Below are 566,889 nucleotides of genomic sequence, written 5' to 3'. Positions count from 1 at the left end.
ACTCAGGTTGTAATATGACCAAGCCGTGCAAGCTTACTGTTAAGAATGCAACGTATAGTTGTACATGAGAAAAGCAATCTTGCCTCAAATCAATGGCAACCTTTTGTAGGTCTATGAACTTATAATAAATAAACGAACCACACGCCGTGGCGCAATTTTAGGGGCTTCGCCTCTAGCGCTGACGTCCGAGGTTCGATTCCCATATTGGAGTGAAGTGAGTGGGTGGTTACCTACCAGGTAACACTTATGGTTGGCCAGCAAGTCAGGTAACATCAGCCATGGTGCCTTCAGTTTTGAGAAGCAGATCATAGAATGGATGAAAATAGTTTACTGTCAAATAATGCAAAGAGTACGCGACACCTGTTTCCCCCTTATTCTTGGCTCATCAGGCGTACACACTCATTGCACTCGCTTACGCTAATCGAACGTCGGACATCAGCGCTAGAGGGGCTTCGCAGCAGTGAAGTATTGCTTTTAAATTTTAATTAAGAAGAAAAGAAAACCTTTTTAAATTAAGTCTTAAAAGGAGGTGTAAAGATATTGACAATAAGCTACGCAAACCCACCAAGAAATGCAATCGTTTAAATCAAGGCGCAAGTCGAAAAACACCATCCCATAATATCAGTTAACAATTAACACATTTGTATATGTATTGTAAGCATACAATACAACTGATAATATGTTGCGCTTATTTATCTGGTGTACTGACATTTTTGCGCGTTTAACGGCTGAAAACTAACGTGGTTTGTGCCCTTCAGAATGAAAAGAGTTTGCATTTACCTTTTTAATAAAAGGCGAGCTTTTAAGCCTGAGAAATCACCCCGTAAATGCACACGTTTAATTGCACATGTGTTAATATGTATGCTGTGGCACGCGGCTGGGGGTGGTGCCCAGCCGGGACGCCCAGGAGGACAGGAGGAGGGCTCATTCCTCCTCCAGACCACGAGGGGGCGGCCGCCCTGGTTCCTTTGAGGGCCACGGGTGCAGGGCTTGGAAGCCCAACCCTGTAGGGGCCCGTGGTCTCCGCCAGGGGGCGCCCCCATACCTGAAGGACCCGGAACCCCAACACTTCCGCCACACCAGGAAGTACTGGGGGGAAGAAGTTTGGGAACACCCGGAGGGCTTCCGGGAATACAGCCGGCACTTCCGCCACACAAGGGAGTGTCTAGGGAGTGTCGGGGATCACCTGGAGCCCATCCGGGCACTTATAAAAGGGGCCGCCTCCCTGCAGAGAAGGACTGGAGTCGGGTGAGGAGTGGACAAGGTTGCGAGGCAGGAGAGAGGAGGCGGCCTGACGAGCAGGCAGAGACTGAGTGAGAGCCTGGATTTTGGGGAGATTGGTGCTTTGGCACTGGGTTTGTGCACTTATTGAACTGTATTTATAATGTACAATAAACGTGTGGTGGACTTGAATATGGTGTCCGTCTGTCTGTGTCCGGGCAGCTTATCACAATGCTTACACAGTATTAAAAGACACTCAACAAGTACACAGTATTAAAAGACAGTCAACAATTAACGTCATTTACCTTTGTTCGCGCCTCCTCCATTAGAGTATATGGACAAAAAACAGGTTCCAGTTATGACCATTACACGTAGAATTTCGAAATGAAACCTGCCTAACTTTTGTAAGTAAGCTGTAAGGAATGAGCCTGCCAAATTTCAGCCTTCTACCTACACGGGAAGTTGGAGAATTAGTGATGAGTCAGTCAGTCAGTCAGTCAGTCAGTGAGTCAGTAAGGGCTTTGCCTTTTATTAGTATAGATATATCTATCTATCTATCTATCTATCTATCTATCTATCTATCTATCTATCTATCTATCTATCTATCTATCTATCTATATACATATATACATATATATCTCTATCTATCTATCTATATATATACATCCCCGTGCTTTGCAGCGGCGAAGTACTGCTTTTAAATTTTTATTAAGAAGAAAACGTTTTTAAATTGAGTGAAAATCTACCAATAGCAGTTTGTTAAGGATCTGTTTTTTTGTGAAGATGACTTCACACAGCCTCTCCGCTGTTTTATAAACGAACGTCATATAAGGTCTTCCTTTTTCGTTGCTTTGCCAACGGAAGCAGCCTTTTTATTTAATCCTGTTTTTTACGATTGTTCTGTTTGTATATCACGTTGTCAGTTCAGCACTCCGGTTGTAATATGACCAAGCCATGCAAGCACACTCTTGAGAATGCAACGTATAGTTGTACAGGAGAAAAGCAATCTTGCCTCAAATCAATGGCAACCTTTTGTAGGTCTATGAACTTAATTTAAACTTTAGGTTTACACGGTGCTTTCTTTCTGAAGTACCTGCACTCATGAATATGTCTGTATGCGTCAGTCGCTGAAATCCCCGCGGTTCGCACCGGCGAAGTTGTGCTTTCAAATTTTTATTAAGAAGAAAAGAAAACCTTTTGAAATTGAGGGAAAATATACCAATAACAGTTTGTTAAGGATCTGTTTTTTTTGTGAAGCTGCCTTCACTCGAGTGATCACTTCGAGCTTTAAGCCTGAGAAATCACCCCGTAAATGCACACGTTTAATTGCACATCTGTTAATATGTATGCTTACAAAGTATTAAAAGACACTCAACAATTACAAAGTATTAAAAGACGCTCAACAATTAATGTCATTTACCTTCGTTCCGCGTTTGACTCGTGCTGTAAATCTGTTCCTTGTTTTCAGTTCATGTGATTACGTAGGAGGCGTAATACGTGATGACGCGATACGTGACTCCGCCTCCTCCATTAGAGTATATGGACAAAAAGCAGGTTCCAGTTATGACCATTACGCGTAGAATTTCGAAATGAAACCTGCCTAACTTTTGTAAGTAAGCTGTAAGGAATGAGCCTGCCAAATTTCAGCCTTCTACCTACACGGGAAGTTGGAGAATTAGTGATGAGTGAGTCAATCAGTCAGTCAGTCAGTCAGTCAGTCAGTGAGTGCTTTGCCTTTTATTAGTATAGATTAAGTCACACTTTTTTAATGATTCAAGGCAAGAATGTTTTGAATTCTCTGAAAACCCTTCTGTATCTGTAATCTCAACTCCTTGACTATGTTTGCATGCACAAAAAATGGCTGCACTTGTACAGAACTGTAATGTATTCCAGTTATGTAAGCACCTCACTCTGAAAAATATATTCCTGTTACAGAATGTCTTTATGCACATTATGTGCAAATGAAAGACAGATTGAATATACCTTTAACAACCCAAAGCAGGGATCACTGTGTCCATTAATGAATTCTCAGTGTATCATAGGATTACAGTAAGTGTATACTTTTACAAAGTTCTTTACAGAAAAAAATAACTTATCAAACAAAAAGCACAAAACTCATTAAGAGGTAGTTAACCTTTTTGGATTTTGAATAAACTGTATTAATTAGTATATGGACAGAAGAAGATACAAGAATAAACTAAAGATAAAACTATTATTTACATAATTAAAGATGTTTACTTCAGCAGAACCATCAAAGAGGTAAGCTGAATGTTACAGATTTTAAAATAAATGCTATGAAAGAATACAACCAAAGCATCAAAAGTGTTTCTGCTTCTGCCAGTTTTGGGCATTTTATCTCTGTAGCTTTGACGAACAGTAATAGAACTGATATCTGGTTTGTAAACTCTGCTTTCATACCTAACAAAAAAGATAAGGATGGTAAATAAGTTTCACTGTTTATCAACAGCTAGTTAATGACTACTGAGCAAACCTTTTCCATATAAAACAGGAATCAGTCCTTTAGTGAGTTTTAACTATGTGGTAAGATTTTGTGTAACTGCCTTGAAAATATGTAAATTGCATTGCTTTACTGATGGATAAATTAGGCTTCTGAAATATCAAGATGATAATGTTATGCTCTTGATCACAACAGATGGCAGAGGACGTCACCACAACAATAATGATAGAACAGAGATTTTAATTGGACACCTGTGAACTTTGCTGAAGTTATCCACAGCAGCAAGGATTTTGCTGGAAGCAAACACTTATCCTCAAGGATCAATGACACCTATGATAAGCATACAGTAACTACAGCTTATACTTGATCAAGGTGTATTCTCTGTCTATCATATTTGTATTAGATACAGTATAAATACTGTGTTTTAGGTGTAATTGGCACAGATGTTTATACATTGCTTGACACTTCCCAAGGTCAAGAAACTATATCCACATCATTGGGCACAGATAGTATTTACATCATCTATGACATGATACTTGGCCAGGTTAAAGAGCAGCAGGTCCCAAGTTAAAACTCTACCTTATTTTAAGAAGATGGTGAGACCATCTTATTTTAAATGCCTTTCTCGACATTTTTAATAAGTTTTGACTAGGGCAATAGAACAAACAAGTGGAGAAAATTGGCAGATTTTAAACTAGCAGTTGTTGTATACCACTTTTGGTAAGTGCTATCAAAAGTCGTGTTTCTAGGTTTGCTATCCCATTGCACTTAAGAGGTTACTTAGGCAGTATCATTCATGGACAATTCAATCTGATGAAAAACGATATCCCAAAAAATAAATGCCATGGCAAGTAATAAAACAGCAGTACTACTGCTGGCTCGCTCTCTTTATCTTTTTCACTTACTTAATTTACTGTATTGCACTACTTGAGCATGCTGCACATGTATGCCACAGACAACACCACCCAAAAATCAATGTTCATCACAAAAAACATGACTCTCCAAATTCAAGATTGACTAAAGAGAAATAGCAACATGCTTTCTGCCTTTAAATAATGTTGTATGTTTGGTAATTTACAAACACTGAATGAACACTAGCAGCAAGTCTCCAAAATGAGCCTCACTTTGGCATGTTACAGTACAGATAAGGAAAAAGGACAAGCTCTAGGACTAGGGTTAGTTGGATGAACATGATTGTCCTTTATCATCCACTTCTTGAGGCAGTCAGAACTTTCACTATGAATCAACTAGTTACAACTGAAGAGTATAGTACAAGGGAAGTTCATACTGCTTTCATAGGAGCTAATTTTAACATATACCAGGGTCTGTGTCAACATTTCAAAACATTGTTATATAACTTACCAAGTTTATTCTACTTAATCGTCACTACCCTTTAATTACCCATTCAATCTCAAAACCCATGTTATAAAAATATTAGTGCATTTCTTTGAAACTGCTACAAATATCTTTGGAAAAAGAGCACCAGCACAAGTTTTCTTTTAAGCAAATCCAGTAGTTCAAAATGTTGTCATATTTTGCTTAATATTTTTTTTCAAATTATGAAATTACAACATTTCAATGTGTCTATTCTAGCACTGGTATTTTATTTTAGTGTGACACATGTATTAGGTTGCACTCTAGTGATCCCAATATTTGAAACAATAAAGACAGTTGTAGCCTATACCCTATGACAGGTCTGCATTGCTGACTTTAGGTTTTTGATCTTTTATTAACATTTTCACACATTTAATGCTGATATATAATAAATGATAATAGCATAGTAAGTCAAACAAACTTAACACATTGAATGGTTCTAAAATTGATCATTTTAAACTAATAATATAAATAATAAAATGCAAGGTATAGTTATAAAAATGTTTGGAAGTATACTAACATACACAGGTAAGTATTAAATTAAGACTGTATGACAACATGGAAGGGCAGTCCAAGCAAGCTACAAATTCAATATTCTGAAATACGTGTAGGTAAGGCATTGTTACCTGAAGAACTCAGTTTCCTCCACTAGGTGGAGTAAAAATCCATTTACCTATCCAAGTCTGTGTTTGTTTTAAAGCAAAAAAATCCATCATTACTGTATAGACATCCTTCATAAAAACAAGGATTTCTTTTACAGATTTTAAGCATTATTTCTAATAATGCATTCTAATCACACATTTCCAGTGTTGAAATTAAAACTTTACATAATGACTGTGATATTGCAACAAGCTTGTGCCATGACTTGGTAAACAAAAAAAAAAACAAACTTATATTATACCTATTTGAAACCTGTATTTGCAGAATTTATTTAATATAGTGAGCAATGATGTCCAAAATATAAACAAAACTGTTATGATGCATTGCAAAGGTCAGTTTTAACAATAACAAGATAACTCATTCAACAATGTCTGGAACAAATTAAATATAATTATGAAGTTTTAAAGCATCAAAAGCGGTATTTTCCATTGGTATATTCATTATCATCACAGTACAGAATTGCAAAGTGTAAAGAATGTTAGTCAAAGACACTTCTGTTATGCACTGATTTGTCCTCAAGCACAAAAAGCAACTACTAACAAAACAACAAAAAAAATGTATTTAATGCGGTTATTAAAAAAATGAATGAAAAACAGTGGAGAACAAACAAATAGTGGTACAGGCAAAGAGTATAAGTGAATTCTGTGATGAGGAGTCAAAACACAGTCAGAGGGAAAACACACACAAGACCACAAAACAATGCTTTAAATTAGTCCAGGACTGTTCTCTGCACTTTTTTAGTTGTTCTCCTCAATATGAAGACAAAGCATCTGAGAAGCTTCCGGCTACCTAGTTTCAACTTGGCAGCCTTTAGCATCGAGTTTTCTGGGCCTCCAGTGCTCTCATGGAGTTTCTCCAAGTGCTGTAATTTCCTCTGGCAGTACAAAGATATATTGTGACCTCTGAGTTATTCAGGTTCAGCACCAACTTTTATGTGCTGTTACAAGCATAGAGAGCTGCAAGTATAAAGATGGGTAGATTCAATCATAGATGTCAAGAACAGAAAAAAAATTAAGTAGTTTGTAATGTAATACTAGATAGACTACTTTTTCTACAGCAAAGCACAATATAATTTTTGTGTGATACCTGAAAGGTAAAAAAAAACTCTTTTTTGCAGGTATTGTTTTCATTGGACACATCTATGAGTATCTATATATATAATTCACTAAGTCCATGGCAAGCAAGACGCACGCAAGACCGAGCCCCACCCACCAACAATTCACTAAGCAGCCGACCATGGCACACACACTACAGAGCCAACAATTCACGCGAGAGCGAAAGCATTTGCCAAGAATGTGTTCATTAATCAAGAACGAAAGTCGGTGGGTCGAAGAAGATCACATACCGTCGTAGTTCTGACCATAAACGATGCCGACTGGCAATCCGGCGGCATTATTCCCATGACCCACCGGGCAGCCATTACTCCCACTGGCATGCCTCCGCATAAAGTCAAACTTAAAATTGGTTCAGTCGTCATGCCTCTCAGAAACCTCATGCCAGCAAGAAGTCTCTGTAAAGGCACTAGACTGACTGTTCTCAGCATTCACCGCAATGTACTGGAGTGTAAAACAATCGCAGCTCCTACCTCACAAACTGTCCATATTCCCCGGATTTCCCTTACCCCATCAGATTCAAATGTGCCTTTTACTTTTACACGCAGACAATTTCCTGTTAAGATTGGCTTGTGCAATGACAATTAATAAGGCGCAGGGACAAACTTTCAGAAAGATATGCCTGTATCTGCCAAAACCAGTTTTCAGTCACGGACAATTGTATGTTGCTCTCTCCAGAGTTCCATCTTTTCATTCACTTACAGCACACAGGCGCGCGAGAGAGAGACACAAACACACAGGCGCGCGACAGACACACACACACACACACAGACGCGCGTGCGAGAGAGAGAGACACACACACAGGCGCGAGAGAGCGAGAATCCCTGACCCCATCAGATTCAAATTTGCCTTTTACGTTGTGGCAGGTGGCCAGGTGTGGTCATCAGCCGCCTGCCTATTTAAGGAGCCGCCTCCCCTCATTAAGGGCTGGAGGAGGTGCATGTCTTAGGTGGATTGGCGATTCTAAATTGGCCCTAGTGTGTGGTTGGTGTGTTGTTGGGTGTGTTTGTGTGTGTCCTGCGGTGGGTTGGCACCCTGCCTGGGATTAGTTCCTGCCTTGTGCCCTGTGTTAGCTGGGATTGGCTCCAGCAGACCCCCGTGACCCTGTGTTCGGATTCAGCGGGTTGGAAAATGGATGGATAAAAAAATAACTTTGTGCCCTGCTGGTATAAAATAATGGACGGACCAGGAGAAGCTGAGAGTCGGGAGCTGTTCCATCCCCCATATGCTAGGTGGCAGTGGTTCCCTTAAGGCAGTCCAGTCAGGACACCTGTAGGCGTGCTTAGAGGAGTTAAAGAGTCCAGGAAGTGCAGCCTTGTTGGGGTCCCTGGGTGCTAATAGAGGTTGATGTCTGGGGAGGACCTCCCTACTTTCTTTATGGCCCAGAAGTGCTTCCATGAAGACACGGCATGGCAGCGGAAGGAAAACTGAGCCCACTGCATCACACCAATGAGTCAGAGTCAGGAGTCAGCAGACAACAGTCAATAGGAGGATGAGAAGAGGAAGAATTGTTTATTGTGATTGTACAACTGGTCTTTAGAAAGGTGATTGTTGGATTTGTGCCGAGGTTTAATAAACACCTTTTTAAACCTATGAGTGTGTCAGGTATTACTGTGTCTTGAGTTTGGGGCACAGTGGCGCCCACTGGTGTTTACACACTCAGTCTGAGTTCAACATACTATGTTATTTGTAACACCTTATTATCTGAAACTGTGAATACATGTATCAGAATTAGCTTTAAAAAAAGACAAAAATTATTTTTTGCTTGTACCACTGTGCAATATAGTTTTTAAAATACAGATGCCTGGGTATGCACTTTGGGTTTTTTTTGTATTTAATACCTTAAAAGTCTTCTTCTGTGATGTTACTAAAGGTTGTACCAAATACCAATATGTATACTTATAAAGCATCTATAATAATATGTAATTTTCTAACCCACTAAATCCATACCAGGGTCTTGGGAGGGGTGCTGGAGCCTATCCTAGCTAACACAGGGTGCAAGGCAAGAAACAAATCCTGGTCAGGGCACCAGACCGTCACAGGATGAACACACACAGACACACACAAAACCACACACCAAACACACAATGGGGCCAATTTAGCAATGCCAATTCACTTAACCTGCATGTGTTTGGATGGTGGGAGGAAAACAGAGAACCTGGAAGAAACCCAGGCAAACAAGGGGATAACATGCAAACTCCCTCGTCTTCTTACTGTAAGGAAGCAGTGCTACCACTGCCCCACCATGCTGACCTACAGTGATATTACAGTAACATATATTGCTTACTTATTTTTCTTAAGTGAATATTTCTATTTGCATGATCTTGCTGTAGGTTTGCACGTTTTACTGAACTCTACCTCAAGTTTGTGTAAAATATGTAAGTCAGTAGCCTACTTCTATTATGTGCACAAGGACTATATACTTGTAGTGTGATACAAAATTAATTAAAATGATGTCTACGAATTTTACCTCCAAAACATTTCCATAAGTAAAGAAAGCGCAAAATGAAACGTTGCAAATTTACTTTTTATCAGCAGCACTCCCTCCTTTAAGCATTTTCCTGTACCTGTTGTCTCCTATTTCTTACTCCTTCTGCCACACTAAAATAAAAATAAATGTAATAATACAATACCTCAGTCACGAGAAATCATTTTATTTTACTATTACTACAGAAATACAAATACACAGAAAATATCTATACATGAAAAAAGATTAATGTGAGCATGTGGTCAACTGCATCATGTTCAATGCCCCTGGAAAAAGTTCAGCCCCATTCAGTACCCATGAACTGAATTTGCTGGGTTTCATAATACATGATTACCTGACAAAGTATCCTGACCTCTGTTCTTTTAGGTGAAAATTAAGAACTTTCCAGTTTAATTATAAACATCTATAAAGTTGCACAATTCTTACAGTCTAAAACTCTGAACAGGAGACATGTGCACTCAAGGGATCAGATTCTGATTACACTTCTTGTTACTGTTTGTTTCGTCCTGGGTATAACGTTAATCTGCATCCAGCCCTGCAAGCAGGACCTCCAATTTACAGGGAAAACTTGGGGGTTGGTGGCAGGATTGGCACTCCAGCCACTGTAAAAATCTTCACACTGTTCCAGTGTGGTGCTGAGGTGTCACTTGCTGTACTCGGGTCCCAATCCAGGTGGTTCGTCATGTGGTGGGTGTGGCAACACGCTATTAGCGCATGCTCCCAACCTCCTCTTCCTATGTACTTTTACTGTGCAAACAGGCACAGACAACAAAACAAAACCACTCATGACGGCATGTGTGACAGATTATGCAATGCTTTAATAGAGGTAACTACAACTATTCAAATGCTACAGTTATACATATTGTGGAATGTTTCTTAACAGTCAAAGTCTGAAATAGTCTTTTAAACACCAAAGTACAATGAAAATAAATAGGACTGAACAGTTAAACAAAATTTTAAGTTCTGAAGAACACAAAGACATCAGTGTCCAGCCTAAGGTTATCTATCAACTCAACCCAAGATTCTCCATCTGAATATCTTTGAGTAAAAATTAAGTAGAAATACCCTTTACACATTCTAAAAATCCATTTCTTATGGAATACTAACAAAAATATAGAACATGATAATAATAATTATGTCAGAGAAGCAAATCCAGACTTTGGCTTGAACAAAATATGGAATACATCCAACATGCTCTATCACCAGATGTTGTCAGTACTGTGTACTTCTAATAAACTATTTTAAACCTAATTTTTTATAACATGCAGGCTGTTTATGTTCATAGCTCATTATTAAACAGTTCACAAATACATATTAAAGCTTATCACAACACAACAATTAAAAATAGACAATTGTACACTTACAGCAAACCTACACATTTCCAAATGTACATGACTACTTTGTAAGGAAAGTTAAACAGTAAAATCTTTTTGAAAATCTTGTAGAAACTTAAGAAATGCTTTCAGTTGTTGGGTAATTTTATCAATACAAGGCATTTCTAATTAGTAAGAATTCTTAACGCACTGCTGCCTAAAAGCTGATTTCTACTACTATGCTTATTTGTTACAGTAAATACTGTTGCACATTAATATCCCAAGGGCTATACATTCATCATCAGAACTATGCACATTATCGGGCTAAACACAGTAATTATTGCACCGCTGTACTATAGCTTACAAACTAGCTCCATTAGTATCCTCTTGCATACTGTAGAATATGAAAGCCATTTAACAACTATAATGAATTCACTAGGTCACAACATATTACAACAGTCTAAAACTCTACAGGATAATATAATTTATTTTAGAAAATTTCTACTTAAAAATATTGTCATACCATGATGTGAAAAGAAAAGGCAAATACAATTATTCACTTTGGCAGATTATCAAAATACCATAATATAGAGACAGGGAAACAGTAAGGAGAACACTAAATATAAAATGAACATAAAAGAATAAAGTTTGAAAAAAATGATATAAAAATCAATTTCAGTACACCAAGTGTAAACATTTGCAAGAGGTTGAACATGTTTAGGTTAATATGAGTAGCTACATATCAGCAGACAGGGATTAAGGGGCAATATTAAACTCGTGCTTCTTAAACCAATTCCCTGAAGGATTACAAACAATTACTGCTGAAGCTGATTCAGACATTAGAATGAATGTAGAAAAAGCCTTAAACAAGCTGAGGCAACATGTAATAAAAGAAAAAAAAAATAAAACTCAGTACTCAAGGGTTCTTAGAGGAAGATTTTTCTATGAACAGCTAGCTTACTTCTCATAAGGGTAGAAGGAGCTAGGAAAACATGTAGACAACCTCAATTACAGTGAAGAGATATCTCAGTAAAGGTTTCAGTTAAATGCAGCATTGATTGTTTGAGTGTGTTTGATGAGAAGGCTTTGGCTTATTGATTAATGAACCGATTATCTTAAATGAATAATTGATTCTAAAGGCGTGCTTTCCACTGTTAGTTTTTGACAGCCCATGCAAAGATTAATCAAATTTAAATTTATGATACTGTGAGCAGCTGAGTTTTCTTAAGACCATAGATAGCAATGATTTGACCCTTAAAATCTTCCAGTTTAAGAATAAAATTACCAACTTATGCAGAGCATCAACAAATAAAAAGAGTATACATCAAAGCAACTAAGGTATGTATTAATACATTTATGCAATGTGATGGACGGCCGGCAGCTCATCCTGGCCGACACACCCAGGACGCTAGATGGTGTCTTCCCTGCAACCTAGAGGTACCCCGGATTCCCGCAGGGCATCAAGGAAAATGGAGTTTGGCTTCACAACCCTGCTGGGTATCGTGGATGCCACCGTGTGACGCTGCAGGGAGATGTGGGGATTGTTGTTTCCCATATAGCCCGGAAGTACTCCCAAGTCACGGGAACAGGAGTTCAGAAGTACTTCCGGGCTGAAGAAAATTGTAATTCTCCATCTGACCTGGAAGTGAACAGAGGAGGAGAAGCACTTCCGGATCAAGGACTATATAAAGGACGGGTAGAGACCCAGAAAAGTTGGCAGGGAGTGTGACAGAGCTGCTGGGAGGAGAGGAGGAAAAGAATTGTATTATTGATTATTTGTGTATTTTGGTGGATGTGGTGCTTTAGAAGCACTATATTGAAGAAAATTAAAATACTTCTTGGTGCTTTTAAACTGGTGTCTGCATCTGTCCGTTGGGTTTCACGAGGCAACAGCGCCCTCAAGCGTCCACTTATTGACATTGGCGTAGTCATGGCAGGATTCTGACCGTCAGTTTGGGTCAGAAACCTTTTAAAATTTACGAGGATGTAAACCCAACAGGCAGCACTGTGACACGAGCGATAGCCAACAAACCTTCGCAAGATAATCCGTCCGTCATGGGAAGGAGGAGGACGAAATAGATCAGCGGTGCCAGACCCGGGATTATCGGTGTCGGTGGAGAAACGAAGAGAGGCAATTGTCTTTGGGGAAAAATCCCACCGGATCGTAACGTCCGGACTGAGGTACATGCCAGAGAAAACCCTATGAATTGGTTTGATTTAGTTAATTTTGTTCCATGCACGTACCTCTCAGACGAAGAAGATCCAGAGTGTGGGCAAGAGGAAGACATTTACCCCGAGGACAAAGACGGCTTTCTCAGCGGACTTCTGCATGAGGACGAGTCGTTACGGCCATTCGCCGACAGGGACCACATGACCAGTCCAACAGAATTATGGGAAGGAGAAGGTTCACGTCCTACCATATCCTACTTTGCTTATAAAATGCCGGACTCGGACTTTCCAAAGGGGAAGGAGGAGGCGAGCAAGGCACCGCGCACCCTATATGAAGGTAAAGAGGGACGGGATATGACTGAACGGTCCGCCGCTAAATTAGAACAGGCGGATCGCAGATGGCCGGTGGCAGCACCCCGGAACTTTATTTTTCGAACCTCCAATTCCCATGAGCCTGAGCGAGTCCCAACGGAGCATGCGCCAGAGACAGGCATGCTCATTGGCTCACGGCCTGGAGGTGAGGTTGGTGAAGGCCCGAGCCCACCTCCGGCCGATTCAAGTAATAATATTGACGTGCGGGAGCTGGAAAAGCTGATCCAGCCCGTACAAAGTTTCTTCCAGGTTCTATCTTCAAAGAAGAAACTAATCGAGGAACTGGGAACAACGGCTGAAGCGCCTTTGAGGCGGTTGGAGGAATACCTGCAGCAATTTGGTCAGGAGCTTCCCGAGATGGTTAATTCGGCGGTACAGGTAAGTGCTACCGGTACCGTACAAGAAAAAGGGACACAGAGTGAAACGGCCCCGCGATTAATTAGTAGCGGGTGTCAAGTAACCTCAAGCCATACAATTGAGACCGGAATGATGACAGAGTGTCCGGTGGAAGGATCGAACGAGCTGGAGCAGCGGGATAGTGTTGCCTCCCAGATTGATTCGATCCTTAAGACATCGGCCCTGGTCATTCATAAATCAAAAGGGGTGCAAACAGCAAAGGGTCTCTCTCTTACACATAGAGAAACCCAGACTGTGAGAAAGCTACAAATCAAAAAGGAGATCCCGAAAGAGAAACGGGGGTCTCCTGATAGTAAAGAGCGTGGAGCTGTGAGCTCATGTGCGGCTGACGGCCCATCCTCGGCTGTTAAAGGGGCGGAGCAAGTGTTTCCAACCTGTTTTTAGACTTGCAGGGTGAGACTATCGGGAGGTAGGTGGCTGTGCTACAGACTCCAGTCCCATTGTTTTGGTCCAATTTGTTCCAGTACTTATCCCTATATCCTTCAAAAATATTTTAACCTATGTCCAAGGATAACAGCTATAGAAGTCATTTAATTTAACCAGGAGTTTTGCAGTTTGCTCCATTTGGTAATGGAAGTACACCTATTAACTTGCAAAAATTTTGCACAAGAAGGTTTTGAGATACATAATTTATTTAAATATACATGCATTATGACAGGCACCCACGGCCATTACCCAGTTGGGACAACAACTGGATAGAAGAACTAGGGGAGAGAGCATTCACAAGGCTCTTCCTTCCCCTAGAGGGCAGCCCTTCTGGGCAGCCGTGGCACAACTGATTCCCGCAGGGCACGCTGGGAGTTGGTGTTTGGTACAGCCCTGTTGGTTTCCGTGGGGGCCACCAGGGAGAGCTGCAGAGCCCTATATTGGACTTCCACCACACCCGGAAGGGATTCCAGGTAACGCTGATGAGCCACCTGGCACACACCCAACAGCTGCATAAAAAGAGCAGCCTCACCCCATTCGGTGAGCCAGACTCGGGTAGAAGAGGACGAAGCTTGCCAGAAGGGGTGGAGACGGAAAGAGAAAAGAAGATAAGTGTATTCTGAGCTGTGTACTGTGCTTTGGAACTGTTCTGTGAATGTGGGAAATGAGGGAAAGCGTTTCGCACAAGGAAAAAAAAAAATCATGTGTGTTGAACTTGTGTCCTGTGTCTGTGTCGGGTTTGGTGGCTACAGCATGTACACACAGAGGTGCATACAAGCACTCAAAGAAATGTGTAAGTGAAGATAAACTGACAGCTTGTTTGCCCTAACAGAGCACATGCTGGATTAGGAAGTGAAAGAAATTAACAAACACACAATATTAGACCAACATGGGAAGTGACATTAAGCCACCTGTGTACCAATCAGTCTGTCTGTGCAGCTTATTTACTTCATTTGACCAAATGAAATTTCAAATGCAGATTTATTCAAAGTTACTTGATTATAGACAAATAGACAATAACCATATAAGTAGCAAAACGTAAGAAATTAAATATTATTGAAGTCATTCACTTCACTCAATTTCCTGTTCATTTTACTCTACATTTATTTGAGTACATAATTAATACTATAGAGGTTCATCCATCCATCCATTTTCCAACCCGCTGAATCCAAACACAGGGTCACGGGGGTCTGCTGGAGCCAATCCCAGCCAACACAGGGCACAAGGCAGGGAACCAATCCCGGGCAGGGTGCCAACCCACCGCAGGACACACACAAACACACCCACATACCAAGCACACACTAGGGCCAATTTAGAATCACCAATCCACCTAACCTGCATGTCTTTGGACTGTGGGAGGAAACCGGAGCGCCCGGAGGAAACCCACGCAGACACGGGGAGAACATGCAAACTCCATGCAGGGAGGACTACTATAGAGGTTTATGCACTTAATTCACTATTATTGACAGTAAAACTGGTTATGTTGCATCGTAAAATCTTCTGCTGATTGATTTCCTGTGGTATCACTAAATTGTAATTTACACAGAAGTACTGTATGGACCATTCCATGCCAACTTTTTAAAAATGAGGCACGCTATGTATTTTTCACATAAAGACAAACTAAAATGTACCATCACACACGTTATTGTGTTTTCTCCAAAAAAAAGAAATATATAACTATTAAATGACAGATAGAAGGTTGTGGAATTGATGCATAAAAACACTCCCAGACCAGAAGTAAACTTCTTTTCTCTTGTGTGAATGGCACAAACTTCCCTGATAGCAAAATGCAATACATTCCACCTAGTTTTATTGTGAATTCAGTTTTACTCATCACTTGCTTTGAATAAAATTATTCCAGCAGATTTAGCATTACATAGATAACATTTTTCATGGATAGACTACTATTTAGCTTATTAAAGACAGTGTGGTAAGTTTAGTCCGGACACAAACACGCGGACACAGAATGTTCCAAAACACACACGTTTTAATTATAAAGTCCAGCACACAACACAGTGCCCATGTACCAAACATCCTTGTTCAGTTCAGATCTCTCTCTTCCGAACTTCTCCTGCCGCCTTTCCACCTCTCTTCCCAAGCGTTGCCTTCTTACTCCTGAATCCGGCTCATTTACTGGAGGGAGGCGGCCTCTTTTATAGCCACCCGGATGTGCTCCAGGTGCTCTGTGACAGTCTTCTGGCAGCACTTTCTGGTGTGGCGGAAGTGCTGCATGGGCACCCGGGAACACTCTGGGTGTCCCTGGAATTCCTTCCGGAAGCACTTCTAGGTGTGGCAAAAGTGCTGACATCCAGGGCTCTCCAATCCTCTGGGTGCTCCCCTGTGGTGACCACGGGCCCCAATAGGGTTGATATTTTTAAGATATTACCACAATAGTGAGAAACTGCTCATAGCAACTTGTAAATAATTGTACAGCTCAACGGTGAAGCATATAAAAATAAAAATTTCCGAAACTCCACTTTTTTTTGCATGATCACAGGGAGATGAAGCCTTTCCCTGTTGCAATGTCCAAAAAGTAGAAACCAATCCTGGATGGGAAATTACCTATTTTAATACTAAATACTGGAAATATACCAAAAAAGTACTTCATATGTGTGAAGTAAATAATATCCATCCCTTTTTAACATTTCCAATCAGAGCTACTAGAGATTCGAGTTATGAACAGTTTCCACTGCACCATCAATTCATACTGTTTCAAAATATCTATAGCAAATAACTGGATTAAAACTAAACAGAGACTTATTTATATGTTTCTGTTACTGAACTGCATGCAGCAGTGTACTATCCACCACGGTTTCTTCTTGCCTTACACCCAGTGCTGGTGTGATAATCATTGGTTCCCTGTGACCCAAAACTGGGCCAATGAAATTTACCCCTCAACACGTGCAAAATTAAATGTACACCTATAACTTTTATTCAGTTCTCAGCCCTTGATTGCATGGGCTTAACTTCTACCTCAATAGCTGTCATAAGATGGCCGAAGGATGTGAGTGAATAATAAAACCAACCACAGTTGAAACATCTTTGCAAAAAAATTTAATACTTTTGCAAAAATAACACATAACACTATTTACAATCTATTTATGAGAGTTTCCCACTGTTATAGTCTTAATATTCTTATATTCTCCATTTGTGAACATTTATGAACCAGATCAGTTTTAAAAACCTTATAAAAATCAGTACAGTATGGTGTAGCAATCAATACGAAAGCTATGGCTCCAGAAGTACGGTGTTTAAACAACTTACAAATAATGGTTTTTCCATTCTCTTTCTCACACTATGATGTACCGATTTCCTTGCGAGGAATTCTACCACAATGTACAAACAACAGTAGCAGATATAAACTCACACTATAGCCTATATTGTAATATGCTAAATTTAGAGGTACATTTTATTATATTTACAGAATGTTAAATAAACAAAAATGTATAATCACAGTTGACACTACAGCTTGCAATGTGTATATTGTATACATGCCATTCCTTAAATATTTTGCAAAATAAATGCAGCAGAATATGATTCTTTCTTCAGGTTTACTGAATTAATACTCCATATTATTTATTACGTTTAATTAGTTTTCTATAAATATATCTTCTTTCTTTTATTTGTCAGTCACTTTGGAAACACATGAACTTAATAATAATAATAATAATGCATTTTATTTATACAAGGCGCCTTTCAGAGAACTCATGGACACCGAACAAACAATAAATAAATAAATAAAAGACACAATTATAAACAACTTAAAACATCAGAAAATCTAAAAATGAAAACTAAACAAAACCACTATAATCAGAAGGAAAAAGAAAAATCCATTTTAAACAGATGTGTTTTAAGTTTACATTTGAAGGATGAATATGATTTGATATTTCGGAGATCCACAAGTAATGAATTCCAGAGCTTTGGAGCAGAACGGCTGAAAGCTCTGCTCCCCATGGTGGTTAGACGGGCGGGAGGGACAGTCAGATGGGTGGAGGAAGAGGATCTAAGGTTATGGGATGGAATGGCAACATGAAGAAGCTCAGACAGATATGGAGGGGCGAGATTATGGATGGCCTTAAATGTTAATAGCAGAATCTTAAAATCAGTACGAAACTCGATTGGGAGCCAATGAAGCTGCTGCAAGACCGGAGTAATATGGTGAATAGATGGGGTTCGAGTGATGATACGTGCTGCAGAATTCTGGACTAACTGAAGCTTATGAAGAGATTTATTAGGGAGACCAAAGAGGAGTGAATTGCAGTAGTCCAGCTGAGAAGTGACAAGACTATGAACAAGAATGGCAGTGGTATGAGGAGTGAGGGAATGGCGAATGCGATTAATATTACGTAGGTGGAAGTAAGCAGACCGGGTGATGTTATTAATATGACATTGGAAAGATAGAGTACTGTCAAGGATGACACCCAGACTCTTGACCTGAGAAGATGGGGAAACAACAGAGTTATCAATAATAAGAGAAAGATTATTGGTTTTGGATAATGATGATTTTGAACCAATGAGGAGAACCTCAGTTTTGTCACTGTTTAATTTAAGAAAATTCGAAGAAAACCAGGATTTAATTTCAGAAATGTTTTACCAGCAAGGTAGAGCTGGGTGTCATCAGCATAACAGTGAAAATTAATGTTATATTTGTGAAAAATATTGCCAACGGGAAGAAGGTAAATAAGGTGGCTCAGTGGTAGTGCTGCTGCTTTGCAGTAAGGAGACTGTGGAAGTTTGTGGGTTTGCTTCCCAGTTCCTCCCTGTGTGGATAGCGCTTTGAGTACTGAGAAAAGCGCTATATAAATGTAACGAATTATTATTATTAATAAAAAGAAGAGGCCCCGGGACAGAGCCCTGGGGCACACCAGAAGTAACAGCGGTGGGTTGGGATGTGAAGGTTTTAAGCTGTATGAACTGAGTGCGGCCTGAGAGGTAGGATCTAAACCAATCAAGTGGAGTGTGAGTAATGCCAATCAAAGATAATCTATTAAGGTGAGTGGTATGACAAATAGTATCAAAGGCCGCACTCAGATCAAGGAGGATGAGAACAGTGATTAGACCAGAGTCAGCAGCCATAAGGAGGTCATTGGTAATTTTAACAAGTGCCGTTTCTGTACTATGAAGACGGCGAAAACCATACTGGAACTTTTCATATAGATTATTGTGAGATAAGTGGGTGTGAAGTTGGATAGCTACTATTTTTTCAAGAATTTTGGAGATAAAGGGCAAGTTAGAAATGGGGCAAAAATTATTGAAATTAGTAGGATCAGCACCAGGTTTTTTTAGTATTGGGGTTATAGCAGCAGTTTTAAAAGATGAGGGAATAATACCAGTAGTAAGAGAAGAGTGAATGATGGTAGAAAAGAGAGGGACTAGAGAGGGGAGGCAGGCTTTAACCAGAACCATAGGCAGGGGGTCCAGCTGACAAGTAGATGACTTGGATTTGCAGATGAGATCTGAGATTTCAGAGGAAGTGGGAAGCTGGAAAGAACAGAAAGAGTGAATAGGCGAGTGTAGTTCAGAAGGAATGCAGAGAGGATCTGGACCAAGGTGCTGATGTATCTTTTGAATTTTCTCATTGAAAAAAGACATAAGAGAATTACAGAAAGCAGTTGAGTAAAGGTGAGATGGTAAAGAGTCTGGAGGTTGTGTAACATTATTAAGTAAAGAAAACAAAGACTTGGTGTTACCTGTATTACAAGTAATTAACTGAGTGTAATAATTAGATTTGGTTTGGGCTATACAATCCTTGTAATAGAGTAGATGATTTTTATACATCTCTTTGTGGACAAAGAGTCCGGATTTTTTAAACAACCTTTCAAGTTGCCTGCCCTTAGCTTTCAGAAGCCGAAGTTCAGGCGTAAAACCAGGGGGCAGAAAAAGAAAAAGAAACCGATCTGTTTTTTAGCGGAGCAAGAGAATTAAGAATACCATCAAGACAAGTGTTATAATATGAGACCAGTTCTATGGGAGTGGATAAATTCTAAAAGTCCATTTGGGAATCAATTCTAGAAGACAGCAAATTCAAGTTAATATTCTTAATGTTACGAAAGGCTATGAGACGTGGAAGCTTAGGAACAGAAAAGGTAAGTTTGGCATTGAATGAAAGGAGAAAATGATCGGTTATAGTGAGTTCATCTGCTGTAAGATCAAAAGGAACAACACCAGAGCAGCAGATCAGGTCCAAGATATGTCCTTTACAATGGGTAGGAACATCAGTGTGCTGCTGGTATCCAAAACTCTCCAGGCAAGATAAAAAGTCTCTAGTGAGAGGGATATTGATATTGTCCAGATGTATATTAAAATCCCCGAGCAGAATTATATTTGGAGTAATTATAGATAAATGGGTAAGGAAGGTAGCAAGATCGTTCAAAAAACTGTTGTTTGACTTAGGAGGACGGTAGACAGTTGCAATGATGGTAGGAACTGGCCCAGACAGTTGACACACAGTTGATTCAAAAGAGCAAACAGCAGGAGCAGGCAACGGCAGGACTTTCCACTTCTCGTGATAAATTATCGCGACACCTCCTCCACGGCCATAGGCACAGGGTTGACAAGTGTAAACAAACCCCGGGGGGGTGCATTCATTAAGTTGTGAAAAGTCTTGAGGTTGCTGCCAAGTCTCGGTTAAACAGAGAAAGTCAAACTTACGGTCAATGAGGAGATCCTGAATGAGATGTCCCTTGCTCGTGAGTGAGCGGATGTTCAGTAGACCAAAGCTGACAATGTTGCTGTCGCATTTGACAGTGGTGTTAGTCGACCGAGTTAAGCTGGCCAACACCCTATGGTCAGTGTTCCTATCTGTGTTATGTGGAGGGTGCCGAAAATCAGACCAAAAAGAGTTAATTCCTTTCGAGGCGTCCGTTCGGAATCTCCGGCGGGACGCAAGGTGGATGTATCTCCGACGAGGGAGAAGTATGACGTCCGGGTCGAAATACAGCACCGACAGCAGAGGAACAGATTGGAGAAGACGCAGTCGAAGAAGCTCAGCAGCCGGGTACTGGAGGAGGCCAGTCGCAGGTTGGATAACGAACGACAGAAGACTCCAAACAAACATTAACCAGGCGAATATCCTACCAGTCCACATTGTAGGCGAGGTGGCCACAAGCAGCTCAGACGTCCAGAGAACAAACCGGTAAGTTTCAAACGAAACGGAGGTTAGGCTGAAGCTAAATGCATACACAGCATATACAGCCACGCAGAGATGTCAGCAAAAATGGCAAAAAATACCATCAAAATCACTAGTCATAGCAAAATCAATAGTCTAGTTACCTGCGAGCAGCAGTGACCAGTCCCGCCAGCGTTCACTCAAACCGGAAGTCATGTACAGGGTATAACCTGTCACATTATTAGTTTTGACAATTAGTTTTAACAATTAATAATCCCTAGATGTCACATTTCATATATGAACAGTTATCAAAAATTAATCACAATATCAACGGTAAACATTGGATCTGTGCTGGTATCCCGAAGGTTGCCAGTTCGAATCCCCGTCACTGCCAAAAGAGATCCTACTCTGCTGGGCCCTTGAGCAAGGCCCTTAACCTGTAATTGCTCCAGGGGCGCTGTACAATGGCTGACCCTGCGCTCTGACCCCAAGGGGTATGCGAAAACTACCAAATTCCTAATACAAGAAATTGTATAAGGCGAAATAAAGAACAAAAAAAAAAGAAAAAAAAAACAGTTTGCCTGGTAAAGAGCATTGTTATTGTTTCACACTGTGCTAAGTACACTGACAGAAGAGTTCAAATCCTTATCAGTCAATGAGTGGGCTCTGTGAATAATTTTGTTTTTCAGTCATACAGTATCTGCCTATGGGATGAAACAGGAACACGACACTTCTCATGCTGAAGGCATAATGCCAAAAATAAATAAAATTAAAAAAAAACGTCAGACATATTAAACAAACTTCTAGGTCAATGTTACTGACAGTTGTTTGGATAATTATCTTTCTGGGGACAAAAACAATATGAATATACTTGGGTATTGGATAAGCTTAAAGTATATCAAAGACATTAAACACTGTATGTGAAGGAAACAATGCAAAACACAAACTATTAAAATACCAAGCAAATGAAAACAAAAAATGCAATTTTCAAAACAAATACCTAACAACTTCAACATTTGGAGTCATCACTACAATAACTTGTTTTTCAACAAGATTCACTCAGTACACAGTACAGAGGTCTAAAGTACACGGTGCAAGTGTTTAATAGATCACTATCTTAGGAAAAAAGTCAATGATTCACTTTTTGGACAAGAATTTCAATTAATTAGAAAAAAATAATTTTGTTGTGGTAATATTTTCCAAAATGATTTACACAATATTAAGTATTCAGTTTTTGTTGATTCTATGTATGTAGATAGATAGATAGATAGATAGATAGATAGATAGATAGATAGATAGATAGATAGATAGATAGATAGATAGATAGATAGATAGATAGATAGATAGATAGATAGATCTATCTATCTATCTATCTATCTATCTATCTATCTATCTATCTATCTATCTATCTGTCAGTGGAGCAGGACAGTGGATGCAGTGGATTCTCCATGATTGACAGGAGCCTGCTCAGCGCCCGTCGCTCTGCCACAGATGTCAAACTGTCCAGATCCATGCCTACAATAGAGCCTGCCTTCCTCACCAGTTTGTCCAGGTGTGAGGCATCCCTCTTCTTTATGCTGCCTCTCCAGCACACCACCACGTAGAAAAGGGCGCTCGCCACAACCGTCTGATAGAACATCTGCAGCATCTTATTGCAGATGTTGAAAGATGCCAGCCTTCTAAGGAAGTATAGTCGGTTCTGTCCTCTCTTGCACAGAGCATCAGTATTGGCAGTCCAGTCCAATTTATCATCCAGCTGCACTCCCAGGTATTTATAGGTCTGCACCCTCTGCACACAGTCACCTCTGATGATCACGGGGTCCATGAGGGGCCTGGTTCTCCTAAAATCCACCACCAGCTTCTTGGTTTTGCTGGTGTTCAGTTGTAGGTGGTTTGAGTCGCACCATTTAACAAAGTCCTTGATTAGGTTCCTATACTCCTCCTCCTGCCCACTGTTGCTGCAGCCCACGATAGCAGTGTCGTCAGTGAACTTTTTCACGTGGCAGGACTCCGAGTTGTACTGGAAGTTCGATGTATATAGGCTGAACAGGACCGAAGAAAGTACAGTCCCCTGCAGCGCTCCTGTGTTGCTGACCACAATGTCAGACCTGCAGTTCCCAAGACGCACATACTGAGGTCTGTCTGTAAGATAGTTCATGATCCATGCCACCAGGTATGAATCTACTCCCATCTCTGTCAGCTTGTCCCTAAAGAGCAGAGGTTGGATGGTGGTGAAGGTGCTAGAGAAGTCCAGAAACATAATTCTTACAGCACCACTGCCTCTGTCCAAGTGGGCGAGGGATCGGTATAGCATATAGATGATGGCATCCTACGTTCCCACCTTCTCCTGGTATCCGAACTGCAGAGGGTCGAGGGTGAGGTGGACCTGTAGCCTCAGGTGGTGAAGCAGCAGCCGCTCCATGGTCTTCATCACATGTGATGTCAGAGTGACAGGCCGAAAGTCATTCAGCTCACCAGGACGTGACACCTTTGGGACTGGGGTGATGCAAGATGTTTTCCAAAGCCTTGGGACTCTCCCCTATTCCAGGCTCAGGTTGAAGATGCACTGTAGAGGACTCCCCAGCTCCAACGCACAGGCCTTCAGCAGTTGTGGCGATACTCCATCTGGACCCACTGCTTTGCTGGCACGAAATCTCCTCAGCTCTCTGCTTACCTGGGCTGCTGTAATTGTGGGTGGGGGGAAACTCTCTCCTATGCTGGTATCAGCAGAAGGATGGGTGGAGGATGCAGTACACCGAGGTGAGAGTGGGTTAGGGTGGTCAAACCTGTTAAAGAAGTTGTTCATCTGGTTTGCTCTCTCCACGTCTCTTTCGATGGTGGCACCCCGCTTCGAGCTGCAGCCAGTGATGATCTTCATCCCATCCCACACTTTCCTCATGCTCTTATTCTGCAACTTCTGCTCCAGCTTTCTTCTGTACTGCTCCTTCGCCGCCCTGAGCTGGACTCGGAGTTCCTTCTGCACGCACTTGAGCTCATGCTGATCACCGACTTTAAAAGCCCTTTTTTCTGTTTCAAAAAGCCCTTGATGTCACTTGTAATCCATGGCTTGTTGTTAGCATAGCAGCGTACTGTTCTTACTGGAACTACAATGTCCATACAGAAGTTGATGTAGTCAGTAGTGCAGTCAACAACCTCCTCAACATTCTCACTATGTGATCCCTTCAGGATATCCCAGGAAAAAGTCTTATCATTTTGACTAAAGATAAATAAAGATCACCAGTCACCATTACTTATTTAGCAAACAAATGTATATGTTATGTGAAAGGACAATAGTTTTAATCACCCCCATTCATACTCCTTTTAACCATGAAATCAAAATTGCTTCTTTGTGATATAGCACTAATTACCAGCCATCCATCCATTTTCCAACCCGCTGAATCCGAACACAGGGTCACGGGGGTCTGCTGGAGCCAAGCCCAGCCAACACAGGGCACAAGGCAGGAACCAATCCCGGGCAGGGTGCCAACCCACCGCAGGACACATACAAACACACCCACACACCAAGCACACACTAGGGCCAATTTAGAATCGCCAATCCACCTAACCTGCATGTCTTTGGACTGTGGGAGGAAACCGGAGCGCCCGGAGGAAACCCACGCAGACACGGGGAGAACATGCAAACTCCACGCAGGGAGGACCCGGGAAGCGAACCCAGGTCCCCAGGTCACCCAACTGCGAGGCAGCAGCGCTACCCACTGCGCCACCGTGCCGCCCAGCACTAATTACTCTAAACTTAATTAGTCCTGACTTCAGCCTCATACACCCATGAGGTTGAGTGCTGTATAAATCAGTGGTAGCCCAAAGTGGCCATTAGTAGCCCGTTTTGATAATATACATGATGCCTCTTGTGCTACAGCAACTTTCACTTATGCACCTTAGCAGAAAGTCACCAGTCCCTACTTGGGAATCACTCATAACTATTCTATTCAATGGAGCATCAATATTTGTTTCTTCCCAAACCACCCTGATCTCCAACTCTCACTGAGATTGTTTCAGAATAGTCCCTACTGGGGAATTCTTTGGATAAGTAAGATTTTCTACGCCTTTACTTCTACCCTGTGCTAACAAGTCAGACAGTAAAAACATCTCCCAGGTTATCGGTTGTCTGTAACTAATTGCTGGATTCTTTAGAAGCCTGTAGCACTCCCAGTATCCTCCTGTCAGTTTCCAGTAGCATCTCACCATTATTTGTGACACTGGCAGATCCCCTTTTCTCACACAGGCATGAGGTGTACACTAACAGTCAATATGCATTTCCATTTCTCTGGTCCTATTTTTCTTTAATGCCAGCTTGGACCCCTTTTCTGCCTCCAGGAGGTCTTTGCCAGACTTTTACAAAAGATCAACTCTTATTAAAAGCACAGCAAGATAGTTGTGTAGAAAGAAAGGTACAATGTGGCTTGAGATTCATAAATGTGGTCCATAATGAAAATTACAACAAGCATACCATCTGAAAAAACACATCAATACTTTCAAAAAAATTGGATAAGCTGGTCTCATCTGTATTTCTTTTTGACTCAGACTATAAAGGATGTCACAGAAAATGAAAACATTTGTTATTTTAATAATATAACAGGAAAACAGGCAATATAACAAAGAGTTACAAAGCAAAGGTTTTAACAGAAACCCAACCCATACATGTCCAACTGCAAACCGGTTGCTGAAATTTAAATAAACTTTATGTAGAAATGCTAATAGGTCTATGGTGGCTCTTTGCTGCATAATATACTGTATGTACGAAACCCTTATCCATGATAATATGACATTAAATGGTATTTAGCAGTCAAATCTGTACATAAATACAACAATGAAATGTATGGCTTAATCAAACAACTTAATTTTTTCTTAAATAGACAGCGTGTATACTTTAACCTCTTAGAGCTCTAAAAAGTACCCAATATGCTGAAATCTTTTTTTTATTCTGAAAGTTTATTTTAGAAACTTTTTTAATCAGAAAAATTAACTTTAATGCATTAGATAACTCTAAAAATTAGCTAATCGACACATTTTCCTGTAATTTCTCAATACTACTGTGCTTTCTTTTACTTTGAATTCTAGCTTTGAAAATATCATTTGCAGGCTCAACCTCTGGTTTAATGTAGAAATTTCTGACTGTTTTTAATATTGTTAGAATGGTTAATCAAAACCAAAATGAAAAGTTTGTTCACTTTTACATATTACTTCAAAAATGCTCATGCATTTACCATACTTAATCTTATTACAAAACAAGTAATTTTAGATACATATTATTTACGCATGGACATTTTCTTGAGAGGTTAATATCATATTACAACAAGAACAAAGCTGGTTATTTGAACATGTGCTCTTCCTTTGACAAAATCAAAATACACCACAGTAATCATGCTTAATGGTTTTACATTGTCATGATGTACGTATATTCATGAATAACTCTCAATGTTCATATTGTGTTGTGGAAAAACTGAAGTTCAATGAAAATATAAGGCACATGGGATTAAGTAGCTGGTTATGATTTGGATATAGTACTTGGGAAAGATATATACTCCTATAGTTTGTGAACATAAATATCGGACACTGCCAGCAAGGCAATACATCAAAGAGAAACTGTGTCTTCTTCATCCAGGTAATACCATCATGTCAATTGGAATCAACAACACAGCACATTCGATGAGTTGATGCTGTACGTATATCAAGCTTCAAGATACAAAAGCAACACATTTATGATTTATCATAAACTAGTCATTCACATAAAACATGCACAAATAAATGCTGTAAAGTCTGTAAAGATTACTACCACTGATCATCAAAAAATACTATTCACCTCTATTTTTGTGTGCTTCCCCAATGAATTAAAGCAGCCTCTCTTTATGTTATTTTAAAATAGCTGCAAGATTGATATTTTCTTTTGAATGCTAAATATTTCTTATGTTTTGCTACTTATATGGTTATTGTGTATTTGTCTACAAGCAAGTAACTTTGAATAAATCTGCAAAATGAAAAAATAGAAATGTAAACATGCTATATATTACAAATGTAAATCTTTTGATTACAATAGACTTTATAAATAGAAATGATCAGCTGCTCATGTTTTAAAATGAACATTTGCAGGGTTGGAAAAAGAATTAATCCCAGGATTGCGTTATGCTTTTCTGCTTAAGATAAAATTGTTCTCATTGGTCAACAGCTATGAAAACACCAAGAACAGCATCATGATTCTGGAAGCTTAGTATGCACGTCATGGCCTAAAAAAATTAGAAAAATGGGACTTAAAAACTCATATTCTGTCAGTTTAGACAACGATCTGTCACTATGAAGTCATAAAGTATTATGTTCAACTTCCTTTAATAAATAAGGCACCTATAATTAAGCATCAGGTAGCTTGCCGAAGTAAATACATTTAATACACTCACTAATGCTTTTTTGGAAGATAAAAACATTTACAGCAAATTAAAATTGATGAGTAATTGATATTCTTTCCCACAAACTTAAATCAGACAAACTGAAAACCACAGGTATATTTTTTTCTTTAAAACCAACACAAATGTATATGTCAAAATGTGAAATATAACCACCAAACTCTGTTTTCAGTGTTTCCAACCTAAACAACTATCCAACTTACAATTTACAATACAACAAACGTTAAAAATATACTTAAATACAAAATGAAAATAACATATTTCAGTCATTTTCAGTTCATATTTGATATCATTAGTCATGATCCCAGAAGTATTTAAATTGCAACAAAATATCAAAATATAAAAAGACATTTATGCTTTAGTCCATGTATGTTAATGTACAGTATTTGTCGCTAAAAAAATAAATAAAACAATTGTACACATTGCTAGGTATCCATTATTTAATTTTCCCAAGCCACTACTTCCAATGTAAAGACACAAATGTCCCAGCAACACTGGGCACAAGGCTGCATTCCAGCTCTAAGCTGGATGTCACTCCAGTGCATACCCACACTCTCTCATTCAGGGTCAATTTAGAGTCACCAATCACTCCAATTCACACATCTTTGTGAGTCTTCTCCCATACAGCAAACATGGAAAGAAAACAGATATTCAAATTTGACAGCACCTGGACTGGAATTGGAACCAAATACTCTGGGGGGCAAAGAATTGGTACTATACACTGTGTTACAACCCCTTTACATGCTTCTTATATTACAAATAGTATATACAGTAGATAAAGAAAAAAAACTGAATAGCAAATAAACATTTCTGAAAATGCCTACACAATGGCAAATCATGCCAAAAAACAACAGACAAAATGCCAAAAAATATATTAGTGCATACATACACAATATGTCCCCACTAAAAGCTTACGCTATGAATAGTAAATACTTGAAAACACATACACATGACATCAGGTCCACGGCTGTTCATGTCATGCACCTAATGCTGCTGGGATATGCTCTGCTCCCCAGCCTTGAACTGCCACACAGTATAACTTCTTTACTGCTTCAGATAACTCCTGTTTTCTCCGATATTCTTCTGCAGGATTTCCTTCTACAGCCTAGAATACATTGTTACCTCAACAACTGCAAGTCTGAAGCAGGTAAGTATCTCCATATCTTGATGGACTGGGCTTCATGATTAGGAAGAGGTTTTGGTGTTCTGACTTCTGAACATGTTAATGTTGCCATCCTAGGCTTATATGTCACCTTTGTGAACATTCTAATGGTAACCCATCAAATGGTACTGAATACTTCTATGCGTGCACTATATAAATAACTGAGGACTGGCAGAGGCCCAGATCTTATGGAAATACTTTTTTGCACTTATAGCTTTATGAATTTCAACAGCTCTCCTCCAGAGGTTTTCTGAAATCTATTTTAAAAAAGGTATGATACACTTCAAAAAAATAAACCCATATACAATGTGTAATTTAATTTAAACTTGGCAGTTAAATTAAAACTTAGCAGTCAAACGGAAATGTTGCTCCACCACTCATTATTTAAATGATGGTCAAATTCTACAAATTCTATAAAAAAGCTAAAGTCATCATCCAAGACCCAAACACAAGTCATGCTATTTGAAGCCAAAACTACTGAAACTTACTTTTTATATTTTAGGCATGTCCTCACTAAGTTTTAGAATTTAGTGCACTACATGGTCCCTCACCAAACTTTCTTACTACCCTCCAGTGATTTACTATGACTAATACTGGGAGATATTATTTAAAACATAATAGCTATAGTTAAAATCAAAGCAGAGATTTTTTTATTACATGGTACTATAAACTTTTACTGTATATCAACACCAAAACAGTATTAACAGTGCATGTATGATGAATGACTGAGCATCTGAATATTGGGGTTATTACAAGCAGCTGTATATACGTTTTAAAGAGACAGCATGCATAAGCTTACATGAATAAGCATGACAGTGTTTGAATGCATGAATGTGTCTGGAATTATGCATAATCATATGCATACATGAATGCTACATAAGGGGCTGAATATGACAGCAAATAATATGTGAACACTGTGTGTGAGACTTGCAGCATTAAGTACACAAACTGAATTTGAAAAATTTGGAAGTGCAAATGGAAATAACGTAAAAGTAAATTCTTAACTGCCATAACACCTTTAATTTCACTGAATGTGATGCTGTATTGAAAACATTACAATTACAACTTATTTTTTGTATAGTGCTTTTCACTGAGTGCATGTGCAGAGCACTGTGAACAATTCTCAGTTAAAATACATGTATAGATTATACTACTTACTAGTACACATGAAAATACAGATTTGTTAAAACACATGGTGAACAAGGTAGAAACTGATTAAACATAAATGCAAAGCAACAATATATGTCCAATAATTAATTGATGAGCTATGGCCAGCTGACAACAATGTATAGCAAAATTGTAACAGACAAAGTCAAAAACAAAGTCATAATCCTGGAGACCTCTGCGAATTGGCTGCCTACCCCATCCTGGGTATAGTGGAGTCTATGCTGGCCATTCAGTCTGATGAGAGAAATCTTTCCATCCATACATATCAATACAGTTCAATACAAATACTCAACATGCAGATAACTGTAATCTGCGCCTCCCCCTGCCCTAAAATAACACTGATAAATAAGTAGAAGTGTGTGTGTTAAAAATACACAAAACACAATAAAAAGTACATTTGTACCAGCAGACAGGACTACACGAGTGACTGACTGCATGAATGTACATTTGGGACTGTGTGCACAGGCACTGAAATTTGAACTGCATATAACACAGCATTGTTTGCTAACAGCTAAATACTGTGAAAGGGACCGCCTGCAAATGAAAACACGGTTCTCTGGGTAAATATAGGAATATATCTTTGGGATTCACCCTGTAAGTGTGTTTATCATGGGAACAACATTTCTTGGAATGTGCAAGAAACTTTGAAACACCATGAGAACACATACATTCGATAATCCATATGGATACAAGTTCAACAGTATGTATATACACACAATGCACGTACAGGATTGTACGAGTTTCCGACGTCTGTGACTACACGTACACACGTACACAGAATTTGGGTTAACTCCATGGAAGTAAAAGGCTGTGGCGTTTCAATATTGATACCGCAAGAGAAATACTGTGAGAAATGTAAAACGCGATTTTACACGGGAGCGGGACTGACTTTGTGTCTTAAACCGATGGACTGAGTATGAGTGAAAGAAACCCATATTATTAACACATGCAAGGAAACGAGTGTGCGACTGAATGGCTAAACATACCTGTATACAAATGCTTGAGTGAGTGTACATGATGTGGCTATATGCAAATGAGTATGTGTGACTGGAGTAGAATGTATCAAATTAGCCTGTCAAAAAGTGTGCTGGTATGAAAAGGTGGAAACGTTCATGTTCGCTCGCTTCGCAGCTTGCTGCTCGGGTGGAAGAACTACACAGACATGGGTTGATTCTCAGGTCGGAGCCGGCATGTGCTCGATCTGGACTTAACCCGACAACAAAAGACACGAAAAGCTCCCCTCTAATTAAAAAGCCCCGAAGTTGTTCGGAACGTGCGGCGGGATCTGCCCGTCGAAGTAAATGCTAAGGGTGGCGCGATCGAATCTGAGTTAACGGGTGACTAGCATTTGAAAACAAAGCGCTAACGAGAAACGCGACTGCCGTCGATTTACAGGCTCGCTCACGCGCGCGCGTATTTGTGTGCGTGAAACGAGCGGAAATCAAACGTACAGGCGTGTGCAAAACGGACTTTGCAGCTGCTAGTCGCACGCACGGCTCACATCTCCTCTCCCGTGAAGTGAGCAGCAGAACTGTTCACCGCTTCTTGTCTATCTTGCACTGGGGCGCGAACGTTGACGCCTGTATGGCACCGCTGGGCACTTACGCAGCGAAGTCGCCTTTCGCGTTGTGCAGTCGGCTCTTTCTCGGTCTACGTGTTGCCGACTGAAGCGGTGTGCCTGTACGAGGATAAAAGAGACAGAGTGCTGCTCACTGATGGTTCTAATTCATTGTGAAAGCAATGGGGAAACGCAAAAGCGCGGCCATATTGCAAAAACAAAATTTAACTCACTATTTCCCTGTGTTATCCAACATGAATGCCCCCCGCTCATGCATGTTCGGTACACACATAACTATCGGGTTTACTTTACAAACTGGCGTGAAAAAAACACGGGCCGGTTTACGAAAGCAAGCGAGGTGTTCACAAAAAAAAACGAATTGTGAACTTCAGCTCCCCTACAAAAGTAGTCTCAGCTATCCGTCATGCGTGGTTTAGTTGTGTAGGAAATGGCACTGCAGCACACTTACCAAAGGGGAGCAAATCTCATCCAGGTAGCGAGCGTGAGCATCAGAGAGACCCGCGGCAACAAAGCAGTAGGGCGCAGACCCCAAGAAAGCGAAGATCGGCGTTATTGCATCACAGGGCGCTATTCTTTTTGCAGTGGTGAGCAGACTAATCCCAAGTCACGCTGGCTGCCTTCTTACTTTCAGTGAATCTCCCAAAAAGAAGAGGAAGGTTTGCGTAATTCTCCATATTCACCGGACTGCTCCGACACCCGCTGGCTGCCTGTTTCTTCTGGCTGTCTCAGCTACGGGTCCGCTCAGCCTGCCGCTGCTGCAGCCTCCGTTAATCTCAGCGCCGCTGCCGCTCCCTCTCTCCCCACATCAAAGAGCTGCTGGCATCGATCGGCCGGTAAACCAGAGTGACAGGAGCTGATAAAAGCTACCACGACCACCGAACAAAGTCTCGGCAAGTTCGCGCTTTGCAATAATAACTCGTCACAATGCCACACGCAGGGCTCGCCTTCCTCCACACTTCCTCTCCAGCCAAGTACTCGCTGCACCTCAGTCACTCTGCAACTCAGCTTTTACTGCATTTCTTTTATTTACTCAATACAGAAAGATGTATCGTTTTTCTTTATATTTAGTACATATGCAAATAATTTAAGTACGTTTAAAACCTATTTACATTCAGCGCTACTATGTCACGATAGTACTGTAGGATCTCTGCAGAGACGAGCTTCACGATAAATGTTAATCCAAGTACCTCATAAATATGAGTGCAGTTGAATGAATCAGGAAATAAGAAATTTCTATATAAATGCATGCATGCTCTAGTAATGAGAAAGGACTATGTCCATGGTTCATATCCCCAACAAATGTATGTTTGATCACATTGCTGCTCTGTAGTTGATACCACACAAATTATGCATCCCACCATCCATCCATTTTACGAAACCCACCTTTTCTAATGCGGTCTTACAGATCCTGTGCCTATCCTAGCAGAGACAGGTGTATGACAGGAACCAACCCTGCACTGGCTGCCAGTCCATTGAATAGCATACTTAATATATGGTTGCAAATCCATTATATGCAGTAACTGCATTATACCTGCAACATTTTGACATCACCATAGACTTGGTTTGTTCCTTTGAGATTTTTTTTTCTGCAGCAATAGTCACTTATTGTTTATTTTAAGAGGATTTCTTACTTTGGTCCTCTTTTCTGCAAGTGAAATGCATGCTTCATTGGATTAAAGTTGTTAAATAATTCTACTGGCTGATTACTACATACATAAATTATATGTACTGTATATATAAAAATAAATAGACACTTACCTGTCACATTTTGTAAACCACTTTGTAGCCAAACTGCAAGATGGTGTACTCTTAATTCATCAATATGCCTGTGATACATTACATCATGGTATCCAAATCACAGCCTGTTTCGCGTATCACGTTATATATTTGGTAGCATGCCCCAGAAAGTATCACATAAATACAATAAAGCAACAGGTGGATGTCTAAGTTTGGGTTTTGTGTTGGTATGGCAGGGGGAGGCTGCCTGAAGCTTTACTGGTACCTTAAAAGAGAGGAGTAAGAAAGCAAAAGTGGATTAGTCTTCTTCCTCTAGGCTATCCAGTATAGAATAATCTCTAAACAGGATGTGGATGAACCTGTGGTAGTCCTGGATCAACATCGTCTCTATGTTTTCTACAAAAAGTGGTTCCTGACAGGCCAAAGAGCATCCTACATGCAGCACATTATACATGAAGTATCCTGGACAGGAAGCAGTAGGAAACAGTTTGAAAAGTATAGAATGATGCAAAACACTTTGCCTTGGTAAACTATTATCCCAATAATTTTATCTTACCTGAAATGGAAAAAAAATTGGCATTATTCTGAAAATGTAAAAGCATATGTACAAAAATATTCAGAAATAAAAGTTGACTTACTATACTTTTACTTTATATTAATCTTTTCTTGTCATATACAATTTGCTAACATCCATCTGTTTATCTATCTACACATTTTCCAAAATGGTGAAGCTGAAGCCTGTCCGAGAAGGTGTCATAAAACAAAATCAGTTTCTCTTAATTGTCCTATTGAGGGTACTGTACATAGTACAGTAACAATTAAATCTAATAACCATTTGCACAATAACAAACTGAGTGTTATATTGTCAAAATGCAAAAAGAATCTAGGTTATTATTGTGTTACAGAAATATAAAGTGCAGTGTTAAAGTAGGTATGAGTCTTGAAATGCATTTTGTTTTAATATATCTTAATATATGGAAATCTAATAATCATTTTATTTATATCAATAAGTAAAGCTGACCTAATCTACCGTGTAACACTGACAGATTGCATTTATATAACTACAATTATTTGTGAACAAAACTAAACAGAGGCAATTTCCTAGGACTTAAAAAAGTTAGTCCAGCACTACATTAATAATCCCCAAAATGTATTAGAGTTTGCATCACATTCACTAAACCATACACAAATGATTAGCAAATCAATAGAGAGAAGTTTGAAGGGTCCACATTTGCATTGAAATGAGAAACTTAGGATTTTAAAGTTAAAATTAAGTGGTAACAAATCTTGCTCAGTTCAAAAAGACTTTGAGAGGTAATCAAAAGACAAATTGTTAGTGCTCATGTGTACAGCATGAGAAGGGTTACTAGGCAGTTTCAAAGGCATTTAAAGTTAAAAATTCCTAAGTGTGATATATTGTATTCTGGGTTTGGAAGGGAGATTAAAGATCACAAGCCAATAGCAGGACATTCTGCTAAATTCAGTCTTTATGCTGACTGGAAGATGCAGGAAGAAATCTCCAAGATACGCAGGTAAACATCAAGGTCAAAGAACATGCTGTTATGGTTCAACCAGGGCTATTGCCCAAGCGTATATTTATTTTTGGTGGTGTTTTTGTTATTAAGCTTCCAAGTTTATTTATGTTTTTTACTTTTGCATTACATTTAGATTTATTTTCTTGACAGACACTTTTATCCAAAGCGACTTACAAAAGAGGTAAACATAATTGAGTAACATTTAGGCTAGGGCCTGATTGTTAAGCAAGTGTAATAGGACAGGTAACAAATGTTGATTGCCACAAATGAAGAGATGTAATAACTAATGATTTGCAATCATAGATTACAGTCAATACTGCACTTAAACAACAAATTAACCAACCACATCAAATATAACAGAGCAAAGGTTTTTTTTTCTCTTTTCAATTAGACAGATATTCATAGAACAGATAAGTCTTCAATTGCTTCTTAAATACATTAAGGGAGTCAGAAGTTCAGATAGAGGTGTGCAGCCTGTTCCACCAACTAGGATTTACACAGGAATAGTCTGGATTGAAACTTGATACCATGCAGAGGCGGCATCACTAGACACTGTTCCCTGGAAAACTAAGTAGGAGAGCAGGCATATAGAACTTTACCAGTGTCTCCTTATACTCAGGTGCTGACCCATTCATTATTCTGTAGGCAAGCATCAGGGATTTTAACTTAATGTGTGCTGCTACTGGGCGCCAATGTTGTGACTTAAAAAGAGGAGTGATCTGTGCCTGACTCAGCTGGTAAAATACAAGAAGTGTCACTGCATTCTGGATCATCTGCAGAGGCTTGATAGCACATGCAGGTACTCCTGCCAGGAGTGATTTTCAGTAGTCCAGGCGTGACAGACCAAAGCCTGGACTAGAAGTTGTGCTGTATATTCCATCAGATAAGGTTTGATCTTGCGGATGTTGTACAGAGCGAACCTGCAAAAATGAGAAACAGTAGAAACGTGTTCAGAAAAAGATAGCTGATTATCAACTATCACACCAAGTTGCGTACTGACCTAGCGGGTGTCAGTGACAGTGAGCCACGCTGTACAGAGATGGGGAGTTGAACAGACTGGCTGGCCGGGATCACAAGAAGCTCTGTTTTTGTCAAGTTGAGCTGTAGCTGGTGGTCCCTCATCCAGGTTGAGATATCATTAAGACAAGCAGAGACTCTAGCCAATACTATTTTCCTCTGGAAGGAACAACAGGTACAGCTGTGTATTGTCGGCACAGCACTAATAAGAGAACCCATGGGATTGGATGATGGAGCCCAGCGAGGTGGTCTACTTTCTTCTTTTATTGAAAAGTATGTTTTTCTTTGATTACTTTTTTTTTTTAATAACGTATATTGTTAATATTGCGTTTTTATGTGTTGTATGATGTCCTCTTATGTTTTGTTTGCTTTGTGGGTGGTACTTAAAGAAGAGAATAAATACATGACTGAAGTTTGCTAGAAATTATCTTAATATAGAACAATTTGCTCTGAACAGATATATCAAAGTTGTGAATTATTTTTTAGCAATGTAAGATGTGAAGCCAGAAGAAAAGCAATTTGGTTTAAACATTGAACCACCTATAAAGCATGGAGGTCAGATCCTTATTATTTTTAGAACTCCATTGCTTCTTACAGGTTTGGTTGGGTTGCTATCATTTGAAAACTTATGAGGTCTGTTGTTGAACCAAAAATAGATCTTGCAGTAATCCAAAACACTAGATAAAACCACAACACAAGGTCTTAAAAAGAAGATCTAGAAAAATTTAGAATGTACTGAATAAAAGCTCAGATCCAGCTTCATTTGCCATGAGAGGTTTGACATGGGCAATGTATGCAAGAAAGCCTTTCTGAAGGGCAAGATTCCTCTTAGTGGATATGAAGTAACTAAAAAGTAGGCTATCACACTTCCTTTATATGATATTGGGCAAACATGGACAGATCCAGGCACCAAAGGTATTTTTATCCTCATCAAATTTTATGTCTGTTAATTTTTGTTGAATAAATAATTGTAGAGTGCAACCTTTCACTGTAATTTGTTAGATTATGTCACTTTAATCTATTGATTGCATTGAACTAAAGATCAGATTTCCAAATGCTCACATTTTAAAAAGATACAGCTCTTTTAATAACTGTATTTGCTTTCTCACAGCTCGGTAGAAAGTAAGAGGTGGAATTTGAAAGTAAAATGTAATCTATCAGGTATTTATTCACACCTGATTAGTTAATCAAGTATTCTTTATTATGAAGTTGTTGCACTTTATTTTAAATTGAAAAAAGAAGACTGTGTAACATAGGGTAATAAGTACAAATGCCAATGTACAATGCAAATCCAAAATTGTGGTAATTGCAATTATTTCTTTCCAATAGCAGTTGGACTTTTTGGAGATGCAGAATTGACTTTCACTGTGACTAGATATGCGAACAAGACATTTTTTTAAAACAAATGAAAGTTTTTAAAGACATGTTTGCATTGTAAATAATAACTAAATTATAAACTGTTCTTACATCTGTTCATTTTGAAAATAAGTAACTATAATGAGTATCCTGGCAAAATATATATTTTTAAAGACATTTAATGTCTAAATTTAATGGAAAGTAAGCGCAGAAATACATTTACTTTCTTTCTCTCAGACTGAGCTCATTCCTTCAGGAACTAGTGCATTACATATTAATACATCCACACCCACTCACACGCACACTCAGCAGGCCAATGTAGTATTATTAATTAATCTAACAGCATGTCTGGATGTTGGGAGGAAACCAGATTCCACTCAGGAAAAAGGCGGCAACACTACCTCCTGTAATATCATCAATGAATCATGACATTTTGCTACCTTGTATAACATGGCCATACTAGTTTTGATAAAATTTTAATGGGGATGACCAAAAAGCACTTTGGGAAACGAAGATTAATGCAACCACATATGAAATTCAATGCTGGAAAAAAATCGTTTTAATCCTTAATGTTATTCTGTTCAGTGTTACATAACCTAGTCAGAAATCTGCTATCTGAGAGGCATATGTATAGTACATACTGTATATACTCAAGGCCACTTTATAAAATTCTGGGTCACAAGGGAACTGGAGTCTATCCTGAAAAGACAATAAACAATGCTATGCAAGGTACCAGTCCATTACATGTCACACACATACATACCTGCACTCACTCTCACCAGGCTCATTTCAGAGTTGTAGCAGGTAAAGCCCTTCACTAATATAGAGAATGTGCTAACTTTGCACAGATAATGACTATCAAACCCAGGTGCTAACCACTGTTCGGCCTGTAAAGGGAGGACATATTTTAAATAAAAATCAAGTATTTGCAATATATTTCAGATAGCCATGGTGTCTGTGTGTATATATTTTACAGAAAATAAAATCCAAAAACTCTGACCATAAGGTACCATGTAACCCAGTTATGTCCCATAATAACCCAGGTCTTTACAAGTGTATTTTATTACAGTCATTAATCTTTTTCTAGTGCCCTCTTTATTAACAGGTTCACTATAATTACTCTACATTGTAATCATTTTAGCAATTGTCTGCCCAGATTTTAAATTTTCCAAGTCATTTTCTAATGAGAGAATTATCTGTGGGCATCAGAACAAAATACAATTATGGTCTGATTATATTGTTTTGAAACACTTTGTAGACTCATTATCAGTGATTTTAAAATGGGGGACAATGGCCATAGTTAATGGTGTAAACAAAGTTTTATAATCTCTCTATAACACCTTCAGTGCCTAGTAGTTTAGTACAATAACCCCTTTCAAATATATAAGTCAGCTAATAATGAGACCTGTGTTACTTTTACATTTTAACGTAATAGTTAAACTTTTAAAAGTAAAACTTAATAGTTAAGCACTTACGGCTATTACTTCATAAGTGAAATCATTCATTCAGATACAAAACAGTAATAATCTGGTCTGATAAAATACTTCTGATCTATTTCTCTCCCATTTTATTTTTTTAAGTCAAGCTGACCAATGTGCTTAGCTTGGAAAAACACAATGAGGCCTGCTTAATGCACACTTCTCACAAGTAGGTCAGCTCCAGATGATCTTAAAGGGTTTTGAGACTCCTGCCCTTGATATTAATATGATAAATCAACTCCAGCACCCTAACACTTTGGTCTAAATTTTACCCTTAGTGCATGAATTCAACATCACGAAGGCTTAGGCTTAAGGAACTGCATTTTTCATGACAGAATTGGCAATGCAGTGTCAGGAGGACTTAAAGTGGCTAGTTGAAAATAAAGTACAGTTGCTATAAAACACATTTTCAAATGTTCTTAATCAAATCAAATGTGTAAAGATGACATTCATGAATTCAGTAAATAAAATAAAAGTGTAATGCTGAAGTTTAGAATATTCATTTTACTTATTAGCCCTCACATCCTGCAAATAATAGCAACTCATTTATTTTCTTCCCACTTTCACATACTTATTAAACTTTTTGCCTTCCTAAGCCGAATTGTTTACAGTCAAATACAACAGATCAGTTAATCTAAGTACTACACTGTATGGTGATGAGGGACCATGTTTTCTGGGTCCATATATGTGATGTGTTGAACTTATTTTTTCAATTTTAAACCTGCCTGACTATACCCATATCTAAAATGAACACATTTAATCTATTGTTATGCCCAGACATCCATCCAGCATTTTCCTGACCATCCATCCACTCTGCTTTTACGATTACAAGGGATATTGAATCTATTCCAGCAACATCAGGAACGAGCATGGAGTGCCAGAGCATTGTAGGCTTAACAATTGAATAGACACTTTTCTCACAATTATTCTAACATGGTGATCTTTGGAAAGAGAGTGTCAACTGGAGTAGTGCAAGGACAAAAGGGTAATGTGCAGACACTGCACAGATAGTAACAGGAAAGATAATCAGACCACTACTCTGTAGACAATGGCAGTGCTGCCATTTCACCTGACACTAATGCAATAAAATGTAGATTTATATTAAGAAAGTAAAATTAAAACCAAACAAGATTCAGAAATTAAAGAGAAAGTGGCAGTAACTCTTTTTATATGTATATTAAAATGCAGACACATTTACATTATAGCTACATTAAATTTGTTAAATGGGATATTATTTTCAGCTGAATGAATATTAAACATTAATTGAAGTTTGACATCCTTGAATCGTTAAATTAAATACAAAACAATAACAATAAAGAATAAAATAATTTTCTATTTGTCAGCAGTATCCGTGTTTGCTTATCTTAGAAGTTGATCAGTCTACTGTCAGTTTATGCAATAAAGAGCTCATACAGGTTCAGTGCTCGGCATTAGCAGGACATGCAGTGAATGCGTAAACTTCAAATTCTACAAAAATACATGTACTTTATCAGCCATGACACACAGCATAATGGCTCTGTCATTTCAAAATTAAAAGATATACATAGCTAATTATTTAGGTGCTTGTTTATTGTTTTAATACTGTTTGAATTTGGCAATCTGGTTAGTACCTCTGAGCTACTCTACTGAGACTGGTGCTGTATAAGAATACATTTATTTATTTATTTTTTCCATTAACTGTGAAAGTGTTCTGAGGATGCAGTAAGCATGTTAGTGCTACTGGGACCTACAGTAGTTTAGTCAGTTCCAATGACTGAAATTTAAAATACCTATTTCACAGCACTTTAATTTTTCATATGCCAGTTAAGCTGCAACATGGCATTTAAATATACCACACAAGCATGCTCATATTGATAAATAATGAAATGGTGATGGAAAGTAATAACTTTTTGGCTGATGCTCTGATTATTCAGAAATTTATCTCTGGCAACTAACCCTTAATCTCTCACACAAAAATGTTTCAAAAGTATTTAAGAAAAACATACATGATTATTTCATTAATTTGTTAACCTGCTGTCATGAGGTTCCATACAGAATGACATGGTTTCGACATGTAGTGTGGCCACTTCATCATTCTTTTTGCAGTGCAGCCATGGTATCACATGTTGCGCTTTAGGGTGAAACATTATCCAAAGCCTTTAGCTGCACGCCTTTTCCTTTTTAGGAGTAATCTGCAGCTTCATCTGAATAACCAGTGCTAGGATTACTTCTGTAGTTAATGTGATTTTTAATAGGTGTTTATAATTTTTCACATGTAACACTTGTTTGTTATTTAACTCTGTCTTGAAAGAACATACAAACATTAGTTTTACTGAAACAGAACAGAAAACATGCCTTTTTCAGCTAAAAGATACGTGAAAATTAGGTGGGTTAATACATTTTCAGGACATAAAGAAGTTACTTCACACATTTATTTCAAGTACAAATGACTTCTGCAATGCATAATCACATTCAGTTCAGATCAGTGTGTTTGTGGCTTTCAATTAATTCAAAATGCTGCAAGAATCAATACTAGAACTAGAATATAACTCCTGTTACATAACTCCTAAGTCATCACACTGGCTTCCAGTTAAGTGTACGGCCACTTTCAACAACCTTCTTCTTACATATAAAGCTTTAAATGGCCGAGTCCCTGTTTACTTATCTGAACTTATCATTACATAAAATTAGAGGACACATTACATTGTCACGATGCAGGTCTACTAAATATTCCATAGATTAATGAAACAACAGTGGGATGTCAAGCTTATAGCTACATGGCTTCCCTGCTTTAGAATGATATGCCTACTTGGGTAAAAGATCAATGTAATTGTTTACTGATTGTTCTCATTTCTGTTTCTCTACTCAGGATCCTGCTGTGACATTTGGTGACACTTCTCTACTGTCAATCTGTTACTCCTACCCATGATAAAGACACAAGAGATACCGTGAGAATTGGAATCCAAACATGAAAGGACTTTGCATTCTTATTAGACTGTCCAAAACAAACTTATATTACATTATTGAATGCACAGGAAGGGAAAGGTGAGGGGATGGTTACTGACTGGGGTTTTTTTTTCCTCTCATGCACTGTCAATGGCTTTATCTCAAATACAGTATTCATGGACTGATATTTCATCTGTTTATGTGATGATACTGTATGTGGTGGGTGTACTATTCATTGTAACAGCAATCACATCATTACAAGTGCCAGATAATAGTGGCTACCTGCTCAGATGCTGGTGCCTTACGCTTTTCCCTGACACCCAGAATGCAGAGGAGAGGCACTGTAATGATGCGCATGATCTTGTGCTCTCGGTTGTAGAGTGCAACCAACTACTCCTGAATGCAGGTGGCGGGGTCTCGACACATCAGGTGAGAAGCATGCTCCGTATATGGTTGTTTTATGACGGCGTTTGCGGCTCATTCACATGTGCATATTTACAAGGTGATTGTGGTTTATAAAGGATAAGTTGTGTAGAAATGGGCACATGCCAGGTTTTATCAATTGATTCTTTTTGGTGTATGCATTTTCTTTTTTTGCCATGCACGTATTTTTAGGCCCCAGGGCTCAGATTTAAAAAAATTAACTACTTACAAAAAGGCTCAAAATGTGCATGCACAGCTTTCCATGCAAATGTCAGTATTTATAAAAAAAAAAAAAAAACCTGTTGTCACTTTTAAGGATTAGAAACCAAAGTGCAGTAAAAACACAGGTGTGATTCACTCCCTGTGCACAGAAAGCTATAACTCTCACGACCTATATCTTATCTATAGCCTAATGGTTTGACACAACATGGCTTGTTTGGCACTGCTTGAAGACTATGCAAATGGTCATATATGAAAGGAATGATCTTTTAGAGGCTGGCAGGACTTTTTTGGCCATGATGATGACTGGTATATGAGCCGATTTAGACTTTCAAGAGTCATTCTCTTGGAACTATGTGCTGAATTGGGCCTAGCATTAGAAAGATAGACTGCACAAAATCACATCCAGGTTTTAACAACAGTTGGCTTTCTGGCAATAGGCTAAACTATTAGAGGAAACTGGCTAACAGTCCAGGAATATGTCAGCCAAGCTTCAGCTCCATCATGCCTGCTGTGCTTTAAGCCATAAATGACTGACAAAGCGCTACATTCAGTTTCTGTATGGTTTATTTGACATGCCAGCATAAGGAGGCCATTTGCAACAGTGTGTGGTTTTCCTATTGAGGCAATTGACATCTCTCATATTGGAATAAGAGCACCTTGCAAAGAATGAAGCTGCTTTTGTTAACCATTAGCAGTTACATTTCATTATCGCACAAGTCATCTGAGTTTGCCAAGATGAGAATGACAATTGCCATGGCTCAGTGGTTGGGTTCAGCCCATGATTCCTTTATTTTGAAGCAAAGTAGCATTATCAGAGGATTTGTTGAAACTGCTGCACAAGATAACTGGCTTCTTGGTAAGGAAAACTGGCTGAGCCCTTAATGTTTCCTCCGGCTTATACTATTAAGTGTAACAGCAATCATATTGTTGTGTGTGCTAGGTGATAATGGCTTTCCGCTTAGACGCTGACACCTTACACCTTTCCCTGACCCCACAGCGCAGAAGAAAGACACCTCAATGCATAGCACAGCATTGGATTCCTCTCCTCAAACACTGGTAAGAAGTGAGGCTGCTGTAGACACTGATATTCTGCAGCATTGTGACTGTATATGTTCAAGGTTGATTATCATAGTCCTTATATAGTTGTTTCAGGGTGTTAACCAGGCATTTTGAGGTATGTGCATGTACACACGTTTACAAGATGATTATGATTTATAAAGGTACGCATACTCATGCATAATTTTGGTCTAATTTGGTTAGAATAGGGAAAGCTATAATGCACTTCTACATCAACATTGGCTTTGTGCTTTGGCTTTCATGATCAGTTTCAATAACTTCTTTTCATTCTAGCTCTATAGCTTGTGCCCTGAGAGTGTTTCTGCCAGTTGTGTTTAGATCAAACCATCTCCTGTTCATTTTTCTTATATTCCCCTAAGCACCTCTTGGGTGTCTGAGGGCACCTTCTTCATTTATTATTAATTGAAATTATTAGGATACAATTAAGGGAGCAAACCCTACAGAAAAGCGATAATTAATAGGAAAATAACAAAAGAGAACTATGAAATTAAACTACAGCAAAAATACAAATACAGGTATGTCTAAACTTTTTATGAATATAAATTTCACATTAGTGTTCTTTCCTAGATCAAGAAAAAGAAAAGAGAAAAGAACAGCTAATTAAACAATGAGATCAATTGGAGGTAAAATGACTCAACAATTGTGAAGTTGGTTGGCACAAAAACCTGCAGCCACAGGGGTTCCCCCAGGACTGGGAATGGAAACCATTAATCTAAACATGTATGTCAGTGCATTTCCTTTTAAACGTCAGGCAATCAGAAACTGGAAGTCATGCGGTAGCCTGTTATTTCAAAGCAAAAGACATGCTTGAAAGCCAGATTATGACACTACAATAGATCATTGTAAGAGGATAATGATTCGTCTAGAAATTAACGAGTGAAAAATACACTTTTCTCTCAATCATTAAAGCTTTTGAAAGCAAAATGATTAAATATTTAAATTTCGGTGAACCACTGCTTTAACGTAAGATGAAGTGTGGCGCAGTGTTTGGCACTGCTACTTCACAACTCAAGGCCTAGAATCCCTGCTCCATCTGTGCAGACTGTGTATGTTCTCTCAATATATGCATGTTTTAAGCTTTAAGTAAATTCAAAGATTTGGATTTTACTATAATTTTTTTCTTTAAATTGGTAAATTATACTTGTAAGGGAGTGTGACTTGCTTTGGAAACCTGAATAGTTGATTCCTGCCTTGCACATGAGGCTACCAGGATAGATAGATAAATTTAAATGTATAGAACACAGTATAATAGATCAAGTACACAGTAAGCCAACACCTAAAGCAAATCAAGGACTTAGAATGTAGTTTACTCCCTCCCTAGTAGAGAGAACAAATTGGACCAAATTGTTTACAGACTCTCACAGTGCTTACAAAGCCATACCCTGCCCAGAGTTTTTCTTATTATGTTTCCATTATGGTACTACCTGCATACAGAACACAACTTAAATGTTCCTAACCAATTTTCAACTAACTCAGAGTGTGGCCAGAGGGAGCTGGTTCAGTCCGACAGCACTGTTTTGATCCCACACACTGGGCCATGTTTAAAGCAGCTGCCACCTATGTTCATTAGATCAACTTAGAGGAGTGTGCATTATCTGTCACTGGCTACATTAACAGAGACTATTTGCAAGGTTTGTTTGTAAAGATATATAATTTTACATTAAATCAGTCTTCAAGCTTTAAGATGAAGTCATAAAAATATTTTAATGTTTATTATATTAAACATGCTTTGCATTCTGCAGGGGCTTTAGAAATACTTAATAGTTCTACTCTGCTATGCTTTAAATCTGACTTGGCAAACTCTTCCGAGTTCCTTAGTTTAATTAAATGATTTACAGCAGCAAAGACTCAGAGGAAGCCTATCTGTGTTATGTGCTGTTTATTAAATTCTGCAATGCTATGATATTCAAAAAATACAAGGCACAGTCTGATATCTATTAAATGTTAATTTAATATAGTTTTAAATACAAGTTAAAACAATATCATTAAAAAGTGTTTAACTTTTTTTTATTAATGAATTAATTTTGCACTAATAAATGATGCACAGCAAAAAAAATATATACCAGGGGCTCATAAAAAGTATCTTTAGGAAAATGTATATTTAATTAATTTCAATGTATTTTTCTAAGGCACTCTTCCCATTATAAGCTCAGCATACTAACCAGTCACCAAATCTGAAATGGTTTCATAATGTTGGATTGTAGAGCATTAGGTGCTTTACTTTAAAATAGTCTATTTAGTTAGATTACAGCTGAAAGCTGATCTCAACGTGGAGGGAACGCTGGTTTGGATGAAGTGGCCGGTTCTGTTAGTGATGGATATTACTACCCTTCGGAATGGCTCATTTTAAGAGAAAGAAATATTATTGCATCTATAACACAATAGCAACCTCAATATACAATACCCACTATCACTACAAATGTATGCAAAAGATGCAAAAGTCTGGGTCCCAACTAATCAACCTTTAGGACACTCTGAAAACCTAAAAATAACAATTGTGGGACTTCCTGAAAATATATTATAATAACATGTTGTAATTATAATAATAAATCACTCAGTGCCCATTATTGAGTTTGTGAGTTAATATAACCAGTAGAGTTCTTCTCAGGATGAATGGAAAGGCACTGACTGCAAGGTCTTCAAAGCTCAAGCTCAGCCTGACTATACACTACAATGGCTGGAGTCCATTTGTGTCATGATCTGGCTTGTAACTTTAATTTTTTTTAACTGTTCCTCGGCCTGTAAAATTGATTTGAATATAGGTTTTAGAGTTTCATAATCATCTTTTGGTTAATCGTGTTAATTGTTAAAAATGATTTGTGTTCTCCTAAGGTGCCATCTTATTTTCTTTATGGATGCCACAGTGTTGGAGACGTGAGGGTCCTATTGCTAAGAAGTGGGAATGACGTCACTAGTGCAACGCTTTAAAAAGCCAGTATCATGTGGACCTAATGATCTAAGATTTGGATTCATAAAAGAAAAACCTTTGTATCTTGTTAGTCAATGAATTTAGGTTATATTAGGTATAATATAATAAAACCGTCATACCAACAGCATTCACATTGCTGCAGGACCCAGCGAGGTTAGCTGTGTCTTCTTCTCAGTTCACATTTGTTGCTTTGGATGCATTTCCTATAATCCTTAGCAAAGGGAAGGTGAAGTTACCAGTCTTGTTAGGCTCATGGATTATAGCATTGCTGTTCATTTTTATTCAATTAATAAGCCCATTATTGGCCTGAACAGTTATTTGGTGAATTCCCCAGTCCTCCAACTCTGTCCCTGCTACAATATATCCAAATATTAATCCAGAAAAGATCATTGTTATGGTGCTACCTTTTATTTAATCATGCTTTACTCTTGGAATTACTTGCTTTAGCCTTCTGTGTTTTTAACCAACTAGAAATGCAATCTCAGTGTAGCAATGTAGAAATTGGTTTTTTGCACACAATTACCTCAGTCTGTAATATCTATATGTATATGTATCTTGAAGAGTGGCAGTTGTGCATTATGCTAAGCAGAAATTGCACAATTTTTGTTTGTGGGCCTGTGCATGATGCAGTTCATTTGCCTAAAATATGCATATCCTATATTTCATTGTATGTAGACACTTTATTGTAGAGTACAGTATATTCAGCACCAGCATAAGCTTTCAGTGTTTAGCCAAAAAAAGAGGATTAATGGGCCACTTTTTTTGAAACCTGAATATCCATTATTTGCAACAGCAACACTCCATCTGTTTTCTAAATCTGTTTTTCAAGGGAATTTAGCCACTATTTCAGTAACATCACAAGTCAAGAATCAAGCCAGGCTGGGACATTAATTCATTGCAATGTACTGTATGTTCACGTGTAATGAACAGACAATCACATATGAACAATGAAAACCAGTGCTGTGATTTCTGTCAGTTCCCAAACTTAAATTGAGGCCTTGCTTCAAAATAGTTACAGTTACAGTGAGACTGAAAATGACCCATACTCCAAAAATTTAAGAAGTAGACTTTTGGTCTGCATAGGACAAACAAAAAGGGGTAAAAGACTTTGAAGTCAAAACCCTCAGAACCGAGTGAAATGAACTGTGAAGAAAAACAATCTAGATTTAAATGCAGTCCATAATCCTATAATAAATTCTAATAACTAAAACTGAAGGTCACAATCCGGTAAATCAAAAAAAAAGAAAATGCAACACAACAGTTGAAAATCAAAATCTAAGAGAGAACTGAAGAGCAGAAGTAGTTCATAAAAAAAAAGTTTAATAAATAATACAAAATTACAAAACAAAACAAGAAAATAAAACCATAATCAACAACAGAATGTAATATTTATTATTTCAAGATAGCTATAATACTAATAATATCAATCTTGTCATAAACAAAATATAAAGGTGTAGCCTTTATATTCTAATCCATTTTCATTGCTGTGACTGTATTCCAAATTTTTCTACTTATAAATGCCAAAACAGCACAGTGAACATTTTGTGATTTTTGTTTTTATAGTTGGAAAATGTTTTCCTATGATCTAGATATGTGTGATGGTGTTCTACCCCACATTCGTATGGGTTTTTCTCTACATTCCAAAGTACTGATACTAGATTTTATGGCTAAGGCTGCTATGTCGGTTTAAGTTGAATGTGTGTGAGTGTGTTCTGAGATGAACTGAACTGAACCTGTATGGCCAGCATTGGCTTCCAATAACTGTGAGGTTAATCAAAAATAAAAAGTAAAATCTAGTTTGGATAATGTATGCATGGATCTTTATAAGGACACTTAAATAGTGCTAGAAGACTATTACGGTAAAACTAAGTAAAAGGCAGTAATACAAGCATTTTTTTTATGAGACACTGAACATGATACTAACAAATGAAAGTAAGATCAAAAAGGAGACAATTCTCTTATTTTAGTGTGGCAACATGTCCAGAGTTTTATTCTAATTGTTTGCGGACTTTGAGTTGCCACTGCATGTTGCTATAGTGGTAGCAAAATATTATCCCTGGCGCTGAAATAGAAACATTACATGAGGCAGAAAAATATTGATTTATCCATAATCTTTCTGAACAAATCAATTGATTACATTGTTCCTTTGGTCATTCTTTTCTTTTTAAAGTATGGCAACTCAGTTAATCATTTCATTGTACATAATTTAATTGGCAGCAAACTCTATTGTGGACTGTCATGCATTTGTTAAAATAAATCTCTGGGGTTTAATCTATAATATGGGCTTTCTGTAGTGATATAACTATTACAAAAAAATTTAAAGAATTTACACATCAGGAACAATCATTGTAAATGTAAGTATTACCAAAATAGAAATTTAACGACAAATTTATGTATCATTTTAGAAACACATTTCTGACTCTTCATTGCGGAGAGGAGTATATGGTTCTACAGTTAATGAGGTAATGAATAATTAACACACAGTAAATTAAATCTCAAGTAGCTAAATTAATCCTTTCACTCACTGGTGCATGTTTTACCACTTCTTCAATAACCTTCATCTATTAGAAGAGGATATGTTTCCTTTGTTGATTTCCCATTAAAAGCCATCTAAGGCACAATGGCTGCACAGTACAACAGATCATTAATAGCTACCACACAGCTTCAGGCTTTGTGTAAAATAATTAATTTTACATGTTTTGGGGCTGCATTATATTTACTCACAATAATGAATCAAGAGTCTCCTGTTGTCTTCTTTTAAAAAGCATAGTCATTTCAGTAGTGTCTAAGTGGCATATGTTTCAATATTAAATGGAATTATTTCCTTTGATATCCTCTTCAGACTTTTTCATGTTACTATGCCATGTACTACTATTTATAGCACTTACAATAAACAATCATAGAGCTGCTGGTAGCACATACATGGGTATACTGAGATTAACATAGTAGATTGGAGACTAACATTGAGGTCATATACCAGCTTCCCTTATAGGCAGTAATACCCAGGAAGGAGGCACTAAGGTCCTGCTAGCCATTTATTAGATTAGGAAGCAGAAAGGATTTACTGGACACCTAACCTTAGTGTAGTTAGTTTGGCAGTCACATTCAAAGCTGCCATATGGCAGCATCTTATGGAGATTTTAGGCCTTTAGGGACTTTTAAAGAGATTACAGCACAAATATCCAGTGAGTAAATAGAGGGCTTTCCAGCATGGCTATTGCTAGTATTCTGTGTGTTGCTTTCACTCTCATTGAAACTTATCACAAATTCATTTCAAATAACTCATTGAACACTTATAAATTCAGTTTGATGGCCAAATAGTTAAGCTAAAGAGTTTATGTTACAATAAGGAATCTTAATGTATTTGTTTTTTCTTTTTCATAATGAGTAACACAAAAATGTTAATGTCAAAGTAAAATAAATACATTCAAAACATTCTAAACAGACTGATTCATAATTTTTCACTATATTCTCTAGGACACAGTTAGTTAAGCTCTAGTTTCTTTTGAGGTCACAATATTAATCCTATTTAGTCCACCTGTGTGCATCTGAAATGTTTCACTTGTTTAAAGACTAAATACATTATGTCTACATCTGAGAGGCTTAACTGTTGGTACGGATCCTATGAGAAATTATATCATAAAGAAAATTGTGTTTATGACAGTGCTTAAGTGTTTAGCAAATCAAAATTTGGTGAGAAAGTGACAAAATATAAGCATTCAATCTGAAAGCAAGAATATATTTTAAAATAAGTGGTAAAAATGGACTTCGTTAGCATGTGTATATAAGTAAAGAAACAATAGTATAGCTGAGTAGCAGAACAGGCAATAAGATAGCATCAGGATTAGCACAGTTGTTACATGAGGATGGAAAAAGAATGCAGTTTCAGTCCAGCTGATTGAAATGCCAGAGAGAAGAGGGGTGTCTCTAAAAACGTAAAGAGTTCATTAGTGAATCTTGATAAACAAGCCACTGATGACAGCTCTAGAGAGACGGTGCTTTCTATGCTGAATAAGTTCTCACCAAGAGTCTCAAAATGGGCCTTTGGAACCATGGGAAGGCCAATGTTACATTAATGCATTTGTCTGGCAGGTTGGTAAGAAACAATTATTGATGACAGGTAATCTGTGGTGTTGAAATTAACAATTTTGTAACTCAGAAAGAGAGGAATGAAATTTGCCTGTACTATACAGACATATGGGAGACTCTGAAGCATAACAGAATATTTTTCTATGGTCTAAAGAGACCATAACTGACAGGTTTGGCCTCAAGGCTGAGACATACAAAATCACCTTCTGGTGTCACCTAATTAATGAAAGTCACAAATGCAAGTATTCTGCATGGAATGTAATACAATACCAACAAAACGCATATGCAAATATTACATAGATTGTAGTATATACAGTATACATATATACACTGTGCTATCCACAATGTTGGGACAAGACACATTTTTTTATTGATTTACCTCTCTACTCCACAGTCTAAAATTATAACTCAAACAGACGTGATTAAAGTGCACATTGAAGAATTTAGTTTAAGGGCATTTGCATACATTTTGTCACACTGTATAAAAATGACAACAGTTTTTCTACATGGTTCCCCTCATTGCAAGGCACCGTAATGTCTGGGACACAGCAATGGCAGGTCTATTAAAGTAGTCATATCACTGGTTAACAAGCATTTTGCTACTGGGAGTCTTTCACCTTTACTTTAACAGGTTTCACTTGCTGACTCCAAATCTGAAAACCGTTTTCATCCAGCACATCCCGTTTTTTAGTTATAATATTCCAGGTCTTGGACAACTAGGGTGACTGGACAGTAAAGGCGGAAAACTATTTTGATAAATACCGGTAATTCCACTAGGATAAAAGAATTAGCCACACGTTACTAACAGCTGTGAGCTGTTTACCTTGTCATTATTAATTTTATTTACATTATTAATTGTTAATTAGCAGAAAAAATATTTGTTACTGATTGCCAGGTCTTATATGACTCTAAAGCATAATGACACAACTCTGACATGACAGTGCAGTAGGTAGAGGGTTTACTGTTAAACATAATATTGCATTACAAGACATTTTGTTCATTAGATTCACCATTACTTTGAAAATTTTGTCAAGGCGACAGACAGAAAGGGCAATGCTTTTCAGCATTTAAGAAATAAGTTTGGTCTCGAGAAAAGTGAAGCCAAACTTAAGGAAGGTGTTTTTGTTGTTCCTGAAATCCATGAACTGATGCTTGACAATGAGTTCAAAAGGAAACTGAAGCCCACTGAATCAGCAGCATGGAAAGGATCCATGCTGGTTGTCCAGAATTTTCTTGGCAGTCATAGCGCGGAGAATAATGCTGAGCTTGTGGAGAACCTGCTGAAAGTGTATCAGCTTATGGGATCCAGAATGTCACTGAAGATGCATTTTTTACATTCTCATCTCGACTTTTTTTCACCAAACCTGGGAGATGTCAGCGATGAGTATAGGGAAAGATTTCATCAAGATATAAAGGTGATGGAAAACTGATATTGGGGAAAATTTACTCTGAGCATGATGGGTGACTACTGTTGGTTCTTGCAAAGAGAGACGGATGTGCAGTACAAGTGCAAAAAGCAAGTGCCTCCAACATTTTTGGGCATGCTGACCTCACTTTTATATTGAGGTAAATTGACATAAATATGCTTTAATGTGTCTCTGGTATCGTCTTCTGGTTTATTTTCAGAATAAACACATCAAAACAATTTTGGTGGGATATAGTCCAAACTCCAGATATCGTGTTGATATATTATATTGATATTCAAAAGTGTCAAAACGTCAATGATGTGTATTTCAAAAACCTGATGTGCTAGCTTAATTCCGATTTCATATATGAAATCAGTGTAAAAAACTTAATAAAGAGCTGCTCTGAAGTTCCCAGGTGCCGAGGATCTTCTCTGATGATGCTCTGCCAAGGTTCTAATGCAGCCATCTTCAGCTCCTGCTTGTTTTGGGGGGTTCTCCTCTTATGTTTTCGATTCAGTGTATGGAAGGCAAGCTCAGTTGGATTTAAATAGGGCGATTGTCTTGGCCATTCACGAATTTTCCATTTTTTAGCTTGAAAAACTCCAGTGTTGACTTTGCAGTACATTTGGGATCATCATCTTGTTGTAGGATGAAGCACTGCCCAATAAGTTTGGAAACATTTACAGGAACAGATAAGATGTTTCTATACACCTGACAATTCATTGTGCAGCAGTTACATCAACAATGAAGATAAGTGTGCCAGCACCTGTGGCAGCCATACATTTATGACACCCATGTCACCATGTTTAACAGATGAGGTGGTATGCTTTGGATCTTGGGCAGTTCCTTTTTGTCTCCACACATTGTCCTTGCCATCATTCTGATGCAGGTTCATCTTTGTCTCTTCTGTCTTGTGGACGCTTTTTAAAGTACTTTTTCACAAACTATAATCTGGCCTTTCTGTTTTAGTGGCCGACTAGTGGATTGCATCTTGCAGTGTGGCCTCTGTATTTGTGCTCATGAAGTCTTCTGTACATATGCATCTGCCTCCTGAAGACTGTAGCCCCAAATGCCTGTAAATATAGTGATGGACGTCAGGGCCATTACCGTACCAGGATGCCAGCTAGATGGAAGAATCGGGGGAGAGAGCATGCACAGAGGGCAGACCTTCCTGTGTGGCTGTGGCATCACAGATTTCCAAAGGAAGCTGGAGTTTCCATGGAGATCGCTAGGGGGAGCTGTGGAGACAAGAGTCCGGCTGTGTGGGGCTTTCACCTCACCTGAGAGTGATTCCACGCCTTGCTAGCGAGACACCTGAAGCACTCCCAGGTGCAGCATAAAAGGAGCCACCCGCCTGCATTGGAGGCCAGAGTCAGGAGGAAGAGGATGAAGCTCACTAGGAAGGAGTGGAGACAGAAAGAGGGAAGAAAGAAGAAAAGAAAGTGCTGTGTGCTGTACACATTGTACCGGTCTGTTTGTGAGAATGGTTTGGGAAGTGTTCCTACTGAAAATAAAGTGTGTTATACTTGAACTTGTGGCTGCTGTCTGCTTTGTGTCTAAGTTCTTTAATAATACCATTTGCCTTTCTAAAGCAGAGATTGCTGTATAAACAGAAGGCAGCTCAGTGCCAGTATCATTCAGTGCCACTTTCACCATGTTCTTGAGCCAAGTAGGTGACATATCAGGCTTTGATACAGCCAGTGAAAATGGACTTCACTGTGCATCTGCAGAGCTCCATAAAAACAGATGGAGAAATGCAAGCTGTCCTCAGATGTCTGTGTTGCATGAAATGAATGAAAATTTTTGATGGATGGATATGCCATTGTGGGTCTACATTAAACTCTTCCTTATTGTTTCTTTGCAGGATGGTATTTAAAGATTTTTATAAGCTTCAAATATAATCTCCTTATTCTAAGTTAAATATCTAGTTTTGCATGTTCTAAACACAGAACATTTTATCATTTTAGTCTAGGAATTTTTCGCTTTTTACTTTTATTTGTACTGACTACAAAGTCCCACAAAATAACAAAATATGAGGTTATTAGATCCTCCCCTGAAAATAATCATAGGAGTCAAACATGTATTGTTATGTAAAAATAACAAAGAAAGTAAAAAAGGGTAATTATGGAAAAATTAAAGAAACCATGCGCTTAGGTCGACAACATGTGTGTTTAAAATTACTGGAGCACAGACATGATATATTTTGTAAAGAATAAAGAGCAGGAAAAACTACAACAAGCCTCACAAACTACTTGCCTTAAATGAGTTGTTGTTGCATCATGTACCTTTTGTTCAGCTCTCAGCACAACCAATTATCAACTCACAGTACTTATTAGGGCATTTATACACTTCAATAAGTGCTGAATATTTCAATCTATATACAAAAAGTTTTGTTCTATAATGATCATTTAAGTAAATTCTAGCAAAACAAGTTCTTTTTAGATGTCTTCCATGGCCCAAAAGGAAACTTAAAAGAGACTGTTGTAATTTGAAAGAATATGGATGCTTACTTTTACAGTTTACCAAGCAGTAAACATTTTAATGTTGACACTGCTCTGTACTTTAGGATTCAGAAAAGTCTTTGTAAGTTTCTCCTCCTGCTTCTCTGAGATGTTCTAACTGTTCAGTCAGCAGGCAGACTGCTGCTAAATTTATCAAGACTGTGTAAATTACTTGTGCACAATGGCATGCAAGAATTATGCTGTTTCAAAATCTTTTCAGGTGTTGCACTGAAGGCATAGAGTTCAATACAACATTCTTTTAGTGCTTTTCCAAGAATCTGATTACAATCCATAAATTTAATCTTTTTTTCACCAAACAGTTACTTAATTATGTTGTGTTATCACTCCTGATTTTTAATGTGCATTATTTTCTATTTGTTCTGTTGTGGTTTACTGATATGAATTATACAGTACTAGCCAGCCCACGGCATAGCATACGCCGCATAATTATTTATTGATGGGTGAACACTTCCTGAATGACACAGTTGTCCAAATGGGGTGGGTTTGAGGATACAACTGTGAGTGAATGAAAAGATGGAACTCTGGAGAGAGCAACATACAATTGTCCATTACTGAAAACTGGTTTTGGCAGATAAAGGCATATCTTTTTGAAAGTTTGTCCCTGCGCCTTATTAATTGTCATTGCAAAGGCCAATCTAACAGGAAATTGTCTGCGTGTAAATGTAAAAGGCAAATTTGAATCTGATTGGGTCAGGGAAATCTGGGGAATATGGACAGTTTGTGAGGAAGCAGCTACAATAGTTTTACACTCCAGTACATTGCGGTAAATTAAGTTTGAGTTTATGCAGAGGCATGTGGGAGTAAGTCTGTTAAGAAATTCGTTGGGGAATGAAAGTTGATGCGCGGGATCGTCTGTGATAATGGAGTCAACGCTGGTGAAAGTTACTTCGTCGGTAGGGATAAGTTTCAGTACCTGTTCATTAAGGTGTAGCGAGTCTTCGTTGGTGACGCTTAATATAGCTTGCGTACTGAGTTGTTCCGGAGTCACAGTTGAGAAGTCGATGTCGCCACATAGTTGTTGAACGGGATCAGAAATAAAAGGAAAACAATGTGAAGGTAATATTGCAGGTGTTCCGTTTTTCCCGTCTTGCGAAATCTTGTTCGTGAGGAAGAGCTGTCATATTTGTCGTCAGTGTAAGTACATGCATGTGACGCTACAAAGGTTGCTTGTTAATGCAACCGGAGACAGTAAGTGCTAGAGTTGGCGGGCGAGGCTCTGTCGTGCGTATCCCATGACGCGGAAGGAGGGTTAGAGTCGGCGGGTGGGGCTCTGTCTTGTGTGCGTGCGTATCCCATGGTTGGGCGACTTGGTGGATTATATATAGAAAAGCAGCCGGTACCGAAAAGAACAATGAAAAGTCAACGTGGCTCAGAGGTGCATGTGGACTGTAGCAGAGATGAAAGCGACTGAGGCGGTGTTTGGTGAGGTGTTGCATGCTGGCACATGCGGCTCTGTCGTGTGTATCCCATGACGCTGAAGGAGGGTTAGAGTTGGCGGGCGGAGCTCTGTGTTGCGTGCGTGCGTATCCCATGGTCGAGCGACTTGGTGGATTATATATAGACAAAGCAGCCGGAACCGAAAAGAACAATGAAAAGTCAACGTGGCTCAGAGGTGCATGTGGACTGTAGCAGAGACGAAAGCAACTGAGACGGTGTTTGGTGAGGTGCTGCGTGCCTCGAGAGCGAGGGTGGACTCGGGAGGAGGGTTAGAGTTGGCGGGCGGGGCTCTGTCATGCTTATCCCATGGTCTTAGAGTTGGTGGGCGGGGCTCTGTGGTTGTCGTGCGTATCCCATGGTCTCTGTCTTGCGTGCCATGGTCGGCTGCTTAGTGAATTGTTGGTGGGCGGGGCTCTGTGAGTTGGCGGGCATGGCTCTGTCTTGCGTGCGTCTTGCTTGCCATGTCTTGCATGCGTCTTGCTTGCCATGGACTTAGTGAATTATATATATAGATATAATAATTAGAAAAGAAAGACAGAGATAGTCAGTTACATACCTGATATCCACCTAGATGTAATTATACAGAAGCCCCTCATTCTCCTATGTCATCACAAGAGTGATCTAAAAACAAGAACATACATCTCAAATTACTCTTTGTAAATTAGCTTCCATTTGATTTACTCAGAAACACAGTATGAAGGTAGACACACATCGTAAACTAAAATACTCTAGGTAATATGACATTATTTCTGCTTTAGTTCTTTTTGCACTTTGATGCACTTCCCCAACACATATTTCTAATTCTATGCATGTCATTTCCCGATTTCGACATGTTTATTGCAGCCATAAAAAAGATGCACTGAGATTATAACCAGGAAATGTATAAGTAATATAAGGTGGCAGAGTACAGCTTCTTAGTAGGAAAAGGGTTGTTAGTTAGCCAACCATCAAACTAGATATTTTATGATCATTCACCTTCACAGTTATGTGCACAATGATGGTATCAAAGTGCAGATACAGACCAGCATGATGCATGGCCCTATCTTCATATGAGATTAAATTACAAGATATTTGACTAGAACATACAGTGCAGATATTTGAAAATTAAGCAATTACTTTAAACTGGTCATAATTAGCATTGTCTTCTAACATTAAAAACAGGAGTTAGTTTGCTTTATTTTGCTAACCTTGAACTCAGCACATATATCTTAAATGTGTTATGGATGATTCAATGTGTAGAACTAAAATTTTAGCTACAGTCATATCCACCTGTACCACTTACTGTGACAGATGTTTACAGTAGAAGAGAAGAGTTATCACTAAAGCATAGGTGAGTTTTGTTATATGTTAGCGTGTCACAAATTATGTTCTACTAAAGGTACTGCATTGTGATTTCCTTATTGGGATAATGGGATAGATATGATGCAAGTTTTTTTAACTGTGAGCTAATAATACTCATGATGTCAAACACCCAACAGTGAGTGTGTTTACATGCACACACATTACCTGGTGAAGGCAGAATCCTAGTTTCTTAAAAAGCTGTGATTACAAGGGCTAGTAATCTTCTGGAGTTCTCCTTTGTCAAAATGTTCTGAGGTCATTAATCTATGCAAAAAAAAAGGTCATCATCGTCCACTGTAAATTTGAAAATAAGCATGATGCCTGTCATAAATATCTTGCATTTTATAAATATGTTTAGTCAAATTGTCAGTTTATGTATAGGTTTTTGTTACCGAATTACAAGCAGCACACCCTTTTCTGCTTGGCTGTGCTTCTTGCTTTATACACAGTGCTGCTGGAATAATTTGAACACAAGCATTTTTATTTCAATGAGATAAATATTATGTTAGGTTACTCATTAAAATGCATGTTGCTTTTAACGTGTTACTCTACTACTCTCAAGATTGTGTTGCTGAGTTTAACACTGGACGTTAAGCATTGGGATCCACATTCATACCACAGGGTAAGTGAACGCTCTACACAGACCACAGAATAAGCGCCCCTTATTGACCTCTACAAAAACCTCCAAAAGTTGTTTTGGTGTGGGAATTGCATGCAGAGGAGATATGATGGTATATGAGGGTATTCAAAGAGGAGGATTATGTAGGAGATAGACAGTTGTGGAGCAGACTCATCAAGGTAGCTGCACCCTAGCAAAGGGATAACAGTGAGGAAGAAAAAGAAGAAGAAGAAAAAACTATATCAAAGCTTGATGATCAGGTTGTTAAGATCTTCCTACTACTACTTTGAAGTTAACCAAAAACAAAACACAGCAGCAATAATCAGAAGTAGAATTAGGAAGTATGACAAGAATTAGGAAGTATACATAGTTTAGTATGCACTTGCTTCCAGTTATGCCTAGTGCTAATTGTTGAAAGAGCATACACTGAGATAATATCATGCAAATCTGCTTTCTCATGACTTACAATAAAGTTAATTCAGGATTTATTGCTAAATGCCAAAGGTGATGTGGACCACCAGTTGAAAAAGGGAAGAAAGAAAAGAATGTAAAATAATTCTGCCAGCTTAATGTAACATCAATGGATTTATATAATGAAATGATATGTTTTAGTTAAATAATTTATATATATTTATATCTTTTAATAAATAGTAATTCCTTTCATTTCTAGATCACTTTATCTCAGTTCAGGTTCATAGAGTGTCAGTACCTATACCAGCAGTGTTGGACTGCCCTGAATGGGATGACAGTGCACTCAATGACTAAACTTTACTCACTCATACTGGCCTAGTGTAGAGTGGCCAGTCCACTGAATATGTTTTTCTTTGGGATGTAGAAGTGAACAGTAGCACCTAGAGAAAAAGTAAATAAACACCAATGGTGCATCCTGGCATGAACAAGAGACAGAGTATGAATTTTGGTCTGGTCACTGTTAGTGTGGAGGTTGCACATTTTTCCAGTATCTGTGTAAGTTTTTTTGCTGGGTACTCCAGATTTGCTCCTACATCTCAAAAAACATGCATACTAGGTTGATTGTCAACTGTTACTCAGCAGGAGTGAATGTTGATGTTTATTTGAATGTAATATTTGTTTCATATTTACACCTGATTCTGCCAATGATGGACTGACCAAATAATTCTTCATTGGAACAATCTGGTAAAGAAAACTAATGGATAGTTTCTTTGATTAACTTCATGCCTGATCGAGGCCTGTTCAGATCAGTATACATCTGAGTTTTACCTTTATAAATTAAGTGAGTTTACCAACATGCATGTCCCAGTGTGCCATCATGTCCACCATTTTCAGAGGGCCATTTTTGGACTTTCTTTAGACCGAGTGAATTATGAAATTACTTACATTTTGGGGTTATTTACAGATAGAACACTGTAACACTCTGCTTATTAAAGCTAGTCAAACAGTGTCATCTCCAGCATGAGGAGAACAGGGACTGCACATAAGCACTAGGTTAACCTACCATGCCTGAAAACCTGTCATTATATAGATTTCTGTTATACCCGGGCTTTGGAGACAGTGGAGCAAACTGACAAACAACTGGCTTGCGGCAAGACTCATTGCAACATCTGAAGTGTCAGTATTTCATCTGATGAAAATTTCAGTTGTCATGAAATTCCTACCCTTCTCTCTCCTGAATGTTCATCTGTTTATGGCAATCCCCTCTGCACTGAAGAAATGTAAGAACAACACCTTTGGAATGAGTAATGCAATCCTTTCGATATTATTTTACTTTTTAACTAATCACTTTAGCTTATAACACAGACAAACATTACATTGGCTGGTCTTAAAATTGTTTTCTTTGTTAAGAACACATCCTAAAATAATAATTAATGGTAAACAAAGATGCAATACTGTACATAGAAAAGCAATAGCCACGCCCACTATACAATTAGCAGTAGACTATTATAGCCAATCAGAAGAATTGTCCACTTTTTTTAATAGTTTAGGAGACATGGTTGTACAGTGGCTAGGGAAGCCTTCTGATCACTGAAGAGACCTGGGTTCAAAGTGTACATATTCTCAACCAGCATGTGCACATTTACTATACTTCAGGTTCACTTCAGTTTACTCTTGTACAAAGATATATATTACATAAAAGTGCAAATAGCTTACAAATGATTTACAGTGAGATTCACTTGAAAGAGGCTCCTAATATTCTGTAACAACTCTCGCTAGGATGAAGCAATCTGAACAAAACAATGTGCAATGTGCTCCTTAGTACATGGAGCTTCGAACAAGCCGGGATGCCCCTGTGTTGGAGTGATGAGGTAGGCACCAGACAGCCGTTGCAACATTTAACCTCCGTTTTCAACTTATGGGTGCATACCGTCCATACCCCTTCACTCAGACACTCGACTGCTCATCAGAATAGTGGTATACAGTATTGAGCAGCGCGTCTTCATGGTGCCAACCTATTGGGCCACCAATTCATTTAAGTGATGTCACAATCAACTGGACAATCGTGAGTTAATGGAAGGTTACTTCCAGCAAGATGGAGCAATATGTCACACAACGGCAAGGAGCATGGCAGAAATTGAGTCCTTCTTCAGCAACAAGGTGATTTCAAAGGGGGTTTGGCCATCATGGTCGCTGGATCTGACACCACCAGACTTCTTCCTTTGGGGTATGCTCAAAGCAGAAGTCTATTGGAACAAGCCTCATATGTGAAATTTCTGGTATTCCAGAGACACTTGCTGATACATTCAGGAACATGGAGTACTGCGTCGAAATGTGTCTAGCAGAAAATGGAAACCACTTCCAACATCACATGTAATGCAATTGATTACACATATATCAAGGTTTATAGCGTATTTTTTTGGTTCAGATTGCTTCATCCTAACAGGAGTTACAACAGAATATTCAGGGCCTCTTTCAAATGAATCTCACTGTATAAATAAAATCAGAAAAATCCATCCATCCATTATCCAACCTGCAATATCCTAACTACAGGGTCATGGGGGTCTGCTGGAGCCAATCCTAGCCAACACAGGGCGCAAGGCAGGAAACAAACCCCAGGCAGAGCGCCAGCCCACCGCAGGGCACACACACACACACACAGACCCACACACCAAGCACACACTAGGGACAATTTAGAATCGCCAAAGCACCTAACCTGCATGTCTTTGGACTGTGGGAGGAAACCCACACAGACACGGAGAGAATATGCAAACTCCACGCAGGGAGGACCCGGGAAGTGAACCCAGGTCTCCTAACTGCGAGGCAGCAGTGCTACCACTGTGCCACCGTGCCACCCCAAAATCAGAAAAATACATAACATAATGCATATTTACAGTACATAGATACACACATACAGTCTATTTCATTGTCCGTTTAAAGTTCATAGACTTTAATTAAAATGCAATGGAATTCAAGCTTACAAATGATCTAACCAACAAGAATATTGACAGTTGACAATAAAGAAGAGGAAAACAAAACAAAACAAAACACATTTATGGAGAAAATAAGCCACTAAGGGGTCAACTGATTCTAGAATAAGAAAACTCTAGTTGACCTTGGACAGCAACAATATTGCAGTGTACATGTAGGTGTTGACTATTGCAGTATTATCATATACTAGCTGTCCTCCGCGGCTCCGCCCACATAGTAGTAAAAAAGGACAGTGAGGAGGGCCCTGCCTGGCTCCCCACTCCTGACGTCACACTTCCCCTCCCCTCGGCCTGCAGCCTCTGTCTCATGTTGTCACGAATATATCACTCCTGCAAGTGAACTATGATTCTTAGCGTGATCAGAGCAGTTGCAAAATCAACTGGAATGTTCAAGCAAATTACAGAAAACAATCAGATCTAAATTCGTTAAGTAGTTCTCTCATTCAGTGGCTAAGCAGAGGTAAGGAATGCCTGAGGCTGGCGCATGAGTGAGGAGGGCCCCGCTCCCCTCCCGTCCCCTCGGCTCACTGCATGTCTCACAGATTCTCACAAATAAATCAGTACTGCAAGCGAACTATGATACATAGCGCAATGAGGGAAGTCGCAAAATCAACCGGAATGTTCAAGCAAATTGTAGAAAACAAACCCGATTTAAAGTAGTTCTCTTATGAAAAGCAGACAGACATATAGACAGACAGACAGACAAATAGACAGACAGACTTTGGATTTTTATATATACAGGTATATAGAGATATTTTTATAACCAATACATATGGTAATACTATCATGTTGCTAACAATGAAAATGATCATTAAAAGATGCTTGAAATGTGTTACTGTTATTTTCATTGTTTTATATCATATTATAAAGACATCATTTGTTTTATAACATGCAGGCTGTTAATAGCAGGCTCATAATGTATGCCTAAAGGCTTGCTGGTAAGATAGACCAAGGCAATTAGTCCTCAGCCGGGACTTCCTCCTAAATTCCACAGACATCTATGTGAGGCTGACAGTATACGAGTGACTGTGGCTGTATGCCATGGACTGGTCTCGCTGACAGCCTGTAATAGTATGCTTGGTGGAGCAGTAGATAGCATTAACTCCTGCATGAGTACTGTCTATGTGGAGTTTGCATGTTCTCCCCATAACCACTAGAATTTTACCCTCTAGATACCCCACATCACCATTTAGTTGCCAGTATTAAGTTGTTTCAAAATATACAAATGTTGGTTCCTGCTTTGCACCCAGAGCTAGTGGGATGGCCTTGGCTCCTTGAACCCTGAATTGTTTACACCTACTATTATCTTTTTCTGATTCCGTGTCACAGTAATTAAGGTGTAATAAAGATGCTCATGAAGAATTCTTACCATTATTAGTGCAGAGGGGTGGGATAGAAATGTAAATTATTTGTCTTTTCTTTCTCCTTTTACATTCTTTTCTGTGCTTAATGGTATACTTGACTTTTTTCTGCTCTTTTCGCATTAAGTAGCGATGTCTAAATGTTTGCTACAGGTGTTAAGCATCTAAATGGAGACCGCTCAGTGTTCTTCAGATTTAAATTTGTGACTAACTTCATACTGATTTTCAATTATATTGTTTTCTTCTAATATATAATATGTGTGTCTTGATGGTGTAAAACCTTTCTTTGAAAGAAACGGAACTGACAGCTGTAGATTCTAACATTATAAAAAGGCTTTGCTACTCAATTGACTGAATTTAAATTCTCAGCTGTTTCAGGAGATTAGGTTGCTCTCCTGGGCCAGGCACTGTCAATGTAGAATTTTCATGTCCCCCAGCATCTGCGTAATTATTTCCACAGGTACTCCAGTTTTTTCCCTCTCATATTACACACAAGCCATTTTTCTTAATTAGTGTATGCAGGAGTGTGGTTACAGTCGATTAACACTCCATTCAGATTTGGTGGCTGTCTTGAACTCAGTGCTGCTGGGATAGACTTTGACCCTCCACAACCCCATACAGGACAAAATTAGGTTCATAATAAGAGACGGTAATTTAAATAAAGCCAAAGAAAATAAATCAGAGGGCTGATTTGGGCAGTTCAGATCTATAAAGCACTGAATAGCAGTGTCTTCTGAAAATGTGAAGATGACTAAAGGAAAAGACAGCTGAATGCCACATTGATAACTTGAAAAAACATCTGCAGACAACCCATCATCATCCTTTTCATCATTCCACTTATCCAGTACATCAGTTTCTAATACTTGTCAGTGTTTCACTTGTGACAGTTTCACCAGGGCACACAAACACACTAATATGATGGAGCTTGTCATCTTGTTCTGCTGAAGAACTATTTCTGTACATTAATTTGGTTTATTTTTAAGCACTTTTCTCTTTCTTGCAGCGGGTAATAAATGACAACAGCTATCCAGTTACTGTGTGTGTCTTATAAAAATTAGCAACAAACTCAGTTCATTTGATTGAAATCCCAGTGATGGAGACTTGTAAGGTGCAAATAAATCTTCCGTGCCCATTAAGATCCGTAAACCTTTGACCTTGCCCACTGCTGCTGGAACAGGCTGACACTGAATTGGATTAGGTGGGTTTTAAAATGGATGAAAGGATGACTGATGTGTTACTCAATGAATCAAGCATAAGGAGAAATAAACTGGGGGGCAAAGAAGCTGCAGGGTGAAAGGCTCACATGGCACTTCAACTTAAAATAGCAGGAATTCTATTAAGTGAGATCTCTGTTCATGTTCAGTTTTGAGATCTCTGAATTCAAGTTGTGTTGCTCCAGTATGTGGCAGTCTACCACTGCAAGAGAGGACAGAGCTGACTATACTTCCTTAGGAGGCTGGCATCTTTCAACATCTGCAATAAGCTGCAGATGTTTTATCAAACAGTTGTGGTGAGCACCCTCTTCTACGTGGTGGTGTGCTGGGGAGGCAGCATAAGGAAGAGGGTTGCCTCATGCCTGGACAAACTGGTGAGGAAGGCAGGCTCTATTATAGGCACAGAGCTGGACAGTTTGACATCTGTGGCAGAGCAATGGGCGCTGAGCAGGCTCCTGTCAATCATGGAGAATCCACTGCATCCACTTAACAGTATCATCTCTAGATAGAAGAGCAGCTTCAGCAACAGACCAGGTTGGGTTTAAACGGTAACATTATACAATGTTATTGACTGTTATGCCTGTCTCACACTCTTCACCTTGCACTTTTTCACTTGCACTGTGTTTTTATCAGTCTTTAATTAATATTGTTTTTATCAGTATGCTGCTGCTGGAGTATGTGAATTTCCCCTTGGGGATTAGTAAAGTATCTATCTATCTATCTATCTATCTATCTATCTATCTATCTATCTATCTATCTATCTATCTATCTATCTATCTATCTATCTATCTATCTATCTATCTATCTATCTGTCTATCTATCTATCTATCTATCTATCTATCTATCTATCTATCTATCTATCTATCTATCTATCTATCTATCTATCTATCTATCTATCTAAGAGTAGCTTCTTAAAGAATATTATCCCGCAAGAATGATCTGCTTCAAGTTACTTACCTATAAAGATACCTCCCAAGGTGATGGAATCCACCTAAAATTTGCTTCATGTTGTGAAATGGACTACATAACGTCACTAACCAGAAAGATGAGCAACGTTCTAACCTTAAACACTACATGATATAAGAAACTGGCTTTGTTCTCCTATACACCAAAGAAGATAAAAGAAGAAAAAAATATATAATACAGGTGAAATGAAATACATATTAGAAGTAAAGTTTCATTTGTAATCAAAAGAACTGTGTAACTTTTAATAGTATGCAAGAAATAAACCATAGCATCAAATCTAAATCTACTATTGACATAGGCAGTAAGTTCCAGTAAACTTGTTCTACGTAACAATAAAGTTGGAATTAGAAGTGAAAGAGAAAAGACAGTGCTGAAGTAAATTACAAAAGAAGATAGCATACTTTAATTTCAACAAAATGTCTGGATAACCTGTAACACTCAAAAAAACAAACTTCATGTGCCATAAAAAACATACTCCATGTAATTACGTCCCCATCACCCATGGACTCATGGGTAGTAATCAGGAAGTGTGATTCTAAAAAAATGTTTCCATTGTGATGTGTTTTTGTTAGAACAGACTGCATATTAGAAAACAAGAGGACACCATTCAGTTTATCAAGCTCACATAGATCATAGCAATTAAACTCATTTGTCCTTTGCTGACATTAATGAAACTTCTTTGGATAATTCATTCTTTGCTAAGCTCTGTCAATGGAGCTGTGCATACCAACATGCCTTTTTCTACACCGCCTTTGTAATCCATGGTCAGATCACTGACTACAGCAAATTTGTTAAACTGCAAAAGATGTATCAGCCTCCATTGCTCCTTTCATCAACATTCTGCCATATCAGTGCACCAAAACCAAAATGCTAATTAAAAATCTTTGTCACAATAAATGTTTCGGAACAATCTTCCCACTAACTAGAATTTCTGATTACATCTTGCCTGAAGAAGGGGCCTGAGTTGCCTTGAAAGCCTGCATATTGTAACCTTTTTAGTTAGCCAATAAAAGGTGTCATTTTGCTTGGTTTTTCTGTAAATTCCCTTTCTAAATGTAAAGTGTCTGGAAAGTGATTAATATTTGGATAACAAGACACATTGTGATGTCAAAGTTTATATCATGACAGCTATAATATTACATGACACAAGACCAGTTTATCATGTCTGATAACAGCCATAGCAACTGAAAATAACATGGTGGCAGCCATGTGAAGAAATTTGCAACATGGCAGCAACCAAAACACATAATGCATTTTTGAATAATGATAACATTAGTAAACAAGCTAAAGTAAATATAAATAATTATCGAAATAAAACAAATTGATTCAGGATTGTCAAAAATGTAGATTTATCACACCCAAAAGGTTTGCATCCCTAATAAATGCATGGCAGAGCAACAGGTTATTATGATGTATCCCAACTAGTTACCCATGGCTCTTCCTCTCTAACAAAGTAGTTTCTACCAGCTAAACAAGCCTGGTGACATTTGTTCACCAACACGGAGGCAAGGAGGGGGCTTCTTTCACTGGTGTGGGTTGCTTTTTCAGAATACACACCCTGCTGGGCGGGCACCTTTGCCAATCCCATGCTGTCCTGGCAACTTCCTGCCAGGCAGGTAACCTGTTATAATACAAGTATTCATACTATAGCTCAATCTTTTAAAGCTTGTTTTTTTAAATTATAGATATAGGCTAATAATAACCTGCTTTACAATATGCATCAACTTCTATTGTAAAATACTTTTACAAATAAAAGGCATATTGTTTTTAATGTTCTCTGTAAGGCAATTTAAAACACCTTTCTGCAATCAAACTGCTTTTCTTTGTTTTCTAAATAAAGACTGGTCTTGAATTACGGAAATATATTTATTATGCCATTAAAAATTCTGACTGGGGACCCCTGAGCAAAATTAGCAAAATGTTTTTAAAATGAGCAACTTCAGCAGCAGGCTGTTGAACAGTAGCTGTCAGGTCATTCATCTGCCTTTGCCAACCTTTCTGGTTTTTTTGAAGCTGCCCTATTATGTTAAAGCCCTCATCATCTCAGGATCATTTATGGTTGTGATCTTTAGCATTCTGTTCTTTACCATCTTGTAATAAAGAGTAACAGAAAAAACTGACAAGCTGGAATAGGCAGATTGTCCTCAAAAGGTTGATTATAGGGAAAAATGCACTGGGAGGGGAAAGTACAAAAGAATAATTAAACAGAGACAATCAGAAATCAACCAAAGACAGAAACCAAAAATCAAAGTCATAAAGAAGCTGAAGAAAAGTGAAACCCAGGATTAAAAATCAAAAAGTGCAAATAAACTGCGAGGTAGTTCTTTAGATTTTATACATATTCGAGGATACTGGGAAAACAATGCCACCATGTGACATCACATATAAAATAATGTACAGTAGGTCGTGTGCCTAGTGACCAGAATGCAAAGAGACAGAATGGCAGTGCCCATTAAACTGAAAATGACATGACCGTAAAAATAACAAAACAATATTTAGAAAATATAAGCATTCAAAGTGGCAAGGGATTATAACATGTGTAGTTGCTTCTATGCATTATTCAAAGAGATTTTATTTTAATAATATTTAGATTTAGATTTTGTCACGTCCTTTGTCTAACCTGCTTACTCCAGACCTGGGTTGTGAATTGGGGTGCTGGACCTTATCCCCGGTAGCATAGGGACTAAAGCAGGAACTTACCCTGAACAGCACACACCCCAAGCATACACTAGGGCCTATTTACCATCACCGATTCACCTAACCTGCATGTCTGTGGACAGTGGGAGGAAACCAGAAGACCTGTAGGAAATCCACACAGACATGAGGAGAACATGCAAACTCCTGGGAGCAGGACCCGGCATGTGAACCCTGGTTTCCTTACTCCGAGGCACCAGAGCTACCACGGTGTCAACATGCAGCCTAGATACTATTTAAATCTATTTTTATTTTTTTAATGTTAATAATTATTTTTAATACATTTTGGTCTTGCCCATTCTGACTCTGAACTGCATATCTGCCATCCAAGTTTAAATGGTATTGCTAGAAAATAAGACAGTTACCGATTTAGCAGTCAGTTATGGGTAATGGTAAAGTGTATCTAATAAAGTGGCCAATCAGTGTACAGCTGGCACAGCATTTGGGCTTCATTAAAGCCTTCAAAGGATCTGCATCCTCAAGTGAGATGGTGAATGCTTTCATTGGGCACGTCTTTTGTTTGCATGATGTACCTTTTGAAATCATTTCTGGTTGAACATCAGTGTATATTTTGGAGGCTATTTTATTCCCACGTAGGAGGTGAGAAACATGGACTTAATATCTCCACCTCAGTAGTCTTTTGCACCAGTTTTCTGAATATGTCTAAGTGTGTTTTTGTTAAATTGGTTGTCTATAGAATGCTGGAGAGTGATGATCACTGTTGTACTTGGGTTCATATGTTTGCATTGATGTTTTATGTATATAATCTTCATTTCAAATATCTGTTATCTCTGTTCTTCCAGATATCACCCAGAAGCTAACCATCAAACAAGGAGTGTAAATCAATGTGTGTCGTGTACTCTCCAATCAGGGCAAAAAGTGAATATGGAGTTAGGCATTTGGAAATCTTTGAGCTCCTTTGGTTTGTTGTACTGTTACAGTAGTGTAAGCAACCTTTTATAGTTGGAGGCAGGCAGGAACATTTCCAAAGCTTCAGACCAGGAATAAGTCTCAACATAAAGGTTATTTTCTGTGTTTTCCTATTCTTGCTTGGTGTATGTAGAATAAGATTTGGGTTTGTGAATCCCAGTTAGTTCTCCTAATGTTGGTAATTCAAGAATGTGCCTCAAACCAGTTTTCAATTTGGGAGAAATTTTATTTATTTCAAAGGTCTCAAATTTGAGTTAAAAATGCTACTGTGATAAAATGGCAAATCTACAAACAAACACATCATTAAATATTTATTTTTTGTTTGGTTCTTACCTAATACAATTTTCAGTTTTTTTATGCCTTTTAACATATTATTTATCTAATTAAGACTATCTCACATATTGGCATGTCACCATTTAAGGTGACACCAGGGAAGGATTTTGAGATGACACTTGGAACTTAATCTTTGTCATCTTCCTCTACAAAAGGGTGGATTTTGACCAAGAAGACTTCCTGTAGGCCTGAATCTGACCTGTCTGTAACACCACCCTCTCTGGACTCTAGGATATAAAACTTGGGAGACGCAGCATGACGACATCTTCTTTGACCAGTGAGTGATGAAGGCACACCAGTGTGACTAATGTTTATGTTTTCCATTTTATACTTTTCTTGTCTATCAGGTTTGGGATTAGGTATCACAGAGGAAAATTTGTTTGCAGGAAAGTACAAAAACAGAAGACATTGTTACAGAGATCCAATAGATAAATAAATATACAACATTTGACAACCAATGTTATTGCATAAACACACACTCAAGATCAATACTAAGAAGAATAATTACCTTCAACAATACACAAAATAATAATGCAGAATGTAAAATTTAGCAGCATCCATACAAGTGACATAATTTAAAATATTTATAACTCTAGGAACAAAAGAGTTCTTAAATCTGTTGCCCTTTACCTTTGGAAACCTAAATCTACAGCCTGATGGCAACAGCTGGAATTTACAGCAAACAGGATGGCTACTGTCTGACATGATTGAGTTGACTTTCTTTCTAACCTGCTTGCAATACATAGACGTCTGCTGTTAACCAATAATTTTACTGCATATTTTTATAATGCTGTTAAAAAATTTATATTCTTATTATTGAGGTTGCCAAACCAATAGATAAAAGCAAATGCAAAAATTGATTCAACAAAGAACTTACAAAAAAGTGTCTTTAGGGTTTTATCCACATTAAAACAGTTGAGTTTCCCAAGAAAGAAAAGGTGTGACTGCCCTTTTTTTACAGATTTGCTCTTTGTTAAGATGAAAGTTTAGTGTGTTATCAATGGTTGTCCCCAGATATTTGTATTGTTCTACAATGTCCACTGTCTTCCCTTGATTAAAGTTGAGACAGCAGATGGTGGAGAGCACCTGAAATCTATTACCATATCTTTTATCTTAGAGAATATAAGTCGTAAAGTAGAGTGGTCAAACCATTATACAAATAAGATGAAGATCACCAGCTACATTGACTATGATCCCTAAAGTCTCCTTGTTGCTTCTGTTGGATTTAGTTTTACAAGACCAAATATAAACAATGGTCTCAAGAGCTAAAGATGCACTTAGCAGCATCCTATAAGAAAGACACAAATAGGAGGAGAAGGAAGATTTCAAGACTGTATTACACTGACATGTCTTCTTGTGATACGTGTAGCTGGCAGGTCACACCATTAAAAAATGTATTTTACAGTTTTCTTCTTAATGACAAGCTCAGGCATCATTTAAGTGAAATATAAAGATGATAAATTGAATTTCATTGAAGGAGTTTGATCCTAACACAGGTGTTGTGATGTTATATTTTGCATACAAGTTGATAAATATTTTGTATGTCTTTATTTGTAACTTAGGCAAAACTAAATCAGGAAAGTGAATTTTACGACAGAGTTGGGGGAAGTGCTTGAAACAAATGTTTCTCTGCTAAAGTCTCTCTTTCAACCTCCCGCAGGAAAGCCAGGCTGCCTACCTGCCAAGCTTTACCTTAACATATGGTATTGGGGGCAGGTGTGAAGATGTTCTATCACCCCATTGGTCTGAAGTATGGCTGTTTGGAACTGCCTTGTATCAGAAGCCTTTAAGTACTTTTGGCTATTATTGGCTACAATTGGCTGTAGGGGTTGGACAGAAAATCTATAAATTTGCTCACTCCCTCACTCTCTCTCTCTTACCAAACTGCTGAATGACCATCTCACACCATGAACTGAAAAGAACAACACAATGAAGAGCACAGCTCGGCAGCCATATCGAGACAGGCAATGCGGCCTGTTCTGAAGAAAGCTGACCACAAATGAGGACTTAACTAGAGTCATTTTAAGTAACTAACAAGTCTGTGTGCCGCCTGAAACTACACATCACCATTTACTGTATCAGGTTATATGGTTGCCAATATTCAAATGTATTTTGCATATTGTTATTATTTATGAATATTATCAATAATACATTGCTTAAATTGTAACTTAACTCCTGTTTGTCTTTTACTACACCTAATTGCCTGAGATTATAGATGTAGAAAGGAAGGTGGGGAGAAGTTATATGGTACAATACCTTATAAACAGTGGTAAGTCTAGGAGATTTGAGGCATTCTGACAAAGGCTACATGTTAATAATACAAAAGTGGAAAGTAGAGTAATATATTTCTCTACAAAGACAACACAACAGGTCAAGGTCAAGTTTAGTTAAGGGTCCTTGAGGACAAAAATACAGAACACAGACTTCATTTACTAGGGCCACACACACCATTGCTTTCATGTTACTCAGATTAATTGTATTTATTCACCCTTTTTCAAATCTTAATTCCATCCACATTTAGTGCTCGACTGAGCAAAGACAAATCTTTGACTGTGGCTTAGTGTCTTGTATTTACTTTGCCCATTTCAGAATAAAAAGGACACTGTAGCAGCTCAACAAATGTATAAAGAGATGCTCTGTAAATTGCTACTATACTGCCTAACTGCTTTTGCTACTCCTCAGCAAGACTCTAACACTTGTATTTCAATTACAAATGTAACTTAATACTTACACCACGTGTAATTAATCACTCTTCAGGAACACCGTAGAGATGCATAGTTTTATTCATTTAGATCTTAACATCAAATTTTAAGCTTATGCTGTTGTTTCATTTTGTCCACTTCAAAGTCACGGTGAGCTGGAATCTATCCCACTAAGAACAGATGCAAGGCAGGAACCAGTTCTTGATGGGGTGCCAGCTCATCACAGGGTCCACACACATGCATGCACATACATGCACACAGAATCAATGTTATTTTATTTAATTTTTAACATTGTGTAGGGTGGTACAGTGGCAATGTCCTGCCCTACATGTACCTACAGTCCCTTTCCTCAGTTATCGTGTGTGTCTGAACTTCTCTTCACTGGTGTTCCTTCTCTCAAGTGTGTTCCTATAAAGCCTGCTTCTCAGACTCATTATTTTCGAGGTGCTTTGCTTGCCTCTTCTCTTGGTTTTATACTCGGATGCAGTCTCTCCTCTTTGTCTGTCTCACACTAGCAATTCCTTTCTCATCGCATCACCAAAGCCAAAGTTTTATTGTACAGTGATCCCTCGCTATATCGCGCTTCGCCTTTCGCAGCTTCACTGTATCGTGGATTTTATATGTAAGCATATTTAAATATATATCGCGGATTTTTTGCAGGTTCGCGGATTTCTGCGGACAATGGGTCTTTTAATTTCTGGTACATGCTTCCTCAGTTGGTTTGCCCAGTTGATTTCATACAAGGGACGCTATTGGCAGATGGCTGAGAAGCTACCAGCTTACTTCTCTCTCTCTCTCTCTCTTGCGCTGACTTTTTCTGATCCTGACGTAGGGGGATTGAGCAGGGGGGCTGTTCGCACACCTAGACGATACGGACGCTCGTCTAAAAATGCTGAAAGATTATCTTCACGTTGGCTACCTTCTGTGCAGCTGCTTCGTGAAGTGACATGCTGCACGGTGCTTCGCATACTTAAAAGCTCGAAGGGCACGTATTGATTTTTTTATCTGTCTCTTTCTCTCTCTCTCTCTCTGCTCCTGACGGAGGGGGTGTGAGCTGCCGCCTTCAACAGCTTTGTGCCGCGGTGCTTCGCATACTTAAAAGCCAAACAGACCTATTGATTTGTTTGCTCCTTTGAAGAGGAAGATATGTTTGCATTCTTTTAATTGTGAGACTGAACTGTCATCTCTGTCTTGTCATGGAGCACAGTTTAAACTTTTGAAAAAGAGACAAATGTTTGTTTGCAGTGTTTGAATAACGTTCCTGTCTCTCTACAACCTCCTGTGTTTCTGCGCAAATCTGTGACCCAAGCATGACAATATAAAAATAACCATATAAATATATGGTTTCTACTTCGCGGATTTTCTTATTTCGCGGGTGGCTCTGGAACGCAACCCCCGCGATGGAGGAGGGATTACTGTATAGTAAATAGATGAGATAAAACTTTACCCCAGCAACAACCCCATGAAGAACAAAATAAGCCAAAAATGGGGAACTGATTAAAGTGGAGTCTGTGTGACTAATCAGACAGAAAGGGCCAGACTGGGAATGGAAAGCATTAAAGAAGATAAGTGTCCACCTTATATATTTCCCTTTATATTCTTTATTATGTAGACCTTATCAAATTGTCTCCAAATCCTTGGTATAAGCAGCATATGTTACATTACCTTTGATATCTATGACCTCGGGTAACAAGATAGAGTATCAGAACAGGCAGAAAAGAAAAAAAAAGTTGCATATTTATTACACACAATATTCCCAAAATATAAGGAAGCAAAGTACAATGAGTGTTAGTTAAAATAAAACAACCTGACAATAAGCTACCAGGTGGCTTTCTGTTTGGTTAATCTTTGTTTCGGCATGGCCCTTGACCTAGCATGGCCTTTAAATGATGACTTGGCCTCATCCATGGATGGCAAAATAGCATGGCATTGCAATCCTCCTCTTATTGTCCTCTGATGCCCAGTTTCACCAGTGAAATACCTAAAGCGCAACACTCCCAGTCTTCCTTTGTCAGTGTTTTTTTCCAGTTTCTTACAAACAATAAAGTAAGGCTATACAGGTCATAAAACTGGACTTCTCTGGTCAATTCTTCTCCTCCCCAGTCCACTTTCTTTGTTCAGTTGTGACCTGTTCATGTCCTAATCACCTATATTTTCCCAGGCTAGCTGGTCAATAAATGTCTGCTTTGGAATGTCAGCTCGGTTACTGCTGACATGCAAATATTTTATCTGGTAAATGGACTGGCTTAACACTTACATTGTCAGGCATTAACAATAAAAACATATAATCAACCTTTATGCTACATATTATTCTCTCTGTTACGCAAGGTCGCACCTGTTCCCTATACTAGTCACCTATAACTCTTCTCTCAAGTAGTGATTGCTACCAGTTAAACAAATACGCCATATTGCACCCTAGTGACTCTTCACCACCTCCATTGAGACATGGAGGGGGCATCTTTCACCTTTGTAGGAGCTTTTTTTTAGAAAACAGACCCTCCTGGGCCTATTTCTATGCCAGTCCCATGCCAGTTCTGTCCTGGAAATGTCCTGCCACGTAAGTAACCTGTTACAATACAAGCATGAATACCATACCTCAATCTTTTAAGCTTGGCATTTAAAACCGTAATGTTAATAATAACCTGCTTTACAATGTGCATCAACATATAGCGTGAAACAATTCTTCAAATTAAAAGCAACTTGTCATGTTGACGTTCTCTGTAAGGCAATTTAAAATTATTTTCTACAACCAAACTGCTTGTCTTTGTTTTCTAAATAAAGACTGGTTTAGAATTACAGAAATGTATTTTAAGGGCATACAGTTCTTGAAAGGCACATAATAATCAGTTTACAGTACACAATAAAGTGTTTAGTCATATTTTTAAAATTACTTTATCAGCTTGTCTTTTGCCAATTCAGTTTGCATGGACAGCACACATTTAAAAATACAGTTAAAATAACCACTAATAGATTGAAAATGATTGAAATGAAATATTTAGTCTACACTTCATAATCTCCTCTGATATACTTTATTCAGACTAAATTACTGTTTTCCTCAATGGGTCCTCATTCTTTGTAACTTTCTTATTCTTTCCATAAATCTGAGCATGCCGCTGTGTGTTACCTTTGCTTACTTTGCACAGTTCCTAGTGAAGCCATGAAAGGAATTATTCCCTAAATAAAAATGCACAGTCTTCTTTAAGAGAACATGAACTGCTATGGTCAGGAATTCAGAATTTTGATGCCATAAACCATTGAAGCACTCTACATTGTTTTCGGCCCATGATAATTACACTCCAGAGGGTTTGAACCACTTTCTGCAGCTCTCAGTGAAAGCACATTACACTCAAGCAGACCTGCACCATATGTTATAAAGGCGAGCTTAACTCAATTACAGCTCAGCACCAACTAACAAGATCCTGATTCCATCCTTTTGGGAAAAGGAAATGGGGATTCTTATTGGGGCTGCTTCAACTCTGCCTTCAGTTAGAGCCAGCTTTGCATAATAAATAAGTGAATGAAATGCCAAGTCTAGAAAAGGTAGGCATTACTGTCATTAATCTATTACTATCTTATAGTCCTTATAAGACCTGTTTTGTGAAACGTGTATAGCATATCTTTGTTTTCAGGCTACCACCTAATAGAATTCCTTTATTATTAATACATTGTAAATGGCGAGCCTAACTAATGGAGACTGTATCTGCAACAACACTGCTATAAACTAGGAGAGCAGTCAGGCTGTTGGGACTTTACCACAATATGGAGCACTACGCCCCAGCACTGGGTATGCAGCACTGGAGATAACCTGTGGCAATGATCCAAAGTAATCACAGGATAGAAAGAGAAGTATGCCTGAAGTCCCCCATTCTGTTAGGTGGGATCAGTGAGACGTATCTGCTGTGTGTCCCCATGTTCCCATTTAGAGATGGCCCTTTAACAGAATCCAAGAACCCAGGATTGCAGGGATGTTTGAGTCTGCTAGTCAGGGCTCTTACATGATTACTCCATGGGTTTCTTAGCCTGTTCCCAACACAGTTTGGCCCCTTTTATAGAATAAAAATAGTTCTGCATAGTACAGAAAGGTATGATATTTCTTTATTTAAGAGGTATAAAAAGAATGATACTGCAAAACGCAAATTTTCACCTTATTTTATATTGGGGAATGATGTGATTTGGCTGGTGTGTAATGTTTTATATGAGCCACCACTTGTACTACGCGCCAAAAGAGTTCTACTTCAGTCTCCTCAGACCAGAAGACTTTCTCACTCATTTATTATATCATCAAGGTAAAAGGACATGTTTTCCAGCTTGGGTTTCTCCCTTGTGGAAATCCTAGTTAAATGTCCTTTCATGAAATTGATCTTTTATTGCTCTTACTGAGTTGTAAGATAAGTACTGCAAGAACTAATGGAATTCTGATGGCTTACACAAATGGACTTGTTGTTTGAAAACTAAATTTAGAGAAATAGCCAGATCTACAGTTAGAGGAATAGTGATAGTTTTATGATGTTCCATTTCTTTTCAATGGATGACACACTGAGTTGCTAAAGAAGAACAAAGCGTATGAAATGTTTTGGAGCTCTTCTGTCAGATCCATAGTACTTTTTTAATCAGATCTGTTTTTTTTTCTATTTCATACAAAGAGAGAACAGTAGGATATATCCTCACACATTAATTTAAAGCACTTGATCCATTAATCTCCCTTACAAATTGAGTCCTAACAATTTACATGAATTTCCACAATGATATAATTTATATTTTGAAGTGAAAATATCATTTGAGTTTTGTTGAAAAGGATCTGTGTTGCGCAAATTCCACTACCAACCCCATTAGCACCCTGACATAAGGCCATAGTTCAATTTGAATTTCTTCATAACAGACAGCAGAGGGAAGGCTTTCTGATGAACGGTCGCACGGTGAATACTTTCACTTTAACTATAAATTCTGTTTTAAGTCTAACTTCCAGATAAAGTACTTATTTCAGATCAGGAAAAATTATTAGATTCAAAGTAAGGTTGCTATACTCACTAATGATGGTGCCAGAGACTGACGATGTGTTATATATTAAACAGCAAAGGCAAGTAAAATTTTCCCTGTAAGTGACAATAATAACCCTATTAACTTATAAGCAAATAAATGTAGGCATACAGTTACAAAAGACATTAACTCTTACTAAATGTTATCATTTTTCTTGTTATGCTTGTGAGCAATTAGTATTCTTTCCATGAAAACAAGTTCATTACTGACAGAGGTTAAAACACAGTAGTCATATTCGAACACCTAGGGAACATCTTCAGTCTTCAGTCCACCGTTCTATTTCTGCCTGGCTATTTGACACTCACAGCCATTCACTTTGACTATCAAGGACAGTCCTACCTGTCTTGTGAAGCAAAGGGGAAAACATATCGTCTCTTTCTCCTTGTCAAGCTAGGGCCTCCTTTTCTGTTCCACCCTTGCTCCGGGGTGGGACCTGTGGAACACTGAGGCTCAGATGTTTCTTTGTGGTCTACTATTGGATACAGTGTTAGAAGTTGAAGGGGACATCAGGTCATCTGATATGGAAATGCAGCATTGGTTGCCAAACAGCACAGGGTTGTTGGGTAGACCCTCTTTGTTGTTCCAGACACCCAACCTGCTATGAGGGAGCCAAACAATTAGGGAGCTTTTTTTTAGTACCTGAGGGAGTCTTTTCTGTCTGCACTGTCCTTGAATGTTCCCCTTTTGTAGGAGTCAGGGTTACTTGGACACTTTCATCAATAAAAAGGCCCTGTTCACTTTGTACTCCAACTTCTTTAGCCCAATAGACCTCAGCAGTCTGAGATTCCACTCCTTTGATTTAAAGTTAAGGCAAAGGAAATGCACTTTTCTCTGGGGCATCTGTAGGATGCAGTGCTACTCAGTTCCCATCACAGGTATTAGGGACCCCTTAGCTTTATGTTCCAGTATGTTTTACAACTTACTCAACTATACAGCCAAATCAGCCTCTGATCGTGAATCTATTTCTAATATTCAAAATATGTCTGAACCGCTTCTATTGGCACTATGCTATAGCTTCTATTACTTTGTTTGTTTGTTTAACAGTGTCAAGCATCTGCAACAACATGTGCAACAACGGAAGCAATACTTCTAATTCCTTAGGATCGACTTGCTGCTTGTGCTGGACTATATGTACCTGTTGAGAACTTCGGAATTCTCCGCTACTTTCGTTGGTTTTGACAGGCTTGGTCCTTGTTTGCATGTGCCTGGTTCAGATGAACAGAGAATCCTGGCATTTACAGTCCAGGCAGTCATCACCTCGTCCAGTCAGGCTTGGAGTCATTCATTTAGTACTGAAACTCAGACACCTATCCCATCCTATATTCCGTTATTTTGTAACAAGAAGTCATGGTCACTCACCAAAAATGCTTTACATTCTGGTATTGTAATTTATGTATGTGAGACACACGGTGTTTTATTCGTGTCACCATCATGGTTTTCCCAGGATTGGCCATGGTCCTACCAATCAGGGTCCAGAATGTTTATCCGCTCTGGTCCCTCGGTCTACTGCCACCATGTTGCCCTGGAATAGAGAAAGATGGAGACTGGCAAGCCACTGACTTGCTGCTTGTGGGGTAAAGAAGCAGCATATCCTTGTGGCAAGTTAACAGATCGTACAGCTCTGTGACTGTACCTATCCCAGTCTTGGGGCTACCATAGTGTGTGGCTTCCAGATAATTGTCATGAACAGCTCCTTTTGCAGCTTCTGTGAAAAGGCTTAAGCCCAAGCCTTCTTCGCTGTACTTCTTAGCCACAGTCCTTCTTTGCATTCCTCTGGGCAACAAAGTAGATGTGCAATACCTCCAGCCACTTTTCAACTGTTCTTGCCGAACATTTTTTTTTTAATATTTAAGGTATAATAGTCCTGTATTACTGTGGTGGGTTGGCACCTTGCCCAGGATTGGTTCCCTGCCTTGTGCTCTGTGTTGGCTGGGATTGGCTCCAGCAGACCCCCGTGACCCTGTGTTCGGATTCAGCGGGTTGGAAAATGGATGGATGGATGGATAGTCCTGTATTAGAGAATTTTTTTATGAAGCTGCACAACAGGTCCTTGCCAAACAGATGGTCATAAATCCAGCCAATTACACCAATTGTAGCCACTAGGGGTCACCCTAGATCCCCAGGCCTTTGACAGAGTTGCTACAGGTGCAGTCCCAGGTGAAAATAAATTCCTCATTAAACAAAATTCCCTATTACAAGGCTTCTTTAAGAGCCAGTTCTCCTACCAGAAATAAAAATAATTCTTTCCATTTCATTTTTTTCTTTAACTCCTCCAGGTCTCTCCTAAATCTGCCTTAACTGGAGAAGGTGAAGAACTCCTCTAGTCCCAAAACACTTTAAATAACCAGAACTAGCAGATCTTCATAGTGTTGACATTTTCTATATACTGTAAATTCCAGGTCACTTAGAAAAAAATCAATTTCATTTGTTTCAAATTAAAAATCTGAGACCATAAAATGTGAAAAGTGCTGTAGTTGGACATGTTTTCAAAATCCTGAAATTGTTCCTTGGTAGTTTATTCAGAAGCATGAACATGGTCCACAGCAACAATCTATAAGGATGGAGCAGTGAAATAAGATTACTTCTTTTAAAGCATATTAGTAATTTTTAAATAATTCATGTTAGTATATTTATTCTTCACTTTTACTACTGTTTATTAAGAAGAACAGACTTGATAGAGGTCAGGAGGATTTTCAATTACTGCAAATGTGTTTGTGTATATGCCAGCAGACTATTTTTTTATATACTGTTAGTTGAAGAAGTGTTCTGTAATTGTGTTTGAAAAAAATATTGCATTAGGAAAAGGCATTCAGGAGGCACACCATACAGTTTTAACAAAAATGCAACTGAATATTTAATTCAACTATTTTTCAAACTTCTTTGGGCATGGTTGTCTAACAGGCTCTTTCACCTGCACTTCCTTATGTATCTAAAACTGCATAAATCTTACCTTGTATGCTTAGGGGTTTGTTTTTATACTATACATTCACCAAGAGTGTGTCTGTCATGTGTTATTTACTGAATGAAATCCTACATTTGCAGAGATGCTTAGTCAATGAGGATTCGATTTTTTATATACAGTATGCGATGCACCAAGAAACATGGAATCAAATAGTTTCTTAGTGTTCTGATTTTAAAAGATAGCACCAGTAGTGTCTCTGCATTAAGGGCAATTGGGACTCTCCCCTTACATAGACCAAATGGCACTGTTGTGCACAAATTAAATATGTACTAAACGTCCTTCAATAATTTAACATATTGTTAAAACGTTCATCATAATAACTGAATTTTTAAAATTTCCATGGATATGCAATTTCTTGAAAAAAATTAATTGTTTGTGTAGTATGTGAAATTTACTTTGGGCCTGGCACTGCTGGCCTGGTTGCTTGGTAGGCTCTTGAGTCCTATAATGTTCTTGGCATATCTGCCTGATGTGTGCTCATGTTGAGGCTTAACTTTTCAGTTCTGCCTTAGGGCGTGAAGGCGAGAGCCCTTTTAAGCAACACATTAGATGATTTGTGTTGACGAAACATAAAGAGTAGATCGCATTATTTTACAGTAGTAGTCATCATTATTATCATGAATCACATCGATTACTTACATGTATAATTTAGCACTTTCACCACTGAATACAAATTAGAAATTTCACTTACGTTTATGCTTTGTTGTTGAGTATTTGGTGTTAATATTGAAATAGTTTTCAATGCTGTGCTTTGGTGGTTGTACTGTATAACAGTGAAATTTTATGAAAATTTTTATGGCATTATTCAGCTGACATTTTATTATCAATGGTGTCATTAGACTATTGTGAATGCAGGGTCTGTGTCTCTCACTCCGTTACGTCATAACTCCTTTGTCAGTCACCCTCCAATGCTGCTGCAGCCACTCCAATCTTATTCAGCTTCAATTACCTTTTATCTGCTGCATCCCCTGTCTGTACACTGATGCTGCCATCTCTACTTCACACTGCATACTTGGGCTCACAGGCAACAATCATCTGCACTCACTTTCACCATCTTTGTAAGCCAATCCAAGCTAGGATCATTCCTGAAAACTCTAGTATCCATGTACCGAGGCCAAAGACTTTAAGCAGAGGAGCTGGTCTAGTAAGTTTTTCCCTTTAAATGCTTTATCATCCCTCTTTCTTTCTCTCACTCACTATACACACACAAGTACACACACCATCCACATTACTTCTTTGGGTGTCTCTCTCCTTGGTCTACAAAGACCCTCAGAATCTTCATGTCAAAGACATCACTGGTTAGCACTGGCATAGTCAAAAAGTAACTAGAAATACTGCATGCACAGCAAAGTACAAGACATCCACTGAGAAGAAAGAAAAAAGGAAATACGAAACCATGCCACTGCTTCATTAAAAAGGAATGAACATTTCCCAAAGATGTTTTTGAATTTCTTAGGACACAGGTGAGACTTTATTATTGTTTTTTTACTTTCAAATGTTTCTCACAAGCAGATATTTATCAGGGAGAGTATGGTTAAGAACAGTTGCTGAAGAACCATTTTGAAGTTCTTTACTGTCACAATCAGTGCCATTATATGCACCTCCTCACTCTTACAATCATGGGGTCAATACATTCAGTTTTAGTGGTATGACAAAGGTAGGACATTTTCTTTCTCACATTTGTAAATTTCTGCTTTGATCAATCATCATAGGATGTGAGCCCATGCCAAGTACTGTGCATACATAGTACTGTAGTGGCTAAGGCATTGGCCTTTCAGTACATGACACTACTACTACTGCTACTACCACAAATGAAACCCTGAGGCTGCTAGTTCAATTCCTACCTCTGCCTTACCGTGTAGTCCAAAGCAAGTCACTTGATTTGTCTTTCCTCTCACTGTAAACAAATATCTGTGAAGAGTTGTAAGATATTCTCATTTTGGAAACTCAACACAGTCACTCAAATCATAAAGGCTACATTATAAGTAAACTTTGAATAAAGACTTCAAACCAGTAATTTCTACAAAAAAGAAGCAGACCATCTTAGAGAATCCAAACCACTAACCACAAACTGCACACATTTACATCCTAACCAGTCAGAGATGTTACTAACACAGTAACTAAGTACTGTTCTATAACAAACAAAAATAAAACTTAAAAATATACTGGAGATGCTTGTATTTGTTGATCTTTGGCTGAGGGCTAAATGCACTTGTGTCTAAAGAAACGATCTATCTTGATAGCAAGTCCATTGACTATCCATTTTCCCAGCCCACAAGCTTCACAATCACATTACACCTCATTGGTCACAGAACTGAAGTGATTAGTAACTAAACCTAATCCACCAATCCGCATCACAAACCTCTGTGTGGTACAAAGCATGTGGTAATGTTATGTAAGTTATTGCAGTTATAAAAAGGTAGATAAATTGGCTCCTTTGCAACTCATGGACATCCTAGCATACCAGCAACAGCCCTCATGTACAACATTAATTTTGTTATTGCTGCTTCCTTTAAGAACTTGGGAGTATATTTATTTACTTACTTAGACTTAGTTCCTCCCACGCCAGGTGGCGCATTGGGCGCCAACAGATCGCCAACGAATTCGGTCAGCGGCAGCGGATTCGGCTTCGTCCCATGATATGTCTATAGCGAATAGGTCTTCGTTGAAAGAACGCCGCCATGTTTGTTTTGGGCGGCCACACTTTCGTGTGCCACGGGCGGGCGTCCAGCTCATAGTGATCTTTGGGAGGCGATGTATCGGTTGCCAGAGGATGTGGCCAGCAAAACGAAAGTGGCGTTCCGCTACAGTGCTCACTAAAGGTTGGGTAGCTGTTCATTGAAGGATTTCGTCATTGCTGACGTGGTCCCGGTAGGGGACCTTCAGTATTCGCCATAGGCAGCGTTGCTGAAAGACGTTCAGGCGTCTTGTGATCGCTGCAGATGACTTCCAAGTTTCGCTCGCATATATCGCTGTAGGGATGACGGTCATTTATTTAAATGGTTTAAATTATTTTAACGGGTCATACACAGAACTGACCTAAAATCAACCAGTACTGCTCTACATACAGTATGTTTCATATCAAATCAATTTTAAAACCTTTCCCCTACTCAATTTGGATGGTTATGTGAACAAAAAGCCCAGTTTATGGATGTCACTCATACTGTATAATCTGAAATATCTAAAAGTGTTACAGAATGTACATATTAAAAGAGCATTCATGATTTCTGAAAAAGCTTTGGAATGTCACTCATAGAAGATATTTTCCAATTTTCAGTAAAATAACACATCCTTGTCCCACCAAACTGTTAAGAGTGGAAGAAGATTCTTCTACTTGTTTTAGATGAGACGGCAAGTTCACACTGTAATGTAAGATATCACAATTGTAATTTCGTGATAGAGCTTTGTCCTATCTGGTGATCCTCCAAATAATTCTATTAGACACTTTTTAATAGTGAAACCCAAGTTATCTGATAAATAAGCAAAGCTTTTTCTCAATATGATATGAGTGTAAGGCATTCCCAAAACAAATAAACTATGTCATCAAGAACAGGACATGTCATCGTTCATGATTTGGACCTTGTCCTAGTCATATTTAAAGTAATCTTAGTCAAGAGCATGTGCACATTATGTACAAGTTTTTAAATGAATTACACCATGCTTGGCCTAAACTGACAAAGAGTGTACTTTGCCAAAAAATGATTTCTACGTTATGTGAGATTCTAATTAAAAATTCTCACTCCCAATGTCAGGATGTAAGGTGGTAAAACCTGGAAATCCTGGCAACATTTTTATCATCACTAGATTGTATAGTTTCAGCCATGGATATTGATGAATGATTTAGCAAAGTTTATTTTAACAAGGTTTCAATCCTAAAAATAATTAAATACATGTGTAAATGGAAGATTGAATTGTAGCCATAGTTGTCCCAAGAATACAAAGATATTGTCAAAACAGAAGTCTCCAAAGGACCAGATACGAGGTATGTTCCATAGATTAAACACAATGTATATTAAAAATGGCTGGAATAAATTATTATGATGTATGAGGGCAACTGAAAGTACAGTACACTTGTGTCATATTTTGAATGCAGCACCACCACAATAATTGGAAATTGCAGGAGAATAAAGCAAGGCATGCCGTAAAGAGGTTGAGCAATCCTTAAGTACTTTCCCCTTCCTTCCATTGCTTTAAAGTACCTCCTATATTATACAGTGCCAGGTCCCTCTTCTTTACATTTTTGAAAAAGTACCTTTTGTAAATGGCCCTTTTGCATACGTAATAATTGTACCTGTTTTAAGATGATTTGTTAATATTTATACATTTTGAGTATACTTTAAAAAGACTGAGAAACTTGAGAGTATACTTTAAAAAGACTGAGAGACTTTGCAAGAATATTCCGTTTATCAATATGATTCTTCCCATCTAATGTAAGACAAAGAGAAGGACATCTATTAAAATGTTGATGATGCTTTCCATCAGATTGCAAAAAAATTGAACTGATCTTCAAACTTTTGTTACTGTAACTCCAAGATATTTGAAATGTTCTGAGACAATCAAAGAAAAGTGACCCAATTAATTCTGACATGCAAGCCAACTCAGTGAGAATGTTAAACTTTTATTTAAGGTAATTCTGAGCCCAGAGTTCCTGTAGAATTCCTCCAACAAGTTCAATATGTGTGGTAGTGAACTGAGTGCACTATGTCATCAGCAAGAAGAGATACTTTAAGTCGTTGCCTTATATACTTTTAATCTCGTGCTATGTGTAGCAGTGGATAGTCAGAAGGGGTCAATAGTAATTGTGGAAAGCATTGCCTGACTCTGTGTTCTACAGTAAATAGTCATAATTTACTGTATATTGCCAATGCGAACAAAGGCTTTTGAGCTGGAATACAATCATTTAATCCATGTATGTATGTTAGATTTGAACCCAAATGTGGGTAGCAAAATGAACAGATATCCACATTCAAGTTTATTAGAACCTTGTTCTGCATCCAGAGAGAGCAGGATCTCTGCAAGCTCACCTCATTTTCTTTACATTTAGTGCTAATTAAAAGGTACAACTCGCACAAAGCAATCCAATTTATATCATTTACAATAAGACTTTGTTCACCTTTCAAAGTCAAATTGAATGTTTTCTCATCTGTACTTTATAATATACTATTTTTCAGTCTTTGAAATGGAAATTGGATGAATTTTAAATCATACAGAGAGAAATCAATTTGCTCAAATTTACCTTTTAAAACTGAAAGGGTTGCCAACCAACATATACATTTAAAGTTCTTAATGGAGTAAAATGATTTTTGATCCTAATATTATATGTAAAATAATACATACTGTCATGTATGTGTGTCAGAGGACCTCCTCACAGGCTCTGTAGAGGTATGCAATAACCCTCTGAGATGAGAGGGAGCTTTGTAACTGACACCGTCATTTCCTTTTTCCCCCACAGTGCTGGGAAACCACCCAGTGAGGGCAACTGACCCCGCCCTTCCATTTCAGTCACCATAAAAACCCAGCCCTTCTGGAAGGAAACATCATTGCTAGCATAAGCGACTCAACAGATGGAAATCCGGTATCATTGTGACCATGGTTAATTTTTATAATAATTCTTTGATTTTGATACCCTGCATAACTACAAGCACATGGCAAACAGCACTTGTTTTCTGTTTGCATTTTGTGTTCTCGAACAGTAAATGGGACGACCTGGTTGGTGCCACAAATTTTTTTACTTCATGGAGCGTTCATTCCTGCACCAGACCACAAAACATTATGTACAGTATATGTACAGGTATATTAATAATAAGTAAATTCCTTTAAGATCTCATTGTAGTCTGAGCTGTTGAATTTCCAACCTAACAGTAAAATGAACTAAAGAAACTTGTTCTAATCACCAGATACCAAATCAGACAGACAATGCATGTTCAGAGGATACCGTATCAGAACCATGCAAGTTGTAAACATGCCCTAGTTCGGGGTGCTGCAGTGGTGGGCTGGATTGATCTATGATGAGTCATACATAAACAGGACTTGTCAAAGGACATACAGTAAGTTCTGAACCAGGGGAGTTGACCAGACACTATGAGGTCCCTTTGTTCTAAGAGATACATAAAGGAAGCACACGACTAACGTAAATTTAGGCTAAGTAAAAAGCTCAGGAGTCTCTGTTATTTCGTCCATTCAGAGGCTGAGACATGGAGCTTCTCTATCTTTCCATGTATCAGAGACAATCCTGGATCAGAGACCAATCAGCTTACAAAGACAAAGAACCACTTGGTAGTTAAGGCATATTGAATACCAGGTTGTACTGATATTATTCTGTCACACTTCTTATACTTTGCTTCAACTAGGGCACATTAGGAATCTTAAGTAATCAATGCAGGAGAAAGTGTATAATACGAGGGTTTATAAATATAGTACGAGTTCTAGAGTGGGGATTTGGAACACTCTGCTCAGATCTTTATAATAGTCTGAAAGTGAGAATCTGGCCCTTCCATTATAAAATAAAAGGGATACAAATATTGATGTTTTGACAAACGATGAGAAAAAGATAAAAGTTTTAGCCACACAATTTAAAGAAGGGACTGAACCATATGAGACATTTTACCAAGCTAGCACTTTTCCAAAGTAGAAAAGACAGAAGACACCACCCTGGGCCTTCCCTCCATTGCTTCATATAGGGCACTGTCAGCATCCAGCATGACTTGAGCTTATCTTTAAGATCAACTCTGGGTTCTCAATCCATTCACCATAAAAAGAGAAACCTGAGAATGCTGCAGTTGTCCATCCACAAGAGTTGGCCTAATATTTAATGACCATAGCCTCGATGAATGTCTGACTACAATTTTGGAGTTTCTCGATGCCAGATGCTTTGTCCTGCTGTAAGAAACAAAGTTAAAGTTGGTAATGCTTGTGTCTCACAGCACTCCATGCTTGACTCATCTGTCAAACTAACCTGTGATATCCCTCTTGTTGAGTGTCTGTCATTGCACAACAGATTGGTGCACTTTATGGGAATGTAATGGCCAACACCAAATAACACAGATAGGCTTTGGTTAACATCAAGAGAAACTACTATGAGAATGTGAAATCATGGATGCACACAATAAACAATCACTATGCTGAGTATTTCAAATTAGTACTAAAAAAAGCAGTCAAGTGCTATGCTCAAAAATGAGCAAAAACAAAGGTAGTAAAGCACAAGTGAATTAAAACAGATAAAGGAATAAATCAGTAGATGCTAGAGACAGTAACTATCTACTTGTAATGGTGGAATGAGGTGATGACAGACAACATGTAGCAGAGCAACATCAACAGCTGGAAACACTGGCTTGAGCCTCTATTATTCCATTTTGTCGGGACACAGTATAGGATAGTGATGGCTGGCTGAATTATATGGGATGGTGTTGAGTCGTCTCTTTAAGGGGATGGCACAGCTGTTGACATTCTGTGGGGTACACAGTATATTTTTACAGGCAGGTGCAGAGAAGTGCAGGGTTGTAGTTGCATTCTGTTTCTTTGTATTTACCTGTGTACTTTAACACACCAATTGTTTGTCATGGACTTTCTTGGATTAATTCCAGATATGCAGAGATTCCAAACAAGTAAGGGGAAATCTACTGAGGTAACAGGACTTATAAAATGAAGAATAGCAATTCATGCACTTCCAAGCATAGCCACCTGGATTTTAAGAGAGGTCTTTCTGAAGTAATGAAGCTGGTTGCTGTACTACTTGTTAGAGGTTAATTTCACCTGTCTACTGACCATTTCTCACTAGCAAGACAGGAATATGTAAGGCAATGCATAGTCCAGGGGTGGGCAAAGTCATTCCTGGAGGGCCGCAGTGGCTGCAGGTTTTTGTTCCAACCCAATTGCTTAACAAGAAGCACTTATTGCTCTAGAAACACTTCTGCTTCATTTTAGTTATCTCCCTTGTTAAGATTTTGAACCCTTATTGCTTATTTAAGTCTTAAACAGCTGCATTCTCGGTTTTTAATTGCTCCTTCTTAGCAATAAGATGCAAATGACAAAAGAAACCAGCAGTTATCCATTTTGCTTGTTACCCTTTACACCTGTGTGTATTTATCGTGCACTATTTGGTTTAATTAAATACTTGGAAGGAAAGAGAAGAGAAAAAAGTGAAGGATTGAGAATTACCCATCCGTTTTACACTTCAAAGTATTTGGATGATATCCCTAGAATGGAAAAAAAAATCTAGGATATGAGAATGACTTGACATAGCAGCGTTAAAGCACTAAAAAGCCATGAAATGTAATTATTGGCAAGGATTGTTTTCTAATTAAGCAACTGGGTTGGAACAAAAACCCGCGGCCACTGCAGCCCTCCAGGAATGACTTTGCCCACCCCTGGCATAGTCTATTCTGCAAAAGTTTCATTCAGCATGACAATCATGTCCTTCAAATATAAACATCAAATGCTTTAATATCTTTTTTATCTTTATCATTGCGCTGTTGTGGTGATGTATCCATGAAAACACATATCAACCACAAACAAGAGCCTCAAAGAAATCTAAAGAAGAAAACAATTTCTTACTACTTTAATATATTGAAAAGTTTACAAAAGAATGTAATCGAATTTTCAAAGATAGTGTTTTTGTTTGTTGCATTGACTTAAGATTTGTATAAAATGCAGACGACTGCTTTTTGCTAACTTTTAAGACCAGCCTGACTCCAGATTGCATTAATGGAGTGGAAAAAATCTAATACTTTGAATAAAATGCAGAATATGTTTACCCTATTCAATTACCACGTTCACCTATTGATCTGTGATGAATTGCATAAGTTTAGATGCTCTGTATGACTGGGGACACATTTAATTAGATTATCGTCTTATTTAGTGCTGCATATATAGTTACTCTTAGAATTACTATTCTTTGTTCTGGGTCAGCAATTTACAATGTGAGCTGTTACATTAGCATTCTAGGTATTGCAGTTCTTACATCGAATCCCCAAAGAGGTTGGCATGAAATAAAAAGAGTAAATTGAGAAAGGAAAAATTAGTTCTTTTGTTAATTTCTAATTAAGTCCAGTATTGTATTAATCCTATTGCTTTTATTGTTCAATTGCAAAAATATGAGTAAGATTTATGGTATGTCATGCACATTGACTACATAAATTGCTTGGCTGTATATTAGGGTCAGTATTCAGCTTGATTGCCTAATTCAGAGACATAGAAAGTATTGTATTGCAAATGGTGACCTGAATGGACTGAAATTCTTGAAAAATTTTGCCAAGGTTGGGGATCCCAAAGATGGCGCTAGTGCAGTCATATGTCACGATGCCCAGAAACTCTCTCTGACTTTCTATAAAATGGTTATTGGACATGAAAAACAATTTTTTATTCTCATTTTTACCATGTTGTTATAGTTACAGTTTCCCATGTAAGCTGTCTTATGAAAGCCTTGCTCAGAGTTTCCTGCTTAAAAACTTCTAGACCTCACATTAAACCACAACCTTAGCCAAGATATCACAATTCACCCCCTGCAAACAGTCTCCAGAGGTTGAGGGTCTGGGATCATACTCCAGTTGCAGCTGTCGACCATACAGAAGTATCAGAAGGAGGTGGCAACATTTGTTAAAAAGCATTTTTGAAATGTACAACTTTTTCTCCTTGGTGAAATATATCGATGTACATGACATGAAGTAGAGATAGTAGTACACATACTGTCATATGTGCAGTGAAATGCCTACTAACATACACCAAGTCGCCACTCTCCAGTAACAACAAGAATAGGGATAAGAATAAGGTTTAGGAAGTTCTTTTAGTTTTTTTTTTTTTGGTAACATAACTAAAGAGCAAATTTAAAGTTCTTTTTGAAATGATAGTAGGTTCTCAGAATTTGCTTATACAATGTAAAACATCCATCCATCCATTTTCCAACCCGCTGAATCCGAACACAGGGTCATGGGGGTCTGCTGGAGCCAATCCCAGCCAACACAGGGCACAAGGCAGGAACCAATCCTGGGAAGGGTGCCAACCCACTGCAGGACACACACACCAAGCACACACTAGGGACAATTTAGAATCGCCAATCCACCTAACCTGCATGTCTTTGGACTGTGGGAGGAAACCGGAGCTCCTGGAGGAAACCCACGCAGACACAGGAAGAACATGCAAACTCCACGCAGGGAGGACCCGGGAAGCGTAATGTAAAACAGGACAAAAAAAATCACCAAGCCCTTTTTTTATTTAAACTTTGTGGATTTTTGGAAACTCGTCCTTCAATAGCCTTTTCATGCCTTATATTGTGCAATTACCAGTAGCCATTTAACAATTTTCACAAGTACATTTAATAAAGACCATTTCCTTATTTAGACAACGTTTTTGCACCTAGCTAGGCTTTTACGTTATTTATTGTGTGTTTCCTGCCTTTCAACTTTTTTGGTTGCTATTCTAAATGGTGATTTTAGTCCTTCCCATTTGCTTATGATCTGTCTAGACTGAGGTTCTTGCCTTTTCATCTTCATGTAGAAGCAGCACTTACTGTTTGGGTGTTTGTTTCAGTGTAGTCACCTACACAGAAGTGTGAATCACATACACCTCTGTGTTCCCCAGTTTATCTGTTTCCTTATTTGTATCCAGATCTGAACAAAGCTTAACTGAAGTATGAAAGAATGTGAAGACCTGGCACTGAGTCATGTCACATGGTGGTGACCTCATGAAAATGTAATTCAAAATGCTTTAACATAAGAATTTATTTTGCTCGTGTGTAGAACATGTTCAATCCTTAAGGGAATGGTGAAGATGATAGTTGATCCAAATCTCTAGCAAAAAAAAAAAACATAAGTTACTCGTTTGTTATCCATTAGACCAGAGGTGTCAAACTCCGGGCCTGGAGGGCCGCAGTGGCTGCAGGTTTTCATTCTAATCCTTCTCCTAATTAGTGATGAGTTTTCACTGCTTATTAACTTTTTCCCCATCACTTTAATAGCCCTATTAGAAGAGTTCAGCCCTCTGAATTTATTCCTTTCTTCATTAAATGACAGCCAAGCAGAAATGAGATGTGAAATGAGCTAACAGATGACCAGCTAATCTGGGGCTTCAAACTCCAACCAATTTCACTCCAATTACTTTCTTAATGAGAAGCCAATTCTTGTTGTTAATTAAAGCTGTTATTTAATTCTACGGCTTGTTGCTGCTCTCATTTTGCCACAGCAGACATTTCCAAAACTGTTGATTTTCTGTTTTTTCTAAGAACACCGTCAAAATGTTTTGGTGACCTGAGAGATCAACCTTACCGAGATCTTCACCTTTTCTTTATTTTCAGAGATTGTGTGATGGGCATGGGTGAGCTGGTCATGAGGTGGCTTGTTTTATATCTCACTATTATTTGGCTGCTAATTAAGGAAAAAGAAACAACAAAGGAGCCTGAGTCAAGTGAATTAAAATGAAGGCAACAGAAGTTAATTAGCAGCAAAAACTGGTCATTAATTAAGGTTAGAATGATAACCTGCAGCCACTGCGGTCCTCCAGGACCAGAGTTCGACACCCGTGCATTAGATGAATCAGTTGGCCCATAACAGCAATTATTCTGATTGGCAAATAGCACAGATTGTCATCTATATATATATATTTTCTATGTAAGTCAAACAAGAGAAAATGGAAACCAATGAAGTGATGAAGATGTCTTTGATTAATGTCCTAAGGTTTTCAAGCCTTGTACCCATTTCAACTGGGATGGCCTCTGACTGCCTGTGACCCAAAAATTGGATTAAAGACGTTCATTAAAATTGTAATTAAAGATTTTAATCCATCAAATTTGGATTCTTTTATTCAGTCATAAAGATCTAGACAAACCCATCAATTGGCATTGCAGTAATAAATAGTAACTTCATTAAAACACCTTAAAAGCATTTGTACTCTAAAGCTGAATGCCATGTCACCCAGTTTGGTCACCCTTTTATATCAGTGGTTGGAACACATTTGACATCTTATGTTGTGTATTATAATACATCACAACCCTTAAAATAAAAATGTTTCTCCTTCTCATTTGATGGCTTATAAGACAGCTGTCTTAAGAAAAATCACATTTAAAACAGCACTCCTATATATTTCTAATATCCCACTTTATTATTCCAATATTTCTTAAGTGCAGGATGCTTTAGTTTTGCCTATTCATGTGAAATATAAAGTCTGATAGATTTACTCCAAGGAACACTTCTTCCTAAGGGAAAACATGTCTTGTAAAAAACTGGAAGTGTCAGACTCAGGGTTAAATCATCCTCAAAAATCAGTTCTCTGATTGTTTTAGAGAAAGGGAGAAGTACCTCATGATTCATCCCTCTGTGTTTCTGTGGTTCACATAAGGTGGATTTTTAAATGAGTAAACATCTTTCAGGTCTCTGGCTGAACTGAATTTCAAAAACCCATAGTGGCCAATTAGATGAAATTTTCACAGACGTCATTCATACATCATTGAGAGAATTTATGGCCCCCACCTGCTCCTAAAAGATAGCAATTATCCCATGTGAGGGATGCCACTCAGCAAGAATGCTCACAACCTGGAAGGACCAGGGAAGATCGCTTGCAGATGACATTATCTCCCCTAGAGCGCTAGATAAACAGCCCCCCAGGTTATGGCAGCACCACAAATTCCCACAGGGCATCTTGGGAACTAGAGTTCTTTGCCTCACCATTGTTGGTTTCCATGGATACTGCCAAGGGGTTGTAGTAGGGACTCCATTGGGCTCTAGCCTCACCTGGGAGTGCTCCTGGGCTATGGTCTGGGTACACCGGAAGTACTTAAAGGTTATATATAAAAGGAGCTGCCTACCTGAACTCTAGGAGCCAGAGTCAGGAGGAAGAGGAAACCCTTGAGTGAGGAGTGGAGGAGAAGGCAGAAAGAGAAAAAGACAAAAGAATTGTTGTGTGCTTGCTTATACTGGTGGTTGTGGCATGAGAAACCCTCGCAAGGTAGAGTTTCTCACAATAAAAAACCTTTCTGTTACTGAAGCACTTGTGTCCAAGCCTTTGAGCTCTTTGACCCTTGGTGACCTGGGTTTCAATTGAGAATATATGCTGTGACATGCATAACACAACCAATGACTTGGTTCTGCAGGGTACCCCAATCAGAAAATTCAGCTTTAGGTCCTTCTCATGGCAAGCTGAGGTGTGACACCAGACTGTGGCTGACAAGATGTCAACAGTTGCACAAGAACAGACATGGAAAGCAGTGGTGCAGGCATTAGCCCTAGCCGACAGGAAAGCTATACATGCATGTGGGCCTGACAGTGAAGCGCATTACTTAGGTCTGAGTGTTTCTAATTGTGAATAAATACTTTCAGACACTTGTCTTAATGGACATTAAATATAATATTCCAAATAATTTAGCCCACTGGACAACTTGTTAAAAAGTTTGTAGTGAAGAGTGGTAAAATCTGCTGCTGCAAAGCCTACACCAGCAGGGTTTCTTCCTAAAACAGCCACCCTCCAATTGTTCCAGTCCGTGCACTTTAAGCCGCCGGGGTTTCAGGGAAAGAGTAAAAGAAACAGGACAAAGAACACTTAGAAAAAATAAAAAGGTAAAACTGCTGTTATCAGTTCAGGAGCTCAGATGTATGAGGTAACTGAGGTTTAATGATTAGTTTGTACTTTGCAATGAGTGCGGCAACAGAGGAGAGTGACAGACATACACACATACATAGACCAATGCAGTTACTCAGCTCCACATGTTTGAAAAGTGCTTCTATCTTCTATGGCATCTTTCTGTTGTTTTGACTACTGTGTCACTATATGATATAATAACAGCAAACAGAGTTCAGATAAGCATTGTGGTTTATGGATATACAATGTGTTTAAAATGATGCAGCTATATTTTGGTTTGGCATGTTTGTGTTTCCAATTAGACAGTAATATTAAATTACTTTAGTTACTCGTTGTTTAATTACTGGTGATATTAGGCAGATTTGTTGATTCAGGTAATCTGAGTATTGAAATTTGCATCTCCTGTGGATCTTTATTATCATCTCCCTTAATGGCATTTTTTTTCAAATGTGTATCTTACAGCTCATATTTTCATGAATATAGCTGCCAATTCTTTGAACATTACATTGAATCCTACACAACTGCCATAACACTGAACAACAGAGAGCACACCTAGTGCCTCTGGTAATGTATTGTTCACTTCTACCACTAGTCCACTGATGTCTTTGAATGCCAATGTACTGTATATAATCTTATGTTACAGAAAGGTTTTTCCCTTTCAAAAGTTTATGTTTATTTTTAACACATGCAATTTGCTCTCTGCACACGCAACATAAATTTATATGTTTAACAGAGTCTTTTAGGAGACTTTAGAGAGTTCACTGTAATCAGAAGCTTGTTCTCTTTCAGACCAGATTAACAACAGCACCATTACTCTTTGTAGTACAAAACCACCACCCATTCTTTGGGAACCACCCTCATGAGGCATTGGATTAGCTAGAAATGTGTCTCTAAGTGATCAATCTACTTGTCTCCACCCAATTTTACGCAAAATTCACTCATGGCTGTTTCCAGGTGTGTAAATTACAAGCAACACTTGTGTGAAACCAGAAGTCAAAATGGAATGTGGTCAAAACAAAATCTAGTCGAGGAACAGAACAATTTCTAAAGCCAGAGATAAAAAAATAAAAGAATTACAAATTGTAGTATTTTATCCAAATCTCTGATACAAAATGGCCATCAAGAAGACATTTTAACCCTTCACCAATAATCCATTGATGTTGTTACTCTAGAGGCCATGCCTGTAGAAACTAGGTCCCACATCATGATGGCAGAATCCACAAAATGGTAGCTTCTATCATCAAAACAAAATGGCATTGAAAAGATGTTAAATACAATTTAAGTTTAAACAAGGGCTCCAATTAAGAAAACAACTATAACTTTAAATTCTCTAAGTATGAAAACCCCAAAAAATTACATATAGCCTACTTACAGCTGATTTGTGAGTCTCCCATGTGCCTTCTGGCAAGCTCTCAGGGTGATTTTTTTTTTTTTTTAAACAGTGGCATCTTTTTGGCACTGTTGCGTAAAGCTGCAACTGGTGAAGCACATGGTCAACGATTGTTGTATGCACAGCCCCTCCAATATCAGGCACTGTAGTTTGTAACTCCTTCAGAGTTCTCAGAGGTCTCCATCACTTGTCTTCTTCTTACGTAATAAATCAGTTTTTGTGGACAGCTATTTCTAGGCAGATATACAGCTTGGCCATAATCTTTCCATTCCTTAATGGTTGATTTAACTGGATCCTTAGAATTTTCAGTGACTTGGATATTTTCTTGATTCCATCCCCTGACTTGTGCTTTTCAAACATTTTCATGGCGTACCTTGGAGTGTTCTTTTGTCCTCATTGTGTAGGTTTTGGAGATGATACTAAATCTCAACACAAATGTTGGAACTTCTAGATAAGAAGCCTTTATACTGCCATCATTTGAAACCCCAGACAAATGATTTCCATCTAACTAATTATGGGACGTCTGAAGACAACTGGCTGAACCAGCAAGGATTTAGGTGTGTCATGTTAAAGGGGATGAACATTTATATGATCAATAATTTAGAGTTTTATCTTTGTAATTAATTTAACCACTTTACAGAGATCTATTATCACTTTGACATCAAAGAGCCTTTTTTCTGTTGATTAATTCCAAAAAAGACAAATCCATTGTGGCAGAGTGTTGTATAACAATAAAATGTGAAAATGTCGAAGGGGTTAAATACTTTTTATATTCATTGCACTACAGCCCATGGTCATTATTAAATCAACAATGAGCTATATGGATTAGCTATTTCTTCCACCATTTTCAACATTTTATGAATGATATTTTTTGTGATGGTCAAGCTAAACGGGTTCTTTTTTCCATGCACCATGACAACCATAATAAAGAAGTCATTTCATGTTTATGAGAACACAATTCATATAGCAGACAATTACAGTTGTACAGAGTACAATTATATGTGATGTTTTTTTAAGTGTTTATGCTGGTTTACAGTTAAATTTAGTGGTGATTTCAAAATCACTGTTGAAACATTTAAAGCTTTAAATGGCTAGAACCCCTTTTTACTTATCTGAACTTATCATTGAATACAAACCAGAGTGTGCATTACGTTCACAACATGCTGGTGTACCACTAAAGATTCCAAGGATAAATAAAACAAAATTGTGAGTGTGAACCTTTAGCAAAAGAGTCGTAAACCTGTAGAGCAATCTCTGTTTTTGTGTAAAAGAAGCCTTGGCAATATTCCACGATAATCGCAGGCTGAAGCTACACTGCTTTAGTCCAGTATACCCTGACTAGAGATGCTGATTCATATTGCAACTCTGTTTAATAAGCACTTGCTCAAAAATAAGACTGTGATAATTATTGTAGACTGTTACTGAGCCTTCTCGATGACCTTTCTGTTCATGGTATCTGCCCACAACAGAAATGTTAGGAGCTTAGGGATTCAAGAATAAAAGAATTCATTTTGCTTATTCATATGGAAGTTGTAAGGCTTATTGAAGTTCTGTAACTGTGTTTGATCTCTAAACACAGTATATGTAAGTGCTCTGAGCCTGTGAACAGTGAAGTATGCTTTTTCCAGTCATCATATTTCACAAGGTTTGATTGTTAATAGATTCTTGTTGTCCAGTACCCACTGCTAATGTTTAAGCTCTGCTGCATTTTACAGATCTTGTATTAAAATGTTTATTTCTTTCAACACTGATCAAAATGCCTAATCATCTCTTTATTGTGATTCCTAATGCATAAAAGTCTTTTGCTTATTTCAAAACTACACTAATCTTACATAATCCCTCTTTTAAAACAGTTTGATCCACCTTTGCCTTTTGAAAGCAAATTAATGCTTTGATGTACTATGGCGGCAGTATTATCTTAAAAAATATGATGTTGATAATTGGGAACCATTAGGCATTAGATAGACACTACAAAGACATAGCTGCATGCCTGCTATGTTCTCTGATCAAAATGATCTTTTAAATAGCCAACTTGTCAAGACATTTAATCCCTGAAAAGGATGTTTGGCTTTACTCTTCATTTGATACTATTTTGTAATATTTTAAAATTGCACTACCAGAGATGCTTTATCTTTTGTCATTTATTCTTCAGACCACTTGATAGGGTATCCAAGACTATAATTCCACTTGAAGGTAGTCTTGATTCATTCTAATGACCTAGGATTAGTCTCATTGAATACTCTTACAAGTGTTTTGTTTCAGTCCATTGAAGTTCATCTTCTAATTTTTAAATTAGGGTTATGACATATGAATTGCTAGGTGTTAAACAAATTATCAAATGTTATTTCCAGTGGCAAATTTTGATCAAAATGTCACAATACATGAAGGTTTCAGAGATGTACAATAAAAAAGGGTAAAAAATTAATTGGATGTCTCCATGTTCCTCGTAGACCATGGCGTATTGGACTGAACTGCTGATGCTTTCACCTTGAAAGGTTTCACCGTGATTTTAGTGTTTTTTGTGTCTCATTTTCTCTGTCCAACAAACATACTTCACAATTTTATGAATATGTACTTGGACTGCACTCAATCGCATCAGAGATAATTTCTAATAATAGTTCATTTCAAGATTTTGGAAGAGGATAATGTTCTGAAAATAATATCCCTCTCTACCTAACAACAAGTTACAGTTATCAATCAAAGAGCCAAGCAAATTTTGTTAATACAAATGTGGAGAAATACCACTATTGTCAGGTCTAATAGTCACCAGGCTTGGGTTGGTATTCCAGTCAGGATGGTTCAAGGTTTCCCACCTGGCCAGTTCAACGGAAGGACAGGGGAAGACCGATCACATGGACTACTTGCTCCCCACGATATAATAGATGGTAGTCTTCCTGGGCTATACTTAGTACCTGCATGGACCCCACAGAGCATGCTAGGAATTGCAGTGCCAATAGACAGCACTGCAGTGTTCCATGGGAGCAACCAGGCGGAGCTGCAGGGATAGAACCCCAGTTCCAGGGACTTCCTCCTGACCTAGAAATGCTATAAAGGAAGCCACTCAAACTCATTCAGGTGAATCGGATTCGGGAGAGGAACTGGACAACACTCGCCTGGAGGAGTGGAAGAAAGAAAGAAATAAAGAAAGACAGGAAGAGAAAATAGAAGAAATTTTACCTGTGGTGTGTTTGTGCATTACCTTTGAAGGTATTTGTTAAATACTTGTGTTGGTTTTGGTGTGTTGGAAGGTTTGGGAGCTTAGTGTCACCCCCTACAGGTCACAAAGGCATTTTTTTTTTAATTTCAAGACGACTGGCATTGATTTTTACTATGGGCAGAATTTTTTTTTTCCAAATGCTTTGGTCAACACTCCATCTAAGACATCTCCAACATGCCAATCATGGGAAGTTATTTCCATATTTGTCCATATGTCATAATCATGGAGTTATTTCAGTATTCTTCCCATGGGCTCACCACCTATGGGAGGGGCCAAGGAGGTCGGGTGCAGTGTGAGTTGGGTGGTGGCCGAAGGCGGGGACCTTGGCGGTCCGATCCTCGGCTACAGGAACTGGCTCTTGGGACGTGGAATGTCACCTCTCTGAAGGGGAAGGAGCCTGAGCTAGTGCGCGAAGTTGAGAGGTTCCGGCTAGATATAGTCGGACTCACCTCGACGCACAGCTTGGACTCTGGAACCAATCTCCTTGAGAGGGGCTGGACTCTCTACCACTCTGGAGTTGCCCCCGGTGAGAGGCGCCGAGCAGGTGTGGGTATACTTATTGCCCCCCAACTTGGAGCCTGTACATTGGGGTTTATCCCGGTGGACGAGAGGGTAGCCTCCCTTCGCCTTCGGGTGGGGGGACGGGTCCTAACTGTTGTTTGTGCGTATGCACCGAACAGCAGTTCGGAGTACCCACCCTTTTTGGAGTCCCTGGAGGGGGTGCTAGAGGGCATACCGTCTGGGGACTCCCTCGTTCTGCTGGGAGACTTCAATGCTCACGTGGGCAATGACAGTGAGACCTGGAAGGGCGTGATTGGGAGGAATGGCCCCCCTGATCTGAACCCGAGCGGTGTTTTGTTATTGGACTTCTGTGCTCGTCACGGATTGTCCATAACGAACACCATGTTCAAGCATAGGGGTGTTCATATGTGCACTTGGCACCAGGACACCCCTAGGCCTCAGTTCGATGATCGACTTTGTGGTCGTGTCGTCGGACTTGCGGCCACATGTCTTGGACACTCGGGTGAAGAGAGGGGCGGAGCTGTCAACTGATCACCACCTGGTGGTGAGTTGGCTTCGATGGTGGGGGAGGATGCCGGTCAGGCGTGGTAGGCCCAAACGTGTTGTGAGGGTCTGCTGGGAACGTCTGGCAGAGCCCCCTGTCAGAAGTAGCTTCAACTCCCACCTCCGGCAGAACTTCGACCACATCCCGAGGGAGGTGGGGGACATTGAGTCTGAATGGGCCATGTTCCGTGCCTCTATTGTTGAGGCAGCTGACCGGAGCTGTGGCCGTAAGGTGGTCGGTGCCTGTCGTGGCGGCAATCCCCGAACCCGCTGGTGGACACCGGCGGTGAAGGATGCCGTCAAGCTGAAGAAGGAGTCCTACAGGACCCTTTTGTCCTGTGGGACCCCGGAGGCAGCTGATAGGTACCGGCAGGCCAAGCGGAATGCGGCTTTGGTGGTTGCTGAGGCAAAAACTCGGGCGTGGGAGGAGTTTGGGGAGGCCATGGAGAATGACTTTCGGACGGCTTCGAGGAGATTCTGGTCCACCATCCGGCGTCTCAGGAAGGGGAAGCAGTGCAGTGTCAACACTGTATATGGTGGGGATGGTGCGCTGCTGACCTCGACTCGGGACGTTGTGGGTCGGTGGGGGGAATACTTCGAAGACCTCCTCAATCCCATTAACATGCCTTCCAATGAGGAAGCAGAGCCTGGGGACTCAGAGGTGGGCTCCCCCATCTCTGAGACTGAGGTCACCGAGGTGGTCAAAAAACTCCTTGGTGGCAGGGCCCCGGGGGTGGATGAGATACGCCCGGAGTTCCTCAAGGCTCTGGATGCTGTAGGACTGTCTTGGCTGACACGCCTCTGCAACATCGCATGGACATCAGGGACAGTGCCTCTGGATTGGCAGACCGGGGTGGTGGTCCCCCTCTTTAAGAAGGGGGATCGGAGGGTGTGTTCCAACTACAGAGGGATCACACTCCTCAGCCTCCCTGGAAAAGTCTATTCAGGGGTCCTGGAGAGGAGGGTCCGTCGGATAGTCGAGCCTCGGATTCAGGAGGAACAGTGTGGTTTTCGTCCTGGTCACGGAACAGTGGACCAGCTCTATACCCTTAGCAGGGTCCTGGAGGGTGCATGGGAGTTTGCCCAACCAGTCTACATGTGTTTTGTGGACTTAGAAAAGGCATTCGACCGTGTCCCTCGGGGAATCCTGTGGGAGGTACTCCGAGAGTATGGGGTACCGGCCCCCCTGATAAGGGCTGTTCAGTCCCTGTACGATCGGTGCCAGAGCTTGGTCCGCATTGCCGGCAGTAAGTCGAACCCGTTTCCAGTGAGAGTTGGACTCCGCCAGGGCTGCCCTTTGTCACCGATTCTGTTCATAACTTTTATGGACAGAATTTCTAGGCGCAGCCAGGGTGTTGAGGGGGTCCGGTTTGGTGGGCTCAGGATTGGGTCACTGCTTTTTGCAGATGATGTTGTCCTGTTTGCTTCATCAGGCCGTGATCTTCAGCTCTCTCTGGATCGGTTCGCAGCCGAGTGTGAAGCGGCTGGGATGAGAATCAGCACCTCCAAATCCGAGACCATGGTCCTCAGCCGGAAAAGGGTGGAGTGCCCTCACAGGGTTGGTAGCGAGATCCTGCCCCAAGTGGAGGAGTTCAAGTATCTCGGGGTCTTGTTCACGAGTGAGGGAAGAATGGAGCGTGAGATCGACAGGCGGATCGGTGCGGCATCCGCAGTAATGCGGGCATTGCATCGGTCTGTCGTGGTGAAAAAGGAGCTGAGCCGCAAGGCGAAGCTCTCAATTTACCAGTCGATCTATGTTCCTACCCTCACCTATGGTCATGAGCTATGGGTAGTGACCGAAAGAACGAGATCGCGAATACAAGCGGCTGAAATGAGTTTCCTCCGCAGGGTGTCTGGGCTTTCCCTTAAAGATAGGGTGAGAAGCTCAGTCATCCGGGAGGGGCTCAGAGTAGAGCCGCTGCTCCTCCGCATCGAGAGGAGTCAGATGAGGTGGCTCGGGCATCTGATCAGGATGCCTCCTGGACGCCTCCCTGGTGAGGTGTTCCGGGCACGTCCAACCGGGAGGAGGCCCCGGGGAAGACCCAGGACACGCTGGAGGGACTATGTCTCTCGACTGGCCTGGGAACGCCTTGGGATTCTCCCGGAAGAGCTAGAAGAAGTGGCCGGGGAGAGGGAAGTCTGGGCATCTCTGCTCAAGCTGCTGCCCCCGCGACCCGACCTCGGATAAGCGGGAGACAATGGATGGATGGATGGATGGATATTTCAGTATTTTACTGTTTTGGCCGTGGCTAAGGAAATGAGACTACATGGAGGAAAACAACTCAGGCACACAAAGACTAAGCAATCACCACAAAGACAGTGCATGGGCAGGGATACAAATCAAGAAAACTGTGTGGCACAAGTGCTAGTCAGTGCACCACTCTACATGTTTTATAAAAGTTTCAAAATAAAAAGCAAAGTAAGACTAGACTGAATGAATATCAGAAAGAATGTTTCTGAAATATTACTATAATACCTGTAAGGAGGAAAAAAGAGTGCTGAAAAGTGGCATTATGGGAATTTGATTTTAAAATATGAACATCACTCATGGCCCCATAATAATGGTTCATTGAATGACTTATTGAATGCCCACCATAGCTTTTTCAATCATTTAAATGTACATTGTTGGGATAAAAGAGGAATGACCAATTTTTAAAAATGTAAATTTTACTTCTAAAAAGGCAAGCATAGACACTGCCAGTACATTAGTTATGTTTAATAATGTTACAAGTGTATGATATAAGAAATGTCAAATGTAAGTTCAAAACAGAGTTTAAATCCAAGATCCATGAATATATCTCTCCCAGCACCTCATTCCCAAAAGGATACACAAGCTAAGAACAGTTTAAACTGACATTTAGCTTAGATTCAAAAAGACTTTAGATACTGATGGCATTTTTGCTTAAACCTTACAAAAACTGTGAACAAAAATGTTTGCAGTTTTCTGCATGCTTACAACAAAAAATTAACAGGCCTTTTGAATATCCCAGAAATGTGTGAAATGCTACACGCCAACAGAAGAGCACAGTGTGGCATTTAATTAATGACAGTCAATGTGTAAACAAAGACATCTGCAACATTGCAAAGGAAGGCAAAATGTTTATTTATTTTCTTTCAATTAAGCTCAGGAAGCTTCTTCTCTTTTCTCAGACTTCAAAAAAGAAAAATGAGCAAAACATCTTAAATCATCTTCTGTTTTGCCAAAGAAAAACAAATCTTTCAACTTGTCACCAGAGAGCTGATGTTAATTACACAATAAAGAACCTGTCTGTTTCCGTGAAAGGGTAAAAATAGAAATCACTCCCAAGTAATTAAGTGAAGTACATTTTCATTGCTCTTTTTTTGCACAAATGTATTCAACAAAACAAACATCTCCCCACAGGCCCACAGGTCCTGATAACTAGTTTGTTATGAACTATTAATCACCTTCAATGAATTACCAGTACCATTCTTTCCTCAACTGACTTCACACTTTGCCTTGTTCTTTTTCTTTTAGTCTCCCCTACCTTCTCCTTGCAATATAATCCTCTCGGTTTATTCGACCTTTAAGTTAATGCCCTTCTCTTTTTTCTCTTCCAATTTAATTTTAATTCAAAGAAGGACTACAACAGAAATGGTATTACTAAAGATTAGGAAAAACAGGTGAACATTAATTATGAGTTGAAAAAATAACAAGAAGTAGGGTTGAGCTTTCATGTTCCAGGAGACAAAGTGGAGTAAGCATGATGTTTGTGACTTTTCTTTATTTGCATTTCCCCCTATTTCTTTAAAATGGAAAAGTAAGCATGTAAGGTGTACAGGTAAGAGGAAAGTGGATGAGGTAAAGAATCATGTCCAGTTGAACCCATAGGACTGCCAAGTCTCCCTGTAGCGATTCAATTGCTCTTTTCCACATCTTGCCTCCTCTCTTACTAAATCATTGAAGCCAAATTTTTTAAGTGTTTTTTTTTTACAACTCCAAAAACAACCACAATGTCAAATCACTTCCTGTGAGCACCAAGAACAATAACTCATAAGGGAATAGTGTAAGCATTTTGTCTATTTATTTCAAATTTTACTGTCTGTGGCAGAACTTAGTCTTCTCATGATAATGTGAGAGTTCAAGGCTTCCAATATTATCAAAAAACACATGACTCAAATAACTCATATGCTCTGTTGTCATTTGTTACTTTAGCATACAATAAGTTTATTTAATTTCAATAACACATTAATTTTCAGTTGTGCGATTTCCTTTATGAGCAGTAAGATCACCACACAATATACTCTTATTTTAGATTTACTCTTAATATTTGCTGATGCTGATTATGTTATCTGTCCATTTCCAACATTTTAAAGTGTATTTTTTTCCAGGGAATTCTTATTTCATTTTTTGAAACACTGTTGAAGTCACCGCTTGACTTCAGTAATAAAAGAAATATAGATGAAACTTTTTCTATGTGTATATTGCATTTCTACAAGTATATTTGTATCATGTATTGTAAATCTGCTATAGCAACATCTCCGATCAATCGGTCCATAAGCATGTGCAATTAATATTTTAACAATGTTCTGTCTCTGTATTACTAGTGCCTTATTGCTCCAAGAATTATTACAGTATGCCTTCCCTTAGGGCAGAAGATCATGCATGTGCTGTTCCACTGGTTGTATGCATGAAAATAATGCCAATGCCTGTTGCATAAGGCCCAGGGCAGGAATCAGTCCTGGAAAGAGCCATTGTACTTCACTGGACACATTCCTCCAGAGTTATCAACCCACCTAAACACACTGGCTGTAGCAAGGCTAAGAATTAAGCCAGAGCCTCTGAAGCTCTGAGAAAACAATGCTAAGAACTGCATCACCAGGTCAGACTTAAATAAGTGGATAAAACCTAAACTGAAACTTTCTGTGTAGAGTTCTGCTACTGGATTGCCAGCATCACCCTTGCTTTTCTGCTTTGGCATCTGTGTATAGTTGAGCACTGCAAACGACTGGCACTCCATTCACCTGGCTGCATGTGAGCCTCAAATGGACACATGTAGTTAACTCAACAACACACGTAAGAATAAACATTTTGGTGATTGTTTTAATAACATGCTACCAATGTCCATTACTAAAACAGGTATTCTTCAGCCCATGTACACGTGGAAAGAACTCCATGCAGACTTTATATTAATGTTAATGGTACCATGTGATTGAAACTCTGTGCCACTGCTTACCCATGTTTAAACATGAGGACTAAATAACATGACTAAAAGTAAGTGCACACATGTAACGTCAACTCAACTGATAGCATTGATGCCATGCTATATGCCTGCTTTCTCTGTCATGGTAATCACACCAGCAACAAGCTGGCAATATCTTAGCAAAATAAGGCAGCTATTATTATTTTTTATGGAGTGGTAATAAGTATCCAAAAGTAGCTACATAGGTGCTCAGATTTACACACACTAAGAAATTCAGGGATCTTATTTGTTCTATCACTTTTCAACAATTTGATAGTTCTCTATTATTACATATCAATAGTAATAAAACTAAGCATGACAAATTTAGGATTTCAAAAATTAAACTTCAAAACTTTTTTTCTGTAAGTAGCAAAGCTATTGAGTTAGCTACATAACATACAGCGCATTCAGGAGAAAAAGATGTATAGCCAAGTGCTTTCAAATGCAGGTCATAGATGCCGGTTGCTGATGTTGCATTTTACTTTTTTTTTCATTCACAATACTGACTTGATTTGAAGCCTGGGTAGTGCCTCAAGCTACTTGACAAATTCTCCATAAGACTAGTGCCTTTCCATAAAATTTGGTCAAAGTGTGACTTATAAGCTAGGGCTTATGCTTCACGGTAAAACTGACTACTTTTTTTTAACAAATGTGCTTGAATAAACATAAAAAATATCCTTTCCAAAATCTAATCTGATCTAATCTAATCCAGAAATTTACTTAAACACAAATAATGGAGTAAATGGAACGCATTGCAATTCTGCTTTTGTCTTATTGTAGGTTGTCTTTTGTTACCCTGCCTCAATTTAGGCAGTTGAATATATTTCCCTGAGCAGAAGGTGGCTGCAGAATTTACTCAACATTTACATTTGTGTTGCTGCACTTAGTCAGATGAAGATGCCAGAAGTGAATTCTGTGGTTTGATGCCAAATGTACACTTGTATTGATGTAGGGGCTTCACTTTAAGAACAGAGGGACTTAAAACAGATAGTAAGTGTGTCACACGCACAAGTGAACCAATGAGTGATCTTGTCTATGCTAACATTACGGCCATCAAGTTACAAGGAATATAGCAGCAGCTACACATACTTGCATGCACAAGTTTTTTTGCTGTCATTTTAGTTTTTAAGTAAGAAGTTATTATTTTTTTCATTATCTTTTTTTTGTTTCAGTTTTCGTTAATGGGAAGAATGCACTACTTACCAATTTGAAGTTTCATGTTTTATCTAAGCTTGTCAGAAAGAAAATCCATCAAAAGGCTCAACTCCAATAAAACATTATTCATCCATCTATTTTTATAACCCGCACAGAAAAGTATGTATGCATTAAAGAACTCAGCAACTATCAGAGAGAAGAGAAGAGAGCAGGGGTGATTTATGCTCTCATAGACTGTATGGGAGGAGGGTTATAGGTGAGTCACATTCATTTCTGAGTATTGGTAAAACTGTTCCCAGATGTCCAGTTTCTTTGTCACACTTATTTATTGAACACTCAATAACTTAACAATACAGCTACAGGCATAGGACATTTACCAGGATTTTCTTGCAGTATATGGCCGGTAAAGGCTATCTCTATATATACAGTATATTGTCACACATTTCCACCTGGGGTCCATTCTCTGGGCTCTGAAGAGGTAAGCATTAGGATATTCGAACATTAGAACAATCTAGACAAAAACAGGCTATGCAGTCCAACAAATCTCACCAGTCCTATCCACTTAATTCTATGTAAAGAAAAACTTCCTAATGTTTGTACAAAATTTACCATTAACAAGTTTCCCACTATGTCTCCATGTTCTTGAACAAATCATTTTAAAATAACAGTCTTGATGCACTGTACTAATTCCCTTCATAATTTTAAACACTTCGATTATGTCTCCTCTTAATCTCCTTTTGCTTAAACTGAAAAGGCTCAGCTCTTTTAATCTTTCCTCATAACTTATCCCCTGTATCCCTGGAATCAGCCTAGTCACTGTTCGAGTGCTGTTATGTGGTTTTTGTAGCCCGGAGACCAAAACTTTATGCAGTTCCACCATGGGACAAGAATGCTGACGGCAAAAGTATCCTCGCTTCTCCCCATAGCACCAAAAAGCCACTCAAGGTGAATGCCTAGCCCCAACCACGATGCCCAGAGAAGGCTCTGCCCCTTCTAACACTAACTCCATAAACCAGATGTGCTCCTGGAAAGTGGCATCACATACTGACCTGGGGCCTAATGTATAATGCAGTGTGTAGAATTCACACTAAAATATGGTGTATGGATAAAAACAGAAATGTGCATATGCACAAAAAAAATCCAGATGCATAAATATGTGCATACGCCAACTTCCACAGCCTTCCGCTACATAAATCCCGGTCAGAGTGAAATGTAATGCACGTGCACGCGCCTGCCGCACCACCTTGACTCCTCCTAGCATTACACCTCTTTGAATATACAAATCAATATAAATAGCCTCTTAAGTTCAGTGTTCTGTGAAAAGGCAATGGCAAAAACACAAAAAAAAAAAGAATAGCAGAGAAACTCGAAAGTTCAAGTTCAGAAAGTCACACAGTGCCCGAAATAAATGAGAAGTGGTCAGATATCAAAGTCACTGTGAAAAGGCAAGTCGTAGCCCACTGTCTGAGTGTCATATGTAAGTGTATTAGGGTACAGAGAAAAGAAAAACAAAATAGGGACACAGTGGAAAAAATGTTGAAATGTCAACTTTAATCTTGAAATTTTCACTTTAATCACATAGTTTATTTGGTCATTAAATAGAAAGTCATTAACTTTATCTTAAAATCGTTTAATTTACTAGAGTTTCTAAGATCCCATCATAACTAAAGTAATATGTTAAATGCTTCATATTCTATGCATTCTTCTAATGTACTCTATGTGTGTGAATCATTACGTGCTTCTTAAACAGGCATTCTCTCACACCAGCAGGACACAAAATGCATTAGATTCATGATATTACAGCTCTCTGAACAATTTAAATACTGAGATGTATACTTGATATCATTTTCATGATGATAGGAATTAAAGCATGTATTAAACATGGGGCCACGGTGGCGCAGTGGTAACAACAAGCTGGTGCTCCATCCACAGATTGTTCCTGCCTCCCACAAGATGGTTGCTGTGCTCTGAGCAACCCTCGATGAATTAATTTATTGCAGCAGTACTGTCTCCTTCAAACGTACTAACCCCCAATTTCTGTCCTTCCTTTTCTTTCTCCAAGTAACCAATGCCACACAATCAGCTCTGTAGTAAATATCAAGCCATCTGTAAACTTAGAACGCGGGTTCTTCAAAACTTTTAAGGAACATTGAAATATCTTCATAGTACATGTTTAATTATTCCATCCATCTATCCATCCAGGGTCGCACCTGTCCCAGCAAGCATACAGCGCAAGGCAGGAACAATCCCTGAACGGGGCGGCAGCTCATCTCTACCGTTGCACAACTGCGCCCCCACGTGTTTAATTATTAACAATATACATTATTTTAATGAAGTTAAAAATGTATCTGTATAATGTAATGCAGTATATTTATTGTCGCAGGTGGCCAGGATTATTACCTGGCCGGGACGCCAGAAAGGACCAGAAGGTGGCAAGAATAGCTTCCGGGCCATGAGGGCACAACCGCCATGGAGCAGGAGAGGACCACGGGAAAGGAGAATGAACTGTCAGACTTGTTGGGACCCGTGGCCACCGCCTGGGGGCGCTTTACACCTCGTGGGACCCAGATGTTGTTACTTCCGCCACACTCTGCAAGATGGCGGAGGAATCTGCCAGGAAAGTCCGGAGTGTTTCCGGGGCAAAGGGCAGCACTTCCGTCACGCCAGGAAGTGCTGCCGGATGGACGTCATTAGCCACCTGGACCACATCCGGGCGGGAATAAAAAGGGCAGCCTCCTTACAGTCATTGAGCCAGAGTCGGGAGTGGGAGAAGGACAAAGCTCCCTGGAGGAGGATAGAGGCGGCAAAGGACTGAAATATAAGGGTGATTATTGCTTTGTGCTTTGTGTGGAGTGTGAGAATTGTTTATTTAATGGAAAATAAACGTGCGTGTTTTATAAAGATGTGGTCTCCGACTGGTGGTGTCCGGGCAACTATCACAATATACTTTACTGCATTTCATTTTAAAAATGATATGAAGAGTTCCAAGAAGATAGAACTTGGAAATCTAAATAGACTTAGAAGCCAGTCGTCTTCATATGTAAATATGCGCTCTCTTCTATTGAATTCCTTTATTGTTATTGAATGATACAATGAGATTCAAAATGCTTAATCCTCCATAAACTTCTTTCATATAAAATGATAAAATAATGGTTATAATAGTAATAATTAATACAATAAAAAAAGGAAAAAATGAACAATATGAAAGTACAATATATATGTACATATATTGCAGATAGAGAAATCGCTCATAAAGTGGCTCAGGTTGTGCAATATTACAACTGTAGTTCAAGTTTACACTGAGGTGATTGTACTTATAAGTACAAACAGTTCTACCGGGAGCATTTGATGGACTTTTCGAGTGTGTTTAGACCTCTTGGGTTAAAACTATTTCTGAACCACAAGGTCCCTACAGGAAAGGCTCTGAGGCATTTGCCATATGGGAGAAGTTCAAATAGACTGTGAACATAGCTGAGGCAGCAAGTGCTAGATGCTATATCCCGATAATCCTCTTTCCGATCAGCTGCTGTAGAGCTGTGATTCCACACTCAGAAACAATGGGTTAAAATACTCAGTGGTGCACTGAGAGTAACAACGCTAAAGCAGCTATGGTATTTGGAATAGTTTGGCCATGCTGTGCACAATTATATGTTTACAGGTTGATTATAATCAGATGCCTTAAACTAATAAGCAATATGCAGTTAATTTCACTGTATTTGATAAAGCTGTGTCAGGCATGTGAATCTAAAAAAGAAAGGGAAACCACACAGAAACAGTAGCACTGCTTTGATGCCGGGTGCTGCCAGTTTGCAAAAGGGAGCTAAAAACTTGTGAACGCAATGGATTGAGCTGGTGTGAGAATGTGCATGGCTTTATGGCAATTTTAGTTTTTATACATCACAATGTGAGCGTGGAAACAGGAGTACGCAACATTTTTGTGTGTATGCAACATTTATACATGAGGCCCCTGGTGTGTGAGGAGGACAAAGCTCCAACTCTTACTATCTTTTTATGTAACTTAAAGGCTAACTGACGCCACCTTTTTTAGTTTGATGGACTCGAATGGCCTTTTTTGTTCCAAATAAAAGGGGTGAACTGGAGGGTAGCCCAACCTTTTCTCTGTGTATTTTGGCCTGCTTTCTGGCCATGTTACAATATGATGCCGAGCAATTACAAATAACACAATGCCAGATCCTATCAAACATTAAATAAAAAGAGGCATAGAAACCAAAACAAAATGTTCACATAGTTTGCTACAGTTTCACATTTTTTTGTTGCAGTTGTCCATGTGTCATATGGCAATTGTTTTCTTCAAAATATTTGCTCAGTGTTTTCTTGTTTTCCTGCGTGCCCCATAATCCTCTATGGGAAATAAAGAGCATTGACTTTGAACTGTGTTTGAGTGCACTACATTGCAGGTTTCAGGTTATAAGAGCATTCACCATGTTAGACTGGTGCCTTATTCAGGATTGTGTACTGCCCACTGCCCCTGATATTGTCAACAATCTAACATCTTTTGTTTTTATGTACTTCATTGTACTTTATAGATGCTGTTGTAGCATGAATTATTTCAACAACATTTATTTCCTCCCATTGTTCTGTTTTCTGGACTCAATTAACACCAGTACAAGCCTATACAATATTAATTGGAAAGCAGGGCTTCATTCCATTGCTGGGCACATATACCCTATATATCTAAAACTCAGAAAATGACACTTTCATTCAAGCTATATAGCTCAATGAGTCAAACTTTAAAACAAAAAAGCACTGTGTGAAAGTGAACAGCCAATAACTTTTTAAGCTATTAATTTAATACATAAACACATACTATACATTCTGTAACACGATTTTGATCTAAAAGGGGCCGGAGCTAATCCCCGTAGAATTCAGCGTACAATAGCAAACATCAATGAAGAGTGCAGGAGTCCATTGCCACTTATACACCAATACCCACACTCTCACTCAAACAGAGCCATTTTGGAATTACTGAATAATATACCATACATATCTTTATGGATGGGAGAGGAAAACCCACCAAGACATGAGGAGAAAGAATAAACTCGATATGGACAACAATCAGGCGCAAGATTTGAGCTTGGAATGCAGGATCTGTTAGGCAGTAGTGATAGCCAATGTGTTTTTCAATTTTCATGATGGAAAATTTCCATTCCTACTCATTCAGGCCTAATTTCAAAAGTGAACCAAAATAAACTGCACAATATGTGGGAGATTCAGAGACAATCTGCACACCCACAAAGACAGGGATCTGGCTGCTAACTGGGTCATATAATAATTTAGAATTCAAAATGCAGCACATTTCCACCAGTGGAATAAAAAAACTCACACAAATGTCAATGTCTTCCACATCCTAATATAAAAACATCTGCCAATCTTTGGCTAGGATAAGTGCTAAGCTCTCTTTACAGTAAGCAGTACAACCAGACAAGAAAACTTTAAAGTAGTTTATCAACATGGGCCAGCCTGGAAGTGTCTGTGTTGGTGATCGCTTGTATGTTAACCTCAAAGTGCTGAGCATATCCCTATTAGAATCAGTAAGGTGCTGGCAGAGTAAACTCCATGTGCTGCAAAAGGCACACACACAGACACATTTGCAGTGCATCTGAAAAGTATATGTGAAAACATTCGTTAACCACTTCACTATGAAAAGACAACAGTCTTTGAGTGTTGTTATAAATGTGCTCGCTTTGTATCTGCTAACGTATACGAGAGCCATAAAGCTTTATCCTTTATGATGTTTCTCAATCTTGAAGAAACTAAGAATGAGACCGTATTTTCAAGGCAACAAAAGGTCAGTTTTTTATTCTGTTTGAATGAAAATAACATTTATTTATTAAAGTTTGCCAAATTCTCCTTGCATGCCAGCAATTTTTTTCAAAAAGCATTACCTATAATTTAGTGTCAGAGGAGGCAAACTGGCACAGAAGTCATTAAATGGTGGAATTTGGAAGAGGAGGTTAGGAAAATGTAATATTCCCTAAACTCTGATCCATGAATTTGCCTACAAAATGACTGGGGAAATTGCGATGTAACATGTGATAACTCAAACTATTTTGACACTGTGGAAGAAAACCACCCCGAGGAAGACAGGACAAGTTCAATCAATTAGATTTTTATTCAGTCACAGTTGAGTACCTGGATTCTATGTTGCAAGGCAGAAGAGCAAAGTTACATTTTTTTCTATTGGCTTTTTATAATTTCTTCTTCCTCCCCCTTCCCCTTATTTATAACAAAAAACATAATATCATTTACTTAAGCATTTTATTACACTAATGGGCCATCTGTTATTATATTTTTCACTTGTCAGATAGACCCTAAAGAAGGAAAGGTCATCTTTCCTGTGTCAAATAGACACATTCCTAAAGAAAGTGGAAATTTTCCTGGGTCAGCTTATTGCACTGTCTTATGACAGACGCCTGTATAAATAACCTGCTGTTATAGCAAAACGGCTTTGTCAGCTATTAACCCTAAGTAGCTTGCAAGCAGTTAATTTTTCTTTCACAACACCACATAAACTGGACTTGAAAAGTGTGATAATGTACATGCTACACTGAAATAACTGTAGCTTGAAGTCATATGTTTCACACATACTGTGCGTTCTTAACCCATATTTTATGGCAACATGGCTTGCTACACATCCTAGAGTTCTATAGACAGTAAGGATGATTTATATCCTCTTGACAGAAGTACTTTGTATCTTGAGTATCATGGACCTAAGTTTTGTGATGTTTAGAAATATTCTCTCTAAGCTAGGTATATGTTGCTTTTGTCTTTTCCCTTATTTATTTATTTTTATCATTTATTATGGTGACATTATTGTGCTGCTATTTTGTTTTTAACTCCATTTGGATTAGCAATATTTTTAGTGTTTTTCAAACATACCAGTATTCTGACTCGTGCTTGTCCCAGAATACATATTTTTCTTCACCTAATTAGGTAATTTCATCTCCTGTTCATGCTGATTCTCCAGATTTGTTTTCAGTCAATAATAATATTTTACATAATCCTTACACTTTATTACCATTTGTCTAATTTTGCTTTGATTATTTTAATAGCTTAAAGTCACCATTGCCAAAAGGTCTTTCAACATTGTTGATATTAACTTTAGCTGTTTCAGCCAACACACTTTTCACAGTAATCTAAGGAAAGGAATGACAGCAACTTTTAGTGTAGTCTGAGTCTGCATTTTCATTGGAAGGTCTATATGTCACTGGCAAAAAATGCAAAATGTATCTTACAATGATGATCTAGGTTACCCCTATTATATTTATGCAACTGAAAAAGGAATTTCAAAGACTTACAATTATTTTAGTTCTGAATTTTTATTCTGTGACCACCCACAGCACTAAAATTACATGGCACATCAAAAAGAATTAAATCCGTCAGATTGCAGGCCTCCACCACAAAGCAGTGTTCTAAAATAGAAACTAGCAATCTGCATACTGCTTTGAATAGAGACAACATATACAGGGTAATCAAAAAATATTTCTAGAACTTTACAATACTATATTATAAATTATTTGTTCTTAACTGTTGAATTTATTTTGGGCACTTTTAAATTATATGCATTTGCAGTGGCTTGAAAATTCAGATGGGACCACACTAAACTTTTCCTTTATGTGTGCAGACTTCTCTCACGTTATAATTAATGTACCTAACTAATAGTATCTTTTCCTCTTTTGGCAATAACTATCTGGAAATGTAAGGTCACAAGCCACTCATGTCACAAAAATCATTCACTGTGATACCCTTCGATGCTGTCAGAATTTGATCAAATACAGCATACATTTAAACATTAAGTAAACTGAGATCCTCACAACCACCCCTCCCCAGTAAAATATATTGGCTATGAAGTTCTAAATTGTAAGGGCAGCACCTCGAGATGAGAATCAAACAGCTATCATGTGAAAAAGGACAAGCCATGACAACACAAAAAGAATACACAAATTACACACACAGACTCGAACACAAGACTTTGGCCTATTTAATGGCAGTGCTAACCACCATACAGCCAGGTGTTTGCTGATAGGGGATGCCAATAAATTATTGAAAAAATGATTTTCTACATATCTGTCCTTTCCACACCAAGACTCTGTGCTTCTTTGAAACAGGGCCATCATATTTCTGGGTTTTTCCATGAAGTAGAAGCAGCACACAAAAGGCTTCCTTTGTAGTTTTTTCAAATAGGAGGTTCTCTTCAGCTGTAGATGAATATCAAGGAGTTTCTCGGCCCCATTCTTAACAGCATAATGTCATGTGCTTGATACATTCGACAAAATAATCTGCTCTCTTTTTTTTTTTCCAAATTACTGTGGCTACCGTTATTGCAGCAAACAATACTGGATTTTTTTATCTGTTTTAACTGGCTAGTGCTGCATACCCTTGACTGGGAAATTCTTGTACTGCACGTTCAAATGAGCGGTTAAAAAAAAAAAGACAGTTATCATTTTAATGCCAACAATAATAGGCCCTAGCCTTCAAACTCCACTGCTACACTGAAAAGTTCAGGTTGCACATGTACACACACTGCCAAGGGTAAAAGTAGAACACTGCAGGGCCAATGGAGCTAGCCCTTCACCAGAAAGAGAATTGCAGCACCTGACAGGAATACAATTTCATATGCTACAAACAGCTATATTTTTCTAGATAAGAAATTACATTGAGCATTTGATGGAACATTGGAAAGAATAGTAAAGAAGACATAGCTGGGGGTTGTCAGTCAGTGAGTCGTTTTCTAAATTGCTTCGTCCTGAACAGGGTCACTTGGGGACTGCTGTAGCCTAGCCCAGCTAGGATAGGACACAAGGTAGGAACAAATCCCGCACAGCACGCCAGTTAATTGCAGTAGCTGAGGGTTGTAAATGTTTTAATAATAAGCTGAATTACTGGCTAAATGTTATAGCTTATTTTGCACATTTTTTTGTATTAATAAACAATAAAATGCAATAACAAAACACAATAAATCAAAAAAGATGCAAAGCATTGCAGCAATATGGCTATCTGAGAAGATATTCAAATATTTGTTTTCCCAAAATAGTACATACACAGAACAAATGACCTACCAACATGGGAGCTACTAGACTGCTGCCTTGGAAACATTTCTGACAATTTTAGATGAGAGATATATTTTTAGTTGAATGATTGCTACTTGGTATATATTGAACTAGAATTTATTTTGTGAATTGCTTAGTTCCATTTCTTTTGCCTTGAACTTTTAAATTTGAATTCTGATTCAGTTTTCACAATTGATCATTTTCTCTTTTTTAGTCTTTGACATTTGCCCATTAATATCACCTGCTATTTTGCATGTCCCATGAAAGTGTGTTCATCTCCTGTAGTTGCCAAAATTATTTTTTAACTTATTTTCCCAGCTAGCCACTTCATATATGCTTTGTGATGTGAACACAAGTGAATATAGGAAATGTAGACAGTGAACAACTGCAGTGAGACAGTGACATTTGCCCATATCTAACTGTGAAATGGTGTGCCAGAGGACATTTCAGGAGCAGTTAGTGATCCATCTTGATGCCAGGGGGCATGCAACTTTGAATAATAAGAGTACCTGGTCCTCAGTTTCCATACATTTTCTAAACAGTAAGCAGATACCACACGCAACACTATTTGACCACTAGAGACCAGATGACCAATTAAACAGTGGTAATACTTGATTCTCTAATAAGGAAGAAAATAAGGTGAGGGGGAAAATTTCTTTTAAGCAGTAAGGGCCATGTAGTTGAGGAACAGAATATGCAGAGCTGAGGTGTCCCTTATGTGAAACAGAGGCATTAATATCTGGCACTTTAATGACACCATTTTAGACGCAGTGATATCAGTTGGTGTCCATATTGCCACTGAACTTCTAACCTTAACCCAGAATTTCAGGAGAACTGGACATATTCCTGGGAAGGCCTTCATAGTCACCTCCTCATATAGAAAATATGATTGTGGTATTTGGAGGTAAAAGAGAGAAAAAAACACTTGACTGGCAAAGAGCAGAGAGGCCACAGAGGCAGAAAGGAGTGAAAATGGGACAAAGAGACAGAGAAGGAATGGACAGAAGATAGAAAGAAGGAGTTAAGAAAAGGAACACTTTGGTCACAGTTCTGTGATAGGTAAGTACGCAATAGATATTCATAAAAGTAGACCCCAAGTAGCTAATTAGTTTACAATTTTCTTATTGGCACTGCTTTTGCTTCCATTTTTCATATTTTTCTGTATGCCTTATTTAATTAATAAATATTTTTACTTTCTCTAAGATAGGCACATAATATAAATATTGTCACATGTGTGTTTGGGACACAGTCTCAGGACGCATCTTAATGTAATTGCACTCCAAACCAGGGGTTGGCACTGTTGTCTAATGCCTTTACTCTTTCTCCCTCAGCCGAAGCAATGATTGACAGTTGTGTCACAAATAATACCTTTTCCAATTCCCAACCTCTTGAACCCATCTCTTCCTGCCCTCCAGACTGAATAATGGCTCTGCAGCCATCTTAGAGCAAGACTTAGACTCACATTTGAAAACACGCAATGCTTTGGTTTTGTTTTCATTTTGGAGCGCATATTTATACATACACACAGTAACAGTTAAAAGATAAAGGCATACTCCACCCAAAAATTATAGTTATTTTATATGTCACTTATGCTATGTGCAACATACTTTGTAGTGATGGCTGAATTTTTTTTAAATCTCATGTTATTCTATAGAATAGGGTTTCTGGAATAACAGTGCTCTATGATGGCCAAAGCTGGACAACAGCAAAGCATAGCAAAAAGTCCATTACTTGTGCCAGCTACATAATCCACTTGTCAAGTCATTCAGTTGTATGCTCATAACATTCAAAATACATGTATTATTAATAAAATATCAATAAATAATCCACTTCAGAAAACTCTATCATGTTGACATTGTTGAGTGAGTTTTTGAAGATTGTTGTATTGTTTTTCTTATTGGATTTACTTTTTTTGCTGACTTTTCACTCTGTTTATTGGATTCTTCTTGTGGATTGTGTTTTGGGACTGGTTTACGTTGGATTGCCTTTTAGGTAACTACTTTTTGCTCTTCTGAGCATTTTCTTGCATTTATCTACAAGAGAGAGAGAGAGGTTGGGAGCTTGCATTGATACAGCGCATTGCCAAACCACCTCAGGATCCCAAATTAGGACTTGAGCAGAGACATGCAACATTTGTAAATAAATCCTGATTCTTGTGGGACTTGTCTCTAAACAGTCTTTTGTGGTTGTCTCTCTTGTGAGGCATTTTGATATTGAGAGCATTTTTCAACTTTAAAAGCCCATTCCTTATTTCTGGTTAGGCTCAAAGTCTCTCAGTTACCTAGGGTCAAGCTTGCCTTGGTGAAGGTGGAATTCGTACACATTAGAATGGCAGTTAAGGCTCACTCCCAGGCAATGTGACTGCCTACTCTGATGGCAGGCTTCGGCCTGCACTAGGCCAAATGGGGCTTTGGCCTTGAAAGTGTTAAAATAATTACAAAGTCCTATTAATAGGAGATTCCCGTCAACCCTGGCTTATGTGAGAAAGGGCAACAAGATTGATCTTTATAAAAAAAGTATTTTGTTGACAAAAATGGAAAAATAATAAAATACTTGGAAAAAATAAAAAGTAATCTACAGTGACCAAGTCCCAATACAAAATCCAGGCAGGCAAAATTTCCTGCAAATCCAGAAGTAAGGGCAATACTGTTGTAAGAAGCTAGCCCGGCCACAGACAGACACAACAATGCAGTGTCCACAACACACACATTTATTTACAATACTATATACAATATTTACACATTTGCACAGTCCTTGGTTCTTCTGGCTGCCTCCACCCCTGTCTTGCAAGCTCCGTCCTTCTTCCACCCAACTCCGGCTCCCTGATTGGAGTGAGGCGGGCCCTTTTATCCCATCCTGGATGTGCTCCAGGTACCTGGAGATGAACTTCCAGCAGCACTCCCCAGTGTAGAGGAAGTGCTGCCCTTGCACCCGGAAGCACTTCAGGCATAAACCATCCCTGGTCCGTCAGCACTGGAAGTGCTGTCCCCAGGGATCAAGGACCAGCCGGGTACCCAGGGAAAAGAAAAGCCGCTCTCCCGCTCTTCCTCCAGGCATCCCGGCGGGGCAGGGTCCTGGCCATCTATCACACTGTATAATACTAAACTCTCTTCCACCATATTGCATTCAAATGAACTGCAAGGAACTTGTTTTTCCAGCCTGTGTTTATAAGTAATGATGGTCCCACCTCTTTGGTGTCCACCCACAAAACACAAGGAACATCAGAGAACAAGATTAGCTATGTAGAAGCTACAACCCCAATTCCAATGAAGTTGGGACATTATGTAAAAGGTAAATAAAAACAGAATACAGTGATTTGCAAATCCTTTTCAACCTATATTCAATTGAATACACTAAAAAGACAAGACATCGAATGTTCAAACTGATAAACTTTATTGTTGTTTTGCAAATCTTCACTCATTTTGAATTTGATGTCTGCAACACGTTCCAAAAAAGCTGGGACGGGGCATGTTTACCACTGTGTTATATCACCTTTCGTTTTAACAACACTCAATAAGCGTTTGGGAACTGAGGACACTAATTGTTGAAGCTGTGTACGTGGAATTCTTTCCCATTCTTGCTTGATGTACAACTTCAGTTGCTCAACAGTCCGGTGTCTCCGTTGTCGTATTTTGCACTTCATAATGTGCCACACATTTTCAATGGGAGACAGGTCTGGACTGCAGGCAGGCCAGTCTAGTACCTGCACTCTTTTATTACGAAGCCACGCTGTTGTAACACATGCTGAATGTGGCTTCGCATTGTCCTGCTGAAATAAGCAGGGACGTCTCTGAAAAAGACGTTGCTTGGATGGCAGCATATGTTGCTCCAAAACCTGTATGTACCTTTCAGCATTAATGCTGCCTTCACAGATGTGCAAATTACCCATGCCATGGGCACTAACACACCCCCATACCATCACAGATGCTGGCTTTTGAACTTTGCGCTGATAACAATCCGGATGGTCCTTTTCCTCTTTGGCCCGGAGGACACGATGTTCATGATTTCCAAAAACAATTTGAAATGTGGACTCGTCAGACCACAGCACACTTTTCCACTTTGTGTCAGTCTATCTCAGATGAGCTCGGGCCCAGAGAAGCTGGCGGCGTTTCTGGGTGTTGTTGATATATGGCTTTGCATGGTAGAGTTTTAACTTGCACTTGTAGATGTAGCGATGAACTGTGTTAACTGACAATGGTTTTCTGAAGTATTCCTGAGCCCACGTGGTAATATCCTTTACAGAATGATGTCGGTTTTTAATGCAGTGCCGCCTGAGGGATCGAAGGTCACGGGCATTCAGTGTTGGTATTCGGCCTTGCCGCTTACGTGCAGAGATTTCTCCAGATTCTCTGAATCTTTTGATGATATTATGGACAGTAGATGATGAAATCCCTAGATTCCTTGCAATTGTACTTTGAGAAAGGTTGTTCTTAAACTGCTGGACTATTTGCCCATACAGTTGTTCACAAAGTGGTGAACCTCGCCCCATCCTCGCTTGTGAACGACTGAGTCTTTTGGGGATGCTCCTTTTATACCCAATCATGACAAACACCTGTTTCCAATTAACCTGTTCACCTGTGGAATGTTCAAAACAGGTGTTTTTTGAACATTCCTCAACTTTCCCAGTCTTTCACTGCCCCTGTCCCAGCTTTTTTGGAACGTGTTGCAGGCATCAAATTCAAAATGAGTGAAGATTTGCAAAACAACAATAAAGATTATCAGTTTGAACATTCGATATCTTGTCTTCGTAGTGTATTCAATTGAATAAAGGTTGAAAAGGATTTGCAAATCATTGTATTCTGTTTTTATTTAGGTTTTACACAACATCCCAACTTCATTGGAATTGGGCTTGTAATTAGTAGGTTGATGTGCACAGCTACAGGTACCTGGAGTTTTACTTAAACAGCAAACTGGACTGGTCCTAACACAATGGTGCTGAATAAGTAGGGCTGGAACGGAATGTATTTCCTGAGACTCCAGTCTTTTGATTTGTGCAACAAGCTGCTGGAAATGTTCTACCAGTCCATACTAGTCAGGGTATTGTTCTATGCTGTGTTCTCCAGGGGAAGCAACTAGAGTTCAAAATATGCACAATAATGCCTGAAATAATTATCAGGAAAGTCTGATCCATTTTAAGATTAATTGTGGACACACTGGAAGCTGTTGTAGAAAAGAGGATGGTGGCAAAATTGGATGTCCTCCGTCACCTCCAGGAGGTGCTCTCTTGAAGCACTTTTAGCCACAGGCTCATTTGACCATGGTGTGCTAAGGAGCACCTCTGGGGGCCTTTTCTGCCTACTGCTACCAGGCAATTTCATGCTTCCTGCTGATGTCACAAACTAAACGATTATACTCTTCATTTTGTTATTTCTGCATAATACACAGGCATTTACTTGTTTATCTTTTTACCATTCTATTGATTGTATTATTTGTCCTGTGAATCTTATGTTTCTGCTGCTGTATTCATCTAAATTTACCATTGGGTTTAATACATTTTATCTAATCTAATATAATCTAGACAATTAAATTGTCTAAGATTAAATAATAAGACAAATAATATGAGACATATATAAATGAAAGACCTGTGTGCATATGGAGCCATTTGCGCTGCTCTCGCTCAGCCACTAGATGACTCATGCATGCAGTTTTAAATTTCTTGGCACTTACATGCACCTCACTTTTCACTACGAAAGGTGTGTGTGCAGCAAATGCCACCGCGCAACAACCATGCCGTGTTAATGACAACGATGAAGAGACAAAGTTGAAACAAAGCAATTGCCACAGCTCAACAATGTGCAAGTGAAACACATCAGCAATGGAGAGCAAGGTTTTCGCTAAAAACATTGTCCATCTGGAGGTATTTTCTTGAGACAAAATTTAATAGGACTCATATGACAGCGATACTGCTAAAGATATGGTATTGCCAATGTCTCCTTACGAAAGCCAGTAGGGCAGCAAGCACAGATGGTTCTACATCCTCTGCACTGGATAATTCTTAAGAGTTAGCTGACACTTCTCCAAGTTCTCAAATATAGTAAAATTGCTGGAGAGTCTTCGGGTTGTTTTTAGTCCCAAAGACCACACACTGCTAGTAAATAATATTAGCAAAAATTACAGTAATTAATTAAATTATAAATGAACAAAAAACATAAGCCAAGGGAGTAATCCTGGTTTAAACATGACAGATGTGACCTAAATTGGGGCAGACCAGTGAGGATTCTGTCCTGGTTTTTGACTGTATTTTTTAAGGCCTCACCCATTTTGCTATTTTGTTGTGATTCTGGCACAGTGATGAAAGGGTGGGTGGCACCACCTCTTGAGGTTCCACTTACAAAATATGAGGAACATAAGAGAACAGTACAACACATATAGAAGCTACATAATAAATAAATAGCAAACAAATTTAACAAAAAAACAATTACAATAAACATATGACAAATAATTTACAAATGATAACAATGATTATAAAACAGAAAATATATACAACATAAGAAATGTTGGGGAGCAGATATACGAGGGGCATTCAATAAATTATCTACCTCAGTAGGAAAGAAAATAATTTTCAAAAATATTTTATTTTTCAATATACAGGTTGACCTAACCCTGATAACTCCATACACTTCACCAACTTTTCCTACAATGACTAACCCCTTTGAAAAAATATTTTCTGTTTGACCATAAAACCAGGACATCACAGTTGACTTCATGACTTCATTACTTGAAAACCACTGTCCAGGGAGAGATTTCTTCAAAACACGGAAAAGGAAATAATCTGAGGGAGTAAGGTCAGGACTGTAGGGTGGATGGTTCAGCTGCTGGAACCCACATTCTCGGATGGCAGCCTATGATTGACATGACATGTGAACTGGTGCATTGTCATGAAGAAGCAGCACGCCTGCTGTGAGTTTTCTTCGCCCTTTCTCCTTGATTGACTCCCACAAAGCAATCATTATGGTGGCATAACTCTCCCCGGTTATGGTTGTCTCGTGTGGCATGAACTCCAGAAGAGCAAAAGTCCTTCAATATCCCAGAAGACAGTTGCTATGACTTTGCCTGCAGATTTTTCTTTCTTGAACTTTTGAACTTTTGGGGGAGAGCTGGGGGGTGGTGACTTGTGCTTCCACTACATTGACGTCATTTTAGACTCAGGATCTCTGTGATAGGTCCAAGTCTCATCTCCAGTCACCAAGCTCTCCTGAGTCTTGCAGCCTTCTGACATGGCGTCAGCATTCTTGGAAGCCATCTTGCACTGACCTTTAACATGCCCAACGTTTCATGAATTATTTTCCAAACTGTACCAGCCGAGATGCTGATTTCTTCAGCTATTTGGGAAACCTTAATTCGTCTGTCTGACAAAATTAAATCCATGGCTTTCTTGCACATTTCTGTGGAAGTTGCTTCCACAGGCCATCAGTGTGAGGGTCATTTTCAATGGACTCTCTACCCCAGTTAAACTGCTTGCTCCAAAATTTTATTTTGTAGGATGATGGGGCAGACTCACCATAAACTGCAGTCTGCATTCATGGACCTCCTTTGGCTTTTCCCCTTTTTTTGTGAGAAATTTTATCACTGAACATTGCTCCAAATCTAGCATTTTCTTACTTGATTCTAACAAGGACTCTCCTGACATTTTGTCTCTTGGAACGTTAGACTTGCACTGAGCCACAACTGTGCATGAGTAACCTGTTTCAACATGCTTGCTGCCTTCTTTCATACTCAGATAGATAAATTATTGAACACCCCTCATACAAAGGAAAGTTCTAATGCGGTCACAAAAGCCTAATAGAGGCCTCATTTCTGTATACACACAGCAGGTGCTTTATGGGGAGACTGAATTATAGCACCTGAGGTTTAGTACCATTTAACATTTAATTACATTACTGAGAAAAAACAGAGGGAAATTAAGTAAATTTACAAAAAACTTAGCAACTCTTGATGTGAGCATTTATTTGTAGCTTTATGAGATGTATTACTGCACAGCATTTCGCCAGACATCTGTTACTATCACCTGAGAAGCTGTAGGTGCTCATGGGGATTATTGAGGGTTGGAAGGAAAGACCTGGAAAAACGATAAAGTGTAGTCAAAAACTAGCCAAAGTCTGAAACCAAATAATTATCAAATTGCAAACTTTACAAAACTCTTAACACAATCTTGAATTCCTTAGCTCACATTAACTGTAATTATTGTTGTTTAGAAAGGATTCACAAGTTGAAAAAGCACAAAAAGTTCCAGAAATGAATGAAATTGGTTCCACGGAAGCATCAAAAAAAAAATTAATAACAACAGATCTGCTTTTGCTGAGAACAGCCATTAAGAGTGTGCCTATAACACCCCGTGCCCTCACACCCCTGCACATGAATATCATGAATGAGATAAACAAGGGGGGCAGAAAGAGACACAGACAAAAGACTCAACTCCAGTTCTATAGGATTTCATTCCAGCCAGTTCATAATTAGAAGCCAGGCCTAACAGATAATGAAACTTAGTATAACAATGACTAACGATGAGATGACAACACTTTTATTTCTCAGAGATATACATGATGCTGTAAGCCTCCAGGACCCTCATGCACCAGCCAAAGGTAAGTGCCTCATAACTATTTACAAAAAAGATAGTAAGGCTATAAAAACTTTGAAATATCAAAGACGAGCTAATCTTATGACACAGCCCGTCACAGTGCCAGTGGCAGCGTATTAGTCCTCCTTCCTTTTAATGGGTAAATTGGGTGGGGTTTTTCTATTTGTGGTAGGGTTAGATTATTTCCAAGTGACTTTCTATACAATTAAAAATCTAATCTGCAGCTTGATTTGCTCTCCTACTGCCATCCTATCTCACAAAAAAGCGAGATGTTCAGACGAGGGATCCAGAAACACCACTCCAATAAAGCTACAAATAAAACAAAATACTCATTAGACATTAAATGTTCATATTATCTACATGTTTTGTTATAAAGACAGACAAGTTTTGCTCTGTATTTAAAGAGATACAATAAATATTGTAGGCTGCTATGGCGAAAACACAATACTGAGATGCCATCATTATCCACATTACTAACCGAGAATGCTAAACCGGATGGACGCAGGGACATCCGGCCATGGGCCGTAGCCACAAAAAGACGTACTGCGCAGGTGCCCCAAGAAATGAGACGCCGCGAGAGGCGGCCGCAACCACAGAAAAAAGGAGTGAGCACAGAAAAAAGGAGTCAAAGAAATGAGGCGCCGCGACCACAGAAAAAAGGAGTCAGCACAGAAAAAAGGAGTCAAACGCAGGCGACGCACACAGCGCCGCACGAAAGCCATTGCACACGAAACTAGCACACAAAAAAAAAGAAGCCGCTCGTGCCCCACAAATCCCACACCCACCTCCAAGCCCCCCCCCCCCCCCTACAAGCAGCGGACGGGACACACACAAAGAGGACGATTCAACAAGCCCCTGGCCCACAAAAAAAAAAGAACCCGCAACCCCCATCCCCCCCAAACCCCACAAGCAACGGACGGGACACACACAAAGAGGAGGATTCAACAAGCCCCTGGCACACAAAAAGAAAGAAGACGCTCGCGCCCCACCAATCCCACCACTCCCTCCAAGCAACATCCCCCCCCCCCCCAGACGCCGGCAAAGCACACAGCGCCGCACGAATCCCATTGCACACGAAACGGGACGCACACAAAGAGGAGGATTCAACAAGCTCCTACCACACCAAAAAAAAGAAGCCGTGACCGACACACCAAGCCCATTACAGACGAAACGGGACAGACTACGGACATGGCACACGAGACGTTCACAACAACGACGATTCAGACCCACAAACACACTAACATCAATAAGAAGTGACACCCAAAGCCCCATTTCTAAAGGAACCGTCCGCAGACACCTACTAAACGATTGCGCCACTTAGCTGACAACGTGTTCAATAATGAGTCCACTATTGAGGAAAATTCATTGGGATTAATGAATGTCATTTGCAATCATTGTCATTCACTTAACTTCCCTGAAGAAACAACTGGCAATACAAGTAATGAATTTACACGTTATTGTCAAAAGGGTCAAATTAGACTGCCTCCTTTACATTCATATCCTGAATATCTACAGAAGCTTCTAACTAACGATGTACCTGAAAGTAAAAACTTTATGAACTGCATTAGATCCTACAATAGTTCATTTGCTTTTGCATCTACCGCAGTAAATATCAGGCCACCAAAAGGCAATGGCCCATACTGATTTCGCATATGTGGACAAATATTGCATCGCATTGGAACAGTGCACCCTGAAACAAATCAACAACGCAAATATGCACAAATCTACACACAAAGCCCCATTTCTAAATGAACCGTCCGTATTAAACATACATCATCTCAACACGTTCACACTATGCAGCATAGATGGATCTCATTACAATAAGGCACTATTAACCGTTCAACCGCAGAAAAGGCTCCATATTAACAGTGAGTGCGATCCACTATTAACCGTTTAACCACAGAAAAGGCTCCATATTAACAGTGAGTTCGATCCTCCTTCTTACTTATCCATATATCTAACGCTGAAGAACAAACAAGTCATGAATTCACGATCACAGGTACAAAACGATACGGCTCAATTGACGGGACCAAACACACGAACCCGCATGAAAAAAAACAATACACGTCAGCTCATACAATGCGCTTCTGAAACCCCAGAAGAAAAAATGTCTCGGCTCCAAAAACGCAAAGCTCAACTAACACATTAACAGAAACGAGCGCAGATGCACAGACACAATGAACGTACACGTATACAGCACGCGTCTCACAGTGCTGCATCGAAACATGCAAGGGTTCAAAATGAAACACCTCGAGTCTCAGAGATACAAAAACGGCAGCGAAGGGACAAAATAAATAAACGCAATTCATGAACATTCATTGGGATTACTGAATGTCATTTGCAATCATCATCATTCACTTAACTTCCCTGAAGAAACAACTAGCAATACAAGTAATGAATTTACACGTTATTTTCAAAAGGATCAAATTAGACTGCCTCCTTTACATTCATATCCTGCATATCTGAAAAAGCTTCTAACTGACGAAGTACCTGAAAGTAAAAACTTTATGAACTGCATTAGATCCTACAATAGTTCATTTCCTTTTGCATCTAATGCCATCCAGTCACTTACTCAACACCATTGATAAACTTCTACAAACGTTGATAAATAATAATATTCCCTTTGGAGCAAAGGTACTTTTATTAGGGGGAGATTTTACACAGTGCTTAGCTGTTGTTCCACATTCCATGCGCTCGGCTATTCTGCAGTCCACCTTAAAATACGCAGACAATTGACATTGCTTTCAAAAGAGTTACGGAGATATTTGGAACAGCAATCTCATTACACCAAATACCCCTTTTAACACAACAAACTATATTATGTCCAAAAAATATTAATATTGATCACATTAGTAACCAGGGGCCTCATGTATAAACGGTGCGTACGCACAGAAATGTTGCGTACGAACCTTTCCACGCTCAAATCGCGATGTATAAAACATAAACTTGGCGTAAAGCCACGCACATTTCCATGGTAACTCATTCCTTGGCGTACGCAATTTATCCGCCTGGTTTTGCAGACTGGCGGCACCCAGCGTCAAAGCAGTGCTACTGTTCCTGTGTGATCACCCTTTCATTCTTAAATCCACATTCCTGGCGCGGCTTTATAAATACACTGAAATTAACTGCATATTGTTTATTAGTGTAATGCATCTGATTGTAATTAACCTGTAGCAATATAATGGTCCAGGGAATAGCCATAGTATTCCAAATACCAGAACTGCTTTAGCGTTGTAACTCTCACTGCATCTTCTTTCAGCTGATCCCATTAAGGGTTGCCACAGCAGATCATCTTTTTCCACATTACTCTCACTGCACCACTCGGAGTATTTATATCACTGTATCAGAGTGGGGAATCACAGCAGCAGCTGATTGGAAAGAGAATTATCGGTACACAGCATGAAGCAAATGCTGCCTGAGACACAGCAAACGCTTTAGTCCCTGTATGGACTTCGCGGTTTAGAAACAGTTTCATCCCAAGAACTCTAAACACACTAAATCAGTCCATCAAGTGCTCCTTGTAGAAATATTTGGACTTATAAGTACAATTACCTCACTGTAAACTTGCACTACAGTTATAATATTGCACAACCTGCGCCACTTTATAAAGCGCGTATTTACATGTGATGACGGTATTCATTTCTAAGACGAAATGCAGCAAAACATGTTGATTATATTATACAGATAAAACTTTAACTTCATTTAAATAATCTATATTGTTTATAATTAAACATGTGAGGACACGGTGCCGCAGCACTAGCTAGTTCAGTAATTGTTCCTGCCTTGCGCTGTATTCTTGCTGGTGCTGACGCGACACTGGAAAGATAGACGGATATAATAATTAAACACGTACTACTAAGATATTTCAATGTTCCTTAAAAGTTTTGAAGAATCGAAGTTCTAAGCTTACAGATGGCTTCACGTCTATTACATAGCTTATTGTGTGGCGATTGAGTTTTTGGAGAAAGAAAAGTAAGGACAGGAATTGGAGGTTAGTACGTTTGAAAGAGACAGTATTGCTGTGATAAATTATTTAATTGAAGGTTGCACATGGCGCAGCAAGCCTCTTGCGTGAGACATGAACAAGCACTGCGCCACCGTGTTCCCATGTTTAATAACATGCTTTCATTCCTATCATCATGAAAAAGATATCACGTATACATCTCAGTATTTTAATTATTCAGAGAGCTGTAATATCACAAATGTAATGGATTATGTGTCCTGTCGGAGAAAGAGAAAGCCCGTTTAAAAAGCAGGTAGTGATTCACACACATAGAGCACATAGAAGATCAAATACAGAACAAAGCATTTAACATGCCACTTTAGTTACAATAGGATTTGAGAAACTAGTAAATTAAACGATTTTAAGATGAAGTTTATGATGTTCTACTTTAATGGCAAAATAAACTACGTAATTAAAGTGGAAATTTCGAGATTAAAGTTGACATTTCGTGCTTTTTTCCCCACTGTGTGCCTTTTTTTTGTCTGTACCCTAATAAGCTTTCATATGACACTCAGACGGTGGGCTACGACTCGCTTTTTCACGGCGACTTTGATATGTGATTTCTTTTTTATTTCGGGCACTGTGCGACTTTGTGAAGTTGAGCCTTCGAGTTTCTCCGACACTCTGTCACTCGATCAACTTCCTTTTGTTGATTATCCCACTGTTTAAACCAACAAATAGGACGTTTTTCCTTTGCCTCCACTTGGTATTCGCTGGAATTCTTATATTTTCTCCCGTGCTTTTCCCATTGTCTTTTCACAGAAGGCTATTTATATTGATTTGCATATTCAAAGAGGCGTAATTCTGGGAGGAGTTGGGGCGGGACAGAAGGCACGTGCACGTACGTTACTTTTCACGCAAATCGGGATTTATGTAGTAGAAGAACGTGAAAGTATGCGTGCGCACAGATTCCTGCATCTGGATTTTTCTGTGCGTACACACAATCCCGCTTTTGTGCTTACGCCATGTTATAGTGTGAGTTCTACGCACGGCGTTATACATGAGGCCCCAGGTCATTTCATTACTTCCTGGAGTTGCACAGCTCTTTCTAATCTCTGACAAAGTTGACTCTGATGACGACAATGACCATCTTAATTTCCCCTTAGAATATTTGAACACTATTAACCCAGCCAGATTAACACAACACAATCTTAGCCTTAAAAACAGAACAATAATCATGCTATTAAGAAACCTTAACACTAAACAGTGTTTATGCAATGCTACACGTTTAGTCGTCAACACCATGCCACACAATGTTATTGAAGCAAAACTTCTTACAACATCACATGCTAACAATACTGTTCTAATTCCTAGAATTAACCTTACAAGTTCTGACCTGGAATTACCTTTTACACTTAAACGGCGACAGTTCCCCATTAAACCTACCTTGGCCATGACCATCAACAAATCACAAAGACAAACAATACACAAAGTTAGCATCTACCTCTCTGAGCCCGTTTTTGGACATGGACAACTTTATTTGCTTCCTATATGCGTCATCTACACCTTCACACTATGCTATATCTCATTCATACATCGCGCTCTTTGTAATTTCACAACACCAGGGGTTGGCGAGCGAAGCGAGCAGGGGGCGGAGCCCCCTAGTTAAGCAGTATAACATATGAATTTCTTCATAAAAGACTAGTTGTGGTTATCCAAAATAGTCAGTTCAAAGTGCATACTTCTCCACAGAAATCATGCAGCCCCTCCACTGAGTCATTCATTAACATGGAGGGTTTGACCAAACCAGGGACGACTACAGTGGATGGAGAAAGCTGTAAGGAATTAATTCATATTTGTGATACTGATATCCTGAAGACATGATCAAATGGAGAAAAGGTCAGATGTTACTTTGAGCATCTTCTTCTACCAATGAACAAGTGAAAATGTATTAAAAAAACAGAAATTACATTAAAATTCAGTCAAGTATACACTGAAAAATTATGGCTGAAATTTAAAGGTAGATTTCAAAAATACAAGAATATAAAACATTTGTGGAAGGATGAAATGATATCAAGACACAAAGAATTGTTGGAGAAATCAGTTATGTTAGAGAACAATTCGAATACAAATTTTGTTTTTGACCTTCCAATGAAACTATGGGAAACGACTCTCTTCTTTATACAATCTGCAACTTTACACCTTCTTGGTTTTCAGGCTGATCTTCATGGTTGGATAGTCCTCATTTATGGCTAGACTGCAATGTTTGGGAAATGCAGGCTTTAGGAATTCGATAAGGAGATACTGGTGGGACTTTTTCTCTGGAGATCTTTGTGATACATGCGGAAGGAGATCTCCGAGGAAGACGGGGTAGTTGAATCAATCAGCTTTTATTCAGTCACCGATGAGTACATCCTTTTTCGATCGGCTTTTAATAGCTTTCCTCCCTCCCCCTGCCCCTTATTTTTCAATAAGAATAATATGATTATCTAAGTATTTCAACTTACATTGCATATACGTTGCAGATGGGGCCATAACGAAGGAAAAGTCATCTTTCCTGTTTCTAACAGACGAGTTCCTAAAAAGGAAATTGTCCTTGGTCAACTAACTGCACCCTGTCTTATGACAGACGCCTGTATGAATAACCTGCCGTTATAGCAAAACCTTTGTCAGTTTTTTAATCCTCAGTAACTTGCAAGCTGTTAATTTTTCTTTCACATATATAACCTACTTTTAAACATGTAAATCTGTCTATTTTTGTTTTTGTTATTAGGATTCCATATTTGAGGTTTAATTTTCAATTGGATCTGTTTCGAGTTTATTTGTAGATGTAATGTCATCTTCATGACTGTGAGGTTACAGTTACAGTATAATTATAGAGATGGTTACAGTGTAAGCTGTCCCATGGCAAATAAACATTGACTTGAAGAGTCTCTAGCATGGCTAGTTGAAAAGCAAAGTAGGCCCTAACGTTTGGTTTTCATCCTGATTTTGACACTCCTGTTGCTTCTGATATTTGATCTTCATTTTGCTCTTTTTATTTGCCTAGTGATTCTTGTTTTTTTCAGTTCTGGCCCTTGCCTGGCCTGACTACAATTAAGCACCCTATGTCATCTCCTGGTCTTTTTCCTGTTTCTCACAATAATCCTCGAACACTTACTGTATGTGTCTCTTAGTACTCTTGGGTCAGCAGGACTTTGGTTAAGAAAAATAAATAACAGGAACAAAAGAACAGATACTAAGCTTTAATACTTCTGCAGGTTTTAAAGGTTTACCTAATTCTACAAGGATCTAATCTGACTGAATACCCTGAAATAGCCTTGTCAAAGCACATTGTTCAAAGATTGTGGTTTTGCTGATGATTCAAAACTTCATAGCAGAGCTGGAAAATATCTGTATGTGAGAATACATTGAAATTCACAAATCCATTGAGACACCCAAGTATCTTATACGTCAACAAGAAAGATGTTTCCTTCCACTGGCCTTTCTTATTTTGTTATGTTGTTAGGCAGCATATATGATTGTAGAAGCCATGAAACAGGAAGGACTGGAAATGAAAGAGAGGGAATCCCTCAGGCTGTGCTCGAGCAATGCACCCTTTAGTCTCGCTAGAGACCTTTAGCTTGGTTTACAAGTTATTTGATATAGTGTGTGGATATTTAGCCAATTATTTGTCTTTTTGTATTTTGTTTAATATATTTTGGATGCATTTGCCTCTTTAGCACCCTCGCTGTGTTAAGGCCTTTACCTCTTCCAAACCTTGCCTTTGCATATTTATAAATGAATAATTTATTTGATGGCATGTGCTGCCAGATTTATAAGTTTAAGGTTTTAGGGTATCTGTTGACTACACTGTGACTGGGGAGAAGATGACCCAGTGATTGGAGACTGAGACTAATGGTCTGATGTGCTAACATTATCCTTGTGACTGGCAGTGAAAGGAATGCTGAGCACTTTTGTATTATTGCTATGTGAGAGTTAAATAAAATACAATTTTTGCTCCTAAAGATTTTTTTTTCCTTTAGAAGGGTTTTTTTTTTTTTTGCTTTTTCTTTTTTGCCTGCCCTGGAGCAAAGGTAGCTGAGTGATTGGAAAAGCATTTGGAAAAGTTACTTTTATTCAAAACTGTAATGTCTGTGAGACACATTGTTGGGCAGAAAGAATAGAAAACAGTTGCAGAAACTGGCAAATCTGTATGTAAATACCTGGTATTGTAGCAATGAATACATAAAAGTAACAGTGATCCCTAAGTGGGAAGAGTACCTGGATAGAGCACTACATACCACTCACACAGTAATGCGTTTCCACTAGTAGACTGAAGGAATATGCGTTCATAAGGAAGGAAGCTTTTTTTTTTTTTAAAGTACAGGTAGGCGGCTGACTTGAAACTGGTAAAGAGAGAGGCTGCACTGTACATAGATAGACATCTAGTGAGGGAGAGCTGATCAGGGGCAAGCAGCAGTAGAAACAGACAGGTGAATAAGTAAATAGTGGCAGATGATTCAGTAAGCAATTTTCCTAGTAAGTAGAAGGTAGTGTATAAAAGGTTTTTATTTGATAGAACAGTTCTTATTACTCAGGAAAGATACTGTAGCACTATTAAGAAGGAAACAGATAAGTATTCATTAATAGGAAGGAGCACAAATGGTGTAGACAGAGAACTTGAAAATAAGGAAGTAATAAGAAGGGTGTAAAGTTAGAGAAACACAAGGGGAAAAGTAAAATTTAATAATTTCACAGGAAGACACATAGCAGGGTAAAGAGTATTACAGGAGCTTAAGGGGCCAGAAGGTGTTAAATAACTACAGAAGTTCTTTAATACACCTTGATTCATATTTTTAGGACGTTAGGAAATTACAAAAGACTGGGAGATGGAAAATATTACCCCATTATAGAAAAAGGTGACCGGGCACATCTATGTAACTATAGGTCAGTAAGTTTAACATGCATCACAGGCAAATTAATTAAAGGAATTATTAAGGAAAGGATTAAGTAATATATAGCAAAGGCAGGAGTTTTTACTAAACCATCAGCATGGGTTCAGACAAGGGAGGTAGTTTTTTTCTGACTTGCTGGAATTCTATGAGAAAGCAACAAAAGGATATGATCAGAGTGGACTTTGATAAGGTGCTACATGAGAGGTTTGGCATGCAAACAAAAAGAAGTAGGAGTTCAGGGTGATGTCTATAGATGGAGGCAAAATTGTCTCAGGCACAGGAAACAGATGGTTATAGTGCAAGGATTTTTATCAGAATTGGCTGACTTTAAGAGTGGTGTTCCACAGGGGTCAGTGCTACAGCCGCTGCTGTTTTTAATATATATATAAATGATTTGAACAGGAATATAAATAACAAGCTGGTTAACTTTGCAGATGATACCAAGATAGGAGGATTGGCAGATAATCAGGAATCCATTGAATCATTAGAGTGGGACTTGGACAGCATACAGGTTTAGGCAGATTTGTAGCAGATGAAATTTAATGTCAGTAAATGTAAAGTATTACATGTAGGTAGTAAAAATGATGGGTTTGAATACACAATGGGAGATCTGAAAATTGAAGGTATACCTTATGAGCAGGATTTAGGAGTCATAGAGGACTTGACACTATCAACTGCCAGACAGTATTCAGTAGCCAGTAAGAAGGCTAATAGAATGTTAGGTTAGGTTATATAGCACAACATGTGGAGTACAAGTCCACGGAGGTTATGCTCAAGTTTTATAATTCACCAGTGAGGCCTCATCTGGAGTACTGTGTGCAGTTTTTTCTCCAGGCCAAAAAAAGGACATAGCGGCACAGGAAAAACTCAGAGAAGAGCGAGTAAGCTGATTAAAAGGCTACAAGGGATAAATTATGAAGAAAGATTAAAATAGCAGAGAAAGTGGAGTCATGATGGAAGTGTTTAAAATTACGAGGGGCATTAAAACAGTGGATTGAGACAGTTATTTTAAAATGAGTTCAACAAGAACATGGGGAAACAGTTGGAAACCTTTTAAAGGTAAATTTCACAAAAACGTTGGGAAGTTTTTCTTCACACAGAGGGCAATGCACACATGGAATAAGCTACTAAATAGTGTTGCAGACAGTAGGACTTTAGTGACTTTTTAAACTAGACTTGATGTTATTTTGGAAGAATTAAGTAGATAGGACTGGCAAGCATTGTTGAACTGAATGGCTTGTTCTAGTCCTCATTTTTCTAATATTCAAAACTCTGAAATTACTTTTTTTCCAGGATTACCTCTTTCAGAATAATATAAAATATCTTATGATACTAAAAGCTAAATAATAATGTAGCGATCTCACAGTGTCATGTTCGAAAAGGATAAATATTGAAATCAGCTTGGTAACATGATCGTCCATCTTAGATGGGGGCGGGCGTCGGGGCCTGGCTGTTTGTTGTCCACCTGAGTAAGATCTCCAGGTGAGGTTTTCTCCGTTGGGCCTGCTCCAATGAGTTCTCTGGTATTCCTGAGCTTCTCTCCCTTCCACCACAATAGGGCGCCAGTGAGTCTTGATGTAGGAACACTCATTGATTTTACTCTGGAGTCTGCACTCAGTAGACCACTTCCCCAATAAGTTCCAGCAATTCACATGGTCCAGTCCGGGCAGTGTCGCATTTCAGGGACTGACCCTTCTTTTGTCTGTGTTTAGCCAGTCGTGGACTAAACACCTAAACTGAGTTACCTGGGCTAAAAGGTCAACCTCTGGTCTACAAATTATAGTACCATATTTGGGTGAGACCAGCTTTGCGCAGATGTTGATGGGCTAAGTTATGTGCCGTATCTAGGTGGTCCTGTAGGCGACGAGTATATTCAGGTCCAGCTGGAGTCTCACAGGGTCCCAGTGCTGCCCCATTCATCAGTGAAGTGAGTGTCCATTTGGCATGCTAGGAGGATCAGGGGCAACTGCTGGTCTCAGTCACTCTTGTGATGTTTGGTGGCCATGTCCAACTGGCAGTGAGTGTCCGAATAAACTGCTCCGCCAGCCCATCACTCTGGGGATGCAGGATTGTAATGCAGGTCTTCTGAATCTGCAAGCATTCACAAATCTTCTGAAACACCTTGTTCTCAAAATTTTGTCCCTGATCAGAGTGGAGCTCTTTCGGCATGCCTAAGCGATTGAACATACCCCCAATTAAAGCATCTGCGACTATCTCAGCTTCCTGATCAGGGAGCCAGTAAGCTTCAGGCCACTTTTTAAAATAGTTAAGTACAACCAGAATTAACGTGTTACCCCATTGGGACGGGGGAGGGGACCCACAACATCAACTCCCACCCTCTGCATGGTCTTGCCTACTCTGTATTGTTGTAATGGGGCAGTAGATTGTCCAGCAGGTCCTTTCTTGGCACCACATGTGTCAGATTGGTGGCAGTGGTCCTCCACATCACGTCGGCACCTCCCCTAGTATAAACTCTGCTGCAGGCGTCCCAGTGTTTTTTATACTCCAAAGTGACCCGATCCAGCATCCCCAAGTATAGCTTCCTGTACCTGTGTTTGCATCTCCTGGGGAACAATTACCTGCCAAATTGCCTCTCTTGGTTGGTCTGTATCTTGCTTTTACCCACCCATGGACTCGCTGTACCTCCGGACTCTGCCATTTGCCTCACCATCATCCAGGAAGATAACTTTGCAGGTGTGCTCCTCATCACTCTCCACCTCTCTTGCTTATTGTCAGATGCAATAACTTCATTCAGACTGAAGGCATGGGTGCTGAGAGAGGCCATCGGCATTTCGATGTTGCATTCCATGGCAATACTGAATAGCAAAGGCAAAGTTTTGAAGCCATTCCAGACACAGGGCTAATTGTTCTTTAAAGGATAATAACCACTGAAGACCAGCATCAACACTTCTCAGGGTGAAAGGGGCCTCACTCAAATAATGCCGAAAGTGGTGGATGGCTTCTACTAACACTAGTAATCCTTGCCGGGTGACACAGTAAATTACACTCTTCTTTACTGAGGGACCTGCTAAAATACACAACCACGCACTCACCCTCAGGATGCTCTTGATAAAGTACGGCTCCTAACCCCACATTCCTGGTATTAGTGTCCAAAACGAAACCCCACAATGGCAAGGTTAGTACAGGGGCACCATAAAATGCAGCCTTCAGTAATTCAAAAGCCTGTTGCTTTTTGTCCTGCCACTGGAAGGCTCTTCCTTTTTGGGTATGCTGATGAAGGGTGAGGCGATTGTGGCAAATTGGGGGACAAATCATCTATAGTATGAGGCCAGGCCCATAAATGCCCTGACTTGCCTTACATTGATGGGAGTTGGATACTCTCGAATGGCTTATATCTTAAATGCTTCTGTGGTCACGTCCTGGCCACTTACCCGATGCCTCAGGTAACTTCCCGTTGTAACAGGCAACACTTCCTTGGATGTAATTTTATCCCAGCTGTATGTAATCACTCCAAAACAGCCCTGAGAGCTTCCAGTGCTGCCTTAAAGGAGGATCCATCAACCAACACATTGTCAAAATAGACAAGACACTGGGAACGGGGCAGTCCAGTCAGGGTCCATTAATGTTTCGATTGTGGCCTGGGCATTACACAACCCAACAGGTAGTACTTTGAATTTCCACAATCGTTCCCCAATTGAAAAGGCCATTTTCTCCCATGCCTCTGGGACCAGTGTTACTTGCCAGTACCACTCTACAAGTCCAAGGTGGAAAACCAATTAGACTCTCTCACTAGATCGAGGGCCTCATCCATCTGCAGAAGTGGGTACAAGTACTTCTTGGTAACCTGGTTCAGCATCCAATAATCGACACAGAAGCGCCAGTCACTGGACCAGGGTGATTCTGAGAGCTTAATAATATCCGCCTCGCCCATTTCTTTAGTAAGAGCGGTTGTTTCCCTTCAACATGCTATTGGGAGGTGCCGCGATTGTTGGGCCATGCATCACCAATGTCGATGTTCTGCTGGAAAAGGTGAGATAGCCATCCAACAGTCACTTTCCCTCCAGGCTTCACCCTGGCTTGGACAGTACAATAATTTGTATAATAAAAGCAGAATTAAAAATATAGGAGTTATAATAAGTCTTTCCCTCTTGCCGGTGCTTTCATATACTGAGTTAAAAAGCCATCCTTGTTACTCTGCTCAATTATGGGTTCAGTGCTGCATAACTAAAACTCCACACAGTTGTTGTTGTTTCACAGAAGGAAAAGTTTTGGAAATCAAATCATCAGGCTGAATTCGCAGAGGAATAGCCTCTTTTATTTATTTTTTTAGATGAAAACATTTTTATCTTTTTTTAAAATGATATTGATGTAAATTCACAACAGTCTAAAGCAAATATTTAACACATTTCACCTCATGTTGTGCTCTTTATCTACTGCTAATTAAATTTTCACACTCCTTTGAGTTTTCCTAACTATTACCAAAGTATTATTACAGTTGCTATGCTGCCGCTGTCTGTGGTTTCATTAAACTATTAAACCTTGCCCTTGAGTGATTTTACTTCTCTAAAATTAAATGAAGATTAATTATCTCACTATCTCCCTGACACTTCTGCTGCTGCTATCACTGCCTCCTTCTACTTGACTTTACATTGTTACACAACATGCGTGGAATAATTGCACTGTACTCTGTACACATGACTATACTACTACTGCAATTCATCCCATATGAATAGTGGTTAATGTGGCCACTCTTTTATCACCTGGTCAAGCCTTACTTCTGTGCATCTTAAAAAATAAAGCACAAAAAATGAAAAGTGCTGCATACCACCTTACTCCCAACCATAATAAAGTTTTAGAAAGGAGAAAATACTCAAGGCAAAATGAAATAAAATGTTTTGAGACCATAAGTTTGTGCACAGTATGAAGGTTGATGCCTTTCACTACTTTAGAAAAGCAACAAATGAATAAAAATCATAATCAATAGGAAAACGTGCAGGAAATACTTTGAGTGATGTCAAAACGTTATGTAAAATCAACTAATTTTTGCACGTTTTCAAGAAGGAGGTTCACTAGCTATAAATGCTGTCATGTGAATAAAGGCTAGTTGACTGTTCAATTATATAATGTTAAATGGAAGTTTTCAGTGTTTGTACAATTACAAATACTGGAAAAAAGTAACTGACTTTATACCAGAGTGAATTTCTTTTTTTGCAGTTTCTGTTATTTTCTTTCTGGCATAAGGATTATAAAACCAGAAGTTGGGAGACACAGCCGCCTGTGGCTGATGCAGAACTTTCGCAGTTTGTCTTGTCCAGTCAAGCCTGCAGGCGGACCAGCATCAGCAGAATGTCCAATCTGTCACCCCAGCTATTGGATGTATTATGTCTACCTCTGTGGTTATTAGCTGTAAAAGTGCTGGATGGTCATTGTATGGATTCTTGTTTAACCACTTCCGGTTGACTCTATTATTACCGATATCCCTTTAGTGTATAATCAGTTATTAATACTGTTAAATTTTATTCATCCTAATTTGCATGTCACATTTTAATTTAAAATATATTTCACTATGAACAATATAGTATGGGATCTATGTTTATAAATACATTGAATTTACACCATAAATGCTGCATAGAATACCAAATGCAACAGATCTCTGGGATAAAATGCACAAAAATTACACCTCAGAGCTAAAGGGGTTTGCACCTGGACCATTTTTTTTTCAGTTTGTAGTAATAATTGTGTGACCAATAAAAAGATGCAATGATCAGTCCATAAGATACACAGGTTTGATTCAGGAGATGAAACACAGTGGCAAATCAGTAAAGTTATAAATTTACAAAGGAGAGACATTTGGAGTAGTTGTTCTCTCAAGTCAAGTCAAGTTGGGGAGCATGCACTGGTACAGTGCCTTGCTGCACCCACTACACAACAAAACAGCTCGGGATCCCGTTTGGCAACCCCCCAGGCAGACATGCGGTCCAGTCCCACCATCCGGAAATGACCTTCTATCTGCTGCAGCCAGGTGTTATGTGGGTGACCCCTTGGCCTGGTCCAGCCACTCGGGTCCCTAACAATGAGGATCTTACGAGCTGGATCACCCTCGGGGAAACATGCCAAATGGCCATAGTGCCGTAACTGACGCTCTCTCACAAAGCAGGTAATGTGCCTCATTTGGGACTCCATGAGCAACTACTCATTTGACACAAAGTCAAGCCAACGGCACCCAAGGATTTTCTGGAAAGACACTGTAACAAAGGAGCCCAGTCTTCGTCTCAGGTCACTGGATAGAGTCTATGTCTCGCAACCATATAGCAAGACAGGAAGCACCAGGACTCTAAAGACTTGGACCTTTGTCCTTTTGCATAGATATTGGGAGCACCACACACCACTCTCCAACGACCTCATGAACCCCCATGCTCTCCCAATCCGTCTACTGACTTCATAGAAAGAATCACCAGAGACATGAAAGTCACTGTCAAGGTAAGTAGACCTCTCGACAAGGTCGACACTCTCTCCTCAGACAGACACACTGCTCATGGCTGTGCCCAAGAGGTCATTAAAGGCCTGGATCTTGGCTTTTATCCAGGAAACTCACAAGCACAGACACTCAGACTCCTCGCTCAATCTCTCGAGTGCCCCGATCAAAGCCTCCATTGACTCCGGAAAGATCACAGCATCGTCAGCAAAGATCCGTGAATCTTTCTTCACCAACAGATACCCCCACAGCCACTGGACCCCATGACCTCGCTCAACACCCTGTCCATATAAGCATTGAACAGAGTAGGAGCAAGAACACACCCCTGACAAACCCCAGCATCAACTGGGAAAAACGCAGAGGTTCTGCTTCCACTCTGCACAACACTCACAGTACCAGTGTAAAGGCCGGCCATGATTTCCAGCAACCTCGAGGGGATCCCGCGAACCCTCAGGATGTCCCACAGGGCAGCTCGATCAACTGAGTCGAATGCTTTACAAAAATCGACAAAGGCTGCAAAGAAACTCTGCCGATATTCGCTTTTGTGCTCCATGAGATCACCCTTCCCTTTCCAGATAGGGACGACAAGTCATGTTTTCCAGTCAGTTGGGATGATGCCAGTCTCCCAAAGGGAAGCAAAGATTGCTTGCAATGCCAAGAGGACAGCGTTACCACCAGCCTGGAGAAGTTCACCCCGGATACCACAGATCCCTGCAGCCTTTTCCCCCCTCAGCTGGTTCACCACCTGTGCAATCTTAGTGAGATTGGGTGGTTCACAGCTAATTGGAGGATCAGCCTCAAGGACTGTGGACCCAAAGATATCCAATGTCCTAGCCAGAGGATTAGCTTTGAATAACTGCTCAAAGTAGCTAGCCCAGTGGGTCACAACTGCAGTGTCATCTGTAAGGACCGTTCTATCAGCCTCCCTGACTGCGACTCTCCAAGGAAAAGATTCAGATGTGCGTAATGCTTCGATTCCTCTGTAAGCAGGACGTGGGTCGCTAGACCACAGATGGTGTGTCACTTGCTCACAGATTCCTCTAACAAATGCCTCTTTATCTGCCCTCAGAGCCCTCGCAGCCGTCCTTCTCAGTTCCCAGTACAGACCAGAGTTGCCATTGAGCCGTGCACTGCGACTCCTCTTGATGATATCCAGGGCGCCCTGCGAGATGAAACACCTCCTTCTGGGAACATCAGTAACATCAACACAACCCTCAGCAACCTTCAGAGTCTTGTCACGGAAGGTCTCCCACATCACATTAGGATAGGCAGTTGCACCCAAATCTGCAAGTTCCTCACACAAACTGCATGCAAACTGATTAGAAACAGCCTGGTCTTGGAGTCTGGCCAAGTCCAGGCTCATTTTCCTAGCAGGTGGTAACCTACTGGACCTAAGCTGGATCCTAAGAGTAGCAACAACAAGTCTGTAGTCGGAATTCACAAACTGGGCACTTCTGTAGACCCTGCAGTTTTGCAAGAGCCTCCAGGGTGTGCCCACGAGGATGTGATCGATCTCCTTCACCGCACCACCAGTATTGGAGTGCCAAGTCCAATGATGCGGTTCTGGGCGCTGGAACAAGGATCCAGCGATTCATAGCCCCTGACCTTTTGCAAAGTCAAGGAACATGGATCCACTTTCACCATGGTCACCAGACCCATGTGGACCGAGACAATCCTCAAATCCAGCCCTGTCAGTGCCAGTGGATGCATTGAAGTCACCCATGACCAGATGAGTGTCACCTCGTGGACACCCATCAACCACCGAGCAAAGCTGCAAATAAAATGTCTCCCTCGCCGAGACGTCACTCACCCCGGTTGGAGCATACACTGAGACAACAGACAAGGCACCCAGGGAGTTCCATAATCTGAGTCTCATAATATGCTCGTTGTACTCTGGTGATATAATACTAAAAAAAAAAGCTGCTGATGACATAAGAGGGCCATCTATTAGGTGTGGTCCTGGCATGTCATTATGTGTTGCTCTTTTAGGCAGGTTTGTGAATGAGGGTAAAGTCAGTCTTGTAGGTGGACAAATTAGAGAAGCACAGAGATGGCAAATTTGACAGAAATGTAAAAGATTCTAACATTTTAGAATAAGCTTTTAAAGCACCGAAGAAGCAGATTCTCTCCCTTTTTTTTCTTCTCCATTTATCTATATTCACTTATTTATCTATTTGCTTATTTTTACTAGGTTTAAATTTTATTCTGCTGGCCATGCTCTCTTTCTCAGGGGTGGGGGTTGATCTGTTTTCAATCCTATTCTTGTAAAATTGATGTATTTGTATGGAATGTTGTATGATTTCAATAAAATCAATAAAAATTAAAAAAAAAAAAAAAAAAAAGACACTGGAGAGGATTCTTTTAACAACGTCTGTTAGGGCAGATGGTTGCGTATTTTTTTGCCCTTTTGCATTCTGCGTTTGTGGCCTGTCCTGTTTATTCTAGTAGTGTCTGTATCATGGCTGAGAGACAAGTGTACAGTCTTACTGGAATACCCCCAGGCTATCTAACTGTGCTTTGTTTTGGCATGCCAAGAGGCATCCTGCCACATTAAACTGCAGGCAGAGCCCAAATATAAATGATAATTGGCTAAGCAGCTCCAGGAATGAACAAGAAGAATAACAACTGTGAATAATGCAAATGCTAGTGCACTCTATTCAGAATATCAAGCTTAGAACAAGTTAGAAAATTTATGCATAACATTCAGGCGCGTTCTGAGTCCTCATCCAAGAGTCAGTTATCACATATTTGTTTATTAAATATTTTTGTAACAATGACTCATATTCAAAAGTAACAGTGATAATATAATGCAATTACATGTGTTAGAAGACTGCATTAAATATGTGTCTTTTAACGGTACTTTACAATGGTTAAAAACATAACCCTAAATAGGCTTGTGGAGGCTCAAAGGCTTTTATTCACAGCAGATTCCAATTCAAGTGCTGTGAAAATGCCATCGATTGATGTGTGTTAGTGGGGGACCTTTCCAACTTTTCTGTATAATTAACTAGTTCAAAGTCCATTTAGCTTTAGGTTGATAAACTCCATTCTTTACAATAAAATCTAATCTACAGAGAATGTTAGTTAGTCAATTCAGTCTTATATATATATCTTATATATAAACGTCTACGCATGGAAGTGTTTGAGTCTGTCCGGCCCGGAAGTGAGAGGTGAAGTCGGGGTAAGGGCAAGCAAGGCCAGCACACTGGCAAAATGAAACATCTGAAGAGAGAGCCACTTGCTTATCCGCTATTACAGAAGCATGGCGAGCACATCTGCAAAACGGTATCCCTTTTACTTTTCCTCCCACGCTAATACACAAGCGAGGTGAGCACGTCGACAAAACGAAACCTCAGAAGAAAGACGGTCATTTAGCCGCTATGGCACAAACTATGCGAGCACATCGGCAACACAAAACCTCCTAGGAGAGAGATGCCCAGAGTCAATTCAATTACCTGACATCTCTACATTTCGATTTTTTTTTCTGATGATTTCAATAATTTCTAGGACCCCGTGCTTTTTACAGCATGGGTTTACACAGCTAGTAGTCTTATATATGCTTACATAATTGCTTTCCTTTTCTGATCATTTCTAGAGAAGTGACTTTTTTATACTTTCATGGTTTACTTACCTAAAGCATGAGGAGAAGGATGCTTGCTCTTATGTGCTGTTTTCCTACCATTGTATTGAGGATCCAAGCAGCTGTTGGACGTGTAAAACAGAAAAAATTTCAAAATATACAAGATGGTGTGACTGCTGTCAAAGTAAAATTCAAACAGTAAATTTATTTGTAGTTTACGTTACACAGAATGTTTTGCTGCTTTAAGAGAGATGAGGTCACAGATTCACTCAGGCATTTCAATGGGAGATTTTTAAATTTTTGAATATGGTACAGAACAGTCTGTTAAAGATATCTCAACAAAAATGAAAATCTCAACAAATTTCCTGGAGGAATGAGTGTGCCAAGTTTCAACAAATCAATCCATGGTTTCATGCAGACAGACAAACATGACAGACATGACTATAGCAGTAGGTGCTGCTCAAATTATATGCGAACGCAACTGAGAAAACAAATGGGAAAAATCAACAGGATCTGAAACCTGATTGTTTAGATGTTTCCCTCTGGTTTGATTCTTTTGTAAAGTAATAGAAGCTGGTGAAGCTGAACATACAGTAACTATCCATCCATCCATCCATTTTCCAACCTGCTGAATCCGAACACAGGGTCACGGGGGTCTGCTGGAGCCAGTCCCAGCCAACACAGGGCACAAGGCAGGAATCAATCCCGGGTAGGGTGCATACAGTAACTAGTTCACTGAGTATTTAGACATGTATCAAGTGTGGAGTTTTTGTCATGTGTCTTCTGTGGCTACAGAGGTATATCTTTATACAAGACTACAAATCTACTTACATTAAGACAGAAGAACGCTCTCTGTATTTCCAAATTGATGTTCATCAACTGGACCGAGGACACAAATGTTGAGTGCTTTATTTCGAGTAGCTGCATCAATTTCAGACATGTTCTTTATTGTGGCACCCCAAGACATAGGAAGGCCAGGATGAGGACCCCAGAGCTTATCAGGAGGCAAAAGCAGGCTAGAAGAATACAGCTGAACATGCCACACTGTAATTGTGTGCACCAAAGTTCCAATGAAGACCTGGGCAAACCATAGAAGAAAAAGGCATAGTGTAAAAATAACAAAAATTGCACTTAAACAAATGTAAAATTCAATGAGCAGGTTCAAACATAACAAAACAGAAATAATGATGAATACAAAAGGACACGTTCAAAAACAAAATCCAAAAGGAAGCAGAAAGGTCACGAAACAGAAAATCAAAACAATGCCAAAACACTAAAGATAGCAAATAAAAAATCTAAGTTAAAAAGTTAACTGCTGGAAATGTTTGCAATAAAGTATGTTAATTAATCAATTTTTTTGCCTAATAAAGTCCTTTCCTTTAATTTTTTTTTGGGTTTGAGCTATGCTAAAGGAAGTTGCAGTTTGATTTTGTTGCAAGGGAAGCCATAAACCTCTGGTACCAAAAGACATCAAAACACAGTTTTTTTATATCTCAAGAAATTAATCCTGTCCATCTTTGTCACACCCAGTGCAAATCTTAACATTTTTAACTCTGCCACCTCCAGCTTTTTCTCCTATTTTTTGGTCAGTGCCACTGTCTCCAACCCATATAACATAGTTGGTCACTCTACTATCTTGTAGACCTTCACTTTCACTCTTAGCAGTACCCATCTGTCACAAATCACTCCTGACACTGTTCTTCACCCACTCCACCATATCTGCACTCTTTTCTTCACCTCTCTTCCACAGTCCCCATTACTCTGTACTGTTGATCCCAAGTATTTAAACTCATCCACCTTCACCAACTCTACTCCCTGCATCCTCACCATTCCCCTGACCTCCCTCTCTTTCACACACATGTATTCTGTCTTGTTCCTACTGACCTTCATTCCTCTCCTCTCTAGAGAATATCTCCACCCCTCCAGAGACTCCTCAAACTGCTCCCGACTCTTAACTACAGATCACAATGTCATCTGCAAACATCATAGTCCAAGGGGACTTCTGTCGAACATCATCTGTCAACCTGTCCATCACCATTGAAAATAAGAAAAGACTCAAAGTTGATCCTTGATGTAATCCCACCTATACCTTATATGCATCCATCACTCCTACCGCAGACTTCACCATTGTCACTCTTACCTTGTAGATATCCTATACCACTCTCACATACTTCCTCATACAGTATCACAACTTCTCTGAAGGCACCCTGTCAGATGCTTTCTCAAAGCACACAAATACACAATGCAACTCCTTCTGGCTTCCATCTTTATCCTTTATCACCCTAACCTGCTGCACATCTTTCCCAGCTCGGTCCCTCTGTCTAGCCAATCAGTACAGGTCCTCTTCTCCCTCCTTAGTGTCCAGCCTCTCAAACAACTAAACATATGCCTTTTTTTAAACCTTCGCCACCTCTTGCTTCACCTTACACCTTATCTCCTTGTCTACTTTCTGCATCTCTCGGACTATCCGACTTCTTCAAAAACCTCTTCCTCTGTATACTCTCCTGTACTTCCCCATTCCACCACCAGGTTTCCTTATCCTCCTTCCACTGTCTGGACGTCACACCAAGCACCCTTCCAGCTGTCAACCTTTCTACTTCTGCTGTAGTTGCCCAGCTATCTGGTAACTCTTCACTGCCACCTAGTGCCTGTCTTAACTCTTCCCTGAACTCAACCTTACAGTCTTCCTTTTTTCAACTTCCACCATTTGATCCTTTGCTCTGCCCTCACTCTCCTCCTCTTCTTCATATCTAACATCATCCTACAGACCACCATCCTATGCTGCTTAACTGCACTTTCCCCTGCCACCACTTTGCAGTCTCCAATCTCCTTCAGACTGACCCTACTGCATAATATATAATCTACCTGTGTGTATCTTCCTCCATTCTTGTACTTCACCCTGTGTTCCTCCCTATTCTTAAAATACGTATTCACCACAGCCATGTCCATCCTTTTCACAAAATCTACTACCATCTGACCTTCTGCATTCCTCTCATTGACACCATTCCTTCCCATCACCTTCTCATGTCCTCTGTTCCCTTCAATAACATGTCCATTTCAAATCTGCTCCCATCACCACCCTCTCTCCCTTGGGTACACTCTCTACCACTTCATCCAACTCACTCCAGAAATCTTCTTTCTCATCCATCACATACCCAACTTGCGGGGCATATGCACTAACAACATCCTTCTCCACTCCTTTAATATCCAGCTTCATAATCATCACTCTGTCGGATACTCTTTTCACCTCCAAAACACTCTTGACATACTGTTCCTTCAGGATAACCATCCATCCATCTATTTTCCAACCCGCTGAATCCGAACACAGGGTCACGGAGGTCTGCTGGAGCCAATCCCAGCCAACACAGGGCACAAGGCAGGAACCAATCCCGGGCAGGGTGCCAACCCACCGCAGGACACACACAAACACACCCACACACCAAGCACACACAAGGGCCAGTTTAGGATCGCCAATCCACCTAACCTGCATGTCTTTGGACTGTGGGAGGAAACTTCACTTCCTTCAGGATAACTCCTATCCTAATTCTCCTCCTATCCACACCATGGTAGAACAATTTGAACCAGACTCCAATACACCTGACCTTACCCCCCTTCCATTTAGTCTTTTGCATGCACAATATATCAACCTTCTTTCTCTCCATCATTATCAGCTAACTCTCTCCCTTTACCAGTTATACTGCCATCATTCAAAGTTCCTACCCTCACTTCCATTCTCTTTACCTTCCTTTTATCCACCTGCCTCCGGACACGCCATACCCCTCTTCTGCTCCTTCTTTGGCCAACAGTGGCCCTATTTCCACCAGCATCCTGTTGGCTAACAGTACTGGTGGCGGTGGTTAACCTGGGCCTCGACCGATCCGGTATGAAAATCAGTATTGTTATCTGCATATTGATCTGGCAAAATTTTAACACCTTCTTGACATAACCTTCACCATTTATCTGGGCTTGGGTCCAGCATGAAGAAACACACTACTTTGTGCATCTCCTGTGTCTAGGTTCCATAATAGAAAAGCTACTGTAAATACTCCCAAATCTCAAAAATTTGATTGAAATTTGACATTATAGAAAAAGAAAATTAGCTGTCACTCTTTTTTAATTTGCCAATAATATTTTTTTATTTGTTAATATTTGTTAATATTATGTTAACATACATGCTCTGCTTGATGCTGACACAGAGCTTCATGCAAATAAAGGATGCAGCAGAAGCGAATGACAGTAGCACTAGCAATAGCATGGACAAAAAGCTGAAGAAAAACTGTTTTTGTGGAGAGGAAAAAAAAACAGACAAAATCATGTTTGCCATGCGCAAAGATATATGGAATGGAAAAGAAAAGGTTTTGAAAGGAGGGGACCCCCACCCTGTCCTTAATGATTAGCAAGCGCTATAAGGCTGAAGTGTTGGTGCCAGATGCTGTGGCTGTGAGAGTTGGTATTGCTTTGCCACAGGGCTCAGTACTGGGACCTTTACTGTTTTCACTTTAATTGCTTCCACTGGGATCTATCATTAGAAAACATAATGTTAATTTTCACTCGTATGCAGATGACACCCAGTTATACATTTCATTTAGATCAAATGAAGTTTTTCCGATGTTGTCTTGAATTAGTTGTGTTAGTGAATTAAAGGAGTAGATGGATGAGAACTACTTGTCTTTAAACACAGATAAAACAGAGACGTTAATTGTTGGAGGGAATAACGCTGATCACAACAATATTTTGTCATCATTTAACTCAGTTGGAATCACCATTAATTTTACTGAATCAGCCCGCAATCAAGGAGTTATCTTTGACTCTAGCATGTCATTTAAAGCGCATATTACAAAGTTGTCCAAATTATGTTTCTTCCATCTTAAAAATTTGGGGAAATTAAGGCACTTTCTAAATAAACAGGATTCTGAGAAATTAATTCATGCATTTATCTCTAGTAGGATTGACTACTGCAATACGATGTTCACTGGATGTTCAAATTGTTCTTTATACAGCCTCCAGTTAATCCAAAATGCTGCGGCAAGAATTATTGCAAGAACAAGAAAATACGAACACACAACTCCAGTTCTTAAATCCTTACACTGGTTCCCGGTTAAGTTTAGGGCAGATTTCAAAATCCTCCTTTTAACATATAAAGCATTAAATGGCCAAAGTCTGGCTTACTTGTCTGAACTTATCATGTCTTACAAACCAGAGCGCACATTAAGATCTCAAGATGCCGGTCTGCTTATGATTCTAAGGATTAATAAAATAACAGTGGGAGGTCGAGCTTTTAGTTACAGGGCCCCTAAACTGTGGAATGGTCTGCCTGCTACTATAAGAGATGCCCCTTCGGTCTCAGCTTATATATCCTGGCTGAAGACTCACTACTTCAGTTTAGCATATCCTGACTAGCGCTGCTTATTAACTGTGCAGACTGCATCTCTGTTGTTAGTCATTAACACTAAAACATCAGTAACATGATAGTTATAATTTGTTACTAACCCTCACCTATTCTGTTTCTCGTCTCGGTACTCAAATGTGGCACTTGGTGCCATGGCCCACCTGCCAAGTTGTTTTGCCTGCCTAAGGTAAAGTCATTCCTGATGGAGGATCGCAGGAATCGTGGGGTAGAGGGGTCCTTTCATTGGATTGGCTGGCCCAGTGCTGTTCAGCTGTGGAATGGCCAAACGGGGGAGGCAGCTTGATGGCTGAGGTCTCCAGGACCCTAAACAAATCCAAATCCTATTATGTGATATCATCTACTGTTAAATTCTGCTCTGTACCTGTAAAATTTTTATTTTTATATTGTATTGAGGATTACTTGTGTTCTGTTCTGTGTATTGTATTGTATTGACCCTGTTCTTTTTGACACCCACTGCATGTCCAACCTACCTGGAAAGGGGTCTCTTTTTGAACTGCCTTTCCCAAGGTTTCTTCCATTTTTTTGGGAGTTTTTCCTTGTCTTCTTAGAGAGTCAAGGCTGGGGGGCTGTCAAGAGACAGGGCCTGTTAAAGCCCATTGCGGAACTTCTTGTGTGATTTTGGGCTATACAAAAATAAATTGTATTGTATTGTATTGTATTGTAAGGAGAAGGAAAAAGGTGGAAGTAGCATCCACTGAGCCAAGTCAAGGAGGACAGAAGGTCGAGGTTTAAACTTTTCAGGGTCCCCCATAAGATAAACCATTGCAATATACATTATCACCTACACAATATGAAAGGGGACCTGTCCTTTACATTTACCTGCACATCTCCAAAATTCTTTACGTGTACATGCCAGAAAAAGGACCATTCAATTCATTTCATTTCATTGGCAACCTGTAAATATCATTACTGTTTGAAATAAATTAAAATAAAATATCATGTGTTAGCACCTTATTGTCTGCCTATGGGTATGGCAAAAAAAATACAACCTTAAGCGTACAACTGGCAAAAACACAAAAAGAAACACTTGAGTGAATGATGTAAACAACTGAAAATCATAAACCTGTATAAGCATATAACATAACATAATCCATCCATCCATTATCCAACCCGCTATATCCTAACTACAGGGTCACGGGGGTCTGCTGGAGCCAATCCCAGCCAACACAGGGCTCAAGGCAGGAGACAAACCTTACCCACTGCGCCACCATGTCGCCCACATAACATAATATATACCTACATTTTACATTATTCCTACTGATTACCTGCTTCAATTTAAAAGAACACTCTTTCCTGTAAAATTGTGTTTTGCAATAACTACCAAACAAAGCCAAGTCACTAGAAAAAACAGGAATTGATCTACAGCAGAAATGTTGGACTCCTGTGCAATTGTATATAGCATGTTCAAGAGTAAGTAGCTCCAGTGACCTAATAATTGACTATTACTTATTTTTGGCTGATACCTTTATCCAAGGTGACTTAATACATTTGAGATACAATTGGTGATATTTCCCTTGTTTTTCCATTTGGAGCACCTGCAGGTGAAGTGACATGCTCAGTGTTAGTAGCAGGATTTGAACCCACATACTCAGGGTTTGAAGTCCTATGTACACTACACCACACTGCCTGCCAATAATACTAGCCTAAAAAAAGTACAAATATTTTCTACAGAAAAATGCTTAGTTGTGTAGTATTTCTGATACATCGGATTACCTGATGGCATTATAACCAAGGCCCACTGTCTTGTGAAATTTCCCAGGCAAAGCCATTTAACACAGCTAGTATTCAATAAACACAATATCAAGAAAAATCATAATGTTGCACAATGATAAAAATGAAAGCAAAAAACACAATTTAGAAAATTATATTAAACTAGTCATTTAGCCCGTTACAATAACGGGCGCTAGAACAGTAGTGCATAAACATTAGTAGGAACAGTCTATATTAAATGGCAAGGGACTTTGACCTCATTCTTTTTGTTGGTCGTATTTTTCTTTCTTTCGGCCTTTCTTTTGCTGATGTTTACTTGCTGAGCTGACCGTTCTTCATGGGCTGCCACCGTGTATTGTGTGTCTTTAATTTTCTGTGACAGTAATACTGTCTTGTACGTCCGCTGGCTTGTACATCCGTAATATACCTTTAATTTTCTCTGGTGGTAATACAGGCATGCACGTCGGTAATATGCCTTTAATTTCCTCTGACAGTAATACTGGCTTGTATGTGGCTGTAATATGCGTCACTGTATTGTGTACCTTTAATTTCCTCTCGCAGTAATACTGGTTTGTATTTCCGTAAAACGCCTCTAACTTTCTCTGACAGTAATATCACGCGCCGCACCGTGCCCCGCGCATGCGCACTTTACCAGAAGCCCCGCGCATGCGCACTTCACCAGAAGACACACACACACGGACACCTGGATGCACAAAGGGATTTTATTAAAGAGGATAAACAAGAAATTAATAAATAAATAAAAAAATAAACTTAAGCATGGCTGAAATACAATTCCAAAAAGCAAAAGCACAAACTGCTAAACAAGGGGGCTGTAGGCAGTGGCCGTTGCAGAAATAAGAATGAAAATCTTCAAGCAAATCCCCTTACATCCTGAGGATCTTCATCACATTATTGCTCCACATCAAATGTTGACCAAAGAGAGGATCCTATGGCAAAAGGCAGCTAAACGAAAGCCATAGAGGTGATGGTCCAGCCCATTCCTGACAATCAAATGCTGATTCTGATGGCACAGCGAGAGGAAGAAGTGATTCACAGGAAGGTTATGAAAAAATAAAAAGTGAACTGGGCTGTAAATGAAATCATGCAGCAGGTCAAGAGTTGGCCAGAGTTACCACCAATATTCAATATTCCCAGGATTTTATCCTGCTTCCTTATACCATCTTGTCCTTCAGTTTAAGATATTAAAGGCACAAGTGCCCTGGCTTGGCTTCTGAAGCCCAGTGATTTATGGCCTCAGTTAAAGCAGTTAATAGTAAACCTGCCAGCAAACTGTACAAAAAGGTGGGAGTTGCAGAAATGCCAGTTACTTTTCATTTACTTAGCTATCATGTTTCATGCCAAAGAGCAGCTGACAGCTGGAAAACAAAATGTAAAATTGGAAACTACAGTGTAATAAGGTGAAGAAATCTGTTATGTAACCCATTATTGCTGTATGTTCCAGGAACTCACAAGAAAGCTCTGTAATCTTCTAAATCACTTAATAGAGGTGTGCTTATTATAATAGCCCCTTTATGTTTTATTGATTGCTTGATCAACAGAACCCCGCCCCAATTCAATTTGTGATAGCAGCCAGGAATGAATGGATCTGCAGACTGTTGCACAGTGTTGTGTCGCTAAGATGGACAGTCATCCTACTCACTTCACTTTGCTACTATCACACCAGGATGGGGCATGAATAGGCCATCACAGGCTTAATACTGTAGTGGGTCGGGGGTGTCAAAGGGAATTGCAGGGTAAAAGATTAGAGATCAGAATTTTAAATTGCATAGATCAGAGTCATTGTGGATTATTTCTAAAGTGCTAGGCACATGTCTCCAATGGGGACTGTAATTATATAAAAATATGCACTTACTTAGGGCATCAAGGGAAGGGGGGCACCACAGAAAATTTTCCATTGGCGGATTTACCACAGATCATATGGTGCAAAACTGCAAAAGGTGCAGCTGAACCATTCCACAAAAGAGGGCTCCTACATTAAATGAAGAAATTACATATACAGTATATAATTTATTATAGTAATAATAAAGGTTAATGATATGTATTACTCTTGAAAATAACCAAATTAAAATCTGGCAACTTCCACCAATGCTCATGTGATCGTTCTTGTCTTGCTTATGTTGGATATGCCATTCAGTTGTCCGCTGAGAGTGAATGCAGCTCATATATATGGGGGCACCAAAATCCTTTAAGTGTTTAGGGCCTCTAAAGGTCTTAATCTGGCCCTGCAACCTTGATCCTGGTCTTGATCGAAATCTTATGACCTGATATGTTCTGGTAATTCAAAAAAAATCCAAGATAGTGGCAACCTGCACTCGTAGGTTTCTTTGTTCTTGTCATCTGGCCTCTGCTTAATAAATTCTATATAAAAATACCTTTGTTTTGGTTGTCTCAACAAGCCAGAGTTTTACAGTTTTTTTATATATATTTTGGGTCTTTCTTTACTTTTTGAACTTTTAAAAACTAATTCCCCGTTTTGGGCCTGAGCAGGATGAAGCCTTCTGATAGTAGTAGTGGTAGGAGACTGGCTCCTTATCTGAGCAGATCTGTGAAGGTCCTGGCCTACTTTTTGGGACTTTTAGTAGGACATAAACACTTTTGCCATGCATGTATCACTATATCACAACACATATTCTATATTGTTACCCTCTCTATTCTTCTTTAATTTATTTGTGTACTTTTTAAAGTGATCGTGGTTTTCTTGGTGTCTTTTTCTGGGTTTTTAAACCCAGTTTTAGTAAAGGATTTATTAAAAAGTTAATTATCTTTTATGTTTTCCCTTAATGTCATTTTTTATGGGTAACAAGCACTGCTAATTTAGTTACCCAGGCAATGTTTCCCACAATTCACTAGAACACCGCCAAAACAACATCATTGACATGACTATTTAAAGATGGCTTTTTTAAATTTTAATTTACCTGGGATTGGATACAAACCTGTGAACTCTTTGACAATTATTTCTTTGAATTTACTGGCTTAAAAAGACCTCTTTCTGATTTTGGACTACAATTTCGGTTTTGCTCATTTTGATTTGTCTTCTGATTAACAAACTGCTCATCCCTGACTACATTTTCTCTTCTGGTCCTTCTCAAAAATCTTCATGTCTAGTTCAGATAGCACACTCATATTTTATACTATGGCCGTCATGTTTTGTACTTTTACAATTAAAGATGCTGATGTTTGTGGAATTGACTTCCAAGCCAGCATCAATCTAATGAGTGTCCTTTGTGATAATTCTCGATGTTGAGTAGTCTACATCGCTGAAATTCCTGTCCAGTGCACTCTGACCATTAGCCATCTCGCAAAGTTGCTGACACCTCTTTTTTGAGCCATAAAGAGGAACTGGGTCTGCTCAGTATTTCAATTAAGCATGATGGGATAATAATTATTTAATGTCAATGATTAAACCTTTGTAGCTGCACTTGCTTTCAACAGAGCATGAATCCTTCATTGCTTCTTTTATTTTGCCATTATCTATGCTTAGACTGTTAAAGTCAGGCCGTTGACTTATCTGTTGCAACATGGAGGCACCAGTAATCAATATGTAGGGAAAGTTGGACATGATTTGAATTCTTCATTCATTCACTCATTTTCCAAACTGCTTACACTGATACATTTTTCAACAAGCTGAAGTCAAACCCAGCAGCAATAGGTGCAAGTTTTAACCACCTGGACAGATGATGAATCCACCGCAGGATGCGTTTACTTGAAAAGCATGATTACCGAGTGAGCTGCTGCTGAAATGTATCTCTCAGGGGAATGCAGGCGGCCTGAGTGCTACAGTTATTGCCAGATGGCTTATACTCACATTTTTTATGTAAATTGATCATTTAAACTATAAACAGATAGTGACATTTTATAGCAATGAAAAGCTTTACATCGAAAAAGCACCACAAGACTTGCATGGAAATATTGTCTATTAAATGTGGCTATCTAAATTTAGGGATGAAGATTACATCTGTGAAATCAACAGCTGACAAAACACAAAAGAAAATGAAAATACTGAGAGGAAAGAAAAAAAACATGGACCATCAAAATGGAACAAACACTTTGACGATGTAATTTAATATAAATGAGTGTAAAGTGTTGGATCGAAGTTAGTGAACATTCCTTAAAGATACAGGTGAAAAAATACAGAGCTACAAGAAGAAAAGGGGGGGAAAAGAGCCTTGATATCCTTCAATAACAATTGGTATCTTAGGAGACTAAACAGGTCCATGAGGCCCATGAGATGTTCTGCTGTGGATGCACCATCTTGTAACATCCTTTGTGCCACTTTCATGTATTTAGCGCTAACATAAATTCTGTATGCACAGTAGTAATGTAATGTAGGGTACATCTGTTTTGTTTAATTAACTGCATCCAACATTGTTTTACAAATACAATCACAACACACATTTTGGTAGGTTAAGTGGCTTACTCAAGTCCAAATTCTTAGCCTCATGCAGGATTCCATCTACACTGTGCTGTATTTGTATGCTCACATTTCTCACATGTTGGGGTTCCTTTCCGTGTAGAGTTCAAAATCTGCTCAGTTGGCAGTTCTATAGTGTGTTAATTTCAGTGGAGTTGGACCTGTATTTGAACTTTTCTTTGTGACAGTTTAGGTTGGTTCCAGCTCAGCTCCTATAATGTCCTTGCACCCAGAACCATTCATAGTCATGACCAGGATGAGCCAGTGCAATGAGGGAGGACACATAATGAGCAAGATATGGTGTAAAATGCTTTCAATGGGTTCCAAGACCCAAAGTGCAGTGCAGATAAATAAGTAAATAGTTCCAATAAAAACAGGTATGATAATGGGAGTCAAAAATTACAGAAATAAATAAATCCATAAATATTTCAATCATAAAAAGGAGGTTAAAATCCCAAACAGAATGTATTCTTTTAAAACAAACCCATACAACGATGCTTCCTTAATAAGTCTCCTATGCTTACCCTTTAGAGCCTCTTCAACACGAGAAGATGTCAACCAAGAGGTGTAGTCAACCCTTTAACCCTTGGCCCCGTCTTCCACCTCTGATTTTCGGCCTTCAGTTGAGAGACGTCCAGAACGGTAGCTGGAGTGACTCCTGTCCCTCAAGCACTGGCTGCACACTTATCTTGGGATTGCTCTTGACCGGCTGCTTCCTATCATCATCAGCACCAGCTCCACCATAATTCTGCCATTACTTTCACTTTCATTTACATCCCAACCTCCATGCTTCTCGTTCTTTTCTTCTCTCTGTCTCTATTGTCAGCCTGCTTGATGCTCAGGCTCCTTTTAAAGCTATTAGGGATGCAGATGTGCTGAAACTGACTACAGCTCCCAGAGTGCCAATGAGGAAATTCACTGAACCTCACGTCTGCATGTGAAAACACAGTCCTTTACCCCATCAACACTCTGGAGGTACTCTGCCACGCACGCCTACAAACCTACAGAGCATGATAGATAGATAGATAGATAGATAGATAGATAGATAGATAGATAGATAGATAGATAGATAGATAGATAGATAGATAGATAGATAGATAGATAGATAGATAGACATGTATGATTGGGAGGCAGCTGGAGGGTCTGAATAATAGAAGTACCACACCAAACCAGGGGGGTAGCGAGCTGCACTGACTCTCTCTCTGTTCTCTGTAGACCATCCATGGGAAATCCTGCTAGGTTTCTAGTGCCATTAAAGATGTCACTTTCCGGTTCTGCCGCTATTGAGGACGGCATTTCTGGTCCCAGTCCCGATGATGTCACTCCCTGTACTGGCCTTTAAAGACACCATGTTCTCACTATAAAATCAGTTTTGTTTTGGAAGTAGTACCATTCACAACACATCAAAATTACCCATTTTGCAGCCAGGGATATTACCTTTGATGTGTCCTGTGTCTTACTGTGACAATAGATAGATAGATAGATAGATAGATAGATAGATAGATAGATAGATAGATAGATAGATAGATAGATAGATAGATAGATAGATAGATAGATAGATAGATAGATAGATAGATAGATAGATAGATAGATAGATAGATAGATAGATCATTTTTCACACTAGTTTGACATCACAGTAGCACTCGGCAGGTCATCACATTTCATTTCCCACCTTTTTTCTCCCTTTCCTCTTTAGTGATCGAATGTCTACACACATTTCATATACTGTAAGCAACAAGCACCTAGCTCTGCCTGCCAGTGTGCCATTAATAATCAATGCGTGATGCCCTGGGAGGTAAAGAGGGCTAACCCCATAGAAAAATGAAGAAGGTATAGTGAAAGTGGAATAAGAACATTAATTAAGAATTATATCTTTATACCCAGAACCCCAGTTTGCAAATATGTAATAGATGGGAATTGGATGTGCTCCCCAAACTTTTATCTTGTATCATCCTGATTATTCTACACCACATTGTCCCATTCTTCATGCAGTTTCCAGTAGTTCAGCTGAAATATAAATTTGGATATTGTATGGTAAAACTGTAAGCCACTTTAGATTTACACCTAAAGTCAGTCAGTTGTTTTCTAACCTGCTTTGTCCTAAACAGGGTTGTGGGGGTGCTGGAGCCTATCCCAGCTCACATAGGGCACAAGGCAGCAGCAAACTGTGGACAAGCCGTCTACACACTCACACTCACACACACACACACACACAGAGGGCCAATTTAGTGTCACCAATTCACCCAACCTGCATCTCTTTTAACTGTGGGAAGAAACAGGAGCAGCTGGAGGAAACCCATGCAGACATGAGAACAAGCAAACTCCACACAGAGAGGACCCAGGCTGAGACCCCGGTCTCCTTATTACGAGGCAGCAGCGCTACCACCGTGCGGTCCATACATCTAAAGTTCATGTCACATTATGAGACTTTGCCGGCATTTTTCACTCATGGCCTTGATTTACATAATCTTAAAGAGTCAGAGGCAGACAGCGGTTTGTTCCTGTGAAGTCAGTTGCTTAATGTGATATACCCAAAAACTCACTCCAACTAGTCAGTGACTCGCTCCGATAAGATCAAACTTTAGCCGTAGGGGCTGGCTCTTTGTGCATGAGAGCTGACAACCAATGCATGCTTATGCAGAATTACAATGTATAGAACATAGTGACGGAAAATAAGGAAAACACGTGTTTTGAACAGATGAGAGGCTTGTCTTTCTGATGTCTCATGTTTTACTTAGTAAAACAGAATGGAAAAAAGAAAAAAAGGGATGAGATTGCGGCTAAATTTGCCGTACCTGTTAACATGTTAACCCTTCGTACAGCACCCACTTCATCAGGTAGAATGTTATTGGCTGTCACAAAACGAGGTGAGCACACAAAGTTGGTAAATGACATGGCCAGTGATTTTCAGTCTTGTAAATTGACATACTGTGGTGACGAGATCAGTGAAAGCAGTCAAATAATCTGACATATCCCTCCACTAGAAGTCGCGTAATGTGACATTGGCTTAAAATAAACTGCTATGGCCAGATAGGGAATGTTTTCCCCTGTGAGTGGCAGCGACTGCAAGGTTTCTTGATACCAAAGTCTTCACTCATGCTAATTCATTCCAGTAAATGTCTTCATGTCCTGTTTAAGGATCCCAGTTGAATTTATGTTTCTAACTGGCCTATCTTTACCATTGCAATAGTATTAATTGTAAAGTGTGCCCAGGCTGCTCTTATTGTCCATTGCCTTCTCCTGTTCTTTTAACTTGTGTTTTTTTTTGGTCTTAAACCTGCAGTTCATCCATTTCTCTCCTCTCTCTTTCGTGTTTCTTTTTATTTCATTCAGCAATGCAAAATCATGCTGCCACTGTAATTTATTCAGTATTTCAATTATCTTCTTGCTTTGAGTTGTTTTCTTATGTCCTTTGTGATGGAAATCCTTTGAATTAAACCCGGATTTGTTTATTTTCTGCATGTAGAGAAAATGGTACTGTCAGTTTCCGCTTTTAAGCAATGTTACCGTTGACGCATATTGTTTTCCAGTGTTTTGAAAATCAGATCTCTCTATTTAGTGAGGTTGCTGATTCGCTACTGTCTAAAAATAAATGATGACACCGAAGAGGCGCAGGTGTGACTGGCAGTGAATTGTTCATGGCAATAAGACAGGATTACCTGTGACTCACCATCAGAAACTGACCGTTTTGTTCAGTCTTAGAAGATACAAACATGTAATTAGCTTCATGATGAACAAAAGGAGAAGCAAAATTAATAATAAAAAAAAAAACTGAATAGTAACCTAAACCTGTACAGATGGAAAAGCATGGGTTACTTTAGATGACAAACAGAACAGCTCTTTTACAGATATATCATAAACTTGCCACAGATAGATGGCCAAAACGATCCCCAAGAGGGAGGCGTATCACCCCTGAGCTAGGAACACACACAAAACGAAAACTTATTTACATTTTGAGATGTAAAAATGACAGGGTCACCTCTTCAGTGGAAAAGGCTATTAATATGTAAAGCCATTAAGGAAATAATTAATCACTTCAGCACACAGCAGGTAGACTGAGTCGCAGCTAATTAAAGTGAAATTAAAGAATCATCTTTTCTTGGCCCAAAGACAATATTTGTCCCAATGTGATTTAAAAGCGTAGGTAGGTGTTGACTGTCTGCACATGGTGTGGTGTGAACACAGCAGACTTCTCAGTTTCTCCTAAAAATATCATTATGAGCACACGGCTCCGGCACTGAAATGAGGATTTATATGCCGTTTCTTAACACTTCATTTAGTGGGGAATTCCTTTCCCTGCTGTGTTGTTCCTCAAGGCCCTGCACCTGAGCTCTCTTATCTGGTGTCCCAGTGTCACCCGTGGACACACATTGGCGAACACCCTGTACTAGTTTCTCCTTCTCTCTGGAAACGGGTACCTGCATCTACTGAAACCAACCACAGGAACAATGGGCTCTCCAATCAATCAATCAATCAATCAATCTGTCTATCTAATAAACCTACTGCACTCACATGGGATTCATTTAGAGTCATTTATTAAACACGCATCATTAGTAAAGTAATACCTACACAGGCATGGGGACAAGGCACAAACTAAGCACAGGATGCTGAAAATGTGATAAAGCACCACTACCACTCTGCCATTACGCAATGTAAGCGTAAATTATCCCAGCTTTAGTGCTTTCTTAAGAACGTGGAAGAACCTAAGAGTCAAATACACTGTTTTATATAGTGCCAGTTCAAAACCTTTCACTTGAGTGAAAATAACAAAGTACTGTTGGAGTTACACAATGTGCCACATACACCAGAGTCCTTGTTGGTTCAAATAAAACACCTTTGCGACTAGAACTCCTCGCTAGGCAGCATGTAGTGTCACTTTTTAAAATGTGACCCAACGATCAAAGACAAAGCGTGCAGCTCCACACTCTGTCTGCTTAGTTTTCGATGAGCTGTCTGCAGTCACATGCAAATTTGCGATTTATGCAGGGTGAGTTCCCTCGGGAGTGACATAATTATTCTTTTGCTTTGTGTGCTGAAGTGAGTGATGGATGTGGGGGATGCAAAGTTGTTTCTAGCAGGCCTCAGTGGACACTGGAGAGCAAAAATCTAATTATCTAAACATCTTGTGTTGTAGGATCGAGTTGCAAAGTGACAAAGCTGTAGACTTGCACGTAGTCAACTGGTGCTAATCTGTCACCGTTCCTCTGTCAAAGTTGGGGAAAACCTTTTAACAAGCTAAGATAAGCTGCCAGTGATGGACTGTCTCTTTTCTCTTGAGGGAACTGCGGGCTTGAGACTGCACCGCAGTGGAAACACAATATCAAGCCATGGAAATTCTGTTCTGTGCTAAAATGGTCAAATAGAGAAAAGAGAAGGTGATTTGCGAAAGGTGGAGAAAATCTTTCCCAAAGATATTTGATTAAAGCTATAAACAAGGTAATATAATCATAAAATATCCCGACATGTCTCGTATTTATTATGTTTCAATACGTCCTTTATGTATCTCACAGGTAACGGCGCTGTGCACGATAACGTGCAGTGAATACACTTGACTTGAGCATTCCTAGTTTTCATCCTCTTTCTCTGTACATTTAGCATTCATTTGCTCAGAGGTTGATGTGCTTGTTGCTTCCTAAGCAGTTCTTCTTTTCTCCACCCTAGCGGCCCGCTTCTTCTCTTCTTTCGTCTGCATCTTTTCACGTTAAAACGGATTAAGTCAGTATTTGTGTTGGAATTACGTATGTGTATGTTTTACTTAATTTTTCACTTAAGCTGGCACTTAAGTCTTCAATCTGCTTCAAGAATGATTTAACATACGAAGAGACAGAGGAAGTGATGGTGAAGGTGGTAGGGATGAGAACGGCACCCGTACGCATGTGCTGCATGGCCGCCCTGCTGGACTCTGCTGGGAGTTGATTCTACAATAAAATAAAATAACAATAAAAAGAGGAATAACCTTGGAGGTCAATCATCACCCCGAAAGCGGATAGTAGACGTCACATAATATATGTGGACGAAATTTCAGGTCAATAGCTCAAATGGTTTGCGAGCTACAGGTGATTTAAAATACTGGACAGACAAACGGACAGCCACGGTAGTGTATTATATAAGAAGATAATCGACTTATGGAATGACCAATTCCACTGAAACTTACTTTTAGGAGCAGCAGAGATAAGCAAACCTTCTTTAAGGGATGAAACAAAAGAAAAGTCAAAGCTGAACCCAGGCTCCGTTACACTGGCATCTGAGGTTGTTATCAAGAGCAAAATTGTAACTGCAAACAAGACTAGAATTCTTAACTGGATTTTCCCTAAACAGTGTGTGTTTTTTTCTTGTTTTTGCATGCTTGGACAATAGTTTCTTGCAAGTCTTCCCTAAATTGCTAAGCGTTAGTGGCTATCTTATATAGGATGGCCTCTATGACGTCACAGGCCACATGGCATCACACCACAACCAGACAGGCACCAGACCAGACTGAAAAAATGGAAATATCCAGTAAATCTAAAAACAAACAATGGTGGTACCCATGAAAGAACAAATACACAAAATTGTACTGATTAAACAATAAAACCAATTATAATCATACAAATAATAAAACATTTCTATATTGCTTATACTTGTATAGCACACAATACAGCCAAAATGCTTTATAAAGGTACAATAAAATAGGAATAAGATTAAAAGCAAAGCAGAGTATAACACTTAGAATTACATTAGAATTGTACAAGATTTATTAAAAGCAGCACAAAGTTAGAAGGATTTTAGACTCTTTTCAAAAGCAACAAGGCTCTCAAGTTGTCTGATATTGAACTTCAGAGCTTGGCACCAAAACAACAGAAAAAGGCTTGCTGTATGTTAGCTTTGTTCTAAGAATAACCAGAAAAAGAACCGTTTGATGATCTGAGTGGCCTAATGGGAGAGGAGCGAGGCCAGGTAAGCATTTCAAAACCAATGAAAGAATCTAAAAATCAATTCTTAAACAGAGAGGTAGTCAATGCAGGGACTTACAAATGTGAAACTTGTGATCCTTAGCAACAGTTTGGTTTAGGATTCTCCCAGTGGTATTCTGGACGCTCTGAAATGGTGTGACTGTGCACTTGGAAGACTGCAAAAAGAGCACAGCAGTAATCCAGTCTGCTTTAAACAAAAGCACAAACAAGTTCCTCACAGTCATAGCAAGGAAATTTCACCCTTATGTTGTGTTTTTTTGTCATGAAATGGATGGTACACATCATGATCCATTCCAGTCTGGGTATTTGCATGGTGGTAAATGTTGGTGGCCAGCAGCGAGCCCCCTGGTTACAGAAACATACACAAGCAGCTCCATAACACTCTGAGCAAGAGAGAATCTCTCACTGTTATGCATGCAGGAAAGTCTATAAGCAGCTTTAAAAGGGGCGCTTGCTGATGATATCAGCTCAGCTCTCAGTCAGCTTCCATCTTGCATGTAGTACCAATGGGCCACTACACTTCACCAGCCCTCAGTCCAATTCCAACCAACTATACCAAGTGTTTTGTTGTACAGTGAGTGGGAGACACCTCGAACCATTCCAGCTGAGACATTTGTACTGTGGTAATTGTTAGCATATGTTACAGAGATGCTCTGAAGTAGATCCTTAAGTCTTTAAGCAAGAGTGAATCTCCAATGGCACAGCGGTAAAGCAGGGTGCTGGATAATCCACAGGTCACTGGTTCGAGTCCTTGTGCTGATGATAACAGCAATGCTATGACTGGCAGTTTTCATACATTTTTTATGATAGATTCTGATTGTGAAGTTAGATTTCCATTTAACACATTTTTAAGGAACGTATCACTTATCAATGCTTTACCTTGATGCCATTTTGTTTGTCTCTGAGCACTGTCATCATGAGGTGGATCTGGGCTGATAGGGCCATTGCCACTAGGGCTGTGACTTCAAAAGGTCAATTGATGAGAGGTTAAAAAGTTTGGCCATTTTAAGTCCAAGTTTACGGATAATAAACCTATCTTCCATTGTAGGTTTTAAGACCTTTACTTTTGATTTTATTCTCTCAGATCTCCTACTCTTGTCTCTCACCTTTGACTGTTTGTTCTTGTTTTGGCTTTGTTAATACCTCTGGTGACTCTCAGTTTTGATTTCAGTTAGTTTTTTGACCTAGCGTATCTTCTGGTCCTTTCATAAAAAAAATATACTGTCTTTCTTTTTGAGTCAGGTAAGGTGATACCCATGCAAAGTGCATTGGTGACTGAGACAAAAAGTGATTCCCTCTTGCATTAAGGAACTGCTCCTCGGTGCCTCTGGGTTGAAGTAGACTACCGACAGTTACTACAGTATAAATGTCCGGATTGGAACGAACTGTGGTGGGTACTACCCACTCCATGGCAAAAACATAAGGTTTTACAGACATTACTAATGTGACACCTACTGTATAACTGCAAGCCAAAGTCTTAGCTGAGGGGTTAGTTTCCAGAGAGAATGCATCAAAATAAGCCTTGAAACGTAACCTTTCACCCTCTCTTCTTATATTTAGAACCTCAGTGTTGTTCGTCTTTAATTGTAAAATGATTTTAATGTGTAACAGGCATAGGGAGCCAGAGACAGGTACACTTAATGGCCAAAAGTATGTGGACACCCCTCCAAATGGTTGATTAAAGGTGTTTCGGCCTCACCCTTTATTAACAGATGCATAAAAATCACAGCTCTACAGCCTCCAAAGACAAACACTGGCAGTACAATGTTTAGTGACTTTAAATGTGGCACTGCCATAAGATGGCACCTTTTCCACTGCTGCTAGATCTGCCCCAGCCAACTGTAAGTGTTATTACCGTGCAGTGGAAGTACTAAGGCCACAAAAGTGGTAGGCCATGCAAACTCACAGAGCTCACAGAGTAAAAATCACCAATGCAACAGAGTTCCAAACTGCCACTGAAAGCAACATCAGCACAAGAATTGTGCGTTGGAAGCTTCAGTAAACGGCTTTCGAAGGCTGAACAGCGGCAGACAGGTCTAAGATGACTGTGCAAAGCCAAGTTGGATACAAGTAGATAGCTGACATGCTAGCTACCCAGTGCAAGATGTTAACCTGCGAGTTATCAAATGGAGTGGCTCACGTGTTTGCTCACAGACTTTAACACAGTTGAAATGACTCTGTCCTGATTAATGCTGTACATGGTCAGTAGTACCATATGTCCTCCATTTTAGCAGTGTGGCATCTTCAGTTATATGGACTTAGGTTTTTCTAACTATAGAAGCGATTACACATAGAAAACTGAGCTTCTTTGCACAGGAATATCATTCTTCTACAACTGTGTGTGTGTGGGTTCAACAACAACATTTACTGTATTTATGTTGCACATTTTCATACAAATGGTGTAGCTAAAAGTGCTTTAGAAGATGAAAAAAGAAAAGTTTATATGAAACAAAAATAAGATTAAATAATACTAAGTAACAAAGAATAAAGTAAGGTCAGATAACCAGGAGAACAGAAAAAAAAAAAAAAAAAAAAACAAAAAAAACTCCAGATGGGCCAGAGAAAAAATCTGCAGGGGTTCCAAGGCCAAAAGACCACCCAGCCTCCTCTAGGAATTCTACCTAACATAAATGATCTAAATCAGTCCTCATGGCTTTCAAGCTTCGAGTGGAAGAATTAGATGATGAAGGTCATGTGGACCTCTGGCCTTTAATCCATCAATGTAAGGACATCACGGTGCTTTGATCGGGTGGTGGTGGCGCAGAACTCCACCATAGAAAACCAGAAAAAGATCAGCAGAGAAAGTAGGGATTAGTATGGAGTGCAGAGCCTTGATGAAAATGATAATTCAATGCACATATATCTTAACAGGGATACACTAAAATGTAGCTTTGAGAAAGCCATGTTAAAATAATGAGTTTTTAGCAGTTTTGTAAAGTGCTCCACTGTATTAGCCTGGCGAATTTCTATTGGTAAGCTATTCCAGATTTTAGGTGCATAACAGCAGAAGGCCGCCTCACCACTTCTTTTAAGTTTAGCTCTTGGAATAATAAGCAGACACTCATTTGAAGGTCTAAGGTTACGATTTGGAGTGTAAGATGAAAGGTATCCCAAAATATAGGATGGAATGAGATTTTTTAAGGCTTTGTAAACCATAAGCAGTATTTTAAAGTCAATTTACCAATGTAGTGACATCAAAAATGGAGAGATGTGCTTGGATTTTCTTTTCCTAGTTAAGATTTTGGCAGCTGCATTCTGTTGCAACCAATTGATGTCTTTTTTGGGTAGTCCTGAAAAGGAATGCGTTACAGTAATCTAGCTGCCTAAAAACAAAAGTGTGAACTAACTTTTCAGGGTTGAGCGAGGGTAAAAATGGAGTAGGGGTTTCGAGGATCACAAATTAGGCATGAGGTTGAATGAGATTACAGCTCTAAAATGACAAGCGCCAAAGTACCAGAAGATCATTGTTTTTGGTTTATTGCGCCCACACAGCAGCATCAAAAGTACAAGAAGCTACATTTGTAGATGATCAAATCTGAGAAGTAAAAAACCAGCAGTTTAGTATTTATGTCGTGTGTGAAATAAACAATGGAAAGAGTGGCAAACTGCAAACAATTGTCAAAATGGTTTAAAGATTATGTGTGAGATTTATGTAACAGCACTGAATCTGACAAAATGTCTCACATTTGATAGCTGAATTAAATGTGTTATGTAAATGACAGCTCCATGAAAATTATTAATCTAAGTGTGAAACACTGGCCAGTGTTAACTATAAGCAGCCCAATGTGATTTATAACAGCCGATATTTACAATGCTTCGGCAGCCTGCACTAACAATCATGGCATCAGTTTTCTGGATTAACAGTAATTAAATCTTTGGATTACTTTGCATCTTAACTACAATTACTATATGTTGTTTGTCTCCTTCCTTTACTGTGGTGGACTGATTTCTAGCATATGGGCGGATAAATATCTTAAATGTCTTTATTTATGATAGACAAAGCAAATATAATATTCGTGTTTCAGGAGACATGCTTTCATTGACTTCATTGATGAGAACAGCAGTGCTTTGATGTTTACTTAACTGACCCACCCTCAGTGTTTAGGGCTGACTCAGGATGTGAAGTTTGTGGTGAGGGCAATGGTGCATCAGACCAGCTTGGCAAAGGACTTGGAGTCTATAAGCCATCCACTGCAGGAAGGCCATAGACGGACTAAACACAGTAACTGGGGGATGAGTTGTATCTGAATTCTACTGGTCTAAATTTAGTTGTTTATGAATCAGAGGCCATTCTGTACTATGACACCTCATTGGTTTGTGTTTTGTGGTATATAGTTGGTCACCCCACCTTTACCTGTCACAATGAGGCCATGAAGAGAACACCACAATGAAGACAACACTATCTCAGCAGCCATACTGAGGCAGACATGTGGCCTGTTTTAATACTCCATTTCAGTGCCATGTGGTAGCAAAGCAAGCTAGACTGAAAAGCAGAGAGCCACCTATGGACCCAAGATGCACTGCTGCTTGGGCTGTAAGGGTATTGTTTGTCAATATTCATATATTATTCTGCTTCCTTAATATTTTTGGGCATTTTCATCAATAATACATGGAGGTGTAGCTTAACTCCTGCCTGGTTCTTTATTCTGTGTAATTGCCTGAGTTTATAGATAGAGAAGGGAAGTGGGGAGGAATGAGCAAAAGTATCTGTCAACAAAGTGTAAGTATGTGGGATTTTAGACATTTTATTAAGGTGTACACAGTAAAGAGTGTAAAAGGGGAAAATAATGTCACCATAAGGCCTTACACGATAAAATAACCACCAACAAGCAACAATCCTAAAATCTGCAGGGAGACCAAAACAGACCACATGTAACTTGGCCCTTAGGCAAAGGTTCAAAGTCCTCTTCAGAGGCCTATGCTGTGCCATCGCTGGGTTCAACATCATTAATAAAACAGTAGTGTTAGAACATGACGGATTTAAAAAATGTACATTAAACAGCTTGATGTCAAGAACGTGTACTGAGATTTACGGGTGTGGTTTTATTAATTGTTAAATTCTGTATTGTGCAGTTATTGTGATTATAGTTTTACAGTACTATCCCACTACCATTTTGTGTACATGGTCAAAGACATTCAATGGTAAAGCACTGTCATCCCAATATTATTCATAGTAATGGTGGCCATTGTCACAGTGCTGCACATCTGAATCTTTGGATTTCTTTACAAAGCAAGACAATAAATAAGGCATAATTTACATACTGGGTCAACTGGTGATTGGTTCATGATGGAGCAAAGCTGGTTTTAGCAAATATGAAGGTTTTGAAAAATTTCAATTCAACAATTAGGGTGCTGAGTAGTGCGGGAGGGCATCTTTTGCAGACACAAAAAAGTGAATATGACAACTCCTTCCTAGCAACTATCAACACAATGGTTCCAACTCATACAGAAACAAACAAAATGGCATAGTGACAGAAAGAAATAATAAATGAGAATTGTGTTTAACAAGTGGCAAAATGAATAACATTCCTACCCATTTTAGTCTCTCTTGTGCCAGGTCTTTCCTTGAGTTGGTGCTGCCATTTTTCAGAGAGGAGGTCTGATGACATGTCTACAGTACAACATGTGACTAAGCAACAAGTGCCATTGCAATAAATAATACAGCACCATCCATGCAACAGACCTCGTAAAATGGAAGAACCGATAAAAAATAACGAGTAATAATGAAAATAAAAATATTAATAAAAAATACAAAAAGATTCACTAAGGCCTTCAATAGCATAAGAATGTGATGAATCACTGGTGCAAAGGTAGGGTGTAGTGATCTGTAGGACATATTTTGATGTCATATGTTGTTTAGATTTGTTGGATACTTGCTTGCTCCTATATGTATTTGTCAGTGCCATTTGTTCTTGTTTTGCTCTACGCAGTATATTTAAAATTGCATTGTATCTTGCTAGCTCTCTGAAGAGCTTTTTGATGGCCCAGGCTATTAAATGGGCTATTTCAAATACTGACAGATTAATATTTATGTTCGGTGATTTGTCAAAATTAAGAAGGCTAATTTCTGGCTCTTAATTCCCAAATAATTGGATGACAATGTTTGAGAAGAATATTAGTTATTTTGCACGTCTCTGCAGAGGGACTTTTAGCACTTTTAATGCAGTCGGCACAGCCACCAGAGAAGAGTTTTATTCATGGAAAACTCTTCAAGTAAGTGTTTCCCACAGCACCGAGCACAGATACAGTACGGTTCAGTAACGCAATAATGCTCTGCACTTTGTCTTCTTCTCTCTCAGCCTCCCTCTCTGGACCCTCTGGTCCACCCAGCAAGCTTTGTCCTCCTTCCTCCTGACTCTGGCTCCTGGAGCTGAGGCAGGTGGCTTCCTTTAAATGAAACCCAGGAATACTACCAGTGTCCCATAATTGTGGCTCAGGAGCACTTTTTACTTGGGCTGACAAAGTAGGGCTTACTAGTCTTCTCTGCGCCCACTGGCAGCACCCTTGGAACTCAGAACCCTTGTTAACTCCCATGATGCTCTGTGGGAATCCAGGAGAGACAATGCCCTGTGCATGCTATCTCTCCTGGTCCTTCCACTCTGAAGGCATCCTAGCCGGGTAAGTTTCCATTATATCCTTTAGATGTGACATCACCACTTTTCTGCTATGAAAAATGAATGAACACTAGACTTCCAAACTTTATTTTATAAAGAAACAGAAGTGTCTCACACTAAAATAAAATCTTAGAAATTAACAAAAATATTTAGGAACAATGAATTTTTGCTTTCCCTTTTTGGTTATTATTTTGGCTTTGACGTTCACGTTTTTCTGACTCTCACTACTGACGTTTGATTCCTTGGCCGTTCTTATGATAATCCCCTTGACATCAGTTACAGCTCTGCCGCTCTGAATAAAAATCCTAACAGAAGTAAGAAAGCTCAGACAATGAAATTTTCTTGACTCAGTTATTTTTTGTTTTATAATCAAAGTCAAAGTGAACTTTATTGTCATCTCAACCATATACAAGTATACAGATAGATGAAATTGTGAAGCTCAGGGTCCACAGTGTAACAACATGACGTGCAAATAATAATTTAAAAATAGAATTAAAATTTAAATTAAAATTAAAACACAAACAAGACAAGAAATTGTGCAAAGACAAGACAAAGACAAAGAAGTAGCAGCAATATTGATGTGTAAGATATGTAATATAATAAATAAATAATAAATAATAGATATAGATAATACAGAAATTATCAGTGTATGATAATTGTTGTTTAAGATATGTGTAAACAATGACAGGTCAGAATGTTTCACAGCAGAAGGATAACAAGAGTGTCAAAATACTTAAAGGTCAGTATGAGATTTTCAGTTCTTCTCTACATGCACACTCGTCTTTGCAGGACAGTGGCTCACATGTATACAAGTTCTGTTTTTAGAGGTGGTTGAGGCGGTGTGGAAGGTCCCAGGGGGCAGCCTGGTGTTAAGGACTCTAACAGCTTGGGGGTAAAAACTCATCTACAGCCTGGCAGATCTGGCTTTGATGCTGCAGTATCTTCTCTTGGATGGCAGAAGTGTGAAAAGTCCATGTGAGGGGTGTAAGGGGTCCTGCACAATGCTGCACGCCTTGCGTACACTGCGTTTGTAAAATATGTCCTGTAGTGAAAGGAGAGGCACCCCAATAATATTCTCTGCTGTCTTCACTATCCTTTGCAGGCGCTTGTGGTCGGATATGTTGCAGTTGCCATACCAGACAGTGATACAGCTGGTCAGAACACTCTCGATGGTGCCTCTGTAGAACATGATGAGGATGGAATGGGGAAGACTTGCTCGCTTCAGTCCCCTCAGGAAGTGTAGTCTCTACTGGGCTTTCTTGTTTAGTGATGAGGTGTTATGTATCCACGTAAGTTCCTCAGTTATGTGCACACCAAGGAACTTGGTACTCCTAACAGTCTCCACATCTAAACCGTTGATGCTGAGTGGGATATGGGCAGGACGTGATTTTCTGAAGTCCACGATCATCTCTTTTGTCTTGTCGACACTGAGAGATAGATTGTTGTCTTCACACCATGCAGACAGCTGTTCCACCTCATCTCTGTATGCTGTTTCATCATCCCTCCTTATCAGTCCCAGCACCGTTGTATCATCCGCAAACTTGATGATGTGGTTGGTGTTGTGCGTGGTTGTGCAGTCGTGAGTCAGCAGGGTGAACAGCAGTGGACTAAGCACGCAGCCCTGCGGTGCTCCAGTGCTCAGTGTGATGATGCTGGAAGTGTTGCAGCCCATCCAAACTGACTGGGGCCTCTCTCTCTCAAGAAGTCCAGGATCCAATTGCAGATAATGATATTTAAAGGTAGCCTCATAATTAAAACTTCTTATTCCTGCAACTTCTGTGATTTTGTTTTTTTATAACTATAAAAACTTATCACATGATATCTGTTTACAAAAAGTATAGCTGCTGGGTTAGGCATTGGTCTCTGTATCTCTGAACTGTTCATGGATGGACGGATGTGGAAGAGATTTTTCATAAATGCACTCAATTTTGCCATCTTCTTCTTTTCCACAACAGCTTCCTACATGTCCAGGGTTCACCCTGTGATGGAGTAGGCTTTTCTGGTAAGTGTGTTCAGGCATTGTTTCTTCTTTTGAGTTTCCCCAGAAGACTGCTGTGTAGAACACCACACTGTCTACTATAGACTGGTAGAACATTTCCAACAGCCAGCTGCACACAACAAAGACCTGAGTCTCCTTATCAAGTTCAGCCTGCTCTGGCCCTTCTTGTACGGTGCCATTGTGTTGTCAGACCAGTTGTGTTTGCCGTTTATGTGAATCCCCAGGTACTTGGAACTCTGCACCACTTCCTCGTCCTCCCCCTTAGTGGTGACTGGTCTCAGAGTCTTCTTGGCATGTCCAAAGTCCATCACCAGCTCTTTTGTTTTGCTGATGCTGAGTTGCAGGCTGCTGTCCCTGTACCAGAAGATGAAGTCCTCCATGACTTTACAGTACTCTGACTCATCTCCATTATTAAGGCAACCTATGTTGGAGAAGCCATCTGGAAATTTCTGTAGATAACAAGCGCTGGTATTCTGATTGCTGGTTTTCAAATTATTGGGACAATTAGGTATGTCCAGAAATGAATTATGAAATATTTAATGAATAAACATAAATTAGAGAACTTGATTTGCAGGTCAAGAATATGAAGTCTGCGATGATGCATTGTTTTTGGCATTGCTGTAAGAAGACCATGGACAACACTGCGTCTGCTATTATCAATATGGTAATAGTGCGACTCCTAACTCTTAATAAATTCGCCTTCTCAGAACAATTTAAATAGTCAAATGAATTGGCAATAAGTACAAACTATTGCAATACAACTGAAACGCAAACAATACAACCATGTCACCCAGCCTGTGCAAGTGAAGGGGCTGTTGAATGAGTTTCAGAATGTGTTATCTTGTTTCATTAGACCGTTTGCCTTTAATGACTTCTCTAGTAATTGACAATAAAAGCAGGAGTATATCAGAATGATCAGATTAGTTTGTAAGTAAGAGTAATAAGGACTTATCAGCATGGCCCATATTAATTATGTGTCAAGTACATCACGTCTCTACACTGTTTTAGCTTTCCCCCTATTGATTATGATAAGCAGTTCTCAAAAATCAGTGCATTTTAAATATTCTTTTAGAATAAGTTTGGAAAGTTTCAATTTATGTGCCCTGCGGTGGGCTGGCGCCCTGCCCGGGGTTTGTTTCCTGCCTTGCGCCCTGTGTTGGCTGGGATTGGCTCCAGCAGACCCCCGTGACCCTGTAGTTAGGATATAGCGGGTTGGATAATGGATGGATGAAGTATCAACTTAAAGTTATTTCTTCACTCTCATATTGATTTGCTACATACAAGTGTGCTCTAAATTAAAAAAAAAAATGTCCTACCCTTTATTTTAGTGGTTTAAAATGGGGTTTGATTGAGGGGCACCAATCAAAGCATGAAACTAAAGGCTTAAAATTACCAACTACATCCACTTTGAATTGGCAAAGGTTTCAAATTAAGAACATATTCCTAGACAGGCTTGTGTCAAAAGTAAATTAGAAATAATATGTTTTATCAAAGATCTAGATATTAAAGGTTTTTACCAATGTCATATTTTGTAACAAATGTGAACACACCTTGTCATTTTATATACCCATGTATATAGCAGAAGTTTAAAAAGTTGTTATTCCACACGAATGCCTACAATTCAATGGCTTTTGACATTGCTTTGTGGAGAATCATGTCCATCCAGCAACATCAATCTGAATACATCACTGGTGCACACCATTGCTTTCAGGAATATGTGTATTGTCACACACGAGCGCATAGGGGATAGTTTAAGGGCTTGGATAATTGTAATCTTTCCAAAGAAAGCCAGAGGGTGCAGTCGACTAATGCCTCTTCTCTTCCTCTCTCTGCAAACTGGACGACTGACAACCATCACACCTCTGACGTCACTTCTGGTTTCCATCCGCCTGCACCCGCCTCTTCCTGCCACGAACCCTAATCATCAGAAGTGACACCATTCTTAATTAGTCTATTTCAGAGGCTCCCGTCATCACAATGTTTCTTTACTTTTTCAATTCGCTATACCTTATGTTTTATTTGAATACTAGCAAAATACCCGCGCTTCGCAGCGGAGAAGTAATGTGTTAAAGAGGTTATGAAAAAAAAAGGAAACATTTTAAAAATAACGTAACATGATTGTCAATGTAATTGTGTTGTCATTGTTATGAGTGTTGCTGTCTTTTATATATATAATATGCACACACACACAAACATATATATACATAAACATATATATATACATATCTACATATACACATATCTACATATACATACGTATATACACATCCACATAAACATATATATACATATACAAATTTACATATCTACATATATATACCGGTATATATAGACATAGATATATACATACATACATTCACATATATATATATATATATATATATATATATTACTGAAGAAAGAAAAAAAAAATTAAACAGCCAAATGGGGCTATGCATATGAACTTAAAAGGTTTAAATAAAAGAGAAATATATATTTTATTTTTACTTGGTTAACTTGTGGAGGGTGTATCCTGTAGCAAAGCCCTAACTGTTTTCGTGAAAGCCCGTTTCAGTCAATAAGTCTTATGTGTGTGTTTATGTATGTGTGTATATATATGTAGATATGTGTATATGTAGATATGTATATATATGTATATGTATATAAATGTTTATGTGTGTGTGTATATTATATATATAATATATATATATATATATATAAAAGACAGCAACACTTATAACAATGACAACACAATTACATTGACAATCATGTTACGTTATTTTTAAAATGTTTCCTTTTTTTTTCATAACCTCTTTAACACACTACTTCTGTGCTGCGAAGCGCGGGTATTTTGCTAGTATATATATATATATATATATATATATATATATATATATATATATATATATATATATATATATATACATACATATACACACATACATGCAGTTTCAATAACATAGAAATCAATATAAATATTAACATCATTATCATATGAGAATATGAAGTAATATATAAGAAGCACATTTTATATAAATATAAATTATTAAACAGTAAAATCTTCTTCTGTAATTTGCTACCGTGGCAATTTGTGTGTGTGTGTCCAGGATTTTAAATCACCTGTAGCTCGCAAACCGTTTCACCTATTGACTTGAAATCTGGTACACATATAGTACGTCACGTCTACTATCCGCTTTATGGGTGATGATTGTATTACTCTTTTTATCTTTATTTTATTTTATTGTAGAATCAACTCCTATCTGCGCACAGCAGGGCAGCCGTGGGCGGATGCGTATGGTGTATTCACTCCATGTTATCGTGCATTGCGCTGTCACTGGTATTTTGATAAAAGAATTTGAACAACATATAAGAAGTGTATAAATTATTAAACAGTAAAACATTAACATTTAAGAAGTAAAGTTAGATTAAGTACTACTGCAGTGCCCTCGGGTATACCTCATTTTTTCTTTGCCCATTACATGCTTAAATGTATACATTTTTTGGTGTACCTACCCGAGAACACGCGACATATAACCGAGCGTGGGAGAAGCATGGATTTTAAACACGCGTTGAGTTGATCTGCTGGTCTCCCTCGTGGAATAACTGGTAATGTTTGAATAAAATCTACAGCGAGTAAAACGACATTACCTCCTATTTTTTTTTTGACGATCTCTGAGATGTTGCTTTTTTCGGTTCAAGGCTTCATAAGCTCTTTTATGTTGTATGGTGTACTTATCCGAAACCATCATCTTTGAATGTTGCAAGACTTTCGCCTTGTATGTAGATCGGGGTAATTACATTCATTGCATTCCTAGTCTGAATCACAATCTGATTGTATGGGTGGTTACCTGGCACTGTAGGGTTGCCACCCGTCCTTTAAAATACGGAATCGTGCCGCATTTGAGAATGAAATTGCGCGTCCCGTTTTGAATCAATACTGGACGGGATTTGTCCCGTATTTTTTTTATCATTTTTTTTAAAGCAGCGTCTCATGCAAATCATCCCACACGCATTTTATGAAGATGCCTCCTTTCCTACTTTTGATTGGGTAATACTTGATGTCATCGTTAGTTTGATTGGTCTTTGTAACTGTCCAGTGAGGAGGGCGTGTCTTTTAAGTAGAGTGTGGAAAGTGTTGGCACTGAGATGTGGTGTCAGCGCCAGAGTTGAAGCCCCTAATGTTGCGGTCAGAAAGTCGGCTAACATCCGCCATGTGCCGTCTTTCAGTTGCGAGAAGCAGATCATAGAATGGTTGAAACTGTTGCCCCTAACGTTGCGCCACGGCGTGTGGTTCGTTTATACCTCGTGTCTTCTCATTAAACTTTTATCTGGCGAATATGTTATTGCAATCCGCAGGGGGAGCGTTTCTATAAACTTAATTTAAAGTTACGTTTTACACCGTGCTTTGTTTCCCTTATGAACATGCTTGAATGCTTCACTTGCTCCCTTCTCAATTGTTTAATTAATTTTTTGCTCTTCGCTGTTTGCGGCTCTTACGTCATTTCCCCCTACTTCGTTCTTTTATCTCGCGAATATGTTATTGCAATCCTTAACGGGAGCGTTTCATGAAACTGATTGAAAATAGTTTAGCATTTACCTTTTTAGTAAAAGGCGAGCTTTTAAGCCTGAGAAATCACCCCGTAAATGCACACGTTTAATTGCACATGTGTTAATATGTATGGTTACACAGTATTAAAAGACAGTGAACAACGTCAGTTACCTTTGTTCCCGCGCTTGATAAAAGGCGAGCTTTTAAGCCTGAGAAATCACCCCGTAAATGCACACGTTTAATTGCACATGTGTTAATATGTATGCTTACACAGTATTAAAAGACAGTCAAAAATTAACATCATTTACCTTCATTCCCGCGTTTGACTCGTGCTGTAAATCTCTTCCTTGTTTTTAGTTCACGTCATTACGTAGGAGGCGTGATGACGCGATACGTGACTCCGCCTCCTCCATTACAGTGTATGGACAAAAAATATGTTCCAGTTATGACCATTACGCGTATAATTTCGAAATGAAACCTGCCTAACTTTTGTAAGTAAGCTGTAAGGAATGAGCCTGCCAAATTTCAGCCTTCCACCTACACGGGAAGTTGTAGAATTAGTGATGAGTGAGTCAGTCAGTCAGTGAGTGAGTGAGTCAGTCAGTCAGTCAGTCAGTCAGTCAGTCAGTCAGTCAGTCAGTCAGTCAGTCAGTCAGTCAGTCAGTCAGTGAGGGCTTTGCCTTTTATTATTATAGATATGGGGTTAGCATTTATAATGCTCCAAAAATGTATCATCTCCTTGTCTCTTTGTTACAGTATGTAAATAAATTGTAATGTTGTCATCAGCACCGTGATGCCAAAGCATGTCTTCCACTTTCAGAAAACAAGAAATACGTTTATTAGGCACCACCTGGGACTAGAATATGAAGGCTTAGTTGTAACTCTGTCATTGAGTCTTGAAGTTCTCTGCTTGTGTATATACTGTAAAATCTTTAGTTTGATTACATCATTTGATTGCTTCCATTTTGGAGACGGGTGTCATCCAAACTGACTGGAAAATGTGACTTGTCGTCATTATCTATAAAGGAAAAGGTGATCGCCTGGATTGTGGCAACTACAGAGGGATAACACTGCTCTCGGCGCTGGGTAAGGTCCTTGGCTAGTGTCATCCTTAGCAGGATCCATGATCACTTGCTCTCCTACCAGTGACCGGAGCAGTCTGGTTTTACGCCTAAGAAATCTACTATCGACCACATCCTGGCACTGAGGGTTCTCATCGAGTGCAAATGTGAATATCGACACAGTTTCTTCTTCAGCTGTTGATCGAGCTGCCCTGTGGGAAATCATGAGACTCCATGGGATCCCCCGAAGTTGCTGGATATCACGACTGGCCTGTACACTGGTACCGTGAGTGCTGTGCAGAGTTGAGGCAGAATCTCTGTGTTTTTTCTAGTTGATTCTGGGGTTCATCAGGGTTGTGTTCTTGCTTCTGCTTTGTTCAATGCTTTCATGGACTGGGTGTTGATCGTGGGGTCCAGCGGCTGTGAGGCATCTGCTAGTGAAGAAAGATTCACTGATCTTTGCCGATGATGCTGAGATCTTCGTAGAGTCAATGGAGGCTCTGATCAGGGCTCTCAAGAGACTGAGCAAGAAATCTGAGTGTGTAGTCTTGCAAGTGTCCTGGATACAAACCAAGATCCAGGCTTTCAATAACCTCTTGGGTATATCCATCAGCATTGTGTCTGGCTGAGGAGAGAATGTTGAACTTGTCGAGAGGTTTACTTACCTTGGCAGTGACATGTCTCTGGTGACTCTTCCTATGAAATCAGTAAACCGATTGGGAGAGTAGGGGGGTCTTGAGGTTGCTGGAAAGGGGTGTGGGCACTCCCGATATCTCTGCAAAAGTACGAAGGTCCAAGTCTTTAGTGTCCTGGTGTTTCCTGTTTTGCTATACAGTATGATTTGTGTGAAATGGATGCTATCCAGCGACCTGAAATGAAAACTGGACTTGTTTGGTACTGTGTCTCTTTGGAGAATCTTTGGGTACTGCTGGTTTGACTTTGTGTCGAACGAGCGGTTGCTCAAGGAGTCCCGAACGAGGAACATTACTTGCATTGTGAGGGAGCATCAGTTCTATGCATGCTCCCCAACCTGACCTGATTACACCATCATTTTAGGAGCTTTTATTTTAAATTTGTATTAAATTTTACACCTAGTGATTTTCAATGGTGAACGCTATTTTGGATTTCTACTCATAGTCTGAATTTTTCTCATGAGTCCTAATTAATCACTTCCTGCACACACGGTTTGTGCTTTTGTTCTTCAGATATCCCCTCCATATGCATATACTGTATATTTGATCATGCCTCCCATTTTTTATAATGTTCTTGCGCTTACTACACATAGAAGAAGTCATTTTTAATAATGACAGAATCAGAAGATGTATCATAAATAATAACTTGCCAAGATCAACACTGGAAAGGCAAGCTTTAGTAAACACATCTTAGGGTGTGAGACAAGAATCAGAAGTAGAGAATCATATCGAAAATGTCAGAAACCCAAACAGTGAAAAAGCCAAAACATTTGGTGTAACTCTTAGTCGAGAGGTAAAAAAGAGTTCAAAATCAGAGATTCTTTTAAAATCTCAAACAATAATGGTAGTTATTCGGTCCACTCCAGAAATTTGGTGCTTCTGGCTTATAAGTTATTGCACTGGTGATGTCACTTAGCACGACTCCTGTGATATGTGTCCTTAATTAGGGGTTCTGGAAATAACAGTGCCCATAATGAAAACAACATGGCATTGCGGGAAGACGTATTTAATTAACAACAGCATCTGATTCAAAAACCAATATGACAACCAAATTCCTTGACCTCTAAAACCCCGAAAACTAAAGTTTCATTACTTTTAAAGGCCAAGGAGAAACTAAAAAATTAAAAATAAGTACCATATTATCACAGTTTCTGCCTGGTCTTCATTTTTTCCTGTGCTTTTCTTTGCATGTTATCTTTAATTATGTTAATTGATATTTATTTTGTGAAGTAAGTCTGGGGCCTTATGGGGACAGGCCGCTAATTGACAATGGCACTTCAAGTGCAGCCAGTAATTACTGTGCAGTCACCTGAAGGGCTTTCAGGAAATAAAAGGCAGAGCAGCACATTATGTCAGTGCTTTATGGATTGAGCTCACTTGGCCTGCTCCTTCTTTTCAAGTTATGTTCTGCATTTATGATTAAGTTGAAAGTTCTTTAATGGTTATGGATAATTAATGGTTTCTTCCTTTTCAGCAGACATTGGGCTTAAGGATTGAGGTTGAAGTTGTTCTTGTTTTTATCTCTTAGTACACTGTGATTCAAAGTATTAAGTCTCTGTTTAATTCCTTTCTTCTTGTGTGCTTGCTTGTTTGCCTGTTATTAAATAAATGAGTTTCTTTTCAAATTAGTCAGATGGTTGTTATCTTCTTACTGTTTGGTTCAGTTTGGTCAGTTTTTCTCTTTACCTTCTATTTTCCTTACAGTTTACAATAACTGAAAACTTCAATTATTAGGCCATCACTGGAGAGCCAAGTCTAAAGACAAATCTCGTGGTTTACTAGTCAATCTACATCCCTGTCCTCACCTATGGTCATCGGCTGTGAGTAATGACCGAAAGAATGACATTGCGAGGACAAGCAGCAGAAATGTGGTTTCTTCACAGGGTGGCAGGGCTGGTAGTGTGAGAAGCTCAGCGATTTGGAAGGGCCTCAGAGTTGTGTCGCTACTTCTCCAGATCAAGAGGAACCAGGTGAGGTGGTTTGGACATGGTGTAAGAATAGCTGTCACCCTTGGCTGCTTTTTCACTATGTCAGGAATCAGACGGTCCAAGGGTTAACCTAAGTACCAAAGAGGAGGTGGGGGGCAGTCATGGGCAGATCAGAGACAGCAACAGCTCCCTAGAAGCCAATTGCATACAGCAGTTCTGCAGCAGTGTGACATGTGGAAAAATTCTTATTGTTATTCCCAGGAGTGCTTAGCTACCCTATAACTGAACTATTGACACAGAATTCTTCAGATACAGCCCTGTTATTGTGACCATACCTTACCATCTCCACTAAGCACATGGTGTGTTTTATCAGTCTTCACAGTGCAGCATTTCTAAACCCTCATCACAGGATCAATGTGGAGCTGTTAGCTATCACACAAGCCCTTTGTTTTTGATGAATGTGCAACTGGATGCAGTTTTTATTAAAGTCAATCCAAAAGAGATCTGTCTGCAACTTCTGTGGCCAACAGTCAGTCAAGGAAGAGATGCTAATTGAAAGGGGAATTAGCATGAGGAGCAATGTCTGTGGACAACTAATTGGGCCAGAGCTCAAGTATGTCTGACTGGGGCCCTGGAAGAAGTTTTTCAGATGCAAAAAAGAAAACGTGCCAGGGTGCTGACTAGGGGTCACCTTCATTCATTGCTCTGTTGTAGATTCAACAGGAATCATTACAGGGGACTAAAGGGTTACGCAGGACACAACAAATTACTCTGCTCGCGTCAGACACTATTTCTATTATAAGCTTAAAAAAAGGCACTTGGATCTTATTACAACCACCCCATGAGTCATGCCAGTCACAGCTGAGCTCAGCATCACTTAGCTGAGGTGTCAGTCACTAAAGAAAGCAATTCTTTTTGCTGTTTTCCTACTGCCTAAGCCCGAAGGGACTTTTTACTTTTACAGTTTCAAGCAAAACAAATACTTAAAACAAAATCATTGGCAAATGAAATACGAATACAAGGAAAAATATTTATACAGAGCAATGTACACAGAAATCTCCATGTCTGTATACTCAGTCAGCCTACTATTCTTTCTTTTATATGGTACCTTCTGGTATGATGCTATAATACAAGTAACAAAGGCTTTTATTTTGAAAGAGAATTAATGTCAGGAAAGAATGGCTACTATAGATGTGATTTAGAAGAATATTCAGTAGCCAAGCAGAAGTCAGTACATGGAAAAAAGGCACAAAAAAAACCAATCTTCTTAAATCTGTTAGTATCTGCATCCTTTCAGTACCTTTTATGGTTGGTATATGGTGTGAAAAGGAGAATTGATTGATTGATGTTAATCAATCAGTTAATTGTCAATAAATCACCCACCCAGGAATGCCAACTTAATGTAGTGTGTGTGAGGGTTTTTAACTTCTGCCCACTCAGGAATTCCTCTTTCACCTTCCAGTCAAGACACCAGAAAGAGAAGAGATCTGTGCAATTTATGAATGAGGTTCATAAATCAGCAAAAGTCTATGTGAATTAACTTTCACTCTCTCTGTTGTGGTTTAGACATGGTGTTAGACTATTACAAAAAAACAAATGTGCTTGCTGCAAAAAACAAAAAATACATTTTTCTATAACACAAAGATAACAGAAGATGGATACATGCAAGTGTATATAGATATGCTAGCTGTCCACCATGTAGTAGTGAAACAGGACAAACTTTAAAAGTCAATCTTCTTCTTCTTGGGTGCCAAAGCATAGCAAAATAGGGAATGCTAGTCTGTCCTACAGTGCTATGCCTGATGGTGAAGGCAAGTGGATTTTTACGAAGGGACAAGAAGAGTGTCATAAAAATGAACCAGAGACATCAAAAAGGTTTTGGGCAGCCACCTGTATATTATGCTATGGCTGCATATGGGTAATTTGTTGTGAGTTGTTCACAGGTCAGAGTCCAAAACAGAACTGATTTAAGGCTGTAAAGATGGTGGCTTTAAAGGCCGAGATAAGAAGTGACGTCATCAGGATCGGAACCGGAAGTGACGTCATCATTGGCACCAGAACCATGCAGGATGGTCTGCAGAGGATTGAGACAGAAAGTCAGTGCACCTCACCACCCCCTGGTCTGGCATGAAACTACGATTATTCAGGCCCTTTAGCTGCCTCCCAATCACATGTGTGTGAAAAGAGACAAAGTCGAAACCCAAAATCAGTCCTATCTTTCATCATGACCCAGAAACTTGGTCGGTAAAAAAAATTTCTGAGTTCTATTATTTTTGATAAAGAAGTGAAGCAAAACACTCACCAGCAATTTACGTTTTTATCTGCAGTCTCATAATCAGGAAATGTGTGATGCTGACCTTTATACTGTTAACCCAATGACTTTCAGTCATCTTGTTATAGCAATGACCCCAACAAAACAGTGTCTCCCATGAAAAGCAAAATGGCATCGGAAAAGATATGCCATATTTTAAAATGGTTGAAAAAACCAGAAATGGATTCAGAAATCCACAAAAAAAAACTATAATTACACCTATAAAAACCCAAATAAAGTGGGGGAAAACACTGCAAAAAATAAATTCATAGCAGTGTTTTTTAATTGGAAAACTCAAATCGGGGCGGCACGGTGGCGCAGTGGGTAGCACTGCTGCCTCACAGTTAGAAGACTCGGGTTCGCTTCCCAGGTCCTTCCTGCGCATGCAGGTTAGGTGCATTGGCGATCCTAAATTGTCCCTATTGTGTGCTTGGTGTGTGGGTGTGTGTATGCCCTGTGGTGGGCTGGCGCCCTGCCCAGGGTTTGTTTCCTGCCTTGCGCCCTGTGTTGGCTGGGATTGGCTCCAGCAGACCCCCGTGACCCTGTAGTTAGGATATAGCGGGTTGGAGGATGGATGGATGGACGGAAAACTGAAATGTTTAATGTAACTCATACAGTGCATTCATGGAGTATTTAACTTCCCATTGTGACACCACTGTTGTTGTATTTGGTGCAGCCATTTTCTGGACATTTTTGTTTTATGGTTGCTAGTAGCTAACTATGTATGGACAGCCAGAGACGTCAGCACAAGACGTCACAGACACAACAGTACACAGGTCAGCACTGTGCACTTACTGCTTATCAGAGACTGCAGATCCTATAGGGAACTTTATATACATTTGCTGTTTCAAGAACTTCTAATTAACTACGCTTTGCTTTAATCCTTGACTACAGTATGTGCCAAGTTTACAGGTCTGGCTTTGACAACCTGATCCTGTCTTTTGAACTTTTTTTCAACAATGTTTTGCTTCCAGGTCCTTTCAACTCTAAATCTGCCCTGTTTCTTTCTCTGGCAGAACAAAGACAAAACAGAAGGCAACAATCAAAGTTAATAAACAAATCCGAAAGTTTAAAATCCTAGTCTAATAATCCTTTCCTCAAATCACACACTTACAGTGTGAAGGAAAGGACGGAAACGCAAAAAGGAAGCCAAACAGGAAAAGCACAGCAACAGCCATCTAAAGCCTCGGTAAAGGACTGAGACAAGCCGGTAGAGTATAAATGGAGCATTGCAGTTCACACATCGAGGCCCTAATTGGGAGACTAACAGGGAAAAGGATAAAAAAATTAGGAAAACTACCAAAAAAATGAAAAGCAAAAATACAGAATTCTAACAGAAATAAGTTAACTTTCACCCTGTTGCTTGATGATTTCAGCTTGCTGCCACATATGAGTTAGCTCACCACAGATGATCCATAGACAGATGCCACCTACGAGTTATTTCATAAACCATCTTGGGAGCTGAAGCGCCAAATACAAGCATATTCAAGGATAACAAGTGTAAATAGAGGATAGCAGGCGTCTGAAATAAGAATGAAATATTGGCATGAATCAGACCACAACAAAATATTCCACTTTCAGTTATTTTTTTCTTATTAGCCATATTTTGGATAACATTTATCTTACATAAAAATAATTTCCATATGTTGAACCAAAAGCATCTGAAAATCTCTCAACAATTTGTGGAAGTGGAAACTGTGACATCTGATTGCAACAAATTCTGTGAGATCTTCTTAGGCCCAGGCTTGTTTTCATGCAGCTGGCATGCAGAAATAATTTTCTGGTCTATGTGCCAAATATGAGGTAACTCAACTTGATTTCTTTTAGAGAAAATATATTTTTATTATGGGTTTTGCTCAATAACAAAATTAATTTAATTAGTGTATTAAAATAATGCCACGATTTTACATTGGCACCAGGAAAAAAAAAATGTATCTACTGTGTTTTCTCTGAGCCAGTCAACATGTTAGCTCTCTTTTCATTTCCTGATGAAGTTTTACGAAGTGATATTTAATTTATGTTGGTCTTTGTTACATATGCATCACAGCTTTTGAATATATCCCACCATTATTTATGTCTTTGGCATGACAACATCATACAGGGTATATTTCACCCATGTGATATCACATGTCAGATCCACATGACTGGCAAAGAGTGTTGTTGTCATAAACAATATGGCCACCACCACCACAGGAAATTCCACAAAATGGTGTCTCCCATATAGAAAATGATAAATATGAAAATATCAAGAAAAAACAATCTTCTGCTTCTCCTTTTGGCTGCTCCCGTCACCTTCTTCCATATCTTTCTGTCCTGTGTATCTTGTTCTGTTACACCCATCACCTGCATGTCCTCTCTAACCACATCCATGAACCTTCGCTTAGGCCTTCCTCCTTTCCTTTTCACTGGCAGCTCTATCCTTAGCATCCTTCTCCCAATATACCCAACATCTCTCCTCTGCACATGTCTAAACCAGCGCAATCTCGCCTTTCTGATTTTGTCTCCCAACCATCCAACTTGAGCTGACCCTCTAATGTACTCATTTCTAATCCTGTCTATCTTCATCACACCCAATGCAAATCTTAGCATCTTTAACATATATACGGTAATTATACACACACCTGAGAGACAATATTTATAATCCTTATGTGTGCAAACACACCCTTGACAGCAGTTGACTTAATAGCACAGGATTACCTTGGAGATGGGATATTCCATGATGGAAGGGTCCTCAGATGGGAAGACTAAAGGCTGTGGCATCAAGTCACAACGTAAGTAAAGGCCTGGGCCTATGAAGGAGACTGAAACGTTTTTTTGTTTTGTAAGATGTGAATTTCTGGAGCGAAAGACGATTGTCAGACACATTCCTACTGCACAGTCCCAGATGAAACAATCTACAGTGATTTAGCAGTGCTGCTAAAGGGGGGCTGCATTAGTACAGCTTCACATTTGCAGTAGCACCATTTAAACAACTTTGGATGTTTATTTGGATTGAGATGCCTCAATGCCTGCAGTCAAAGACACCACCACCCTCTACTAGGATATCTAACAGTCTTGACCGAGACTGGACCAGATCAAGTGAGGAGGCAGACCAGACTTTCTGTTTAAAAGTGTATGCTGTTTATTAAGTAGACAGAATTAAAGTGTCACAGTTCAACAAATAGAATAAATAAATCTTCAATGAAATTGTGTCCATAAAGCAGTGTCCTCTAGAGTGCAATAAATAGAATTAGAGTATTGTAAAATCAGTTACAACATTTTTCGATGCCATTGTCAAGACACTGAGACAAATCCCTCTCTTCGCAGCTCTCCACAGCATGCATTGCCATCTCATCCGGTACCTGAAGACTAACACAACCTCCTCGCTCTGATGAAGACTTTGATAATCTCCTTCCTCTCTGCCCTCTCCTCACTGATGCTACAGTGCTCTGCATTCGGTCTCATAGAGTTCCTCCTTCCTGCAGCGACTCACCATAATTCCCTTTTGCTCACTATAATGCACACGGATCAGCAGATCTCACCAACAATCCTCAGCCATGCTTCCTGCATTAACAGACATCTTTTATTTGTTGCTCTCTGTTCTCCATTATGTTCAGCAGAGTTGACACTCCTCAGAACATAATCTCCTCAGCGCTCTCTCTCTGTCTCTCCATGCCACCTCTGTTGATCACCACAAGATTTTAATATGCCCAGCTCTCCTCTCTCATTGATGTCTGCAGAGTCCACAGGAGCCCTCAAGCTCCCCTGCTCCTTCAGTTTCTCAGAGGGCTTGACCCCTTCTCTGGGATGACACTCCTCACTCCCTGTATACTCAAGGACAACCACTCCAGATCTCTGAGTGCTCTTGCCGATTCTTTCTCCAGTTTTCTCTCTCTCTGTCAGCCAGAAATCTTACATGGTGATGTAACCAGTGTGGGCATGCATGACTGCCATCTAAACTGATTTATTGACATTTAGTGGGGTGGCAACTTAGAGCAGCAGCTGCAGTTAGTGGAGTCCATATACATTGTTAGAGGTAAGCACGGAGGAGAAGAGATCAATAAAGGAAGTCAAGATTGAGAGAACGAGAATCTAGTTTCATGTTTGGGATGTTTCTGTCAAACAGCACAGGTCAAGAGCAGAGGAGACAGCAAGGCCTCAGGCAGGATGATCTCTCTGCGGGTACCGACTGAGGTGGCAGAGAGAGAGAGAGAGAGAAGGAAAGATGTGGTGTGCTGCGATGATGAAGGGGTAGGAGGAGAGCTGGAGAGAAGTCACAGAGGGCTCTGAAAAGGATTCAATTGCGCTCTACTGGTTTTGCAAGAGGGATTTTTCTTGGTAATGACAAAAACAGGTCACATCCTAGAATTGCTTTTAATGGTATTTTTAAAGTTTATTGATTTACTTGTGCTGCGGTGAGCTGGCGCCCTGCCCGAGGTTTGTTTCCTGCCTTGCGCCCTGTGTTGGCTGAGATTGGCTCCAGCAGACCCCTGTGACCCTGTAGTTAGGATATAGCGGGTTGGATAATGGATGGATGGATGGATGGATTTACTTGTAACAAGATGGTTTATACATTTTTTATAAAACTTTATGCACTCTTGGCACTTCAAATAAACACTGAGCAATGTTTTTGCACAATAAAGTCATGTCTGCCTCCTCGCTTACCCGTGTCCATCTCTGTTAGGACTACTGATGTCCTGATAGAGATCGGGATATCACGTGGATGTTAAGCCCTACCCTTCCATCTGGTCTTACCTTAGAGGAATATCTCAGTGATTTGACAAGACCACAGTGGCAAGAAAAAATAGGGGAACCCTTTGGGAATAACTGCAAACTTCATAAAATTATCTTAAAGTATGGTCTGATCTTCATCTAAGTTACAATAACAAACAAATATGGTCTGGTTTAACTAATCATGTACAAAAAATTGCTTTGTTCTTGTACATATTGAACACCTCATTCACAGGTGTAGGTTAGAAAAAGTATGTGAAACCCTAGAAGTTTGACTTAAAAAAGCTAACTGGAGTCGAATTAATGAAGCAAAAGTGGACGTGTGGTTTGGAGATACTTTGACCATTAAAAAAAAAAATTAATTTTGCTATTCACAAGAAGCATCTTCTGATGTGTAGCAAGCCTCACTAAAAGATCTCCAAAGATCTGTGATCAAGAATTGTTAATTGGTATTAAGCTTGGTAGTGGTTACAAAGCAATTTCAAAGAGTTTGGACATTCATCAGTTCACAGGTAGACAAACTGCATATGAATGGAGACAATTTGGCATAGTGGCTACTCTGTCTGGAAGGGAGCGCCCAGCCAAAGTGACTGGAAAGACGTGGCACAGAACACTTAATGAGGTAAAAAAGAATCCTAGAGTAACAGCTAAAGGCTTGAAGGAATCACTAGAACTGACTAACATCTCTGTTCATGTGCCTGCCATACACAAAACACTGAACAGGCACGGTGCCCATGGCAGGATATCAAGGAGGAAACCACTGCTCTCCAAAAAAAACATAACTGCATGGTTGATGTTTGCCAAAAACCACTCTGACAAAACACAATTGGGAAATTGTTTTGTGGACTGATGAAACAAAGGATGAGTTGTTCAGGAAGAATATGCAGCAATATGTATGGTGTAAAACAAGCACTGCATATCAACATGAAAACATCAACTCCACAGTGAAGTACGGTGGAGGGAGCATCATGGCATGGGCCTGCATTCTTTTCTTTCTCTTTTTATTTTTAAAGCACATTAAAAATGACCAAAAGCTGACCTAAGTGCTGTACAGAGTAAAAACCACATGTAACAGGAAATATAAACTATAAACCCACACTAAAAACATCACAATTCATTAGCACTAGAGAGTCTTTCATAAAGTCAGACCAAATTCCATTCCATAAAACCTCACTTGACAGACATCATAAACAAATACTTCACACTGCAACCTCAAAAGCCAAATGTAAAAGTGGGACTTTAGACTTGACTTAAATATCAGAGCAGTGGAAGCTGCAAGGCAATCCAAAGTTTTGGGGACAGCCACTAAAAAAGTCTGATTACCACTTGCTATGCGTCAAGAACATGGTACCACCAGAACAGACTGAGAAGAGGATCTGAGTGACCTGGAGATGAAATACTTGAGAAGAAGGACTGAAATATAGAGTGGAGCCAGATTATTTAGGGCTATAAACACAAAATCACCATAGAACTCAATCTAATACTTAACTGGAAGCCAGCGAAGAGAGGCCAAGACAAGGAGTGATGTGCTCCCTTTTGTGGGTGGCATTTAGCAACCAAGCTGCTGCATTTTGAACCAACTACAGATGAGCTAAATAGGACTGATGGATACCAAAATATAACAAATTTCAGTAGTCCATGGAGGTGCTTGAGGCTATGATCCAAAAGGACTCTTCCCCCAAAACTAAAGATTTATTATGTTTACAAGGTGTTTCTATCTTCTTCATGGAAGAAAAAAAATGCAAAGCATCTGCACAGAGATCGCAAACAAATAAAGACTTGTAGCTGCACCCAATGACATGCCCTGCTTTGTTTCATGGTTAATGTGTTCCCAAAGACTGGGACCCTGTGAGGGCAACGATGCAGTATATTTATATTTTTTGACTTATTGCTGTTTTGTGGCTATTTGTTGTATTTTGTTTGTGGCTGTCATTCCATTTGCGTCTTTTGTTGTTTGAAGCATGGTGGCACAATGGTTTGCTGCCTCACAGCTCAGATCAAATTTTTGGCCACAATAATCAGTCCAGCGTAGTCGGCAGACGTTTCCTTAGCACTTCAGGGACCGTTGAAACACAATTGCACCACGACAAGTCTCCCAGATTTAGTTCAATTCCTCCCTACCCTTTAACTTCAGCACATTTTGCAAAGTTTGTCAAAGTTCACGAACATTTCCATAATTTCACCGAATTCACAAAGATGAAGAACTCCACGGGGTTTGCTCGTCACTAATTGTTAAATAAACGTGCCTGTTACCAGACTTAACTCTCACTCTGTGTGTGTGTTTGTGTGTCTCAGTCTTTCTGTCACGCTGTTCTTTACAGTATTGTTCATGATGTTGTAAAGTGACAGTTACAGTTAGGTCCATATGTATTTGGACAATGACACAACTTTCATAATTTTGGCTCTGTGCACCACCACAATGGATTTGAAATGAAGAAATAATTACATGATCAATGTGTAGGCCTTCAGCATTAATTCAAAGGGTTTAACAGAAATAAAAGCCATTCAGGAATGACAGCCATTTTAACACATGACCCGCCCCCCCATCTTCAGGGGTTCAAAATTGGACAATTGACTGAAAAGCTGTTCCATTGCCAGGTATGAGCAGGTCCCTCATTATTTCATTAACTATTAAACAGGTAGAAGATCTGGAGTTGATTCCAAATATGGAATTAGCATTTGGAAGCTGTCACTGTGAACTCTCAATATGAGGTCCAAAGAGCTGTCCCTGCAAGTGAAAACAGAATCAAAAGAAGCCCACCTGAGAGACAGCAGAAACACCTAGTGTGGTCAAACCAATCGTCTGGTACATTCTTAAAGAGAAGGAACGCACTGGTGAGCTCAGCAACACCAGAAGGCCTGGACAACCATGGAAGTCAACTGTGCTAGATGATTGCAGAATTATTTCGTTGAAGAAGAAAAAGCAATTCACAACATTTAGCCAAACCAAGAACACTCTCAGGGAGGTTGGCCTATCACTACCAAAGTCTACAATCAAGGGAAGATTTCATGAAAGTAAATACAGGGGGTTTACCACAAGGTGCAAACCATTGGTAATCCTCAAGCACAGGAAGGACAGATTAGACTTTGCAGGAAAATATTTTCTTTGAACAAATGAAACTAAGATCAATATGTTCCAGAATGATGAATGGAGAAGAGAAGGAGCAGCTCATGATCTGTAGCACACCACATCATCTGTGAAACATGCTGGAGGTAGTGTTATGGCATGGGCATGTGTGACTGCCAATGGAAGTTGGTCACTGGTGTTTATTGATGATATGACAGTTGACGAAAGTTTCAGGGTGAATTTTGAAGTGTACAGATCTATACTGTATGCTCAGATTCAGACAAATGCTGCAAAACTAATTGGACGACGCTTCACAGTACAAATCGACAATAAGTAAAAACATATTGTGATAGCAAATCAAATGCTTTTCAAAGTGAAATCTCCTTCAAAGGCCAAGTCAGTCAACTGACTTCAACCCAAATGGACAAGCATTTCACTTCCTGAAGACATAACTGAAGGCAGAAAGTCCAACAAACAAGCAGCACCTGAATACAGCTACAGTAAAGGCCTGACAAAGCATGTATAGGATGGAAACCCAGCACTTGGAGAAGGCCACAAGTTTCAGACTTCAGGTAGTCATTGACTGCAAAGGATCTTCAACCAAGTATTGAAAATGATCATTATATTCATGTTTATGTTAGTTTGTCCAAATACTTATGAGCCCCTGAAAATGGGTTTTTGGTGTGGGATGTTTAAAAATGTCAGTCTTTTCTATGTGGCTCATATATTTTTGTTAAATTCCTTAAATTAAAACTGTAAGTTTACACTTCAATCACATCTTGATTGCTTCACTTCAAATCCATTGTGGTGGCACCCAGAGGCAAAAATTAAAATTGTATCGCTGTCCAAATGCTTATAAACCTAAGTGTACATGCAGCTTAGCGCAATATCCTACATTATTCTGTTTTCCCTCTTCTTCTGCTTCTACTTTGAATATTATTATGATTATCTTTGAGGTGAACCCTCACTGTTAGTATCAGAAAACTACAAAACGTTATCATGAGTGTTAATTTACTGCAGGGTGTGCCGATAATTGTTGATTTCATTTAGTTTCAGATGTGGCCTCCTATCCTTTGGTGGGACTAGGACTGAGACGCTTCATATCTTCTTCTTATGCCCAACTGTGTGGAAGGACAAATTCTTACCCTAGTCAGACTTTTAGTAATTCTGATACGCTTGATAAATACGGGAACAGATCTCATTTTATGACCAATTAATGCAGGAAACCCAGGCCATTCCAAAGTGTTCTGAACCTTTTTCTTGCCACTAAATGTAAACTAGAAACGTGCAGCTGAACGGCTGATGGCTGAAAGTGGAGGCCTTTAGCCCTTCATCCTCGCACTCACCCACCACACTCCATATCCATAGCAAGTCAGCTCTCCCATTGAATACATGGCCTGGCTTCAGCTGGGTGTCACTTATTCCCTGTTAGTAAACGTGTTGCTTTGTCTAACGCACAGTTCACTACTGAATCACACAACAGCTCATTTTTAGCTCCCCCCCAATGTATCCTGCAACATAATGTGCTGGCAGGCGGTGCAGTCAAAGGTCAAGAATAAATCATCTTCAGTTCTGGAAAAGTAGTGGGTGGCTGTAGTTCTTTGCATAAACATGGAGTTTTATCCATATGTCACAAAGAATCTAAAAATAACCAGCTTGTTAAATCCATTACCATAAGGAAAGGTTCCATTCTCATTTAACTACAAAGTAGAGCTTGTCTTATGCTCTAGAAGACAAAATTTCAGAGGTTTTTGTCTTGAAATTGAACAATTTCTGAGTGAATGGGGAGGTGTACTCCATTCAGAGAGTGAAAAAGAAAAGACAGGAATCCAGTCAGCAGGATATGAGATGACATTTCACACTTTACACCGTCCCAGGAGGTCCAATTTTCTACTTTACTACAACAGCACACCTTTGGCATAAAAGCTCAGCATGCACGGTACAAAATGCAGCAGAGTGGGAACTGATGTTCTTAACATTTTCAAATGCTGTTTTTCCACCCACAAACCATCTTTTTTTTTATTATGCTATTTTCTACAGTGATGTCTTTTATATTCACAACGAAGGTGAGTATGAAACACTCTCTTATTTTTTTGAAGTGTAAAATGTGAGTGTGAGATCTGCCTTGTATTGGAAGAGTAACTGAAAGCAGGCCACCTGTCCTTTAGAACCAGTTGTGACAAGAAGAGGCCAACAAGCGTCTCTGTCCTGTTCGCCTAAATTGTCTGAAAATACATAAAGTCGAGATTTGAAGGTCCCTACCCTTCACCACACTACTTGCTAATTTACTCGACGTAAAGATGAACTTTCTAACATTTGTACAACATTTGTCCTTAACAAGTTTCCAACTGTGTCCCCATGTTCTTGTTAAAGATTTCAATTTTAAAGTAACCGCTGAGATCCATTGTACTAATTCCCTTCATAATTTTAAACACTTCAGTCTTGCCACCTTCCTTAAACTGAAAAGGTTTAACTCCTTCAAGCTATTCTCATAGCTAATACCTCATATAGTCCCTGAATCAGCTGTATTATTCCTCTCTGGACTTTCTCTAGTGCTGCTATATCTTTTTCATAATAGGGAGACCAAGACTGTACATAGTAGTCCAGGTGAGGCCTCACTAGTGTGTTATGTAGTTTAAACATAATCTCTCCTGACTTGAACTCCGCACATTGTGATATATAATCAAACGACCCTTTAATTTTCTCAGCCACTTCTGTGCACTGTCTGGATGTAGATGATGATGAGTCCACTATTGACTTGAAGTTATTTTGGACAATCTAGGTCAGGGGTCCTCAGTCATGGTCCTGGAGGGCCACAGTGGCTGCAGGTTTTTATTCCAACTAGTTTCCTAATTAGACAGCGGTCCATGCTGATATTGAAACTTGGTATTGAACTATTTACCTTGTTAATGCTTGCATTCATCCAAGAGCAATTTTAATTGCACTGTAGAGTTTCCTTCTGTGAGAACATTATCCAAGTGTTTTGTGGACCAGAACAGATTTAAACTTAATGATCCTTCCAATTCCCCTCTCATTCATTTCTAAACATTTTTATCAAGATACTTCATGGTAAGCACATGAGCTGGAGAACTGCTGGTTTATTGGTTATCTGCATCTCATTATTAACTAATGTCTGATTGAGAAAACAGGCAACAATTACAAATTAAATGCAGCTGCTAATATCTAAAATAGGCAATTAAGGGTTCTGAATGGTAACAGGCAAGAGTACTAAACTTAAGGCCAAAAAACGTACTGCTTTAGTAGTAAATAAAAGGGTTCTAATTAAGAAACTGGTTAAAGTGAAAACCTGCAGCCACAGCAGAGCTCCAGGACTGTAATTGAGGACCTCTGATCTACAAAGTAACTCAAATTTGCATTTGATGAATGAAAGTGCTAACAAGGCATAGAGTTAAACACCAACTATCATTATCAGTAAGGACTGAGTTCTAATTAGGACACTTTCTGGAATGAAAACCCGTAGTCACTGCGGCCCTTCAGGACCGTGATTGAGGACCACTGATCTAGGTGAATAGGATCGACAAGCTTGTTGGGCTGAATGGCTGCCAAAACTCCTCACATAAGGTGTTCATGTCTCAGGTCTCCAATTTGTATATTCAAATCTTTTTTTTTTCTTTATGTGTAACATTTTACATTTACGTACATAAAATTTAATCTGTCTGAAAACCTGTCAAAGCCTAAACTAGGATGCTTCCGAACTTTTTCTCATGTCCTACTCTTGGGAAGGAATGAGAAAATCTTATTCTACTCAGACGTTTAGTGCAATTCCTAGGTGAGATGCTTCATAAATCTGACACAAAGGTGATCCGAAAAGAGAATTTTCCCTCAGGGATTAAAAAAAGTAAAAAAATAAAATAAAATCGTGAGTGGTCTCCCCTGGACTTTCTCATATGCTTAGATATGGGGATGAATATTTGAGGAATAAACCACAAGACAATGATTATATTTTTATATTATGTACATTAAAGAACCATCAACAAAAAATCAAATCAAATTAATAATACATTGAACAATTATTATAAAAGTAAAGTTGAATAAATCGGACTCTGCAGCTGCATGAATAAAAAAGTACCACTTCCGGATAACGGAAATCGCTCAACAGTTGATAGAATTCCATGTTTCATACCTAATACTTGTATTGATTGACCTAAGTGAAAGCGTACTCAGGTTATTGTGTTTACATACAGTTTTTTGAAAGATTACAATACTTTCCCTATATTTCGTATAAGAGAAAGTAAAAATTTGGGCCCAGATCAAATTTTATGTCCGCCTGATGCAGAAGAGCAGGCCATTCCAAAGGGTTCACGTACTTTTTCTTGCCACTAAATGTAAAACAGAAACCTACAGCTGAATGGTTGAACAGCTGAAAGTGGAGAACATCAGAACTTCATCTTCACATTCATCCACTGCTCTCCATGTCCATAGCATGGTTTGAACTGGGTGTCAGTTTTTGCCCCTGTTAGTAAACTTGTTGCTTTAGTCAAACGCCATTCATGAGTTCTAAAGGCACCTAAATTCTTCACATAAGGTGTTCATGTTTCAGGCCTCTTATTATGTGTTTAATTCTAGCATTTTTATTTCATACATGTAACACTTTACATGTATTTACATTTAATTTCATCTGCCACAAACCTGTCCAAGCCTCCATGCTCTCCAGATCCCTCTGTAACTGTTACATCTATGGGCAATAATATTGTACTAATAAAAAGGAAGAAGACGGAGACAGGTTCAAAGTGATACACTTAACAGGTCCTTTTACTAAGATTGTTTCAGAGTACATGTTACACAGCCTTATTATTATCTACTTCCTAATAGCTTCCCAATACCCATAATTCCTTATAACTACGGAATCCCCAAAAGTCCAGACTTACAATATGCTATATATTCCTCCCCCCTTAAAATTGTAAATGCGGCTAACATATAACAAACAACAACTGCTATTAGAAACAGGAATATCAACATGAAACAGAACACATACTGTTGTCAGTGCAACTACATTCTAACAAAGGAGAGAGGATAAACAACCTCTACATCCTGCTAACATAAGGTATTATTCTGTACCTTTTTATCTGCATATAAAAAGGAGTGGAACCTTGGGTCACGAACATCTCGGAACACGTACAAATCGGGTTATGACCAAAAAGTTTGCCAAACTTTTGCATCTGTTCACGACCACACACTCGGGTGACGAACAAGCCAGTTTCCCTTCCAGTTTGTACGCGCCGATGATTTCCACACGTGTTCAGTCTCTCCCTGTTCATTGTTCTCGGTCAGACGTGCATGCATTCGCTGTGAACTTTTTGTGCTCTATTTCCTGTGGTTTTGCATTCATTTTGCAAATAAACATGGCCTCTAAGCAAGTGAAGTGTGGTAGTGTTGGTGAGAAGAAAGGTTCGAAGAAAATTGAAATCGAATTAAAGAAAGGAATTATTGAAAAGTATGAGCGTGACGTTCGTGTTACTGATCTTGCCGCCGAGTACAAGAAGTCAAAATCTACGATTTATATACTATTCTAAAGCAGAAAGAGGCCATTAAAGCAGCTGATGTTGCAAAAAGAGTTACAGTGTTAACCAAGCAGAGGCCTCAAGTGCTGGAAGAGGTGGAAAAACTGTTGTTAGTGTGGTTGAACGAGAAGCAACTTGCAGGGGATAGAGTAAGTGAGGCGATGTAATGCGAGTAAGCCAAGAAGATTCATGGCGATTTGCTGCAAAACTATCCTTCTACGAGTGGCTGGTTCTTCCTCCTCACTTCTTTCATGCCAGAACTCGACTCATGCAAGGTTAGTTTTCTTGGTTGTTTATGGTTAGTTTTTGTATAAACTAAGGATTTTTCAAATTTTCATTTTTTTCCCTGTGCTTAAAACTCATTAAAAAAAGTGTTTACAGCAAGCTGTTCGTAAGGCTATAGCGTGAACTCTTGCAATGTTAGTTTTCTCTTTTCAAGGTTTTCTCAGTGTTATTCAGTGTTTTTACATTTAGTTTACTATTACACTGTGCATTCTATGGTATAATTAGCTAATTTTGTGCTTAAAAATCTTTAAAAAATATATATTTACATACAGTTCGTACCATCTGGAACAGATTAATTGTATTTACATACAATCCTATGGAGGAAATTAGCTCGGGTCACGACCAAATCGGGTTGCGACCAGAGTTTTGGAACAAATTACGGTCATGACCCGAGATTCCACTGTATATATACTGTACATACATACAGTTAGTTACTATTAAGACGGTCAGGAGGCTTCCTCCTTCTGAGAGAGTTACGTCGTACAGCTGATGTGTGTTCATTCCCTAAGGCAGCCTCAGGTAACCTTGGCACAACAGCATCAGCAGGTATTGAAACAGGAGAGTCAGGTGGTATCCCCGGCTGGCTTTGGGTCAACTCACTAGAACTTGATTGCTCAGACATTTCTGTGCAACCGGCTGCTTCATCAGGTATAGCGGGTAACAACTGTTCAACATGTCATCTCCATGTCTGGCGGTCTCATGTGCATATCTTATAAGAGACAGGACCAGTCTTTTGAAGAATGGTTGCTGGTATCCATTTCTCAGTGGTTTCAGCTAGGCCATTAGTAGAAGGATGATAAGGGCTGGATAGGAGATGTTTAATACAATTATCTTTTAGGAATACTTCCATTTCTTGGGACACAAAAGAAGGCCCATTATCCGTCACAATCTGCTGTGACAGTCCAAAATGTGCAAACAATCAGGTTTGGATTGTCTTTTCTGATGTGATGGCGGGCATGATAGTGACCTCAGGCCACTTAGAATGTGCATCCACTGCGACCAGAAGCATAGCACCCTCTACAGGTCCTGCAAAATCTAAATGAACACGTTGCCAAGGACTGGCAGGCCATTCCCATGGATGCAATGGTGCTGGACTTAGCATATTTCTGAGGCCTTGACATGACATGAAGTTGCCTTTTCCTCAATATCATGATCAAGTCCAGGCCACCAAAAGTAACTCCGGGCTAGCTTTTTCATTCGGACTATGCCACAGTGTCCAAGATGTAACTCATCCAGAATGTGTTTCCTCAACCTTTATGGTATAGTTACTCGCATGCCCCACATGAGGCATCTGGCTGTCACATATAGCTCCTTCCCCCGTGAAAGGTAAGGCTGAACATCAGGCAGTGCATTAAGGATGCTAAGGTCCTGCCCTCAAAGAATGCAGTCATGTAATTTTGAAAGTGTGTAATCACCCTTGGTTTCCTGCTTAATCTGGTGGGCGGTTATAGGTGCATTTTCCACCATCTTAAAGTAAAAAATCTTTTGCCCTTGTTCTCTGGGTTGTTCAGGTAGGGGGAGACTTGACAGACCATCTGCGTTTCCATGTGCCTCCGAACACCTGTATTTGATCTCATAATTGTGAGCCCCAAGGAGCAGAGCCCAGCACTGAAGTCTGCTTGCTGCCATAGATGGCACACCAGTATGTGAGCCAAAAACAGACGTGAGAGGTCGGTGGTTTGCTAGCAGGGTAAATTTTCGACCAAAAAGGTATTTTTGGGAATTTGTTATTCCAAAAATGATGCTTAAAGCCTCTTTTTCAGTTTGAGGATATTTTGTTTCAGTTTTACTCAATGTTCTTGACACAAATGCAATTGGTCGCTCCTCACCTGTTGACATAATATGTGACACAACAGCCCCAACACCGTAAGAGGATGCATCGCAAGCTAACTGAATTGGTAAGGATGGGTCAAAATGTGTTAAAACTCTTTTATCAGCCAGTGCAGCCTTGCCTTTGCTAAATGCGGTTTCACAGTCCTGTGACCAGTTCCGGGGTCTACCCTCACACAGCAACTCATGGAATTGGAGTTCTTGTGGCTCCAGCATCCTTATCCTGAATCCTCCTCAATCCTCAATTGCTGCAGAGGCAGGAGTTCCTTGAGATTTGCGGTCTCCTCTGGATTTGAGGTCTTACTGATTTCTTCTTGCCCAGCTGTTGAAGATAGAATTGTCTCCACTGGAGCTTTCCTTTGTTCCAGTTTGGATTCAGTGTCGTCCAGGTAATAAATGCATTGTAAACGGAGACATCCATGACTTTGAATAAAATGACAAGTTGCCAGCAGCTCAGTGAGTAACCGCTTCTGAATGCCCTCACTTCTTATCACTAGAATTACCAAAGCCTACGGAAAAACTCATAAACCTGGCTCACCTTAAATCCATTCGCACTGCTCCGTCAGCGTCTTTTGTTTTGTAAATGTGTTGATAAGTGCAAGCAACAAGCAGCCTACTATCCTATCCTCCCACCACCGCAGAAACGGCAAAAGACGCTGACTGAAAGGTGCGAATGGATTTAATCTGCACACCAGCCTGTCCCGTAAGGCGTCATCCAAATTAGCAACAAATTCACAATGTTCTGTAAGTTTCTTGAGCACCGCTATATATTGAACAATAGACTCGCCTTCTTCCTGGTTCTGTTTGTGAAACCTAAATCTTTCAGCTATTAATAATGGCTTAGGTGAAAAATGTGATTCCAGGATCATTAAATGACTTGTCACCGGGTTTTCCTGGCTGTACCAAACTTCTCAGTAGACTAAATGTCTTTGCCCCGATAACGCTAAGAAATGTCGGCACTTTCAGGTCATCCTCAATGGCGTTGGCTTTCACAAAAAACTCAAATCGCTCCGTATAAGCGCCCCATTGCTCAACTAATTCATCAAATGGCCCGAAATGTCCCATTATCATTGCCATTTTATCCCTTGTGCTTATCTTCAGTGAATGGCAAAGAAACTTTACCACAGAAATAGAAAAAAAAGTTGCAGCTTTTCTCTTTCCTCTCCAGTGGAAAGAAAAAAAACCAAAAACTTACTTTACACGTTGTGTAGGCAATAGAGGTGCACTTTTAAGTCAGTTGCATCCACATCGCCAGTGTTATATCTATGGGCAATAATATTGTACTAATAAAAAGGAAGAAGATGGAGACAGGTTTAAAGTAGTAAACTTTAACAAGTCCTTTTACTAAGATCGTTTCAGAGTACACATTCCAAAGCCTTATTATTATCTACTTCCTACTAACTCCCCAATACCCATTATTCCTTATTATTACGGAAATCCCAAAAGTTCCGACTTATAATATACTACAGTAACAACTTAGCTGATCTTACATTATCTGCCCTTCCACCTGGTTTGGAAGCATCTACAAATGTAATCAGCTTGTGCTTATATTCTTCCAAAAATTTCTTACGTATAATAAAAAGAGCAGCGTCCACATGTGGGACACCACTATTAACATCAAATTCTGGTTCATGGTGGCTGCAGTGAGTCAATCATGTTCAAAAACTCAACAAGTCCACAGCTTAATGGCTGTCTAGTTTGCAGGTTGGCCAGTTAACTCAGTCAGATGTTTCTTTTTTATAACATTTTTGCACAAAGTTTATTCAGTATACAGTGTAGGCTGATTTATCGCCACCTTAAGACTTATCTGAGGCTCAGTATCAACTTGACTGGCATAGCTTCATTACAACAACAACAACAACATTTATTTATATAGCACATTTTCATACAAATAATGTAGCTCAAAGTGCTTTACATTATGAAGAAAGAGAAAAAAAATCAAACTAAGAATTAAAATGTGACAACGCTAATTAACATAGAACATTTCAGCCATATGAATGGAAGATCCACGGGACACGGACCAGCCATCTACCCTGGGAGCCTCAGCAGAGGCTGAAGTGATTTACAGTTTGGATAGATGATATATAACTTTTTGTTGCATAATTTTAATAGATAAAAAATAAATATAGTTGTCTATGGCCATATGCTGTATGAATCAATCACTTCAAAATTAAAAAGACACTGTGGGACGGTGAGACAGGCAGAAACCAGTAAAAGACCTCAGAATGCAATGAATGCCAACTGAAGTCCAACTCCTCCAGTCCTTGCAGTTGCATTTGTCTGACAAACTCAAGGTCAGAATTCAATTTAAGAGTAAAATCTCAAAGTGATGAGAGACAAGTAAGCATTGATGCATGATAAATGAAGAGTGAGAAGTGATGAATGACTAGTAAAAAGTGATAAACGACAAATGAAATAGAGAACCTCTGATGTTTGTGACAGAAGTGGTGAAAAATACAGTAAGTACATAGTGTATGCATTTCAGTATACAGTGTACACACAGTTCATTTAATGATAATCGATAAATTACATGAAACTCACACTGTACTGTTGGATGGTCTGATGGTACTAATTGGCTGAAAGTATTTATAGAAATTTCTCCTAGAAACGAATCACACTCTATAATGAATGCAAACATTTTATTCAACACTGACATATGTGATTTTCTTTTTAAATATACAGGATGAGAATCTTCCTACCGTGTGGTTCTAAAATGTTTTTGATGAAACTCCTCGTTCTGTCAGAGGATGCGACCGCACGTTGCTGAGCTCACCCCGTCCTACATCACAGTTTTCTTGCACATATGTGATTTCAGAAACATTCAAAATAAAATTCCCTTCATGCTGATGTTTTTCCAGAAAAGTCTGCTTCTTTTTTGTTCTTCCTACTATTTACCACACTTTTCGTGTTCCTTTCCCGCCTCCATTTCTTGGTCTGACCTTCTGTATGTAAGGTTTGTCTGCTCTTTGGAGCACGTTGGTGTCTGGTCTGTGTTCAGTTTTGTCGAGCTGAAGCGGTGAAGAAGTCACTTGTAGTCATTTTGTGGCCCCACTGTTAGAATGTCCCTAAGGAGATGAGAGTCCGAGCCTGCTAGGATTACCATGTGTGCTGTTAGGAGCTCCCTAAGGTGCAGTAGCACAATTTGATTTTCTTCTACCAGCCGATTTCTGACTTGTGAAGCAATAAGAATTGCACAAAGTATTAAAAGGATTAATGCCAACAAGGTGTTATCATCCAGCAAAATGTGTGCCATACAAAGTAGTTCTTCAATATTTTAAAAGTATCAGAGTGTTTTATTGCTTTGAGCGCACTGTATTTGTGCAAGAAAGCAGAAAGATACTGTATAACTTAAGAATGTCAAGTTTTCTTTGATTTTCTACCTGAGAGGAAAACAACACAGTATAGCTTACCATCTGTTTAGTACTGCAGAAATGTGTCTATCTGTGGCTTTATTTCAAACACCTTAAAAGAATTAGCAAAGATTAGATTCACACATGAAATGAAGCATTAGGTGATTATTATAAATACTGCCACTTTAACCCTTGTGTGAGGTTCTGGTCTACTAAAACCAAAAAAAAAAATAAAACAAATTTATTTTTCAACCTGAGATTTGATGTTCTTGGCTCATTTTCTTTGAAGAACATGTTACGGGACAATTTTTTTCAAGTACACATTATGGCATCCCACCTACATGTATATTACTTTGGTGGTGTTCAGGCCTACTAGGCCCGAGAGCAATACAGGTATGGAAATTACGTATCTATAAAACTATAACAACACTACTTTAGAGAGTATTTTTTCAAAATAGCTAAAACCTAATCCATCAGACCAATCATTGACACCTCCATCAGCTCTTCCATACCCTTCCAATCTCCTACAATACCACAAAAAAATAACAGACAAGCTCTTGAGAAAAATCAAGGGACATGTGGCATTTACTTTTACTTTTCACAATTTGGGACAAGAACTCCTGAACAGAAAGCTGACAATGGTAGGAATAATAAAGAAAAACAAGCCAGTGTTCCCACCCCAGTACAGCACAAAGAACGGGCCTGTCAATTCAAGTAATTTTCTAGTCCTGGCCAACACATTCCTGATGTCTTAGATCCTAAAAAGGGGAAAAAGTGTGGTACTGATGAGCACACAGCGTAGGTACAAGAGAATCTATGGTATGGAGCATCATAAACCTGAAATCATTATGGATTAAGGTTCCACAAAAAGAGGTGTAGATAACTTGCAGAAGTGAATACTTGGCTACAGCTGCAAAAGAAGCACCCTATGCTGGCCAATTGTCATTTTATTCAAAGTCATGGATGTCTCCGTTTACAATACATTAATTACCTGGATGACACTGAATCCAAACTGGAACAAAGGAAAGCTCCAGTGGAAACAATTCTTTCTTCAAGAGCTGGGCAAGAAGAAATCAGTAAGACCTCAAATCCAGAGGAGACCGCAAATCTCAAGGAACACCTACCTCTGCAGCCATTGAGGATTGAGGAGGATTCAGGACAAGGATGCTGGAGCCACAAGAACTCCAATTCCATATCTTGAAAACTGAGTGAAGTTGCCTAAATATATATATAAATTGGCCACTGGGTGCACTCCAGCTCCCAAAACACCCAATACGGACAGGCTCTGGAGGCATGTGTAAAAGTACAAAGACTTTTTATTGTGGGAAATTCTTCTTTGTAAGTGTTTCCCATGGCAGCAAGCACAATACAAATAAAAGCACAAAAAGGAATACTCTTGTCTTCTTTTCTGTGTCTCACTCTCTGTCACTGCCTTCTCTGCTCATCCAGAAAGCGTTGTCCTTCACCTCCCAACTCTGGCTCCCTGAATCAAGGCAGAAGGCGGCTTTTATGTTGCAACTGGGAGTACTTCAGGTGGCCTGTTGGTCTGGAAGTACTTCTGGGTGAAGTTGAAGCTCAATGAAATAGGGCTCTACAGTCCCTGCAGCACCCCCTGGCAGCACCCATGGAACCCAACAGGGCTGAGCCTGCAAACTCCAACTCCCAGTATGCCCTGTGGGAATCCGAGGCACCACTGCACCACATGGAGTCTTCCATCTAGCGATCTGGGGGATGTCATGCCCTGTGCAAGCTGTCTTCCCCAGTCATTCCATTATGAAGGCGTCCTTACCTGGCCATCTGACACTATATGTTATATATGTGTCTGCCTAAGAAATCAATGCATACCTCAGCATAAATGTTTTCAGTTAACCATGCAATGCATATGTTTCTGTTGTATGCCATCTGGTATGGGTTATGTAAAAGCAGTGTTAATGTTTGTGTTGTGCCATCTGTTGGAATGACAAATAAAATACATTTTATTACTAAAATGTTTGTGATGCGCCATCTTTTAGAATGACAGAGACACAGCAACTGGAAAGACACAACTCAGAAGCCCTAACTACAGCACTGTATGACTGGAAAATGAGTGATGCACAACTAGAATGTTTTCCATCAGAGACACTTCCAAAATATCCTCCATAAAATATACTGTGATCACATCACTAATATGAAGATATCTTTCACAAAAACTTCAAGTGAAAGAAGAGTTTGTTTCATCAGCTGCACCCTCAGTCATGCTGAACATCACCATCCATATACTGCAATGTGATGGGTTCTGCCCAGTGGCAGAATAAATTGACTTAAGGGAGGATAGGTGGTATTCTGCCCAAAGTCTGGAAGAGAACCAGGAAATGAAGCATTTCAAAACAGAGAAGACAAAATGTTTCGCACCAATGCCTAATCCCTGATAAGAAATCAAAGTCAGAGGGAAAGCCAAAAGTTCAGACAAGCAATTCGAGTAAAAAATTTGCATGATGTTCATTTGAGTTTTTTTTATCCTTATCATGGATATGAATGAATTATCACGCTAGCATCTATGGAGTCATGCTGATGACGTAAAATGCTGCACCGTTTGAAGCCACATTCCTGGGCAACTGGAAGCAGTGTACCGGTAACGGGAATGATAACATGGTGGCGGCCATATGCAAAACAAAATAATGCTATGGCACCCATGAGATGAATAATCCCATGATGTGGAACATTATGCTGACTGCAAAGGTAACAACACAGGAATGTACCCCAGGCATAAAGAAACCCATTTTACTATGAGTAGTTTTGCTTAGAAAAATGATTTCTAAGAGAAATACATTCTCAAAGTGAACATCTCATAGATGGGACATGACATTGGATGTTCTCAGCATGATGCAGGAAATATTGACCTAAAATGATATATTGTTGGGATATGAAAAAAAAACAATCTGAGCAACTCTTTAAACAACAGGCATGATTTACACATCGGAGGCAATGCCAGGGAACTTCAGACAGGCTAAGTCGGCTAAGCCTGCGTCTGATATCACTGAAGTGATAATCACAGGGTCCCGTTAAGGCTTTAGCATTGGCTGAACAACTGCAATCTGAAATGTTAAACACAACAGACAGGATTCTTGACCTATGAATAACGGGGAGAGGTGGGTCTTCAAATCAGAAGTGCAGCATTATGGGGATGCATTTCCTGTTTATGATGTGGAAGAATTTGTTTAACAATATTTTATTAAAAAAAATACACGCGGTTTGCACATTTTGAGTGAGCAAACAACTGGATAACTGACATACGGATTATACGACTTGAGTAATGTGAGATTTTTTTTTTTCTTCATTGACTTTGTCCACATCGTTATGAAACATGGTCACCACTGGGTTGTATTAATCTTTTTTTCTTTCTGTTCTGCATGAAAATATGAGATTAAACTTTTTTTCTCAACCATCACTATAAACTACATGGGCTAAGTAACTATAACAAAAATACCATTTGTTGGTGAAATATTCCTTTAACATAAACACAAATTGCAATTGAATAGTAGGCAAAACTACCAGCACAAAAGTGCAAGATGCTTATAGATGGGAGCTTTCATCAGTCTCAATGGTAGTGCAATCAAGTATCAGGGAGGGTGCCTTTGGTACTGTTTAGGGCATAGCTTCATTTCTTCTGCACACAACATGAAGTAGTACAGTATCGTTTTTGTAACTTTCGAAATCCTATTTAAATATTTTTATCAACAAACAACAGCACATTGTCAATTATTTCTTAAAGTATTGTACATGGTATACCTAAAATGTAATAATGTTGACCACAACTGTGAAATATATTATTTATTCAAAATGGCGTCAGTACAGAAATTCATAGACTATCTGCATCACATATGGATATGCGATTATCAACAAAAGGCAGACCATCTTATAGTTGAGACCAGCACAACACAGAAGAGCCACTTTTCAGAAAGCATATGGATACTGAGTACATGATTTTATTTTGCAGATTAAAGTAATTCCCTAAACCAATTTAAGCATCACCCTGGTACAATCCCTACAGCTCTAGTTGGTTAAGAGTACAGAAAGCCAGTCTGACAGTAAAGTAATCTTCCCTTACAATGTAAACTGTGTTGATATCACAATATCAGCAATCTGTTAACGTCACCGAGACGAGCACAACGACTGTATGAGGCTCCTAATTCAAGCTGGTGTGCTCAACAAACTTAAGTTGATGTATGACAACAATGCAACACAGGAAATAATGCGCACTGACAAATTTTTTTAGTCCTTGAATACTGCGGAGACCATGACAACAAACTCCAAGAGACTCAGGATAAAATACAACAGGAGCTGACAGCTCTGTCACAGCAGACAGTGACAATCAGAATCAAAAATGGAGGCAAACATAAACCAGCACCACGAACGAAAAAAAATCTCTTAGGAAAGTAATAGAAACTTATTTCTACACAGACATCACTAACAGTGGAGGGAAGGATTGCAGCCCAAATGATAAGAATCAGTAATTTACGGCAAAGAGGAACCCCTTATTTGAAAGACGACATACCTGAGATGGTCAACTGTGTATCTGTGCATTTGGGCAAGTAGTGCACCATCTGAACGGGCAATCGCTACTATCTTACTATCGTAAGATTACACAGACTGATGAACTGAGTTATCAACAGGAATGTCTGTCTGACAGTTGTAGCATAACTGAGTGATCTCATCGAACATTAAAAGCTATGAAGGCTACACTTGTCGAAGTTCTTTAACATTTCTAATTTGACAGAAGTATTCGTGTTCAGGTAGTAGCCGAATATCTTGTATTTATGTATGATGTTCTAATATGCTTGAATTAAAATTTCAAATTTGATTAACATTTTCTGGTGAGATGTTTATGATATTGACTGATGCTAGGCTGCATTTTGAATATCATGTGACACTGATGGAGGAAACATCTACAGTTTTTGGGGTCTCTTGCATATCTCGTAGTGTGAAGCAATGCTGGCTCTTCACAATGACTACAACACCTAAACATTGTGATATCCCATTTCCAAGCCTTCAGTAATCCTGCTCCTGGTTTGCAGTGCCTGTCCTCTTACATCCCGAGCTGTAACTATAAATCTTCTAATAGCAGTCTGCTTATTATTCCAGGAGCAAAACATAAAAGAAGAGGTAAGGCAGCCTTTTGCTGTTATGCGTGCCTAAAATCTGCAATACTTTACCAATACAGAGATGCTAACACTGTGGATCTTTATAAGACTTTTTTTTAAAATGTGGCTTTTTTGTATCTTTATTTTAGTTATACTCCTAATTAACTGGATATACCAAGAATTATCATACTCTTCAAAGAATCTGCAATCATTATTAATCTTTACTTTTCTGTTTTCTTTTCCAGTTTGTCTGTGGTGGTGATCTGCACAACCATCACCTGATCAAAGTCCTGTGACGTTTGAATGAAAGCGGATACCCCAACTTGCCACTGTGTCGAATCCTCTAAGACGAAGCCTAAAAAACAATCAGGAACTTCTTAAGAACATTGATATCAGGTAGAATGCCCATATCTTTATATACTTGTCTAATCTGAAGGTCACTCATGTTAAGGAGCAAACTTTTATTTTAATTGCGGTGAAATGCCGTCAAACACTAAGCCAAAAGTCATTCCTACCTTTTGCCAAAGACAAAACAGTAATCAGAATCCACTGACATTATTCTGATACCCCAAGTTATTAAATCACAAGAAATATTCGAGAAGTTAAGCACACAGCAACAAGTAGATATGTTTATATCCGCAACCTTGGATAACCTGGAAGTGCAAGGAGCTGACCTAACACACTGTCCTCAGATAGCAACACCCTAATGACGACAAACAAATGGGGCTGCAACGTGTACATACAAAACCAATAATGATGTCGCAGTAGGATGTGAAAAACACTCTGCGCCTAAAAATAAACACTAAGAATGTGGGTTCTAAAAAGAACAGAAAAGAACCATAAAGGATAACAAGAAACATCATAAAAAATTTGAAATGAACCCAAATCATAACACTGCCAACCAGCTGCTACAGTATTTTCTGTATAGGGGACTGAGTGATTTATAACACAAGAACAGGTTTTAAAATTTATTTTCAGAGACTCCACCACATTTATAATTATCAGGCTTTCAGGAGATCAAAAGGTCAATTGAGGGGTTCAGACCCTCTGGAATCCCATCCCCACATCTCACACCTTGGTTAAAAAAGTGGAAGTATTGGGGTGTAATGGTCTCTTCATTATGTTTGAAAAGTTGGGGCAATAATTCTGGATTGGAAACTGGGGAAGTGACTGCCGTTATTCAAATAATGGAATCAGGAAGTGCAACACAAATTCCTTATGACCAAGTACCTTGGGGATTTTGTAGAAACAGGGTTCTAGAGGTAGTTGTATGCCATTTGGCCACTGAATTTGCTGGACAAAAGTTGGATCTTAGCAAAGGACAGGACAGTGTCTGGTGTGTGTCTTCTCTGCTCCTTTCATGATTTTAAGGTGTAGCCGAGAATGAGAAAGCATCTGTTTTAGACACCTGAGGGATGCATACCCACTGTTAATGGAAGATATTTCTCTTCTTATTGTCATTCGATGATCATTTCAGCCATATTCTGGAGAAGTTCACATTTCAGGTGAAAACTGGCATCTGTGCAGGGACAGCTTAGCAGCCAGCAGGAAGTCATGCAGTATGTGTTACATAGGTGCCACTATTTAAGGCGTTTGTTGCTGCATGCTTGTGGCCGCTGTCACCGCCAGTTCACAGAGATCACAGCATGCAGCAACAGACACAGCAGCCATAGCTTCCTGCTGGTCGCCGAGCTGTCTCTGCACAGCCTCCAACATCAGAGACAGCAAACAGGTGGCAACAGCGGCCACAGCATGTAGCAACAGTGTAACATATACAGCAAGCAGTGTAAATGTGGCAATGCACTCCATTGGCTGCTTCAAACGTTCCCATACCTTGCAGGACCATGCTATATAAAAGGTATGTGAATTCACAGAGTGTAGAGGCTCATGGAACATAAAACACAGTGACATTTGTTGATTTATGTGTGAAACCATTGCTTTGTGTGCTTTTTAGAAAACCGAGTTTTCTGGGAAAAATATTCAGCCTTAACCTGAAATGCCCATCGTGTGGTGGGTGCGGCAACGTGTTGTAATCAGCGGATGGTCCCAACCTCCTCCTCTTCCTCCTCCTTAGGCCAAAATGGGAACAAAAATAATTTGTCTTCAAACAGTTAAAGCAGATATGCAATACTGCTCACTTCATTTATGGTTCTTTTGAGTTCAAACTGATGCACTGCTAGTGAAACTGGACTTGGTCACTTATGAGTCAACTACAATACAGTAACAACACATTTATATTAGATTGTACCAGTTGTTTGTTTTGTACAATGTTATTGGGATAGTTTTAAATAGAATATATAAACATAATATTACACTAGTACATTTGTACATTATTAAAAATATTGTTCTCATTTCTTACAATCATTACTTTCAACTTTCACACCTTTTTGCAGCTTATTGACTGCACCAGTCATGTAGTATTCACTGACTAGACATTAAGCCCATTACAATAACGGGCGCTAGAACAGTAGTGCATAAACATTAATAGGAACAGTCTATATTAAATGGCAAGGGACCTTGACCTCATTCTGTTTCTTGTCTTAATTTTTTTTGTCAAAAATATTTTTGCAAGAAGCCTAAAGTAAAATAATAATAAAAATAAAATAGAAACGTATATGACAATACAGTAAGTATAATTAATATTACATTCGTCCTCTCCTCTGTGGCTGTTGATTGATGTGTTGTGTCTGTTTGAAGATCTCCTATCCTGCCTCTCTTTATTTTAGCTTGCTGTGGCGTCTCTCCAGCAAGTACTGTGCAGTTCCCCAGCAAGTATTTTAATCTGTGCTGGCGTGCAGCTGATTATTGTATGTTTGGCGTCTCCCCAGCAATGGATTTTATGTGCACGGCCGCGAGTACCCAATCAGCACTCTCCCCAGCAATGGTGTCCTTTATTAAAGAGTGCCCCGCGCACGCGCACTTCACCAGAAGACACACACACACAGACACATGGACGCACACAGAGATTTTATTAAAGAGGATTCTTTCGAGTTCAAACAAAATCATCACCTACAAGTCACCCGATTCTTGTTCATTTTATTCTCAAATCATTACCCGAGAACGAGATGAATAATTCTCATTCATTTCATTCACGAACTGAATCATTACCCACAAACAAGTGGCACAATTCTTGTTCACTTCTTATTTTAATTATGCCATTTTCGCTATGTTTCGCATTTTCAAAATAGGACAAGGTTATATGATGTGAAGTTTCAGCATGTTTAATATATCATTTTAAATACATAATAATGTATTATTTATGATTTATTCAAACAAGACCCCCCACCCCTTTTTAATGCCAGCAGCCTGAGTCCAACTGATGATTCTAATGAATTAACTGAATCGATTCATTTAAAGGGTAGTTCGAAAGAATCAAGTCGGTAAAGCAAATTGAAATATCCATTAATAATGACAGGATAAACTGTTTACAGAAAGATTTTAAACATCTGGAGATTTAATGAGATCAAAGGGGGCATCAGAATGAGCAATGGATTAGGAAAGCAACTTACTACTGGGAGTATTGTACCAGATGATGTTGGCGTAGTGTGCAGTAAATTACTGTTAGGATCTCTGATGTTGTACAGATTCTTGTGCAGTTTTGTGGCTAATTTTATATATTATAGGGCTTTGACACACAGATTCCAAATGTGAGGTTTGCTTTTTGCACTTTAATACAAAAGGTTTAAAGTTTACTTACATTTTACCACAATGTAATTTTGTCTTTTCTCTTAGGAGCTTCCATTTTTAAAATCCCATTGCCATGATGTGTCCTCTGGTTGCTGGGGAATTTATGACGCTGACTTCGTTAGGTGAAAGGTTTATATATTGGCCCGAGCAGCCATGTTTTATCCAAGTTGTACAGTTAAGCCTTGAATCACTGTGTGAAAGACTGTAGTTTTAGGTTCTTCTTAGTTAACAAATGCTTGCTCTTGCCTTTTTGAATTTAAATTTTTGATTGCTTTTAGGTTTTGACAAAAACCCCTCAGTTTTTGATTTGTTGCTCTCGGTTCCGATTTCTGCATTTTTGATTATACCCCAGTTTGTTTGAAAGATTGGATTGGCTTTCTTTTTGATTTTGTGTTTCTTCTGGTTCTTAAAATGCTAGTGTCCCTCTGTAGGGCAGTGTAAGAATTAGACAAAACTGTTTCTGTGCCAAATTGTGTTTCTGTTTTTGGCTTTTTGTAGATTACAGGGATGATTGGCCTAAAACAGGTCCTTGGCTGCACTGTGAAGATCATTTTCTGTGGTAACTCGAGGAGCTCAACAATCTGAAGGATAGCTGCGGCTCAAAAGACACCCATTGAGCTGGTTTGGGATTTAGTGAGGATACTCTTGGATAGCTTCCACTGGAGGTGGCATATGGTACAGTCCTCTGAGAGAAGACCGAGGAAAGACTGGAATGATTATCTCAGCAGGCCTGAAAGGGCTTAAGGGAGAAGTTGGAGGCTGTTGCTCTAGATAGCTTACTGTAATCTGCTATATTTGCTGTTCTACTGCTGGGAGCATCAGCAGGAAACACTGTACTAAAGACGAAATTGCTTTGCTGGAAAAAAAAATACATATTTAAAAAAAAAAACAAATTGTCAAAAGGGCACATCTTGTCATTGTCCTTTCTCTTTTAGCAGGAGAGCACTGTGTGCCTGAAAAATGTAACCACACTGCATGCGTTTGAACTCTCGAACAACTAATTGTGCACTGCTAGCCTGAAATTCGGTACCACTGTGATACAGGAGAGGAGGAGGCATAAGGCTGACTGCCTTGAGAAGAAATTCTCATTTCTTTCTGGGCTCATCTGGGTCTTAAGATCAGTAGTGCCTGACCCCATTCATTTGCAGCTTGTATCGATAATAAAAAATGCAGAGCATTTGTCTGATAAAAACTTTAGTGTATGGTAATCTTTTAGATTGGCCTTGTACATTAACTTTAAAGCACAAACCTCAAATGACGCAAGGCAAAAAAACAAAAAAAAAATCCTTAGTGGCAATTTTACAAGTGACCTAGATTCAAAATTTCTTTGTAAAAAAAAAATGGAGGCTCATTCATGCAGTTATGTGCTATTGAATAAAAAGCCTAATTAGGTGCAAGGGGTATTGAATTTGCCACAGGCACTTGACATACTTCTAAAGCTTTTTCTGACACCTCCTTCCCATCTAAATATCCATAACGTGAAGACAGAAACGGCAGGCATACAGGATTGTATTGTCATGTTAAACAAGTCGTCTGACTGACTCTGGCGGTAAAAAGTGAACTGTGAACCTCGAACCCGGACACAGACGGACACGGACTCCAAATGTCTCAAAACACACACGTTTATTTAGTAGCAGAAACCCACAGTGCACAATTAGCAACAATAATGCTCTTTCTCTCTCTCTCTTCTGCCGCCTCCACTCCTCACACGCAAGCTCCGTCCTCTTCCACCAGACTCCGGCTCCTGGAATGGAGTGAGGCGGCCCCTTTTATAGCGCGCTGCGGCCCACAGTTCTGGAGCTGTCCGGGCGCATTCCTGGTGGTGGCCACATCCCCCCATAGGGTTGAGCTTCCAAGCTCTGTGGCTCCCATACAATACAGGGAGGTCACCCTCTTGCATTCCGGAGAAGATATAGCCCCTCTCCCGGTCCTTCCCGTCTCCAGGCATCCAAGGTCCCTGGACGTCTATCACGTACTTACGTTTGTCTTACAAGTGCTGCCTGGCTGCATTTGCATGGACGCACGTTTCGTAAGGCCCACAGTGAAGTCTGCTGGTGGCGGGCCCGTTAACTACGAGTTCAAGAAAGGCACAAGTTATTGCTGAAGACTTAACTAAGTGTATTGCCTAATAAACATGCACATGCATAAATGAAGAACAATAGTAAAAAAAAAGATTTTTTTTTCTTTATTATGAATTTAAATCTTTATGATAAAATACACCTTTAATTTTTACAAGTGCTGATTACTATTTTACATTCTTTACAGGAGAACAAGTCAAGGACACAGTCAGAAATAAAGGCTTTGTTTCTCCTACAGAAACACACACACACACACACACCAATCTTCATAATGGTACGGAGCAATCATCCTTCAGAACAAAATTTTGTTGAGTTTTTTCTCACACTCTTAACCAAGAAAACAATTTATTACAAGGAATGATCAGACCACATTCAGAGAAGCCACAGTCTTAACATTTAAAATCTTTTCAAGTAGCCTGCACTTGAAAGTCAGTATTTATTTCTTTAAAAATGTATACTACTACATTACAAGATTTATATTTAATGTACAGAGAGCTGCAAACAGTTTCAAATCTATTGCAATATATAAAAATACACCAGAAATGTAGATATGCACTATACCCCACGAGATTCCCTGGCAAAGCATCTGCTAAATGCTTATACGATAACAAGGCTTCAATACAGACCGCTTGACAGATTGGTTAAAAAATTCAAAGGGTTTGGCAGATCTGCATGACAATGCATCATTTCTCAGTTTCTTAATTCAATTACAGACAGAGGAAAGTTTCAAGAAAACACATTCACAGAAAAATTACAAATGTTTGGGAAAGCTCGAGAATTTCAGGGCATTTTAGGCCAAGTACAGATTATACACTTGACGGCTTGTGCTATCTTTATCTTAAAGGGATAATGGAGCACGGGTATTTATAAATACAGTAATACGTTTATTAACAAATGCATTTCTCATCATTTTCCAGGAATAGAAAAATATGGAAATGTAGAATAAAAAGAATTTAGAGCAGAGCCCATAGAAAAGGTATAATCCTACCTTCGGCGCCATCAGTACAGGCATGCAACATAGCTGAGCAGCATGGAAATGCAGAAGACATTTTGTTCGTCTTTGTACTTAACTTCTAAAAGCAAACAGATAGAAAACTCCAAGCCTCAGTCATTAAAGTTAAATGTGGCCATAAGGCTGTTTTTTATGACCAAGTTGATATTCAAAGCATTAAGAAGCTCCTTGTAAAATGTGCACAATGAGATTCACTAAAAGATGTTTAATTGCCTGCTTATCAATAATCTTTGACTTATTTAAAAGGCAATTTTGACAAGGGCACTTTGTTACGACTTATTCGCTTTTGCATTCTGATGCGGCTTTAAAATGGAGGCTTTCTCTGGTGTGCTAATAAAACATTCATACTTGAGAAATGCAGATTTTAATTAGAAATTTACCACGTAGACAACTGTATAGTTTCTTGAAACGGAGACTCGGTGGCGTTATGGTGCTTAACAAAATAATGTGAAAAAATGCTAATGCATAAATATAATTCAAAAGACATCAAACATATCTATGTCAAAATTTACAGAAAAGAAACATAATGACAGTTAATTGACCTACAGCATAAGCCAATGGCATTTACTGAGAAACTACACAAATTAGTAATGATCACTTGACATATTTCTGACGTTATTTACACAAGGTTAACATTCAAAAGATATGAGGGATGTGTAAATAAATAATCAGTTGCACGGCCAGTGAAATCCTGTGACCTTCATCTAATAATGAATATGGAGTTGAGTAGACAAATGAGGTCTGATCACACCTTCAACATAAATGAACCATGCACACACAATGTAGTTGAAGGAGGCAATACACTGAAATAAATGCATATTTACAAATTCCTATTGGTAACAACAGAGGAAAAAGAAAAACACAGTTCAGCACATCTAATAAAAAGCAAATAAATATAGCTCCCACCAACACAAAAGTGAAAGTCACTTACAGACAGAAGTGAAGTTCTGAAAAGCACTCCTATGGCTATATTTTCACATAATCGGTTTACTGTCGATGGAATCCTGCGAGAGGGTTGGTCAGTGGCAAGTTCAATATGGCAGCATGACTGCTACAGAAAGACAAATGCAGAGGTACTGCAACAAAACATTAATGCCATGTAAACGGTAATGACTAAAGAAGCCTGGACCGATGAGAAAGGAGAGAAAAATGACACAAATACATGTGATGCTTCTTTATTATATACTAGAAAAGGTATTACAAAATATAGGTCATTTCGTTTTCAAAAATATTAATGCTCATTTTAAAACTATACTCTCTGGTTTGAAAGACAAAAAACTGATTTTCCTCATGTTTTTAGTTGTGATGTCCTTTTTATTGTATGAAATTTTGAACCTGAAACTTAGTTAGTTTCCTTATTGCGATCCTGCTTACCCATATCATGTTCTTTTGTGCATTTAATGAAATAAAACTTCAAGTTCAACTCTCAAACCCTGGAAGTGGACTTCATTTAAACTGAACAGCGATGAGCTAAAGAGCGTGCCAAGTGCTCCTGTTCTGTAAAAGGATATTTAGTGTATCCCATGGGGTGGGGGCAGTCCACTGTCCATTGCATAACTACACATTCTATCTGGATTATTTTTATAATTCACAGACAAATAATATTTATTGCTTTGTGATAGTCACTCCAGACCACACAGTGAATTCCTCTGAAAGGTTATGCCCATGGTAGACATGCCCCCCTGCATGGCAAATATCAGCAGACAAATTCAAGTGAGGAAGAGGTGAGGCTCGGGTTTTGGACAAGCTGGAGCTCATTCCAAACCTATGACGGCTCAAGCAGCACTAAAGAGATCGGTTCAGTTTAAAAGATGACAAGGTTGTTGCAGCTAACATGTACAGAAGTTATGTTTTGTTGAAATATTAATAGGGTGGCACGATGGCGCAGTGGGTAGCGCTGCTGCCTCGCAGTTGGGAGACCTGGGTTCACTTCCCGGGTCTTCCCTGCGTGGAGTTTGCATGTTCTCCCCGTGTCTGCGTGGGTTTCCTCCGGGCGCTCCGGTTTCCTCCCACAGTCCAAAGACATGCAGGTTAGGTGGATTGGCGATTCTAAATTGGCCCTAGTGTGTGCTTGGTGTGTTTGTGTGTGTCCTGCTGTGGGTTGGCACCCTGCCCGGGATTGGTTCCTGCCTTGTGCCCTGTGTTGGCTGGGATTGGCTCCAGCAGACCCCCGTGACCCTGTGTTCGGATTCAGCGGGTTGGAAAATGGATGGATGAAATATTAATAGCATGGCAACACAATGGCACAGGCCTAGGTTTGACTGCCTGTTCATCCGCTGTCTTTATGGAGGTCTTGTCCATACAGGTGTAATGCCAGGCTCAACTGGATGTGCTGGGCTGAGTATCCATTGTCAAGACTGGCATCAAGCCCATGGTAAAGTCCTACCCTGTGATGGAAACATGGATGGACGGGCGAATTGAGGAGGCAGAATATATTAAAACTGAAACAAATCTCTTTGGATAATTTTAACTGAGAATTCAACATGACAGAAATGTGTGGTGGCCAAATGAAAGAGTCTGCTGCGTTTAACTTTGACACATAATTAACCTCTCCTGACTTTTGTGTGGCAGCATTTTTATTGCCCTTGTTGTAGTGGAGTGAAGAATGATTTTTTTTTTTTAACTAAAAATCACAGCTGATACTTGACATTTTATCGCCTATTGTCAACATAAAGTAAATGCAATGTGGATTTAACAGCACAACAACCATGCTAAACCATTTTGATTGCATTGTTCTTGCACCTTTCAATTTGCTTAATGACTGCCAGAATTACTTTGAGCTGAATTCATCAATGCTACTTAATTTACAAAAATTCTTAACCTTTTTAGGTCCTTGCTTTCACCTGTATGATTGCATTAATATATATTTTTGGCAAAACTCTAGTTGAAAGCTTTCTTTTTGGGTTAGCATGAGAACTCCGAGATTGTCACAGCACTACCTCATAGATAGATAAAGCAATTTATACAGATTTTGGCGCTGAGTGTACACTTAATTTGTACTATCTTATAAACAAACATTCATAAAAGACATCAAGAATAATCACCCAGAAGAAAAAATAAAATGGTGATACACTTTTATGGCCAAAAGTATGTAGACACCTCTCCACATTATCGAGTTCCGGTGTTTGAGCCGCACTCATGCTTAGTCTCCATTGACAAACATTGGCAGTAGAATGGGTCGTACTGAAGAGCTCAGTAACTTTAAATGTGGCACTGTCATAGGATGTCACCTTTGCCACAATTCAGTACATGAGATTTCCTCTCTGCTAGATGTTCCCCATTCTAATTCAAGTGCTAATACTAGGAAGCGGAAATGTCTATGAGCAACAATGGCTCAGCCATGAAGTGGTACATTACACAAACTCGTTGATTGGGGCTGCCGAGTACTGAAGCACATAGTGTGTAAAAATCACCTATCCTCGATTGCATCATTCACAACGCAGTTCCAAACTGCCTCTGGAAGAAACATCAGCACAAGAACTGTGCATTGGGAGTTTCATGAAATGGGTTTCCATGGCCAAACAGCTGCACCTTAGGCCTAAGATCCTCCATGTGCAATGCCAAGTGTCAGCTGGAGTGGTGTAAAGCACACTACCATTGGACACTGGAGCAGTGGAAATGTGTTCTCTGGAGTGATGAATCACACTTCACTGGCTGGCCGTCTGATGGTCTGGATTTGGTGGATGCGTGCCTACTATACATTTGGTCTGTGGCTCTTTTTAAAGGTTTGAGCTGGGTCCCTTGGTTCTAATGAAAGGTACTGTTAATGCTACAGCATATAAAGACATGTTAGACAGTTGTGTGTTTGAAATTTGTGTGGCAGCACACTGGGAAGACCCTTTTCTGTTCTAGCATGGTGTACAGAAACTCGAGAGCCCTGTCCTCAACCCAGCTGCAAGCCAGATCTTCTTGTCAAACAACTGACCTCACAAATGCCCTTTTAGATGAATTTGCACAAATTCTCACTGACACACTCCAAAATCTTGTGTAAAGCCTTGCCAGAAGAGTGAGGGCTGTTATAGCTGAAAAGGTGGGACACAATCCATATTAATACTCAAGATTTTGGAGTGGCATGTTCAGCAATCTCATGTAAGTGTGAAGGCCAGGTGTCCTTATACTTTTGGTCAAATAGTGTGATTTGTTAAGGTCGAACCCCATTAGCTTACACCATACGTATCAAAGTACGGAGACAATGCCTGGATGAGATAAGTAAAGGTTTGGAACAGATACCAGCAGTCAATCAAACATTACATCCCAAAAAAATTAAATATTCCAGTGCTGAACACAGGCGTAGCAGTCAGAATTAACTTAAGTAGGCCAAAAGTGCAAGCAGCACTCTGGAGGTATGACCTTTTCCTACCCTAATGACAGCAGCAGGAGACTTGAAGAAGAAGATAATCAAGCTTTAAATTTAAAATAAATAAATAAAACTAATGCTGAAAGCTTTCAGAAAGCTTGATGGATTGTTTAACTTACTTGGGGTCATTAAATTCTCAGTGCTTAAAAAAATAAAGTGTTCCACTTTTCAAAAGATACCAAAATTATTTAAATTAACCCTGCATCTGACAGTGAATTAAAAAATAATGAAGCATTTTAATAACTCCCTCAAGACAGCAGCAGACATAAAATTAATTTCTGAATGGATAAAAAAGAAAGCCCTTTCACATTATCCCAAAAAAAGAAACAAGATAGTGCACAAAAGAAGCAGCTAGCTAACAAGTTGTCTATTAATTTCTCTTTCAAATATTCTTATCTTTTTTGGAAAATAAAAGTTCTTAGGATAAAATATATTATTTTATATACTTATATACAGAACGTTAAGATTGATTTAATTGGTAATATTAACTGCTATGTTCTTAAAAATTTCAAATAGGTCACCTCTTTGATTCTGAGGTTTATTATTACCTTTCTGTATTTTATCTTATATATATATATATATATATATATATATATATATATATATATATATATATATATATATATATATATACACACACACACACATATACATATATATATATACATACATATACATTATATATACATATCTCCTTTTATGTATGTACACACACAGAACACATAAAAGAAAATTCAAACTCAAAAATAAGTAAAGCTGTCAAACAAAATACAGAAGTGAACAGCAGCATACGTAGCCTACTGGATATTTTAATGCTAACAACAAAGTATACATCAAGGTTTTTATATCTAAGTATAGGATTTCAACAAAAGCTTTTAGTGGTAAGTCCCTGCTCATCACTTTTGAGTAGGTGTTTATGATGTTCATGGGGGTCTACAGATGATATGTCGTCTTCAAGCACAAAAGAATATACTTAAAGCCACCTATACAGCATAATAGCAAAGGCTAATTATCAACTTCAAATTTTGAAACTTATGACAAGGGTGAAATTCATTATATAAAAATTTACAGCACTTGAAAGTAGTAGCTGTTTTAAGTTATTAACTCTTAGCTATTCTGTGCAACTGAGAAATGGGAAAACTCTCCAAACGTTAAAAGTCATTTTTGCTTTTCCAGACATTTGTATGGCCCCTGTATCTTACAGGTCATAGTTTAATAAAGATTTTTCTAGCAACAAACGACAGGAAACAACCTTAAACAGGTTATTAATCCATCATAGTGCATTCTCAAAAACACCCTGCACTCACACATGCTGGGCTAGTTTAGAGTTGGTAATTAACATCACAGCTGGGAAAATGTGAAAACCCCGCACAGACGACACCTCAGCCAAGAACTGCACCGGGGTCCATGGGTATTCTAGACTGTGCTGATGTACCGTAGGTGAGTGAGGTTATACTGTATGTGTGATCTTGCCCGGCAATTGGTTGGTGCTTGCTCTTTTTATTCATACTTTGCCCTTATGCTGCTGAGATTGGCTTTAACCACCATGGACTCTGAACCAGATTAAGCAGGTTTTGAAAATAAATGACAATCAACATAATATTCTATCTGGCTACGCAATGTAACCGATTTCTGTTTAATCTACAGGCCACATCCTTTCAAGTCACAAGTCTATGTGGAGTTTATCAAGTTGTTCTCATGTTCATTTCACTGTGAATTTGTGTTTCCTTTGACGATCTAAAAACATAAGTTTTTCAGATTTGTGGGTGTGCAGATGTGTCTTTATGTGAGGATGCACTGTGCTGGACAGCTTTCCCATCTGAAGTTCTGAAATCTACCTTGTGTCTACTGCTGGCAGGATAAGGTTCAACTCCGGTTTCCCTGTACTGGATAGATTGTCTAAGAAAAAGGATTGCCAAAGGTTTTAATTCATTTCATTTATAAATGCCATACCATGTAACTGCCCCAAGGCATCCAGAAATCAAGTTATACAACTTTAATTCCAAAAGTCACTAGCCCTCTTTATAAAGAATGAATTCTATAAACTATAAATTAGGGGCACAAGTGCAATTATGAAGAAACAAATTATGCAAATTATTTGATAGATTTTTCTATAGAAAATCAAACATCTGTACAGCTGTGTAATTAAGACTTGTACTTAAACTCTTATTTCCCAAATGCTTTACATAAATTATTGGCAGTACAAATACTGATCAGTGCATAGGAATAGGAAAGAAACAAAAACATTTTCTTTCATTGCATTTTTGTCCTTACCACTTACAAGTCTACTATATATTATGAAGAAACATATTTTAAAAATATACAGTCAAGACACTGTTGTCTACAAAACGGAAACACAAAAACTGGCCAAGCAGTATTAAAACATGAAATAGCCAGGCCTGCTGAGACTTTTAAAGCTTTTATAACTTAACAAATAGTAGCTGAAAATAATTTTCAAAGTAGGGAACGATGCTATGTTTGGTTTTTGCAGAAATAACAGTTATAGAAGTTACCATATTTAAAAAAATATGCTTTTCTTTTAGCAAAATATTGTGCAATAATGAATTTGATCCTCTAAGTGCAAAATGCATCATAATTCACAAAGACAAATTTAGAACAAGGTGCTCGGCTTGCAGTTTCAAACCTTTACAGCTCTTGATTGATAACAATTAGCTTTTTATATTGTGTGGGGTTAGAAAACATCTCACGTTTTCATCGGACTACTAGGCAAGAAACGCATAGCTTAGAAGGGCCAATGCAGTCATCATGACAGAATGCACCACAGCCCTTACACATAATCATGGCCTTTAGTCTACAATAACATTTTGAGGGCGAGTCCTCCAATCCTGCTGTTTCGCCAAATGTTGGCGTTGCCTCACCATGGTCACCATGGTCTAATGTGTGGCTGGCAGGAATGGTAGTGACAGTCACCGAAAAGGACATCACACTTCCGCCACCGCTTGACTCTGGGCTGTATACTGGAGAATGAGCAGGCCCTGTTGAGCTGTGGTTTAGCACACGTGATGAGGCCATATTGATTGTGCCACCATATGTAGAAGCAAGCAAGGTTGCAGGATTATCATGTAACTTCCCCTTTTGCCGGTGAAATGCTAGTGAACCTGGCAGTCGATAGAGATCAGAGTTTCTTTGTATTCTTATCTTGCTGTCACTTTGGACTGCTTGCAACTGGACTACTTGCTTGCTTTCTTTGGCTGTTACATCAGTAGTAGTGGGTGTCAAGGATGAATCCTCCTGACCTTCTGTTACCTGATCTTGAAATGTATCCTCTACCTTAACTTTTGGAGTAAAAGTTTGGTTAAGAGAATGGCTAGACTTCATATATGGCATAATGCCTGGGGTTTCTTGTATTTCACTCTTGATAGCTGTGAGATGCAACTGATCTGTTCTCAGATCATTAGTAGTCTCTAAAGTGAGCTGTGCTTCATTTTCCATAGTTACCACTTCACCTTCACTTAATTCATTCTTTAGAGTTGTGCAAGGTGCGTTCAGTTTCAACTGGTTCTCTATAGTACCAAGATAAGCACGTCTAATTGCCTCCGAGCCTCTCCCATAAGTAGAAATATTAAGAAGGTAATGGCCAGACATGGCAGGCTTTGAATTTCGCTTACATCCAGGCAAACCCAATGAAAACCTTTGATTGCTTGAGCAGTCATCCATCGGATAGTTAATGTGACATATACCTTGTTGTGATGCCTGAGACACTGGAATAAACTGTTGATATTGGTTATTCTGTATAAGGGTTTGTAAGATCTGGTCTTTTGTGCTTTTACTGAGCAACTCATGTTGATATGTTCCATGTTCACTGCTAGCAGTTCTTGGTTCCACAATTCCCGCTCTTGCTTGGCTTAGGCCAAAGGCTCTTTGCTGAGTAAGAGTCCTACCAAACAGTTCTGGTAGAATTCTGGAAGAAAATTCTGTATTTTCCAGAGATACAACTGCTGTGGTTGGCTTGAATGTCTCATCATTATCTTGTGAGTTCACAACAACAGGTTTTATATTTATTTTGGTCAAGGGCTTGGGAAGGATCTGCTCAAGTGGAACTTCTTTTCCTTGAAGGAGCTTTGTGACCAATGGGTTGTTAGCTGGAATAGAGGAGCTTGCTTTAACAAAATGTGCAGTATGAGATGAGTTCACTACTGAGGTCATTTGTTTTGATATAATAGGAGAGGGGCCTGTTGGAACAGGGTTATCAGCCTGAGGAGAACATTTCAATTTATCTGTTATGGAAACATCATTCTTAGTTTTCTCCATTGTGATATGGGTAGACAATGACTGGCACCCAAATGGAGATGCCTTAATCGTGCCAATGGCTATGTCAGTGTTAGGTGGCACTTCATTTGTATGGATATCAGTTCTCTGGCCAACTGTCCTAATTTGTGTATGCGTTCTTAATGTGTCTGATTTGTCAAACAACTCCTTTGTTTGCTCTTTTAGATGATTACAATTTGAACTTGTAGATTCGGGCAAGGCAGACATCTCTTTTTCTGAAGGTGTTTGTTTTAAAGATGTCAATAATGTCTTCTCTTGAGCTTCTTTGCTGGGTCTTCCTACTTCAGATTTGATGACAGTTGTATTTTTTGGAGATTGCAGGACCATGTTGGATCCAGATATGGAGACTTGCTGTAATTGTGTTCTGAATTGATTTTCTGTGACAGACAACTCTTTGTTTGTTGATTCTGGGCTGGAAAATAAAACTCCTCTCGTATCTCCCCTTCCTCCAGACCCACCCAGTTCCATGGCAACTTCTTTTTTGGTTCCAGACTGACAGACTCTGTCATTTTCTGACCCACCTCCCCCTGGTCCTGGTCCTGGAACAGCACCTCCTGCAGCTGAAGCTTTGGCAGCTGCTGCCGCCGCGGCAGCCGCAGCTGCTCGCTGAGCTTTGGCAAGCTGTGCTTTAGCCTTGATGTCGGCCAGAGTTCGTGCCCCTGTTCGACCAGGACTGATGGTGTGGGCATGAAACTGAGCCCTGGGAGAGACCTGACAACCAGGGGCTGCAGTGGGAAAAATCCTTGAGACTGAAATCTGCAAAATAAAAAAAAAAAAGTTAAACAATAGTTAAAAATATTCATTAGTTAAATATTGATTAGCATTTCTTTGTGTAAGAATGTGTGCGCTTACTACATTTGTAAACCATTATTTAGATGTAATTAATATATTTAATGTCATAGGTTAAAAAAACATGGTTAAATAAATAGATGTAAAACAAAATCTTGTTGCCCTCTGGGTTTCAGATGTTGAGAGCTGTCTATCTTATGAGGAAGCTCATCCACATGCCAATTAACACTACCTTATTTTACCTCTCTATTGCTATCTCTCTCTCTCGTTCTTCTCTATCCTGACCTTTATTACTTCAACCAGTTGAACTTATGATCACACTCATCTCCCAAATCTAGACTTTTTGAATCTTTGGACTCATGGTGGGTTTAAACCCTGTTCTTGGGTTATCTTCTCACAAATCACTGGTATCGCCTAAGGGACTGAGGTAGCTCCAAATTTGCAACAAGTTTACCAGGTTAGAGATCCCAATAGTGACCTCTGGTGTCCCTGCACCCTTGGACCTCCAATTGCTCTTCATAATTCTAGGCTAAAACAAATTACTTTAATAATAATAATAATAATAATAGGGCACAATTCCCATACTACCTAAACTCAAATGGGCAATATGCTCCCTTACTCTTCAAAATGTGACTAAGGGCTGCCCTCTGTGTGGCCAGTAGTTTTAATAACCCATCACAATCTGTCAATGGCTCTCATATTCTCTAATTTATATAGACACACCTTTATCTAGCCATTTTGGGAAAATCAATTGGATATACAAGATATACCATCACAGTACTTGACCTCTGTCAATGTATAACAATTTTTCAATTAATGAGTTCAAATGTTTGGTTTGCTAATCAACTAAGCAACAGGTTTTTAAAATATGTAGAGCAGATGCTTAAATATAAGAATAATAGGTAGACTTCACACAGTGTTTCCTAACCAAGCTTTAAAGCCAATAAAAACAGATCAGTACTGCTAATCCCTGAGAAACCGTACCATATATTTAATAATTTAAGAAAACAGAAAAGTCCTGTGTATTTATTTTTTTAATATTTCTGTTAAAAATTAAAATAACTTCCTAACAATTAAAAATTTCATTAGTTTGGCCCGTGCTAACAAGAAAACTAATGCACAGGAGATTATTTTTGAATATGGCAGGGGATCACATTTTTCAACCCACATACTAAACTAGATTTACCATTCTTATCATCCACCTGCACTGCAAATGTTTCCTCCCAAGTGCAGATGAAATGACAGCAGCATAGCTTTTGAATGTTCAATGCAACTATCATATAACAGGACTCATAAAAGAGAATGAAAAAGCGATAACCATGAACTTGAAAAAAGTCTTAAGATGGCAAATACTGAATTATCTTAACAACTTTATTTATCAGACCTTCTACAGTATGTAATATCTTTGTCTCTTTTTTATGGACACCATTTCTAGTATTTTATTCTATGAATATTTTTTTTCCAAGTTGCCTTGTATAAAGTGTCTGCTAGGAAAAAAAATAATACTGGAACATCAGTACTGACAGTAGTAGACTTAATATTTCATAGAAGAAAAAAATGGCAAGTTTTGAAAGAAATCTCCCTGAGGCAAACCTAAATGGCAGCTACAACTGTTGTTAGGAATAAAATGCATTAGTAGTTAAATGAAATAAAAACATATAGTATTAAATTTGTTTTTGTTTAAACTTTCCCTACAAAGCACAAGGATTCACTGGCTCAAATGCCTTTGATACAACAGTCAGTGTGCATAGTTTAGCACAGTGTGAGTGCTAAAAAACAAAACAGCTCCATCTTCCATATTGTACAGTGCATATTATTCCACTTGCCCAAAATAAAGAATCTAACTGTAAAAGTGTTAATTTGGATATCTGTTGGGGTCAGATAATATTTCCTTCAGCTTGTACTTACTTTAAGGGGTGGCACCCTCTGCTCTGAAGGCTGCTCCTTGTCCTGAAAACTTATATGAGGGGTCTGAAGTGGTTGTGGCTCCATGACTCTAGGCACTTTCTCTGGGCTTGATTCAGAATCTTCTTCCACTCTGGGGCTTTTTCGCTTGAGTCTATCCTGAGGAACTTCCATTTGTTCAGTCTCTTGGCTTTGTGCAAGGCTCCTGTCTTCCAGTTTCTCTTCTGGGTGCTGTACCACATCCTGAAACGTCTTATCATCTTTGCTTTCATTCTCAGCGTCATTGTTTTTAACTGGCTCTTCTAAAGTATCCACTACAGGTGTGTTGTTAGAGATGAGGGTCTCTCCAGGAGGTTCTAGCTTCTTTTCATGGTCTTCTGGAGTAGATACAGACTTTGCATCATTACATTCATTATTTGTTGTGGCAGATTTCAAGATTTCTGCTGTTTCAGGGAAAGTTGTTTTCTCCTCCTTCTTAAATTCTGTGATATTCACGTTGTTTGCTTTGACCTTGGGATCTTCTACAGACTCAATTTTTGCCTCCGTCTTTCTTATACTTTCCTTTTCAGAAACCACTGTCGGAGCTGTGGTATCCTCTGGGCTTTCAAGTTCTCTAGTCAATTTTATTGATTCATCAAGGCTCAGACCAGAGCTGAAAAGAAAGGTACATACATTATCAAAAAAGAAACACTAAAGTGAGAGGTGTTTTCATAAAGTATGTCACTTCCTTTAGGACTTTTTTCATTATTTAACCTATCATTGTTTCTTACATTTATGTAACAAAAACAGAAAATGTTATCAATAGTAACTCTATCCTTTATGAACCTTACTCATCTCAGTGACAATGAGACGAGACCAAGGACTAAAGCTGGATAAAAGCTGAACTCCTAATAGAAAGAAGAATTATTGAACATAGGGACATAAAGCTTTAATTAAACATCCATTAAGTAATATTTACACCCCCATAATCTCCATACTTAAAAGATGCAACTGATTGAAAACAAAGATTTGAAATCTTTAAGGGAAAGGTAGAAGAGACCAAGTCCTGATGCCTGTGGGGAATGGCAATGTCAGCTTGACATTGACTTAAGGAATTTAGAGGGAAGGGCTAGACTAAAAAGAGCAGATGATTAACTGAGAATGAATTGGCCACATTTTATTGTTATGAGACAGTGACTTATTTGAATGAAAAGTCATGACGTTCTGATAAGTTAGAAGCAATATTTAGTCCTCTGCTAAATCCACATCATCATTGCTGGGAACTGTAGCTGATCCAAGCTGCGTCGAGCAGAAAGCAGGAACCAGTACTGAACAGGGTGCTAGTCCATTACATAGATGACAAATCTGAAATTACCTATGAACCTCACCTGCATGTCTTTGGGATTATGTAAGTACTTGGAGAAGAACCCACAAAGTCATAGGGAAAACATACATGCTCCACACCTGAGGTGTGGGATTCAAAACTGGGACTCTGGACTCATGAAGCAGCCGCACGGCCTCATTAAAGATTATAGTTATAGATAAACACAGAAAACTCTGACTCTTGATGGTCACATTTACCACACAGCATACTAACTACAGTAGATTTTAATCATCTTCTAGGTTATTTTTACAAACCTGAAACAATTCATTGCTGCATGGATAAAGCAGTTAATTTTAAATAACTAATTTATGAACCTTTTACGATATGTTTATAGGTTCTGAAAAATAACTAAATACTTGTGGACTTCTAAGAATTGTTTTGTCAAGATTATCCATTGGGTGGCACAGTAGATAGCATTCACCCAGACATTTCCTGTATAGAGTATACACGGTTATGCCATGTTTCTTTGGGTTTTCCTCCCACATGCCCAAATACATTCTGGTCAGATTAACTGAGATTCCAAACTGTCCCCGAATGAATGACAATGTGTGCATAAATGGGTTCGGTAAAAGAACCAGTGCTCTGTACTCAGCTGTCTCCTGTATTGCATTGAGCTGTGTCAGGATAGACTTTCACCTTCTGTGACACTTAATTCAATTTTCTGTAGTATGCAGTATGAAATCAAAACTATTTCTTGAAAAGTTAATTCTAAATTTGTTTGAAAAAGTTACCATAATATTTAAAATATGTGTGATATTACTTTAACCTCTTTATGTTCAAAAATACAAATCTGCTTAGTATTACAACCTAATAGATATGTGTTTGGGCATCTGGGATGAGAAGCAACATCCTGAGTGACTTTCTGAGCTGAAACACAAGTAGAGTTTCTTTGTTGTTATGGGAAGTGTAAGCATTCAGCTGCATGCTAACAATAAAATTCTGAAAAATCTGCAGGGTATCAACTGCAACCTTCAGAATATGTATTGTGTCTAGGGAGTTGAACCAACGTAATTTTTGAAAATATGTAGCAAAGTACTATCAGAATGTTTCCTTTCTAACCAGAGGAAATGGCATCCTGGACCACCAGAATCAGTTACTCCACCATCAAAGGGGCATACCTCTCTGAGGGACAATCTAATTTTTGTAACTCTAACCAAAACATAGTTATTTGGCTTTTGTTTACAAATAAATGCTAATGAGAAGACAGTCTAAAATGAAAAAAAAAAAACATATATAGTACCAGTCAGAAATGGCCAAGAAAAAAGTAATACTCTGAATTAAAATAAAATGTTAAAACTCTAACCTGCTGATGTTAATGAATATGCAGAGTTAGTCACATCCTATATTAAATTCAGTGTGGATAACACTTAATTAAATCAAATGTATTCGTTATTAGACGTGTGCTGCTATATTCAAATCAAAAAACCTGGATTAATAAGAGAGCTCACCATCAAAAAGGTACTGCTACTTTGCATTCAGGAAATTGAGAAATGTACAAAAATTTGATATGACCTTGAAAGGCTATCATGCGGGAACAAAGACAGAAACTGAAAAAAAATGTTTGAAGGTACTGATTAAAGGTGTATGGGGCAGGGCTAACAAGCTGTCACCAGCTTCATAAGGAATGCATTTGAAATTGGAGCAAGACACAAGTTACTTCAAAATGTGCAGAATTATTTTCCACCCATTCTGAACAAGATGTGTGCAGGATTTGTAAAACAGATGGCTCACGTGGTGTTTAATCCAGCATCTTTAAAACCATCACAGATGAGGTAACCCATAATCATATTCTCCCTCTCCCTGCATGTCATTCTTGCTAGAATAACAGTAAAACAGCAAAGTGACACTCTGGTCAAGAATAGCCAAGTTATTTTGTCTGAATGGCCACTTCTCAGTGATGTCAATTTCTGAAGTCACAGGAAGTTTTGAAATTGCTCGTAAAGAAAGCTAAACTTCTGGATAAATAGATTCATAGACTATAAATAGACTCAGATTTACAAATAAAACAATGCCATCTGTCTGTGCCTGCATATATCCATTAAACATCTGGATGAAATGTAATGATAATGGCTCTGCCTTGATCTCCAAGCTGGTCCTGAAGCTTTGAGGTAGGGGCCTATATAAGATTTCCAAACCTACAGACCACTGGCAGTAAAATAGGCAACAAACCTTCATTCCCATTAGACATATATAAACAAAAGGCCTGTGTGAGTGTGCGTGTGTGTGTATGGAGCAATCTGTTCTGCTCAAGCTCAACCACAGTCACTAGATGCACATCTGGTGCATATGCACAAACTTTTACATTTTTTTCGGCACTTGCTACGAAGGACCTGTGTGCAGTAAATGTCGCTGTGCAACAATGATGTCTGGCTAATGACACAAATGAAGAGACGCAATGTCGAAAGGAAGCAAACGCCGCTGCTAAACAACGTGCAAGTGAAACACCTCAGCAACATAGGGCAAGGCTTGAAGCTTCACTACAAACATTGCCTATCTGGAGGTATTTTCTTGAGACAAAGATTAATAGGACTCATATGCCAGCGATACGGCTAAGATATGGTATCACAGGTGTCTTCTTACGAAAGCCAGTGGGGCAGCAATCATAATTGGGTCCACGTCCTCTGCACTGGTTAATTCTTAAAGTGTTAGCTGACATCTCTCCAAGTTCAAGAACATAGTAGAACTGCTAGGGAGTCTTCAGGTTGTTTTTTTGTCCCGAACAGCACATGCAGCTAGTAGATTTTAAACACCAAACCTCAAATTGCCTTAGACCCAGACTCTTACCACTTTTCACCCATAAATGTACATAAAATTTTCACAAAAACAAAGATTTCCTGATAACACCAGTCAGGTTCTTTTGATCAGTAACAACAAAACTTTCCTGCACCTCTCTCCATGGGTCTGTTTTCCTCTATTTTGCTCATTTTTTAATGGATTTATTACCTACCCTGAGGTTGCGGGTTCAAATCCCACAACTAACACTGTGTGACCATTAGCAAGTCACTTGACTTGCCTGCCCTCCAATTGGAGAACCAAAAGAAATGTAACCAATTGTATCACAAATGTTGTAAGTCGCCTTGGATAAAGGCGTTAGCCAAATAAGTTAATGTAAATGTAAAAAAAATTAGCTTAAGGATAGATCTGGGACTGTGATATGCTGTTCACTATTCCCAGAAGATACTGAAACATTTTAAATCTTTTCATTTCTTGTATGAATGTATGAAAGGTTTCTTCAGTTTCAAGACTTTCAGACTCAAGTCAAACAACCACATCTCATTCAGCGAAACCTTCAGATATCAGCATGGAGACAAAGGCTTGAGGGAAGGGGAGCAGAATGATGGCCAGTTGTGTGACACTAACAGTGCAAACAAAATTATCAAAGCAAAAAAAAAATAAAAAACAAAAACAAGGTCAAAACACAAAAATCAAATACAAAATGATGATGTATTGAAAAAACTAAATGAAAGGTTCAATCCATGGGCAGGCAGTGAAAAACAGAATAAAATATCAGGAGTAAATGGCTTTAACATTATCTTCAGTAGTATAATGCCAGGACACCAAAGGATAAGCAAGTGCGCCATTTTTATGTCCCTTGTTCAACCCACCACATGACTTCTGCATGACTAATGCTGATTAGCAACACACACAGATTGACAAGACTGGGGCTCATGAACAAATATGCCATGGGCACAGCTACAGTGTCAAAATTGATAGCTACTTCTGTGTTTTCACACCATTAGTTTTGAATTTATTTTGTTGTATTTTTAACTTCTTCCTTTTTTCGAAAGACCTAGTACTCTTCTGTTTTCTTCCAGTTTTGAAAAATGACTGTCATTATGACATAATCATAGTCACAATCTCCAGGGTACTTCACTTTACATACTTCCACTGGGATCTATCATTAGGAAACATAATGTTAATTTTCACTCGTATGCAGATGACACCCAGTTATACCTTTCATTTAGATCAAATGAAATTTCTCCAATGTTGTCTTTAATTAGTTGTGTTTGTGAATTAAAAGAGTGGATGGATGAGAACTACTTGTCTTTAAATACAGATAAAATAGAGATGTTAATTGTTGGAGGGAATAACGCTGATCACAACAATATTTTGTCATCATTTAACTCAGTTGGAATCACCATTAATTTTACTGAATCAGCCCGCAATCTAGGAGTTATCTTTGACTCTAGCATGTCATTTAAAGCACATATTACAAAGTTGTCCAAATCATGTTTCTTCCACCTTAAAAATGTTGGGAAATTAAGGTGTTTTCTAAATAAACAGGATTCTGAGAAATTCATGCATTTATTTCTAGTAGGACTGACTACTGCAATGCGGTGTTCACTGGATGCTCAAACTGTTCTTTATACAGCCTCCAGTTAATCCAAAATGCTGCTGCAAGAATTATTACAAGAACAAGAAAATACGAACACATAACTCCAGTTCTTAAATCCTTACGCTGGCTCCCGGTTAAGTTTAGGGCAGATTTCAAAATCCTCTTTTTAACATATAAAGCATTAAATGGCCAAGGTCCGGCTTACTTGTCTGAACTTATCATGACTTACAAACCAGAGCGCACATTAAGATCTCAAGATGCTGGTCTGCTTATGATTCCAAGGATTAAAAAAATAACAGTGAGGGGTTGAGCTTTTAGTTTCAGGGCCCCTAAACTGTGGAATGGTATGCCTGATACTATTTTAAATCCCGGCTGAAGACTCATAACTTCAGTTTAGCATATCCTGACTAGAGCTACTGATTAACTGTGCAGACTGCATCTCTGTTGTTGGTCATTAGCACTAAAACATAAGTAATATGATAGTTAGAATTTGTTACTAACCCTCACCTATTCTGTTTCTCTTCTTGGTACTCAAATATGGCACTTGGTGCCACGGCCCACCTGCCAAGTTGTTTTGCCTGCCTGAGGTAAAGTCATCCCTGATGGAGGATCGCAGGAATCATGGGGTAGAGGGCTCCTTTCATTGGATTGGCTGGCCCAGCGCTGTCTCAACTGTGGAATGGCCAAATGGAGGAGGCAGCTTGATGGCTGAGGTCTCCAGGACTCTAAACAAATCCAAATCCTATTATGTGATATCATCTACTGTTAAATTCTGCTCCATACTTATAAATTTTGTATTTTTATACTGTATTGAGAATTTGTTCTGTTCTGTGTATTGTATTGTATTGTATTGACCCCCTTCTTTTTGACACCCACTATACGCCCAACCTACCTGGAAAGGGGTCTCTCTTTGAACTGCCTTTCCCAAGGTTTCTTCCATTTATTGGCTACAAGGGTTTTTTTGGGAGTTTTTCCTTGTCTTCTTAGAGACTCAAGGCTGGGGGGCTGTCAAGAGGCAGGGCCTGTTAAAGCCCATTGCGGCACTTGTGTGATTTTGGGCTATACAAAAATAAATTGTATTGTATTGTATTGTATAGTGCACATGAACAAATCTTTTGTGCCGAGTATGTATACTGGTATTTGGCTGTTACCATATCAATTTTCCCATAAAAAGAACCTATGCATTTTGACAATTGTTGGCTTGAAAGTTTATTTACAGATTTGAGTATAAAACCAATTTTGTCTTCAACTCACTGTGGTAGGTCAGTTAAAGGTATTTCATTAGGAACTACAATCCTTAAGAATTAATACAAACTATGTTAAAATTGTGAGAATCATGTAAGCATAAGTCATGTGGATATAACAACCAATCAAACTTCACATATTAATCCCAAATATTGCTTCTGAAAAGTTTATATTACAATCATTAGGTCAGCAGAGTTCTGGCAACTGCTAAAATGTGAATTTCCCCTTGGGATTAATAAAGTATCTATCTATCTATCTATCTATCTATCTATCTATCTATCTATCTATCTATCTATCTATCTATCTATCTATCTATCTATCTATCTATCTATCTATCTATCTATCTATCTATCTATCTATCTATCTATCTAAAATGCTCATACTATGGAAATACACATTAATGAATTATCAAAGCACTTACCCAGAGTACTCTAGGGCTTTGAACATTGCTCAAGTTAAAATTACCAAAAAAAAAAAATCTATGTGAATAGAATTTTGAAGTACTCACATGCCTGTTACTTTGTCGGCAGACTTAGCTACTGTATATGAGGTGCATTAATTTCATATTGTATATTTTTCTGATATTGTAAAATGTTTATGAATACTTTAAATAAAATTTAATTTTAATTATGCCATTTCATGCCAAAAGAGAGCTTTCCTGTGAATACAGATGATGAGAAATCCATCTTTATGTCTGCACACCAGAGTTAATCTAATTTGTAATAAATGCAGCCCGGTGCTTTCTGTGCTAAAAGTTTGTATCATATTAAATAAAACTAAATATGATTGATTATGGCACTATCCCATGCAATTAAATGGTATCCAGATAACATGAAATAAAACATGTGTCACATCATTTTCAATTTTAGTACATTTTCTATAGAAAAATTTGCTTAAATTCATTATTAACCAAGACTAAAATTTCTGTACATTGAGTATGTTTTTTTAGGTAGATTATGGTGTACTGAAATAATGAAATGAAGGACATTTTATTTCCTTTTTTCTTAATTCCATCTAAATGTATTTTTTTTATTACTTCTAAACCAAGTTTACTTTTTTCTTTTTTAGTAAATAAAAAGCTTACTTTTCACCAAAATAGGACTCAAAGAATTGCTCCTTCCATTGTTCCATCTTCTTTTCTTTTTCAATTTCTTGTCGTAACCGTAGGCGCATCTCTGGTGTAAATTCACCTGAAGAAGAAATGCAGTTGTAATAGAATTTAATAATGTTTGACATAGACTGTTTTACAGAACCTCTTCAATACACATAGAAATTACCCTAAGGGGATTATTTCATAGTGGCTCTTAGCTGAAAACTGATTTGTAATTGTAAAACAAAGAATGTGTCAGTTGCACAATCTGCCTTAAGTTGACAAAGGTATGCTGTACAGTATGCCTTCCTTTGGGCTAAATGGGTCATCACTATATAAGTTATATTATCTGTTGGTACAATAATTAGAGGAAAAACACCACACAAAGGCAATATATATTTGTACACAATATATATTTCTTCACTTTATTTGAACTTTGTTTTTCTATAAAATTAAAAAAGTACAAAAAGGTTACAATATTTTGTGGGAATAGTTTTTGCTGTATAGATTGTAATGAAAAACTATTTGACCTTATCTGACATTCTCTGACTTGTAGTGTAAACATTATATAACGTACGAAGTCTGTAAATAATAAAACACATAAGTTTCAGTCACTGAAAACAAGCTGAAACTTTTGTGGGAAGTTTAAAACAATAGAAGCCAGAAATAGGCAGCATCACTTCAACTCAGAGCACTACCCAATTCCTACAAGTAGTTGTGTCTCTCCTATTCTAAAGATGTTCTGGGTTTGATGTATTTCATTGCTAGTGAACAAGTGTTCTGCATCAATGAGAGAAGGGGCAGCATGACGAATACTGTATAGTCTGCATGTGGGCACTGTATTTAGCCTACTACAGGCAGTATGTTATATTGTATTGTGTACTGAGTGATACTTGTAGTTAGAGGACTTCATTGCTAGCAAGGGGGAAAGATGGAATCAATTGAGCAACTGGAAGCCAACTCCTGAATACAAATAGTGAATTGGTACAGTATTTGGTTTATGGGCTAGCCGAAACTTATACATAGCAAATTGTATTCTGACAACAAGATGACATTAGGATAAAAACATTGAAAAAGAGGGCTCGAACTGCAAAGTCACTAGAGGCAAACTCAGACAGATAGGGTGTGTTAGGATTTTAAAATATAGCCACCCAAGTGTCATCCAAGCCATACTGAGAACACTTAGTGGATGCCTCTAGGAGCACAACTATTACATTTGGAAAAGCACCTCTTGCATCTGAAGGGAAGTAAAAGAAACACAATAATAAAGAAACTAACTACAGAAATGACAAACGGAATTAGTAAAAGGAGCCATGGACTAAAGGTAGTTGGTGCCCAACATGCATGCAATTCACAGACTTGCTAGTGGATACCAGAATAAGAGATATCATTAATTTAAAGAAGGAAGGCCTTAATATATTGATAATTATAGTGTACCCAGATGTGACTAAAAAGTAGCAGCAGGACAAGTCCATGACAGACACAGCAGGAGCTGGAACAAAAGGCAAGAAGTTATACAGGGTGAGTCAAAATGAAGTACCACATTTCTCAAGGTCATTGAGCGAGGTAGAGGCAGCCAAGTGGGTTGGGGTGGGGGTCCGTTGATAGGCGATCCCTTGCAGTTCTCAGTCAGCAACATGCCTTGATTCGTTGTGCACCATGCTTTAGCTGTCGAATTGTTCTTCAAAAACAACTAATTCAAAATCACTATGCAATGCGCCTTCCGAATGCACTCTAGCATTCCTTCTAACAGTGACGTCCCAAATCGGAAAGCAATTCTTCAGTGGGTGGCTAAATTTAGACAGGTGGGTACAACATTAAAAAGAAAATCTCCAGGCTGTCCTCGGATTGTACATATCCCTGAAAACATCCAAGCTATAAGGGCATCAATTTTGCAGTCTCCTGGACGTTCAGCGCACAAACATTCTTCTGCATTTAGTATTTCCAACACGTCTTTGAGGAGGATTTGCATGAGAAACTTAATTTCCAACCATACAAAATGATGGTAGCGAGAACTGTAGAGAGTTGTGTGTGAACATTGTGCAAACCATTTATCGAGATGCCATCGTCATGTGCAGCGATGAGGCACATTTCCATTTGAATGGTTGCGTAAATAAGCAAAACTTTCACTACTGGGCTGAAACCAACCCTCGTGAACTTCATCAGAGACCCCTGCACAGTCAGTGTATTACAGTTTGGTGCGCCGTTGCAGAATTTGACATTGTAAGCTCTTACTTTTTTGAGAAGGGGGGAGCCAACAGTCACTGTCACTTCAGAACGTTACATTGAAATGCTAGGGAACTTTTTGTGGACCCAACTGGAAGAAATGGATAAATGCCTGGTTTCAACAGGATGGAGCAACAGCTCATACGGTGTGGAGATCCATGCAAGTTTTGTGGGAGAGGTTTTCAGGGAAGCTGATCTCCCTATGCAGCGATGTCTGGTTGCCTTCACGTTCGCCTGATCTCGCTCCATGTAATTTCTTCTTGTGGGGCTCTCAGGTCGGAGGTATACACAAACTGACCTCAAAACCTTGAAGCCCTCAAGGATGCTATTCGCTACAAAGTCGCTGCTATTCCCCTTGAATTCAGAAATTGTTTTGAAGAGTATTGCTAATGATGGCAACCACCTTGAAGACAACTTTTTTAAAAAACATGCAAAAAATCTATTTTGTATAACCTTTCTGTGTCGTAATGAAATTTATTTTATCTTGTAATGTTTTTGTAGAATAAACATTTGAAATGTGGTACTTCTTTTTGGTTCACCAAGTACAATTTTCTAAGGACTTCAGGGAAAACTGTGGAAAACCCTTTGATGAAATGAACATCAGCTGTTGCTAGTAGGACAAAGAAGGCTTGTGAGGCACGCCCCAATCGGCAATGGCCTGAGTTAGATTAATTTCTATAGCTGAGGTCACAGTGGAAGTTGAGGAGATCCACAATGGCAAGACAACAATGATTGATGGCTGAGATATAGTAGAAACTGTTGACAGTGCAGAGTATTGTTGAGGTTTCATGTTCAATGTGTCTCTACTCTGTTCTGCAGAAGTTAAGAACAGAATATCTTAAATGTTACATCTAATTATCACACATGTGTACTCTGGGATAGATTTCTTGTTTTTCAAAGGATACAGTGAATATTCCAGTTACTAAAAGATCATAATCTTTGGTCTCTTCAAGTTGATTTATGGAGTAGAGCTGAAGTCTTGTGGGGTCATTTTAATGAGTGGAGATATGCAGCATTGTAAAAGTGAGTAAATGATTTATTGCAGTGGCAGCATAACTGCAGGCTTATCAGTCAAAGCTTGGTCTATGTCCTCATTTCTATGATCATGAAAGTTGGATAGTAAGTAAAACAATGCTGAGTTTACTTTAAAGTAATTCTGATGACCTTGAAGTATACCTGCCGTGACTCCTGAATCAGAGATCTCAACCGAGGTGTAATAAAGCTGTCTTAGAGGTAGGTACATGAAATTCTGTATAAGGCATAAGCAACTTCTTCAGGAGAAGCAGAGAACCATTTCTAGCAAAGTGAAGTCTCGCCTATCTAGGTAAACTACTGTCAATGCTATTGGAATGATAAAAGTGACAGAGTAATACAAAAGATGAGTTGAGGAAATCATTCATCATAACCTAATGACCTATTCCAAAGTAACTCACTTTAATAAGACAGCAATGTTTGGGAGAAAACAGAAAAAAATTGCTTAAGGTCTGATGTAGAAATATTTGACCTAAACAACCCCCACGTTCAATGAGCCCTTTGTTGCAATGACATTTTAAAGCAGACACTCGTCCACTAGTCTTGTAAAGCTCAACATTTTCTGGAGCACTTCTATAAATGTAAAAGCAGCAAGTACTTTTATCTGCATAAAAGCCATCATGCTACTAATAAAAAGAGTCACAGAAAAACTAAACTGTTCTACTCACCCTCGGCAAGCCGCTCTTTCCAGGACTGTGCTGCAGAGGTAAAGAATTCATTATTGAGAGCAGAGCTGTTTAGCTTCAGAACACCATCACCACTTGCCTAAAACAGAGAAAAAAAACACAAACTGAGCAATGAAGTCACAAATACAAAATTTCCAGAGGTAACATTAAGTACCAGTTATCAGGGATCAGATTACACTGATTATAGATTGCACTATTACTAATCTATAGATTATAGATTACACTGTTCTCAGTTCTTAGAGAAAAAGAAGACATACACAAACACATAAAACCAGCTGTCTTAAAACCAGTTTTAATTTAATTACATTGCTGTCAAACTAGGAACAAGAATATATGCCAAATAGACCACAGTGCTATACAATTATATAAGGCGTGTATAAACACATAAAGCAATATAAAGTACAACATGAACACAATACAATAAATAAGAAACAACCCTTTGGGCTTACTTGAAGATTTTTCATCTCAGTCTCACAGGCGGGAGGCTCTATGCACGTCTCCACTTAAATGAATATAAAACTACTCTCTTTCCTCATGTGCAACGCCTTTATCATCGCCCATGGCCTCTCTCTTCCACCTTCAGTTAAACTATCATTTTCTTTCACCTCTGCTCAACTGTAACACACTTCCAGATATAACCTTAGGGCAACTTCTGAGGTCTGAGGTAATTCCCTGGAATCCCAGAGCCTGACATCCAGACACCCCTGCCCCGGGAGTCCCTGCCTGTTTTAAGGGGCCAGTCAACACCTCAGTCACCTGTCCATTAGAGTGGGTAGCAGAGACACAAAATTAACAAAAATGTGTTCAACAATAATAACAACAGTGAATTTCCCAGCCTTGACTATAAGTTTTGTTTTTTTGAGTTTTTTTCTTTTCTTCTTATAGGAAAAAACAATGGAAGAAATCTTGGGATGGGCAATTTAGAGAGAGACCCTTTCCAGGTTGGCTGGGCGTGTACTGGGTGTCAAAAATGGGGGAAAAACAACTCACAAAACAGAATGCAAGTAATCTTCACAGAGCAAGATTGCCAATCTATCATTGCCACCTCAGAAATACAATATAATAGTACAAACCACTATGTTCTTGCGTAGCACTCCTCATTAAGTGCAGGTGCAGTACGCTATGACAGCTCCCTGATTATACCACTCATTAACTACCAAACTATCATATATAAGGATACAGATTTGTTCAAATACATTAAAAACAAAATAGAAACTAATTAACAAATGAAAACCAGCATTATCTGTCCATAACTAATTTTCACTGTTTCACAAACCCAAGTCCCTCACTTTCCTTCCATTATAGACATGTCCCTTTGTGGGAATCATGCTGTTATTATGATGTACAATAAGACATTGTTAGCAGTTTTAAATTCAACAATATACTGTACTTACCAGTCCCTGTCCTAAAATCCCTGAAGGCAGTTTACCTGACATTGAGCAGATCTCCCTCCACAGCAGGTACAGTATATAAAACAATTTTGAATGTCATACATTTAGTATGCTTTTACTCTTTATATTCTAATTTTTAATTCTGTATTAACTATTGTATTAGTCACATTTTCTCTAACAGACTCCAAACAGAGCTATGAATAAGCAAAACATATATATATGCCATATTAAGCAAATGCGAAGCACATAGGAATATTTCCAAAGTGTCCCAAATTTAATTATATTTTGTTACTTCAAATCTGGTCATATGGAACACTTTTTCTGTTGAAGCTTAAAACCACTAGAAAAAAAAATGAAATGACAAATGATTCACATACAATATTAAGCTCAATTTACTGTTGGAAAAAATCCACGAAGCAAGAAAACAATTAAAAACACTGAGTGAAACTATATACCAAAATAGCTCCTTTCGATTGAGTGGGGGGCTTTCCTAGCTGCCTTCCAGTATAGACTGAAAGTTCTTTCTTTCTTTCTTTTTCTTTCTTTCTGTCTCTTTCTTTCTTTTTTCTTTCTTTCCTTTCTTTCTCTCTCTCTTTTTCCTTCTGCCTCTCACAACAGTTCTTGTTTAATTTCAAATGACACACAATGCAATCCTGTCAGTAAGATGTGTACTCAGCTCCCAGATAAAGCAGGTTTGTTAGGTTTAAATCAAAGGCCATTTCACCAATTGGCTGTAAAAAGCAAGTTGACCATTTCTACATCATGAAAATGCAACTGAAAATCAACAGCTGGTACACTGTCATATTACTTTATGAGCCAACAGAACGTCATTCTTAAATAGCCCAGTGACCAGACAGATCAAATGCCTCACTGCACCAGGTAAAGAAGCATGATGTTGCCAAGTGCAAGAAACCACAAAAAGGATCTGAAAGACTTAATGTCACTGCTGCCTAATTAGTCACGAAGGGAACAAGGCTTCAAGTAACACAACTCTTAGCTAATTCATGTGTCCGTTTCAGCAAAAAAAGTATGCCTAATAAGCATAATTTCACCAAAAAAAGGTTTGACTGGTCATGAGATTTAACATTTTTAAAGTCTGATACAGCAAAAATGTGGATAGTGAAAAAATTAGACACTTATCTAATTATCAAGTTCATTATTCAAATTCCACTTAATGTACTGTATAACAAAACATGAGACTGGAGAATTGATGGACTACATTTAGTTCATGGCACAGTAGTAGAACCAGGAGAAGGCTTTAGTATTAGCATAAATAACGTGTCTTGGGATGTCTATAGAAACTGACAGGTAATTTATATAATAATTAACCATACCTAAATGCACAAAGTCATGCATGTCTTTGTGTCTATGGTTACAGACCCCTTCAGTCCAAATGTGATGAAGACAGACAATGCAGGATTCAGTTAAGCGATTCCTTGCTGACAGCTTTCTGCTAATAATGTGCAGACAGTAAAAAGCAGAAAATCAAATCACCTTTACCCTCCATAGTCCGCTTTCATTTTGTCATCAACCCCATCCATGCCTTATGTATGCTGCTGCTCTATACAAAGATATTACTACCGGTAGTTCATAAAGAAAATTAACGGGCTCAGCTAACCTGTCCAAATGATATTAACAGAACTGGATAGTTAAAAACAGGTTGTAAGTGCATTCAAGAGTAAGGATAACATGAGTGAATAATGAGTGCTACATTTACAAGTGTATGTCTGGTCTAATTAAAAAAGAGAGCAATTTATTTTTAAGATTTAGGCTGGATATCAATGCCACATTTTTATCATTCCAGCTATGTGCAGAAGTAAATATGTATAAAAGTGAACTGCTAATATGAATTTAAAGACTTTGTTATGCCAAATGTGGAGTACCATACAGTATGCAGTTATGGTCTCACGCTACAAGACCTAAAGATGCTGTATTTGTACAGAATAGACCAAACTATTCTGTTCCTACAGTAAAGAGTACACGCTACCATAAAAGACTAAAAGAATAAATCCACATTAGAACAGGTTACCTGGGGACCTAATTCAGGTCTTCAAAACTCTCAAAGGCATTTATGAAATTGAATTCTTTCAGTTAAATACAGAATCACACTGCATGCAAGAAAGCCAAAAAGAACTTAAATAAACAGCAATTCATAAATTTACAAAATGAACTTAAAGGATTTTTTGAAAAAAGACTGTGGATGAGGGATTGAGACAATTGTATCACATAAATCTTTCAGAAAGAATATCCTGCTTTCATTTCTAAAATTTGATTTCTCATGTTCTCAAAATCTCCTCTTTTGTCAGAAGAAATCACTCTGCAAGGTCACACTTTGAGCATATACCAAATTGATATGGCTGTCAGCACTAGCCTATGAGGAAAAAGAAAGAATGCAGGTATAGGCTGCATAGCATTTCAAAATAGACATGCCTAGAGAGAACATTCTGCCAAGAAGTCGTTCAAAAAGGAAAGATATTGATTTATTTTCTCTATGCTATTTTGTGGAGTGTTTTAGGACTACATTCTCATTGAATATGATCAGCTGTGCATGTTCCACATTCAATTGGTTGCTCAAACAGAAAATAATAAAATCTACAGATAGATAGATAGATAGATAGATAGATAGATAGATAGATAGATAGATAGATAGATAGATACAGTGGTGTGAAAAACTATTTGCCCCCTTCCTGATTTCTTATTCTTTTGCATGTTTGTCACACAAAATGTTTCTGATCATCAAACACATTTAACCATTAGTCAAATATAACACAAGTAAACACAAAATGCAGTTTTTAAATGATGGTGTTTATTATTTAGGGAGAAAAAAAATCCAAACCTACATGGCCCCGTGTGAAAAAGTAATTGCCCCCTTGTTAAAAAATAACCTAACTGTGGTGTATCTGTAAAAACATAAAATGATGTAATTGAACAAAATGTATGTGTGTACAGAAAATAGGACAGAATGATGAAACTTGTTTGTGTTTTGCGTACGTGACAAAAAGCATGTATACTTTCTGGAAGTTTTCTTTTGATGATGTGTGTGACAAGAAAATATACCTTTAGGGTAATGACTTTACAAAATTGGAAAAATACAATGAGTCAGGACGCTATTTTTATTTCTTACGTGGTCAACGATCAGGAGATTAGAAAGGTATAAAAGAGCAAGGACATCTGCGCTCGAGGCAGATGAAGTGCGGTGTCCTAGGACTGTGTTTCTCTGTCATTTTACCCTTGTTTGGTATGTATCAATAAAAGGTTTTGACTAATTTTAATTTTCTTCTCTGTCTTCAGTCACAAAAGTGTCCACAGTTTTTGGCGCCCGGACGTGGGGCAGGAGACGGCCGGTCGACTCCTCCAGCGAGACCATTTCAGTGATCCGTCTTACCAGCGGACTGCCGTCAACTTGAGCGCTCCGGCAGCAGAGCATGCAGCTCCGGCAAAAGTTAGGACTGCCCTGTCCTGAAACAGTTCTTGCGTGAGGAGTCCCTGGTCTCCTCTTTGCTACATCCACAGTGACTGAACGGATTTCCAGACAGAGCTTGCACACTTCCAGGCTGGGGTAAGCACCGGGGGATTTTCGAACATTTTTTTATTTTCTAAATAACGGGAGGGCGAGTTTCCTGTTGACCGTCTAGTCATACTCATATCTCAACGGGTTGCTTAAGGTGATGGAGACTTGACCCAAGCAGTTTGACGCATACGAAAGGTCTGATGAAAGGATACTGGCCTCACCCATATCCTAGACTCGGCTGGACGTATTGATGTAGTATTCTGCTGAACCGAATCGGACACGAAGTCACCTGAGCTGGAATCCGGGGATGTGAGCGGACAGGCTAACGGGACGAGTAACGGGGTGGTATGGAAATATAAACCGAAAAGAGCACAGATTGCAGGATTGCTGTTAGGAACGGAATGATATGTAGCGCTATGGAAGATATGTAGCGCTATGGAAAAAATAAATAAATCTACATACGGAATAAGCAACAATACCGTGTTCTCCTGGGAACTGGGAAAGGACCGATAGTTAGGTGTCTCCCCTTGGGAAAAAGAAGGGAACAGTAAGGGAATAGTGAGTGGCACACTTAATACCTCGCTGATTCATACGGACAAGGGATTAGGCGAATCAGTATATGTAGCGCTATGGAAGATATGTAGCGCTATGGAAAAATAGTTGGAAAATTAAATACAGAACCCGGGAGAGCAAGGGGAACTTATAACAGTAAGCCTGTTAATCGCCGCACAGGGGGATCAAAATCATTAATGCTGGAAGAATTATTTTCGGAGGATCAACAGACGCCCCGTAAAAATGGGTCTCCTAGAAAATTAATAGAAAAGAAGACAGGTTTAGATTTCAAGAAGGCATGTAAGAAATGGAATAGACAGAGTGGTGGGCGTTGGCCGATAGAGGGGACAGGAGATGTAAGTGAAATACAGGAAACTAGGAAGATCCTGTGTAGGAATAAGCAGGGTTGTTATAATAGTGGACCGTATCGAATGGATATGTTCGATAGATGGGAATTAGTAATAAAAGACAGAAATTTAGAAGCAGTACAGAAACAGAATGAATTGTTGCGGGCAAATGAGGGAAAGGCTAAAAAGGAGAAAGAGGAATTACTAATTACATTACAGAAAGTTCAGATAGGCACTGAACCACAGGCAGATGGGAGGAAAAGGAAGAATAATCCAAATAAAGACCCCCTTTATCCTATTATTTTTTCCCCTCCTCAGTACCAACCTCAGGCACCTCCATTATCCCCTCCTCTATCCCCATTCCGACTGCCCCCCCCTGCACTACAACTAGCAGAAGTTTCCCCTGATGATTCCCCAGGCACAGATCACTATGACCCCTCTACCCATCGTGATGACCCACCCTGTACTAGACAAACCCCCGTCTCCAAATGCACTCGAAGTCACAAACCAGCTCCAACTTTTTTCTCTTCTGATCCTTCACCTTTACTTACTTGCCCTTTAATAGAAGTTCCCAATCCCCATTATAACCCTGCCCATCCAGCCGGACCCCAAAATCCCACAACAGTTATGATAAATCGGAACTGGGACATCCAAGAACTAAAAGATGTCGTGAATGCACTTCCAGATCCAAAGGAAGTAGGAGGACTAAAATTTGTTGAACAACTTGATCAGTTAGATAGCATGTATAAGCCTAATGCTGCTGAATGGACCCAGGTACCTCGTCGAAAGCTTGGGACCACATGGGCCACTGTTAGCAGGGGTGTCCGCAATGACGTTCCATGGGTATGGAACCCAGCTTTAACTCGAGGACAGGGGATAGGTGGAGAAGGCGAATTTAACCCACAATGGGAGGCGTTGAGACAAAATATTGCAGAAAAATATAAAAAAGGAACGGACTGGTCCCTTATTTCTGCTGCAAAACAAAAGAGAGACGAAACGGTTGATGAATGGGCACATAGGATTCAAGACCTTATGGCTAATCACTCGGGCTTGGGAAATGCTGATGACCGCACCCGAGCTGCAGTTCCACCTTTTGTTTCCGGTTTGCGCCTTGATATACAAAACAAGGTCCGCACTTCCTGTATTGAGTGGGAAAGTGCCACGTTTGATGAAGTCAAACGACATGCTGAACATGCCGAAAAACAAACTAAGCAGAAGGAATCGGACTCTCATGCCAAATTATTGGCAGCACAGATGAACTATTATACCAGGAATGCTCCTGACCAAGGTCGAGGATATGGCTTTAGAGGAAGGGGACGAGGACGAGGTGGTTTTAGAGCTCCTCCTGTTGACCACACTAAGAATCCTTTTATTCCCTCTCCCTTAAATTCCAATGCTAATTCCTTCTCTTGCTACGCCTGTGGTGAAACTGGACATTTTCGTCGGGAGTGCCCTCACAGACAGCAACAGCCCCCACCTCCCCTTATTCCACCTGTTTTTTCTGACACCCCTGACCAACCATACTGGCCATAGGAAAACGCTGGGACCTCCAGCCATTTTTTTTTTTTTTTTTTTTCAACTACCTTTGCTCACCCATAATTCAGAGACTGATCCTTTACTGACATTGTTCGTTGATGGCACTGAGACTGTTTTCTTAATCGACACTGGTGCCACTCGATCTACCCTCTCGCTGGCAAAGGTCCCTGCCTCGAACGAAACTGTTACTGTGCTTACTGCTTCTGGACAACCTCACCTTCTTCAAGTATCAAAACCTCTTCAAGTCCAGTCACGTCCTGGCGGACATACCTTACTGCATCGTTTTCTTTTCTGTTCAACCCCCAAGTTGTTGTGTCAAATTACCCCTTACCCCAAACCCTCTTTTGCAGCTTGGACTTTAGATATTTCCCCACACACCATTCTCCTCAAAGCCCTACATTTTTTTTCCCCTTGTCTTTTTCCCAATTTACAGGCCCCTGACATTTTACACTATACTGCCCAATACTTCCCTATAGAAGTAGACACCCCCTGGCTAGAATCTTTCCTTACTTCTGGTATTTGCCCCGAAACCCACAAAGGCAGCTGCTTCTGTTCATCTTACATGCTCACAGCACATATTTTATCTTGGCGGCACAGTGCCTCATATTCCCTTAGCTAAATCACGCACTGTTAAATGGGGGGAAATAGGACCATGGGTAGAAAAATGCCTTGAAAGAACAGACTGGTTACAAGTTACTCCAGGTATTTTTGATACTCCTGACCGTTTAAGGATAGCCCATTGTGAGCCTCTGGTGATCCACCCGAAATCCTCCTTCCGCCCGCACCGTGCCCAATATCCTCTGTCTCCCGAAGCAGAGGCTGGCATCTCCGCCGTACATCCCGATCTCGTCAAACGCGGTACCGCCGTTGGACATGGACCGTCATGCCTCAGGGATACACTGAAGCCCCTTGTGTTTATGGATAAGCTCTTGCCCAAAATTTAGAAGGCTTTTGGCCGGAAATAGGACATTGATACAGTATGTAGATGGAAATGATATGTAGCGCTACGGAAGAAAATTGTACAATAGATACTCAGAAATTGTTGCTGTTTCTGGGGGAAAATGGCCATAAAGTTTCTAAGGTTAAGCTGCAGCTAATCAAAACAACTGTAAAATATCTAGGTCATGACATTACGTATGGAACAAGAGCTCTCTCTAGCGATCGCATTACAGCCACTACAGACAGTGGGTTCTAAATTTTACTGAAAGAGCACAGCCGTTGCAACAATTGGCTAATACTCCTGGCATCCTCCTTTCTGGCCAGGTCCTATGGAATGAACAGGCTGAGAAGGCTCTCTGTAACCTCAAAACTGCTCTTCTATCTGCGCCCGCGCTAGGTTTGCCTGATCATTCTCGTCCATTCACTTTGTTCGTGGACGAAAAGCAGGGATTTATGAATGCAGTACTGACGCAACAGGGATTTATGAATGCAGTACTGACGCAACAACATGGAGATAAACAAAGACCGGTGGCTTATTTTTTCTAAAAAAACTGGATCCAGTGGCTGCAGCACTTCCTCCGTGTCTTCGTGCTGTGGCTGCAACAACAGAAGCTGTATTAGCAAGCACGGATGTAGTTCTCATGAGCCCCCTAACAGTTAAAGTGCCTCACGCTGTACATTCTATCCTAGTACAAGCCAAAACTTCACATCTCAACTAGTTACGCAGTGGTCCAAGGGGACCGCCTGCTGGAAGCAAATCGAATTTCATCAAGCTTAAGTGCACAAGCAGCTGAACTCGTAGCACTCACTCGAGCATGTCAGCTGTCCGAAGGGAAGATCGTAACAATTTATACAGATTCCAGGTATGCTTTTGGAGTCTGCCATGATCATGGAGCACTATGGAAACTAAGGGGATTTAAGACCAGTACTGGCAAACCCATCCAACATCAGAAATTGATCGAATCCCTTTTAGAAGCTATAACCAAACCATCGAAGCTAGCGATTGTTAAATGTCAAGCTCACACAGGAAAACAGGATCCTGTTAGCAAAGAAAATGAATTAGCTGACCACTTTGCTAAAGAGGCTGCATATAATAACACACCAACAGAGAAATGACCAGGACCCTGATAATCAAATTATTTCTTTACAGAGTGCAGCCACGGATATCGAAAGGAGAAAATGGTCCAAAGAAGGGTCCCTCTCTGATGGAGTCTGGACTCATAAACACACTAACAAACCTTTTCTCCCAAAAGCCTCTTTCCCAGGAATGGCAAAAATCGCCCATGGCCTCGATCACGCAGGAAGAGATGCCATGGTTCGAGATGTTGAAAAACATTGGGAAGCTGTAGGTTTCTCTACATATGCAGAGCAATTTTGCAGATGCTGTGCAATATGTCAAAAGTTTAATGTGGGAAAAGGTACCCAGGTAAGTCCCGCCGTTACCCCTAATCCAATGGGTCCGTTTGAACACCTCCAAATGGATTTCATTGAACTAACCCCGTCTAAAGGGTACCGATATTGTCTTGTGATTGTCGATGTGTTCTCCCGATGGGTAGAGGCTTTCCTTTCAAAACACAACGATGCCAAAACAGTAGCTAAAGCACTAATTAAAGAGATTATTCCAAGATGGGGTATCCCTCAAAAGTTACAGATAATGGCACTCATTTTGTGAACTCCATTATAAATGAATTAACCACCTGGCTATTGTAAATACCATCCCCAAAGCAGAGGCATCGTAGAACGATGCAATGGCACTTTAAAAGCTAAACTCGCAAAAATTTGTGAACAAACTAATTTATCATGGCCGGATGCACTACCCTTAGCTTTAATGGGACTAAGGGGACGGACACACCGACAAACTGGGACTATCGCCGTTTGAGATTCTGACCGGACGTCCCATGCCCGTTGGCATGGTTGTAGGAAATGTGAATTTGCATACTGTGGACAATGATCTTCTCTCTAGTCTTGCAGGTTTACGAACCTCGTTGAAGGAAATCCACCAGCAGGTTAATCAAGCCTGGAAGACCAGTCCCCTTTCCAAGGATTTACCAATTCCCTTGGGCACCTGGATCCTGGTTCGAGATACTCGGAGGAAACACTGGCATCAGCCTAGGTGGAGAGGACCATTCCAAATTCTTCTGTCCACACCACACGCCGTGAAAGTTGAAGGACTGCCTGCCTGGATTCACGCCTCACATTGCAAGAGATGGCACCCTTGATTGCTGTGCTACTATGCTTTTCTTTTCCCTTGTCTACTGCCCTGGTCACCTTGACTTTCCCGTTAGGAATTACCACATCAGTGCAGTTTGATTTCTGCTCTATTATCAACTGTGGGACTGGTCGACAAGCCCAGTGGACCGGGTCTGACAAATACGTGTGTATGAGGGGAAGTAACTGCGACAACTGGCAATGGGTTTTTGCTAACACTGGAACTGAGGACTGGGGTTATCAACCTTTTGAGGCCCAAAAATACGGTTTGAAAAATCGGTTTTCTATCATAAAAGGACATGCCTCTCATGAATGTGCTGACAACCATTGTAACCCCTTGATCATTACTTTGAAGAACCCCTCTTTACATGACTCAGGAATATATGTATTAGGGGCATATGTATCTGGAACAGACCCTTTAGGGAGATTTCTAATTAAGATTGACAATCCTGTTACTAACACCCCTCATTCTCTTGCACACACACCCATCTCCCCAACTTTTGGTTCAGACTTTTCTCCTGTTAAGATTATGAATATTTCCACCCTTTCATCCACTTTTTCAGTAGAAACTGGTTATGGGGATCAGAATAGATGGTTGCAGTGGGTTCTCTATTCAGCTAAGCAAGTTAATCGTTCTCATTGTTATGCGTGCGCTGCAGCCCGTCCCCATTTAGCTACAGTCCCTTTCCCATTATCTAACATTTCTGACCCCGTGGGGTTGCCCTGCCTTCTGTACTTATTCACTACTTCCAAGAAACCCCTCTCTGGTTCAAAGTGTTCTAATCTATCTATTCTTTTTCCCCCCACCCGTCACATGGCTACCCCTATGTTTCAAACTCACGCCTTTCTTCTCTCCCAAACCACTCCTAGATCAGATATTTGGTGGATGTGCTGTAGGTCCAAATTATTTGCCACCCTTCCCCCTAACTGGTCTGGTACCTGTGCTCCAATCCAATTAGTTATGCCTTTTAGACTTCTATCCTTACCTCCCTCTCACTCCCCATATTATTCCACACCTCCTTTTTATTTCCGACATACCCGCTCCCTTTTCCATATGCCTACTAATATCTCCTTGCATGGCCCTGGAGTATACATAGATGCTATTGGAGTCCCTAGGGGTGTCCCAGACAGATTTAAAGCTAGGGATCAAGTTGCTGCCGGTTTTGAATCTATCATACCCCAAATTACTATTAATAAGAATGTAGACTGGATTAATTACCTTTATTATAACCAACAACGTTTCCTTAACTTCACCAAAGACGCTATTGAAGGCATACATGAACAGCTTGACCGTACTTCTCTGATGACTTGGCAAAATCGTCTAGCCTTGGACATGTTACTTGCGGAAAAGGGAGGTGTCTGTGCTATGTTTGGTGATGCTTGTTGTACATATATTCCAAATAATACCGCGCCAGATGGATCAATAACTCGTGCATTGGCAGGCCTCACTGCTCTCTCTAAAGAACTTTCCACTAATTCTGGCATTACAAATCCCTGGGATCAGTGGTTTGCATCCTCCTTCGGATCCTGGGGACAATGGATAAGATCTGTTTTCATTTCTTTGGTTGTGACATTTTGCCTCCTCCTCCTGGTTGGTTGTTGTATTATCCCTTTGTTTCGCTATATAATATCTAAGTACTTTACCGCCTCTATGGAAAGGGCATATATGCTACATGAGGAGCGCATATCTCGTATAGCTTCTTCCATTTTCTCCTCCCCATCCCCTTTCTCCCCCCCTTCCCCTTCATCAACCATTTCAAGATAGAATTATATTGCCCACATCATTTTGTTCAAAAAGGGAGGAGTGTAAAAACATAAAATGATGTAATTGAACAAAATGTATGTGTGTACAGAAAATAGGACAGAATGATGAAACTTGTTTGTGTTTTGCGTACGTGACAAAAAGCATGTATACTTTCTGGAAGTTTTCTTTTGATGATGTGTGTGACAAGAAAATATACCTTTAGGGTAATGACTTTACAAAATTGGAAAAATACAATGAGTCAGGACGCTATTTTTATTTCTTACGTGGTCAACGATCAGGAGATTAGAAAGGTATAAAAGAGCAAGGACATCTGCGCTCGAGGCAGATGAAGTGCGGTGTCCTAGGACTGTGTTTCTCTGTCATTTTACCCTTGTTTGGTATGTATCAATAAAAGGTTTTGACTAATTTTAATTTTCTTCTCTGTCTTCAGTCACAAAAGTGTCCACATATCACACCTGAGTTCAATTTCCGTAGCCACCCCCAGGCCTGACTACTGCCACACCTGTTTCAATCAAGAAATCACTTAAATAGGAGCTGCCTGACACAGAGAAGTAGACCAAAAGCACCTCAAAAGCTAGACATCATGCCAAGATCCAAAGAAATTCAGGAACAAATGAGAACAGAAGTAATTGAGATCTATCAGTCTGGTAAAGGTTATAAAGCCATTTCTAAAGCTTTGGGACTCCAGCGAACCACAGTGAGAGCCATTATCCACAAATGGCAAAAACATGGAACAGTGGTGAACCTTCCCAGGAGTGGCCGGCCGACCACAATTACCCCAAGAGCGCAGAGACGACTCATCCGAGAGGTCACAAAAGACCCCAGGACAACGTCTAAAGAACTGCAGGCCTCACTTGCCTCAATTAAGGTCAGTGTTCACGACTCCACCATAAGAAAGAGACTGGGCAAAAACGGCCTGCATGGCAGATTTTCAAGACGCAAACCACTGTTAAGCAAAAAGAACATTAGGGCTCGTCTCAATTTTGCTAAGAAACATCTCAATGATTGCCAAGACTTTTGGGAAAATACCTTGTGGACTGATGAGTCAAAAGTTGAACTTTTTGGAAGGTAAATGTCCCGTTACATCTGGCGTAAAAGGAACACAGCATTTCAGAAAAAGAACATCATACCAACAGTAAAATATGGTGGTGGTAGTGTGATGGCCTGGGGTTGTTTTGCTGCTTCAGGACCTGGAAGGCTTGCTGTGATAGATGGAACCATGAATTCTACTGTCTACCAAAAAATCCTGAAGGAGAATGTCCGGCCATCTGTTCGTCAACTCAAGCTGAAGCGATCTTGGGTGCTGCAACAGGACAATGACCCAAAACACACCAGCAAATCCACCTCTGAATGGCTGAAGAAAAACAAAATGAAGACTTTGGAGTGGCCTAGTCAAAGTCCTGACCTGAATCCAATTGAGATGCTATGGCATGACCTTAAAAAGGCGGTTCATGCTAGAAAACCCTCAAATAAAGCTGAATTACAACAATTTTGCAAAGATGAGTGGGCCAAAATTCCTCCAGAGCGCTGTAAAAGACTCATTGCAAGTTATCGCAAACGCTTGATTGCAGTTATTGCTGCTAAGGGTGGCCCAACCAGTTATTAGGTTCAGGGGGCAATTACTTTTTCACACAGGGCCATGTAGGTTTGGATTTTTTTTTTTCTCCCTAAATAATAAAAACCACCATTTACAAACTGCATTTTGTGTTTACTTGTGTTATATTTGACTAATGGTTAAATGTGTTTGATGATCAGAAACATTTTGTGTGACAAACATGCAAAAGAATAAGAAATCAGGAAGGGGGCAAATAGTTTTTCACACCACTGTAGATCTTTGTCTTCAGAAGGAAATGTGGCTTTTTTCAGAATCTCATTAATTTAACACACACACAAAATGGCCTGAACATACACCACAATAACTACAAAGAAAGAAAACCTCCGACTCAGCAGTTGAGTGAGGCATCATGCAGGTTTATTGCCACTGGTATAAAGGAGCCCCAGTGTGTTGAGTGATTTGTTGGCTGAAAGTACTCAGCATGAGTGTGTCAGGGAGATGGTGCAGAGCATTGTTCATAATGGCAATTAGTTTTCTTTTAATTCTCTGCATCTCATAACTAAGCCCACCTTTGTAATTAGCTTGTAGATTTTGTTGGTCTTTTTTGATGTGACGTTACCGGCCCAACATACTGAAGAATAAAAATCGCACTTGCTATCACAGAGTTACAGAATATGTGAAGGATGTTATAATCCAAAATTAACAAAAAGCAGTCTCACAAGAAAAAAGAGTCTGCTCAACCCTTTCTTATATATCTTCTCTGTGTTATGAGACCAGTCCAACCTGTCATTGATGTAGACTCACAGGTACTTGTGGAAGTGCTCTCTACACCCACCTCTACATCCACTCGCTGAATAGTGGCCAGACATAGAGGCTATTTGGTGCGGCAAAACTCAATAACCTGTTCCTTGATTTTGCTGATGTTAAGTTGCAGACAGTTCTTTCTGTACCAAGAAACAAATGCCTCGACCCAATTCTTAAACTCTGTCTCATTCCTCTTATCAGAAAAACACACAAGTGCAAAATTATCTGAGAATTTCTGCAATTGACATGTCCTGGTGTTATATTTATAGTCTATGGTGTGCAGAGAGAAGAGAAAAGGAAACAGGATTGTTCCTTGTGGTGCTCCAGTGTTGCTCACCCATACCAGAGATACAGTCCTAAACTCTTGCAAACTGTGGTCTACTGGAAAGATAGTTCTTTATCTAGGACCCCATAAGCTCAACTATATATCTCTGAGCTTACCCCTTAACAGGAGTGGCTGGATGGTATCAAAGAAGGCACTAGAGAAATAAAAAACATAATCCTCACAGTGCTGCCAGCTTTGTCCATGACAGAATAAGCCTTGTGGAGCAGATGGATAATTGTATCTCCCACTCTAATCTTTGTCCTATAGACTCATATAGTTGAGGACCAGCCTCTCAAAGATCTTCATGATGTGGGACAAACATATGTTGAAATTTTGAGCATAAATTGGCTTTCTGTAATTTGCTCATGTATACAAATAAATAAGCACACAGTCATTAGAATTACTAAAACTGGAAGACAAAGCAATCATATGTCAATAGTTATTCTCTGGAGATAGCATATTGGTACCCTAAATTCAAAATAGAAAGAAAAATAGGAAGCCATTTGACTCAGATTGCATTTTATAGTACTGTTTGAAATTATTAACTCACGTGTGCAAGATAATTATACACACACACATATTGTCACACGATTGCACATGGGAGATAACTTCAGGGGTCATTAACTAGTAATTCCTCCACAAGACCAACGTTGGCACAGTCTCATAACAGCTCTCCTCATCCTCCCTTTACAGAGCAGAAATTTGACGGACGAAGATCTATGACATCACCTCTGGATCATGCCCCCACTGAATCCGCCTCTTCCGCCTGCCTCACCTTATAACCAGCCCCAGCATCAATCTCTGGCGGTCTAAGAGAAGACCCATGTCTGTAAATGTTCTGCTGTTATTGCATGTTTTATTTCTTGACCAATCCTTCAATTATATGGGGTACTCCTGGCGTTGTCCCAACATTTTATGCTCTCTGCCTTTCTCTTTTCACAATAAATACACATACGCATATACAGCAGTCCTTTGTTGTTATTTCTAAAGCAGTGCCCTACACATCAACATCCTATCAGCCAAGACAGCATTAACTGAATAACACAACATACTCTATAAGGACTTTTAGGCACTGTTAATCCTGGCCATGTCTGATACCATCTGGGCATGAAAAAGCTACCAAATAAAAACAGTTACGTAATCAATAGAAAATAAAGGGAATGATTACAGTTTTGGTGTATTCAGTATGTGCTATGACTATAAAAATGATACCAGGACTGTTCTAATGAAGGCTGGAGAAGGAGGAGGTGGAGGTCGGGAGCATGCACTGATTACAGCACGTTGCCACACCCACCACCCGGACTGAGATCCAAGTGAAGCCGTGCAACGGGTGACACCTCAGCATGACAATACAGTCATTTAGGTTTGTATGAGTAAAGAATTTAATTGTGTTATAAAAGCTAAAGTCCAAAGCTGGTGGCTTCATGAATCACAGCTTTTGTCGGTTTTGTACATTCCATAAGAGGAACGTTTGGTTTATTGTAATTCAGATATGTGCAAACTGTTGATAGTTTTTTAAGTTACTTTCAACGATAATCCAAACTCACAAAAACTGTGATTATTTCAGTAGTTTATCTTACAATAGTTTAATTTTTGACAGCAATACAGATATTGTGGTCATATGGAAACTTAAAATTCACAATAAAATCCATCATTTACAAATAACAGGAGTTTTTATTGTAGCTTTAAATGTTGCTACAATAAAAAAAATCTAACACTGATATTTTCATTCTATTAAATAGAATTTTTAATATCTGAAAAAAATCCTAACCTGCTTCAGACAAAAAGAAAATTGACATAAAAATAAATCTTACTTTCTTTTTATATGTTTTTTTAAAATTTTATTTATTAATTGTATTGTAATCATTCCATACAAATAGATCAATTTATCACAAAAAAAAAATTGAAGACAAATCAAACCCCACCCCTGAGAAGGAGAGCTTAGCCAAAGGAGAATTGCTTAGGGCTTTTTAATAAGGCAACAATAAACAAAAGAAAGGAAGAAATATATGTAGGTAAATAAAAAAAGGAGAAGGGAATTAAATGCGGTAATAGTTATTTCTCTTATTCTAAAATAATATTGATTAGATCCTGCCAGGTTTTAAAAAAAAATTCTGTACAGATCCTCTAACTGAGAATTAAATTTTTTCCAATTTCAAATAATATAAAACATTGGTTTCCCACTGACTTATCAGAGGAGAGTTAGGATTCTTCCAATTTAACAAAATAAGTCCGCGTGCCAAAAGTGTAGTGAATGCAATCACCGTTTGCTTGTCCTTCTCCACTTCAAGTCCGTCTGGAAGAACACCGAACACAGCTGTTAATGGGTTAGGAGGGATTTTGACCCCAAGGCTGTCTGAAAGGCACTTAAAAATTTTGGTCCAAAATAATGTTAGTTTGGTGCAGGCCCAAAACATGTGACCCAGTGAGGCAGGAGCTTGGTTGCAGCGTTCGCAGGTTGAATCTTGCCCTGGAAACATTTTGGACAGTTTTAAGCAAGACAGATGAGCTCGATATATAATTTTTAGTTGAATAATTCTATGCTTTGCGCATATGGAGCTTGAGTGAATTCTCTGCTTTGCCACCTTCCGCTCCTTTTCTGATACATTGATTAAGAGATCTTCTTCCCAATGTCCTCTTGGGTCTTTGAAAGGTAGGGACTCTAATAAGATTTTATATAATGCGGAAATGGTGTTTAATTCCTCAAAATTGAGCAGTATTTTTTCCAGCATGGTGGAGGGTACAAGGTAAGGAAAATCGGGCAGTTTCTGTTTAACAAAATTTCTAATTTGAAGATAGTGAAAAAAATGTGTAGCTGGGAGGTTGAATTTGGAACGCAATTGTTCAAAAGATGCAAATATGTTGTCTATATAAAGATCTCTGAGCATTTTAATCCCAAAACTTTTCCAGATATTAAAAACTGGATATGTTTGCGAGGGTTGAAAGAGGTGGTTCTCTTGCAGAGGTGCCACGGATAAAAGATTTTCCATCTTAAAATGCTTTCTAAGTTGGTTCCATATTCTAAGTGAGTAAAGCACAATTTGGTTATTAGTATATTTGCGATAACTTGCATTTATTGGAGAGCAGAGCAGGGAGTGTAAAGAAGTACTACAGGATTTTATTTCTATTGCGAACCAAGCCTGTGTATGTTCATTTTTTTGTGTCCAGGTTTTTATGGCTTGTATGTTTGCTGCCCAGTAATAAAACTGAAAATTAGGTAAAGCCATGCCACCTTCTGCCTGAGGTCTTTGTAGGGTCACTCTTCGGATACATGGGTGTTTTGAGTTCCAAATGAATGAGGTTATTGTTGAATCTAATTGCTTAAAAAATTATTTATTGATATATATTGGAATGTTTTGAAATAAAAAAAGAAGTTTAGGAAGGATATTCATCTTAACAACGTTAATTCTTCTGGCTAGAGTGAGATGAAGGGTTGACCATCTATGCAAGTCTTGCTTAATTTTTTCCATACAGATGGCAAAATGTTGTTGATAAAGAGCTTTATGTTTACTTGTGATATTTACCCCAAGGTATTTAAACTGATCTGCTATGGTAAAAGGTAGGGTGTCCAATCTAATATTATATGCTTATGAATTGACTGGAAAGAGTATACTTTTATTCAGATTAATTCTAAGACCAGATATCTTTTGAAATTCTGTGAGTGCTGTTAAAACTGCAGGCACAGTGTTTTCTGGGTCTGATATATATAAAACCATATCATCTGCATATAGAGAAATTTTCTGTTCCAGTCCTTCTCTGATAATCCTCTTTATCTGATAGGAATTTCGACAGTGAACCGCCAGTGGTTCAATGGCGATTGCAAACAGCAGTGGTGACAAGGGACATCCTTGTCTGGTACCACGTTCTAGTTTAAAGTAGTCTGAACAAATGTTATTAATACAAACTGAAGCTTCTGGATTGGTATACAGTAGTTTGATCCATGCACAAATATTTGGGACAAAACCAAATTTCTCCAATGCAGTGAAAAGGTAGTTCCATTCATTCATATCAAATGCTTTTTCTGCATCTAATGATAGTAATATCTCTGGGGTGTTTGATTTTGCTGGTGAATATATAACATTAAACAAGCGTCAGAGATTGGAAGATAGATGTCAGCCTTTAATAAATCCAGTTTGATCCTGTGATATTACCGAGGGCAGCACTTTCTCCATCCTTCTAGCTACAATTTTTGAGAGTATCTTAACATCATTATTCAGGAGTGAAATTGGTCTGTATGATGCACATTGTAACAAGTCCTTATTTTGTTTAGGAAAGACGGTGATTAATGCTTGACGAAATGTTTGAGGTAGTATTTGGTTGTCTCTAGCTTCTGTAAATGTTGCCAATAAGAGGGGAGCTAGCTGAGTGGAGAATGTCTTATAAAATTCTACGGGGTAACCATCAGGGCCTGCTGATTTCCCGCTTTGAAGTGACTTTATAGCATCTAGTAATTCTGTTAGCGTCAGAGGCTTATCGAGTTCCTCAGCACTTAAAGCATCTATTTGTGGTGTCTGTAATGTATCCAGAAATGCATTAGATTGTGTGTTGTCTTCTTTCAACTCAGTAGAATATAAGGATTTATAATAATCTCTAAATGCGTGCATTATATTTTTATGGTCAATGATTTCTTCTCCATTTGTGTTGGTGATTACTGGTATTGCATTGTGAACTTCTTGTTTGTGAATTTGTTGAGCTAAAAGCTTATTAGCTTTCTCTCCGTGTTCATAGTAATGATGTCTTGACTTATAAATAAGTTGTTCAGTTTCTTTAGTTGTTAAGATGTTGAGTTCTGTATGCAGGGGCTGCCTTTTCCTGTGAAGAGCTTTACTTGGACGCCTGGCTTGTTCTTCATCTATTCTAGTAATTTCGCTTCTTAGTTCTGACAGTTTCTTGGTTTCTAATTTATTTCTGTGGGAAAGATATGAAATAATCTGTCCTCTTAAGAAGGCCTTTAGAGTTTCCCAGAGTGTTCCTGCAGAAACCTCTGTGGGCATTGTAGCAGTTAAGGCTTTTGTCCACCTCTTGAACCCGAGGTAAAAGTACAACAATATTTTATTTTGTTGTCACGTGCACAAAGCACTCTCCACACCACACTCATATAAATCAATTCACTATTCAATAAACAATAACTCTCCTCCTCGCCCAGACACTTTGCCACCCTACCTCCCAGCTCAGCTCAGTGTTCTGGGCTTCCCACAATCCTTTTATAGCCCCTGACCCGGAAGTGGTTCCAAGCACAACCCACAAGTCCATTTCCTTCCGGGTCAGGGCAAACAGTCCTTTTCTTCAACCCGGGAGCACGTCGTTTCTTCCTGTCACATGACCGTGACGTACTCCCGGGTTATAAGGCACATGCAAGCTTACGAGCCCCCCTACAGCGACGCCTGGTGGCCCCCAAGGTATCCAGCAGGGCTGTGTATAAAAACTACATAGTCCATGAGGCCCTGCTGGAACTTGGGGCATGTCCACGCTGCTGGGAGAGCTCCTCCTGGCGGCCTGGGGGTGAAGGCCGGAGAAAGAAGCCGGCAATCTACCACAGCGTGTTTGTCTCTATGAAGAAGCTGATTTGTTTGGATATAAATTCTGTGCAGTTCTCGTCTGCTAATAGAAGATGGTTAAGACGCCATCTACGAGGTGAGTGTGAGGGAGTTAATGATTTTAGCTCCAAGACTAGAGGGGCATGGTCGGAGATAACAATTGTGTCGTATTTGCACGATTTAATCGTAGGCAGGAAATTATTATCTATAAAAAAATAATAAATTCTTGAGTAGCTATGATGCACTGGTGAGTAGAACGAATATGATCTTGAGTTTGGGTTAAGAAACCTCCATGTGTAAATGTCTTTGCAGTGTTAGATGTCATCCCCCCTATCACAGGAGTCCTATCTAAGAGTGGATTTAAAACACAATTAAAATCCCCAGCCATTATAATTCTATGAGTGTTCACATTGGGAATGGATGCAAATAGATTTTGCATGAATTCATTATCATCGACATTGGGTGCATAAACATTTATCAAAATCATTTTACTGTTACATAAGTTGTCCATGACCATCACATATCTCCCTTCAGGGTCCGATACTACATCTGATGCTACAAATGGAACTGTTCTGTATATGAGAATTCCCACCCCTCTAGTTTTCTTTATAAAGCTAGAATGGAACATTTGGCCAGTCCAGTCTTTTTGTAGTCTAAACTGATCCTTGCTTAGTAAGTGGGTCTCCTGTAAAAATACTATTTTAGCGTTTAAGCCTGTTAGGTGAGAGCATAGTTTCTTCCTCTTTAATTCGTGATTCAGGCCTTTAACATTCCAGCTCACAAAGTTAACTGTCCCATTATGGAGACATTGATTCTGAGTTTTTAATGTCATTTTATAGTCTTAACTGGTAGTGAGGCAGTTTTAATCTTAATTTCAAAATTCCCCATGAGTTACTGCATTTTAGCCTATTGTTGCATTGACATTTATAGTTATAAGGATTAGAAGAATAGATTAGATATAGCCTGCTCTCCTTCTCTCCCTGCTTTATCCCCCTACCCCACCCCCCCATTTTGCCCCCCCACATGAGGCTTGATCCCACTTTGTGATGTCCCGGTCCTCTGACATACAAAGAGACAGAGCACATCCAAAACAAAACAAACCCCACCCCGCAGCGGTGTTAGAGAATTAAAACAAAGAGATATCTATTGCAGCTGAATTCTAAATACTATCTGCCGAAAATATAATCATTAACAGTCTTTAAGCTTAAAATAATCTTCAGCAATTTTAAGATATTAAGATAATAAAAGAATGAACTCTGTGAATGATTTTAAAAAGTGGTGTAGGATAAACATAGTAAATCCTAATGTAATAGTATAAATGTAATAGTAATGTAATAGTAATAGTAATGTAATAGTAGAAATAGCAATAAACCAAGAGTATGATGTTAAACAGTCTACTTAAAGGTAGTAAAAGAACAAAAAAAAAAACAAAAAAAACAAAACCCTACTTTAATTACTTCCACATTCAAGTCTATAACTGTAATTAAGACATGTATAATTATAATACCAGTCTCTTTAAAAATGGATCCGACAGCAGATGATAGGTCCTTCCCATGCCTTGACAGAATACGGCTCCTTATTAACTTTCAAAAGAGTGTCGGAAACAGCTTCTTTAGTTCCTTTTCAGCTTCCTCCTTGCTTGAAAATACATAATATTGGTCTTGAACTTCCACTTTCAGTTTGGCGGGATACAAGAGGCTGTATTTGATATCGGCTTTCTGTAGCAACTTTTTAATGTTAAAGTAAGCTGCGCGTTTTACAGCTGTTGATGGTGAGAAGTCGGGGAAAATACGAATAAGATTATTTTCAAATATAATCTCTTGCTTGTGTCTGAGAAGTGCCATCACATCAAGCTTACATCGTAATCGCTCGAAGCGGACAATAAAAGACCTAGGTTTAAAGGTGCTTGATCTGTATATGCGATAAGCAGCTGCTATCTCAATGTCGAGTTTAAAATCATCTCCAATTATTTTAGAGAGTAATTCTACTGCAAATTTCACTGGGTTTGAGCTTTCTCGTTTCTCAGGTATACCCTCAATTCTTATATTGTTTCTTCTGCACCCATCTTCCAGGGCCGCAAGTCTGTCTCCGAGTTTTTTGCATTTGGAATTCGCAGCTGTAGCTTTTTCATCGGCATTAGAAGCCAATTGTTCCACTGTTTCAACTCGAGCCATGAATGCCTGCTTAACGTCATCCAGCTGATCTGTAACGTCATTAATCTGGTCGGCAAGTATTTTCAGTTTGGATCTATTTTCTTCGATGTGTTCCTCTAATTTCTCCACCATGCCTTTAAAGTTCACGTCAAAACGTTTAAATAGACGCGTTTCCCAGTCTTTGTTATCCTTCTTAAGCTCAATGGTCACCTTCTTAAGCTCATTCTGGTTATCCTTCTTAAGCTCATTTATGGCCGTAGCCATGGCAGTGGCCAGTGTAGCGATCATCTCTTTCAGTTCAGTTTTCAGTTCGGACAGTTCATTTCGGATTTCGTGCTCCGCGAGTGGAATTGCAGCTCCTGTTACAGCAGGTGCTGTGGGCTCACGATGAGTAGATGAGAGCACATCCTGCAGGGCCTTTTCTAGTCTCAAATGCTCCTCAGGAATCGGCGATCCATCGCGACCTGTATCACTTGAACCTTCGCTCCCATTTTCACTGTCGACTGGAGATGATACAATGGAGCTGGGTCCCTGGAAATCTGCGCATTCGTCTGCCTGCTCCAGGTCAGTCTCTGAGAGGCCATACCTTGCACTCGGGCCGGACGTCTGTCCAGACTTTGATGCAGCTTTAAGTTTCTTTTCTGGTTCTTTCTGACTTTTCTTCTTGTTACTCATGCTTGTATATTGTAGTGGAAGTTCTTTGGTCGGGTTAAATACAGGATACCTCTAAATAATATGAAATACGTGGGAAAATAAAGCCACTGCTAGCGGAGCCCTGCTTCAGACGTCCATCTCCTATAATATACTATATATCTTTACATGTACAATCCTTACGCTCATTTATAGTAAGCATTATTTATTTCAGCTCAACATGTTTCAGTGGCCTTTAAAATATTCAGTACAATCAATAGATACATTAAACATTGCAGATTTAAATTTAGAAGTAAGACCATATCAATTGTAAAGCTGACAATGCAAACAGTTTAAGGTTTCTTATTAACATATTTTTCTCACATAGCCAAAAAATAAATCACAAAACACCAACCTGTTGGTCCACTTCTGGCAAAAGTTTAAGAAGATGCTGTTGGCACTCTGGTGACAATATAGAGAAGTTGTGCTTGTTGATCAAGGCCCGCAGGTTGGTGTTTACTAGGATGGAGTCTGGTGTTTCCACATCAATCTCTGCACATTTTGCACGTTTTATTGGTTCTAAATAAAACAGAAAAATTTAAATACTGCGAATCTCAAGGAAAAGATGATTAGTAAAAAAAATACAATTTCAATGTATACATTTTAGACACTTTTTTGTTATGTTATAAGCATTACAATTCAGGAACTCTTAACTGTACTTTATTACCAAAAACAATCTATACACACCTTCTATAATAAAGACATGATATTACGAAATCACTAATTTTATTAGTACTGCTTCTATTAAACAAAAAGATTTAATACATTTTCAAACATTACAGTTTAGACCAGCAGACATAAAGGTTAATGAAATCCTAAACACAACACACAATTTACGGCATTTTGAATCAGATGAAAATAAGTTAGAAGTTATTCTAATACAGTCCAATGGTAACAGATACCAAATACAGTCCTTTATCACATAAACAGAAAAGTCATGTATCCAGTTTAAAAATGGAAATTTTCATAATTCTTCAATTGCCATATCACATTTTCTGGCAGCACATTGTCACAATGGAGCGCTTCACATGCAGGTGAGAACAACACTTGCACGTAGTCCAATTGTCTGTTTTTTTGGTATTTTTTTTGTTGTAATCCAGTTTTCCACTTGCATAAAAAATTTGTGTGTGAGATTAGTGAAACACTCTACATTAGCCTAATATGAGTATGTGCACAAGTTAATGTGCCCTAAAATGGCCAGGCACCACATTCCAAAGCTGAGTCCAGCTTTGGGCTTTTTGGACTTTGTCTCCTCCAGACTCCAGAGATGGAGTGAGTGGGATCAGTAGACAGAATGGACGGCATGTATAGGTTATTCCAAACTCCAGTTTAAATGTCATTTTAAATACTGGTCATCCTATGCTTTATTTGCCATATATTCTAACATATATTTTGTGATACAATATTGTCATTTGTTTTATTTATTATAGAATATTGATATATTGTTTTTCTCTTTGTCATTTAAAAAAAAAATTAGACCAACATAAATTACTTCAAAGTCTTCCTATTAAGCATTACTGAACTCTCTATTAAACTTATACATTATATGGTGACCACAGCTAATGTATAAAGCACAGCGATGCTGTTTTATTTCTTTCACATTCTCACCATAAACTAACCAAAACAAAATAATACAATTTATTAATATAAAGGTTATAGGATGCAGCTGAAAAACGTGTTTAAGAATAAATTTGAAAAATGTACACACATGGTTAATTGGCCCAGTGATTCCATATCTGTACAATGGCATAGGCCAGAGGTCCTCAATCACAGTCCTGGATGGCCGCAGTAGCTGCAGGTTTTTATTCTAACCCGGATGCTTAATAAGAAAGCAATTCTTGCCAATAATTGAATTTGATTGGCTTGTTAGTGCTTTAACTCCACTATGTCAGCTCATTCTCATATCCTAGACTTTCTTCCCCTTTCTAAGGATATCATCCAAATGATTTAAAGGCTAAAATGGAGGAGTAATTCTCAGTCCCTGACTTTTTTCTCTTCACTTTCTTCACAAGTATTTAATTAAACCCAATAGTGCATGATAAATACGCACCGGTGTAAATGGTAACAAGCTAAATGGAGAAATGCTGGTGTCTTTTGTCATTAGCATGTTATTGCTAATTAGGAGCAAGAATATAACTGTTTAATTCTAAAATAAGCAATAAGGGTTCAAAATTGTAATGAGCGAGACAACTAAAGTGAAGCAGAAATGTTACTTGAGCAATAAGTGCTTCTTATTAAGCAATTGGGTTGGAGAAAAAACCTGCAGCTACTGCAGCCCTCCAGGACCGTGATTGAGGACCCCGGCATAGGCAGACAGTACTGACTTTGTATGTTACAGGCTGATATTGATGTTATCATACACTTGAAATGGTTATGCCACATGAGAACATGCAACCATGTTAGGAGTTGCAAAAGGAAGTGATTAAACCTGCATAAATTAACAAAAAAAATAGTCAAATTTTGCTTTTGACTTTCTGGTTCCTGACTTTCTGATTCGTACTAACCTCACATTTGTTTTGTCTTTTGTTTCTAGAAATGCAGATTTGTGTCTGAATTTTGTTATTCTACCATTCACTGTAGTAACACAAAAAATATAGCATCTTTACAAACTCTCCAGGGGATAGGAACTGTCCTCAGCCTCTACTGGCCACTAACAGCATACCTCTTGTTAGGACTGGAATCTCATGAAGGCAATTATCAGTTTGCAGGATAATAAAGGATAGTCTCAAGTTTTACTTTGAATATGGAATAAAACTACTTTTTAATCTTGGTACAGACACACAGTAATATGGGTATGGAACAGAGATGTACTATTAAATGGCGGGGAGGTAAAAGCTTCAAAGAAGTAATACAGGGTACATAAGAAAAATCAGAGACATATATCTGACGTCACCATGTGCTAGACTAGGGCCATCCATTGTCTGCACTTCAAGTGCACAGCACAAGTCAATTATCTTTTAATTTCTTATTTTAAAAAATCAAATATGTTATGTTTTATTACCATGCTCTACATCCAACCAAACTTAATCTCAGTTCCAAGCTAAAGATGCTTGGAGACATATTTAGATGTCCTTCCCTAACTTCCTGCAGTACTGTACCTCCAACAGCATTTAAAGGGCCTGGTGTCTCCTGCACAGTTATATCAATCAGGAGACTTCAATTCCATCTGATGGGTTAGAATGTAATGAATGGCCTTTCCCCACACACTCTGCACCTCATGCTTTTTGTCCTCACAACAAGACTGGACAGCTTTTTAAAACGTATGTGTTAAACCCTTCTTGATTTTCTGTCCCTTTGTTAGGGCCAATATTTAATTTCACCAATATAGGTGTTCTAGCTTTTGAGGGGTTACATTACTTTCATGTTAAAACATGTTTGTAAATTTGTTATCAACACTTATGTAAAGTGAAGCCTTTCAATGGCCTTGAGACAGGAATGATTTCTGATACTGTATGCGCTTGAAAGCAAAGGTGAGAAATCAAAATGTGCATAGCATTACTTTTAGCAAGTATCACCTCATTAACATTTACATTTACTTATTTAGCTGACACCTTTATCCAAGGCAACTTACAACATTTATGATACAACTGCTTTTTCCTGATTAAGACAAGTGAGCATAATAAGTGTCTTATTAGTCAAAGCAAGGCCACCGTGAGCCCAGATGGGATTTCTGAACTTGACTTGAAATGATTCTGGGAGAAAATTTGCAGTCAGGATGAGAGTTAAGAGGCAAAGCTGACAGAGAGAAGGCAGAAAGGCACTTGTGTGTGTGAGTGTGTGTTTGGGGGGAGAGAGAGATCAGATATTAAAAGGTGGGGTGTTTTGGAAAGATATGCCAGAGCACATGTTCACTTCTGGTAGAAAATAATACAAAAATTGTATCAGCAATTGGAAAGAGATGGTTATTATTTTTAAATTTAAGGTTTGCCTTGTTCTGTATTTTATGACAAAGCTCACTTCCAATATATGCTGGATTGTTCTGTCTGCAAAAAGGAGACAGGCTTTTTACAGCGAGTATGTGTAAATAAATGCTTACATTTGTCAAGCAACTTAATCCTCTTTAAGGATCTTCAAAAAAGCACAGGAATGAAAATGAGTTGATTTCTGGAAGCAGAAACATCCTCTCAAAAACTCAATTTATGTTTCCTGAGAGAACATTTCTTAGGGAGTATGGATGTACCTGCAGACTTTCCCATATTAGTTAGCATAAATACAAAATTAACCAATTTTGTTGGAAGCACAATATACGTGTCTGAACAGTGTTAGTAGGAGTAGCAACAGGGAGACAAAATGAGACAGCTCACTCTGACCGACCCTACCACAGCGCTGTACAAAATGAAAAAAAAAAATCAAAAAACAGGAAGAGCCAAAAATATAACAAATAGTGAAATAAATGCTAGCTAGAGCAAGGTTGAAAAGTCACATAAATGGCATATCACTCTTTGGCAGATCTGCAAAGCTAAAAAAGATTTTTCTGAGTCTTTTATGGTTTAAAACAAATTATTTTGAAAATGTGAAAACAGTAGGGATAGTGTGAGGCATAATAAAGTAAGAAAATACATTTTACAAAAGCTTGAAAATGTGTTCAAAATATTTCTTAAAATCAAAGAAATTGGTAAAGAAATAGCCAGATTTAGAGGGTGATTTGGAACAACTAAACAATGCTGAGATCTGCTGAAAAGGGGACAAATTAAAATAAAACAATTAGAGAACCAATTTAGATTAACTTACATTCACTGAAAAGTGTCAATTCAGTACAGTAATCCCTCGCTATATCGCGCTTCGCCTTTCGCGGCTTCACTCCATCGCGGATTTTATATGTACGCATATTTAAATATATATCGCGGATTTTTCGCTGCTTCGCGGGTTTCTGAGGACAATGGGTCTTTTAATTTCTGGTACATGCTTCCTCAGTTGGTTTGCCCAGTTGATTTCATACAAGGGACGCTATTGGCAGATGGCTGAGAAGCTACCCAGCTTACTTTTCTTTCTCTTTCTCTTGCGCTGACTATCTGTGATCCTGACGTAGGGGGTGTGAGCAGGGGGGCTGTTCGCACACCTAGACGATACGGACGCTCGTCTAAAAATGCTGAAAGATTATCTTCACGTTGCTACCTTCTGTGTGCAGCTTTTAAGTATGCTGCACGGTGCTTCGCATACTTAAAAGCTCAAAGGGCACGTATTGATTTTTTTATCTGTCTCTCTCTCTCTCTCTCTCTGTCTCTCTGCTCCTGACGGAGGGGGTGTGAGCTGCCGCCTTCAACAGCTTTGTGCCGCGGTGCTTCGCATACTTACAAGCCAAACAGCCCTATTGGTTTGTTTGCTCCTTTGAAGATGAAGATATGTTTGCATTCTTTTAATTGTGAGACAGAACTGTCATCTCTGTCTTGTCATGGAGCACAGTTTAAACTTTTGAAAATGAGACAAATGTTTGTTTGCAGTGTTTGAATAACGTTCCTGTCTCTCTACAACCTCCTGTGTTTCTGCGCAAATCTGTGACCCAAGCATGACAATATAAAAATAACCATTTAAACATATGGTTTCTACTTCGCGGATTTTCTTATTTCGCGGGTGGCTCTGGAACGCAACCCCCGCGATGGAGGAGGGATTACTGTATTTCCTTTGCCTTACTTATTAAACAACTGAATCTTTTAAATGCTATCCATAAAAGGTCTGTTTTTTTACTATATTATATTTTAACGTAAATTCATGTCAAATCTGTTATATAGTTGATAAAATTGATATGTTGCTCATAGCTTCTCAAAATTGTTTTAGCATATGAAACAAATCATATTTTTGTTTATTCCTGACCTTCTCCTATGATAACAAAGGATAGAAAAGGTAGGAATAAGCATTTCAGACATCCAGTCAAATCATAATTAGTATATGCCCAGGATTTGTCACCCATAAGCTAAATAAAAATGGTGAAAGTAAACAAACTTCACCAACCAACATTTTTTATTTTTTAAGGTTTGTAGTCAATGAAACTGGTAGAACTTGTCACACACGTGCCCATAGGAGTCAGCCAAAGTTGTCAGCTCGGGCGTTGATGTAGTGCACTAACCTCTGTTTTCCTCCTCTGCAGATCATCAGAAGGGAAGCCAAGCTAAACCGGTATCAACTTCCTGTCCTGACCACGCCCTCCTACTGACCTCACTTCCAGCACTATCCAATGAACCTGCTTCCTCCTGATCACCATCTATAAAGGCATTGCACCTTTCCTGCCCATTCAGTTCTGGTTTAGACTCAAGTCTTTTGTGACGACTCGCTAATTTGCTTATTTTTCTTGCAATATACAGGGAGGATCCCCAAATCTTAATCTCTGTTTCACTTGTTATTACAAACTATAGGAAGTCAAAAAGGTTGTGCCAAGTCAACCTGTCTGACAGAAGTGTGCTGCTAGAATTAACCCCTAAAAAATGCCAGAATGTATGATAATATATATATTTTCTTCACTTAGGAAAACGAGAACGGTAGGCTCTAAAATACAGTGCAAGGTTTGAAATCTGCTATTACTGAAATTAAAACATAAGAGAGTTGACCACTGGCCCAACTACATAAATAATTTACTGACCAAACCAATTTCATTCTTCATAATTATGACTACTAATAAAAAATTATGATGTTTCTGTAACCAAAATAAAAATATAGAGTTTGGTACTAATACTTTAGAGCTCCAGAGTTCTGTACTTTGGATGCTGTCTGTGTGGAGAATGCAAATTCACAGAGTGCCCAGGTGGGTTTTCTACAGAACTTCCTCCCACTTCTTAAAGATGTTGTAGCTGAACACTGGCCCAGTGTGATTGACTGTGCCATTTGATGAACTGGTGCCCTATAAGTGGAGGATTCAGTGTGCTCAATACTGCCAGCCCCAAGACCATATATTGGACTAAAATAAGTGATCTGAATTTTTCATTATTTATGAGATGAGAAAAATGTTCTACCAAAATGTGGCTGCTTTGTAATATATATTTAATGTGTTCTGAATCTTTGAATATTTGGATTTACATTAATTTGCTTCATTTGTCTAAAATTTGGATTGTTTATTTTTAGCAAACTGTTAACATTATTATCTACTAGACTACGGATGGTCTTACCTTAAAGTGACCTTACAGGTGTAACAAAAGTAACACCATTACTGTACCAACATGAAATTTTGAATCATCAACCTAACTTAATCAAATAACAATTAAATTGAATTACAAAATTCAGCTGCTAAGAGCAAACACACTATTAGCCAACATTTCAGAAGACAGAAGATATTCAGGTAGATAATATATAGTTACCTATTCTTTATTTCAATGCTGCCTCTGTCAAGGACACAGAAGTGCTCAAAAGTTGGTTTATTCAATACATTATTTATAAAGAACAAAGTCAGTTCAACAAATTCCCTTCCCCAATCCAGTATGATTAATGCTTTATTAACCGATTATAATATTGGTGGTAAACTGACTAGCACTGTTATCTCACAACTTCAGTGAATCCCAGCCTAGTTATTTTCTGTGGGGTTTGCAGATTTGTCCTGTGTCAGTGTGGGTTTTTCTCTGGGTACACTGCCTTGCTCATTACATTCTAAAGATGTGCTTGCTACGTCAACTGTCATCTTAAACTCTGGCCATTTATGTAAGGCTGTACTTTTATACATGAGTGTGCCCTGTGAGAGACAGGTGGCCTCATGTGGGGATACTCCCACTTTAAAGCCTTATGCTGTCAAGATAGGTGAAAGTCCTCCATGATCCTAAATTAGATTAAATGTGTTTGCAAAAAAAAATGATAAAAAATAATTAACTGCTTAAGTTCTACAAAACTGAGAAGACTCCCATACTGTATACAATAGAACTGTACTTACAGTATGTATTAAGCAGTTCAATTGTGTTATTGGGATTACTGGACTTAGCTATTGGACGGTTAATGGATGTCACGGTCATAATGTAAGATAGTGGCAAACTAGAGTAGATTTGGGGTACACTATTCTCTGAATCCTTTTAAACTGGGCTTTTAAATCACCCTGCAGGGAAACTACACCTTTCTGTGATGAATACAAGGAGTTATGATGCTTCTAGTCATTGTGTACACACTATTTCTTACCACATATACCAGTATTCTAATATTTTTGCGCTGTCATAGTCGCAGGGCCATGTAATTTGAATGAAAGTTGCTTGTATAATTTATAAACTGTCTAATAAAAAGAAGCAGTGTTCAAATGACAATCATTCATGCAGCTACATGAATAAAAAATGTGTTGTATGTAAGGTAAAAAATTGAAATGTATCAAAAAATATAGTTTAACTAAATTATACTGTTTCAGAAAAAAAGGTAAAATTTCCATGTGTGTCTTAATCTTTCAAAAGTGAAACCTTTTTCACTTCCCGCTCCTTCACTACAAACAAAAGTAAATTGCAGGCTGGTTTTAAATAGCTGCATGCAATGCTGCTATGAAGTATTCATGCTGTAGGATGGCACATGAATTTTAAATATTTATCAACTACATAGAAATGATAAAAAAAAATAAAAGGCATGTTAATTTGCCTTAAGGACTCCTTTACCATGTAAACTGTCATTTGGTTTTTACCAGTTAACATCCAAGCTCAAACCAGATGAAGCGATAAGATTAGTGCAGCCGTCTGCTCGTTGGCAACCTTTGCATATTAATACCACACAAAACAAACTGGTTTGAGCTGGTGCAAAATAAAGGTCTATTTGGAATTATATTTCTTTTGCATATCATTCAAATCCTCCAATTCAGGGCAATAATTGATATATCAATACATGCACAAATTTGAATGCTTTTACAGAATAGAAGATCATATTAGTATTATAATGCTTATATAATATATACTTGTAAATCTGTATACACACACACACATATATTTTACAGTACCAAAAAGTATTCACTCCTTGGAACTGTCCACATTTTCTTATATAACACTGAATCACAGTAGATTTTGTTTGTTTATTTTTTTGGGTTTTTTTGTCAGTAATCAACAGAAAAACTCTCTTTAATGTCACAGTGAGCACAGATTTCTGCAAAGTGATCTAAATTAATTAGAAATACAGAACTATATAATAGTAACTACAGCTATATAATGAATTACTAACATATAGTGAAGCTTCTGTGATAGTGTTAAAAGTGCATTTTAAAAACTCACTCTACTTTTTTTTTTTTTAGCAAAGACACAATAAAATTATGCCTTCAAAAATTTACATAAGGATTAATTCTTGCTTGTATGACTATTTGCTTGATTTGGAAACAATATTGGAAATCCATAAATTCTGGTTCAATAACACTACAGAATAAACATATATATGCCAAAGACAGCTTGAGTGCAGATGGTCCGTAAATACAAACTAACACTAAAGTCATCAGTTTCTTGAACATAACTATGTCCCTTATTAAAATGCCTTTGGGGCAAGGGCCAGTGTTTTTGGCAAGAGCTGGGTGACCAGATGACTTGCATAGTCTAGCAACACTAAGTCCCAGAAAAGTGCATGGAGAAAAACGTTGGCTGTTGTACCAAAAAGCTATTCAGAATATTCCAGCTTCTCACTTACCAAAGGGATATCAACTACTGGTTCTGTGCTTCTAACAGGAGACTTAAACAATCATGTGGGAAACGGAGGGGTGTCTGGAAGGGTGGGATTAGGAGCAACAGCTTGCCTGATTTGAATCCAAATTTTACATTGATTTCTGAGCTAGATGTGGACCATCTGTAATGAACCCCATGCTCAACCAGAAGGTTGTTCCTAAGTGTAACTGAACCAAATATCAACGAGCAGCTTTGTAGTTGAGTCATCAGATCTGAAATTGTATGTTCTGGGACACTCAGGTAAAGAGCGGTGATGAACTGCCAAAAGACCTGTAAGATCATAAGGGTAATGAGGATGTGGGAGAACTAACATATGTGTAGAATGAGTTCAGCTTCAATGTCTGGAAAAACTTCTCCTGCATCTCATTGCCTTTATTTTTTTATTCTGCTAAAATGTTGATTCACAATTGTCACAAGTTTAGTATTAGTTACCACAGACATAAGTGCTATCAATAGGGGAGGCAGAGGGTCAACAGGAAATATTCTAGAGAAATGTCACAATGGTAAAATTCACTTTAAAAGTTCATACCTAATGAGTAGGAGTTTGCAAGTTGCTACAAGCTACAGGCTAATTAAGGCTATGTTCAGATAGCAGCTATTCAAGTTACTTTTGGAAGTGATACAAATCTAATATGCATTTGTACAGATATTTATGCTGAATGTCTGTATCTAATTTAGTATCACATACTAAAGTGGTCTAAATCTGACCTGAGAAGTTGTGATTCCTGTGTCAAAAATGAGAATTGTGGTATCCTGAAAATGTAGCTTTAAAAAGGCAAATCTGTACTTATGCCTGTCAACCTAACAATGCATCCAAAAAAGATAGTAAAATCATAATCTTACACAAGTTGCTAAATTAACCATAAACATATACATTAAATTTAGGACTTTAAAATAAATAAAATAGCCAAAAATAATCAAAACATTTGATTACATCAAAATGTAGTAATCATCTTTAAACAAATTCCTGTTTACTTGGTTCACACCAACAAATGCAGAAAATGCAGTATCACTATCCATTCAATACACAATGTCAATATCTATCTATTATAAAAAGAAATCCTGTCCTGGAAAGCAAAAAGCAAATCTACGATACGTGATCTTCTCGTAAGACATTTTAAAGACCTGCGAGACCAAAGACACAACCTACTTACAATCTATCAAATAGGACAATAGGCAGCAAAACATTCAGTCTTGTAAAGGATTTGAGCACACACAGATCCAGGGTTCTCAGCGCATATAAAGTGTATAAGGACAGTACATTATAAATTAAATGTTGACATCTAAGCGAAGAAGAGAGCAGCACGGAGAAAAGAGACTCAAATGCATTGGACAGAAAAAAGAGCAAAAAAGAATAATCGAGGTGCAAATTCAGAAAATAAGGAAAGTAATTATCAGCCTGGAACAAGTGGAATTGAAAAAAAAAGCAAGTCCAATCCAGCTCAGAATTAAAAGACAATGAGTAAAAGAAAGTAGAACTTCATAGAGATGTTTACAAACGTTGGCGCTAAACACATGCAGAGCAGGTTAGAGATTATGAAACCAGGGAAATTAGAAAGGCTCCAAAAAAAACAAAAAAAAAAACGGTGCTATACACATGTGGAGAAAGTTAAAGGATATGAAAGTAGGAAAATTAGAAAATATAAAAAAAGAAATTAAAGATCGCAGTAGCGCAAACAAACAAACTGCCTCATTTAACTATGCACCACTCTAATTTTGGTTTTGCACAATAATTACTACACTATTGCACCTTAACACTTAATTCTACTTTATTCACATAATTGTACTTATTTATTATGTTCTACTACAGTATACTGTTACCTTTCAATCTATGACTTTTTGTTAATCTAACCGATATTCTTCTCATTTTGCACAGTTTTTGATAAGCGGATCAGGATGCATTTCACTGCGTGTTTTCCTGTATAACTATGCATGTGACAAATAAAGAATCTTGAGAATTTCAAAAACGGAGTTTACCACACATGCATTTATTGGTTACTTTGTTCATGCATATATATTTATCTGTCTGCTTATTTAAAAAGCTACATTTACCCCAGGAGTCAAAAACGTTCTGTCTAGCCCTTGTACAAAAACCTAGACAAAAGCTGGGGTATCACCTTGGTAACCCCATATACTTTTGGAACTGTGAGAGGAAAATAGCACGACTTTACAGACAGGAGTCCAATGCACAACTCTACTTACTTTTTTACTTTGTAAAAAAAAATTATTAACTGCTGATGATGTAGATCGTTTTGTCTGTGTTCCAAACAGAGAAAGCTATTCTGACCTCATTAAAAAGATTCAGCATATTGGGACTCGCAAGAATATAAATATTGTTTTTGCAGAAATTCTGAAATAAAAGTGAAACTAATGAAATAGCAACAATTCAAAGAAAAAAAAAATCTTAAAAGTGTGTATCCGGAAAACCAAACACAGGGGTTGGCGAGCGAATTGAGCAGGGGGCGAAGCTCCCAAGTTTGTAAAAAAAAAATAAAATAAAATAGAGTCTATACAATAATATTCATCACTTCTGAAATTTGTCATAATGGTTTGGTTATAAGAATTATCATACAGTACATGCGAGTTTGTCTGCATTCTCCTACTTGATCAAGGGTGTCGTCATTTCCCAGTTTCTCCAAAATGTTGCATATTAATGGGTCAGATTTACTGTTAATATACGCAAGGTTTCCCATCAAGTTTTCTTTTATAAATTCCAATTTTTGCATGGAAAGCTGCATATAAACATTTCAAGCTTCATTTTGTGTATATGTGTATGCAGGTTTTATAAATACTGAAACCAGGTCCTCAAATGTGTAAAAGTTTAAAATAATCACTGCTTCAGTTCTCTGCTGCTCATGGTGTCACACTCCACTCAGCTAATTTCTCCAAAACACCTGCAAAGGTGTCCTGAGCCTTTAAATGGTCTCTCAGTGTGGTTCAGTAGGCCACACAATCATGGAGAAGACAGCTGAAAGAAGCTGGCTGTTCACAGAGTGCTGTATCCAAACATATTAATTAAAAGTTGAGGGGAAGGAAAAATGTGGCAGAAAAACGTGCACAAGCAACAGGGATAACTGCAGCCATGACAGGATTGTGAAACACAGCCCATTCAAGAATTTGGGGGAGATTCACAAGGAGTGGACTGCAGCTGGAGTCAGTGCTTCAAGTGCCACCACACACAAATGTATCTGGGACATGGGCAACTGTTGCATTCCTTGTGTCAAGCCACTCCTGAACCAGAGACAACGTCAGAAGCGTCTTACCTGGGCTAAGGAGAAAACGGAGGTGACTGTTGTTCGGTGGTCCAAAGTCCTCTTTTCAGATGAAAGTAAATTTTGCATTTCATTTGGAAATCAATGTCCCAGAGTCTGGAGGAAGAGTGGAGAGGCACAGAATCCAAGTTGCTTGAGGTCCAGTGTGAAGTTTCCACAGTCAGTGATTATTTGTATGCTGCTTTTGGTCCACTGTGTTTTATCAAGTCCAAAGTCAGCACAGTCATCTACCAGGAAATTTTAGAGCACTTCATGCTTCCCTCTACTGACAAACTTTATGGAGATGCTGATTTCATTTTCCAGCAGGACTTGGCACCTGCCCACACTACCAAAAGTACCAATACCTGGTTTAATGACCATGGTATCACTGTGCTTGATTGGCCAGCAAAATTGCCTGACCTAAACCCCATAGACAATCTATGGGGTATTGTCAAGAGGAAGATGAGAGACACCAGACCCAACAATGCAGATGAGCTGAAGGCCGCTATCAAAGCATCCTGGGTTTCCATAACATCTCAGCAGTGCCATTGGCTGATTGCCTCCATGCCACGCCACATTGATGCTGTAATTCATGCAACAGTATTGCATGCGTATGTGGACATACTTTTCAGTAGGCCAATATTTCTGTATTAAAAATAATTTTTTATTGGTCTTATGTAATATTCTAATTTTCTGAGATACTGAAATTTGAAAAGAAACAAATGCTTGAAATATATCACTCTGTGTGTAATGAATCAATATACTGTATATATATAATCTTCATTTGAAAACTGCACTGACCAGTTTATCATTTCCTTGCAAAGTTAAATCATTTAATCTTTTTGCTTAGTGTGTAGAAAAAAATGCATCTGGTTAAGATAAAGCATAAATAAATCATCTATTTTATAACCCATTTACCTATTGCAGGTGCCAATGCCCAGAATCAACTCATCACATGGTACACTCAATGCCATTTTAAATTTATGTTTGCAAGACATTAGTGTTCTTTGTCACAAAAATTAAGCGTAATGTCACTAATTATTAAATATTAAAACCCTTCATCATTATTTATTATTTGAAGTCCTTCTAAGTAAACAGTATGTCAAACAGAATGCTGAGCAAAACCAACAGTTCCTTGTCTGTTGGCATGGGGTGAAGTGAATCAGTTTAAAAAGCATACTTCTAATCAAAGATGAAAAATACAACCTTTGCCTGAATTTTTGAGTCTGAATGCCTCCTTAGCCACTCTGGACTGTTGAAAAAAAATCCTCCAGACATTTCAGATAGCATCACTTCCCCCTTAACAGAGCTCCCTGCCAAGCATCATATTCTTTCTCAGTTTTCTAGAAATCACCTACTAGGTTTAGAAGCAGTCTTGTCTCCCATGTCTTTAACTGCCTTCAAAATGAGCCGGGAGTTCGATGAAGCTGGCATTCCTCCCTGTCTGCGGTTCTTCTGGTTCTTCTGTTGCTGCTGCTTCAAGGCCTACATGTATTGAAGTGCAAAGGAAAGGGGTGGGGGTGGGGGGTGAAATATGTAAATCTTGCAGAACACAGCTTCAAAACAACTATATTTTGCCTTACCATCTTGCAGCACCTGGTGTCTGCCTAACTGATGCATTTAATGAAACAAAAGACAATGTGCTGATTGTCACACCCGCGTTCAAATTTGGACAGATAATGAGTTTACATTTTATCACAGATGAAAAATGCTGATTAGCTTCATGATGTTCTCCAAAGATGCAATATAAGTTACAGAACACCAGAAAGTCTAAAATAATCCATAATAGCAAGCCCAAAATTAAAAAAAAAAAAGTAATTTTATAACAGCTAAATAACTCCTTGGGATACATTAGCACATTTTATAGGCTTATATTTTATTGCATTTTCTTTCTAATCAAATATTCCTGTTGGATCATCAATATTTGTATATTTATGTATTCACATATGCTCAAGTGAAGGTCTTGCAAACAAACTAGCAGAGAGTTTAAGACGAGAGTATAAAAGCATTTGTTATTTTATGAAACATCTTATGTTACAGTCCCAAGGGGGACCCATTTCATATCATTCTGAATTATCAGAGGGGCTTCCCCAGCCTTTAAGTGTTTTGTATCTTACCCACAGATTTTCAACACCATCTGTCAACAGTGGAACATTTTCTGTTATACTCAATTTTGTCTACAAAATTTGAAAATTATTGCTCAAAATATTATTCAATTCACTATAACAACTAGGTTTAGTGTTCATTCAAAAATAACTGGAAGAATGATGGCATTCAAACTAAAACTCTGCTAACAAAAACTAACAATGTGAGTATCTCCCACTGCGTATGTCTTGCGTCAAAAGAACTTCTCTGGCTCAGAGACAGCAAGTGAGTATTCGTATAGACCACATACTCTGGTAAACTCTTACATACAAACAGGTTTGTCACACCTCTTTAATAAAGTGAACACTGACCATATAAACTGGCAATAGAAACAAGCTGTTTTAATTAAAAAGATGAATAGGCTACTAATTAAGTAAAGAGGTAGAATGAAACATCAGAACTGATGGGATATTGACTAATATATGGTCTTTTGTGGAAGAAAGAAAAAATAATAGTTATTTATTAAAAGTATTGTATCTACCCGCTTAGATGTTTAGCATGTTATTTTGTAGAAACGACCTACAAAATTGCCACAAACATCTATAACTGTATTTTCCAAATCACTTTTTTCCATTTTGTGGGGAGCTAGGCCCTACATGCAAGATCTTTCTTTCTTTAGTATACAATGTATACAATGAAGGCTGTATTGCTGACAGGCAGTTGATGCATAAAAATGTAAGGCAGTTGTGATGCCCACAATCTGTGATGTGATTGAATCAACATTCAAATTGTTTGAAATGTTAAAACAGTGAAATACTACATTTCAAAGTTTGCTTGTGCTTGTGCATTGGTGGCCAACCAGTATACTTAATTCAAAAAGCCAATGCTGGTTCTCTCTAGTGGTTCTGAATTCATTAGTAAAGATTCATAAAACTTTATAAAGATTTGCAAACAATGAGAATACTGACATCTCTGACTGTTTTCATTTATAAAATCCCCATAAACCAAATGAACTCATTCATTGGCACCCTAGACTCTAAAACACTCTCAAATTCTCAAACATTCATGTTATTATGAAAGAGACCCTTTTAAGTCACATAAATGCAATTAGTCATAAGCATTCTTCATCATTAGTCATTTGTTTTTGTAACCTTCGTTTATATCAAAAGCTGCATTTAATGTTATCATTTTTTAATACTATGCTGCTAGTATTCATGTTAAATCATTACTGTTTTATTGCATATTTACAATATTTATTATATGTTGCTCTCTAATTAGTGTTAGGCTAGTGGGCGGCTACTCCATCCAGTATCTTCAGACAAAACATTTATGAAACAGAATGATTTATCAGTAGCTATTTCTAGTGTACATGATCATTGATCATAAAAAGGGCACTGACCTGTAGCAAAGATTTTAATTCAGCCTAATAAACTTCTGAATGAACAGAAATGCTTTCATCTCTACAGACATGGAGTAGAGTACTGCAAAACATCAGACACTATGGTATCAGTCTTATGACACAGTGGTAGATACCAAGTTGAATTCCCCTGGGACATACCAAAGATATGCAATCTTTATAGGGAATACAAGGTTAAAAGTAAAGCAATCCAAACAATCAATCAATCCAGGATTTAATTTTTCAATTTTTAGTACTATTTGTTTTGTATAATCATAAAATATAAACTAGACATTCTAGTCATGTGCCATTCAAAGGGTTCCTCTGGCATAATTACAGACAATCAAGTGAACAAACATAAAGGTACAGCTTCAGCGCTTCTGGCCAAACTGTTCTGAGATGTTACTACATGAACAAGGCAGGTACAAAGAACGGCTAAGTACAGAGACACTTTTAGCCTTTTTGGGGCCCTAAGCAGTTTACGTTTACTTGGGTCTCCACTACTATACTTTGTAAAGGATGGGGTCCCACTAAATAATGAGGGACCCTAAGCAATCGCTTAACTTTCTTATGCTAGGAAATAGCCATGGCTAAGTGGTTTAACAGTAGCAATGATGTTAGACAGGTGTAATTTATGCAAGTGCATTTGAGTGTGTCTCAACTAAAAGTTAATGGCGGATGTCACTTCATCATCATTCTAGATCTGCTTTTTCTTTTAAATAAGAAATTCCGTCCATCCCTACACCTTTTTCAAATCTGCTTAGTCCAGTTCAGAGTCATACAAGCGACAGTCTATTCTGGCAGCATAATGTACAAGATGGGATCTCTTGACAGGGTATCGATCTACTGCAGGGCATGATTAATCACAAAGGCCTACTTCAAAATTACAAACTGACCTGACACATACCTAACATGTAAAAACAGAGTACCCAGGGAAAAGTACACACAGATTTGGGGAGACTATGGAAACCTCATGGAGAGAGTAATTGAGTCAGGATTTGAACCCAGCCTTCTGTGACTGATATGTAGCTGTACTAATCACTCTGCCAGCCATTATACAGTGCAATTCAGGAAAGTGAAAATATTCCCTTAATAAAAAATAAAGGACTGGACAACATTGTGTAATAAAGCTGCACTATTTATGACAAATCAAAAAGCCATAAAAAATGAAATGCTGTGACAAAGAATAACACGATCGGTTAAAACATTTATGCATAAAATTAAAAGTACTCACTAACTATATTTTTTAGAAATGTGGCTGTCCAAACTAAAAATATTTTAATAACAAGAAATTATTTAAATGACTAAGAAATTGGCATTTCAATATTGTGACAATCCTTACAATAATAAAACCTTTCTGTATCCAGAGTAATACAGCGTGCACAGAGCGCAGATGTAGGAGAGGCTACTACTTCCAATTTAGGACGATGTCCACAAACACATTTTGAACCCTTAGTGCTTGCCAATTAATGAAGCTAATGTTATAGACATACAAACCTTCAAACCAGATATACTGAGTAGTGACAAAATAGCATGCCATCCCTCTGAGGTAATGTTATTGTACATATTTGCCTAATATATGAGTGGAAATGGGATACTGCAACCCCAAAATCTATAAAGTGCACAGACTAGAGGGAATTGGGGGTGTTCTTTCAGTGGAAGAGTTAACTGCTATTCACTAAAAACATTTAACAAGTTGTCCCTAGATGTGTGCTCTTGTTCAAGAATACAGTATGTCCCTGGGAGATTAGGTGTTGACCCCTGTTTCATTTAAAGCTCAACCTGTTTATAATTTTCATTTTACTGCTGATTCCACATATTTTTTTAAGGGATTTCAGTTTCATCTTATATACTAAATGCATGAATGCTATGCTGAGTGGAAACTGCAAATTGGCCCTGTAAGAATTCATGTGCCCTGTGATGAATTTCTATCTCATCCAGGTTGTTTCCTGCCTTAAGGTCAGATTTATTTGGAAAGCTATGGCTTTCTGAAACAGAATATAAACAGTTTCTAAAAACAAATTAATGAATGGACATATGGGAGGTATAAATGCTATTCTTTCTACATAAATCATATCATGCATAAAATATTAACACAACAGAAAGATAAATAAAACAAGGCCACATGCACAAAACCTCTACATCCCCCTCTACTTCTTGAACTTTCTCTACTTTGTTTGGCTGATGTGATACTTGAGACCTAGCCACTATAAAGTTCTCATTATCTAATTACATAGTGTATGACATTTTGAACTGTTGCTGGTAATGATACTCTATTAAAATTACACTAATGGGGTTGGACTCACCTCAATCTTAGCATCACACTACTGAGGGCCTTTAGGAATCCTTAGGATGTACAACATTGTAAATACAGTGTGTTACAGACATGGACAATACAGATGTATAGACTAAAACCTAATGACTTTTTACCGGGTGCAACTGCCAAGCATAACCATTCTCATCTGTGATGTGTTTCAGGAAAGTATTAACAAAGTACTATGTATAAATTCTATATCTGTCCTCTAGTGATATAAATATATTTTAAGAATAATGAAAGCAACCTAAAAATAGGCAGTTTCACATAAAATTTTTCTAAACTACAATTTAACTTCTTAAGATATGTTCATAAATCATTTCATTGTACTAAGTTCAAGCTCAGATTTCTTGTCATGTGTACATAAGCAAGTATGAATTCCATTATATTGTCTACCACAAACCAGTGACAGTAATACAATACAAACAACGGGTAAAAAAAGACAATGAATACAGTATCATATGTTGAATACAATGTATGCTGCTTTTTTATTTGACCTTATACTACACTGGAAATAATTCTTAACATAAACAACACCCTTTTTACTTAAGTATTTAATCCTTGTGTTAGAGAATCTTTAAGTTTACAAAGAGGTGGTCCTAAGGTGAATAGGTGCTGTCCCAGGAGGTTTTGCAGCTGATAAGTGTGGACTCCACAATGTACCTGTAGAATTTGTTGAGCACACATTGAGACATCAAGACTTTCATTGGACATTTGTGGGAAATAAATTCTCTGGTTAGCCTTTTTACTATTGCCAAGATGTGATGTGTTAGCGATTGGGTGAAGTTAAGAAGTTTAAAGCTGCTGACCATCACCAAAGCCTTCACATTATTGCAGATAGCAGTGTGGGCTGTCACCTGTTGAAGTCTGCGATGAATTCTTTGGCTTGCAGATATTAAGGCACCATTACATCAGAAGCCAAATTTTTTCTCTATAAGCAGTCTTTTCATTGCTGCTGATCACGTGTATGATGCTGGTGTCACAAGCAAATTTAATGATGGGGCTGGAGCTGTGTTTGGCCATGCTGAACAATAAGTGCAGGATAGAGCTATCACACTATCACACTACCCTCTACAGTTCCTGTGTTGAGGATTAGTGTGAAGGAAATTTACATAAATACATAAAATAAAAAAACTGTACATGCTAGTAGGATCTCTCAGTTAAGAACCTGAAAATCAAGTTGCAAGGGGTTGCAATAAGTCCGAGTCCCGGAGCTTAATAATCAGTTTTGATGGTAGAATAGAGTTAAATGCTTAGCTGTAATCAATAATACAGTTCCCTGACACAGACATTCTGATAATCCAGATGGGCAAGGATGGTATAAAGTGCAGGGAATATGGTGTTCTCAGTTCCATATAGTAGACTGGTTGTCATGTTATAGAAACTGGAGATGTCTGTTTAACAAGAATATAAAAAATTATGTATTAAACTATATAATATAGACTATTAAATGTATTATTTATCGACAGCATAGACTCACAATGGAAGTCAGCACCACTTGTGTAGTCACTGAGACAGTCCACATTTTTTTTTTCTCCGGCATGGGGATAATTTTTTTTAAGCAGCTGAGGACCTCAGATATTAGTGGTAATGTCTGTGAAAACACCAGCTAATCGATCATTACGGATTTTTAAAAAATGTTCTGAAATTCCAAATTTGGTTAAGGATGAAGGATGACTGATTTGTTGTTTCTGGAAGCAATTACATGGAAAACAGTTTGTTATTACAATCAAAGCAGGTGTAGAAAGCATTAAGTTGATCTGGGAGAGGATGTGTTGATGTGATGGATAATGATTTCATTTAAAATGAATAGGAATCTATAACCCATGACAAATTTTAGAAGAATCACAACTGCCTTTATATTTAGTTCCAGCTTATCCACATATTTGCAACTAACAACTTTAACCCGTTATGCACTAAGGAGTTTGTGGCATTTTTATACCTAAATTACACATCCAAAAACAAACAGTGATTATTCTGCTCTTGTAATAAAGTATTTTTATGATTATAAACTATTGCTAACACTAATACAGTATCTACTAAATAAAATACATAAAAAAACTGCGCTTTAGGTATTTACTTTCAAAAAACTGGATTTTATAGTATAAAACCATCTAATAATGCACCACCCTGTAATCAATTTTCTGCTGTGCTCCAACTTATCATCTATCATTGTTCAAAGATTAGATGTTATATCCCAATAATGCAGCAATGTTATACTGTTTGGAACACGGTGTGACCCTGTTTGAAAAAACAGTGTGAAACATTTAGTCTCTTTCACCTAAAAAATCTCTCAAAACAAGTGTATTTTTTATTTTTTAGAATTTGTTTTTGTTGTTGCTTTTTTGGTATAAGGTAAATGCATACATACATTTTCATAACCAGCTTTTTCCAGTGCTGTGCTGTGGGTGAGGGGAGATTGCCTTTCCTAGCAGCCCTGGCCGCAGGGCAGGAAACAGACTAGGACAGGGCCCCTCACACCTAGTCACACACATCACACACACCCCTAAACCAGCGTTTCAAGCCACTAATGAACATTCAACTCCTAGAGACTGTTCTCTGCCAACATATTTTGAATAAATGAAAACCAGAGTATAATTTTGTCAGAATGTAAAATGTTAATATGAGTTAAAACTCCAAAACCAAAGGGGGCATTTTTACTTAAATAAACATGCAATGCAGAAAACAGAAAGCACACAAAATAATACTGTGTCTACTTCAACTTGCTAGATCAATCAAAGACAATCTTTCGAGTATTATTAATTACAGTTACGTTTATAGTAATATATTCCTGGTAATGTCCCAAACATAAAAAGATGGTGGTAAACAAAGAGGCGTTTATACTAAGTGAAATATTGGAAGCAGAGGAGAGTCTAGAATTTAACAACACTAGACAAAAACTCGAACATTTCAAGCATTTGGAATCATATGAAAGGAAAGACAAGTAGGCTGCCTTCAGTATTTCTTTAGCAGAAAAAAGTAGTAGGCATTAACTTTACCATGAACATATCAAGCCAGGGAACTGTAAATAGCAGGTGGGGTGATCTTTCTTTACAGTAATTTAAATAGCTGACAGAAACCAGGTGTCCAGGCATTTTGTTCGATCATATTTCTGATGCAAATATAAGTGTTCAATAGCCAAACAAAGAGCTGTTACAAAATCTCAAAAGGTGCACATACAGTCATGCAGAACATAAAGCACTGTGATAGGAAAGAACAATTATTTCACCTTTCTATGCACCAGGAACAACAGCACAAGCTTAAAATAAGTGTATTGTTTACTTTTTGCCAAGCATTACAAAAGGGAAATGACCACTGGGAGAACTGAAAAGTAGAAGGGAAGACAGAAAAATCATCCAAGACAACATCACCATCTGTAAATAAGAGACGCAACCCGCAGATGCCAAAATTTTAATAATTGCTAAGCTTTGACTGCACCTTGATACAAGTATCTTGTCTATGGAAATTATATTCAGGACCAGAGAATCCTATGTCTACTTTAAACAGACTCAACTCAACAGTAAGTAAACAAACACAGCTCTCCCTTTGTAAATAAAGGATGTTAAAGGTAAGCACAAGTGGAACTGGTGCCCCATACTCATGGAACAACATCAAAGTTGCAGGGAATACATAGGTATTGACAAGATACAGGATGTGTTGACATGATGCCATAATTACTCATGCATGAACAAAGGATTGGTTCATTTCTCCATGGAAACAGTGGAATGTGCATTGCTCTTCCTGAATCTGATCTTTGACCATAAGCTAATGTCTCCATTCTAAAATCCTGACACAGGCCTTTCCCAAACACGTTGACAGTTGTGAATAGTGCCAACCCACCATTCACACTCTCATTGCTTCTTCAAGTATTATAATCAACAATTGTACCATGTTTCCTTTTTCTGACAATTGTTTAATAGTCCTCCATGACCACAAAACAGTTATTTGCCTATCTGAAGCTGAAGATTTTAAGTGATTTCCTGGTAAATCTTTATTATTTCATTATCTTTCAGACCTGGCAATGACATACTGTGCAAACCTGGGCTATAACCAGACTCCTTCACTTTACTTCCATCATCTATTTTATACCTTCATTACTACACTGCTCTAAACTCATCACTCTTTTTTATCTATTTCCAAACCAATTTCTTCTTCCAATGCAGTTCACTATTGATCCTATGAAGAGTCTTTTTTGCCTGCAAAATGCGAGTACACTTGGATTTATTTGCTGTTGGCTTTCATTATCTCCTTTGTGCACTTCAAGTGTTGCCTCGCCAGCTCACAAGGGCCAGTGAGTAGTGTTGGTTTCATTAAGATTTAATTAACATTCATTAAACATGGTGTAATTGCTTTATGCTCAGTTTTGCTCACTGGTTTATATATTGAAAACTTTCCCACTAGGGAATATAGACTCTCTTTTATCTTTAGCATTTAGTTACACAGCACGTTTGATTTCTGGTGAGACAGCAGATGTGTTGAACGGTGACAGATGAAGTCTCGGGTCAAGGACTAACACAGGAAATTGCTACTAATGTTGGCTATAGGAAGAAAGGAGCGTCATCACAGAAACACAAAAAAAAGTTTATATTTGTTATGAAGGGACAGCATTTGTTTACATTGTTAGCATATTAATATTTATAGAGGAATAGGAATTAAGAATGTTTATGTTAATTTGCTCTGCATAAAATCCTTTTGTATATTGCTGCTTCATAAAAATGATAAAGTTATATTTTTAGCAAATTTAGATATTTAATGATATCTTAAGAAACATGTTCAGTCTAGGTGCTCTTAGGTACTTAGATTTTGTGTATCTTGTGTTAGCAGTAATTAACAAGTTTAAAGTAAGGTGATGAACGGATATACTGTAAGGCAGCAAATTGAAGGACAACCAAAACAGCTCTAACTCGTCGACGTGTGAACTCCACAGGACCTCTGAAGGTATAATGTGGTACCCTGCACCGAGACTCTATGGATCGGACTTGTTTTTCCAGCACATCACACAGATGCGTAATTGGATTGAGATCTTGAGAATTTGGAGCCCAAGTCAACACCTTGAACTGTTTGTCCTGTTCCTGAAACCAGGGTGCATTATCCGGCTGAAAGAGGCCATTGCCATGAAGGGGTGTTAGCGGTCTACAGCACTCTTTAGGTAAAGTGGTACGTGTCAAAGTAACATGCACATGAATTCCAGGACCTAAGGTATCCTAGTAGAACATTGTGCAGAGCATCACAATGCCTCTGCTGGCTTGCCTTTTGCCCTGCTGCCATCTCTTCCCCAGGTAAGCAATGCACACACACCCAGCTGTCAGAATGATCTAAAAGACAAAATGATTCATCAGAGCAAGCCACTTTCTCCCATTGCTCCACAGTCCAGTTCCTGTGATCCCATGCCTATTGTAAGAGGTTTTGGTGGTGGACATTGGTTAGTATGTACCCTCTGACAGGTCTGCAACCATGCCAGCCCTATATACAGCAAACTGCAATTACTTGTGTGTTCTGACACCTTTCTGTAATGCATTACAATTTTCAGCAATTTGTGCTACAGTAGCTCTTCTGTGGTATTGGATGAGATGGGCTAGCCCTTGCTCCCCACGTACATTAATTAATAAAGATAGCCAAGAATGGGTGGGAGACATCAGTATCACCACTGACTATGCCAGAGTCAGACTCTTAAATGTGTTCAGCCAGATCATGGACATTAGCCTGTACTGTGGAATGGCTAGAGTGAGTTGGTTGGTCACTCGGCTTAAATAAGGTATTCTTTTACTTGTCCCTTTCTAATGATCATGGGCCCTAGACTATGCATTTTTTTCCTCCTTGCCAGCTGGCTTTACCCTAGGATATTTATATGTTAGGTGCAATAAGGAAAATACATCTACATATGTGTATGTGTTTGTGTGTATATTTATATTTATATTTACTAGGGGCTTTGTCCCCTGCTCACTTTGCTCGCCAACAGCTCTCCCCCAGGCCTGCACTACACACCAGCCAATGTGGATTTCACTTTCACTAAACAACAAATCTTTCAATTCTAGCGGATATGCCTCTTCATTGGGAAGAAACACTACTTTTCCCTGATGGCAACACAAATTAGACGATCTACAAGTCTCCGACTTAAAGTTTAAATCCGAACAATATATTCAATCTCTTTTCACTGTTCCGTTATTTCACCGAGTACTAATTTCTGTTTGTTTGGGCTAATCTTAACTATCACTTTTTTGAGACTTTTGAATTTTAGTACTTTCATTATCTCTAACCTGCTCTGCATGTGTATCACGCCAACGTTTTTGAATTCTTTACGACGTTCTACTTTGTCATCTACTCTTTGCCTTTTATTTCTGGCCCCGGGCATGGTTAAATCTCTTGGCACAAAGTCACGTCTCGTCTCAGGCTAAAAAGTTTTGTCTCGTCCCTGGATTTTTTTATTACAATAGAGAGAGGTACACTGGTTAGGTGCTTGGCTGGCCAAACACTAGGAGGGTAAAGTACTGGAAACTTGCACAAGAAAGGGAGATAGATATTGACAAAACGAGAGCAATTCTGTATGCCAGTGTAGGAGCACTGCTAAGACTTTTCTGAAAAGACAATGTTTGCTGTTGAGAAGGTGAAATGAGCAAACAAATGAGTAAGAGAGAGAGAGGGAAGGAGGGAGAATCCATAGTAAAAAGCTGTTAATACTTCACCACAATGCTGAAGAGTTATCAACCTTGCTTATGGTGGGGGCTTGAGTGCCTAACCCTCTAACTACCGAAAATGAGTGGCATGCTGGAAATGTGCATTGTTCTCTAAATATGCTAAAGGGTAGGTGACCCAGCAGATTCATAAGAGAAAGGCCAAGAAATACTGACAGGACATCAACACTCTACTATCCAGCCAACACTGAGATGAGTAAAACTGTGTGGCTACTTTAAAACATGTACTCTAGCTTGGATTGGGGCACCTTGGAGATTTGGTCCTTTGGGGCCTGCTGAAGACTTAAGAAGCTTTAACCAGGTGTCTTATAGCCAAATAAATTCCACTCTTTGATTCCAGAACTGAATTTGGGTATTGGCAAGAAGTGATCTGAAGAGGGGTTTGAAGCTATGTCACTCAGGTCAAAGACAGAAAAGAGTTTAGCCTTGAGATACTTTTGAGGTAAATACTCACTAAACATGTATACATTGTAGGTCAATTATTATGCACAGTGTATGGACTTTATGTGCGCAGCATTTTTTTTTGTGGTTTAGTACATTATTTTGTGATTTACTTAATATTTGTTTACAAGTATATTATATTTGCAAAGTAAAAGTAAAACTCAGCATAAGTAATTTCTAACATAACGTATACACTTAAATTAACTCTTTTAATAAGGTGTTGAGTCTCCATAACTGATTCAGCGTGCTATAGATTATACAAAAGTCCAGAACTGTTTTTGGTTTATCCATGGGAAATTCTATCATTTGTTATCTTCATGATGGTGGTGGAAATATTACCTCAAATCTCACTCCAGAAGCTGACAAGTGCTCAATTGGGTTTGGATCTGGTGACACAGACAGTCATGTTATATGGTTAATATTATTCTCATAACCTTCCAACCATTCAATAACAACTGATTAACCATCCCTAGGGCATTATCAGTTTAAAGGATTCCACTTTCATTATAGAAATGAATGACCTCAAAGAGAGTTGCTTTGTATTCTTGGACATTTTCTTTGCCCTATAAGGCAGTGGTTTCCAATCCTAGTCTTGAGAGACTCCTGTGGCTAGAGGTTTTGTTATTCTACATTTATGTAAGAACAGTAGTATGAGATTTACACGCTCAAGAAATTTTGAAATATTCATGTTTTTGACATAGACTGAAGTTCTTAAGTGTTTTTTGTCTAATATACCTTTTTCTGTGGATTTTTTTCCTTTTAAAATACCCTAATAATGACATTTAACAATAGACAAAATGGACAGACAGGCAAATGGCACAGAATGCTGAAATGCTGCAGCTAATTTGGCCTTTGCAACTGTCTACCTCTCCTGTATTTGTCTGCTTATTGAGAATAGAGTGAAGAATAACCCGGATGACTAGATTTCTTTTTTTCACTGCTTAGTAGACCAATGTATGCATGTTATTTGCACAATGTGACATTCTAAAGTATGTTTTAAAGAGTATGAAGATGTTTATGCACCAAAACCAACTATATATAATCCATAATTCTGTAAATTGATAATCTGGTCTTTACGAGCATTTCTGCTCCAACTTTACATGCACATTTGCAGACAAACACACCAGAACTGCCTCTCTGTTTTTCATTGAATTTCAAAGAAATCAGTAGACATCAGATGATGTCTTTCCTTTCAACATGCTCTTAGATTTTACTCCCATGAGACATCAGCAAGTTAAAGAGTCACTCTTCATCAATATATACTTATAAATACATATAGTACTTGGAAATGGTTAATGAGAACAGCACAATATAAAAAGAAGCAGAACTGAATAGAAAAGCCAGAAAAACACAGTACAAAACACATAAAACAAATCTGCACAGAGAAAATTTTACCAATTTTCAGTAAAGATTAAGTTATCCAGCCATTCACTCTTCAAACTTGCTAATTCTATTTTGGGGGGGTATGAGAAGCCATATTCTATCCCCTTCCAGCAGTATTAGAGACATGGGAGAACCAGGCCTAGATAGGACACCAGGTCATCACAGAGCTCAATAACGCACACACCCACTTATACCGGCGAAATGTAACATTATTTGCAGTTCTTTGGTAAGAAATAAATCAGAATTCCTAGAAAAAATCCACAACGTCAAAGAAAGAACACTGAAAGTCCACACAGATAAAAGCCATGCTAACATTAAACCTGGATCACAGAATCTGTGAGGCAACAGTGTTACCCAATGCACTCTAAATATTTTCTACATAATACAAAAAAGCAATAATGTAAAAGGTCAGACTGAATCAGCTGGGAGTACTGATAAAAATTCTGTCTGTGATGAATTGTACATGAATAGCCAGCAGCACTTGTGTCGAAACAGTGAATTCTGTCTACACTACCATTACAGATTCCTGTATAGTACTCAAAGGGGAAAAACATCATCGGTTAAGAAAAAGGCTTTTCACAGGTAAATGGAAAAGATTCAGTATTTTTATTTACTAAAAATGCAACTGCCAAAGCTGTGTAGTTATTTTTAGCATTCATTGAAATGTTAGCTTGGTTTTGCCTACACTTGTGTAGTTGAGCTCCTTCACCCATGCATTTCTCTATGCATATAGTACTCAGGTCCGCTGGTGGTCTCTCAAACCAAACTATCTATGTGGGGAGGCAGTTTGTTCAGTGCCACTGTCCCCACATTTTGAAAGTCATTACCACAACGTATTTGAGACTATTCTTCCCTGTTTTCTTTCAGAACTGATCTAAACATCTTTTTTTTTTTTGAGTGTTTTTCCTTGTCTTAACTCATTGTCTCTGTTGCTGTTCTTTTTTCTTTTCTACATACTTTGTAGTTTTTTTTTGTGCTATGGTCTGCTACGTTTTGATTTTTTTTCTGTTATTATTCTTGATTGTTGATCTTGTGACTTATTGTCCTCTTATTAATGCTACATGTAACATCTTTGGGTTTTAGAAAGTCAATATATAAATGAAACATATTATAATGTGCCTGCAAGGTGTCCATAGATCAAGAACCTATCTGAGTTTACTGTCTTGCTAAAGCACTTCTGTTTACTCGGATGTGCAAATTATCAAGTTATCAAGTTATTATTAAAAATCCATAAACTGTAATTCTAAACAAATTAAATAATAGCATACTATACCTTTTTCTGAGCCCGCTTAATCCTGAGCAGGTTCATGGGGGAATGGAGCCCATGCTAACAAGTACAGAGTGCAAGGAGGGAACAATCCCTGCATGTGGCACCAGTCCATTGCAGGATGTACAAACACTAAGATCAATTTCACATCACCAATTCAGCTGACCAACATGTGTTTGGACTGTGAGAGGAAACCCGAGTACATGGAAGAAACTCACATGGACTCCATGCTGGGGTGACCCAGGACACAAACCTAGTCCCCTCATTGCAAAGCAGCAGTACTACCACTGTGCCACCTAAAATAAATAATATTAGTTAATTTAATTTATATCTCTAGTAGACATTAATAGAGAGAACAGCCAAAATTAACTGAAATTGTGAATAAAGTACCTTTCAAACAAATAACTTTCATTTTCTTGGTACTGACTGCCATCAGCCATATCTCAAAGATGTAAAATATGCAAAAAGAAATGAAAGCAAATATTCTGTGAAATCTTTCTTTCCACAGATGAGTGTATGCAATCATAAAGTTCATTCAATATTCAATATATCACTTTGGTTTGTATATTAAGTAAGCTTTGCACTCATATAACCTGTTTATGAAATATTTTTTCCTGTACCATGCATATTTTATTTCTCATTATTATTATTACATTCTTGCTTTTTTCATTATTATGATGCATCAGCATGTTAGAAAGTATTTCTTGGCCTTTGCCAGGAGAAAAACTCTGACAACCTCCTACTGTATTTTCCCCGAAAATAAGACCTAGCATGATTTTCAGGCTGCTCTGTAATATAAAACCTAGTCAAGATAGTCAGCTGAAAAGTAAGGCACCTAGGCTGGGTTTATACTTCACATAATACGACTTGTGTGCCCAAAACATCCATTAAATTCTGAGGACACCTTGACACTATATCTCTGCAAAGGATTAGTTTAATGATTACATCCATCAATCCGGGGTTGCACCCATTCCAGCCAGAATCAGTTGCGAGACAGAAATCCCTGGACGGGGCATCAGCTCATTGCAAGGTGAACACAAGCACACACATATACTAACGTATTTTTAGAGTCACCAAATCCCCAAACCTTCATGTCTGTGGAAACCCACCAGGAAAACATGCAAACTCCAGGCAGGGAACACAAGGGGCATGACTCCCTGCGAAACCACTCTGCCACCGTGCCACCCCATATGTGTAACTATTAACAGCATTCATTATTTAAACAAAGTTAACGATTCATCTGTAAAATGTAACATACATATTTTAATGCATTTCATCATGGAAGTGATATGAAGTACTGTATAAATCTAAGAATTCTAAAAGTGCAGAGAGTTGGAATATCAAAAATGTAATGATTTCTGTGTGGTGATCTATTGCTGCTTCCCACTACTGTCAGGTCGGGAGGAAGTCCCAGAAGCGCGTAGCGATTAACAACTGGGATGATGTTTACGACGGTCTGCTTTAATGATAAAGTAAACTACAAACTTAAAGCCGAAATTTCCACATTAATCACAAAATAGATCTTTTCACCATGTCCTTAATTTTTTTCTCTATGGCTCAAATATGCCGCTGTACATTCTGATGCTATTGTGAAGGTGCCAAAAAAAAAAAAAAGAAAGATAGCACAGAAGATTGTATGTGAGACTTTTAAAATGTATCGTGTCATTATGTTAGGAAATATATGATGCTTGAATATAAAAGCACCATGAATACATTTATATGTTGGCATTTTGCTTCACCACATCGAACCATTTATCAAACATCGAAGCAGGCACATCGATACTGGAGGATCCTAAAAGCGGCTGGGGTAGCAAGATATTCAGGCTGGAATTCAGGACTTGAATGTGGAGAGTTATTACGAAATTCCAGAAGAAGATGACATGACTGTATTTGGATAAATATACTGTATATTATTGTACATATAAGAATACATATAAGAAATCCCCTGAAAATAAGTCCTAGTGCATCTTTTGGAGTAAAAATTAATATAAGACCCGGTCTTATTTTCTGAGAAATATGATAGTAGTAGTACTAGTAGTAGTTGTGGTAGTAGTAGAAGTTGCTGTATTGTCACATGTACTGAGTGAAAATGAACTGGTTTAATTGAGCCAAAATAGTATTATCGTAAAGTTTCAGAAAAGTATTACCCCACCCTAGGATCAAGAATGTCACAATTGCTGAACCTCAGACACACTGGAATACCTGGACAAGACAATGGCCAGCACATGAAGACCAGCTCAGCTGACAGAGAGACAGAGAGAAAGAGAAAGAGAGAGTGCAGTCTAATTGTTGCAGCAACATTCACCCTGCCAATATTCATTTTGGAGTCCCCAAGAAGAGCCTGTTTTCAGACTGTGCTGAATGATTCTTTAAAACAAGTACAGTTCCACCTCCTTGAGAATTTATTTAAATTAACATTATCAATACTGCTTTTTGGCGAAAGCAAGTGGTCGTCAAACTGCACCAAGCATATTTATACCAATGTGGATAACAAGCTAAGTACTTGTACATATAATGCTGTTAAAATGTGTATTTCTCAAAAATATGAACCATTCAACGTCAGTATAGTGTCTATCTAGTGCCAAAACCATTCAAAAAGGATAACTGCTGTCCTGAACTATTGTGGCTGTTTTTCAAAAGTCATAGCCGCCATGCCAACAAGCCTACATTTGGATTAAGGAGGTCTAATCAATGGATGAAAGAATTAGTCGCTATACACCAATTACTTCATACATTAATAACTTGATTTTTTATTTGATTTTTAATTGTCTAGATGTGATTGATGCCTTGTTCCTGATGTTTGTAACATTGGCTCCAGCTTACTTCAAGTTTGAAATATACAAAGTACATCCAGAAAAATGGGTTGGCGCCCTGCCCGGGATTGGTTCCCTGCCTTGCGCCCTGTGTTGGCTGGGATTGACTCCAGCAGACCCCCGTGACCCTAGGTTGGAAAATGGATGGATGGATCCAGAAAAATAAATTAATGGATATTCTTTGCCTGTCATTTCTATATTAATCATAGGGAGCCCTACTGTTTTCTCTTAAAGGACAATTAATTAATTTTACACACTATCCTACATCAAAAAAAGGACAATACAGTATAACATTGTGTGCTTATGCTTGTATAATCTTAAGTGGGCTTTTTAATGGGCACCCAGACCCTTTGTGAAGCTATATTATAAGAAAGATGTATGTTTAGAGTAGCTATTAAGCTTGCATTGTTGTACTCTGGAAACATTCCTTAGGGATTTAAGTCCATGACTGAATAGCATCATGTGGACTTTTTAGCCATATATTCATGTAGCAAACCTCCAAGTACATCTGATTCCAAAGGTGTGCAATTGGACCGAGGCCCACTGTATAGACCTTTGGAGTAAACCAGTTACTCTCAGGTTCATGTAACCAACTTAAGATGATGTGTGATTTGTGACATGGCACATTTTCCTACTGGAAAATATGGTCCATAAAAGGATACACATGGTGATTAACAATGCATATTGTAAATGTATGATGCTCCACTGGTATTAAGTGACCTAATGTGGGCAAAGAACCCCCTCCCCCCTTTGTTACCAACACCAGTCTGTACAATTTATATAAGTCAAAATGGATTCAAGAATACTTGTTTTTTTCTCCTCCAAACTCTGGCTCCATCATCCTACTATAGCTCTGAAAAATTCAATCATAGTTTCACCTAACTCTTCTTAGCTGACAGGAGTGACAGGAGCCAATGGCATGGCATTTTGTTGCTGCTGTCCATCCTTCTCAAGGTCCGATGTATTGTGCATAGAGAGTTGCACCTTTGTGCCCACCACTATTGTAAAAAAGTTTGTTAGAGCTTCTGTGGCTTTTCTATTTGTCTGAAAAAATCTAGGCATTCTCCTCTGATGTCTTTCATTTACACAGAAAACTGTAGCTCAATTGATTATTTTTATTATATTATTCTCTGCAAACTACACACATCTTGTCTGTTGTAATGTTTGGTTAAACCTTATTGGGTTTTAAGAAACCCAAATGTGTGGTGAATTTTTAAAACTACTATGTTTTAAAACTTACGCACATGTGGACATCAGTAGGGTGGCGTGGTCACATCACTGAAAGACTCTCATACTATTAGGAAATACAGTTTAAGGTAAGAGGTGCATAAGGAGTACATCAGATAAGCTGATTTGTGTTTTCTATTAATTTACGTGGAGTTATGTAGTGTAATGCAGTCTTGTTTATCATGATGCCAGGGAGCAGCAACATGTTGCATGTTGGTTGGACTTGCCAGTAAGAATTTTCCTATATTTTGTATACATTACAATATTACTACTGACAATATTACTACTACTACTATTGCCACCATCACCACTACTTGTCCATGTCTGTATTATACGTTACTCAATGAACTCTCTACATGTAGCAATAATGTCCCTAAAAACCTACAAATATGTATGTATTGAGTTTCAGCTTAGTGATTGACTGTTTGGCAGAACAGCTATTTGAGTTAACTAAAATGGGTATATGTAATAAAGAGGGCACTCAATAATCATTTGTCTATTTACATACTATTATTATCACAAAGCTTTGCCTATCTGAAAATAATCAATGCTATGGCATTTAAAATATGCACATATTTACATAATTAGTTATACAAATTCTACATGTTTATTTGAGTTAAAAATAATTATTTTTATTTCTAAAGACATTTTTTTCTATTTTCAAATTACTTAACTGATTAATTATATAAATATAACACCTTACGTTTTTCATTTACAAAAAATGTTTTGTTTACATATACATGTTTTTATACTTATATCCAAGGAAGAATTCGCTTTATATTTTATCCAAGTATAAGAACAACATTACTATTTATCTACAGTAACAAAAATAACTTATTTTGCAAATTAAAACTCTGTAAATAGATTAACCTTTAGAAAACCTTAAAAGGCAATGCTTGCATATTTTCTAATCAATTTTTATTTTTGGAAACAGAGTTTGCAGAGTGTCTAACAAGGTGCAAATGCAGTAAAATATATATTAACCTTTTTGGTTTCACATTCAGGCTTATGTTCTTCAATAACCACACCATCTCCCTGTTCAAAATAACATCTAGTGGCTGAAATGGCAGCATTTACTAAACCTGTTTTCTGAAAAAACTTGTTCAATTCATGGTCACAGAGCTCATCCATGATGTTACTTCATGCCAGTGTGATTACACAAAATACATATTTAAAAAGTGTGCCTATACTTTTTGAAGTTTATTAATGTTAATATGCCAAGTCATAATAGTAATTAAAACAACTCAGCATATTTTAAACATTCTGCTTTTAATATAATGTTCACTACTACAACGGAGCAATGAATGAATTCATAATTAAAAGGTGAATTGTATTATTTTAGAGAATTAAAAAAATTAAATTCAATTATTGACAGAGTAAGTAAATAAGCATTCAACTTTTGATTCTTTGTTTAATGTCTCATGCCTGTAATCTATGATGGAGCAAACAAATGGGCATATTTTCTCATAGAACAAAACAGTGCCATAAAAATGTACCTGTTTAAGTGCTTTTTTGCTGTGTTTCTGTGATGGGGAAATTACTTTACTTGCTGGGACAGAGGGTGATGGGCATCTGGACTGTGGTGAAGGAGGCTGAGACTGAAGTTTGGAGGGTACTGTAAGAGAAAAGCGTTGAATATGTTAACATAAAGTAATCAGATCAAGCTACACTATCAATAAGAAGAAAACTGCAGTAGCAACAAAAAGTGCTTCTTCTCAGTACAATTCTAAAATCAATGTATATAAAACTGAATTTCTGTCAGTCTGATCACGAATCACACGAAAACCACCACACCTGTTTCTACAGTTTCCAGTAGTGTCTAATTTTGACTACAGGCTAATAAAATTTTTCATTTTCTACATATAACATTCTAGAAAAGAATATAAACTGAGACCAACCTAACTAAATGTTACTGTCAGCTGAAATAACACTAAATTAATTGCTCTACATATCTGCTAGATGGCAGCAAGAAGTCAACAGTGTTCCTTATTGAAACTGCTCAGAAGGAATGTTACTTTGTTTATTTAGAATCTATCTTATGTCTCACTCATTTTAATATTGTTTATATATACATAATAAATAACTATATATAAATAATAAAATGTATATATATCTATATATATATCTATACATATGGCCGGCTAAATATTCCAGCCCTCACCCCCAGGCCGCCAGGTGGAGCTCTCCCGACAGCATGGAGGTTCCCCAAATTCCAGCAGGGCCTTGTAGTTTGTATGCACAGCCCTGCTGGATACCATGGGGGCCACCGGGAGTCGCTGTAGGGAGGCTGACAGACTGTTATGTGCCCTATAACCTGGAAGTACGTTCTGGTCACATAAACAGGAGAAACGACGTGCTTCCAGGTTGAAGAGAAGGGCTTTCACTCTGACCCGGAAGTAATAAGGACTTGTGGATGATTGGACAGTAACCACTTCCGGGTCAGGGGGTATAAAAGGATGCTGGGAAAGCCCAGACACTGAGCTGAGCTGGGAGGTAGGGTGGCGAAGTGTCTGGGAGAGGAGGAGTGATTATAGTATTTGGATTATTGATTATTGTATGTACAGTGTGGAGTGGAGGGTGCTTAGTGCACATTATTATCATAAAATAAAGAAGTCTTGGACTTTTACCTGGTGTCTGGCGTGGTACCTGGGGGTGCAAGAGGTCGATAACAGCCTCTACTGCTACAATATATATATATCTATATATATATATATATATATATATATATATATATATATATACTTAAATAAAATATATTTTATATAATTGAATTTCTGTTTGTCTATTTAAGCATCATGTGAAAACCAACACACCTATTTAGACAATTTCTGGTAGTATTTAAATTTGAATATTGGCTAAAAATGTTTTACATTTTCTATGTATATATTTTTTTCTTTAAAAAGCCTCATTTCCCCTTGGGCACAAATAAAGTTCTGTCTATCAATACCTAGAAAGAAAAAAAAAAGAGAGATGGTGTCACTAACATAATTTTGCTAGACCATTGCATTGAGCACCTTATTGGAAACAAGTGTATACCAGCAGAGCACATCATGAGCAATCGTAACTAAACCAACTACAAAACCTTAACTGTCACTCACAGCTGCTTGGCTAAATCCCTCATTCTATACAAAACAACATTAATTAGGCAATTCCATACAAAACAAAACATTCTTACATGTGTGTCTCTTCCATATATGCTGAAATAAGACTATTAGTTAAAACAGCTAGACAGAGTAAGTAGATTAATCAAATTCAAATGAAAATTCAGTTGATCAAGTACTCCCATATCTATAGAATGCATTCAAGCTTTGGTCTTGAGTAAAACATTCTGTATTGAACACAGATTACACATTTATATGATTGCATATGGTAATAGTTTTTCACCCAAGTAAACTAGCCTATTTGTTTTTTGTAAAGTGATGAGCAGCAAGACATGCTGCTTTCTGTGTTTTATCAGGGAACTTTAAAATATTTGTCTCCTGTATTTTCTGTTGCTTGTAATTGTGAACATTTGATTGGACATGTCATTAGATTGACCTGCATATTTTAGGTTTTATCAAATGAAGGGATGAAAGCAGCTAAAGTGCACTTCAGTTGTTTTTATCATGTTTACTTGACACAATAAACCATTATATTAAACCAATTTTTGTGGCTTAGCATAAAGATCATTTAGTCTTTACTTTGAGTAGATACCATTTGCTACAGTTAGGATTTTTTAATAAAATAATTTACAGCCTTACAAATTTAACCTACATCATTTTAGCAGTTGACAAGTAGAAGGCCCAATTCAAGTCTATACACAAACATATAAAAGCACTAAGCATATAGTGGTCAACTAGTGCTATTAACTAGAACCAACATACGGTCCTATAATTTAATACAAAGTTCATGGCCATATAATTTTACTTTGAGAAACTCTATTTTAAATGTACGGTATGTTTGTGTGATGATCTAATCAAGGACAACAATCTAAAATATAAAAAACAATATGTAATGGTAAGAGTTACTTTGGCTCTGTGACAATAGATCACCAGTGGTATCAAAAGAAAACGGTTAATAAAGTTAGAATTTCTTACAGTGGAGACTCAGAGCTCCTCTAAAAGTCAATATGACAAAAAAGGACCACAAGGAGGTGGTTTAACTATTGAGAGTGTCCCAGACAGAGACTGCCCAGGCCCTTCAGGATAAACAAAATAATATCAGGGGCTTGCTTGTTGCTCATTTGTCCCTCAAAACAACATATTGAAGGCCAATGAAATACTTCAAAGATCAAGCATTTCAATAATTATCAAAAATATTTGACTCCTTAAATAAAAGATAGAGTAAGAGAACTGGAAGTTACTAATCACTGAAACAGTCTTAAGGTGTCAAGTCTTTGAGGTACATCCCTTGACACCAGAAGAAAGGGTTGGTAGTTGGTCCATAAGAAATTCTATCCAGATATATCAATGACTGCTGCCTGTTAGTGCTTTAAGGTGGGGCCTGTTCCCCAAACCAAATCTTAAGACAGCCATTTTGATTACTATGGGCAAACATTAGTCAAAATGAACTTCCTTTACAGAATTAAATTAATTCTGATCTTGTTTCCAAGAATTATATGCATTTGATTTTTTAATGCCAAAGGATATTTTTTGCATTAAAACTTCATTATTCAATGGGCCTTGTAGTCTAATTAGTTGGGCCAGTTACGTAGACTAGCCTACCCAATGCACTGTGTGCATGAAAGGTAATAACCAATGAATGCTCATGTGGAATCACAATTCGTAAAATGAGCAATGAGGAATAACAGACAGAAGAAAATCTTGTATGTTTGATGTCTTGTGTTTTACATACCATGAAAGAATGGCTAAAAAGAAAACATGGCCATACATGTTAATAATTTATGCTGTACCGGCTCCATAGAACAGCATGTCAGAAAAAGGGGTGAGCCCAGATGTGCTGGAAAGTTATCACCAGTCTCGTAGTTTGACTGCACAAAGATTTTTAGTCATGTAAAATAACAGGGTGCAGCAATTATTGACACCCTAAACAGGGAAAACCTGATATATCTTAAAATTAGAAGTCGCTTAATGTGCCTAAGTCAGTTTAGGGTTCACCTACAATGTCAGGTCTACTTAGGTCCAAAATTAAAAGTTACTTGTTTAGTCAAAAACAGAGTAGGGAGAAATGAGATAGAAAGGTTTTTAGTGTGAAAGTGAATAATCCATGCCATATAACTGTGAGAAAATTAAAAAGGACCATTATAACAATGAGGCAAGTAAAGATTTCTGATTTTGCCAACCTTGCTAGATCTCTTTATACCTCCACCACCTGTGCTTTGATGTCTCTCTATTATAATAAAAAAATCTTGGGAGACGAAACTTTTTATCCTGTGATGAGATGTGATCTTTTGAAGAGACTTTTTGGATTGAAGTCCCACGAGACAGAGACTTTTAACATGAGATTCTTTCAAGTCACATCATACTTACAACCTTTGGAAGCAAGTCCTGCGAGGCGGTGACTTTTGCCATTAGATTCTTTCAAGTTACGCCCTATTTACAACCATTTTCAAACAAGACCATGGTCCTCGCACCTCTCAGTATTGTGAATGCTTTTCTCAGACACACTTCTTACGCTCTCAGCTCTTATAAATTGTAATGTTTTTCTCACTTTAAGTTCCCAATTAAAGAAGACGTATTATATCCAAATCTTATTGAAAAATTTCATCACAAATGGTTATCAACAGAAGAACTGAGTACACGGGCAATCCTAGCACCTAGAAACGAGGAAGTCAAACGAATTTAAGCCAAAAATGCCGATCGGTAACACGGCAAAATGGTTAAACATGTATCAATAGACTATGCTGAAACAGTTGGTGGTGATCGTGCAGAAGATGAAAACAACAACTTACAATATCACAAAGAATATCTACAACCGTTAACACCATCCGGTCTTCCACCGCACGAATTACTATAGAAAGAAGGATCTATCCGAGAAAGGTAATGTAGTATATCTCCTGCGGATAACATTAGACAACAAAGGAGATCTTGATATGCCATTCGTATTAAAATGTTAACAGTTTCCCATTAGAATAGCTTTTGCAAAGACAATTAACAAATCTCAGAGCCAAACATTCAAAAATGTCATTTAATAGAGAGAAAGAAACGAAATGCAATCATGGGCAGTTATACGTTGCGTGGATGCAAATGTAACACTTCACATGAAAATTAAAATCTGTTTAAATTTTACATTCATGGGGATCATACCGCAAAAAGGCTAGTGCGAAGTGCTGGCCAGGGGTTGGCGAGTGAAGAGAGCAGGGGGCAAAGCCCCCTAGTTTTTCAATAAAATTATGTATTAAAGATCTTAGGTATCATGCATAGTCACTTTTCTCCTTTTTCCATTCTAGCAAACAGTACAGGTCCATTAGCCCTGGCACCAGTAGATTCAGAGACCGTTTTAATTCACAGGTAACAAATAGGGTCACCCAAAAGCCACTCATGCCGACAACTGTATAATTGTTTTTTTTATATGATTTATGTTGGTTTCAATATTTGATTTTCATCGTCTTTTCATTATTTTTGTCTGTTATTGGTAAATTATTGATGTTATTAGACTGTGGAAGACATTCAGACAAGAATTTTATTGAATTTTGTGCACATTACAATAAACTTGAACTTAAAACAGTAGAATGCACCTGGAAACTATGCTACAAGTAGTGAACACACAGTGGAAACTGATATTTGACAGGAAACACATTTAGAAATACTCTTTAAAAATTATAGATTTTTATAGACAAGACATCTACGTTGTTGAAAATGCTTATTGCAAATATTAAATTACTGAGGCTTTGTTTTCTTTATTCTGATTAAGGGGTAAAATATCATTGCTCAAACCTTCAAAATTTTACATCAATAGTTTCCCCTTGCAGCAATGCAATTTGAATTTCATAGTTAATTAACTATTCAACATAGTGTTCTACAATAGAACGAGTTACTTTTAAATGATTATTATCTCCTCCATGTCAATATAACATAATTAGAATGGTCAGTGTAAGTGCATATTAAAAAGAAGTATATGTAAAGCATCACGGGCCCAGAAACTGACTCGTCTAGTTAATGACACTGACAGATGACAACTCTAAAACTTACATACTTTAATTCTGAACAAATACTAGAGGAAGGTGGCAGAGTGGGGTGGTGTTTAGTGCTGCTGTTTAATAGATCTGGAGTACCACATTTGCATATTGTTGTTGTCTGTATGGGTTTTCCTCCTGTTACTCAGGCCTTCCTTTCATATCTCTAAAAACATGCAAGTACCTACCAAGTGTGTGCGTGTGTGTGTGTGTAGGCCCTGACATAGACTATCACCCTGACTAGGAAACATGTAACCTGTCATTACAATGAAATGAATTAAACTATATCTGATTGAAAACATAATAAGCAATTGTATGAATACAAGTAAGATAGTCTTTATTAGAACAAAAATACATATTTTCCCAGGATCTAGATTCAAGTTTGACTGTTCCAGAGTTGCAAACCATTTTTCTTAAATGGCACTAGCACTAGAGGTGCTATTTAATATCCCAAGCAACTTAGGCCTGTTGTAATTTTTGTTTTGATGATGCCCTGTGTTTTTTTTTCCCTTACATTCTTCCATAATTTTGTTATAAAACAAGTCATGTCATGCCATGAAGAGTGACAGTTAGACTTCTATAGTGTACTGAATTTGTGCTAATAATTTACGTACAAATATTAATATGCATTTTCATGAATTATTTAAACCAGCAAACTAGGAAAATATGAAAAATACATTCAGTTTTACTTATACCAATGGACTTACTTAAAATATACATTGGCAAATTATAATCTAAAACAGCTATTCAAAAAACAAACCTCACATTTATTTACACCAATGCAGGTAGAGTTTTAAATGCAAAAATAAACACAAAGAACATTTTCTTGGTTCAGATGAAGTAACTAATTTATGCAAAAACGCAATCTTGAACAGAATTAATGTCAAATACAATGTCATTCTGACAGATCTTGCTTGTTCATGTGCTTTAAATGTAACCTAATCTTTAGTAGTGTACAGGCTTTTCTCAACAGGAAAAAGGCTAATACATTTTAATACAGGCTAAGACCTGCTCCATACCTGTAAATGCTGGAATGGTGAACTACAGGAAAGAAGGTACATCAAAACTCAGTTTGTTAGCTGTGGTATAAAGTACAGTATATGTCAATGTAAACCTAATCTGGAAAATCTGTAGGTTCTAGCTATAGAAGGGGTAAAATTTCATTTTTGCCAAGTCTAAAGTCCTTTGCCTGGAAAGGTTTTGTGATGTTGCAATGTATAGTACATCTACATCTTGGTATATAAAACCCTGTCATCCTTTCATAAACTGAATCCAGTTTCAGAGACCCTGAGCGCTGGACCCTACTTCTGGCAGCAAAGAGTGTCTTTTGATTGCAGGCAACACTCAACCTCACTTACTCAAACAATTACATTTTTAGGATAAGGAACAAAAACCTAAGAACTTGGAGGAAAGATGACAGGGACACATGGGAAACATGTAAACTCCACAAACTCCACAATGGCGTGACTAGACTGGGATGTGACTTCAGTCAACTGGGGCCTCATGTACAGTATAATGCCGTGCGTAGAACTCACACTATAACATGGCGTAAGCACAAAAGCGGGAATGTGTGCACGCACAGAAAAATCCAGATGCAGGAATCTGTGCGTACACAAACTTCCACGTTCTTCTGCTACATAAATCCCGATCAGCGTGAAAAGTAATGCACGTGCACGCGCCTTCTGTCCCGCCCCAACTCCTACCCGAATTACGCCTCTTTGAATATGCAAATACAATATAAATAGCCTTCTGTGAAAAGACAATGGGAAAAGCACGGGGGAAAATATAAGAATTTCAGCGAATACCAAGAGGAGGCAAAGGAAAAACGTACTATTTGTTGGTTTAAACAGTGGTATAATCAACAAAAGGAAGTTGATCGAGTGACATAGTGTCGGAGTGTCGCACAGTGCCCGAAATAAAAAAAAAAGTTGTTACATATCAAAGTCGCCGTGAAAAGGCAAGTTGTAGCCCACTGTCCGAGTGTCATATGAAAGCTTACTAGGGTACAGTGAAAAAAAATAGGCACACAGTGGGGAAAAAAGCACAAAATGTCAACTTTAATCTCGAAATTTCCATTTTAATCACGTAGTTTATTTTGTCATTATAGTAGAACATCATAAACTTAATCTTAAAATCATTTATTTTGCTAGGTTCTCAAATCCCATCGTAACTAAAGTAGCACGTTAAATGCTTTGTTCTATATTTGATCTTCTATGCTCTGTGTGTGTGAATCACTACGTGCTTCCGTTCTTTCTCTTTCTCCGACAGCACACAGAATCCATTACATTCGTGATATTACAGCTCTCTAAATAATTAAAATAGTGAGAGGTATACGTGATATCTTTTTCATGATGATATGAATGAAAGCATGTTATTAAACATGGGAACACGATGGCGCAGTAATTGCTCATATCTCACACAAGAGGCTTGATGTGCCATGCGCGACCTTCGATGAAATAATTTATTACAGAAGTACAGTCTCTTTCAAATGTACTAACCTCCAATTCCTGTCCTTACTTTTCTTTATCCAAATACCCAATCGCCACACAATCAGCTCTGTAATAGACGTTAAGCCATCTGTAAGCTTAGAACGCTGATTCTTCAAAACTTTTAAGGAACATTGAAATATCTTCATAGTACATGTTTAATTATCTATCTGTCTATCCTTCCAGTGTCGCGTCAGCACCAGCAAGAATACAGCGCAAGGCAGGAGCAATCCATGAACTAGCTAGTGCTGCGGCACCGTGTCCTCACATGTTTAATTATTAACAATACTGATTATTTAAATTATTTAAAATTATTTAAACTATTTAAAATTTAAGTTTTACCTGTATAATATAATCAACATATTTTACTGCATTTCATTTTAAAAATGATATCGTCATCATAAGCGCTTTATAAAGTGGCGCAGGTTGTGCAATATTATAACTGTAGTGCAAGTTTACAGTGAGGTAATTGTACTTATAAGTACAAACAGTTCTACAAGAAGCACTTGATTGAGTGCGTTTATAGTTCTTGGGATTAAACTGTTTGTGAACCGCGAGGTCTGTACAGGAAAGGCTTTGAAGCATTTGCTTGATGCTGTATACCGATAGTTCTCTTTCCGATCAGCTGCTGCTGTGATTCCCCACTCAGATACAGTGATATAAATACTCCGAGTGGTGCAGTGAGAGTAATATGGAAAAAGATGATCTGCTGTGGCAACCCTTAACGGGAGCAGCTGAAAGAAAAAGAAGGTGCAGTGAGAGTAACAACGCTAAAGCAGTTATGGTATTTGGAATACTATGGACCATTATATCGCTACAAGTTAATTACAATCAGATGCATTACACTAATAAACAATATGCAGTTAGTTTCAGTGTATTTATAGAGCCGCATCAGGAATGTGGGTCTAAGAAAGAAAGGGTAACCACACAGGAACAGTAGCACTGCTTTGACGCTGGGTGCCACCAGTCTGCAAAACCGAGTGGAGAAATTGCGTACGCCAGGGTATGAGGTACCGTGGAAATGTGCGTGGCTTTTCACCAAGTTTAGGTTTTATACATCGCGATCTGAGCGTGGAAACATTTGTACACAACATTTCTGTGCATACGCACCGTTTATACATGAGGCCCCTGGAGGTATGCAGTAGTAGCTCTAAACGCTGTGCCAACATGTTGCCCAGTACCTAAAACACTCACGTGAAAAAATACATGCAAAGGCAATTTATTGGCAGTGCCTAAAGTATATACTCATCTTTACATAATTAATGTCCAATTGTTTCATTATGATGAAATATAAGATTTATAGGAATATACCAATGTGTTTTTAAAAGACTTAAAAATTAAATTAATGATCTCTGCATGTAAATTGATATCAAGTGGGTGATATAACCAACTCAGCATGCACAACAAGCAGTCTGTGGAGCAGCAATTTAATTTCTAGTGTAAATCTGCAAAAGGATTTTGTAAAGAAAGTTTACCATATTCTATATTGTAAGCAACAGTAGAAGAACATTTTAACACTTTTCAAAATAATCCAATTAATTACATAAAATGCAAGATGATATTTCAACTTGATCTTTAATTAAACCTATATGCAGCTATATTAAAATGCAGTGCCACCCAGAATATTCATATAGCAAATTAAATTGTAGCATCTCTCATTAGGAAATGAACCCTACCAATCATTTTGGTACTGGATGAAACACTTCACTGCAATCAATGGCTTTTGAAATTATATGCATTAAGTTACTGGTAAAATCTGCCAACAATCATTAGTTCCCCACTGTTTTAAATTAGCCTGTTACCATATAAATAATTCTGAAGCACATGTATTTTGCTCTATTCTTAAGTATATGTCAATAATAACTTTTTTGCTGATTAATATATAACTTCAGCTCCACACCAAAAGTAAATTGTATTTAAAAGACTACTCCTTATTTGCCATGCCTAAATTTTACAAAGCATTCCTGTAAAACATAAAAAGGCAACACTCTTTACCAAGAAGATATCTGCATCAGTTTTAACTTCTCACACGAACCTGTGTACATGCATTCATGACATGCATTCAGCATGTTTGTATCCAACAGTAATCATTTTTCCTTATTTTCAAAAATAACAGAATCAAGGTATAAAGTATTTTCCCTACAACACATCTGTTTTCAGAGCAGCAGAATTCTTGTCAATGCACACAACTGCTTTGCTTTGTAGTCATGTAGAAGTCAGTCCCTGTCTTACGCTAGTGTTGGATGTCTTTTTACCTGTAAACACAATACTTTAACCACTTTGCATTCCTGACCTCCTCACCTCTGCTTTTACTATGATCTTGCATTACAGTTTGCTCGTGTACCCCTGCTCGCTCTGATACCAATTCCTGTCTGTCTTAACGATGTCTCCATTTGCTCCCATTATCTGCCTCATTCAATCAATAATCCCAGAGTTCAAAGAGCCACCTGTCCACTCATCCACCATGTATACCCCAGTCCAAAAATTAATGCAGAACCTGAGGATCAGTAGATGGGATCTGATGCACGATCTTGTCTTTAAAGAAAAAAACATCAGCAAACCCGATATTTCACAAGACTGTAGGCATCATTTAAATCTCATCTTCATACAGTACATGGGTAACTTTGAAGTTGTTGGAATACTGGTCATGAAAAGTCAATATTCCTGATCCTTTTTTGTGATGAATGATGGTCATTAAACACAGGTGACATACAAAAACAAAATATTATTATAAAAATTGTCACATGAAGGAAACAACAATTTAACATTTCTTGATTAATCTAAATATCAGTCTGGTCTCTCCTTAATATTACAGTAACCACTTCATTACCTGTCAACTTGAAGTGAACTTTGTTATCTCTCATGATGCCCACAAGAAAAAGCTTTTTCCATGCCTTCTGTTGCTAGACACATCTACCATACCATTGCTTGATGTTAATTACATTTTTAGCACCGGAGGCTAATTCAGTTTTAAATAAAACATATTTAAATGAGCTTCTTGTAGGTTATTGCTCATTAATTAATTTAGTCAGATTTCCAATTTTTTTGTTTTTGATCCATTGACTTTAATTAAACCCATTTTTTTCTTTAATCAGGGCTTTTCCCCTGAACCTTACCATAACCTAGCTTACTCCTTTTACTTTGTTTTTATTCAGTATATACAGTGTTTCTTGTTCACCCTGTTACTATTTCATGTTCTCACTTAATTAACACCACAGGCAAATCTCATTTCCTTGTGCTTGGGTAAACCTGGAGGCCCAACCATAGGTAAAGTTTATGAGTGCAAATGGGGGTGAAGAATCCACATGGGGAAATATAAATTGTACAAAACTTATGAATGTACACATATTTTTATAAAATACCACAGTTTAACTTTTTCTTAGTTTTTTTTTGAGAGAACAGAACTAGCCTTAGGTTATCAGCAGTTGCCACAAGTCCACAAACAAATGACTGAAACAACATGACATAAAAAAGGAGGAGAGCGGTAGATGTTACATGAAACTTTGAGCTTTAAACGATAGCTGCCAGCATTGTTTCATCACTGCAGCCTTCAAATTGCACAGCATCCTTAATTAAAGGAAACAGACACTGAGAAGCACTGTTAGAATACATAAGGGGTGCCAAAATCCAACTCTTTCTCAATTTTCGTAAATGTAAGCAGTGCTGTAATATATTTTCTTGTTTTATCATGTGTAATTTAACTTGAGAATTTCTGCTTTAAATTACAAATTTTTTTACAAAGCACAAAGAAAATTCAAATACACTGCAGAGCAATGTAAAGTTGTCTTCTTTATTGTTGTAATTATAAACCAGAAAACTTCTATAAATCACAGACAGAAAGAGAGAGATAATTAGGCTCCTAGACAGAAACAACAGTAATAAAGTACAACCTTCCCTTAAGCTTGTTTTCCCTCAGTCTCTCCTCAAAGTACTATTTCTCATTAGCTCATCATTGTAATGTCATACCAGGTCATGCAGAGAAGAAGGCACAGTGACAGACTGAGTCTCTGGTTGGCATGAACATTTATTGCCTTCCCTTTGGATTCAGTAAAGAGATTTAGCATTTCAGAAGAATCTGTTAGGTGGTGTATACAGTACATGTTGCTTTAATTATAAACTACAAGTAGAAATCTGATCACATAAATGTGACTGCTTGTCTGATGAGTGCCGTGTGCCTGCATATCTACCAGGGGACACTTTGTGATTTAATAAAAATACGTGAAATTTTTAAAGAGATGTATGTACTCTGAGATGTCTTTGAAGAACCATGTCATGCCAGAATCGGCATGAACTTGGTCAATATTGTCCTGTTTACGTCTCAGGGGGTGTAAAGGGGCTGTTTAATTGTTAATAAATAATAAAATACAGTAAAAAAAAAAGATGTTTCAATACCAAAAAACAACATTTCTTTACTGTTGTATTACATTAAGTGTGTTTTTGGTTATTAAGTACTCATTAACATTATGCACCAAAAACTGCAACAGCTACAGTACATGATTTACCAATCATTATTAAAAACTGAACAGGAAATGTAAAAATATATCAATTGGGCTGAATGTAACTAGGTACTACATTTTTTCAGCATATGTGCATATGTTTTAATACCTTAAATGATGTAGGATAGTGGTTTCAACTTTATTTTCTGTTCTTGTGCCAAAGCAAAGTCCTAATTTTGCCAAAAAAACAAATAGATTTTTTTGGTTTTGATGCTTAAATATATACATATATATATATTGTGACGGATGGCCAGGGTCCATGCCTGGCCGGGACAGCCCTTCACCACATCTGCCAGGGGGACAAGGGTGGGAAGCCCAGTATCTCCCCCTGGATGCTAGATGGCAGCCTCCCTGGGTTGCAGTGGTGCCTCGGACTCCCCCAGGGCTTCATGAGGGTTGGAGTTCTGTGCAGCTCTGTGGAGTTCCGCAGGCACCGCCAGGGGGTGCTGCAGCAGGAGCTGCTGGCCTCTTTTGGGCACTGGTTTTGCCTGACACGGAAGTGCAACCAATCAAGCACCTGGAGCACTTCCGGGTACTCAATAAAAGGGAGTCAGCGACCACCACTCAGTGGCCAGAATCGGGAGGAAGAGGAGGAGGTTGCCAGGGAGGAGTGGTGGTAAAAGAAGAAGACTGCATGATATATTTGTGTCTGTGCTTTGGGACTGTGTATTGCCTGTGGAACACGGGGAAGACGTGCACCCACAGGGGAAGAAAATAAATAGCATTCCTCTTATATTATATATATATATATATATATATATATATATATATATATATATATATATGAATTTCCTACTGATCAGTCATTTTTGTTTCCCAAAAGTGGAAATATTTCAGCCACACACAGACTCATCTTATATTATTAGAATGTGAAACATATTAAACAAAATACTGTTTGAGTCACAGAGAAAAAGTTATACAGTAACAAGAAGGTTGATTGCTGACTTACTATGAGCTCAAGTTTTTCTCCTAAATTATCCAGGGAATTCTCAGAAAAAGGAATCAGAGCCTATTGTACTCAACATTTTTGCTCATACATAACCTTTACGGGTTACTAGAGCCATGGGTTGTTGTTGCTATTTATTTTCAAACTATGTTATTTTTTAATTAATATTAAATAAGCATGAATTACCTTTGTTGAACAAACACAACAAGGATCCCCACTGTCTGGTTTCTGCTGTTTTTATTTATATTAATGTTATTATTATTACAGAATTTCCACATATATTGTTTAAAATAGAGAGGAATCAAAATAAAAAATTCTAGCATAACTAGAATGGTTATAGTAATTAATAATTGATCTCACATGAACTAAAACATAAACAAAAATACATGGAAGTAATTACAAAAAATCATACAAAAACATGATAAAGAATAACAATAAATTAGGCCAAATACCAGAAAACAAAATATGCTCAGTTTCCAGTGGCTGGTGGGATTTTACTCCAGCTATAGTGGTGTTTGCCATATCTAAATGAATATGTTCACGTGTAAGAACTGCTGCAACCCTTCTACTTATGCGTTTTGTTTTACACAAAATATCAAAACAACTTGTGCATTTGTTTTTATAACTCAAGCAAAAGAAAAAAAAACTCTGTAAGTGCAATAAAGACAAAATATGCTTTTATTTTCAAAGTAAGCAAAGAATAACATCATCAGATTGGTAACCTGACACCCTACTGAATCTCATATGTCAGAAACACAGCTGTGTATAATTATAAGAAAGGCTTCATTTGAATGATAAGTAGGATATTCTATTGTAAGAAATAGTTATTACACTGAGTGATGACTAAGCAATCATTACATTTTAAGTAACAACCTCCTTTCCTCTTCCTTCAGGAAGCTTGATTTCAAGACCCTGATGTCACTGGAAAAGTCAGCTACTCTGAAAACGAACAATCTTAAGTTTCTATTCAATTGGAGTCTTACAGTGGGTTAAGCAATGGGAGTGATGAAAGGATTCCTAAAAAAAACAGAGACAGCTTACATCTTATTCTCAAATTTTACATGCACGTATAAGTTCAACATTATATTTAAATATTCACACTTCTAAACTTTTCTTTATTTAATTAATGTACTGTGTATTAGTTTTATTGCCAGTCAATCAGTCAGTCATTGTCCAACCCGCTATATCCTAACACAGGGTCATGGGGTAGTTTTATAGCTTATAATATATTTCAGACTTATAAATAAATGTATTTTACATGTGACAATCCTGATTACTTAGTTCTCAAGCTGAAGGATTTGGTTGGGGTGAGCCACTCAGTTGCTCAGTTTTTTTGCCCCTGGTATGTCACATTCATGTATATTACTCTGCAATATTAATCATGCTGCAGTCAAGTGAAGCCAGAAGCATTGAAAACACCAAAGGACGTCTTAACTTGTGGTCTTTGGTGTAAAACTGTATAATCTGCCCTTGCATCTCATAGATTAGTGCTGTGCTCTTGTATTCTGACCTCATGCCTGACTTTTGAGTTTCTTTGTGTAGTTTACATGTTAGCTTATTTCACAACTCTTCACAGTAATTATAAATAAACACAGTTTCCTATCGAGGTACTGGTGACAAATGTCAAAGAAGTTGTTAGGGTTACCCGACCCTCTAACTAAGAGAGAAATGCCAAGAGTAGAAATTCTTTATTGTCCACCATATATAGTCCCAGGAGGAAACTTCTGGATCTGTGTTATCCCTTTGATAAGGCAAACTGAAGAGGAGTTGCTGTGGAGACCTCATTCTCTGAGGGTAACAGATGTTTCAGGTGTGCAGTGACACCAGAGGCTCCTAGAGATAGTTCTAGCTAGACATTGCTAGAGCAAGTGGGTCTTGGAAATGGTTCTGCTGCCTTGTCTTTAGTAAACCTGTAATAGTAATTCAATTTACTAAGAGAAAGAATTTCTAGTAAAACTAATATTTAAAAGAAATTTAATTTAGGAATCCTTTGCAATTTAGGAATCCCAATTAGTAATTCGGCTGAGTAACTTTTTTTACTGAGCATATTTAATTAAGTTTTAATGAAAAACAAAGTTTCCCAATATTTTTAATAGATACATTAATACCATTCATATGACTATGTTGACATTATTTCAGAGACTGAGTTAGATAGGCTTACTTTAATTAACTACTTTATTGTTAATTTCTTCCAGCAATTTTACATTTCTTTATTTACTGTCACATACTTGTTAATTTAATGCTTATCAGGAATGCATTTAGTAATTTTTTCCATTTCAAGTTACCCTGAAAAGAGGTTATTAAGAGTTGTGTTTGGATGAGTAGTGGTAAAAGGAACTGGCTGTTAGACAGGGGGCTAAAGCCTGATTATTTATCCTGAAAAGGGCAACAGGATCATTTGTTTTGGCTTTGTTTATTTGCAACTTTGTTTACTCCCTTGTTTCACCATTCCCTCATATTAAATAAAAGATTTATTTTTGTATATCTTTGTCTTTTAGCATTATTCTGTCTACAAGTGTCACAGCATTATTGTCAAAGTACTGTTACAGTACTTGGTGAGTACTTTGGTGAGGAAGGCAAGCTCTATTGTTGGCATGGAGCTGGATAGTTTAACATCTGTGGCAGAGCGAAGGGCGCTCAGCAGGCTCCTATCAATTATGGAGAATCCACTGCATCCACTAAATAGTATCATCTCCAGACAGAAGAGCAGCTTCAGCGACAGACTGCTGTCACTGTCCTGCTCCACAGACAGATTGAGGAGATCGTTCCTCCCCCAAACTATGCGACTCTTTAATTCCACCCAGGGGGTAAACGTTAATATTTAACATTATACATAGTTATTGTCTGCTGCTGAAGAATGTGAATTTCCCATTGGGATTAATAAAGTATCTATCTATCTATCTATCTATCTATCTATCTATCTATCTATCTATCTATCTATCTATCTATCTATCTATCTATCTATCTATCTATCTATCTATCTATCTATCTATCTATCTATCTATCTATCTATCAGTATAATAAAACAAATGATGTTATTTGTAAGGCTGCTAAAGTAAATTTCTACTTATAAATTTCAAGTTGTGTAGTTTAAATGTCCAACTTGAATCATTAAAAAATACAATATAGTGTCCTGTGATCAATAATTAAGCAAATCAAATATAAAACCTGCCCTTTTAAGTATGAAGTTTTTTTTGTAGCATTCTTCATAATTAGAGTATGCAGACAACCAAAGCTAAAGTCTAAATTAAATACAAAATTGTCCAAATTAAAATATACAGAGGAGCAATTTATGACATACTTCGTGGTGTTTATGAATCTGTATAAGTACTGAGCCTGCCCGCAGACAACAGTACTGTAAAAAAAACTGAACTAAATATGGAAGCAATGCCAAGAGGTTACTAAAATATTAAGTACTTACATCTCATCTCTTGTAATCATGAAAATCCTAAGTATGCACAAGATATCCAAAAAAAATAGTGGGCTAGAAAGATAATGCATTATATCACAAGTTTACACAACTTTTATCCACCAATTCATTGAGTTTTGAAGCAGTGAAGCAAAAACATCCAACATGCTTTACACTGAAAGATTATAAATGCATAGTCTTTTAGAGCAGAGGATGCTGCACTAATTGTTGCTTTTTATTGTTTTTAGTAACTCCTAATATGAAACATATTATTAAAGATTGAAAACACTGTGTAACTACTGTTTATTTTCACATTTTTTATAACATGCTTGTTTGCCTTCAGAGTGCAGCAGAGGATCTAGAGTTTCATATTTAGGTGTTTCAACAGACAGTGATCTTCCTTACAGGCTTGGTTTTAGGCCAAGGATAAGTCTGCGAGTTTGACATGTTGTCAGCATCAATCAGAAACCATAATTAAATGTTTCAAAAAGGAACATTGAAGAAAGAGACCCTATTCACACTGGAATTTTCAAAAACATTTTTTGGCAATACATTGGTTTTATCTATTTGTTCACAGATATTTTTCATTTTTGAGGATTAACATTTCACAAAACTAAATACATTTTTGTGAAAGAAGTCATCATAAAACAACATGAACTGATTTATCTAAAATTACATTTCTATTGATCGATGGTTCATGAAAACACAGTACCCTGGTCCTGCTGTTTTTACACTTTTCCATCATTGTAAAGGAAACTTATAGGTTTACCAGTATTATTGTTAGCAAAAGACAATATATTATGACTCTCACCTGAAAGAAGCTTCTTACAGTGACACATGATGACAATGCAGAACATGTCAGCAACAATTTCTCAAGGATCTAAAAGTAGGCTCCTCAATATCTTTTGAAATGTTTAGAGTCAACTAACAATTCTGCCTTTATGACATTAAATCATAAATGACTTTGCTTCCCGTTAACTTACAGTCATTATTAATGCCCAGGCATTTCTAAAACTTTATGTGGATTTGATCACAAAAATATGTGCACACCAAAAACAGGAAAATGTGTATGCAAAAGGAATATGCAAGATCATGCACACCATTATAGCGCCTCTCCTATAATTATTATAGACTATACTTTATCCATTAACTTCCTAACCCAATCAGTCTATTTCAAGGTAGCAGATTAGGACAGGAAATTATGTCGCTGCAAGGAACTCTCATATACAAATACAACAATTTAAAAGATGTCAGTCATCTTAATCATGCCTTCACATTTTGCCTAGGTAAATGTGATTTACACTTTGTATTAAATTGCAAGTTAATGAACCATATTTTAACAAGGGACACTGACTTATTTAAAAGTAGTAACTCCTTAGATAAAACTTCAAATGCAATGGGGTTTCAAATCATTGGTATCATTGTAAAAATGTGCACTGGAAAACATAACAAAGTGAATGGCAGAAAGATGGTAATCCACTACGAAAATAACAGTCAGTGGCCAGAATCTAAAATCTCACATCTGCTTCACCAATTTCTTCAAAATGACAACTTTATAAATAAAAGGATTACCATAACCTGTCAAAGATATACAACAATATCTCTGTGTTGTGCATTATCAGAAACCACACAAAACCCAGCCATTCTTTAATCAAGTAAGTAAAAGAAACTCTGCACACTCTTGAAATACTACTCTCAAATGATGCTTCAAAGTCTGTCTATTTTCTGTCATTATACTCTTTTTTCAGATAACAAATGTAGTCAGGAAAAAGAAAGAAAAGGCAGGTAGCCAACAAATGCTGACTGTTTACTGAAATTAATGATTTTTTGCTTCTGGCTACATGACACTGTGTGCTGTTGGGCTGTCGGAGGAAACCTGTGTCAATACAGAGAGAATATGCAAAGAACTGAAACATAAGATGGCAATTTCTCAGTTGGAGATCAGTGGTTTAATCACAGAGGAATGTTTTATTTTATACAGCCTGTGGAATTAATCCAAACAGAAATCTACACAGGTAAAGTAGAAACACTGGCTAAATTAAATAAAAAAAGACTATGCAGGAGCATTAATCAAATGAGTGCTCAGAGTATGTTTGCTTAATTATTAGTGCTCTACTCCCATTTCGAAAACAATGCAACATGCACTACTCTAACCCTTTGATACTACCGTGTTTGAAGGTTACTAATAATGTAGGGCAGTAATGCACTTCAAGTGCTTAACTCTTTAATAATGTAAAAGAATACAGTATTTTAATATTATTGATTTATAATACTGTTAAATGAAGATTTCACTACTGTTAACACCAGACCTAGAAGAAAAAAATAACCAAAAAAAAAAATAGACTAAGCTGGTAGAAAACTAGGAGACCGAAAATTTTACTTAATATGAAGCATGCAAATTTTGATTGTTATTCTTATATTTAAAAAGTGACTTTTCTGACTCCGACAGTGACTATTATGCAACAAATATTTCTCTTTGCTTTTTAAAAAGAAGGATTCATTCTTTTTAATAGTTGTAATTTATGTAGCATTACAAAACACAATAATAATAGCTGCATTACCACAATCTACATTGTATAATAGGATTTTTGACACACATAGATTAGAAGGACTAGACCGGTGGTTCTCAAGTTCAATCCTAGCCGTCCATTTTCACAAATTAATGAGTCACTAATTGTTCAATTAGCTAGCCTTTTGTCTTCTCTTATTTTGAATTCAGAAATGATTTTAATGTTTAGGAAAAAATCAGAAATTTGTATTCTTGTCATAACTTTAAATGCCATATTTTTTTTATTTTCTTTTTAATTCCATATTCTTAATGTCATTAACTGAATCCAAAGATTAGTGATGATACATCTGCAAATGATACCGACTACTAAAAGCATGCAGCTACTTCAGTGTCATATTCTGTTATGTGCTAATTAGTAAGAAAACACCAAAACCACTCGTTCTCCATTTCAGTCATGTGAATCACTATGGGTGCAAATGTTCATTCTAACCAACGTCTGCTTTTAACTGGACTCCTACTTTCAATAAGAAAGTAATTTTTTTCTCATTTTCTATACAAAAATTACAAACAAAGTTTGCTTAATATTTATTGAATTGTAGGAAGTATTTATATGTTTACACTACATATCACACATGTGAATATGACACTGAAGCAGCAGCTCCCCTTTAGCACTCAGTGTTGTTTGTACCGATATCTGCATTACTCATGACTGTCGGAATCTGGATACAATCAAGGAAATAACCTTCACAAGAAAGATGAATTAAAATGAAAATGGTAAAAGACATCGGAGTGTTTAAAACTAGAGCAAACATAAAATTTTCTAAATTTCATTTAAACATAAATATTTAATAGTGTACTTTTCTGAATGCAAAACAAGAGGAGAAAAATGCTAGGTAATTAAATAATTAGAAATAACAGCCACTCTTTGATTTTTGAAACTCAATGCAATAAAAACCTGCAGCCACAGGTTTTATAAACTGTTAGAATAAACTGAGAATGTGGGAAGCTGCAAATTATATATAAAAAAAAAAGAATAACAGGCGGAGAAGAAAGTGGTTGTGGTGAAGTCCTGGGTACAAAAGGTCACAGCAAACAATCCACCAATAGCAAAAAACAATTATTTAAAAAAAGTACACAGCAAAAGAAAATAATATAATAGAATGGCAGAAAATAGTCTATAAATTGATCTACTGCCAGGCACAATACATTTTAGGAATTATTCCAAATCAGAAAAATATTTTAAGACTGTAACTTAACTGAACATTTTAGAAAAAATTCCAGACTCAAACCACTGAATTAAATGAACCTTGAGTGGATTTACAGGACTTAGAAGTAAAGTGTATGTTTAACTTTCCAATAGAGTTTCACAAACATATTGTTTTATAATTTTAATACACAGAAATTCAATTTACTAAGAGAAAGAATGTATAGTAAAACAAATATTAAAAAGAAATTTAATTTAGAAATCCTTTGCAATTTAGGAATGCCGATTAGCAATTGGGCTGAGTAACTATTTTTACTGAGCATATTTAATTAAGTTTTAATGAAAAACAAAGTTTCCCAATATTTATTAATAAGTACATTAATACCATCCATATGACTATGTTGACATTATTTCTGAGACTGAGTTAGATAGGCTTACTTTAATTAACTGCTTTATTGTTAATTTCTTCCAGCAATTTTGCATTTCTTTATTTACTGTCACATACTTGTTGATTTAATGCTTATCAGGAATGCATTTAGTAATTTTTCCATTTCAAGTTACCCTAAAAAGAGGTTATTAAGAGAAATGCATCTAAAAATGCACACATCATCACATCCACTTCATAGATTATTATTATTACATTATGGTAACCCTCCAAAATCCACCTCCGTTGTGCTTCAAAATGATGTGGTCCCCATGGTTCTGTTAACTAAGTTTATCCATCAAAACACCTAAGATATCAATGTATTGTTCCAAATTCTCAAAATCAACAATGACATTTTAAATTATATCACTTTACATTTTTACAAAGCTATGATTTCTAAATTTATTGAATCTACTGACTTTTATCAACTTGAAATTATTCAATCACATTAAACAAGGAAGAAATACATTTTTTAAGCAAAACAAAGCCCAATATGACAAACCTGTGTACAGTAAGTTACTATCACCGTTTAGAACATTGACAGATCACACCTCATTTGCCATACAATAATGCTGGATGTGCACACAAGGCCAGAGTAAAAAATATACAGGTCAAGATTTCAGAAACAAAAAGGATTTTAATATTACTCAATAAAAACATGTTTATAGCACAGTGTCGCTGTACTTTAGCATACTATAAAATGTAATTTACCTTTTAATACAATTTTTAAAAATTGTAGTATGTACCATGCATATAACATTTGTTCCTTACGTATAAGGCTAACAGTACCTTCTATTACATGAATTTCAGAAGATCTTTATTCTTTTTGTCCACTTCAAATACTACAATATATTGAATAGTGCAAGAATAGGTAAAGAGAATTGATTATGTGTATTTCTTTTAATTTTTTCCTCCATAAGGCAATAAAAAAAAAGAAAAATCTAATCACTTTTATTAATTTTGCCTATACATGAACATTAACACTTGATGCTAATGTGCAAGGAAATTCCTGGCAAGTGAATGCAGGGCTTAAATGTAGTTAATCAACCCATACTAAAATTTCAAATACTGAACACATTTTACATTGCTTTCTCACAGCCAACTAGTTATCAGACTTCACCAAAACTTTAAACAATTATATATGCAAAAGTTTAGTTCTGTGTTGGAGTTTTACTATAAATTCAAGGCAAAAAAATATGTATTAGAATTTTTAGTTAAAAAAACTACAACAATATATGATATCAGCATGCACTTTATAAAATAACAATTCGACTTGAATTACCCTGCACTTATGCTACTTATTTTGAAACTGGCTTTTTTTTTTCAATAAACATCCATTCCCCACCACACAAATCTGAAAAAGCAGTTAACAGAAAAACTAATAAGGTTCTTATTAGGCCTCATAATAAACCTGAGCACCAAGGCAAACCCATTGCTAATGGCATAGTTGACTAGTTTTTAAACAATAATATAGGCTTTGCAAATGCATAATTAAGTTAATTTAGCAAACATATCTGACATGACATTAATAAATATTTTGATACTTCAATGGAAAATGGAAAAACAAGATTACAATTGTAACTCAAATTGTTTTTCTTCTTTCTAAAGAGCAAATTATTAAACATCTTCTGACAGCACTTACAAGGAAGTAGATCTCGACCTTGTTTCCTCTGAAGCATTTTCTCAAACTTCATTTTGCTGGTCAGAAGGATTGACACCGATGAATGACAGCTCACACAGAGATTACTCTAGTACACTCTCTCTCTCTCTCTTATATATTACTTTCATATATATATATATATGTATGAAATATTATTTTGAGCAAGCTAATCCCCTGGCACCTTTAATACAAGTTAAATGTTTTCTTTATAGGCTCTGTTTCATTTGTGCATACTGTATAAGGAAGTGGTGACAGATGTTATCTGAAAGCTGCTTCCTGTTTCTGGATACATATGTGAACAAAAATGACATCATAGCTTGCAACCTACTTAAAAAATGTGCTTTATGTGCATAGAGGCAAAAAAAAGTGAAGTGTGCATTTTCTTTTAACCTACAAATTATGATGGATAGAAAAGACATGCTAGCTAGACTAATGAAATAAATGATAAGAAAACAAATTACATCTGCAACACATTCATGTCGCAAGAACTAGCTTCGACATTGATATTAAGATATTCCTCTTTTGAAATGAAAGTCTATATTTTGCATTATCTAACCACAAACAGACTTTTGATAACCATTTTCTAATACGGTACAAAGGCATGCATCATTGTCTAAAGGCAGGTTCCTTTTTCATTCACACAAAAGGTAGACAGTCAGTTCTTGGGCCTTAGACGAAGTAAAATTACAGAAGTCAAACTAAATCACATTAAGTAAATAATCTTTGTGAATAAATATAATATTGTATATGAAGGTTGATAAAAATATGTAAATTATTGCAATAGAACAGTTGAGGTCATATATATCCATTGCACACCTAGAAGAAAAATTACATATTGCGTGGTACCTAATTAGCAGCAGCTAAATAACTTTACTGTGCAATTTGAAAACTGGAAATGAAAGCATAATGCACAGTATGCTGTGGAATATACATTTAAAACATAAATCTAAATGTTACATAGATACCTCAATAAAAACATCCATAAACCTAATCTGACTAAATTTCACACAGAAAACACAATGAAGGTCTGTATAAAGAGAACAATTTCTGGTAATCTATAAAGCTATCTTGTACATATTCTGTATATAAACTAGAAGAAGACAGCAGTTTTATTTCTGGTTATTTTTTACTTTTACAAATGGGTAGGTGAATTACTAAAAACTTATTTTAAAACAGGGATTTTTTCCAGATTAAATTGTGTAATATTTTAAGGTATACAAAAGTACCCCCATTTTATGTAATCAACACACAAATTCAAACAGACAATAAACAAGCTGCATTAAATGTATTCTATGGTATCCACTGTTGTGCATTCAACTTGCTGTGATAAAACACTAAAGCATGCATTAAAAAGATTTCAATAGCTAAAGAAATCACAAAGACTAAGGTAAGGAACAGCAGATAGAAGTGACCAATGTACAAAATAAACTGAGAACAACAAACCCTGAGCTGTCTCTGAGCCTTCCTATACAAAGGTGACCCCTTTTTATTTGGTGGGGTGTCCGATCATTTACCTATTTCAGTATCACACAAAGCACTTTCTCTCACATTTCATCTTTCTCTTCATCCTGTCAGTTTTGTTCTTGCTAAAACATCCTTCCAAAGCCTTCTGGAACAGATAGCAGCCCTAGCTGCCCAGCAACCCTTATGAATCCATTTGCTGCCACCTAACAAGTGAAAGTCATCTATTACGCGGCATTCTCTTCTTCCTATGCCCCTGGATTAACCAATTCTGGCAAACTCACTAGAGATATGCATGTTATCATCCTTCAAAGGTTCTCCTTTGAACTTTTCTTAATGGTGAAATGCATCGATCTTGCCAAACTTTGTTTTTCACCAGTTGTTAGGGTCTGGTGTGGGAGAGGTTTGTGTCCCCAGTTGCCAGCACTTCTTGCCCTCACCTAGATACTGTACCACCTACTAAATATTTTAATATTTATACATATGCTGTATGTATATACTTTGTGTTTAACCATATTAATGATTGGCAGTGCTCTATTTAGGCATCTGTTATGTGTAATGCAATAATGTCAGCACCACTTTGAAAATAGAAATAGTTGCTTTTTGGCATATTGTTATTTTACACATGGGATGTTTTATTGTCTGTGTCACTAACTTGTTGGACCAAAATAAATAAATTTGCCTAAGGGATTTTAGATTATTTTTTTCAAACCAAAAATTAAGTACAACGTACCATAGATGCAAGAAAAATATGTAATCAAAATATTAAAGCAGTGAAGATAAGCAGTACATTCTTTAAAAAATGCTGTTCTGTTACAATTGTTCATCATGGTCACATTCACTGAATCTTTAGTAATAACTGTGCTTGTGTATATAAAGATATCAAAATCTTTAGAAGAGACAAGGATAGTAAAATAGGCAAAAAATTAAGATCAAACTAAACACTTGATTGTTCATATAAACTGTCTCATGCAATTGATATAAGCTCTCTTCTGTATTGCACACCATGTAGTTCAGATATCCAGTGAAGTTAACAATGCACAGCACTGTAAACACAAAATACAGTAAATGGCATATTAGTGTAAAGAATTTTGTTTCTCTCTTGGCATCTAACAGACAGATGTTTCCCCTTGCTTCACATACCCAAGAAAGCACTAAATATACACATACATACACACACACACACGGGTTTTCTCTTTAAACACTGGATTTTTTTTTCCCACTAAACCCTAAAGTTTTTATTTGTTCTATATGAAGGACTTGGTGGATGGATGGGCATCCTAGGTGGGATTGATGGTGTTCTCTTACCTAGCCTGGGGGACAATGGAAGACTGCTTTGCGGTTCAACGTCTTTCCCAGTACACTGGGTAGTAGTATGCCTCTGGAGTGGCACCCATTTGGACACCTGCATTGCTATATAAGAAATTTAGTTACAACAGAAAGTGCTTTTCACTTATATAAAAGGTACTGTGTGGAAAAAAAAGACTTTTTGAGACCAGAATTTGTGTCCTTGTCAATTGTATTTTGTGGTTTCTGTGTGAGGTGCCATCAACAGTACATATCCATATTACTAATCGAGAATGGTAAACCGGAAGGCACGGACGCAGGTACATGGCAATGGACCCAGGAGACATAGTGCGCAGGCGCCTACAATGCGCGTCTCATAAACCGCAAGCGAAGTCTGATCCACCGCGAACGAAGGAGTCACAGCTCAAAAACGAAAGAACTCAACTAACGTAAATAAGACATGAAGCAACAACGCGCCCATAGCTAACTACTAACGACACAGCCACACAGAAAAGAGGATTCTGCACTGCACTCCAGAGTCAAATGGAAGACACTACGGAGTCCGCAAAGGTCCACAAAGATAGTATGGAAGGCGTGAGAAAGTACGAAAGGCGCAGGCGCCTACAACGCGCTTCTGAACTAAACGTCCACACTACACAGCATGGTCCGGGTAATGAGAATAAACGAACTCTCCGTATTAAACGTACGGCATCCTCACACGTCCAAAACATATAGCATATGTAAATCACATTACAGTGATGCATTATTAACAGTTCAACCACAGAAAACGCTCCGTATTAACAGTAAGTGCAATTATCCATATTACTAACGGTAGACAATGGATAACTAATGGAGTCACAGTCACGGCTCCAAAATGATCCAGCTCAACTAACGGAGCTACAAAAACGAGCCCGCATGGATAAACAAAATAAACGTAGGCGCCTACAACGCGCGCCTGAAACCACGGAAGCAAAACTGTCTCGGCTCCAAAACCAAACAGCTCGACTAACGGAGCTACAAAACCGAGCCCGCATGGACAAATACAATGAACGTGGGCACCTACAACGCGCGTCTGAAACTGCGGAAACAAAGCAGGCACGGGTTCAAAACGAAAGACCACAACTGACGGAGATACAAAAACGAGCCCGCCTGGATAAAATCAATGAACGCAGGCGCCTACAACGCGCGTCTGAAATGCCGCAAGCAAAGCAGGCATGGCTCCAAAAAGAAAGAGCTCGACTGATGGGGCTACAAAAACGAGCCCACCTGGATAAAAACAATGAACGCAGGAACCTACAATGCGCTTCTCAAACAACGCAACCAAAGGAGTCACGACTCCAAAACAAAACATACAACGCACCTCTCAAACAGCAGGGGCAATAGATAAATGGCAAAGAAAGGAACGACAAACAGCCGCTAAACAATTCCGCCAATTAGCTGACAATGCATTCTGTAATGAGTCCACCATTAATGAACATTCATTAGGATTAATGAATATCATTTGCTGTCATTGTCATTCACTTAACTTCCCTGAAGAAACAGCTGGCAATATAACTAATGAGTTTACACATTGTTGTCAAAAGGGTCAGGTTAGACTGCCTCCTTTAGATGAATATCCTGAATATCTACGGAAGCTTCTAACTAACAATGTACCCGCAAGTAAAAACTTTATGGACTGCATTACATCCTACAATAATTCATTTGCTTTTGCATCTACCGGGGTAAATATCAGGCCACCAGCTGGGAATGGCCCATACTGCTTTCGCGTATGTGGACAAATATTACATCGGATTGGAACAGTGCACCCTGAGCCAAATCACGAACGCAAATATGCACAGATCTACGTGTTAGATCCAGATGATGCAATCTATCAACGAATGAACCTTCCTGAAAACAAGCAATGCACAGAGCTGATAATGACAAATGTCACTGAAGTCATAGAGTTCGGCGTTCATCTGACATTAAAGTTAAAGTTATATAGATACTCCATACCAAGGAAAACTCATTCAAGGACAACACACCATCTTTACTACAAATGTTGTGTATAAAGAAATATTCCAATAAATCTTTCTAATGTGCCATGCTATGGGTTCTTTACTTCCATTGTTCGTCATCTACACCTTTACACTCCAATATATCTCATACATACATCAATGGATTTCGGGTTTCCCAACACCAGGGGTTGGCGAGCGAAGTGAGCAGGGGGCGGAGCCCCCTAGTCTATTATCTATAAAGCTTAAGTTAGTGACATTTCTCTCCATCACCTCCCCAAAAGATGGGTAAACAACTTTAAACCATTCCATTCTAACACTGCAACATTCTTATTTTTAATTTCATTGTTTTGCTTTTTCAGCTTTTCTCTTCTTTGTTTTAAATGGCACTTGCAGTATGATATTATAGAGGTGCACGTGTGGAAAGAGTGTGTGTTTAATAGAAAAATGTGGCAGTACTTGGGCCATCCCCAAACCAGAATGAAGGTTCAGGTCAAAATTATAAAACGGTTTCATAAACAAAGTGAAAAAGCTGACAGACTTTGAGAAACACTACAAGTAGTAGTAGCGAATTATTATCGTCATTGCCCTATACCACGACAAACAAAAATATGTTAAAATACTGTACAGAACTTCATTTTAATTAATAGAAAACACAAATCAGCTGACCTATTTCATGCAGCAATTGGAACTGAACAAGGCATAAATGAGAGTAAAGTGTGAAACAAACAGTGCTTATTAAAAAAAAAAAAGAGTAACTGCTAGCAGTTAAAAAAAAATTAACTGTTTATATAGAAAAGCACCCAAATGTAGTATTCTACCTTCATTACAGTCCTTGAAAACTTATAGTCTTACTTTGTTACAAATGCAGTTGAGCATGTCAATGAAACACTATGTCTAGAATCATAGGATAACATTGTCTAATTAACTGGTGTTAATGATTTTCTGTGATGCATCATTCTGTAACAACAGCCAGTAATTAAAATAATAATTTCATAAGTGTTGATTATTAGCTAAAAGCATACTGCCAAAATGAAAAATCTTCTATTACTTTATTATAAGATTGATCATAACTAGGAGGACTATCATAGTGATGTGGTCATTACAAACCACAAAAAAAAAAAGCTTTATAACAACACATTCTCTCCATGAAGCACAAACTAAATTGCCAAAATGCCACTAAATCATTCCTATTTCCTTCTTAAAATCTCTTGTGGCTGCTCAAGATTATAAATGAACCTCTGCTGAACTCAACTATGCATACTGTAATGCATCACTGATCCTACAAAACTATAAACTATGAAAGAAAAACCTGGTCAGGAAAGATAGAATAACTTTCACATAACACATCATACCATGTACGAAAAGGAGAAAAGTCATTTCATTAAAATATTGTTATATTGAAAAGCTTTGTAAAGGTGATTTTATATATATATATATATATATATATATATATATATATATATATATATATATATATATATATATAACTATATCTAAAATCACATTTATAAAGCTTTTGAATATAATATGACAATATTTTAAAGAAATGACTTTTCTCTTTTATGTACATGGTATGATGTAGCTATCTCTCTCTGTATATAGATAGATAGATATATCTAGATAGAAAGAAAGAGAGAAAATCTGTGTGTAAATTCTAAGCACTTATAAACTACAAAAACTTTTAATAGAGGTCTGGAAAAAATTGTATTACAGTACATACACAGCTGATATTATGATAAACGGAGTGTTTATCGAAAACTGAAAAATGGCCAAATGAACTTCACTCCTGCTCAATGCAGACGTATGCAGCAGCAAATCCTAATTTAGACACAATATTTTTCCAAAATGCTAAAGTTAGCATTTCTTGCAGCTGAATAGCATATTTTTTTTTTTTGTGATATTACCGAATTAAATCAGCACAATCTGGTATGGCATATTGACACAAAATGTTTTCCTGAGCTTCCATATATCGACAAGTTGTTAAAATAGAAGAGTTCTGCAGAAACTTGGTGAAAACACATTTCCAGACATATTCTGGAAAGCTATAGTGATGAAGAAAATTAATGTGATTTGATAAAAACTGAGCTTTTGTTTTGTTTTTTTTGTCCACACTATGAAATTGCACTGAAGGATTGGAAATTTAGTCAGTCATCAGCAACTCACATTGTGTTCAGATGACTGTCATTAATAGTAAATTTAGGATTTTTCAATGCCTCCGAATAGCTGCTGCAGGTTTTATTCCAAACAATTTCACAGTCAGTACATCTTTCTTATTGTTAATTGAGCTCATTGTTTAGTTGTCCAGCCTACAAATATTTCTGAATTCATGAATATTTGTATTCTTTTCCATAGCTTTAAATGCTTACGTTTTTTTGTGCTTTATTTTTATTTACCATTTTCTATAAAGTTTGCTCTCTTAATTGTATCAAGATTCTGGGGAATAACACTAAGTAATGCAGACAAAGGTGTAAAGGCTTTGAAAACTAAAGGGTACCAACTGCATCACTGCCACTTTCAATTCTCTGCTCATTCAGAAAAGATCCTTACATTTGAGCAAACAAGTAAATATCATACTGAAGTAATTATTCAGCTACTCTTGAAGCATTCAGTGTTGTCACCATTTGGATACAATCAAGGGGGCAAAGGAAACTTAAGCATAAAGTTTTGGCAAAAATACAAAAATTTCAGAATTCCTTAGAATAAGAGAATAAAAAGGTTGCTAACTAAGTAATGAAATTATTTAAAATATAACAGTAACATACTATAATGAATAATAGTTGGATAATAATGAAATTAGTTGGAATAAAAACCCATGGCCATAGGGGTCCTCCTAGACTGAAATTGAGAGTTCTAGACAGTACTCATATAGTAAATTAATGAAATATTCAACCAAACAGCAATCTCACAATAAAATAAAAACAATACTTTTTAAGTAATAACCAACACAGGGAAACACAAACAGTAAGAATGTTTTTTTTATTTAGTGTTGAGATTATTAAAAAAAATATTGAAATCTGCCTGCGGTGGGTTGGCAACCTGCCCGGGATTGGTTCCTGCCTTGTGCCCTATGTTGGCTGGGATTGGCTCCAGCAGACCCCCGTGACCCTGTGTTCGGATTCAGCAGGTTGGGAAATGGATGGATGGATATTGAAATCTGCTTGTAAATAGCTGTATCACAGCGGACCATATTAACGCAACAACAGAAACATGGCTGAATACCTAGACAAGAAAGATTACAATATAATTATTTCAAAAGATAGGCAAGAAAGAACACATGGAAGTGTGGCCACATAAATACAGAATGTAAATACAAGTCTGCTTAAAATGATGGCTAAGATACATCTTTAATACATTATTGTGTTAGAACAGAAAGTGGAAAAGACAGAGGCATGATAACATCAACAACATAGTAGTGCCAACAAAATGTTCGCAATACTATCAGAAAGCTAGCATAAATGGGAATTTCATATTAATGAGAGACTTTACTTACTCAGATATTGGGTAAGCAGGGAAAACTCAGTAAACACTAAAAAATACTAACTGACTTCGCAGAAGTAAGTAATGGCTGCTTCTTTAACCTGTTATTTTAAAGTATGACCTGATGTTGTCTCTTTAAGCATGGTTTGCTATTCTGTAAATATTAAGTTAAACCTCAATTGACCTCTATGTCACTTTTATAAAGTAAATGTCATTGCAAATGTGCATTTTAAATTCAAAGCCATAACAAAATTGTTTCTTTTTAATGTTTAAAGCTGGTGCATCAGCAGGTTATGTGAACCTCTAGCCTTGTGGTTTTCTTCCACACTGTTTGCTTACAGTTATTGAACTATTAAGTCAGTGATTATCTATAATAATAAAAGGCAAAGCCCTCACTGACTGACTGACTCACTCACTCACTCACTGACTGACTGACTCACTCATCACTAATTCTCCAACTTCCCGTGTAGGTGGAAGGCTGAAATTTGGCAGGCTCATTCCTTACAGCTTACTTACAAAAGTTAGGCAGTTTTCATTTCAAAATTATACGCGTAATGGTCATAACTGGAACCTCTTTTTTGTCCATATACTGTAATGGTAGGCAGCAAGTTGGCCGTAGGAGACTGAGTTGCGTGTCGCGTCATCACGCCTCCCACGTAATCACGTGAACTGACTGTGAACTCAGTACGTAGAAAAGAAGGAGGAGCCCCAAAGACCGCAGAAGAAAACATTCATTACACAATTGACAAGGCAGCGAAACAATAAGAAGCGAGTGAGTGACGCATACAAGCATCTTCATAAGACACGAGGTATAAAAAAGCACGGTGTAAACCGTAAGTCTAAATTAACTTTATAGAAACGCTCCCGCTGCCGTTTGCAATACCATATTCGCGAGATACAAGTTTAATGAGAAGACACGAGGTATAAAAAAGCACGGTGTAAACCGTAACCTTAACTTTATAGAAACGCTCCCGCTGCCGTTTGCAATGCCATATTCGCGAGATACAAGTTTAATGAGAAGACACGAGGTATAAACGAGAGTTTGCATCACTTTGTAACAGAGTTAAAATTGCTGTAGCGAGAAACTTTTAACTGCCGGGTCTTAGCTAACATTAAATAAACCCGTGGACATCGCAACATCACACAAGAGAGTGGCTCACGTGAAGTGACTGAACGCCGCAGGAGTGATCACTTCCATAAATCAAACCTGTTCAAAAAACACATTACACAATTGATAAGGTAGGAAAAGAATATGAAACAAGGCACGGTATAAACCGTAACTTTAAGTTTATAGAAACGCTGCCGTTTGCAATACCATATTCGCCCCTGCGAAGCGCGGTGATTTTGCTATATATATTAAACTATTTCAACCATTGTATGATCTGCTTCTCGCAACTGAAAGAGGGCACCGTGGCAGAAGTTAGCCGAGTTGCTCACCAACCACAAGCGTTACCTGGTAGGTAAACACCCATACAATCAGATTGTGAATCAGACTACGAATGCCTGCAATGTAATTACCCCGATCTACATGCTGTCAAATGAACGAACCTCACGCCGTGGCACAACGTTAGGGGCTTCGCCTCTACGTCCGAGGATCGATTCCCGTAAGGGAGTGCAGTGACTGTGTACTCCTGATGAGCCCACAATTACGGCGAAACACGTGTCGCATACTATGCATCTTCAAATCACGGTGTAAACAGTAAGTTTAAATTGAGTTTATAGAAACGCTCCCGCTGCCGTTTGCAATACCATATTAGATGACTTTCTAACAGAGTTAAAATTGCTGGAGCGATAAATTTTTAACTGCCGGGTCATGTTGCATGTTCTTGGGTAGGTACACCAAAAAATGTATACATTTATGCATGTAATGGGCAAACAAAAAATGTACTATACCCGAAAGCACTACAGTAGTACTCAATGTATCTTTACTTCTTAAATGTTAATGTTTTACTGTTTAATAATTTATACGCTTCTTATATGTTATTCAGATTCTTTTATCAAAATACCAGTAACAGCGCACTGCACGATAACGTGGAGTGAATACACTTGACATGACCATTCATAGTATTTATCCTCTTTCTCTGTACGTTTACCATTCGTTTGCTCAGAGGTTGATGCGCTTGCTGCTTAATGAGCAGCTCTTGACCCTAGCATCCCGCTGCTTCTCTTCTTTTGTCGGCATCTTTTCCCGTTAAAACTGATTTTTTTTAAAACTTAGTATGTTTTCTTTAATTTTTCAGTTAAGCTGGCACTTAAGTCTTCAATCTGCCTCAACAATGATTAGCGAAGGTGGTAGACAATGAAAACGTCAGCCGTACGCATCCGCCACGCACGCACTGGTGCGCGCAGCTGTGAGTTGATTCTACAATAAAATAAAATGAAGATAAAAAGAGTAATAACTTGCAGCACCGCTATTCAATTACACTTGCCTAACGCCTCTCCTAAGGGGAAATACTGTGGGATCTGGGCATACGTCAAAGCAGCAATCACAAGCCCGATTAGAAAGCGGGAAGCTGTGATTTGTCGTCTCCCTCCCATGTAACAATCACAGCCCGTGTTGCAACGCACTATGTATGTATATGTATATATGTGTATGTGTGTGTATATGTATGTGTGTATATATATATATATATATATATGTGTTCATAGGTGTGGGAAAGCGAATAGTAGACGTGACGTAGTATCTGTGTACCAAATTTCAAGTCAATAGGTGAAACGGTTTGCGAGCTACAGCTGATTTAAAATCCTGGACAGACAAACGAATAGCCACGGTAGTGTTTTATAGAAGAACATTTTAATGTTTAATAATTTATATTTATATGCAATGTGCTTCTTATATATTACTTCATATTCTCAAATGATAATGATGTTAATGTTGTTTATATTGATTTCTATGTTATTGTAAGTGCTCTTTATTTGTGGAAAAATAAATTTCGCAATTAAACTTATTTTATACATACATTTTATTTTTTTCTCTTGCACTCAGTGAGCGAATCCACTGGGTAATCAGCTATATATATATATATATATATATATATATATATATATATATATATAGATAGATAGATATATGTGTATGTATGTAGATATACAAATATGTATATATATGTATATATGTTTATATATATGTAGATATACAAATATGTATATGTATATATATGTATATATGTGTATATATATGTAGATATACAAATATGTATATGTATATATATGTATATGTGTCTGCATGTGTGTGTGTGTATATATATATATATATATATATATATATATATATATATATATATATATATATGTATGTGTATATATATGTTGATATATGTATATATATGTGGATGTGTATATGTATATATTTATGTATATACAGTATGTTTATGTATATATATGTTTACATAACCTCTTTAACACACTACTTCTCCGCTGTGAAGCGCGGGTATTTTGCTAGTAATACTATATATAAGCTTTACACTCCTTAGGCAGTGCTCATAGGCAAATTACATGTATGTAATATGTAACAGATGTGAAATAAGTCATCCAGAAGACAATTAAGAAAGCTTGTGACATGGCAGCATTAAAAACAGGCTGAACCCAACACTTTCGAATACATAAAATCACATACAGTGGTGTGAAAAACTATTTGCCCCCTTCCTGATTTCTTATTCTTTTGCATGTTTGTCACACAAAATGTTTCTGATCATCAAACACATTTAACCATTAGTCAAATATAACACAAGTAAACACAAAATGCAGTTTGTAAATGGTGGTTTTTATTATTTAGGGAGAAAAAAAAATCCAAACCTACATGGCCCTGTGTGAAAAATTAATTGCCCCCTGAACCTAATAACTGGTTGGGCAGCAATAACTGCAATCAAGCGTTTGCGATAACTTGCAATGAGTCTATTACAGCGCTCTGGAGGAATTTGGGCCCACTCATCTTTGCAAAATTGTTGTAATTCAGCTTTATTTGAGGGTTTTCTAGCATGAACCGCCTTTTTAAGGTCATGCCATAGCATCTCAATTGGATTCAGGTCAGGACTTTGACTAGGCCACTCCAAAGTCTTCATTTTGTTTTTCTTCAGCCATTCAGAGCGCTTCAGCTTGAGTTGACGAACAGATGGCCGGACATTCTCCTTCAGGATTTTTTGGTAGACAGTAGAATTCATGGTTCCATCTATCACAGCAAGCCTTCCAGGTCCTGAAGCAGCAAAACAACCCCAGACCATCACACTACCACCACCATATTTTACTGTTGGTATGATGTTCTTTTTCTGAAATGCTGTGTTCCTTTTACGCCAGATGTAACGGGACATTTGCCTTCCAAAAAGCTCAACTTTTGTCTCATCAGTCCACAAGGTATTTTCCCAAAAGTCTTGGCAATCATTGAGATGTTTCTTAGCAAAATTGAGACGAGCCCTAATGTTCTTTTTGCTTAACAGTGGTTTGCGTCTTGGACATCTGCCATGCAGGCCGTTTTTGCCCAGTCTCTTTCTTATGGTGGAGTCGTGAACACTGACCTTAATTGAGGCAAGTGAGGCCTGCAGTTCTTTAGACGTTGTCCTGGGGTCTTTTGTGACCTCTCGGATGAGTCGTCTCTGCGCTCTTGGGGTAATTTTGGTCGGCCGGCCACTCCTGGGAAGGTTCACCACTGTTCCATGTTTTTTGCCATTTGTGGATAATGGCTCTCACTGTGGTTCGCTGGAGTCCCAAAGCTTTAGAAATGGCTTTATAACCTTTACCAGACTGATAGATCTCAATTACTTCTGTTCTCATTTGTTCCTGAATTTCTTTGGATCTTGGCATGATGTCTAGCTTTTGAGGTGCTTTTGGTCTACTTCTCTGTGTCAGGCAGCTCCTATTTAAGTGATTTCTTGATTGAAACAGGTGTGGCAGTAATCAGGCCTGGGGGTGGCTACGGAAATTGAACTCAGGTGTGATACACCACAGTTAGGTTATTTTTTAACAAGGGGGCAATTACTTTTTCACACAGGGCCATGTAGGTTTGGATTTTTTTTCTCCCTAAATAATAAAAACCATCATTTAAAAACTGCATTTTGTGTTTACTTGTGTTATATTTGACTAATGGTTATATGTGTTTGATGATCAGAAACATTTTGTGTGACAAACATGCAAAAGAATAAGAAATCAGGAAGGGGGCAAATAGTTTTTCACACCACTGTATCTATGCTCATATCATAGCTAATTTAGGGTTACCCAATCAACCTGTACACATTTTTGGATAGTTTATAGATTAATCAAGTCATTATTGTCTAATGAATGTGCTAATCAACATGCAAAATGTCACCACTCTCTGGTGCTACAATTAGCGAGTATAACTACCTTGCTTTTATAATCCGTATAGTGGGGCTTGAAGGGTTTGCAGACATTCGAGGAAACCCATACACTTTTGGAAAGAACAGACAAACTGGACATACACTGTTAGAACCAGGATTGTAAGCCATTATCCTGGAACTGTGAGCTAAACCGCTAAGCACCATTTCTATCACATCTATAAGAAAAACTGTTAGAATAAACATACATATCTATGAACACATGATAGTGACTTTGGAAAGTTAGATAATCAATAGATACTGTATCTAAACAGTTATACACACTCTGAAGGGAGTCCTTGATTTTCAAATTAGATCTCCTGAGGTGGCATGTGTTTTTTTTTCCTCAGTTTGTTTCAACATTTAATTTTGTACTTAACTTGCATTTATGTTTTCATACAATTACCCAACTTTGCCAGAGAGATTATGTGAGACAATAGTGATACACCTGTCCTTATACTTTAAAATTTGGCATGAATTTGCCTTTGATTATTCTTTTTGCACCAAATGAAGTCATCTGAAACACACCATTATATTTTCTTAGAGCACTGAAAAAATGTTCTAAGTCCAGGTGTAAACCAAATATTAAACTGTTAATAGACCTTGGTATTCAAAAGGTTATAATTTGATTTTCCACTTTGGTGCTTCATCAGTTCATTTCAATGCTCAACAATATGGGCATTCAATATTCAAGGACCCAATAAGAATTTTTTATTAGATTCATAATCAATGTGTGGTTTATAATTAAAACCTTCATTAAGAATTTGCGTGTCAAACAGAAGTGTCTCTCTTCATATCAAATATGTTTTGAGGTATGTTTAGTAACAGCAGCACTGTGATTTTCTGGATGTTTATGCAAGTATTTAACAAACACCAACTCTGTTCACTTTAGGATTTTTGTGCATGTTTTCCAACTGCACATATGCTAATAAACAATTTCCATATGGCTTTACAACTTTTATAAAATGTGGAATTGGTTTGTTATCAATCAAAAAAATATATAGCGCAATGATCTTTTTCTGAGATGAGGAGTCAAAAGTGGGATCTTGCTAGAGCAGTACTGGCACTTGTACTCCTTACTTAATTTATTGTAATTGAAAACTGATTAGATAAGCTTACTTACTGTAAGAAAGAGCAAAATTAGTACCTGGACAAAACTGAGTGAATATAGGAGACAGTATATGAAGTCTAGTGTAAATTGTAATCATAATACATTTTATTTATAAGCTCCTTTCATGACACTCAAGATTACTGTACATAAAGTCAGTTAAAACAAAAAAATAGGAAAAGACAAAATTAATAACAAATAAGTAAGACAGTCAAAATTTAAAACAGATAAGAGAGTCAAAATTATAAAACACTGATTAAAAAGAGATCCAAAAATGAATTATTGTAAATTTATTAATCCTAGTGAAGTTATCACTTTTTATAAATATACCCATTTTGCCTGTGTTCATAATTTATAAAAAACTAACCATAGTTACAATATAACCTGCAAAGCTGGAGAGCTCTAAATTACACATAAAACCACTAATATTGAATTCGCTCTTTATAAGTGCTGCAAAGCTAACTAGGTTTATAATAAAAAGTGCTTCACAAATGAAGGTACCTTAAATCATCACAATTTGAGGGCATTTCAAATAAAAACATTTCAGTTCTTCCATCGCAAAATTGCAATTACATTCAGACACTGTTCTTCTTGTTACATAACTCTAGGAGTACCAAATAATTTTTATTTTGCTATATGATCAAATGTAGCAGACTCTCTGCAAATCATGAAATATTGCATGAACCCTTTAGCCTTGTTGAAATATTAATACTAAAAATTCTAAAAGTGATTTATTATAAAATTAAGTATTTTCCTAATATAGACCTGCACCAAAAATAGAAAATCACAATATATCATAGTTCTTTATGAAACATGGCTAAGGTGGAAAATTTAAAATGCTGAGTTTATGCTGCAAATAAATTCTTATACACTGTCAGTGCTAATGACCAATTGTGTTTTTCTAGATAACAGTAAAAATAAGTGTCTCAGAAATATAATATTTTGAATGGTCCCCATGAAAGCAACTTTTTTAATCATTTACTTAAATTTTGAAATGGCTACATTTAAGAAATTTATCCTGAAAACTGTTTTATTGCAAAGCTCTACCTTGCATTCAGTAGTACAGTTTAATTATTACAGATTAATTATTTCAGAAAAAAAGGATAAACCCATACCTACCATATAATAATTAAATTATTTCAGACTAAACAGTCCTCTACAATTAAATCTCTGACAAGCTTGACTGGATTTATGTAACGCATAGGTTTTCTTTTTTTTTTTTTAATTTGCCTAAGGCTGAAAAAATTCTGTTTTCCCTTTTTATCTGATGCCATCAAACTTCTAGAATGCAAAGTATTGTTGAGTGTATGATTTTAATGTGGGCCTATGTTAGTGAGTGCCAGTGATTGTATGTGTGTATGCCCTGCAGTCTTTACTTGACAATGCTGGGATAGGATCTAGCCATCCATGCCTCAGAATTTCATAAAGTGGTCTTGGAAAAGCATGGATGGAAGTGTGCGAAAGTTTATATAAAAAATTGATAGTGTTAGTGGTCTAACAAATTATATTTATGAAGACCTTTTATAAAAAATATTGTTGAAATGCAAGTGCTAAGTTTTCATACTACAAAGAGAAGAATTCTAAAATTCCTCAAATATCCTGGAAAAAAATAATCTTTTGTTAAATCTATTTGTCAATTAAAGACAAATCACATAGTAACACTGTTTCAAACAAGGTATTTAGAAATAGTTAAAGAATTAATTTAAAATTTTGTACTTGTGCTCTAAAATGGGTTTAACTAAATTCTCATTATAGACAGCATTAAACTCATAAATAGTAATACTCTAGCAATCCAATTCAATTTATTTTTGCGTAGCACTCTTCTCTGAAGACTGACTCACATAGTGCATACACAGATTTCCAAAATACAAAATAATATAGAAATATAAAATCATGTAATATTCATGTGCAATAGGCATCTGCTTGAATAGTAGTTCAGGTTTATTGTCAGGTGTACATACTACAATAAAATTCTTACTTGTATGTCTCAAAACAGACACCATAATACAATACCAAAAAAACAGAAACACACAAATACACAGAATGTAGCATACATGCATATAGTGTTCATGTTCCAATGACTGGCTGTTGAGTAATGTTACAACCTGTGGAGACCACTGAAAACCATTTACTTGGGCTCACCTGTTTCCCAAAGTATGAATTTAGGAAAAGGCAGTGGTGCTAATCAAATTTTTTTCAGGAATCAAGCAAAGCAAAGCTACTGGTGGAAAAGAAAAACTCTACAGGATTGAGGATTAAAACTGTAGTGGTCTGTTTGACTTAGGTATATGGTAAAGTGTATGTTAATGTCTAATGTGTATAAATGTGGTATAATCAAATGATGGTCTCATTATCTGTCTGTAATCACCGATGCCAAAAGTCAAAGATTCTAAAAGATATGTCTAGTTATTCAATGTTCCTCTAAGACCTTGTTGACATATTCTATTGAACTGTTTTGTTCTTTAATCTTCAATACATGATTATCTTGTTCGCTGCATCATTCCTCAGTCATTTAGATTTATTTCTCTCATTTATTATTTTAAACAAACTCCATTACAGTTTATATCTGCTTTGGTAAGATTTACGTGGATTCACCTAGAGTACCTGAGGTGTTTTTTCTTCATTTTGTCCCTGTGGGTCAGATATGTTCTTACCTTACACTGTTTACAGTATAAAGTCAGTTGCTCACTCATTAGTTTACCCAGTCTAACTCTTTTATGATTCTCAGTTTTTGAACTTGTGCCATCTGACTTCCATGGCTGATACTAAGGGCACATGGTCAATCATCATTACATTGCACCAGTATCACAACAAATTTATCTACAGTTTTGTGCATTTGTGAAACACTATGATGACAACTAATAGTGTGAGTTGTTCCTCTTTGAAGGAATGGATAAGACGTTCACATGTTAAAATATTTTCTGTAGTTTCAAAAGCTTGTCAATCTTCTTTTTCTGCAAAAAGTTGTGTCACATTTGCTTTAATGGTCACTCGTTACTATAGAAGTTCTGGCAAATCATATGGGCTCTTATTGTACAGAGGAATTCTGTAGTTGACCTTTTCAATCTCTTCATTAAAGCTGGCTAGGACTGACTCCGAACTGTTCAATTTGAAAAATGCAGAATATCTCTAAAGACATGGAACAGTTTGTGGATATAACAATCTTCTCACAATGAATATTAGAAACAACTGGTATCCTAGCTTTTGTATCTAAAAGCAAGCAAAACACATTTATCCTCAATGGCAGGGGTATCTTAAAATGCATGCTTTCTTGTTATACAATAATGTTATAGTACTTATGACTGTGTAATGCATGCAAAGCTCCAGTGTTATTACTTGCTAAAAGAGAATAATTAGTACCAGCTTTTGTTTAATAATCTGAACTTCTCCGTGAAGTTTAAATCATCACTTAGTACTACATGTAAAGTTAAACATGTAAAGTTATAAACACTTTTTGCATAATGTAAACGCCAATTTATTAATTGAAATCAGCAATAATAACTACCCCACTGTACCCACATTACAACCACCCTTCCTTATGAAATTTTTCAAACAGCACGTAATCGCCTGAATTTTAAGTTGCATGCAAAATTTCATTAAGATCACATCATCCTTTATTTGAAATAATGCACAATTTCTTTGTTGCCCCCCATTACAACCACCATATGAAATTTTTAGAATGCCACATAGCTTATATTTTAATTTGAACCAACAGCAGCCTATACGTATACAACATTTACTGAAAATTGGTTTAGTCATTTTTGCTTGATTGGTGAACAAACAGACACAAAAAATAGACAAACAAACAGACAAGATGCAAACTAAGGGCTGAAATAAAGTCCTTGGTATGAAAAACAAATAACATCAAGCTAAAAAATTCAAAAGACAGACAGGGTATTACAAGTTGACATACAGTATGTAGACAAACTAGCCAAAGCACCCAACATTTCCTTGGTATAAACAAATGGGAAAAAATGTCTTTTGGAAATTCAATATTGCTGAAAACAACCTACGACTTACTCTTAGACAAAACCCACAGTTCAGCTAGACAATGCCAAATTAACTGAGAAGAAAACGCTGTACGTACCTTCTGCTTTGTCTGCTACAAAATTTTGTGTATATTGATGATGATATCCTTGTCCCAGTGCACTCGTGCTGCCTGATGGGAACTGTAGTTCCTGTGTCAGCACCATTTTTCAGTTGCCCCCCTCCCATTATAACCCCTCTTCCCAAAACAATATATAGTCTTTATTGTAAGTTCGACCAACAGCAATGTACATGCAAAATTTCTCCATTTTTGTATGATCAGAGAACTAACAGACAAACAGACACCCAGACGGAAATGGCTTACAATTTGATATATACAAATAGCTCACTTCTGCATCTTTAATCATTACTGTGTGATAAATTACAAATGTTTTCTCAAGTTGCTTTGCTCCCTTTTATAACTACAACATTTTTCTCTTTTGTACCCTTTTATGACGTTTTTTTGTGACAGGAATCCACTAGATTCTCATGTTATTTTTACCTTATTTAGAGCACTGTAGAAGTCTCTAAGACCATTAATAATTAATACAACAAACGTGGAAACTATTTTGTAAAATAATGTTATTAAACATTTTGATATTTTAAATACAAAGACTTTAATTTATTCAGTTGCTTTTTCAAATTTCTAGTACCTTTTTTCTCCACTTTTATCATCATGGAGTGGTATGTGGATCTTTCCTCTTACCTACAAATTGTTTGTTGCATAGTTTGGTCAAATTAGATTTATGATAATGCACTTTGGAGAAAAATGCAGCTTGATAGAAAGGGAGACGAAGACACTGCTTTCAAGAATTACTACTGAAAATGTTGGGAGTATATGATGGAAAATGTAAGCTTTAGGGACACTCAAGGTGAGTAGAAGTTTTCTAATAAAATGGATGCAGTCATATTGATGCAGCTCTTATGTTAAGTTCCCTGACTGCAGGAAAGAAAAGAGGAGCTATGTGGGCAGAGGCTGATCAATTTCATTTCAGAATTCACACAGTAAATGCTTTCCAAGAAACTCGGACAGATTGATTGAGATTTTCCAGCATGGAACGCCAAAGGCCTATTTCATTGAGTGTTTGTTTTAAATGTCATAAGCATGTGCACCCTTTGTTATAGCTATTTTCATTGATTAACGTAATTACTCATTTAATAAAGTACTATAATTGTATCTGATGTCATATTATGTGATTGTAATGTTTTGGGAAATATACTTTAATATTATATTTATACGGGCGGCATGGTGGCGCAGTGGGTAGCGCTGCTGCCTCACAGTTGGGAGACCTGGGGACCTGGGTTTGCTTCCCAGGTCCTCCCTGCATGGAGTTTGCATGTTCTCCCCGTGTCTGCGTGGGTTTCCTCCGGGCGCTCTGGTTTCCTCCCACAGTCCAAAGACATGCTGGTTAGGTGGATTGGCGATTCTAAATTGGCCCTAGTGTATGCTTGGAGTTTGTGTGTGTCCTGCGGTGGGTTGGCACTCTGCCCGGGACTGGTTCCTACCTTGTGCCCTGTGTTGTCTGGGATTGGCTCCAGCAGACCCCCATGACCCTGTGTTCGGATTCAGCGGGTTGGAAAATGGATGGATGGATGGATGGAATATATTTATACACTATTTTGTAAAGCTCAGTTCAATCAACAAGTGTATTGCTATTGGAGGTATAATTTTTTAAAGAAAACTAAGTGCATGGCTTCTACCAAAAATCAGGATTCATGAGGCTTTAAAATAAAAAAATAAATCACAGTTTGTTATATTACTCCCTCACATATACTAGGTTTACTTTAACCATTGTGTGCCTCTGCAGAATACTTGCCTTTCCTCTTCCACTTGCTCTTCTTGCTATCTTTATTGCTATTTTTCTTTGTAATTTGATTATTTGAATGTCTGTCTCTGCTATCTTCAGAATCCTCTTCACAAAGAACCTTTTCGTTTCCTGAGTTGTCCTTCTGTACAGGAACAAAAAAACACAAAATAAATATCTGCATTTGTTATCCAGAAGACTATGTCATAATTTCATCCATTATTTACTTGAATCTTCCTTCCTAATAGGATTACTATAATACTAATTTAACTCACTGTATATGATACTTCCTTTAATGTAGATAAAACATTAGAATACTTGTCTAAGGGTGAAAAGTATCAATACACTTACAGAAATAACTAAAAAAGTTATCTGTAGGTCTTTAAACTTGGGTCAGGGAGTTTGACAAATTATCAATAATTTGTCATTAATGTAGCTTGGGGCAAAAAATTACTGTCAACAGAGATACAGAATGCAAACCATGAATTTTAATTGTTATACTAGGTTGATCGGTTTCTAATTTGACACATACTGCTGTGAGTCTGATGTCACTGATCCAAAAACAAAGCTTCAATGTGTAAAAAGTTATAAAAATGAACATACAGTGTTTACTTCATCTGAAATTCCCTGTGGTTTTGTAAACATGAATTTCAAAATAGCTTGTGAATGCCATCAAGATTAATGTATCATTTAAAAAAAATTGAAAGTAAAAAAAGATCTATGCAAAATAATTATTTTTTGACATATTTTTTTACATATTTAATTTTTTCCAAACAATATTCAGTCTACTTACTGTATATGTATTTTTTAAAGAAGGAAGCAAATAAAGCATGGATGTGAAATTAATACACAAAGTGTGAATAACTAATAATTTGTATGCATTATCATTTTAAACACCTGTACAACTACATGGTTCTAGAATCTCTATCAAGTCATTAAAGTAAAATGGAATGTGGCATTGCAGTTACAGTAATTTGGAATTTAAAAACTAGTCCAATAATTTGACTTACTTAATTAAATCAATGTGGAATTTAAAAAATATCCAGATAATTTAATTACTGTCTGAAATTAATAAATATTAATTGAAGAAGATGAAATATATATTTAGTACATGAAAAAAGGGCAGAACTTTGTTGCCTTGTAATATAGTACATTTTAATCTGCTAAATCACCATTAATAAACTGCTGAAGCAGATTGCTTTTGCATTATGATGTTAGAAATAATGATTTATTTCACAAATCGCCAATATTATGAAGAATATCCACCACTTCAAAGTGTGCAGAACAGTAAGAAATATTACAATAAGTTTCTATTACAACCATGTAAAGTCAAGAGAATAAAACAAATTCTTCACATATTCAATTAGGTCCTTAATATTTGCTTTCAGAAAGTGAAAGCCCACCTTTAATATGAGACACCATGTATGTGGTCTTATTAAGCAATTTTCTCTTAATTTGACTGTAATATCAATATTTATTCAGCTTATGTATTAACATCATACATACTTAACTGTAAGTTTAGGATGGAGATCTTGGTTGTATTATATACTGTAAATCTGTTCACTTGAGTAAGACAAGTTAGTAAGTCAGTTTACAGTTAAAGGACTTTTAAAAAGGTGTGTTAGATTATGAAAAAAGTAAATGAACAAGGAAACCTGTCTTGCATAAAAATATAATCTAAAATGCACATTTGGGATGTGATATCGAGATCTAGAGAAAAACCTGCAAAGGTAACTGTAAGAATATGCAAACTCCATCTAGCCATCAACTAGGCAAGGAGCTATGAAGCAGCATAACTGACAGTCGTATCTAGTGTAGTAAAACTAAAATCTGTACTGCAGTTCAATATGTCCACAGGGAGAACTTTGTGCTGTGCACATGAGATCCAGCATAAGTGTCACACCAAATTCCAGCATACCATGCTTGTGCATGGTGTTACATGCTGAATGTTTAAAGTCACCTTCTCAGAAAAAGTCACCTACTGTTCAGCACCTTATAAATTTTGAGTAGCAGAGAATGAAGTCTCACAAAACTGCTCAATTAACATTTTGCCTTTTTGAAAGACTTATTTAGCTTTCACCATTGTCAAATTTCTTATTCCTGTCAGTATTGTTTTAGTCATTGTAAGAAACTCTTTAGTGCTGCTAAAGCAGCATTTTCTACAGTGCGAGTGTTGCAATAACTCCCATCAACCACAAATATATGGAACAAAGATCCACTGTCAGGTTATTTGCAACATCTGGGAAATGTGTTACACAAGTCAAAGCAGGACTCAAAGCAGCAGAAATGATATTTCATTAATAGGAGGCAGTTCCGGGCAGACACACTGAAAACAATGCTAGAACATTTTCTGTATTATCATGCTTAAAATATTGATAAACCAATATTTAACAAACACGTGCCTAATTTTCTAATTTATTACTAAAAACATTCATAACAATACAGTATACTGTTCCAAAAGAATTTTCTACTATGACCTTCTTTTACCAACTCTTTTACGGCCAGCATAAATGGTAAGGCGCTTATTTAAACTGATCTATAAACAGGTTGCTTCTTTTTTACTCCAAGACAAGATTTATTGAATTGAGAAAAATGTAAATACCATCATACATCTACCTTGTTCGATTGTTATAATTTTATATATTTCTATTTATATCAAGTTCTGGAGCAGCCAGAGTAGCACTGGGTAATAGGCAGGTAAGTAATGCTGAAATAGGGACTAGTCTATTGCATGGCATATTCATACACTCTAGACACATAACTGAACATCTTGTAATATAAAAGCAAAACCTAAATAAACAAGAGCAGATTCAGACACTCTCCTGGAACTGTGAGGCAGTAACAATAACCCTGTGCCACCCTGTATATTTGTTCTAGAGTAATATCAAGGATGCTGACACCATTTCTCCTCTCTAGATATATCTTTATTCTGATTTCCAGGACCTTCCTGTCAGTACCATTTTTGGATATCATCTCCATCTGATGTGATACAGTATCTTATCTATGCATTCATTTTCTGAACCCACTGAGATCTTTTAATGGTTACAGGTAAAGTCTATACATGAGATCTGGACCCAGCCTGGTTAGGATGCCAATACATGCAACAAACACAAATTCACACTGACACATACCATGCCAATTTAGAATTTCAAATGTCGGTAATATATACACACAACTGATCAAAATTTTTAAAAGACCTCCGTTTTTCAGTTTTTACGGAAATGTATGTCTTAATGTTTCATGAAATCAAGGCATAGAAAAAATAAACAATCACAAAAACAAATAACTCAAGAAATCATTAAGTGTAAAAAATTTTATTCAAATTTTTGATTCATCAAAGTAGCCACCTGCTGCTGATATAAAAAACATACACATGGTATTTTTTCTATAACGGAAATCAAATATTGGTCAGAAAGATCTTCCCAGCATTGTTGCAGAAGTTCCCACAAATATGATGCATTTGCAGATTGCTTTCCTTTAACCCTTATGTCCAGTTATGGGGTTTAGTTCTGGAGACTGTGCTGGCTATTCCATGTTTTGAAGTGTACTTTATTGTTCTTTTCTTTAAATATAGTTCTGGCATAGCCTGGGGGTATGTTTTGGGTCATTGTCTTGCTATAGGGTGAACCCCTGACCTACTAGATGCAGACTAGAAAGTATTATGTGGTGCTATAAAATGCTGTGGTAAACCTTTTGATTCAGAATGCCAGTCACTGTGCAAGTCACCAACTGTGCCTCCAGCAAAAGAACCCAAAGACAATTGCACTTCCTCATCCACGTATGACAGTTTGTATCAAACACTGAGGAACCATCCTTTCACCAACTCAACAGCATACAAAACACCTTGCGTGATGAATCAAAGATTTCAGATTTTGATTTATCGGTCCATAAGACTTTCTTCCAGTCTTCAGTAGTCCACAACCAGTATTTCAAGGCCCTATTTCATCATCTAAGGAATGGCTTTCTCACTGCCACTCGCCCTGTCAAACCTGCAGCACAATGTCTCCTCTTCATAGTAGAAATTGAGACTTGCCTTTTTCGACCATTGTTAAGCTGTGCTTGAAGCTGTTGTGCTAGGAGTTGCCCATCAACTATCAACTGGTGACCCTCAGAAATGTGTCTTCTGATTGGGTTGTGACTTTGAGTCTCTTCTTGTGAGACATTCTTGCTTTTGGATTGTGTGGAACACCATACTCACAGACACTTTGATTTTTTTTTTGCAATATCTCTAAATGAAAGGCCTACACTTCTAAGCGTAATAATGCTCCATCTCATTTCATTGTTAACTGTTGTTTACTTGCCATTATCACTGAAATTTACAGCTTTCTATAATGTAATATTGTCCAAGTAGTACTTCAGATGGTGTAGTAACACAGTCTGTTCCAATTCTGCTTTAAGACAGCAGGTTTTTAAAGTAATCAACAGAAGTTTGGAAACCTGTGAAAACTGTTTTCTTTAACTTATACTTACTTTAATTGCTGCAGAACATCTGTCAGTTGTAACTATTTGGTTGTTTCCCGAAGAAGGCCCATTTGTAATATTCTGAATTTTTCTTTTTTCAGTTTTTGCTAACCTAAACTTTAAATTTAAACCACTGGCAGTTTATTGCTTAACATTTCACCATTTTAGGTCATTCATGAAGGTTTATGGATGTGCTGAGAGAGGACATGCAGGTGATGGGTGTAACAGAACAAGAGGCAGAGGACAGAAAGATATGGAAGAAGATGATCCGCTGTGGCGACCCCTAACAGGAGCAGCCAAAAGAAGAAGATTGCATTTCAGATGATTAAATTTGAAGAAAAACTGGAAAAACAGGTGTTCTAAAACTAGAAGAGAATCGGGAAATACAGAGAAAATTGATATAATAATAATAATAATAATAATTCATTACATCTATAGAACATTGGAGAATGTTAATGCCAGACTTTGATCAGGCTGGTAATTAAATCTTGGTCCCTAAATTTTTAAGAGAGCAGCACTAATCGGTTTGCTAACGCCACCCATATTCCAGATCTAGATTTAATATTTGCTTCACAAAATAGTCTTTATTTACTCAACAATCATGACAGTACAATTACAAGTTGTTATACCCCAAAACTCTTAAGAAACATTTGTAAATACTATACAGACTGACTTTACCAACATGCTGTAATGTATAACTACTATATATGACTAGTAACTCTAATCAGCTATCAATAATGTGTAAACCACTCTCATCTATACTACATAGACTGTCATGCATGCGCCTTGCAGGCTCAGCCAAGGAATGTAGTAACTCACCAGGACAAAAGGGGGCAGTGCCACTAACAATGTTGTCTCCTTTTTTTCCCTACAGCACTGAGAAGCTGCCCAAGGAAGGCACTTAACCCAGACACTTTTGGTCCAGCCGCCTTAAAACCCCAGGCGCCCTATAAGTAGACATCATTTACTGGCCCCTCTGGCAAAACTCTGCTAGAAGCGACAGAGCCTCATTCTCTGTTCTAACAATCCCACTGAAGGGACAAATGCTTGCGTGCATCTTTTTTCTTTAATTTCCATTTCTGTCTCCGGACGATAAATGGGACAACGCGGTTGGTGCCCCAAAATGTGCACACATGTTCCAAGCTGTCATTACCACAACCAGCCACCAGATTTAGTTTACATTTAGAAACACATATGGAAACATTTTAGCTTGTACTAAGGAACTTTAAGTGCTTTATGACAATAATTTAAATTTAATAAAAAATTCCATTTCAATTGCAAATGTTCAGAGACAAACTGTGAAAGAAAATAGACCGAGCTAACAGTCATTACAAGATATAAACAGAAATTTTCCAGAATTGTATAATTACAAAGAGAAGCAAAAATAAAAAGCAGTTGTTTCATGTAACTGTATCATTTATTTACTCTGTCTGTTTCAAAGCTTAATCATAAAAATAGCATTCTGAAATTCTATCTAGTGTTTTATCTTTATTTTATCAGTGTGTGTCATACTTCTGTCCTCCCTTGATTTTTCTTAAATAACTGCACTGAAATGTCTATCTTGTATATTCGTTCTTGTTTTATACATAATAGTCCCCTTATTATCACCACAAGCAGTGTTATTGAACATTGGTAGCTAGTTGTGAATCACTGCTCTTATCCTCCAGCTGGCATTTCTTCTTTAAAAATCATCTCCTGGTGCTATTATAGACATTATTGAACATTGCTTCCCAATGTGAATTCCTGTTCTCTCTTCCGCAGACAATCAAAAAAAATTCACTGAAAAAATGTCACACTTACTTTCAGTCACATGATGATTGATGAAGAAAACCACATTTATTTCACTTGGGTAAAAAAAAACATATATAAGCTCACATGAAATGGCATCATAATTTTTTTGCACAGTTTGGAAAATAATGTACACAGACACCAGCAGTCTGGGGAAAGGAGAACACATGAAATAGCACATTGTGAACAGAGCAAACCAAAGTGAAAAGCGTAGCACTGGATGGTTGGTACTCACAATGCTTTCACAAACACAGCAATGTAAGCAAATGCAAAAATAAATGGTGGGCTTTCCTTGCTTGTGCTACAAGAAGATGCTGACAAATATCCAAGCTTTTACTATGCTGAAGCTCAAGGACATATGGAACATGGGATAGAGCCACAATTGATGTACTGTTTCGGGAAAACAAATCATATTTGAGTACATCTGTATTGAAAAATAGACACACATATTCAATAACATACAAACAATGATTTGACAGTAGATTTACTCAAATGTTGACTGTGTACATTGTATACTGGTAGTTTTACTGCTATATCAGACATCTGGCACACTTTGTGAAGAACTCATTTGTTATGAGTAAGGGCAGTACATAACTGTTGAAGAATAGTTATTACTGAAGAAATGTTCATCCTCTTGTATCCTCTTACAAATCTGGCATAAATCTAGATAGCTGCTGAGTTAACCCTTTGCGGTCGTTAGGCCAGAAAACTGGCCTTAGTAAAAAGTGCGCTATAGGTCGTCAGGCCACCGCTGGTGGCCCTGCAAGTTTCTGACCGATTTGCACAGTCGCCTGGTCGAGAAAAGTGGCCTGTGTTATTCCCACGTGCTTGAAAAAAATAACTGCTGTAATTATTGGCGTTTTTTCAATAATTAATTACAACTAATGTAGCGTGACGTTGAAAATTAAATACGACTGCAAAGGGTTAAATAACAGATATATACAAAATGACATTCCCTATATTGCAAAACATACTACTCATGGCACAAAGAACAAAAGTTTGCAACTGTGGTGATTCAACTACTGAGTATTACACAGGAGATGGGAGAAATGTTAGTCACATCACTGTCCATGGTAAATAAGCTACTTACTTAGAAGACAAGTCTGCTCAATATCAAACTGTAAACAAAATGAGACAGACGCGGTCTGACTGTGCCAGATGAAGACAGACATGCAACTTAAAAAAAAAAAAATCAACTGCCACTTTCTTTGGTGCATGAGTCATTTACAGATACCATAATTAACTAATTATGTACAAAAATAAGTTTTTACATCATTTATTACACCGTGTTTCCAGCAAGTGGTTTGCTTTTTACAACTAAATACTGAAGTGGTTTTATGCTGTGACAGATAGGGGGCACTCTAGCTCCCTTGAACCCTCGGACAATACGCCAGACACCAGATAAAAGTCCAAAATGAATTTATTATAATAATAAATGTGCACAAAGCACCCTCCACACCGCAATACTCAATTAAACAATACACAACAAACAATCCTCCACTCCCAGACGCTTAGCCACCCTGCCTCCCAACTCAGCTCGTCTGTCTGGGATTTCCCAGGGTCCTTTATAGTCCTTGACCCAGGAGTGCTTCTGAACCCTCAGTCCATGTGACTTCCTAGCACTTCCGGGTCAGATCAAAAACTCTTCTTTTTCATCCCGGAAGTACGTCATTCCCTCTGTCACTGTGACTAAGACGTACTTCCGGGTTATAGGGGAAATACACGTCCTTGGGCATCCCTGCAGCGACTCCTGGCAGCCCCCATGGTAGCCAGCAGGGCTGTGCATAAAAACTCCATTGTCCATAATTCCCTGCTGGCATTCGGGGTACCTCCATGCTGCAAGGAGGGCTCCATCTGGCGGCCTGGGGATTTTGGCCAGGTTTAAATGGTCGGCCATATCTCACAATGCCGAGTAGCAGACTTCCAAAAGCTGCTCTTGTCAGAGTATACTTTCAGGTTTCTTGTAGAATGACACATTGCCAAAAAACAAAAAGAGCAAAAAAAAAGAAAAGTGTCACTGTAAAGATGCTAAGGATCTGTGCTGTGCTGACTGGTGTTGCAAACTGTTTTGAAATACACCTATATGCCACTTGCCATGTGCACATCATTTACACATCCACTGAAATATGTGAGAACGTTTATAAACTATTTCTACAAAAAAAAGTTGTCACTTCATATGTTATTTTATGCGCCCAGCTAAAAGAAATGTATTGTTTTGCTTTACATTAATAAATACTAAAACAATTTTTCTACTGAGCAGCAGTGCAACAACACTAAGAATTTTTAAATGAAATTGTATACTAGCATTTAAAGTCAAAATATTTGCACACAATATATGCTGTAGGCCAAGAGATTCTTTTTTTTCACCTGAATTAAGTAATTTTTGAGGGTAGTGGCAGTAGGAAAGAACAATCAGAATTCAGAATTTTCAGTACTGAAAATTTGTGGCCGATTCTAGTGTTAGAAGCCAAAACCTCTGCAATGGATAAGAAAGTTGACCATGGGTTTATTTGACTGTTGGAGATGTTTTTTGTCATGATGATGATGTTATTTGCCTCTGTGGTACTCATATGAGCAAAATTAATCGAGCATTAAAAGTTTACCTGTGTGAGATTTTGCCTCCAACATTCAAGCATTTTGTCCTTTAATGCCAGTTTTGACCTGTGTGTGTGTGTGAAGCTGGAAGGAGAGGTGCATTTCTAGAAATGTGCATTTTTACTGTAGTAATCATTAATGAAAGAAACAGGTTTAAAAAATTCCAGAAGTTTTTTTTTCCTTAGCTTTTCAAATTCTAATTCTTGGCACAACAAATTTTAGAAGTATCTCCAGTTACTAATAAAATTATTTTTTCTGTTTTCTATTGTTAAGTCTAGTTTAATCTTAAAATGCAATTATACAGCAAGAAAGCTTAACAAGAAAGAATATCATGCAGATGGATTTTCCTTACCCTGCTTATTCCTTACTATTAAAATTTAGAGCAAGAACATTTTCCACAAAATTAGTATTCATTGGCATAATTAAAGATTTCTTGCAGCACATCTTTTATCATCCAGCAAGGTGCTTGAAAACCAATTACCTTCAGCATTAATCATTACACATTTATGTCAAGAATTGAAAAGCAGGATCTCTGAAATCCATTAAGAGATGAAATATTATTATTATTATACTATACCTGTATTTGAAAAAAAATCAGAATTTCAGCAATTCTTGATAAGAATGGTATAACTATTTGATGCTAATCAATAGAAATATTAGCAAAACAAAATTTAATTTCCTTTAGCATTATACTGATATAAAGCATGTTCAAATGTTAATTAAATCAGCTCCCCATGCATTTGCTGTGTGAACTGAATTATTGGTGGACTTTCAATTACATATAATTGGCTCCAACTGTTTCACTTTAATCACGTTTTATCTAAAATTCTGACTGGGATCCCTAGGGGGTTAAAAGGCATTTAGGAATCTATTTGTTCACATCTATGTAATTGCTTGTACTATGTGCAAGGAAGAATCTACTGCTTGCTTCTAAAGTAAGTTATGAATACTTTAAACCAAGGACTTCATTTTGGAATTTTCAACCATCTACCGAATACCATGGAAATTGATACCATGTTGAAACTCTACAAAACTTGAAAAAAATTATTAAACAATCAGAGGTGCTGTTTTTAAGTCATTCACAATATCTCTTGTACACAAACTCTAAATCCTGTTTCTTCTCCACCATCCATTCTGAAGACAACTGGTTACAACTGGTCCACCACTCTTAGTACCCACCAACACTTTAGCTTCCTCCTGAAAGAAGGTATCAAACCCCACAGATTTCATTGTGAATACATGTAACCAAGCTTTATTTGAAAATTAAAATGTGCTGACATTGCTTGTGTAATGTGACAGGATAATTCATCATTACTTCTCTATTATCTCTCCATCCACTATGAAGACCACTTAATCCAGTCTAGGGTAACAGGGACTTCTTTATTCAATTATTTCTTAATCTACTTATGCAATTCAGGGTCATACTAACCTAGGGCCTAGCCTGAGGAAAATGTCTGGTTATCACAAGCACAGACAAGGACAATTCCATTCAGTCACATAGGGTCAATTTAAAGTTGCCATTTAACCTACATTACAAATTTGGACTAGCTAAAAAGAAATTTAGAATATATACTCTTTGAAGTAAAAGAAAACAAGAAATAGTAAGTATTATCTGATTTATCAGACAATAAAGCCATCTGCCTATTGGGAAAGCACTTCAAAGTAAAGGAAACAATTCAGCGTAGTAGAAGAGCAAATATATCAATTGAAAAATGTCATTTTTTTATAATATGGATTTTAAAACATACCTATCATTTATTTTTTGTACCCTATTCACTTTTATTTAAAAAATAAAAACAACTTAAAATGTTAGAAATATCCAGCAACACAGGAATACGTTCCACCTTGCACTGCCCATTTTCAATCATTTGTCATGAAAGGCCGCAAACTAGTGGTCTGTACTCCCACCGGACTTGTGGGACCCAGTGCAATTGGTTGCAATGCAGGACTGATTTTCAGTATTGTGGGCGGGAGCATGCGGTTGACACTTGTGCAGGTGGGAGCTACAGTTTGGGAAATTAAAATTAAATTTAAAACAGAACGTACAATACATTCATTCTGTATGTATGTATGTATGTTTGTGTATATATATATATATATATATATATATGGTTGAAATAGTTTACTGTCAAATAATGCAAAGAATACGCGACACGCGTTTCGCCCTAATTCTGGGCTCATCAGGCGTACACACTCACTGCGCTCCCTTACGGGAATCGAACCACTGACGTCAGCGCTAGAGGCGAAGCCCCTAACGTTACGCCACGGTGTGTGGTTCGTTCATTTGACAGCATGTAGATCGGGGTAATTACATTCACGGCATTCGTAGTCTGAATCACAATCTGATTGTATGGGTGGTTACCTACCAGGTAACACTTGTGTGTGTGTGTATATATATATATTGTGGCAGACGGCTGGGGATCCTACCTAGCCAGGACGCCTGGATGGACCACGAGAGGGACAATACCTCCCCTGGGCCACGAGAGGGCAGCCGCCCTTGTCTGCAGGGGAACACAGGAACAAAGCAGGGAAGCTCATCCCTGTTGGGGCCTGTGGCCACCGCCAGGGGGTGCCTGGAGGGTTAAGGAGTGCTGGAATACAACACGTCCGGGAATTGGTAGGGGTCTTTGTGTGAGTCAGCATCCCTAAAGAAATCCTGATGGATCAAGGAATGCTGTTTACCTCAGAGACGTTCAGGCAGACTGCTAAGTTACTGAAAATAAAATATTTGAAGACCTTGGTATATCATCCTCAAACCGATGGTCTAATCGAGTGGTTTAATCAAACTCTCAAACAGATGCTACGCAAGGCAGTCAATGAGGACAGAAATAACTGGAATCAGCTCCTCCCCCTCGTCCTTTTTGCATATTGGGAAGTCCCAGAAGCCTAGATGAGCATGATGAGCATGGTCTGAGTTACGAGTAGATTCATATTTGTAAGACTTAACAGAGGACAGTAAATTATTATGAAGAATAAAGTAATCAGTTTTGAGTAACCATGACGTACTGATGAAAAGAAAGAATACTTTCTCAAATTTAAATAAGGAAATCTTCATGTTTCACTCCAAATTTAGTTTCCCATCAACACAATTTTTCTACTATCTCCAAATTAGAAATTTTGCTAAATGCTATCTGCCCAGTTTTCCTCACCTCCCACCTATTTCTATTCCAGAAGAGATACTGATCAGTCTTGAAGTTCATATAATATATAAAACCATTTTAGAGTCCCTCCCATTTAAAGATCCCAGTGTACAGTGGGAAAAGGATCTCTTACTTAACATTTCAGAAAAGAAGTGGAAGGCAGCAATGCATAGAATTCACTCTCCATATGTGCAAAGCATTCAATTATTCAAGTTAAAATTTTTTATCAAGCAGATCTATTTCATTTAAAACAGTTCAAAATGTTCCCAGGGCAAGATCTAACCTGCGAATGTTGCAATCGTGCTCCAGCCTCACTAGGCCACATGCTTTGGGTGTATACCAAATTAACATCTTTCTGGACAAAAATTTTTAAATGTCTATCAGGAAGCCTTGGTGTCACAAGCACTCCTCCCCCATTAATAGCTGTGTTTGGTGTACTCCCAGATAGGTAAAGTGAAGAATTGAAGAAGTACAAACAAACTGCAATTGCCTTTACTTCACTACTAGCACACAGACTTCTCTTGCTCAACTGGAAGAATCCTAGCCCACCTTTTTTAAGTCAGTGGGTAATTAATGTTACATACTATTTGTAATTGGAAAAAATCTAATTCTCACTTAGAGGATCTGTTTAACTTTTTAAAAACCTGGCAGGGTCTAATCAATAACATTTTAGAATGACCATTCATATTGGAGAGTAAGATTCCTTTCTCTCTTTACTACTCTCTAATGTTTTACTCTGGCTGATGGTCTTCCTTTCTTTCTCATTGGTGGGGGTTGAATTGAATTTAGTTTTGTTAAGTTTGACTTGATTGTATGGAATGCTACATGCTTTTAATAAATTCAATAAAAGACATATAAAAATGTTTCAGAAAGATTATGGCCCTTAATAAAAAGTGAAATTACTGCTGCAGTTTTAGATGTTAACGCCAGTTATCTAAGTTTGGATTTAATGTGACAGATGCCAACGTCAAGCTGTCTTTAGTGGAGGGGCCCAGAAGACAGGGGCCTACATCTGTCTTCTCTTCATGAACCTGCACAGGGCTGTCACATGTCATGGACTTTGGCTTATACTTCAGTGATTCATTAAAGGCCTTTCCATTTCTTGAAGGTCATTCTGTTTTCTTGATGTAGTGAACTACATTTACAAAAGTCCTACCAGGATTGTTAGAATACAGGATATCTCATGGAATCATAACAATACCAAAAAACAGTACCACAACCTCCCACATCCTCCTTCAATGACCAAACAGACAACCTTTTTTATTTTGATTTACTGATTTTTTTTCTGAACACCAATAGTAATGTGCGGGAAATATAATCAATAATTGAAATGTCATTGTAATTTATGTTTATGTAGATATGTAGGTGTTGGTTTTGCTAAATATCCATGTTTTAAATATAGACTTGGTTGGTATTTACAAACATATAAAAGTATTTAATTTTACTGAGAATATGACAAGTTATATGAACTGCAGAACAAGAACATTATCGAAAACAAGAACTGAAGTCCCTTTGAGCTAAAGGGCATTCTGAGTGTCATGCATCAGCCTGCATTTGTTCACGTTGTTATGATTGCTTTCCATTTTATTGTTACTTTTGTTGTTTATGATTGATTATTTTTCACACTTTGTTTTTATATACTTTTTCTTAACACGGTTACATTTAAATATCATTTAATGTACTGCTTATCAACATTTTGTTTTCTTAAGTAGCTTGATTTCTGCACCTGGAACCCCAAGAGGTTGGCCCACACTCTACCTCTATATTCTGGTGGAACTGATTATCCCAGCAGAACTTCTTTAGAGTTTGTGGAATCTTGCTATTGTTTTGTAGATGTGTGCCACTGGATTATAGCTTTGGACTGTTTTGCTTTGGATTGACATTTTAGGCAAATCCTTTTGCCTTATTTGATCTTTTTTCAATTTTTGTTGTCTTTTTGTATAGTCTGAATAAATTATTTATAAATATTCCTCACTGCCATTTTTCTTAAGCCAGGGGTACAGTAATCCCTCCTCCATCGGGGGGGTTGCGTTCCAGAGCCACCCGCGAAATAAGAAAATCCGCGAAGTAGAAACCATATGTTTATATGGTTATTTTTATATTGTCATGCTTGGGTCACAGATTTGCGCAGAAACACAGGAGGTTGTAGAGAGACAGGAACATTATTCAAACACTGCAAACAAACATTTGTCTCTTTTTCAAAAGTTTAAACTGTGCTCCATGACAAGACAGAGATGACAGTTCTGTCTCACAATTAAAAGAATGCAAACATATCTTCCTCTTCAAAGGAGTGTGCGTCAGGAGCAGAGACTGTCATAAAGACAGAGAAAGCAAACAAATCAATAGGGCTGTTAAGCTTTTAAGTATGCGAAGCACCGCGGCACAAAGCTGTTGAAGGCGGCAGCTCATACCCCCTCCGTCAGGAGCAGGGAGAGAGAGAGAGAGAGAGAGAGAGAGATAGAGAGAGACAGAGAAAAACAAACATGCAAAAATCAATACGTGCCCTTCGAGCTTTTAAGTATGCGAAGCACCGTGCAGCATATCGCTTCACTAAGCAGCTGCACAGAAGGTAGCAACGTGAAGATAATCTTTCAGCATTTTTAGACGAGTGTCCGTATCGTCTAGTTGTGTGAACAGCCCCCCTGCTCACACCCCCTACGTCAGGATCAGAGAAAGCGCAAGAGAGAGAAAGAGAAAAGTAAGTTGGGTAGCTTCTCAGCCATCTGCCAATAGCGTCCCTTGTATGAAATCAACTGGGCAAACCAACTGAGGAAGCATGTACCAGAAATTAAAAGACCCATTGTCCGCAGAAATCCGCGAACCAGCAAAAAATCTGCGATATATATTTAAATATGCTTACATATAAAATCCGCGATAGAGTGAAGCCGCGAAAGGCGAAGCGTGATATAGCGAAGGATCACTGTATTTAGAATTTACCCACTACAGTAATCCCTCCTCCATCGCGGGGGTTGCATCCCAGACCCCCCCACGAAAGGTGAAAATCCGCGAAGTAGAAACCATATGTTTATATGGTTATTTTAATATTGTCATGCTTGGGTCACAGATTTGCACAGAAACACAGGAGGTTGTAGAGAGACAGGAACATTATTCAAACACTGCAAACAAACATTTGTCTCTTTTTCAAAAGTTTAAACTGTGCTCCATGACAAGACAGAGATGACAGTTCCGTCTCACAATTAAAAGAATGCAAACATATCTTCCTCTTCAAAGGAGTGCGAATCAGGAGCAGAGACTGTCAGAAAGAGAGAGGAAAGCAAACAAATCAATAGGGCTGTTTGGCTTTTAAGTATGCGAAGCACCGCGGCACAAAGCTGTTGAAGGCGGCAGCTCACACCCCCTCCGTCAGGAGCAGAGAAAGAGAGAGAGAGAGAGAGAGACAGAGAAAACAAACAATCAAAAATCAATACGTGCCCTTCGAGCTTTTAAGTATGCGAAGCACCATGCAGCATGTCGCTTCATGAAGCAGCTGCACAGAAGGTAGCAACATGAAGATAATCTTTTAGCATTTTTAGACGAGCGTCCTTATCGTCTAGGTGTGCGAACAGCCCCCCTGCTCAATCCCCCTACGTCAGGATCAGAGAAAGTCAGCGCAAGAGAGAGAGAGAGAGAAAAGTAAGTTGGGTAGCTTCTCAGCCATCTGCCAATAGCATCCCTTGTATGAAATCAACTGGGCAAACCAACCGAGGAAGCATTTACCAGAAATTAAAAGACCCATTGTCCGCAGAAATCCGCGAACCAGCAAAAAATCCGCGATATATATTTAAATATGCTTACATATAAAATCCGCGATAGAGTGAAGCCGCGAAAGGCGAAGCGCGATATAGCGAGGGATTACTGTACCTTTTAAAATGCATTTTGTGCATTTTAAACATTTAAATTTTTGGAACCCTTTCCATTTTGGGATTGTGCATGCCAAAGTTATCTGTGGAGCTAGAGGCAAGGCTGCCTGTGGTGAGGCCTGTTTAGGCCCCCATTTTGGTCCTGTGCATGCCAGCGTCTGTCTGTGTAGTGTAGGTAAAGCTACCTGGGATGAAGCCTATCTCTAGGCAGACCAGTAAAGGTCATGACCTGGTTTGTGGGTCTTTTTGGAGGCCTTAAAACAGTTTAGGTCACCTCATTATTAGACTGGGTACCAAGAAGTGAGTGTAAAAAAGAGGCATATGTGGAGATGCATCAATCATTGGTACTTGAATAAGAAAAAAAAGAGGAAAGCTAATACACTCTGATGCAACAATCTACTGATTCCTTCATAACTGAGAGTTTGAATGCTGTCTTGTTGGAATTCATGATGCCGTTTAAGCCTTTGGAACTTTTTCCAAATCAAGCCACCTGTTTACAGTTGGAAAGACAAGAATCATGCCTTTCTTCATGCTATAACATGATGTGGTGCTTCTGCAGTGGTTTGGTCCAAGCTAAAAACATAGCTAAGTGCTATTTTCCCTAAAATTGAAGTATTTTATCCACTTCTGCCTGTTTTGAGGTGTGTGTAGATGTTTTTGGGCTCACATCTGGCTTAAGGCAAAAGAACCCTGCTTTTTGGTAGCTCGTGCCCCCTGCAAAATACACCACCCAAAAGCAATTTTACAATTGTGGAACAATTATAGAATAACTACTGGCATATTAAATTTAATAGTCTAGAATAATCATTTACACTGGTCTTTCTTATTTATCTCAATAAACTACTGTAAGACTGTATTTTAAACATTTATAAATTCTAGGTCCCTCTTCATTTTCTGTAACTTTAGAAGCTCTGTTTAGTATCTTTAAATGCAACATTTTAAATGTAGTTAATCCCCTTCTGAATTGTTTAAAAAGTAAAGCAGCAAAATAAATACACATGCTGTCAAATTATTGATTTTGTGTTAAAAAGTACATTGTTTCATGATTTAAAATCTTTTTACTCTTACAAAGTATGTTAAAAAAAAACATACTGTGACTCCTAAAAACAAAAAAAAAGACTGAAAACAACTCTATTGTAGTTGTGTCCCAATCTGATGTTTTCACGTTTTCTCATCTCACTATATAACACAGGATGTGGGTTTTCTGCTGAAAGCTATTCTGCTGAATTTGCTAAACTCTTCATATACATTTTTGCCTGACTCAATGTTTTTCCTGATTATACACTTGTGCACAAAAGACTTTTTACTTAAAAACATAATCTACAACAGCAAAAGTACATCTAATTTTAACTCTTCCTTTTGAATTAAATTCTTAAAAATGTACAAAGTCATTAGGTAACACCTAAAAATAATGATTATACTCTGATTATATCCTACTGTCGTCCCTTTTTTAAAGAACTCAGTGCTCAGCTATGGCAATGAAGAAATGAAAAGTGAAAGGTTAACTTGGCACTTGGAAACATACTTTATGATAAACTGCTGTGCTTTCATTTAAAACTAAGAATCAGCTCACATGAAGAACTGATTACATTAGAAAGTGTGAATTTAATGAAGGCTTCAGTGCTGATCCCCTGTGTGAGTTAGATTTTCAAACACAGCCAGAACTTGACATTTAAGAGGAGATCCATTTAGCAGTGAAGGATTCACAATGAATGTATCAGCTAAAATGCAACTAGTGAATCAGGATGAAGCCAAGACACTTGGAACTAACTTGTAAATTTAAAGGATGAATATATGGCTACAGCCAAGAGGAGATTTCACATTAGCAAGATCCATCACTATATTGCGTAAAACGATTTTTTACAATTGTGTTAAATTTCAGTGTGGCATTACAGTTCACCTTATAAAAATATTAGTTTTAAACACAAGGAGAAAGAAAATGCAGAGTTCCCAAATCTTAAAAACATATCATAAAAATGACCTGGCTAACTATGCTTACAGTGTGCACTATATCTGGTATGCTGTGTAGCGTTCTTATTTGAGCAATTGATGATCACTTCACATCATTCTCTTGCCTCCTGAGAATATGCCTGAATTGCAGCCTTGACGCTGATCATTCATTACAACTCACCATCCCTCTCAAGATTCAAAGAAATATGACACAGATTGTTAATTAGTAGCTATGACCTGGTATTACAGTAGATGAAATGACACAGATGGTCTTAAAAAGGTCCAGAGGTAATTGCTGCATTGGCCTCTGGTATCCACTGGGCATATTGTCTCCCTGCTGAGCCAAGTTTACCTTCTCAATACCATTACAACTTGGACTCCACTACCACCTACTTTTATATTCTGTTGTATGAAGGAGAGGAAAAAGGGAATTAGGAATTGTCCCTTGTTAAGACTCCTTTCTTAGAAATCCATAACCCAGCACTTGGTGCCTGTGGGTGCCTAGAAGGGTAGACAGGCCTGGCCAGGGTAACGGAAGGTTTCATACCTGGCCAAGAGACCATAACAGAAGAACTGGGAGAATTGGCATACCAGGAGTAGGGCACTCCCCTACATGGCAGGTGGCAGTGATCCTCAGGGCTAAACCCGATTAGGACATCCACAGGGTTCATGGGAAATGGAGTCTGGAAACGCAACCCTGTCGGGGTCTTTGGGGACCGCCAGAGTGTGCTGCTGGAGGAGGACTGTCCTGGTTCCCACACGGCCCAGAAGTACTCCAGATGACTTGTAGAGGAGACTGGAAGCAGTTCCCAGATCGAAGTAAGCCCACTGTCCCAGTGTGGTAAGTCAAGTGTCGGGAGACAGCAGGCAACACTCATTGGAGAGGTGAGAGAGAGAGCACTTACAAGTCTGTATATTGGCTGTGATCATTGTTGTATTTGAGTTGGGTGGATTAAAAATCCTTTATTTTAAACCTGGGACTTACTGATCAAATGCCATATACAATTCAGTACTGCCCTCAGCAGACTGTACTTTTCAAAACTACCTTATAAATGTGTTCCTCATTCACCAAAGTTGATTTTTTTAATGCTGTCATGTGCCTGTTAGATACTTGCTCTAACCACATTATCCTGTTACAATTAAAACTTCAGTTGTTTGAAAACTTGATACAAATTGTACTAAACTGTAACTGACATTTAAACAAAAATACTTTTACTGTAGATAAGTATCAAGAAACACTTGCAAGAATCTCCACCAGTAACTCTATAGCATTTTTAGAAAACAAAAGAAAACATAATCTGCATTTCTAATTGAGCTCTTGCTGTAAAAAACTGTATCCTAGACTTAATAACACAGGACAAATAACTTTTTATCAGCACAATAGAATACTAGATCCAATACTTAAGACAAGTAGATTAACACACTGAAGCAAAGCTTTTCAGGCAAACTTTTGTAAAATGTTCTACCAAAAACCAAAAACAACACTGAAAAAATAAAGTAGAACAGTGAAATTAGTGTGTACAAAAAATGTCTCTTAAGCTGTGCTTGTTCCTAGCACACTTTCTTTCATACCAAGAAAAGACTGAAATTACTAGTTATGTGCCAGAGGCCCATTGCCAGGCAACATACTAGCACAAAAGTCAAGGAATGAAGCTCACCCCCTTGGTATTTGGATTCTGAAATACAACACAAAGCACAGCGATAAAAAAAATACCTTAAATGATGTAATGTATTGAATAAGAAATGTATTAGTATTAATTAAATTATCCTTTATAATAATCAAAACATAACATAAAAACTGTCAATGCAACTGTTATCCTGATTGTGTCATTCATCAAGTGGAATTACAGAACAGGTTCCCTTTTTGCTTACCATCTTTTTACTTTGCTATCTTTAAAAGACAACTCCCTTAAGTTGACTGGAGCTATTTACTTCACTGATTAAGTAGAGCTAATAACAATCTACTAGAATTAGTACAAACATTCCCCTTGATCTTCCCTTCTACAGTGCCATGAAAAAAATATTTATCCCTTTACTGATTTCCTCTATTTTTACTCATTCCTAACACTTAATTACTTCTGAAGGGTACCCTTAGGAAACACAATAAACAGTTTTTAAATGATCATTTGATCTATTGAAGGAAGAAAGTTCACCAACATATACCCATGTGACAAAGTATTTGCCTCCTTAGTCACTCAGTCAACCAATAAATTGAATTGAAATGAAAATGAGTTAAATTAGACCAGATCCATCCAAGCTTGATTGCATGTCACTTTATATTCTATTTCCAGCAACATAATTTCCCACTTGTTGCCTTTGGAGTAAACAGGAGACATGTCTCTGCTTTTTAGATGATACAATGTGCACTTTTTATGAGCCTGACTACTATTTACAATGTATGTTTCCCACAGAGAGTCAGGGATATATAATTTTTGCTAGAAAGAAACATCCTGTGCAGTTTTGGCACAAGTTGCTTTTTTATTAATATTATTTTCATCCTTATGACAGTGACGTCACCACGTTTCAATTTTGAACATTTTGCTTTAATTATTTCTAAACTTGCTAAATGTAACTTAAGATGTCATTGTGAAATTTGTGTTCTAGTTTTAATACTGTATATTTCTTAAAAAAAGTGATTTGTTAAAATTATGTTTATCTTCTGTTTACTTAGTTCCTAGCATAGTTTTTAACTTTGTTTTTAATTAGCAATATTTTTGGGCTTGTGATACTTAGTTTGTCTAACTTCCTCATTTTTCAGAACTTTGTATGTGTTCTGATAATGTCTTTTCTTTCACCCAATTAGTTTTAATTTCTTGGTCTTTGCATTTTTTCCCATCTCAAGGGGCATAGGCAAAAAAAAGAGAGAGGTTCAATTCTGGGAAATGCACTGTAGGAAGAACAGTCCGTTTAAGGTACTACCACTAATAAATAACAAAAAAAATAATCACCAAAAAAAAAAAAAAAACTGCAAAGCTAATAATAATTTTATACTTTGCTTTTATTAAAGAATCATTCAGCATAGACTCCACATTAGGTTCTGCCATGTAACTCCATCAGAAAGTCAATATATATGAATTGGTATAATAACCTAACAGTAGTTAACTAGGAGCTTCATCACCTTCTGATAGCAATTTCTGGAAGCGAATTGCTTTCTCTGCGATCTCCTTGGCAGAGGCCAAGAAATATCTGTCACAGACTTTTATAGCATAACTAGCTGTGTAAACCCATTCTATAAAAAGCCCGGGGTCCTAGAAACTATTGAAATCGTCAGAAAAAAAATTGAAATGTAGAGATGTCAGGTAATTGAAAGGAACTACTCTGGGCATCTCTCTCCTAGGAGGTTTTGTTTTGCCGACGTGCTCACATTGTTTGCGCATTAGCAGCTAACCGACTTTGTCTTTCTTCTGAGGTTTTGTTTTGCTGATGTGCTTGCCTCGTTTTTGTATTAGCAGCTAGGTGAGTGTGTCTTTCTTTGGAGGTAGAGCTCTTACCCCGACTTCACCTCTCACTTCCGGGCCGGACAGACAGACAGACACACACACTTCCACACGTAGACATTTATACATATAAAAGATATTGAAAACAAAACAAAAAGCATTTATTTGTCTTTTGTTTTTGTTTTTTTTTTGTTTTTTTGTAGTTTGGTGTGTTGCCATTTGGTGCTGTTTCTGCTTAGACATCATCATTTTGTTTACCATGTTCATTGAATGATACTAAGTTGTATGTGACTTGACCACCACATGGGTATAAAACACATTTGTTTCATCCTATTATTAAGTATTTTGATTTACTACTAGGAATCTTTCTGTTTTTTTGGACTTAATCTTAATTTTGTACTTTGACTAATCTTTTGTCCTTTTTCTCTTCATCTGCTGTTGTAATTTTTTTTACCTGTTTTTTAGGACAAATCTGCTCTTTTTCAGCTAGTCCCAAAATGAGAATACTTTACTACAGTATTCCGGGCCTTCAAGATATCACATGCCACACAGTGTGTAACTCAAACACCCAGCAAAAAGTGGCACCATTATAACCAAAACAGAGCCTATAATGTAATCTATAAATTGAAAAAAAACACAAAAATATCACAAATACTTCCTAAATCCTGACTTCAAATAACTGTTTAACTGTGTTTTAAGCAAATGAAACAAAACAAATTTAAACTGACTCAAACAAACAGTTATTCTAAATCATTTACCTCCATTGGCAAAAATAAAACACATTAATTGGTTATTCAATTAATATTTTAATGTTATACTGTATTACACAGTGTACTTTTACAACAGAGGTATTAAGTTCATGCTGTTTCTGCTTTATATATTGTGAAAGATAGCCCGGCAACAGACAGACACAAACTCCAGATGTCCCCAAAACACGCACCTTTATTGCACTACACAATACACCGTGCACCAATCACAAGGTTCAGTCCTCTTTACTTCTCTTTATTCGCCTCCACTCCTCTCTCGCAGCTCCGTCTTCTCCCTCCCGACTCCAGCCCCCCGAATGGAGTGAGGCAGCCCCCTTTTATCCCAGCCCGGATGTGCTCCAGGTGCTTCCTGATCTTCTTCCGGCAGCACTTCCTGGTGTGGCGGAAGTGCTGCGGTCCAGCGCTCCATAATAGTCTGGGCGCTCTCTGGCGGTAGCCACGGGCCCCAACAGGGATGAGCTTCCAAGCTCTGTTCCCATGGCCCCCATGCAGACAAGGGTGACTGCCCTCTCATGGCCCAGGGGAGGTATTGTTCCTCTCCCGGTCTTTCAAATCGTCCCGGCTGGGCAGGACCCCCAGCCGTCTGCCACAATATGTAAATGAAGTTTTATTGTGTTTTGTTTCAATAAAATGTGATTTTGTTTGAGCTATTGGTTTATTTTCTAATGATGACCAGATTCTACAAAGTCTTTACATCAAAATAACAAGACAACATTCTCATCTTGTTGTAAGCAGTGTAGCTTAATGATAATGGAGTTTAACTTTAAAGCCACAACAATGCTGGTTCAATCTCCATACCCTCAAACACTCCAGCTTACCCAGAGTGGTTTTTGTCTTTTTTTGTTTTTGTCTTTTTGGTCCTCCCGACCACTGACCTTATCATCATACTCATCTTCAGAGATTTATAACAAGATATTATGTATAAAGACTCTACTTTTCCACTAATTATATATCTATGTTATGTAAGCCCGTATTGATTTTGTCCTACCTGCTAACTGGAAGGTACATTTTTTAAGTAATAGCAGGACATGCAGGAATAATAAATAAATACATACATACAAAGATACATACATACATACATAAATAAAATATAGCAATCAAGGCCCAAATGTGAGGTATAACTTAAAGTCAACAGAACAAGCAAGAAGTTAAAACAGAACAAGTCTCAAAAGAGAAAAATTAAGCAAAGGTTTTTTGTAACTTTTTGTTATCTGCATTTTATCTCGATGCGCCAATTACAAACAGTTCGCAACATCTGAGGCCACACCCCCAGAAATGGTACTTAAAAAAACACACACATCCACACACAAAATTTACATCATTAGGAAAATTGAGCAAAAAATAACAAACAGTATTCTTGACTTTCAAAACCCTCCATTTCAAGTACAAAATATAACTGTTTATATACAAATAAGCCAAAAAAAAAGCCCCTAACAGAACAAGATTTATTTTTTGTTTCTTATTCATTATGATTCTTACCTAATTTGTTTTTCTTTTCTTGTATTTCTTTGACATTGTGTAAAGCATCCTGTATATGAAAATTTGCTATAGAAATGTTGTTGTTGTAAACAGTTATAATATGGACTATGATAAAAAAAAAATATGTTCACATTTTTTGTTTGTATTCAGCTTTTTATTTGTAAAAGATAACATTTTGTGGTTCCACAAACAGTGACACAGATGCTTGCAAATATTTTTGTCCATACATTCTGTTTAAACACCACCATGTCATAAAAAGATAAAGAAAATCTGTGCTATTTCTTAAAAGTCATCACTCGACTCTTTAACTTATGTCCAATAGTGAAACAGCAGACCTAATAAGTTATAAATCTGTCTATCCACACATATTTTTGTTGAATAACAATTTCTTGCAGGTTATGCTTCAGACCTGGGGGGTATTTTTCGAACGTCGCTTAAATCATCCGAGATCAAGTGACTCATCTTGGATAAGTTAACGCTGGTGACACTCATCCGGGATAGGTCGGTTTTTCAAACGCAGCCGTGTAGTAGATTAGTCGAGCTGGATCTAATCATACGAGATGAATGCGCGCGCCCGCGCTGAGTGAAAAGCCAATATATATTGAGTCTAGAAAACATGATCAGCAAGTCTTTGATAGACTGTAACAAAATGACGAAAGAACGGGCGCATTTTTTTTCACACACGTGGTGCAAGACCTTTTATTCGAAGGACATGAAGAATTTCAAGATTTAATATGCACAAGGAGTAACACTGCAAAAGCAGCCCATACCAGAAAAGATGGCTGGCAAAAAGTGGCCGACAAATTAAACGCTAAGTAGTGTGCATTGTACTTACTGAAAGCAGCATTTCATTTCCTATGTGTCAGATTAATTATTATTTAATATGTCATAATTCCAGATCAAACTTGAGCACAACGAGAACATGGTAACAGGTTAAAGTGAAGTACAACAAAATACTTCAAACTGGTAAATATTGGTATACAGTAATCCCTCGCTATATCGCGCTTCGCCTTTCGCGGCTTCACTCCATCGCAGATTTTATATGTAAGCATATTTAAATATATATCGCGGATTTTTTGCTGGTTCGCGGATTTCTGCGGACAATGGGTCTTTTAATTTCTGGTACATGCTTCCTCAGTTGGTTTGCCCAGTTGATTTCATACAAGGGACGCTATTGGCAGATGGCTGAGAAGCTACCCAACTTACTTTTCTCTCTCTCTTTCTTGCGCTGACTTTCTCTGATCCTGACGTAGGGGGATTGAGCAGGGGGGCTGTTCGCACACCTAGACGATACGGACGCTCATCTAAAAATGCTTAAAGATTATCTTCACGTTGCTACCTTCTGTGCAGCTGCTTCCTGAAGCGACATGCTGCACGGTGCTTCGCATACTTAAAAGCTCGAAGGGCACGTATTGATTTTTGCTTGTTTGTTTTTCTCTGTCTCTCTCTCTCTCTGCTCCTGATGGAGGGGGTGTGAGCTGCCGCTTTCAACAGCTTTGTGCCGCAGTGCTTCGCACACTTAAAAGCCAAACAGCCCTATTGATTTGTTTGCTTTTCTCTATCTCTCTGACATTATCTGCTCCTGACGCGCACTCCTTTGAAGAGGAAGATATGTTTGCATTCTTTTAATTGTGAGACGGAACTGTCACCTCTGTCTTGTCATGGAGCACAGTTTAAACTTTTGAAAAAGAGACAAATGTTTGTTTGCAGTGTTTGAATAACGTTCCTGTCTCTCTACAACCTCCTGTGTTTCTGCGCAAATCTGTGACCCAAGCATGACAATATAAAAATAACCATATAAACATATGGTTTCTACTTCGCGGATTTTCTTATTTCGCGGGTGGCTCTGGAACGCAACCCCCGTGATGGAGGAGGGATTACTGTATAACTATTTAAAGAATTGTTGACATAATCATATATAATATAAAAAAACATTAATTTTAAAGCTAACAAGAAGGCAGACAAGCAAAAAATAGGTGGAGGTCCACACGGTCCACACCTAACCCCTGCAGAAGAGTTGGCTCTCTAGCAAAATGCCCATCGCCCTGATTCTGAGGGCATTCCAGGTGTAAGCTCCTCCTCAGAACCAGTGGCAGGATGCAGTGGTCACTTCATTTCAGGTAAAGGATGGTCATTGCATATATTTGTCCTCCATGTGTGCCATAGGTATGTTCCATATAGTCCTCTTTTTTGTTGAGTCAGTTGCAGGGAATATCATATCCCTTGAACCTGTGTCTGACCAACGGGATATTGATGAAGGTCAAATATTTGATGAAGACACTGTGTCTGATTATTCATCAGGAGGAGTGGTACACTTTCCAAATAATGTTTGATCAAACTCCACTCTGATCAGTCCCATGTACCCCAATCACATTTGGAAGTCCTGGTAATGAGAATGTTAGGCTGATTGAGATTCTACATGGAACTGTGGGTGTTTTTACTTGTGTATTACCTACCTGCAATGGCATGAAACGCCTGTTTTATTGTCTGCACACACAGGTGTCCAGGAAACAGTATGAAAACCCGAAGGAAATGTTTCAGAGCCAAACAGACTTTAAAAATTGCCTGGCAAACTGTACTTTTAGTTAGATTTTCTGCATCGCCTACAGTATATAAAAAAAGTGCCGCTTGTAAAAAACCTCAAAGCAATGCATACTGTCTGTGTGGTTGTGAGAGCCCGACTTCGCCTAGTTTGACTTCGAATATAAGGTGCTAATAAATCGTTGAGGTACAATATTCTCCCGTGGCTAAAGTGGTATCTTTCGAAAAGAATTTCCTCCAGAAGCAATAAAGGATTTTGCCGATCACGCAAAACCCTCTCTATATGAAATTCTCTTCATATAATTTGCGCACCAATACCAATTGTTCGCTCATTCATGAACGGCGAAGCCATGACTGGGTGACTTCCATGCACCGTCACCGATTACGTGTGTAAACTAATCCTTGTTAACGTAGAACAAACCTGCTCCGAGCAGGTTTGAGGATTAGGATGTGTTGCTATGACAACACTTCCAGCAAGAGTTTTGAAAAACCGACAGATCCAGGATCAGGCCAAATCGTCAACAATTACATCCAGCTAAACGACTAATCCACGTAGGAAAAATACCACCCTGGTGTACGCTAAACATCTGTTTACTAGTTTAGTTACAAAGCAAGCACTGAGCTTCTTATTAAATTAAAGTATTTGTAAACTTCCTGGGAAAACTGAAAATGATTCAGAAGTTTTTTTTTTCCCCCGATTTGTTTAATTAGGTGTTCTCATGGTATGTGGCTCCTGCTTTGAGATAAGCATATCTTCTAAATGTAAACTACACCTGAAATGTTTTACCCTTTGTTCTGTATTTTGTCTTTTGTTGTGATGTACAAAGTGATTATGAGAGTCTTATTTTATTCCTTTCTTACATAATAAATAAATCATTTAAAACAGATCAATGAGTTTACTACATTATTATAATAAAAAAGACACAGAAATTACATTTTATTTCAACTTTTTTCTTTTTTTGGAATTTACTAATCACTTTTTATGTTATAGATGTTTGGTATTTCCGTTGTAATCAAATATTGCACCTGTCTGTAAAGGTAATTCAGAAGAAAAGTACAAGCCGGATTTCAACAACAAAATATAATAATAATAATGAAATGCAATACATAGCTAGAGAGCATGACGTCCCAAATTACTGAGAACATACTGTGTTCAACACTGGGGGTAGAACACAAATGAATTCTTGCATTATAAATTTCATGTAAGAATGCATGAAATTTTACAGACCTCCTCTAGACTGTGCAAAGCAGAAAGGATTTGAATCAAGTAATCCAAATCCTCTAACATGATTAGTTGCAAACAGAATACTGAGAAAAATAGGATTCACCAATCCAACCACCGAGTTTACATGGCAGGATTTTGGAATTTCATTACTCTATAATCAGATTTAAGTCTACTTCCAAGCAACAAGACTGATTAGAACTAGTGACATGACAAGTCTGCCTTTTACAAGCAAAGCTAGAACTTCTTCCATGTGCAGATTACACAGATTAATGAAATGTTCACACATAAACCTAAGAACACTAAACTTACATCCATGCAATGCAATATGACTTTTGATAATCACCCTATATTTTAACTTAGTTTTGATATAAAATTTAAAGAGCACCCAAAGTCTGTAATTGTTTAGGTGACAATATGGTGTGACTTTGTTTTCATTAGATGGAAATGCAACTGAAGAAGTCACTTCAAAACAGCACGTAATATATAAACCACCGAAAAATATATTGTTCAGTTTGTAAAACTGAAAAGAACACATGACAAAAATGGCTTAAGATACTGGAAACAATTACCCAATTCCCCTTTCTTTCTTCTACCTTTAATGCCTTGAGTATTTACAAACATACCCAATTTTATATTCTTTTTCAATTCCCCATGCTTTTTTCTATAGTGTCATTTGTTTACTCACCTTCAAAGTGTAGACTCCCATACGACCTGGCACTTTGTAGAAAATTCCTTCTTCTCCTCTGGAGTTGGTATGTAGCATTGCGTTTAAACAAGCCAAAGGAGAAGTCCCACTAAAAAAAAAAAAGAACACAAAGGGCAGTGCTTTCAGTACTTGCTACTTTGCATTCATCTGAGCTTATGCACAGGGAATAATGCAGACAATCATAAGTGAAACAACAACACTACATTAAGTAATCCAAGCTGAGGCTCATGAAGCAAAATTTTCCCTATTTTAATTTAACAATTCTTCTCACCAAATGTGTTTAAAATGCATGAAATTCTCAAATAAAAAATGAACTAATATGATTACACTACCTAAAAATAGTTAAAAAGAAATGTATTTTTTTTCTCTAAACTAATACAACAGAACTTTCAGGAAAAATCAAGAAAACACAGTAAAAGGAATATTAGTAAGGCTGCTGTTTACTGATACGTGTAAGGAACTCCAAACCATTTTCAAGTTAAAACTATCCACAAAAAAAGTACCGAACTACAGCAGTCTTAAAGAATTCAGAACTTCTCTTTGTTGACTAATGTGATCTTCATGACAAAATGAAAGAAAGCTATTAATGAACTCCAGCACCTAAAAAAATACTCCCTTGGACATTATTTACAATGGCAGTCATTACTACCAACTATTAGTTAATCTCTTTGTGTATCACAGTAACTTTATGCTTTCTTAGCAGTAGACAATAAAAAACGAACAACCCCTTACAGGAACAAAATATACAAATGACATAATGACATGAAACTCATCTGGTGACCTACAAACAAAAAGAAGTCAAAATGTCTTCACTGTATTCAGTTTACAACATAACTCATATACAAGGGAAAATGGAGATTGCATTGTGCCTTTCAGACTTCCAGATAATTCAAACAATCGAAACATGCCATCTGGATTCTTCTATAATTGTGTGAGATGCACAATTTTTTCAGACACTAATCATTTTTTTAAATTTGTTAGAGATATACTTATTGATATGCTAGAGTGCACTAGTAAGAGGTGGGCCTTTATACCCATGAATCCTATTTGCACTACTTCTGGGCATCACCTAGAGCTGCCAAAGGGTTGAGAAATTCCTTATTAAGTGGCAATCCCACCAAGACAAAGTACCGTCTGGGGGGCCAATGGTGTCTTTGTAGCCTTACACACTGTTAAGTCACTTACAGTGTGAGTCATTGAAAACTGCTTTTAAGATGTCTTTCCTTTATAAGTACAAAGCAGGGCCTAAGAAGTTTTCCTCTGGACTGAGCTGATGTCATCTAACGACTGGGGAAATGCTGGCTGATTCCTTTATCAGCTGTTTCTTGCAGAACCACTGTTGCTTAGTACAAGTCCATTTAAAGCCAGTATAATAAACTATCTTTCACTGGCCTGAGCCACAAATGATTCATTGTACCACTGACAGTAGTGCATGGAAAGCCACTTCAAAAATGCCATTCTGTCTCCAACTCTCCACAATACTTAAATGGATACTTGGTCTTAAGACTAGCTTGTGATAAACATAATTTGCTATGTTATAGTGAAGCAAAAATTGAAGAAAATGGCAATTAAAATTTCCTTAGCTTCTTTTAGTACAGGAAGATACAATGGTAAGTTAAAATAAACATAATGAGATAAACCTGGATTATCTGGATAACTAGTGAGAATGCCTCACTGAGGAAACAAGAATCAAAGTGATATAAAAATAAGACTTTGAAAGTGTCAGACAAATCTCTTACAAACAACATCAAGATTAAAGCATTTCATGTGCTTTTTTGCATGGTGATTAAGTTGTTAAATAAGTTTTCAGTTTCACTTTGTCAAATCAGATGGATTACTGAATTAAAAACTTTCAGCACAAATTATTAACCTTTCAAAACGTTAACTGCAAAAATGATAATTAGACATCTTAAATTCAAAGTGCTGCATAAAAGAATACTGCTTGCATATTGAATGATCATGTTTATTAATTTTTTTGTCAGGATCCAATTATGGGACTGCTAAGGACTTTAAACCAGGTTAATCTCAACATGGTTTCAAAAATTAGTGCAGTGCCATTAGATTCTGATGTCCCATCTTTAGTAGCAGGTCAAAAGATTAGATTGCATTACAAGAATGGATTAAATATACTGAATCCTAGATTATTTTTAGTAGAAATTGGATGTAAAACAGGATATAGTTGATGCTATGGTTGATTTTTTTTTATGGTTATTTCTCACTTTGGGTCACATCTCTTTAGGCTTTAAATTTAGAAAAAATGTCACAAGTTAATCAGACGGAATTCACAAAATTCTGTGTCAGTAGACCAAAAAGCACTAGCAGATTTTCAAAAGATATCTGGACTCAAAACCAATTTGAATAAAAGTGTGCTTTTTCTAGTGAGCTCTCTAGCACACAATATTAGCCTGGACACCTTCCCTTTTATCTTAGCAGATCAGTTTAAATATCTAGGAGTAAATATCACAGGTAAAGCTCTTTTCCAACAAAATTTAGATGTCTGCATGGAACAAATTAAGCAAGACATGAATAGATGGTCTACCCTCCATCTCACATTAGCAAGGAGAATCAACACTGTTAAGATGAACAGCCTTCCCAAGCTTCTTTTTCTATTTCAAAGCATCCCTATATACATTAACAAATCATTTTTTAAGAAATCAGACTCAATCATAACTTCATTTATTTGGAATTCAAAACATCCACGCATCCTAAGGGTGACTCTGCAACAACCTAAAGCAGAAGGGGGCATGGCACTACCTAACTTTCAATTTTATTACTGGATGGCAAATATACAAGTCATAAAAGACCTGGACATTGACACAAATCAATGAATATACACAAGCTTGGACATAATAGAAATAAAGTCTTGCAGTACTTCTTAATAATCCTTGCTTTGTGCCCCACTATATACAAATTATTGTCAATACATTAATAATCCAATTGCCCTTCTTTCACTCTGAATATGGAACTAATGTAGGAAGCAATTTAAGACAGAAAAGCTCGTATCTGTTGCACCACTACATGACAACCACCTTTTTCCACTCTTTCAGACATAAAAAGTATTTAATATTAGGAGAATGTCCGGAATTAAGACACTTAGATATCTGTACATAGAACATGTCTTTGCATCCTACGAACAATTAAGCTTCAAATGTAATTTGTTATCAATTTTTCCATTATTTTCAAATTTAAAACTTTGCTAAACGGATCACCTGAAGACTCAGATGGTACCTCTGCAGTATATAAAACACATTTTAAAGTCCCTTCCTTTCAAAGATCCCAGAGTAAAATGGGGAAAGGGTCCTTCACTTAATATTTCAGAAAAGGAGTGGAAGGCAGTCATGCCCAGAATAAAATCTAGCTACATATGTGCAAAGCACTCAATCATTCAACTTAAAAATTTTTTGTCAAGCGTGTTTATTTTGTTTAAAGTTGTCTATAATTTATCCACGGCAAGACTCAACCTGTGAATGTTGCAGTGTAGCTCCAGCCTCACTGGGCCACATGTTTTGGACATGCACCAAATTAACATAATTTTGGACAAAAATCTTTGAACGCCTAACTGACAGCCTTGGTGTCACAATCACTCCTTACTAGTAATGAGTGAACTCCACGGTGTTCGCTTTGCCTCGAGTTCAGAGAAATCACAGAAGTGTTTGCAAATATCGCAGAACTGAGCAAAATGCATTGAAGTTATTGGGAACGCAACACAAAGCACCTACTGTATTGTTGTCTTTTAAACTGGGGAATTTTCAAAATGATTGGTCTTAACACAGGGAACCTCAATAACTGAATTATTTACTGTGTCACATTTGTATTGAGACATTATTTTACTCTCTGCATTACCAGATCTGTTCTATCACTGCTTGAAGTGATCGCAGGCAAGTTAAAAAATCTTATTAGATAAGATTAAAACAAATGTTAGTAAAGAAAAAAGGTCATTTTAAAAAAATCACATGAATGGACAAGGATGCTGCTTGAGCACAGTTCTCTATACAATTTTCCAAAGGGTGAATAAATATGTAATCACTATTTACATTACACTAAAAACACCCTTAAGAACAAGAATACAGATAATTTTCCATAACACTCAAAGCTCCCTGAATACTACCTATTCCTTATACCAAGAATAAATTTTCTAAGTTAAACACTGATTTAGTTCTTACTCATCTTCCTGCCAAGAAATTTTAAAACCTTCCTAAAAAAGAAAACATTAAAATTCAGTCTTAGTTATTATTTTATTTAGATGATGGATGCTAGATATTGCCAGATAATGGGTCTAAAATTGAACTGAATTTTGCCAAATTCGTTCTCGAAAAGTAATTGTGTCAATTGTTATGCTTAATATGATTTTTATTTCATTCATCAATGTATTGTTCACTTTCAAATAAAGTTTTTCATTTAATAAACAGTGTGTCATACTCAGTTTAACAAATACTGGTTATTTTTTTCTGTACAACATAAATCATACTACAAATGTGTAGAAATGCAGACTATCCAGTAGTACGAAATTACTAGTTTTATCTTTTTAAATCAATACCATTTACTATGATATTTCTAGTTTTGATTCCCAAATACATCTAGGAATGCAAAAAGTGTAATTAGATTGAAATAAATTAAGAAGAATGATGTTGCTATTTTATTAGAAAAAATAAAATTATTCTACAGACTGCTACTTCACATTAATTTAACATTTTGTATCAAAATTTATTACATGAATTGTATGGTGTTTTTAATCCTTTTCAAAACTGTACTTGTTTCAGAACTTGTAACTGAATTGTTTGTTATATTTAGCTGCGGTATCTACAAAAGTCTATACAGTAAGTTTACTTTACATTACAAGGTTGCAGAGAACCAGAGTTAAAGCCAGCGGCATCAGTTAACACTAGAATCCCTGAAGCCTAAGAAAAAACTCGTAATCCCAGACTACCTTAAATTCCTTCACACCACTCCATCAGCGTCTTTTCTTTTGTAAATATGTCGATCAGCACAAGCAGCAAGCAGCCTACTATCCCATCTCCCTACCGACGCAGCTCAAGTCGCAAAGAAGATTCTGAGAGCTACAGTCTGTTTATCTGGGTGTGAGGTGCCTGGAATTGTACAGGGTAAATAATATATTGTCATTTAGAATACATACATTTCATGTGTGTTCCGTGTCTACAACGATCTATGTAAATGTAGGATGACAGGAAATGTGATGCAGGAATTGTTGACCACATAACTGCAAAAGAAACATTTTCATGTTTTAGTAATAATTGACAAAATGTAAACATGAAGTGTATAATGTTTGAAGACTGAAGTCCAAATATCAAATAAACATTCACAAAAGGTACTAAGTATAACAAAACAAGTGTGCTTTTATTCAAGAATATAACCATAAAAAAAGAAATTGGGTTATGGTACAACGTTAATAACTGTAATAACTGTTGACTCATAATCAAGAGGTTCTCGGTTCGATTCAGGGTGCTTCCTAGAATCACTGTTTTGAGTAGTGAGCTGCTCTTATTGTTACTATTATAGAAATAAAAACATACATTTGATTTGAGTCTGTAACAACCGGTGTAAATTTATGGTACTTGTAAAGGTTAGCTTTTATTTATTTATTTTTTTTAATTCAGTTTTATTCTCTCAGTCACGTCCACACTCCCCCAGATCTGACACTACCATTTTCAAATAAAGACGTGCTATAACAGTGGTGAACTCAGATGAAGATGAGGGTTCTACATCGGAGAAAGAGAACAGAAGCCCTCCCCGCAAGAAACATGCACTCACACATAAGAACAACGCAGCTGGACCAGGCATGAAGGCGAAAGATAGCACTGTTTGGATGCAGCAACAGGTCGGCCGTCATTCTGCCAGTCAATCTGCCACACGCATGCCCTTCTGCCAGTCAATCTGCCACACGCATGCCCTTCAACGAAACAGCAGGGCTTACACAGCTTGTCAAAAGTTCTGTTTGTGATTATGTTCTGTGATGGTCTTTATATAAAAATCATTTATTTAAACATTTATTTATATACTGTATTACTTACAGTGGTGTGAAAAACTATTTGCCCCCTTCCTGATTTCTTATTCTTTTGCATGTTTGTCACACAAAATGTTTCTGATCATCAAACACATTTAACCATTAGTCAAATATAACACAAGTAAACACAAAATGCAGTTTGTAAATGGTGGTTTTTATTATTTAGGGAGAAAAAAAAATCCAAACCTACATGGCCCTGTGTGAAAAAGTAATTGCCCCCTGAACCTAATAACTGGTTGGGCCACCCTTAGCAGCAATAACTGCAATCAAGCGTTTGCGATAACTTGCAATGAGTCTTTGACAGCGCTCTGGAGGAATTTTGGCCCACTCATCTTTGCAAAATTGTTGTAATTCAGCTTTATTTGAGGGTTTTCTAGCATGAACCACCTTTTTAAGGTCATGCCATAGCATCTCAATTGGATTCAGGTCAGGACTTTGACTAGGCCACTCCAAAGTCTTCATTTTGTTTTTCTTCAGCCATTCAGAGGTGGATTTTCTGGTGTGTTTTGGGTCATTGTCCTGTTGCAGCACCCAAGATCGCTTCAGCTTGAGTTGACGAACAGATGGCCGAACATTCTCCTTCAGGATTTTTTGGTAGACAGTAGAATTCATGGTTCCATCTATCACAGCAAGCCTTCCAGGTCCTGAAGCAGCAAAACAACCCCAGACCATCACACTACCACTACCATATTTTACTGTTGGTATGATGTTCTTTTTCTGAAATGCTGTGTTCCTTTTACGCCAGATGTAACGGGACATTTGCCTTCCAAAAAGTTCAACTTTTGTCTCATCAGTCCACAAGGTATTTTCCCAAAAGTCTTGGCAATCATTGAGATGTTTCTTAGCAAAATTGAGACGAGCCCTAATGTTCTTTTTGCTTAACAGTGGTTTGCGTCTTGGACATCTGCCATGCAGGCCGTTTTTGCCCAGTCTCTTTCTTATGGTGGAGTCGTGAACACTGACCTTAATTGAGGCAAGTGAGGCCTGCAGTTCTTTAGACGTTGTCCTGGGGTCTTTTGTGACCTCTCGGATGAGTCGTCTCTGCGCTCTTGGGGTAATTTTGGTCGGCCGGCCACTCCTGGGAAGGTTCACCACTGTTCCATGTTTTTGCCATTTGTGGATAATGGCTCTCACTGTGGTTCGCTGGAGTCCCAAAGCTTTAGAAATGGCTTTATAACCTTTACCAGACTGATAGATCTCAATTACTTCTGTTCTCATTTGTTCCTGAATTTCTTTGGATCTTGGCATGATGTCTAGCTTTTGAGGTGCTTTTGGTCTACTTCTCTGTGTCAGGCAGCTCCTATTTAAGTGATTTCTTGATTGAAACAGGTGTGGCAGTAATCAGGCCTGGGGGTGGCTACGGAAATTGAACTCAGGTGTGATACACCACAGTTAGGTTATTTTTTAACAAGGGGGCAATTACTTTTTCACACAGAGCCATGTAGGTTTGGATTTTTTTTCTCCCTAAATAATAAAAACCATCATTTAAAAACTGCATTTTGTGTTTACTTGTGTTATATTTGACTAATGGTTAAATGTGTTTGATGATCAGAAACATTTTGTGTGACAAACATGCAAAAGAATAAGAAATCAGGAAGGGGGCAAATAGTTTTTCACACCACTGTATATCTCCCTATAGCGTAAAGTCAAAAGTAGACTGCAGAGCATCCTGTGTTTGATAGATATGGGCATGATGACAAAGTACATGTGCAATGCCATTCCTTATTTAGGAAAAGTCATCCCACGGGACAAAGACGTTCCAAGACTAAGGTCATAAAGTTTATGGAGCCGTTTCTAGACAAATGCAGAACTGTAAGAACAGCTGCATAAAGTGCGACACGAGCTTCCACCTGCAGCTAAAGTCATTCACGTACTGAAGTAGCATGCCCGTGTTGATCAAACATTTCTTTTTCAGTTATGTGTTCAACAATTCCTGCCTCGCATTTCCTGTCATCCTACATTTACTAATGGAGAGGTACAAAAGAATTTAAGGTGGTCCAGGATTACGAGTTTTTTCGTAAGCTTCAGGGATTCTAGTGTTAATGAGGACCAACCCTAGATATTTACTAAACTAAACCTCAATAAAATTAGAATACAGGTATTAAAAGCTAAGAATTTTTATCTATAAAAACCTAATATGAATCTTTGGGCTTTCAGGTACCTAACAATTGTCACTCACTACAATCCATATTACTAACCGAGAATGCTAAACCGGATGATGGACGCAGGCACATCCGGCAATGGGCCGTAGCTGCAAAAAGACGTACTGCGCAGGCGCAAAAAGAGTCCGCGAGGGTCGGCTGAGGAGCCGAGAAAGGCGGATAGAAGAGGGCGAGAGAGGCGGATGAGGGGCCGCGAGAGGCGGACAAGACCACAGAAAAAAGGAGTGAGCACAGGAAAAATTGAGAAATGAGGCGCAAAGAGCACCGAAAAAAGGAAACGGCACATAAAAAAGTATTCAAACGCAAGCAAAGCACGAAACACATTGCACACGAAACTAGACCAAAAAAAAAAAAAAAAAAAAAAAAAGAGGCTCGCGCACAACAGCAAGGCACCCCCCCCCCTACAGGCACCGGACGGGACACACACCAAGAGGGGGATTCAACAAGCCCATGGAACACAAAAAAAAGAACACAAAACCACCCCACAGACCCTTCAAGCAAGGGACGGGACACACACAAAGAGGGGGATTCAACAAGACACAGGAACACAAAAAGAAAGAAGACGCTCGCGCGACAACAATCTTCAACCCCCCCCTCCCCCCCCCCCACACACACACATCCAGAAGAAGTGACACCCAAAGCCACATATTCTAAAGTGAACATCAACACCTTCACACTAGACAGCATAGGTGTCAGCATTGGTGGATCTCCTTACAATAAAGCACTATTAACCGTTCAACTGCAGAAAAAGAAACATATTAACAGTGACTGCGATCCTTCTTATTACTTATCCATATTTCGCATGCTGAGAAAGAAACAAGTCATGAATACACGGTCACGGGTACAAAACGAAAAGGAAAGGATAACAGGAACAAACACACGAAAACGAAAGAAACAACAAAATAGACGGCTATGCAGCATAGGTGGATCTCATTACAATAAGGCACTATTAACCGTTCAACCGCAGAAAAGGCTCCATATTAACAGTGAGTGCAATACTCCTTATTACTTATCCATATTTCTAAAAGAAAAAATGTCTCGACTCCAAAAACGCAAAGCTCAACTAAAGCTTCTAACTAACGATGTACCTAAAAGTAAAAACTTTATGAACTGCATTAGATCCTACAATGGTTCATTTGCTTTTGCATATACCGGAGTAAATATCAGGCCACCAAAAGGCAATGGCCCATACTACTTTCGCATATGTGCACAAATACTGCATCGCATTGGAACAGTGCACCCTGAAACAAATCAACAACGCAAATATGCACAAATCTACATCCTAGATCCACATGACGCAAACTATCAATCAAAGTGCTGCATCGCAACAGGCACGGATTCAAAACGAAACACCTCCCGTCTCAGACATACGTTAATGGCAGCGAAGGCTACAACGGGCTTCTCACACAGCACAGGCAAATCGATTACAGCTCCAAAACAACACGTCCCAAATACTACACATGCAACAACGCGCCTCTCAAACGGCACAAGAAAAACATACACCAGTAAAATTCATTCGGATTAATGAATGTCATTTGCAATCATTGTCATTCAGTTCACTTCCCTGAAGAAACAACTGGAAATACAAGTAATACATTTACACGTTGTTGTCAAAAGGGTCAAATTACACTGCCTTCTTTACATTCATATACTGAATATCTACAGAGGCTTATAACTGACGATGTACCTGAAAGTGAAATCTTTATCAACTGCATTAGATCCTACAAATCGGTATCCACTATGAACATTAACGGTGGCACTGCACGTGACATCCGTCTTGAAAAAATGTTGTTTATTGATGAATCTTCAATGGCATGAAGTCACTTACTCAACACCATTCATAAACTTCTACAAATGTTTATGAATAATAATATTCGATTTGAAGGAAAGGTACTTTTATGAGGAGGAGATTTTAGACAGTGATTAGCTATTCTTCCACATGCCATGCACTCAGCTATTGTTCAGTGCACCTTAAAATACGCAGACAATTGGCATTGCTTTCAAAAGATACAGTTAGTAAAAAAGATACGATGTCCAGAACCAGATCATAACAATTGCTTATTACAACTGAGAGATGGTACACTCACCAATACAGCTGGACTTCAGGCACATATTATTACAATTCCTCAAGCCTTTATCTGTGACAACTTAGTTACAGAGACATTTGGAACAGCAATCTCATTAGACCAAATGCCGCTTTTAACACAACGCACTATATTATGTCCAAAAAATATTAATATGGAAAACATTAATACCCAAGTCATTCCATTACTTCCTGGAGAGACACAACTCTTTCTAAGTTCTGACAAACTTGACTCTGATCACAACAATAACCATCTTAAATGACCTTACAAGTTCTGAGCTGGAATTACCTTTTACACTTAAACGGCGTGTACAAAGAAATTTTCAAATAAACCTTTACACTGTGCCACACACTTTATTGTTTGCTTTCTATTTGCATCATCTACACCGTCACACTATTCTATATCTCATTCATACATCACGCTCTTTGTCATTCCCAACACCAGGGGTTGGCGAGCGAAGCGAGCAGGGGGCGGAGCCCCCTAGTTTATATAGAAAATGTAATAAACACATTACTTCTCTCCTGGCCCAAATACACTGACTTTCTGCTTGATACTTAATTATCATCAAAATATTTTTAGAAAGTGAGTCTATACCAGCCTGGGCCAACTTTAATGAATACATACTGTTCAATGATGGGAGTCTTGTAAGACTAATGTTATATACTCATTAACAAGGGTATATTATTGATTTGCTAACTATCTGTTCTGTGTTTACCTTTCTGTTGATAACATGGGATGAAAAAATAGGAATATAATACAGTACAATTAATCAAGAAGGAAAGCCAAGAAAAATAATCTGCTTGTTAGCCATGCTAGCTTAGAAAACTAATAAGCATTTAACCTAAAAAGCACAACAACTCAATGTCAAAGATTCTGAAAATGCCTTGTAACAGCATGTTATATTGTGCAACTCTACATCCATGAACTATTTGGTCAGACAAATCTTTATGTTATTTAAACTAACATTAGAATAACTGAATGCATTATTTTTAATATTGTTATTTATTTAGTATTCTAACTAGGGGTCTCCGCCCCCTGCTCGCTTCGCTCGCCAACCCCTGGTGTTGGGAATGACAAAGAGCGGGATGTATGAATGAGATATAGAATAGTGTGACGGAAAGCAAACAATAAAGTGTGTGGCACAGTGTAAAGGTTTATTGGAAAATTTCTTTGTACACGCCGTTTAAGTGTAAAAGGTAATTCCAGGTCAGAACTTGAAAGGTCAATGAAGATGGTCATTATCGTGATCAGAGTCAACTTTGTCAGAGCTTAGAAAGAGTTGTGTTTCTCCAGGAAGTAATGGAATGACTTGGGTATTTATGTTTTCCACATTAATATTTTTTGGACATAATATAGTGCGTTGTGTTAAAAGGGGCATTTGGTCTAATGAGATTGCTGTTCCAAATCTCTCTGTAACTAAGTCGTCGCAGATAAAGGCTTGAGGAATTGTAATAATATGTGGCTGAAGTCCATCTGTATTGGTGAGTGTACCATCTCTCAGTTGTAATAAGCAATTGTTATGATCTGGTTCTGGACATCGTATCTTTTTTACTAACTGTATCTTTTGAAAGCAATGCCAATTGTCTGCGTATTTTAAGGTGCAGTGAACAATAGCTGAGTGCATGGCATCTGGAAGAATAGCTAATCACTGTTTAAAATCTCCTCCTAATAAAAGTACCTTTCCTCCAAATCGAATATTATTATTCATAAACGTTTGTAGAAGTTTATGAATGGTGTTGAGTAAGTGACTTCATGCCATTGTACATTCATCAATAAACAACATTTTTTGAAGACGGATGTCACGTGCAGTGCCACCGTCAATGTTCATAGTGGATACCGATTTGTAGGATCTAATGCAGTTGATAAAGATTTCACTTTCAGGTACATCGTCAGTTAGAATCTTCTGTAGATATTCAGTATATGAATGTAAAGAAGGCAGTCTAATTTGACCCTTTTGACAACAACGTCTAAATGTATTACTTGTATTGTCAGTTGTTTCTTCAGGGAAGTGAACTGAATGACAATGATTGCAAATGACATTCATTAATCCGAATGAATTTTCCCGGTGTATGTTTTGCTTGTGCCGTTTGAGAGGCGCGTTGTTGCATATGTAGTATTTGGGACGTGTTGTTTTGGAGCTGTAATCGATTTGCCTGTGCTGTGTGAGACGCCCGTTGTAGCCTTCCTTGCCGTTAACGTATGTCTGAGACGGGAGGTGTTTCGTTTTGAATCCGTGCCTGTTGCGATGCAGCACTTTGATTGATAGTTTGCGTCATGTGGATCCAGGATGTAGATTTGTGCATATTTGCGTTGTAGATTTGTTTCAGGGTGCACTGTTCCAATGCGATGCAGTATTTGTGCACATATGCGAAAGCAGTATGGGCCATTGCCTTTTGGTGGCCTGATATTTACTAAAAGCAAATGAACTATTGTAGGATCTAACGCAGTTCATAAAGTTTTTACTTTTAGGTACATCGTTAGTTAGAAGCTTTAGTTGAGCTTTGCGTTTTTGGAGTCGAGACATTTTTTCTTTTAGAAATATGGATAAGTAATAAGGAGTATTGCACTCACTGTTAATATGGAGCCTTTTCTGCGGTTGAACGGTTAATAGTGCCTTATTGTAATGAGATCCACCTATGCTGCATAGCCGTCTATTTTGTTGTTTCTTTCGTTTTCATGTGTTTGTTCCTGTTATCCTTTCCTTTTCGTTTTGTACCCGTGACCGTGTATTCATGACTTGTTTCTTTCTCAGCATCCGAAATATGGATAAGTAATAAGGAGGGTCGCAGTCACTGTTAATATGTTTCCTTTTCTGCAGTTGAACGGTTAATAGTGCTTTATTGTAAGGAGATCCACCAATGCTGACACCTATGCTGTCTAGTGTGAAGGTGCTGACGTTCACTTTAGAATATGTGGCTTTGGGTGTGACTTCTTATGGATGTGGGTGGGGGGGGGGGATGGGTTGTTGAGGATTGTTGTTGCGCGAGCGTCTTCTTTCTTTTTGTGTTCCTGTGTCTTGTTGAATCCCCCTCTTTGTGTGTGTCCCGTCCCTCGCTTGTAGGGTCTGTGGGGTGGTTTTGTGTTCTTTTTTTTGTGTTCCATGGGCTTGTTGAATCCCCCTCTTGGTGTGTGTCCCGTCCGGTGCTTGTAGGGGGGGGAGGTGCCTTGCTGTTGTGCGCGAGCCTCTTTTTTTTTTTTTTTTTTTTTTTTTTCGGGTCTAGTTTCGTGTGCAATGTGTTTCGTGCTTTTCCTGCGTTTGACTTTGCGCCTCATTTCTCCTTTTTGTATGTGCTCACTCCTTTTTTCTGTGGTCTTGTCCGCCACTCGCGGCCCCTCATCCGCCTTTGTCGCCCTCTTTTCTCCGCCTTTCTCCGACTCTCGCGGACTCTTTTTGCGCCTGCGCCTCTCGCGGCCCCTCATCCGCCTCTCTCGCCCTCTTTTGTCCGCCTTTCTCGGCTCCTCAGCCGACTCTCGCGGACTCTTTTTGCGCCTGCGCAGTACGTCTTTTTGCAGCTACGGCCCATGGCCGGATGTGCCTGCGTCCATCATCCGGTTTAGCATTCTCGGTTAGTAATATGGATTTTTTTACCTTTTTTAATCTTAAAATCAACTTTTACTGCAGGAAAAAAGACAAAAATCTATTTAAGAATACATTTATAAAACTGAAATTCTATACACAGAAATAATAACTAGAAATTTGCAAACAGGAAATTCAGTTGGAGAAATTTAATATACAATACATAATAAAATCAGTACTGCTAAATACAGGCATGCAAAAAATCTGCATCAATTTGTCTATCTCTTACATAAAGTCACATGTATGCAAACAGGGGACAGTTTAAGGGCTGATATTTTTACTATTGTCATCTGTTCCAACACCTGGGAGGAATGCGTGCACCAGGTTCGTTGTGGTGCTCCTGACACTTAGTGAAGTGTTTCCTCGGATTGACCGAGGCAAAATATTTAAGATACTTGGAGGGCAGGGGAAATGTTCATCCACAATGGGCCAAAGTAAATGCCATCCTGAATTGGACCCGTCCAAAGAACAAAAAACAGATGCAGGCTTTCTTAAGTTTAGCGGATTACTACCGCTGGCTTGTTCCCCGGTTTAGTGAGAGACCAGCGTTCTTCACAGACCTTACAAAGAAGAGGGCTCCTACCATGGTAGTAAGGGATGCTAAAACTCAGGCTGAATTCCATGACTTAAAACAGGTCATTATATCAGCATCAGTCTTAATTACTTCTGACTTTTCTTTTCCTTTTAATTTGCAGGCCAACGTTTTGGACACAGGTCTTGGTGCCATGCTGAGCCAAAGCATCAATGGTGTTGAACACTCCATCATGTTCCTGAGCCGGAAACTACTGGATCAGGACTTGGGAGACCAGGTGTGCATTGGTGGAAAGAAAACCTTGGCGATTAATTGGGCAATTAATCAGTTGCGTTACTATGTCCTAGGTCGTGAATTCACTCTGGTGACGGACCATGCACCCCAGCAATGGATGCCACTTCATAAGGAGTCGAATCCTTGCATAACCAGGTGGTTCTCTGTCTCATGACTTCATCGTTTGGAACTAAACCCAATGGGTTTACCCTGTCACACACGTGTGAATAGGGAACAGTTTACGGGCTCAAATAATTGAACTATTCGGAAAGCGAGAGGGCGCTTTCAACTAATGCCTTTTCTTTTCCTCTCTCTGCAGACCAGAAGACTAACAACCATGACACCTCTGACACCTCTCCCGAGTTCCACACACCTGAACCCACCTCTTCCTGCCTAGGACCTTCATCTCCAGAAGCAATGCTATCTTGAATCAGTCTGATGGAGACTCGCTTTAACTCATGTTTCATTTGAATATACTGGATTGGCCCTCATGGTGCCCCAAAAATCTCTAATCTCCCATGTTTCAATATTACAATATGTTTTATATATATATATATATATATACATACAGTCATATGAAAAAGTTTGGGAGCCCCTCTTAATTCTTTGGATTTTTGTTTATCATTGGCTGAACTTTCAAAGTAGCAACTTCCTTTTAATATATGACATGCCTTATGGAAACAGTAGTATTTCAGCAGTGACATTAAGTTTATAGGATTAACAGAAAATATGCAATATGCATCATACCAAGATTAGATAGGTGTATAAATTTGGGCACCCCAACAGAGATATCACATCAATACTTAGTTGAGCCTCCTTTTGCAAATCTAACAGCCTATAGACGCCTCCTATAGCCTTTGATGAGTGTCTGGACTCTGGATTGAAGTATTTTTGACCATTCTTCCATACAAAATCTCTCCAGTTCAGTTAAATTTAATGGATGCTGAGCATGGACAGCCTGCTTCAAATCATCCCATAGATTTTCGATGATATCCAAGTCAGGGGACTGTGACAGACATTCCAGAACATTGTACTTCTCCCTCTGCATGAATACCTTTGTAAATTTTGAAATTGTGTTTTGGGTCATTGTCTTGTTGGAATATCCAACCCCTGCGTAACTTCAACTTTGTGACTGATGCTTGAACATTATCCTGAAGAATTTGTTGATACTGGGTTGAATTCATCCAACCCTCGACTTTAACAAGGGCCCCAGTCCCTGAACTAGCCACACAGCATGATGGAACTTCCACCAAATTTGACAGTAGGTAGCAGGTGTTTTTCTTGGAATGTGGTGTTCTCCTTCTGCCATGCAAAGCACTTTTTGTTATGACCACAAAACTAAATACTGCTTCACTAAAAATCTTTGTTTGGAAAACACCCCAGTACTCAGATGTTCCTAGGAAATGAAAGACATACCACTGTTATCTTTTTTGTTGAAAGTAGAGTTGATTATTATGCTGGCTGAGAGGGGTTCCCAAACTTTTTCATATGACTGATATATATATATATATATATATATATATTATATTATATATATTATATGTACACACACAGTTTGCACTGTATATACATAATATGTGTACATATAGACTACTGGTGAAACGTTTTAGAACACCTCAGTTTTTTCAGTTTTTATGGAAATGCATACAGTTTAATGTCTTAATGTTTCATGAAATCAAGGCTTAGAAAAAAATAAAAAATTGGCAAATAAAAAAATAAGTGAAGAAATCATTAAGTGTACAAAATTTTATTCACATTTTTGATTCATCAAAGTGGCCAACTTTTCCTGATACAGTATATCAGCCAAACACACATGTGGCATTCTTTCAATAAGGGAACTCAAATATTGGTCAGAAAGATCTTCCCAACACTGTTGCAAAAGTTCCCACAAATGTGACATACTTACAGGTTGTTTTCCTTTCATCCCTCTGTTCAGTTCATCCTAAACTAACTCAATGGGATTTAAGCCTGGAGACTTTGCTGGCTAATCCATGTTTTGATGTGTATCGAATTGTTTTTTTTCTTTAACATAGTTCTGACATAGCCTGGAGGTATGTTTTGGGTCATTGTCTTGCTGTAGGATGAACCTCTGACCTACTATATGCAGCCTAGAAGGTATTGCGTTGTGCTGCAAAATGCTGTGGTAATCCTTTTGATTCAGAATATAATGAATATATTGCTCAGTATTTACAATTTTTTTTGTATTTATTCTAATTGTATTCAATGTCTAATTATATTAGACATTGATCTTAACCAAAAAGATGGTTGACAGGTGATAAAGTGGTGTAATGATTAGAGCTGTTGGCTCACAATTTCAAGAAACTGATTTCTAGCTCAGTCACAGTCTCATCTCTATGGGTTCTTTCTCTAGGTAGTCTGGTTTTATTCTACATTCCAAAGATGTTTATGCTGTTCACTGATATCAATTTAGAAATCTGAGAAATAAATCACTTGCCTACCCTGTCCTTTACTTTTCAATTATTAAAACACTGTGCATCCTAGCATTACATGTAGAATTAGAGCAGTGTTGTGAATGAATATTCAGGTACATACTGTACTCCTGAATTTCACACAGAAGATTGATAGGACACAATCAGAAATAAATGATCAACCTATAAATATGTAAAATTCCCTCAGAAAAATAAATGCTGCTGCTCTGTTCTGAAAATGAAATCAATACTCATATAAAATTAAGCTACTGATAAAAACAGTACATGCAATGCAAATTAGTGAATCCAAGGTAAGGTCACAGTTGATGGAGTCCTGGACAGGGTGGTGTCAAGGCACCATAAAGTGAAATTTCCTATCAACCAACTTTAACATCTTTGAGGGTATGGCAGGAAAACAAATACATGGAGAGTTAAGGCTTTGCAAATCAATAATTGAAGCCAACAAATACTTATTTCATGGGAATACACTGGGAACCAAGCTTCTGAAAGATTTGAATCACATAACTCTATGCTGATATTATACATATATATTAAACTGCTTTCAGCATTAGCGACACAAAAACAGCTGATATTATACATATATATTAAACTCTTTTCGGCATTAGAGACACATAAATAGGCCACAAGCTTAAATGGAAACATTTGATATTTTGAAGAAAAAAAATGTTAGTTAGTTAATGTTAGGGCAGCATGGTGGCACAGTGGGTAGCACTGCTGCTTGCAGTTAGGAGACCCAGGTTCGCTTCCCGGGTCCTCCCTGCGTGGAGTTTGCATGTTCTCCCCGTGTCTGAGTGGGTTTCCTCCCACAGTCCAAAGACATGCAGGTTAGGTGCATTGGCGATTCTAAATTGTCCCTAGTGTGTGCTTGGTGTGTGTGCGTGCCCTGCGGTGGGCTGGTGCCCTTTCCAGGGTTTGTTTCCTGCCTTGTGCCCTATGTTGGCTGGGATTGGCTCCAACAGATCTCCGTGACCCTGTAGTTAGGATTTAGCGGGTTGGATAATGGATGGATGGATGGGTAGTTAATGTTAGCTGATGTAGCCATACACGTTAATGATTTAGAAAGATATTTTGCTATTAGAAAATCACTTTTCTGGTTAAGAAAATAAATAAAACTGAACTGCTATACTGACTTACGTTGTCTCACTTACTCCCTACCTTCTATTTCTCATTAAAGTGTGTTCTGTATATAGTGCCATCAATCTCAATAAGTCAACACAGGATAGTCACAACTTTGAAAATAATAAGCATAACTTAAGTTGACTGTATTAATCATGTTTTTTTTCTGTTGCTGCATAACAATTTTGATAAAATAGATTTAAAAAAAAAAAAAAAAGATTTCAGCCTTTGGAATTAACAATTTTCATGTCAAGTTGCTGTCAAATTTTAATTTCAGACCTGAGTGAAACACATGTTGTATTTATAAATCACCATTAGTATAAACATTATAATTTTCAACTTGAGGCCACCCTGTATTATACTGTGAACTACAACTAAAAATAATCCATGTTTACTTCAAAAATGTTTTATATATTATGAAATAATTTTGAATTTGTTTCAGCTTATCTGTCTGTAATTTTTATGGTGAACCTCTTTTCCATTTTCTTTATCCACAGGTAGTGTAAAGAAAACATTGTAATTGGTTTTATATCTGAGTTTTTGATTATTTTATAGTTTTAGACATCCCATAACACCACAAGACATTTCTTAAGTGATGTGTGTGTACTGTATGTTCTGAACAAATCTTATTACAATCCTGAGCCAATGTAACCAGTTTATAGGAGCAATTTGTTTTTTTAACTGGGGGTGACCCAGACGTTTAATTTAAAGCATTTTTTTGAAAATGAAAGTTGCAGAAGTGAAATGTTTTATACATTTCATCTTAAGCATATTTACTATTTCCATTCATTTCTATTCTGATGTTATTTTATATTTGCCAGATAGAAATGTTTTGTCTTCTATGGCAATGGAACTTTATGTTTTGAAACAATATTTCAAATGAAAATGGTTTGGAATAAAAAGTACAGCATTTGTTTGAAACATTTTTTTGAAATTATACCATTCTGAACAATGGAAGAAATTGTGAAATGACTAACAAGAAGACCTGACAATTCCAATCTGTGTTACTCTGTCAATCGTCAGTCTCCTTTTGGACATGGAAGAAGATGTGTTTTAGGTCAAATTTTATTTTCTAGTATTTGAGATGAGATTGGGAAACATCAATTATTTTTCTTCGTTATATTTTATTGTTAAACCCTCTTTGCAAAATTGCAAATTACTGACACACATTTTACAAAAACTGTTTGTTTGGCATGGTCAGCTAGATCAAGGCTAAGTAAAGATTTAATGTAAATTAACATGTAGGCAATTGAACAATGGATCAATGGAAATCATATAATTTCATATCTATATTACTGTTTAGAGCAGAATACTGAAACTGATGACAAGCTGAACATTTGAAAGCATAAATCAAATTTTCTTTATTCTAGCCATGAATAGGATGCTGGTTCATTTCCAGAAATGTGCATGCAAAAGGATGCCTGAAGACGACTTTTCCCAACTACTTTGTTGTTTTTATGCAAAAAAAAAATGCTGGATTACTCATAGAAATCACCACTGCTGTACATGGAGAGCAGAAAGCTTCACAAGAAAGCCTAACAAGCTCTTCACACAGTATACCCTAAATGTGTATTAATTCTAACAACCATGATAATGTACCACATAATTTAGTGAGCATATTGTTCAGTCAGAAATGATAAGAGAAATGAAAAATGATTGAACAAAAGAAGTGAAATATCTGTTAATTTTTCTCAAAATATAAACTACTATCCAAAGTATCCAGAATTGCAACAGATAGATTTGTAGAATGGGTTAAAGAAAGAAAGCAAACGTTTGTGCCTTTTAAATAGTAACCCTATTTCTATTGCTAGCTATCCCATTTCTTATTCACTCTGCCTGTTTATCAATGTCTCCACTCTTGTAAGTCGAGAATCTGTTCTTTTTGGGTCTAATTGGATTCATGAATTGTGGTAACTCCTTGCTGGGTTGTAACCATGAACACGGTCATGTTTGACTCATGCTCACAGGTTATGGTAGACAGTTCATAGGGCTTAAATTATGAAGAAAAGTTGACAAAGCAGGAGTTTTTCTTTTGCATTTCTCTGCACTTCCACTGTCGATCAAGCCTGACTCAACATCTCCCAGCAAAAGACAATGATATGTATTGGTATATTACAGTAGGCAGAAGCAACATGCAGCATTGTCAGAGTAAGTAACGTTAAACTCTGGTCATTTTGCCTGATAGTCTGGCTTCATTCTGTTCGGATATTTCACTTGCTCAGAGCCCGCAGATGGCACTGGTGTGCCAATTGTAGCACATAGGGATAACAACAAAAAAAAAAACTTGGTCAAAATTTTGAGTTCCAAAGTTGTCTATCTTTATTTATTTATTTATTTATAAAGCACTTTAAAAACAACCTCAAGGCTGACCAAAGTGCTGTACAAATAAAAACAACACATAAACACACAAGAGCTGAAGACATTCTTAATAGAAAGTATAGAATGTATCTTGTTCATATGGTCCTATGCAAAATCTGGTCCAGATCGGTAACAGGGTCTAGGATTATATAGGAGACAGACATTCTATTTTATATACATAGATCCTAGCAGTGTGAAGCAGGGAAACTTCCGAAGACAATGTGCCTTGGTTACAGAACTGTTGATTAATCAGATGCATTATAAGTACTGTGTAACTATGTATGTATTTTTCTGCATACATTTTTTTTTCTTTTACATGAGTTGACATTATTAGTTCAGTGGAGCTCCTTAGTCTTGAACATGCCACAATATAATTGCCCATTAGTAAAACATTCCTGCCATAAATCAATGCTTGATTTTCCATCGGATTAACCTTGGCACGACAACGATGACCACGGTCATTGCAAAATTTTACACATAATTTTACACAAAACTGAACTGTCTGGAACTGAAACAGGTAATCTGTAGGAATAATGGGAATTTTTGGGTGTAAATATAATTTGACCTTTTAGCACATCCTGTAAAAATGGTAGCTTTAATAAGATTTGAAATTAACACTGTGATCTGTAATCTTGTACTGTTATAAAGTTTTGAGGGTTTAGAACAAAGGTACTATTGTGATTTTCTTTAACTTATTACATACTGCACTAACGTTTACAGGCTGCACTTTTTCGTCGACCATGCAATGAACTGAATGTAGTAAGCATGGTACAGGAAAGAACAGGTGAAAAGAAGTAATATCGTAAACTATGTACAATGCCCATCTGGTATGTGCTCTGTCCATGGGGTGACTCTACATGCTGAGGCTAAACCAGTCCAAAGTCTCCTCGACTCCCGCTCCTATCAACGGCCAAGTCGATTCCTCCACTGGTCACTCCAGCTCCTAAATCACACAGCTGGAGCGACCACTTTCTCAACCACACTGAGTGTCGGCCAAACACTCCCCTCGTGGGCTCTCTTCCCAGCTGCCTGCTTTCTCCCATGCGAGCCAGCTCTTGCTCGCCCGTTCGCTCGCACCGGCGCACTCTCTCTCTTGTTTCCTTCCTGCTTTCTTCCGCAACCTCCCGTTCTCTTTCCTTTCTTTTCTTTTCTTTTCCTTCCTCTCCTAACCGGCTCGCGCTTCCCTTTATGCCAAGGGACATAGCAGCTGCAACCCATTAGCCACAGGAACAATCACGGATGTGGGCAGTCTCTAACCTGTGAATTTAGGTGAGAAACGCCCACACCGCAGATCGCCCTGCGGCTTGCTACAGCCACCGTGCCCCCTCACTAAGCCGCGAGCGTGGCAATTATTTATTTTAAACAAACTGGCCTTTGCTAAAGGAGCTGTGGACCCATAACACCACAGACTCAATTACTGAGCTATGCCAAGCATTTAAACTTACCATGGCATACCATCACTCCTGGCTTATGCTTTACCCAAGACTTGAAGTGGGCCGGTACAGTATTTTAACACCAAGGGGGAAATCCACCTCCTCCCACAGCCTCCTTCCGCTCCTCAAAGTATATCAATGTTATCACGCACAACACTCCAAGGAGAACAAAGCACCCCTGGCTTGAATTTGTATGTATTTTATACCCCATCGCAGGGAGTAAGAAGAAATCAACACAATAGGTAGTACTACGTGGTTTTGTCCTACCACTTCATGGACCTGTGTGTGTGAGGGGTGTTAATGAGTGGGCTCTGAAGTGGACTGGCTTGTTTAGGGGTGTTTCCTGCCTTGCTCTCAGTGTTGCCAGGAATGGCTCTGTCACGCCCCATTAAACTTGAATTCAGGGTTTAAAAATATTATGCTATTCAAAAAAATTAACCTCGCTATATGGGTCTCTCTTATTCTTTTTTCCTCTTCTTCTACTGGCTATAACTAAATCTCCTTTCTTGCAAAGAGGCTATCAAAGAAAGTTACTGGAAAACCATTGGGTCAAGTGCATCTGTGAACAAAGCTGAATCAAACATCTTAGTAAAGTCGACTGGGCAAGGACCCAGGTTGCAAGTGTTACATGAAAAAACATTTGAAAACATGTAATGGTGGAACATTTCAAAGTTCCAACTACTGCCTTCAGTTGCACCTTAGTACTTCACATTTGAAAGCATGGTCTGTGAACGAAGTACTACCAGGATAGCAATGTCTAAAACACAATAATCGTCAGTCATTCATATGATGAAAGATTACTGAATCACTATAAATACTTCTCCATCGGCCTACCTGAAAGCAGTGTTAACAAGATAGAAGATTCTTTTATAATAGCATATAACTAATAACATAAGCGCTTTCAGAGGGTCATAGATGCAGTAATGTGCTGTAACTACAAAAGGCGAACATTGTTTCATCCTTAAGTGCAAGTACTGTAAATTATTGGTTTACCGGAGCTGGTTTAGTGTCAAAGCAGCATTAGAAAATTCCTCTGCACCTTAAAAATCTTAAGGTCTGCTTCATCTAACCAACAGACAACTAGTATTGTCTCTCCTTTGATAAAAATCACCATGTTGTAATTTTACATTACAAAATGTAGCATGTTTCAGTTCATGATGTAATACAAAAATCCTGTGAACTACAATGTCATTGAATATAAGTTCATGTTATAAGGACTAGGGGGGGCTTGAGAATTTTAATGAGATTGAAGGTACATGTGCAGTGCCACATAGTGACATCTTCAGTATTGGAACTCTGATTTAAACACAGGTCCAGAAAAGGAAGAACTCTGGTAACGTAATTTGAATAACAATTGCACTCCTTGGGAGTACACTTTAGGTAGGCTGCCTCAGGTAAGAGTGGTCGCCACCATCTGGCTGGAGTGAACTGCTATTAGTGACCTTTACTTCCATAGTGTTTAGTCAGTGCCTGGTGAGTCTTATGTTAGAGGGGCTTAGCACCGTGGTTGTGGTGGTGGAGATTTCTACTGAGAGAAAATAAACACTAAACTATTAGACCTGGTTTTGTACAACAAAGAACACAGCCCAGAAACAGTCTTGGATGTCAAAAGGTGTGCAAGCCATACAAGTACAAAAGAAATTTGAGAGATTGTCCAGATGTTACTCTCTCCTAAAGAGTAAAAATGGAACTTCAGGGTTCTGCCAATACACACTAAGATTATAGTTAACAGGGTTTTGGTTAGGCTTAGGATTAGGGTTAATTTGTGATTTTAATTTTCATTTTAATTTAAATATTTTTAACTAGAAGATGAGTCAGAAATTGGATTACAGAGAATCAAAAAGGGCATACTGTTTGATAAATCACAAGACATACCATATGAAATGAACATACCAAAAGCATTGACATATAAGTCAGATAAACTTATCAAATTACAGAAGAAACACTCTCCAAGCAAAAAGGTGGATCATATTATTGCTTTTAATTAAAGCAATTTGAAAACTCGTTATATTCTGTAAGTTCTTCCAAGCCAATACAATGTTTATTTTACCATGCAAGTGCAAAGAGAAAATCTAAACTATTATTAGAAATAATATTTACGTGATAATTTAACAATAATTAAATTTGAAAAATGATAAAAACTAAGAAAGAACAAGGGCAAGGAAATAATTAAGAAACAAACTGAACAAACAAGGAACAAGTGAAGGAAAAAAACTTTGTAATTACAAATTAATCCACATAGAAAAATCTACTTGAACTAAAAGTAAGGGAAACGAAAAGAAGAAACAGTAATACCTGAAACAGACAGCATGAGGGGTGAAAAACTCAACAAAATATAAAAATATTTAGTTAGAATATATAAACTACAAATGCTCAAAAAATGAAAAAGCCAATAATTCAGAAGCCTACTAAACAAGGCAAAGTCACACAAGGCCAACTTAGAGCTGCCCATCAACCAGCAAATTTTTGGCAATGTGTGAGGAAAGCTGAAGTAACCAGAGGAGCAAACTCCCAATGACAAATGACCAGGCATTAAACCCAGGGTGATGGATTCCTGAGGAAGAAACACAAAGCACTGTCCCATCACACCACCTTTGATTAAAATACAAACTTTAATCGAAGACAGAAAAGGTGAGTGTCCTGACCCTTGATAATATATCTAGGGTACAAGAAACTATGAATTAAAAAAATTGATTTTACTTAAAGCTAATGTACAAAAATGATACAAATACATGTTACATCTGTCAGTATTTTCTGCATTTATATTATCAGTTTACTAGTTTAATGATTCTTGGTGATGATCAGCATCAGTCATTACTAATTGTTAAATAAAAAATTAGGAAAAACTATTTAGTTTTCAGTAGGCTAGTATGAAAGAAGAATACCTAAAGCCAGGTGATAAAACACTACATTATTCAGTTAAAATGTCTTCATATGGAACTGTCAAATTAATTCAAAAATGCTAATCTGCTTTTCCTTTTTTTTAGAAATAAAGAGCAGACAATTTAGGACTGGCTGATTTGAGCATTATTGTTTGTATTCCTTAAAAACCACTTAGAAACTAAATCCTTATTTTGTGCAACGAGGTTTCATTTTCCCAACCTGAGCAGGGCAATTATTTTTGGCTGAAAAAGGCAAATTAAATGAACATGAGTTTAAGTGAATTGAGTGAATCCAATACCAATAAACAATTTGCAGTATGTCAATCTAAACAAATGCCTTTCAACACCATTACCAGATCAGCATTATTTGTTTAATACAGACGTATGCTGATTGTTCTAAAATAAGAGTTTTCTATATTTATTTTTTATTATTTTGTTTATTGACTGTTTAAATACCTTTTTATTGATAACCTTTATTTAGGGTACCAACAATTCATAAATGTATTACAGTGTACAAGGTCTCGTGTTCCATCTTTACAATAACTAGCTGGCATTGTGGTGTGCATCCTCCACTTTTATCTTCCATTTATTGCACTTGGTTAGTTAGAGGTAAGACGTCCATCCATTTATCCATCCCCCCACCCATTCCTTCTGTCCAACCCATCCATTATCATAATGCACTTATCCACAGCAGAACTGGATTGTTATATGAGGAGGCATAGTAGTAAGGATACTTAATTGGCACTAGCCAGTAAGGGTTATATGGAGTCCGCCCTGGTTATAGGGATTAAGGCAGAAACCAAAACCATGACAAGTTGCACATTTCCATAAGTCTTGTTCCCTTTTTTAATCTTATATTCTTTATCAGTAGGGGCTTTGCTTGTGTTATTAATCTACTGTGACAGTGCTTTTCAACCTGTGGTACAGGTATCACTGGTGTTAAGCAAACAGTTATGGGGTGCTACTTGAGGGAAAACAATGTGAGTAGCAAGCATGAGCGGGAGAAGCTATCCCAGTTGGTGCTGCAGCTATACCACATAAAGCATACAAATCGTGCTGTGTTCTCAAGGGCAAAAGGCATACCTGATTCATGCTTGCTTTTGAACAGCACAATGATATGACTAATAGACTATCTGCTAAAGTTGTATTAATTTGTAGTGTCGTGCATTGGAATAGAGAAGTTGAAATGGTGTACCAGATTATTCCCCCTTTGAACGGAGGCTTTTTTTTGTAATGAACATAGCTACAGTTGTCTGTCCAATTCACCATTCCATGTTATAACCAACTTAACCAGTTAAGGATCTCTGGGAGAAGTTGCCTATCCCAGCTGCATTAGGAGCGAGGCAAGCACCATTGGCAAGTGTCAATCTACAGCAGTGACTATATGTTTATTCAACAATAAATTTTATTTGGTTAGTGTTTTGTTACGTCCACATTGCCTATGCAGTTCAGCTTGGTTTTGAGGTACAAAGTAAATCTTACAATAGGACGTTAACTGTTAATGAAAGTGCATAATCACAGAGAGGCTCAGTTGGCGGGACAGTTAAACAGCAAATACTCCATTTATGTCATTCCTTATGTTTTAAAAATCAATCTAATTTTCATTATTATAACAACTACAAGGTGCCAAACATGGTGAAAGCACAAGCAATACATATTTGAATGATATGAGAGTAAATAAGGGCACAGCCTCCAATTATGAGTAATTTATTGCAGTCCAAATCAGTGGCCAGTTCTGAATTAGTACACAAGCAGAAGTCACAGTAACGTCTGATCAGTTATATGAAGTGCTCAAAAAACAACAGCACAAAGTCAATTTTACAGGAATTCATTTGTAAGTAATAATAATCTTTTGAATTGAAGACCTTATTCTTCCCGTTATTCATTGGTCAAGAGTCCGGTCTTCAATATTATAGTGAATGCATTTTCACTGCATGCAAGGTTCAGATTTTCTGTATATTAGTAATAATAATAATAGTATTTATTTAACAGTATTTTGGCAAAAGTGCACCTGTTTATGACTGGATGACATAATGTGGATTATGTGACATGAGTAATGCAATTTTTGTTTTCAATTTTATACTGTTTGGGTATCTATTTAGACCAATGCTAGACTGCAGCATTCTATCAGAAACTTTGTTATCTCTGTTCACCATGAAAATATAAGATGAAAATATTCTGTCAGCCATCATTACAAACTAGATGGAGTAACATAAAAAAAATTTGGGTGGAGTATTCTTTTAAGAAAAAAACTTTCATCTCTGAGTATCGTCGGTTTCCTGGTTGCTACCCAGAGATAATTACAATACAGTATGTTATGCAAACGTTTTCTGACTATAGTAAAAAATATGCTTCCAATCCTTAACAATTAGCAACATTAGTGACTTCTGGTTTTTGCCCGACACAATTGCATTAAGTTCAAAAACATGCTTTCAGACTGATTAGCACAGTCATGAGAAAATAAATTTAAGTAGATCAAAAAACATAAATATTGTGGTTCATGCTTTAAACTCTACTGCATATGCCCCAAGTGTGGGCGAGCACAGCTTTGAAAGTTTAAGGTTAACGTACAAAGCACAAGCTATAAATAGATCTAGAAATACAAAGTACAGGAAGTGTAAAAGGCTCCATAGTAAAATGAAAACAAAATAATTGTAGTACATTAGAATACTGCATATAGCATATAAAAATATGAATACACTATATATAAAATATGGTGTAGAAAGGCTAAAAAAGTGAAGTTACAATAAAAAAGAATCAACTGTAATACAACAATGAAAGTTAAAGTCAACAAATTAAAGTTTTTACAAATGTAGAAACTTCTAGAATTAATAAACTATTAAACATGGACTTCTAGAATTAATAAACTATTATATATATATAGACACAGTGTTCTGCATCCTGATTCCCACCGATAGAAATGAGATTACAAGTACAAGCAACTGACATGAAATGTTTCCAACAGGTTACTAAGCACCTCACTCCACTGAGTTAGACCTTAGATTAGAACCATTGCTCCTCCTTATCTAGCCAGCTGAGGTAGTTTAGGTACAGTATGCATTCAGGCTGTCTCCTAGGCACATCTCACACAATATGCATCAGGCACACTCTACTGGAAGACCACCAGGATATGCCCAATGGATTATGTCAGGGAATTCCCTAGGAGTGGCCGGAGATTGCAGAAGATCAACTGGCCTAGTCTGTCCAACTCAATGTGCTTTCACTGATACTCTCACTAGGACAATTAGATAGAATAAGTGATTATTATGGCTAAAACTCAACAATCACTTCAAGATAAATGACATTTGATCACAGCTCTGAAATGTGTATTTTATTAATTTGTAATGTACTTTCATCAAAAATGTAGCACAGCAGAAGGGAAGATCTTTGCATATTTACAGTACACCTTGACAGCATTTGATATCCTTTACATTTTTAGAATTTGTTTATTAAATGTTACTTCACTGTAAATTGGAACAGAAAACAAACTACCGTAATGTGCAAAACCAATTTACTTTTTAGTATTTGTAATTTAGCCGCAAAGCTTCAATACTATGATATTTCAAGATTTTCCAAATGGAATCCTTGTTTTGCTAGATAAACAAATGGCAAACATTCACCAAAAAAAGCAAAATTTAGAATTACAGAGTGAGGAAATAGAAAGTCTGAACCAGGACTGTTCCATAAATAACCATTGAAGGAGTGTAATATTAATGGCAAGGATATAAAAAGCTACTAAAGGCTGCCCATTTTTCATTTACTTTTACCTATTTAAGCATCAAGAAGTTTTCATAACTGAAGCAATACATACAGTGTATGTTGTATTCATATTTTTGTGGCTTCAGGTACTGACTAGCTGCTCCAGAATGGGTCATTTAACTGCTATAATTTAAATGTGTATTAAAATAAAATTTAAATTCAACTGATTAAAAAAAATTGCCAAAATGCCATTCTGAAAACCAAAAGCACGGAGTTGCAGGTTACAACCTCACCTCCAGTTCAGCATTAATAGTGCAACACTAATAATGTGTATTTTGTGTACACAGAATTTTTTTTTATAAAATATTCCATATAAAATAAATGCTTTATAGAAAAATAACACCCTCAGCTCCATAATGCAAAAGGCAGCTCCAAAAAGTATAATAACTTTTTGATTCTTAAATAGTATTCTTTTAAAATCTTTAAACTTATAATCAGCCACCATTTTAAACATACAGAAGCAGTAGGTTAAGTTTAATTTTCTACAGGGACTGTTAATATTGCTAGCCCTAAATACACTCTGAAACAGAAAAGACTTATCCAAAATATATTATCTCTCTATTATAAAAAAAAATCTTGAGACGAGACTTTTGCCAAGAGATTGTCCCGCCCTCCTCTCAACCATTTTGAACTACAGTCCTCTCACCTCTCATTCGTGTGAATGCTTTTGTCAGACACAGTTCCTGCACTCTCAGCTCTTATAAATTTTTACGTTTTCCTCAGTTTAAGTTCCCAATAAAAGAAGACTTATTATGTCCAAATCTTATTGAAGAATTTCATCCCGAATGGTTATCAACAGAAGAAATGAGTACACAGGCAATCCTAGCACTGAGAAACGATGAAGTCAAATGAATTAACGCGAAAATTGTTGATAGGTTACACGGTAAATTGGTTAAATGCGTATCAGTAGACTATGCTCAGACAGTTGGTGGTGATGTTGCGGAAGATGAAAACATCAACTTAAAATATCCCGCAGAATATCTACGACCATTAACACCATTCGGTCTTCCACTGGCTGAATTACTGTTGAAAGAAGGATGTATCGTAATGTTATTGCGTAATTTACTGTATGTCTGAATGATGGGCTATGCAATAGGACAAGATTAGTTGTATTCAAAATTGTTGAACAATTCTGACATGTAAAATTTTAACAGGTGACAAGAAAGGTAATGTGGTACATCTTCCACGGATAACATTAATAATAATAATAATAATAAATTTTATTTATATTGCACTTTATATTTTAGCAATCCCAAAGTGCTACAGAGTAAAAATAGAATAATAAAATAAAAAAAAGAACAGAAGAGTCTATAAAATACTTTAACAAAATGACTTTCTAAAAAGATGAGTTTTTAGGTTTCGCTTAAAGGCCTCAGTCGACTGTGGGGCTCTCAGGTAATCAGGGAGGGCATTCCACAGCCTCGGCGCCACCGATGAAAACGCCCTGTCACCCATGCTGCTGAGCTTAGTTCTGGGGACTTGAAGAGTGTTAGTGAGTACAGAGCGGAGGGAACGTAAGGAGTTATGGGGGGTAAGGAGTTCCTGTAGATAAAGAGGGGCATGTCCATAAATGCACTGATGGGTAAGAAGGGAGACCTTGTACTCTATTCTGAATGAAACAGGGAGCCAGTGAAGGGTTTTCAGGATTGGGGTGATGTGATCATACTTTCGCACCCTCATCAGGATCCTGGCAGCGCTGTTCTGAATATACTGGAGTCTCTGGATACTCTTGCCAGGAATCCCAATGAGGAGTGCATTACAGTAATCCAGCCTGGAAGAGACAAAGGCATGGACGAGCTTCTCTGCATCTGCCAGGGTGAGTAATGGGCGGAGTTTGGCGATGTTCTTGAGATGGTAAAAAGATGACTTACAGAGATATTTGATGTGGGTGTCAAAAGTAAGTTGGGAGTCCATTCTAACACCCAAATTAGTAACAGATGTGGAAAGAGGAATATTTTGGCCAGAGAAAGTAATACTGGTGATGGTAGAAGAGCGAAGATGATGTGATGTACCAATTAAGATGGCTTCTGTTTTGGATCTGTTCAACTGAAGAAAATTGAGCCTCATCCAAGCCTCTATCTCCTCCAGGCAGGTAGACAATGTAGATGTTGGCAGAGGAGCAGTAGAGGAGGTGGGAGTAGTCCTGAGGTAAAGCTGAGTGTCATCGGCATACCAATGGAACGATAAACCATGTCTGCCAATGACAGTTCCAAGGGGGAGCATGTAGATAGTAAAAAGGATAGGGCCCAGCACAGAGCCCTGTGGAACATCACAGGCGACGTTGTGGGTGTGGGACTTTGCGCTGCCAAGGGCAACATGCTCAGTTCTGCCAGTCAGGTATGATGTAAACCAATTTAGAACAATTCCTGAGAGTCCAATAGTGTATTGCAGGCGGTGAAGAAGGATGTTATGGTCTATTGTGTCAAAAGCAGCTGTCAGGTCAAGGAGGATAAGTAGTGAAGGTGAACCAGTATCTGCCGTCATCAGAAGATCATTGGTGACCCTGACCAGGGCTGTTTCAGTGCTATGGCCAGGGCGAAAACCAGACTGAAACTTTTCAAACAGATTGTTCAGTTTGAGATGATCGTGAAGTTGTGCTGCAACTATTTTTTCCAGAACTTTGGAGAGAAATGGAAGATTGGAGCTGGGCCTGTAATTGGAGAGAACTTCAGGATCCAAGGTGGATTTTTTCAGTAGAGGTCTGATGACAGCAGTTTTTAGTGCAGAAGGAATATGGCCAGCCAGGAGGGACTGATTTATTATCCTGGTGATAAGTGGAGAGATGGCAGAAATGTTGGCCCTCAGCAAGGGTGAGGGGAAAGGGTCCAGGGAACTAGTAGACGGTTTCATTTTCCTGATGACATCCTCCACCTCTTCCCGTGTGGCAACAGAGAAAGAGCAAAGAGGATGGACGGTCTCAGACAATGAGTCAACAGTTGGGAAGGGCAAGATATCCTTGGTAGAGAGGTGTAAACGGATATTATCAACTTTTTGTTTAAAAAAGTTGATATACATGTTGCATCTGTCATCAGTGGTCTCAGAATGGGCAGGTAAAGGAGGTTTGACAAGATGATTTATGGTTGAAAAAAGTTTTTTAGGGTTGCTGGAGCCATTTCTGATGATGGTGGAATAAAACTTGGACCGTGCAACCTTCAGAGCTTCTGCATACATTAGACACCAAAACATTAGACACCAAAGGGGATCTTGATATGCCATTCGTATTAAAACGTTTACAGTTTCCCGTTAGAATACCTTTAACAAATCACAGGGACAAACATTCAAAAAAGTTGATTTATTTATTAGAGAGAAAGAAACAATATTCACTCACAGGCAGTAATACATTGCGTTGTCACGATGTAAGTCCAAACACGGAATCAAAATTCAGTGCAATATTGATGAAAAAATTTAAAAAATTGTTTTTACTTAAGTTTTACGGTAAAAGTGTAAGTCTGAAAAGTATTTGCGTGTTAATTTCAAAGCCAAACAGAACGAAAATGTTTAACGCAACGAAAACCTCTAACGCAACATGAAATATAATTTTCTTTCAATTACGTTTTACTATGGTTAATTACTCACTGTAATGTAAAATTGTTAGTTCTATTATGCACATGTAACAATTCCCATGAAAATAATCTATTTAAATTGTACATCCGCATCCCCATACGCGAGCGGCAGAGTAGCTACGCAAAGTAGCTAGTGCGTAGCGCCAGCCTGGGGGTTGGCGAGCGAACAGTAAACAGTAAAGATTTAAGTAGCTTTCCAGGACAATAAATTCAGACTTCCTTAAAAATGAAGAAATACATGTAGAAGAAATAAATCTCAGAGATTAGCCAGCTGCAAACTGAAAGCAAGAATCAGCTGATTATTTAAACAACTGCTCAACTGAAATGGACAATCGATGGACTGAAAACCTGCAGCCACATAAGTACTGCAGGAATTAGACTAAAAGCCCTGTAAATGTATCTTTACAGTGACTGTCTTGGTTTCTTATTATCTTGCTTTTATCCAATATTTTTGAAACATGCCAAAAAGATCTTTGCAAATGAATATCAATCATTGATTGTTTTTGTCCTTATAGCTTCTTACCACAAATAAACAAAAGAGAAAGTCTGACTTTCTGGGCAAGATAAAAGTGGAAAATGCTGAAATTCTAATTAGTTTTCTGTGGTATACACTCAGGGCGGCACGGTGGCGCAGTGGTAGCGCTGCTGCCTCGCAGTTAGGAGACCCGGGTTCGCTTCCCGGGTCCTCCCTGCGTGGAGTTTGCATGTTCTCCCCGTGTCTGCGTGGGTTTCCTCCGGGCGCTCCGGTTTCCTCCCACAGTCCAAAGACATGCAGGTTAGGTGGATTGGCGATTCTAAATTGGCCTTAGTGTGTGCTTGGTGTGTGGGTGTGTTTGTGTGTGTCCTGCGGTGGGTTGGCACCCTGCCCAGGATTGTTTCCTGCCTTGTGCCCTGTGTTGGCTGGGATTGGCTCCAGCAGACCCCCGTGACCCTGTTTTCGGATTCAGCAGGTTAGAAAATGGATGGATGGATGGATGGTATACACTCAGCCGGAAAAGGGTGGAGTGCCCTCTCAGGGTTGGGAACGATATCCTGCCTCAAGTGGAGGAGTTCAAGTATCTCGGGGTCTTGTTCACGAGTGAGGGAAGAATGGAGCGGGAGATCAACAGGCGGATCGGTGCAGCGTGGTGAAAAAGGAGCTGAGCCATAAGGTAAAGCTCTCAATTTACCAGTCGATCTATGTTCCTACCCTCACCAACGGTCATGAGCTATGGGTAGTGACCGAAAGAACGAGATCGCGAATACAAGCGGCTGAAATGAGTTTCCTCCGCAGGGTGTCTGGGCTGTCCCTTAAAGATAGAGTGAGAAGCTCAGTCATCTGGGAGGGGCTCAGAGTAGAGCCGCTGCTCCTCCGCATCGAGAAGAATCAGATGAGGTGACTCGGGCATCTGATCAGGATGCCTCCTGGACGCCTCCCTGGTGAGGTGTTCCGGGCACGTCCAACCGGGAGGAGGCCCTGGGGAAGACCCAGGACACGCTGGAGGGACTATGTCTCACGGCTGGCCTGGGAACGCCTTGGGATTCTCCCGGAAGAGCTAGAAGAAGTGGCTGGAGAGAGGGAAGTCTGGGCATCTCTGCTCAAGCTGCTGCCCCTGCGACCTGACCTCGGCTAAGCGGAAGAGGATGGATGGATGGATGGTATACACACAAAATTCTGCCTGCAGCAATATTTTTTTATTTAGAAACCTATTTCAGAGAATGATATTTTTCACAGATTGTTTCATATATTTTATAAATAAAATGTTCTCTCTTAAATCAGATTTCATGATTAAAATCAGTTCTTCTGAGAATTCATATCCACTGAAAATAAATCCAAGGTTATGAATGTATCAACTTAGTGCATGTTTTTAAAAAAGATTCACACTTTACCAAGCACCACTAGGCATAATGACTCTGACTAAGTCACTAATGTGTCTGTGACTTGGCAGTAGTTTGATCAGCCAGGGCATGAATATCACTCGGCTTTATGGTCTGCAATGCAAATGGAGATGTAATCTTCACACTACACCTATCATTAGTTATGCTTTTCCTGGCAATGAATATGTGAATAGCTGATGAATCAATTTAAAGTAATTCCTAAATTATATGTGAAGGAATTTGTCAGTAAGAGCCCAGGCCTGCCACAGCATGCTGATGCTGTATAGCATAGTCTATTGTCGGTAACACAAAAAAGCAGCAGTTAACTGCCATCGTGACTTGTTTAACAGCTATTTTAGACCACTTTTTCAAGTTATAAAATGCTGGTACACCTACATGAAACAGGACTAGACTAATAAATGTTTTAATTAGGAACCTTTATTGGAGTCATCAGAATAAACATGGCATTCCAAACTGAAAAAAAAGAGTTTTTTACAGCTCATCTGTATAATAATACATTAATCAGATTATGATTTGCAGCAGCACTATAAAACTGCCAAAAACCTCAAATACACATAGATATATGGTGTGGTATATAGTGAGAGACAGTGGAATTCACAATGTAGGTGCATGGATTCTGAACTACCACACTCAACAAATCTGCTACTAAACATAAAATAAAATCGTCAGTTATAAGGTTAGTCATGATCATCTATTTGTCTTCTACACCTATGTTTTCAGTATTGGACCAATGGGAGCCACAGCCTATCCTGACAGAGTTATAAGAACATAAGACATTTTACAAATACAAGGAGACCATTCTGTCTGCAGTTTGCCAATAGTCTATCAGTCACTGCATCCAGCACACTTGGTGGGCTACATAATAGCTTAGCTCAGTATATTATGCACATACTTCTTAGAAGCTGTCAAGATTTCCATTTCAACTACATGACTTACTTTTCTCAATATTTCCATATACATATTTGATAGAAAAAGCAGGAATCGGTCCTAAAAGGATGTCAAGTCCAACCCAAGAAATATATTCAAGTCCAAAAAATGCTCTGATCGCCCCGAGATGTAGAAGGAATTTAAAATATCAGACACCTACCTCTGCAAACAACTGGAGAACATGCAAACTCCACAAAGGCTGACTAGGCTAGGAAATGAAATCACTGTTCTACAGTTAGAAGACAAGAGCATTTACCACTTCTTGTTGTTGAGTTCCAGTTCTGAAGGACGACACTGCATTGGAAAAGTATGTGGATTTTTTCTTATTTAACACATAAGCTTTCACTGGAAATGTTTGTTTTGATGTTCTTGCAATCATAAGCAGACCGTATAACCAGAACTCATTATGTTGATTTTACACTTTGACCAGACCTTATTTCACCCTAAGCCTTCAGGCTGCAATCCTTACTGTGTTTGAGCGACAGGAGCTTGGTTTTGATCTCTGTGTAATATGAATATTCTTCCCATGTTTGTGGGGGGTTTTCATTGGGTTCTCTGGGGTAATCCCAAAACGTGCATATTAGATAAATATTTAAAAGGTCAGTTTTTGAGTACGTAATTCACAGTTTTTATACTCCACGCCTGGATGGCCAACCATCAGGGACAGCACCACAGGGTGCTGCCCCATAACCCCCCACCCCAACATTTGTTCTTAATAGGTATCTGTATAATATAAGCTGATTTCTGTCCATGTAGCAGTTACACCCTTCATTTATTCAGCATTAACATTTTCTATGCACCATCTATTATAATGTATGTTGTAATGCATGTAACAATTAAAAAAAAGGAAGGGAAACAGCACAAGTAGGGAGCCTCCAATCCATCCAATATAGGTTTGTCTGAAGTATTTTCCTGCAAAAAATATTAGTTTGTAATCTGTTGCCAATAAAAGAGTAGTTCTAAAATTGTTGGATATCTGATTGTGACGCGCAACCTGTATAGCATTCAAACTAAGACTTAATAGTTAGGTAACATGGAAGAGGGACTCAATCTGTATCCTAGTAATTGGCGGTCCACAAACAGGATACAGCTGAAGAGTAAATCTCAAGATTAGTTGCTTGAGCTCACAATGGATACTTACATGATTATGCATATTAAAATTATATAACAGTATTAAGAAAGAAAAATAACACATATAGCCAGTCATAGAAAAAGAAGAAAAACCTGTTACATTGTGACACCTACATTGCCAAATTTCTCCCTGGGGACAAATAAAGTTCTATCTATCTATCCAAGTAATTCTCACCATCACCAAGAATACAAACTACTATAAATGAAAAAATGCAATTGTGATTTATTGAATTCAAGATATATAAAAATATTTATAAATGAAGTATAATATTTATGTAAAACCTGTTATACTGTATCTGTTATAGTGAGCGAGACATGCCTATATCTAAGGAGCCAGAGTGACCATCAGTCTCATTTTTCAGATTAATCTAAGTGACTACAAACCTACCAATGGTTTGGTAATGAGCTATAGCAACCACTGAAGAAAAACTGCAAATCACTAAATCTTTTGAGGAAACTAGAAAAGGATGCAATAGGTCATTTGAAATGTGTCTGCTAGAAAATATAATTTAACAGTAATAATCTCATAATTTTTGGCAAGCATGTATAGGGTTATGATTTGGGTTGCATGCCTTAAAATATGGTTATGCTATTAATAATTTGCTAATACACAGATCTGCTATTCATGCTCATAGCAGAAATGTTTTACATTTATTCTTGCTTATTTGTTAATGTGATATAAGCTTCAAAGGCATTTATTATTCTAGCTGAAATTAAGACTATAAATTGTCTAATAAAACATCCAGCCAATTTACAGAATATTAACCATATGCCAAGTGTGTTGGTTGCTTGGAGGTGGTAAGAATCCTAGATCTGTTCAAGAACTATATACATATTCATGAGGGGCATGTGCTCTGCAAGTACTCAAGTAACAATAATGACTGTGTAGTGTAGATATTCAATTATTTATCAAATATATTTCTTAAAGCTGGTGACATATGAAATTATAGCATAATTTGTGAGTCTCAATATGTTGTATTTGCTGATTAGCGAAGTTATGGATTTCTAACACAATGTGTTTTAAGATAATTCTGTTTAAATGCTGAGCATCATGACACTGCAGCTCAGGAGTATGCTGCAAAAGGAAAGGGAACCTTTGTTGCATCTCTCCATATGTACACTAATGATTAATGATTAAAATATGGTGTTTTTATTTTTTGAACATATACAGAAGGTATATGAAAATAGGATAAACACAAACTACAAAAGTAAAAATATCAAACAAAATCTTGCTGCTTTACATGTCCTGAGCCATGTCTATCAGACTTTCTTACTGATTCACTTATCAAACAAACCAGCTGCCATCTGGGGGTGGTCAATCTTTTGTTGAAGGAACATCAGAGTAGAATTCCTTCTAGCATCTCCCAATGGTCCTGCATACCTGAACAATATACAGTATAGCCATTATAGGACCTGATTTTGTCGTTTTCTTTCACTATTTTCAACAACGTGAAGATTCAAGGTAAAAGTACATGTGTATTCTACAGCATTTTTGGATATTCTGGATCACTACCAACATCACCTGATTGTGTTTCCAAGATATTCTACAGTAATATCACTGCCTGTTGGTTCTGTCCTTTATGAGCTAACCTTGCCAGAATGTTTTAGAGTATCTTAAGCTATACTGTATTTATGGACAATGTAGTGAATTGCTACTCCACTGATTTTGCAACAGCGTGTCTCCACAGGAGACATGAGCTAACGCAAACTATTACTTAAACCACCAGCTATATACGGAATCCTACTTGCTTTACTGTACATCTTATATTATAGTCCCACATTTTTCAGTTGATCAAAAACTCCAAAACCATCTGTGTCCCTAGGAGGCTCACGGCATTACCACAAGCATTCACCTGTGCTCCCCCTCTCCACCTTCCCCATTACATACTCAAGCTAGCCTGCCTCTACTATAGGTAAGTGCTTCTCTGTGTTTCTGACCTGGTGCCCTGTTTTTATGGCAGCCTTTTAATTTCTCTCTATTATATAAAACAATTCTTTGACGCAACAAGACTTTTTGGAGACAAGACTTTTTGGAAGAGAGATTTTTTTCAAGTCCTGCGAGATGAGACTTTTGCCTTGACATTTTTTCAAATCACGCCCTCCTCTCAAACATTTTCAAACAAGACCACAGTCCTCTAACACCAAGAAGCTAGGACATCAAATGAATCAATGGGAAAAATGACAATCGGTTACACAGCAAATTGGTTAAATGCGTCCAGAAATGTCGATCGGTTACACGGCAAACTGGTTAAATGCGTTTCAATAGACTATGCTGAAACAGTTGGTGGTGATCATGCAGAAGATGAAAACAACAACTTACAATATCCCGAAGAATATTTACAAACGTTAACAAAGTCCAGTCTTCCAACGAACGAATTACTGGAGAAAGAAGGATGTATCCAAGAAAGGTAATGTAGTACTACTTCTGCAGATAACATTAGACAACAAAGGAGATCTTATATGCCATTCGTATTAAAACATTAACAGTTTCCCATTAGAATAGCTTTTGCAAAGAAAATTAACAAATCTTAGAGCCAAATATTCGAAAAAGTCGTTTTATTTAATAGAGAGAAAGAAACAAAATTCAATCATAGGCAATTATACATTGCGTTGATGCATATATAACAATTCCCATGAAAATAAAAATCTGTTTAAATTGTACATCTGCATCCCCATACACAAGTGGCAGAACCGCAAAGAGATTAGTGTGTAGCGCAGGCCAAGGGGGTTGGAAAGCGAAGCGAGCAGGGGGCCAAGCCCCCTAGTAAGAGCTAAAGATCAGATTTCCATTATGCTGAAGTACTCTTATGGTCAACCACTCTATGCTACACACTTTGTCAAGAGCAAATTTACAGACCTCTTAAAAATGCTGGCATACTTTATCGTCCAAAGAATACTGACAGAGGATCAGAACATCAGTTGAGCTGTGTCTGGAAAGCTCATGAGCACTGTTTGTTCTGAAGTATGCTATTCCACTTAGAGTTTTGCGCAACACTGTCTCTCCTTAACAAAAGGTCCTTCAGAATAAAATGCTGGTTTTGCCTAAATACATTATGGACAGTAACCTTGCTACCAAATATGTACTACTAATGAGGTGTGTCCATCTGGTTATGTTTACTTTACAGGAGCTTACAGATCATGTCAGGGTGTCAGTCCGGCTATAACTGTTAGACTCCGAGGACAAGGGGCACTCAATGGGCATTTGATGTTCATTTCACATCTTTTTTTAAAACTGAGAATAAAGTCCAGTCCTGTTGTGCTCATCATTCATCACTGCCATTTAAAATACAATAAATCTTTATTTATTTATTTATTTTTTTAAAACCTGACTGAGCTACTAACTCAGATAAGCACTTTTTCAGACAAAACTTCTTCATGTTGATTAATATCTACATTGGTATTCCTACATGCAAGATTACAACTAAATTTTTATACTTGCTTGTCTGTTTTGACTTGGTGCAGCAGTGCCAGGTTTTTACATCTCACTTATCTGTTGGCAACACTCGCAGAACTAAAATAGGTCTTTCAAAACATAAAGTTGAACTTTTTACAGTCCTAATGCCCATTTTCCATCTTTAACTATAAACATAAAAGATCCTTTAGAAACCTTAAAAATATCTGTTCCATTAGCCATGCTGCTTCAATTTCTGATCTTTTTTCCATCACCTGCCTTACCATTCACATTAGATAATCCTTTGACCACTATAACTCAGCCCTAAATCCAGCTTTAGATAAAATAACTCCTTCAAAACACATGTAGGCCTCCTCTAAGCATTCAGCCCCATAGTATAAATTATACATGGCCTCACTGTGTATGCCCAAGCTTTCCCTGACCATCAAAGGATTTATAGCAATGCACTAACCATAGCCAAAAACGTTTTATCGAAGGATTCTATTCTCTGTGAATAATAAGATACTCCAGTCTGCAACTAATTATGTAATTTTTTCCATGATAAAATGTAAAAACCTAAATAATTTCACTAATGTCAGTTCATTATCCAGTTACATTCTTCCTTGCAATATCTTTATGCCCAGATTCTTTACCAATTTTTTTCCCCTTATTTTATCTTCATGTATCACTTCTATAACAGTTCCTATACCAACCATGTTTATCAAATCCTGCCTTCATGCTTGCCAGCTGTAATTTCAATAATGAATATATTTTACAATACTGACTCTGTGCCTGCTTCTTTCAACATTGTTTCTGTAACACCAATGTTAAAAGACAGGACTGTTTTCTCTATCTGCCCTCTATATGTTTTTTACAGAACCTTTTTCTCAACTCACCAATTGCTTAACTTTTTAAAAACAAAAAATCAGATGGAACCCTTTCAGTCTCAGGACACTGCACAGCTGTGAAACTTCTCTGCTCAGGGTAAATGGCAACTCTTAACAGATCAGCATATTATTTTTATTAGAACTGAGTGCAGCATATTATTTCTAAGAACTGAGTGGAGCATTTGTTATTGCCAATCAAAATATTTTACTGTCCAAAGTGGAGAGCATCCTCACTATCTCTGACACTGCTCATCAACGGTTTAAGTCCTGCCTAACTAACATGAATTTGTCAGTCTTGACTGAGTCCAACTTAATGCCAGCATACAAGGAGTTCCTTAAAGGCTCTATTCTTGTCCCTTCGGCTTTCTGTATCTACATGTATCACCTTGGCCATATTATTTTTAGCTTTGATCGGAGGTATATTTTTATGCATATGATACTCACGACAACTATGCAATATTTCAGTTTTAAAAATGTGAGTGTTCCTGAGAGACTTTGTAGTCTCCCGGCTCACAATTTGCCTTGAACAAATTAAATGTTGGATGGAGTAGAAATATTTAAAATGAAACTACAACAAAACAGAGCCCGTGCTAATTAGCACTAAAGGCCAGATTAAAAAATGTAACTCTTTTTCATCCATTCAAGATAATACTATTATATAGCTTCATTTTTTGTGATTGGAATCTCGGGTAGAATTTTTGATTGTTCCCTTACCTATTCAGCACACATACTTACACCTCCTCAGCAAATGTGGTGTCCGCTCATTTCTATTATTTTCTGCTACTGAGTGGCCTGCCCTGGCTTTTGTAAATCTTGGACTGACTTCTGCCATTCTTTCTTGGCATGTACTGCTTTAACCTGTACAAATATCTCAGCTGAAGCTGGTTAAAAACTGTGCTGTAAGAGTCCTCCTTCAGATTTGCAATAGTGAACATATGTCACGTTTTGTTGAGAGCTGCCTGCGTCTTACAGTATTGAACACAAAACCATGTTACAGAACTATAAAGCTTTAAATGTCCTTGCACTAGACTACATTAGTAACCTCTGAATCACTACAGTCATGTCTTCCCACTCTGGTTCACAGATGCTGGCAGTCTTGTTGAACCTCAAACTAACTCTGTCTGCTCCACAAGGCTTAGTCTCACCTGGACAAAGCTGGCAGCACTGTGAGGATTAGGTTTTTAGATTTCTCCAGCACCTTCAACACCATCAAGCCATCCTTGTTAAGGGGTAAACTCAAGAGATATGCAGGTGGACGAACCTATGGATTCCTGGGTAATGGACTATCTGTCAGGCAGACCTCAGTTTGTGAGATGCAGGGACTATGTTTCTGATACAGTTGTGTGCAACTCTGGAGCACCAAAGGGAACAGTCATGTCTCTATTTCTCTTCACTCTATATATCCATCCATCCATTTTCCAACCCGCTGAATCCAAACACAGGGTCACAGGGTCATTTATATCTCAAGCTATAAATATAACACCAGATCACGTCACTTGCAGGAATTCTCAGATGATTCTGCACTTAATGGGTGTTTGATAAACTGGATGAGACAGAGTATAGGAGTCAGGTAGATAACTTTGTTTCTTGGTGCAAAGAGAATTGCCTGCATGTTAACATCAGCAAAACCAAGAAACTGGTTATTGACTTTCACCATACCAAAGAGCCTCTATGTCAGGTCACTATTCAAGAAGTGGATGTAGAGCTGCTCCACTCCTACAAGTACTTGGGGGTCCAAATTAATGACAGGTTCGACTGGTCTTGGAACACAGATAATCTATATAAGAAAGAGCAGATCAAGCTCTTTTTCCTTAGGAGACTGTTCCTTTAATGTAGGAAATGACATCCTTCACATCTTCTACAACTCTGTAATGGTCAGAGTGATTTTCTACTCTGTTGTTTGCTGGGCTAGTAATATCACATCAGGAAAGGCCCAGCAAATCAACAGGCTAATCGAAAAGGCAGGCTTAGTTATGACACTCTCAACCCACTGGAGAAAGTAACAAAGGACGAAACAGAGTGCCATTATGAACAATGCAGCATATCCTCTATCTGATATACGAACACTGAGTACTTTCTTATTCTTGGTTATTTATTATTAATTATTATTAATTATTCAACAGCAATATGTGACAGCAAAGTCCGAGCTTTTTGTTCTTTTTCATCATTCAGGTGTGTTTTCAGAGCAAAGTGCGTGTTTATATTTATTTATTAATTTACTTACTTATCTATTTATGCATTTGTATTTTTAAACAGCTTCTGTAAAAATCCATATTTCCCCATAGGCATAAATAAAGTTCTATCCATATACAGTGGTGTGAAAAACTATTTGCCCCCTTCCTGATTTCTTATTCTTTTGCATGTTTGTCACACAAAATGTTTCTGATCATCAAACACATTTAACCATTAGTCAAATATAACACAAGTAAACACAAAATGCAGTTTGTAAATGGTGGTTTTTATTATTTAGGGAGAAAAAAAAATCCAAACCTACATGGCCCTGTGTGAAAAAGTAATTGCCCCCTGAACCTAATAACTGGTTGGGCCACCCTTAGCAGCAATAACTGCAATCAAGCGTTTGCGATAACTTGCAATGAGTCTTTCACAGCGCTCTGGAGGAATTTTGGCCCACTCATCTTTGCAAAATTGTTGTAATTCAGCTTTATTTGAGGGTTTTCTAGCATGAACCGCCTTTTTAAGGTCATGCCATAGCATCTCAATTGGATTCAGGTCAGGACTTTGACTAGGCCACTCCAAAGTCTTCATTTTGTTTTTCTTCAGCCATTCAGAGGTGGATTTGCTGGTGTGTTCTGGGTCATTGTCCTGTTACAGCACCCAAGATCGCTTCAGCTTGAGTTGACGAACAGATGGCCGGACATTCTCCTTCAGGATTTTTTGGTAGACAGTAGAATTCATGGTTCCATCTATCACAGCAAGCCTTCCAGGTCCTGAAGCAGCAAAACAACCCCAGACCATCACACTACCACCACCATATTTTACTGTTGGTATGATGTTCTTTTTCTGAAATGCTGTGTTCCTTTTACGCCAGATGTAACGGGACATTTGCCTTCCAAAAAGTTCAACTTTTGTCTCATCAGTCCACAAGGTATTTTCCCAAAAGTCTTGGCAATCATTGAGATGTTTCTTAGCAAAATTGAGACGAGCCCTAATGTTCTTTTTGCTTAACAGTGGTTTGCGTCTTGGAAATCTGCCATGCAGGCCGTTTTTGCCCAGTCTCTTTCTTATGGTGGAGTCGTGAACACTGACCTTAATTGAGGCAAGTGAGGCCTGCAGTTCTTTAGACGTTGTCCTGGGGTCGTTTGTGACCTCTCGGATGAGTCGTCTCTGCGCTCTTGGGGTAATTTTGGTCGGCCGGCCACTCCTGGGAAGGTTCACCACTGTTCCATGTTTTTGCCATTTGTGGATAATGGCTCTCACTGTGGTTCGCTGGAGTCCCAAAGCTTTAGAAATGGCTTTATTACCTTTACCAGACTGATAGATCTCAATTACTTCTGTTCTCATTTGTTCCTGAATTTCTTTGGATCTTGGCATGATGTCTAGCTTTTGAGGTGCTTTTGGTCTACTTCTCTGTGTCAGGCAGCTCCTATTTAAGTGATTTCTTGATTGAAACAGGTGTGGCAGTAGTCAGGCCTGGGGGTGGCTACAGAAATTGAACTCAGGTGTGATACACCACAGTTAGGTTATTTTTTAACAAGGGGGCAATTACTTTTTCACACAGGGCCATGTAGGTTTGGATTTTTTTTCTCCCTAAATAATAAAAACCATCATTTAAAAACTGCATTTTGTGTTTACTTGTGTTATATTTGACTAATGGTTAAATGTGTTTGATGATCAGAAACATTTTGTGTGACAAACACGCAAAAGAATAAGAAATCAGGAAGGAGGCAAATAGTTTTTCACACCATTGTATTTAACCTGTGTTTTATGGGTTACAGAGCCTTTGGCTCTATTGCACCTAAATTTTGAAATGAAAGCCCTAATGTAATTACATCTGTTGTTAATTCTTTTAAAAGACAATTTAAAATACATTTGTTAAAGAAGGTATTGAACTTAGACTAATAAATCTACTATTTCTCTTAGTTCATTCTCTTGTCCAGGTGCTTATGATATTATTTGTTATCTCTAACTTTGTTTTGTTTATTGTCTTCTAGCATTCTGTATACTATTACTTTTTAATCATTCTTTCTCAAGCCCAGAACTTTGTCTTTCATATATTTATCTTTTATTTGGTGTTTAATGCTGTACTAGCTTTCATCCAGTGTTATTTACTGAGCTTTTACCATGTTTCTATTCATGTTGTACCCTTTCCAATATTTGAGAAAAACAATCTATAAATGTATTATTATCATTATTTTTTTATTGTAATTATTTCTGTTACTTAATAAAGTAAGGGGATGTAACAGGCTTCCCGCCAATCTTCCTGGACTTCTCCATTAAAAGGACAACATGGCTGTAATTCTTCAGATCTGGTAGTATACCAGCCCTACATGGTTTCTCCCACTCTTAATTAGAGAATACTGCATTCTTAGTGAAAACTGTGATGCTTGTTTGCATTGTTGGGGATAATGTCCACTTTCTCACATGATGTCACCATCTACTTCTAGTATCCAGACATGAATTGCTTTTTTCAGTTCCCATAACAACTGTAGGGTTTACTGAACCTGGCCATGCCTTTCTTTTCATACTCAAATGTCTTTCCCACTTTGCACTTTGTCATCTAACTGACTGACAATGTAATTACAAATTTACTATTAACAACATAAGACTTCCTGGGTGTCTACCCATCAGAAAGCCAGGTAAGAATATAAAAAAACAACAAATAAAGGATAAGGTAGCACATTATTTGTTGAAATAATATATTTAAGAGGCTTTACTGGGAGTGGAACCAGCCAGTACTTTATATATTAACAGAGTTCTCACTTACTCATTTTCATCATCAGTAGTTAGAATACATACCACAGCATGAAACCTAATAACTAAACCACAACAAACAGGAAACAACGGCAAGTAATATAATTTAACACTTCCTTTAATTTTTATGTGAATTTGTTGAGGGCACTCCCAAATATCAAGTGCATTCTTACCATATATAAAGCAATAAGGTGATAACGTCTGGACAACTTTTAGTTACAAGAGGTATTGTGTGAATGAAAAGGTGTACATTTGCATCAAGCACTAAAGGGATGTCAATTGTAGTTTAGTGCGAAGTGTTGTTTTTTTTATAACTATTTCATGTCAACAAAGCACCTTCCTATATAAACATAACATAAGCAGTGCCTTAATATAGTACAACAAATAGTAGGCATGAATTAAATGAACACATAAAGGTAATACATCTATAAAACAAAACAGAATATATATATATATACACACTATGAGGGGCCGCTCAGGAAAAAAAGATGGGTTCATAAATATATACATTGGTTCAGATATATATATCGGTTCGGATGCATTGGTTTGAATATATACATTGGTTTTAATACATGAGTTCAGATATATATATCGGTTCAGATATATACATTGCTTGAGATATATACATCGGTTTGAATACATCCGGTCAGATATATACATTGGTTTAGATACATTGGTTGAGATATATATAAATTGGTTTGCATAGATCTGTTCTGATATATATACATTGGTTTGAATACATCCGTTCAAATATATACATTGGTTCAGATATATATATTGCTTGATATACATTGGTTAGGATATATATATTGGTTTAAATAGATTGGTTTGGATATATACATCAGTTCAGATACATCAGTTCAGATATACAGTATATATTGGTTCAGATAGATCCGTTCAGATAAATACATCGGTTGGGATTTACGAGCAGGCACAACGCGGCCACCTAAGTTTAGCATCTCCCTTTAGCTTCATTATTGCTTCAACACTGTTGTCATTATTGTGCATATTTTATACAAGTAGCATATGCCTGTCTGTCGCGTTTTGTTTCGTAAGCCGTCTTGGTTGGGGGTCCTCGATTTCAAAGCACTTTTTTTCCTTTCATTATTTAAAACACTCGCACAGATAACCACCTCCTTCCCACCCCAGCTCATTGTACCCGCCTCACTCGCTCCCTCTTGTCCCTCCCATGACAGATTCTTCTCAAAAGCCGAGTTACCGGAAAGCATTGATCGCAACCGCAGTACATCCCATTTTTTCACCTCATGAGATGCTGGTTTATCATTGACCGAAAGCTGCCCGGTGATTTCTGTTATTCCGTATTGCAAGCATTTCATTAAAGGGCGATCTGCTTCAGCAAGCAACTTACTCCCATTTGCTGAAAGGATGTTATGGAGGAAAACACTGGAATAGGCTGTTTCTTCTGAATGTTCATCTGTGATCAGGGATCAGAATGATCAGAATATCCCTAATTCACAAATAACAGGTGTTTAACTGTTTTTATAATAAAACTGACAAAACGACACACATGCACACATATACACACACGCACACACACACACACTCAAACTCACAAATCGTGGTTCGCACACACTGCTAATTAAGTGTGTGTCAGGGGCGATCATCAAGAGACGCTGGATTATCATTGACCGAAAACCGCCCGGTGATTTGTTTTTCCGTATTGACAGCATTTCATTAAAGGGCGATCTATTTCAGCAAGGACATTAGTCCTGTTTGCTGAAAGGATGTTATGGAGGAAAACACTGGAATAGCGCTGTTTCTTCTGAATGTTTATCAGTGATCAGGGATCAGAATGATCAGAATATTCCTGCTTCACAAATAACGGGTGTTTAACTGTTTTTATAGTAAAACTGACAAAACCACACACATGCACACGCACACAGACACACACGCACACCCACGCACGCACGCACACACACACACACACTCAAACTCACAAATCGTGGGTCGCACACACTACTGATTAAGTGTATCTGTCAGGGGCGATCATTTTTTCACCCCATAAAACGTTAGTTCATCATAGATAGAAAGCAGCACAGTGATTTCTATTATTCCTTATTGGCAGCATTTCATTTAAAGATGATTCACGTCAAGAAGAAGAAAGAGTCTCTTATTTTGACAGGACTTTTTTTTTTTTTTGCACTCGCACATGCACGCGCTGATACAAGAAGAGAATATGTAAACTGGCCTATCTGAACGGACTTATAGTGCTTACGCCTAAAAAATAGATCGTCCAATGTATATATTTATGAACCAATCTTTTTTTCCTGAACGGCCCCTATATATATACTGTATATATATATATTATATATATATATATTATATATATATATATATGTGCATATGTATATACTGTACAGTATATATATATATATATATATATATATATATATATATATATATATATATTGCAAAGTTTTACTGTCAAATAATGCAAAGAGTACGCAACATCAAACCTCGGGAATCGAACCTCGGACGTCAGCGTTAGAGACGAAGCCTCTTACGTTGCGCCACACCGTGTGGTTCATTTATTTGATAGCATGTAGATCGGGGTAATTACATTCATGGCATTCGATTCCCCGAGAGGGGGGTGCAGTGAGTGTGTACGCCTGATGAGCCCAGAATTACGGCGAAACACGTGTCGCATACTCTTTGCATTATTTGACAGTAAAACTTTGCAACATTCTATGATCTGCTTCTCGCAACTGAAAGAGGGCACCGTGGCGGATGTTTGCCGGCTTGCAGACCAACCACAAACGTTACCTGGTAGGTAACCATACAATGAGATTGTGATTCAGACTACGAATGCCATGAATATATATATATTATATACACACACACACACACATATGCACACACACACACACACAATTGGTATTTACATAATAAATATGCTGTACTTCTCTGCTTAAGGGAGGGGCTTTCCATTCTTTTTAGAAAGTTGTATACATATTTCAGTCACTATATAACTGAAGGCAAAACATGGTCACATAGTGATTCAAGTAGGAAACACTAGTGATTCACAGCAGTTAGGCCTTAGTTCAATTTCATATGACAAGGCCTTCAAGAAATGTTTGCAAATTTTCCTTTGATGTCCAAAAACATACAGTAATCTTGATATCTGATTTAGCATTCCCCGTGATGCACTGTCCTTCAATAATGGTTTCTGCTTTGCAAGCTGTGCTACAGGGACCACATCTGACTCCCACAAATCTTTAATAGGTAAGTAAGTTCTAGAAATATAAACAAATAAAGTGAAATCAAAAAAACAAAACCAACCTAGATAAAACCATGAAAACAATGCAAACTCTACATATACACTGACCAGGCTGGTTTTGAAATACAGTGTTCTAGAGCTGTGGACGTTGCACTAACCCCTGGCCCACTCTAAATGACAAATAAGATAGAACTAAAGCAAAATTAATATAATGCAGAAATGTGTTTTTTATTAATAAACAAATTTTTACATTAATGAGGGAAATGTTTCTGGCTTACTCTCAATCTGCACACTTGTACTTAGCAACATTCCTTGATGAAATAACCCAGCAAGAAATTGTACAGTATAGTACATTAGAATTTGTGCAAAAACTTCAAAAAGATTAAAAGGAATCATGAATGGTTCTTGTTTTCCCCAAACTAAAATATCCACATACATAAAACTAAATTATTATATGCCAAGACATTTAGTAGAAAACTGTCATTTTAAATGACCACAAAATGCTCTAAACCATGGGTACTGTCATAAAATGCCAATACATTCTTGACACTTATTGTACTGGAATCAATCAAATTTCTAGTAGCATGTAGGCAAGATGTCTTACCTGATTTCCTTAAGGCCCTCTCGTTGAATTACCTGAAGAATTTCTTTGTGGCTCATAGGTGTGTTGGGATACTTTTCTAGTACCTGGAAGAAAACAACCAACTAATAAATATGGTTTACCAAAACTCTCATTAAACAGAAATATTACTTAAACAATACACATTTTTATATGACTTTTTCTCAATGTAAGATGTCATTTTCATGCATTGCTTATACTTGTTTCCTGAACAAAAATCTTAAAAACAGAGAGAATATGTATACAAACATTTGCAATTTACAATATGTTGCTGTTGTGGAAATCCACAGATTACTAGAAGCCTCCTCAAAATGTTTAGTGTTTCATTGTTTAATTATAGAAAGTTCTATTAATTAAAAATGTTAAGAAGCATGCTATAGCTTGCATGAGTAATTAGTTAATTTATGGTACACCAGCACATTATGGCAATGCTACCTCATAGCTCTAGAGTCCTCGGTTTGAGTCCTGGACCAGGCACCTTCCTCATGGAGTTTTGCAAGGTCTCCTTGTGCCTTCTAACATTTTTTTTTTATATAATCACAAATAAAAAGTTAAGGCATAACTATAAATTTACCCCAAACACATGAGTGTGCGGTTGTGCATATTTCTTTAAGGGTTGGTGTCCAGAACAGGTTCAGGCTTGAAATCAAAAAGCAAGTTTGGTTACTTATTTCTCAAATTAGAAATCTGAAAGCACTTCCTACAATTATGGTTTGTCACATTTACATAGACTATGGTGTTTTAAAGTTTTGAAAACTATTTAAAATACAGTACATATAAAATGTATTTCCCCTTGGAAGTTTTCACATTTACTGTTATACAACACTGAATCACAGCGGATTTGTCTTTTTTGTCACTCATCAACAAAAAACACTCTTTAATGTCTAAGTGAAAACAGACCTCTGCAAAGTGGTCAAAATTACAAATACAAAAGGCAAATTAATTTATCACATTCATCGTCTTTAATATGACACACCTAAATCATCACTGGTGCAGCCAATGGGTTTTAGAAACTACATAATTAGTTCAATGGAGATCACCTGTCTGGGGTTTGAATTGATAGTAATAATAATAATTCATTACATTTATATAGAGCTTTTCTCAGTACTCAAAGCGCTATCCAAACAGGGAGGAACCAGGAAGCGAACCCACAATCTTCCACAGTCTCCTTACTGTAAAGCAACAGCACTACCACTGTGCCACCTGTGAGGACACCTATGAGTAGTATAAATGCAGCTCATCTGATGAGTAAATATTGCAGCATGACCTACACAATAAAGATAAAAAGATCACGCCAAATAAGTCTACAAAAAAAGAGATTGAAAATCACAAGTTGCACGACAGACACATTTGGAGTCAAGATAAATCAATCATTTAGGAATGGACAAATGGACAAATCTTTCACTAGGAGCCACCCAAAAAACAGAGTGATTGTGCAAGAAGATGACTAGTGAGAGAGGCCACCAAGAAAACTTAACAACTCTAAAGGACTTACAAGCTGCAGTGGCTGATATTGCAGAAACTGTGCATACAAAAACGGTTGTTTGGGTGCCTCACCAGGGAGAGTGGTAAGGAGAAAGCCAATGTTAAAAAAGTGCATATGACATCTCGGCTAGAATTTGCCAGAAAGCACATGCAAGACTCTGAAGTCACCTGAGCTTTTTGAACATCAGACCAAGCACCATGTCTAGTGTAAACTAAACTCTGTAGGGTGCGGTGGTGGCAGCATCATGCTGTGTGATGCTTCTCTACAGCATGTCCAGAAAGGCTTGTGAGGGTAAAGGGTTAAATGAATGCAGCAAAATACATGGAAAATCTGAAAGTCTACAAGAAACCTGCACCTTGGGAGAAGGCAACATTCCCAAGCATAAAGCCTGAGTTGCACACAAATGGCTTGAAACAATCCAATATTAATGCTGTATTGTGGCCAAGTCCCTGATCTGAATCCAATTCAGAATTTGTGGTTGGACTTGAAAATGGCAATTCATTCACAATCCCGATGCAACCCCACAAAGCTTGAGCAGTTTTGCAAAGAAGAATGGAGAAAAAATGTAGCATCAAAGGTGATTGAGACCTGTGCACACAGACTCAATGCTGTAATTACTGCCAAAGGTTAATCTATTAGATAGATAGATAGATAGATAGATAGATAGATAGATAGATAGATAGATAGATAGATAGATAGATAGATAGATAGATAGATAGATAGATAGATAGATAGATAGATAGATAGATACTTTATTAATCCCAATGGGAAATTCACATTAAATACGGACTTTAAGGATAGAAATACTTATTTTTTTAATCAATTTATTATTTTGTGTTTTATATTTGCAATTAATTTATATCCCTTAGCACAGATCTGTTTTAACTTTGAGAAGTCTTTTTCTGTTGACCAGCATCAAAAAGATAAATTTAATCCTTTGTTAGTCAACATTGTAAACTAGTAAAATGTGAAAAGTTAAAAGCGGTTAAAAATGCTTTTTATGAACATTGTATATTGCAGGTAATAGAAACAGAATAGAATAGAAAGATTTTATTGTCATTATAAAATTTAAAACAAAACTACAAGCGCCACTCCAACTGGGTACAAAAGTAAAATGAAACTACTTTTGTGAAAAAGCAAAGCAATGCTACAACACATAACACAAACTTGAAGAGCAAAAAAAAAAAACAATAATATTATATGTAAAAATATGCTTAGAAAGAAATGAGGTAAAATAACAATAAAACCAGTAGTAATATAATAAATAATACTATTTCACTGGGAGGACAGCACGGTGGCGCAGTAGTAGCGCTGCTGCCTCACAGTAAGGAGACTCGGGTTTGCTTCCCGGGTCCTCCCTACGTAGAGTTTGCATGTTCCCCCTGTGTCTGTGTGGGTTTCCTCCGGGTGCTCTGGTTTCCTTCCACAGTCCAAAGACATGCAGGTTAGGTGCACTGGCGATTCTAAATTGTACCTAGTGTGGGCTTGGTGTGTGGGTGTGTGTCTGTGCCCTGCGGTGGGCTGGCGCCCTGCCCGCGGTTTGTTTCCTGCCTTGTGCCCTGTGTTGGCTGGGATTGGCTCCAGCAGACCCCCGTGACCCTGTGTTTGGATTCAGCAGGTTGGAAAATGGATGGACGGATGGATGGATTTCACTGGGAAGTATGTATAAGTCTATTTACCAGCACAGACCAAAAATTATTTAAATTTGCTTATTTTTGCTCAATGTATTTATGGCCACTGGATAGAAACTGTTTCTGAATGTATCAGTCCATACTTTCAAAGATCTGTAATGCTGACCAGAGGGCAACAGTTCAAACAGGTTGTTACCAGGGTGTGAAGGATCCTTAATGATGTTTGTGGCTCCGGTGAGATATGTGACCTGATTCAAAGCTGACTTTCTGTAATGCCGTTAAAGATATTGTTTGGCTGCGGGGCTGGTGTTAGCCAGTGTCCAGCTAATTTTTTAGGAGAATTTTACAGGCTGTCTGGCAACAGACTATGTTGATCAGACCAGAATTAACTCCAACTCCTCCTAATTATCCTATACCTGAGAGATATATAATCAGGGTATTCAAGGTTTGTTAATGTCCACTGCACTTTGTGTTGAAGCCACTCATAGCACATTCTTACTAAATGCCCAAACGCTTCAACTAATTTCTCTGGTGGAGGAGCAGCAGCCATACTCCGAGGTCTTGCTGCAACTCAGTGGAAGGACATCATTTTAATACTTCATTCACTTTTGATCACTAACTTAAGTTCATGGTCAGAGGTAAGGATCACGATGTAGTCTACCCCCCAGAGTACTGCTGTTACCGAACCAATCCACTGGTTCATCTCAATTGATGCTCACAGTTGGTATTTTGAAATAATAAGCAACATCGATGATCTCCTTCATGAATGGAATTAGCAATGTTCAAGTTATAGGTTGAAAGGAACAAAAGATTAGGAATAAGTAACTATTGGCACCAATATATAAAGAAGATGTCAACTGTGCCATCTAATAGACAGGCACAATTCCTGTTTGCTTACAGTCGTGGCCAAAAGTTTTGAGAATGACACAAGTATTGGTTTTCACAAAGTCTGCTGCTTCAGTGTTTTTAGATCTTTTTGTCAGATGTACTGAAGTATAACTGCAAGCACTTCACAAGTTTATGCAAAGAGTCAATATTTGCAATGTTGGCCCTTCTTTTCAATACCTCTGCATTCTCCTTGGCATTCTGTCTATCAACTTCTGGGCCAAATCCTGACTGATGGCAGCCCATTCTTGCATAACCAATGCTTGAAGTTTGTCAAAATTTATGTTTTTTTGTTTGTCCACCCTTCTCTTGAGGATTGACGACAAGTTTTCAATGGGATTAAGGTCTGGGGAGTTTCCTGGCCATGGACCCAAAATTTCAATGTTTTGTTCACCAAGCCACTTAGTTACCACTTTTGCCTTATGGCACGGTGCTCCATCATGCTGGAAAAAGCCTTGTTCGTCACCAAACTGGTCTTGGATGGTTGGGAGAGCAGGCAGGTGTGAGTGCATCTGCACGCACAGTGAGGCAAAGACTTTTGGAGGATGGTCTGGTGTCAAGAAGGGCAGCAAAGAAGCCATTTCTCTCCAAGAAAAACATCAGGGACAGACTGATATTCTGCAAAAGGTACAGGAATTCAACTGCTGAGGACTGGGGTAAAGTCATTTTCTTTGACGAATCCCCTTTCTGATTGTTTGGGGCATCCGAAAAAAAGATTGTCCAGAGAAGAAAAGGCGAGTGCTACCATCAGTCCTGTGTCATGCCAACAGTAAAGCATCCTGAGAACATTCATGTGTGGGGTTTCTTCTCAGCCTAGGGAGTGGGCTCACTCACAACTCTACTTAAGAACACAGCAATGAATAAAGACATACCACCCAGTCTTTGAAGGCAGCTCTCAGCATGGTTCCTATGCCTTTATTTCTCCTCGTGTGTCTCACACTCGCACTTCTTCTTTCAATTATATCACTAAAGCCAAATGGACCAATCACATCAAAGCCAAACTGACCAATAAGATTGTTCTTAGGGACCTGACACACACATACAAACCTTAGTGTTTTATTATATATTTTTGGCATTATTTTTGAAAGCAATCCCTCAATACAGCATTTGTAACAAGTCCTAAAAATATTTTCCACAGTACTGTACCTGCATAATATGACACATACACCATTGGAACTAACCTTGAACAGGATTCCAGTCCATACCAGGGCTATCACACATAAAATCCACACAACTCTAACTCAAATCAGAATAGCTAATTCTCCAAGCATGTGAATGTATAAAGTACTGTACATCACATGGTTAAAATTATGTAACTCCACCAGTCTACTCAACAGTCCTAGAAATGAACTAACTCTGATCTCTAAACCAACAAAGTAAAATAAGCAAGAAACCTAGGACAATGCAAACACTGTTGGGAGCTTATTATACTCCCTTCAAATGGAATTTCAAGGCAGAGTGGCAGATGATATTAGCAGTACAGAGAAAATAAAACAGAAGCATTAAACCCTTGATTTGACAATGTTATTGTTAACAGGAAAAATATTTATACAGATAATTATACTGGTACACTAAATTGAGGCACTAATGTATAACACTCAATTAATATTGTTACTTTTAGTGTCATTGATTAACTCAAAAAGCACACTAATGTCCAGAAGTTACCAGCACAACTATAAATTATAGCAAAGAACTCTTTGATTTGGATGAATGGCTTATCATGTTGTGCTTACAGTATTAAAGGAGCATTTTCAATAGTGAAATAACAATGTACTGTGTCCAGTCTTCACTTAGTTACCAGCTAACATATATCAGGTCTCAGGCACATTATAAATGTTTTTCTTTTATGTTTTAACATAAGAGATCAAGCTTAAAATACACAAACATAAAATTGGTGCTCCTATTTTCTTTTTGGGCTCATTAATATATAAAATACATAGCAAACCACCCACTTTAATATACAGCCAGCACTGGTAGCATAGTATTTATTATAGGTTTTGACGTATAAAAATGTGGACTACTAAATAAGCCACTAAATTTTAAACATTTTCTGGTTTAAACCTCATCACTAACTCATTACATTTTGCTGAGCAAATTTTCAGATTGCTGAAAAATGCAAAACACTGTACTCCTATCTTATGATTTGGATCTTGGTTTCATGGTTTATTATGAGGCAGTTACAGAACGGCTACATAAGCATCCATCTATAAATAGCAAACAAAGTAAAGCGTATTTCCAGGTGTGTGATAAAGTCTCAAGAGCCAAAACATTGTTTTTTTTTAAAGGAGAGAGCCAAAACATTGTTTTTTTTTAAAGGAGAAAATAACTTTTTACCTATTTTTCAATACTTATTATTACTTAAAACCTATTGCAGTAAGAACGGTGAAGTGACAATGAACTGAATGATATTTAGGTAAAATGTTCCTGACATAAATTAACATATACTACAAAATATTTCCTTCTAATTTTTGTAGTTGGTAAAAGATTTTTGAGATGCATAAAACAAAAACTTGCATCTGAAAAGTGATTTGCTTATTTTTCCTGATATAAAAAAGCCAAAGGGAATCTTATCTTTTCAAAATTAAGGAAAGCTTGGTTCCTCTATGTCCATTTCTCACCATCTACTGTATGTCAATTGCTCATTACCTTATATCTGCACAAGAGTTATTTTCTTTCACAATATCTACCAATACTATTGTTAGTTCCATTATTGTTTGTTGGCTTATCCATGTACTTTTCTATTTTCTTCTCTGAGAATCTGTCTAAGCCATTTCTTCTACCTATCTAGAACACTGTTAATCCTGGTCAATTTAGTGACGAGCTTCTATTAATTGAGTTCATGCCAGTTTTCTTCTGTATTTCTATTAGTATTTATCATTTAAAATATGTATGGACACAAGCTGTACATGTATAAAAAGTGTGAAAGAATCATTCAACAACATGTTTGCACATTCTATGCTGCTTGACCTGGAAAGTAGAGTGGTGGTCACAGACTAAGCAGGGCAGATCAGAATTCCCCTTTCATAGCAACACTCTCCAGTTCTTCCTCACGTCATTCTAGCCCAGAGATATTGTCATGTGTGTTGTTGTGGTTAAGGCTCTGGACTTCAAACCCTGACGTTGTGGGTTCAAATCCCTCTACTGACACTGTATGACCCTAAGCAAGTCACTTGACCTGCCTGTGCTCCAATTAGAAAAATCAAAAGAAATGTAACCAAATTGTATCATAAATGTTGTAGGTCGCCTTGGATAAAGGAATCAGCCAAATAAGTAAATGTAAATATAAATCTATGTAAATACTGAACACTTCAAACAAAGCTCTAATCCACTACACTGCATGTCAAAGATTAGCCAGATGAGGTCAACAAGATGAAATCAAAATGGAAGAGAGGTAACCCTTAGATTTCAGACCTGGATACACTAAATATCTCTGCAACATCTTCATACACAGTCCTTAACACACAAATACAAAGGACAGACATAGCTCAGATATTTTTTTCATCCAATTATATAGAATCAAATTAATGTCAAGAGTGTGAATGCAGCTCTTGTTCTACAAATGCAACATTGAAATGTATGTAACTGCAATCCTGTTCCTTTGTAGTCTTGCAGCAATCCCATTAAAGATGCCATTAGATATGCTGTCCTATTCCTTTTCCAAGTCCATAAAACATGTGCAGACTAAAATGTAAAATTTCATTTAACCACTCAAATGTTCACGCAAGGACAAAGGGCTGGTCCACTGTTCCAAACAAAGATGTATTGTGTATTGTTATTTCAGAATCTGAGGTCCAGTTGTTGCTCAGATACTTTTTTCAGCAGTACTGGATGGACTTTTACAGAAAGGCTACAAACTTACATTTTTCTGGAGTTGGATATCCCTGGTCCTCTGGCACTGAAAATAATGACCATCACTTCAGTCTGTTAGTCAAGTTGTACTGTTCCATATTAGATGTAGCACTGAAAAGGTATATTTAGTGAACACATCTCAGCAACATCCTTTAGTATTTTCAGCCTGATCTCATTCCTGGCCACTTTGGAGCTTCTCAAGCTTCAAAGAAACTTCAGCCATTGAAATTGTCCCAGTCTCAACAAATGTTTCTAGAACAGTATCTTTTAGAAAAAGCACATTTGTCAGGATCAGAAATTCTATAAAATAAAGTCCCACCTTGTCCAAACATTATGCCCCATGTCTCTTCACCTTCAATGGCAACACTATGGGTATTGTCCAGTTTACTTTTCAAAAGTTGTGAAATGATTTATGAAAACGTCTTTGGAGATGGTTAAGAAGAATGACTTTTGAACATTGAAAACATGTTTTCTCTTCAGTTACCTTTACAGTTAATATTTGCTAATGGCTTCCAACATGACAGGTGCCACCAATATTAATCCCTTACAGCCAACACTCCTGGTAAGGTCATGTGTGGAGTTTGCACATTGTGCCATGTCTGCAAAAGTATTTCTCTAGCTACTTCTCAAAGATAGGTTTACAAACAGATATAAATTGACCCAGTGTGACTAAGATTACATTTGTGTAGGTGCGTTTCCCTGTAATGGACTAACACTACACCCAAGAATGGATCCTGTCTTGTACCCAGTAATGTCAGGATGGGATTTTACCACCAAGACCAACTAGTTAGATTCAAAAAATTGTTTGATGAATTTGACAAAAAAGGAAAAGAGAATCATTTCAATTGAAATATAAGACCCAAGTTTTTCTTTACAAATATAAGAATTTTATAGAAAAACAGTTGTGCCTCAATTATACCAGGCTCAGCAGGAAACATACACTGATACTGAGCTAATGTTTCGAGTTCAGCTTATAGGCTCTAGCAACACTCAACATCAAAAGGTACAAAAGACCTGTATACTTACACATGGGGTAAAACTGAAATTACTGCATTTTGCTGGTAATACAGAAGCAGATTAAAAAAAAAGAAGACATGCAACATAATAGGAAAAGCTCTTGTTTAGCCTTGAAATCCCTGCTGATTATTTTTATTTGTATCACAAAATCCACTGGGATTTCACGATTGTTTCTCTTCTTATCTCTTCAGCACTAATAGACTGGCAATGTTTACCTCATTTTTCATTTTTGCTACTCCATCTGTGCTTTGTTTCAAAAAGTATCTGATAATTTATATGCAAAAATCTTCTCTCTGCATGTATAAAGTACCTTTGTTTTTCTTTCTTTGACTTGTTTGTTCAGTTCAATACAGAAGTCATTATTGTGCAAGTCATTTGATCCTTGGAGACATACCAGGGCTCTTCATCTACTCCCATAACGAGAGGCCAGAGTGACAATGCATGTTTACTGAGGGATTCAAAGTAAGGACTTTTACAGTGGGATGAACAGAAGAAATTAAAACAAACTGATACTGAGAGGAATGAGTTAATTAAAAAGTTAAACAAGTATAGCATTCAATAAGAAGAGTCATTATAAATCAAGTAGAGATTCCTATAAATGGGAAGGCAAACAGCAATAATCAAAATTATAAGACAGAATCAAAACAGAAAATAGCATTTGGCCTTTTGAAAGAACCCTTATTTAGAGGTTTATACACTTCTCCAATCATCTGACTGTTTGATAATTGTTAGTGTTCAGCAGACGTAACTGATTGGAAAGGCTAAGGAAAGACAATGGAAGGTCATAATGAAAACCATGTGTGTCTAACAGATTGCGCACACCTAACTACATGTGTATAGCAGGTGTTTTTGATAAGTAGCAGTCTGTGAACACAATGTGGTCATAGTTTGTTTCTTGTTTGATATCAAAGAAACAATTGCAACAGTCAATGTGTTAAAAATATATGCTGGAAGGCATCTTAACATGATAACATAACATGTTTCTGCCCATGTACCCATTTTCTGAACTTATCTCATTAGCTACAACTCAAGAAGAAGCCCTCAATAAAGTGCCAATCCACCACAGAGCACAATCTAAAAGCAAATGACAGAACTTTTTTTCCTGCTGACTTTACTGATGACATTTTCTTCATGTATTTATAGTAAATATGCACCATAGTCAGAGTATTATATTTGCTGACAAAAAGGTCGTTCATTAAACACATGCAAGTGAAACAATAATTATATTAAACTCAAAACCTAAAATTATTCATTTCTTTTCTGAACAAGCTTATACTAGTTGCAAGGTTAAGCCAATTCTTGATGCATTGGGCAAAAGACTGGATGCAGTTTGGCTGGATTTATGGGTCTGTGGCAGACCCTCAGGCTTGGTGATGGTATAGGTGCGCAATAGCATGGCCGGATGGTCCCAGGCCGTTGATGAGGAAATTGGGTGATTACATGTTTACATGCAGAGTGGTCAGCCCAGCTGGTTTCCTTATTAGCACACTAAAGATTGCAATCAAGGAACCGAAGCCCACATTTGTATAAAATGGCCTGAGCAGGACACACAGGAGGATGAGAAAGGTGGGAAAGAATGAAAGACTGGAGGTTAAACTGAAAGGAAAGAGAAAGGAAAAGTGGCATGATTATGGCGGAGTGGGTGTTGTAATGAGGAGGTTAACTATTGGGAATTGGCCCTGGATGGAGTGAGCAGACGGCACTCATGGGGCATGTCACTACTGCTGAGGGCTCAGGAGCTGAAGTGGCCAAACCTTCCAAGTGACTCCACTTCTGCTGAACAGCAAGGGATGGTGGTGGGAGAAGGAATTGGGGCTCGCAGGATCCTCCGCTGAATGCTGTGTGACGGTGGCAGGGACAAGAACCAGACTAAAGGATGACTGCATTTTCCGGTGGATGTCTCCCCTTGCTAAGGAGACCTTAAAGGGTGAGCAGAGGAGAGGTTGGCTTTAAAGGGATGCACCACAGCTCATGATGGTGTTTATGGACAGATCCCGAGTATATTTAAAACTTGGCTTTTTAACCTATTTTAAACATTATTTATTTATTTATTGGATTTTAAGTGACGGCACGGTGGTGCAGTGGGTATCACTGTTGCCTCGCAGTTAGGTGACCCGGGTTCTCTTCCCGGGTCTTCCCTGCGTGGAGTTTGCATGTTCTCCCCGTGTCTGTGTGGGTTTCCTCTCACAGTCCAAAGACATGCAGGTTAGGTGCATTGGCGATCGTAACTTGTCCCTAGTGTGGGTGTGTGTGTGTGTGCCCCGCTGTGGGCTGGCGCCCTGCCTGGGATTTGTTTCCTGCCTTGCGCCCTGTGTTGGCTGGGATTGGCTCCAGCAGACCCCCCGTGACCATGTAGTTAGGATATAGCGGGTTGGATAATGGATGGATGGATTTTAAGTTCCACAGAACACTATTTTTTACTGAATTATTATTTTATTTTTGGAAAGACTGCACGCTTTTACGCCTACCCTTGCTGTGTGTGTCTATCATTCTCCCAGATTCAAGATAAATATTCCAGCTGTGGATAAACTGGCCATCACAGTCCAATACCACTGAAGGGCATGCTCATTCACACATTTACTGTAGGCTTGCATACAGCAGGCCAATTTAAACTCATCAAGTAATGTAACCCATAGGGCTTTGGACTATAAGAGTAAAATGGAACACCCAGAAAAAACCTAGAGAGACACTGTAAGAAAAAATGCTCCACACCAGCAGTGAACAAGTTGTACAACTGAACTTAGAATTCTGGAGCTGTGAGGAAACAGTAGTAACTACTATGGCACATTGAGGAGGACGAGGTTAGGAGCATGCGGCACATTGATTTCTACCTAAAATAACAAAATATTTAATTAATACATGGATGGCATTATGCATCCTGCTGGATATGCGATGAATTGCCATTTTCCAATGAAAACATTTAAAGTGTTATTGACTGCAGTAAGCATTTATTAGAGATTAACTGAAATAACTATAATTGTTTCAGATCTGTGAGATTAATTATAGCAGATAACAATTAAGACTGCAGCAGATAAAAACAGAATTTTATCCTCATTTTGAAAAGATAAATATTCAGAAAAGGTCAAAAGACAACATTCAGGCCCTACAGCCCCATTGTGTTATTGCTTACAGCTTATAACTCAGTGGGGACTTAACAGAACAAAGAACACTGGAATTCAGAATTCTAAATGCATAACGTTGCTTACGGCAATCTTAGCTTCTTCCTTCTGATCTACCTTTATAGAAATTATTCTTAAAAGTGAAATTTATGTCTGAATTGCTGCAGCACTTCCTTTATGACCTCTAAAATTTTCATCTGTTGTGAAAAAACTTTTTTCCATTTGCATTCCTGTGCATCATTATTTCATTTGTCAGTCTGTTATTTACAGAAGTAATATTTTATAACTTTAATTGTTAAGGGTCTATTTTCTGCAGTGTTCTTCTCTTTAAATTTCAATAATTTGCAAAACTGGGTGTTCTACAATAGGCCCAACTGTCTTAAAGACAAATGTTTAATGTGTTTAATGTACATCTTGGAAAAAATACCAATTATTTTTCACAAAAGCAAAGTATTTAAAAAAAATTTCTTAAAAAAAAGATACTTGAGGAACAGAAAAAATCGTCCACAAAAGTAAATTGTGAATTGTTTAACTAGAATAGGCACAGTGATTCGGGGGTGTCAAAAAGCAGATTCTTAAGCATAAACTCCCACATTTCGACTTCTCCTTTGCTTTTAACAAGTTCAAGTTTCAAAGTACCTTTTTGTTTTGTTGTTTTAATAATATGCCATATAATAAACTGTCATTACCCACAAATCTAATAAAGCAATGTGCTGCATTTCCCTTATGGCATATGTAAAGGGAGACATTGACATACAATAATAATATTTGTGCACACTTAATCTGTACAGTTAATGTGGAATACTTGACATTAAATTTGAATACTGGTAAAAATGAAAAATCATTAACTCAAACATTTAACAGATTTTGTGCTTGTTTCTAACAAGTAATCTAATTCATGTTCATGGGGGGGTCTGGGTTTATCATACCAACCACAGGTATAAGAAAGGAATAATAGACAGACAGGGTGTCAAATCCATTACAGGGTCTACTCACATTTACACCCACATGGAACTAATTTACAACAGACAATTAACCTGGAGTGCAAGTCTTTGAACGTCTGTGGTATGAAAATGAGAGTACACCAAAAAAAAAACAACTCAGGAACTGGTAGAAAGTGCAAACTCCACATAGACAGTGACCACATATGGGATTCAAGCATTAGACATTAAATCTGTAAGACAGCTACACTAAGTACTGCACCACCTTGCTAACTACATATACAGTAAACAAAACTTAAATGTAAATTGCCTGCACAAACTATTAATCCATTTATTGAATCAATTTAATCCAATTTTAGGGTATCCCAATAGCATCGACATAAGGCAAGAATGAAGTGTAGAGAGGATATCATTGCAGGGTACATTCACAAGCACACACTCAGAGAAGGCAAATTGTGTAATGACAATTAACTAGCACATCTTCGTGATGAGGGGATAAACCACAGATGCTGCAGAATAAAAACACAGAAACATTATACAGGACATGATATTAGTACAGGACTTTATGAGTCTCACCTTGACCCACTGCAGTTTGTTTACAGGACAAAGACTGGAGTGGAGGATGCAATTATCCATCTGCTCCACAAGGCTAATTCTCACCAGGACAAAGCTGGCAGCACTTTGAGGATTATGTTTTATTGATTTCTCTAGTGCCTTCAATACCGTCCAGCCATCCCTATCTGTCAGACAATCAAGGACTATATTTCTGGTGTGAATGTGAGCAACACTGAAGCACCATAAGGAACAGTCCCATCTCTTTTTCTCTTCATCCTGTACAACTCAGACTATAAATATAACACCAGGTCATGTCACTTACAGAAACTCTCAGATGACTCCGCACTTACGGTGTGTATCGATAAAAAAGATGAGAGTATAGGTTTCGGGTGGAGAACTTTGTTCCATGGTGCAGAAAGAATTATCTGCAACTTAACATAAGCATAACCAAGGAACTTGTTATTGATTTTCTCCACGCCAAAGATCCACTATGTCTGGTCTGTACTCAGGTAGTAGATGTAGAGGTAGTGCACTTCTTAAAGTACCTGGGGGTCCATATCAACGACAAGTTGGACTGGTCTTGCAACACAGAGGAACTACATAAGAAAGGAGCATGTTCTTTTTCCTTAGGAGACTGCGTTCCTTTACTGTGGGTAGTGATATCCTTCACATCTTCTACAACTATGTGATGGCCATTGCGATTTTCTGTGCTGTGGTGTGCTGGGCTGATAACATTACTTCATGAGAGGCCCACCGAATCAACAAGCTAATTAAAAGGGCAGGTGTGATTAAAAGGGCAGGTGTGATGGTTCAGGTTAGCTCCACTCCTTCCTTCCTTAATTCCTTCCTTCTTTCCTTAAAAACTTAACAAGAAGTAGGTGTAAAAGTGGTTGGTGCTTTTATTTTCCTAAAACAAACAGTAACAAGTACAAAACTCAAAGTGCAAATAAGTGCATTGCATTGCAATGCTCCTTCAACACATATATAATCTCTAAAATGCAATGCCAATCAATAAATATTTCCATAAAATGAGGTTAAAACCCAGGCAGGACTTCCTTTAAAAACATGAGCCCCAGTGCAACACTCTAAAATCTGGTGTTGGGGACCTGAGTCAGGATTACTGGTTGACTGCACCTATTTGCAGGCGTCTCCTCTCGCTGCAAGGTCCTGATTGGATAAGCAGAAGACACATCCGCCGCTAACAGGTGCAGTCAACCATTAACCCTAGCTTGGGTCCCCAACATCAGCATCCACAGGATAGGTGGTACAATGGGCTTCTCTTACTGCCCAGTGACAATTAATAGGGCTGGCCATACGCTTCTCACTCTGGGGCTCAATGCCAATCATCTGCCTCCATTCCTCACAGCACAGGCTCTCCCATTCCTGCCTCTCACTCTCTTTCTTTCACTTTCATTAACCTCCAATACTTCATCTCTGTTCTTCTTTCATTCCTTTACCAACTCTTTGTTTCGCTCTCCCGGTCTCTAGCTCTGGCTACCTTTTAAGCTGTGGATGGGCGCAGGTGCCGCCATCACCAGCTCCTATGTCTCAACGAATCACTTAACTAACCCGCTAATGTCTGCACATAAATAAAGTGCACAATCAAACTTGGAGTGGTGTGAGCACATTTTCACATGCACCTGGCCCACATGGAGCCTGCACACTCCGACTTATTTATTTAATTTAAAAACGTACAGCGCCACAAGCCAGTAGTAGCAAAGGAGTGTATTAAAACAAAACTATGAATGAACATAATTACCATAATGAATACCATAAATGAACAATTTTTCACATCCTCTCTTGGACACACAAACACAGCACTTTCAACCAACGAATTATTCAGGATTATTCTTGGTGTCAAGAAGCAATACTGGGGCTCCTTTATACCAACAGCAATACACCTGCATAATGCCTCACTGTGACTGTGACAGTTAAGTCACATGATGTTCTTCTTTAATTTTCTTCTTGGTAGTCATTCTGGTATGTGTTCAGACTATAGTGTGTGTGTGTGTGTATATTGTATATACACACATGGTTACCCACCCTGTCAAGTAAGTGAACCAGCTGCCGTGGCACAACATTACAGACTTCGCCTCAGGAGCTGATGTCCGAGGTTCAATCCCTTTGAGGGGAAGCAAAGGTGTCTACATCTGATGAGCCCTAATTAGGGCGAAACATGGGTCGTGTACTCTTTGTATTATTTTAGCAGATGCTATGACACATATCTATGATCTGCTTCTCAAAACTGAGAGGACGTGGTGGACGTTTGTGGACTGGCTGACCAACCACCTGCATTACCTGGTAGGTAACCATCCAAATAATCAGATTGCGATTCAGACCTATGACTGTAATACTCCGATCTTCACCCTTCAAGTAAGCGAACCACACAGTGTGGCACCAAGTTTTCCCCTATCTATAGGAATAAAACAAAATCTCCAGGAGTTATGAGGCATTAGTGACATCCACTATACTACTGTGGGCTCACAAAATAAATGTGTGGTGTAAAAGCTAAACAAAAAATAAATACAAATTGTACAAGGAGCTATAACAAAAAATCCTATATAGACTAAAAACAAAACTAAGCTGCCAAATAACCAGATCAACAATACACTGTACAAGTTTGGCTTTGCAAAATAAAATGGTTGAAAAAAAAATCTACCATTTACAGAGTTGCCTGAGGACCATGCCTGAACCTCCTATATTTTCATAATGTGTCATTTGGATGGTGGGGAAATAACAGGCATTGCTATAACAATTGCATATTACAGTGCGGCTGGGATTGTTTTTGTGTAATTACATAGGTAGAATGCTCAAGATTGTGTGTCACACAAATCAGCAGAAATGCTTTAGTGAACAAGTCATTAAATGTTTTCATTAACAACAGCCCTGGAAACAATGTTCATTATCCCTCTCCTCTACACATAGGGTACACTTTAACCCATTTAGCTGTGCTGCTCAACTGCCAGAATCACCACTCAAGTTTCATGTAGTCATTTTTATTTCAGTAGCCCCACCTGAAACAATCAGCACTTCTGTAAAATGTTTACTAGTTTTCTATTAAAAAGCAACACACATCATACTGAGTAATAATGTTTTGAAATCCAACATGTAGTCTCTCTCCTAACACATCCTGTCAGAACCACCTATGAGTACAAAGAACTTTACGTGCAGCATAAATGTAATGATCAAGAAGGCAATGAAAATTGGCAATATACTAGCTCACATACCAGCTGAATTGAAATATATACTGAGATAGTGCATACTTTTTATTTTTGGAAAAATGGTCCTGTCAAATATATTTGACATTTGAAATCCATTAATGTAACTACAGCTGATAGGTTTATATGGAAAATACTCAACAGCCAGAGGTAGAAAACCACCTGATTGAATAAAATGATTGTCATAATTTTAAGAAACTGCTGTCAGCTCTAATTAACTGGACAGAATAAAGACCATATGTCCAAAATCCTAAACAAAAAACTTAAAATATTAAAAATGTTGGACTTAGAAAAAAAAAAGTTATAAAAAGTATCTTGGCATCTACTTTTTTTTTTAGCACAAAACCCAATATTGACAAGAGATTGTCAGATATATGAGAAACTGCAGTGCTGAAATCTAATTAGCTCAACTGCCCTGCAGTGAGATTACATGTAACTATAGCCAGAATGAGGAACTGTATGCAGGAAAATGATGTTTAACTCTGGCTCCTCGAGCGGCACTAAAGACATCTGATGTGACCTATAGGAGGTAAGGTAGTATAAATGTCTGCAATTTGTCACAGACTATGTTCTGGTTTAGAAATTTGTCAAATCAGAACATTCTGGTATAGTCTTGTTATCTGATAAGGCACTAAAAAAATAAAGAAAAAATATATATATTTTTTATATAATCAAAGTTGTCAAAATTTTGAAACAAAGGCTGTTATTATGGATGAAAATTTAGACTTCTTCCAAATATAACTTAAGCAATTTTATACAAAACGTTGCTTTACATTAGAAGAAAAGCAGATACAAAATGCCTGCCATCAGCACTGCTAAACATGTATTGCAGTGTCACTCAGATGACAAACGTAAAATTATTTTTTCTAAGAAAAATTGCAACAATATTAGCATACAATGCACACAAATAAACTCCGACACCGTGCCACCCTTAATATGTTTAGGTATGTTCAGTAAATAGGAGGATAATTCAATAATGCAACAAAATATCATTCCATTTAAATACATGGTCTATTGTAGTACCATGTTAAAAATTTCACTCAGAATCAACTAGTGTGAGGCATTAGCACCTCAGGAGCATGAAACATGGTAAGTTGATAATTTAGGAAAGCCAATCAGTAACAAAGATGTGTAAAGACATAAGCAATGGAAAGATTGTGAAAAAAATATTTGTACATAATTTTACGTTAGTCAATGTATATACTGTAAATACATAGTTTAACTGTACCTCAGCATGTTATTAAAATTCATATTTGGTACTACTACAACTCAAGGAGTAAAATCAGCATGCATTACTGAATGAAATTTGTCTCTTCAACCATCTATTTTTATCCATCTATTCTCAGACCCGATTAATTCAATATAGAATCACTGGTGAGAAGAGCCAAACCCAACACTGTTGGTAGCAAGGCAGGAAAAATGACCAGATGTGGGGACCAGTGATCACACATTGCAATAATACACAACACCAGTCATTTAATTATGGTTTTAAACAAACAATTTTGTGCATAGGTAGGTAGGCAGGGTAAAGAAACTTCTTGTATATCCAAGGACACTCCTATATAATCAACACTGATGTAATGTATTTGTCTCAACTTGCTTTTTAAAATCCTTTATTTATCCAGTATTTCAGATATGACTAATTTCTCATAGGAAATATGAATAAATATTTTAGATCTACATTAACTATTTTTCACATAGGAAGCAACCTTCTACTGAGGCTAGTGGTTTGAGTCAAACGAGGTGGTCTGGTTCCTTTTTTTTGTTGTTATTGTTGGACTGTAACACAGTGTCTGAATGATTTGAGTGGTTGTGCAAATCTTCTTCACACTTCTGTTGAGTTTTTGGACAAACAAGGCATGTTGAAACAAGAGAAAAATAAATTGTTGAAAGTTTTTTAAAACAGTTGTATTGCCCTGGGTATTTAATTAAAAAAAAAAAGTTCAGGTAGCAAACTTTTAAATATGTGCACACCTTTATGTGATAGTTTCTCTGTTTTGGACTTAGTGTATTAATATTTTATTGCCTCTATTTTTAAGTTAAAAAAAAACAACAGAATATTGTGCCTGTGGTTTAAAGTAAAAAAAATACTTGTGAATATATTGAGAATAAAAGTAAAACAAATGACAGATGGATTCCTTTTTGTTTTTTGTTTTTTTTTTACAGATTTACTACAATAATATACTTCATGTCATTCTCTCTCTCCACTTCCTTTCAAGATAATTAAATGTGTGCCAGAATACAACCTTGTAAATATGCATAAAAAGAAGAATCAAGGCATATGTCACATGTGGTAAACTAATGGGAACAGATTCTCACCTGCCCACAATATTTAATGAAAAAATATACACATCTGAGGAAAAAAAAAACACCTCCCTAAAACTGTCTGTAAAAATCGCATTGTTCAATGGAAAACTGCAGTTCTGTAATTAGTTAATTCTTTTCAGTTTCTGCAGTCAGGAGAAGACATTTTTAGCATATACAGTAGTACCTGCAGAGCTGAGATTATCAGCCACAAAGAAACAGGTGCATTTCACATGATAAAAATGCTGGATGTTGGAATTTCGAGCTGCAGCTTTTATCTCTGCATTGATTTAGTGAGTATACATTTAATAACTACAGCAACCATTAATCATAGTCAAAAAGAATGCCAAAACCTCTTCTATCTCAATATTCCCACAGTCAGTGTAGGCAATTAGATGCACACAGAAAATGACGTAAAATTAAGTCACTGTAGCTACAGCAGAAGCCCATGACTTAGTGAATATCACTGTGGTGCACTTGACCTTGCCTTTAAAAGAACCTGTGAAAGTAATGTGATAAATATAAATCATTTTAAGTGATGTGATCCAGGTGAAGAAAATTAAATCAGCCATGAGTCTGGACAAACTGGACTCCTCTTGAACAACATAACATAGATGTCAGAGTATAGCAGGGTGCTGATACTGCTTCTTAAATTGTTTGGATGAAGAGAGCTAACCTTAGGAAAAAGCTGTTGGTACCTAACAGCTATAGAGTGTATATATTTAAAAAATACTAAGGGAAATATGAGATAAAATTTGAGTCTTTGCAAAAATTGATCCAAACATGTGGGCATTAGGCAAACTCTGCAGCGAAAGAACCTTCACACAAATGTGATCTACTATGATAAGGCAACAACACTACCGTCGAAAGATGTTTTCTATGATGCCACTGCAGGCATTAATAATGAACACTATTTATTCCTATTTGTTTCATTTTATTAATTATATAAAATGAGATAAAAATGTGCAAAAGCTTATTTATAAAAATCCAGTACTAACCTATCCTTCCATCCCATCTCACTAAATCAGTCTATCTTTTGGGTCTGATCATGTACAATGTGAGATTAAAATGTATGTAGTCATTCAAGCCAAAGTTCTTTAAAGGTGTCAATTATCATAATATTACACTAGGGGGCTCTGCCCCCTGCTCGCTTCACTCACCCACCCCCAGGTTTGGTTAACGGGATATACAATTTAAAGAGATTTATATTTTCATGGGAATTGTTACATATGCATTATTTTCACTTTTACTTTAAAACTTTAGTAAAGCAATTTTTGGAATTAACTTTTCTTCAAGATCGCATTGAATTTTGATTCCGTGTTTGGACTTACATCCTGACAACGCAACGCAATGCCTGTGAGTGAATATCGTTTCTTTCTCTCTCATACAGTAAATAAAATGACTTTTTACTTTAAAAAGCTAATGTTTGTCCATGCTCTTTCTTCTTCGCTTTGTCGTTGACATGTCATCTAGAACATATAAAATTATTGTCCTTATAAAATTTATAAGAGCTGAAGTGTGTCTGCCAAAAGCATTCACATGACTGAGAATAGATGACTGTGGTAGCGCGTGACTTGAAAGAATCTCTTGTTAAAAGTCTCCGTCTCACGGCAACACGAATTTGACGATCTACAAGTCTCCGACTTAAAGTTTAAAACCGAAAAATATATTTGATCTCTTTTCGCTGTTCCGTTATTTCACCAAATAATAATTTCCATTTGTTTGTGCTAATGCGATATTTCCTATCCTTTTTTTGAGATTTTTGTACTTCCATTATCTCTAATCTGCTCTGCATGAGTACCGCGCCAACATTTTTGAATTCTTTACGACATTCTACTTTGTCATCTACTCTTTGTCCTTAATTTCCGGCCCCGGGTGTGGACTTGTTTCGCCGGACGTATAAGAGACGTCTTGTCTCCTTCCAAGATTTTTTTTTATAATAGGGAGATATATGTGTACAGGACATTACCTCTGTCTTCTACAACCATAATATGATTTCCTTAGACAGCTGTTCCTTACAATATGATAAAATGCCTCATTTGGCATTAAGGACATACATTTTTTGATGATCTGAATATTCAGGACACGTGGAGAATCAGATACTTTGTTTAATCAATAAGGACCAAATACTCTTTTGGGTTTCACAATAAATACCAATAACTGTTTGCCTGTAAAGTGTGGCTTGTGGAGTTTCTTTTCAGCTACATCAAATTAAAGGCCCCACAGCTCAAGATATCAACTTCTGTAACATGTATGTTGCATAAGCTACACCATAGGGAGCCAGATGCTTCACATTAATAAAAAAAAAAAATTCAATGTCACATGTACCTGAGATTAGATTATTATCTCACATGTCTTTAGGCACAGAATGTTTGATATCCCAAGGCCAGTCAAATACAGTGTACGTCACTCCACTTTTTAATTACTCCCAGCTCTTTCTTGCCCAAATTGGTCATCTAACTACAGTGAGTAAATCAAAGCCATTTATCTATTTATTAATTGGATCTCAACAACAGCATCAGCAGTTTGACTATTACTGAATTAAAAACTTTAAATAATATTTTAACATGGCTTTCTCATAGCTACATTTTAGTGTATTCCTGTTAAGCTGTAAGTGCACTGAATTATCATTTTCATGAAAGCCATAAGGACTGATTTAGATCATTTATGTTAGGTAGAATGCCTAGTAGGAGCTGGGTGGTCTCTTGGCCTTGGAACCCCTGCAGATGTTTTTTTTCTCCAACCCATTTGGATTTTTTTATTTGTTTGTTTTGGTTTTTCTATCCTTCTTTATTCTCTGTTACTTAGTATTGCCTAATCTTATTTTTATTTCATATAAATATTTCCTACTTCATCTTGTAAAGCACTTTGAGCTACACCATTTGTATGAAAATGTGCTATAAAAATAAATGTTGTCGCTGTTGTTATTAGGACAGTAGTACACTAATAGACATACAAAATATCACTTTTTGTCACATGAGAGCAAAAGGCTATAATCTTTATTTACTTATCAGTTCCATGGATCTTCCCATAAAAGGAAATAAAATCATACATGATTTATTAATTTTATTTACTCCATTTGTTTACTGATAAGCCTTACATAAATCACAGCAGGGATGGAGGATTTGGAGACATACACACACATAAACATACAGTAAAATCCTTACTGTGAATTAGAGTTCAATATTACCGTGTGCCAGCATTTGCAAGTCTAAAAGACTATTTTTAGAGATATAGATAATGGGGATAGAGAAGATTTTAAATAAAAATTTGCTTGTGTGAGATCTCAGCTATCTACAGAAAATACAATTTTTGTGCCGCGTAGCAGAGGGAAGATTTTCATATTAGATAACATCCTTGGTATGGACACGTTCTTACATCATTATTAACCTTGATATGATACTGACAGCAAGTAAAATGAATGCTAATCATATCATTTAAATGACAAATATTCTCTACTGCCTCATTACAACAAACCCATTGCTTTAGAATATTATTCATTGGTAAAGTTCAGGAAATAAGGTATTGGAGAAAAGGGCAGTGGGCTTTTTAATGTTATTTCATTATCTTTACAGTACATGAAGTACTAAGGACATATAAAGAGCAGAACATTAGGCTGGGATAAAGAGAATATCTGAATTTAGACTTAATATGTGAACATTTCCAAACTTGGCTTTTTGAATATAGCCACACAATCACTTATTAATAAACCTAACACACTTCTCTGCCATGAGACAAATGACTGGTGTGCACAGAAAAAAAATCTTAATTGACAAACTAAGAACATGTATACTTGTCACAGGGAGTGACTGGCCCACGACTTTATTTCTTAATGAACGAGGCAGCAGTGCTAGCCATTGAGACACCATCTTGCCCAAGCAAATGGGGGGGGAAAACATTGCATCACAGCACTCACTCTACATTTGTTTACTCTCCTACTCACTCATAATAAAATTATGTTTATGAAGCACTTAAGTCAATTACTTGTGAATATATATGGAGATGGCTTCAACAATCAGAGACTGATCTGACATTTGATGACAGTAAGGCATTTGTTTCACAGACATGCACAGTGCAAACAGGCAGTCAATCTTCACTAATCTACTGATGAATGAACCAGGAAAATGCAAAGAATTGAAGTCTTTATGTTGAATAACTGTACAACAGTAATTGTAGCACAACACACATTATTAATAAAATACTTAATTTTTTTATTACATACCAGTGACTATAACCCACACTGAGAAAAACATCTGCCTTAAGAGCAGCTGGAAAGTCTTACAAGAAAAATGAATACACCCTGTTCATTTTTTTCTTACTCTGACTAAAATAAAAAAGCAGAAAGGCAATCCTAATGTCTCGATGCATGCTCAATAATCCAGGTAAGGAAATCCTAGAAATTTGATTCTGTTCATCTGGACAAAGTTGAGACTGAGGAAGAGACTTGGATAAGTCTCGAAATATTTCTCCCACTTAAAAACTTTGTCCAGATGAACAGAATCTAATTTCTGGGCAATCCTAATGAAACGTAAAACAGTATATTTGTAATACAGTGTCTCATCAGCCATGACAATTCAGCCCAATCCATGGAATGGAGGCTTAGGAGGAAAGTTGAAAACATAAAATATTAGTAGCTATAGAACAGGGTACATAAAAATAACAGATGTAAGAAAATGAGCATGACAAATGACAGGAGGCAACTCAGTCAATCAAGCTGATTTGGTTAGCTAGGTGGCAGCAATGTCACATTCAAGCAAACAATCTCCAAAATTTGTCAAGGCCTCTGCTTCAACTAGATAACTCAATAGGTTTTCCCTACCTAGTTTATTTTACCTATTCCAGATACTACCACTGGAGAATAAAATATTTTTCAGGGCAAAGGAAACATACATGATCCAATTAGGCATCCTATGGTTTACACTTTACACGTATTTCCTGATTAGAGCTGCTATGTATTTCATATGTTAGTTATTTGTATAAAAACATTAAGTATTACAATAATTATGAACTGTTACTAACCCTCCTCTATTCTGTTTCTCTTCTCAATATCCTGCTGTGGCACTTGTTACCACTGCTCTACTTCAAGTGATTGTCATGCCCATGGGAATGACATCTGAAATACTGAAAGCCTTGGAATTAAAGGATGAAAAGACTCGTCGAAAGTATTAGATAGCCCAGTACAGGCTTATACTGTAAAATTCCCAAGATTTGGTGGGCAGCCACATGACCTCCAGGACTGTCATTTGACTTATTTTGTTTAGGGATTATACTAACTGAAGTTTTTAATTTGTCAACAGGTCATCATTGCTTAACAATAATGTTAATATATTATGCTAATAGATACTGTATTCCATTTATGTTATTTAGTTTGGAACTGCTTTGTTTTACTGTATGTTTAAACAAATATGTATCTTAATGTGTATGTTTTATGTAAATATTAATATGCATTATGTATTTGCATTTTATTTGTAAACTTGTTACACTGCTCTGAGCCAGCACCTGTATTTAAGTGAAGGGTGCTACTGTATACAAAATTAAGCTGAATTGAGTTGAACTTCTGTGGTGTCAACTGACCAAATTTCAAAAGGTGGAGGTCTTCCACTGAGAGATGAAAATGCAGAACCAAACAATGCTTCATGGCACTCGACTTTTGCAATGAAAACAATCAGTACAATGTCCTTCACCGTCATTTGAGGTTGCCAAGGTTCTTATCTTGTTAGCCATGCCATGTTCTTGCTTTACTGTTGATTTCTTGTCAGGCATCTAGTGTGACCATGCCACCACTTGCCGCAAGATGGACTCAAGGCCCAATAATGTGATGGATTAAGCCCGCACCTTCAATTCTTTGGTAATGTATGACTTTCTATTGTGCTCAGAGAGGCAGAGGACTTCTACTGAGAGATGAGAATGCAGAAGCAAAGGATGCTTCATAGCTCTTGACCTTTGAGATGAAAATAATCAGTCTGTGCAATATACTTCACTGTCAGCAGAGGTTGCTGCAGCTCTTTTCCTGTCAGCAATGTCGCTTCCCTGCAGCCAGGATGTGTGGCTGTGCCGCTGCTTGCCATGAGAAGGATCTTCTAAAGCATGGTCTCCAGCGCCAATTCTGGGGTCATGTTATGCGTATCAGGTCATAAGCTCTCACTTAAGACCAAGATCAAGGTTCCTGGCCCAGTGGTTTAAATGTTTTTGTGTAAAAGACAGACATCCTTTACCATTTTATATACTGTATGTATATTAGAAGATTTCTATTAATTTTGTACAACTCCTATTAATAACTGTGCAAAATCTTTCAAGTATTACAGCCATTGGAGTCTGAAACTGTACTGCAATTTTTACCCTGTAAAGTACCTTGTGATTGTCCAAGCTATTAATTGCACTCATTGTCCATATAAAATAAAAACTGATGATTGCGGTATCACAACACTTGCTAAACAATCCATCACTACAGTATGAATGGAAGACAGAGCTATCTTTGCTCCATGGTACTATGCAATCCATTAAAAACACAGCAGACATACAGTATTATAAAAGTAAATGTGTACAACATACATATACTTGGCAGTGATTAACAAACATGTACCGTGTAGTAGTAAAAAAATAAGTTATTTATTCTGGGTACAGAACAAGCATTCAGTAGCTACAACAGATCTTCAGGACTGAATGGACAAGGACAAAGTTCCTGAAGATGTCATCTCTTGGATATTGTTCACTTTCAACTGTCTATACTCATTTTTTAACAGCCTTCTGTAATTAATTAAAATCAGATGTGTTGTGTTCCTTTGTGTCACTTAAGCAAATATACATGTCTGATTAGGAGATTCTAAAAGAATCCAATCTGCAGATCAAGCATATATTTCTTTAAGATGCACTTTTTAGCATGCAAGGGAGGAAAAAAGCTCAAAATCCAAAAAAAGCAACTGTTGTAGTGTTTACAATTAAACAAAATCAGAACTCCTGAATACGTCCTCAAGATTCAAGTAACAGTTAAAACTCTAGTAATAGTGAAGGAGTGATTTATAGATGTGTTCAAATTTCCGAAGGCTATTATTTAACTCTAGCAGTATTATTTTTTTTATAGGTCACAGGCTGTCAAGCAAGCAATAATTATGCAAAGCTAAGTACAGATCATGACTGCTCGTCGTCCATAAATTTACAATAAGGAAAATTTAGCCAAAAAAGACTGTCTATGAAGTTCATAAAAATAATACATTTTTTAATAAAATTCTGTCTCTTCTGTGCTTTTTAATTAATTGCCTCTAAATGAGTTCTGCATTTAAGCAATCCAGAAATTCATTTAGTGAAGTTTTGGGCAAGTTCCTAACTGGTTTTTTTTTATTAAGAGAGTGATGATTAATATAATCATCATCCCCATTAAACTGATTAAAATGGAAAAAATGAACTGGACATTAAATAAACTAAAGCTAATCAATAATCTATTATAAATATTTCCCTGAAAAGCTACATTTTGCATTAAATAAAAATGCTGCATCTATAGTACTGCAGCAGAGGAGAGAACCTTATGCTATTGCCCACTTCTCAAAGATTAAAAATAAAGCATACAAATTAGATAAAAAAGTGAGAGCATAGGTACAATAAAAATCAAAAGATACAAGAAAACACATGTTATACCACTGGGGCTATTTGCTACCAAAGCACTCTCCTTTCATGTCTCTCTTTTTCTGTCTTTCTCTCATTATCCTAGGCTTTCTGTCTCTTCCAAAAACTTCTGCCAATGAGCTTTTGGCCATAAATTTCCACCCTACATCAGACTCATGAATGTCTGGCCTAAGACAAGGTGCAAGATTTCCAAGAACAGCTTACCAGCTGTTCATATTCTTAAAATGTGACTGTAGTGTGTGTTCGCTAAGAATTTGGGCAGAAAAGAAATCGGGGGAGAGAATAAAGGGAAAGAATGAAAATACTAGTACTTTTATATTTAGCAAAGCTGCACAGTCATGATCTGGTTGTGCCTCAATGAATTGTTTAACATTTATTAATGATTAAATCTCATGATCAATAGTGATGCATCAATAAAATAACTGAATGTGATATTAAATTTAACAGCACAGTTGTACAGGTAGCATTACCATGTACAGTACAAAACTACACACATCATGTGTCCTGAACAGAAGCAGACAGTAATTTACAGTATATACAGTAGCGTCCAGAGATAATACAGTATATACAGCCACAAGACCATTTCTTTATTAATTACCTTCTTTTCTTATTACCCATTGATTACTGTTCACTCTACAGTAAACCAAACAATTTTTAAACCTGCTTATTAGTCAAATGCCTACTTTGTTTAAAAGGTATTTTCCTATGATTAACTTTATATTAGGAGTGAAAAGTACTGCACTATGATGAGTATTATGGTAAGTCAAAAATTAGAAAACAATGCCCCAGAGCTATTTATAGATGAAAACGTAACATAAATAAAAAACAAATGCTAGATATTCTGTAAGCTTCGCCGTATTCACCACCAAGTGAACAGCTCTGCTGAGGATTCACTCAGGGGGTTTCTCCGATTCCCAGTCTCCATGTTCCCAGTCAGGACAAGGCTAGCACACAAACATGGGTCATCAAAATTTTAAACTGCGAGTTCTATCACTCAGCTAGATACTGTACACCCAATGCTGGAATTACCTGGGAGCCAAAGGCAAAAATTTAAAGTACAAGGGAAGTTCCCCAAATTAAGTGTAATATTATTAATAATTTAACATATATTAGTGTTGTTATTGTACTAAAACTCAGTTTTGACAGTGACAGTCCATATAATATTAGGCTTTTTCTCCACCACCTCCTCCTCCTGTTTGCAATGCTGTTGTTCACAAAATCCACCACATCATTATATGACAAATGTTGTATGTACAAAAATAACACCCAAACCAGTACAACACTCCTAGCTATTGAATAGGCCAATTTATGAACAACTGAAACATACATGTTACAATGACTTAAAATAGAAATGTATGCTTATAAAATAATGTGACTGTATTGCAAGGCATGTGTCAATGGTGCTGATGATTCTGTGAAGGCAGTGAAAGCATACAAAATAGCTGCTTCATGCACTATTCAACCTAGCGTGACATTTCTATATATGGTAAAGTCAACATAAAGCTGAAGCTTAATTACTCAAAAACAGAAGTCAGCTTCCTTGACATCACCACTCAACTGAAAGATAACACCCTTGTAACTTCTGTTTTTCACAAACCGACAGACAGACAGACCTACCTCAGAAGTGATAGCTTCCACCCCAAGAATATAAAGGCACTCCATCTTTTTCAGCTAAGCAATACATTATAATCATATTGGCTCAGACCAGACTGACTGGGATAAACAACTGCAAGAGCTTAGACAAGATTTCATCAGACAAGGATATAGTCCCAAAAAACAGACACTCAAATAAGAAGAGCTACTGCCATACCCAGAGACAACCTTCTGGAATATAAAAAGAAAGACAAAAAGAACCGCACCTCCCTTGTTGTCGCCTATAACCCACATCTTGAAGCACTTCAAAAAATTATAAAAGAACTTATACAGCCAATACTAAATAATGATGAAAACACTGAGAGATGTATTTCTAGAACATCCCCTTGTCGGATACAGACAACCACCAAACCTGCACCAACTAACTGTCCGAAATTCCTAAGTGAACCAACAGAAATTGGCACACCTCCCTGCCTACAGAAGAGATGTAAACGTGTGCTTACATGTATGATACAGATTGTGTAGTTATACCACACTGCTGATTAGAACATCACATAAAGGGTTCATTTTCCTGCAGATCATCTAATGTAGTCTACCTAATTTTCTGTATGAAATGTCCTGACACTGCACTCTATGTGGGAGAAACTGGACAAACACTCCACCAAAGAATGAATTCACACAGGTTCCACATTAATCATGGCAATAGTGATGTTCCTGTAGGATTTCACTTCAACAGCCATGGACACTGTAAGAAGGACTTAAAAGTTATAGTGCTTATGGGCAACCTCAGAACACAGCAAGACAGAAAAGAACGAGAGGTTAAACTTAAGCTAAAATGTAACACATTACAACATGGTTCAAACAGAGACAAGAGTTTTATGGCCAGATATAAGGATTGTTTACATCTCTCAAACTGACACAGACAACCTGACTGCAGATCAGTATGGAAAAACTGCATGGAAAAACTAATCAGAAACTTTGCTGGACAGTTATCTTATCAAAATATCTTGACACTACATTGTTCTCCTCTCTCACTAAATGAATCATAGCCTGGAGAGGTCTATTAATTTTTTACATCTAAGATGTCTCACTTAGAAGTTTTCCAATGCTGTATCTGTCATATAAATACAGGGAATTCTAGTCTCTGTATTACATCTTGCCTGAAGATGGGGCCTGAGTTGCCTGGAAAGCTTGCATATTGTAATCTTTTTAGTTAGCCAATAAAAGGTGTCATTTTGCTTGATTGCTCATTGCATCCATAATGGCTACTATGTATGGTGAGAAATGGATAATATCTATCTTTGATGATGACTTATGAATTACTTCATTTATTCAAACCAGGTTGGAAATTTGTGTCATTAGCAGTCCATATACTATCTGTGATCCACAAGCATGTGTCAAGTGGTCCGGAAGACGATATTCCATGTATCACAGATAAATGACTTTTAAATTGCTCAGATATGTCAGTCTGTTATATTTATGTATAGCAAGCAGGTTGCTGTTCAATACCCACGCTACGCAATGAACTTAGGTCTATGAGGAATGGCTCTAAAACTACCACATGGCATACACCATCTGAATTTATTATGGACACTAACTCTAATGGTTCATTATCCTTGACATGCATGGGAGCATTGAGTAGATTTACAATGAGCCAACAGAAATGATGAATAAGGACAAAAGGAAAACAGTATGCATGCTTCTTTCACCTTTTTATATATAAGCATTTACACTCACTTCTAACAGTATTCTACAATACCATAATTCTTTTAATAAGCTATAAACTACAACGTTAGATGTTGTACTATATGCGCATTCCATGTCAAATACCCCAGCAGAGGTCCTCAAGTTAAGATCTGGAGGGTTCACAGTGGATGCAGGTGTTTCTTCCAACACAATTTCTTAATTCAAAGCTGCTCAACTAACTGGTAAATCAGCAACATGTTGTGCTGTGCACAATGCCATCTTAACATATGGGCACTGGCCGGGGCCCCCAGCAGCATAAGGGCCCATGATGCTTCCAATGCCTCTATGTATGTTTTGCTATCAAAACAGGGGCCCCAGCACATTACTTTTCCCAGGGGCCCATGATGCTGTTAAGGCAGCCCTAGATTGTGCTTCATTTTAGTTACCTTGCAAGCTAAGTTTTCCAACCCTTAATTGCTTCCTTTAGTCTTAAACAGATATATTTCAACTTGCTTCTTCTTTTCTTAACGATCTGCCAATTAATAATGAAATGCAAAATGACAAAAGAAACAGCAACTTATTAACTCAGTGGTGCTCAAGTTCAGTGCTGGGGCCCACAGTGAATACAAATGTTCATCCCAAACAACATCTTTTAATTGAACTCCTACCATTAAAAAGTGTCACATTATTTCCCAATTTCCCAGTGTTTTGAGGTCAATTCATACATTCCAAAACTGGGTTTCCCATATTCTTATTGGAATGTAGAATGTTTACATGTTACTTTGGGATGATTTTGCATCTTTTTAAAATCTGGCTGTTAGGATTTTCATTGTCATTATCACCATTTTCACAATGCTTTTCCTGGTGTTCTAATTATTTAAGCTGTTATTTACTAATTATCATGCTAGCTATAAGTAGCTGCAGGCTTTCAGTATCATTTGCCCAGCTGTCTCTTCTGCTCATCATTGGTTGTTATTATTAGATTTCAAGTAAGGGAGGAAAATCCACAGGAAAGAAGGGAAGAAAATCCGTGGGAAAAAGATGAATAAATGGGAAATTACAAAAAACTTAAGTGTTTTAAACTACAGTAAAAATATAAAGATTTCTAAATTTCTTGTATGCATGTAAATCTCACACTGAATGAAGAATAAAAAAGACCAGTCATTTTAACAATGAGATCAATTAGAAGTAATGTGAGTCACTGAAAGTGAAACTGGTTGGAATAAAAACCTGCAACCACAGTAGACCCTCAGGACTGAACAAGGGCAAACATATTTATCTCATGGTGAAGTATCTGGCTTACAAAATAAATGGACTGGCACTAATCTGCTCTAGTTCACAAATCATTTGGATGATATTCCTGGGAAAGAGAAATATACAATGTAATAATGACATTGCAGAAGCACCAGCAAGCCATAAAATGAACTCAATTATCATCAAGTATTAGCTTTTAATTCACAATTTGAATTATAACAAAAATCTGCCCCACTGCAGACCTCCAGCACCAAACCTGAAGATCCCTGCATTACAGTAACAACTTTTACTTCAGTGCTGTCCTTTCTGCTCAGCTCCCGTTTGCTTATTGTGATCACCACCTGTTTCTGATACCTCTTCAAAGTTCACCCCTCTCCAGTCCATTCATTATTGGTCCCTAGGCAGGTCTCTCTTTCAAATTCACTTTGACACCAGCCTGAAGAGCCCACCTATGGCCATTGCAATCCTTTAATTCTATATGTCTAATGACATACTCTGTGACAATGCTGTCAGGCTATCTGTTGTTATACTGTCTTCATGGCTAAGGGGTTCATATGGATCAGGGCTAAAACACAGGGCTTTGAAATGTCAATCCAGCAAGTATGGATTAGCATTATCCTGCTTTTCACAAAGATACTTTTTGTAAAATAATTGTGGAAATGTGAAGTTATGTAAACAAGTTACTGTTAGATAGTTAGTGGACGGGTACATCTTTGACTTTAGTGTATTTGTCCATGTTCTGAAACTTTTTTTTTTTTTTTACCAACGTATATAAAATACATTTTTTTTGATTGCATCAAAAGCATTGCTTGTTGCTTATGTTTTTACAGTGGAATGTATGTGCCACTTAATATGTGTTTTTTCTGCTATTGATAAAACTAGTGGCTATAGTGAGAAATTAATATGTAATATTTTGAAAAACAAATCCTATGCTTATAAAATAGTATTTGATTTCAGTCCATGGGGGCAAAAATTTCCTACCCTGAGAAGACCATTTAGCCAGTAGGTGATCTGGCTGTTGACTAGTGAAAGCATTTCTCAGATTTGTTGTGCAAGCCAACAAGTTACACTGAATTAAGAAGAAAAAAAAAAAGAGTTTTTAAATTGACACTTAACGCAAACAAGATACACAAAAGAAACATCTCATTTTTAAATGTTCACATCCTAGTCTTATCACCTCCACTTTAAAATGTAAGAACAGGCCAAGTATTTTTTTTTTAATTTATAAGAAACGATTCATTTTAGAACCACAGTTTTACGTGGCAACTTCATATATTCCATGATTGAGAAGAAACAACTTCAACTTGAAAAATACTTAAGTTATCCATTAATTTGCAATACAATGGAAAAATGTAAATAAGGTTAATGCTTTCTCAAGGCATTATATTTATACAGTAATAGGTTGCAAGATTACAGATTTGAGAGGTGAGACATTTAGATTGTAAAACAAATGAAAAGTAACCTGTGATCTTAAGAACACATGTTGCCTAAATAGCTCTTACAATGCTTCTTACACTGACAATTATTTATATTTATCTACCATCCATTCACTTCCTGAATCCATTTTGTTTGCATCAATATGAGTCAGAATTTCAGGTGCAAGTCAGTCACCAGCCCTGGATGGGAATGTGAGTCCATCACAGAACTACTCATTTGTATGCTTGCCAATCAACGTAACTTGTATATTATTAGGGTTGTGGGAGAAAATTAGAGCACTTGATGAATGCCCAGACAGACAATGGGAGAACAAATAGGCACTGTGAGGCAACAGGATTAACTAACCTCTTCAACCCTGTGCCCGCTTGTCAGTTATTTAAAAGAAAGTAAACATAAAAAAGGGTCAGTCTAAATAGAATGAACAACCTTCAGTCATTATTAACTGCTCATTTCTGGTCTTGTATTTTCATTATGACAAAACAGGATGTGGCCTGTCAAGAAAAAAATGTTCCTTCGTTTACCAGATAACAATGATGTTTTTTTTTGTTTTTTTTATTACAACTATGACTGATAAAAAAACAACATAAAAGGTTACAAGTATTTCCTGGTAGATTTTCAATGTGAATAAATAAAAGTAGCAACAGCAAAAATGTATCTTCCGATTCTCTTGCACATTACCTACTGCTTACATATGTAAGCAGCTCAATGATGGTGCTACATTTCCATGAGTTCTTAATAGATGTTTCATAATCCTATTCATGCCTTTGATCACATATCAAGCAATTTTTAATTGATGATCATTTGAAATAAAGTTGTATTTAAAAAAATGAATATACTGTATAAAAATAAGTTAGTGTTATTTATAAAATGGCATATACTCTGCTACATTTCACACAAATTTGGTTAATCATTTCTGTATAAGCATATCTTCTAATATTCTTTCTATCTTCAACATATTTTCATTATGTTTTTTTTCTAATCAATAGAAACATTTCAATGATAATGCACATCTCACTTAACATAACTAGGTGTCCCTCTAAAGATGAGTAAACTCTCTGTTAACCACTTGTCAAATTTCTCAAATGATAAAGACATGACACTATTAGATTTATAAACTCAACTATCTACAATGGGTAGATGTTTGATCTCACAAAGAACTCCTGTCTTGGCTGTTTAGAAAAAATATGTGAAACTGTACAGCTGAAATTAAGAAAATTTTAGATAGAAATTAAACTTGTAAAGAATTCCTGTATTAGGATAACATTTACTGAAAATTTTTATTTACAAAAATAATACATTTTATGTTATGTACTTAAGGCTTTACTAGTGCACAAAATGTAATGAAAATGTACTTAACTAAATATTACAGGACTATTAAAAACACCTCTTGGCTGTAAATGTTATATGGGCAACACTTTAGGTACTGCAAAAATGCATCTTTTACTCAAAAACTCTTATGTAACGACATTAAAAAGGCTTCGTTTGGTGTTCATCACACTTTCAAAGCATCAGTAAACTTGCTATTCATCTGTGCAAAGTGTTCTACAAAAATGACTTCACTTTGGAAGAGGTGGCTTATGTGAGACATGTGTTACTTGATATTGCATACTGCAATATACGGCCTGTGAATCCTGCATATTCATAGGTAATTTGACCAGCATATCAAATACCACACTGCACAGGTATGAGTAGCCACTTTACTGGTGCTTTGCAAGTGTTTTGAACACCTCAAGAAGCCGTTGTTAAGGTCTTGTTATGTAATAGTTAATGAGTGATAAATGCATTTTTGAAGTAGGTAAACTAAACTGTTACCATTATGCAGTATATTTTATTTAATGTTACCCAATGTTTTGTGGTCATTGTTTTAGCAGAAGTGAGAACGTGCAAGTCAGTATGTTTTACAAAATGAGTCGACAATTCATTCTTACTGATTTCCCACTAGTCAGTGGAAACTACATAGATAAGTATTTGTTGGCTGTATCAACAAGATTTCAAGGACATATTTAACATAATAATCATGCAGGGAAACTCTGCGTTCAGAATAAGAATAGCAGTTCCTGAATATATTAAAGTGACAAAGGGAGAACTGCAGCCAATAAGGCGAAGAGGAGAATGGAACACTTTTGCACAAACCACTGATGATTAAAAAAGGAAATATCCCATTAGAAGTGTGAGGTGGTGATGAATAATGTTTAAAAAGAACAACCAAAGAAACTTAGACTAAATGAGAAAAAAAGTTTAAGATGTGACCAGTTACAATTCAATTCTTGTTATTTCTTATTATATTTATCACTGTTAGAAATGTGTAAGTCAAAGAGCTTTAAACAGATGTATTGAGAAGTGAAACACTGTCAGACAAACTCTTGACTGAATGCATAGAGCATTATTAAATTTATGAACATGGCGGTATCCCTGTTTTGTTCTTCTTTAAAATAAAAATAAACTTTCTAGAAATTAAGGTCTATACAATAATGGTCTATGTGGTAGAGTTGACAAAAATATGCGTTTTTACTTTTTCTTTCAAGGAGTAGGTGCAGTTTATAACCAAGATCAGCAGGGTAGTGCAACGCTTAGCTTCACTGAGCCAGAGACAGGGTTGCTGTCCACATCTAGTTCTTCAGGTATCCATTCTTTTTTTTTCTTGATACTCAAGCTTTCCTCATACATCCCAAAGATGTGACTTTTAGATTTCATAGTGATTATGAAATGGCCCAATGTTTGTGTGTGTACATCCGTACGTGTCTATGTACTATGATACTACTATGCACTGTGATAAATTGGTGCTCCATCCACAGTTTCTTTCTGTCTTGAACCCTGTACTGCAGAGATAGACTCTGTGCCCTTGGGATGCAAAATCACAGGCACCTCCTCAATACAAAAGCCCATTGGCCTGGGTCAGCTCACAAAGCTGAGGGATTGTGCACCATACAGGTTGCCTCTGACCCTGGGTGAGTGGAGTAAAGCAGAGCTGAGCAGCGTGTTTGAATGGACAAAGCAGCTGGAAACAGCAGTGATGAGCATTCCGTCTCCCTTTATACCCAGGATTGATACAACATGTTTAAAATAGTCTATATAAAAGACTGTAAGTGTAATAACCCTTGAATAAGATGTGTCAAAGCACCTGAAAGTATATATCTGGTTTTCTAACCATCTCAACTTAAAACCCATTTTTATTAAGAGCTGTACCACATGTAAACTACAACTTACCGAAGTATTATTGACCAAGAGTTCTTTCCAAAAGATTGTCAGCTTATAAGACTTTAATATAATAGGTTTTGTAATCAGGATTCTTTTGATGCCTTTATCCTGGTGACTTTGTGGGGAAAATATCATTACCTTTTTGGTTAAGTCTCTAGTGAAAGAATTAAGTCATTTAGATAGAGCTCCTTCCAGAGGAATAGCAAAGGGACCAGTTAATAAGTTATTTTCTATATTCACTCTCTTCCTCATGCTTATTGATATAAGGATATAATGTGAGAAACATGGCTTAGCTCAGGACGTCTCCACTCAGACAGTAAGTGTTTTCAGCCAATATGTTTGTTATCTAATAGTCAATTGTTTAACATTATTAGTGCTAATCATTTCAACAGGAATGAGTCCAAAAGTATTTTAAGGAATCTACCGGAAGCCTGCGGAGGTTCATTATCAGGGATTCCATGACTGATAAGAATGCACTTTAAATGTGATTATGCATTTATCGCAGCATAAAGGAAAGCACTATAGCTTTGATTACTCAGAGAATAAGATACGTGACAAAACATTATGCAAATTACACCGTAATCCTCACCTAGTCCTTACTTATTTTTGAAAATGCTGCACATTTCAGGAAACTGCATAGTGTAGGGGTTTGTGTTGCTGCCTCATATCCCCAAGAGTCCAAATCCCGGTATGGATATTGTGGGCAGTTTACCCATTCTCAATACCAATTCATTTTTTTTTCCAGGTAACTCTGCAATCCTGAATTGCATGGATTAACTTGTTGGTGTTTCAACTGTAAAATTAATATAAACAATGGCATTTTGTTAAAGAAAAACAGTACAAAAACTGTGTTTCTAGAATTTCTAGATAGGGTTAGCTAACAGCATTGACAATACTTAATGAAACACTGTAACTTCATAAGAGAAGCAAAACCCAAACCTAATTTTAATCGGTTCAGAAAATCCAATAAATTTAAGAAAAGAATGTTTCTAGTAAAATGAGACGTTGATTTTAGTTGTTAAGGTTTTTACAGATGTGACATTCTCTGACTCTTCTGCAAATGGAAGATGTTTACTCTCGCAAATTCTTTTAAAGAATTCTTTTTTCAGATACATACCCACAAATGAATAATAAGAACTGAATTGTGTAATGCAGAATTGGACACAGTGAAGTGAAAGCGCATAACATCCTGACTGTCTGTGCTCTATAATCACAAATCAACCACTCTCCAGTGGAAAAGATGGGTTTCAAGAAGAAAAATAATTTGTATGGCATGCAATGATTCACAAACACAATTTTAAAGATGAAATTGAAGCAGAAAATGGTTAAACAGAACATTCAATGTAATATGGTAACAACTAAGAACAATGAAGAACCAAATTTAATGTACAAATATGTATCATGACAATCTACTACAGCATGGCAAAAGCAGACAGCTAAATATGTTCACTGGTCATTTGGACTGATTGTTCCCTTTTTTATTTACTGTTACAGTAATCCCTCGCTACTTCACGGTTCACTTTTCTCGGATTCACAACTTTGCGGATTTTATATGTAAGCATATCTAAATACATAACGCGGATTTTTCGCTGCTTTGCGGGTTTCTGCGGACAATGGGTCTTTTTACTTCCTTCCTCAGTTGGTTTGCCCAGTTGATTTCATACAAGAGATGCTATAGGAGGATGGCTGAGAAGCTACCCAATCAGAGCACGCAGTTAAGTTCCTGTGTGCTGCTGATTGGCTCAGCGACGGAGTGTTGCATTAACCAGGAAGTCTCATCTCACTCATTCATCATTAACGTGCTAATGCTTCAGGGGCAGTGTCCAAGCACCAACAGAAGATGCAAATGATTGCAGAAAAGGTAAAAGTTTTGGATATGTTGAAGGAAGGGTACAGCTACACCACTGCAAGACATTGATTCTTTTTATTTAAAAAGGAGGAAAAGCATATAAGATCTACGGCCGCAGTGTCCTTTAACCAGGGTGCAAAACGAGTTGCAAGTGGACGTGATAAGGCAGTAGTCTGGATGGAATCTGCTTTAGGAATCTTTGCAACAAGGTCGACGACGTCATGACCGCCTACAAGCTGCTACGTGTACTTCGCTATACAGTAAGTGTAAACTTATCTACCGATTTCATATTGCTTAGCAGTTGTCCCTGTTTTTAATAGAGTAAATGGTGGGTTGTAAACAATACAGGGAGGGTTTAAAGACGTCCAAATACACGTTAAATAATTAAATAAATATAGTGTCCCTACTTCGCGGAAATTCAGTTATCGCGGTCGGCCTTGGAACCTATCTCCTGCGATAAGTGAGGGATTACTGTATTGCTAAGTCATCATCTGAAATCTTAGATCATGAATATCCATCCATCCATCCATTTTCTAACCCGCTGAATCCGAACACAGGGTCACGGGGGTCTGCTGGAGCCAATCCCAGCCAACACAGGGCACAAGGCAGGAAACAATCCTGGGCAGGGTGCCAACCCACCGCAGTAGATCATGAATATCTTTGGATTAAACTTGACAGTGCAATGAATACTGCTGCTGCCTCACACCTCCAGGTTCCTCAAGTCAAATCTGCATGTGGTCGTTACCTATGTGCATTGTCTTCATGTCTGGACTGGTTATTCTCCAATTGAACTGGTCCAGTCTAACAACTTCCTTCAAAATGACACAACTTAGGCTAATTATGCAAGTGTGCCCTGCAACAACCTGGTAGTTCCAGTTGTCAAAGACAGTGTAACAAGGACGTTCTGGATATTAACTTCTACTATATGATTTCTTAAAGACATAAGTATATTGAAAGCACATATAAAATCTGCACTATAAATCTTAATTAGTCATTTTCTCTGCTGGCAATTGAGAAGAGAGAAAAATGTAAATGATCTTCAGCGTTCAAAAGTCTATCAATTAACTTGTTCAAACAAGTATAAATCCAAAAGCAAACTTTCACTGTAGCTACGGCCATGGCAGTTCTTCTCCATGTTACAAAAAACATTCTCTATGGGCATAAACAATCAGAAGACCAACTAGCTTCTACCAAAAGTAATTGTGTGCAAGAAAGAAGTTATCCATGTCCAATGCTATACAACTCATAGGGTCCAAATAGAGTTTGTAGAGAACAGAAACATCTAATCTAAAAAATCATTTTAATTAAAAAAAAATATTAGATTCATTTATTGTGGTAGACAGGTCCTAATCAGAACCACTTTTATCAACAACATCATTTTCATATCACAAAACAATTTATTGGCAACATGATGGCACAATGGGGAATTGCTGAATCTCAGATTTATCATTATGGGTATGAATCCCAAACCCGGATGTTTCATGTTTTCCCCATGCTTGCATGGTTCTTCCTCCAGGTACTTTGGAAATTCTAAATAACATAACCAGAAATTTTTTAGGAATCGTGGGAATAGACCTTGTTATGGACTGGTATGCTATACGGGGCTGTTTCTTGCCTTGTGCTCAGTATTCCCAGGGTGGGATCTGGCCCCTATGACCCTGAATTGAAATAAGTAGTTTTGAGAATGTTGTGTAGAATTAAAATACAAAATAAGAGAATGTAAGCTTGTGTTCTGTTTCCTTGTGTCTGGTGTAACTATTATCAGGAGCTATCTTTCATGAACATTGACATTTATGTATATTTAGCATCTATAATGTATACAGCTATAATCCAGCAAATTAAAGGATCAAGAAAATTAAAGCTTTTTATTAATAACAGCAAATGTGTAATTTCTAAATCAAACATTATATCACATAGTAACATACAAGAGTTTAAAGAACTATTTTAGATATAAAAACAATACTGTGAGCCAAAACACAAAGGAAAAATTTGCTTCATTACAAAAAAAACAAAGAGTCAGAGGCAGGCTCTAATCTACTAATCTCTGTATTCAGGATTTGAAAATAAAAGTCTTTCCTCCTTGCAAAACTGGGTGCATTAAAGGATTTGAAAATCGGAAGCAAAACACTGACTACTTACCCTCGTGAAGACCTTGAGACAAACGCTGCATTGAACAGATGCCTATTTCTCCCTTTTCTTTTCAGCTGGTTGAGACCTAGGCCCAGATAGTGTCTCTAAATCCACACAGGTATGTGCTTGAATACTAAGATGTTTAAAGGACTGGAAACAACTCTAGTAATGGCTGCTGTAGTTTCAGATGTAATAGTAGCTTAACTAAAGCAGTGGGAAAATGTTTTTTCACAAGCCTGGAGCAAAACAAACCGGCACTGCAGAGTTGGTGAGCACTTTGCTTTTGTTAAGCATTCAGTAGTTTGCATGCCATTGCAAAATTAGCTGGCATTACTCCAGATACTAGTTTTTGAATGTTTATGTGCAAAAAATGAAAAAGCAAAACAGCAGCACTGTACACAGGTAATGCTCTAAAGTGTATATTCATAAAAAATAGTTTCACTTACCCCAAATTCATGATAATCAACAAGATGAGACTGATGATTAAATATTATAGTAAGAGGAAGAAATTAATATTACAGTAAAACCCCAACTATTATGATTGTTGATTAGGCATCACCACAGTCAAAATATACATCAGGTTATGAGACAACACATTTTGAAGATAATGTAGTAAAACCACAGGAACCTGAAACTCAGGATGATACTGTACTAATGGAATTTCCATTCAACTACAGATTTAAATAAGTTAAGCACTTAACCGCTAGAATCTTTTTAAATCTACTGTTTAGAGAATAAAAGAGCTATTTACAATTACTTGTTTCTTTTCTTTTCAAAAATCTTCCAAAAGTTGTGCTGACTATTTTAAAGATGTATGACATGTTTCAGTGAAGTTACTGTATTACTATTCTTGTTTGAAAATATGGCTAAATTTGAAAATGCTACAAAAACTGAACAAGTACTGTAAATCAATGTTTTATAAATGGAGATCGTTTTTGGAGCCTTTATTTTCTTGTAATCATGGATACACTACATTAGACAACAAACTGCTAATAAACACTTTTTTATTGAAATAATGAAATGTAAGCAAGACAAATCAAACTTTGTCTAGTGATAAATGTTTATGGCCACACAAAACCTCTGTTAGTGACATATGATTATCCATCTTTTAACTTTAATATCTATTCATTTATGAAAAACCTATTGTCATAGTGAAAAGTAATCCATGAATTTCAGTTCTTTAACATCTGTCAAAAGGGAAGTGACCTTGCGAATAGCAGAATTGAATACTAAAGACTGAGTGAAATGCAGGATACAAAAAACTAACTCACTATTTTAAACTACAAGAGATGGCGCATATGGCCATCAAACTTTTAAATTAACTTATTTCAACAGTGTGTGTGTCATGCTTCTGTCTTTCCTTGACTTTTCCTAAATTGCTGTAGAACAAATGCCCATTGTGTTGTAAATCACAAAATCTACTCAGAAAATGTGAATAATGATATTTTTCTTTTCTTTTTTCTTTACTCAACATCCTCTGTTCCCTCTGTCCTGAGTCACACTTAGAATCAATGACATTGTTTCACTACACATGATGAAAGCAATAATAGACATATCTGAAAAACTCTTGGCACTCCGGCTATTTCAGTAGGTTAAAAAAAAAAAAACTACTATAAATTTATTTCAAATGGCATCACAATGTTTTTCAGAGAACCTGAAATACAAAATACACAGCCAGCATCAACTTGAAATGAAGAACAGTAGAACACGTGAGTAGAAAGCACAGTGCTGGAAGATGGCTCACTCGGAAGCATTTTCACAAACATGGTAGATCCCACAATGCATGCAAACGATATAATAAACAGTCAGCTTTCTTTGCTTGTGGTTCATATCATGAAGATGCTGACACACATGCTGGTACAATAATGAAGTTGGAAGGACCAATGGAATGGGGAACTTGGTCATGAATGAGGCACTGTTTTAGTCATCTGCCATCTGCCATCAAACCATTATATATGTGAATCAGTACATGCACCAGCATTTCTATAGAGCTGAAATTAGACTCACACACTGTTAGTCAAGCAAACCTGCCATGCCTGACATCATATTTTACACAGATGCTAAGGTAAATAACAAATATATGCTAAAATCTATTCCCAATTTAGAGAAAGATACCACATGATTACCAGAGAAAGACAATCTGTGACTGTGGTGATGTGTTTCATTAAACCTTTCAGAGGCAATACCAAAAATGTCACTACTAAAAATAAATTTTCACATCTCTTTTCCTGCCAAAAAGCCAAGCCTGCTCAGTATAATGAACAAAATGAGACCAGAGTTGTGACCATGCCCCCATAAAAGGCAACACAAGAAGGACGAAGCAGCAGCAAATGAGAAAGAACAGGTAGTGCCGGGTAAGGCAATGCAAATGGAACAAAAAGTACTACACATAGGGCTACTTCCATGGCAACTGAGGTACATGCCAAAAAGAAAGGCCTGTCCCACACCAAACTGTAAACAAAATGAAGCAGGAGCTTCTACCTCACTGAAAGATAGCAGAAGAGTTTGATAAAGAGAGGAGTTGCTCAAAGGTTCTAAAATGAATGACAACTGCTGATGTGAATTGTTTCATTATCCATCCACCATGCCACTTGCAATTTTACATACTTATTTTGTGAAATATGCAAGTATGTGTGTAATTTTTATAAACTATTTACATAGAAACATACTAATTTATACATCATTTATTATTTTATGTTTCCAGCTGATTGAAGTGCTGTTTTGCTTTTTTCAATTAAATCCTAAAGCAGTCTTTTTCTGCATCAGCAGCTTAACTTTATAAATCCACCCATGTTACAACATTCCTTTTGCAATTTAGATAGATAGATAGATAGATAGATAGATAGATAGATAGATAGATAGATAGATAGATAGATAGATAGATAGATAGATAGATAGATAGATAGATAGATAGATAGATAGATAGATAGATAGATAGATAGATAGATAGATACTTTCTTAATCACCAAGGGGAAATTCACATACTCCAGCAGCAGCATACTGATAAAAACAATATTAATTAAAGAGTGATAAAAACGCTGGGCAAGTTAAAAAAAAAAAAAATTTATTCACTCTTAGTAGAACAACATAGTGCCAGGGAGAAGATGCACATGGGTGTACAGTTATATGCAGAGGCTACAGAAGAATGCCACAAATTTCTACCAGCTACTGATGCAGACTGTTATGTATTAAGCATACATGCTACTTCCTGAAAGTTCTTACACCCTCCATTTATTATTTAATCGTTTCCAATTTCTTTTGTGCACAAATGATAATAACTGTTCAATCTTGAATAAATGTGTTTGTGCCATTTCTAGATAACTCTAACTAGCAAAACAAATACAACTGATAGTATGTATAGCATTATTAATATCTGTTTAAACAACTGTAGAGTGTCCTTAGAAAACGATGGCTTTCATACTTTATGTAGCTCCCTATGGAAAAAAACAAAAACTTCTCAACGTATTCCAACAGAAATTCAGGTCAAAAAACTATATGAGAGCTGATAAAAAAAGCTGGACATTTTATAGATTGAAATGTATTATTTTAAGTAACCAGAAATTAATGCAGTTGGTTTCAACAGGAAATTCCTCTACAATTTTGTTAAGGCTTGACACACATAAAACAAAAGCAAAAGAGCAGCAGCAGCTTCCTACCATAACTAACAGATAAAGAAGAATTGTAACTTGAAAAACATTTAAAGATACAATAATTTTTCAGCAAATACTTTTACAAACTTTAAAAAACAAAAATAAATTTAAAAAAAGACCTTGAATTATTTAAAGTTTTGATTAAAAATTACTATCTATGAAGTCCTTTTTTTAACTTAAGCTTACGTACATTTCAAATTCAAGTGGTTTTACGTGAGGCAGAAGAACGGTGCAAAAATGACTGCACTTCTTCTGGAGACTGGCCTGAGCAAGTCTGCATGTTCTCTCCATATCTGCAAGGATTTTCTTCCTAAAATCCCAAAGTCAAGTAGGTTGAATTGAAGGGTCAATCTAAACTGTCCCAAAATGTGAGTGAATGAGCCCTGTAATGGAGCTGCCTTCCATTCTAGATAGGTCCCTGCTTTAATGCTACTGTCACCACCTTCCAACCCTTTATTATAATAACCACATTCATACAATAAATATTTATCACCATAAAATAATTCTTTAAGGATAAAAATAACAATCCAAACAACGTTGTGATGGTACACTTGACTCGCTCTTCTGTGGAGCCCAGACACAATTTGACGTACACAGTAAAAAATTCCAGATGAAAAAAATATTAGAAACTACATATGAACACCACTCCGCTCTCACAAACTGTATCGGTCATATTTGGGAGTAGAGTACATTAAAAGACTCAAATTGGAGTCAATATGACTTGCTTTTTGTCATGTATTTCTAATATAAACTTTTCGAGAAAACAGTGAAAGGAATCACATGCAGTAAGACACTTTGCTTTACACTTTTGTAATGAAAATAACAAGAACATACGGTGTGTACAATTTAAGTACAGTATAGCAATGTAAGCCAGCTACATGCACCCTTTGAACTTCCTGAACATCCTTCAGGCTGGGTGTAATTTAGAACGTACATAACCAATACTAATGCTGAATACCTGAAGTAACCAGAGACAAATTCATGTGTGAGATTTACACTGCTGAATAAATGCAGTATGCAAAAGGTATTTAATAAGCATTTATGATATCCTATTCCATAATAACAAACCACACTCCAAATGATTAAACCAAGTACATTATAAGAATTATGCCAGTAAACAGCATCAATTATTTATATACTTTTAAATACTTGAGCTTTAAAAGGCAAAATGTGGATTTAGTTACCTGTTGTAAACACTAAAAAAAGCAAAGGCAAAAACAATCAGGATTCAATTTATTTCTGTAAAGAGCGTGTACATTATTTGATCTGATTAGATAGATCTTTTGTTGTAAACATTATGAATATGAATGCCATACAGATATTCAGCTAAACACACACCATTATCAGACTGTTGATTTAATGAACTCTTTACTAGCCTCCGGCACTCTTGTAATACTTTAGGTCAACAGATTAGGAAATCAAATTATTTCCAGCAGACTGTCAAGGGTTGATTCCCAACATGTGCTTCTGGGATTGGCATTGGCTCTTTGCAGCCCTAACCTAGATAAGTGGACTAGAAAATTGATGAATGGGTCATTTCAGCTATGTTATGTGGTACCTTTCTTATCAGGGGTAACAAAGCAACCGTGAATTCCTGCTGCCAGCTGAAACAAATCTGAGTGGTTTGCGATTATTCATGTTTTATTACCTTTACATTTATGTAAAGTTCATTGTGTGAAAGGCCTGAAGATACTTTTAAAAGAATAAGTGAATACTTTTTTCTATCCTTGATTTAAGATATAATTTTATTACTAAACCTGCAAATCCCAATCCATACTAGTAGTATATCACATTGGGTACTTAAAATGTCGTTAGAAATGAATAATGGCAAACTGTGAATATTTGTAAAGCCAACAGCAGGAATTTATCGCTGAACATATGAAGATCTGAAGGCGAATAGTACATTGTTTCTCAGCACCTTTAAACCAATCCATGACTTAAGTTAATAAATGATTATCATACTGAAAAATAACTTTGACTAAACTTTTCTTGCGAGGGAAACATGTTTTTCTAGTGGACATAACGTCACTAAGTAATACAAAGTGCCCTCTTAGCTAAACTGCAAGCAAGATTATGTGAGGAGCAAATTAAGTGGATCACTTTACTCTGTGAAAATTACACTTCTTTAAAAGTACCTGAATTGTTTTCAGGTTCTATTGGTGATTTGCCAATAAAATAAACAAACAACTTGCAAATCAATTTGACAATAAAATATGCAGGCATTGTTTCAAAAACAGGACTGATAACAAAACAATCTGCACAGCATTCCTTGCACAGAAGAAGTCAGTTGGAAAATCTATGTGAATATCAGTGCAGCCTGGAAGCAATGTCCACTTCTGCATGTGTAATCTCACTTTATCTATAGGCTTAGAGGGTGATTATTGTTACATGTACAGAGTACACTAAAATTCCCTTGCCACAATTACTAAGTACAACAATTAGACTACACCTTCCTATTTGTAAAGCAGGGGTTCTTGAAAGTCTGGTCCATGTCTTCTTTCTTATTAAAACCTTCTTGTTGATAAGACAATATTAAATGGGTCTAAGGCACTCACCACAGAGTACATCGTCTGACTTTATTCCAAGTGATAACATGTTTTACTTCTGCACTACTCCTTCCCACAGTGATCCTGGATGGCTGTAATGATTGCTTCCTCTCTTTTACTCTTTCAAAGTTTCTTCAAACTCACCATCTCTCTCCCTGCTGACTTAACTCTTTCACTACATGGGGTTCCTATTTAAAATCCACCTTGACAGCCAAACCCTGGAACCCGAAATCTCTTAATTCAATGTGAACGCTGAAGCGTGCTGCTTCCGGTGTATTATTTTGATATGTCTGTGCACCATAACATCATCTTTAAGACTTCATCAAGGATTATTAAGATTTGGCACTCTGAAACCTAAAACCAGTAAGGTCTGAATGTTATTCTTATAATGCTACCTGCCTTCTAGATGAGCTGGGTTAAGCACCTGGTAGGCAAGAGTTTTAAAAATGACAGTATATGCCCCCCAGACCAGAGAAAAGAATCCAGACACCTGTGGGCAAAACCAACAAAAAGGAGCCAGCATAGTTGTTTTATAGTGTAGCAGTACAAGAATTAGATTGCAACACAGAAATAGACAGAGGCGTAGTGCAAGTTTGACAGTTATGGTTGTGTTCATTTTTTGTTGTCTTTCTTAGGGCACCTTCCAAAGGTGTAACAGCGGGAATAGCACAGACACTTAAATTAAGGAGGTACATTTGAATATTCAGCCTTGTTCAGGCCTACAAACTCACTATTTGAGTAAGTGTGCCAACTCTTCTTCTTTGCACCTTAGGTTGTTACAGTATTTTTCACATGAGTACTTGTAGAAAAAAGTAATAACTGTAATGCAGAATTTTCAGTAACAAGTGGCTACTGGCCATAGGTGGTCCTCTGTATCTTTGACTTTGACAGAATGGTCCTCAGTCCGAAACCCTTTGAGGACCACTTTTGTAAAGTGCTTTGAATGGTGTTTGTTATAGAAGGTACTGAATAAAGCAAAGCTTATTTGTTTGACTAGGGACACAAAATTGGTGCAGTGTGAATAAATGTGCTCTATAATGCTGGGACACTACATCTAGAACTGGTTTGTGACTGATGCCACTGGATGCTATACTGGTAATAAGAGGGGTAATAAGATAAATGAATGAAAATAAGTGTGTGTGTGTGTGCGTGCGTGTGCGTGTGTGTGTGTGTGTGTGTGTGTGTGTGCGCGCGTGCGTGTGTGTGTGTGTGTGAAATGCAGTTTATTTTGAATTGCAATCAGCCTATAATTTTACAAGTAATGAGGTAAAACCCACCAATCCGACACTGGTGAAACAGGTCAATGTAGGAAACTGGCACAATATGTATATTTTGAAGCACTGTTTCTGTTTTTGCTGAACTGAAGACACTGAAAGCCATTCAACACCAAACATTCAAAGCCAGGGTGCATCTCTCATATTTATTACAGAAAAAACAAGTTAAATGTAACTTTGCAGAAGTATTACCTTAAAATACTGAATGCTTTTTGTTTTATTATGGATTCTGTTTATGTTTCATGTGCTGTGCAAGAAAGCAATCCAATTAAATCTGAATTTGTGAGATAGCATGTCACATTTAAATAGAAGTATCAGAATGCTCTGGGCTTGCAGCAATTTTACTCCAGTGTTTTGTTTGCTAGTTCCATGAATAATTTCTAGATCACTCTTAACCTCCTGAACTCTTTCTGAGCTGATTAATGCTGCCTGATTTAAGTGGCTAAACGTGTCCCTAATGTCCAATTGAAAAGGCTATCCAGATTTTATAATTGTGCATCAAGAAGAAAAGACAAGTTTTGTATGCTGACAGCTTCATGAAGGTTAACTTTATCCCTTCACAGATGGGATATAATGTTCTGATATTTTATTTTTATGTTGCTTAACAATAAAGAAATTTGAGAAAATGCAAAGATGTAGTTACAATTAAATTAAACAAACTGCACTAGAGAATAATGTAAATTCTAGAGGGATATTTAATTAATATCTGAAAGAAGTATTTTTCATAGGCACTGCCTACAAGATGGTGGCACAGTGGTGCAGTGCTTAGCTCTCCATTAACTATGCATGTCCACCCATTTTCTGCATGGGTACTCCAGTTTTTTTCTCACATCTTAAAACACATGTGATATGCTATCTAATGGCTAACTTGGGTAAACCTAGACAATGGCCATTAAACCAGTGATGGTGATGATGATGATGAGGTGTTCTGCTCTGTGATCACACTAAATTAACCAAATCCATGTGTGTGTTAAATTATAATCTGGACAGGCACCATGTCCAGGATTGGTTCCTTTCTTGTGCACAATGAAGTAAGGTCAGAATTAAGCTCCCGCTAACACCAGACTACATTAAGAAGGTTGAAAAAATAAGTGAATATTTACTGCCTAAAAAATGCAACTGCTTTGACTTTTGTTCTTGTGCATTTAAGATGCATTCAAACTACCAACAAATATTACAACACTAATCCAAAAATAATACATCTGTAATCACTAATTATATAACTTTAGAGTTGCAGAAAATGATTATAGAACAGATGGGACAAAAGACTATACATAGCTTTAAAGGTTAATCCTGAATTTCAGCTTTGTTCTAAATGAAGATCATTTAAATGATGATGACACCAAAAAGCAATTTTGTTAAACAAAAAAAGCAATGAAGTCCTATGTTTTAAATGTCAAAGTCCATTCAGTTATATAAAACTTTTTTTTCCTTTCTAGGGTCATGAGCCTCTCGGGCTGTTATGCATACACACATGTCTTGCTTAAAATTGCCATGCATTTCAGATGTGGGTAAATATAGGAGCTACCTAAAAAAGTGGACTCAATTTTTGGCTTATTATAATAAATATGAAAGTCTGTTAAAAAATAATGTTCACAAGTTTTTCATAACTGTGTTCTAAAGTAACAAAAAAAATAATACAGGTAACTAGTTATTTTAAAGAACAGCTAAATAAGCAGGCTGGGAAATGGATGGATGGATGTATTCCCTAGCGTTTATAATTACATTCATGCAAAAGCTATTTTTTCATTGATTCCTACCCAGCTAAAGGTCTCAGGGACCAATGTCTATCCTGGGATCAACAAGTGCAAGGAAAGCAGCATCTATGGATGGATTACCAGTTCGTTGCAAGGGTACACATACAGTACTGTGTAAAAGTTTTAGGCAGGTGTGAAAAAATGCTGTAAACAAAGAATGCTTTCAAATATGGAAGTGTTAATCATTTATTTTCATCAATCAACAAAATGCAGTGAATGAACAAAAGAGAAATCTAAATCAAATCAATATTTGGTGTGACCACCCTTTGCCTTCAAAATAGCATCAATTCTTCTAGGTACACTTGCACACAGTTTTTGAAGGAACTCGGCTGGAATGTTGTTCCAAACATCTTGGAGAACTAACCACAGATCTTCTGTGGATGTAGGCTTCCTCACATCCTTCTGTTTCTTCATGTAATCCCAGACACACTCGATGTTGAGATCAGGGCTCTGTGGGGGCCATACCATCACTTCCAGGACTTCTGGTTCTTCTTTACGCTGAAGATAGTTCTTAATGTCTTTGGCTGTATGTTTGGGGTCGTTGTCCTGATGCAGAATAAATTTGGGGCCAATCATACGCCTCCCTGATGGTACTGCATGATGGATAAGTATCTGCCTGTATTTCTCAGCATTGAGAACACCATTAATCCTGACCAAATTTCCAACTCCATTTGCAGAAATGCAGCCCCAAACGTTCACGGAACCTCCACCATGCTTCACTGTTGCCTGCAGATGCTCATTATTGTACCGCTCTCCAGCCCTTCGACGAACAAACTGCCTTCTGCTACAGCCAAATATTTCAAATTTTGACTCATCAGTCCAGAGCACCTGCTGCCATTTTTCTGCACCCCAGTTCCTATATTTTCATTCATACTTGAGTCGCTTGGCCTTGTTTCCACGTCGGAGGTATGGCTTTTTGGCTGCAACTCTTCCATGAAGACCACTTCTGGCCAGACTTCTCCGGACAGTAGATGGGTGTACCTGGGTCCCACTGGTTTCTGCCAGTTCTGAGCTGATGGCACTGCTGGACATCTTCCGATTTCGAAGGGTAATAAGCTTGATGTGTCTTTCATCTGCTGCACTAAGTTTCCTTGGCCGACCACTGCGTCTACGATCCTGAACATTGCCCGTTTCTTTGTGCTTCTTCAAAAGAGCTTGAAAAGCACATCTTGAAACCCCAGTCTCCTTTGAAATCTTTGTCTGGGAGAGACCTTGCTGATGCAGTATAACTACCTTGCGTCTTGTTGCTGTGCTCAATCTTGCCATGACATGAAACTGTCTTCCACAACCTCACCTTGGTAGCAGAGGTTGGCTGTTCCTCACCCAGTTTTAAGCCTCCTACACAGCTGTTTCGGTTTCAGTTAATGACTGTGTTTCAGCCTACGTGTGACATTCATGATCATTAGCACCTGTTTGGTATAATTGGTTGATCATACACCTGAGTATAATCCTACAAAATCCCTGACTTTGTGCAAGTGTACCTATAAGAAATGATGCTGGTTTGAAGGCAAAAGGTAGTAACACCAAATATTGATCTGATTTAGATTTTTCTTTTGTTCGCTCACTTTGCATTTTGTAAATTGATAACAATAAACAATTATTTATATTTCTGAAAGCATTCTTTTTTTACAGCATTTTTTCACACCTGCCTAAAACTTTTGCACAGTACTGTACATGCAGTGATCACATTTAGAACTGAGCAAACTATTCCTTTATATGACTACTCCTTGTTTCTATTGTGGGATTACACTAGAGCATTTTGTATAACACTGCGGTGGGTTGGCACCCTGCCCAGGATTGGTTCCTGCCTTGTGCCCTGTGTTGGCTGGGATTGGCTCCAGCAGACCCCCGTGACCCTGTGTTCGGATTCAGCGGGTTGGAAAATGGATGGATGGATGGATTTTGTATAACAAAGTACACGAATGTTGCAGTCTACATTTATCAGCCACAACATTAAAATCACCCGCCTAATATTGTGTAGGTTCCCCTCTTGTCACCAAAATAGCTCTGAGCTGTCGAAGCATGGACCCCACAAGACTTCTGGAGGTGCCCTGTGGGATCTGGCACCAAGACATTAGCAGAATATCCTTTAAGTCCTGTAAGTTATGAGGTGGGGCTTCCTTGGATCAGTTTTTTCAGTACATCCCACAGATACTTGATCAAACTGAGTTATAGGGAATTTGAAGGCCAAATCAACACCTTGAACTCTTTGTCATGTTCCTCAAACCACTCCTAAACAATTTCTGCAGTGTGGCAAGGCACAATATTCTGCAAAAAGGGGCAACTGCCATCAGGGAATACCTTTGCCAAGAAAGGATGTACATGGTGCGTAAAAATATTTAGGTAGGTGGTATGTGTCAAAGTAACATCCATGTAAATGCTAGGACCTAAGGTTTCCCAGCAGAACATTGCCCAGAGCATCACACTGCCTCTGTTGGCTTGCCTTCCTCCCACAGTGCATTCTGCTGCCATCTCTTCCTCAGGTAAATAATGTATATGCACCCAGCCATCCACATGATGTAAAAGAAAATGTGATTCATCAGAACAGGCCACCTTCTTCCATTGCTCCATGGTCAGTTCTGATGCTCACATGCCCATTGTAGGTGCTTTTAGCTATGGGCGAGGGGCCAAAATGGGCACACTCTGACCTTTCTGTGGCAACGCAGGCCAGTACACAGCAAACCGTGATGCACTATGTGTTCTGACACCTTATATGTATATGCTATGTACTTCACAGGCCAGTTTATTGCTTCTCATTGTTCAGGCTCCTTGCACCCAAGAAGACAGCATGAAAAATCTTTTTCTTTTATTCAGCCTCCAGCTTCTATAGTCATAGTGTCAAGCATATTCTTCATGTGTTTATAAATTGTATCATTTGTTAACCAGCTTTATAATAATTTTTATTATTTTTATTACTTTTCCTATGATTTTCAGAGCTACTTTGTAACTGAAGAGTTCATTTTAGTTAAAAATCCTGTTCAATAGAAAGCTTAATAATAATCTGCAAAAATTAGTAATATGGTACATCAAAAACTAACAAAGTATCTTTGGGTTAAAATGAAAGGCACATTTCATAAACACAACCTAAAAATTATGGTCTCTATGGAGGAAGTTCCCTATATTGTATTGTGCTTCCCAATTAGGTAGCTGTTTACTTTTTAATTTTGTTTTAAAAAAATATATATATATATTAGAAGGATGACACTCCAAAAATAGCTCATGCGTGACATTTAGAGTTTGCATTCAGGTATGCTCAACTGTCAGGATCTAAATACCAATTGTATGTAATTTGTTTATTGTTTCCAGATGTTCTTCATGTTTGTAATTCAATGGTGCAGAACAGGCTTTTCTCTCAGCAGTAAACAAGAGGAACAATTAAAGCTTTTTTTTGTTACTAATTATAACCATATGATGATAAACAGACGCAAAAATAGTTTAGAGCACTGTAAAAAATAAACAAAAAATCGTTATTTCATCAATCCATCCTGATCTGGCTCAAAAAAAGCCAGTCTACCCTGGCAAGGCTGAGTACATGTCATGAACCAGCATCGAAAAAGGGCACCAGTCCATCATAGGGCTCATTCATGGACACACCTGTACTGAGCCAATATTACAGTCGCCAGTCAATCTAAATTGCAGGTCTTTAGGATTAAAGAGGAATTCCATTGTAGCTGGATAAACACACGTTCAGACACAGCAGAACATGCAAAATCCACAAAAACTGTGATCCAGCTAACATACTGTACAATCTGAATCCATTAATGCAAAAATAACAGTACTGTTATTGGGAGATTTTGGCCAAGGCCTTGCTGGATATACAGTATGTAGGAAGGTATGCATTCCTTTGTTTTACAAGGGTCAAAATTCAAATTAGACAAGTTTTATAATGGCAATCTATATAAAGTTGAAATTGATATTAGATTCTAACTTGTGTATATACACAGCTACATTTTTCTGTAAACATTTTGTTTTAATTAGTTGTTTTTCTTCTCTTCTTATGAGTTTAATCCATTTCATTTGAATTACATATCCAACAAGGTTTCAGCACAGAAAATATGATGTACTGTATAGGTACGGTTGTTGGGGTAAATTTATAAAGTGCTCATGCACTAAAGTGGATTTGCACAGTACAATTTATTAATTTTCTTAAATTAACTATGCACATCTACTATTACAAAATTGTGAGTTTTCACACAAAACCAAGGTTGTTTTTGTATTCTTTATCAAGAACCATAATTGTACCTTCTGACATGTTGCCACTTTTGTCCACAGCTTGCCAATGAGACAAGCTCTAAATGCACTGAGTATAGTTAAACCTAATAACGCTATTTTATTTTATGCTGAAGTGTCAATTTCATGTAGACGTTCCAAACTAAAAACAATGTAAAACCTCCTTCCTTTTTATAGATAATCACAAATCTAATTGCAAAGCATTACAATGGGATGGGAGAAGAGTCCACTTCACACAGAATGTACCCAAATCTGATGCGTGTTGTTCCATACTTATATGGATTTTACTGTGTATTTAATGTCCCCTCTACCTTTCACATTTAAAAAAAATATATAAATTAAGCTGGGTGACAAGTATGAATTGTAAATATGTGCGTGTGCATGTGTGCGTATGTGTGAGTGAAAACAATGACATCCTACTCACAGTTAGCTTTAAACTTGTATCTACAGTATTGGAAAATGACAATATAGTGAATACACACAAACATACATTGACTATGCTCATAATGTTTCTAAAAGTGTGTACAGATACCAAAGGGACTAAAGATCATGTACATACTACATTAGACTAGGCTACAAAAACTTGCATTACATGTCATGTATTAATGCTGTATATAAAGTTTTGTCATTAATTTAGAAACTAGCAGCATATCTCAGGCTGAACCCTAGCTTCTGCTTGCTGCTGCTGGAATGGGCTCCGACCCCAGTGACCCTGAGCTGAATTTTTGGGGTTTGATAATAGATGGATAGCTAAACAATATAGACTGAAAACTACCATTGATTTAAGGGACATTTCAGTCAGGAGTTGCTAAACTTATTGACATATGGGATCTGAGACACATTCTATGGTTTTGTAAGAACGGTATCATTTTGTTGCATGCTCCTCAATGTTTTTTCATATTTGTTTACTGTATGAAACCACTCACTTTTTCCCTTTACACAGGCCACACTACTTAAAAAATTGCATTTATAATTTGATTATGCTGGTGCTATCATACACATACTAATGCATTACAAGACTATTACTTATGATTTCTCATTACTTTGTTTTAGAATTCTCCTTGATGAGTAATATTGCAGTTATTGTAGTGGGTCTAAAAATAAGGAAGGTATTATAGGACAAGAACAAGCATCCCAAGGTAATTTATTACCTGGACGGGAAACCAGAGCGTAACAACAGATGGATTGGTCGGCTAGATGAAAAGAGAACATTGTATAAAATAATGGATGGACCAACAGATGCCAGAACTTGGGAGCAGTTCCATCCCCCATACTGAAGGTGGCAGTGGTCTTTGTGTGGCAGCCCAGTCTGGACAATCGAAGGTGTGCTTGGTAGTTGGAGTCCAAAAATGTTTTGGGACCTCCCTACTTTATTTATGCCTCAGAAATGCTTCCACGGAGTGCCGGAAGAATGACTGGAACAACAGATGGATTGCCTGGCTGGAGTCCAGGGAGATAGAGTCACAGTTGGGAGGCAGCAGGTAACATTCAATGGGAGAAAGAAAGGAGGAAGAATTATTTTTGTGCAACTGATCTTGGAAAGGTGATTTTGGAAATATGCTAAGGAAAAAATGTGTTCGGTATTACTGTGTCTTGGGTTTGGGGCTCAGTGGCGCCATCTAGTGGTTGCATTATACATAAAAAAGGAACTTTAATATTTTTCCATGGCAAGCAAGCAGGTTCAAAACAAGGAGCATTCCATTTTAGAAGGTATTCTCTAAAACCAACCAGGGCTAATACAAGGAAATGCCTCACCTTATAAAAAGCAAAAATAAAAATGACTGCAGCTATTCAATTCTGATACAGTACTAACTGAAAAACCGATTCTTGGAGTGTTCCTTTGAAGTTGCTCACCTGAAATAGCCACTGTGTGTAAAGGCAGCTTGTATTTTGAGATGGCTGTCTATGTCATTGTAAGAATTGTCCCATCAAGGTCAGTGTTTTAATCTTGGGATCCGTTATTACGTTTTGAGTCTTACTTTTCACTCTTAACTGAGCAGATGGTACTGCTGGATATGTTGCATTTGAACAGATGTAGTCTTATTATTCACGACTTGTGGGACTAATAATGTTTATTTTCTATTTTCTAGTACCTCAGTGTTGCCATTTGTTTTCAACATACAGTCACCAAACAGTCAATCAACAGAATCTGCTGAAGATGAATGGAAGCCACAGCCGCCTTACCATCTGGAGTGGTATAAAATCAAGAACAATCCAGGAATTTACCCTTAAAAGAAAATGAACTTGTCACTTCCACTATGAATTATTTCTTAAGACTTCCTATCTTTGTTTAGCTTATATACTATGTAAGCCACAAGTTAACCAGTGTGGGCATAGAGGGATAGGAAATAATTTTAAGTCCCTACAAGTGGAGTGAAAACATACAGTGGCAGTGGTGATGCAAGTCTTGATGCCAATGCAAAGGAAAAGGCACATTTAGAGGGAAGCAACCCCCTGCAAGTGTACTAGACATCAACAAATGGCAAAGCACGGGTACACCAATACAGAAGAAAGAAGGATTTGGGACATAGGTGGAAATATATAACGCTCCCCAAATATTATAGGAGGCAGACACTACAGCAGATGCCAGGGATGCCATTGTTTTCTTGTAGCTGTCAAGGCATGAAAGGCTAAGAGGAGGATGGAGGATGGAAGGTCTCCTGAATGAAAGAAGGCAGCTTATGGTCTCTGAAGGGAAGACAGGAAATGGTTTCATTCTTGACTCTGTCTCTTTCTATGTAGAGTTTTCATAGAGAAGGTGTCCCTGCAAGCTTAACTGGAGAGATTAAACTGGCAAAAACACGAGTGGGTGTGGAGTGCATGTGTAAGCCTTGTGATAGACTGATGAACACCACCAAAGGTTGCCTTTGTGTAAGCTACCTGGGATTGTTAAATGACTTTTGTAGCTTATCAGCTTATAAGCAACACAATGGCATCTAAATAATTCATAGTAGACAAACTCCTAAATACCCAAATATTCTCCTCAGAATAAAAATCTCTGTCTTGATTTCAGTCGTCAGTGGGTGATTTAATCCTTACCTCTTTCACTTGCTTGTACTTGTTTTTTTTCCGTATTTATGCTTTTTTACTCATACAGTAGACATAGCTGAAATGAACAAAATCACAAGCATACTAAAATGACAAGAGAGTTGTAAAGAGAGAGGAGAGGTTAGGAACACGCACTGATACAGTGTATTGCCACACCCACCACATGGCAAACCAACTCAGGACCCCAGATTAGGACCCAAGTGCAGCCATGCAATGGGCGACACCTCAGCACCACACTCGTTCAGATGGAACGGACCAGTGTGAGGTTATTTTTATGGTGGCTGGAGTGCCAATTCTGCCACCAACCCTTAGGTTTTCCCTGCAGATTGGAGGGCCTACATGCAGGGCTGGATGCAGATTAATGTCATACCCAGTGACGAAGCAATTGCAGGTTAAGGGCCTTACTCAAGGGCCCAACAGTCTCTTTTGGCATTTATGGAATTTGAACCAGCAACCTTCAAATTACCGGTGCAAATCCCTAGCCTCAGAGCCACCACTCCGCCCACCAAGCTGTAAAGGTCAAATAGAATTTTGCAAAAGAATGACTAATGATATTATGAGTGCTTATCTGTCAAATATGACTTTGAAAACTATAGTGATTTTTGTGTTAAATAAAACTGTACCATAGACTTCAGTATATGGGGAATTCCAGAGTTATTATCCCTGATAATGTGTTTATATTAATTACAACAGAAGTATAAAATGAATGGAATATGAGGCAGACATTTTACATTCCTGGATTCTGTGGACTTGTACAAACTTTGCACCCCTAAGCTCAAACTGGGTCATGAAGTGTTCTGTCACGTGGCATTATGCCAGTTAAACATTATTTAAAGAAAGTAATTCAGTCTTTTCTACTGCATTTTAAAATTTTACTCAATTACTGCAGAGCTTTCACTAAATTGTTACATAAAGAATTTAACAATCCTCCATTATACATCAGATGGGTACGGCACATATTGATGTTACAAGGATAAGTATTATGAATATATTTTTTATTCATCTTGCTATTTTGTGATTTAACTTTAAAAGATAATCAATTATTCATACTTTGACAAGGTATATGGCCCACCACCATTATAATAAATTTGACTGGGATGGATGCAATAATAACAAGCAAAAGACAAAAGCAGATTAATTATATTCATGTGCTTCTCTTCAACAGTCAGATGTTAAAGTGACCTTTTTGCACAAAATAGAATATTGAGCATCACATTGTTTTTTTGTTAGAGTATGGTATTTTGACAGTGCTCTCAATGTGGTGTCAGAGAAAATGGTGTAAATCAATTATTAATTTGATCAAATGTTATTTCAGAAGTGACAATCAATATTGGAAAAAGCAGCGACTGATTCATCTGTTTTCTGCAAATTTTCTGGTAACCAGTTCACTGATACTGTACATCATAATGTCAGATGCAAAAGGTAAACCAACAAAACTTTACATTATGAAATATAGCATTTGTTGTTTGGCTAAAATAATGAAAAGTTTTTCATGGGGAGGTGGAATGCAAGACTGTACCTTTGCCTTATGTTAAATGGATGAGAAGCATTGACTAAAGGAGGGCAAATATATACTGTAACTTAAGGAACAGCTAATTACAAATGACATTGTGGTTGGTTGGTGAGAAATGACAGAGGTAAGAGAAGGAGCGGTACAAGAAGTGAATGCCAAATACTTAAATTCTTTTTAATATACAAAATTGATTCAGAGGTATAGAATGTATTGTGTATGAATACAGTGAAAGCTCACTCAGTAGGTAAGAACACACAATGCACATACTGTGAAACTAGTACCAAAATAGTCAGATGTATGGTAACATTTTAGTGTAAATTGCTTTGAGGATTTAATCAAAAACAAACATTGCAAGGTAAAAATGCTACTTTTAGTGCTCACGATAACCCAAAAATAAACTGGAAAAACAAATTAGATAAGCATTTTTTTTTTCCAAAGAGAGGCAGAGGTTGGGAACATGCACTGATACAGCGCATGATTGCACACACCACTCGACAAGCCATCTCAGCACAGCCATGCAATGGGTGACACCTCAGCACCACACTAGTTAGAATGGAACAGTGTGAGGTTTTTTTATACTGTGGCTACCAATCCTGCCACCATTCCCCAAGCTTTCCCTGCATATTGGAGGGCCTCAGGTTAATGTCATACCCAGGACAGAGCAATTACAGGTTAAGGGCCTTGCTCCTTTACGGGATTGGAACTGACAACCTTCCGATTGCCTGTGCAGATCCCTAGCCGCAGAACCACCACTCCATCCGAAGAACTCCCAAAGAACTTTACAAATAAGAACCTTTCAAATACATTTACAAAAAATAAATGCAAATGAATAATATTAATAGGGTGTAATGTTCTAGAATATATGAATCCAGCAACAAGTAATAGTTAAAACATTCTGTTTCAGAGGATTATGAATCAGTATAAAGAACACCACATTGGGTTTGTAAGTGCAAGTGCACTTTATAAGTATTTAAATTTAATTTAAAAAGGGTAGTAGTTTGTTGTAAGTGCTCTAAAAAAAGATTTTGTAACACAGAAATAGAGTATTTTTAAATTTCCTTTTTCATGTATTTTCATTTTTTTCTTATATTACTGCATATATCTACTGTACAGCCAAGATTCTGCAAACCTTCCAACTCACCTTTCCTGCTATTCTTTGACAGAAAATAGCATCATGGACTGATGTATATATAAAGAGTTTAGGAAAATGCAATGGATGATAATAAAATGTTACTCTTTTTTCAGACTTGTCATACACAATCTTAAATACAGTGTCAGATGATAAAGTACATAATCACTACACTGATGTTGTAAGTGAAACTGTCATTTAAGGTAGACATAGACACACAGGCCACTGACACTATATTGTTTTAAATTTAAAGTGATATTTACCCGAAAATAAGAAAAGATGTAGAGTTCTGGACAAATGATTACTTCCAAAGTAGTAAATACGGGATATCTGAATGACAGGGAGACATAAATGGAATTGCAACATCTTACTGCATCAGTTCAGAGAAGCAGGAAAACAAAGGGCAAAAAGACAGCATAAAAATAGATATTTGTTAAGTATAAAAGCAAATACTGAGCTTCACTTCACATGAGCTCTAAACCATCAATTACTGTTATGGTAAAAGTGCACAACGGAAAATACCTTATTTTTTTAAAATGTTGATAACAGTTTCAAATTGGGGAATAAATGTTGTTAGTTTGAACTGTCCAGGATTGGGTTCCCACCTTGCCCCCAGGAGGAGCTTGGGCCCTTTAGGTTTTATAATTTGAAAAGTAAAGATAATTTGTACTGTGCGACTGCTACAGTACATGCACCATTAGTTGATTTTGTAACATTACTGCACTTATCTAAAATATCATATCCAAGTCTTGTTAATAATTAACAATAATAGGATGAATGCAGTATAGGATACTGTGATTTTTTAAATACAATAATATTAAAAAAACACACAGTATTAGAACTCTAATGTCTGCTTCAGTTGTTCAAATATAAACTAGCAATTGCCATAAAAATGTAAAGAAAACAGTGAAAGTCCATTCCTAAAATATCCTGCAGGTCAAAAAATGTACTAAATAAAAAATTGCCATTAGTTTTGAATATACTATTTAGCTATTGTTTTTACTACCAATGTATGCAACCATCAGGTTCATTAGGAACATCCGTGTCTTATTCAAAATATCAGTACAACCAAATTATATACTGTATAGGTTCCATTTAAAGTAAAATGAAATTGCTTAAATTGCTGGTACAGTAATAACGAATGACTGTCTTACACTCACAACCCGTTTACCAATATATACCCATTACATCAAGCAACTAGAGTTCTCTTTCAGGTGTTAACTAAAGCAAGCTGTGAATTAAAAACTATCTGAAAATGTACATGTTCATAGGCATAACTGCTATTAGGACAAGTCATTCCCATAGTTCTCGAAATAAACTACACTGCTCAAAAATAATTAAGGGAACACTTAAATCACACATTGGATCTTGCTGAACGAAAAATTCAAACAGAAATCTTTATAGAGCAATACTGTGTAATTTGTTGAGAACAAAATGATGTAACAACGGTCAATGGGAGCCAAAATCACCAACCCATAACGGACTGGATTTAACATTACACCAAAAATCACCAACCTATAACAGACTAAATTTAACATTACACCAAAAATCAAAGTCAAAAATTTAAATCACAAGCTGATCCAACTTGCATGAATTTTATTACAGCAACTCATAATGTGAATCAGTAGTGTGTATGGCCCCCACATGCCTGTATGCACTCCCAACAACATCTGGGCATGGTCCTGATGAGATGGTAGATGGTGTCTTGGGGGATCTCTTCCCAGACCTGGATCACGGCATCAATGAGCTCCTACGCAGTGTCTGGCACTGATTAGTGGTGGTGAATGCACTGATACATAATATTCCAGAGGTTCCTGATTGGATTTAGGTCAGGGGAATGAGCAGGCCAGTCAATGACATCAATACCTTTGTCATCCAGGAACTGCCTACACACTCTGTCCAAATGAGGCTGGGTATTGTCCTGCACCAGGAGGAATCTAAGGCCCATTGCACCAGTATAAGGTCTGACAATGTCTCTGAGGATTTCATCACGGTACCTAACAGCACTGCCCAGCATGTGGACGTCTGTGTGACCCTCTGAGGATACAGTGCATCCAGAAAGTATTCATAGCGCATCACTTTTTCCACATTTTGTTATGTTACAGCCTTATTCCAAAATGGATTAAATTCATTTCTTTCCTCAGAATTCTGCACACAACACCCCATAATGACAACGTGAAAAAAGTTTACTTGAGGTTTTTGCAAATTTATTAAAAATAAAAAAACTGAGAAATCACATGTACATAAGTATTCACAACCTTTGCTCAATACTTTGTCGGCCTCAAGTCTTTTTGAATATGATGCCACAAGCTTGGCACACCTATCCTTGGCCAGTTTCGCCCATTCCTCTTTGCAGCACCTCTCAAGCTCCATCAGGTTGGATGGGAAGCGTCAGTGCACAGCCATTTTAAGATCTCTCCAGAGATGTTCAATCGATTCAAGTCTGGGCTCTTGCTGGGCCACTCAAGGACATTCACAGAGTTGTCCTGAAGCCACTCCTTTGATATCTTGGCTGTGTGCTTAGGGTCATTGTCCTGCTGAAAGATGAACTGTCGCCCCAGTCTGAGGTCAAGAGTGCTCTGGAGCAGATTTTCATCCAGGATGTCTCTGTACATTGCTGCAGTCATCTTTCCCTTTATCCTGACTAGTCTCCCAGTCCCTGCCGCTGAAAAACATCCCCACAGCATGATGCTGCCACCACCATGCTTCACTGTAGGGATGGTGCCAGGTTTCCTCCAAAACGTGACGCCTGGCATTCACACCAAAGAGTTCAATCTTTGTCTCATCAGACCAGAGAATTTTCTTTCTCATGGTCTGAGAGTCCTTCAGGTGCCTTTTGGCAAACTCCAGGCGGGCTGCCATGTGCCTTTTACTAAGCAGTGGCTTCTGTCTGGCTACTCTACCATACAGGCCTGATTGGTGGATTGCTGCAGAGATGGTTGTCCTTCTGGAAGGTTCTCCTCTCTCCACAGAGGACCTCTGGAGCTCTGACAGAGTGACCATCAGGTTCTTGGTCACCTCCCTGACTAAGGCCCTTCTCCCCCGATCACTCAGTTTAGATGGCCGGCTAGCTCTAGGAAGAGTCCTGGTGGTTTCGAACTTCTTCCTCTTACGGATGATGGTGGCCACTGTGCTCATTGGAACTTCAAAGCAGCAGAAATGTTTCTGTAACCTTCCCCTGATTTGTGCCTCGAGACAATCCTGTCTCGGAGGTCTACAGACAATTCCTTTGACTTCATGCTTGGTTTGTGCTCTGACATGAACTGTCAACTGTGGGACCTTATATAGACAGGTGTGTGCCTTTCTAAATCATGTCCAATCAACTGAATTTACCACAGGTGGACTCCAATCAAGCTGCAGAAACATCTCAAGGATGATCAGGGGAAACAAGATGCACCTGAGCTCAATTTTGAGCTTCATGGCAAAGGCTGTGAATACTTATGTACATGTGCTTTCTCATTTTTTTTTATTTTTAATAAATTTGCAAAAACCTCAAGTAAACTTTGTTCACGTTGTCATTATGGGGTGTTGTGTGTAGAATTCTGAGAAAAAAATGAATTTAATCCATTTTGGAATAAGGCAGTAACATGACAAAATGTGGAAAAAGTGATGCGCTGTGAATACTTTCCGGATGCACTGTATACCTCCTCAGACCATCACTGACCCACCGCTGGACCTGTTATGCTGGATAATGTTGAAGGCTACATAACATTCACCACAGAGTCTCAACACTCTTTCACGTCTGTCACATGGGCTTAGTATGAACCTTTTTTCATTTGTGAAGAGAACAGGGCGCCGATGGCGGAGCTGCCAATTGTTGTATTTTCTGGTGAATGTCAATCGAGCTGCACCGTGATGGGCTGTGAGTACAGGTCCCACCAGAGGACAGCGAGCCCTCATGCCACCCACATGCAGTCTAATTCTGACCGTTTGGTCAGAAACATGGTCACCAGTAGCAAGCTGGAGGTCATTTTGAAAGACTCTGGCAGTGCTCTTTATGTTCCTCTTCGCACAAAGGAGCAGATACCAGTCCTGCTGCTGGGTTGATGTCCTTCTACGGCCCTGTCCAGCTCTCTTCATCTAACAGCCCATCTCTTGGTATCTCCTCCATGCTTTGAGACTGTGCTGGGAGACAACAGTACATATGGATGTGCCATCCTGGAAGAGCTGGTCTACCTGTGCAACCTGATTTGGTAGTAGATGCCACCTCATACTAGCAGTAGTGACAAGGACACTAGTAAAACTAGAGAAGAATCAGTCAGGAAGGATAAGGAGAGAGCAATTGTCTGTGACCACCACCTGCAAAACCATTCCCTTTTTGGAAGTTGTCTTGCATTTGCCTCTCTAGTGCACCAGTTGTCACTTTCATTTGCACCAATGCAGGTGAAGTTGATTCACAATTACTTACACTTCCTAACTGGACAGATTGATATTCCTGAGGCTTAACTGACTTGCTGTTAGACTGCTGTGGTACACTTATGATTTGAACATAATTACTGACATAGTAATGGTTAATTTCCAAGTCTAATAGTATTCTCAGACAGACAGAAATTTAAATTTCTCATTCAAAACAATTGCAATAGCACCACTACTACATTATACAGAGTTGACAAAGACATAAACCAATTTGCAGTAATACTAATATTGTCTTCCAGCAGACTACATATCAGAAACTGGCTAAAAATAGTTATTAACATTCATTTTACTGACTACAAAACAAGAGAAATCAATTTTGAATATATAATATTGAAATTGCTCATCCTCACCATTGAGTATTACTTAACACTTAAGCAGCAAGTCTTAACTTTCTCTTTCTGCCCCACAAAAGTAGTTTTATAATTAAAATAAATTCTAGCAACAGGTAATATCTTCCATAAATATACATAAATTATGTATATATAAAGTATTGTTTTATTTTTATATGTGTGTATATATATATATGTGTATATATATATATATATATATATATATATATATATATATATATGTGTGTGTATATATATATATATTATATATTATATATATTGTATATATATATATATATACACACACACTCACGCATACATATATATATATATATATATATATATATATATATATATACATACATACATACATACACACATACAAATATATACATATGTCTCAAACAATTACAGTTTTCAGAAGTTAAAAACAACATACTGTACTTCATTCACAAGATATTCAAGCGCAGCCCCTGCTGACGTCACATTTCACATTAGTAAAAGAAGATTGTCTAGAAAATATCTTTTCAATCACCTTGACCAAGTACAGAATCAAAGACAATGTAACTGTGATTTACTTTTCTACTTCATACGTTACCCCTAAATGTATTAAAAAATTGTATCATAGAAAGATACTGTTTCTGTTACCAGGGCAAATTTCTCTCATCTTTTTTTGTGCATAATCATCCGTATAATATGTCAACCATCAACTCTATTATGTAACCCCCTCTTACCACCGCACCTTTTTACAAAAATTTGTAGCCTCCACTGAATTATGAATATAATGGGCAAAAGTTAAGCATGGTACAGTTCTATAATAAACAAGGTAAAAACTGATTTAATTGAGGTCAAAAGAAGCTGATAAGTCAGGTACTCAAATTAAGAATGAGAAGGCAAAATTAAAAATAAAAGGTAAAGAAGTGTCAGCTTAGACATGAAAGCTGAAACCAAAGACAATTGACAGTGATTCACTAAGAGCAGGTAATCAATGACTCCACATATATCCAGAAGTGCATCTTCAAAGCTTCTTAACTGGCATAAAGGTTTATAAGGGATAAACAGTATATATAAGTGTAAGACCTCTGCTGTGTTTGATTTTGTGAGCTTTCAAGGTAAGTACTAAGTTCTTTTGAGCAATTCTAAAATGAACAAGACATGAACACAGCTTGTGACACGTGTTAAGAAGCTAGAACTAGTTGTTACAGTAGTTATCCATTAGGGATTTGTAAAAGGTATCTGAGCCTCCCTGATGGTCATTTCATATAAAAAAATAAAAATGTGCATCTATTTCTATTAATACAAATGCATAGAAAACACAGATTTGCAATGGAACAGAAAAATTACAGATCACCTCATGAAATAGATGTGGACAAAACTAATTCATAAATGCATTTAAAGGGGACAGATTATGCATGAAAAAATAATCTTTAACTGATTCAATATACAGTATAATGAGTGCATCTTCAGTTTGACTTTGAATGATAGGATTTAAAATGCCTTAAACAAATTAGTGAGAATGGGCATCACAAAATTAATTAACATTCAGAGAAGATAATATCTATATTCAGTCCTAGGAATAAGGAGCCATCAAGAATGTTTATAAAGTGTGTATGGAAGTGCTGGCATCAAATAGCAGCTATGCAGAGGTCTTAAATAATTTTTCAATTGGCAAGATCATAAGTAAATCCATACAAACTGACTGAAAATAGAGTTGGACAATCAAATCCACAAAGTGTAAAGATAGGATGGGTGATGAGAAGGAAGAAAAAAAAGAAAGAAAATGTATTCAGGTAACTGGGGGACCTATTAACCTGGGATTTCTCCTTCTAACCAAATTCCTGATACTATACGAGCACTTTGTTAAATCAGAAGGCAAATACCAGTCGCACATTACGCAGCTTCTAGTCTGAGGGGATGTCGAATTTGACAAGTACCACTGCTGATCTTGTCACCTGTGCATGACAAATTATGTAAATAGAAAACACAGGGGGTATGACAAATTAGCCAACTCCTTGATGACTTTCCACCACTGTTTCACATGTCAAGGTACTGCAAGTTCATCCCTTTTTCAGACAGCCACTAGCGTGTTGTCTGACTGAACAGGTGCTGTACGAAAGCTTTCCAGGTACGGAGAATTCGGTCTCAATCTTGGTCTTTTTTCCTTTCATTCTATTGTGATACATAAAACATGAGACATCGGCTGCAGAAGCCTCTGTTCTCTTTGCAAAGTCCAACACACTCATGTTTTTCCAGCTACTGTAGCCACATTATATGCATTGTACTTACAGATGTGCACTTATTGGTTTCATTTTGTTGGGGCGAGTCACACACTAGTTGGACTCAGTAACTGGATACCTCTGACTACACAACTGGTGGTCACAGAAGCATGCTGCAACTGCCTCAAATGAAGCACGTCTATAGCTGAAAATCAGCAGAAAAGTTGCATAATGTGACAAGACCTTTATTTCAGCTTTCAACGAGTGATGTTAAAAACACAAGCACTGCTTTTTTTATACTATTACTACTACCTACTACTACTATGTACATTCATTTTAACAATCCTGTACCCACTTGGTGTTAATGGGTGAAGATTCGGAAGCTAAAGCTGAGTTAGGACACTTGACTACACACAAGCACCGACTATATGGGCCTAACTTTTCCAGTCCATCCACAATATAAATGGCACATACCCAGGAAGATATTTGTTTAAATACATCCATCCATTATCCAACTCACTATATCCTAACTACAGGGTCACAGGGGTCTGCTGGAGCCAATCCCAGCCAACACAGGGCGCAAGGCAGGAAACAAACCCTAGGCAGGGCGCCAGCCCACCGCAGATTTGTTTAATACAATACTTCTTTCATGTGTATACTCGTAGTCTCTCTTCTTCACCCTAATTTACATGTCTGTTAAGATTTGTCTTTAAGATGGACTTTGTGTGCATTCTCATATTGAGTGAACTTACTAAAAATACAGAAAACAATGCACAACACAGAGTGGACACCAAGTCTGTGCGTTCACCCCCAAACAGTTACATAACTTACAAAACAAATGCCAGCTATCCTATCAAGGAGTTTATATAATGGCAAAAACAGGCCACTGATTAATCAACTGGTTGGCATATAAACCAGAAGTCACAGGGCAACTTTAGAAACAACTTTGAAACCTCAGCCCTAGCAGTTTAAGTTCACGTTTTCACAGCAGACTCCAACAATATCAAGGTAAGGACATTGGGTACTATAAGCTAGCCCACTGTAAATATACATAAGTGCACTTATAACTGTGCAATTCTAAGTTCTGGAATCCCATCCAAGAATGGTTCTTGTTGTTTGCCTGTTGCTTCCTGAACAGACTGCAGCTCCATATGGCTCTTTCCTTGAAAAAGCTGGAGTAAAACATGGATAACAGGACTGACAATCAAAACTGTCTAGGAGAAAATGTAGGAAAACCACAGGAGTGGGTTATCTAAATTTATTTTTGTGTTATAATTTTGTAAACAGCATTCATTGGTTAAAATAAATATGGAAGTTTTGGACTCTACAGTGATGAATTATTCTGAGCATCACAGAGAGAGGATTTTCTGTTTTTGGCGTAGGAAACAAAGCAAATGCATTACAGTGTTCCAGGTTTGCATTCTCAAACTGGTAGGAAAACAGCAGGAAATGTAAAAGAAGTTAATGAATGCATGGCAAACAGTTTCTGGATGGAGAAATAAGGAATGGCACTGCAGAGGTTTGCATTTATTTCTTTAAAATGACAAATGAGCTTTGCAATTCATTCCATATTCAATGTTTAGGCCAAATATGGAAGAGGACTAATTCAACTAGGACATTAATACTGCTGAAAGAATATATTGAGACGGTTTAACTGACTGAAAACAAAATAACAGTGCTGCCACTAGTTAAGGAAGAATTACAGGTAGTCCAGTCTAGTGGTTGGCCTGCAAGATTGTAAGGCACAAGAAGGACTCTATGATCTGGAAAAGCCACATAATCAGCTTTGCAAAAAACTGCCGGAAAAAACTATACACCTGAACTGTGTGAAGAGCTTGATGATGGAGTTCGTTTATTTTATAAAGTGCATTACATGAGAACAAAAACATATGCTTTTTTGGTAATATTTCTATTTTATTCCAAACAATCCCAGGTTCGCTTCCCGGGTCCTCCCTGCGTGGAGTTTGCATGTTCTCTCCGTGTCTGCGTGGGTTTCCTCCGGGTGCTCCAGTTTCCTCCCACAGTCCAAAGACATGCAGGTTAGGTGCATTGGCGATCCTAAATTGTCCCTGGTGTGTGCTTGGTGTGTGTCCTGCGGTGGGCTGGCGTCCTGCCTGGGGTTTGTTTCCTGCCTTGCGCCCTGTGTTGGCCCGTGACCCTGTAGTTAGGATATAGCGGGTTGGATAATGGATGGAAGAGATGAAGTTACAAGAACAGAAATTTCAAAAACATTCATTTAGCTAAATTAAAACAATATACATCAGATACAGGCAAACATTTTCCAACTTACTGTAACTAAAATTAATCAAAATTTAATGTAGATAGAAAACACTATTAGTTTCTGTACTTTATAATCAGGCAGCAAAAACTAGAAAATATAGCAACACAAGGTCACCACCTGGTGGTAAACTTTGGTATCAATAAACCACCACAGACGGTTTTCCATATTTAGAAGTTGATACATTTCATGACAAGAAAGTGTTCTTGTGCAAATGTAACTGGCAAAATCTCAATGTACTACTGATAACCCAAGGTGCACAGTTAAATACGTGCAACAATTGAAAAGGGTTGCTGCAGAATACAATTGTATTGCAAAGACTTAATAAGTGTGAAGTGCAGACAAGCATGCAAAACATACAAAATGGACTGTCATTAACATAAGCTGTTTCAATGTAGTATCAAAGAAGTAAGAAGAGAAAAATGTTTACTGCTGCTACCACTGCTAAACACACAAACTGTCAAAACTGCAAGTGTACAATATTTTGCATTGTAGGACATCAAAATTCTAAATGGAAGGTTTTGTTCAGTGTCAGTAATAAAAACCTACTTTACCTTATAAACTACATAACTTCCATAACTGTTAGATACTTTCTTATTCATTCCACTACTGTTGATTTTAGTATAGTTGGTTAAAAAGCACACTATACATAGCCATTTACATTTTTTGGGGAGAAACACTTTCTATTAATTATATTTTTAAAACATACATATTTAATGACGGTGTGTTTCATTACCACATCCAACTGGACTGTGGAGTGTGAAACTTTTACAGCCAGCAAATTATTACAGGAAGGCACTGTACAATCTTCAAGACTTGTCCACACCATTCAAAATGTTCATTTGTTTCTGAAGCTTATTTGACTTTCAGAAAGTAATCAGCAATTCATAAAAATGGTTTGCTTTTACAGTATATTCTAACCCATTTGTTTAACTTACTTTACAAAGATGGGGCAGAAAATTTTCTTCATTGACTAGAGTAAGAATGCTTGTACAGTTTCTGTGTTTGGAATAGTTTCATGCTTGTCTTCATTTCACACTTCATGAAAAATGCCTTCAACAAGTCACCGCTTTTAGATAAACCACTGCGTGCCTTTTTGTTGAAATAAGATATGAATAGTCATTCATAATTTTTCACATTTTGTATGAAAATTTTTTTTTTTTCTTAATACCGATTTTTTCACAGTTTATGTAAGTTTTTTGTTATTCTTAAGTATGATACTTTCCAAACATAGGACATTGAAAAAAATATTTTTGATAAAATTTTGATAAAATTAAAAAGAAAAGCTCCATTACCCTATATTTGGATTAAAAGCATTTAAAAGTGTGTCAAAGGATGTCAATGTTCACATTTTTAAGAGAAGTGCCGTGTTCAACATAAAAGCCTCACAGCTCCCAATAGTTCAAATCCTCTTCCAGTCACTCTCTATATGGAGTTTACATACTCCAACTAAACATAAAAGATTTTTGTTAGTGCATTGGTGTGGGTGTGTGCATGACAGCATTGAAATGAGCTGGCACTTCATCCCAGGGTTTAGTTCCTGTCTTGCAACCCTTTGGTGCCCAAAGTGCTGTGTGTCCAGTGATCACTCCCTTTAATATGGTACAGCAGCTATTGTGAGCTAACACAAAACACTGATATTGGATTTGTCTCTGTCATGGATATTAAATCCTTTTCTTGTACTTGTAATGCACAATTTGCCCATATATTTAATAGTTTTGAAATATGGCTTGCAACAATGGGACTTTTGTTGCAACTATATAAAAATACGCCTTTATGGTAGTTATAATAAAGGGAGACCGGAGTGTTGGTCAGCCATTGCTGATGCACAGAAAGAGGAGCTGCTGGATTATTAATGGCTGTTTCTGAATTATATAAATGCTTACTAAAGTTATACATTTCTTCCAAGATGATGCTTTCAAAAAATGCCGACTTTTTGTAATTTCTGATTTCATAATGAAGGCTGAGGTTTTTAAATTTAGAAACAAAACATAAATGCAGAACATGCATATTTCCAGCAGCAATCAGTGAAGCTTGTCATTTAAACGTTGATACAATCACAGAGGTATTGTCATGATAAAGCAGTATGTCCTAATTTTCTCCAGATAGGGAGAATCCTATCTGTGGCTACCGCAGATGTGACTGATTGTTCATTATGTGACTGATGAAAAAGATAATGGAAATCACCTCTGTGGTTTTAATTCTGTTATTCAGTGCAATTTAATGCTTCTAAATTATCCCTCATCAACTTAAAATTCCCAAGATGTTCATATTAAAATAATTTAAAATCCAAACCATAAACACATGCATGACAATACAGAGAAATCACTAATTTTTAAGTTCAATTCATAGGCCTTAATCATACATGTTAGCCATGTATGTCAATTCTGAGTCTCACACGAATATTAGGGGATATAAGCAATTGCCTCCCTTTAATAGCTGGCTCAAGAACAATGGCAGAACCCAAATTCACAGTATCTACTGTATTTAACTCAACAAGCCTGCCTTTGTTTTTGCAATATTTTCTGCTCTCCCCAAGATTATCAGATCTGACAGCCTGAGAAGTACCTCCAAAACCTACTAAGGTTATTCCTCTCATAATACAAGGCCAATCACTACATGTCTGAATTAATCATACCCAAATTTCAGTATTTCTATTATCCTACATAGGCTTATTAAGGTATAATTTGTGCACGGTGTAACAGAGTAATATCTGTAAAAAATACATAAACTGTTAAAAGCAGGCAAACCTAATGTGTAATGGGAATGTATAACTATTTTTATTTTTATTCCATGCATTCATTCACATCTGACACCCACTTTGTCTAGATCAGCAGGGGCTACAGACATTGCAGCATTGGACGGAAGTCAGTAACCAATCCTGGACACAGCATCAGTTCACTGCAGGACAAACCTACATGTAGGCAGAGGTGTGCTCTGTTTTAGTACTCCAAGTTAACAGGTTTCCAGTGAATCCAGGAATGCAAACTGTATAAATGGGAATAAGATACGTAGAATTCCAGTTGCCTAATGTGGAAGATCACCACATTTTAATCTTCATTTCAGTCTTCCTTGAGACCACAATGTCCATCCATCCATCCATCCACCCATTTTCCAACCCGCTATATTCCTAACTACAGGGTCACGGGGGTCTGCTGGAGCCAATCCCAGCCAACACAGGGCATAAGGCAGGAACCAATCCCGGACAGGGTGCCAACCCACCGCAGGACACACACACAAACACACCCACACACCAAGCACACACTAGGGCCAATTTAGAATCGCCAATCCACCTAACCTGCATGTCTTTGGACTGTGGGAGGAAACCGGAGCGCCCGGAGGAAACCCACACAGAGAACATGCAAACTCCACACAGGGAGGACCCGGGAAGCGAACCCAGGTCCCCAGATCTCCCAACTGCGAGGCAGCAGCGCTACCCACTGCGCCACCGTGCCACCCGAGACCACAATGTAACTTTTAAAAACGTAAATTAAAAAAGATGCTGGGACAAATGTTGTTTAAATTTAGAAAACCTAATTGACAGGATAGTAGAATTTCATTTTCTCAAGCTCTTCCTCTGCCACCATCGGGGAAACAATAGATTGCTACATCTTATATTTGTTATCTATATATATAATTCACTAAGCCGCCGACAAGTAGACACCCATGGAAAGCACGCAAGACAGCCACGCCCACCAACTCTAAGACCATTGGATACGACGACAACTCGCAGAGCCACGCCCACCAACTCGGACGCTATGCCTCGGAAAACACGCCGTCATTTATGTTTGTCTGTGCTAGAGTCCACATGCACCCCTGAGCCACGTTGACTGTTCATAGAGGCATGTTTTTCGCGGATGTGAATCGCTGCATGCAGCGTCTAAAACAGTTTGCGAGGGGTATCCCATGGGATCCTTAAAACAATCCTTTAAAACTGAGCTTAAAACACAATGAAGGAAGCAGTCTTTAAAAACCAATAAGCCCTGTGCCTCTTTTTCATTAGCATCTCACCTGCTTCACCGATGCAGGCCCTGCAACAGTCGAGACGCTCTCTCAGCAGCTGACCTTCTCTGTGCCTGACTCCACTACTGTCAGTCACCTGATTAAAAATGGCCTTTTGAAGGGGAGCTATGGACCCGCTATGCCGCAGGAACACATTGCCTTCGAGCCTGCTTTCTCTCTCTCCTCACTCACTCGCACACTGCACAGGGGAGAAATGCCCGCAGCACGACTCCACCCGGAAACTGTTTCAGCCACACTTCCACGCCCCTCGCTACGCTGTGAGTGCAATGATTATTTATTTAAAAATGGCCTTTTGAAGGGGAGCTGTGGACCCGCTATACCACAGGATCACCTGTGACATTGCCTTCACATTGTTTTCCTTTTATTTCTGATCCCGTCGAGCAGATCAAACACCCAGGCAAACAACTCTGAATAATCAATAGCTGCAACTACTTTGCCCGCCCCAACTCCTCACCTGAGTCGGTTTCGTCTGTGTTCAGCAGTGTTTCCCAAACTCGGTCCTGGTGAACCCTTGTGGCTGCAGGGTTTTGTTCCAACCAGATTCCTAATCATTAATGTCGGTGAAACTCATCCGGGATAAGTCGTTTTTTCAAACGCAGCCGTGTAGCTGGATGTAATAATCCGAGATGAATGCACGCCCCCGAGCTGAGTGAAAAGCCAATGTATATTGAGTCTAGAAAACATGATCAGCAAGTCTTTGATAGGCTGCAACAAAATGATGAAAGTACGGCGCATTTTTTTCACACAAGCTGTGTGTGTGGGTGGGTGTTAATTAATTAGTTACTCGGAGGATTTCAAGATTTAATATGCACAAGCGGTAACACTGCAAAAGCAGCCCAAACCAGAAAAGACTGCTGGCAAAAAGTGGCCAACAAATTAAACGCGTGTGCATTGTACTTACTGAAAGCAGCGTTACGGATTTTGCAAATGTTCATTTTTTTCCCTCTGCTTAACAAACATTAAAAAAGCGGCGTGAATATTGGTATGCAGCGTGTAAAACAGTTTGTTTGTCGCGGATAATTTGCCTTTTATTTTTCCTCGAAGACAATTTCCTGTTAGATTGCCTTTGCAAGGACAATTAATATGGCACAGGGCCAAACTTTCAAAAAGATATGCATGTATCTGCCAAAACCAGTTTTCAGTCACGGACAGTTGTATGTTGCTCTCTCCAGAGTTCCATCTTTTCATCCACTTACTGTTGTATCCTCAAAACCAACACTTTTAGACAACTGTGTCTTTCCATAACTGTTCAGCCATCAATAATAATAATAATAATAATTCATTACATTTATATATCAATAAATGATTATGCGGCGTATGCCTGCAGGAACACGTGCGAGCGAGCGAGCGAGCGACACACACACACACACACACACACAGGCGTGCGCGAGAGAGAGAGCGCGCTGGACGCATAAGAATAATAATACTTCATTACATTGATATACCGGTGTTTTCAGTATTCAAAGCGCTATCCACACAGGGAGGAACCGGGAAGCAAACCCAAAATCTTCCACAGTCTCCTTACTGCAAAGCAGCAACACTACCGCTGCACTACAAAGCAGTTAAAGAATGCACCGGGCTCGATTTTGTTTTCACTTCTGTTTACAGCGATCGGGTCGTAGATAGCATTATTGCAATGTTACTTTTCTTGGTGCCTTATTACATTACGGATGTTTCACATGTTCATTTTTTTCCCTGTGCTTAAAAGACATTACAAAAGTGTTTCTCAACTGTGACTCCGTAACAACTCAGTACACAAGCTATATTAAGCGTCAACAACGAAGACTCGCTACACCTTAATGAACAAGTGCTGAAACTTATCCCTACCGACGAAGTAACTTTCACCAGCGTGGCCTCTATCGTCACAGACGATCTTGCTTTCAGTCACGGACAATTGTATGTTGCTCTCTCCAGAGGTCCATCTTTTCATTCACTCACAGTGGTATCCACAAACCCACCCCCATTTGGACAACTGTGTCATTCAGGAAGTGTTCACCCATCAATACATAATTATGCGGTGTATGCTACGCCGCGGGTTGGCTAGTATCTTATATAAACATACAGTAAAAGAGAGTTGCTGAGCCTAAGAGCTATCTATATCTATAAAATCCCTATGTGCGTCCAGGTGTCCGTGTGTGGGTGTCTTCTGGTGAAGTGCGCATGCGCGGGGCACGGTGCGATGCGCGATATTACTGTCAGAGAAAGTTAGAGGCATTTTACGGAAATACAAACCAGTATTACTGCGAGAGGAAATTAAAGGTACACAATACAGTGACGCATATTACAGCCACATACAAGCCAGTATTACTGTCAGAGGAGATTAAAGGCATATTACCGACGTGCACGCCTGTATTACCGCCAGAGAAAATTAAAGGTATATTACGGACGTACAAGCCAGCGGACGTACAAGACGGTATCCTTCAATAAGGGCGCGCACAGGCATCCTTCAATAAGGGCGCGCACAAAAAGGCGAGCCTCAAAAGGGCGACCTCAATTGGGCGCAGCGAATAACGTCGCGTGTAAATAAAGATCTGCACCTTTGTTGCTCTTCACATATTCCAGAGCCATTTGAACTAAATTATCTACGAACGCCTTTATTCAGCGCGCTCAATTGAGGTTGCCCTTTTGAAGCTCGCCTTTTTGTGCGCGCCCTTATTGAATAGAGTCGTACAAGACAGTATTACTGTCACAGAAAATTAAAGACACACAATACACGGCGGCAGCCCACGAAGAACGGTCAGCTCAGCAAGTAAACATCAACAAAAGAAAGGCTGAAAGAAAGAAAAATACGACCAACAAAAAGAATGAGGTCAAAGTCCCTTGCCATTTAATATAGACTGTTCCTACTAATGTTTATGCACTACTATTCTAGTGCCCATTATTGTAACGGGCTAAATGACTAGTACAAGCATATAAAAGATCACATATCGAGAGTTAAATTCTACAATTTCCAGTCAATGGAAAACTCATAGTTTTATTTCCAGGATATGGATGTCTACACAGTTTCCAAATTATGCTTTCAAAAAAGCATACACATTAACAATAGATATGTAACACTGAGGCAAAATGTTGTAGTGAATCAAATGTTTTTATACCTCTCAGATTGATTATGTTGCCTGTGACAGATTTTGCTCTAGGCAATCTGTTAGAAATAATTTTGGAAGGTTTTCACTTGGTGTCATAATGTAAAATATAGTTGGTCACATTTTCCACTAGATTAATCAACTGGGTTTGCTATGTGGCCTCAGGTTTTCAAGTTGTATTACACTTGATTTTGATTCAAACACTTTCTTTTTTTTTTTTTTTTTTTTTTAACAAACCTATTTATTTGATTTTAGGGTGATAAAGCCAGTAGCCTCAGGGCTGTTTTGGATACATGGCATGAGCTGTCCTTGGGAGAGGCTGTAGTTTATCAGCAAGCAAAATTCCATACATCCACACTCAAGACAAGTTAAAGCGGTCAATAAAATGTCTCTCTCTCTAAAAATTATGCACAAAGTCATAATATTACCAAATGAACATAAAATTACTCCATTCCAAAAAGAAAATTTATGTAAAGCATGCTTTTTTATTAAACATAACAATCCATCAACTGCATTGGTTATACTTAATCAAGGAATATTTAAACAGGACAGAAGGAGGTTGTCACTTCTGTTAGTGCTAGATGGAAGCAGGCAGCTGATGATTAGAAAATACTTATGCTGAAATGCCACCGCTCTTAGGTTACCAAGAATAAGGAATTTATGTCTCATTCTCGTTACTAGTAATCATATGGTAAGAGCAGCTACGTTAGTAAACATCATAATTGTAGAACTTTATTCTTATTTTGATCTAGTTCAGTCTAAAAATAATCAGAAAACATACCATACATACAAATGCTGCAAATGACACGGGGCATTTGCTGTAGGACATGACCATAGTTAATGTTTAATATCACCTTTCTTTAACTTGAGTCGAAAATAGATATCCATGTGAGATAAAGGTTTGTAGGATATTCATCATACTGAAATCTGTTGTCCTAAAACCTTGACTGGGGCAAGTAAGATGATGGTAATATATTAACACACATTCACTAACTGCTGTGGTGAACAAAACCTAATAATAATGTGCTTTCTTCTAAGCACAGAAAATTAAAATGTCTATTATTAGCAAGCTGAAAAAATGTCATATATTCTGAATGTACAAAATTTGTTTATTTGATTTCTGTGGAGTTTGGGGCTTCTATGCTACTTACAGTAATATGAGGACCAAGAAATATTCTGTTTAAAATTTTATTGAGCATCAATTGGAATTTCATGTGATCAATATGTTTCTTAAAAGAACATATACTTTTTTAATATACAAATTTAGGACACATGTTCTCGGTGTATTTAGGCTTCTCAGTACAGTAATGCTAAGCATTAATAGGGTGGGGCCCAAATTTTAAAAATTTCTTACTTTTTTAATGGTTTCTTTTTGAAATTTAATTAAAAGGTTCAGTTGTAAAACTTCTGTTCAGTAAATATAACTTCTTTTAATTTGGCAGAAATAGCTGAAACTATTTTAAGAAGTAATTTGTCAAATTCTTCATTACTAACTTTTAAAAACAGGTTAAAACCTAAGTGGTTTTCAGAATCCTATTAAACACTCTCTAAAATGCTCTTTCAACCAGACTTCTAAAAGTATGAGAGATAAAGTCTTTATTTTCTCTTCCATTTAACAAAGTATGCTTTAGAAATGGGAGATTATTCAGTATCTTCTTCTTCTTTCGGCTGCTCCTTTTAGGGGTTGCCACAGCGGATCATCTTCTTCCATATCTTTCTGTCCTCTGCATCTTATTCTGTTACACCCATCACCTTCATGTCCTCTCTCATCACATCCATAAACCTTCTCTTGGACCTTGCTCTTTTCCTCTTGCCTGGCAGCTCTATCCTTAGCATCCTTCTCCCAATATACTCAGCATCTCTCCTCTGCACATGCCCAAACCAATGCAATCTCGCCTCTCTGACTTTGTCTCCCAACCGTCCAACTTGAGCTGACCCTCTAATGTACTCAGTTCTAATCCTGTCCATCCTCGTCACCCCAGTGCAAATCTTAGCATCTTTAACTCTGCCACCTCCAGCTCTGTCTCCTGCTTTCTGGTCAGTGCCACCGTCTCCAACCCATATAACATAGCTGGTCTCACTACCGTCTTGTAGACCTTCCCTTTCACTCTTGCTGATATCCGTCTGTCACATATCACTCCTGACACTCTTCTCCACCCATTCCACCCTGTCTCTTTTTCACCTCTCTTCCACAATCCCCATTACTCTGTACTGTTGATCCCAAGTATTTAAACTCATCCACCTTCGCCAACTCTACTCCTTGCATCCTCACCATTCCACTTACCTCCCTCTCATTTACACACATGTATTCTGTCTTGTTCCTACTGACCTTCATTCCTCTCCTCTCTAGAGCATATCTCCACCTCTTCAGGGTCTCCTCAACCTGCTCACTACTATCGCTACAGATCACAATGTCATCAGCAAACATCATAGTCCATGGGGACTCCTGTCTAATCTCGTCTGTCAACCTGTCCATCACTGTTGCAAATAAGAAATGGCTCAGAGCCGATCCCTGATGTAATCCCACCTCCACCTTGAATGCATCCGTCGCTCCTACCGCAGTCCTCACCACATTCACACTTCCCTCGTACATATCCTGTACAACTCTTACATACTTCTCTGCCACTCCTGACTTCCTCATACAATACCACAGCTCCTCTCTAGACACCCTGTCATATGTTTTCTCCAGGTCCACAAAGATGCAATGCAACTCCTTCTGGCCTTCTCTAAACTTCTCCATCAACACCCTCAGAGCAGACATCGCATCTGTGGTGCTCTTTCTTGGCATGAAACCATACTGCTGCTCACTAACCATCACCTCACTTCTTAATCTAGCTTCCACCACTCTTTCCCATAACTTCATGCTGTAGCTCATCAATTTTATCCCCCTGTAGTTACTACACTCCTGCACATCCCCCTTATTCTTAAATATCGGCACCAGTACACTTCTCCACTCCTCAAGCGTCCTCTCACTTTCCAAGATTCCATTAAACAATCTGGTTAAAAACTCCACTGCCATCTCTCCTAAACACCTCCATGCTTCCATAGGTATGTCATCTGGACCAACGGCTTTTCCATTCTTCATCCTCTCCATAGCTTCCTTACTTCCTCCTTGGTAATCCGCTGCATTTCCTGATTCACTATCTCCACATCATCCAACCCCTTCTCTCTCTCGTTCTCTTCATTCATCAGCCTTTCAAAGTAGTCTTTCCATCTGCTCAACACACTCTCCTCCCTTGTGAGTACATTTCCATCTTTATCCTTTATTACCCTAACCTGCTGCACATCTTTCCCAACTCGGTCCCTCTGTCTAGCCAATCGGTACAGGTCCTCTTCTCCCTCTTTAGTGTCCAACCTCTCATACAACTCATTATACGTTTTTTCTTTAGCCTTTGCCACCTCTCTCTTCACCTTATCTCCTTGTACTCTTGCCTACTTTCTGCATCTCTCTGACTATCCCACTTCTTCTTTGCCATCCTCTTCCTCTGTATACTCTCCTGTATTTCCTCATTTCACCACCAGGTTTCCTTTTCCTTCTTCCTCTGTCCAGATGTCACACCAAACACCCTTCTTGCTGTCACCCTTAATACATCTGCTGTAGTTTCCCAACTGTCTGGTAACTCTGCCACCCAGTGCCTGTCTCACCTTCTCCCTAAACTCAACCCTGCAGTCTTCGTTTTTCAACTTCCACCATTTGATCCTTGGCTCTGCCCTCACTCTCTTCCTCTTCTTGATCTCCAACGTCATCCTACAGACCATCATCCTATGCTGCATAACTACATTTTCTCCTGCCACTACTTTGCAGTCTTCAATCTCCTTCAGATTGACTCTTCTGCATAGTATGTAATCTACCTGTGTGCATTTTCCTCCACTCTTGTACGTCACCCTATGTTCCTCCCTCTTCTTAAAATATGTGTTCACCACAGCTATGTCCATCCTTTTGGCAAAATCCACTATCCTCTGACCTTCTTCATTCATTTCCTTGACACCATACCTACCCATCACCTCCTCATCTCCACTGTTCCCTTCACCAACATGCCCATTGAAATCCGCTCCAATCACCACTTTCTGTCCTTTGGGTACACTGTTCATCATTTCATCCAACTCACTACAAAAATCTTCTTTCTCATCCATTGCACACCCAACATGCAGTGCATATGCACTAACAACATTCATCATCACACCTCCAATTTCCAGCTTCATAATCATTACTCTGTCCGACACTCTTTTCACCTCCAAAACACTCTTGACATACTGTTCCTCCAGAATAACCCCTACTCCATTTTTCCTCCTATCCACACCATGATAGAACAATTTGAATCCTCCTCCGATCCACCTGGCCTTACTCCCCTTCCATTTAGTCTCTTGCACGCACAATATATCAACCTTCATTCTCTCCATCATATCGGCTAAGTCTCTCCCCTTACCAGTCATACTGCCAACATATCCAGGTTGCCTCAATCTTATCCAGATAAATGTTCAATGTTGTCAAGGTTTTCACTTCATCTACACAACATCATAGTTGTCTGTATATTCCCACAGCCTTTCATGTGAAGAAATGGATTCCTGGATTTCATGTAGAATGCAAGTCTCCTTAACTGCCACCTACATAATTTGAGTTCACGACTCGATATTTAAATTAAAAAAGGTCCTCACATAGCCTCCTTTGCTCAAGAAGTACAACATATCCTTAAATTGTTTTCTATAAACCTTTAAGAATGTCTATGCTTTTTTTGAGTGATAAACAAAACTAAATACAGTACAAACACAGTCTCATTAGTGTTACATTCCTTGAATTACATTCAAATATCTTTATAATATAAATTAGCATTTTATTTGTTTATTGAATTGTTTCTACATATTGCATGGATGACAAGAATATTGCATCGATATAATCCTCTAGATCCTTTTCTGCATTTTGTAGGTAAATGAAACTCATTTTGTTTTATTCACGTTTCTTTTACCAACATTATCTTGCCATGCACCTAATGACTTTTCTGAGTATTCTGCCTTTGAGAGATACTGGATTCTGTGTTTGAAAGGGTACCATTTAGAGACTTTGTATTCCTCCATGGAAGCTTAACACTTAGTGTGAATAATAATGGAGACACCGGGGAGAGATGTGATTGGAAGGAATGTCCTCCTTGATAGGAGTCTGAAAAGTGAATTGTTTTTGGATTTCTGTGCTAGTCGTTTATTAAAAATAATCAATGCCACATTCAAACACAAGGCTGTTCATAACTGTACCTGCTACCAAAGTACCTTGACCAGAGACCACAATTAACTTTGTAGTTTCATCATTTGATCTCAAGCATATGTTCTAGACATTTGAACAAACAGATGTGGAGCTATCAACTGATCTCCATTTGGTGGTGAGCTAGCTTAGACAGGTGGAGCATCCATTGGACAGATCTAGCAGGGCCTGAATAGGTAGTGTAGATGTGTTGGGAGTGATTAGCAAATGCCTCTATTCCTAAATAGTTCAAGTCCAAGTGCCAAAGAAACTTCTAATGCAGATTCTCTTACACCTTGGCATATCAGGGATGTGAAGTTAGAATACAATCCAGGACCTAATCAGAGGAAGCTGCAAGGAGCTTTGATCAAAAGATTGTTGATACCGTTTTGGATGGCAACCCTTGGACCACTGGGTACACAACAGCAATAAGGTAAGCTGTGCTGAGGACTCCTGTGGCTGAAGTTGCTGCATTGATTAAAACAACTCCATAGTGTCAAAGCCACATAGTTGGATATGATCCAACCAGAACTGCAGAAAGCATGATATATTGTGGGGGTGTTCTGGTTAACATGTCCCCTCAATATTGCATGGAAGGTGGGGACAGTGTCTTGGGACTGGCAGACTGAGTTAGAGGGTTTCATCTTTTAAAATCGGGTCATAAAGGTGTGAATGCCAGGCGTCACGCTTGGAGGAAACCAGGCACCTCTCATCACCAGGCCAATACCATCTCTACAGTGAAGCATGCTGGTGGCAGCATCATGCTGTGGGGATGTTTTTCAGCGGCAGGGACTGGGAGACTAGTCAGAATAAAAGGAAAGATAACTGCAGCAATGTAGATAACTGCAGCAATGTACAGAGACATGGATGAAAACCTGCTCCAGAGCGCTCTTGACCTCAGACTGGGGCGACGGTTCATCTTTCAGCAGGACAACGACCCTAAGCACACAGCCAAGATATCAAAGGAGTGGCTTCAGGACAAGAATGTGAATGTCCTTGAGTGGCCCAGCCAGAGCCCAGACTTGAATCCGATTGAACATCTCTGGAGAGCTCTTAAAATGGCTGTGCACCGACGCTTCCCATCCAACCTGATGGAGCTTGAGAGGTGCTGCAAAGAGGAATGGGCGAAACTGGCCAAGGATAGGTGTGCCAAGCTTGTGGCATCATATTCAAAAAGACTTGAGGCTGTAATTGCTGCCAAAGGTGCATCGACGAAGTATTGAGCAAAGGCTGTGAATACTTATGTACATGTGATTTCTAAGTTTTTTTATTTTTAATAAATTTGCAAAAACCTCAAGTAAACTCTTTTCATGTTGTCATTATGGGGTGTTGTGTGTAGAATTCTGAGGAAAAAAATGAATTTAATCCATTTTGGAATAAGGCTGTAACATAACAAAATGTGGAAAAAGTGATGTGCTGTGAATACTTTCCAGATGCACTGTATTTTGGTATTTTAAGTAACTAAAGCAGATTTGAGAAGGTTATGTGAAAAATATTATTTATTCCAAAAATGCTTAACATGAAAAAATGATCGCACTGGTTCCAGGTAAAGCAAACAAAGGATATGGTTCTATATTGTAAATAATTAACTTAAACACAGTTTACTCTACTGCATTTTGTAGTTTGCGGCTGGGTAAAACAGAAATTTAAATCCATAAAAAAATTACTCTAAAAAAACATCTCTAAAATGTTGCCATTTGTGGTCAGTTTTACCTTATTCTTCTATATCTTGCTTCATTGCATTTTTAATTGATAAAATTGACCGAGATATTCAGAGTCAGTTTTCTAAATATATATTATTAACTGTTTTATCACAAAATAAAGTATATTTACTACATTTTACATTAAGAATTACTTTTTAGTACTTTCAGATAATTAATAACTATTCTGTAATTGTAAACAATGTAATATAAAGTATGTGACCTAGTAGTTTTTTCTGTCAAATCTTCCATTAGTCTTAAGCTTACTTTAGATCATGCAAATTGCTTAGAAAAAACTGAGGAGCTGGTTTCAAGAAACACCAGAGCATGTGTCCATTTGCTTGCAAACAATTTAGTAATCATTATGTATATATTAGGCCTTAGCCCTTAAACCACAATGAAGCTAGTTCAATTATCCCATCTACAGTAATTCACTGTTGGACCTTTGACTGAGTCACTTAACATTTCTGTGGTCTAATAGTAACAAATGCATGTAAACAACTTTACTCTGAACTTCAGTGAAATATACAGTAATTATAAAGATATATTTTAAAAGAATAAACAAACTTTAGCATAAGAAGTAGTAAATTTAGCAAATAAAAAAAAGGGATTGTACAGTATTTTTTGTAAATTCATAAAATGTAGAAATCTAATTCACTCACAAATATTACTGATAATCTTTCTATTGGTTGCATTATAGCTCAATTAATTTTATAGTAGCTGAAGACATTATTTATGTGACATGTGTATGCATATTAATATTAACCAGAGTCAATACTGTGTATGCAATAAATACAGCGATTCTATGGTTAAACTCTATAAACTAAAATTACAGGCAAAATGTATTAATGACACATTTTGTAACAAAATGATTAAAATATAATTAATAGAATACTATGAAAAATAAGCTGCAAAAAATGTTTTCTGAACCAGCATCTTCCTACAGGCCACAGGGTGTACAGAGTCAAGAGAAATGATTCAGTGAAGTAAACAAACATGATTTGGTGAGGAGTCACCTGAACTAAGGCATTATGAAATATGAACTGCCATGTGGAGGGACAGCATTTCCTTTCATTCACACCAACATTCTGCCCATCCCTACAGGATGCAGAAGGCAGAACACATCAATGAGTAATGCTCTTAAAACAACTGACATAACGTCACCTTCTCAAATTGACCGAATGCAATTTAACAACCTGAGGTGTTTGGTTTGATTTTCCCAAAATGTTCTGGACTGGGAACTAGTGCACCAAACCTATATATACCCATATGGGGTTAATTTAGAAAGTGGTAGAAAGTGGCAGAAGAACAAATAAATAAAATATGAACAGGAAAAAAAACAAACAAACAAAACCTTAGGCACCTAAATTATGCCACCTAAATTATGCTGTATTTTAGCATAAAAAGCAAAAGTAGCCTAATATACCAATCACTAAACAAAGGCAAGACTTCTAGAAACTCTAGGACTTCATCAACTAAATCAAGACAAAAAGTAGCAGATTAGAAAAAGGTAGCTAACTGTAAACAGAGTCCATGTTATCAATACCAATAAAAACACAACAGTAATTTGTTCCGGCTAACTATATGTTTAAATTTTCTCCCTATGTTTGCTGTGGATTATTCCCACAATCCAACATTCAGGTGAATGAATGTTGAGGTTTTACCACCTTGTGTAAGACTGTTTCTTTGTTCCTATTGCTGCCCAGTCAGGCTTCTTATCCCAGTCCCCTTGTACTAGCATATGTGATTTCTAAAAGGATTACAAATATGGCAATTTCATAAACATGTGAGCCACTGAGCAGGAAACTGAAAAGAAAGGTTTACATTCGAAAGTATCAATTATTTCTCATCTTTATTATTATTATTATTATTATTATTATTATGTTTAAGTGAAAATATAACCACCTGCAAAGTGTAATGCCCTTAATGCATCATTTGACGTCTATAATAAATGTATTTATAGCATATTATGTGAAGAAAATAATAATCCTTGAAAAAAATTAAAAAGTGCACCTTTCAAAATAAAAGCAATAGCTCCACCTAGTGACAACCTTGCATATAACAAACTACTGGAAGTATCCCACACAAAGCCACATAATAACAAAAAAAAACTTTAGTAAGCTTATTAATTACAAACAATACTCAAAAAAGATCACAGATTAATGTGCTTTATTATCCACTTAGACTGAACTGATAAACCAAATTATAGTAACATCCAAAATATACATAACTTGATACGGTGATTCAAGATTAATAACACAATGAGTAAACACTAACCACATTAAATAAGAAGTCCTTCACATAAATATCCATCCATCCATTTTCCAACCCGCTGAATCTGAACACAGGGTCGCGGGGGTCTGCTGGAGCCAATCCCGGGCACAAGGCAGGAACCAATCCCGGGCAGGGAGCCAACCCACCGCAGGACACACACACACACCAAGCACAAACTAGGGCCAATTTAGAATCACCAATCCACCTAACCAGCATGTCTTTGGACTGTGGGAGGAAACTGGAGCACTCGGAGGAAACCCACGCAGACACGGGGAGAACATGCAAACTCCACGCAGGGAGGGCCCGGGAAGCGAACCTGGGTCTCCTAACTGCGAGGCAGCAGCGCTACTCACTGCGCCACCCCTCACATAAATATAAAAGGTTAATTAAAATAGCTAAGTAACTTTACAGATATTTTTAGATAAAACAAGTGCATTAATACTTTTACTTTTTTTAAAGATGAAGTATTGTATTTTACGTGCTTTGATATTTAAAAACTTACACTCGTCCTTGTACTACTCACTAACTTGAATGCAATGATTTTGGATATTATTGAACACGATTCCAACAGCATTCTAAAATGTGTCTTCAATTCTTGCATTTCATATTTACACTATACATTAATTTTCTTTTGGCACCCTGCCCAGGATTGGTTCCCTGCCTTGTGCCCTGTGTTGGCTGGGATTGGCTCCAGCAGACCCCCGTGACCCTGTGTTCGGATTCAGCGGGTTGGAAAATGGATGGATGGATGGATGAACAGCATTCATAATATTACTCCAAGATTTACTAATTAGAGTACCTACATACAAACAGCAAATATTAATTTTAATTACCTTGCAAAATACACTGACAAACTGGGGCAACAAACCAATTTCCAAAAGAATGTTTTCATTAGTGTTTGAAATCTGTGCCCGAAAGAAATCATACTGCAGTCCTTATGCTCCTATTGACACTAATTAAACTGCAAAGGAAACAATGTGTAGCTTTGGGTTTTTAGGGGGTCCAATGAGGATTTCTTGTGGTCCCTCAACACCACCCTTCTCAAAGACAAAGCTTAAAAGTGCCTTCACTTTCTAGAACGTTGAGGACAGTTAGTTTGTCCCCCTGAATGCTCTTAACTTGCACATACTGACTAGCACATAACAGCCTGGTATGGCACCTACACTGCATCAGACTACAGGGTCCCACTGTGGTAAGTCAAAATGGCTCAGCTGATTACTGATCACATACTTTTATTAACAAATGACGTTTAAAGAAAATGGATGCCTGAGAAAAACACTCTCCATCACTTCATGCCCCACACACCACAGAGCATTCAAAAGCATCTGTCATTATGTCACCTAACTTGTAAACAGATTTCACTCTGAGCAGTGAAGCTACTAACTCACATAGAATGATGCATATGACCTGATCTGTGACTAAAGACTCTCCCTATGAAACCCACTTGCACTTGCTAATCTGTTTGCCTATTCATTTAACGTGTGCCTCCAGCTGTATTGTGCTACATCCTCTTTAGCCATTAGGCACAAATGTTTGCTGCCATTTACCATTCTGCAGCCAAGTAATTAGCCTTGTTTGGGTACTTGTACTTTTGTACCCAGAAGTTCATCAGGAGGCACCTGGAGCACATCTGGGTGAGCATAAAAGGTGCTGTCTCCCTCCGTTCGATGGCTGGAGTCAGGTGGAAGAGGACAGAGCTCGGTGGAGAGGAGTGGAGGCAGTCAGGAAGAGAGGCATATTGTAAATATGTATAATATACCGTGTGTGGTGTTTGAACCTTCGGTGTCCGCCTGTCTGTGTCCAGGCTACCTTCCACAAACTACAACCCTTTTAGTTCACCAGTCTCTCTCAGAAACACACCAAGTGTCTACTGTTAACACTGCAACCAAGGCTACCTACTTTAACATGAGGACTTCCTTTACCATTGATGTCCATTAATATGGCCACAGACCCTCATAGACACCCCTACCAATGAGGATATGAATGATCCAATCAGACACCATGTACTAAAATCCACTATCATAGCACATTTTTTTAGAGATCAAACATGAACTTTTCCTGAACAAAGGCATTCTCTAGTAGGCTTTATAGGACAAGTTTACAGCTGTTTGGGTCTCCATCGTCTGTTAAGCCAGAATTACAACTAAGTAACTGAGCTGGCAGCAGATCATCAGTTGATAAGTCAGCCTGTCTTTTGAAATATACTTAACAGTTTATCAAACAAGCATGAAATTTGCTATGGAAAAATAGCATATACAGTATATGATGATAACTAGTTTGGATTCAGTTTCAGATAGCACATTCTTCCCAGTCAGACTCATCCAAGTACAGTATTTCTATTAGTCCTTACTCAAGAACATAGGTCAAAGGGATTGTAGATTAATTATAAAGATACAATTTATACCATCACAAAAATAAACTGCTCAGGGTAATACATTACTACTACTAACTACTATCAAACCCTAACCCTAATTACTGCTGTCTCATTGTTATCTATTTGACAAATACATTAAACTTAACTAAAAATGAAGTGAGGCACATAATCACAATATAACAATTCACAAACTCACTTAATCTAATTAGAGTTGTGAAGGGCCAGAGTCTATCACAGTAGTTTTTGTATAAAGCAGGGCCTGCTCACGAATACAACCATACTCGCACAGAACCAATTTAGAATAAGGTCAATTAACTTTATATGTATGTCTTGAAAACGAGGGAAGAAAATCTAAAGAACCAAGATAAAAAATACTGTGTGAACATGCGAAGAGCATGCAAGCTACACTTACAAAGTGACCAGATATTGTATTTCAGATCAAAACACTGTAGTCACAAAGCAGCACCATAAACCACTGTGCCACTAGCCCACCCAGCAATAATCTGTTCATTTCAAACATATGACTAAGCAGGATTTTACAGACAGCTCCACATAAACTGTAATAGCAGTCTTCAAGTAGGATAAGACAGGGTATAATACACTTCAAGGGTTTGTTTATGTGTGTTTATGTCTTTGAAGTGTGAGCGGAAGCCAGGGTTCCAAGAAAGGCAAAAAAAAAAAAAAGTGTTCAAACTCCATAGAGACTACAATAGGAGTTGAAGCAGGGTTGTGAAGTTGTGTGTCAGCTGAAAAGGAAAATGTAAAATAAACTTAGACAAATGGACAACAACCCCTGAAAACAGAATTTTACAAAATTTGTAAAACAGGAATATCTTATAACCATAAAAAAGGTATACAGAAAGAATAGCTGTGGGTATAATTTCAAAATGAATAATGTAAAGTATTTTACAAAGTAAAAGAAACCTAATAAATTATATGCTTAGATCCGTTAGGACTAAAAGGATTCAGAGTGAGCTTTTTTGACCTTCTAGAAACTGAAAATTAGATGTTCAGTAAGTACAGCGGATATACTTGTTGTGAACGTGCGTCTTCTTAGCAACTAGATAACAAAGCCACTATCCCAATTAGCTCTAAATGCATACTTGTTAAGTCTCTTTAGAGAAAGCAAGGCAAGACCCATCTTACAAACCAAGCTACAGCTTGCTTTCTACTCCTTAGAGAAAAGTCAAGCAAAATGACACCTTTTATTAGCTAACTCAAAAGATTGCAATATGCAAGCTTTCGAGGCAATTCAGGCCCCTTCTTCAGGCAAGATGTCAGAAGGGGCCCGAGTTGCCTCGAAAGCTTGCATATTGCAATCTTTTGAGTTAGCCAATAAAAGGTGTCATTTTGCTTGACTTTTCACTACATTCATAATGGCTAACATGGTACAACACCCTAGTACTACTCCTTAGAGAGTAATACTTAATGAAAAGGTAGAAGCATAAGAAGATTTGCAATTCTGTAATCAAAGCCTCATTGTGTACAGTACTCTATCATCTTATTGCCAAATAAACTATTTTAATTAGCATTACATTTATTTCTAACCTTAAATAAATATTCATATTTTTAACAACTGAGAACATAACTCATGGTTCTTAAACTGCTATATTTTCCCAACAGCCACATATTCAAAATGGGATCAAAATACACAGAAAAAGGGGATAAAATAAAGAAAATATTTTAATATTTGGGAATTTATATCTTTATAAGAAAAGCCCATAATGCTTTAATAATTTAAGGTTATACTTGCGGATTATATGAATTTCACACTTCAACTCCACAACACAAGAGATGTAAACATAAAAACACTGAAATTATTCTCCTTTGAATAAAAGGTGTTTTGTCGTTTTAAAAATACTTATATATGTATAATAAACACACTTGAACACAAATCACACACTGATTTAAACATTATTTCTGTAGCCTAGATACCTCTATTTATCCTCCAGTTTCCTCTAGAGACTGTATGATCTTTGTTTATTCAGTTCCTTGGACAATTCACAAGAGCCACCTTTATCACTGTGTCAACAATGGTCATAAAACCACTAGCCATTTTCACTATAAATACAGATATAACCAAAAAAACATATATAAAGCTGCACTAGTTGATAAATCACACTTACAAAATTACATTTTAGAATCATTACTTTTTTCCACAGTATACAACAAAGCTAACTAATGTAATACATAAATATAGTGTGCTGAATATAAACAAAGGTCAAAATTAGTAATGCATCTTAAAAGGTCTCACCAATCTGTAGTATTATTAACAAGTACCTCATTTTCATATACTGCATTTAAAAAAAATAACAGCTGCACAGTTCAATCTATTGACTGTTTCACCATGTGGTAATTATATTTCTTTCAGCATCTTCAGTAATATAGTAATGTCCCACAATATACATACTTGTATCAAATTTCTTGTAAAATACTTCTAAACTGGAAATTTCTGAAAGACACTGCAAACTAAAGGAGAAGCCTTATATTTAAAAAATAAAGCTTAGAGGAGAAAAAAAAAACATTAATACAAGTTTAATGTCATCTTGTGAAATAACAAAACTATATGCACACTTAATGAGAAAAGTGAAGTCATAAAATGTTTATAATTATAATGGTACACAGTTACTGTAAAAGTTTCTTACCAAAATAAACTGTTTCAAATTAAAAACCAGACACATGAAGACAAGTCTAACTGGGAAACATGAAGTTAAAAAAAAATACCCAAAATGCAACATATAAAAATATCTGAAGAAAAAGAAAACTCCTACTGTATACTTTTGAGGCACATGTTTCACACAATGTGTGTTAAAAAAAATAATAAAAAGCATGCATTTTAATTAGAAAACCCATCCATATTACTAACTGAGAATGGTAAACCGGATGGACGCAGGGACATCCGGCCATGGGCCGTAGCCGCAAAAGACGTACTGCGCAAGCGCCCCCACAAAGCCCCCCTTCCAAGCAACGGAAACCGGATGCAAAGCAACGTAAAATAAGAAATGAGGCGCCCATCCATATTACTAACCGAGAATGCTAAACCGGATGATGGACGCAGGCACATCCGGCAATGGGCCGTAGCTGCAAAAAGACGTACTGCGCAGGCGCAAAAAGAGTCCACGAGAGTCGGCTGAGGAGCCGAGAAAGGCGGACAAAAGAGGGCGAGAGAGGCGGATGAGTGGCCGCGAGAGGCGGACAAGACCACAGAAAAAAGGAGTGAGCACAAGAAAAATGGAGAAATGAGGCGCAAAGAGCACCGAAAAAAGGAAAAGGCACATAAAAAAGTATTCAAACGCAAGCAAAGCACGAAACACATTGCACACGAAACTAGACCCAAAAAAAAAAAAAAAAAGAGGCTCGCGCACAACAGCAAGGCATCCCCCCCCCCCCACAGGCACCGGACAAGACACACACCAAGAGGGGGATTCAACAAGCCCATGGAACACAAAAAAAAGAACACAAAACCACCCCACAGACCCTACGAGCAAGGGACGGGACACACACAAAGAGGGGGATTCAACAAGACACAGGAACACAAAAAGAAAGAAGACGCTCGCGCGACAACAATCCTCAACCCCCCCCCCACACACACACACACACACACACACAAACACACACACACATCCATAAGAAGTGACACCCAAAGCCACATATTCTAAAGTGAACATCAACACCTTCACACTAGACAGCATAGGTGTCAGCATTGGTGGATCTCCTTACAATAAGGCACTATTAACCGTTCAACTGCAGAAAAGGAAACATATTAACAATGACTGCGATCCTCCTTATTACTTATCCATATTTCGCATGCTGAGAAAGAAACAAGTCATGAATACACGGTCACGGGTACAAAACGAAAAGGAAAGGATAACAGGAACAAACACACGAACACGAAAGAAACAACAAAATAGACGGCTATGCAGCATACGTGGATCTCATTACAATAAGGCACTATTAACCGTTCAACCGCAGAAAAGGCTCCATATTAACAGTGAGTGCAATACTCCTTATTACTTATCCATATTTCTAAAAGAAAAAATGTCTCGACTCCAAAAACGCAAAGCTCAACTAAAGCTTCTAACTAACGATGTACCTAAAAGTAAAAACTTTATGAACTGCATTAGATCCTACAATAGTTCATTTGCTTTTGCATATACCGGAGTAAATATCAGGCCACCAAAAGGCAATGGCCCATACTGCTTTCGCATATGTGCACAAATACTGCATCGCATTGGAACAGTGCACCCTGAAACAAATCAACAACGCAAATATGCACAAATCTACATCCTAGATCCACATGACGCAATCTATCAATCAAAGTGCTGCATCGCAACAGGCACGGATTCAAAACGAAACACCTCCCGTCTCAGAGATACGTTAATGGCAGCGAAGGCTACAACAGGCTTCTCACACAGCACAGGCAAATCGATTACAGCTCCAAAACAACACGTCCCAAATACTACACATGCAACAACGCGCCTCTCAAACGGCACAAGCAAAACATACACCAGGAAAATTCATTCGGATTAATGAATGTCATTTGCAATCATTGGCATTCACTTTACTTCCCTGAAGAAACAACTGGCAATACAAGTTATACATTTACACGTTGTTGTCAAAAGGGTCAAATTAGACTGCCTTCTTTACATTCATATACTGAATATCTACAGAAGCTTCTAACTGACGATGTACCTGAAAGTGAAATCTTTATCAACTACATTAGATCCTACAAATCGGTATCCACTATGAACATTAACGGTGGCACTGCACGTGACATCCGTCTTGAAAAAATGTTGTTTATTGATGAATGTTCAATGGCATGAAGTCCCTTACTCAACACCATTCATAAACTTCTACAAACGTTTATGAATAATAATATTCGATTTGAAGGAAAGGTACTTTTATGAGGAGGAGATTTTAGACAGTGATTAGCTATTCTTCCAGATGCCATGCACTCAGCTATTGTTCAGTGCACCTTAAAATACGCAGACAATTGGCATTGCTTTCAAAAGATACAGTTAGTAAAAAAGATATGATGTCCAGAACCAGATCATAACAATTGCTTATTACAACTGAGAGATGGTACACTCACCAATACAGATGGACTTCAGCCACATATTATTACAGTTCCTCAAGCCTTTATCTGCGACGACTTAGTTACAGAGACATTTGGAACAGCAATCTCATTAGACCAAATGCCCCTTTTAACACAACGCACTATATTATGTCCAAAAAATATTAATGTGGAAAACATAAATACTCAAGTCATTCCATTACTTCCTGGAGAGACACAACTCTTTCTAAGCTCTGACAAACTTGACTCTGATCACAACAATAACCATCTTAAATGACCTTACAAGTTCTGAGCTGGAATTACCTTTTACACTTAAACGGCGTGTATAAAGAAATTTTCAAATAAACCTTTACACTGTGCCACACACTTTATTGTTTGCTTTCTATTTGCATCATCTACACCGTCACACTATTCTATATCTCATTCATACATCACGCTCTTTGTCATTCCCAACACCAGGGGTTGGCGAGCGAAGCGAGCAGGGGGCGGAGCCCCCTAGTAGCACACAGAAAAAAGGAGTCAGACGCGAAACGAAACACACACAAAGAAGAGAATTGAGACCCACGACACACAAATGAGGCAACGCCCCCTAGCACAAAAAAAAAAAAAGAAGTCAGACGCGAGCGCCACACAAACCCATTGGACACAAAACGGGACAGACTACGGACATAGCACACGAAACATACACAAAAAGCAGGATTCGGACCCACGACCACACTAACATAAATAAGAAATGAGATACAAAGCACCATTACTAAACGAACCGTCCATATTAAATATACGTCATCTGAACACATTCAAATTATGCAGCATAGGTCGATCTCATTACACTGATGCACTATTAACTGTTCAACCACAGAAAAGGCTCCATATTAACGGTGAGTGTGATCCTCCTTATTACTTATCCATATTTATAACGCTGAAGAACAAACAAGTCATGAATTCACGCTCACGGGTACAAAACGATACGGCTCGAGTGACGGGACCAAACACACGAACCCGCATGAAAAAAAAAAATACATGTCGGTCGACTAACCGACATACAAAAACGGGCAAGGCTCAATACAAACAATGACCGCCGTAAACTGCAACGGGCTTCTCACACAGCACAGGCAAATCGATTACGGCTCCAGAATAGCACGTCCCAATTCCTGCACATACAACGACGCGCCTCTCAAACGGCACAGACAGAACATTCACATCAAGGACATCAACGACAGACACTTGCTAAACGATTGCGCCAGTTAGCTGACAACGTGTTCAATAATGAGTCCACTATTCATGAAAATTCATTGGGATTAATGAATGTCATTTGCAATCATTGTCATTCACTTAACTTCCCTGAAGAAACAACTGGCAATGCAAGTAATGAATTTACACGTTATTGTCAAAAGGGTCAAATTTGACTGCCTCCTTTACATTCATATGCTACATATCTACAGAAGCTTCTAACTGATGAAGTACCTGAAAGTAAAAACTTTATGAACTGCATTACATCCTACAATAGTTCATTTGCTTTTGCATCTAATGGCATCCACTCACTTACTCAACACCATTGATAAACTTCTACAAACGTTAATGATTAATAATATTCCCTTTGGAGGCAAGGTACTTTTATTAGGAGGAGATTTTACACACTGCTTAGCTATTGTTTCACATGTCATGCGCTCAGCTATTCTTCAGTCCACCTTAAAATACGCAGACAATTGGCATTGCTTTCAAAACAGTTATGGAGATATTTGGAACAACAATCTCATTACACCAAATACCCCTTTTAACACAACGAACTATATTCTTTCCAAAAAATATTAATGTTGATCACATTAATAACCAGGTCATTTCATTACTTCCTGGAGTGGCACAGCTCGGACCCACGACCACACTAACATAAATAAGAAATGAGACACAAAGCCCCATTACTGAACGAACCGTCCGTATTAAATATACGTCATCTGAACACATTCAAATTATGCAGCATAGGTCGATCTCATTACACTGATGCACTATTAACCGTTCAACCACAAAAAAGGCTCAATATTAACAGTGAGTACGATCCTCCTTATTACTTATCCATATTTATAACGCTGAAGAACAAACAAGTCATGAATTCACGCTCACGGGTACAAAACGATACGGCTCGAGTGACGGGACCAAACACACGAACCCGTATGAAAAAAAACAATACATGTCGGACGACTAACCGACATACAAAAACAGGCAAGGCTAAATACAAACAATGACCGCCGTAAACTGCAACGGGCTTCTCACACAGCACAGGCAAATCGATTACGGCTCCAGAATAGCACGTCCCAATTCCTGCACATACAACGACGCGCCTCTCAAACGGCACACACAAAACATACACATCAAGGACATCAACGACAGACACCTGCTAAACGATTGCGCCAGTTTGCTGACAACGCGTTCAATAATGAGTCCAATATTCATGAAAATTCATTGGGATTAATGAATGTCATTTGCAATCATTGTCATTCACTTAACTTCCCTGAAGAAACAACTGGCAATACAAGTAATGAATTTACACGTTATTGTCAAAAGGGTCAAATTTGACTGCCTCCTTTACATTCATATCCTACATATCTACAGAAGCTTCTAACTGACGAGGTACCTGAAACTAAAAACCTTATGAACTGCATTACATCCTACAATAGTTCATTTGCTTTTGCATCTAATGGCATCCACTCACTTACTCAACACCATTGATAAACTTCTACAAACGTTGATGATTAATAATATTCCCTTTGGAGGAAAGGTACTTTTATTAGGAGGAGATTTTACACAGTGCTTAGCTATTGTTTCACATGTCATGCGCTCAGCTATTCTTCAGTCCACCTTAAAAGACGCAGACAATTGGCATTGCTTTCAAAAGAGTTACGGAGATATTTGGAACAACAATCTCATTACACCAAATACCCCTTTTAACACAACGAACTATATTCTGTCCAAAAAATATTAATGTTGATCACATTAATAACCAGGTCATTTCATTACTTCCTGGAGTGGCACAGCTCTTTCTAAGCTCTGACAAAGTTGACTCTGATGACGACAATGACCATCTTAATTTCCCCTTAGAATATTGAACACTATTAACCCAGCCAGATTACCACAACACAATCTTAGCCTTAAAAATGAAACAATAATCATGCTATTAAGAAACCTTAACACTAAACAGGGTTTATGCAATGGTACACGTTTAGTCATCAACACCATGCCACACAATATTATTAAAGCAAAACTTCTTACAGAATCACATGCTAACAATACTGTTCTAATTCCTACAATTACCTTACAACTTCTGACCTGGAATTACCTTTTACACTTAAAAAACACACTTCCCCATTAGACCTGCCTTGACCATGACCATCAACAAATCACAAGGACAAACCATGGACAAAGTTAGCATCTACCTCTCTGAGCCCGTTTTTGGACATGGATAACTTTATTTGCTTCCTATATGCGTCATCTACACCTTCACACTATGCTATATCTCATTCATACATCTCGCTCTTTGTAAATTCACAACACCAGGGGTTGGCGAGCGAAGCGAGCAGGGGGCGGAGCCCCCTAGTAAACAAAGAAATGCTGCTCTCTGGTGTAATGGTTAGCACTTTGCCCTACAGCACTAAGGACCTCGGTTCAATTCCCTGCCTGGACACTCTGCAGATTTAGCACATCCTCGTGTATTTCTGTTTCAGGCACTCCTTTTTCCTTCCACATTACAAAGGCAGGGAACCATGGATTATTGTCTTCTGAAGTGTACCAGGAGTAAGATCATGCATTTTGTGCAGTGCTGTCAGTTTTGGCTCAGGTTCCCCAAAACCCTGAAAACAATGGCCTAGGCAGGAATTCCTTCCAACCAATTTCTCAATTAGAAAGCAAGTCTTGTTGTTAAAAGAATATGTTATGCATTTTTTTCTTTTATCGTACTGCACTATAAATTCCTACCAGTTAATTAATACAGACAATCATAAGGCATCATCTACTGAGGGGACTTCTAATAGCAATTCTTGTCTCTCAAGACTTTCTTATAATCTTCCAAATTTTAATCAAACAAATAATGTTCTTACCTCTGCAGGTTTTCTAGGTAGTTGTATTCCATCATCATAGCAAAAATTGCAGTGTGCAGACTGTCAAGAGTTGCAAAACATTACCAAATGTTTATTTTTAAATGATTTAAAACGATTAACTTTGAAAAATTTTAATTGGTTGTCATTACATGCTTTCTCTTCTCTTCTATGTGGATGTAACTGAGAAGACACATTTCATGGTTTCCTGTGTATATGTGATTATAAACCTTAACCCTACTAGACTTGAAGAGGGCAGGGTTTGCTGGCAGGGTTTGATTCCTGTTGTGATTTAGAAGCTTTATTTGTAGTTAATTGCCATCCAATACAAAATGCATAAGTAAGTTGCAAAATAAATTTACAGTAAAACCTCGATTATCTGTCACGGGTCATGATCGAGGCCATGACGGATAAGAGAAAAGACGGATACAGTAGATTAGTTTAGTAAATAGTCGTATTTACAAAACAAAAATATTTTAACATATTATAATATAAATTAAAAAAAAAATTAATTCATATAATATTGTAATGACCAGTGTAATAAGCAAACACAACTCTAAGGTACTGGAGTTTTCTATGTTTTACTTGGAGTCTTTGTTCAGTAATTAACAGTGCCTTGTCTTATACGCTGTTATCTGAGTTATGGAGAACACCTCGAAAACAATGACAGAAAGCTTTCCCTACCAATCAGTTTATCTCTTGACAGTTACATTTTTTTTACATTAAATTGTCTCCTGACTCCCTACTCAAAACTTCCTTGTGCCACACCTTCCTTTTTCTCCTAACATCTCTTAAGAGGTGTGTCATCCCTTACAGATCAAATCTCAATTTCAAATCTAAACTTAAAACTCATTTGTTTAAGACTGCTTTTTCTCTTTGATTACAATTGCTCTGTCTGATTTTAACGTTTGTATTTTACTTGTTTATAATCTGTTTTTTCTATTGTTCGGTGTCCTTGAGTGTTTAGAAAGGCACCTACAAATAAATAAAATGTATTATTATTTATTATTATAAAAGCCTTTCACCCAGTCCCATTACTTAAACCATTCATTCCACTCTTTCAGGTCCTATACAGCGCATCACAAGCTGCCTGCATGTCACAATATATAACATAACAGAATTTAAAAAGAAAATTACAATACAGGGGCGGCACGGTGGCGCAGTGGTAGCGCTGCTGCCTCGCAGTTAGGATACCCGGGTTCGCTTCCCGGGTCCACCGTGCGTGGAGTTTGCATGTTCTCCCCGTGTCTGCGTGGGTTTCCTCCGGGCGCTCCGGTTTCCTCCCACAGTCAGACATGCAGGTTAGGTGGATTGGCGATTCTAAATTGGCCCTAGTGTGTGCTTGGTGTGTGGGTGTGTTTGTGTGTGTCCTGCGGTGGGTTGGCACCCTGCCCGGGATTGGTTCTTGCCTTGTGCCCTGTGTTGGCTGGGATTGGTTCCAGCAGACCCCCGTGACCCTGTGTTCGGATTCAGCGGGTTGGAAAATGGATGGATGGATGGAATTACAATACAGAAGAACTTTAACATTACTAACATTACCGTCGTTGGTTTCCATTTTCGACACATTTTTCCATTTCGTCACCACCACGCTTTATATCGTTCACTGTTCTTCCTACTCTGTAAATTGAAGCAATACTTGAAACACTTTCACCATTTCATAAATGTTTAATAATAATTAGCCGACGCCCGGGCAATGTAAGAATAGGAACAGAAAACGGTGAGAAAGGAATTCAGAAATCAAGAAGAAATAAATACTTCTTGAAAGGCGCAGTGTGCATATAGAATTTCTGGCCAAGCAGGATTACATGTGAAAGTGATAAATCAGGCTTTCCGAATTTACATACTATGGCCATGGCATCCTGATAGTTTTGTTGCATGTATCTTGGACTTCCTGGAAATGTGGACGGTAATATGATCATTTTGCCTACACGTATGTTGTTATTTTCAGCGTTTGCTTGCAGTGCGTCCAATAGTTCCATGCGCAGATCTTGTTGATGTAATCTGAGATAGTTGAGACGCACGCCCTCTGTTTTAATATACGCATCTACAACGTACTGTTGGGAATAGTTTGACGCTGGAGTGCAAAATACTAAATGTATTGCTAATCTGTATGCGTAAAATTAGCATTGAGTAAGCCTTACTCGCTTGGCGGTTCTTTTATCGGGAACATGTTGTAAATCTTTGTGCCAGCCAATGTCTCCGTAAGGGAACAAAAGTGGGTAAACCATAGGATCGCAATTCATATTGAGCGTTGAAATCTGTTTACAGGAGTTGCCTATAGGATAGATGTAAATGTCCCTTTGGGCAGGCGTTTCGCCATCTTCTCCGATGAAAATCGCTGTAACATCAGTGTGACATATCGGGGCATTGTATCGTCGTAAATCCTGCCTAGGGTTTTCCTTGAAAACCATTCGTACAGATGCTGTTAGATTGGACTGAGCGATTTCATGCATGTGTTTGTATGATTTAACGAAGGGGTTGATGGTTCTGAGCATGGAATCTAGCTGGAGAAGTACATTTTCGCTGCATGCAGAGTTTGCTTTATTTTGTAAGAGTACTGCAGTAGCTTGCACTGTATCAAAAACATACAACTGTCCATATCCTGGAGAAGTAAAAGTGTTAGCATATAGTGGAGAGATTTTGTGATAAATTTGCCCGTGTATTTTAAAACAGTATGGTCCGTGGCCAGGAGGCTGAGTTATCTGTGCACTCATGGAAGCAAACACTAGAGAAGAGTTGTATTCTTGAATGTGTTCACGATAATTTTTAGCTTCTGATGTTTGCTGTGTTAGAAGATGTTGTAAAGACACAGGTGGCTCCCGCAAAGGTGGTAAAGCTACTTTACCGTTGTGGCAGCACCTCGAGTACTTGTTGGATGTATTACGCTCAGCAGGCCAGGATAGCGCATGACATGGAAGAGGACGAATAGGAATCGAGAAATGCCATGTCGGCTGCGTGTAGGCGGAACCGGTTTTGAAGTGGAAGCAGGACGAACCAGAAGAGAAATATATATGAGATAATAATAATAATAACCCTAAACCTAATTTTTCTGATAATTCCAACATCACACGCATACACTGAATTAGCCATGACAATGTATAGTAGATTAATTATAATTAAAGAGAAAAAAGTTACGAAATGTTATTAAAACTGAAGGTATGTAACTGAAATTGTGGTGCTGGTGAAGAACACTATGCACTACGATAAAAGAAAGTTATTCCATTGTGCAAAGCTCACAGTGTACTGCACAGCAGTAGTAGCTGGCATGTGCGATGTTTTATTTATGTATTTATTTTGCACTGACACTTAATGGGGATTGACGGTTAATTGAGTGACGGATAATCAAGGTTTTATTGTATAATAATTCATCTGGTTGTGACTTGTATAAAACATTTTAAAATATAACAATATAACAAATATCTAAATATTATTAAGATATTTAGCGTAACACAGCTAATACAAGCAACTAGGTATTAAGCCCCAATGTACTTTTAGAAATACTTACAGATAACTTGTTCTTTGTGTACAGAAACACTTTCTAACATTTACAAAAATGATCACTGAAATTTACTCCTAATTAGTTAATCGGTGACCACATGTCATCACTGAACTTATTTGAAAGTAATATCAGATGCCAATCTTGCTCATTCTCATCATAACTTGAAACACATCTCTAAAGTTTGTTCCTAGTTTCTTGTTTACACTAAAGATAACAGTTCCCTGTCTTTCCACATGCTGTGACGTGTAAAACACTGAGGAATTTACACTCATTAAATTATAATGGCTGGGGACTTTAATTGTGTTTTAAATCCACTCTTAGATAGGACTCCTGTGACAGGGGGGACGACATCTAACACTGCAAAGACAATTACACAGTTTTTAAATGACCACAACTTATCAGACCCCTGGAGGTTTCTTAACCCAAACTCAAGAACATATTCGTTCTACTCACCAGTGCATTATAGCTACTCAAGAATTGATTATTTTTTTATAGATAATAATTTCCTGCCTACGATTAAATCGTGCAAATACGACACAATTGTTATCTCCGACCAGGCCCCTCTAGTCTTGGAGTTAAAATCATTAAGCCCCTCACACTCACCTCGCAGATGGCGTCTTAACCCTCTTCTATTAGCAGACAAGAACTGCACAGAATTTATATCCAAACAAATCAGCTTCTTCCTAGAGACAAACACGCCCACAGAGGTTTCTGCAGGAACACTCTGGGAAACTCTAAAGGCCTTCTTAAGAGGACAGATTATTTCATATCTTACCCACAGAAATAAATTAGAAACCAAGAAAGTGTCAGAGCTAAGAAGCGAAATTACTAGAATAGATGAAGAACAAGCCAGGCGTCCAAGTGAAGCTCTTCACAGGAAAAGGCAGGCCCTGCATACAGAACTTAACATTTTAACAACTAAAGAAACTGAACAAATTATTTATAAGTCAAGACATCATTACTATGAACACGGAGAAAAAGCTAATAAGCTTTTAGCTCAACAAATTCACAAACAAGAAATTCGCAATGCAATACCAGTAATCACCAACACGAATGGAGAAGAAATCATTGACCATAAAAATATAATGCACGCATTTAGAGATTATTATAAATCCTTATATTCTACTGAGCTCAAAGAAGACAACACACAATCTAATGCATTTTTGGATAAATTACAGATACCACAAATAGATGCTTTAAGTGCTGAGGAACTGGATAAACCTCTGACGCAAACAGAATTACTAGATGCTATAAAGTCACTTCAAAGCGGGAAATCAGCAGGCCCTGATGGTTACCCTGTAGAATTTTATAAAAAATTCTCCACTCAGCTAGCTCCCCTCTTATTGGCAACATTTACAGAAGCTAGGGACAACCAAATATTACCTCAAACATTTCATCAAGCATTAATTACTGTCTTTTCTAAACAAAATAAGGACTTGTTACAATGTGAATCATACAGACCAATTTCACTCCTGAATAATGATATTAAGATACTCTCAAAAATTCTAGCTAGAAGGATGGAGAAAGTGCTGCCCTCGGTAATATCACAGGATCAAACTGGATTTATTAAAGACCGACACCTATCTTCCAATCTCCGACGTTTGTTTAATGTTATATATTCACCAGCAAAATCAAACACCCCAGAGATATTACTATCATTAGATGCAGAAAAAGCATTTAATATGAATGAATGGAACTACCTTTTCACTGCATTGGAGAAATTTGGGTTTGGCCCAAATATTTGTGCATGGATCAAACTACTGTATACCAATCCAGAAGCTTCAGTTTGTATTAACAACATTTGCTCAGACTACTTTAAGCTAGAACGTGGTACCAGACAAGGATGTCCCTTGTCACCACTGCTGTTTGCAATTGCCATTGAACCACTGGCGGTTCACTGTCGAAAATCTTATCAGATAAAGGGGATTATCAGAGAAGGACTGGAACAGAAAATTTCTCTATATGCAGATGATATGGTTTTATATATATCAGACCCAGAAAACACTGTGCCTGCAGTTCTAACAGCACTAACAGAATTTCAAAAGATTTCTGGTCTTAGAATTAATCTGAATAAAAGTATACTCTTTCCAGTGAATTCACAAGCATATAATATTAGATTGGACACCCTACCTTTTACCATAGCAGATCAGTTTAAAATGCCTAGGGGTAAATATCACAAGTAAACATAAAGCTCTTTATCAACAAAATTTTGCCGTCTCTATGTAAAAAATTAAGCAAGACTTGCATAGATGGTCAACCCTTCATCTCACTCTAGCTGGAAGAATTAACGTTGTTAAGATGAATATCCTTCCTAAACTTCTTTTTTTATTTCAAAACATTCCAATATATATCAATAAATCATTTTTTAAGCAATTAGATTCAACAATAATCTTATTCATTTGGAACTCAAAACACCCACATACAGTGCATCCGGAAAGTATTCACAGTGCATCACTTTTTCCACATTTTGTTATGTTACAGCCTTATTCCTAAATGGATTAAATTCATTTTTTTCCTCAGAATTCTACACACAACACCCCATAATGACAACGTGAAAAAAGTTTACTTGAGGTTTTTGCAAATTTATTAAAAATAAAAAAACTGAGAAATCACCTGTACATAAGTATTCACAGCCTTTGCTCAATATTTTGTCGATGCACCTTTGGCAGCAATTCCAGCCTCAAGTCTTTTTGAATATGATGCCACAAGCTTGGCACACCTATCCTTGGCCAGTTTCGCCCATTCCTCTTTGCAGCACCTCTCAAGCTCCATCAGGTTGGATGGGAAGCGTCGGTGCACAGCCATTTTAAGATCTCTCCAGAGATGTTCAATCGGATTCAAGTCTGGGCTCTGGCTGGGCCACTCAAGGACATTCACAGAGTTGTCCTGAAGCCACTCCTTTGATATTTTGGCTGTGTGTTTAGGGTCGTTGTCCTGCTGAAAGATGAACCGTCGCCGCAGTCTGAGGTCAAGAGCTCTCTGGAGCAGGTTTTCATCCAGGATGTCTCTGTACATTGCTGCAGTCATCTTTCCCTTTATCCTGACTAGTCTCCCAGTTCCTGCCGCTGAAAAACATCCCCACAGCATGATGCTGCCACCACCATGCTTCAGTGTAGGGATGGTGCCAGGTTTCCACCAAACGTGACGCCTGGCATTCACACCACAGAGTTCAATCTTTGTCTCATCAGACCAGAGAATTTTCTTTCTCTTGGTCTGAGAGTCCTTCAGGTGCTTTTTGGCAAACTCCAGGCGGGCTGCCATGTGCCTTTTACTAAGGAGTGGCTTCCGTCTGGCCACTCTACCATACAGGCCTGATTGGTGGATTGCTGCAGAGATGGTTGTCCTTCTGGAAGGTTCTCCTCTCTCCTCAGAGGACCTCTGGAGCTCTGACAGAGTGATCATTGGGTTCTTGGTCACCTCCCTGACTAAAGCCCTTCTCCCCCGATCGCTCAGTTTAGATGGCTGGCCAGCTCTAGGAAGAGTCCTGGTGGTTTCAAACTTCTTCCACTTACGGATGATGGAGGCCACTGTGCTCATTGGGACCTTCAAAGCAGCAGAAATTTTTCTGTAACCTTCCCCAGATTTGTGCCTCGAGACAATCCTGTCTTGGAGGTCTACAGACAATTCCTTTGACTTCATGCTTGGTTTGTGCTCTGAATTTACCACAAGGTGGACTCCAATTAAGTTGCAGAAACATCTCAAGGATGATCAGGGGAAACAGGATGCACCCAAGCTCAATTTTGAGCTTCATGGCAAAGGCTGTGAATACTTATGTACATGTGCTTTCTCAATGTTTTTATTTTTTAATAAATTTGCAAAAATCTCAAGTAAATTTTTTTCATGTTGTCATTATGAGGTGTTGTGTGTAGAATTCTGAGGAAAAAAATGAATTTAATCCATTTTGGAATAAGGCTGTAACATAAGAAAATGTGGAAAAAGTGATGCGCTGTGAATACTTTCCGGATGCACTGTATCCGGAGAGCGACCCTACAAAGACCTCAGGCAGAAGGTGGCATGGCTTTACCTAATTTTCAGTTTTATTACTGGGCAGCAAACATACAAGCCATAAAAACCTGGACACAAAAAATTAACATACACAGGTTTGGCTCGCAATAGAAGTAAAATCCTGTAGTACTTCTTTATACTCCCTGGTCTGCACTCCAATAAATGCAAGTTATTGCAAATATACTAATAACCCAATTGTGCTTTACTCACTCAGAATATGGAACCAACTTAGAAAGCATTTTAAGATGGAAAATCTTTTATCCGTGGCACCTCTGCAAGAGAACCACCTCTTTCAACCCTCGCAAACATATCCAGTTTTTAATATCTGGAAAAGTTTTGGGATTAAAATGCTCAGAGATCTTTATATAGACAACATATTTGCATCTTTTGAACAATTATGTTCCAAATTCAACCTCCCAGCTACACATTTCTTTCACTATCTTCAAATTAGAAATTTTGTTAAACAGAAATTGCCCGATTTTCCTCACCTCGTACCCTCCACCATGCTGGAAAAAATACTGCTCAATTTCAAGGAATTAAACACCATTTCCGCATTATATAAAATCTTATTACAGTCCCTACCTTTCAAAGACCCAAGAGGACATTGGGAAGAAGATCTCTTAATCAATATATCAGAAAAGGAGTGGAAGGTAGCAAAGCAGAGAATTCACTCGAGCTCCATATGCGCAAAGCATAGAATTATTCAACTAAAAATTATATATCGAGCTCATCTGTCTTGCTTAAAACTGTCCAAAATGTTTCCAGGGCAAGATCCAACCTGCAAACGCTACAACCAAGCTCCTGCCTCACTGGGTTACATGTTTTGGGCCTGCTCCAAACTAATAGCATTTTGGACCAAAATTTTTAAGTGTCTTTCAGACAGCCTTGGTATCACAATTCCTTCTAACCCATTAACAGCTGTGTTTGGTGTTCTTCCAGACGGACTTGAAGTGGAGAAGGACAAGCAAACGGTGATTGCATTCACTATACTTTTGGCATGCAGACTTATTTTGTTAAATTGGAAGAATCCAAACTCTCCTCTGATAAGTCAGTGGGAAACCGATGTTTTTTATTATTTGAAATTGAAAAAAATCAAATTCTCAGTTAGAGGATCTGTACAGAATTTTTTCAAAACCTGGCAGGATCTAATCAATATTATTTTAGAATAAGAGAAATAACTATAACCACATTTATTTTCCTTCTCCATTTTTTATTTACCTATATATATTTTTTCCTTTCTTTTGTTTATTGTTGCCTTATTAAAAAGCCCTAAGCAATTCCCCTTTGGCTAAGCTCTCCTTCTCAGGGGTGGGGTTTGATTTGTCTTCAATTTTTTGTTTTTTTTTGTTATAAACTGATCTATTTGTATGGAATGATTACAATAAAATTAATAAATAAAATTAAAAAAAAAAAAAAAAACACTGAGGAATTTGGTCTAATAGTCTCCAGGCACTAATATGTCTTTCTTAAAATACAGATATCAAAAACTTAAACTATTATTAGAGCACATGCCTATGTTGTTGTTATCATTAACAGGGCATCAACACACCATAACACAGTCAAACAATGTAATGGACATTTTTTGTTATTAAAATGGTAAATAACCATTGCTTGATTCATATGACCATATACTTGCTTCATAAAATATACCTTGTAAACAAGTTTAATGTTACCAAATTTCAGATATAGGATACTAACTCAGCTGAACAATCAGAGGTTATCTAGTTTACAAACTGCACTCAGCCTCAGACAGTAGCTTAATTCTGATATTGCACCTAAAAAAAGAAACCCTTACTAGATGTAAGCTGCACTTACAAGCAGGGTCATCAGGACAGCTACTAATCTCAAAAGGGTCATGATGCTCAAAACCACTATGTTTTCTACTTTGAATGTAAAAAATATACAGTATTCTTTAGGACAAACTATGCAAGGGAAAAATCAAGAGTTTACACACTCTGAGTAATGGCCGAAACATGGGTCTCTATACGTAAAAATGAAAAGCAACAAAATAATGCTCTTTCCAAATGTCTGTGAATCACTATAAACTGGACAGCCCCACTTCATGGTAGAAATGCTTTCTGTATCAATCATCACTCTCCGTCTTGGTAACTTGTGCAATTGATGTCAGGATGGGCATTACAGATGTTCATTTTTAGGTCTCTTTGGATAAAAGTGTCTGCTATGCAAATAAATGTAAATGAACATTAAATAAGGCAAACTACTGAATTTGAATATTTTTTTATATTGCACATCTACCTGTGTAAAGAACTATGGTTGGACTCTTAACATTAATAGTCTTTTAACCAAAGGAAAAAAAAATTACATTTAATCGGTTGATAAGAGAATGATTGTTGATAAGAAAATGAAAAATTATATTATTTGTGTGCTTAACACAATATGTACAGTGATTATTATACACCACCTTACACCTTATAGCTACAAAGCAGAATACATGTTAGATGGAGGAGTCAGTTAATTTTTGAAAGCCTAAGTTGGGTTGCATAAATAAATCTTAAAGTAGATGATAACAATTCATAATTATAATTTCACAGAAACTTTACATTTTTCATTTTAACATAACAAATTTCAACACAGCAAAATGCATGTTTTTGTCAAGACGTTTGGCTACGAAGACCTATATAAATGGCTAACTGCAGCAAAAATGTAAAAAAAAAAAAACACTTAAAGAAATATAGGAGAAATAATAAACATAAAAAAGATAACTAGTTTAGTTTTATGCTTGTTATTACGGATAATAAATTTTAGATTTTAAAAAAACAAAGACCTAAAATGAATCATCTATCAATTTATAAACCTGTGATTCCAATAAAGAATAAAACTGAATTGCTAACAATATTATTATAAATGACAAAATACAATGAAAAAGACTTACTGAGAAGCACTATTTACATTGTGGCGGACGGCCAGGTCCCATGCCCTTCGATGTATGTTCTGGGGGAGCAACCATGGCTGCTCAATACCTCCTCTGGGACACTTGGTGGCAGCCTCCCTGGCTGACAGTGGTGCCTCAGCTTCCCGCAGGGCTCCATGGGAGATGGAGTTCTCCACAGCCCTGTTGGGATCTGGGGTGGCCGCCAGGGGGTGCTGCATGGGTCCCTGAGCCCAGCTGGACTAATCTTCAGCCCCACCCAGGAGTGCAACCGGAAACAGGTGATCAAGCACCTAGAGCACTTCCAGGTGGGCCATAAAAGGAGCCAGCAACCACCACTCAATGGCCAGAGTCAGGAGGAGGAGGACGAAGCTTGACGGGAGGAGTGTCGGTGGTGCCAAAAGGGAGTGTTGTGTTGGATTGTGCTTGTTTTGGACTGTGTTGTGGCTGGGGGACACAGGGAAGACGTGCCCTCCAGCTGAAGAAAAATAAAACTTTATTTTTATACATGCCTACAGTGTCCAATCTGTGTCGGGTCGGGCACAATATAGCACCTTTGTTACAACATCTATAGTAAAAAATTCTGGTACAAATACAAGCTCCATTCCATGTCAACAACTAATGCAGAATTCAACACAGACTGGCAAGAAAGACTGGTTTACTCATCTGTAAAGAATTTTATTCCATCCTGAATGAACCTCAGTCCATACCATCCACAATTACCCACCGAAATTGATTTCCCACTACAAAATACTCTGGTGACAATTTTACAAAAGGACGTACAACCCACAATCAAAAGTATTTCTTAAATTTTCAGTGTTTTGATGGTTTTGTACCTAACTGTCTCTCCATTCACTTTCACCTTGTATTCTGGTGACCTTTAATTCTACATGCTTTGAGGAGTTTGTTATCTTTCTTAGTTAAATTTGTGTGCTTTTGAACTTAAGGAAAATAAAGTAGTTCATAAAATAGCCTGTCCCTTGATAACATTGATTTTGTATGGCCATTATGGCTGGACCTTTTTCGTTGAGTGCCGACACAACTGAAATTATACTTTTCTATCCAGTACCACAAACTTTTAACTTCTGTTTGTTTTCTGCTCTATTTCAAAGGCATTCATTCTAAATGAATCACTCATTTTTTCAATAAACTCTTGGCTCCTTTGCTACAAGTATATATTATGGCAGTTCTTGGCACCTATCTCTTGCTGGCCTTCATCCCTTTCTACATCCATTTCCCATTCTTACCATTCTTAGAACACCTCATATACTCTACATTTTTCTGAGAAACTTGCACTCAAGTTTCCACAATTACAACCTCCTTCAAACTCTTTCCCTAGGAAATCTACAGAAGCTTACAAAAGGCACATAATATTTGTTAAAAAGAGAACAATATTTAGAATAAGTTAGTAAGTCTTAGGTATTAAAAAAACTGAATATATGATTTTTGTATGGTTATCAGTTCACATTAAGTTAACTGTTCTATAGCAAGTTACTAATAAGAACAGGTATTTCACTGCTCTGCCCACCCTGCATTACAGTATTTTCAATGCCGTTTATGTTTTTGCCCAGAATAACTGCCTCAGAAACACATTACGATTAGTGCTGGGCGGTATGACCAAAATTCTATATCACGGTATTTTTCAAAATTATATCAGTTTCACAGTATTCAACGGTATTTTTTCCCCCATGCATGAGTGGATGTTAACCACATTTTCCACTGCAATTACTGCAGTAGACTGGCTAAGAATGACCTATTCCACTGTCATGAGAATTGTACATCGTACAAAAAAACATTTTAATGTGCACACAAGTATTAATACAGGTTTGCATGGCCCCGTAATGTGATAGTATTCAAGGAGGGGGGCACTAATGAGGCACTAACAAAGAGAAGGAATCACATTGCACTACAGTTGCAGTCAAAATATAGAACCATTTTCTTGAACAAATTTTGCAAACAACTTAAACTATAATTTTGACAACATATTTTCAACCATCCAAAGAGGCATTTAGACTTAGTAAAATATTCAGAGGTGCTTGTCCAAAATTGTATTGCACTGAACATGTCTTAGAAAAGGAATAAAGAGTAAATATTTTTTTTTTTTTTTTACTACACTTTCTGTTAGCGTTAACAGTCTCTGTCCACTGACACGTTAGCTGTATGGATTGTAATGGTGTTGGTTATCTCGATCAACCGCTTGCTTTTTTTGTTGTAGGCAGTCCTCTAGCAAATGCGTCTACAAGTGAAGTCTGACTCAAGTGTCCTCTAGCTTTTTCAGTTTTACCTGAGGACGTGGAGGGTGCCAATCTTAGTTCCATACATTCATGGTACTCCAAAGCATGTTTGCGGCTAAGGTGGTGCAGCAAATTGCTTGTGTTACCGCCTCCGGGAAGCTCAACAGCATTTGCAGTAAACAGTTGTTTGGTCCAACATCCGACCTTTTAAAACCAAAATCTCCAGACAACAGACGTGGCTCCTTTTTTCAGCAAAAGTTCTTCTCTGTCATCATGTTCAACTTTATCGTTTGCTACAGCTTCAGCTTCGGAATGTTCTCTGTCACTTTTCACTGCTCAATACCTCCACTACCGCATGTACTCCGTTGCATGCATGTAGCAGTGTAGCAGTGAAAAAAGTCCCCCCTTAAACAGTTTCCAACTGCGCCACGTTCCGAACATTGTTTAGGCTATTTAAACCGGTATTGCGGTATAAGAAAAATCCATATCATAACAAAAATAAAAAACGGTTTTCGGTATGAACCAGTATACCATCCATCCATCCATTTTCCAACCCTCTGAATCCGAACACAGGGTCACGGGGGTCTGCTGGAGCCAATCCCAGCCAACACAGGGCACAAGGCAGGGAACCAATCCTGGGCAGGGTGCCAACCCACCGCAGGACACCAGTATACCTCCCAGCACTAATTACGATTACAAGATTTATGACAGACCTATTGTAAATTGTAGCTTATTTTCTTCTGCAGGGCTGCAAGATGTAAATCAAGGGCTTTAAGCAGCACATGTATGTTCACTTTTTCTTTTCAATTACAAAATTATCCAAATTATTAAAATGTATCTTACCAGGGTCTGTAAGTTTAAGAGAAACTATAAAAATCAGTCAGTCAGTCATTTTCCAACCCACTATATCCTAACACTGGGTCACGGGGGTCTGCTGGAGCCAATCCCAGCCAGCATAGGGCACAAGGCACGAACCAATCCCAGGCAGGGTGCCAGGCCACTGCAGGGCGCACACACACACACACACCAAGCACACACTAGGAACAATTTAAGATCACCAATAAACCTAACCTGCATGTCTTCGGACTATGGGAGGAAACCCACACAGACATGGGGAGAACATGCAAACTCCATGCAGGAAGGACCCGGGAAGCGAACCCAGGTCTCCTTAATGCGAGGCAGCGACTGTTTGTGTCACCATAAGCATTTCTTCAAGTTCCTCATTGCCTCTGTATCAGCAAGAGTCTTGTGGACACAGTACGTGGTTCCACTTTTGTCTGGGCCTTAATGTCAACCCAAAAAGGATTTTCACAGAATCGTCCAAGCCACTGAACAAGAATGAGGGAAGCATGCTTTATTAGGCAGCGGACCTGTGCCATGGAAGGATGAACTAGGAACAAACCCTTTGTGGACAACTACTTGTGCCATATGGTTTTCTGTAAATCTTTCACATAATAAGCATTTTATTTTATTGCCATAACACCACCAGTTGTCTGAAATGTTCTGAAACTCATGCAATACCAACAGCGATAGATAGATAGATAGATAGATAGATAGATAGATAGATAGATAGATAGATAGATAGATAGATAGATAGATACTTTATTAATCTCAAGGGGAAATTCACAATTGGACAATAAAGTCAAAATGTTAATAGATCTGGGCAACCTACCAGAGAGAAGGTGGTGTGAAGACTAGGGGCGCCACAGGGCCCCAAACACAAACACAGTCCCGTGTTCAAATAAACTGGTTTTATTACAAAATACATTGTACCAAACAATAGCAAGGTTGTTGTTTCTTCGTCTTTCTCACTCTCCTCCCTACACCGCACTGCTACTCCCCCAGTCGAGTCTTACCTACCTCCACTCCCACCTCCAACTCGCCTGGACAAGGCAGTGCAAGCTCTTTTATTGAGGATACGGGAATATTTCTGGTGACATGCCATAGCCAGCTGGAAGCATTTCCAGGTGAGGCAGAACCCAACAAAGTAGGGCTCCACAATCCTTGCAGCACCCCCTGGTGGCACCCACGGAACCCAACAGGGGATGCACCAAACTCCAACTCCAATGAAGCCCTGGGGGAATCAGAGGCACTGTTAAAGTCTGGGGCACTAACATCTAGAACTCTGGGGGAGATAATGCCCTGTGCCTGTTCTCTCCAGCATTCCTTCGTTTATGGAGGCGTCCTGTGACCTCCACCACTGTGGGTAAACAGACCATTGACTGGACCATAAGATAACAAATTTAAGTCATAACGCGCCAAAAACATAAATCAGAGATCAGTATGATATTGTGATAAGCTGCTATAATTAACATTTACATATACACTCACAGGCCGCTTTATTAGGTACACCTCCTCAACTGCTTGTTAACATAAATATCTAATCACCCAACCACATGGCAGCAGCTCAATGCCTTTAGCTATATAGACAATGTCAAAACAACCTGCTGAAGTTCAAATCAAGCATCAGAATGGGGAAGACAGGGGATTTAACTAACATTGAACATGGCATAGTTGTTGGTGTCAGACTGGCTGCTCTGAATATTTCTGAAACTGCTGATCTAATTGGATTTTCACGCACTACCATCTCTAGGGTTTACAAAGGATGGTCTGAAAAAGGGAGACTATCCATTGTGTGGCAGTTCTCTGGGCAAAAATGCCTTATTGATGCCAGAGGAGAATGGCCAGATTGGTTTGAGCTCATAGAAAGGCAACAGTATCTTAAATAACCACTCATTACAACCGGAGTATGCAGAAGAGCATCCGTGAACGCACAACACATCAAACCTTGAAGCGGATGGTCTACAGCAGCAGGAGACAACACCGGGTGCCACTCCTGTCAGCTAAGAAACAAGCAACTAAGGCTACAATTCCCTCACCTAAATTGAACAAAAGAAGATTGGAAAAACATTGCCTGGTCTATCCATAGTATCCGAATATGGCGCCAACAGTATGAAACTATGGATTATCCTGCCTTGTATCAACTGTTCAAGGTGGTGATGGTGGTGTAATGGTGTGGGGGATATTTTCTTAGCACAGTTTGGGCCCCTTAGTACCAATAAGCATCATTTAAATAAATACCACAGCCTACCTGATTATTGTTACTGACCATGTCCATCCCTTTATGACTACAGTGTGCCCATCTTCTGATAGCTACTTCCAGCAGGATAACGTGCCATGTTGCAAAGCTCAAATCATCTCAAACTGGTTTCTTGAACATGACAGAGTTCACTGTACTGAAATGGCCTCCACAGTCACCAGATCTCAATCCTACAGAGCACCTTTGGGATGTGGTGGAATGTGAGACTCGCATAATGGTTGTGCAGTTGACAAATCTACAGCAACTGTGTGATGCAATCATGTTAATATGGACCAAAATCCCTGTGTAATGTTTGCAGCACCTTACTCAATCTACTGTATGTCATGAAAAATGAAGGCAAAAGGGGGTCCAACTCAGCACTATAAGGGGTACCTAATAAAGTGGCTGGCTCCTATCAATTATGGAGAATCCACTGCATCCACTTAATAGTATCATCTCCAGACAGAAGAGCAGCTTCAGCGACAGACTGCTGTCACTGTCCTGCTCCACTGACAGATTGAGGAGATCGTTTCTCCCCCAAACTATGCGACTCTTTAATTCCACCCAGAGGGGTAAACGTTAACATTCAACATTATACATAGTTATTGTCTGTTTTTCTGTTTTTCACCTGCATTGTTATCATTTTTTAATTTAATATTATTTATTGTATCAGTATGCTACTGCTGAAGAATGTGAATTTCCCATTGGGATTAATAAAGTATCTATCTATCTATCTATCTATCTAATACCTTAATTTATATACTCATATAAAAGTTTTTAAGCTTGTACTGGGAATATAAAAGGTTTCGCAACGTACAAGGCAAGGCAACTTACAAATGTAAACAAACACAAAATAGAATACAAGGCAGAGCAGAATCTCTAACATAAAATATTTTATATTTCCAAGAACTTGCCAACATATTCTGGCCACAAAGAGAAGCAGGTAGGAATGACTTCTTGAGAAAACATTTGGTTAATAAATAATACAGTTAAGACCAAATGTTATAAATAATATCTGAAAAAGAGGATACGGAAGTATGTAACATATCCTGTTAGTAGTCTGGCAGTCTGCCTCTCCCAGTTTACATTGGAGTATCGTCCTGTTAGAATGCATCAAGTCACCTAATCTTTGGTTAGTTTGACAGAGGTAAGGACTCAAATTAAGACGGACGTCTGCTCATGTACCTGCTGTACCACAGACCCTTGCTCTTATTATATTTGCACCACTCCTATGCCTTAACAGCTGATTATTCCAAAACTTTAAGTAAGCCAACAAGTTTTTTTTTTATATCCTAAATATCAGAATTTTTCACATAGGTTTACATTTTTCTCCTGAAGAAAAAAAAAAATAAAAAAAATTCCACAATAGATGTGTTGGCCTGTCTTGTTAGAGTGCTGATAAAGGTTGTGCGCAGGAATGTGAAAATGTAAGCTACTTCTAAAACGTAGGTGTTGACATATAGAGGTGAATGTGCTATTTTGCTTCACTAAAAGTCTACAGCGAGGCCTTTTGTTTTATTGGTATTTAGTTCAAAGCTATTTTGTCTACACCAATTCACCTTTTCAGTTACCTCATTCCAGACTATGTACTCATCAAAACTCTTCATGAGCCCAACAGTGGAATCCTAAGCAAATGTTACCATTCTAACATAATCCCAAAGTAAAATACACTCATGAGTGTACAAAGAATAAATGCAGACGTCATAAGACAAGGGCACATAAGGCGAGGGTAAGGGACAAATAATAAATTACAGATAATATATGCCAAGCACACCGCCTTCTTCCTATAAGAAAGAATATCCAACAGATAACAGAAGGATATTGATTGATCCCAATGTCAATTCATTTATCAAAATTTTTGAGATGGATAACTGTGTTGGCTGGGATTGGCTCCAGCAGACCCCCGTGATCCTGTGTTCGGATTCAGTGGGTTGGAAAATGGATGGATGGATGGATAACTGTACCAAAAGTACAGCTGTTTTCAGGAAGGAAGATCCAAAAAATCTGAACTGTACCGTGAAAATGGAAATGCTCCACAATATCTTAAGAAATTCCTTATATTATAATCTACTAAAAGAAACCTCCGTTTTGCAAATACCTATCGCCTTCGCCCCCCTGTGACCAAACTTCATACAATGGGTGACCGAGCCTTTGCAGTTGCTGCTACACGGCTCTGGAATGCCCTACCAGAGAGCCTGAGAACACAGCAGATTGTGGGCTGTTTTAAAAAACAGCTAAAGACATTTTTATTTAGGAAAACATATTAACAAGAATGCCACTATTTATTGTTGTTTATCTCTGTTTTTATCTTGTTTTGTCTTTGTTGAATATTTTTATATAGCACTTTGAGATTTACTACTAATGTAAAGTGCCTTATAAATAAAATGAATTATTATTATTATAACACTACATCATCCTCAGCACTCTCTTTTCTACAGGCAGACTGGTACAGGTTCAAGTGCACCCTAGATAGAAAGATAGAAAAGTCTCTCAGATACTTTCATGGCTATAGTTATTGAAACAGCACACAGGTGTTTTATTTACAAATGACATTACACTGTCTATGTAAAACAATGTGGAACACAAATAAGTGGATCACAAACATTTTACCATGTTGTGATAAAAATCCTACATGTATACAGATGTAGAACATGAACAAATTAAGTCAATCCACACCAGGATGCATTAGTAGACCATTTATACCTAACTAAATTAGGTGGGAGGACAAAAACAGACAGGATGGGGAAGCAATGTGAATTGCAGAAGAAATGAGTAGGCTCCATAAACTTTGCTTTTTTAAAGGCATCATATCACAAAATCAAACTGTGAAAGAAAATATTACACCTTTGACTCTCAACAGTAACAAAGATTGTGTCTTCAAAGTTTGCACATGTTAACTCTGATAATTGCCAGGGATTACATTTGAAAATTACATGAAAATACCAGTGTAAAAATGATGCAGGATTATTATTTCTAAGTGTAATACATAGCAGTATTTCAAGTTAAGAGCTTCATTAATGTTACTATCTTGCACAGGGCACATTTCTGTACACATGTGGTAATGCTTTTCCACACTCTACAGTAATATATATATTATATATATATATATATATATATGGATAGTGACACAATTTTCATAATTTCAGCTCTGTACATTACCACAATGGATTTGAAATGAAATAATCAAGATGTGATTAAAGCATAGTCTTTCAACTTTAATTAAATGGGTTTAACAAGAATATCATTTGAGCTATTAAGGAATGAAAATCATTTTTATACGTACAGTAGTTCATCCATTTTCAGAGGCACAAAAGTAATGAGACAATTTCATCATAAGTATAATAATCATTTTTTAAATACTTGGTTGAAAGTCCTTTGCGGCAAATAAATGCCTAAAGTCAGTAACCCATGGACATCACCAAAAGCTGGGTTTCCTCCCTAGTAATGCTTTGCTGTGCCTTTGATGCAGCCATCTTCATTTGCCCCTTGTTTGTTGGACTCTCTGCCTTTAGTTTTGTCTTCAGCAAGTAAATTGAATGTTCAGTTGGGTTGAGGTCAAGTAACAGACTTAGCCATTGAAGAATATTCCAATTTTATGCCTTGAAAACTGCTTAGGTTGCTTTTGCAGTATGTTTTGGGTCATTGTCCATCCATACTGTGAAGCGCCACCCTATCAGTTTTGCAGCATTTGGCTGAATCTTAGCAGATAGCATAGACCTATACAGTAGAATACATTCTGCCACTTTTATAGGCAGTCATATCTCTCTATATATAAAATCCAACGTCTGTCTGTCTGTCTGTCTGCTTTTCATGAGAGAACTACTTAACGGATTTAGATTGGGTTTTTTACCTTATAATTTGCTTGAACGTTCTAGTTGATTTGGCGACTTCTCTCATTGCGCTATGTATCACAGTTCGCTTGTGGTATCAATTTATTTGCGTGAACCTGAGAGACACGCAGTGGGTCGAGGGGAGGGGGGATGTAACGAGGGGATGGGGGGGGGGGGGGGGGGGTGGTATGCTTCTGATCATGAGCCATTCTTTCCCATCTCCATACTCTTTTCTTCCCATCATTCTGACATATTTTGATCAACCATATGTTGATAAACCTACCAATGGTTTACACCTTCTTGTTAAACCCTCTATTTTTATTTTCATGAAGCCTTCTGCTCTTTATAGATTTGACAACGAAATGCCTACCTCCAGGACAGTGTTCTTGACTTGGCTAGAAGTTGTATATGAGGTTTTTACTTCACCAAGGAAAACATTTCTGCAATCATGTATAACAAGGTGTTTCATAGTTGTCCAGGCCTTCTGGTGTTGCTGAGCTCTCCAAATTGTTGATTTTGCCACTCCTAGACTATCTGCTGTATCTCTGATAGGTTTGTTTCATTTTCTCAGCCTAATGATGGCCCACTTTACATGCATGGACAGCTCTTTGGACCTCATGTTCAGAGTTCACGGCAACAGCTTCCAAATGTAAATTCCAAACTTCAACTTCAGACCTTTTAACTGCTTTATTGTGAATTAAATGACAACATTATTTACACCTGGCCATAGAACAGCTCATTATTCACTTATCCATTTATGTTTGGTCACTTGATAAGGAGGTGATGACATATAAAGTTCTGCAATTTCTAAATCATTTACCCAATTTGGATGTAAATAACCTCAGGTTAAAGTGGACAGTCTGCACTTTCAGGCCCTATTAATTAAAGAGATTCAATTCTATAATGTTTTGGTAAAAAGCTAATAACATTAGCACTGTCCAAATACTTATGGAGCTAACTGTATATTAGTTGATAGTTGTACACATGGACAGAATTTTGCAGACATTAACCTGGGCTTCAGCCCACCTGCAGGGCCCCAAAATTACTTAAGAATTAGGAAAAAATTGTATTTGTTGTAGGTTTTTCAAAAGAAACATTTCTGCCACTATACTGGACAATCGACCAGGTCCTGTTTACTGTTAAACGCAAGATAAAGATAATCCATACACCACTAGTCACATGCACACCATCATTCTCGAGTTTACGCGTCTCCAGAATCTGATGGCAGTAGGAGAGCTGAATACAGACGGTCAGAAAGAAAGTTATGTGAAGGAAAAAGTGATTTGCCATGTTGATCATAGTTGTTCAGCAGTGGATAGTGGTAGCATTCTACTTTGAGTGACGCATACAAATGTGACGATTTTGCATAAATGTAAACTCTGATGCCACTTTTGAATGTTCCTGGTATAACTCTGGACAAAATTCAAAGTTCTGTTCACTGATCTCCAGGGTGCAAGACAAGATTTATCATATACAGATGATCTCTTAAAGAATTTCAGTCTGTTAATAAACAGAGAATACAACATATTAGCTGTAACTGTAAATAAGCTGTATGTTATGCCACACTGCTGGCTTTCTTTGTACTTAGTGTATACTGTATAATAATCTAAAAGTTTTATGTTGTAATGTGTTCATCAAGAAAACCTTGGATATACCTTATAGACCATCCTGGATGTGGATCACGAGTGAATAATATTTCCACTTACCTGTCAGATGTTTGCATTTTGTTGTCAACCTGGGCTGACACTTTGTATAGCAGTGAGAAAGCCTTCTTGATAATAAAATCATTCTGCATACTTAAAAAGCTGGAGCATAATGCCGTTGCTAACAAATCACAAGACTTGAAAGGGTCACTCGACATTGAAGTGATACAGACTGCATCTCCTGCAATGGCTTAGCCACCTGCTCTGAACAACACATTGTTTATTGACAGTTGAAAAAAAAAAAACTTCCAGAATCTGTAAACTGGTGAAAAACTAAACCTGCTGATGTGTTTTTATTTTAATATTTTCCATTGTTTCCTTAGTTTTACTTTAACTGCTGAAAATGACTTGGTGCCAACATAATGGTCTTAAATATTTTTACACCTCTCTCCTTATCTCTCTCTCTCTCTCTCTTTCGCTTTCTTTCTTAATAAATTGACAGCTGAAATGAAGCAAACTCTCATTGTTTTTAATATTTGACATGGCTTAATGTGCTCTGGTGTAAATCAAGTGTCATTCTGAGCACTGGCATTGCATACTTTCTCTCTGTCACTCATAAATTATGGTGCTGTTTCTATTTTTTCACTACTATCCATACCCCTGTTGCATTATCTTGCACTACTTTCTGTCTTTATGAAGTGCCTACTCAGGTTTAAGACAATCCTCATAATAATATTGTGTATTAGTTGATACAACACATTAGTTTTCCCATGGTTCTCTCAGAATACTTAGATGGGGCCTAAACAATGGTTCAAGCCTAGGGACCCCTCCTTCTTATGTCCTTCCCTGGTTGTAGCTTACAACTTTGTATGCATTATTCTATAACAACAAGAAGCTAGAACTACTATAAGTACTATTATTGACACTATTATTATTATTATATTATATAACTAATGGGATACAGTTTATAAAAGGGTTACGTGGATCTGGCTAAAAATGCTATATAAGTGGACACGAGGTGGCTCCCTCACAGCTCATTGCAAACACAAGGGAAAACAGACTCAGGTAGAACGAAGTGGGCGTGGCTATAACGTCAGCAAAAAGCCAGCAGAGACGTGACCGATCGGGAGATCACTTGCGCTAACTGGAATTCAATGTAAAAAGAAAAGGCAATTGTCTATATGAATACAGGTTTGACTACCCCGTACTTTAAAAACTCTAAAAATCGGCATTACGCCCAGCATAGACTATCGTCCTGAGTTAGTTCCTGCTTCGCGTCCCAGTGCCTCGCCACTCAGTATTTGTTAAGTGGGTTCGGAAAAATGGATGGATAAATACAAATGATGAACGGCGTCTAAATGGAATTCGTACTAAATTAACTTCAGACAGCTCAGGTTACTCAATGTACAGTAGCAATTACTGCCCTCTTCAGTGATGTATTCTTGATAAATAAAGTCAGGTAAAACGAAACCTCCGGCACAAGTCTGCTCTCCGGTCAGAACCTTGGCAAGAGTGATGCCCCCCGGCGTGTGCAAAGTGCGGCACTGGCTGATTCTTTTCCACAGTCCGCCTTGATGAATAGAAGAGGTCGCACGCAACCTGTTGCTCGCCTTCATTGTGCTGGCACACGACAGCTGGCACGGCCCTAGGCTCACTACCGATTATATTCCGGATTGTTAGAACCGTATGGTTCCTCGCTGAGCTACAGAATGCCCTGCGCTGCCAACTCCTGGCTGTAGGTTACACACTTAAAAGTGCACACTTTAACGCTGGGCGGCGCGCTCAGCTGGACCAGGACTAAAGTCGGCACGGCTCACCTCCTCCAGCAAGTCAAAGTGTCCTGCCAACACTCAACGGGAACTCCGGCCGCCCAGACTGTCAGTCCCGGAGTTTCGAGAGAGCGCTTCCGTGGCCTGAGCCCCCTGCTGCGACGAGGCCCGCCTGACTCGGCTGACGCACGACACCACCTTTGGTCGCACGCGCAGGTGACCAAGTCGACAGCTGCACTGAGGAAAGACCGGCGGCGCAGCGAAACAAAACGAGAGAACCGCATCAAGAAAAGCAGCAAAGAAAAAAACAAACAAGTAAATAAATAAACGCACGCGGAACCCGACCCCAACCTTACCGTTTTGGCTGCCTCAGCCCAGGTCCTGCCCTTCTTTTTCCTCTGTTTCTCCCTCATGCCGGTAGTTAGGCTGATCGGCGTCTCCTGTGCTCGTATTTGTGGAAATGTTGCTGTAGTTACAGTGCAGGAGCTCCTGCTGTTGCTGCCATATTGGGTTCTTACTGTAAGTGGCGGATCATGTGACACAGCGAGACGTCATCTTACTGTACACGACTATGACAGCTGAGTCTGCCAGCCGGGGGCGGAGGTGGCGGGGTGGGATTTACAGTAAGCCCGGGGTCAACTGGGAGAGCTGCCGGTGTGCTGGATGACGGGGAGGGTGGGAGTTAGAAAGAGAGAGAGAGAGAGAGCAGTCAGACTGGTAACTCTGCGACTTCAGATCCTGCTTAACTGATCTTCTTATTCTGAGAGTTTCAGGGTTGTAGTCTGAGCCAAGTCAGTACATTTTGTATCCACAATATAATAAACACAGTTGTCTGTATGTGTGTGTCCTGTCCCTCCGAGAAATCTGATCAGTCAGTTTGGCATTAGTGGCTCAGTGGTAGAAGTGATGACAGGACATGTTAAGGGTATGAAGTTCAATTCCAGATTGTGATCATGTATATTTAAAAATACAAATAGTTAAAAACAGCTTTTCAACGACAACACTGCAACACTGGTTTGCTAAATAAAAACGATAGACTTCTTCAAAGATGGGAAACAGGACCACCTCTAAGCTAAGGCTGAGTAGGCACCGGCCTGGAGCGCCATGACTTGGGGGGGATTGGGGGTGCAGTGCAGTGCCAGCAAATATCCAAGCTCCCCCATTCTCACTCTTCGATCAAAAGTCACTGTATCATGTCAAATAACTTCAAGGGTACTTCTGCACACGCTTTGCTATCCTATACTAATATGGACACTGTCTGATCTCCAATGGGGACCCCCATCCCTCTTAGAGGCCATCTAATACAAAGAGCAAAGTGATAACTTCAATGGGAGCTCACCTTGTTCCTAGATGCCATATAATAATAATAATAGAAATGTCGATGCAGTCCTGCCTGCCTGGTAATCCCATCCCCTCTCATCTAATACATGTAAAAGTAATTGCACTTTGGAAAGGAACAAGATGCCAACAACACAGTACCGTCAGTGATTTGGATCCACTGTAATAGTCAGTCAGTCAGTCAGTCATTTTCCAACCCGCTATATCCTAACACAGGGTCACGGGGGTGTGCTGGAGCCAATCCCAGCCAACACAGGGTGCAAGGCAGGAACAAATCCCGGGCAGGGCGCTAGCCCACCGCAGGACACACACAAAGCACACACTAGGGACAATTTAGGATCGCCAATGCACCTAACCTGCATGTCTTTGGACTGTGGGAGGAAACCGGAGCACCCGGAGGAAACCCACGCAGACACGGGGAGAACATGCAAATGCCACGCAGGGAGGACGCGGGAAGTGAAACTTACTGTGAGGCAGCAGCGCTACCATTGCGCCACTGTGCTGCCCATCCATCCATCCATCCATCCATCCTCTTCCACTTATCCGAGTTTGGGTCGCGGGGGCAGCAGCTTGAGCAGAGATACCCAGACTTCCCTCTCCTGGTGTTCCCAGGCCAGCCGGGAGACATAGTCCCTCCAGTGTGTCCTGGGTCTTCCCCGGGGCCTCCTCCCGGTTGGACGTGCCCAGAACACCTCACCAGGGAGGCGTCCAGGAGGGATCCTGATCAGATGCCCGAGCTACCTCATCTGACTCCTCTCGATGCGGAGGAGCAGCGGCTCTACTCTGAGCCCCTCCCGGATGACTGAGCTTCTCACCCTATCTTTTAAGTGGGAGCCCAGACACCCTGTGAAGGAAACTCATTTCAGCCGCTTGTATTCTCAATCTCGTTCTTTCGGTCACTACCCATAGTGAGGGTAGGAACATAGATCGACTGGTAAATTGAGAGCTTTGCCTCACGGCTCAGCTCCTTTTTCACCATGACATACCGATGCAGAGCCCTCATCACTGTGGATGCCGCACCGATCTGCCTGTCGATCTCACGCTCCATTCTTCCCTCACTCATGAACAAGACCCCGAGATACTTGAACTCCTCCACTTGAGGCAGGATCTCGCTCCCAACCCTGAGAGGGCACTCCACCCTTTTCCAGCTGAGGACCATGGTCTCGAATTTGAGGTGCTGATTTCCATCCCAGCCGCTTCACACTCAGCTGCGAACCGATCCAGAGAGAGCTGAAGATCACGGCCTGATGAAGCAAACAGGACAACATCATCTGCAAAAAGCAGTGATCCAATCCGGAGTCCACCAAACCGGACCCCCTCAACACCCTGGCTGCGCCTATTGTACAATAATATATAATATTATTATGTATAATATTATATTATTCATTGTGCTGCCCTTTTACTGTAATATTTTTTGTAAAATTAAAGATGTAAATTTCCCGGGGGGCACCATTAAGTGACATGGTCTAGGGGTGGAATATACTGTAGGGCCAGCCCTAATGGGAAGCATTAAAAACAATATGAATAATGGAAGCCCATCTACTACTAATGGTAGTCGAAAAGCGTGCGGGTTGTCAAGCACAATTCAGCAGGCACTCATTTTTCTGGTCTCTGAGCAGCAGTTTGATATGGTAGGTTGATTCCTGGTATTTTTTCTAAATGTTCTCAAGTTGCAGTTTTACTCCCAGAAAGTAAAACAATTCTTTTCAGGCCTATTGTCAACTGTAAATTGACCGTGTGTGAATGTGTGCATGAGTGATCTTCTTTCTATCCACAAATAGTTCCCATCTTGAACAGGTGGTTACCAAGAAAAGTGATGCATCCTGTCCCAGCACAGGAAGACTGGTTTCAGATGGAAAAACTTTCCTCTAAACACAGGATCCCTGAATCAACCAATGTTATTTAAAGAATAGAACTGGGAAAGTGTTAAAGGTTTTGAATAAAGATAATGCAAGAGGTTGAAGTGGAAAATAGTAGAACGATGGGAGGTTACCATGGTGACCCCTGGCTTACATCCCAAAACTAATGAAACATGTAAACAGGATTTTGCAATAGGGGAAGAAATGGTGGCATTTAAGGGAGGTGTGACACTAATCATCAGTACAGGGCAAAGACAACAGTGTATCAAATGGTGCACTTGAACATCTTTGGCGTCAAGTATATGTTGTTTGATCATTTCTAAATTAAAGGAGGACAAGGAAGCTCACAATTTAACAGAGGTTAAAAAGAGAGAGAGAGGATTATAAAAAAATATAAATTTAAAGAACAAAAATTGAGCTTTTAGACTTATGTGATATAAGTGGACAGTTTTGATGAAAACCAATGTGGTTTTGAAACACTGCTTCAAAACTTTTCAAGTTTGCTTGCTTCCAATGTAGGAATCTCTTCTAATGATCATATGAGCAGAGAACCTGCCATCTATAGAATATATTATTTATTTAAACATACCAGAGGAGATAATGTATAAACGAACCATAATTTAAACAGCAGAGCATATGTGAGACAGCATGTTTGTGTAGTGATAAGCACTGCTTCTTTACAAATCCAGGGTCATGGATTATATTTGGGCCTATGCCAACTTTACATGTTTTTCCCTGTGTCTATGTAGGTTTTTAAAAAATTTTCCAACACTAAACTAGCCTGCATGTATCAGCACAGATGTATGCATTAGTGATCATTGGCGATGGATTGATGCTCCATCCAGGATGGTCTCCAGTCATAGTAATCCTGATTAAGTGCATTTGAGAAAGCTCCATTATGTAAAATGTGTCCACAGTGAAGTTGTATCGGAATGATGGATGGATAGTAGTCTATTTCTGACCCTAAGCAGAAATGAAAACAGGATAGCACTGGAACTTTTTACACAGGATCAAAACTTAAAGAGTCTATTATTCATTGCACACTTTGTAACATGAATCATGCAGCAGTCACATGATCAGCTCAGCCACTGGCCGAGAATCTCAACATTTCAAGTCTCGGCCGAAGACCTTCCCATTGTCCATCCAAAAAGTAATACACATTCAGTTATGATGTGTTCAGTCTGTGATCAACTGACATCCAAGGACTGCTCCCGCCTTGCACTTGATGCTTGCTGTGATAGACTCCAGCTTCCCCCGTGATCCTGCTCTGGATAAGTCGGTTTTGAAAATGAATGGATGGATGGATCTGAAATTTAGAACTCTCTCTTTTTGGCCCTTTTCACACTTGCATTTGAAGGCAGATTGCATTCCTGATTGTAATATGCTAAAGATAAAACACAGAGTAATGTAACACTATTTGTAGTATTAGGCAGGTTTGGTAAGTATGTGTGCATAGATAACATTACTTTATACCAGTCTAGAAGCCTCAGTGTGTATTCCCAGCATGATCACAAATTACTTCAGACTAGAACGTGGGACTCGACAAGGGTGCCCTCTGTCACCATTGCTTTTTGCAATCACCATTGCCCATTCATTCTCAAGATATATTAGAGGTAAAGGGGGCTGTCAGAGAAGGACCTGAACAGAAAAGATTACTATATGCAGGTGATATGGTATTGTACATATCAGACCCACAAACGTCTTTTACCACTAGTTCCTAATGCACTTGCAGAATTTCAAAAGATAATCTGGACTCAAAATCAATTTAAATAAAAGTGTGCTTTTTTCCAGTGAACTTTCTAGCTCACCATACTAGACTGGACCTTTATACAGTACATTCATTTTATCATACCAGTTTAAATATCTAGGGCTAAACATCCATCCATCCATTTTCCAACTCGCTATATCCTAACTACAGGGTCACGGGGGTCTGCTGGAGCCAATCCCAGCCAACACAGGGCGCAAGGCAAGAACCAATCCCAGACAGGGCACCAACCCACCGCAGAGGGCTAAACATCACAAGTAAATATAAAGCTATTTATTAACACAATTTTGCTATCAGCATTGGAAAAAAAAAAATCAAACGTCTCACATTAGCAGGGAGAATCAATACTGTCAAAATGAACATCATTCGCAAACTTCTATTTCAGAGCATCCCTATATATATTTAAAAATAATTATTTAGGAAATTATACTCAATTATAACCTTATTTAGGTGGAATTTGAGACATCCATGCATTCTTAAGGTGACTCTACAAAGACCTAAAGTAGAATGTGGCATGGCACTACCTAACTTTCAATTTTAGTACTGGGTGGCTAATACTGTATACAAGCTACAAAGACCAGAACATTGACATGAATTAGTTAATATACACCAGCTTGGTCAGCAATGGAAAATCAATCTTGCTTTACTTCTTTATATGCACTGCTTTATGCCTCAGTAAATAATAAATTATCATCAATATACCAATAATCCAGTTGTTCACCGATTGTTCACTCTAAATATGGAACTAAAGCAGGATGCAATTCAAGGCAGAGAAGCTTTTATTTGTTGCTCCTCCACATGATAATAACCGTTTTCAACCTTCTTAAACCTACACCGTATTTAATCTTTGGATAACGCACAGGATTAAGGCATTTAGAGGACTGTATATAAATCATGTTTTTGCAATTTATGAACAATTGTACTTAAAATTTAACTTCCAAGCAACAATATTTTTGTACTATTTTCAAATCATACATTTTGGAAAAAGAAACTTGATTTTCCAGACCTCCTACCCATTTCTATTCCAGAAGAAATACTGATCAGTCTTGAAGACTCAGACAGCATCTCAACAAGTCTTTCTCTTTTAAAAGATCCTAGAGTATGGTGGGGAAAGGACCTTAAAGCTAATTCTCAGAAAAGGAGTGGAAACCAGCCATACATAGAATACATTCTAGCTCCATATGTGCAAAGCACTCAATATTTCAACTGAAAATATTTCAACGATTACACGTATCCTGTTTAAAATTGTCCAAAATGTATCCAGGGCAAGATCTAACCTGCGGGCGTTGCATTTGAGCTCCAGCCTCACTGGGCCATGTTTTGGGCGTACTGTACACCAAATTAATATAATTTTGGACAAAAGACTTTGAGCAGTTACCAGACAGTCTTGGTGTCACAATCCCTCCTAACCCATTAACAGCTTGTCTGGTGTACTCCCAGATGGGCTTAAAGTGGAAACGGACAACTTGATTGCAATTACTTACTTTACTGTATACCACACTACTGGTGTGTAGATTTATCCCGCTTAACTAGAAGAATCCCAGCCCACCTGTTATAAGCCAGTGGATAGCTGATGTTTTATACTATTTCAAGTTGTAAAAAATCAAATTCTCACTTAGAGGAAAGTTCATAACTTTTTTTAAAATATGGCAAGATTTTATTAATGAAATTTTAGAATAAGCATCCATGATTGGGGGACGTGGCTCTCCCTGTCTCAGGTGAGGGTTGACTTCTGCTTTGTTAGTTTTTGTTTCTGCTTTCTATTTTAACTCTGATTTTTTTTCTTTTTTCAAGTTTGACTATGAAGTCATTTGTTATATAAGTTTGACTTGATTGTATGCAATGTTATTTTATTGAAAGAGAATAAATAAAAAAAAATAAATTGAATGAGTCATCGGTTCACAGAGGAACAGCACCATCTTTGCAGGGTACTGTGTGGCTTCTTGGTTCTTGTCAGTGGTGCCCTGTGTTATATGAATCTCTTAGCAGTTTTTCCCTACCATTAATTTTTAACCTATTTTGGGTTATATACGAGATAATCCTATTCTGCTTACACGACTTCCTACAAAACAGACTCTTGAATCCACACAGGATATTAGTCCATCATGGCACATGTGCTCTTATTCGACTGCACATGCAGACTAGGGCATTTTAATTTTACTTCATTATTGCATCTGTCTTTTGCTTCCAAGAGGAAGGCAATGGATCTGAGACTTTAAGAGGTATTGATGTTGGATATGTGAGTGCAAATGAGTGTTTAAACATCGAAAGCAGTGGGTTGTTGTAACCAGAACCTTTCATAAATAAGGTACGGTCAAATGTGACTGTTTGTGAATTTATATAAATGGTTTAAATGACAATATCACTAATAAGTCAGTGAAATTTGCAGATGGCATCAATCAATGACAATCAGCAGATTGATTAAAGACAGCAGAGTCCTAGTTTTGGATCCATTTTGAACTAGTAATTATACTTTGATAGTGTAACACATAGTGCATTATGCTATTATTTTTGCAGTACAAAATTGTGTTTGATCGTCAAGTTTTTGCTGACTTTTTGATATAATGCACTGCTATATTTAAAATATCATTTTTGACAGGGTTATGTTAGAAAACTGGCAAGTCCTAGAGCCCAGGAAAATGTGTTCTTGTAAGCTAATTATTAAACTATTCTCAACTAATTCAAATTCATTCTTTGTCCGTTTTTTCTTTAGATCTCTTTCTTAAGTCTGTCTGTAAGGCTCCATTGATCATATTTTATAATTGATTGTTTTCAGCGTTCTGGTTCTAAGATGAGTCGGCATGCCTTCAGGGACCCAGGGTTATTTATAAAAATGAGTGGAGGGCTGTGCCAGCTTTTATTATCTAAGGGTTTAACGAACTGGGTTTCATTTTATCTCATGAAATCTGAGTAAAATGTAAATTACAAATATGGTTTTAATGTCTGTTTACAAGTTACTTTTTACATTGTACAACCTCCATTTGCCAAAGTAATTCAGTAATGCTGCTCATGTGAAAATACTGTACACTACCTTCAGGGAGTTCTATGTTTTTGTCTCACGTCTAAATCCCTGCAGATCTTAAAAGCTCTCAAAATTCTGGACTGTTCGAACTTCTTTTTTCCATAGCACACTACACAAGAGCGCACACTCACTTTAACTGCTGAGTACATTTGGAAATTAAGGAAATTAAGTTATTTAGTTGGTTTGCCGCAGATGTCATTAATATGCAAATTATACTGTAGAAAATTACTTCAATGTGCAACATTATAATTCTGTCACTTATACCAAAAGCCCTCAACATTTTTTTCTGGCTTATAATCTTATTATTTTACATCAGGTTGAATTATGAGCCATTTTGGAAGTAAGCTATCCATTTATTTATTTATTTTTTTCCATGTTGAAATGTTTTAAAATCTGTAATATGGTACCTATTACAGAAGTTATGCAAGACAGGTGTTAAAATATTCCTAAATTCTGATTTTGAAAATATATCTTCCAGAAGGGGATCCTACTCTGTTGGCCCTTCACTTGAAAATTGCCCCAGGAGCTCTGAACAGTGGCTGACCTTGCACTCAGACCCCCAAATGTCATGCGAAAAGACAATTTCCTCTGGGGGATTAGTATAGTACTGTATAGCAAATCAAATCCATTATATTCACCTGTATATGCTGTAGTGATCGCTCCCTTGTCAGATTACCTGCGTTGTGGCTCATTTTCATCATGAGTTTGGTCACATTTTTTCAGGGACTATAGTTTTATATAGAGTTAGAATTTGAAGGAATTATTGACACTGAAATTTGATATGTCTGTCCTATGTTGGTTAGCCAAATATGCAATCTCCAGGCGTGAAAAAGTCATTTCCAAGTGCATTTAAGATAGATGACCCTAATTATCTCTCTCTCTATTTGACTACTTTTGTCAGGCCTGATTTAGGCCACGTCTACCCACATATTGTAAATGTGTCTAATTTTATCTGTTACTTTTAGAGTTAAGTTGTCAGCACACCAGTGACATCCCGTCACAATCAATCAAAATTGCTGAAAACCTGCAAAATTTTCCTTGATGTCAGTCAGTGTGGAAAGTGTTAAACAGTCAAACATATGGTTAGATACCATTTAGATTCAACGAAAATTAGTTTTACATTAACAACAAATGTATAAGTCATCTAGTATTTCAATCTGTTATCTTATATATAAATGTCTACACGTGGAAGTGTGTGTGTGTGTGTCTGTCCGTCTGGCCCGGAAGTGAGAGGTGGAGTCAGGGTAAAAGCTCCACCTCCAAGGATACAGACAGCTCACTTAGCCACTAATAACATTAGCGAGGCCAGCACATCAACAAAACGAAACCTCAGAAGAATAGACAACGTTGCTTAGCCGCTAACATTGGCAACTGGTATCCCTTTTACTTTTCCTCCCGCCACTAATGCACAAGCAATGTGAGCACGTTGGCAAATCGAATCCTCTTAGGAGAGAGATGCCCAGAGTAGTTCCTTTCAATTACCTGACATCTCTACATTTCAGTTTATTTTCTGACAATTTCAATAGTTTCTAGGACTCCAGGCATTTTACAGCACGGGCTTACACAGCTAGTTTTAGATAAATGCAAGCATACAAAATGAATCATTTAGGAGTATAGGAACCTAATCAAGGACTTTGTTAAATGGTGCGACTCAAGCCACCTACAACTGAACACCAGCAAAACCAAGGAGCTGGTTGCGGATTATAGGAGGACCAGGCCCCTCATGGACCCCGTGATCATCAGAGATGACTGTGTGCAGAGGGTGCAGACCTATAAATACCTGGGAGTGCAGCTGGATGATGAATTGGACTGGACTGCCAATACTGATGCTCTGTGCAAGAGAGGACAGAGCCGGCTATACTTCCTTAGAAGGCTGGCGTCTTTCAACATCTGCAATAAGATGCTGCAGATGTTCTATCAGACCGTTGTGGTGTGCGCCCTCTTCTATGCGGTGGTGTGCTGGGGAGGCAGCATAAAGAAGAGGGACACCTCACGTCTGGACAAACTGGTGAGGAAGGCAGGCTCTATTGTAGGCACAGAGCTGGACAGTTTGACATCCGTGGCAGAGCGACGGGCACTGAGCAGGCTCCTGTCAATCATGGAGAATCCACTGCATCCACTGAACAGTATCATCTCCAGACAGAGGAGCAGCTTCAGCGACAGACTGCTGTCACTTTCCTGCTCCACTGACAGATTGAGTAGATTGTTCCTCCCCCACACTATGCGACTCTTCAATTCCAGTCTGAGGGGGTAAATGTTAACATTATACAAAGTTATTGTCTGTTATACCTGCATTTTTATCACTCTTTAATATAATATTGTATTTTATCAATATGCTGCTGCTGAAGTATGTGAATTTCCCCCCGGGATTAATAAAGTATCTATCTATCTATCTATCTTTCTGTACTAAGTGACTCCCATAGCACCTCATCAGATATAAATCTAGGTCTAAGTGGGCCTCCTGGATGTTCCATTCTAGAATCTGAGCAATGCTAATTTAATTTGATTCAGCATAACTAACAATGAATTTCAAAAGAGGAAGCAAATACTAAACACCTAAAAATGGTGGCAATGGGGTCTTGGTTTTGAAATGTGTTGATACATCAGGAGATAGTAGACTTTAAAGAAACTAAATTCTATTCTATACAGGAGGTTTCATCAGTGAACCATGCAGTAAAACAAAGATCAGGAACAAACAAGTAGGTCGACATGGAAATAGTTGCAGTTAAATAAATGCAGAACTTTGGAAAAGACAACTCCAGACCTAAAATCCATTCTGATGATGCTGCAGGCCTTGAAATGAGCTGATCATATTCTAAATCCACTAATGTCACTGTGATGAACAGATGAGAGGGTTACAATTTCTCCATAGCACTGAGGGAGACTAATAAATTACTACAGGAAACCTCTGGTTGCCGTTACCGAGTCCAAAGAGACAATTACTTTTTCCACCCTCATATTATTGAGTGTTGCATTACAATATTTAATACATATGAAAATGCCAAAATTGGGTTTTTTGTTTCCCCAGGTTTTAGTTTATGTAATGTTATGTTTTGGTTGAAAGTCTAGTATGTTTCACAGAGGAAAAAGATTAAATAATACAGAAAAATCAGAAAGGGAGAAATACATTTCTACAAGGCTGTGTATATATAGTATGGCTATAGTTATACTGGTTTCCAGTTTAGGGTTTGTTTCTGCCTAGTGTTCAGTGTTGCTGTAACAGATTCCAGCATTCTCTGACCCTCTGATGGGTTTAGAAAAAATAATTGCTTAATAAATACAGTAATAGACATTAACATGATCCATAAATGTGCTTTCTTTCCATAACATCAGGAGCCAAGCTCGCAGATGAGCTGTGATTGGCTGTTTTAAGGTCTGCCTCCCACATGATTAATTTAATGCAGACGTCTAGACCCGTGGTCCCCAACGTTCAGTCCTCAGGGCCCCCTGTGGCTGCAGGTTTTTGTCCCAAACCATCTTCTCATAATTGGACTCCTGTCTTAATTAAGCTAGCCGTTATTTCCCCATTTTCCATTTTTTTTACAGCCATCAAATTACAAACTTGTAATGCCATATTTGAATGAAGCTGGAATTTTTGTGTCGGCAGTTAAGTAGTCATTCTTTTTTCCTTTTATGTTCTGGTTACTTACACAATTATTTTCTAATAAGCACACAGGTAAGCAACACTGAAGTAGCTGCTCCTTTAAGAGTCATTTGTGCTGGTGCTTGCTGTGCCCAACATTAATGTCTGTATTCAGGTACCATTAAGAATACATACTTCAAAGAAAAAGTATATGTAAAAACCAAAACAAATTAACCATTTAAATGTATTAAAAAAATAAATAAGTCTAATTTTCTATAAGTATAAAACTAGACTTTGTTATACAAGGTTTTCCATCTGCGATTTAATGGGGCCAACAGCAACAATTTTTTTCTTGTATATCACATGAGGATATCAACAGGCAGTGTTCTTTGACTGCCCCCCAGCCTTGACTCCTTAAGAGGACAACCACCCCCATCCAAAAAAAAAATGGGGGGGGATTGAAGAAATCTGGGGAAAGGTAAGTCAGAGAGAGACTCCCTTTCAGGTAGGTTGTGCATGCAATGGGTGTCAAAAAATGGGATAAATGCCATACACAAAACAGAACACAAGTCATCCTCTTCACAGAGGAAGATGGCCAATCTTTTCATTGTCACCTCAGGAATGAAATACAATAGTACAAACTACAAGGCAAAATGCAAGAATAGATTATACTGTATCACTCACTACTTTCATCCAACCTTCCTGTCTTTTATCATCACTGTCAACTGACACAGTTGTCTGAAGTCACCTTCTGTATTAGCCAGGACCAGCTCAGACTTTATAGGAATACAATTTTTGCACATTCATCAGATGGTCCTGGGACCACAATAACTCCAGCTCTTCTAGCAGCTTGAGTTGGAGTAACACCAAATGGGCGTTATTACTTAATGATACTCTCATCAGTTTTAGTATTGTTACATTGGTTACCCATGTCCTTTAGAACTGACATTAAAATACTACTAATGGGATATAAAACTTTAAATAATCCTGCTCCTATTAGTATTTTGGAATGCCTGTCCCTCTTCAGTCCATGCTGTAACCTTCAATCTCCAAAGAGTCATCTGCTTATCACTCCAAGAGCCAAGTATAAAAGAAGTGGATAGGAGGCCTTTTACGGTTTTGCACCAAATATCTGGAATACTTTATTGATAGAGATACACAAGGCTAACACTGCAGATCACTTTTAAAAACTCCCAAAAAACCCACTTTTTTAATTTGGCTTTTTTGTCGCTATATTTTAGTTGTACTCCAAATAGAATATACATGCACAGTCTCATATTCTTCAGGGATTTGCAATCTTTACTAATCTCTACTTTTTTATGCTTTTTTTTTCTAGTTTTTCCATCCATCCACCACCACCTGATCAAGGCAATGTGCAGCCAATAGCGATCCTCCAATAAAGGCAGGTGAGACCCATGGCATCGAAACCCCCTGAAAGCAATGAGGTGTGATGTAAAGACATCTGTGTTAGGTAGAATGCCCAGTAGGGGCTATACGGTCTTTTGGCCTTGGTGCCCCTGCAGATATTGTTTTGGGTTTTTTTCTGCAGCTTATCTGGAGTGTTTTTTGTTTTTACTTCTGTCCTCCAAGGCCATCAGACCTTATCACCATACTCATCTCTAGAGACCTATAATACAATATTATATACTAGGACTATAACTTGTCTTCTAGTTATTTTCTAGGTTATATTAGCCTGTACTGATGAGTTTTTTGTTACTTACTCGTTATTATTCTGACCTAATTTAATTTGTTTTCCTTTTTTTGTTAATATTTCTTTGATATTTTGTAAAGCACTTAGAGCTATAAAAATGTGCTATAGAAACAAGTGTTGTTGTTGCTGGTCAGTCTATCGTGATAACTTATAATACAGAACTGGCACGTCATCTCATCTTGCTCAGCAAAGGGAATCCCAACCCACCTGCCCTACAGAAAAAGAATGTCCTGTTTTACTTAAAATTAAAAAATGCAATCATTTTATGGCACACTTTTCAAACGTTCTTTAGAACATTGCAAGCATTTAGTAGTATTGTTCTTAAAACATTAAGCATGGTGAACCATCAGCAGCCTTTTGAACATTTCAGTATCTTTGAGTATTAGTTTAAATTAAATCTTTTTCTGCTGCCTAGGGGGGTAGTAATTGAAAATATCTGATCGTTTCTGAATAAGATGCAGTAAGGCATGTCATGCTGAGTTCTAATGTACATAACTTAATAAAACTTTGAACTCAATAAAATAGTTTAAAATAGAAAAGAAAGCGTGCAGAACTAAAATACATTGTTGTTTGTAGAGCCACACTTCACCACCTTTATCAATTCATTCATCTAAAAGAGAAAGCAACACTGAGAAATTCAAATCATCAAGATATAAATAAAAACAAAATAATGAAGCCTGTTACTTACAAGGAAAGATGTGACCGATAGCCCCATGGAATGACTCCTCTCATTTGTTTTTCACAGTAGCTTCACTTTGCCAAATACAACCACCAGCAGCTCCTGCCTTCAGGCCTTTTTCCTGTCCACCATCCCACCAATCAACACAAAGATGACTCCCTTATTCGTCCAAGGAGAAGCTGTTAAAGGCAGCTCAAGTTGGGTAGTGTGTATAGCATTTATTTCAAACCAACTCGTTCATCCCACCATGTATATAAGTCCCCAAACTCATTGCATAGACTGCTTTTGCCTGCTTCATGCAATACTAATCCTCTCAATGGTGACATTTACCTCACATAAATTAGGGCAACTGGATATCTGTTAGCTGTATTGTACTCTATATTGGTGTTTACCAATCTTCATTTAAAACAATTATGTGATGGCTATGTTCCCCCAATCTTTGGTTCTCATATTTAATGTTTTTATTAGCAGCGTCTACTGCTTTCTTTTCCGTTTGACTCTTTTAGAATTAATTGTGACTGCGCCCTGCTCATCAAATGAGTCAGTCTAATGGAGGTCGCTTAAACTGATAATTGGGGATGGATAATCAACATACCTGACACGTAAATCAAATATCATTATACAATATGTGATATCCCAGTAGCTCATCAAGAGTGGCTCTGGCTGACCTTTGCTCTCCTGTCGCATCTTAATTGTATAATTGGATTTATAATGGCGTGTCACCTCACAGACGCTGGAGGCAGTTAGAGCTAATTAATGGTACAAATAAGCACTCAACCCTCCAGGAAAAAAGACACAAAACACAAGGCCTTGGTAGCTGTTTTTATTTCTTTTTTCTGAAAAGCTATACCATTCAATACGGTTTGAAGACATCACTACATAAGGAAGGACACCTAACAGCCATTCATTTAATCAAAGCTGTTAAATATTATGAGCAATCAAAATTCAAAGTAATGTTTCTTTCAGTTGCTGATTTCATTGAACCATCAGTGCCAAAGATTTATCAAATTGCTCCTTCATCCAACCCTCTTGATTCAGTTCAAGTCATGAGCAGGTGGACCCCATCCGAGTATCATGACGCAAAAGGCAACAATCAGCCCCTGGATGGGCCCGGCCTCACACACACTTACCTGAGGGTCACCAATTAATGCAACATGCATGTCTTTGGGCCATGGGAGAAAAGCCAGAATACCGGGAGGGGTTGAAAACCTCATGTAGAAACAGTGAAAATATTCAAACCACCAAAAGGCCTGGGGTCTCATTTGTAAAACTTTGTGTGGATTCGAGCATACAAATTCCAAGAACAGTCTTATATATAAACGTCTACGCGTGGAAGTGTGTGTGTCTGTCTGTCTGTCTGTCCCGCCCGGAAGTCAGAGGTGGAGTCGGGCTAAGGGCTCCACAAGTGAGGCGAGTACGTCGGCAAACCGAAACCTCAGAAGAAAGACAAAGTCACTTAGCCACTAATGCACAAGCGAGGCGAGCATGTCGGCAAAACAAATCCTCCTAGGAGAGAGATGCCCAGAGAAGTTCCTTTCAATTACCTGATATCTCTACATTTCAGTTTATTTTCTGACGATTTCAATAGTTTCTAGGACCCTGGGACTTTTTAAAGAATGGGTTTACACAGCTAGTTGTTTTATAATGCTTGGTGTATCCGCTATTTACCTTTAAAAAATCACAATCATCTTGTGAATGTATGTATGTGAACACACCTCAAACTCCTCCAGGTTGCCACTCTGACACAACCATACATGGACTATGCTAATTAACCTCATACATATGCAATCATGATGCTGCAGAGCTTCATTGGCTGGTAAGAGCAGCCTCCCGCCTGAGACATTGAAACACCTCTGCCTGCTTTCAAGAGTTATCTGCATTCTGCAACTCACCACACAAAGGTCATGAGCGGCATTATAGCGCCCCTCCTCTGCATTCTGAGGTTCGAGGAAAGGCATAAGGCACCATCATCTGAGCAGGTACCCACTATCACCTGGCACATGTAAAGGCATGATTGCTATTACAATGAATAACACAGGCCATATGAAAAACCGGGAGTCCAGCCAATCGCCTTATCAACAAGCTATTCACCACATACAGTACCATCATGTCTGCTAAAGATACTTTGCCTTAAAATAAATGAATCATGGGTTGACCCAGGCCACCGAGCCACCGCATTTGTCACTCTCATCTTGGCATCACAGATGACTTACAGTATGCATTCCTGGAATGTCACTGTTTATGGTTAACAAAAGCAGCTTCATTCTCACTGGGTCCCCTTATTGCAATATGAGTGCAGTAAAGTGCTCCGAATAACCAGACACTGCTGTAAATTGCCTTTGTATGTAGGCAGACTCCTGTTCTGTTTCATGTGTGTGCAACCACAGCCATACAAAAACTGGATTTAGTGCCTCATCAGTTGGTTAATGGCTTTCAGCACAGTGGGCATAATGGAGTGAAGCTTGGCTAAGATATTCCTGACCAACCAACCAAGCAGCTGATGTAAACTGATGGAAAAAAACAAAACACTTCTTCAGTGCAAATACACAGCATTGACCCTCTTTAAAGGGTAATACAAGAGAGTCTGTACATCTTAATTATCACTTTTGCGGTGTGATATGTTTGTCATGTCAACGCACATTCTAATAACGACTCTGCTATATGAATTATATCCACGAGTCATCATTTACATGTAGCAGCATTTCCTTACCTGATCAAGGGTGTCACCATTTCCCAGTTTTCTTCCCAGTTGTTTGCACCTGGGTCATCAGTTTTGCTGTAAATATGCACACATTCTCCCATCAAGTTTTCTTTTATAAATCCTGACATTTGCATGGGCAGCTGCAAACATACATTTCAAGACTCTTTGTGTGCGTATGTAAGTTTTATAAATCTGACCACTGGCCTGGGAAATGAACCCAGGGCCCTGATGCTGACAGGAAGCAACACAGACCATTAGTAACTAATGCCATCATCAAATGGATAAATAACTGCAGAGTTGTATGAATGATCACAACTGAATCAAAAGAGCCGTGTCTGAATGAGCTTGAAATAATCAAACAGGGGAGATGAAAAGATATGAAAGAAGAACTGGTAAGAACTGACAGGGATTAATCTTCTATATATATAATTCACTACGTCCATGGCAAGCAAGACGCACGTAAGACAGAGCCTCGCCCACCAACAATTCACTAAGCAGCCGACCATCGCATGCCCCCAACTCCTCACCTGAGTCGCTTTCGTCTGTACTGGAGTGTAAAACTATCGCAGCTGCTAACTCACAACCTGTCCTTATTCCCCGGATTTCCCTGTATAATTCACTAAACAGCCGACCATGGCATGCAAGACAGAGACTATGGGATACGCTAAAAGCAGCCAGAACCGAAAAGAACAATGAAAAGTCAACGTGGCTCAGAAGTGCATGTGGACTGTAGCAGAGACGAAAGCGACTGAGACGGTGTTTTGGAGAGGTGTTGCGTGTGGGCACATGAGCATGACGCAGGAGGAGGGTTAGAGTTGGCGGGCGGGGCTCTGTCGTGTGTATCCCGTTTTCAGTCACGGACAATTGAATGTTGCTCTCTCCAGAGTTCCATCTTTTCATTCACTTACAGTCGTATCCTCAAACCCACCCCATTTGGACAACTGTGTCTTTCAGGAAGTGTTCACCCATCAATAAATAATTATGCGGTGTATGCTACGCCGCGGGTTGACTAGTAAAGAATATCAAAATAAATAAAAAAATCAAATAGGGAAGGGCAAAGGTCACATATGCTTTAATCATGGGAGTGGTGCATTTTAAGTGCAGCATGATATAAAGTAGCTCAACACACCTATATATGGACAACACACAGGCTTATTGACTCACTGTTTGCAGTAACTGTCACTGTGCAGGCAAAAGTGAGCAACAATAATGCAAAAATACTGTATATGATAATCCATCATTATCTCACTACCACATTTTTAATAATTTAGTGATTGGTCTCTCACACTGACAGTGCTAGTAGGATTTAGGTAACTTTCTAGGGTAAACATAAACAGCAGCATGTCAGCTTTTCTGTAGTTACATAGCAGACTCAAAAACCGTATTAGAAATCAAAACAATTAAAGGCATTGAGACTGAGCTAAGCAGTTTCTACATTTTTGACACCAAGAGAGTTTCTTTTTCTTTCATGTCAAAATTATCATAATCTGTCATATACCAATAAACCATTCGGAAGATAGACATTAGTGTTTTTTATATACTGTAGCTTTATTATTTTCTCTGAAATCCTGCATCTAGTAGATCGGTTTTTACACTTTCTGGTATGTAATGATTTAACGCCAAGATCTTCCAATGGGCCAACTATCTATCTATCTATCTATCTATCTATCTATCTATCTATCTATCTATCTATCTATCTATCTATCTATCTATCTATCTATCTATCTATCTATGCATCTCTAGTGCAGTAAAGTGCTCCGAATAACCAGACAGTGCTGTAAATTGCCTTTTTATGTAGGCAGACTCCTGTTCTGTTTTATGTGTGTGCAAACACAGCCTTCTATCTATCTATCTATCTATCTATCTATCTATCTATCTATCTATCTATCTATCTATCTATCTATCTATCTATCTATCTATCTATCTATCTATCTATCTATCTATCTGTCATTATTAAGAAGCATAAAAGAATGTTTCTGTATTTTAGATATGCTATTTTTTGTCCTTCATGCTTTCACCAGCAGATGGTGCAAAAGATCAGAAAATGTCCTCTTGTGCAAATCAGAACTACAGAATTTTCTGTCTAATTGCAAAGATCATTACAGCTATATAATCCGTGTACCCTTTTCCTGTTTCTGCTTATTTTCCCAGTCTGGGCCATAGTTTGGATGCCAGTCAGTAAGTTGGCACAAAGAACATGGGCATTGTAAAACAATCGCCTGTTCAGATGAGTCATCCTTATATGTGGATGAGGGTCTAAGGAGCTGCAGCCTATTTGACTGACTTGCATGCACATCTTTGGGATGTGTAGAAAACTCCATGCTGGCTTGTGAAGCACAAATGCAGACTACACATAGGTGGTGTAGACCACGCAAGGATTCAGACTAGGGCTATAGAGCTGTGAGGTAACAACATTAGCCACTGTTTGGACCTACCTTATCATGTATTTTGTAAAAAAATTATTTATGTCAGGTGCAAACTGTCATCCATCATTGTCCATTATAGGTTTGTAGGGTCATTAATGTCAAGCAAACAGAGTACAGTGAAAATCGTACTTGCAGTGCAACATTCAACATGTCACCATTCTGATTGGTGAGTAGAACTACCCCACTGTGCTGAGACTCCTGTTGTGACAGCAAAACAGAAACATACCTAGGCATTATAAACATCATTGGCCCCTATGCTCCTGGGGCCCCCGGTCAGTGCCAAATGGGCCCATGCGATGACCTTTGCTTGAAATTATCTGAAAAATATCAGAACACATTTGTCATAACCTACCAGCAACAAATTATACTTTAAATGTGATAATGCATTCTATTACCGCTGCCTCTAAAATAACCTACAAGAACACAATAAGCCGCCCCCTGATTTCCAAAGCTTGTATTCCCTCAGTATTTGTCACTGTTTTTGTTTAATGTCGCTTTCTTTCTGCCATTGTGTTTATTGATGTGGTTTGGGTGATGAAACACTCACTTCTTGTGGATAGCCTGACTGCCAAAGTGTGACACAAGGACAAGACTTTGAGTTCAAAGTGAGTGGTGGATGCCCTTCAGACTCTCATATAATGGGCAGGTGTGGGGTTTTAGTATGGTTTATATGTTTAGCGCCATTACTGTCACATGTGATTATTACCTGCTTGTACTAATCCACATGTAATGCCTCACAACTGTCCAGTGCTGTGATTAGTGATTACCTCAAAGGTTGTGTGTGCAATGGCACCTCAGTGTGACGTACAAATGATTACGTCTACAGTAAAGATCTTTAAAGATTATTGATTCTTCCCCCTTAATAAATAAGTGGCTGTATGTTTATCTGTGAGTCAATCCTTTTGTTATGTCTCTGTCAAAAGATAGCACATCACAAACATTTGTAACAACAAAAATCATCTCATCTGTCATTCCAAAAGATCCAAACATAATCAAACCCCATACCAAATGGCATATAACAGAGATATTGCATGGTGCACTGCAAACATTAATGCTGAAGTCAGCAGTGATTATTTAGATTTCTACCTATCTCAGACTGGTAGCACAGCTAGTATTGGAAGAAAATAAAAAGAAGGAATCCTCCTAAATGTATGTATCCAGATAGTGTAAGTCACCTTGGCTGAAGTTAATAATTAACAACAGTGCCAGAATCCCAGACTCAGTTCCCAGCCTAGTCACCATATGGATGTTGCATCTTTTCTTCCAGATATTCTGGTTCTCTTTCCACGTTCCAAAAGATGCCTGTCTGGTAATCTGTCAGTGAGTATGGGTCTGGGCGGGAATAAATATGCCCTGTAATGTGCTGGCACACGTTCCAGGGTTGGTTCTTGTACAATAAGTACACCTGCTTTTATTCTGAGAACTATTAAGTATAACTCAATAGGTAGGGTAAAGTCAGCAAATGTGAAAATTGTAGCTGTTATAAGTTTCTTCCTAAATCAAATAAGAAAGTGCAGAGCAGCATCTCACACACACAGAAACTCATGGGGGAAGGTATGCCAGTGCCGACCAGCTGTGAGTAAATCAACTCCAAGGTGCAGGCAACCGAACCTTTAAAACTAGCTCAAAATTGATAGATCAGAATTCATAAGTTATATGCCTTTTTCTAAAGGAGGGAATAGATCTATCTAAGCCAAGAGACAGAATTCATAAGTCATGTACCCTTTTCTATAGGTGGGAAATAGTTCAAGTAATTAAATGAAATTTTGTTTTGTGCTGTTTGTTATTGTCCTTTGCCTATCTATCTATCTATCTATCGTCACGTGCATGTGCTTGGGAGATAGTTTAAAGGTTCTGGTGACGGTAGTTACCAGCCAAATCAGGGTGTGATGCTGTTAGCTAATGCCTCTTTTCTTCCTCTTTCTGTAGAACAAAAGACTGACGGTCATTCCACCTATGACACCACTTTACTTGTCTGCCCTCCTGGACCTGCCCCTTCCTGCCTGGAAGCCATATGACCAGCAGTTCGGTAATCTTTGAGTTAGTTCTGTGTTGAACTTGGATCTCCAAAACTTGTTGCATACTTTTTGTTTTCTAACAAACCTTCAGTTATATAGGATCACCAGGTGATGCCCCAAGTCTCTCACATTGCTGTGTCACCTTTTACACTATCTATCTATCTATCTATCTATCTATCTATCTATCTATCTATCTATCTATCTATCTATCTATCTATCTATCTATCTATCTATCTATCTATCTATCTATCTATCTATCTATCTATCTATCTATCTATCTATCTATCTATCTATCTACTAGGGGGCTATGCCCCCTGCTCGCTTCGCTTGGCCACCCCTGGGTTTATTTAACCGGATATACAATTTAAAGAGATTGTTATTTTCATGGGAATTGTTACTTATATATTATTTTCACTTTTACTTTAAAACTTTAGTAAAAACAATATTTGGAATTAACTTTTCTTCAAGATCGCATTGAATTTTGATTCTGTGTTTGGACTTACATCGTGACAACGCAACGTATAACTGCCTGTGAGTAAAGATCGTTTCTTTCTCTCTAATAAATAAACTGACTTTTTCAAATGTTTGTCCATGCTCCTTCTTCTTCGCTTAGTCGTTAATGTGTCATCTAGAACGTATAAAATTATTGTCCTGATTAAATTTATAAGAGCTGAGAGCGCAGGAAATGTGTCTGACAAAAGCATTCACGTGACTGAGGTTAGATGACCGTGGTCTTGTTTGAAAATAATTGTAAGTAGGACGTGACTTGAAAGAATCTCATGTTAAAAGTCTCCATCTCACGGGACTGCATACCACGCCAACGTTTTTGGAATCTTTTAATTTTCGCTGGCAAAACGAATTAGACGATCTACAAGTCTCCGACTTAAAGTTTAAATCCGAACAATATATTCGATCTCTTTTCACTGTTCCGTTATTTCACTGAGTAATAATTTCCCTTTGTTTGCGCTGTGATCTTTACTATCATTTTTTTGAGACTTTCAAATCTTAGTACTTTCATAATCTCTAACCTGCTCTCCATGTTTATCGCGGCAACGTTTTTGAATTCCTTACGACGTTCTTCTTTGTCATCAACTCTTTGTCTTATATTTCCGGCCCCGGGCGTGAACGTGGGACATACAAGTGTCTCACCGAGAAAATCACGTCTCATCTCCTTCCAAGTTTTTTTTTATAATAGAGAGATATATACACATATACATATATTTGCATATATCCATCTTCTGTTATCCTTATGCTGTAAATAAACTATATTTTTCAATTACTCTTGGAAGCATATCTATCACAATGTCCAGACCACAACAGAGAAAGTGAGTATTTAATGATGTTTTCTGATTTATGAACCACATTAATAAATTATACAGATCTCTGTGTATTCCTGGCTTTCTGATTGGAAAGTGATACAGAGATCCCTACATTAATTTAATGTCCTTTGTATGGATGTCTTCTTAAATGTTATAATTAATTACCGGCATTGTCAAAAGCAAAACTGATAATTATTTAACTAAGAGATCAGATTCAACTCCTTTCCTACACTGAGCACAAAGATGGAGTAAGCTTGAAACACAAAGCCTGGCCCTCTTGTGAGAGCTTGCTGATGGTGGGACAACCTAAAAGTACAGCTGCAAAATTAAGAAAAGATGACTAATGAGCCATCCTCCAGAGCAGGATTTTTACCAGACCCAAAGCAAGCGACCACATTTTGCAAGAGCAAGGAAAACATAAATATTAGATTGTGCTCATTGTCGAGTCCGTCCCTGCTTAACGTTATTAAGGGTGTGTTTTGGACAATTTTCTCCCTCTTTGTCTCATATTATTGTCTTTGTATTTTTGGTGATGTCATCCAGCATTAGGGCTGTACTGCTTTTTAGGGATGTTTTCCTACAACTTTACGCTGGTTGCATAGTAGGTGCTGTCATATGTAAGAAGAGGGAAAAAAACCAGGAAAGGTTGTATATCTTACAAAAAGAATTCAAAATGCAGCCTTAAGTATTCCAGGTTCCCAAATTAAGAGCTCTTATGTAATTGAGATCTGTTATGAAAGGTTACCCAATCAATCAACCTCTGCTTGCCCTCAGGTTTGCAATTTTGGTTAACATGTTCAGCCTCATCTACTTAGAAATTCATAACCGATAAGATGCTCTTTTCTTGGAGAGATGTTCTTGTTAGTCACACACTGACTGCTTCCATCCTCAGCAACATCCTTTTTTGATGTACCTGTAGATGGTGTTATGGAAGCTGGCAGAACTTACAGAGCCCATGAGAGTCCAGGCAAATGGAACAATTTCAAAGAAAGCAGCTCATCCAACTTATTACAGCAGGAAGAGATTTGCAGTTTCAACCAGCACAAAAAAAAGGACATTGATTTTAGGGAAACATTAGGTTATGAGAGCAAACATTGGTAAGAAACTGAGGTTCCATATTGAGATGACCACCACTTCATTGAAACTTGACATTGTCATGTGCTCAAAAACAGAGAAGCATGTATTGCTGGTTGAAATAACAGTTCCCTGGCAAGAAGAAATCCAAGAAACCTACGAAAGCAAGAAAGCACAGTATGCTGAGCTGGCAGCAGAAAGCAGAGGGAAGGGTTGGAGAGTTATGACTTACCCAGTGGGCTTTGTGAGCTTTTTAGTAAAGTGCTTCCTTCCTAAAGGACACTGACATGACTTCCTCAAAGCTACAGAAGGCAATGAAAGATTTTGTGAGGAGGCTGAGGAAAAGAAGTTTTTGGATGTGGTGGTGAAGGAAAGACAAGAGTTGGGGGACATAACATACCAGCTTGTGAGTCAAGGATCTCCCTGAGGATCTAAATCCAGCTGTGCGGTGTGATACATCCCTAACCACTGCCCCACCATCCTGAGATGTTCCCGAGATTATCTGTGAAGGGAGGCTCCTGGATGACAACTGGTATCTTGGTACAGATGGAGGTGCGACCGGCAGCAGTGCCTTGCAGGTTTCAACATCTATTTGTTATGAAAGTTGAGTTGAATTTTAACTCTCCCATTATGTTTCAGGGATAAAATTACCTTTATCACCTTGGCTGCATTTCCCCAACCCCATTTCTGTCTCTCTATGTGGACATCTTTGACCATTGTGGCCAGATGCAGGAATGACAGGTCTCAAGAAAAATTTGGGGAGCCAACTGAGTCGTCCCATTTAATTCAACAAAAGTTCAGTGAAAAAAGCAAACACTCTGTGGCGTTAGGCATCTTGACCTTCAGCATACAAATAAACAAAAAAGTTTCGGCTTTAGCCTTGGGTTCAGGGTCTGTTTGCTTGGGAGCTCCGTCTGGTGGATCGCTCTTAGCAAAAAAAGGATTGGGGAATCAGAAGGGGTGGGTTAATTTCACATTCTGGGCGGTTTCTCTGTGCTATGGGAAGAGAAGGAGAAGACCATGTTAGTGACAGAGCCCCCCGTCTCATCCCGGCAGGTTATTACATACCTTGATCAAGCCTGTGAGGAGATCCTCCAATGTTCATGCATGACACCATATATGCTTGTTATATAGACGCTTCTTTGTTGGCCTTCCTCCTCAAACGAGTGACTTAATGGAGCCTGGCATGCAGCAAACATCACAGACCAAAACCTCGAAGCTGTATAGTGCCTGTTGACCAATGGCACTACAGCTTTTACAAGGAAGGAGGATGGGTTTAATAGCCTTCAAATGATTTTAGTTGGTATGTTTATTCAGATGAATAATAATTGAAGTTAGAATTAAGAATCCTGTTAGCTGAAATCACCCCACCCTGCCAATAAATATTTGCATTGTGCTTACAAATTATTAAGTTAAAAAAGAGGTTGATCTACAAACCTCAGAGTGAATTCAACAATAGCGAATCATTTGTGGGAAGTAAAAACTGTTATAATTCCTGTTAAGGATTGGACACATTAATAGTTTTCCACGAGATGCTCCAGGAATCTAAATTCAAATACAATAACATTTTCAAATAGCAGAATGCATTAAAGCTTTACATTTTCTTAAAATCTGAATTTAATTTATAATTGAATTTATGAGTCACTCTGATCTAACTGTCAGGTATGACTCAGGAACTCTGAGCAACCTTCAAAAACAACGTGAGAGTGGGCAGAGAGTTGGATTTAAGAGGGGATTTTGCTCCTTCTGGGAAACACACAAGCTGGTGACTTACAGTAACTGCTGAATCCTGGAATTTCTCTGTGGTAAGCAGAGCACTGAAAAGCTCCTCTGGAGTGAGCTGCGCTCAATGCCACTCACACAAAGAGCTGCGTTAGCCAGGGCCATCCTGCAATCCCCCGTCTCCACAGGATTTGCCTTTGTAGTAGATCATAAAGTTTTGTTTTTGGGTCCATTCCGCATGTAAATGTGAGATTAAACATTTTTATCTAGGCCAGACCTATAGAATACATGGGGTAAGGAACACATCAAAAACATCTCTTTTTGGGTAGAATATTCCTTTAAATCTTTAAATCTACTTCATCTGAACACTTAAAGCACTGCAGGCTGGGGTCAAATTCACTAGGAGGTGCTGAATGAGCGTTCACTGAAGACCAAAGCTCTAACAGAAAATCAAAATCCAAACCTCAGTGCAAAAAAGGTCAGAAAAGAAAATCTGCGTACACTGAAAGAGCAACAGGACACACAGCGAGGCCTTTACAGAGTTTATAAAATACAGGGGTGGGCAAAAGTAGGTTGTAGGTTATGATTATTACAATAGTTTTATTAACTCAATAGGAATACTAGCTTCATTAACTCAATGATTGTAAATGATACAATAAATAGATAAAATAAATAAATTGTCACACACGTGCACTTAGGAGGCAGTCAGCAAGCCCAAAGGTGAGTGAAACATCACAAGATGGAGGGTTGACAAAGGTACTAACCTTTCTCTCTCATTCTTCTCATCAGACAAAAAGAAGAAAAATAAACACTTACTTCAGGGTTCCAAGATGGCCACCAAGACGTCACTCCCGGCACCTCCAAAAGACGCTACTTCCAGCGCTTCCAAATGACGCTACCACTGACTCATTATGATGACATCACTTCCGGTCCACTTTTGATGACATCGTATCCGTTCCACAGCTTTGATGTCATCTCCTGCCAACTCACTTCCCATCTCCATTTTGTCCTCTGTATAGAAATGCCATTTTCTCATGTATCATTTGTCATCTGCTATACATGCTTTTGATCACTGCAAAAAGTCTTTGTGTTTTTTTTCTTGTCCTACGGACATTATACAGGGATGGTCCCCAAACCTTTTTCGTTGTGGCAATCCTTTTTATTTCAAAGGAAAATCTATTACAAAATAAATAAATACCAGAATAAACTCATAACCGTATACAGTAATCCCTCCTCCATCGCGGGGGTTGCGTTCCAGAGCCACCCGCGAAATAAGAAAATCCGCGAAGTAGAAACCATATGTTTATATGGTTATTTTTATATATTTCAAGCCCTTATAAACTCTGCCACACTATTATAAACATTTCACGCACAATTATACAGCATAAACCCTTTGTATTCTCTTAGATATTAGGTAAGATTCGTTGAAATTATGTATGTAAACACAGTTTACATACAGTAAAACCTAAATATTATTTTAAAGATATCAAGCGTCTCCGATATCACATACGTTACAGCCATTACAACAGACAGGCCACCAGCAATAAATACGTACAATGCAAGAAAAATTGTATACAGTAAAATGTGTGTACAGCGACACTAAACTATGTACATGTAATAAGTACTGTACGTAAATAATTAATTATGATTACTCACCAACAATGACACGACGACTTGTCCGATAACGATGAGTTTAATTTTACTGCACAACAAAGGATAGCGTTACAGCTCTTCTAAAGGAGCCTCTTCAGGCGACTGTGTAGTACCGCCGTTGTTCTTCTTCCATCACTCTTCAATCCAAATCCCTAAAGCAGATTCCATCCAGACTACTGCCTTATCACGTCCACTTGCAACTCATTTTGCGCCCTGATTAAAGGACACTGCGGCCGTAGATCTTATATGCTTTTCCTCCTTTTTAAATAAAAAGAATCGTGGACTCATTGATGCTGTAATTGTGTCCTGCAGCGGTGTAGCTGTTCCCCTCCTTCAACATATCCAAAACTTTACCTTTTCTGCAATCCTGAAGCATTAGCAGTAATGTGCATTAATGCTGAATGAGTGAGAGTATACTTCCTGGTTAATGCAGCACTCCGTTGCTGAGCCAATCAGCAGCACACAGGAACTTAACCGCGTGCTCTGATTGGGTAGCTTCTCAGCCATCCGCCAATAGCGTCCCTTGTTTGAATTCAAATGCGTCCCTTGTTTGAATTCAAATGGGCAAATCAACTGAGGAAGCACACGTACTGTAGACCGCAGACATCCGCGAAGCAGTGAAAAATCTATATATATTCACATATGCTTACATTTAAGATCCGTGATGGAGTGAAGCCGCGAAAGACGAAGCACGATATAACGAGGGATCACTGTACCTACTTTTGCCCACCCCTGTATAATTCATTCCATCACTTTGCAGAACTCTACTTTCACTTCTAAATTAAAGAGTCTTTATCGGTTCATTAATGTCAATTAAATCCACTGCGTTTCAATGTGTATAATAATAAAATGTGAAATCTTCTATACCATGGGTGGCCAACTCCGATCCTGGAGGGCTGCAGTGGCTACAGGTTTTTGTTCCAACCCAGTTGCTAAGAAGAAGCCAATCCTCACCAATAACAGATCTTATTTAATTTCATGGCCCGTTAGTGTTTTAACTCTACCATGTCAATTGATTCTTAAATCACAGATTTTCTTTTCCTTTCTAATGATACATGTGGTGGCTCTGAGGTAGGGATCTGCACTGGTAATTGGAAGGTTGCCGGTTCAAATCTTTTAAATGTCAGAAGTGACTCTACTCCGTTGGGCCCCTGAGCAAGACCCTTAACTTGAAATTGCTCTGTCCTGGGAATGACGTTAATCTGCATCCAGTCCTGCATGTACGCCCTCCAACCTGCAGGGAAAACCTGGGGGTTAGTGGCAGAATTGGCACTCTGGCCACCATACAATAACCTCACACTGGTCCATTCCACCTGAACTGGTGTGGTGCTGAGGTGTCAACCAGCACATGGCTGCACTTGGATCTTAATCTGGGATCCTGAGTTGATTTGTCATGTCGTTGGTGCGGCAAGGCGCTGTATCAGTGCATGCTCCTAACCTCTCTCTTGTACGTACTTGGAAAAACTTTCCTATTTTTTTATCTGTGCCCCTACGGTATGACTGGATGATTAACACGTATTTCTTTTATTTGTGCTTTCATAAATAGCCAAATTAAATAATTTTGTATGTTTTTGATGTATTTTATTAAAGGATGTCTTGCAGTAACATCCCTTATGGCCATCTACCCATCTTCCGATCTACTTATTCCAGTTCAATGTTAAGGAAGCTGCAGTCAAACCTGGCACAAGATGCCAGTCCGTTACTGGGCACACTCACTCATAGGTAACAAATGGCAATCCATCTAAGACACACTTCATCTGTGGGAGGAAACTAAAGTGCTAAGAGAAAGCCCACTTGGACATGGGAAGATCAGGCGTAATGACTATAGTCGGGGGGATCTAAACTCAGGTCTGGGCCCAAATCTTCATGCCACCCTCACATTCATACTTGGCTGGTCTGCAGGTGATACCCGTCTGCCAATACTGAGACTCCTTCTCAGTGACGCCACAAAGTGACAAGCAAATAGACAGAACTGCTTGTTTTTAGATGAAATGACATTTTACGTGAATGTTCATCTTGCTTTGGGCCAAACGATACACAAGGCAGTTCTCTCCTTTGCCAGCCTCCTGATGTTCGAAATAGATGAGCCCAACTGTAAAGAAAGCCTTTGTTTCAGGGCCTTAAACTTACCACTTACCTGGCTGCTGCTCACCAAGCAGGATAATTGAAGCTGACATCTCTTCACAAAGGATCCTAAGCGGCCAAATTGGTTTTATCCTGAAAGCCCACTGTCAGTCACATAACGGAGAAGCCTTCATTTATTTTGACGTTAATGTAGAGCCTGAGCAGGAGGGCTAATGCAGAAGTAACACAGGCTTGACATGCCTGCCTACTCAATTCCCTGCCCAGTCTTTCCATTGGATTAAAGCTGTGATGATGTGCCTGGTCACGGTCTGTGTGGGGTCTGCATGTTTGGTGTGATGGCTGATCCTCCAGGTTTGTATCCTTCATCCTCCCAGATTTGTGCCATTAGTCGGATTGATGACATCACATTCAAGTGGTGTGTGTGAGTGTGGTTGTGTGGGCCCCATCATGGACGCTCTGCATAGTTGGCTCCTGCCTTGTTTCCAGTGCTCTTGACCTGGAAAATGTTCAGTTGATGGACAGAAGGACAGACAAATCATAATAACGATTCTTTACATTTATATACTGCTTTTTTCACTACTCTGAACACTTTACATAGCGAGTGGGGAACCATTTCAGCCAACACTAATGTGTAGCATCTACCTGGATGATGTGACGGCAGCCATTTATGAGCCAGTACGCTCACCACACATTAGCTATTAGGTGTTGATGGGGTGAGAGAGAGACAGGGGATGATTAGGGAGCCAGAATGACTAGACCATGGTGGGTTTTTAGACATTGCCCTAACCTTACCCCTAACCCTAACCCTGGATATTGGGATACACCCTGTTCTTCATGAAGGATGCCCAGGGATCTTTTATGACCACGGAAAGTCAGTTTCACATCTCAAGGATGGCACCATTTTTACAGCACAATATTCTTCCCTTCACTGCACTGAAGCATTGGGATCCACATTCAGACCACAAGGTAAGTGTCTCCTTCAGGCCTCACCAACACGTCTTCCTGCAGCAACCCATGCTTTTCCTAGATGGGCTCTGATCCAAGTCCTGGCTGGGCCTGAAAATGCTTATCTTCAGGTGGACGACATCTTCTGAAGAGCACGTTATATGGCTGTTGTGTTAAAGCAGAAGCAGTAACTTGCACACCAAGTTCGGTTTTAGGATGGAGCAGTTCAAGCATCCTCATGGTGCCATTTACAGTCTGGATTAAATGTTTTATATACTTTCCGCCACTCCTAATATTTTTTACTGCCTCCTGTCTTAATGTGTGTCCACCGGTGCACTCTTCTTGCTGTCTTACGTATTAAAGAGCATATTAATAGCAGAGCACTGATATATTTCATCTCTTAATAACAAAACATTATAATTATGTTCCATATTAGTTATTATTACTTTATGAAACCAATTGGATTCAGCTGGCATTGTTACCCTCTCACAGTGCTGACATATTGTCAGTTGCCAAGTGCTCTAGTGACATTAGCGTTGCTCTCTTTCCATGAGCTTTATATCTCTCAGTCATGTTGGCCGTTTCAGCCAAAATGATTACATAATGAAATATTTTTCTTTTATTATCTAAATGAACATTTCGTACTTTCTAAGTCAGTAGTTATTTAACTATTGTCACACACGTGCACATGGGAGGCAGCTAGAAGGACCAAAAGAAGGTAATTCCATGCCAGTCCAGGGGGTGGTAGAGTGCAGTAACCCTTTCTCTGTTATCCCTGCAGACCAAATACATGAAATTCTGAGTGAGTCCGATGACGTTGCTCCCGGTCCCAAAGACACCACTTCTAGTGGCCTGCTTTAAAAGCAAAACAACATCCATCAGGGTTCAGTTCCATTCTGAACTCATTCTGTACAATACTGTACTACTATTTCTTCAACTTTGCAGCCTGATCCAAGTATACGCTGCCTGGCTGCCCCAAACCTTCTTTTCTGTGTCAAGGTGCTTTATTTTCACACTATCATGGTATAAATTAATATGCCATGGGAAATTGTATTCTTAAGTGAAGAATTTTTTATAAAGAGCTGGTGGAGGATTTTAGGAGGCACAGGCCCCTCATGGACCCCGTGATCATCAGAGGTGACTGTGTGCAGATGGTGCAGACCTATAAATACCTGGGAGTGCAGCTGGATGATAAACTGGACTGGACTGCCAATACTGATGCTCTGTGCAAGAGAGGACAGAGCCGACTATACTTCCTTAGAAGGCTGACATCCTTCAACATCTGCAATAAGATGCTGCAGATGTTCTATCAGATGGTTGTGGCAAGCACCCTCTTCTATGCGGTGGTGTGCTGGGGAGGCAGCATAAAGAAGAGGGACGCCTCACGCCTGGACAAACTGGTGAGGAAGTCAGGCTCTATTGTAGGCATGGAGCTGGACAGTTTGACATCTGTGGCGGAGCAACGGGCGCTGAGCAGGCTCCTGTCAATCATGGAGAATCCATTGCAGCCATTGAACAGTATCATCTCCAGACAGAGGAGCAACTTCAGTGACAAACTGCTGTCACTGTCCTGCTCCACTGACAGATTGAGGAGATCGTTCCTCCCCCACACTATGCGACTCTTCAGTTTCATGGGGGGTAAATGGTAACATTATACAATATGACTGTTATACCTGCCTCGCACTCTCCACCATGCACTTTTTAACTTGCACTGTGTTTTTATCACTCTTTAATTAATTTTATTTTTATCAGTATGCTACTGCTGGAGTATGTGAATTTCCCCTTGGGGATTAATAAAGTATCTATCTATCTATCTATCTATCTATCTATCTATCTATCTATCTATCTATCTATCTATCTATCTATCTATCTATCTATCTATCTATCTATCTATCTATCTATCTATCTATCTATCTATCTATCTAAAGCAGACCTACCGTAACAGTCTGTGATGCAAATATCATGGGTCGTTTTCAGTAAAATCTGCAAAAAAGTAAATTAGTTATTAACTAATTATTAACAATTGTGTGTACCATAATGGATGGACTGGCATCCCGACTTGAATGGAGAATGATTACTTACCTGGCCAGGATGCCTTAATGAGAGGAAATTCTGGCCTGGAATGGTTGTTGATACATTTCCCGGAGAGGAGGCCATAATAGAAGGACACAGGATATCTGCTTCCCAGGATTATATATTTCCCTGATGCATTGGGTGGCAGCATTCCCCTGGTGGAGCTCTCATTGGTACAGCTGCAGGGCATGCTGGGAGTTGTAGTCCAAATTGTTAGCCCTGTTGTGGTATTTGGGTGCCACCAGGGTTAGCTGCACAGGAGCAATGTTCTTACATTGGGTGGAGGCTTCTGCTTAACCTGGAAGTGTTTCCAACATGCAGTGTTGTGACAACAGAAGTACTCCTGGTTCCAGCATAAACAAATTGGACAACACTCACCTGAGAGAAGTCGAGGAAAGAGAAGACAAAGGGTTTGCTTTGTTGTACTGTGAACAAAGAAGCCTGTTAAGGGGATACTTAGTAAAATAAAAGTACCCGTTTGAACCCAGGACTGTGTTTGTGAGGTTGTGTTCAGGGTTTGGGGGGTGCTGTTACACAAACCTACTGGTCACACAGTATTTTTCACAGAAAAACGTAAAAAGCCTCTCGCTATTTCAGTTAAGGGGGATTCATATCTGTACTACTCTTCTGCTTTAAACTGTGAAATACTGCTCCAAAAATTTGAATCACCAGTTTATTAAGTATAAAGTTGTTCACAGGATTTATACAACTCCTATTAAACAATGTTTAGCCCTTGTCTCAGTTTGCCATTTATGCCCTCATGAAGTGCCAGTCTCTATTCTTCATGTTTTGGTCCTGCCGTCCTGCCACATCTCTGTGGACCTCCATTTCCACCTCTCTTTTTGTTCATTTTAAACATCATTATTCCTCGTTCTCCACAGCTTTTTTTTTTTTACTTCTTGATTTTTCATCGTACACCTGTCATCAACAGACATAAGCATCGAGATTAAAATGGAAATGTTGAGAATAAAGTCAGCACTTTTTTTTTCTTCACTGCGTCCTTATTTTTTCTTCTTCTCCGTGGCCATAATACGCATCTGTCGTAAACAGAATGCTAAGGAGGCTACATTTTAAAAAAGTTGTACAAAATGAATTATCTAGGAGCAAATGACCACTTTGGCCACACCACTGAACTTTTCACAAATGCACATATATTTCTGACCTCATTAGTTAATAAGAAAGATAAAGCAACAAATACAACTTATCATTTAGCTCTTGCTTGTTTATTTGTATTTTTTGTAGTGCTCATATAATAAGTCGTAAGCAAAAAATGTACAGAACAGGCAAATTGAGTAGCAGAAATATTCACTGCCAAACTTGCAGGAAACATAGAAATCACCCCAGTAAAAAAGGGAGATGTTATCAAAAGGCCAGACCACCAAACCATCCTGATTTGCTGCAGAAAATGACGTGAAAATGGGAATGTTCTAAAAGGTTTCTTTCCGGGCCCACTCTTAACATATACTAAGTTTGGGATTGTGGGTGTAAAGAAAGCTTATGTTGTTAGTGGAACACACATACGAGACAAGACATATAAATAAGCAATGACGGACCACTCACAGGCATAGTCAAAAGCTCCTGTGATTAAAACTACTGATTTCTTAGAGCTTGTGGATGCATCCCCTTCTGCTCTAGTCATTTTATCTAAATATAGGTAATTGTGCTAACAGTTGTCGTTACAGGCCTTGTAGGACAAATTCCAAATATGGTACAAATGAAATCAAACGCATAAAAAACGCGATTGCTTGTGCTGAAGGCACACCTGTCCTGTGCTATAGGAAAGGCCAGAGGTAAACAACGCCATGACAGGTGACTCCCAAAAGAGTTTTCATATTGCATTACGTATTCCTCAGTCTGATGAAACATGCAGACAGGGAAACCTGCTCACATCACACAGAGGCATTTCAAACCAGGCGGAGAAAATCAGAAATTATACAGAAAGCAGCAAAGGTGGCCAGGCCTTGGTGTCTACAGTACTTAGATAATTGGAACGAGATCCATGCAAACAAAAAGCTCCCTCTAAACTAAAAAGACATTTAGGCTTTTTTACACACAGATATCTGTAAGTTGTCCATACCTGGGATGCTGGTAACCCCAACAACTGATGACATTCAACAAAATATTTTTACATTTTTTCAGCAGATTTAATCATTGGGACGTCTCTACTATGTCATTTCAACTTTCCATGATACTAATACCATACAACATTTCAGTTCATGTATTTCTATTTTTGTAAATACATTATTGTATACAAGAAAAAAAAAGGGATAAGCACCATGACTAATATAATGAGCTAATTTGTCCATAAGACATATATAACAAAGCAGAAGCACTGCAGTTTCTGCAAGTTAGGCTTGAAAGGAAAGATGATCTAGGATTTAAAGCAATGGTGTAGGCCTTGTTTGCATAAAAGATTAAACCTCATGTTTCCTGTAGTTACCCACGCTGAGTCCTGATCATCATTTGTCTTTCAACAATGTGGATCAGCTAGTGAAATAGCAGACAGCGGCCTGAGAGGGTAGGCTAGTGGCCATGGGATGCTCACTCAGGCTACACCGCAAGATTAGTTGTAATGTGAAACGCGAGCAATAAACAGCATCAATTATTCACTGGGAGATTTAGCCTGTACAGTCATTGTGTATCTCTTAACCTTTTCTTCATGCACTCATGTAACTTTAAACATATCCATCTCATTGGCGGCCAAAGTCGGAAGGAAAGGAATTGGCTCATTTTACCAATGGGGCTTTTCAAGTGGATCTCTTTAGGCTTCCATGCAGAACCGTTTTCTTAAGAGGAACTCAGGCAAAAATCTTGTGATTGTTATAAATGGCGTGTTCGGTGTAACAGATAATAGAAAATTTGGTGATCAACAATGATTATGCACTTAATGACTGGACAGCAGGAGGCTGCGATACTATAGTATAGCTGCCATGAAAAATAATGCAAAGTCTTCTGCCACTGACCTGACAATTTAAGCACAATCCTGGTGGCGCTGTTAGATATTGTATATTTGGCTGACAAGATCAGGACATAGTACAACAGTCCACGTTCATTTACAGCTGGAGCACGGAGGTATTAAGTGACTTGCCCAGGCTCACACGGTGAACTCGAGGTGGGAGTTGAACCAGCATCTTTCTAAAAATGGTTAGAATTTAACCTCTGGTCTTCCTTCCCCTCAAACCATACATTTCTTTCCAATTGATTTTCTGAGTAGCCATAGCCTTACTTGGCAGATGAGGGCAAAAGGTGGAGGGAAAATCCTGAAAAGGCACTCAACCCAAACCCTGGGCTAATTTAGTATCACTCGGGTAGAGGGAAGAAATCTAGTGAGGCAAACTGGTGTGTCACCCAAAGTATTTTCATTATAATTATTGATCCAAATCCTGCAAATGACTGATTCTTGCCAAACGAAGAGCATGTAGTAAACGTATTCAGTCATTCTCTAAACTAGCTCTTGCTATTTACAGGATGGCCTATCGCAGGATAAGGTGAAAGATGGGAACCAATGCCGATTGACACTATGCACTCCAAACACACACAAGGCCAAGTTTTGTCTTGCCACTTAACCCCAAAATGACAAAATTTAGAATATGGGAGAAAACTCTGAAGAAAAAGCCACGTGGACACAGAATGGATGTCTAGACTCGATGAAGAAAGTAATCTGGCTGCAAATAAGAGCCGAGTCCCTGGAGCTGTGAGTCAACAGTGCTCACCACACTGCCATTATGACCTCCTTAAATAACGCAAAGATAATTAAAAATATTCCCTTTATGTCCCTGACTAATTATGAAAATGTGGGGCATGCATGTCAATGGGTGCTATATGGAAAAAAGCAAATAAATACATCTAAGTGTAGCAGAAGTAGAATACTGGATGCTGTGCAATAAAAACACAGAAAGTTAGGCTGAAGTGTGTATTCAAAAGTATTAAACCTCTGCTCTACTAGATTTAATTATATTATGTACAAACTGACTAACAAAAATAACATACAGCATTGAATGCAAGCAGTTGATGAAAGAGCGGGCAGTTTCTGGCCATAATCAATCAGTTTCTCTAAACTGCTTATCCATGTCAGGATCATGTTGAGCTGTTGTTAATCTCAATAGTGCTGGGGACCTAGCAGGAGCCAATCAAAGGACCACCAGAGCAGGTCAATTTAGAATCATGTTTGAGATGTGCCAAGAAGACAAGAATATCCACACAGACAGATAAAGAACATGCTAACTCCACACATGTAATGTCAAGGCCAGGATTCAAACCCAGAATTCTTGATCTTAGGTTGCAGCTTCTGCCACCATGCGAAAATCACCATCTGGAAACTGCTCAAGGAATGGATCTCCCACACTAGAAACCTTTTACTTTAAATGGTACTGGTAATGCAATGTAAAATTTTGATATACCTTACAAACCAAAGTAAAGGTGCCTCTGTGTCCAGCAAAACAAGTGGTTGTAGACCTTAGCACCACTTCTTGCTATTACAAGTGGACATGATTTACAATCTAGAGGCAGGACTTGCAAGAAAGAAAGAATAAGGAAGTGAATGAGCTGGTAAAAGTGGCATTAAATCCATAATGTCCGATTGCTTGGATTCCTTCCAGCGCTGATGTACTGTAACAACCATGTTTAGTGTATGAATCATGGAGATCAAACTAGTCACAATCCATACTTTGGGGACACAGTCATCCAGTATTTTTAAAACTTCATCTGTGAATAATGGTGGTGAAAGCAGACATGAGGAAAAAGGTTCATTTTCAAGGCTGGCACCCAACCAGAGCCATAATGAATCATTCTGAAACTCAACTATTAATGAGTCTAGAAATAAAAATGCATTTTAATAAATGTAAAAATGCTTAAAATAATAAAAGCCACCTACCAGTCCTGCTTATAAGAGCACAAGTGAAATATATGACTTCAGTATGGATGAACATGAAGTATTCTACATAATCTGATGTTCTTCTCTAATCTTATTGTTCAGAAGCAATCTGGAAAAGAGCAGTTAGTAGAAAAGCTAGAAACACAAATTGCCAGTAAGGTATCTGACATGGAGGGAGCTACCAAAAGGTGCACTGTACCTACACTCAGGGGCTCATAAGTGAAAAGGATTATGGCTGGCACTGGGTCTGAAAAAAAGGTCCTTAGCCAGGCAGTGAAAGTTTCATGAAGTCCCTGACCATGTTTAACAGAGGAGCTGAGAATTAAGTTAATGGTAGGAAGGAGTGACCAACAGCAGAGAACTTTACTGACTAGATAAGCCACTTTATCAGTTGCAGTGCCAGAGGTTCCTGGTGTCCTTACTCTCCCTTCCCATGGAGACCAGAAGTAATGCTGCTAATGGTTTTCAAAAGTCCAAAGTATAATAATTAAAAAGGCATTCATCAAATTATTGCATTGTTTT

The 566,889-nt window shown here is 38.1% G+C and overlaps 2 protein-coding genes across 9 annotated transcripts in view; both read right to left on the bottom strand.

Moving 5' to 3' along the window:
* The window catches only part of dtnbb (dystrobrevin, beta b), a 244,321-nt gene extending 211,902 nt beyond the window's left edge, over positions 1–32,419 (bottom strand). For 2 of the 6 annotated variants that reach the window (XM_028796944.2, XM_051924578.1), the window contains exon 1: positions 31,891–32,419. The gene's annotated coding sequence lies outside the window, so the exon portion shown is untranslated. The remainder of the gene's footprint in view (positions 1–31,890) is intronic. The other 4 variants (XM_028796943.2, XM_028796946.2, XM_028796945.2 and 1 more) reach the window with 4 other exon arrangements.
* A 182,194-nt stretch (positions 32,420–214,613) lies between these two features.
* Positions 214,614–530,099, bottom strand: asxl2 (ASXL transcriptional regulator 2). Of its 3 annotated transcripts, none has more exons than XM_028796937.2 (11): positions 529,878–530,099; positions 410,554–410,636; positions 361,334–361,442; positions 333,418–333,550; positions 290,172–290,290; positions 270,416–270,542; positions 256,575–256,738; positions 232,889–232,985; positions 228,957–229,062; positions 220,932–221,580; positions 214,614–218,990 (listed from the first exon to the last, which is right to left on the bottom strand). In XM_028796937.2, the coding sequence occupies exons 1-11, from the start codon at positions 529,932–529,934 to the stop codon at positions 216,657–216,659; spliced, it is 3,978 nt and encodes a 1,325-aa protein (XP_028652770.1). In that variant the 5' UTR covers positions 529,935–530,099; the 3' UTR covers positions 214,614–216,656. The 3 variants fall into 3 exon arrangements, with proteins under 3 accessions (XP_028652770.1, XP_028652772.1, XP_028652773.1); XM_028796939.2 differs by lacking the exon at positions 529,878–530,099 and adding an exon at positions 450,350–450,487; XM_028796940.2 differs by lacking the exons at positions 333,418–333,550; positions 361,334–361,442; positions 410,554–410,636; positions 529,878–530,099 and adding an exon at positions 312,906–313,118.
* Positions 530,100–566,889: the final 36,790 nt, after the last annotated feature.

This window comes from Erpetoichthys calabaricus, chromosome 3 (assembly GCF_900747795.2).
Source record: "Erpetoichthys calabaricus chromosome 3, fErpCal1.3, whole genome shotgun sequence".
NCBI lineage: Eukaryota > Metazoa > Chordata > Cladistia > Polypteriformes > Polypteridae > Erpetoichthys > Erpetoichthys calabaricus.
The sequence above is the reverse complement of the archived record's forward strand: the minus strand, read 5'-3'. Positions and strand labels throughout refer to the sequence as shown.

Coding starts and splice junctions, on each gene's coding strand:
- asxl2 (XM_028796937.2), bottom strand. CDS start 529,934: ATGAGGGAGAAACAGAGGAAAAAGAAGGGCAGGACCTGGGCTGAGGCA. Junction 290,291..333,417: donor GAGCAAGTGGAAGAGGAAAG/GCAAGTATTCTG, acceptor TTTCTCTTACAG/TACCCTCCAAACTTCAGTCT. Junction 232,986..256,574: donor TGCCAGAAGTGGACCAACAG/GTTGGTGTTTTG, acceptor TCTCTGTTTTAG/GCAAGTGGTGATGGTGTTCT.